Source organism: Schistocerca americana, chromosome 2, assembly GCF_021461395.2.
Source record: "Schistocerca americana isolate TAMUIC-IGC-003095 chromosome 2, iqSchAmer2.1, whole genome shotgun sequence".
Taxonomy (NCBI): Eukaryota; Metazoa; Arthropoda; class Insecta; order Orthoptera; family Acrididae; genus Schistocerca; species Schistocerca americana.
Window position 1 is genome coordinate 199,254,997 of NC_060120.1, and position 470,045 is coordinate 199,725,041.

The 470,045-nt window shown below is 41.7% G+C and overlaps 1 protein-coding gene and 1 pseudogene across 3 annotated transcripts; both read left to right on the forward strand.

Moving 5' to 3' along the window:
* Positions 1–158,401: 158,401 nt before the first annotated feature.
* Positions 158,402–158,519, forward strand: LOC124597749 (annotated as a pseudogene).
* A 67,658-nt stretch (positions 158,520–226,177) lies between these two features.
* LOC124595018 (solute carrier family 23 member 2) lies at positions 226,178–454,172 on the forward strand. Of its 3 annotated transcripts, XM_047133568.1 has the most exons (14): positions 226,178–226,289; positions 366,935–367,078; positions 372,486–372,643; positions 392,383–392,588; positions 409,081–409,207; positions 414,171–414,291; positions 420,034–420,175; positions 430,452–430,565; positions 433,997–434,136; positions 434,224–434,371; positions 445,593–445,672; positions 446,299–446,440; positions 446,533–446,653; positions 453,768–454,172. In XM_047133568.1, exons 1-14 carry the CDS (start codon positions 226,185–226,187, stop codon positions 453,850–453,852), a joined length of 1,833 nt encoding a protein of 610 aa, XP_046989524.1. In that variant the 5' UTR covers positions 226,178–226,184; the 3' UTR covers positions 453,853–454,172. The 3 variants fall into 3 exon arrangements, 2 of the variants coding, with proteins under 2 accessions (XP_046989524.1, XP_046989525.1); XR_006978172.1 differs by lacking the exons at positions 446,533–446,653; positions 453,768–454,172 and adding an exon at positions 441,876–442,030 and having other exon boundaries at positions 446,299–446,336; XM_047133569.1 differs by lacking the exon at positions 226,178–226,289 and having other exon boundaries at positions 366,936–367,078; positions 372,556–372,643.
* Positions 454,173–470,045: the final 15,873 nt, after the last annotated feature.

Below are 470,045 nucleotides of genomic sequence, written 5' to 3' on the forward strand. Positions count from 1 at the left end.
ATGATACCGACTGGCTGCCGTGTCATCCTCAGCCCACAGGCGTCACTGGATGTGGATATGGAGGGGCATGTGGTCAGCACACCGCTCTGCCAGCCGTATGTCAGTTTCCGAGACCGGAGCCACTACTTCTCAATCTAGTAGGTCCTCAGTTTGCCTCACGATGGCTGAGTGCACCCTGCTTGCCAACAGCGCTCGGCGCACCAGATGGTCACCCATCCAAGTGCTAGCACAGCCCGACATCGCTTAACTTCAGTGATCTGACGGGAACCGTTGCTGGATTGCTAGCCAGGGACTCGTATTGTTAGCCAATCAGCAGATTGTAATAATACATAGAATCTGTATTTTTTGTGAAAACCTGTCGACATTCACAAACTAAAAGTAGGGTAAATTAGAATACCACTGGTGATTGTTGCAGGATTCTTGTGCGATTCGTTTACGAGATATCGTATTTTGAAAAGTTCTCACACTGACCTTTGTACTATACCTGTGGCAGTACACATTTAAGAACGATACAAGAGTATACACTAGTTATGTGGATTCTGACCAGTAATCAGATAACCGACCATCACAGGTTATCTTCAAAATTACCACTGGCAGCGGCAGACTGGTAAGAAACGACTGCTGCATACGTGCTTGCACTGCACCTAAGATGTCCGAGCTTGCGGCAGTAATACATTGTTGCATAACATTGGGTGGTTGGTATGTCGTTGCAGACAGCGTGCTTCAGCTTCCCCCTCAGAAGAAGTCTGCAGGCGTCAAATCCAGGGAACGAACCGGCCAAGGTACAGGTCCTCTGCATTAAGCCCAGTGGCTTGGAACAGTTTGTGCAGATATGCTCTAGTACTTCCCCCACTATGGGCTGGACAGCCATCTCATTGGCACCACAGATTCCTCCTAGTCTGCAGAGGAACGTCTTCTAGCATCTGTGGAAGATTGTCTGTTGGGAGGCTGTGATACTTGTGTGCATTCAGTGTTCTGTCTATGAAAAAGGGCCTGTGAGGTGATGGTTCACTATTCCTCACCACAGCTTTACACTCCATGGACGCTGAAGTCTCACGTGACAAAGCCAATGGGGATTGTCGACAGACCAGTACTGCATGTTTCGATGGTTTAGCTGACCATGATTGATAAATGTGGCTTGGGGTTGGGTTGGGTTGCTTGGGGGAGGAGGCCAGACAGTGGGGTCATCGGTCTCATCGGATTAGGGAAGGATGGAGAAGGAAGTCAGCCATGCCCCTTCAAGCGAACCATCCCGGCATTTGCCCTCATCTCGTGGTCGTGCAGTAGCGTTCTCGCTTCCCACGCCCGGGTTCCCGGGTTCGATTCCCGGCGGGGTCAGGGATTTTCTCTGCCTCGTGATGGCTGGGTGTTGTGTGCTGTCCTTAGGTTAGTTAGGTTTAAATAGTTCTAAGTCCTAGGGGACTGATGACCATAGATGTTAAGTCCCATAGTGCTCAGAGCCATTTGAACCATTTGAACCATCCCGGCATTTGCCTGTAGCAATTTAGGGAAATCACAGAAAACCTAAATCAGGATGTCCGAACTCAGGATTGAACTGTCGTCTTCCCCAATGCAAGTCCGTCCAGTGTGCCAACCACTGCACCACCTCGCTCGGTAAATGTGGCTTCATCGCTAAACAAGCTACATCATACATCTGGAGAATCCCATCTTAATGCCCATGTACAGAGGGTAACATGATTCTCGTAATCGTTACCATGCAACTGTTGACAGAGAGAGATGTGTTAGGGACGGAACCGACCTCGATAGAGAATGCGTAGGACTCTTGCCTGACTCATACCACTTCCTCACGCGATTGCGGAGGAGTTATCGTGAGGATCAAATGCAACAGCACCAAGAACATCAATTTCTCCCTGTTCTGTCCTCAACTGCTTCCTTCTGTTATGTTATATAGGTTTTATACCACCACTTTCATTTAACTAGTTTAAGAGATTGATAAATAAATGCGAGATGGTAGACGTCTACTGGAATATCTCGCTGTGTACATAAACAAGAACGAACTGCATTCTTCCCACACTCTCCATATACCATGAGCATTTCCTGCATTGGTAAATCCTAGCTGCCAATCGCGACCTACTACTTACGCTGACAGACACTAAATAACCAGCAAGTCGCAGTGGACTCAAGGAACACACAAGCACACTGTAAGCAAACATAACAACATCGCACCTAGCAACTACGCACATTCAATGTCACAAACAAGTGTCAGTGTGGAAACTTTTCAAAATACAATATCTCGTACACGACTGGCACTAGAATCCTGCAACAAAAACCACTAACATTCGAATTTACCCTAATTTTAGTTTGTTAATATACACTTTCTAAGTATTATTACAATCCGTTTTTGGCTAACAGTTCGAGTCCCTGACTATCAATTCATTCTGTGATAGCCATGCATCTATAACACTTTCCATTTCCGTAATATTTGCGCTGCAAGTTTTAGCAAATTCACCTTGTATACTTCATAATATATAATAACTTTACAAAATATGCAATAGTGCAACACAGCTAGCAAACATGGAAGTTGTATTTATGACTTACTGGTTTTTGATTAGAATACTACTACAGAATCTGAATTTGCAGTAACAATTAACAAGGTTCAAAGCCACAGGTTGGGGGGGGGGGGGGGGGAGGGGGGCGGGGGGGGGGGAGGAAATGGACATAGAAAACGGCAAGGATGAGATGGACAAGGAGAGGGGACAGGAGGAGATGAAGAAAGGGAGAGCAGATTGTGACTGTTCGCCTGCTTCATGTCTTCGTTTGTTGTCCTCAGCGTCAATGTACTGCGATGTGATACTGTCTGATAAATAGGGTGTGGAAGTACAACAATGACTACTTTAAATAATGTAGCCGACAGGTGCACAGCTGCATTTCACAGTAGTTTACTTTCACTGTTCACATTTTCACAACCCCCCAATAATACACAGTTATATATGGCCTGTGCAGTATTATTTTAACTTTCCATGAGCCTCATTAATAATTTGCAAGCAAACCTCCACATGCTGCTACAATAGCTTACTATTGAACATCTGTGAGCACTAAAAACCTAACCACAAAGTTCACAGTTCTTGAAGAATAGAAAGGTACATATGGAGCAGACACTGCCATTGTTTTAACACACGGCCTTATTGTGTTACAGTTATTTCACGGATGCATTGTTGTTGATCTAACCAATACAGGTTCCTCATCTGAAACTCAGACGTGGACTGACTGTCTCGGGCCCAAAAATTGGGCCCATATATATTCTCCCAATAACAGAAACTGAAACTTCACATTGTTTGATGTTTCATTTACAGAAATTACAATTAAAACTTAACTCATTAAATTTATTGAATACACCGATAAATTCCGTCTTTTTAACAGTTTCTGCTATTACAAGAGTTAGACCGAATTATTTATTTAAATTATGAAATGAACAATTATAAGTATGCAAACAATACTTTGGACAAAACTGTTAATTACTTAGGAAATAATTAAGAGCTTTTTTGCTAACAAGTTTTCGAATAGAGCCAAATAGATCCTTTAAGAATACTATTAGTTGTTTCTTCAAATGTTTATAATTGATACAGAATTTACATTTGTTTATATGTCAACAATAGAATTTCAGTTACGAAACAATTACTGCTTTCACCCTATAAGAAAAAATACTAACTAGGAATAGTCACAATAAATTAGAAAATCAATTACATACATAAAACTAAGCACAAATTTAGATCTGATGCTATATTCTTTAAAACTGAGGACCAAACTTTCTCTTTTATGAAAATGCAGATTATACTCACGCATGGTAATGGTAATCAGTTAAAAGAGAAAAAATGAAATCTAAGGAAGCAGATGGCAAAACAAGAGGGGAAGTAAAAATATCCCAGCTTGCTTCGTCACAAGGTGATGGACAGAGACAGGGAAGAGAAGGAGATTAGGACATATATCCAATTTCTATGCGTATTGCAGACGCCTGCTTTCTCTTTTCTTTGCTTTCCTTTCAAGTGGACTGAGCCACAGCGAAGTACTCGTTAAAAATGCATCCTCTCCAGCTTGTCTACAACGAATGGTCCCACGCACGCTGACATCAGACATGGCGGAAGGACAGTGGTCATAAAAAAATCCCAAGCATTGTCAGCTAGAGGTTCTTGTCACGCCTTGTCAATGAGAATCGGTTTCAAGCCCGACAGGAATCGTTGCTCTCAGTGATGCAGGTATACCTCAGCCAGTATCCAGGCGAACATTGCGAATCAACCCATTTTAATTCCGTAGAAAACGGCTGGAACTATTTGGAACAGAGGGTGAAATGCAGCAAACAAAACACCAGCAGTCTGGTAGATCTTGCAGCTCTTGTTATCAAAGTGTTGCTACAGCTGGAACTGGGATAACCTAGAGATAATTGTTGAGGCCCTTCCTCGCGGAACCGAAGGCATTATCGGGATACGAGGCGGTGTGTTAGCGCAACGGCTCCTTAGTGCGGCGAACTGCTTGTTTGTAGCTTTGGAGAAGTTTGCTGAGCTGTGTTTGTACGCGCCGTAGTATGGGCAGATTCGACATCACGAGGTTTTACTGGCAGACGGGCGCTAATTTGAGTACACAACAGGTGGCAGCGTGGCCGAATCGTGGCAGGCAGGACCAACCGACCACGGCCCCGGTCGTGCCCGAGATGTTGACACACTTCCTCAGCTCAGCACATCGACCTCGTGCCGGCAAAGGTCGCCGCTCCTCAGAAGGCGGCGGACTCCACAGGATTACGGCTCACTGATACAGCGGTTTATCACGAGGAGGAACTGTACCGCGAGTATGCGACAGCTGTTCCTGAACTCGCTAAACCCAATGCCAAATGTCTGCCGTTTCCCTACCTGTATTCCGTAACACTCCCTTTGCCAAAAAAGTTCTAGGACAAGTTTTTTCCAAAATAGAAGATTGCACTTATCAAGGAAATTCCTACCTCCTAGCGAAGCAACCACCGTGGCTACCTATATACAACTGCCAACGTTTCTGTAGGTCTTGGAAGCAAGCATGGAAATTTTCAACTGCAATGCTTGGAGGCTCATTTGTCACAGCCTGTTCTCTTGATGAAACTTTCCTTTCAGTTGCCTTTTCACTCGCAGAAACAAGAAAAAATCGCAAGGCGAGAGTTCGGGTGAATATGGCGGATATGGGATGGCAATAACAGAATATCTGGCCAGGTAGTCTGTAACAGATAAAGCAGTAAGGGGTCTTGCATTGTCATGCAGTAAGAATCAGTCCTGCGGGTGCCTCAAATCAGGGCGGCGACGTCGAATTGCTAGTCGGAAACGTTTCAGTACTTCGATTTAAAGAGTTTTTTGGTTCACCGTTTTACCTGGAAGAATATACTCATGGTGAATTAATCCGTTATTACCAAAGAATGCGATCAACACTGTCTCTGTTCTCGAAGGATGTCGTTCGCCTTCTTCGAGGCTGGTGATCCAGGACTGCGCCATTCAGCACTTTGACCCTTTGTGTGAGGGTTGTACTGGTAGCACCAACTTTTATCTTTGACAGAAATGTGAGGTCATGTCAGCCTCTATCCAGCAGTGCAACAGAATATCTTCGTCTTTCCTCTTTCTAATCGTCTGTTAGTGTCAGAGGAACGAGTTTTACATTAACTTTCCGCTTCTCTAAATCTTCGCGTAAAATCTCGTGAAAAACATCACGATTCAAATTAAGTTCTTCTCACATCGCACGCACAGTTACATGACGGTCTTCTTGCAATAATTGCCGTAGAGGCTTCACGCTTGCCTCGATACGCGCAGTAGATGAGCGACCAGCACTGGGGTCGTCTTGCACTGAATGTCTGCCTTCACGAAACCTTTTGCTCCACTCGAAAACAAGACTTCTTGAAAGTGCCTCGCCTGCATATGCTTGCTTAATCATTGTCCTGGTCTCACTAAGGGTTTGCCCAAGCTTAACGCAGAACTTAATATTCACTCTTTGCTCACAGTCAGCATCCATTGTGTCACCATAACTAATGCACCAAGAATCCAAACAGTGTGTTGCTAAGCACTGCCCAGCCTCTGCATAACGCGTTCCCGTTCACAGGAGCGAGTAACAGTAAGATGGGGACTCAGGTAGTAAGCAGTGAGTTTGCGCGGAAACCTGGCCAACGTCATTTCAAGGACGCACACATGCCAGAAAATATAAAAACATTTGGCTGTTTTTAGTATCGCAAACTCAGAAACAAAAAAAAAACCTGTCTTGGAACTTTTTTAAGGAAGGGAGTACATTACTGCCCATTAAAAAGTAAATAACGAAGTTTTACTTATTCTGTGTATACAGTACAGTAGGAATAATACTTTATTAAATTTGTAGGTGATTTGTGGGAATACAGAGTGCGAAATTTAGCTCGTATAGCTACCACCTCCAGCACAGAGGCCCTAACACGGTTGCGCATCAAGTCGAACTGAGCTCGGATGACAGATACTGGTACATCATTCCGAGGTACATCTACTCTATGCCATAGTTCGCTAGTCGTAATGGCTGACGAGCGATGATGGCTTGCCAGACTCTAGATAACTGACAACCAGATCTTTACAATGGCTGACGCCCAGTTTTACGATCGCGTGATAGATCTAGAAATAGTTAGCCGAGGAATCAGATGATCACGGTATAGCTGCGAGTTATTTTCGGAACAGCGTTGCCATTCAGTTAGGGTGGTGACCCACATTGAACTTGCGGAGTCTTTCTGCTTGCGAACGTTAACGATATTCATCATAATATTAATACGTGAACACGAAAATTGAAGTAGCGACTTTTTAGATCAGTTGCATAGAAGCTCAGTGAAACTTGCATAATTCGAAAAGAATTTTGCCGTAGGCGTGCACAAAAGAAAAAATCATGTGTGCACATAGCCATTAGCGGAGATGGAACGAAGTACACACACACAAGAGAAAAGTTTTCCTTTGTTTTGACATTGCTACCAACTTTTACGACGCGTAACGATCGGCTACTATGGTAGAAACGACACACGAAAGTAACGTTTCGTGAAGTTGCATTCTAAGGACGTTCATGTTTAAATGTTGCAGATAGTTCATCTGCAGTGACACACGCATACCAGACAGCTCCAATGCCGCAACTGCTACGTCGTTGTTGTTGTCAACAGGGGAAAACGAAACGTAGTATAGAACCCTTCACGACAACAAATGTTATTTACTAGCGTCTTTTTTCACTGACTTTAGTCTAAGAGTGAACGGAACTGACCGTGTTCGTTTGCGGCCGTCACCACAAAATTTAATGTTCCTAATTTTCATCCTCGTCATTTTTAGTAGCTACAACGTCCCTTATTATAAGGAAACTATATTCGTTTTCGACTAAGCCTCAAAGAAGAACATTAACGGGTCGGACTCAAACACAAAGAGCTGGAGGGAGACATATTTTGTGTAGAGAAAGTAATAGGAATAATGCAGATGTTGGTAGCGATAATTCTATTGTCGTTCTGAAATATGCATTTAAATGTGCACCGAACATTATTCCCAATAATTTTGAGAACTATAACTAAGATTTGATGAATTTACAGTGCAATTCAAATTATTTCGCGCCAGAGGTGACTTTACGCGATACAACGGGCTTCACATTGAGTTGTCACGCGGGAAAAGTTAACTTGCCGCCACTAACACAAAATTCATTTTTGAAGTCAGTGCATGAAAGACTCCTTTCAAATGGTCGAACAGTTAAAGAGAACCCAAAGAATTGTTTCAAACATACACGTAGCTACAAAGCAGAATTTGCCACAGATCAGTTCTGTGGCTAAAAATTTAAAAAGATATGACCTTTGCTATCGCAGATTAGGTCCACTGACACAATTGCTCGAATTACGACCACAGACGGTACTAGTTTACATGAATGCGTGGTCGCTGTGACACATGTTATGTAAATTGAAGGTGAAGTGGGGAGAAAGGAGAGGAAAGGGAAGGACTATTCATGTCAGCTGCATCGGGACTTAATGTAGAGAATCAGCGGCGACAAGTGAAAAGGTGTGCCGGACCAAGTTTCGAACCCAGGATGTTCTCCATGTCCGAAAGAACAGACACCACTCATTCATTATAACTGATTCACCTCGATAGACAATACACGACTTCTGTGCGGATATACAATTAAGTCCAACCTCCTTGTTGAATTTCAAAGTAACGAGTATGGAGGACATGGATAGGGACATGTGTCGGCAGAGAGGCGTGTGGATATAGTCCGCGCAATGGCGCTAAATACTATGTTTGGCTGGCGCAGTGGTTAGCACAACTGCCTAATAATCTGGAAATCCCGGGTTCTACTTATGATCCACCACACATTTTCACTCCATGCTGCTGATTCCACACAAAGTCCCGATGCAGCTGACATTTATAGTCCCTTCCCTTTCCTTTACTTTCTCCCCCTCCACCTCCAATTTATATCTTACGATATTCAGTTGATTTCGCTGTCGTCTGTGAAAATGTCAGTTATGAACATGAGTGAGAAGGGCTTGAAATGCTACAATTACGCTCTTCGAGACGCTGACACTACCGATCATCATTACAGGCGCAAGAACCTTTTGGATAACAAAGGAACTAATATCATCATATCTAACGAAAATATTAATGAGAAATATTTTACCACGCTTGAAAACATTGTGTAGGCCTTCTTGTAACACAGTTAAATAATATAACACAGTTAAATAAAAAATCAATATATGCTGATAGACCAGTAAATATTACGTGTTTAGAAAGTTAAGAATAAAACAAGGGAAAAAGAATGCCATATTTTGAATTCCAGAACGTTTGCATGCTGACTGGGGAAAAGTTGAGGCAGAAATACGTCGATATAAAAAGGAAACAAGGAAATATTGCGACTGACAAAAGCAACAAAAATGAAAAGTAATGGTATTGAGTACATAGAGTATGGATATTTTATAGTGTACAGCACAGTAAGTGACATAATGAAGTTAAGACGCATTTCAAGACAAGCTAACATGTGAAAAAAACTTATGCGTCACATGACAATCTAGCAACGTTATTATTATTATTTTACGTATTGCACCTGTGATTTGGAAATAGTAATTTCCTTGTGCAGAAAGTTAATAATATGTCACGTACTATCTGCAGAGTATCCTGCATTCTCTGACAACACAGAGATCAATGAGCCCAAAAGTTTGGGGTTGATGCTCATCTTCTAGCTTGTTGTATTTGTATAATTGTATGACTGGTTAATGAAAGTAGCAATGGGTGGCCTAACGAATTTTTAAGTTCTTAGCCTCTGATTGTACGGCAATTCTTCATCAAGTTTTACACAGATGCAGACCCAATTTTTATTGTGTGCTGGGTACTGATATTTATATTGGAACATATATAGAGAAGAATAATGGTTGCCAGTATTTTCAATAACAGCCACGGGTGTTAATATCTGTTTTTGTTTTGTCCCACCTGGGTGTTGAAGGAACAGCAACTGTTACTCGCATAACTTTGGTTTCTGTAATCGTTTCTAGTAGCCAACTATGAAGTAGGTGCTTCAGCCATATATATCTTGGCTTTCGTTAAAAATTTTGTGCTGTTAATGTTGTGCTATTCAACATACTACCGCCATTTTCGTTAGTCAGGTTTCCAGTGATTGTTACCATATAATCCACAGTTAAGATTCTTCATAAATATTTTAATCCCGTACACTGTAGGACTTCATATACACTCCTGGAAATGGAAAAAAGAACACATTGACACCGGTGTGTCAGACCCACCATACTTGCTCCGGACACTGCGAGAGGGCTGTACAAGCAATGATAACACGCACGGCACAGCGGACACACCAGGAACCGCGGTGTTATCCGTCGAATGGCGCTAGCTGCGCAGCATTTGTGCACCGCCGCCGTCAGTGTCAGCCAGTTTGCCGTGGCATACGGAGCTCCATCGCAGTCTTTAACACTGGTAGCATGCCGCGACAGCGTGGACGTGAACCGTATGCGCAGTTGACGGACTTTGAGCGAGGGCGTATAGTGGGCATGCGGGAGGCCGGGTGGACGTACCGCCGAATTGCTCAACACGTGGGGCGTGAGGTCTCCACAGTACATCGATGTTGTCGCCAGTGGTCGGCGGAAGGTGCACGTGCCCGTCGACCTGGGACCGGACCGCAGCGACGCACGGATGCACGCCAAGACCGTAGGATCCTACGAAGTGCCGTAGGGGACCGCACCGCCACTTCCCAGCAAATTAGGGACACTGTTGCTCCTGGGGTATCGGCGAGGACCATTCGCAACCGTCTCCATGAAGCTGGGCTACGGTCCCGCACACCGTTAGGCCGTCTTCGGCTCACGACCCAACATCGTGCAGCCCGCCTCCAGTGGTGTCGCGACAGGCGTGAATGGAGGGACGAATGGAGACGTGTCGTCTTCAGCGATGAGAGTCGCTTCTGCCTTGGTGCCAATGATGGTCGTATGCGTGTTTGGCGCCGTGCAGGTGAGCGCCACAATCAGGACTGCATACGACCGAGGCACACAGGGCCAACACCCGGCATCATGGTGTGGGGAGCGATCTCCTACACTGGCCGTACACCACTGGTGATCGTCGAGGGGACACTGAATAGTGCACGGTACATCCAAACCGTCATCGAACCCATCGTTCTATCATTCCTAGACCGGTAAGGGAACTTGCTGTTCCAACAGGACAATGCACGTCCGCATGTATCCCGTGCCACCCAACGTGCTCTAGAAGGTGTAAGTCAACTACCCTGGCCAGCAAGATCTCCGGATCTGTCCCCCATTGAGCATGTTTGGGACTGGATGAAGCGTCGTCTCACGCGGTCTGCACGTCCAGCACGAACGCTGGTCCAACTGAGGCGCCAGGTGGAAATGGCATGGCAAGCCGTTCCACAGGACTACATCCAGCATCGCTACGATCGTCTCCATGGGAGAATAGCAGCCTGCATTGCTGCGAAAGGTGGATATACACTGTACTAGTGCCGACATTGTGCATGCTCTGTTGCCTGTGTCTATGTGCCTGTGGTTCTGTCAGTGTGATCATGTGATGTATCTGACCCCAGGAATGTGTCAATAAAGTTTCCCCTTCCTGGGACAATGAATTCACGGTGTTCTTATTTCAATTTCCAGGAGTGTATTTACATTCGGACGCCCAGACTTTGCCTGCCCCCTCGATGCCCAGAGGGGTCATTTTGACCCCTACCATTTAAAATAAGTTTTCTGAACTATTATTTCGAAATTTTAAGCATTTATTATATTTTAATTTTTACAAGATTTATAGTCATTTCAGATACGGAATTGTGAATAAAAAGAACAGAGACAAATTATATTATTTATTGACATATAAACAAATTTCACTGAACCTGGTAACACCCAAACAAGTGGAAGCAAATGACAGGCTTTTCTTTGTTCTAAATTCATAAAAATTGAACTTCTCATGTGTACAGAAATCACATCTACTACACTGTTTAATGCAATTGACACATTTGTATTCAGTTTCCTTTGTAAATTTTCCACAAACCATCTTCTTACAAACACGGCACTTGAAAATAGTTTTATTACATTTGCAGAAGTTGAGAACTTGACATTTACGGTACTTCTGCGGCATTTCGTCTTCATCTTCATTTTCAATCTTTTCATACTTGTCTGTGGTCATACAAGGAAAGCGACTCTTCACATACTCAGAGCGTAGTTAATCTGCAAACTGCAGAATGAAATGTCTTCATTTTATCTTCTGCCCAGTAACAGCTCTAAGTATTACATATGCAGTTATTCCTGCTAGGTAAAGGATATTGTAGAAGGAGAGCACTAGCCATCTTCTCGAGAAAGCCATGATTGAATACTGCCTCGCCATTTTGTCTACTGTGTCAACCGCAAATTTTATTTTGTTGTAATAACATACAGTTCGTGTAGTTTTTTTCTCATTTGTGTTTATGGTAGCACTAGAATGAAAGGAAGACACTAATAGCACATTTTTTGCTTTGTTTCCTTTATAGACTATCAGGGAAATATCATCATGTTTTAAAACGTATTTGGAATACAGGGGACTCATCAAGGACTTCAGAACATGTAGTATTTCTCTTCTTGCTCTATTTACTGTTACTACGATGGAGGTTGATGTTTCTTTCAATTTTTTGGCTGGTGTGAGTGAAGTGAAGTAATTGTCTGCATTGGCATTTCTGCCTTTGCCCAGCAATAGTTCCTTAAGACGCATCAGTACATAATCTGAAACCCTTTCGTCTTGGGATCGTGTAGTATCCTTACTAAGATAAGGGAAACCATTCAGTATATACTTGCTTTCAACATCTACAGCTAACCAGTATTTTTTCCCATACTTGTCAGGCTTTGAAGCCATGAATTGTGTGAACGGGCACCTAGTTTTATTTGGGAAGAGCTTCTCGTCTGTTGTTATGTCACTTCCAGGTCTGTAACACATTGTACAGTTTTCTATGAATTTGTTCCAGACAGCAGAAACCAATGCAAACTCATCGTTCTGTAATCGTACAGTGTGTATAGACTTCCCGTCGAACCTCAGGAGCTCATAAACTCACAGAATCTATTTCTACTCAAGGTTTCCACACAAAATGGTAAGCCCCAGGAATCTGACCATAAGCTGCGAAGGTTTATACTTTGACAACCATTCACACCACGAGCATAAATAATTGCAATAAATGCTTCCAGTTCTTTCGTGTCATTGACCAACTGTCATTTCCTAGCACTCTGTGTGCCTCTGTTATAATACATGTCAAGATATGTTTGATTACATAATTGTCTATCAACAAGTGCCAAGCACTTCATACAAGTTGATCACTTACATTTCTTTTTGCATGTGGCGTAGGTCCAGGAGATTCTTTCAAAATATTTTAATTAGGAAGACGCCCACCTTGTGAATTAGGCACTGCTTCTATCCAGACTGTTTCATCAGGAGCAAATTCTTCATGTCTTTCAACAGACGGTGAATAAACAGTCACTTTTTCTACACTCCGAGGAACAGAATTATCTCCTCTTCTGTTACATTTTTCTTCTCGATCTATAGAGCACTAATAAGAGAACAAATGTAAGAAAGCCACCATAAAATCTAAATTAAGTACAGTAACATTATATGTAGATAAGAATATGATGATTATTAATTAGCAGCAATAATAATAATAATATAGTTACTACACTGTTAACTTCGATTATCTTTCTCTGAAGAATCAGAATCATTAGTATTAGATGATTCATCTTCTCTCAATGTCTGCAGTAAAAACTCTTCCTCTGAAACGTCAGAAAAAGTTCACCACCAACTGAATCACACTCCATAACTGTTTTTAACTCTGCAAGAATCCCTTCAACTCGTAAATACTCTTTCCAATTCATTTCAGTCTTCAGCTCACAATCACCTTTGCAAGACTGATTCTCACAAGGGAATGGTGAAAAATGGTGAACCGAGTCTATTGTTATCATTTCATATAGCAATAATATGAATGACAGTAAATTATTGCCCTGCAGAATAAAGTAGCTGAGGCTTGAGAATGCATGAGTTAATGCCATAAACTACAAATACAGTAAACAATAGAATTGTGCAATGATGAGGGAATCTGGGATACTTTTACTTCCCCTATTGTTTTGCCATTTGCCTCTTTAAAATTCATTTTTTTACTTTTAACTAATTACCATTGCCATACATGAGTATAATCTGCATTTTCATAAAAGAAAATGGTTGGCCCTCAGTTTTGAAGAATATAACACCAGATCTAATTTTGTGCTTAGTTTTATGTATGTAATTGATTTTCTAATTTAGTTCGATTATTCCTAGTTAATACTTCATTATATGGTGAAATCAGTAATTGTTTCGTAAATTAAATTATGTTTTTGACGTATAAGCAAATATAAATGCTGTAATAATGATAAATATTTGGAGAAACAACTAATAGTATTAGCAAAGCCAGCCCTTAATTAATTACAAAGTAATTATCAGTTTTGTCTAAAGTATTGTTTGCATAACTATATCTGTTAGTTTCATGATTTAAACAAATAATTCGGCTTAACCCTCGTAGTAGAAAAAACTATTAGAAAGATGAATTTTTCAATGTATCAAGTTAATTGAATGATTTAAATTGTAATTGTAATTTCTGTAACTTTAACATCGAACAATGTATAGTTTCAGTACCTATTTTCGTGAGGATATAAAGAGGCCTGAATTTTGGGCTCGAGACATTCAGATCACGGCCGAGTTTCAGACAAGAAACCTGTGTTGGTTAGAACAACAACAATGCATCAAATTAAACGTGAAATAAGTGTATCAAAAGTAGGCCATACGTTAAAACAATGACAGTGTCTGTTAAATTTATTTGAAAGACTGTGAACTGTGTGGTTAGGTTTTACTGCTCATACATGTTCAACAGTAGACTATTGTAGCAGAATGTTGATGTTTGCTTGTAACCTATTAATGAGACTTATCAAAAGTTAAGTAGTGCACTGGTCATATAACTGTATTATTGGGTGGTTGTGAACAGTGAAAACGAAGAACTGTGAAATGCGAATGTGAAACTGTCGGCTACATCATTTAAAATAGTCAGTGTTGAACTCCCCCTCCCCCCCCCCCCCCCCCCCCAGTTTTCAGTCAGTGTAGCAATGCATTACGTCGACAACGAGGACAATCAATGAGGAAATAAAGCAGGCAAACGTCACGTATGGTGCCCCTGGTGAGGAATATTGTAACTGAGCACAATAAACCAAGACTTGCGAACTTTGAACGGTGAACTCAAGAGCAGTTTAGAGTGCAGTTTTAACGAAGGAGACGCAGCATGCAATCAGCGCATGGGTTTCATGGCCGCAGTAGGACAGCAGCCAATCAGCGAGCAGGTTCTGTGGAAGCAGCCATTGAGTACAGGAGTAGCCAAACAGCACAGCCGACTGGGATAAAGAAGGCGCCTCACCGAGAGAATTACAACTTGCAGTCGCGGTGCAGACAATGAATCGAGATGACAATCACAGCAGCAGCAGAAGAAGAGTAATAAAGATGGGTAATTTCATGGAAAAAGCCGTTTTATATTAAGTAATACATAACGATAGGTCTTAACGAAGAAGACTGTGACTGAGAACAAAGCTCTAGAGGTCAAGTTTTTAAATGAACAGAAAGACCTAAGTAGGACTGGTTCTGTAAACGATAATGGTTATAAATCAGACATGATTATAACTTTGAATGATGGGGCCCAAAGTCCCATTGTAGATGGAATGATAAAAGCATCATCTACTTTGCGAGGTGATGCGAGCGAAATGGACGAAAGCAATACTGAAGTGGATGAAATCGTTAGGGTTAAGGCGGAGGAAGCTAGTAGTGAAAGTCAGCAAGGGCAACAGTTTATGGCAGATGCAAAATTGGAAGCAATATTAAGGCAAATTATGAGTAGTATGTGTATGAAAGAAGACATTAATAGTATGAAAAAAGACATTAGCAGGATGGAACAGAAAACTTATAGCATTAGAACTGACATGGTTAACTTAAACGATGAACTGAAGAAAGAAATTAAAAAGGAGATTAAGGTAGTCAGCTCTAATCTTTCAGAATTAAATAAGAAGGTTGAGGCAGTACTTAAAACTGTGATGAAAAGTTAAAGAAAGTAGAGCAGAATGCCAATGAAAATGGTTCAAATGGCTCTGAGCACTATGGGACTCAACTGCTGAGGTCATTAGTCCCCTAGAACTTAGAACTAGTTAAACCTAACTAACCTAAGGACATCACAAACATCCATGCCCGAGGCAGGATTCGAACCTGCGACCGTAGTGGTCTCGCGGTTCCAGACTGCAGCGCCTATAACCGCACGGCCACTTCGGCCGGCGATGCCAATGAGAAATTAACATTAATGAGTGGTAAATGTATAGAAGAGAGAAAGAAACTTTGTGATGACTATAGTAGGAGGCTGGAGGCTTCCGAAAAACAATGTAAGGAGGAAGTCAAAGCAGACAGATAACTTTGTGCTGAAAATAGAGTTAAAATTGAGAACGAAATTGATCAAATTACAAATGATTTAGAAATGCAGGTAGAAACCAAGTGTGCAGTAGTGGTAGAGGAAAAACTGGTAAAAGTAAATAAAAATGTAGATTTAAAATTGGCTGAAATGGAGAAAAAGATGGAAGAGGTACAAAATCTAAAACATAGAGTATGTAGCGTCTCAAACAGTCCTTCATTTGTTAGTTGTAAGAAATTTAATTTTTGAACCATATGAGAAGTGCATCCACTAGATTTCATCAGGGAATTTAATGATTTGCCTGAAACATAGAATGACAAATCGCTTCGTGAAGCCTGTGCCACACTCGAACCTTGCCACCAGTTCTTACCAACTGAAATCTGGACTGATGTGATCAGGCCATGATTTTCCAGTCGTCTAGAGTCCCACGGGTATGGTTACGAGTCCAGGAGATACGCTGCAGGCGATGTCGCGATTTTAGTGAAGACACTCGCGTCGGTCAACTGCTGCCATAGCCACTAACGTCAAATTTCGCCGCGCTGTTCTAATGGGTACGGTCGTCGTACGTCCCACTCTGATTTCTACGGTTGTTTCACGCAGTGTTGTTTGTCTCTTAGCACTGACAACTCTGCGCAAACACCGCAGCTCTTGGTAGCTAAGTTGTCCGTGGTGAAAGGTAATCCCTGAAATTTGGTATTCTTGTCATCTTTTGTCACGCCACAAGCCTGCTGATGCTGGTTAACATTTCTCCTTCCTACGCAAGGTTTGACACGACCTCCTGACAAACTAACTACATTCAAATGCGATTTCCCAGTGGGTGATTCGCTGCATAATCTTTTCTCATGAACACAATTAAGATGGCGTTGCTCCCACATACATTGTATGGCTGTGCTGAAATGCCAGTTATTTACATATCGAAGTATATAGTACACTTTATACCAATTTGACATTTGTTGCTTGCCACCTTCGTGTACTGCATTTTTAATAGTCAGCAGTGTATTAAAAAGGCACAGAAAAAATTTTAGCATATTTTTTGGTTCAGTTACTTTAGTAGCAAGTTCGTGATTTTTCTCCTGCATATACTTTTCATTCCATATACGTACTGGACATGGCGAGCTGTTGCAAAACAAAAGATTTCTTTCCACTCCATTCTCAGATCGGGAACAAGGCGAGTCCCAATTGGAATTCTATTCCGTGAGGAAAAAAAATATGTTCCCGTAATATCACCTTGAGATCAGTAAACATCGGCCATCTGGAACATAACTCTTTATTTTCACATACATTATTTTTCAAATAGTAGGTACACACGAACGAGTATTTCGTCATTGTAGATTTCCGAAAAGCGCTCTGCCGTACAAGATAATCTCGGGTGATATTCAAAATAAGATCGTGTAGAATATCTTCATAGGTATGTGGCTGTCTCGGAGAATATTTCACTGACTAAGTTACATTGGACGGTACGTATTCAGTAAAAATAACGGTAATTTTTGAGTTGTGATTACATCGCAGTTTGCATTTGCAATACCCACCAATACAAGATAATGAGTTAAAAGTCTGAAATGATAACACTGTTCGTCCCAAAAGTCGAGTAGCATGAAAACTAGCCAGAGCACAGCACACAAATAAACCGAATCCGCTACGAAGTTTGTCACTATAAGAATCATCAGCAGAAAACAAGTCATTTAGCGCCGACAGACATGTAACCTGGTCATCGCCGTGTTTTTTCCTTTGTTGTTGTTCCGTTTCCTCATCCCAGAGGGGCGAGAGTTGGCTCGCAGCGGAACAATGTTCCGCTGTTAAGCCAAAAAGAATTCAAAAGATACAAATGTGGAGTAAACACAGTTACAAGGATGAATTACATACAAACGTTTTTAAAAACATTATGTGATGCTTTTCACTAACGAAACTTAACATGACATACAGGGAGGCATTGTCTGACATTTAAAATGTGTGGTCATAGTTGGGAGATATTTAAAACAAATTGTACCGCGTTGCAGTTCACTACCACTTGATAGAAAATGGCTCTGAGCACTATGGGACTTAACTTCTAAGGTCATCAGTCCCCTAGAACTTAGAACTACTTAAATCTAACTAACCTAAGGACATCATACACATCCATGCCCGAGGCAGGATTCGAACCAGCGACCATAGCGGTCGCGCTGTTTCAGACTGTAGCGCCACTTGATACGAACGACCTGCTTATAGTAGAAGTAATAAGGAGAGGGAAAATGGATTGCTCCATTGTTGTAGATAACTTTTTATGGAGATTCTTGGTTCAGGTTGGTTGGGTTGTGGAGGCAGGCATAAGGTTGGAGGATAACGGATAGGAAAACACGGGATTGGGGGTATATAGGAGGCCAGGACAAGGTCAAGAGGAGGGAGAAAGGGAAGAATGCTTAGGGAGGGAGGGTAGCCACGAAATCTAATAGGATTTCGGAGGGAGGGAGGAGCGAAGTTGGTTAAATCTGATAGGAGGGGTAGATGTGAGGATGGGTTGCATTGTCAGAGGATTGCAGTCTTGAAACAGCTCTGGGTGAGAATATGGAGAGAGTGCAAGTGTAGGGTGGGTGGGATGTGTTGATAAAGGCGCAGCAGCTCATCCGAATTGGTAATTGGGAGGGGGGAGGGGGAAAGGACATGAGAAGTTTCCAGAATGAGATTTTCACTCTGCAGCGGAGTGTGCGCTGATATGAAACTTCCTGGCAGATTAAAACTGTGTGCCCGAACGAGACTCGAACTCGGGACCTTTGCCTTTCGCGGGCAAGTGCTCTACTATCTGAGCTACCGAAGCACGACTCACGCGTGGTACTCACAGCTTTACTTCTGCCAGTACTGGAAGGTAGGAGACGTGATACTGGCAGAAGTAAAGCTGTGAGTACCACGCGTGAGTCGTGCTTCGGTAGCTCAGATGGTAGAGCACTTGCCCGCGAAAGGCAAAGATCCCGAGTTCGAGTCTCGGTCGGGCACACAGTTTTAATCTGCCAGGAAGTTTCGTTTGACATGAGAAGGTTGTAATCGATTTTACAGGAAGTATGGGTCTTAATAACATGTTCAGTGTGGGCGACGAGGTGGAGAAAAGACATGAACTGGTAAAAGATTCTTGTAGGGTAAGCGTGTTTGGAAAGCATGGAGGCATCTGTAGCATTCAAGGACTTGCAACTATTGACAGAATGTTGGCGGAGGCAACAGTTGTGTAGGAAAGGATAAGTGCATCGCTCCTTTATATCCCTGAAGAAGATACATATTGATGTCACGTGACATGACGTGGCATACTGTGGTGCTTCTGTCGATGTCAGTGATGCTCCTGTGGCTGCGTTTTCGAGGAAGTGAGGCGGGAGGTTCTGCTACAGTGACGTCAGTGCCAGTTGAGGGTCCCGATGGGCGGTCCAACAAGTCTTCCAAGGGGGAACGGCGCCAAGTGTTGCTCTTTCAGTGGAGGACTGACAGGGCGGAGAGGTCGCCAATGATGTCAACGCTGCAGCTCGCATTGGGGCCCATTCCCTGGTGGCCCAGAGTGGTGCCAGCATGAGCCATAATAAATTGGCGCAGGGTGACCATCACATACACTGTGGACCCGGCCAAAGATGGTATAACGTTGAGGCGTTAGGTGTTTTCTGGGACGGAGTTAGACAGTTTTGGTACTTATGCCAAGAAAAACCCAGCACCAGTGACTGAACGTGTGAAGGTTGTGTGTGTGTGTCTCTGGCGGTTGTGGCGACACTGGGTCTGCCCACGATGGTAGGTGGTTTGGCAACCCATTTCTCACTGTTTAAAAATCTACGAGAATCGACGTTGACCGTCAAGGCTGCAATGAGGAATTCATTGAATTGTGACAAACTTTTGAGTTTAGTGCGCAAGGTGCCACCTTTTGTCAGTCGAATTTGGAAGTTGTTGGCAGCCTGAAAAGAGCGTCTGCGTTTTCTCCAAGCTTGGTTGTCTCGCACGAGATCAGATAATTATACACCAACAAGAATAATTCGCGCCACTGCAGCCGTTTCACCATCCCATCTAGCAACGGTAATCGGGGACAGAACAAAATTAGCAACAGTTTGTCAACCATTACCAGCTGAAATTGCATGTAGCTTTAAAGTATATGCCGAATTTCCTCGCTGTATAGACTATAAAATGAACCTCCTACTTGATGTGGTAGCAATTCCGCTGGAAAATTAAGAGTTTTTGAGATATAGGATATGGGATGTTCAGTCCCATCATCCTCTTTGCGTATATCCACTGCCCCAACTCAGTACTGCGATGCTCTGATATCTACTATTAACTGCTTACTAGATGTGTGAGAGACCAGACAAGATGCTGCCAAAAGAGATTGTAGTAATTGAGGAAAGGCTCACTCACATTCTGGAGACATAGAAATTTCTTTTCCTTTATCGCAAGTATGTTGAGCGCATGCAAAACCAGAGAATCTTTGGGAATAACGTGGCGGTAGTAATATACTTTCCCGAGGAAGAGTTACAGCTCTTTTAAATTTTTCGGTGCCGATATTTGGTGAATTACTTGCATGTGTTTGTGTGTTGGAAAAGTGCCGAATTTAGTGATGATGCGTTAATATCAACTAATTATTGGAATAATTGAGATTTTGCAAATCGCTTCTTAAGCCAGTGTCCCGTAGAGTGTAGAAAAATTGTCGGAGCATCTGAATGTGCTTGAACACATTAGTTCATTTAAACAAATGATGCCACGTAAGTAATGCGACTTCTGTTTACACTGTCTGCGTCACAGGCTCCCAATGCTCTTAAGTGAACAACAATTACATGCCACGTGCTATGTGGACCAGCACTGTTCCGTTTGTAACCACAATACCCTACAATTATTTGTAAATCTGCTTATGGTCAGGTATTTGATTAGTGAAACGACGGTGTAGTTCACGTAAGTGTTGATTCGAATACTAATCCTTTCAGGATACAACATATAAACCTTCTTTTATGCCATCCTAATTTTCATGTAGAAATATTAGTTGACACCAGAAAGAAAGAAAAAACTATACTCTATTGCATTGTCTGCAGTTCGTTGATGTGCGTTTCAAATGTATAGCCCATATTGAAGCTATGACACACAAAACATCCCAGATGTTTTGGTTTCCACTGCACGTTAACACGAGGAGCATAAATAATACGAAACGTGAACAGTAAATACATCATAATCGCTACAATTGCAATAGTTAAAGAAAAGGCCACCTCTAACCACCTAATATCTTCTGCATTGCAATACAACCGAATAACGATAGTTACCAGTTCTATAGACATGAATACACCTCTTGTCAATTCTACGTCTCTTGTGGCATCTGGTGTCTGTGGCTTTTGTTGCTTTTACTTCATTTAGAATCAGACCTAGAGATATGAGTGGATACTCAACACTTCAAATAAAAAATTAATTTCTTAAACGTGTTTCCATTATCGCAAGGTTTTGAAGAGTTAGCATACTGCCTTTCCTGATAATTTGTAAGTTGTTATTCAACTGTCATGGTTCCTTCAGTTAGACAAACAGTTAGACAAACAGTTAGACCTTCAGCGCTATCTTATGACGCTAGAAAGATTAGCTCCTTGCTCTGCCAAAAGTGAGGACTTTGACTAAGCACTTTCTTCGGTTGTAGCTCTGGATAATTCGACACAGTTTAAAAGTTATGTACTCTGGGATGAAGAGGTTGGCACTGGCGAGGAATTCGTGGCGGGCTGCATCAAACTAGCCAGAAGACTGATGACCCAAAAAGAAAAAAAGCTCAGGTAACACAAACACATTATAAAGTTGTTCGTCAGAACTGTAGGTATCCGCAAACCAGTCGCGATATTTGCCGTGAATATGAAATTTTCACTAAATATTGTTATAGCATGAACTGCAGAATAGTTTTAGCTTCAGTGAGTGCTGCTGTGACGAATAGATCTGCGATCGAAACTGGACCTCCAAAGGCGACGCAAGAACGTCATGTTTATCACTTGTAAACATCCCGTGTGTGTTCAACAGCTCACTCTTAAGGCGCTGCCCTTGCAGAAGCTGTTGCCACAATCTTGTTAAACATTCTGTCCCGCCAGAATAACAGAGTAAGAGCGTTACACGAGTACTCCAGAAGTACCGCTTTCATCCAGTCTGCTGGTAAGCTGTGGAAGTTGCTGCTTAAGTCAGTGCGAACACGAACCTTAAAAAAAGTCAGTAGTATATATTTTCTTCAAATGGTTCAAATGGCTCTGAGCACTATGGGACTTAACATCTGAGGTCATCAGTCCCCTAGAACTTTTTTTTTTAATTCTTTATTGACAACAATAATACAATAATAATCATACATATGTGGCCCACCTCCTAACATGATTAGTGGACCATTAATTGTTACATAAGACTAGTTTTTTGCAGCTTAGATTACAATTTTGTTGTTAGTGAGCTACTATTTAAATTCCTAAGGTGGTGTTAGATTCCTACAACAACAATGGGCAGTTTAGTTTTTACCTACTTCTAACCTAGAAATGACTACTAACTGCAGCGTCACAGGTGTGCCAGTAAATACAAACCTACTTGGAGTGGCCAGGCTCCTCGAGCTAACCCCGGGGAGCATGCCCCTGGCACCGGGCCGGCCAAGGTTAGTAATCGCTGCAGTTTCCTATGTTAGTATTCTAAACTACGTCCTACTACTACTAGCTTAACCTACGTCATAGTTGGTGCTTGTCGTAATCGGTGTGATGGATCCCACCCCCCTAATTCCATACGTGGCGGTTTCCAACTAATGGGAGTTGGCCATTCCACGCACAGGTGGTATGGGATTGGGATCAGGTCGTAATCGGTTGGTTAAAGAGTTCAGTGTCTATTCGTGATCCCTCAGGTATTCTATTAAGACCTTTCGTGATACCTCTTCTGCCAGAGCATTCAGGGTATGGAAAGTGTCTTCTTGTCTTAGAAGATTGTATGTCTCATTGTTTGGAAGTCTGTCTCTGAATGTCATCGCCACGTCGTTGAAGAGAGGGCACTCGAAAACCACATGATCAGGAGTTCCCTCCGCCGCGCCACAGTCACACTCAGGGGTTGCCCTTTTCCCAAACCGACATAAATATGTCGGATAGGGTCCATGACCAGTGAGAAAGTGGATGAGTCCTCATGTGGGTTCAAAATATTTCATGGTCCCGCGTTCTTTAACATCAGGTAGAAACTGGAATGTTCTTCTCCCCGTTTCATCTTCATCCCAAATCCTCTGCCACAATTCCTCCCCTCTGTTCCTTATTTCCCTCTTATCCTCTACTCTCACACCCATGATATCTGTTATTTTTTCCCCATTCCCTTTTTTGGCCCAATACCATGCCGCTTGTTCACGTATTTTTCTGTCTAACGGGCAGAGCCCCATTATGACTAACAGGGCTCCCCCTGGTGATGTCCTGTAAGCCCCTACTGATCTTAGAATCATATTTCTTTGGACTCTTCTCATTATCATGGCGGGCACGACCCGCGTGAGCCTGTGCGCCCAGACTCCCGAGCCGTAACCCACTACTGAGGTCAAGATGCTATTGTGATAGAGTTTGATGAGATGAGGGGGGAGATGAAATCGTTTATGTCCAATGGAAATGAGATTATTTAGTAACTGGAGGGTTCTCTGAGTTACGGCTTCTATGTGTTTTCCAAAGTTCCATCTCTCGTCAATTATAACTCCCAGATTTCACGCCTCTCGTCGCCGAAGAACTGGTGAGCCTTCAATTCTGACGGTGGGATTCCTGATAAGCTGACCTTTTAGCAATAAATATGTGGATTTGGTAGGAGATATTTTCATCTTCGTGTTAAGGCACCATTGGTACAGTTTTTCAATGGCCCTTTCGATCTTTGGCTCGATGTCCTCTCGGCTACGACCGCCGACCAGCAGTAGGAGGTCATCTGCGTAGGCTATCACCTCTAGCACTTCCTCACTTTGTTGCAGTTCGTCCAGTAACGGTTCCATGTGGATATCCCAGAACAGGGGCCCCAGAACAGAGCCTTGGGGACACCCCTTTGTGGTTACTTTTCCAATTCTCCCGCTAGGGGATGATAGCCAAACCTCCCTGTCTTTACAATAGCTCCTCAGACACCCATAAAGCGACCCTGGACACTCTTTCTCCCGTAAACAGGAGAAGAGCGAAGGCCACCACAGGTTGTCAAAGGCACCACTGATATCCACCATGATGCCAACGACGTACTTATGCAGGGTCGAGCCACAGACCTCAGCCGCCAGAGCGATGGCATCAGATGCCGACTGCCCCGGCCTGAAGCCGAACTGCCTGCTGCTCATCCCCCACAGTACCCGGTGGGCCATCAATCTGTCAGCCAGCAGTTTCTCTAGGAGCTTCCTGAATAGGTCCAATAGGCAGATTGGCCTGTAAGATTTAGCTTCGGTTGGATCTTTCTCCGGTCCTTTTTTAATTATTATCACGTTCGCGGTTTTCCACCTCTTGGGAAACCTTCTTTGTCTTCGACATTCGTTGAATAGGTGGGTCAGCGGCGTGACTAACTGGGGTGCCAGAAATTGCACCACCTCAGCCACAATGCCGTCTGGTCCTGGAGCTTTCCCTCTTTTTAGGGATCTTTTTTGTGCAGCCACCTCCTCTTCCGAGAATGGGTAGACTGCCGTGTTGTTGTTATAGTCCACTAGATATGCGTCACGCAGTTGCTTCTGGACTTCAGTTTCTCCATCCGCACTGTCGTCAGGCAGGAGGGACTGGAGAAGGACCTTAGCAGTTTCCTGCCAAGACTCCGTCATCCCGTCCCCTCGCCTGACTGTTGATAACTCCAGGGGAGAGCGGATTTTTTCCCTTACTAATTTATAAGGGAGACCCCACGGATCTAAGGCCAACTGGTTCAGCACGTAGGTTTCCCAGCTATGCATTCTCACTTCGCGTAACTCCTTCTGGAATCTTTGTTTGGCCTCCCTGTATTGCAACTGCCATCTTTGTCTTTCCAGCCAGACGACACTGCACTGGTAGTTTCTCCTTAGCCTTCTGACAGATTGCCGTAACTCCTCTAATTCGGGCGACCATGGTGATGGCGAGGCCACCACGGCCTTCCTCCTGGTTGGTACAGCGGCCCTCACGCTCTATGTACTGCACCCACCAGTTCCTCGGCTCTTTCGTCTACGTCTAGGTCTTGATGTGCGTCACCTTCTGGTAAGGCAGGAATGTCGCACTCCCTTGCTAAAAGTTCCCAATTTGCTTTGTTATAGTTAAATTGCACCTCCCACCCCATGGTCCAGCGGCACTCTCTTTCACTTAGAGTAAAGGTTATTAAGTTGTGGTCACTCGTGGTGGCATTGCTTACGACTATCCAATTTTTTATTAGGTTAGCTGCATTGTGTGATGTAAGGGTCACATCTATATTCGTGCCTTGTCCTCCTCCTGCTGTGTATGTAGGAGGATTGCCCGGCCTGTTGGCCACCACGAGCTGCGAAGCCATAAGAAATTCTTCCACTTTCTCACCGTTTGCGTCTCTGGTGCCGCTGTACCACAGGGGGGATTTTGCATTGATGTCAGCTGTTATGATTATCTTTCGTCCCCGCAACGCCGCGGTAACTCTTGCTAGATGTTCTAAGTGTTGTTCTATCTCAAAAATGGTTCAAATGGCTCTGAGCACTATGGGACTCAACATCTTAGGTCATAAGTCCCCTAGAACTTAGAACTACTTAAACCTAACTAACCTAAGGACATCACACACACCCATGCCCGAGGCAAGATTCGAACCTGCGACCGTAGCAGTCCCGCGGTTCCGGACTGCAGCGCCAGAACCGCTAGACCACCGCGGCCGGCTGTTCTATCTCATCTCCATATTGAAAATACATATTTATGAGAATGATTACTCCCATCGGGGACTGAAGCTCCACGACGTTGCAGTGACGAGTTGTAAATTGTGAGAGCGTAGTTACCCTCAAAAGTTTGTTTGTTACTAGTATTGCTGCTCTAGGGTCCTCACCTCTGCTGACAATTTGCCAAGTAGTGGCAGCAAAAGCTATTTTCCCAGCTTGGGAGTATGGCTCCTGTAGGCAGAGCACGTCCAGTCTCCTCTCCTCCACCTCTTTGCGGAGCTCCTGCATAACAAGTCGACTGTTGTGCGTATTTAACTGTCCAATTGTTATCTCAGTCGTCATGGGAAGTATGTATGTATGTGGTCGTCCGGCCAGGTCTTATTCCAGTCGAAAGCAATTCGACAGTTTGCCAGTACGGCCAGTTCGTAAATGTTCTGGAGGTCAAACTTTTCGCCACGTCTCTCAAAAACTTTTTTTCAGTAAGTCCCGCAGGGCTCCGAAATCAGTGGGGAGATTCACTGACTTGAGCTGTATTCTGTCTACAGCCTCCATTACCGAGAAGGTTACCTTTTTACCCTCTTCGTGTCCTACACGGACCACATGCCGTAAGGCAGTGGCCAGGGTGATCGGTTCTTCCAGCCTGGCCAGTTGCATCGTGTACTCGATGTTGGGGTATACCCTTACCGGGTCCACGAGTGGCAATCTGACCACTGGAGTGTTCTGCGTTGTGGACTTTAGGCTTGTACTGGTAACAGCACTATCTTGGATGGGTCGGTTTTCTTTGGGTTTTGTCTGGGATACTGCAGTCATAGGATGCCCTTGCCGCTTCAGGTGGATTGTCGGCTTTGTTTCCTGGCGTTGAGGGGCGGGATCTGTGTTCAGTACGGGAAAATCTGTTTGTATGCTTATGTCAACCATATAAGGCTCTGTTTGTATGGCCTTGTCTATTATTTCTGATTTAGTGGCACCCGAAAGTGCCAACAGGAAGTTCTTAAGCCTGGTTGCTCTCATAGCGTCCCGCCTCCTCTTGCTTGGGGATTTATGCTTTGGCATCCTGTTTGGTGGGCTGTGATCAGCCATAGTCGATTTTGGAAATCAGTCGTTGTTCCAACATTCTGTATGTTGGGCAATTACATCCTGAGGCTCCGCATGACTTTTTCCCGCGGTTTTTGCAGGTAATGCAGACCGCTGCTACTTTGCAGTCTTTGCGGTTGTGTCCACTTGTGCCACACTTCGTGCAGGCCGACTCCCTGGTACAAAGCCTTAGGATGTGATCCAAGTCACCACAATTGTGGCAGCAAGGTACCACGATGTAGTCTCTGACGTTAACAGAATGAAATCCTACATATAGTCTGCCCATTGCTGTGATTTTCCTCCACATTGGTGCCGTGACCTCAGCAACGTGATGAACCACATCACGCCCCCGAGGCCCCATCTTGAATCTCAAATTGAAGCTCTTTCGAAATTCCTCCTCATTTATATCATCAAAATTTTGCTCTTTTATTGTGTTTGTCAGTCTGTCATCAGTCATTATAGTTGGCACGTCATAAAGGATTACTAAGGGATTCCTTTTCTTTGGTGGTTCACATTTGACCAGTGCGTTTAGTTTCTGATTGTTTAATATTTTATCCTTGTCTTCCTCTGAGGCTACTTCCACAATTACTGAATTTTTGCTGTGTTTAATTCTCTTTATTTTAATTTTGTCTTTAGCTGGGTTGACAGTTTTTGTGAAGAGCTCCTGGAATTTCCTTACACTGGTGTCTTGCCCAGGCAGTGTCCTGAGAAAGACCGCAGTGTCTGTTCTTTTGGCTGCTTTATCTATCGTTTCCTTTCTTGTGTGCGGCTTAGTTGGCGCTTGTGAGCCACCGCCGCCCAGGTCTTAGTCGGTTGGTTTCTCAGTCTGTTGTTTTCTTTTTCTAACTCCTCCACTCTGCCTTCAAGTTTTGCGTGGGCGATGGCCCATGCGGTAAGTTCATTTTTTATAATTGTTAAAGCCACTTGGCTTATTTTGCCGTTTTTGACGTTCTGCTCTAGGAGCAGTGAAATTCTACCGTGTCTTTGTGTCACGGATTCACCTTCTGCCTGTCCCAGCTCGTCCTGGGGAGAGGGATCAGGCGCAATAGAAGCGCGTTTGGACGCACAAGAATCACTCGTTTCAGTTGCCGCCATGATGAGTAACGAGTGATAATAAATGGGAGCCCGTCTCTTGCCCCAGACCGGCTCCTCTGGCATGGGGGGGGGGGGGGGGGGGGACATGAGGCAGCTCGCCCACCGGCCTTGTCCCAAGGCCAAGGGCACTCTTCGAACTGCAGGGTTCAGCGCGCCGTTGCCAGCGCACTGGCCCCCATCGGTGGCTCCGTCATCATCGATTTCACTCGACGCTCCTCGGCAAGTGCACCCCGCACTCCGGAGAGGCGGATGCACCTCTCGCCCTTCGCCGCTTACTAGCCCGAGCTTCCACCTGTCGGCCAAGGACCCACTCCTACTCAGGTGGTGGGTCGGTCACCCAGTCGTTCAGTGGTCTGGACCCATCTAACCTGGCCCATGCGATGTCACCACCTTGTGGGTTTGGCAGAACACGCCCCGGTTACCCAGGGGCGTGGTGAAGCACCCTTGCCGAGTCGTGCCTCGATCCCACGCCGACGAACGAGGTCTCTGGCATGCAGGACACCTGATGGTCTGTGCCCTGCAAACAGAGAGGGACTGATGTTCAGTCCCTTGACACAGCTCCCCCTGTGCCACGCACCCTTCGCTTTCGCATCGGGTTGGGTCGCAGCTCTCCCTTTTGTCGCAAGGCAGAATGCCGAGCTTAACGTCTGGCACCACGGGAAGGCGGAAAGAGCCCCTAGAACTTAGAAGTACTTAAACCTAACAAACCTAAGGACATCACACACATCCATGCCCGAGGCAGGATTCGAACCTGCGACCGTAGCGGTCGCGCAGTTCCAGACTGAAGCGCCTAGAGCCGCTCGGCCACAGTAGCCGGCAAATATTTTCTTCCAACAATCTGTTAAATAAGGAGTATTATTCGAGAATGACGATTACAAGGTTAATAACAGAGAACGTGGTCGGATGCGACTGTCTTCGAAACTACATGGATATCGCTACGTGCGGTGGAAACGCGTGTTTCAACGTGTGGTTCCGAAGTGCAGGGGCAACAGCCGGGATGGTGGACTAGACTGGCCTTGAACATCAACCAAAATAGGACTCCTGTGCTGGTAATGAGAACGGTTGGAAGCAAGGAGAAACTACAGCCGTAATTTTTGCCAAGGGCATGCAGCTTTACTGTTTGGTTAAATGATGATGGCGTCCTCTTGTGTAAAATATTCCGGAGGTATCTCCGAGAGGGGACTACTCAGGAAGATGTCGTTATCAGGAGAAACAAAACTGGAGTTCTACGGGTCGGAGTGTGGAATGTCAGACCCTTTAATCGGGCAGATAGAAAATTTAAAAAGGGAAATGAGTAGGTTGAAGTTAAGTATAGTGGGAATACTGAAGTTCGGTGGCAGTGGAACATGACTACCGGTCAAGTGAATACAGGGTTATAAATACAAAATCAAATAGGGGTACTGCAGGAGTAGGATTAATAATGAATAAAAAGATAGGAACGCGGATAAGCTACTATGAACAGTATAGTGAACGCATTATTATAACCAAGACAGGCACGAAGCCCACGTCTACCATAGTAGTACAAGTTTATATGCCAACTAGCTCCGCAGATGATGATGAGAATGAAGAAATGTATGATGAGCTAAAAGAAATTATTCAAATAGTTAAGGGAGACGAAAATTTAATAGTCATTTGGGACTGGAATACGATAGTAGGAAAAGGAAGAGAATGAAAAGTAGTAGGTGAATACAGACTGGGGTAACGAATGAAAGAGGAAGCCGCCTGGAGGAATTTTGCGCAGAGTATAACTTAATCATTAGTTTAAAAATCATGAAAGTAGGTTGTATGCGTGGAAGAGTCCTGGAGCCACCAGAAGGTTTCAAATTAATTACATAATGGTAAGACAGAATTTTAGGAACCAGGTTTTAAATTGTAAGTCATTTCCAGGGGCAGATGTGGACCCTGACCGTAATTTATTGGTTAGGAACTGTAGATTAAAACTGAAGAAACTGCAGAAAGGTAGGAATTTAAGGAACTGGGACCTGGATAAACTGAGAGAATTAGAGGTTGTAGAGAGTTTCAGAGGGAGCATTAGGAAACGACTGACAAGAACAGGGGAAAGTAATACAGTAGAAGAAGAATGGGTAGCTTTAAGAGATGAAATAGTGAAGACAGCAGAGGATCAAGTAAGAAAAAAGATATTTGGATCGAAATCATTTTTGTAGTCTATGTATCACAGTGTTTTCAGCTCTTTTTGTATAGGTAGTTGTTGTAGAAGTAAACAGATTCTTCTATTAACCATGGAGTGGAAGAAGGCATGCTTTTGTGTTTTAGGATGGCATATTATTGATGTCTGTCTTGTTTCTATTACAAAATATATTACAGCATAGGAAAACTTCTATTGCAGAAACTTACAAAATCTTAGAGCTACTTAAAACGACTTTATCACAAAATTATTTTGAATTCAGTGGAATGATGTACAGTCAGGCAGATGGAGTAGCTACGGGAAACTGCGTAGCTGGCACGGTTGCAGATATTTTCTCAACACATTAGATGGAAACTTTTTCCAGTCACCTAATACACTGAAGCGCCAGAGAAACTACTATAGGCATGCGTATTCAAATCAGATATATGTAAACAAGCAGAATATGGTGCTGCGGTCGGCAACGCCTATGTAAGACAAGTGTCTGGCGCAGTTGTTAGATCGGTTACTGCTGCTACAACGGCAGATTATCGAGAATTTGATTGAGTCTGAACGTGGTGTTATTATTGGCGCTCGAGCGATGGGACACAGCATCCCCGATGTAGCGATGAAGTAGGAATTTTCCCGTACGGCCATTTCAAGAGCGTACCGTAATATCAAGAATCCGGTAAAACATCAGATCTCCGACAGTACTGCGGCCGGAAAAAGATCCTGGAAGAACGGGACTAACGACGACTGAAGAGAATCGTTCTTTGTGACAGAAGTGCAACCCTTCCGCAGATTGCTGGAGATTCAATGCTGGGCCATCAATAAGTCTCAGGTTGCGAACCATTCGTCGATACATCATCGATATGGGCTTTCGGAGTCGAAGGTCCATTCGTGTACCCTTGATACTGCACGACACAAAGTTTTAAGCCTTGCCTGGGCCCGTCAACACCGACAATCGACATGCTGCATGGTGGTACGAGTCTCGTTTCAAATAGAATCGAGCAGATGGACGCGTATGGGTATGGAGACAACCTCATGACTCCATGGACCCTGCATGTCAGCAGGGGGCTGTTCAAGTTGATGGACGCTCTGTAATGGGGTGGGGCGTGTGCAGTTGGAGTGATATGGGACTCCTCATACGTCTAGATACGACTCCGACAAGCGACATTTTACGTAGCTTCCTGTCTGATCACCTGCATCCATTCATGTCCATTGTGCATTCCGACGCACTTGGGCAATTCAAGCAGGACAATGCGATACCCTACACGTCCAGAACTGTTACAGAGTGGCTCCAGGAACACTCTTCTGAGTTTAAACGCTTCCGCTGGCCGCCGAACTCCCCGAACATGAACGTTATTGAGGATATCTGGGATGCCTTGCAACGTGCTATCTAGAAAACGTTATTGACATAATAGAACACTAAAAGACATAGTGAAATGGTAAACAAAACTTACACAGATCATAGATAAAATTTAAGGTAAATAAGAACGACGATAGGTAACATCACCTCTAAACATATAGCATCATAGAAAAGAACTGTCAAAACTGAACTGTCAAAATGTCCGACATAAATGTATTTTTACGTTTCGTAACTACAGGAACTATTATACTTGCCGAGACATAGCAGAAAGACTTTACTATAGATGCAATATGGTCTTCACTTCCAATTAGGCTCAAGTACCAGCGCAAATTTAAACGTAAAAAAGCCACAGTTCATATATAGATAATCTTACTAATGTTATTTCACAGGTCGCCTGATAATGACAAAAAGCCGTAACAGATCTGCCGTGAAAAATATAAAAAACTTATTACCTTATTGCAATTTGTTTGGAACATTCATTTCCACACTGTCGTATACGAACGTGTACTATGCTGTGGGTCCAACAGAACGTAAGATAATTATGCTGAGTTGATTCATTCGTGGCACAATATTTACTGAATATTACGTGCCCTCCTACTTGAGTAATGAAATGTATTAGTGCACGTAACCCACAAACAGTTCATGTAGAACCGAAAAACGCGTGTAATTGCTTTGACTGGAAACGAAACAAGGCAGTTTGACGCAAAATATACACTTCAGTTTGATTAAAAAAGGGAAGTTGTCACACAACTCTAATACTTTATCTATATATGCTAGTGAATATATGAAAATACTTGTATCAGCACGTCATTTTTAACATTAGTTATCACGTTATCCCCGTAATTTTCGAAGTTAATGTGGATGTGGTTCAGACAAACATCCTTGTGCTTTTTCCATCAGTATTCCCTGGGATGTTCACAAAATCAAAGAAACTCACTCCTGTGAGAGAGGGCTCTTATATGTATATAAAACTGAATACTACAGAACATAACGCCGTCTGAACAGGACATGGAATGCCCAACGGTACCGACCGACGACCGTGTCATCCTCATCGTTAGGCGTCACTGGACGCAGATGTGGAGGGGCATGTGGTCAGCACACCACTCCCTCGCCCGTTGTCAGTTTTCGTGAGCGGACCTGCTACTTCTCATTAAAGTAGCTCCTAAATTGGCCTCACAAGGGCTGAGTGCACCCCGCTTGCCAACAGTGCTCGCCGCGCGGGATTAGCCGAGCAGTCTATGGGGCTGCAGTCACGGGCTGTGCGGCTAGTTCTGGCGGAGGTTCGAGTCCTCCCTCGGGCATGGGTGTGTGTGTGTGTGTGTGTGTGTGTGTGTGTGTGTGTGTGTGTGTGTGTGTGTCCTTAGGATAATTTAGGTTAAGTAGTGTGTAAGCTTAGGGACTGATGACCTTAGCAGTTAAGTCCCATAAGATTTCACACACATTTGAACATTTTTTAACAGTGCTCGGCAGACGCAAATGGTCACCTATCCAAGTGCTAACCAAGACCAACAGCGCTTAATTTCAGTGATCTGACGGGAATCGGTGTTACCACTGCGGCAAGGCTGTTCACACTGCAGAACATACATCTATTAAATTAATTAGAGACTCCCAGATATTTTGCAGACGCTAAGAGGTATAAAAAGATATTTGAATACGAGGTGTGATTGGAAAGTTTAAAGAATGGGCTTATAATTGTACAATGGTGGTACTTACATGCTACTCTGATGCATCTTCTTCAAAATAGTCCCCTTCTGACTGAACACACCGACTCCAAGGGTGTTACCACTTTTGGAAACATTCCTGGAAATGTTTTTCCTGGAGTGTGTTAAGGATGCTCTCCGTATTTGCCTGGATGTCTTCAGTCGAGTCAAAACGCTTCCCTTTCAGTGAAAATTTCAGTTTAGGAAACAGGTAGAAGTCCGTAGGGGCCAAATAAGGGGAATATGGCGGTTGTGGAGGCACAGCAATTTTGAATTTGGTCAAAAATTCAACGATGGAGAAGGCACGATGAGCCAGAGCATTGTCATGGTGTAGCACCCAACTCCCGTCTTTCCACACTGCAGGCCTTTTCTTCAGCACCTTTTCGTGCAAACACTCAAGGACACATTTGTAGAATTCCTGGTTAATTGTCTGTCCTCCAGGGGTAAATTCATGATGGACAGTACCGATAGAATCGAAAAAAATCACTAACATTGTCATCACCTTCGACTGACTTTACTGTGCTCTTTTCGGTCGTGGTGAACCTGGAGTATTCCACTGCAAAGACTGCACTTTGGATTCAGGATCATATCCATATATCCACGATTCGCACCTGTAATTACCCAATTTAACAAATCTGGGTCATTTTTAGTCCGATTAATCAGTTCTTGGCACACTTCAAGTCAGTATTGTCTCTGGTCACTTGACAATACTTTTGCAATGAATTTTGCGGACACTCGACACATGTTCAGATCTTCAGTTAAAATTGAACTGCATGGAAACTTAAATTACCTACATAAGCCGTCTCCTTAATTGTAAATCTACGATCAGAGCTCACTAAGTCGCGAAGTTTCACGTTTGCATTTGTTTTTGAGGCGGAAGGACGGTCGGACCGTGGTTAATCTTCGAATGATTTGCGACCATTTTTAAATCTGTTGAACCAGAAAAAAACATTTGACTGGCTCATTGTTATCTCCAAAAGCTGTTTTTAATAGTTTGTAAGTCTCAGAAGCTGATTTCCCGGTTTTAAAACAAAATTTCACACAAGCTCGTTGCTCCGTTTTTATGTCCATTTTCACGCAGACAGAATTCGGCAACAAGCCCTAACGGACCCACACTCAATCAGCTACCACAAAAAAACTGAATAAAGGAAACACAGTTTCCTGTCAGAGGGCGTTCAAGGACAAGGCAATGACTCACTCCCCACCCTCCGACTACCTGCCCGCTAAACCAGTAAAGAGTAGCGGATCCATTCTTAAAACTTTCCAATCACACCTCGTACACTCCTGGAAATTGAAATAAGAACACCGTGAATTCACTGTCCCAGGAAGGGGAAACTTTATTGACACATTCCTGGGGTCAGATACATCACATGATCACACTGACAGAACCACAGGCACATAGACACAGGCAACAGAGCATGCACAATGTCGGCACTAGTACAGTGTATATCCACCTTTCGCAGCAATGCAGGCTGCTATTCTCCCATGGAGACGATCGTAGAGATGCTGGATGTAGTCCTGTGGAACGGCTTGCCATGCCATTTCCACCTGGCGCCTCAGTTGGACCAGCGTTCGTGCTGGACGTGCAGACCGCGTGAGACGACGCTTCATCCAGTCCCAAACATGCTCAATGGGGTACAGATCCGGAGATCTTGCTGGCCAGGGTAGTTGACTTACACCTTCTAGAGCACGTTGGGTGGCACAGGATACATGCGGACGTGCATTGTCCTGTTGGAACAGCAAGTTCCCTTGCCGGTCTAGGAATGGTAGAACGATGGGTTCGATGACGGTTTGGATGTACCGTGCACTATTCAGTGTCCCCTCGACGATCACCAGTGGTGTACGGCCAGTGTAGGAGATCGCTCCCCACACCATGATGCCGGGTGTTGGCCCTGTGTGCCTCGGTCGTATGCAGTCCCGATTGTGGTGCTCACCTGCACGGCGCCAAACACGCATACGAACATCATTGGCACCAAGGCAGAAGCGACTCTCACCGCTGAAGACGACACGTCTCCATTCGTCCCTCCATTCACGCCTGTCGCGACACCACTGGAGGCGGGCTGCACGATGTTGGGGCGTGAGCGGAAGACGGCCTAACGGTGTGCGGGACCGTAGCCCAGCTTCATGGAGACGGTTGCGAATGGTCCTCGCCGATACCCCAGGAGCAACAGTGTCCCTAATTTGCTGGGAAGTGGCGGTGCGGTCCCCTACGGCACTGCGTAGGATCCTACGGTCTTGGCGTGCATCCGTGCGTCGCTGCGGTCCGGTCCCAGGTCGACGGGCACGTGCACCTTCCGCCGACCACTGGCGACAACATCGATGTACTGTGGAGATCTCACGCCCCACGTGTTGAGCAATTCGGCGGTACGTCCACCCGGCCTCCCGCATGCCCACTATACGCCCTCGCTCAAAGTCCGTCAACTGCACACACGGTTCACGTCCACGCTGTCGCGGCATGCTACCAGTGTTAAAGACTGCGATGGAGCTCCGTATGCCACGGCAAACTGGCTGACACTGACGGCGGCGGTGCACAAATGCTGCGCAGCTAGCGCCATTCGACGGCCAACACCGCGGTTCCTGGTGTGTCCGCTGTGCCGTGCGTGTGATCATTGCTTGTACAGCCCTCTCGCAGTGTCCGGAGCAAGTATGGTGGGTCTGACACACCGGTGTCAATGTGTTCTTTTTTCCATTTCCAGGAGTGTATACCATTCTCACTTATGTGAGGTACGGGCTGCACCTGGTAAAGCTCAGAGCTGGCAGGCTCATCACTAGTCTTACCTGTACCAGTACCCCATTCAGCACCCCATTCAGGGACTCAATAAACGTACTTGCAGTACTCAGACTAGCATTGGAAACAGGAAGGATTGCCGGCAGCGGTGGCCGAGCGGTTCTAGGCGCTTCAGTCCAGAGCCGCGCCACTGCTATGGTCGCAGATTTGAATCCTGCCTCGGGCATGGATATGTGTCATGTACTTCGGTTAGTTAGGTTTAAGTAGTTCTACGTTTTAGGGGACTGATGAACTCAGATGTTAAGTCCCATGGTGCTCAGAGCATTTTCAACAGGAAGGATTACTGGGATACGACATGGGCAAGAAATAGGAAATGGTTTTGTGGAGCTTAGACAGTTACCACTTGTAACGTTATGGAAATAGCTCTTAAGGAAATAGAATGAGCTAAACATCTGAAAGAAAGGGAGCAGATTTTGCATCAGTTACAGAAGCAAAGAAGAAAACATCTGGAATTACATATGTAGACGACTATCTTATGAGCTACAGAGGAGTAAAGCAGGAAAAACAGCAAGTAAATGTGTTGCCATCTCGGTCAATGAATATGTAAATTAACGAATAGTACTGGTAGGAATTAAAGGTCCAAGAGGAGTCATAAAACGAATAGCAACTTATGCTCCAGTAGAATGAAAAACTGACGAGTTCGAAGCCTTTTACAAACAATTACGTGTAATCTTAAAGAGATACAATTAAAATCAGATTCTATTTAAGGGAGATCTCAATGCTAGAATTAGAAATACACGAGCTCCAAAAAATAGTAGGCGCATTTGGAGAAACGCATGTAATGAAAACGGAAAAACACTCAGAGATTTGGTACCCCTAATCTTTTAAAAATTACCAATAGTTCCTTTAGGAAGAAAGACATACACAAATTTACCTGGTCAGGACAAGGAAAACAGATCCATTATAGAATATGGAATAATAAGTGATGGATAACCTAACTGTGATTACAGAGAATGAAGATGACATTCACAAGTTGCAGCAGATTACCTCAGGTTGAAACCTAATGTCGTCGGTAGGTAAACCAAAAGTGATGGCATTTCGGGGTGGACTACCAGTACGATCTAAAATAGGTTTGAGTAATAAAATCTTGGAGTAAGTGAAACATATTAAATATCTAGGATGCGGAATCACTCACGAATATAACCAAGACGTGGACCGAAAATTAAATAAATTTGATTGATTGATTTTAACAGGAGAGCTAAAACAGCTTAGGTCTAACCCGCCACTGCCCGCACCGAAACTAGGTTTATTGTGCGGTATTGCTCCCTGTATGTCTAGTAAAGCCAACCAGTGCACTTAAATAGTGCAATGAGTCCCTCTACCAGTTTTTTGTTAGTCACAATTTCATCAGGTCTAGTTGTCCCAAAGATTCTGTATCTTTCACTCTCCAACGCAATATATTCAAAGATTAGGTGTGATGCAGTTTCTTCACCCTCATCATAGATCCTACATTTAGGCTCCTCTTCCATTATACCCATTGTGTGTAGGTGTTTTTCGAAGTTCCGATGGCTGGTCATCAGTCCAGTCATGAGTCTGATCTCTTTCCTGTTCAATCGCAGGATTACAGAGCTTCTTTTAAAACATGGCTTGGGCATCATTACCTTACCATGTTTTTGTTTATGGACCTTGGTCCAATATCCTATGTACTGTTTCCTAAGCCAATTCAGTAGTTCTAATTTGATCATAGCCTTTGTGATCGTCAAGACAGGTTCTGGTCCAAAAAATGGAGTTGTTGCTCCCATCCTAGCCAATCTATTGCCTTGTTCATTGTCACAGATCCCTGAGTGGCCAGGGACCCACTCTAGGTACACCCTATTGCTTCCCCCTAGCTCCACCAGAGCCCTGTGGCAATGTGCAACAATCTTAGAACTTGTTGCGGGAGCTGCCAATGATTTCAGGGCTGCCTGGCTGTCTCAATAGATGTAGATGCTACGGTCATTGTAGCACCTACTCCTATTCTCATCCAAACATGCCCTGATTGCAGTAATTTCGGCTTGGAATACAGAGGCCAGTTTCCCTAGAGAGATGCTGCTCTCCAGTCTTGGCTGAACTCCTTAAAACCCTGCCCCAATGCCTTGATCTCTTTTCGACCCATCGGTGAACCAAACGATGTCCCCCGTACGTACTGTTTTCTCCCACTGCTCCCTACCTCCAATTATTATTTTGTAAGGCTTGTCGAAGCAGTTGGGAGTTATTATATAGTCGGCGGGCATTTCCCCAGCCATACCTATATTTACCTCACTCACTATGTTAGTGTGTGATTCTGGACATCCGAATGAGACCCAGTTTTGGCCACTTTTAAGTCTGTATGCCCCAGCTGCTGCCTCCATCTTAACGCAAAGGTGAAGTGGAGGCATATACAGCATGGCTTCCATTCCAGCGGTTGGTGTAAATAAATTTACCTCCATATGTGGAACCATCGTAAAAAGCTTGCAGAATAAGGCCACAAACGAAGCCCAGCTGAAGTATCGTAAAACAATAATGTGCTAACCATTACTTATGGAAGCGAAGCATGGGCAACAACAAGACCTCAAGAAAGCAGATACATCCTCAAGAAAAGAGATTTCTAAATAGAGTGGAAGGATGTACAACGGTAAATCGAAAAAGAAATCAAGATGAAAGGAAGGTTTTAGAGATATATAACCTAACGAAAAAATAAAGGAAAATATGAGAAAATCGAAGGAGCATGTACACCGTATAGGTGGAAAAACAGTCCCGGTAAAGACTCTTAATTACGAGGGTTGTCTGTAAAATAAGGTTCCCATGGCGCTACAATCCTGAAAAGCACTGTTACGGTGGATCCCGCGATTCTGTAGTGTACCTTGGTTCCCCCACTTCAAATCCCCTCCCAAGCGAGCTGCCTACGGAGCTGTCTTGGCTTGGCAGCCGTATGTGATGGATTTACCCCCTCCCTTCGCCCGCCAGGTGTGAGCTGCGCTCGGTGACCGTTTCCTGTCTGCAAAAAACATTGCGCTGGCAGAAATCCATTCCCAGCTATGCGAAATCTATGGAGACAAGTATATGAGCGTACAACACGTTCACAAATGGTGCAGAGAGGTCAAGAACGGGCGTACTGACGTCCATGATAAGGAGCGTTCCGGATGGCCATATGTTTCTGACGAAACAATAGCAAAAGTGGAGGCAGCGGTGCTCTCAGATCGAAGAGTGACGGTTCGTGACCTCTCCGAAATGATCGCTGATGTCAGCAAAACCTCTATTGACAAGATTTTGACGGAGCTTCTAGGGTATGCTAAGGTTTGCGCGAGGTGGGTGCCAAGAATGTTGACCGAAGACCACAAACGTCAACGCGTTGAAGCGACCCAATAACTTCTTCAAGATCACGGAACTCATGGCGAGGAATACCTTGACTGCACCGTCACTGGAGACGAGAGTTGGGGGCATTACTGCACACCCGAAACCAAAGAGCAGCCCAAACAATGGAAGCACCCAGAGTCGCTGAGATCACGAAAATTCAAGCAAACGCAGTGTCGGCAAAGTGATGGCAACAGTGTTTTGGGACAGGAATGGGGTATTGTTGTGCGAGTTCTTGCCCACCGGTACCACAATCAACGCTGCCGGGTTCTGCGAGACACTGCAAAAATTGCGCCGTGCAATTCAAAACAAGAGGAGGGGTATGCTGTCCAAGGGGATGCGTTTGCATCAGGATAACGCTGGACTGCACACCGCTAAAGCCACCAACGAGCTCATCGCAAAATTTGGTTGGGGTATTGTCAAACACCCACCCTACAGCCCGTACTTAGCCCTAAGTGACTACCATCTCTTCCCTGACATGAAGAAACACCTGGGTGGAACGCATTTCGGCGACAGAGAAGAGCTGGAAGAAGCGATTCTCAGGTAACTGCGCGGCTTGGCGGCAGATTTTTTTGACTCGGGCATTCGATGGCTCGTACACCACATGCAAAGATGTATTGACCTCAGTGGCGACTATGTAGAAAAATAGGTTAAAGTCTGAACTTTCCAAAAATGTACACATTCATGAAATAAACATGTTTTACACTGTGAAAAAAAAATTGGGAACCTTATTTTACGAACTCCCCTCGTATAAATGCATTGAAAGAAGAAATGTAGAAGAGATGGAGGACCGTAACAGGTAATTTGCCTAATACGTGAAGTGAAGAAGAATAAAAAGAGGAAGAATATACCAGGACGCGAACTTACTAGCCCTCCTTTTGACTTCCAAAACTCCTCGTGTCTAATCATTACACTATGGTGAACATTTACAATTTCCACCAACAGTGTCTTTCATCTTAGGATCTCTTGATATCGTTTAACGCCAATGTGCCGTTGTCTGACATTTAATAATAACAAATCGTACAAAGAGTGGCGTGTTTGTAATAAATTTTCAGTGTATCGTTACCTTGAAACGGTATACTGTCATAAAACGCAAGTTACCAGGCGTGTTTTTTAAGTGAGGTCCGTTTGGACATAAGTACGCAACGAAACGTTATTTCAAAAAAGTAAATTTATTTTCAGAAAGTACATACTTCACTCTATTTTTCGACATATTGGCAAGTTTGTTCAAACACGTATCATACCTCTCAACCAATTTTAAAACACTCTCTTCATAAAAACATGCCGCCTGCTCCAATAACCAAAAGTTCACTGCCGTTTTCACGTCGTCGTCATCATTGTAACGGTTGCTACTGAGGTGTTGTTTGAGATGGAGGACCAGATGGTAATTGCTCGGCGCAAGATCAGGAGTGTAGGGTGGGGGTGGTTTAAAACTTCCCAGCCAAAATTGTCCAATAAATCGCGGGTCTGACCTACAGTGTGAGGTCTTGCATTGTCATGGAGAAGGACAATTCCCTTTGTCAGCATGCCGCGTTTTTGTTTTGAACCACTCTGCGTAGCTCTCTCAGGGTTTGGCAGTATGCTTTGACAGTTGTTCCTCGTTGCATGAAGTCGACCAACGAAACACCATGCCTGTCCCAAAACAACGACGCCATGATTTTGCATTGGGACAGGGTTTGTTTGGCCTTCACCTTTACAAGCGAGTGGTTCAAATGGCTCTGAGCACAATGGAACTCAACAACTGTGGTCATCAGTCCCCCAGATTTAGAACTACTTAAACCTAAGGACATCACACACATCCATGCCCGAGCAGGATTCGAACCTCCGACCGTAGCAGTAGCGCGGTTCCGGACTGGAGCGCCTAGAACCGCTCGGCCACCGGGGCCGGCCTACAAGCAAGTGTGTGTGTCTCCATTCAATGCTCTGTTGCTTCGATTCGGGCGTGATATCCGAAACCCATGTTTCGTCTCCAGTTACGATCTGACTCAAGAAGCTGTCACCTTCTTCGTGATAACGAGTCAAGAACTTCATCGCACACTCAAATCTTTGGTTTTTGTGGTCCTCTGTTAGGAGTTTCGGGACCCAACGGGAGCACAGTTTCCTAAACTTTAGGTGGTCAGAAACAGTGTTGTAAAGCACTGTTCTCGACACGTCAGGAAATTCGTTTGAGGGACCTGTTATTGTGAAGCGCCTGTTCTCACGAATCCTCACTTCAAATGAAGCCACTAAACCGTCTGTAATCAAAGAAGGGTGAGCGGAGTGGTCCTTATCGTGGACGCTGTCACGGCCATCTTTGAATTCTCGTACCCACTTACGCACTTTGCTTTCACTCGTAACAGTACCACAGTAAAATTCGCAAATCTGTCGATAATGGAAACGTCGTTTGGCTAGGGCCTCCCGTCGGGTAGACCGTTCGTCTGGTGCAGGTCTTTCGATTTGACGCCACTTCGGCGACCTGCGTGTCGATGGGGATGAAATGATGATGATTAGGACAACACAACACCCAGTCCCTGAGAGGAGAAAATCTCCGACCCAGCCGGGAATCGAACCCGGGCACTTAGGATTGACAGTCTGTCACGCTGACCACTCAGCTACCGGGGCGGACAATCTGCCGATGAATTTCTGCAGCAGACAGGTTCCTTGCTGACAAAAACCGTATCACTGAACGAACCTCACACGCGGCGGGCGAGTTGATAGTCAAATATTTTGAAAGCACAGAACAGAACCGTACAGGTTAGCTACAGAGCTGAAACTGAGCATAGTTGTTCCCGAGGCATGCCTGTACACGATGCACGCGCTCGTTGCGGTATGCGCCCGGTCTACTAGTGTCTACAACAAAACGGACCTTACTTAAAAAAACACGCCTCGTATAACATGAAAATAACAAAACATATAATTAAAAACGACTAAGTCCAACACTGCATCTGCAAAGTTCTTCATTTGTCGACTGCTATTGAGTTTCGGGGTCGCATAGAGTTTTATGGAAGACACGTCATTCTGCCGTCTCTTCCCAGTAAGCCTCATGTGACATAAGCTTCTCCTGCTTTTGTGTGGTCTTCCAGCAAGCCGTCAACTGTTTCTCATTTGTCGAAACACAAGCATAACTCCTGCAAACTGCCAACTCGATAGTAAAAATTTTAGAAATTTCACAGCGCTTCTGAGGTTTGTCATTTGGATCGTCCTCATAATCTACACAAAAAGCGTTCCACTCAAAGAAAAAAGGGGTAAATAAATTGCGTCTCTTAATGATGAAATGTTCCCTATTAAATAACTGCCTGATCTCAGATCTGCGTTTGCTCAGTTCATCGTAGCTTTAAACTTTCTGCACCCGAAATCGGTACATATATCGGCTGTCTTAAATCATCGCCCAGCCCAAGCCAGTGAGATCAGAAACCTGAAATTTGGAGAGGGTGTTGCTATAATATTGTAGACGTCGTTTAAGAATGGTTGTTTCGAAATTACAGTCCTGAGAGGATGAAATATGGAATGAAAAATTTTCTAAAAATAGTCACTATTAAAGAAATTTTGAACATAGACTCACGAACATTGATATTTGGTTTCTCGGTCAGAAATAAACACGTGCTTCAGCATTTTGTAAATTCAGCTAAGAGGATAAAACAGTGAGTGAAAGCTTTTTGAAAATAAATCTTTATTAAAGTACTACTGAAATGTTTTTAAAGATATATCTCCGAAAAGCTTCTCGGCTGGAAATAAAAAAATACGTGTTTCACTGTATTTGGAAATTTAACCCCTAAGGGGGTGAAATAGAGCCTGACTGATTCACTGACTACAGTCGCCCAGCCCAAGCCGCTCAGGATAGTACCTTGAAATTTGGAGAAGGTGTGGATCTTATACTCAGAGCATCATTTAAGAAGGTGTTGTTCGAAATTTCACTCCCAAGGGGCAAAAAAGGTAATGCAAATCTTTCTGAAAAATGTCGCTATTAAAGCAGTTTTGAAGCTAGAACTACGGAAACTGGTATTTGTTTTATCGGTCAGAAATGAAGAAACAGGTTCTTCAGCATTTTTGGAAATTCAGCCACTACGGGGATAAAATAGTGAGTGAAAGTTCTTTTGAAAATAAATCATTATTAATGTACTAATAAAGCATTTTTAAAGCTATGTCTATGAAAACTGGTATTTGATTTCTCCGTTTCAAACAAAAAACAAATACCTGTTTCAGTGTTTTTGAAATTCAACACTCTAAGGGAGTGAATAGGGGATGAAAGGTTTTATGAAATTATTTCATTATGAAAGAAATTTCAAAGATAAAGCTATAAAAATATTTATTTGGTCACTTGTTTAAAAGTAAAAAAGTACGTCTTTAACTATTTTTGGAAATTCAACCCCTAAGGAAGTGAAGTAAGGAATGAAAACTTTCAAGAAAATATTTCTTTATATTAAAAATTTTTTAGAGGTAAACCTATGAAAATTGGTAGTTCACTTCTCGATTAGATATAAAGAAATATGTGTTGGAAATTTCACCACAACAACGCAAAAGGCATTATTAACAAAAACCTTGGACTCTAGCTACCAGAATCGCTTTTTGGTCATAAGTACATTCGGAAAAGACCATGCTACTATGGTCTTAATTAGCGTGAAATTTTTAGAAGGTGTTGCAGTTTGCGAACAACATAAAAATTCGATAAAAGAAAAAAAGGTCTGTGCAAAGCATACAGTCTACGCAAGCGCTAATCTGCTAACTCTTAATTCGACTGTACCAGTGCTAGATGATCGAACTTCGTAGAATATGTCATAGTCTTGGTTATCCTGCAGTCTAAATACTTCAACAAATATTGACTTTTGGACATGAATACGAAGCGTTTCTTCTGTACCAAACTTCGTATGTTGTTGTACCATAGGATAAATAAATAAATAAATTCCGAACTTTGCAAGATATGAAACATTACGGAATATTAATTTCCAGTTTTGACAATAGAATGGCATTAATGGCATTTCAACATTCCTCTTCTGTCTTGCACAGACGTCACGTCGTATTGTTACACTGCGGTGATGCGCAGCTTTGATCCAACCTGGAATGGCGACCGAAGAAGCATGCACAAAGCCCTGTCAGGTACCACATCTCGTGGTGATCCTGTCATCGTTGAAGACGCGCAGCAGCCTTCCGTATGCTAGTTACAGACAACAACAGATAGCGGAACCTCCAAACTGCGTCACATTCTTAAGTAGTGAACTATTACACGGTTTAGAGATCGCGACTATCATTCGTCGGCTAGGTAGACTTTGGGTTACATATCACTTTACTGGAGCGGTATACAACATCACAGTGGTTCAATCAGGTAACCCTGCATTCCTGCCAGCGCATGGAGGTCATGAGCTGTTATTGGAAACGTGAAAATTTGGTTGAGTTGCAGATACTGTGTGAGGATTAGAACACTGACGCGACGGATTTGTGTGGGAAGATTGTGAGAAGCGATAGGAAGAGCAGAAGGTTTGGATCAGTAGAAGCATTTCACACATTCTAATCAGTCAAACTTCATGTAAGTTATATGTCAATAAATTAATTGTCTGTTAGATTTAAAGGTTAAGAGTATAGGAGGTCCTACACTTTCAGGTTGCTTTTAGGGCTGGATAAATATTTGTTACAATCAGATAATCATGGCAAATACATTGATGGAAAAAATCACAACGCCAAAAAATTGATATTAGTAATGAAATTTCAAGGATTCATTTGTCTAGGTAACATTTTTAAGTGATTAACATTGCAACTTCACAGGTTAATGTATGCGCGAGACAAACCATTGAAAATGTGAAGTGTCGGTACATTAATAACCTGTGTAGCCATCATAATGTTGAATGCAAGCATGTAAATGTGCATGCGTTGTGTTATACAGCTGCCGGATGCCAGTTTATGAGCTAGAGTTACATGCCTGTTGCACTTGGTTGGTCAATAGAGGGAGGTTAATGGTGGTTGTGAATGACGCTGGAGATGTCATCCAATGATGTCCCTTATGTGCTCGATTGTACTTACAAATAGAAAAATGTTCGATCCCCCAGCTCGTCGGGTGGCATTGTTGGTCAGTTCCACAGAGACTCAGCACACTGTCATACAGTCAAGGTATAGGGATTTTCTTAAGAATCGTTGTATAACAACGAAGTGCAACTTTTCGTAGATGTTTTCCGGATATCATACTCTCACAAAATAATATTTCCACGTACTTACTTCTCATTCAGTTAGCTTCTTAAATTACTACCGGTACATAAGTTATTCTCCACATTTTTTTCAGTTACGCAGTTGTTTAATTCTGAATCGCATTATAATAAAGCACACAGCTATCGGTGTATCTACATCCATTAAATGTTTGAATTGTTACTCCACAGGCTTCTTCAGCAAGAATGTGACTCCAAAATGACGCAAAGTTTTTATATGTTATTTGGTGCAAATGAGTCCCCATAGCCGAGGTCGTATCGTACGTCAGACTGGATCTCTCAGCCTATCTGAACCACTAAAAGGACGTAGTAAACTGATGAAAAAAAATCTGTTACACCATGGCCGATATTTTTTAATTTTTTTTGGGATGTTCACCACGTAGCCCGTATTAAATAACCAAACGTCCATTCCATTCGGAACTAATGCCCTCCAGCTACATCGGTATGAAGTGTGACCTCCACAGATACTTTCCTGTATCCATTGTGGCATGAAAGCAAAGAGCTTCCGAATGTCATCTTGAGGAATTTATTGTATTACTACACCTCAAACACATAGTGTATCAGCTTACGAAAATGTCTTCTCATTGCATCCCATAAATACACTAAGGAGGACAAATTAGAGGACTGGACAGGCCAATCAAGAATCCGTACATTTCTGAAGGCGTTCGTGGTGTTAATTGCAGTGTCGGTGTTGCATTATCGTGCTGGAATACGCCACATGGTACTCTGGTTATGAAAATCATGACAACACGATTTAACATTCTTGTCACATGCTGACGAGCATGCGGCCTCAATAGAACAGTTACCAAATCGCTATATCGCTCCTGTTGTCGTATGTAATAGTACGCCAATATCATCCTGACAACTCATAGAGATACGTATTATGTGTAACATGAGGGGTAATGCATGACGCCGCAGGATTTTTGTGACGCACAACTGATCGTCAGCGTTCCCTCAGTCACTGACAGCCATGAACTGAAGTCATGACCCGATGGCTCCCCACACCATAGCAGCAGGAATAAAACCGGGGTGCCTCTCCAAAACATTGTAAAAATGGATTCTCTTTTCAAGCAGCCGTCATACTCACTGATGATAGTCGTCCAGGGTTGTGCAGAACTGAGATTCATAACTGAACACCACACGGCGCCATTTATCAACCATCCATGCTTCCCAGCCATGCGATCACTTCATGCAACCACTCCAAACGCAGCCGTTTGTGTTGTGGTGTGGTTGGCAGTCCATGTATAGGACTGTAATTTCCTAGTCTGGCTGCTGTTAGATTCCATCCAATGGTGCAGGATGACACAGAATGTTGGAAACAATCCATTACTCGTTCTCGTGCAGCAAGCACAGATGTGAAGAGGTTACAATGTGCTTGGTACTTTGGAGGCGACAGTGGTAGCCCTCTATGGTGCATGATGGAATGCGATAGTTGGAGGTCAGGATACAGAGAGTCCACCACCTGTGTGGGGTAGCAGTGAAGCCGTGAGTGGATGCCTGATAGTCATCCAATGTGTCGTAAAGGATACAGCACTGTTAAACCATTCTTTTGTCGAGAGAGGCAAATGCCAACAGGACGTACGCTGTAAACAGCCGGCGAGGAAGATGCTGTGGTCAGCAAGTGGCTCAAGGTCACATGCAGCTGGCAGTGTCGCCACTGACACAACAAGATGGAGTCCCATACTGGCAGCCAATCAGTCGTGGAAGCCATGCCAAACCATGCGATGAACGAGGCGTGCCATGCCATGCCAAGCAACGCCGTGGACTCATTGCAGAAGAAGCAGCTCCCAACAGTAGTGGCTGCACACACAAGCAGAGGCTGGCAGCAAGGAGTTTGTTTGCTCAGGTGGTGGCAGTTCAGTAGCTCCACGGCTCTGGGTTCGAATTGGAGACTTCCAGGGTAGGAGACTGGCAGCAGCTGAAGTAGGCCCTTACATCGCCCGCTGGTTGTAGGGTCCAAAGTCCAGAATCAGACTTGCCGCCAGCAGCAGGACTGCAGTTAGCAACGGCAGAGTCCAGAGAGGGCGACTGGTTGAGCCATGTAGACTCGTAGACTCGTGGACCAACCTAGGTTACCCCTTGGGACAGATGTCTGGCAGACTTCGATAGCTTTGACTAAAAATGACGATTTATGTGGTCTTGCCCTGTCCTTGTTTTGCTACAGCATCGGTTTCGATCATGTAAGCCACACGTCTGTGGCTCAGATGTGAAGTAACTGGACCACCAATAGTGTAGTGGCTCTGTCTTCTTGTTGAGTTGCTGTTATTTCACCTCTGGACTCTCGCCTGCGCCTGGCGATGCGGTAGCTGCCCAGTGTCATAATGACAACTCCTGTTATATCAGCCAGCAGCCCTCTATGCATTAACGTTTGTTCATCTCTGCTCTGTCCTGCGTATGCGAACTTTTGAAGTGCCAGTGGCAGATCTCTTAATTTTACTCAGCTGTGACCAATCAATTATTTGCGCCACAACGACACACAATACAGCGATCCTGCCTTGTGGTCGTCAAATGTAGCCGACTGGAACTTTAATGAGGAATGCGCTTGTCCTCACATTTCCTTGCAGTCCATCATCAGGCTCCTGTCACATATGAATACCTCCCAAATCAGGATATTGTGGCATTAGCGGCCAAATGGAGAGCTACAATGCCGCTGCTTTCAAACTCTGTCAGGTGCTGATAATGCTGCCTCACACGAGTAGGTGGCATCTCCGTATCCTACACAGTGATCACTCTGCATCTGACACTTTTCATGCCTATTACCTTACCAAGCCTGGTAACAACACTAATGTACTTTGGTGACAGTTCTGTCATTGAGAATTGCAATTCTAATTCTTTACATACCAACGTCCGTTAGAAAGTACCAGTTTGAAGTGACATTGAAATCCGATAATGTGTTCTGCGTGCTTCATTTTTATATGTCACGCATACAGAACAAGAGATACTACCCTCTGCCATTCACTCACAATGATTCCCCGAGTACATATGTAAATGCAAATCCTCGCCCACGTCTTGGTTTGTTTAGCTGAGTGTGTGGTTCTGTCCTCTCGGGTGGTAGTCGCGTGGGTTGACTGAGATCCTGCATGGCGTTGAGTATGGTGCTCCAGAACACTTCTTCGTAAGACAGTCGCATGATCCCGATCAAAGTAAGCAGGAGTATCGAAGAATGGTACAGTTTACTTAAGGTCGAATTCCGTTAAGTGCAGGTTGACGTCTGTTATTTGCACTAGGCATTACAAGACCTGCTCACAAACAAGCAACATTTGAATGCTATTTATGAATGAGAAACTCGCTGCATAGTCTTTCCTTGCATACAGAATATGTATGACATTACGACTACGTACCTGGTGAAGTTGCACTGAAATGCTAATTATTTGCATACTCAACAATGTAAACTTCATGCCAATTTGACGTTCGTTGCATCCTAACGTCCTATAGTTGCAACTTTGCCCAGCAGTTTATTTTGCCATAATTTCTCCACAGAAACTCTTAAAAAGGAAAATTCTTACATGGTTGTATATTCTTTTTTGCATTAGAACAATATTTACTTCCATAAATTGCCTAATTTTCTCCATTTGCAGCGCTGTATGTTTGTTCTTAAGCTTCTGCACTCCTTCTATATAATAAACATTACATCACCCGAAATTTTCCATCCTACCTTCTTCTTAGTGTAATTATTCATCTACAATGAATCTTCAAAGTTAAAATACCGCGAATCCGTGTAGTGTGTCACATCCCGAGGGGTCAGCCCGGCCACCTCAAACAGTGGCTCCTTCCTGCCGCCAGACGTTACGTCATCGATCTCCAAGGTCATTCAGCCAGCCATTATTTAAATTACAGAGTACGCTAATGGGGTGCTCTTCCGGATGTCGCAACACTGCTTTCAACAGAAAGTCTTGTATTCCCGGCCAAGCACAAAAACTTTCGTGTTGGTAAATGTGTCTAAACAAAGGCGTCCGCCTTCTTTGCTCGATTCCACAGCATTTCCCTTTGTGTTTCATTCATAAGTATCTATGATCTGATATTCCTGCAGTTAGTGTTTTATAGTGAAGTATTATTCATCCTTTGCGCTTACAGGCAGTGAAATTATTATTTTGTAGACGCTTACTGTCAACTGTTCTCGTCTGGTTCACGCTTGCTATCCCAGCATGCGTGAAATCAGCTTCGCACTCGGAAAAATTAGGCACACTAAATTCGAATTACAATTCGTAATGAAGCACGCAGCAAAATCTAGCTTTGTTTGATAAACGAGAAGCTCCCCATTAGTTATATCTCGTGAGAGTTTGATACAGACGTAAATAGTTGTATGGGAATTCACATCCGTCTATAATGCAAACAGCTATTTTTTTGAATGTTTCAGCATATATCATCAACATAAAACACTGTCCTTCACAAAGTTCCAAGCTGCAGCTTGCGAGTGTGGTTTATTAAAAACATGTACCGTGTTGCTTAGTGTGTTTCTATAACAGGTTAGCCTGCAGGTGACGGCAGATAGCACGAAAACAGCTGTAAGTAGTCCCGAAATATTTTGGCATAAAAATTACGTTTGTAGTTAAAGTGGTTAGTTAACTCATCGTCCTGCACAACCTAACATGCTAGAAAATAAGGTAACAAAATGCGTTAGGCCGAAATTTCGTTTTAATAATTATTAATTTAATCATGTTTGCAGTTTCTCTAAGATAATGAACACGGTTTTTAAACTATAGAAAAGGGCCCTAAGAATAATACACAAACATAGTAGTCGAGCTCTTTGTAAGGATGTGTCGGAAACACTGGTGATTTTAATTATACCATGTAAGTACATTTACCAATCATTTGCACCCCTCAAAGTGCCTGTTAAGCAATACTGTCTGTATATTTAATGATTACTTAGATAACACATAGTAGGGATTTCATAAAATAATGTGGCACTTATTGAAAATAATAATAATAATAATAAGACATATATCATGTCACATAACGCTTTCACACTTACTTTTTTCTTTCTTTTTTTTCTTTCCTTGAGAAACTTCCTCCAAAAGGTATACTAATGATAAGTTGGAGTAATCAACATGGAAACTGACACTGAAGTTGCGATTCTGACATCAGCCGATTGTGTAGTAGCGTTGCGTTGTGAAACAATGTGTGTATAGTATGTGCAGCGACTGGGAGTGAGAAATAAATTAACGGTGTCGCAGTAGTGTTCTACATTATTAAATAACTGCATTGTAAAACAGCATTATGCCGTAGGAATAAACCGAAAGAAACATCACTGTTTTAAACAGAGCTGCCTGGTATTCGGGAGGGTGGAGGCTCCGGTCTTCATCCAACCATCCTGATTTGCGTTTTTCGTGGTTTCCCTAAATTATTTCAGGCAAACGCTGGTATGGTTCCTAGCATAATGCCACAGCCGACTATCAGTCCCATCACTTCCAATTAGACCTGTAAGTATGTGGATGGCTTTATGTTACAGCAAGGCACATTCAATAGCTTTGTAAAACTGGTCTACGGATGAATAATACTACAACTGCTGCTACTAATAAAGCCCGCTGAAACATATCAGGTGATTTAAAAAAACAGACTTTTGCATAAAGACCTGAATTTCTATTATTTAGTCTGAAAACATAGTTGCTCTTGGAGCTTAAAAACCAAACAATGATGATGTAAACTATGTTATTTGCTTCCAAGCAACATTTTGTTTTCAATCGAATAAAGTTTAGTCTCGTAATAAGGTATTTCGTTCCCTTCTCCTTCGGCTTTGGGAAATTCTCTAATCTCCTGTAATTATGTTTTCAGTAGTCCCAGCCTTAAAACTAGTCATTTCAGAACGTCTCCGAAACAGTTTGGTAAAATACTATCAACATTTATTTTTAATTCGGTAATAATGAAATGAAGGTGAAGGGACTTTTTAGTTTTGTTGTGGCACCCATCCATGCGATTATTAGCGCCCAGACATTTATAAGTGGAGACAAAGAGTCTGCAAACTTTATAAACATATTTATAAATGCTAAAAAATGGCAAATGGCTCTAAGCACTATCAGACTTAACATCTGAGGTCATCAGTCCCCTAGACTTAGAACCACTTAAACCTACCTAACCTAAGGACATCACACACATCCATTCCCGAGGCACGATTCGAACCTGTCACCGTAGCAGCCGCGTGGTTCCGAACTGAAGCGCCTAGAACAGCTCGATCACAGACGCCGGCAAATGCTGAAACAAGTAGTAAAGGTATCATATACTTCTGTTTTAAAAACAGGAAGTACTGCATGTCAAATGGTTCAAATGGCTCTGAGCACTATGGGACTTAACTTCTGAGGTCATCAGTCCCCTAGAACTTAGAACTACTTAAACCAAACTAACCTAAGGACATCACACACATCCATGCCAGAGGCAGGATTCGAACCTGAGACCGTAGCGGTCGCGCGGTTCCAGACTATAGCGCCTAGAACCGCTCGGCCACTCCGGCCGGCTACTGCATGTCACTTGCTGTTGACAGTAACTTCTGCACACGTCAAGATGTCATTGTTATTGTCATAAGCCCAAAGATTGGTTTCAAACACCTCTCCTTGCTAGCCTGTCTTGTGCAAGTCTTTTCGTATCAGCATATCTACAGCTCCCTACATATGTTTCAACCTTCTTGCTGTATTAAAAAAATGGTCTCCCTCTACAATTTTAACCCCACCCACCTACCCATGCGCGCGCCCACACACACACACACACACACACACAGACATATTTCCCTTCATTACCAAATTGTTCCTCTGTGCCTCAGAAGGTATCTCATTAAGCTATCCATAAAGCTCCTTTCCCCCAGATCCGATTCAGTACCGCTTCATTAGCTAGTCGATCTACCCATTTAACCTTGAGCGCTCTGCTGTAGCGCCAGCCAGCTCTCTAGAAGTGTTCTCTCTTCTTGTCCGTGTTTTTTATCGTCAGCATTTCACTACCACGTACTGGGTGGTTATAACTAAACTGATCGTGTTCTGAGTGCTGCAATACGGGTTGTATATATCGCAGTACGCTGAAACATCATAGGTATGTTCATTAACACAGCGCTCACGGAATATGCTGAAAAATAATACACTACTAGCCATTAAAATTGCTACACCACGAAGATGACGTGCTACAGACGCGTAATTTAACCGACAGGAAGAAGATGCTGTGATACGCAAATGATTAGTTTTTCAGAGCATTCACACAAGGTTGGCGCCGGTGGCGACACCTACAACGTGCTGACATGAGGAAAGTTTCCAACCGATTTCGCATACACAAACAGCAGTTGACCGGCGTTACCTGGTGAAACGTTGTTGTGATGCCTCGTGTAAGGAGGAGAAATGCGTACCATCACGTTTCCGACTTTGATAAAGGTCGGATTGTAGCCTATCGCGATTGCGGTTTATTGTATCCGCGACATTGCTGCTCGCGTTGGTCGAGATCCAATGACTGTTAGCAGAATATGGAATCGGTGGGTTCAGGAGGGTAATACGGAACGCCGTGCTGGATCCCTACGGCCTCGTATCACTGCAGTCGAGATGACAGGCATCTTATCCGCATGGCTGTAACGGATCGTGTAGCCACGTCTCGATCCCTGAGTCAACAGATTGGAACGTTTGCAAGACAACAACCATCTGCACGAACAAAATGGCTCAAATGGCTCTGAGCACTATGGGACTCAACTGCTGAGGTCATTAGTCCCCTAGAACTTAGAACTAGTTAAACCTAACTAACCTAAGGACATCACAAACATCCATGCCCGAGGCAGGATTCGAACCTGCGACCGTAGCGGTCTTGCGGTTCCAGACTGCAGCGCCTTTAACCGCACGGCCACTCTGCACGAACAGTTCGACGACGTTCGCAGCAGCATGGACTATCAATCAGCTCGGAGACCATGGCTGCGGTTACCCTTGACGCTGCATCACAGACAGGAGAGCCTGCGATGGTGTACTCAACGACGAACCTGGATGCACGAATGGCAAAACGTAATTTTTTCGGATGAATCCAGGTTCTGTTTACAGCATCATGATGGTCGCATCCGTATTTGGCGACATCGCGGTGAACGCACATTGGAAGCGTGTAGCCGGCCGCGGTGGTCTAGCGGTTCTAGGCGCTCAGCCCGGAACCGCGCGACTGCTACGGTCGCAGGTTCGAATCCTGCCTCGGGCATGGATGTGTGTGATGTCCTTAGGTTAGTTAGGTTTAAGTAGTTCTAAGTTCTAGGGGACTGATGACCACAGATGTTAAGTCCCATAGTGCTCAGAGCCATTTGGACCATTATTGGATGCGTGTATTCGTCATCGCCATACTGGCGTATCACCCGGCGTGATGGTATGGGGTGCCATTGGTTACACGCCTCGGTCATCTCTTGTTCGCATTGACGGCACTTTGAACAGTGGGCGTTACATTTCAAATGTGTTACGACCCGTGGCTCTACCCTTCATTCGATCCCTGCGAAACCCTATATTTCAGCAGGATAATGCACGACCTCATGTTGCAGGTCCTGTTCGGGCCTTTCTGGATACAGAAAATATTCGACTGCTGCCCTGGCCAGCACACTCTCCAGATCCCTTACCAATTGAAAACGTCTGGTCAATGGCGGATGAGCAACTGGCTCGTCACAGTGTGCCAGTCACTACTCATGATTAACTGTGGTATCGTGTTGAAGCTGCATGGGCAGCTGTACCTGTACACGCCATCCAAGCTCTGTTTGACTCAATGCCCAGGCGTATCAAGGTCTTTATTACGGCCAGAGGTGGTTGTTCTGGGTACTGATTTCTCAGGATCCATGGACCCAAATTGCTTGAAAATGTAATCACATGTCAGTTCTAGTATAATATATTTGCCCAATGAATACCCATTTATCATCTGCATTTCTTCTTGGTTTAGCAATTTTAATGGCCAGTAGTGTAGTTCCATTGTTTTCCACCAGATGACAATATTGTGGTGTAAACAGCCAGAACCTGAAATGTTTTCTGTTTTGACGTCAGTATGCTGTTTGTCCCTAGGCACAGCGAGTTGAACTCTTTTGTGAAGTGGCTGTTGGTGTAAAGGGCCAAGAATGTTGAAGTTTTCCATACGAAACGCAATGGTTGTTGAGAGGAAAGACTGTGGACTGCTGGTAAAGTTGTTTTACCACAACGGTACCAATAACAGTGCTGCAATGCGAAAATATTGTCGACAGAAAGAGTTGTGAAGAGGCCCCATGTCAATAAATACGCTAAAGAATATGATCAAGAAATCTGAATTAGGTGATGTAGCAGGGAGAGACAGGCCGCCCATTCCCATGGCTGTTGTTGATGAAGCTACAGCCGACCATGCAGCACATGCATCAAGTTCTGCAGCCGGTGCTCGATCTGCGTGATGGGAATTGTCTCTCTCCTGGTCAACAGTTAAAAAGATTTTATGGCGCATTTTACAGTCGTATCCCTAGAAGATTCAGAATGTGCACCAAATGAAGCCCAGAGACAGGCCACAGTGCCGTGAATTTGCCCTTCGTTTCTTGGCATGCATAAAAATGGATGACATGTGGCCAGGAATATTTTTTGGGCGGACGAAGCACATTTTCTCTGCTCGGCGCCGTGAATACACAGAACTGTCGCATATGGGGTTGTACTCCATGTGCTCCGCCTCTTGCTGTGCAGGAACATGCACTGCACTCAGATTATGTGACTTTGCTGTCTGGTTTCACAAGCTCCTTCTTTCTCTGTGTGTTTTTCTTCGAGGAGATGACACCTCGCGGGCCTATCACATGTACAGTGACATATGCACATTATAAGGATCATCTTGTGCAACAAGTGATTCCAGCTTTATAAGAACACAGCTGTGTCCACGTCACTATTGTCGTGCAAGATGGGGCGACACCATTTGTCGCTTGCTAGGTAAGAAATGTACTTCTAGAAACCTTCGGTAACCACCGCATCATCTCCAGGCAATTTCAAGATGTGTGACCTATCAGATCCCCCGACCTAGCAAATGCCTGATACTGCTTGTTGTGGGGATGTCTGAAAGGTCGTGTCTGTTAGGGATGCATCCGGGCTCCTGCTGATCTGAAGGACAGCATACGACGACATATCGCTATGATTACACTGGGTATGCAGCCTCTCAACCAAGCCTGGGGGCGGAAAGTGGAATTTTTTCGGCGTACTCCTGAGCGCACCGATGTTTCAGCGGCCTGTGGTGTATGCAGCACAACTCCAACACTCGGAACACCTTCAGTTTAATTACATTCAGTCAGGTAGCAGTAACCGGCCGAGACACAAGCAGCAACAGGGAAGTAACCGATTTTGTGACTTTTACGAGTTCCTAACCAGGAGCGAATTTTATAATATCATCTGTATGCTTTAATAGTTTAGTTTCTTGAGTTTCTGCGTGTATATTTAATATCTAATAGCCACGGTTCTCGCGTACCGTTTGCGTCGGAAAGTAAACCGATTTTGGGACATATTACACGTTCCCAATCAGGAGCGAATTACTCAGTTTCACCTGAGTGCATCGTTAGTTAGGTTTTTGAATTTTAGGGTATTAATTAATTTGTTAGACACAGTTCCTGCGTTTTCGTCAGGGTCTACAGCAGAGTTCCGCAGCACGTGCCGACATTCCGTTTATCTGCATAGTTGGTTTTCCACGATCTTTAGTAAGGGCTGGGACTGCGATTGTCGTGTGCGGATGTGAGCCGGGTTGGTGACACCTCGCTCTCAACTTCAGACTGTGATGGCTTCGGTTACACAGCTTGAGGCTGCAGTGGATGGGCACCACTGTTGTGGGCCGGCCGTGGGGATCCAACGGACTTGCAGCACTTCCGAGTCCTCGGATCGGTCCTCACAAAAAATGGTTCAGATGGTTCTGAGCACTATGGGACTTAACATCTGAGGTCATCAGTCCCCTAGACTCAGAACTACTTAAACCGAACTAACCTAAGGACACCACACACATCCATGCCCGAGGCAGGATTCGAACCTGCGACCGTAGCAGCAGCGCCGTTCCGGACTGATGCGCCTAGAACCGCTTGGCCACTCGGTCCTCACAGGTGCCCAGCCCAGTTACTGCTCGCACTGAGGTTGACCCCTCACCTGTAGTCGAGTGGGAGGTCGCCCCGGGGCATAGCAGGCCACGAAAGACTTCCCAGGCGTCCGCACGTAAGGCCTCCCCAGTTTGTCTGACAAACAGGTTCCAGGTGCTGTCTGTGGCTGACACTGTCGCTGAGCCAGATGCTGTCGTCTGTCCTGTTTCAGAGGAAACCTCTCAGCCTGCAAGGTCCGGACAATCACAGAGGGTGGGATTACTGATAGTTGGAAACTCCAGCGTTAGGCGCGTCACGGGGCCCCTTAGAGACATGGCTGTCAAGAAGGGAAAGAAAACCAATGTGCACTCCGGGTGCATACCACGTGGAATCATTCCAGATGTGGAACGGGTTCTCCCAGATGCCATGAAGAGCACAGGGTGCAGCCAACTGCAGATAGTTGCTTACGTCGGTACCAATGATGTGCGCCACTTTGGATCAGAAGAGATTCTCTCTGGTTTCGAGCGGCTAACAGAAGTGGTAAAGGCTGCCAGTCTTGCTTTCGAAATGAAAGCAGAGCTGACCATTTGCAGTATAGTCGACAGAACCGATTGCGGACCTCTGGTACAGAGCCAAATGGAGGGTCTGAATCAGAGACTCAGACGGTTCTGCGACCGTGTAAGCTGCAGATTCCTCAACTTGCGCCAAAGGGCGGTTGGGGTTCTGAGGTTCATCTGAGTAGGTCAGGTGTCCACTATACGCAGGAGGCAGCTACACGGGTAGCAGGGGCTGTGTGGCGTGGCCTGGACGGTTTTTTTAGGTTAGAGGGTCTCGGTAAAACACAAAAATGGCTTCAATCGCAAAGGGTGCAGGCCGAACACAGGAAGACCGTAGATACAGGAACCATCGGTATAACAATTGTAAACTGTAGTAGCTGTGTTGGGAAAGTACCAGAGCTCCAAGCGGTAATGGAAAGCATTGATGCTCAAATCGTTATAGGCACTGAAAACTGTCTAAAGCCGGAGATAAGCTCAGACGAAATTTTTGCGGGCAACCTAACGGTATTCCGAAAGGATAGGCTAAACACGGTTGGTGGTGGTGTGTTTGTTGCTGTTAGAAGTAGTTTATCTTGTCGCGAAATTGAAGTAGATAGTTCCTGTGAGTTAATATGGGCAGACGTCATTGTTGGCAACCGGAATAAAATAATAAGTGGATCCTTTTACCGACCTCCCAATTCAGATGACACAGTTTCTGAAAGGTTCAAAGAAAACTTGAGTTTGATTTCAAACACGTACCCGACTCATGCGATTATAGTTGGTGGTGACTTTAATTTATCCTCGATATGTTGGCGAAAATACATGTTCAATTCCGGAGGTATGCGTAAACCGTCATCCGAAATTGTGCTAAACGCATTCTGTGAAAAGTAGTTAGTTCATGGGCCCACGCGAATAGTAAACGGTTGTGAAACACACTTCACCTCTTAGCAACAAATAATCCTGAGTTAATAACGACCATCAAACCGGATACAGGGATTAGTGAACAAAGGGTTGTCGTAGCGAGTTTGAATATTGTAACCCCCAAAACCTCCAAAAATGAACGAAAAATTACCTTTTCAAAAAAGCAGATAAAAATTCACTTGACACTTCCCTGAGAGACAATCTCCACTCCTTCCAAATTAATTATATAAGTGTAGACCAGATGTGGCTAGAATTCAAAGAGAGATTTATAGCAAATAAATTAACAAACGACGGAGCTGATCCTCCGTGGTACACAAAACGGGTCCGAACACTGTTGCAGAAACAACGAAACAAACATGCCAAACTTAAACAGACGCCAAATCTCCAAGATTGGTGATCATTTACAGAAGCTCGAAATTTATCGCAGACTTCAATGCGAGATGCTTATAACACTTTTCACAATGATACTTTGTCTAGAAACCTGGCAGAAAATCCAAAGAGATTCTGATCTATGTGAAGTATGTTAGCGGCAAGAAACAATCAATCTTCTCTGCACATCAGCTTTGGAGGTACTCTCTAAGACAGCGCTGCCAAAGCAGAGTTACTAAACACAGCCTTCCGAAATGCCTTCACAAAAGAAGACGAAGTAAATATTCCAGAATTCGAATCAAGAACAGCTGCCAACATGAGTAACGTAGAAGTAAATATCCTCGAAGTAGTGAAGCAACTTAAATCACTTAATAAAAGCAAGTCTTCTTATCCAGACTGTATACCAATTAGGTTCCTTTCAGAGTAAGCTGAAGCATTAGCACCATACTTAACAATCATATACAACCGTTAACTCGACGAAAGATCCGTACCCAAAGACTGGAAAGCTGCACAGGTCACATCAATATTCAAGAAAGGTAGTAGGAGTAATCCACTTAATTACAGGCCCATATCATTACCGTCGATATGCAGCAGTATTCTGGAACATACATTGTGTTTGAACATTATGAATTACCACGAAGAAAACTTTCTATTGACACACAGTCAACATGGGTTTAGAAAACATCGTTCTTGTAAAACATAACTAGCTCTTTATTCGCATGAATTGTTGAGCGCTATTGACAAGGGATTTCAGATCGATTCTGTATTTATGGATTTCCGGAAGGCTTTTGACACTGTAACACACAAGCCGCTTCTAGTGAAATTGCGTGCTTACGGAATATCGTCTCAGTTATGTGACTGGATCTGTGATGTCCTGTCAGAGAGATCACAGTTCGTAGTAACTGACGGAAAGTCATCGAGTAAAACAGAAGTGATTTCCGGCATTCCCCAAGACAATGTTATAGGCCATTTGCTGTTCCTTATCTATATAAACGATTTCGGAGACAATCTGAGCAGCTGTCTCAGGTTTTTTGCAGATGACGCTGTCGTTTGTCGACTAATAAAGTCATGATAAAATCAAAACAAATTGCAAAACGATTTAGAAAAGATATCTGAATGGTGCGAAAAATGGCAGTTGACCCTAAATAACGAAAAGTGTGAGGTCATCCACATGAGTGCTAAAAAGGGAATTCGTTAAACTTCGGTTACACGATAAATCTGTCAAATCTAAAGGCCGTAAATTCAACTAAACACCAAGGAATTACTATTACGAACAACTTAAATTGGAAGAAACACGTAGAAAATGTTGTGGGGAAGGCTAACTAAAGATTGTACCTTATTGGCAGGACACTTAGAAAATGCAACATATCTACTAAGGAGACTACACTACACTTGTCCGTACTCTTTTAGAATACTGCTGCGCGGTGTGGGATCCTTACCAGATAGAACTGACAGAGTACATCGGAAAAGATCAAAGAAGGGCAGCATCTTTTGGATTATCGCGAAATATGGGAGAGAGTGTCAGTGAAATGATACAGGATTTGGGCTGGAGATCATTAAAAGGAAGGCGTTTTTCGTTCCGACGGAATCTTCTCACGAAATACCAATTACAATCTTTCTCCTCCGAATGAGAAATTATTTTGTTGACATCGACCTACAAAGGGAGAAACGATCACCTCGATAAAATAAGGGAAATCAGAGCTGGTACGGATAGATGTAGGTGTTCATTCTTTCCGTGCGCTATACAATATTGGAATAATAGAGAATTGTGAAGGTGGTTCAATGAACTTTCTGCCAGGCACTTAAATGTGATTTGCAGAGTATCCATGTAGATGTAGACCCGGTAATGGTACTCTGCAGGGAAGTACCTTAAGGAAAAGCTTTATAACACCCACATTTATATTGGATTATAACGAACTTCTCTTTTTGAATATATACACATCAAAAAAAGTTTTGCATCTCCCCGGTTCCCACAACTCCTGAAGATAAACGTTGACTGTGGATACTGTATCACAGACATAGTAGCTTTGACTGTTCGGAGGTGTCACTAAACCCGCACAAAGATGTAAACAACCATGCATGAGCAGCGCCTATTATACTGAGGGGGTCCGACAGCCGATCAGTTCCAGTCATTCTACCAGGAAGGAGGTACACAGCCCATGTTGTCTGTATTCAACCATGCCTAGATAGTCAATATCGTGGTTCGATCGCGTCCACATTTTTACTTTGAGCCAGGAAGGGCTCTCAGCAAGAGAAGTGTCCAGGCATATCGGAGTGAACCAAAGCGATATTCTTCGGGCCTGGAGGAGATACAGAGAGACAGGAACTGTCGATGACATGCCTCGCTCAGGTCGCCCAAGGGCTACTACTGCAGTGGATGACCGCTACCTACGGATTATGACTCGTAGGAACCTTGACAGCAACGCCACCATGGTGAATAATGCTTTTCGTGTAGCCACAGGACGACGTGTTACGACTCAAACAGTACGCAGTAGGCTGCATGATGCACAACTTCACTCCCGACGTCTAATAAGAAACCATGAATCACACAAGGAATAAAGATATCATGTGGGACAAAAAGGAAACTCTATCTGATATGTAGGGACATCTTTGATACTAGCATTATAGCTCATTACAGAAATTACTGCAAAATATTGAAGAAGGTTATCCAGAAATCTAAACACCTGCATTAAGAGAAGAACATATATACATCCAGCAATAAAATAAGAACAGTATGGGATATAGTTAAGTCAGAGACAGGTAGGACCAGAAATGAGGAGGAACAAATAGCTCTAAAAATAAATGAAGCCCTGGCAACAAACGCATGTTGTGTTGCAAACCATTTAAACAAGTATTTTGTCACTGTTACTGATAGCATGGGGTTGTCAGGATGCAATGGAATATCTGAGACCAGTGCACACAAGCGATCTCAGTGAAATGGAATTGACACTTACTTCACCCAAAGAAATAGAATCCATCACAAAGTCCTTGATATCAAAGCATTCTAGTGGTTATGATAACATATCAACAAAGTTAATGAAAGAGTGTTCATGTGAGCTTAGTCATATCTTCAGTTATTTGTATAATCAATCACTTACCACAGGAACATTCCCGGACTGGCTTAAATATGATGAAGTTATACCTCTCCACAAGAAAGGGGACAAAGAAATGCTGGCAAATTACCGACCGATCTCACTTTTGCCAGATTTTTCAAAAATCTTTGAAAAGGTTGTGTTCAAGCGTCTACTTAAACACCTTAGTGAAAATAACATACTGTCAAAGTCACAGTTTGGGTTTCTTAAGGGTTCTGATATTGAGAAGGCTATTTCCACTTACAGTGAAAATGTCCTTAATTCATTAGACAAAAATTAAAGGAAACTGGCATATTCTGTGACCTGTCAAAGGCTTCTGACTGTGTGAATCACAGCATTCTTTCAAGCAAATTTAAATTATTATAGCGTCACTGGTAGTGCTGCAAAGTGGTTTCAGTCATATCTTACTAATAGAAAACAATGGGGGTCACTACATAACCCTTCAGCAGTAGGCAATCAGACATCATCTGACTGGGGAGAAATTATATGTGGTGTTCCCCAAGGTTCCATACTACGTCCACTACTTTTTCTTGTGTATATTAATGACATGTCATCTGTTACATTACTAGATGCCAAGTTAGTCTTATTTGCAGATGATACAAACATTGCCATAAATAGTAAATCAAATATAAATTTAGAAAGGGCAGCTAATCAAATTTTTACTGACTTTCATAGCCAATTCACTGTCATTAAACTTTGAAAAGACCCACTATATGCAGTTCAGAACTTCCAAGAGATTTCCTGCTAGTGCATATATAAAACATGATGACATGGAAATAGGAGAAGTTGAGAGTGTAAAATTCTTAGGTTTACAAATTGATAAAAAATTCAGTTGGGAGCGACATACTAACGACCTGCTAAAGCGCCTAAACAAGTCTGTTTGCAATGCGAATGATGTCAGACATAGGAGATATAAATGTAATAAAACTGGAATATTTTGCATATTTTCACTCCGTTACGTCATATGGTATCATATTTTGGTGTAACTTCACAAACAGAGAAAAAAATTTGTAGTGTAAATCCAAGAACATCATGTCGAAACCTATTCAAAGAGTTGGGCACAGTAACCACAGCTTCTCAGTATATTTATTCCTTAATGAAGTTTGCTGTAAACAATACATCTCTTTTTCCAACTAACTGCTATCACTTCCTCTTGTCCAGAAAGGAGTTCAGTATTCAGCAACGCATATTTTCAGTAAGTTACCAGCAACCATTAAGAGCTTTGTTTCAGACAAGGTACAATTTAAACATAATTTAAAAGAATTTTTGGTGGCCAACTCCTTCTATTCCAACAAGTGCGGTAGATCATTTTAATGAAAATTTATTATACTTTAATTTTTGAAAATACTTGGTTGTAACAGCCAAGTAACTACGTTCTGTGTGAATGATGGATGTATGGAAAGCAGATGTAGGTCTTAAGTCTGTAAATAGTGGAAGTTTAATTTAAAATCTTGTACATGATTTGACTTTTCTTAACTGAGGATCATTAAAATGAATAATTTACTTTAACTTTTGTCAATACGTGGTTGTAATAGCCAAGTAACTAGCTACTGTGTGAATGATGGATTTAATGAAAGCAGATGTAAGTATTAAACCTGTAAATATTAGAAGTTTAATTTTAATTCATGTACATAATTTTACTGTTTATTGACTGAGGATCATTAAAATTAATGAACTCATATTTTTCTAATTACATTTTTGTAATGCGTTTATCTGACATGTTTCACACCCAGGTGGATCCCCTCTTTTGTGGGTTTACGGAATGAATAATTTATCTAATCTAAATCTAATCTAATCTCATGGCGAGGTACAGCTTTGCAACCACGACACTATGCAGCGCGGTACAGATGGGCCCAACAACATGCCGAATGGACCGCTCAGGATTGGCATCACGTTCTCTTCACCGATGACTGTCGCATATGCCTTCAACCAGACAATCGTCGGAGACGTGTGTGGATGCAACCCGGTCAGGCTGAACGCCTCAGACACGCTGTCCAGCGGGTGCAGCGAGGTGGAGGTTCCCTGCTGTTTTGGGGTGGTATTATGTGGGGCCGACGTACGCCACTGGTGGTCACAGAAGGCGCCGTAACCGCTGTACGATACATGAGTGCGCCGGCCGCGGTGGTCTCGCGGTTCTAGGCGCGCAATCCGGAACCGCGCGACTGCTACGGTCGCAGGTTCGAATCCTGCCTCGGGCATGGATGTGTGTGATGTCCTTAGGTTAGTTAGGTTTAAGTAGTTCTAAGTTCTAGGGGACTGATGACCACAGCTGTTAAGTCCCATAGTGCTCAGAGCCATTTGAACCATTTTTTTCGATACATGAGTGCCTTCCTCTAACCGATAGTGCAACCATATCGGCAGCATATTGGCGGGGCATTAGTCTTCATGGACGACAATGCGCGCCTCCATCATGCACATCTTGTGAATGACTTCCTTCGGGATAACGACATCACACGACTAGAGTGTTCTCCAGACATGAACCCTATCGAACATGTCTGGGATAGATTGAAAAGGGCTGATTATGGACGACGTGACCCACCAACCACTCTGAGGGATCTACGCCGTATCGCCGTTGAGGAGTGGGACAATCTGACCAACAGTGCCTTGATGAACTTGTGGATAGTATGGCACGACGAATACAGGCATGCATCAGTGCAAGAGGACGTGCTACGTTATTAGAGGTACCGGTGTGTACAGCAATCTGGACCACCACCTCTGAAGGTTATAAAGTGCAATGGGTGCCTGTCTTGAGCAATAAAAAGGGCGGAAATGATGTTTATGTTGATATCTATTCAAATTTTCTGTACACGTCCTGAACTGTCGTAACCGAGGTGATGCAAAACTTTTTTTGATGTGTGTAGCTTTCTTGCTATTCACAGTCTAACTTTTGTCTCAAGATTTGCAGGTGTCGGTTATTTGCTGCCAAATAACAGATTTCGCCGGCCGATGTGGCCGTGCGGTTAAAGGCGCTGCAGTCTGGAACCGCAAGACCGCTACGGTCGCAGGTTCGAATCCTGCCTCGGGCATGGATGTTTGTGATGTCCTTAGGTTAGTTAGGTTTAACTAGTTCTAAGTTCTAGGGGACTAATGACCGCAGCAGTTGAGCCCCATAGTGCTCAGAGCCATTTTTTGAATAACAGATTTCGTTTACTACTTTCAGCGTCTCCTCTTCATCTGCGTCTGTACTTTTCAAACCATTGTGGAGCGCTGGGAAGAGCTTACTTCCGACTGAATCACTTATTAGGGCTTTCTCCCGTTCCGTTCACGGATGGAACATAGGAAGGATTATTGCTTAAACACTTCTGTGAGCGTTGTAATTTTTTGTAAATTTGTGGTAGGTTCCAGTGGGACCAAACTGCTAAGGTCATCGGTCCCTAGGCTTACACACTACTTAATCTAACTTAAACTGACTTAGGCTAAGGACAACACACACACCCATGCCCGAGAGAGGACTCGAACCTCCGACGGGGGTAGCCGCGCGAACGGTGTGAAGGTGCCCTAGAGCGTACGGCTATCCCGGGCGGCTGAGAGCGCTGTGATCAGTCTAACATGCCTCCACGATGCCTACGGAGGCGATACATTGGTGTTTGTAGTTTACTACTAAATTCCTTTCTGGTTTAATTCCTTGAGAATCACCTGTCATAGGCGAAAATCTGTATAAATAAAAATGAATGTTTCTTTTAATATTTGTCCTCTATGCATTCCCCCGATTGTGATGGAACTTTGTTGAGTTGTTCCTAGCCAAAAAAAGAAAAACAATACGACAACACATAGTTCAGGAGATATACGTTATAAACAATGAGCTACGGCTGCACGAAAATATCCAGATTTCTGCATCCACTATTTGAAAATGAGATCACTAAGTGACTGTGCAACAAACTTCGCATAATATATGATTTCAAGGCTTCACGAAAGTTGTTCCCGCTGACGCCTCCCACAAAATGATTAAACGAATGGAGATTGACGCTTACTACATTTTCGCTGTACATGCAATAAAACTGCTACATCAGTTATGACGTTTTAATGTATTACATTGTTACTACTAACTCTATTCACTACATACTTCGCGTACAGTATCTACATATGTCACTAAGTGTGCCGGCAAATTTATATCACTGTACGACACACAATTCAGAAGATATGTTGTCATAAACATTGAGAAGCAAGAAAACTGCCGCGTCAGGCATGACGTTTTGTTTTCCTACTTCTTTACTGCTGAAGCTAAATCAAGCCCCACACCAGCTGATGAACTTAATACATGTCTCAAATCGTCACTCTTATAGCGACACATACAGAAACTGAGTTTAAAAATCAAAATCCTTATACAAGTTCAAAATAATACACTACTGGCCATTAAAATTGCTACACCAATAAGAAATGCAGATGATAAACGGGTATTCATTGGACAAATATATTATACTAGAACTGACATGTGATTACATTTTCATGCAATTTGAGTGCATAGATCCTGAGAAATCAGTACCCAGAACAACCACTTCCGGCCGTAATAACGACCTTGACACGCCTGGTCATTGAGTCACACAGAGTTTGGATGGCGTGTAGAGGTACAGCTTCCCATGCAGCTTCAACACGATACCACAGTTCATCAAGAGTAGTGACTGGAGTATTGTGACGAGCCAGTTGATCAGCCACCATTGACCAGACGTTTTCAATTGGTGAGAGATCTGGAGAATGTGCTGGGCAGGGCAGTCGAACCCAGAAAGGCCCATGCAGGACCTGCAACATGAGGTCGTGCACTATCCTGCTGAAATGTAGGGTTTCGCAGGGATCGAATGAAGGGTAGCGCCACGGGTCGTAACACATCTGAAATGCGAACAAGACGTGACCGAGACGTGTAACCAATGGCACCCCATACCATCACGCCGGGTGATACGCCAGTATGGCGATGACGAATACACGCTTCCAATGTGCGTTCACCGCGATGTCGCCAAACACGGATGCGACCATCATGATGCAGTAAACAGAGCCTGGATTCATCCGAAAAAATTACGTTTTGCCATTCGTGCACCCAGGTTCGTCGTTGAGTACACCATCGCAAGCTCTCCTGTCTGTGATGCAGCGTCAATGGTAACCGCAGCCATGGTCTCCGAGCTGATAGTCCATGCTGCTGCGAACGTCGTCGAACTGTTCGTGCAGATAGTTGTTGTCTTGCAAACGTCCCCATCTGTTGACTCAGGGATCGAGACATGGCTACACGATCCGTTGCACCCATGCGGATAAGATGCCTGTCATCTCGACTGCAGTGATACGAGGCCGTTGGGATCCAGCACGGCGTTCCGTATTACCCTCCTGAACCCACCGATCCCATATTCTGCTAACAGTCATTGGATCTCGACCAACGCAAGCAGCAATGTCGCGATACGATAAACCGCAATCACGATAGGCTACAATCCGACCTTTATCAAAGTCGGAAACGTGATGGTACGCATTTCTCCTCCTTACACGAGGCATCACAACAACGTTTCACCAGGCAACGCCGGTCAACTGCTGTTTGTGTATGAGAAATCGGTTGGAAACTTTCCTCATGTCAGCACGTTGTAGGTGTCGCCACCGGCGCCAACCTTGTGCGAATGCTCTGAAAAGCTTATCATTTGCACATCACAGCATCTTCTTCCTGTCGGTTATATTGCGCGTCTGTAGCATGTCATCTTCGTGGTGTAGCAATTTTAATGGCTAGTAGTGTACATCCGCTCAGTGTTTCACGAAACAATTCTTGGAAACTAGAAATGGGAAAATAGCAATCTAAGAATCCACTCAAGATGTCACATTGTCACCAAACTTTTATAAAATCACAGCAACCAGAGACGAATTGATTCATGAAGTTTTCCCAAGTATCGCACAGAACTACAAAAGTGACCAGTGACTCAGTGAACGTACTATATTAGCAGCTAAAAATAAGGATGTCAATACCATCAATTACGGCATTCAAAAGAAAATACCAGGTAAGACGACAAGATATAAGTCCATCGATACTGTAATGAATCAAGGCGAAATTGTAAATTATCCGACTGAATTCTTGACTTCTCTTTATTTGGCGGGCATGCCGCGGCACTTGTGGATATTGAAAATTGGCGTGCCTCTAATTTTTCTTAGAAATAGTTCACCACGGTTTTGTAATGGTACCAGACTTTCAGTGAAGAAGATGATGAACAATATCATCTAAACTACAATATTAAAGGAAATCTTAAAACAGAATATGCGCTATTACCACGTATCCCAGGTACGCCTTTCGATTTCAAATGCTTGGAGATTCCGGTGAGAATCGCATTTGCAGTGACCAATAATAAAGCGCAGGGACAATCAATACAAGTGCGTGGAGTAAATTAGGAAAATCCATGTTTCTTACCTGGACAACTGTATCCGGCTTGCTCATGCTGCGACAAACAGTCTAACTTACTCGTGTTCGCACCAGACGGAAAAACCAAAAATATTGTGATTCTTTAACTTCTCCCAGCGTATTTCTTGCTCGAACAGTCCACGGGTGTACTACCGGTCTATAGTGTCCAACGGGCACAATATTTCGGCGATCAGACATGTCGCCATCGTCAGGTGCGCTGACGAACTGAACTCCTGAGGGCGGGCTGCCGTCCTAAATCCCTTCCCCCGTGAGGCGTTCTCTCCGCGGTGCGCGCCCGCAGCCGCGCGTCGGCGGTCGCTGAGAGGCTGGCGTCGGCGTCTGTGGTGGCGTTGGTGTAACTGCCTCGTCCGCCCTGGACGCCCGTTCGATTTCTTTGCTGAGCCTCTTTTTAATTACTCAGTGCTGGTTCCCATGCCTTGCTGAGGTTATAGCCGCAATCTCTGTTGATGAGTCCGTCCCTGGTACGAATTTCGATAGCCTCTCTAACGACGCTGTCCCAATATTTAGATGTCTGTGCCGAGACCCTGGTATGTTGGCAGTCCATTTCGTGATTTTCGAACAAACAGTGCTCTGCGACTGCCGACTTGTTGGGGTACATAAGTCGAGTGTGCCTCTGATGTTCTCGGCAACGATCTTCGATGGTGCGCACTGTCCGTCCAATGTAAGTCTTCCCACACTCACAGGGAATCTGGTATATGCCGGCCTTCCGCGAACCGATCGTCTTTAACACTTTGCAATAATGCTCGTGTTTTATTGGGCGGGCAAAAGACATTTCCTACTCGGTGTTTCCTCAATATTCGTCCTATATTCCCCGATAGTACGCCAGTATACGATATATAGGCGGTGGCTATCTCTTCCTCCGTGACACACTGTACTGTAGAGGTGGGGTGGAGAGGGCGTCTGATCTGCCATTCTGGAAAAACGGGTGCAGCGTCACAGGTGTGCCAGTTGTATATAAACCTACTTAGGATAGCCAGGCTCAACGAGCTAAACCCGAGGAGCATGCTCCTGTCACTGGGCTGGCCGAGGTAAGTAATCGCTGCTGTTCCCTAAATTAATGTCCTAATCTATGTCCTACAAAACTAACTTAACCTACGTCGCATCCGGTGCTTGTCTTGCTACCCCCCCCCCCCCCCCACCCAGTCCTGTACGTGGCGGATTCCAGCTATGATGGAAGTCGGCCAGCCCACGCACAGGCGGTATGGGAATGGGATCTGGTCTCTATTGGTTTGATCTACGAGTTGATACCTAATCTAGGTCCCTCAGGTATTCTACTAACACTTTTCGTGATACCCCATCTGCCAGTGCATTCAAAGTGTGAAAAGTGTCTTCTTGTGTGAGTAGTTGGTATGTGTCGTTGTTAGGAAGTCTGTCTCGGAGTGTTGTCGCGACATCATTGAAGAGAGGGCACTCGAAAACCACATGGTCGGGAGTTCCCTCTGCAGCGCCACAGTCACACTCGGGGGTTGCCCTTTTCCCAAACCGACAGAAATATGTCGGATAGGGTCCATGACCAGTGAGAAAGTGAATGAGTCCTCGTGTAGGTTCTAAATATTTCAAAACCCCACGCTCTTTTACGTCAGGTAAAAACTGGAAGGTTCTTTTCCCAGTTTCTTCTTCCTCCCAAGCCCTCTGCCAAAGTTCCTCCCCTCTGTTTCGTATTTCCCTCTCATCCTCCACCCTCACATCCATGATCTCTATTATTTTCTCCATGTTCCCCTTTTTGGCCCAGTACCACGCCGCTTGTTCACGTATCTTGATGTCTAAGGGCAGAGCCCCATTATGACTAACAGAGCTCCCCCCGGAGATGTTCTGTAGGCCCCCACAGATCTCAAAATCATGCTTCTCTGGACCCTTCTCACTGTCATGGCGGGCACGACCCTCGTGAGCCTGTGCGCCCAGACTCCCGAGCCGTAACCCACTACTGAAGTTAGAATACTATTGTGATAAAGTTTTATGAGATGAAGAGGGAGATGAAATCTTTTATGTCCAATGGAGATGAGGTTGTTTAGTAGTTGGAGATCTCCCTGGGTTACGGTCTCTATGTGTTTCCCGAAGTTTCATCTCTCGTCAATTACGACTCCCAAGTATCTCGTCTCCCGTCGCCGAAGAACTGTTGAGCTATCGATTCTGACAGTAGGATTCCTGATTAGCTGACCTTTTAGAAGCAGGTATGTAGACTTACTCGGAGATATTGTTGCTCGCATCTCGTGGTCGTGCGGTAGCGTTCTCGCTTCCCACGCCCGGGTTCCCGGGTTCGATTCCCGGCGGGGTCAGGGATTTTCTCTGCCTCGTGATGGCTGGGTGTTGTGTGCTGTCCTTAGGTTAGTTAGGTTTAAGTAGTTCTAAGTCCTATGGGACTGATGACCACAGATGTTGAGTCCCATAGTGCTCAGAGCCATTTGAGCCATTTTTGAGATATTGTCATTTTTGTATTTTGGCACCATTGGTGCAGTTTCTCTATGGCCCTTTCGATCTTTGGTTTTATGTCTTCTCGGCTGCGACCGCCGACCAGCAGGAGGAGGTCATCTGCGTAGGCTATCACCTCTAGCACTTCTTGACTTTGCTGTAGGCTGTCTAATAACGGTTCCATATGGATGTCCCAGAAAAGGGGTCCCAAAACTGAGCCTTGGGGACACCCTTTGATGATTGCTTTCCCAATTCTCCCGCTAAGGGATGATAGCCATACCTCCCGATCCTTACAGTAGCTCCTCAGACACCCATATAGCGGCCCTGGACACTCTTTCTCCTGCAGACAGGAGAAGAGCGAAGGTCACCACAGGTTGTCGAAGGCGCCACTGATATCCACCATGATGCCAACTACGTACTTATGCGGGGTTGAGCCACAGACCTCAGCCGCCAGAGCGATAGCATCAGATGCCGACCGCCCCGGCCTGAAGCCGAACTGCCTGCCGCTCATCCCACACAGCACCCGGTGGAAACTACTTAAACCTAACTAACCTAAGGACATCACACACATCCATGCCCGAGGCAGGATTCGAACCTGCGACTGTAGTAGTAGCGCGGTTCCGGACTGAAGCGCCTAGAACCGCTCGGCCACCGCGGCCGGCCCGGGCCAGAGACTCCGATATCAAGTTGATATACACTGATATCGCAATACCAAGAAGAAGTTGTGCGACATAAACGAAATTTGGCAGGTGTGTTTCCATATCTTAAAGATCATGTCTACTTATACACTCCTGGAAATGGAAAAAAGAACACATTGACACCGCTGTGTCAGACCCACCATACTTGCTCCCGACACTGCGAGAGGGCTGTACAAGCAATGATCACACGCACGGCACAGCGGACACACCAGGAACCGCGGTGTTGGCCGTCGAATGGCGCTAGCTGCGCAGCATTTGTGCACCGCCGCCGTCAGTGTCAGCCAGTTTGCCGTGGCATACGGAGCTCCATCGCAGTCTTTAACACTGGTAGCATGCCGCGACAGCGTGGACGTGAACCGTATGTGCAGTTGACGGACTTTGAGCGAGGGCGTATAGTGGGCATGCGGGAGGCCGGGTGGACGTACCGCCGAATTGCTCAACACGTGGGGCGTGAGGTCTCCACAGTACATCGATGTTGTCGCCAGTGGTCGGCGGAAGGTGCACGTGCCCGTCGACCTGGGACCGGACCGCAGCGACGCACGGATGCACGCCAAGACCGTAGGATCCTACGCAGTGCCGTAGGGGACCGCACCGCCACTTCCCAGCAAATTAGGGACACTGTTGCTCCTGGGGTATCGGCGAGGACCATTCGCAACCGTCTCCATGAAGCTGGGCTACGGTCCCGCACACCGTTAGGCCGTCTTCCGCTCACGCCCCAACATCGTGCAGCCCGCCTCCAGTGGTGTCGCGACAGGCGTGAATGGAGGGACGAATGGAGACGTGTCGTCTTCAGCGGTGAGAGTCGCTTCTGCCTTGGTGCCAATGATGTTCGTATGCGTGTTTGGCGCCGTGCAGGTGAGCACCACAATCGGGACTGCATACGACCGAGGCACACAGGGCCAACACCCGGCATCATGGTGTGGGGAGCGATCTCCTACACTGGCCGTACACCACTGGTGATCGTCGAGGGGACACTGAATAGTGCACGGTACATCCAAACCGTCATCGAACCCATCGTTCTACCATTCCTAGACCGGCAAGGGAACTTGCTGTTCCAACAGGACAATGCACGTCCGCAAGTGTCCCGTGCCACCCAACGTGCTCTAGAAGGTGTAAGTCAACTACCCTGGCCAGCAAGATCTCCGGATCTGTCCCCCATTGAGCATGTTTGGGACTGGATGAAGCGTCGTCTCACGCGGTCTGCACGTCCAGCACGAACGCTGGTCCAACTGAGGCGCCAGGTGGAAATGGCATGGCAAGCCGTTCCACAGGACTACATCCAGCATCTCTACGATCGTCTCCATGGGAGAATAGCAGCCTGCATTGCTGCGAAAGGTGGATATACACTGTACTAGTGCCGACATTGTGCATGCTCTGTTGCCTGTGTCTATGTGCCTGTGGTTCTGTCAGTGTGATCATGTGATGTATCTGACCCCAGGAATGTGTCAATAAAGTTTCCCCTTCCTGGGACAATGAATTCACGGTGTTCTTATTTCAATTTCCAGGAGTGTATTTCGCGGCAGTCGCATAAGAGTTGCGCTAGGAACGCCGCTACGAGGCTGCAAACGAGGTTTGCTTTAAATACACGCTGTAATGGTCATGAGCGAAAATTATATTTGAGACTGGACGTGGTGAGTCCATGTTAGTCATTAATACCTTTAAGGCGACAAAGACTCCATTATCAATACCTCACTGAGTTTGAACAAGGTCGTGTAATAGGGCGACGAGAAGCTGGATGTTGCTTCTGCGATACTGTAGGAAAACTCGGTAGGAATATAGTCACTTTACATGGTCGCTGGCAGCGGCGGTCACAGGAAGGTACGTGACAAGCACATCAGCCTCCGGATGTCCACGTAGTACCACCAAGAGGGAAGACCATCGTGTTTGGCTTAGGCTCCGGCGCTTCGCGCTACATCTGCAGCAGCACTCTGAGCAGCAGTTGGCACCACAGTGTCAATCGGTTATTTCAAGGTCACTTCAGAGCGAGAAGCCCTATAGCGTGCGTTCTACTGACCCCAAACCACCGCCATCTGCGATTTCAGTGGAGTCAAGTGAGATCTCGTGGAGGGCAAGGTGGAGATTGTTGTGTTTTCGGATGAAAGCTGGTTCTGCTTCCGTCCCAGTGGTGGTTTGTGAGTTGGTTAGGAGGAGGCGAGTTGAGAGCCTGCAACCAAAATGTTTGTGTTGTAGACGCACTGGACCTATACATGTAATTACGGCTTGGAGAGCTATTTAGTGTGGTGTCACCGCCAGACACCACACTTGCTAGGTGCTAGCTTAAATCGGCCGCGGTCCCATTTAGTACATGTCGGACCCGCGTGTCGCCACTGTGTGATCGCAGACCGAGCGCCACCACAAGGCAGGTCTCGAGATACGGCATAGCACTCGCCCCAGTTGTACGACGACTTTGCTAGCGACTACACTGACGAAGCCTTTCTCTCATTTGCCGAGAGACAGTTACAATAGCCTTCAGCTAAGTCCATGGCTACGACCTAGCAAGGCGCCATTAGCCTTACATAGTTTGATAGTTAATTCGGCTTCCTCTATCTACAAAGTGTTGGCACATTTACCAACACATCATTTAGTATGACAGCAGGAGCGCTCTCATGTTTATCCCATGCACCCTGACTGCAAATTTATACGTCAATATGATGATCCGACCTTTTGTGGCGCCACTCATGAACAGCTCTTGAGGGGCTGTTTTCCAACAACACCAAAAAAAAAAAATGGTTCAAATGGCTCTGAGCACGCACTATGGGACTTAACATCTGAGGTCATCAGTCCCCTAGTACTTAGAACTACTTAAACCTAACTAACCTAAGGACATCACACACATCCATGCCCGAGGCAGTATTCGAACCTGCGACCGTAGCGGTCGCGCGGTTCCAGACTAAAGCGCCTAGAACCGCTCGGCCACAACGGCCGGCTGTTTTCCAACAGGATAACGTTCACCCACATAGCGTTGTTGTAGCCCATCATCCTCTACAGAGTGTCGACATGTTGCCTTGGGCTTCTTGATCACTAGATCTGTCTCCAGTCGAGCACATATGGGACATCATCGGATGACAACTCCAGCGCCCTCCACAAACTGCATTAATCGTCCTTTTACTGACTAAGCAAGGGGAACAGACGTGTAGCTCCATGCCACAAATTAGCTTCCAGCACCTGTATAACACAATGCATGCATGCACTTATGGATGCTTGCACTCAAAATTGTGGCGGATAACCGCTTAATAAAGTAGCACTATTTCACATCTGCAGTGGCTTATCTCGTGCTTACATTAAACTTTGATCTTGCAATATTAATCACTTACATGTGTTACCCAGATAAATGTACTCCTAAAATTTCATTTCTCTGCTCTAACTATTTTTGCTGTCGCGATTTTTTCAGTCGGTGTATTTTCCCTCCTCCATCCTCACTGACACTTTATACGGTTAACACGGAAAGACACGGTTTTTAAAGTTGTTACTGTTGTTTCAGAACTGTGATTGATATTTTAAAACAAGTTTGGCAAGAGAGTGGGTGTAATGAGAGACTGCTGACATCGCGCTTAACTATGGTTGAGCCTCCGAAGCGTTAAAGTGCACCGAGCGAGGTAGCGCAGTGGTTAGCACACTGGACTCGCATTCGGGAGGACGACGGTTCAATCCCGTCTCCGGCCATCCTGATTTAGGTTTTCCGTGATTTCCCTAAATCGCTTCAGGCAAATGCCGGGATGGTTCCTTTGAAAGGGCACGGCCGATTTCCTTCCCCATCCTTCCCTCACCCGAGCTTGCGCTCCGTCTCTAATGACCTCGTTGTCGACGGGACGTTAAACACTAATCTGCTCCTCCTCCGTTAAGGTGCGTTTACACCTGAGTGCCTTGTGGCACTGTGCGCTGTGCGGCTGTAGCTTCCCTCTCACGGAATTAGAGGCGGCCAGTATGAGCAATTATGTGAACGGAGTCACTCGCACGCACATGTTGAGTAAGAGCATGCAACCAACAGCCACCCCTTTCCTTGCATGTGGGGCAGGCACAATCACCCGACGACGAGCCGCAAGGCGCACAGGTGTAAACGCACCTGTAATGTCATTGTAGTGGCGGAACGCTGTCGGTATGTCTCGTGTCACTACATCACTTGTGCTAGTGGTAGCTGTGTAAGGACGAACTAAAATTGTGTTGCCACTATGCGATTGCTGCGTTGCAGTTGTTGTCCCACGAGTCAGACAAATTTTTCCTTAAAATGGAAATTGGGCTGCACAGGGGAGGCTGCGACGCCGGCACCTTATCCGGCAGCGATGTTTCCGGTGCCGTTCAGAAGCGGACCTTGGAGGAAGAAAAAGAACAAGAGCGACAGACAACCAGCAAACGCAGCAGCGCAGAACAACAGTCAACCTGGTGGTGTAGCAAGTTTTCCGCAGCAGTGCACACCTAAAGCTATGCAATCAGAGAGCCCTGTACCCAGACACCCATCCCTCAATGCACAATAGACCCATCCTTAAAAGCACAAGGGGCGACTGCAGTAGTAGGGAGATGGGTGCATCAGGACACTTTTGGTATCAAATTGAAATGAAAATTAATTAAATTGATCACCGCCGCCCCCCGCTAACCCCGCCCGACCCCGCCCACCCCCGCCCGACCCCGCCCACCCCCGCCCCCAGATGACATCACATGTTTTTCTCAGCCTGCAGGTGTGCCCCAGCTCCCTCCTACGCTACCCCCTCTTCACCCTCCCCCCCCCCCTCCTCCAACCTAGATATACAGGGTGTTACAAAAAGGTACAGCCAAACTTTCAGGAAACATTCCCCACACACAAAGAAAGAAAATGTCTTATGTGGACATGTGTCCGGAAATGCTTACTTTCCGTAGTAGAGTTCATTTTATTACTTCTCTTCAAATCACATTAATCATGGAATGGAAACACACAGCAACAGAACGTACCAGCGTGACTTCAAACACTTTGTTACAGGAAATGTTCTAAATGTCCTCCGTTAGCGAGGATACATGCATCCACCCTCCGTCGCATGGAATCCCTGATGCGCTGATGCAGCCCTGGAGAATGGCGTATTGTATCACAGCCGTCCACAATACGAGCACGAAGAGTCTCTACATTTGCTACCGGGGTTGCGTAGACAAGAGATTTGAGTTGCCCCCATAAATGAAAGTCAAGAGGGTTGAGGTCAGGTGAGCGTGGAGGCCATGGAATTGGTCCGCCTCTACCAATCCATCGGTCACCGAATCTGTTGTTGAGAAGCGTACGAACACTTCGACTGAAATGTGCAGGAGCTCCATCGTGCGTGAACCACATGTTGTGTCGTACTTGTAAAGGCACATGTTCTAGCAGCACAGGTAGAGTATCCCGTATGAAATCATGATAACGTGCTCCATTGAGCGTAGGTGGAAGAACAATCTAAAATGAGCTCTAACATGGAAATTAAGCGTTTCTGGACACATGTCCACATAACATCTTTTCTTTATTTGTGTGTGAGTTTCCTGAAAGTTTGGCCATACCTTTTTGTAACACCCTGTAGTGCTCTCTGACTACGGTACGGGTCAGTCTTACATTGGGACGATCACATGGACTAAGCTGCAGGGCAGGGCAAAGACTTAAGAGCACTTACAAGATGCAGAGGAACTGTCCAAAAATAGCGCTGAAGTTCTTGGTGTATGGGATCCATAGCAGATAGTTTCGAAAGAAAAAAAAGGTGACTCATATCCAGGTACGAGAGTGGCACGAATATGACTCACCAGTGCCTGTAATAATTAAGAGACCTCTCTACAGGATCCAACGTAAATATGTGGTTCAACTGATAGACTTGATTCCAAAATGCGGGCAGCATTTCGGACAGCATTCTGCCTGAAAGCAGAACACTATCAGTGACCGTGTGTCCCTGTAGACTGAAGACCGCATTTTAAGCAGGGCTATGATCGTGTTTTTTAATAGCGGTCCTTAGGCGAAACGTATGTTGTGGGTTGTAGAATCGCTGTGTGGTCAGCTTTAGATGTCATTTCTCAATAGTGGTCCTCGAAAAGAACATCGTGTTCCTTCAAAGGATTCCCTGTTGTCCTACTTGGCGAGTGTAACCCGACTGCTGAAAAAAAATTACTCGCCATACAAAAGGACTCTCACGATCAATTTAATTAATTAGCCTATGAAATTGATATCAATGACGTGCCGCCTGGCGGGTGGAAGAGATGGCTAGGACACCATGGAATGATCCTTGACAAGCGTTTCTTTTTTTTCGTTGCAGCGATATCTTTTAGCGAAACTTGAATCTTCCACCTACACAGGGAGAGGCAGGCTCTCACGACTTGTTTCGAAAACGTTAGTATGATATAGCATCGCACTGGTAAAAGGGGGCCTCTCATAGTGCACAAAACTGCTATGTTCTCTTGAATTATAGCTTCTTGTTGTCAAACGTTAAATGAATGTGTTTTTTCCGACATGTGTGCCAATGGCGTGAAAGATTATCTGAAATGTATGTAATACACACGTGCAAGAGACGCTCTCAGAGGGTCGTGTCATTTGTTCAGCAAGCTGGAAGAAATTGATTAATTTAGATTTTTTTTCTTAGGCGTTTAAACTCTCGCTTTTTCTTTATTCTGATGACGGTTTCGAAATAACGAGGGCATTCTGCGGTGATCGGTAGTACTCGCATTAAAATAGTCGAATTTTTTTCCTCATTCTGCACAGGGTGGGCATATCTCTGCTGATCATTTGCGATCGGTGGCGGTACACTTTGCTGGACGTCACAAAATAATGAGATGCGACTGCAGTCGAATGTAAAAACTATACTGATTTTGCTCATAAAACTAAAAGAAAATGGACTTTACCTATTTTCGTGGAGAGAGGACATTTATTATGGTCGCAAATGTGTTTTGCTTATTTTAATAGATGCTTAATTATAGAGGCGTTGACATCAAATACAATTGATTTGCATCGCTGAATGGCGGGAAGCTGGGGCGTGGGGGAGATTTGGGGGGCTGGGCGTGTCTGCTGTGGTGGTCGTCGGACACAGGCGTTCTCTGTCCGGGAGGGGGGGAGGGGGGGGGGCAGCGTATGGGGGTCCTATCGCTATATTTTAGACCGAACAAGTTGCACTTGAGGCAGCCGTCCTTTTATCTCCTATTGTTTAGTCGACTATGCACGCTATTGTACAGGTGTAGGAACGTCGCCTTAAGGCGGTGGCCGGATTTTGGAAAGCCAAGTGCGGGCAGTGGCCTTAGAGGATAGCAGTAGGGATGCGAGACACTCAGCAGAGCATCATAGTGGGGGCAGGGGGAGCGGGAGGCGTGAGGGGAAGCGAGAAGGCTTTGGTTTTCGGCGCATCTCGTGGTCGTGCGGTAGCGTTCTCGCTTCCCACGCCCGGGTTCCCGGGTTCGATTCCCGGCGGGGTCAGGGATTTTCTCTGCCTCGTGATGACTGGGTGTTGTGTGATGTCCTTAGGTTAGTTAGGTTTAAGTAGTTCTAAGTTCCAGGGGACTGATGACCATAGATGTTAAGTCCCATAGTGCTCAGAGCCTGGTTTTCGGCAGTTTGTGATTGCACATCGTGGAGAACGCATGTCAACTATCACCCCATCTGCACTCTGCACTCTTTTAGGATGACGATTTTCCCCCAGTACATGTGCTGCATTATGACCCATTCATTACGAGTGCTGGTTTTTTCACGACAATTTCGAAGTGTAATTAGAACTGTGGAGCATTTTTTTCCATTGTTGTGGTAGCGTGTATTGGTTTCGATTACCTGGGCTGCGGGATGGTTTTTGAGCAGGCATCTGTAGCGAACTCTCATGTCAAACAGCGATAGATAGTGAATGCTTACAGGTAATATACTTTTTAAACTCCTCTGTCCAACACCAGCATCTTGTCAGTTGAACATTTTTCCCACCAAAAAGAATAAAGATAGTACCTTACACCCCTGCCTCTTTCCCACCAGCTTGTAAGTGTGGGGTAAAGCTTGAATGTGTCTGTCTCTAGTTTTGAGAGGTATTGCGAGATTTTTTTTTCCAGCACGATAACACCAGTTGTATGGTATCGTCAGTTTTTGAGATGTATTGCGCTTTTATGCCGTCCTTGTGTGGTGCTACGCATATAACTGTGTAATTAGGCCCAATCTTTGTGATTAATTACGTAATTAGGATCGATATTTGCGTCAGTTTTGCGACCAAAAGAAATCAAGTATTCTAATCTAACCTCCCTCTCCCACATCTGGACAGTTTCCATATATTAAGGGGTGCACTTAGGATTTCCATCCATTAGATTCAGGGTTCAAGTTCTGGAAATGGCACAGTCATTTTTAATTTCCCATCAGTTCCAGGTGCCTCTGGTGGTTTAATTGTGTCAGGGGGGTACATTTGGCCTTTCCGCTTGGGAGGACCAGGGTTTGAGTCCCGGAAAGGGTACTACCAATCTTAATTTCTCGTCAATTCCTGGATGGGGGTTGGGGTATGGGGGTGTGGGGGAGGGGGGGTAGTCAGCACAGCTTTTGGACAAAGAAATTCCCGTCAAAATTCGAAATTCCCACCAAAATTCGAAATTCTCGCCAAAATTCAAAATTCCCACCAATGTTGTAGGTTGTGGGGAGAGGAAGGGTGGGGAGGGGGGGAGGGGGAGGAGGGGGCTGTGGCACATATGAAAGCTGAAAAGAACACATGATGTCATCTGGGGGCAGGGGGTGGGGATGGCCAGAGGCGTGGGTCGGCAGGGACGGGGGTGATTAATTGATCAATTTAATTAATTTACATATCAATTTGATATCAAAAGTGTCCTGATGCTCCCATCTCCCTGCTACTTATTGCTACTAGTGTTGTACCATCTAATGACCTCTGGTCCATCAGAAAACTCCATCAATAAAAATAACTGATATATGGGCAAATACATTAGCTCCTTCAGTATACAGGGTATCCCATTTATCTTAACTATACCAAATAAATTTGTCCAGAAGAAGCATAAAATCTGTATCAAGCTAATCTTGTTTAGTTACCAGTGGGCCGTTAAGTAGTATGAATGCTTTCCTTGTATTTTTGTTTTGTTATGAATGTATAAACAGCAGTGCACTTTTTCATAATTGCACCCTACATATGAGGGAGGATGGGAAAATAACGTATAGTTTGAAGTTTGTGCAACTGAAGGTATTTGTTTTCATGTGCAGCTCTAGTGACAGAAGCCTGAACTACGACACAAACATGGCGCATGTTCCTGTCGTCAGCTTGTGATGAGCAGGAAAGTGTAGTTCGATATTTCTGGGAGAAAGGGCACAAACTGAGTAAAATTCTCAGGGACATGCGTGGCGTGTATGGGGACAACTGTGTGGACTGTTGCAATGTCTCCAAATGGTGTGTATTCTTCCGAGACGTCCACGTGAACCTTAAGTTATTCGCCACTCTCCGGGCAGCTGCCAACAGCTGTCACCCAATATTATATCGGAGCCATTGTGAAACAACCGCTTTTGAAAAATTATACATGACTGTGCTTAAACTGACACACAACTTTTTTTAGCGCAACGCAATCTGACTTTCAGAAATCCCTACAAAAGAATGGCCCTGACTAACATTAACCAATATCTTTCACAAATAACTTACCTCACAAAAATCTTCGTTACTCAAGCTACTGCAATACAGCGAGCGCCACTACTGTCAGCTAAATAAAAGATTCAAACTACGGAAGGCACTAACTACTGATAGGCATAGTTAGCAAATGAAAGATTTTGACAGAGAAGAAACAATGTATTTACCTTAATAGTGTTCAAAGGTCATAATATACATAGCAGTTCATGACATCCAGTCTTACAAATTTCAAAACTCCGCCATTTCTCTCCCCACATCCACCACTGCTGGCGGCTCACCTCCAACTGCGCAACGCTACGCGCTGTTAACAGCCAACTGCCCAACGCTACAATGGCAGACAACAATGCAAACTAGCCACAGTCTGCACACAGCACAGCCAGTCATTATCATACAGAGCGCTACGTGGCGTTACCAATAAGAAAACCTAAACAGCCTACTTACATAGCCCCCATGCTCCCCACAACCCGCCAACCCGCCCGACCCCGCCCACCCCCCGCCCCACAGATGACATAACATGTTTTTCTCAGCCTGCACGTGTCCCCCAGCTCCCTCCTACCCTACCCCCTCTACACCCACCCCCCCCTCCCCCAACCTAGATACACAGGGTGTTACAAAAAGGTACAGCCAAACTTTCAGGAAACATTCCCCACACACAAAGAAAGAAAATGTGTTATGTGGACATGTGTCCGGAAACGCTTACTTTCCATGTTAGAGTTCACTTTATTACTTCTCTTCAAATCACATTAATCATGGAATGGAAACACATAGCAACAGAACGTACCAGCGTGACTTCAAACACTTTGTTACAGGAAATGTTCTAAATGTCCTCCGTTAGCGAGGATACATGCATCCACCCTCCGTCGCATGGAATCCCTGATGCGCTGATGCAGCCCTGGAGAATGGCGTATTGTATCACAGCCGTCCACAATACGAGCACGAAGAGTCTCTACATTTGGTACCGGGGTTGCGTAGACAAGAGATTTAAGTTGCCCCCATAAATGAAAGTCAAGAGGGTTGAGTTCAGGAGAGCGTGGAGGCCATGGAATTGGTCCACCTGTACCAATCCATCGGTCACCGAATCTGTTGTTGAGAAGCGTACGAACACTTCGACTGAAATGTGCAGGAGCTCCATCGTGCGTGAACCACATGGTGTGTCGTACTTGTAAAGGCACATGTTCTAGCAGCACAGGTAGAGTATCCCGTATGAAATCATGATAACGTGCTCCATTGAGCGTAAGTGGAAGAACAAACTAAAATGAGCTCTAACATGAAAATTAAGCGTTTCCGGACACATGTCCACATAACATCTTTTCTTTATTTGTGTGTGAGTTTCCTGAAAGTTTGGCCATACCTTTTTGTAACACCCTGTAGTGCTCTCTGACTACCGTACAGGTCAGTCTTAAATTGGGACGATCACATGGACTAAGCTGCAGGCCAGGGCAAAGACTTAAGAGCACTTACAAGATGCAGAGGAACTGTCCAAAAATAGCGCTGAAGTTCTTGGTGTATGGGGTCCATAGCAGATAGCTTCAAAAGAATAAAAAGGTGACTCATTTCCAGGTACGAAAGTGGCACGAATATCATTCACCAGTGCCTGTAATAATTAAGAGACGTCTCTACAGGATCCAACGTAAATATGTGGTTCAACTGATAAGACTTGTTCCAAAATGCGGGCAGCATTTCGGACAGCATTCTGCCTGAAAGCAGAACACTATCAGTGACCGTGTGTGCCTGTAGACTGAAGACCGCATTTTAAGCAAGGCTATGATCGTGTTTTTTAATAGCGGTCCTTAGGCGAAATGTATGTTGTGGATTGTAGAATCGCTGTGTGGTCAGCTTCAGATGTCATTTCTCAATAGTGGTCCTCGAAAAGAACATCGTGTTCCTTCAAAGGATTCCCTGTTGTCCTACTTGGCGAGTGTAACCTGACTGCTGAAAAAAAATTACTCGCCATACAAAGTGACTCTCATGATCAATTTAATTAATTAGCCTATGAAATTGATATCAATGACGTGCCGCCTGGCGGGTGGAAGAGATGGCTAGGACACCATCGAATGATCCTTGACAAGCGTTTCTTCTTTTTTCTTTTTTTTTTTCGTTGCAGCGATATCTTTTAGCGAAATTTGAATTGTCCACCTACACAGGGAGAGGTAGGCTCTCACGATTTGTTTCGAAAACGTTAGTATGATATAGCATCGCACTGGTAAAAGGGGGCCTGCCACAGGGTACAAAACTGCTATGTTCTCTTGAATTATAGCTTCTTGTTGTCAAACGTTAAATGAATGCGTTTTTTCCGACATGTGTGCCAATGGCGTGAAAGATTGTCTGAAATGTATGTAATACACACGTGCATGACAGTTTATTTGCAGACACTGAACGCAAGAGACGCTCTCAGAGGGTCGTGTAATTTGTTCAACAAGCTGGAAGAAATTGATTAATTTAGATTTTTTTCTTTGGCGTTTAAATTCTCGCTTTTTCTTTATTCTGATGACGGTTTCGAAATAACGAGGGCATTCTGCGGTGATCGGTAGTACTCGAATTAAAATAGTCGAATTTTTTTTCGCATTCTACACAGAGTGGGCATGTCTCTGCTGATCATTTGCGATCGGTGGCGGTACACTTTGCTGGACGTCACAAAATAATGAGATGCGACTGGAGTCGAATGTAAAAACTATACTGATTTTGCTCATAAAACTAAAAGAAAATGGACTTTACCTATTTTTGTGGAGAGAGGACATTTATTATGGTCGCAAATGTGTTTTGCTTACTTTAATAGATGCTTAATTATAGAGGCGTTGACATCAAATACAATTGATTTGCATCGCTGAATGGCGGGAAGCTGGGGCGAGGGGGAGATTGGGGGGGGGGGGGGGCGTGTCTGCTGTGGTGGTCGTCGGACACAGGCGTTCTCTGTCCGGGAAGGGGGGAGGGGGGGGGCAGCGTATGGGGGTCCTATCGCTATATTTTAGACCGAACAAGTTGCACTTGAGGCAGCCGTCCTTTTATCTCCTATTGTTTAGTCGACTATGCACGCTATTGTACAGGTGTAGGAACGTCGCCTTAAGGCGGTGGCCGCATTTTGGACAGCCAAGTGGGGGCAGCGGCCTTAGAGGATAGCAGTAGGGGTGCGAGACACTCAGCAGAGCATCATAGTGGGGGCAGGGGGAGCGGGAGGGGTGAGGGGAAGCGAGAAGGCTTTGGTTTTCGGCGCATCTCGTGGTCGTGCGGTAGCGTTCTCGCTTCCCACGCCTGGGTTCCCAGGTTCGATTCCCGGCGGGGTCAGGGATTTTCTCTGCCTCGTGATGACTGGGTGTTGTGTGATGTCCTTAGGTTAGTTAGGTTTAAGTAGTTCTAAGTTCCAGGGGACTGATGACCATAGATGTTAAGTCCCATAGTGCTCAGAGCCTGGTTTTCGGCAGTTTGTGATTGCACATCGTGGAGAACGCATGTCAACTATCACCCCATCTGCACTCTGCACTCTTTTAGGATGACGATTTTCCCCCAGTACATGTGCTGCATTATGACCCATTCATTACGAGTGCTGGTTTTTTCACGACAATTTCGAAGTGTAATTAGAACTGTGGAGCATTTTTTTCCATTGTTGTGGTAGCGTGTATTGGTTTCGATTACCTGGGCTGCGGGATGGTTTTTGAGCAGGCATCTGTAGCGAACTCTCATGTCAAACAGCGATAGATAGTGAATGCTTACAGGTAATATACTTTTTAAACTCCTCTGTCCAACACCAGCATCTTGTCAGTTGAACATTTTTCCCACCAAAAAGAATAAAGATAGTACCTTACACCCCTGCCTCTTTCCCACCAGCTTGTAAGTGTGGGGTAAAGCTTGAATGTGTCTGTCTCTAGTTTTGAGAGGTATTGCGAGATTTTTTTTTCCAGCACGATAACACCAGTTGTATGGTATCGTCAGTTTTTGAGATGTATTGCGCTTTTATGCCGTCCTTGTGTGGTGCTACGCATATAACTGTGTAATTAGGCCCAATCTTTGTGATTAATTACGTAATTAGGATCGATATTTGCGTCAGTTTTGCGACCAAAAGAAATCAAGTATTCTAATCTAACCTCCCTCTCCCACATCTGGACAGTTTCCATATATTAAGGGGTGCACTTAGGATTTCCATCCATTAGATTCAGGGTTCAAGTTCTGGAAATGGCACAGTCATTTTTAATTTCCCATCAGTTCCAGGTGCCTCTGGTGGTTTAATTGTGTCAGGGGGGTACATTTGGCCTTTCCGCTTGGGAGGACCAGGGTTTGAGTCCCGGAAAGGGTACTACCAATCTTAATTTCTCGTCAATTCCTGGATGGGGGTTGGGGTATGGGGGTGTGGGGGGGGGGGGGGGGGGGGGTAGTCAGCACAGCTTTTGGACAAAGAAATTCCCGTCAAAATTCGAAATTCCCACCAAAATTCGAAATTCTCGCCAAAATTCAAAATTCCCACCAATGTTGTAGGTTGTGGGGAGAGGAAGGGTGGGGAGGGGGGGAGGGGGAGGAGGGGGCTGGGGCACATGTGCAAGCTGAAAAGAACACGTGATGTCATCTGGGGGCAGGGGTGGGGATGGCCAGAGGCGTGGGTCGGCAGGGACGGGGGTGATTAATTGATCAATTTAATTAATTTACATATCAATTTGATATCAAAAGTGTCCTGATGCTCCCATCTCCCTGCTACTTATTGCTACTAGTGTTGTACCATCTAATGACCTCTGGTCCATCAGAAAACTCCATCAATAAAAATAACTGATATATGGGCAAATACATTAGCTCCTTCAGTATACAGGGTATCCCATTTATCTTAACTATACCAAATAAATTTGTCCAGAAGAAGCATAAAATCTGTATCAAGCTAATCTTGTTTAGTTACCAGTGGGCCGTTAAGTAGTATGAATGCTTTCCTTGTATTTTTGTTTTGTTATGAATGTATAAACAGCAGTGCACTTTTTCATAATTGCACCCTACATATGAGGGAGGATGGGAAAATAATGTATAGTTTGAAGTTTGTGCAACTGAAGGTATTTGTTTTCATGTGCAGCTCTAGTGACAGAAGCCTGAACTACGACACAAACATGGCGCATGTTCCTGTCGTCAGCTTGTGATGAGCAGGAAAGTGTAGTTCGATATTTCTGGGACAAAGGGCACAAACTGAGTAAAATTCTCAGGGACATGCGTGGCGTGTATGGGGACAACTGTGTGGACTGTTGCAATGTCTCCAAATGGTGTGTATTCTTCCGAGACATCCACGTGAACCTTAAGTTATTCGCCACGCTCCGGGCAGCTGCCAACAGCTGTCACCCAATATTATATCGGAGCCATTGTGAAACAACCGCTTTTGAAAAATTATACATGACTGTGCTTAAACTGACACACAACTTTTTTTAGCGCAACGCAATCTGACTTTCAGAAATCCCTACAAAAGAATGGCCCTGACTAACATTAACCAATATCTTTCACAAATAACTTACCTCACAAAAATCTTCGTTACTCAAGCTACTGCAATACAGCGAGCGCCACTACTGTCAGCTAAATAAAAGATTCAAACTACGGAAGGCACTAACTACTGATAGGCATAGTTAGCAAATGAAAGATTTTGACAGAGAAGAAACAATGTATTTACCTTAATAGTGTTCAAAGGTCATAATATATATAGCAGTTCATGACATCCAGTCTTACAAATTTCAAAACTCCGCCATTTCTCTCCCCACATCCACCACTGCTGGCGGCTCACCTCCAACTGCGCAACGCTACGCGCTGTTAACAGCCAACTGCCCAACGCTACAATGGCAGACAACAATGCAAACTAGCCACAGTCTGCACACAGCACAGCCAGTCATTATCATACAGAGCGCTACGTGGCGTTACCAATAAGAAAACCTAAACAGCCTACTTACATAGCCCCCATGCTCCCCACAAAAAAAATTTACAAATTGTTTTGGGCACTGGCCAATACAGATTTGAAAAAATTTTTCATAATTACAGTAACAAAGATATCAAATGCACACACTTATTGATACAATGTTGGACAAAAGCTAAAATTTTCTCACAGTCCATAAAGACAGTCCTGATCATTCATCACGGTAAAATTGCAGTTTTTTTTCTCAAAGTCTGAGCAGTAAAAGACAATGCACACGGAAGTAGTGGATTTCCATGCAGTCTTGAAGAAGTTGTGTTGTCCTTCCAACGGAGAGACAGTGCTGACTCTTGACATGCTGACAGGTAATGGGCCACAACAGAGCAAACCCACAGCAGAGTCAGACGAAGTTTTGAAGAATATTGGTAGGTAGGTCATCACAGAGTAGACCCACTGTAGTCCTGGTAGAGATTACGGTATTGGTGGGCCACCAGAGGTGCAGACCCACTGCAGTCCTTGTAGAAATAATGGTACTGATGGATCATCAAAGATGCAGACCCACTGTAGTCGTTGTAGAGATGGCCAGCAGCCATCTGTTGTGACTGTGCAGGTGCACAATCACCATTGAAGAGTCTTGTGGATAATATAGCAAGTCCATAACCACCACTTGTGCACTCACGAAGTTTTTGGAATTGTCCTTAGAACCAGCAATGCTGTTATTCAGTCCCTTGCTGAATTATTAACACACATGCAAACACTATCAGTCCCTACTTCTCACATATTGTCGATATACTATGACCAACAGAAACGTGTGCAGTGAAATGTAACTTACAAGTTACTTAATTTGATAAACTGGGGTCAATTACAATTTTATAACATAAGAATACAATAATAATGGTACAAAATACATCATTAAAAACATAACAGTAGAGATAACATTTGTAGTAACACAGACTTTACAAAAGAATCGAAATAACATATACATCAGTGTTACAGGAATTATGACATAAGTAAATACATGAAAGATCAGAATAATTATTGAAACATCAACTTCACACATGAGCATTAAAACAGAACAGAATTAATAATGTCTAACATCTTTACAAAGTAAATAACATATTATTAATGAAAATTATATTTGGGGATAACAGTATTCCTCATCATAGTCATGTAGCTGAGTATTAGAAAAATTCTACAACATAAGTCTTATCAGATACACATATAAAGACAGGAAGAACATAAATATACAAGGGTACACAAACACATAGTGGAATAATACAAAAGGAAAGGACAGGGTTTGTTTTACTGCAGTATTTTGCAAACAAAACTTTCTTTACTTCTTGGAGATCTCCCTTCATTCATCATTATTTCCAAAAAGTCCTATCTATACCTGCTTTCTGTACTTTTCTCGTATAACCTCTCAGTGCATTTCTTCAAATTCATCGCAACTCATTCTCTTATAGGCTACCCCCTCTTAAGCTAACTTAAATCTACTGAGCTCAGGTGCTAAACTAAGGGACGATGGAATACAGCAGCGCAAAACAATTAACACTAACAGCAATGACAAAAAAAAAATGGAAATTGGCGAAGTAAGCAGCATTATTTCAACTAATATAAGGCAATGAGCAGCAAACAAGAAAAATAAATCAGTAGTAAAACTGGCTTAACAGAGTAATAAAAAGTCAAATTCAGTAACACTATGCCTGGCAAACAGCAGCAGCAAATGAAATAACTTATACCTAAACATGACAAAGCTAAGCAGAAAAAATATTGCAGTAAAAATGGGCATGTTTAATACCTATGTCACATCTTAACACTAGAGTGATGCATCACTATAACTTGCTCTAGCAGACAAGTTACCAAGTCATTGACAAAAATTATGTATGCAATGCCTGTGAAGTGGAAATGTCTTATTGTGCTCCCTCATTTTTTTGGAGTACATCCATCATAAAGTTATTTTTTACTGGATCTGTAGGCATAAAATATTTATATTAGTACATCTACAAAATTTTATTTTAACCAATGCTGCAGTGCATCTAGAAACTAGATATCAAACAAAATGCGCAATCTCTCAACTAGAAAGACAACAGATGTAAGATGTTTCTCATCATTTCATTAGGCATTTTAGTAAATATCATAAATTAAGAGCTCCACAGTGTAATCATATATTTTCAAGTTTGAGCGTGTCGTATTTGCGATGCTTTCTACAAAGGAATGTCAATAGCGAGGATAATGGCCCCTTTTTTTTCTCCACCTGTGCCTCTGAAAGACACACTCTAATGGCTTTTTTTTTTTTCAGGTAATGCACAGCTGGGAGTCAACGACGCATTACGTGCAGGTGGTCACTTAACTTTCTTACCGAAAAATTTACGACACCAGTATCTGCTACAGTGGCAGTCTCATATAAAAATATTTCACAGGTCAAGAATTTGCTTTACAAAGCTGTAGAAACAAAATCCTATTGATATAACAGTGTCCAAAAAATTTTCGTCGGCATTGTAATACATTCACGCATTTACATACATTTCATAACTCTTAAAGTACGATTCTTGGTTTCCAACAACCTTTTTCACAAACCAGAGTCCCTAACCACTACTCATTATTCCTTACCTTATTCGTCGACACTTCTTCAATATTTCATCATAATAGATACGTAGCATAATCAAATAACTCAATAGCATCAGCTTATTGATCATAAACATACTGCAATAGCATAATACACATAGTCATCGTAATAATAACATCATAACACCTCAGTCAACTCTCAAAATCGTCATAGCTTCCTCCAATAATTTCAAAACCTAAAAAAAATTCTCTGCTCATGTCAAAAGTGTCATCTACCTCAAACATACTTTAAAAATCATGATCCCATACCAAATACATCATTCAAAGCTCTCATAGTATCACAATGGTTCCGAAAAAATATGAACAGTTCACAAAGTACAGACAAAATACAATTTCATAAGTGTGAAGTTATCCAACGGTGTAATTATGTAAACATTTGTCACTGATTTAGTAAAATAAATGTTTATTTCTCAATTAAATGATCAGATAGCTGTGTAATTTGTGTGTTGGAGAAATATGGTACCGATGTGTAAAGTTGTATAAGCAAATACCATATTAGCTAGGGCTCCTTGTGCTTGCCACACACATGGTACACAAAGTAAGCATGTACCCCCCTGAAGATTAATGTAATTATACCCTCAGGTGTTACAGATTACAGCAATGGAATGAAATGTATCACGGAAAACTTTCTTTGTAATTCAAAAATCTTTAAAAATAAATGTTTTAAGCACAAAATTAATCACTGAAATGTGTGTCCTGTAGCGCTAAATGTGCGTCTTGCTGTAAGATAATTCTGTTGAAGTGTCGTAGTTATCGCCCTCTGTATGCAAAGTTCTGCTGAAAATGTACTCACCTCATCATAAACAAAAGTGAGATGCTTTGCGTATAGATATCGTAGTTATTGTGCTTATTGCTGTGATGAAGAAAGTACGATATGTAACGCATTGTTGTGCTACGAAAAAGGCTGTCTCATTGTAGCTATACCACAAAAGTTACTACTAAAACATGTTTTACTTTCCAGAAGAATTCAGAAAACCTGTGCAGATATAAAACAGATACACCGCAAAAGCAACACTGTAAATTGTGTCACATATTAGTAGCGTCGTAATATAGTCGTGTAGCTGTCAAATAAAGTAACCACTGTGTCCTCTGGTATCTCTCAGAAAACACTTTAAATCCAGAATGTATTTTCAAGTAAACCAAAACGCTGCATTAAAATCTCATTAGCAGTACTGGTACATGTTCTAAGTATGTGAGCCTTACAGTCGTTATGTAATCGTGCAACTAACAAGCAAGAATGTGCACACACAATAACACTGTGTCGTCTGTTCACTATAACAATGCATTCGTAATTTCTGTTTAAATAATTTCTCTTGGTTCTTGACTGGATATTTAACTTCAAACATTGTTGCATGTTAACAAATTCTAAGTCTGACAAAGCATACTAATAATGTAAAGTGAAAAGTTATATGGCAAAGACAAAGTTAAACAGCAGATTATCTTTCAATAAACGGTTTTACATGTGAAATGTGGTGTAAACCTTTACTCTTCCTAGTACGCAGAGTTTCAACTTCAACGCAATTATCATGTGGTATTCGTCGGATTCTTTAAGGTCCATTGTAAACTAGAAAGAATTTGTGACTCAAGTGTTTCTTCTTATGTGACAATGAATGAGCTTTAATGAGAACTTTCTGACCAATATATAATTTCTTTGCATTTGCTTTACCGTGTAGTTTTCTCCTTTTGTCTGCTGCAGATTTTATATTTTTAAGAGCCAAATCAATTACATCTTTGTGTCGAAGTTAACGTGTATTCGGGAAAGGTACAAGCTCTCTGATTCTGTTCGGTGGTTCTTCATTCTTCAGTACAGGAGTAGATGGTAAAGCAGTGGAATCATGAGGCATTTCATTCAGCACATTTTGAAATAAGTGCAAATATATGTCCCAATGCTGATGCTTTCTGTGACAATAAAGTCTGCAAAGCTTATTGATTTCTTTCATAATCCCTTCAGACGGGTTACAATGTGGTGAGTACAATGAAATAAAAACAGGTTTGATTTTATGATTCCGAAGCATGTGTGACCAAACAGCACATCTGAATTGCGGTCCGTTATCTGAAATGACTTTAGCAACGTGGCCAACTTCACGTAAGAAATTTTTAACAAAGGCGTCGGATACAGGCCGTCCAGTGGCTTTACGTAACGGAGTGAAAGAAACAAATTTTGAAGTAAGTTCAACAGCGACTAGAACGTACGAAAATCCATTAGATGTTCTGACAAGCGGTCCCAAGAGATCAACAGCAGCAAATTCCTTTGATTTAGAAGGAATTATAGGAAACAACGGAGCACGATGTGAGACAGTAGATGGTTTCGCCTTTTGACAAAGTTTGCAAATAGACAAGACTCTTCGAATTCTCTTTTCCATATTGTTAAAATAACAAGTCGTCCGAAGAATATGATAACATTTTCGTTGACCAAAATGTGCGTAGCTGAAATGAATGTACCAAATGAGCTTATTAACAAAATCGTCTGGAATGCAAAGTACCCATAGCTTGTCATCAACAGTGCAGCGTTTGAAGAGTATGTTGTTTCTAACCAGGCAATAATGCCGAATCTGAGTGTGTGTCTTTTCATGCCATTTACTTTTGATGTCTTTCCAAATCGAATCTTTATCTTGTTCATGAGCAATGTCCTTTAAAGATGTGGTGATGAAATTTTCAAAGGCGACTTTCTGAATGTAAAGAATACTGAAATTTTTCTCGAGGTTGCCTTCTGTGTTACTTTTGTCAAGCCCAGCCGGTGCGCGTGACAGTGCGACCGCAACAATGTTCTCCTTGCCAGGAATGTAGACTACTGTGAAGTGGAATTCTTGCAGAAACAATGCCCAACGTTTTAACCTGTCATGATTTAATTTTTGAAGACATAAGAAATTGTAATGCACGATGATCACTGTATACTTTTACGTGCTTACCAGAAAGAAAGAAACGGAATTTGTTAAATGCCCAAACGATAGCTAAAGCTTCTAATTCAGTAACGGAATAATTTTTTTTTCAGATTTTGTTAGCACTCGGCTAGCAAAAGCAATGGTTTTCTGAACAGTAGTGTCATTTTCTGTGGCTTCTTGAAATAAATGGGCACCAAGACCGACTTTAGAAGAATCCGTGCTAAGGCAGAAATCTTGTGACAGATCTGGATGAGCTAGTATTGGCGCGTTAAGTAGCGATTCTTTCAAAGAATTAAATTCCAACTGTGCTTGTTCGTCCCAGTTCCAAATAGTATTTTTTCCAGTGAGAGAACAAAGTTTTGGTGTAACTAAAATTTGCATATTCAGAAAACGACGGTAAAAATTTACAAGACCTAGAAAACTGCGGACTTGTTTTTTTGTGGATGGAACTGGAATGGCTCTGATTGCTTCTAACTTTTCAGGATCCGGCTGAATGCCTTCAGAAGAAATAATATGTACCAAAAACTTTCACCTTTGTCCTACCGAATTCAGAGTTTTCCAAGTTAACTGTAATGCCAGATTCTGCAAAAATATGTAACACGCTGTTGAGGATGCGATTGTGTTGTTCCCATGAGGCTTCTGCTATCAGAATATCGTCCACATATAAGGTGATGTGACGTTTTAAGAACTCAGGTAATAAGGAATTTAGCCCACGAATGAATGCTGCCGAAGAAATGTTCAAACCAAAAGAAAGTTTCCGAAACTGATAACAAACGCCGAAACAAAGGAAAGCTGTGTATTTTCTACATTCTGGATGAAGTTCGATCTGATAAAAGCTGGATCTGAGATCAATAGAAGACAACACTTTTACACCATTAAAATTTTGAAGAAGTTCTTCCAACGTTTGCGGCCTGTCTGTTTCAGGAATGATGATAGTATTGATTTGTCTCGAATCTAAGACAAGCCTGATCGATCCATTTTTCTTCTCAACAACATGTAATGGATTGTTGTATGAGCTTACTGCAGGCTCAATAATGCCCTCGTCAAGCATAGATTGTATTTCTGTTCTAACACGATCCCTATAATGTGCCGGAATTACATATGGTCTAACACAAAATTTAGTATGCTCACGAACACGAAATTGGTATTGAAATCCCTTGATTGTTCCTGTTTTGTGAGTAAAAACTGTGGAATGTGCCTGAAAAATCTCAAAAAGGTCCTGCCTATCACTGTCACTATTGTCTATTGTTTGAATTTCATTCTGAATTAACTCATTAGTTTCAAATATGCCGTCGATATCATCCCTGTCAGTACTTGCAGAGTGACTGTTAGTGTCAAGTTCCGTAGAAAATTCCGAACTGTTGTCCAATAGAAGGTAAAGCCGATTAATTTCCTCGTCATGGTTTGAGAGCCATCTTCAAATTTCAAAGCTATTGATTTACCTTCTTTCTCTAAACTTATTTCAGCATTGTGAAAGTTTAAGATTGCTTTGTATTCATTAAAAAAGTCTACTCCCAATATAATTTCCGTCGACAATAATGGGACAACAAGAAAGTTCATAGAGAAGCTGTGGCTTTGACAACAGAATTCTAAGTTGGTTTGTTGGCGTACATCTACACTTTTTCCAAAGATTGCACCTTGTAATTTAATCTTACGTAACGGAAGTGTGGGGCAATCTTTCGATTTGTTGCATTTGCTAAAGACTGTTTCACTAATTACTGAAATGGGACTGCCAGAGTCAAGCACTGCCGTAAATTTTACGTCATTTACTTTAATGTGAATCACAGGATATGCAATGTTGTTATGTTTTACGTCGTGTTCCTGGAGTAAGATGTCCCTAATGTCTTCCATTTTTACGTAATTACTAGCTACAGCAGCTGCGTCGTCAGTTTCATAAGTACGTTTTGTGGCTGCCAGCGGTATGAGTCATTGCCTATTGTGTCTTTGTTGGCGCGCGTCGTTATTGGGATTTGGAGACCTAACTTCTACAAATTCACCTTGTCGAGAGGGCCCTGCTCTGTTTGAATCCCGCCAGTTCTGATGCAATTCAGGTCTGTCGTTACGATCATATCGTCTGTCGTCATGTCGGTAGATTCCATAGTTTCTTTCTTGTCGATCACATGGTGGAGAATTTCTCCCTGAATCGTAACTGCGCGCTGGACCGTTGCATCTAGAGTTATTCTTTCTCCCTCGATAATAATTATTTTGGTTCCCATATTGTCTGTTTCTCTGATTGTCTCTGTGATAGTCATTACTGTGGAGAGGTGATCTTTCCCTGTAATTATTACTACTCTGCCGACGGTTGTCATACGGGTGGTGTCTGTTTTGGTCACGATTTATGTTGTAAGAATAGCCTTGTCGTGTATTATTTCTGTCATCGCGGAATTGTGACAGATGTGACCTGTAATTGTTGTGCTCCCGTTTTCGCGTTCCGCGATTGTCTGTGTCAATTTCCAGTTCTTGTAACAGTCCCTGAAAAGCTTCAATGTCGTCTTTGCAACGTCCTGCTAAAATAATATGTCGTAAATGTTCAGGCAATTTGATTAAGCAAATGCGAATGAGTTCTGAGGGACTGTATGGGTTTGAAAGCTACTGATTCTTATGCAACATGTCTTCAAAATATTTCATAAGACTGGAAAATTCAGATTGTTCGAAACGTTTCATCATTATGATGCTATGCTTTACTCGGTCTTGTGTAGCTTGAGACCAATACGCTGAGAGGAAGGCATGAATAAATTCTCCTTCACTGTGACAATCGTGAATGACCGATCGCATTCTTTCAGCTGGTTCATTCTCTAAGTAGCCACACATAAATTCTAATCTGTGCTCTAATGACCAGTTGGGAGGAAAACAATGAGAGAATTGATGAAGCCATGCTTGTGGATGAATGTCGTTGTCAGAATTCTTAAATGTTTTGAATTTACGTGTAGTAATGAACAGCTTATAGTCAAAATCATCGAGTTGGCGAGTCGCATATCGGTCATTGTTACGTCGTTTCGGCGGTTCCATTTCAAAATTAGGTGCACCTTGCCAATTTCTTTCATAATTTCCGAAATGCGCTGTGTTATTATTTTGGGGCTGTTCCGTGTTTCTATGTCCCTCTTCCCGTATTGGGGCGCGAGTGTCCTCTGAAATACGTAATTCTTGTATTACCTGTGTCAGCTGATCTTGTACTTCCCGGATTTCTCTTTCGTGTTGTGTAATAATTTGATTCTGATTTTGTTTGAATTTCCTAATTTGTTCGCACTCTTCTGTGTCATTAAAGACTACCGGTTTTGTGTCATTCAGATTATCATCTACCTTCGTAGATAAATTATTTAGCTGATCCGAAAGTTCAACTACTTTCTCTGATAATGAACTAATTTCCACCATGTGTCTTTCTGAACCAATTTTCAGAGTATCTACTATGTCCTTTAAGTTTTCCTGAGTTTTTGCAAGTTGCGTAACCGAATCGGTAGATGCAACTGAGTCAATTTTAGCTTGCAAGGTCTCATGATTTTCATGAACAATAGTTTGCAGTTCTTTTATGGCTGCTTCGTGATTCTGTAATGCATTTTCATGCCGCGAAAAAATAGGTTGGAAATGCTGACAAATTTGTGTTTTTACGTCATTACAGACTTTTTGACATTTCGATTCAGTGTTATGTAACTCAGTAGTTAAATCTTCACGTGTTTGTTCAAGTGTGGTGTCTAACTTTTAAAGCTTTTGCTGTGTTTGTCTCTGGTTTTGTTCCATTGTGTCTAACTTTTGAAGCTTTTGCTGTGTTTGTCTCTGATTTTGTTCCATTGTGTCTAACTGTTGCTGTGTTTGTCTCTGGAGTTGTTCCATTGTGTCTAACTTTTGGAGCTTTTGCTGTGTTTGTCTCTGATTTTTTTCCATTTGTTGCATTAGCTGTAATAACAATGCATTAGTGTCTGGAATCTGTTCCTCTACGCTTTTCGGCAGTGCATTTGACCGGCAGCATTCACATTTTGACAAGCAGAAAATGTGTCTTGACTTATTTGAGAAAACGGTGAGGACGCAAAACCTGAATCTACAGTATTTGCAAAATTGTGTCCAGTCATTTCGGATTCCTGAGGCGAGCTGTTGCCGAGCGATCGATCGATAATGCTTCCCTGTTCACTAATTGTTTCACTGCCTACCCCATTGTTTGCCGCCTGCTCCATTTCCCTATGCACAATTACCAAATTACTATGTTGAAGATTAGTTAATTCATTACACGGTGGCGCTAGCACACTGCTTTCGTCTTCACTGTCATTTCTCAGTTTACTTTGGGGCCTAGTATTACGTTTTTCACACGCCATAATTGTCACAATATTTCACACAATAACACAGAAAAGCACAATTTGAAGAGCAAAATAAGATAACATAGCAATGGAAATAATGTCTACTTAATTGCAAGCGCAGCTGCGAAATACTTGGTGCAAATCTACATGCATGCCACAAATGTTTTACTGTACAACAATGAAAGACTGCAACTACAAAGGAGATTTTCCCTACAATTACGCGCTAGCAATAAACAAAAGCTACACTAATTAAACAAACTACAAGAAAAAATCAGAAGATTCCAGTGAGGTATCCTCGGCTAAGGGTCGACATATGAAACGTCCCCTTTGAACAATTATACATGACTGTGCTTAAACTGACACACAACATTTTTTTAGCGCAACACAATCTGACTTTCAGAAATCCCTACAAAAGAATGGCCCTGACTAACATTAACCTATATCTTTGGATCAGTTAACGAGTTATACCGAACAAGGGCATGACTTTCTGAAAGAAGTCCTCACTGGTGATGAGTCTTGGGTGTACTGCTACATGCCTGAAGTCAAACAGGCCTGTATGGAGTGGAAATATGCTGGTTCCCCACTATGAAAAAATTTCAGAGTGACTCAGTCTTCCAGGAAAGTACTTGTGACAGTGTTCTAGGATATGCTTGGTTTGTTATTGATGACTTTTCTGAATACAGGACCATTGTGAATGCTCTGGCCTACATTAAAACTTTGATCAAGTTGCATCGTGCCCTTCATGACAAACGCCAAAACATTAATGCTGATGGTGTCAGACTTCTTCATGACAATGCCCGCCCCATGTCGCTGTTAAATCGCGATAAAATCGTCAGATTTGGGCGGGAAGTGCTCCAGCATCCACCATACTGTCCGGACTTTGCACCATCAGACTTTCATCTTTTCTGTCTCATGAAGTGGCCGGCTAATGCTTTGCGGCGGACATAGAAGTGAAATCGCCAGTCTGCAGATGGCTACACTCTGACAAAACGGAATTCTATGAATAGAACATACTGATTCCGTTACTTTGATGGGAGAAATGTATTGAGAACATTGATGACTATGTAGAAAAGTAGATAAAAGATGTAAGGTCATTTGTGATTTTTTTGTTTTGTTTTGTTACCTGTTAAACATTTTGTAGTAAAATCATTGTTCGTTAGTTCCAGATCTTCCCTCGTATTTTATGCTGCAGTTCACTCTCTCTTTTCAATAGCTATTCAAAAACATACCATAGTGTTCTACTCACGTAAACACGAGGATACCTGGAGTAATGTAACTCATTCACTTGCTGGAGTGGACAATCAACAAATGGAAACACAAGGAAAATGTACATCAGTCATGCTCCCTTCTGTCAGGAAAGGAAGACACACCACCAATATCTTGAGTTTTATAACTACAGAAACGGAACGCACTTAAAGCTAAACAGCTACAGTGCGCGCAAAATGCTGTGGCTGCTAGATGCGCAGCGGCTGGGGAAGCGTGAAGGGATGAGACAGTGGGGGGGGGGGGGGGGGCGCTATGAACGCTGTGGGGAAACGCAGAGCGCTGGAGGGGAAGTGCCGTTCTAAACTGAAGCCTGTGTTCACGCTTTTTGTAAATATTAAGTGGGGCTCCTCCACGCCCACACCTGTATGCTGACCACTCAGAAAGACCAGTCGTCATCTCTGCTTTCGTTAGTATCTAAAAAGAACTCCGCCGAAAATGCAGCTATTTACTTTCGACTGGCTTGTTAACCATTTATAACTTTCGGAGAAGCGTCATGAATAGTGAATTTTGAGTAAAACCAACACATTTCTCTAGTTGCCATGTCAAAATTTGCGTCTTTTGCCAAAACACAGCAGAGATTACACTGTCTCATCTCACTAACATGTTGCGCAGACACATTTGCGAGACAATTCTGAAACACTGATTTATTAAATGAGGAATTGAGGAAAAGTAAAGTCAGTAGCTTATGGAAAAGCACATCCTCGCTACAAAAAAGTGTAATGTCTTCACATTTGTAATTCCAAGACCCGTAGCCTTTCTCGTTTCACCAGGTATCGATGGCCCTTAAAAATTACGTTCTTTCACTGAAAAAGTCTGTAGATAATAAAGTTTTACATAATAACGATGTGGTAAAACACTCTCCTCTTTGCGTGCTATCATTTGCCAAAATCTCATGCCGATATCTCAAACCGCTTATGAAACATGAGGAATGTTAAGGATATTTCACTCTGGCTTTATCGCTCGTACGTCGCGATCGCAAATGACTGTGCTACATCAAACTAGCTTTCTCGACATTGGTGACAGATAGATACTTCTACCCAAGTCTAAAGACAAATTCAGTATGTCAGCTAAATTTCATACGCAACAACATTATGTGATATGCACCAAACGCAAAATCATAGCAAACTCTAATTTTCATTGCACACTTTTCTGGATATCGCGCAGTATCTTAGTTTCACGTGAGTATCACATTAACTATGACCATTAACGAAATGATGGGCACATCGTCATGAACCTGACATATAAAGCTGTAAGTGAAGCAAAACTTATTTTTTTTTTATCGAATAGCTTCTGTAAAACCGTTTCGGAAAGATTGTAGGGTGCACACCTCGGTTCTGTCATCACTGACCGGCCAGAAGGTCGTAAACACTTACCGGCCTCCCCTTCCGAACAAACGAATGAACTCGCCCAGTGCTTTCGACGAAAAATGGTCATTGCGCATCGGCCACCGTATCCTGCGTGAGTTATTCGATATCTCTGGTGCTCATGACATCGAGGACTTGAACATACTTTTACAGAAGATCCAGTCGATATGCATCCCAGGTCTCATTACATGGCTCCTTTACTCCATCTCTCCCTTGTTATCTATGTAATGTATTCGTCAGAATGTGACACATTCTTTGACCCTTCAGAAAAAGTCCTAATGTGCGCCGACGAAACCTACATATGCACGTTTTCGTCGCTTGAGGATGACAATGTTGTTACACCCTGCGGAAGATATGCTCTTTTACTGCGCATACAGAACTAGACCAAACTTGCAGATACCAAGTCTTCAGCTGTTCTCGTTCACAGCGAAAACGGACAATAACAGCAGCAGAGCTACAATTAGGGCTTTCTTGTCCTTCCCATCAAGGACACGGTCAAATGGCTCAAACTTTGCTCTGATGCAGACTGACATGAGTGTGCCTTGTGAATTATTTAATTTCCAAAATTGGTTATCACTTAACGTAATACGAGCGCTATCCCGCGTATGATCGGGAGCCGATGTTACAGTCCCACTCACTCGTTACTGCGGCATGATTCGCTCCGTTTTGCATTATAGGTACACGTTATTTGGTAACAACCCGATTAATGTACTAAACAAAATCTATAACCTACAATACGCCGCTACACGAACGTGCCTGGGAAAAATTTTCTCTTTACTCTCGGATTTTCATTTGTGGAGGCAAGAGAGATGCCCCAGAACTGAGGAGGAAACACTTGACTCAGAAATAAGTTCTCAGAAGAGCAGAAAACATAGCTCATTCTCTTTTCTAGAAACCAAACTGCTTCACTGAGGACAACCGGTATGTCGACAGAATTCTAGGAGTACAAAGTTACGAACAGCAAAGATTCCTTATACCTCCCAAAACGAAAGACTCTCTGCCACCTTCGTATACTTTTACAAAGGATACACTAAACAGCCCAAGACTTTCTACCACCTTCAGATGGTTGGATTTATTGTCCTTTTACCCCATTCTCACTCAAATCTTATTGTATCAGCGTCGCCGACATTGATCAGAATATTCACAGACGGCTCAAAAAGAAGAGATGGCACTAGCATCGATTTCTTCTACGGGGATCCACTACCTCCGGTTATGTTTGAGGTCCCTGCGGAAGACCACGTCTTCACTGCAGAACTTCTCGTAATGAAGGAAACCTATAGATACGCAGGAAATTAGTTCGACGACATCCTTAGTATCATGGATCCATGGAACGTCCTTGACAACCCAGAAAAACAGGAATGGGTATCTGAAACCACCCGCCATGTGCCTATTGTACTCAAATTAAACTGTGAGTGTGAACGCCAACGTAAACGTATTCAGTTATTGTTGATCAAGGGTCACTCCGTGGCAAAACGTAGTGTGATTGATGGCAGAGTTTACTGCGTTGGTTTACCGCATGTTGATTTTATAGCTACCTCAAGGAGGCAAACCTTTCAGAACTGGACACAGGTATGACATATCTCTCAGCAGTTGAAAGAAAGTCAGTACTCATGAACACGATCATCCATTCAGTCGAAAATATGGCTATCTCAGCAGATAAAACGTCTAGACGACACACCATAACTATAATGCACGGCAGGTTGTGTCACAATTGTTATCCTTCAGACGCACATGAGATAAAAGTCCAAGCATCCCGTACTGCAAAGAATATCCAAATGAAATCGCAAACATCAACGATGTGGTACAAGGTTGTTCGTGATATGAAACAGTGGCGTAACTTCAAGGACCTGATAAGAGCAGGGGTTCCCCAATCCACTTGCGTAACAGGTTTTGGCGGCAGCACTTGGCGGATTATGCCTGCTTTGCCCAGGTTCTGAAAAAAGCAGATATCCAGATACAATGTAGATGCAAAGGTGAAGAAAAGTTCACACCGGAGACGTGGGCGCACTCAACAAGCCGTCTGATAAATTGTTGTTCCGACAATAGTTATGACTAAGGCACGGATTTGAAGGTTTTAACCTTATAGAATCTAAAATCGTACTTCAAAGCCTAAAAGGGGCTAAGCAGTACTTACACGGGAAAATTAGGAGCTAAAGAAGGCTTTAGCAGAAAAACCAGGTTTAGGTAGTGGGGAGCGGACGCGCTAATTATGACGATAAATAATCACTCCAATGGCTGTATCATAGAACGCTTACTACACAGAACTGATCTGGAAAAGATACAGTTGTTCTTGCTGCAGTAGAGCAGCGATATTATTGAGGGGTAGAGCCAGAGATGCTACGTCACCACAAAGGTCTTTAAATAGATTTTCCGAATTCTAAGGGAATTACTCATTTTAAAAAAGAGGTAATAAATAAATCTACACACACCACTGAAACCAAGAGTGTGTTGGCGCAATGTCGCTTGTCTTTGTAACTCGACAACGTGATAGAACGTTGCTGCATAGGTGACACTTGAGTCTACTTGTTTTTGTTGTTCGCGAGGTATATTAAAAAAAAGCCCACACTGAAATAAACACTGTGTATGAGGCATTATTGCCCCTATGTCACTTGACCCTTAAGTCTATTTATTTTTGTAATTGCGAAGTTAAATGTTGTGTTGACTTGCACTGACTGAAGTCCGCATCATGTAGGAATGCGGCCCAGTTTTTTGCCATTCTGCGCATCCCCCTCCATTAACCGTTGGTAGGCAATAAGATTCATTCTCTATCCGAGGTGCTAGCAGCGATTTAACAGCTAGATGGCGAGAACACTCTCCTGCGTGCTGCACTGTTGCCGTACTTCGCGACAACCAAATCATTCATTCGACTGTCGGTGATTTTTTTTCTTGTAGCAATATAGCTGTAAATGTTTATCTGTAACATTTTAGTGCGATTAAAAAGAATGTGAGTTACCGGCAATAAACATGAAGTGCTTCACAAGCAGGAGAGGGGGATTATTTAGCACATCTTTAACTTTTTCGAACATGAAGTTGAAAGCGGGCTCTTACTTTTAACATTTGAAGACACAAGAACGGACTGCTTAAGCATGTGGTGTCGGCAAGAGAACTGTAAAGAGAATTGTAAACGAAAGTGTCAGAGATGTAGGTACCACAGCCTAAACTGTTTTCGTGTCGCCTGGAAAGCAGGAAACATGTAACACAACGGATGGTTTTGACAAAGAAACTTTAAGGCGCTGCAAGTGCTCGGTGAATACCTAACATCACAAAACTTGTTACAATTATCCATGAGAAACTCGGCTTCAAAAGTGGTGCTTCGCCAATGTAAATAATTTTAAAATACATTGCAAAAGACATTGGTTTCATATATGGTACGAAGGGAGTTTTTAGTTGCAAGGAGTGGCATAGGTGCAGCACGAACCACATCCCTTATAAAGATTCTCGATACAAGAGAAGGAGGTAGTGCAGCAGTATCTTGATGAAACACAAGTGAATCAGAATCATTCCAAAAGACCTGCTGAATGACTGGCTCTTCTTCTGGGTTTGTTCCTGAACTTGTACTAATGTGTAAGAAAAACAGCAGGGACTACCATTCATTCGGAAATGAACGCTGTCAGTTTCGTGAAGTGCTTCACCAAACATAACTTACTTTGAAGTCGGTCATTGTAATACACCGCGCCAATTATCATACAGCTATTCCAGAGAAAACACCAAGTACAAACACCAAGGAAGCGAATATTTTTCCTGTCTTAAAAATAATAATATTTCGCACAGTATAAACTAGATTCATGCCGAACCTCTGCAGCTCGTTGATTTATATCCTATAAGTCACGAGACAGAGCAAACTTGACTTTCTTGCATGTAAATGTGATTACAAAGTTTTGTATATACCCACATGCCACTGTCAGTATAATCCCATGGAATTAATTTGGCCAAAGGTTAAAAGTCATGTGGGAGAAAAAAAATCGAGATAACAGACGCTGAATCGCATGTGCATGAAGTAATAGATAACGTCCCCCTTCAGCGTGGGAACAGGCTGTGCGGCATGCTGAAGAGCTTCAGGAAGAAGACTTTGATAGGGAAGTGAAGATCGAGATAAGCCTTGAACCTATAGTCGTAAATTTACTATCAAGTGGTTCGGATATACTCAGATACAGTGACGATAGTATTATGATGTAGACTTTGGAACAAAGTAAAGTAATAATATTTCTTAATTTTAAAGACTCCCGGTTTAAAAAATGTGTTTTTCAACAAATCAGTTGCATGCATAGTATATGACAACTTCTTAGCCTCTATTGATTAGGAATTTGTATCTTATGAAATATGCTGACTATAATGTTTAAGCCGGCCGCGGTGGTCTAGCGGTTCTAGGCGCGCAGTCTGGAACCGCGCTACTGCTACGGTCGCAGGTTCGAATCCTGCCTCGGGCTTGGATGTGTGTGATTTCCTTCGGTTAGTTAGGTTTAAGTAGTTCTAAGTTCTAGGGGACTGATGACCACAGTAGTTAAGTCCCATAGTGCTCAGAACCAGCCATATAATGTTTAACATATTGCCCAAGGAGAAGTAAAGCTTTTTCCAGTGTGTCGTATGCTCTAATAACTCGCGAAAATGCGACCGGATAAATTCGTCAAAACTCCAGATTTCCACAGGTAAATTCCTGTCATTTTCAAGGCACGAGTTGGAAAATGCCTTAACACGCCAGGGACGGTTTTCTATGTTATCGGTCGACGTGTCCTCGAATCTGCCCCCAAATTATTCGCAAAAGATGGTTGGTTAATTGTTTACTTATTCAATGCATTATAAATGCGTCCTCTCACTGTAATGACGAACGAATTAGTTTACACCCGTAATGTCCGTTGACAGAGAAAAATATGACAACATACTGACCATTTTTACGATAGCCTTTTACATTAGTCTTTCCTATCGGTGATTATTTTTACGTACAGTAAATACACGTAACCGCAGTCAAACACACCAACAGATATGCCTTATACAATTTTTTAAAAATTCTATGGAGTAGAAACGGTTGCCAAGCAAATATTCGTATAATGATTTCGGTTTGTGCTTGAACTTTATTTTGTTGTGTATTATTGTATATTATTTTGTTGTATATTATTATAAGTGATTATAATACAGTCCAAATCGCAATAAATGTCGTTTATTGCAGACAGTTTCAATGACCTTGTTGTTAGAGAATTTTCATTTGAAGAAAACTGTACTTTACGCCTTCACAAAGCATTTTCAATGACCTTGTTAGAGAATTTTCATTTGAAGAAAACTGTACTTCACGCCTTCACAAAGCTGTGTCACCTGTCCTCAACTTCCGGCGTCACGCGGACTAAATCAGTGGAACAGTGGACGGAACGTTGTCAAGGTGTGACACCTAATGATCTAAATCTGTTTTAAAATTTATTAATCCCCTCATAGATTTGAACGTATAAGACGATATGCCGTAGGCAAATGAACCTGTTTGTTGTCTCAGCAACAGTGGTCGGCAACGTGGACTTCGTTTGCCTGCTCTCTGATTGAATGCATGCGCAGATCTCATCCACGCATGCGCTTTAAACGTAATTTTTGTCATACCTAATCAGAAATCATCAAAAATTGCTCCAGCGGTGACTCGGCAAAGACTCCAATTTCACAACTGACGGCCGAGTAACTGTTTGCGATGCCTGTCAAAAACAAGAAAGTAAACCCCAGGTTATTTTTATTATTCATTCTGTTTACCAGTCTTCTGGTAGCTTACTTCCCTAGTATTTGCAAATCGAAATTTAAAATTAGTTCACTAACATGCATATGTAACTCAACTGCAGTTGACATTTTACTAGATCACGTTTTTATTTTTCAGTTACTTGCCATCTTCTTAGTGTTCGTTTGTTTTAGTTTTAGGTAGTCCATCATAAAATGTCACATTTCTTACAACACAAAGATTTCGCAGCTCACATTAAGAGTATGACTAGGAAGCAGCACAAGCAACAGATTCAAACATTAATCTTCTCCTTGACGCGTGGTGCAATGGACAGCTATAATGTAGGTTTGTGTGAGGCCTTAGTGACGGCTAATGTGCCGTGGAACCTGCCAAAGAACCCTACTTTTAACGGCTTTCTGGACAGTACCATCGGCCTCAGTGGACCGAATGAATCAGAATGCCGCGAAAATTATTTGAAACAGGTATTTGAAAAGATCGTTGCTGATATTAAAAGAGACACTGGTGACCATTATATTTGGCTTTCGGTCTGCGAGACCACTGTCAGTTGTGCCAGATTTATAGCTAAAATCGTGGTGGGGAAGTTAGATTCCACGGCACCAGGAAAATCCTGTGCAATGAATTGCAGAAAAAGAATCACAGTACTTTACCCACAATGTCAGGAACAGTGGTGGCTCGTGAGTATACATTCTTGGTGTTCATAAATTTTTACTCAGACTAGTATGAGAGTAAAATTAATAGCCTCTGCTGTATAACACTTACGCCTATCAACATACTGATAGCACTACAGCTACTGCCAATAACAATAACAATAATAATAATAGTAGTAATAATAAAACGTATAACTTGTCTGAAAAAAGAAAGAATTGTTTTTGAGGAATTTTGTTGTTTTGTACATAACGAAATACAGTTTAGGGCAAGAACGAAATAACGTTTAAGCTTTCGTTAGTCTCCGTTCCGCATTTTTATGTCAGTGGGAGTTTTCGTGTTTTTTGTATTTTTTTCGGGCAAGTGTACAACATCCGCAACACAGGTATTAGATAACGAATTCACTTGCGGACTGAAAGTCAGATATTCTTACAATGCACCCATACACCAACCTACGTTTGTTATACACTTCTTTGTTCACTTGTAGTCAAAGCTTATTTGATTTCGTCACTTTCTCAGTCAACGGATCTGGTCTGGGAGGCCCTCGTTCCTTTGCAGGCTAACTTTTCCTGGTAATTTTCTTTCCTGTTACCACTTAAGACAGATTCAACAGAGTTCATGTTGACTCTACACATGAAAACAGATTCCTGCACGGTAAATAACCAACTCCAAACGCGAACTGCCGTTTGCGGAAATAATTAAATTTTAAGTAATAGTCTACCACCATTATCACTTGACTAGAATAGCTATGAGCCGCTGAGAACCATAAGGGCGCCGGACGGAGTGGCCGAGCGATTCTAGGCGCTTCAGTCTCGAACCGCGCGACCGCTACGGTCGCAGGTTGGAATCCCGCCTCGGGCATGGATGTGTGTGATGTCCTTAGGTTAGTTAGGTTTAAGTAGTTCTGAGTTCTAGGGGACTGATGACCTCAGAAGTTAAGTCTCATAGTGCTCAGAGCCATTTGAACCGTTTTTGAACCATAAGGACCAAAAGCAAACAGTCATCGATCCCACATTTAAGTGAATATCACAGAAACAAGTGAGACAGCCTTTCGTGGATTTTCATATATACAATGTGGGCCTACTGCACAGATAAATATGACCAACTATAAGATCAAAAGATATAAGAACATGAATAAATACCACAGTCTCACATTCGAGGATGATGTATTTTATGATTCTCAGTTCCTCAAAAGGATGACTACATCATAAAATCCAAATTTTAATCTACTACATCCCATTCAGAATCCCATAAAATAAGTTTTTATGTCAGTGTAACACACATTGATGTCAGATCTAATTTTACTACATAGCGAATGAACCGGCATATCTGAGGAGTGTGCTACTGTCTAGTGGGATTTATGACAAGTGTACTGGGATAGAAGTCTGCTGCAGTGAGCTACCACCTGGTGGCATGAATGTAAACTTGTAGTTGAGTGCAAGCCATGAGCCTCCACATTGTTTATCAAATCCATATGTATTTGGACGGCAAGACAATTACATCACTCCAGTTGCACATGTGCAGAAGCTCCTTAAAACGTGCACAACTGAAGGTGTGCTCCCGAACCTGATGCCAAGATTTGTGAAGTCAAGAGGAGCAGCAGTGTAGCACAGCACGGTAGATTTTGTGTCTTGCATTTCAGATTATCGCATCTACGTTACGTTTAACAGCATTCAAAGAATAATAACCAATAAATCCGCTAGGTGAGGAATGCCGGCCGCTGTGGCCGAGCGGTTCTAGGCGCTTCAGTCTGGAATCACGCGACCGCTACGGTCGCAGGTTCGAATCCTGCCTCGGGCATGGATGTGTGTGATGTCCTTGGGTTTGTTGGGTTTAAGTAGTTCTAAGTTCTAGGGGACTGATGACCTCAGATGTTAAGCCCCATAGTGCTCAGAGCCATTTGAACCATTTTTAGATGAGGAATTATTGTTGGTGGTGACAGACTCTATTGCCCATACGTTGGTTTGCAGTATCGTTTCCCCTGTTTAGAAAATATTTTATAAAGCTCCTACCTGCATTCAGTTCTACAAGGATATAGCTCCAAACATTATCCTCCCACTTTAACCCATACTTACACATTAGTGCACCTGGCTCTTGGCAGCTTTATACCTTATGCCAAACGCTATCAAAAAGTCAAAGAGGTAGTAGACACATTCGACTCTACTGAAACAGCATTTATTGAAAAAGTCACAGGGGTCCTTAAGAATTATAAGAATGTTGTAACCTCCCCACAAAATAAAAAATAATATGAATAATATTCACGTTTAACCTCCCCACAAAATAAAATTCCTTAACCTCCCAACAGAAAAATTCCGTAACCTACCAATAATACAATGTGACTAATCTCTTAATAAAACAATTTCGCTCACTTATAACCTTTCAATAATGACAGTGAATTTAAACTGGTAAATTTTGGACGTCAGCAGTGCTGCGTCATGGCCCTGAAAGATCATTCCGAAAAAAATTGAAAAATTCTTACCTCAATAAGGTCGCCGGATAACGCATATATATCTGCTCCTATAAGAAATTATTCTGGCACAGCCCCGCGCACCGCTGACCGATAGATTCGTCATTTATAAAAGGAAACAACCGATTTTTCTTTTCAATAATCGGGATGAACAAGGACTGGAGAAATTAGTAAATTCTCCAAATTCAAATGAATGATTGCCAAAAGTTATTATGAGATTTTTTTAAAACATTTACATGGGACCCGAGACAACAATACCACATATGCGCGAGGCTGCCTTTACCCTACACCACATCGCTCAGGCTCCGCCATCGCTCCACCACGACCGGCCCAGCCAACACGATACACCAGACTGCTCGCTAGCAACTACTTACTCCTACTGCTACACAGTTCCTACTGCAGTCAACACTGCTCTTAGGTCTCAGATTCTCTTATAGCTTACATATCGCAGGCAGCGCATGAGCAATCCATCGAAATTACATCTGCTCGAGTGCGCTAGCAACAAATTCTTTAATCATGGACCTCTTACATAACCCTCCACTGGGGGGGCAAAAATTTGGCAGCGATGGTGAGTCAATTGGACTTGCCATGAGCAACAAGTTTTTCTATAATCTATTTAGTTACTAAATCTACAGTCACAGAGTATATACATTACTGATTGACAAAGTGTATACGCAATGAGTACAAAAGATATTAATAAATTACATAAAGTGCACACACATTATAAAAGTCTTTAGCATATTTGGGACAACTAATCATATTAACAGATGAAATGAAGTACACACGCACTGTATAAATCTTTAACATTTTTTTCCAAGAAGTAAGTAAATAAAGTGCACACGCACTGTAAAAGTCTTTAGCATTTGTACATGAATTAGACGTATGAAGGAGTGAAATAAAGTGCACACGCGCTGAGTACAAAATATATTAACAAATGACATAAAGTGCACACGCACTGTAAAAGTCTTTAGCATTTTTAGGACAACTGATCTTATTAACAAATTAAATGAAGTGCACACACACTGTATATGTCTTTATCATTTTACAAGAATTTAAACGCACTGCATAAGTCTTTACCATTTTACAAGAACTAGGAAAGGAATGAGAAGGATTGCATCATGGTTGTAGCACAGTAGGTTGCACGTAGCTGCACTGAAAGTCCATATCTTTCTACAGAAGTACAACACCAAGTGAGACAATCTGAACTTCTCTTCCCTTAAGTATTCCTCAGTGTAGCCAAGACACTGAAATGTTGCATTAATATTGTATGTTATGTACAGGATGGCGGGTATGGGCAGGCGGTGGGCTTTATGGAATAATAGTGTAAATTTTAGAGAAAGGCCATTTATTGGCTAAAGCATGATGAAAAGGGGCTACATAGGTCTAGGGAGGTGAGGGTGAGCCAGAGCTTACAATTTGGCGAACATTGTTCGCGAAGCTACCGAAAGTTGTTCAAAAATGGTTCAAATAGTTCTGAGTTCTAGGGGACTGATGAGGATAGATGTTAAGTCCCATAGTGCTCAGAGCCATTTGAACCATTTTTGAACAACTTTCGGTAGCTTCGCGAACAATGTTCGCCAAATTGTAAGCTCTGGCTCACCCTCCCCTCCCTAGGCATATGTAGCCCCTTTTCAACATGCTTTAGCCAATAAATGGCCTTTCTCTAAAAATTACTCTATTATTCCATAACGCCCACCGCCTGCCCATACCCGCCATCCTGTACAGTTATCATTTTGGTAGTACATTAGGTACACCAAACAGTAGGACCATAATAACATCTCCATCGTTCAAGGTGGTGGACAGCATGATGTGTCAACACCACATTCTTGTAGAATCCATACTCTTACATCATCGTAGAATTAGTGCACAAACCAAATATAGTGCTCCATGATCATGAGGATGGACAGGACATATGGATATTGCAGTAACTGCTGATAATTAGGTCAGAAGGCGAAGGACATTAAGTCTTATGCTAGTCATCATTGAGAATTACATTAGTGTATCAACCGATTTGAATGATTATTGACATTCATTGGCTAATTACTAAACATTTCTATGTGCGTATGGGGTATTACAGAACAGTATTCATAAGTCATCTTATTACAGTAATCTTTGGCATAGTATTTATGCATAAGTCATTTCATTACAGTAAGCAGTGGCATTCATTTATGCATATGTCATCTTTTTACAGTAATCAGTGGCATTCATTTGCCAGTTACTAAACATGTAGCAAGTATTGAGTATTACAAAACACTATTCATAACTCATCTGATTGCAGTAATTATTGGCACTCATTGGCCAGTTACAAAGTATTCATATAGTTTTACAAAACATTATTCAGTATTATTTACAAGTCATGATTCAAAACAGGAGTTATTGAGTGTAGCATCAAGCTGCTAGTGTTTATATATGATATCATGTAAGTGACATAAGACATATTTAAAATGTAAGACATTGGAACTATTACTCAAAGTCTGTGGTCCAATAATACATAGATATAATGGATTCAATACACCTGAGATATTTGCATTATATTTAGGACTAGAAATATATCTTAAACTGGTAGCATTATTTAGTGGTATACTGGTAATAGCTGGGACTGGTAATAAATTTTTTTTTTGGTGCTAGCAATGCATTGCGTTGGGATCGATAATTAATTGCTGGGGCATGAAAATATTTGCTTTTGACTTATCGCTGGAAATAAGGATTAACAACGTCATTCGTTATGAGTCAGCTGTAACCAGGTATGAAACAAAGGCAGTATATGTGATCACATTCATGAATGATACACACAAATGTGTAAGAAAATGCAAGTACTAGAACAGATTTAATAATTAAGTGCTTATAGCATATTAGTATCATGAAAAGCATCTCCTGGAAAAAATACAAAGTGGATTATTGAGCTGAAAGAAGAAATGTATATTATGCTGAAAAGTAGTGAACTTTGAATTAACAGGTAATGAAACGTGTGCTCAATATGTATGTACTATAGCTGTCTTTCCCAAAACATTCAATCAATATATTATGCGACATAAGACATTCTGTCAAAAGGAACTGCAATAAATACTTAAATAACTACATAGCATCTCTTAACTAATAGTAAATATATAAACTTCATCATTATTCTCATCTGCAAAGAAAAACTTCATTATTCATATTACCATAACTTCATCATTATCATCACCTGTAAAGAAAAACTTCATTATTCATATTACCATATTCTTCATACAACCATTCACCATCATTTATTATCATCTGCAAAAAAATAGACACTTCATTATTCATTATTCAAATTACCATTTACTTCATACAACTATTCATAGTATAGAGTTTCTTACTTCTAGCATATTCCATCACTAAAACTAACATGTGTAGTTCTGTCTGACAGCTTGCATCAATCGCTTCGTATTCTGAAAGAAAAATAATTAGTCAAGACTGCTATCATACGATGTGTATAGTATATTCTGGTTAATGCTTGTTAATTCTGATCCATTTACTCTTCATGACAAGATATTGCATTTTCTTTCGTTCATTCCGATGGTGAAATTTCTGTTTCATAGTAAACCACTGTGGTTGTTTAATTTATCTCTTTTACACGGTATAGCTTTCTGAAAATGATGAATAAGGATTAATATCTTGCATTTAAATCATATACCCATTAAATAAAAACTTGTTTCCAGTAATACGACTAAGCATACAGCATAGCATGACAGAAAACGTATTAGGTTAAAAAGATAGAGAGTTTTCAATTGCATAAAATGTACACACAGTATCATAATGCAGTAGCAAAAAATGTAAAATAGTCACCATGTTGAGATATCATAACGCAAAATGTCAAAGTCAACTGGTGTTTGTTATATCTTAAAGATTACATAGTGCATAAAGACAAAAATTCTACTTTCGATAGGAAAACAATCATACGTACACAAAAAATGGAAAATGTGCACGGTCTAATGTCTAACAACAAGAAAAGCGACCTGCTAACCTTACCTTGCCAGGCACTTGCCAGGAAAAAATATAATCATCATCAGTAAGTGGTCATATAAATATCTGGAAATGGCATTACAGTGTGATAAATCATAAAGTATGTTCATTCAATAAAGGGTTTAATATTGAAGACATGGTGATTGCCCTTGCTCTTTCTGGTTCTCAAAGTTTCGACGTGCACTACATTATGGTGAGGAATGCTTAGTATTCTATATGGACTTGCGTATAGAAGCTCAAATTTACTGCATCTACTCTTTCCTCTGTTGGATAAGTAGTGCGTACGTACTGTCCAATGTGAAAGTCACGGCGTGTACAAACCTGTTTTTGCTGTCTTCTCCGGCGCTCTGCGGCACGTTTGATGTTGTTGAGCGCAATGTCAATTATTTCATGGTGACGTAGTCGACGAAATGTAGGAAAAGATACTAATTCTTTAATTTTGTTAGGTGGTTCAACATTTTTCAATATAACAGTCGGAGATAGCATAGTAGATTCATTTGGTATGGAGCTAATTACATCCTGGAATGAGAGTATGTGTGTATCCCAATCAATATGTCTTTTATGGCAGTATATTCTACATAGTTTACCAATTTCTTTCATTAGTCGTTTACAAGGGTTCGAAGAAGCGTGATACTTGAATATATAGATCGGAGAAATGTTTCTAGCTCGTAAAATACGTATCCATATACCAGATCGAAATTGTGGTCCATTGTCGGAAATTACTTTCAATACATCTCCTACATGGAATAAAAAATGTTTTATAAATGCATTCGAAATAGGTTTGGCAGTAGCTTTGCGCAACGGAGTGAAGGTAACAAATTTCGAAGTGAGTTCAACAGCGACAAAGATATAGCAAAAACCTCTATTAGTTCTGGGAATCGGACCAAAAATGTCTACAGCGGCCATGTGTCTCAATTTAACTGGTACAATGGGATGTAACGGAGGAATATGTGAAGTCGTGTATGATTTAGCTTTCTGGCAGATTTAACATGACGCTAAAACTCGTCGAATACGTTTCTCCATGTTCGCAAAATAACAGTTCTGTCTCAGTATAAGAAAACATTTTCTGGCTCCATAATGTGCGTAACTTAAATGAGTATACCAAATTAATTAGTTAACAAGCTCGTCAGGAATACATAATAACCAGTTGTTTCTGTCAGGGTGAGAGCGGCGAAACAGAATATTATTGCGTACAGTATAATGGTTTCTAATGGTAACATTATTCTTGTCTTGCCAAAGGTGTTTAATTGCTTTCCATACGTTGTCTTTGCTCTGCTCCTGTGCTATGTCTCGTAATGACGACGAAATAAAGTTTTCAAATGCGACTTGTTGAATATACACGACGCTAAAATTTGCTTGGCAGAAGATGGTTGCGATGTCTTGCTGATTGTTGCTGAGAGAACGGGATAGTGCGTCTGCTACAATATTTTGTGTACCGGGAATGTGAACAATTGTAAAATTAAATTCCTGTAAATAAAGTTTCCATCTGCTTAACCCGTCACGTGTAAATTTAGCGGAAAGTAAAAACTGTATAGCTCTATGATCTGTGTAAACGGTCGTATGTCTTCCATAAAGAAAATGCCTAAATCTCGTAAATGCCCATACAACACATAATGTTTCAAGTTCTGTGACAGAATAATTGCGTTCAGCAGGTGACAGAATGCGACTTTCAAAGGCGATGTTTTTAATTACTGTAATACCATCTTCTTCAATTTCCTGAAAAATGTGTACGCCTAAAGCTGTGTTAGAACTGTCGGTGGCAATGGAAAAATTTCTAGTAAGATCTGGGTGTGATAAAAGTGGTGCATTCAACAAGGCATGTTTCAAATTAACAAATTCAGAATGTGCTTGGCTATCCCAGGACCAAATAGCGTTTTTACCCGTCAATTGGCATAATCTAGGGGTGTCTAAAGCAAAGTAATGAATAAATTTACGGAGAAAGTTAATTAAACCCAGAAAGCTGCGTAGTTGTTTCTTCGTCGTTGGAACAGTAATGTCACGTAAAACTTGAAGTTTTTCCGGGTCAGGCGCAATGCCTTCCGCTGAAATTACATGTCCAAGAAATTTTATGGAAGTTTTGCCGAAGTGCGATTTGCTAAGATTAACTGTGAGTCCTTTTGCACGAAAAGTTTGCAACAGTTGTTCCAGAATCAGATTGTATTCAGACCAGTTAGCTTCTGCAACAAGAATGTCGTCTACATACGTTGTGATTCTGTCTTTCAGTTCTGTCGGAAGTATAGTATTCAAACCGCGAATAAATGCTGCTGAAGAAATTGTTAAACCGAACGGTAATTTACAAAATTGATAACAGTCACCAAAACAGAGAAATGCTGTGTACTTTCTGCAGTTCGGATGGAGCTAAATTTGCCAAAATCCCGATTTCAAATCTAACGTGAAATAAACAGCAGTACCATGAAATTTCTGTAGAAGTCCTTCTAGTGTTTGAGGGCGATCTGTTTCATTAATAATAATGTCGTTGACATGACGCGAATCAAGTACGAGGCGAAGTGAGCCATCCTTTTTCTTAACAATATGGAGCGGGTTTATGTACGGACTAACTGCCGGTTCAATAATTCCTTGGTCTAGCATAGCTTGTAATTCTTTCTTAACTTGTTCTCTGTGAATAAATGGAATGGGATAATGTTTGGCTTTAAACGTGTCGTCCTGTTTAACTTGAAATTCATACACAAAACCGGACTTAGCACCAGGGATGTTGTCAAAAACTGGAGCTTACTGTAAAAGAATTTTGCGTAGTTGCGTACGTTCCTCGTCTGTATTTGCACTGCTCTCTTTAACTTTATCAGAAATCATTTGCATAACGTCATAGTCGGCTTCGTCTGGTGTATTGTAGTTGTGAACATACGTATCTGTGAACAATGTGGAATGACTGTTTATGTTACGTGATGCAGAAATGACCTCTGTCCGATTAATTGTTTGTTCTTCTACAGATAAAGAGTGCTGAAATTCTAATGCCAGTTGTACATTTTCATTCTTTAACATTAAATAGGAATTTTGAAAGTCAATAATTGCGTCGTGTTGTACCAAAAAATTCGTACCTAAAATAACATCTGTTGTCAATAAGGGAACAATCCAAAAATTTGAGTGGAACGTATGACCTGCAATACAAAATGATAAATGTGTCTGTAATTTTACATCTACTCCTCTACCAGATACTGCTCCCTGTACTTTAGTTTTGCCTAATGGTAACGTAGGATAGGTGTTCTCTTTATTACATTCGTTGAAGGTTTCTTCATTTATAACTGACATAGGTGATCCAGAATTGATTACTGCTGAAAATGTGGATGATCCAATCTTTACTTCAATGACAGGGTGGGAAATGGTTTTTTGAATAACAGGTTTTTCATGCAAAAGAGTGTCTCGGATGTCGTCAAAAGTAATAACATTTTCGTGAACAACATTATGCGTGTCAAAAGTAGTGCTTACGTTGTCGGAAGATTCATTCTGCACTGTATCTAGTCAAATTCTATCTGACGTGCTGTTATTTGCGGGAGGATGCTGTGGCATCTCGACTATTTGTACTGTTCTGTTATTTCTTCCTGACGTTTTAGGTTCGGGATGATATCTACTGTCTGGTTCATTCATGATAATCTGTTGTTGCGGATGATTCTGCTGCTGGTAACACCGACTGTTACACAGAAACCTGTGCGCATTACTTTTACGTCTGTCATGATAATCATTGCTAAAAGGCGCGTTGCGACAGGAGTTGAAATGATGCGTATTCTGTACGTAGTGATTTCCTTGTTGCTGTGAGTTACTATTTGGTGGAGCCGACGCTATACGTGTAGGCGGCGAAACATTAAAGCTTGGTTGACCTTGCAGACTACATTGTTGGTTAGGTATGCTAACCGACTGGCTTTAATGCTGTTGCGGGGAAAACCCTCTATTGTTGCCAAAATGCGTCTGCGATAGCTGAAAATTTTGTACATACTGATGATTACACTTCTGTCTTTCATTAAAATTACGCTGGTAGTTGTGGAGTGTCTAATGAAAATTGTCACTTCCGGTAAAACTTGTCATATCGGGTTTTCTTTACACGTTTCTAATCCTAGACAGATCGATAGTTGAACAGCTGCTTTGATAGATATAAAGGATAGTAAAAGAGAAGGCAGCAGTCCAGAAAACTAAAGATTAAAGAGCACTACTACGGCTCGGGGCCCTGTGCGCGCTACGGCACATATTCATCGAAGTGTAATGAATCCCATGAGGTCACTTACGCACTGCAAATAAATTTTGGTTTCTGTATTACAGGCAATGCCGGTGAAAATTCAAAAGCAAGTTGTTGTATCCAGTCCAGTTCTAGTTTCTGCATTACAGGCCAAGCTGGTGAAAGTACAAAAACAAATTGTCGTATCCAGTCCAAAGGGCGTATCCGCGCTCCGTCATTCCCAAACACCCCAAACCTTTTCACGTATAAAAACTGCTTACAATCAGAGTTATCGTCTCTACATGTCCGAGCAGGTTCAGGATTGTGTAACAATCTGTTTGTCTGTGACTGCTCGGAATCCAAGACATGCACTCTCTCCAAATCACCAAAGGTACACTGGCTGTGTGAATGTGAGAAATGTTCGGAAAGTGGCGCATGCTGCGACGTACTAAAGGCTGAAACATTTTTCATTTCTGTCACTTTAGAACGTTCGTCAATTAGGCCGTTCTGTTGTTCAAATCTCTTATCGACCTTCACATCCAGAGTGTGTGAAAGTTCTGGTGACACTAAATCAAACACGTCGCGCAACTGTGTTGCGTTTTCTGAACACTGTCTACCAACCCCACCAATTTCATGTCTAAGTGATTCTGCTGTGGCTGCACGTGTACTACGCAACACCTCACCATCATTCCTAGCACTAGCCATAATTTCCTCACGTAACTGTTCTTTAGCTTCGTTACATTGCTCGGCAACGGCTGTAATCTGTTCAGTAGGCTGTTCAATAGAGGTGTCAAGCCCCCCACTGATTTGTTTAAGGGGCTCCGGAACGCCCTATACTTGCAATGTTGAAATAACGCTTATAAATTACATCTTTCCTCACAAAGTATTTGAGGTAGGAAGTTGAACTTTTTACAGATTATTTATTGGAATATGGGCTACAACTTAACATAGGGATTTTACAAAATTTTAGTTCAGTTATTAAAGATGATTTTTTTTTTATTGTAATGAAAATTCACAACATTTTTTTGCAATTTTTTATTTATATATTCAAAAATATACAGTTTTTTGGAAAAAGGCTGTGTTAAATTATCCAGAAGGTACTGTGTAACATTTACTGAAAGTTTGAAACAAATATGTTTGGAAGATCCTTAGAAAACATGTAATTAGTATGAGAAAATAAAAGTTTTGGGAATCGAGCGACAAAGATTTGATTAACTTTTTAGTGCATTCCAGGTCCATAGGATGGATTATCTTCATCCTCTGCAAACTCCTCCTCCAGCTTCGTCTTGTTCCTCCTCCTGTTTACTCTTGCTTGTATTTCTAGACTCTTTACAGCCCTGTCTGCAGCCCGAAGGCGTTCCTTGGCTAAAGCAAGCATCGCTCGTTGTTGTGTTCGTAGATTTTGCTACCATTTTCTTCAGTTGCAGTTACTGCAACACTGTTCCAAAAGGTGGTCATGTATGAACACTTTTCACATTTCAGTTGTATTTCACTAGCAAGTCCTACGTGCTTTATTATGGAGAGTTCCAGACCAACTTCACTACAATGAATACATCTTACACAGTTTGAAAAAATTCCTTTGAGAACCGACATATCAAATATTTCATTCACATCCGATTCGCCCATAAAACATTCATAGTTTTCACTCATTGAACCAAGCTTCTTCTGTGAAGTATTTTCTTTCCCACTTTGACTGCTATGGGCAGGTGTACTTGAGAGGTTAGGTTCATTCACTTGGTTATCGTCTTTATTGTTTACAGTAATAACACATACCTTTGGCTTTCCAACATTTCTCCTTTTCTTAAAAGCCTTCAGAGGATTTCTAATAACTTTACTTTTACTCATTATTATACATCAACAAAACAGAGACTCAAGAAACAGAGTTAATTACGAATATTTTGGAGATAACGACAGAGTAAATAAACATGAAACAATCGACAATCACACCAGCGATATATATTGAACCATCACAGGTTAGCCACATCACATACTTTATCTCACATCACTAAAATGTACCTGATGAACACGGACGTTAATAATAATACCATTTGACAGCAGTTTAACAGCGCCACAGTGGGTCACACCCATGTAGAACACATTTCAAAAAAAATTTAAAAATAGTTGTAGTCTTCGGAATTGAATAAATTATACATCTATTAAAAGGTAATAGTCTGCAGATTCAGAAAACGCAAAAAAGTAAAAATTGAACTTTTCATGATTTTGAGCCTTTCCGGATCCCCTTAAACGACCTGTCGTGTTTTTCATTCGACTGTCTGAAACCCTCATTAAGTTGTTTGTTCGATTCATTAAGGTTGTCGTGTTTTTCATTCAACTGTTTGAGATTTCCATTAAGTTGTTTGCACGATTCAGTAAGTTGTTTGAAATGGTTGTCGTATTTTTCATTAAGTTGTTTGAAATGGTTATCTAGTATTTCATTCCGCTGTTTGAGAGTTTCATTAAGGTTCTCTTGTTTTTCATTAAGTCGTACCAACAATGCCACTACTCGATCCATGCCAAAATCAGCCGCCGTATTCCCTGTGCTGTGCGATGGTGCATCTGCATGTGTCACGCTTTGCGTAAGCATTTGGTCATTGTCTGATTCACGAAAAGGTTTGCTAATCGGATGTGCTCCGTTGGTCACTACATCGGAATCAAACAAATCTGACGCGTTCTGTGTACATTGTTCACCTTCGTTAGAAACCTTTACCCGTTCGCTACGCAAATTCCGCAAATCAGGCGCGTCAAACCGGGCAGCGCCCACCGCAACGGAACGCGCCGCGTCATCAATTGTCGTTAAATTAACAGAGGACACAATTGAATTTGTTTGTTCATCATCTGGAATAAAATCATTACCAGCAATCGGCACGCATTGATTATCCGTAATTAGAGGATTATCACTATTGCACTGACTGTCGCTAGTATTATCGGTCAAATTATTCGAGTCAGCCCTCTCACCCACCGCACATCGCGATGCACTGCTAACAGTTTTTCGCGGCACACTCACAAATCAATATTAAGCACAAAAAGTCAAAGCAAAAATGGAACAAATACAATTACAACAAAGAGCAATAAATTGCCGATGACCTGTGAAAGAAAGAGTGACAAGCTAGTAAATGCGTCGCGCCAGACGCAAACCACATCCAAAATCAAGTAAATAAGAGCAGACACATAACTGACTACCTCTCAGAAATTCACAAAAATACGATCCCGGCCGGTTGTCGACAAGTGTAACCACCCCACAAAATAAAAAATAATATGAATAATATTCACGTTTAATATATGACAACAACAGACTCTCTGAAATCCAGCAGGATTTCATCAAAAATAATACAAGAAATTTTTATAAGACTTTCAGAGAAAACTGACAGGGATACCAAGCGCCTAGCTTGTGCTTCAAGAAACCCGCTGGCTCTTTGGAAACCAACACGAAAAATAACTGCAAAACCTTAGCCCAATATTTCAGTTCCCTCCTCAACTGCGAACCACCCGAAGAAAAACTTGTCTTCTCTTCTCCAGTATTCACACACCCAGACTCACATACCCAGGATCTTGAAGAAATTATGGAGATGGTCAAGCAGTTGAAAAATAACAAAGCACCAGGAGAAGATGGCATCATTGCTGAGTTCTGGAAACTAAACGATCCTATACTTATGCAGAAATTACACCGTATAATATCAGACATATGGATAACGGAGCAGATACCAGAGGACTGGAAATGCGCTCTAATTCACCCGCTACACAAAAAGGGCGACAAGACAGACATGAACAATTACAGAGGAATTTCCCTGCTCCCAGTCGCTTACAAAATCCTTTCCAAAGCGCTTTTAAATAGGATAGAATCCCAAGCAGATACACTAATTGGTGAATACCAGGCCGGATTCAGAAAAGGACGGTCATGTGCGGAACAGATCTGGTGCTTAAAGACAATATTACAAATGAGGAAATGCAGAAACACAGTAGTTACATTCATCGACTTCAGGAAAGCATATGATTCAGTGGACCGTGGAACCCTGTTTAAAATCATGGAAGAATTTGGGATCGACCGAAAGATACGAAAAATCACAGAACAGACACTTACAGGAACAACGGCCAAAGTGAAATTCATGGGCGAATTATCAGAACCCTTCGAAATCAAATCTGGAGTCCGACAGGGGGACGGACTATCCCCAATCCTTTTCAATATTGTTCTAGAAAAGATAATCAGGGAATGGGAACCTCACGTAAAGGGTATCCAAATTGGTATCAAGAAAGAGAACCGAATTAAAGTCAAGTGCCTTGCTTTCGCTGACGATATTGCAATTATCACCAATAACAGAACAGAAGCGATTCACGCAGTGGAAAAACTACATGAAATTTCACAAAAACCGGACTACAGATATCTTATGAAAAAACCCAACATATGGAAAGGCAGCCAGAAAATAAATCCCCTTTAATAACAAAATATGGTAAAATTGCACAAGTCTGCCATTTTAAATACCTCGGTGAAACTATACAGTCCTCAGGATTAAACCGAATTGCCAATGAACAAAGAATCACCAAGCTCCAGAAAGCCTACAAGCTATCACGGACGCATTACAACAAGAAGTGCATTTCGACAGACGCAAAATTAAGGCACTATACAACAGTGATTCTCCCAGAAGCAATCTATGCAGCTGAAACAATGGTGATTGATGGTCATTCTAAAATTAAGGAAATAGAAAAGCAGGAAAGAAAAATTCTCAGGAAGATTTACGGTCCAATCAACAAAAATAGCATTTGGATGAAGAGACCACAAAACGAGCTCTATAGAAAGATCAGCATAGTAACAGATGAAATCAGAAAGCGCCGAGCCAAATTTTATACACACATCTACAGGATGCTCCCCCATGAACCATGGACCTTGCCGTTGGTGGGGAGGCTTGCGTGCCTCAGCGATACAGATAGCCGTACCGTAGGTGCAACCACAATGGAGGGGTATCTGTTGAGAGGCCAGACAAACGTGTGGTTCCTGAAGAGGGGCAGCAGCCTTTTCAGTAGTTGCAAGGGCAACAGTCTGGATGATTGACTGATCTGGCCTTGTAACAATAACCAAAACGGCCTTGCTGTGCTGGTACTGCGAACGGCTGAAAGCAAGGGGAAACTACAGCCGTAATTTTTCCCGAGGGCATGCAGCTTTACTGTATGATTACATGATGATGGCGTCCTCTTGGGTAAAATATTCCGGAGGTAAAATAGTCCCCCATTCGGATCTCCGGGCGGGGACTACTCAAGAGGATGTCGTTAGCAGGAGAAAGAAAACTGGCGTTCTACGGATCGGAGCGTGGAATGTCAGATCCCTTAATCGGGCAGGTAGGTTAGAAAATTTAAAAAGGGAAATGGATAGGTTGAAGTTAGATATAGTGGGAATTAGTGAAGTTCGGTGGCAGGAGGAACAAGACTTCTGGTCAGGTGACTACAGGGTTATAAACACAAAATCAAATAGGGGTAATGCAGGAGTAGGTTTAATAATGAATAGGAAAATAGGAATGCGGGTAAGCTACTACAAACAGCATAGTGAACGCATTATTGTGGCCAAGATAGATACGAAGCCCACGCCTACTACAGTAGTACAAGTTTATATGCCAACTAGCTCTGCAGATGACGAAGAAATTGAAGAAATGTATGATGAAATAAAACAAATTATTCAGATTGTGAAGGGAGACGAAAATTTAATAGTCATGGGTGACTGGAATTCGAGTGTAGGAAAAGGGAGAGAAGGAAAAATAGTAGGTGAATATGGATTGGGGGACAGAAATGAAAGAGGAAGCCGCCTGGTCGAATTTTGCACAGAGCACAACATAATCATAACTAACACTTGGTTTAAGAATCATGAAAGAAGGTTGTATACATGGAAGAACCCTGGCGATACTAAAAGGTATCAGATAGATTATATAATGGTAAGACAGAGATTTAGGAACCAGGTTTTAAATTGTAAGACATTTCCAGGGGCAGATGTGGACTCTGACCACAATCTATTGGTTATGACCTGTAGATTAAAACTGAAGAAACTGCAAAAAGGTGGGAATTTAAGGAGATGGGACCTGGATAAACTAAAAGAACCAGAGGTTGTACAGAGATTCAGGGAGAGCATAAGGGAGCAATTGACAGGAATGGGGGAAATAAATACAGTAGAAGAAGAATGGGTAGCTTTGAGGGATGAAGTAGTGAAGGCAGCAGAGGATAAAGTAGAGTAAAAAGACGAGGGCTAGTAGAAATCCTTGGGTAACAGAAGAAATATTGAATTTAATTGATGAAAGGAGAAAATATAAAAATGCAGTAAGTGAAACAGGCAAAAAGGAATACAAACGTCTCAAAAATGAGATCGACAGGAAGTGCAAAATGGCTAAGCAGGGATGGCTAGAGGACAAATGTAAGGATGTAGACGCCTATCTCACTAGGGGTAAGATAGATACCGCCTACAGGAAAATTAAAGAGACCTTTGGAGATAAGAGAACCACTTGTATGAATATCAAGACCTCAGATGGAAACCCAGTTCTAAGCAAAGAAGGGAAAGCAGAAAGGTGGAAGGAGTATACAGAGGGTCTATACAAGGGCGATGTACTTGAGGACAATATTATGGAAATGGAAGAGGATGTAGATGAAGATGAAATGGGAGATATGATACTGCGTGAAGAGTTTGACAGAGCACTGAAAGACCTGAGTCGAAACAAGGCCCCCGGAGTAGACAATATTCCATTGGAACTACTGGCGGCCGTGGGAGAGCCAGTCCTGACAAAACTCTACCATCTGGTGAGCAAGATGTATGAAACAGGCGAAATACCCTCAGACTTCAAGAAGAATATAATAATTCCAATCCCAAAGAAAGCAGGTGTTGACAGATGTGAAAATTACCGAACTATCAGCTTAATAAGTCACAGCTGCAAAATACTAACACGAATTCTTTACAGACGAATGGAAAAACTAGTAGAAGCCAACCTCGGGGAAGATCAGTTTGGATTCCGTAGAAACACTGGAACACGTGAGGCAATACTGACCTTACGACTTATCTTAGAAGAAAGATTAAGGAAAGGCAAACCTACGTTTCTAGCATTTGTAGACTTAGAGAAAGCTTTTGACAATGTTGACTGGAATACTCTCTTTCAAATTCTAAAGGTGTCAGGGGTAAAATACAGGGAGCGAAAGGCTATTTACAATTTGTACAGAAACCAGATAGCAGTTATAAGAGTCGAGGGACATGAAAGGGAAGCAGTGGTTGGGAAGGGAGTAAGACAGGGTTGTAGCCTCTCCCCGATGTTGTTCAATCTGTATATTGAGCAAGCAGTAAAGGAAACAAAAGAAAAATTCGGAGTAGGTATTAAAATTCATGGAGAAGAAATAAAAACTTTGAGGTTCGCCGATGACATTGTAATTCTGTCAGAGACAGCAAAGGACTTGGAAGAGCAGTTGAATGGAATGGACAGTGTCTTGAAACGAGGATATAAGATGAACATCAACAAAAGCAAAACAAGGATAATGGAATGTAGTCTAATTAAGTCGGGTGATGCTGAGGGAATTAGATTAGGAAATGAGGCACTTAAAGTAGTAAAGGAGTTTTGCTATTTGGGGAGCAAAATAACTGATGATGGTCGAAGTAGAGAGGATATAAAATGTAGGCTGGCAATGGCAAGGAAAGCGTTTCTGAAGAAGAGAAATTTGTTAACATCCAGTATAGATTTAAGTGTCAGGAAGTCATTTCTGAAAGTATTCGTATGGAGTGTAGCCATGTATGGAAGTGAAACATGGACGATAAATAGTTTGGACAAGAAGAGAATAGAAGCTTTAGAAATGTGGTGCTACAGAAGAATGCTGAAGATTAGATGGGTAGATCACATAACTAATGAGGAAGTATTGAATAGGATTGGGGAGAAGAGAAGTTTGTGGCACAACTTGACCAGAAGAAGGGATCGGTTGGTAGGACATGTTCTGAGGCATCAAGGGATCACCAATTTAGTATTGGAGGGCAGCATGGAGGGTAAAAATCGTAGAGGGAGACCAAGAGATGAATACACTAAGCAGATTCAGAAGGATGTAGGTTGCAGTAGGTACTGGGAGATGAAAAAGCTTGCACAGGATAGAGTAGCATGGAGAGCTGCATCAAACCAGTCTCAGGACTGAAGACCACAACAACAACAACATCTACAGGATGGAAGACTCCAGAACAGCAAAGAAATTATTCACTATTATAACGAGGAGTAAATGTGGCACGGAATGGCTGAAAGAAGTCCAGAGGGATCTACAGCAGATCAACACAAAAAATCTCGAAGATCGCACCGAGTGCCGGCATAAAATCACAAGTGTGAAGTTTGGGGAAAGAACATCGCGTCAGACTGGTAAAAAATGGACAGAGGAACGGAAGAAGGAGCATTCTGAGAGGATGAGGAGGTTTTGGGAAGCAAAGAAGAAAAACATCCGAAGATGAAATTATGAATTCAAGTTCAATCGCTCTCCTAAAGGGGAACAATCGTTATAATAATAATAACAATTCACGTTTAACCTCCCCACAAAATAAAATTCCTTAACCTCCCAACAGAAAAATTCCGTAACCTACCAATAATACAATGTGACTAATCTCTTAATAAAACAATTGTCGCTCACTTATAACCTTTCAATAATGACTGTGAATTTAAACTGGTAAATTTTGGACGTCAGCAGTGCTGCGTCATGGCCCTGAAAGATCATTCTGAAAAAAATTGAAAAATTCTTACCTCAATAAGGTCGCCGGATAACGCATATATATCTGACCGATAGATTCGTCATTTATAAAAGGAAACAATCGATTTTTCTTTTCAATAATCGGGATGAACAAGGACTGGAGAAATTAGTAAATTCTCCAAATTCAATTGAATGATTGCCAAAAGTTACCTTTTATGAGAAAGACTATTATTAAGAGATTTTTTTAAAACATTTACATGGGACCCGAGACAACAATACCACATATGCGCGAGGCTGCCTTTACCCTACACCACATCGCTCAGGCTCCGCCGTCGCTCCACCACGACCGGCCCAGCCAACACGATACACCAGACTGTTCGCTAGCAACTACTTACTTCTACTGCTACACAGTTCCTACTGCAGCCAACACTGCTCTTTGGTCTCAGATTCTCTTATAGCTTACATTTCGCAGGCAGCGCATGAGCAATCCATCGAAATTACATCTGCTCGAGTGCGCTAGCAACAAATTCTTTAATCATGAACCTCTTACAATGTTGCATTCTTGGCATTTTTAAGAGAACACTTTCAACATCTACGAACTGCAGTTCAGCACCAGAGTCTACATCTCTACCACTGAAAGATATTGAAGTCGTTACTTCCAAGGTGCAGATGTATCAGCAGGAAGTACATGGTCACGGGATACAAGATGCATGACTAAATAAAGGAATATTCTCTAAGAAAGTGTTAAGGTAAAGAAGTTCGAAGATGGATTGTATTGGGGACCACGACAAACTGAGTCGATGAAAAATGCACCACAGACCTCTTATGCTCTAGAGAGGTCTTTCTCTGCCCAAACAGGCCTTGAAGGCCCCATGGTACCGACCAGCCGCTGTGTCATCCTCAGCTCTTTGGCACCACCAGATGTGGATAGACAGGGCCATGTTGTCAGCACACTGCTCTCCCAGCCATTGTCAGCTTTCATAGTCGGTGCCACTACTTCTCGATCATGTAGCTTCTCACCTGGGCTGAGTGCACCCCACTTGCCAACAGCACTTGGCAGGCATGGACGGTGATCCATAAAAATGCTAGCCAAGCCTGACAGCGCTTAACTTTGGTGATCTGACGGTAACCGGTGTTACCACTGCAGCAAGGCTGTTGGCTAGAGAGATCTCTCTCAGCCTACAAAAATCTATCGAGAGGCAATAGAAAAAGTTTGATGTACAAAAATTAGAAATATGGTTAATCGTGCACTGCAATACAAAAATTAATATAAATCTTCTTTTTAGTTGTAGCGCTAGGCCAAGGATTGTGGTCATACATATTATACGACATACGTCAAGTTTGTGTTATTATGCGAGATACAGGAAAACAATTTTTCAATAAAAGGCTTTTCATTAAAATGCAATACAAAGAGAAAAAAATTATGGCAATTGTCTGTGCATTTTTGTCGAGTGACGATATAAGGAATAGTTAGATGTTTATTTTCCACGAAAAACTAGAATAATTGTGTCAACTTTATTATAAAATTGTCGATGTTAATACTAGCGTTCATTGTATTTTTCACTGAAACACTCCAAAAACGCTAAAATAATTCATTTGATTTTAAAAAGTGCGTTCCAAGAAGACAAGGGGCTAAAATCCATTTAATAAAAACCTAAAAAATCCGGTTCCTAGTTATGACACATGTACAGGATTGAACAGGTGGTGAGGAAGAGGGACACCGTCGACGCACTCTCTTGGCGTCGTCGGGCAACTTCCATTCGGTTTCGCATGAGCACGATACGGCACCTGCTATCAATTGTTGCTCATTGTTATTGTGACGGGGTCCATTGAGCCCTTGTGAGGCCAGATGAGCAGGTGCTTGAATAGAGAAACAGTTATATCATCAGTGTTCATCTACTGGCAACAACGGCTGGAAGGATAAGTTACATGCCCATGATCGCTTGTCTCACGATTGTAGATCGCCCCTCGTACCGTCTCGTAGGGAGCAGTCGGGACAGACCTAACGCCTACTCCGTGAGTGGTGTTTATCTTTACGTTATTGTGATATTGTAAACAATGAACGAGTTAGTTTGTTCTATATTCCATAGCTAATTTGCTCCATTAATCGTAATGATATGGAACGAGGCATTTTACGTTCTAATATTTTACTGTTTTTTTTTTTAATATACAGATGTGATTAATCATCCCTGCGACCATTCTTTTACAAATTACATAAGTAGAAATTGTGCCACTGAGTAGGAGGAATTGTCAAGGAGAAACTTTTTACGGATGTTTTCAAATTTAACTCTGCGGTTTGTCGGAAATCTTATATCACTGGGTAAGTGTGCCAACACTGTGAACACCTTTTTGTGTTAAAGGCAACATTAATGTGGAATACTGAATGTAATTTTTCTTGTAGTACTGTAATTATGTGCATCATTCTATTTTTAGAATTGTAGTTGGTTATTTACCAGAAGCTTCATGAGGGAATAAATATATTTTGAAGCAGCAGTTAAAATGCCCGACTCTTGAAATACATATCTACTAGATCATCGTCGGTGTGAATCGCAGACTACACGTTTTTGAACAATGAAGGATTTCTTTCTTAAAGATGAGTTTCTCAGAGCATTGTTCCATATGATATTATTGAATGAAAATATGCGAAACATTTCCACTTCCTGATTTGCTTTTCCCCAAGGATTGCAACGGTTCGAAATGCGAATATGGCTGATCAGAGCTGCTTTATCTGTTCAAAAACGTGTTTCTTCCCAGTTCAAAGTGTCAACAATATAGGCTCCAAAATTTTTGAAGTTTTCCCGACATAACTTACATTTATCGTTGGTGTAGTACCTCCAGATGTGCGGAACTGAATACGTTGCGTCTTTTTTTTTTAACTGAGAGTTGCATCATTTGCAGGAAAGCATTCAATAAGACTTTTAAGGAACTTATCTAACCTTTCTTCTGTTGCTGTGTGTATGCTTGAATTGATGACAATACTGCTATCATCTGCAAGAGGCTAGTTATGGTTTTATTAGTTTAAGTTAATATGCTTATGTTCATTATATGTTATACAATAACGTTTCGTATCGTTTTCTTTGCGTGGATAACGGCTAACGCCAACAGCCAATTAAATAAATTTTAGAAAAATATGGATGCCGAGCACTAACTCGAATAAGGCTAGGGTGTCAAAACGAATTAGCGTATATCCATTTCAAAGGACCCGAGCGCCTCGGTATTTGCCTTAATCGATTTAGAGCAATCGCGTAAAGGGTAAAGTTGAATCCCCCCTCGCGGATACGAGTCCAGTGCTGTTACGGTTACGATATTTCCAAATGAAAAAAACCGGCGGGGATTACAAAAAATCTTTTTGTGAACCATAATGGCTGATGTTTTTACAAAATCATATTTCTCTCGTCCTCGAACCTTCTAAAGTAACTCTTTTTGTGTCTGATGTTAAAATAGTATTGACATCAAGTGAGATCTTTTTAGTTATCTCTAACGATCAACAAATTCTGTACACATTGTACAGAAAGTCTATTTTGTTCATCAGTCCAACGAATAATTAATAAGGCAAATTTCCTTTCCAAAGCTGCACTGTGGGCAGGTATTGCAAAACAATATTGCACAGTTTTCAAAAGTTCTGACCATTCATCTCCAGAACGACTGTTCATGAAATCACGCTACCTATCAAATACAGTTTTCTCTAAAAATGTTGATCTGGTTTCCGATTTGAACTGTTCGCTTAGAAATACTTTTAGGCGATTTACTTTGTCAAATAATTCACTGTCATCCACAAGATCATTTCTGTATCTCAAACAGGCCACATCATTTTCCACGCTTGTGCAGTTAATTTATTTGCTAATATTCTGCCAAGGGCTCCTTTACTTTTTTGTGCTTTTTCGTACTAATACGATCTTTAATATCGTATCTCTCACCATGTTATATAGAGAAGAAAAACCTGGAATTAAAAAACTTAAAATGAGACTAGCAATAAACTACACACATCAAAAAATGTTTTGCATCAACTCAGTTACTAGAATTACTGAAGATAGACGTTGACTGTGGATACTGTATGACACACAGTCCCTTTGACTGTTCAGAGATATCACTAAACCAGCCCAAGAAAAGAATGATGCAGGAATCTCATAAGGAAATGGAGAAAATAAATAAGGACGTTAAATAACATACAGCACAGGTAGAGGGTCTACAGCAAAATCTGATGGAATTACATAAACATGTCGATAACTGAACGAAGTATCAAGCAGCAGATAGGAAATGCCACAGAGTGATTAATGAACCAAAACTGTAAGCTCATAAAGAAAGATGTAGCAATAGGTGAAACACCAGGCGTACAGTCACTGTTGGCGTAAGAGAGGATGCGGGAAAACTTAACGGAACAGCTCCAGAGAAGATACGCAGAGGCTGACAGAGACTGCAATAGACAAAGCTCGGCTGACGCGATAGCTGACGCTTGAAATTCGCCCTTATCAAAAGGGCAGGTGCTCCTGTAATCCAGCTACTAGGAGGCCAGGTGTAGTGGATGGTATGAGGGCGGGAGAACTGGTGCTCAGTTTCCCATGTCGATCCGGGGTCCGCACTAAGCTCGCCATCAATATGGTCACTATGGAGGAGTCCGCAATGACCAGGTTGGCTAAGGAGGGGCGTACCGGGCCAGGGAGGAAACTCAGCAGCCAAAAGTCCCCGTGGTGAGCAGTAGTGGGACAGCGCTGGTGAGTGGGGGCTGGGTGACAGCCCGTCCAATAGAACTTGAGCAGAGAAAATGTTGGGAGGAGAAGCAGCCATGTGTGGAACAAATAACTGTGTGCTATTGCGTAGGTCTGAGGATCACCTAGGAACAGTGATGAGTCTGATACACAGTGATCAAGATGACGTACATACAGGTGTAAGAAGCGAAGACCTGTCGTGACGTTCACAAGTAGGAATCAGATTATGCCCAAGAGACCATAGTTTGCTTTGAGGAATTTTATTATAAAGATAAAGGAAATACGGTCCGTCACAAGACTTGGATAGCCCAATTTGACCTTCCATTGCCACTACCTTGACCATTAGCATATAAATTAGAGTTTGTCTCTGCACATCGTGAAGGAAGTATGGCAGAGAAGATGCGTGGCATCACAGTGACGTGCATTTCATACAAGGAACTCAGTGAGGCATTTTAGTGAGCTATTGGTCAAGGGGAACACAGAAGAGGATCAAGTAGGAGATTATGTTATGTAAATATTTGGCAGCGCGTGGTTTCAAGAATGTGCTCAAATTCTCTGATGTTGTGATAAAGAAGAACCAATTCCTATATGCACCATGCAGCCCTAGGGAGAGAATACGCTTCTGTTATGTGAAATTGTCACTGAACTACTAGCAAGTGTTAGCAGGAAGGTACAGAGACGGCATGAAAGCATTTAAGAGTGTCCTCTGTTTGCGTTTGATGAACAGAATGTGAGAGAATGGAGATATGATCAAGAAAATAATTTCAGCATTCCACGATGAAGCAATAACAACAATAATGACTGTAATTCAACAGAAACAGGTCATCTGGAGGCAGAGGCTACTATCGCAAATGACAACCTCAGAATAATTACAGGCTAAACAATAACAGACCGAGACTCGTGTAGAATGTCTGTTCCAGATCAGCGCCAGTCACAAGCTCAGCTTATAGAGATAAAACCTTCTAATCCACGAAAGATCATCATGTAGATGATGAAACTCTACAATGACTTAATATATCTGCAGGAGAGTCCACTATGATGTCCTCAGAACAATTCAGAACAAGGCAAATTAACATGCTGACATATGAGGATCTGTCAGAGATTTTATTAGAAGAAAAAGATCTGGACATACACAGAATCTGCACCCGTTGATCATAGTTGCATTAGGAAGTGTACAACTCAGAGGAATACTGGACAGTGGAAGCGAAATCTCGGCAATAGCAGACACTGTATTCGAGAGATGCGCTCATGAGTGTAATTGGCCTGTGCTGTCAATGAAAAAGACGTGGATTAAAGGAACCATTATGGAAAGGTGACAGAAGCTAAGTGTGTAAAAAGACTGGAATTTTTGTGTTAGCGACGTACCGTGTCAGCGAATATCTTCGTGGTTCCGAAGTTAGCCATTGACCAGATAATTGGGAGGGACTTCTTACAGGAAAACCAAGCTGTATCAGATCTTAGCAGAGGGGAGGTCATCTTGCAGAAGTACAAGAAGATTCAGATACATTTAGATGTGTAAGCTATTCATGCCCAGATATCAGTGAACTGTTTGAAGCTGTGCTTTGAAGACGAAAGTCCAGCAATAATAGACAAGGCTACTACTATTATCTAGCGTGACAACATCAAGAAGATGAGGAGGAGACCAGGTGTGAAGTAAAAAATAACATAAACGAACACGTGAATCGACTGGATAACATCAGAGCACAAAAAAGGAACAAATTAGAAACATTCTACATGACAATAGAGACGTCTTCTCACTGGATCGTATAACTATAAAGAACTTCCAATATGCTTTCATATTAAGGGAGCATACCAAACTCTTCATCCTCCCGTATGCAGTCCCACTCACAAATACACACAAGTGTCACAAGAGATTCACAAAATGTTATAGGATGGTATGATCGAACATACTGTATCAGTTTACAATAGCCTATTACAAGTTATTGAGAAAAACAATGAATCTGCCCGACTTGTACTCGATTCTCACAAGTACCAATTTTGCCCAGAAATACACAGGCCAGAGAAACTCGAGGAGTTGTTACACGGATTCTATAGAATTAGTGTTTTCTCATCAATAGAGATGTGCTCGAGTTTCTGGCAGACTGAACTGCATCTGTCTACCAGCTCCATCATCTGCCATTCAACCTGAAAGTCTTGTCCTCTGCTTTTATTCACGCACGAAACGGCATCATGGACAAACGGCATCATTGGACACTCTTAAATGCTTTCATGTCGTCTCTGTACCTTCACTATGGTGAAGAATTAACAGTTACGTTGACAATATTTTGGTAGCAGAAAGAAAATGGTAAGATCATAAGAAAGTTCTGAGTGCACTGATCACTGCTTTAAAGGACCATAGTGTGACAGCTAAAATCCAGAAGTCACGATTCGGAGTAGATTTGTTTAATATACGATTGACTCTCATAATCCTTGGTTGGAGGTAACTGGAAGGTAGTTTTAGAACAATCTAGAAAGAACACTTGATTACAGGGCGCCATACTGTACGGATCTTCGTGAGGAGTGAAACAGGACGGTTCTACATCTACCACTACATCTACACAAATACTCCGCAGGTGGAGAACACCCTGTATCACTGATACTCATTTCCTTTCCCCACTCGCAGATAGAACGAGGGAAAATCGACAGTCTATATGCCTCTGTATGAGCTTAATTTCTCGTATTTATTTTCATGGTCTTTATGCGAAATGTGTGTTGACAGCGGTAGCTCAGTTAGCTTCAAATGTCAGTTCTCTAAATTTTCGCAACAGTATTGCTCGAAAAGAACGTCGCCTTCTCTCCGGGGATTCGCATTTGAGTTCCCGAAGCATCTCCTTAACACTTACGTCTTACTCGAACTAGTAGGTAACAAATCTAGCAAACATGCCTCTGAATTGCTTCGATGTCTTCCTTCAATGCGATCTGGTGCGAATCCCAAACCCTCGAGCAGTACTCAAGAGCAGACAGCACTAGCGTCCTGCATGCGAAGAACCACACTTTACTAAATTTCTCCCAATAAACCGAAGTCGACAATTCGCCTTCCCTACCACAGGACACTAGTAATTTTCTTTTTCCTTCTATCCACATGGATTTGTATTTTTCTACCTGTAGAGCCAGCTGCCATTCATCGCACTAGCGAGAAATATTGTTTAAGTTATGTTGTATCATCCTACAGTCATTAAACTCCCGTACACCACAGCATCAAAAGCAAACAACCAGATTGGTGCCCACCATGTCCGCCAGATCAGTTACGTACAATAATAGCGTTCCTGTGACACTTAATCATGTACAGTGCTAGGCCTACTACCAACGGCAGACTACACCAGCAGATCATCGCAACTGCTGTACTGGTTCATTCCCAGTCATCTCGACACCGCTCCGTTCACATGGCGGCGAATATTTTGGGGAGCGTGAATAAAGACTGTTGGGGAAGTTTGGTTATCAGAGTTACATCAGCAGTTAGGGTGCGAGTTTTCATTCTATCAGTGCACGCTAAGATCCATGGTTTCGTCTTATAATTTCTTCTAGCAGACAGTCAGCCACTGTAACCGACGTGTAAGTGGGACAAATATTCGATATAGTTCAGGGACAAGCGAGCAGCTAAATTCCAAACTCCTCTTTTAACTTTACCATTAAGCAGCTTCTGAAAAGATTTTTATGTTTACTACACTTCGAAAGTCAAGTACATTTGAAAGATCGATGATCAGTAGATTTTTTACAGTAAACCAACAAGTTATTTGTATTTGATTCTTATTTAAGTAATGAGTCACTCCCTCGTCACTTGCAATGTGTTTAGTAGTAAAATTATGATTCTCGACCTTAAGTTTCAATAACAGGACCGCGTCTTTCTTTGCTTTTCTAAGTACGTTGCCCACATTTTCATCAACGGTTTGTGCCACGATTGTGACTATGTCTGATTCAGTTAACAGTACCGACTCACACAAGTTGGGTTTCGCAGCTCATCCTGTTTACAGAGATTATTTCGAGCGTCAAGCATTGTCAGCACAAGACGGGTGAATAAACCGCCCATCTAAAGTGTCGGAAAATTACGAGATTTTTATCGCACTGTTGCTAATCCCCCTAAAATCTGTCTGTTTTCGCGCTGGCATCTGTATCTACATCTGTACTGTGCAAACCACTGTGAATCACATGGCACAGGGTACGTCCCACTGTACCAGTTGTTACGATTTTTTCCAGTTTCATTCCCGTCTTTAGATCCGTTAAACGTCTTTGTGCGTGCTGTAATTAATGTAATTTTGTCTTCGCTATCTCTAAGAAAGCGATACCTATGGGACTGATTACGGTCGAGGTAGTTTCCGTCCGTCTCCAAGAGTCTACCAATTCAGTTCTTTCAACATCTTCGTGATCCTCTCCTATGGGCGAAACAAACTTATGACGATTTGTGCTGTCCTTCTCTGCATACGTTCAGTATCCCATGGTACTCCTGTATGGTATAGCTTCTAAACAGTTGAGCAACATTCTAGGCTGGGTCGCACCAGTATTTTGCATGCAAGCTCCTTTGTAGACTGATTCCATTTCCTTCTATTCTACCAATGAACCGTTGTATGCACCCTGCTTTACCTACGACTAAGATGTGATCATTGCATTTCATATCTCTACACATTGTAACACCGAGGTATTTGTATGACTTGACCAATTCCAAGAGTGCTCATTGATGTTGTGGTCACAGGATACTACTTTTTTTTTTCCTTTAATGTAGAGCGCAGTTTTACAGTTCTGAACATCTAAACCATGTTGCCAGTCTTTGTAACACTTTGAAATCTTGCCAAGATCTCACTGAATATTTGTGCATCTATTCGTAGACAGTACTTCATTAAAGACAACTGTCGAAAGTCTGAGGTTAATATTAATATTTCCTGAAAGGTAATTAATACACCACATGAAGAGCAAGAATTCCAATACACTTCCATGGGGAACATCTGGAGTTACTTTAACATCTGCAGATGATTCTCCACCCAAGATAACATGCTGTGTCTTCTGTACCAAGAAATCCTCAGTCCAGTCACAAATCTCGCTTGACATCCCATCTGAACTGCTAATTAAATCTTTTGCCTTCATTATTTGATTTTTTCATTTACGAATATTTTAATGATATTTAATTGTGTTCCTTACAGGTGGCCTTGTGCAGTTATCGGAATTACTGTCGCCACAAGCTGCAAGTCCTGATTCTCGGCTGATGTTGCTATGTAGAATACTTTAAATAAAAATTGCTGACTTTCCAAAGACCTCTTGACTCGACTGCTTTTGATGCTGAAGAATTATAACTATTTCTGCGTCTTCTATCAAGCGAAAAGATTTGTCATTAGCAGGTAAGAATAGCTTATTTTTTCCATTGCCACAGAATATGCAAAATAAAGTAATATTTTAGCCGCATGAACTCTGAATATGAATTTATCCGTTCAAATTATAAAATGCGATTCTATCCTTTTTGTCTTTCATACGACCTTGCTTCAGATTGTCTGAATCCTGTATCGTAAGATTCTTTAAATGGACGTGATCGTATTGCCAAATAATCCGCTTACATTGTGGGGAATGCAGTGAGGAAGCCAGTGGGCATTCTGGTGAAACCCTCTCCTGGAACTGCAGGTTATGTAGCAAGAGTAAGTTGATAGAGGAGCAGGAGCGTAAGATCCGTGCCCTTCAGGTGCAGTTGAAAAACGCACAGGAGGAGCTAGATAGGATGAGGAGGGAGAAGGGGGTTGGGGAATGGGAGCTGGCTGTTGGCAAGAGATCTGCTAGGAGAAGGAGATTTTCAGATAGTTTTACTATTGGTGTTTGCAATAGATATGACCAACTGTCAGAGTCTAGTGGAAAGGAATCTCTAGTAGCTGTAGATGTAGGAAGTATGCAGCAGACCTCAGCAGTTACGTTGGCTAGGAGAGTTGCAAAGTCGAAGAGAAAGAAGAAGGTTCTGCTGTTGGGTAGTTCTCATGGCAGAGGTGTAGGCCAGCAGTTGCAGGAAGTGTTGGGGAATGAGTACCAGGTCACCAGCATTGTGAAGCCTAATGCAGGATTGGCTCAGGTGACTGTTAACATATGGGGTTATGTAGGGATTTTACTAAAGAGGGTCAGGTAGTGATTGTGGGTGCGGCTGGTAATAGTATTGATAGGGATGGGGAATATGACATAGATGGTGACCTGGAAAAGATAGACACTCAGACTGGCAACACGAATGTGCATTTCGTGGAACTGTTTCAGCGTCACGATCGGCCTCATCTTAATACAGCCGTCAGGCGTAATAACATGAGACTTGGGGGTGGGCTGATGACAGAAGGCATGGGTCACATTTCAGTGGTGTCGGTGGAGTCTTATCAGCAGGACGCGTTTCACTAGACATGGCCTGCACCTCAACAGGTATGGGAAGAGGAGTTTTGCAAAGCTTATAGGTGACAGCATAGGTGAGGGTGGTGGGATCACTCATGGGAAAATTCCTGTAGTAGTGGGTGTTAGAGCTGCACCTTTTTTAGATTGAAGTCAGCTCATAGGTATTCCTGCTTAAGGGAAGTCTCTCTAACAAAGGAACCACTTTCGACCAAGCTTAGGTATCCTAGTAATGAGGGAATTAGTATATTTCATCAAAATATACAAGATATTAGAGATAAAGTTAGTGAACTGCTTATAGATGTTGACTCTGAAATTATTGGTATATCTGAACACTTCTTGAATAAGGAGTTAATTCAGAGGCTTCCTTTACCAGGATACAGGTTGTCTGGCAGCTTTTCTAGGAGCTCTTTGCGGTGTGTGTGTGGGGGGGAGCCATGTATGTGAAAACGGCATCCCGTTTGAGTCAATTGATGTCTCAAAGTACTGCACTGGAAAGGTGTTTGAATGTTGTGCAGGTGTGGTTAAATTTAGTGGAGCTAAACTTCTAACTGTTGTTATTTATAGATCCCCAGACTCCGATTTCACAACATCTTTGCTAAAGCCAGAGGAGGTTCTTGGTTCACTTTATAGGAAATACAAAAAGTTAGTTATATGTGGTGACTTCAATATTAATTTTATAAGTGATTGTGCAAGGAAAAGGATGCTGGCAGACCTCCTTAATTCATACAATCTTATGCAAACCGTATTCTTTCCAACGAGAGTGCAAGGGAACAGTAGAACACCCATAGACAACATTTTTGTTCATTCCTCATTACTAGAAGGGCATTCTGTTAGCAAAAAGGTGAATGGCCTTTCAGATCATGTTGCACAAATTTTAACTCTAAAAGATTTTTGTGCTGCAACACATGTTAAATATAGTTATCAACTTTGTAAGAAAGCTGAAGTAGTTGCTGTACAGACCCTTGTAAACCTTATCAAGGAACTTAAGAGTGGCAAGATGTTTATAGTGCTGATACAGTAGACGATATATATAATGCTTTCCTCAAGACTTTTCTCGTGCTCTTTGGAAGATGCTTTCCGTTAGAACGTTCAAAACGAGTACTAGCACAAACAGGCAGCCTGGGTGGCTGACTAGAGGGACAAGAATATCTTGTAGAACAAAGTGGCAATTATGTCAAAACGTTAGAAACAGTCAAAATCTAAATGCAGCAGCCCGTTACAAACAGTATTGTAAGATGTTTAAAAATGTTATTAGGGAGGCAAAAAGTATGTGGTAAGCAGATAGAATAGCTAAGTCTCAGGATAAAATTAAAACCATATGGTCAGTCGCAAAGGCAGTGACTGGTCTGCAGAGACAGGTCGAGGATATAGAATCAGTGCGTAGTGGGAATGTCCGTGTTACTGATAAGTCATATATATGTACAGTATTTAATAACCACTTTCTGAATATAGCAGGTGAACTAAATAGAAACCTAGTCCCAACAGGGAATCATATAGCGCTCGTAGAGAAAAGTGTTCCGAGACTGTTACCTGAAATGCTCCTCCATGATACTGACAAGAGGGAGATTGAGTTAATAATTAAATCACTAAAGACCAAGAACTCTCATGGATATGACGGGGTATCTAGCAGAATACTGAAGTATTGTTCTGTGAATGTTAGCCTAGTACTTAGCCATATCTATAACTTTTCCTTTAGGAGTGGTCGGTTTCCTGACCGATTAAAGTACTCTGTAGTGAAGCCACTTAATAAAAAGGGAGACAGGGATAATGTTGACAACTTTAGACCTATTTCTATGCCATCGGTGTTTGCTAAAGTTATCGAGAAGGTTGTATATACAAGGTTACTGGGGCGTTTAAATTCACATAATTTGCTGTCAAATGTACAGTTTGCTTTTAGAAATGGTTTAACAACTGAAAATGCTATATTCTCTTTTCTCTGTGAGGTTTTGGATGGATTCAATAAAAGGTTACGAACACTAGGTGTTTTCTTTGATTTAACGAAGGCTTTTGACTGTGTTGACCACAAAATATTACTGCAGAAGTTGGACCATTATGGAGTAAGGGGAGTAGCTTACAATTGGTTCGCCTCTTACTTTAAGAACAGAAAGCAGAAAGTAATTCTCCGCAATATTGAGAGTGGTAGTGATGTTCAGTCCCAATGGGGCACTGTTAAGTGGGGCGTTCTCCAAGGGTCGGTGCTGGGGCCACTGCTGTTTCTTATTTATATAAATGATATGCCTTCTAGTATTAAAGGTGATTCAAAAGTATTTCTGTTTGCTGGTGACACCAGCTTGGTAGTGAAGGATCTTCTGTGTAATACTGCAACAGTATCAAATAATGTAGTTCATGAAGTAAGTTCGTGGCTTGTGGAAAATAATTTGATGCTAAATCACAGTAAGACTGTTTTTACAGTTTCTAACTCACAATTCAACAAGAACCGATATTTTGATCAGACAGAATGGGCATATTATAAGCGAGACGGAACAGTGCAAGTTCCTAGGCGTTCAGATAGACATTAAGCTGTTGTGGAAAGCCCATGTTCAGGATCTTGTTCAGAAACTAAATGCCGCTTTATTTACCATTAGAACAGTTTCTGAAATAAGTGACAGTTCAACACGAAAAGTAGTCTACTTCGCATATATTCATAGCTTATGTCGTATGGTATTATTTTTTGGGCTAATTCTTCTGATTCAAAAAGGGTATTTTTGGGTCAAAAACGGACTGTTCGAGCTATATGTGGTGTAAGTTCGAGAACCTCTTGTCGACCGCTATTCAATAGTCTGGGAATTCTGACATTGCCCTCACAGTATATATTTTCTTTAATGGCGTTTCTTGTTGGCAATACTAGCTTATTCCCAAGAGTTAGCAGCTTTCACTCAGTTAATACTACGCAGAAATCAAGTCTGCATGTGGAATGCACATCCTTGACTCTTGTGCAGATAGGATTGCAGTATTCTGCTGCATCCATTTTCAGTAAGCTACCACAAGAACTCAAAAATCTTAGCAGTAGCCCAAACACTTTTAAGTCTAAACTGAAGAGTTTCCTTATGTCGAGGAGCTCCTGGAAGAGCTGAAAAATTAAGTAAATTACAGTGTTACATTGTTGATTTTCTTTATTTAAACTTACGACTTGTCTCCTGAATATGTTTCTTATATTTCATTTTATCTGTTGCTACTATCGTGTTATAATGTTATGTATTGATTCGTTCCATGACCTTGGAGACTTCTCCTTAATTTGGGACCACGGATCAATAAATAAATAAAATAAAATAAATAAAGTTCTTAAATTCTTGTTGTGACACGCCTCACTATTATGTGACAATATGGTTGCGTATTGCGAACGTCATATTTCATTTAATTACATGTGTAAATACAGTATGTCGCTGTAACATATTTAACGACTATGTAGTCGTAGGTTCTTACCGGGAATATTGGTTATTATGGTTTTCAGTCCAGAGACTGGTTTGATGCAGCTCTCCATGCTGCTCCATCCTGTGCAAGCTTCTTCATCTCCAAGTACCTACTGCAACCTACGTTCTTCTGAATTCACCTCTTGGTCTCCCTCTACGATTCTTACCCCCCCCCCCCCCACGCTGCCCTCCAACACTAAATTGATGCCCCTTGATGCCTCAGAACATGTCCTATAAATCGATCCCTTCTTCTAGTTAAGTTAGCCACAAATGTCTCTTCTCCCCAACTCTGTTCAATACATCCTCATTAGTTATGCGATCTACCCATCTAATCTTCAGCATTCTTCTGTATCACCACATTTCGAAAGCTTCTATTCTCTTCTTGTCTAAACTAATTATCGTCCACGTTTCACTTCCATAAATGGCTACACTCCATACAAATACATTCAGAAAAGACTTCCTGACACTTAAATCTATACTCGATGTTAACAAATTTCTCTTCTTCAGAAACGCTTTCCTCGCCATTGCCAGTCTACATTTTATATCCTCTCTACTTCGACCATCATTAGTTATTTTGCTTCCCAAATAGCAAAACTCATTTACTACTTTAAGTGTCTCATTTCCTAATCTACTTCCCGCAGCATCACCCGATTTAATTCGACTACATTCCATTATGAAACTTCCTGGCAGATTAAAACTGTGTGCCGGACCGAGACTCGAACTCGGGACCTTTGCTACCCAAGCACGAGTCACGCCCCGTCCTCCCAGCTTTACTTCTGCCAATACCTCGTCTCCTACCTTCCAAACTTTACAGAAGCTCTCCTGCGAACCTTGCTGAACATTCCACTATCCTCGTTTTGCTTTTACTGATGTTCGTCTTATATACTCCTTTCAGGACACTCTCCATTCCGTTTAACTGCTCTCCCAGGTCCTTTGCTGTCTCTGACAGAATTACAATGTCATCGGCAAACCTCAAAGTTTTTATTTCTTCTCGATGGATTTTAATTTCTACTCCGAATTTTTCTTTTGTTTCCTTTACTGCTTGCTCAATATACAGATTGAATAACATCGGGGATAGGCTACAACCCTGTCTCACTCCCTTCCTGACCACTGCTTCCCTTTCATGTCCCTCGACTCTTATAACTGCCATCTGGTTTCTGTACAAATTGTAAATAGCCTTTCGCTCCCTGTATTTTACCCCTGCCACCTTCGGAATTTGAAAGAGAGTATTCCAGTCAACATTGTCAAAAGCTTTTTCCAAGTCTACAAATGCTAAAAACGTAGCTTTGCCTTACCTTAATCTAGTTTCTAAGTTAAGTCGTAAGGTCAGTATTGGCTCACGTATCCAACATTTCTACCGAATCCAAACTGATCTTCCTCGAGGTCGGTTCTACCAGTTTTTCCATTCGTCTGTAAAGAATTCGTGTTAGTATTTTGCAGCCGTGGCTTATTAAACTGATAGCTTGGTGATTTTCACATCTGTCAGCTCCTGCTTTCTTTGGGATTGGAATTATTATATTCTTCTTGAAGTCTGAGGGTATTTTGCCTGTCTCATACATCTTTCTCACCAGATGGCAGAGTTTTGTCAGGACTGACTCTCCCAAGGCTATCAGTAGTTTAATGGAATGTTGTCTATTCCCGGGGCCTTGTTTCGACTTAGATCTTTCAGTGCTCTGTCAAACTCTTCACACAGTATCATATCCTCCATTTCATCTTCTTCTACCTCCTCTTCCATTTCCATAATATTGTCCTCAAGAACATCGCTTTTGTATAGACCCTCTATATACTCCTTCCACCTTTCTGCTTTCCCTCCCTTGCTCAGCACTGGGTTTCCATCTGAGATCTTGATATTCATACAAGTGGTTCTTTTTTCTCCAAAGATCTCTTTAATTTTCCTGTGGGCAGTATCTATCTTGCCCCTAGTGAGATAAGCCTCTACATCCTTACATTTGTCCTCTAGCCAACTCTGCTTAGCCATTTTGCACCTCCTGTCGATCTCATCTTCGAGACGTTTGAATTCCTCTTTGCCTGCTTCATTTACTGCATTTTTGTATTTTCTCCTTTCATCAATTAAATTCAATATATCTTCTGTTATCCAAGGATTTCTATTAGCCCTCGTCTTTTCACCTACTTGATCCTCTGCTCCTTTCACTATTTCATCTCTCAGAGCTACCCATTTTTCTTCTACTGTATTTCTTTTCCTCCATTCTTGTCAATCGTTCCCTAATGCTCTCCCTGAAACTCCCTACAACCTCTGGTTCTTTCAATTTATCCAGATCCCATCTCCTTAAACTCCCATCTTTTTGCAGTTTCTTCAGTTTCAATCCACAGTTCATAACCAATAGATTGTGGTCAGAGTCCACATCTGCCCCTGGAAATGTCTTACAATTTAAAACCTGGTTGCTAAATCTCTGTCTTACCATTATACAATCTATCTGACACCTTCCAGCATCTCCAGGCACCTTCCACGTATACAACCTTCTTTTATGACTCGTGAACCAAGTGTTAGCTATGATTAAGTTATGCTCTGTGAAAAATTCTACCAGGCGGCTTCCCCTTTCATTCCTTAACCCCATTCCATATTCACCTACTACTTTTCCTTTTCTTCCTTTTCCTACTGTCGAATTCCAGTCATCCATGACTATTAAATTTTCGTCTCCCTTCACAAACTGAATAATCTCTTTTATGTCATCATACATTTCATCAATCTCTTCGTCATCTGCGGAGCTAGTTGGAATATAAACGTGTACTACTGTGGTAGGCATGGGCTTCGTATCTATCTTGGCCACAATAATGGGGATCTGACATTCCACGCTCGGACCCGTAGAACGCCAGTTTTTTTTCTCATGATAATAACGTCCTCCTGAGTACTCCCCGCCCGGAGATCCGAATGGGGGACTATTTTACCTCCGGAATATTTTACCCAAGAGGACGCCATCACCATTTAACAATACAGTAAAGCAGCATGCCCTCGGGAAAAATTATGGCTGTAGTTTCCCCTTGCTTTCAGCCGTTCGCAGTACCAGCACAGCAAGGCCGGTTTGGTTAGTGTTACAAGTCCAAATCAGACAATCATCCAGACTGTATCCCCTGCAACTACTGAAAAGGCTGCTGCCCCTCTTCAGGAATCACACGTTTGTCTTGCCTCTCAACAGATACACCTCCGTTGTGGTTGCACCTACCGCACGGCTATTTGTATCGCTGAGACATGCAAGCCTCCCCACCAGCGGCAAGGTCCATGGTTCATGGGGGGTGGGGGGATTTATGGCTATTGTGATCAAAATGCCCAACGGGCGTGTGCTATGCATGCTGCTCGGTGTCCTGTACGACATCGTCCAAGTGTCCGGACCGTTCGCCGGATAGTTACGTTATTTAAGGAAGCAGGAAGTGTTCAGTCACATGTGAAACGTCAACCACGATCTGCAAGAAATGATGATGCCCAAGTAGGTGTTTTAACTGCTGTCGCGGCTAATCCACACATCAGTAGCAGACAAATTACGCGAGAATCGGGAATCTCAGAAACGTCGATATTGAGAATGCTACATCAACATCGACTGCACCCGTACCATATTTCTATGCACCAGGAATTGCATGGCGACGACTTTGAATGCCGTGTACAGTTCTGCCACTGGGCACAAGAGAAATTACGGGACGATGACAGATTTTTTGCACGCGTTCTATTTAGTGATGAAGCGTCATTCGCCAACAGCGGTAACGTAAACCGGCCTAATATGCACTATTGGGCAGCGGAAAATCCACGACGGCTGCGACAAGTGGAACTTCAGCGACCTTGGCGGGTTAATGTATGGTGCGGAATTACGGGAGGAATGATAATTGGCCCCCATTTTATCGATGGCAATCTAAATGGTGCAATGTCCAAAATGGTCCAAATGGCTCTGAGCACTATGGGACTTAACATCTTAGGTCATCAGTCCCCTAGAACTTAGAACTACTTAAACCTAACTAACCTAAGGACATCACACTCATCCATGCCCGAGGCAGGATTCGAACCTGCGACCGTAGCAGCCCCGCGGTTCCGGACTGCAGCGCTAGAACCGCACGGCCACCGCGGCCGGCAAATGGTGCAATGTATGCTGATTTCCTACTTAATGTTCTACCGATGTTACTACAAGATGTTTCACTGCATGACAGAAAGGGGATGTACTTCCAACATGATGGATGTCCGCACATAGCTCGCGTGCGGTTGAAGCGGTATTGAATAGGACATTTCATGACAGGTGGATTGGTCGTCGAACCACCATACCATGGCCCGCACGTTCACCGGATCTGACGTCCCCGTATTTGTTTCAGTGGGGAAAGTTGAAGGATATTTGCTATCGTGATCCACCGACAACGCCTGACTTCATGCGTCAGCGCATTGTCAATGCATGTGCGAACATTACGGAAGGCGAATTACTCGCTGTTGAGAGGCATGTCGTTACACGTATTGCCAAATGCATTGAGGTTGACGGACATCATTTTGAGCATTTATTGCATTAATGTGGTATTTACAGGTAATCACGCTGTAACAGCATGCGTTCTCAGAAATGATAAGTACACAAAGGAACATGTATCACATTGGAACAACCGAAATAAAATGTTCAAACGTACCTACCTTCTGTGTTTTAACTTAAAAAACCTACCTGTTAGCAACTGTTCGTCTAAAATTGTGAGCCATATGTTTGTGACTATTACAGCGCCATCTATCACAAAGCGAAAAAAGTGGTCCAACTAAAACATTCATAATTATTTCTTTACGTACTACACGAACATGTAATAAAAATGGGGGTTCCTATTAAAAAAAAAAAAAAAAAAAAACGCAGTTGATACCCGTTTGACCAATGGCAACGCCATCTAGCGGGCCAACCATAGCGCTATCTGGTTTCCCCCTTCAAGCTAGACAAGTTTCGTTCTTTGTAGTTTTTTTCGTTTGACGCTTATTTCGTGAGATATTTGGCCCGGTCACGATCAATGGACCACCCTGTATAGTGGCGTGAAGATGGTGCCAATGAGGCACGGTAACTGATAACTAAATAAAATTATTAAATCAAATATACTAAACACGTAACTTTTCAAACCCAGGAGGCTTTTCATAGTCCTGAGTCTGCGCTGCTCCAGATGTGTTCACATCGTCACTGGTTTGACGGGCTTTTAAGAAATGGAGCACTGTTTACTCACAACACTATTCTCGGGTAAATACGCGGCCTGGCCGTCGTGAAACAGACGACTATACGGCCTCCGCGGTGGTCGGGAGGGGTGTCAGCAGGTGTTCAGCGCAGCCCAATCCACGCGGGATAGGAAGCGCCACCGAGCTTCCAGTAGCTAGCAGGACGGTGTCAGCTGATTCCTGCGGGCAACGCTTACTTAACGTCACGCTAGGGGTCATTGCCTCTACGGCGGGGCAACACAACACAGCCCTTTCGTGCCTCAGCGGTCTGTTCGTACTTGCCCTCGGGCTTTGAAAGGTCACCGCTCACCTTCCACTGTTGTCATCCGAACTAACCAGTTCTTGTCACCGTCTGAGTCCTTCAGATGACTTTAGCTACTTGCAGACGACTGCGACGCTCACAAGCGACATCTCTCAGCTCGAACATGAATTTGTATTTAAACATTTATACACAAGCGACTCTCACTCTCCTAACCACGGCTGCGACAGCTTGTGATTGTATTACTCTTGGCTTGTATACAACAGAGATGGCAGTCTTTGAAGAGTGCGAGTTAATACGCCAGTCGATCAATTACCTCAGCAATAAGTTAATGTATTGAGTATACATGTGTCCATATCGTCATATATATACAGCATAAATGAACGAAACCGTTAATGTTTGGTGCGTCTACACGTTCAAGCTCCAAAGAAACTGGTATAGGTATGCGTAATCAAATACAGAGGTATGTAAACAGGCAGAATACGGCGCTGCGGTCGGCAACGCCTATATAAGACAAGTGTTAGATCGATTACTGCTACTACAATGGCAGGTTATCAAGATTTAAGTGAATTTGAACGTGGTGTTATAGTCGGCGCACGAGCGATGGGACACAGCATCTCTGAGGCAACGATGAAGTGGGGATTTTCCCGTGCGATAATTTCACGAGTGTACCGTGAATATCAGGAATCCAGTTGAACATGAAATCTCCGACATCGCTGCGGCGACCAAAGAAAGATCCTGCAAGAACGGGACCATCGACGACTGAAGAGAATCGTTCAAGGTGACAGAAGTGCAGCCCTTCCGCAAATTGCTGCAGATTTCAATGCTGGGCCGTCAACAAGTGTCAGCGTGCAAACCATTCAACGAAACATCATCGACATGAGCTTTCAGAGCCGAAGACCCGATCGCGTACCCTTCACGACTGCGCAACACAAAGCTTTAGACATCGCCTAGGCCTGTCAACACCGACACTGGACTGTTGAGGACCGGAAACATGTTAGCTGATCGGACGAGTCTCGTTTCAAACTGTATCAAGAATCAATGGACCCTGCATGTCAGCAGGGGACTGTTCAAGCTGGTGGAGACTCTGTAATGGTGTGGGACGTGTGCAGTTGGAGTGATATGGGACCCCTGATACGTCTAGATACGGCTCTGACAGGTGATACGTAGATAAGCGTCCTGTCTGATCACCTGCATCCATTTATGTCCATTGTGCATTCCGACGAACTTGGGCAATTCCTGCAGGAGAACGCTACATCCTACACTCCCAAAATTGCTGCAGTGTGTCTCCAGGAACACGCTTCTGAGTTTAAACAATTCCTCTGTCCACCAAACTCCCCAGATATGAACATTATTGAGGATATCAGGGATGCCTTGGAATTTGCTGTTGAGAAGAGATCTTCACCCCCACGTACTCTTACGTATTTATGAACAGCCCTGCAGGATTTATGGTGTCAATTACCTCCAGCACTACTTCAGCCATTAGTAGAATCCATGCCACGTTGTGTTGCGGCACTTCAGCGTGCTCGCGATGGCCCGATACAATATTAGGCAGGTGCACGAATTCCTTTTGCTTTTCAGTTTATACTGTGGAATACAAGTTAAGAAGGCGTAATCAAACGGAAGACGGTGTAGGACAGCAAGTTGACACTTTCGCAATGCTTTAGTAGATCTAATTATCCAGAAACATGAACATTAATTTGACCGCTCAACTAAAGTTATCTTGGATGGGATAGTGAATGAAGAAAACGACTTCAGAGACGATAACGCGATCAATAATGTTCACGATTGTAGTGCTAGCGGCAGTGGTGGGAACAGTTTTGATGACTATGAACCTTCAAAAGCACAGAAATCCGCTAGGGGAAATAACGGTAAAGTGGTCAGGTTGGGAGAAGTGGCCTTTGTTTATTTTATGTCTTCAGCAGGGCTGTTTTCTACTGAGAAGTGGCCAAACTAACTGTAATCGACACCATTAGTGTTGTTAGTGACGTTGACAAAGGAAGCCTTCTCCGTTATCTTTCTGTGAAAACATTTAGATTTTTCGATCGCTTGATATAAGGTAAGTTACATATAATACTTCAGCTGCTTCACTTTTATGTAGAGGAATGTGTTTTTTCGGTAACATAGGCCACTCAATGGTTTTTGGCTTACAAATACAAGTCTCTGTCGTTTCCTTCGGTTGTGTTTTTGGTGAGTGAGCCACTGATACACACACAGTGCTCCAGCGTGAAAACTGGCCACAATAATGGCCACTGCTCCCGACAATCCATTTTCAATCTGTTTGTCCCAGTGAGAATTACGTAATTCCATATTTTATGCGTAGTATAACATTTGAAATTAAAACAATGGAAATGGTTTTGTACACAAAACTAATATCCATTATACTGCTCTTCTGCAAGGGTTTGCAAGAGCTTGAAGATGCCAAGAAAATACATCCAGAAAACAGAGCAACATACATGGGACCCTGTTGCGATGCAAAAGGTAATTGAAGCAGTAAGGAATGATATCTCGAATCCTGCCTCGGGCATGGATGTGTGTGGTGTCCTTAGGTTAGTTAAGTTTAAGTAGTTCTAAGCTCTAGGGGACTGATGACCTTAGAAGTTAAGTCCCATAGTGCTCAGAGCCATTTGATATCATCTCTTTTTGAGCAGCAGCAAAACAATTCGATATTTCAGGTAATACGTTAAAACGAAGAGTTCTAGGAAAAAATAGAGGTGCAGTTGACAGCAAAAACTTTATGGGCAGCTTTAGGGCAGTGTTAAGTGAAGAACAAGACCAAGAAATCCTAAATTACATTTTTGAAATAGAAAAGCAATTTCATGGAATTACAGTGAATGACCTGCGGCGATTAGCACAACAAAATACCACATCATTTCAACAAAGAGTCTGAAATGACAGGCAAAGACTGGGTGGATGAGATGTCGGAGCTGTAAACGCTGGATGGGATGAGGACCATGAATTTTGTACATGGCTTAATATTGTTTCTGAACCGATAAATTGTAAATAAATTAGATTGAAATAGAAACCCGCAGTTAATCGTTTATTTGCCCATGTATATCGTTAGGAATTGTTGATCTTTTTGTGCCAATAATGTACTGCAACACGTTTCTTTCTCATTTATATTATTATATTATTATAAAACTAAAATAATAAAACTAAACGATCTATTTGGGAATGGTGAAAAGGACTGGCTACTTCATCCCAATGGTTAGGGAAAAGTGGCCACTATGTATGCATTCAGAAAAACATTTGTATATTCTATAAAATATGCTCTTACCTTGGCTATAAATATTTGGTGTGATTCCTTACAGTATGTAGATTCGAGATGTATACGCCACAAGCCTCAGTTAATAGCCATGGTTTCATGAAAATTCAATTTCACTTAAAGTTTCCACTTTAGCCCTCTTTTCCTTACTGTGAGTATTTTAACAAAATTTTCGAAAGATCGTTTTGAACGTATTTATGATGATTTATAGTGGTTATTGAACACCCTCACAAAAAGGTGCGACCTACAGATCGTTAATTAGGAGACATGCATCTATAAAAAACACATCGAATATCAAAATAGTATTTGATTATGTATAGAAATGAGCATCCATTTCGAGGAAACAACACACTCAAAGAACTGGAGTAAAAACAACATGTTCTGTCCCAATTTGACAAGAAATGAAGTAAAATGTGTCCAGCACTGCCATCTGAAATTTTCGGCAAAACAAAAACCAAGAGAAATTATGCACATAAAGTTTAAATGTGCTGCAGCTTTGATAGCGCGTCTCAAGAAAGAATACAGAATGTGCCGTAGAGACATCACGGCTTTCATGGCAGCCAGAGACATACAGGAAGACCACTGCATTCGCCAGTCTGAGACTTTGTCGAAGTACTCTGGAAAACTGCAAGTTTCCAGATACAGCCACACTGTATTGGGAACACTGATCAAAATGGATTTAATTATGATCTAACCTCTCGTGCGGCACTACCTACAAAAGGGGAAAAATCAACAGTTGCCTTGGTCATAGTTATACAATAGACGTTGGATTTTCAGTGAGTGGGCGCCCAACAAAAAAACTGTATATTTGTCTTCAGGAAAAAAAACTTTTGGGCCTAAAGTTAAAAAGGCTATTGAAGACAGTCTTTCGTTAAACAAACATTTGGAGGCTAGCGAAAGTGGGAAAATGTCAAAAGAACATTTAAAACCCTTTTTTGTGAATGTTGGTAATGACAATGTCGCAATCAACCAGAACCGTATACTACTTTATGATTATTGAAGTGCTCACAAGGAGACAACAACAGCAAATGACTTCTTTATAGGTAAAGTAATTAAATGCATGATCATTCGGCCAAAAACAACAAAATACGTACAGCCTACAGATGTGTATTTCTTCAGACAGTTTTAAAATATATGCAAGAAGGATAATATACTCTGTAAAGACTCTCTTCAGTGACTTCGACAGTAAATAAGGTAGTAGAATTTTCATAACGAAAATTATGCATAACCAGCTGTCTGCACCAGAGTATCAGCCTGTGCTTCAACATTCCTGGCAAGCGGCTGAGTACAATACTCCCGCATATGTTGCTGAATTCAAGAATATGTTTCAAGTGGCATTTGATTTTGCAGCTCAAGAATGTGATTCCGAGGACTGTCCAGATATTGCTTTCGGCAAATATGCCTACTGCGATTTTACATATTGTTTCTGTTGTTTCATGTATTTTGTTGAGTCAACTCACGTACATTTTTAGAGTCCGATAACGGGCAAAATATGAGTAAAACAATCGATCTTGCTCAGGCTCCACGTTCACTTCCATAGCAAAACACCTTATATTAACAGATACTCAACACAATAATTGGAAATTACATTTTTCTTTCTCCCGTGGCCACCTTCTCCCTCACATAGTGGCCGCCACAGTTAGCGAGCGCCTTTTCTTGATACAGTACACATCTGCAATTAGTTCCAACTCTGACTTAAAATTATTACATAATTAATATCTGTACATGTCATTAGTTTTTCTCATTCGTATCGATTAAACCGATTACCAAAAAAATGGTTCAAATGGTTCTAAGCACTAAGGGACTTAACATCTGAGGTCATCAGTCCCCTAGACTTGGAACTAATTAAACCTAACTAACCTAAGGACATCACACACATCCATACCCGAGGCAGGATTCCAACCTGCGACCGCAGCAGCACCGCGGTTTCGGACTGAAGTGCCTAGAACCGCTCGGCCACAGTGGCTGGCAAACCGATTACATTTAGACCTTCCTTCCACATGGTGAGATCACACTCATAGTATTTCAATCCTCAGACGAGAGTACCGTGGACAAGTGCTCGACAGATCATAAGGATTGCATCCCCTTACCATTAGGCTTGATTTCGTTTTGAATCCCCATGAGTCGCTGACCGATGAAGAGGTTGAAACTGACACTAATGTTCCTTGTCTCCAGTGTACACATTTGAGTTAATTACTTTATGAACCCCAGTTTCAATTCTTTCGCTAGTGTTCAAACTCTCGTGATCTCCTTTGATTAACCCATTCTTTCTTCTTAAATGTTTCCCCACTCTGTTCCATTGATTCAGATCCTTCATCTTCCAATTAGGATGTTCAAAATTTCGTCTCTGATTGACGATCTTAATATTATCACAGACCCGGCCGTTGTAGCCGAGCGGTTCTATGCGCTTCAGTCTGGAACCGCGCGACCTCTACGGTCGCAGGTTCGAATCCTGCTTCGGGCATGGATGTGTGTGATGTCATTAGGTTAGTTAGGTTTAAGTAGTTCTAAGTTCTAGGGGACTGATGACCTCAGATGTGAAGTCCCATAGTGCTCACAGCCATTGTTTTAATTATCACAGATAACTTCTCTTCCTAGTTTTCAACTCTCCTCCTTTGGCCTCGTTTCCGAGCATGTCCAGATTATTCATAAAAAGCAACAAAAATCAATCTTACTTATTTCACTGGTTGGTGTCGGTGAGACTTCGCTTTTGGGAGTGTGAGTGTGTCAATGGTCTGCTGGTTTTGTCGTCAATTGGACAACTTTTTGCGTTACGAAGGCGTCAGTGTGTGTGTATGTATGTATGTGTGTGTGTGAGTGTGTGTGTGTGTGTGTGTGTGTGCGTGTGTGTGAACGGTTGGGAATAAGAACGAAGTGCACTGATTAAAAAGGATGTAACACAGGGATTGTAGACTTTCCACCCTGCTTTAAATCTCTACGTCGAAGAAGCAATGACGGAAAAAAATGAAAGGTTCAACGGTGGGATTAAAATTCAGAGTGAAAGGATAGCAATGATTAAGATTCGCTGATGACACTTATCCTTTTTGAAAGTGAAAAAGAATTACAGGAGATGCTGAATGGAACGAATGTGTAATGAGTACAGAATATGAACTGAGGGTACATCGAAGGAAGACGAAAGTAATGAGAAGTAGCGGGAATGAGAACAGCGAGAAACTTAACACCATAAGCGGTGATCATGAAGTAGATAAAGCTAAGGAAATCTGCCACTTAGGTAACAAAACAATCCACGACGGACGGAGCAAGGAGGACATAAAAAGAAGACTAGCACTGGCCACAAGGGCATTCCTGTCCAAGAGAAATCTGCTAGCATCAAAAAATGTTCAAATGTGTGTGAATTCCTAAGGGACGAAACTGCTGAGGTCACCGGTCCCTAGACTTACACTCTACTTAAACTAACTTATGCTAAGAACAACACGTACATCCATGCCCGAGGTAGAACTCGAACCTCCGGCGGGAGGGGCCGCGCAGTCTGTGACATGGCACCTCAAACCTCGCTGCCACTCCGCGCGGCTTGCTAGAATCGAACAAAGACCTTAATTTGAGGAAGAAATTTCTGAAAATTTACGTTTCGAGCACAGCATTGTATGACAGTGAAACGGATGTGGCAAAACCACAACAGGAGAGAATCGAAGCAGTTGAGTTGCGGTGCTACAGTAGAATGATGAAAATTAGTGGGCTGGTAAGGTGTGCAATGGGGAGGTTTCCCGCAGAACCGGCGAGGAAAGGAACATATGGAAAACGATGACAAGAATAAGGGACAGGATGATAAGACATTTGTGAAGAAGTGGAACACCTTCCACGATACTGGAGGCAGCTGTAGAGGGTAAAAATTATAGAGGAAGACAGAGATTGGAATACATCCAGCAAACAATTGAGGACGAACGTTGCAAGTATTACTCTGAAATGAAGAGGTTGCCGCAGGGGAAGAATTCGTGGAGGGCAACATCAAACCAGTCAGAAGAGTGATGATAAAAATAGGAAGGATGACTGTGTCCTATCTTCAAGGTCTCTGGAACGTTATCATTCAATAAGGAAAAACAAGACCACAGGTTATCTGTAGTGTCTTAAGCTAATCCGACGCAAGAGTTGTTTAACTGTTGTCCTGACTAACGCGTTCTTCAAATGTCTCACCTACTAAAACGATCTGACTGTGGTTGCCGAGAGACTGGCACCAGCCACCACGAAAGATGAACTCTGACATAGAATTGCATCATCATGGAGTGACTTAGGACCCTATCCGTGTATGTCATCCAAGCTCACTTCGACTTTGTGTCCAGATACGTTAGAACCACAGACGTCGGGAAATGTTAAATTTCGTATTCTGTGTAGGCGACCCGCAAATCATGTAAATATTTTATGGTTTATTCTTCTTACTATACCGTACAAGCACAGCAAGTAAAATTTCGTTAGTTTCTCTCCTTCTTGGAGTTGCAATTTTGCCACGTGTTTACATTGTTCACACGTCGTGCGCTGACACCTAAAGTCTCGGTTCGGCATCTCGTACCGTTGTTTCCTAGAATGGAAAGAACGGTACATTGCTCAGATGACATTATTACTCAGTGTGGAACGACATCTAAATTGCCTGCACTTCTGCCATCGGGACGTACTGCCAAGTTTTCGGACTGTCGACAGCAGTCAGTTTTTCTGTCGCAGCGTTCTGGCGAATCGGCAATCCAGAAATCGTCTCCGAATGCAGGAGGTCGCGCAACTCCCTGCAGTTGTTGCCATGCTTACAACAGGAAAACCTGCCACTTTGACGCATAGGTTGAAGGCAACCTGTGTGGCTTCCCCCACGAGAGTAGCAGTTGAGTCACCACGACGCCTCCAGCCAAGCCCACAGACACCTGTGCCTCATAGACGAGAAGTCACACCTCGTTCTAGTTAGATCCTACGAACGTTGGCAAGAAAAACCATAGACGTTCACCATACAAGCTCAGACAACCGGCGACAGTTGATGATGGAAGCTTTCTGCATAAAAGGAGCCGAGGCAGCTTGAGTAGCACCGTGAAGTGTCCCGCTGAGTGGACATGTTGAGTAGCTAGTTGGTCCAGACCTGGAAAGCGCTACTGGTCTACCAGACTGCTGGAGAAACTTATTTGTGCCGTGCTGCAAAAGCAAATGGCAGGTCAAAGAAATTTCGTGCTTGCAACCAGTCGTCATTCGATATACCCTACGATATTCCAACTGGGCACCTGCCGTTCATCCTCCGGTTAGCCACTGGAAGCTGATAGCTCATTAGAGGATGACGGCCAGGTGCCCAGTTGAAATTTCCAGAATGTGTTGAACGACGACCACTGCAAGTTCAAAATTTGTTTGAACATTCAGTTAGCTGGGAAAATTTTAAAACTCACAAGCAAATGGCACTCACACAGTCATTGCTCTATAGTTTCGTTTCCAATTTCAACGAAAATTCCTGTAAACGAGACAGTAACATTGACAAGAATCGTTCAGTGTAAATACACAATTTCCTGAAGCCTTATGTCACACTGCGAGAAATATTCGTGTGTCTAACTAAGTAAAAAAAAAGCAAGGAACAAACCCGTCTGGATCTGAGTCGAGACACAGTTTTAATGTCAATGTAATCGTACAGAGTGCCACCAACTGTAGAATGAAATGTTTGTGTCGGTGTACAAGTGAATGAGGAACTCATAACTGACACGCGCCTTGTAGAGAGACACAGATGACCAGCGTCCGGTCTCAGAAAGCTACCATTCTAGTTGAACACACCGAAATGGCTTTCAGGACCATTGAGCTTCAACTCCAGCTATCCTGATTTAGTTTCTTCCTGGTTCACCTAAATCACATCAGGCTGCGGGGTTTCTCTGTAAAGGGCTCTACCGACTTCATTCCCTATGCCCTCCCAACTGATTTAACTCTCAGTATCAGCCGCTGGTAAGACCTTTAACTGCAACATTCCTTCCTTCTTCGGACTCAGAGTGGTGATTTCCATAGTACAATTAAAAACTGACCTGAGTAATAATACTTTTCCTCAGTGGCTATAAAAACATTATAGCAAGATTGTTTCTTCACATCTACTAAAATAGTGGCATTTGCTGGGCCATGACTTTGTTCATTACTTCGGTTAATACTTTGCTATCCGACCCCGGTTAAAAATTTAGAATGGACTCGTATGTACAAGTATTTTCATTTCAATCTCCGTCCATTACCATACTGATTAAGCACAACGAGACACGTGGGTTCATTCACACTTAACTACTGATTAGCAGGGCTTTCCGGTGGTGTGTCATTCATGGCTTGTTGCCTTTGTACGTGCTATTAGTACTATTAACATAGTTAGCCACGACTAAAGTAACTGCGGAAGTAAACAGACCGTATGGGCACATAACTTCTGCAGGCTGCTTCCTATTAGTGCGCTTAATAGCATCGTAAATAATTGTCTTCAGAGTAATGAAAAAATCATTTTGAGTACTGACCTTCAGCACGTAGATTTTTAGCATAAAGATCTTCAGAAGAAAGATGACATGAAATTCTTAAATAATTATCATTTAATTTCCCAACTGACATTTTTTTTCCAAAGTATTTGAGAAAGTAATGTACTCAAAAGTAGCCTCACGTTTAAATAGCAAACTATTTACTTAGAAGGATTTCTACATAGAGAATGTTATTGATACATTCATTCGTTAAATATTACAAGCTATTAATAATATAGTATCACCATTTGGTACTTTCTGCGACGTTTTAAGACGTTAGAGTGCCTACATCATCAAACACTCATAGAAAATCCATGCTTTATGGAACTGATGGCTTTACACATAGCTGCTTTAAATCATACTTAACAACCAACATGTAAAAAGTTGTGCTTAATATTTCAGACAATGTCACATCGGTAGAAAATTCTAGTGCCTGCCGAGAAATCATGAAAGTGAGCCCACAGGGTTCAATTTTGGTTCCACTTATATTCGTATTATATGTGAATGAGCTTTCATTTAACATTCAACAAGTGGAATTGCTGCTTTTTGCAGCCATTACTAGTGTTATAATAAATCGCATTAGAGAGAAAGCAACAGAAGACATCGTTAATTATTAAGTGGTTCCCTGAAATTACTGAATTATTAAGTGTTTCTTTGAGAGGAATTAATAATTGGTTCTCGGAAAACGGTCGCTCCCTAAATTTTGCAAAACGACTCTATTTTTATGCTCTGTACAAAAAATACAGTCATAGCAACAACTGATGCAGCGCATAAACAGAAATCAATAAAAAGGGTAGAGTGCTCCAAATTTTTGGAGGTACAGATTGATTAAAACTAACTGGAAGGAGCCCATTACTAAGGTTCTCAAACAATTAAGTTCAATTACTTTTCCTGTTCGCGTAACTGCTAGTTCTGAATAAAAAACGAATTAACCTCCTGATATTTGCACATTCCACTCAATAATGTTCATGGAGTAATTTTCTGAGGTAAATGACCAGTTACAGAAAGTATTAATTGCACAAGAGTGAGCACTGAGAATAATATGTGTTCACCCACGAACGTGAAATAGTTACATCTTCAAGGAGCTAAGATGTTTAACTACACTGTCACAACACATATATTTGCTAATGAAATTCGTCATAAATATTGTGTCACAATTTGAGAAGAACAGTTGTGTCCAGACGTACAACAGGTGAGGGAAAAACGACCTCCGTTACCCATATTCAAAGCTGTCAGTGGTTCAGAAAAGAGTTCAATATGCAGCAACAAAAATTTTTATCACTTTCCGAATAATTTGAAAAGTCGGACAGACAGCAAAGCAAGTTTTAACTCTAACTTAAAATCATTTCTCCTGGATAACTCATTCAATTCCTTTGACGAATCTATATTCAAAAACTGTTAGCCAGAAAAAAACTTTTTTTAGAGTAATTGCTTGAGCAGGGCTAAACAAATCATTTGTTCATTAATGTTAACACTAATCATTTATACATACCCTATAAACTGACTCATTCCGCATCATTTCGATAAAATATACTCGTTAAAATGGCCTACGGATGATGTAACTAACTAACTGACGCTGGGATAATAGGCTATTAGCTTACATCATGTCCAACAACGCTGGACTTACAATAATGGCAATAGGTGGGAAGGCGTAATACACCCACAAACACTGTCGAACATGATCGTTTTGGTGGTCCGAATTTTAGTTTCAGGAGGCATAATGTTGCAAGGGCGTTTCTGATCTCTAAATCTTTGAACACGGTACACTCACAAGTCAATGATATTGTGACACTGTATTCATTACCTATGTGCGTCATATAAGGTGTGCATTCGACACCGACTTCATGTTTATGGATGACACTGCGACCGCGTCGAACAGAGCAGGTCGAGGAGCTCTTGTATCGAGTGGACATTCGGCGAATGGATTGGCCCGCCTGTTCCACTGACGTAAATCCCATCGAGCACATTGGTGAAACGTATTAGAGCAAGTCCGCATGCACAAACGATCACCCAACACTTGCCAATCGCCGGCCGGTGTGGCCGTGCGGTTCTAGGCGCTTGAGTCTGAAACCACGTGACCGCAACGGTCGCAGGTTCGAATCCTGCCTCGGGCATGGATGTGTGTGATGTCCTTAGGTTAGTTAGGTTTAAGTAGTTCTAAATTCTAAGGGACTGATGACCACAGATGTTAAGTCCCGTAGCGCTCAGAGCCATTTGAACCATTTTTTGAACACTTGTCAATCGTGCTGGTAGAGAAATGGAACGCCCCACCACAACAATTCCTTACCAACTTTGTAGCCAGCATGGGAGCACTTTGCAGAGCACGCATTGTCGTCCGTAGTGATCGTCTACCTCAGTGCGAACCACGTGCTGTCTTTTGTAATGTGTACGGGACTCATCAACCGCGATGGCGTAAGTGTAATTATTGTCTTGGCGCGCGGGATTAGCCGAGCGGTCTGGGGCGCTGCAGTCATGGACTGTGCGGCTGGTCCCGGCGGAGGTTCGAGTCCTCCCTCGGGCATGGGTGTGTGTGTTTGTCATTAGGATAATTTAGGTTAAGTAGTGTGTAAGGTTAGGGACTAATGACCTTAGCAGTTAAGTCCCATAAGATTTCACACACATTTGAACTTTTGAATTATTGTCTTTGAATAAAAGTGTCGTTTTTGGCTGCATCATTGCGTACTTTCTGTCCTATATTATTGTAGCATTTCTTTCTATGTATTGTCCAGTTTCATCGTGAAATGCGAAATTTACATTCTCCTTTACGTTTTGCACTCCAATGTAGCAAAAAAAAAAAAAAAAAAAAAAAAAAAAAAAAAAAAAAAAAAAAAGTGATTAGCGTCGCCGCATCTAGGTCGCCGTTTCGATTCTCGGCCTTACTGGAGATTTTCTTCACTCGGGCAGTGAGTGTTTATATTGTCCTAATCATTTCATTTCACTTTCATCACAAAGACGCGGAAGTCGCCGAAGTGGTATAAAACAGAAAGATTCGCATCACACAGCTCAGTACCAGACGGGGTCAACAGGCCAACAATAGAGTCATTTCATTTTTTACGCTGCTTATAGCGTTGTCACATTGTTGTACTGGGCTCCCTAAGTAGGTTTGAAAGCTGTAGAACCAGAAGACTGAGTGCTAACTGATTAACTCAGCCCCTTCACGAGTACCGTCACAAATTTAAGGAGTGAATTTACGAAGCGTGGTCAATAAGAAATGCAACGCATTTTCTTTCTCGGCCAATTTCGATTGAAAAAATTGTAGAATTTGTTGTGGGACATCGTGGAAGATTCCCGCTTCAGCCCCTATAGTTTCATGAAGTTACGGTAGGTGGCGGCGCTGTTCCAAGCAAAGAGCTGTCATTGAGATTCTTTTGGTGGAAGACCAGAGCATCGCAGATATTCGTAGACGTTTGCAGAGTGCCTACGGAGATTTGGCAGTGAATAAAAGCATAGCGAGTCATTGGGCGAGGTGTCTGTCACCTTCGCAGCAATTTCGCGCAAACCTGTCCAATGTCCCGCATGCTGGTCGGCCGCACACAGCTGAGATTCGTGCAATGTTGGAACGTGCGGACACTCTCATTCGAGATTATCTACAGGCCGCACTCAAACGTATCGCTGCACAATTGTACATCTCTGTTAATAGCGCTGACACATTCCTCCAACAGTTGAGGAACTCAAAGCTGTGTGACCAACAGTAAAGCGGAGCTGCTTGCGCGTTACGAGGCTGATCGAGACAATTTTACGTCGAACATCGTAGCAGACGATGAAACATGGGTTCATCATTTCGAACCGGAAACTAAACGGCAATCCATGGAGTGGCGCCACACTACCTCTCCTCTGAATAAAAAGTTCAGCGCCGCACCCTCAGCTGATAAAGTCTTGGCGATGGTCTTCTGTGACTCTGAATGGATAATTCTGTTTGATGTTCTCCTTCATGATGCAACACCCCAACTCTAAAGTGTATTGCGATAACCTCAGGAAATTAAAGAAACGACTGTACAGTGTTCGACGACACAAAAATGCCTACGAACTTCTCCTTCGCCATGACAAGTTTGCGCATCCGAGAGGAGCTCACAAAACTTCGTTGGACTGTTCTTCCTCATCCAGGAAGGGTCTTGCACCTTCCGATTTCCATCTATTTGGCCCAATGAAGGATGCAGTCTTCAGGAAGCAGTACACAGATGATGGGGAAATTCTTGATGCAGCAAAGACATTGGATTCGACGTCGATCAGGGGAGTGGTACCATGTGGACACACAGACCCTCTCTGTAAGGCGGCATAAGACTGTCGAAATGACGCAAAAATATGTTGAAAAATAGGGTATCGTATCCAGAAGAGCGGGGAATAATGTGATGTACTCGAATCCTGTATAACACCAACCTGCTTAAATATGTTGTATTACTTACTGAGTGCCGCGCAGGATTAGCCGAGTTATCTAGGGCGCTGCAGTCATGGACTGTGCGGCTGGTCCCGGCGGATGTTCGAGTCCACCCTCGGGCATGGGTGTGTGTGTTTGTCCTTAGGATACTTTAGGTTAAGTAGTGTGTAAGCTTAGGGACTGATGACCTTAGCAGTCAAGTCCCATAAGATTTCACACACTTTTTTTTAACTTACTGAGCGCCCCGCGTATTATATTTTGATGGATTATTCTAAAGTTACGCCAACGGCCTTGCCACAGTGGTAACATCGGTTCCTGTCAGATCACCGAAGTTAAGCACTGTCGGGCTGGGCTAGCACTTGGGTGGGTGACCAACCGCTCTACCGAGCGCTGTTGGCAAGCGGCGTGCACTCAGTCCTTGTGAGGCAAACTGAGGAGCCACTTGATTGAGAAGTAGCGGCTCCGGTCTCGTAAACTGACATACGGAGGGGAGAGCGGTATGCTGACCACATGCCCCTCCATATCGGCATCCAATGACGCCTATGGGCTGAGGATGACACGGCGGCCGGTCGGTACCAACGGGCCTTCCAAGGCCTGTTCGGACGGAGTTTCTTAGTTCTTTTATTCTAAAGTTACGACCAGGCGTCTCCGCCAAAATTCACCGGTATTCTACACTGCATAACGCCATTTTACGTTGTTTCCTGGGAATGGTGTACGTAGCTATGCAGTTATTGGAATTTCGTTGATTTATCTGCGTGTCTTGACATGAACGAGATACAACTTTGTGGCACAACAAGCCTTTAAATTGAATAGCACTTTATCTCCGGGAGGTAACTACAGGGCTATTACAAATGATTGAAGTTATTTCATAAATTCACTGTAGCCCCATTCATTGACATATGGTCACGACACACTACAGATACGTAGAAAAACTCATAAAGTTTTGTTCGGCTGAAGCCGCACTTCAGGTTTTTGCCGCCAGAGCGCTCGAGAGCGCAGTGAGACAAACTGGCGACAGGAGCCGAGAAAGCGTATGTCGTGCTTGAAATGCACTCACATCAGTCAGTCATAACAGTGCAACGACACTTCAGGACGTAGTTCAACAAAGATCCACCAACTGCTAACTCCATTCGGCGATGGTATGCGCAGTTTAAAGCTTCTGGATGCCTCTGTAAGGGGAAATCAACGGGTCGGCCTGCAGTGAGCGAAGAAACGGTTGAACGCGTGCGGGCAAGTTTCACGCGTAGCCCGCGGAAGTCGACGAATAAAGCAAGCACGGAGCTAAACATACCACAGCCGACGGTTTGGAAAACCTTACGGAAAAGGCTAAAGCAGAAGCCTTACCGTTTACAATTGTTACAAGCCCTGACACCCGATGACAAAGTCAAACGCTTTGAATTTTCGGCGCTGTTGCAACAGCTCATGGAAGAGGATGCGTTCAGTGCGAAACTTGTTTTCATTGATGAAGCAACATTTTTTCTTAATGCTGAAGTAAACAGACACAATGTGCGAATCTGGGCGGTAGAGAATCCTCACGCATTCATGCAGCAAATTCGCAATTCACCAAAAGTTAACGTGTTTTGTGCAATCTCACGGTTTAATGTTTACGGCCCCTTTTTCTTCTGCGAAAAAAACGTTACAGGGCTCGTGTATCTGGACATGCTGGAAAATTGGCTCACGTCACAACTGGAGACCGACAGCGCCGACTTCATCTTTCAACAGGATGGTGCTCCACTGCACTTCCATCATGATGTTCGTCATTTCTTAAACAGGAGATTGGAAAACCAATGGATCGGTCGTGGTGGAGATCATGATCAGCAATTCATGTCATGGCCTCCACGCTCTCCCGACTTAACCCCATGCGATTTCTTTCTGTGGGGTTATGTGAAAGATTCAGTGTTTAAACCTCCTCTACCAAGAAACGTGCCAGAACTGCGAGCTCGCATCAACGATGCTTTCGAACTCATTGATGGGGACATGCTGCGCCGAGTGTGGGAGGAACTTGATTATCGGCTTGATGTCTGCCGAATCACTAAAGAGGCACATATCGAACATTTTTGAATGCCTAAAAAAACTTCTTGAGTTTTTGTATGTGTGTGCAAGGCATTGTGAAAATATCTCAAATAATAAAGTTATTGTAGAGCTGTGAAATCGCTTCAATCATTTGTAATAACCCTGTACAATAATTTGAATACATTTTTGAAACCCCTTCCAAAATGTCGACATGTCGATTTTTACATGCTTGCTTCTGAATGGTTATTGAGTTTACCTACATCGCCTCATAAAAATTGTTATTATGTGAAATTCAAAATGAACTAGAAATTTGGTCTGTAACTCAACAAAATTTGAAACTGATCGAAAAGAACTATTTCATCAGTTTTTCGGTGTGAGTTTCCTTTTACGTAATTCACCTAAACAACTACGACGTTCTGTTACGTCTAGTATAAGGCATGCCCTATTGAAAAGAGAACGCTGTAGCGGCGTTGTATGTAGTCCCAGTACGTGAACATTTTTACGAAGACATGACGTGGTGGTATTTCCGGTTGCACAGCGGAGGTAACGGCTTTGCAGCGATTTCCTCATTTCTGTTTCCGCAGTTCGTTACATGATGGATACCTCACGATCAGCACAAAGAGCTATTATACAGTTTCTTCGCGCAGAAGGGGAGTATGATTCGCAAATTTATCGTGAGATGGAAGAAGTGCACGGAGAGTAGTGTCTCGCATGGTGCACAATATTTCGGTGGTGTCAGCGTTATAATGTGTCACCAAGACGACTCTCGAGCTCATAAAAAAATATCGATGGGAGATCCTGGAACATCCTCCTTTCAGCCTGGTCGCATGTGACTCACATAGCATCGGCGTCTTAAAACAGTCGCTGAAAGGTCAGAGTTTCAAGTGCAGGACGCCGTGGAAAAGTGGATCCGTCTGGATGGCTATCGCAATTATGTATAGTTGTATTGTTCCTCATGAACTCTATAACAATGTTACTAAATTTTCTTTACCTGTAATTGTAGTCTCCTTTTCATTTGGGCACAACTTATATGCGTCAACTTCTGGTAGCAGTAGATGCTTATTATTTCTTTCAAACAATACAATATGTGTTAAGATTGAGTAGTCATGTAATCGAAGTGAAAAAGTTGTACACAATTTCAGCGTTAGCCATGTTCATTTTGGGCCATTTTTAACCAAGGACTGTGTCACGAGCAAACATTACGGATGCTGAATAGTCTTCAGAAAGACTTGTATGTAGGTCAAGGACTAGCGCATGTTCATCACAATGCAATGACCACTCGCACAAGTTTGTCCAAGAGGGGGCAACGTTCTAAAAGTTGCCAGTTTTGATATAACTGATTCGTTACATCTGAGAACGTGTCGTGTCACCGAGAACTATATTTGACGGGAACTTCACAAAACTCTCTGACGATTGACAGATATTCACTAAAATTTTTAAGATACTTTAAAACATAATTTTATATTAAATGCCATCCAGTTGGTGCATCTAAGGCACCCAAAGAATTATTCACAAGAAATGTTCAACTCATACACTGGGCCAATAATGCTATTATATTTATCGTATTACCACAGTGTAACGTAACAGTTACGACACTCGGTCTCGTCTTTGTTACCCATGCGACTGCAGCGCGCCAAGCGGCCAGGAATATTTATATTCTTGAGTTCGGCGAGATCTTATGCAAGCAAAAGTGAATCGTAGTTGTATGTATATTGATCTGTAGAATGGTTTTTACAAACAGGAGCGTTTGTAGTGCAATAAATTACAGAAACAACAAAAAGAAGAAATCTAATTTGTCTTTTTTACGTTTCCTAACGGTCCCTAGGAAGTGTGTTCCGCTACATTACAGAAGTTTATTATTTTCTTGTAACCTGCAGATATTTACAAGAACATGTTGTGTTCTTCAAGAAGAAAAAAAAATTGTTAGTAAACAGCAGACCCGATCTTTTGTAGAAAAGTGTCGCTTATCTCCTAAAAAACGTGAAAGTTTTCTTCCAGTCAAATCAGTGAATATGGAATATTGGAAACATGTATGGAAAGAGTACCTACATTATTTAACGTAGCATATAAACTACCACAACTGTTGCTGAAGAAAAAACCACACGGAAGTGATAAAATGAAAGAGCAAAAGCAATACGGTATACTGTTTCGCAACACGGAAGAAACCAGTTCCACATTTGTTGCTGCATCTGAGCCACAAATAGCAACGATCTTCGACACATTCGCGTTTAAAGCAAAAGCAAGTACATTTATAAAAATATTTATGTATTAGAAAGCAGAGTGAAGTGTAAGACTGTGCGGAACCTTAGGCTCCCTCCAAAGTTTTTACGTGTCAAGGAGCATACTGATAATTTTCTAACGCTTGGAATGTAATAATTATTTCGCTAATTAACTAAAAAAATTAAAAACACTTTAATTTTACAGCTGTTTTCTCGCCACTTGGGGCCGCAGACTGTCAGGCGGTAACAATTTTTACAGAAGTGAGTATCGCGACTGTATATTACGTTACACTGTGATATTACTTTCATACATTCTCCGTTGACTAACGTACTTAAAGTTGAACGAAATGTGTTTTGAAAGCTACATTGCTTGTGTTGTTTGGGTCAAGTGTAGCTCAGAGCAGGCATTCGACTAAATGGATTTGTGATACCTCCCTACTTTACATCAGGTTTGTCGGTAGAATCGACTTTTAACAGCCTAGGATTGAAACAAGGCAGTCTCCGTCTCTACAATTTGCCACATTATTGTACAGCCATGCCAGATGGACTGTAGGATACTTAACTCTCCGACTACATGTTGCACTGTGCTACACTGCATAACGTATGAGAACATCCGCATACCCGAAGGGAACATCTTGTCGACCTTGAAATTTCTCTTTCTTTTTCGACTGAAGCATTTGCGGCCATTGATGAACATACCTACAGTATATTATGAACGTGTTCTTCAGAGTCTACTGCAACGGCTATGGTGGGACTGAAGGTAGCATCAGCAGCCCGTCACCCTGACCACAGAGAAATGATCAGCTATTTGCAAGAAGTGGCCTCCTTGAGGGGGCTGGGGATGGATGTCGAGAAGGTACACTGCAGCCACGTTTATGATGTGACTTGCATGTGGATGTACCTCGATAAGGGATGCACTAGAGGGCGACAGGGAAAGGGTTGGCGATTTTATTTCGGCACTATTCTGTGTAAAGTATCGGATCCATCGTCACGGCGGGACAGTGTCGAAACCGCCACCAAACCAAGGAGACGGCGTTATATCCCGTGAACAGCTAACAACCAAACCCTGGTCGTACACGAGTGTCATTCTAAACGCAGAGAACGATTTGATCAAACGAGCCCTCTAATTCTCCCTCCACCAGCGTTGCCGTGTCACGTAACTTCGTAATTGTTGTCGTCAGCATGGCGCTAATAGCGAACTTGAGCCGTCGTTCACTGTCTATTTGCGCAATTTTAAAATTAGTGACACAATGAACTATCCCGCCAAATATGATGTTCGTAGTGTAACACGGTTTCTGAGTGCAAAAGAAGAGTATGCACTACGGAATTTGCAGACAGATAACCTAAGTTTATTGAAATGTGGTGAATGAAGCTTCAGTTAGAAAATGATTGATCATGTTTAATGGTGAACGAAGAATATTTACAGAGAAGATCAGTGACATCGACCTTCTTTTCTTACTGACGAACACAAATCAATGATTAAGATAAATTTCAACAGGATAGACGTTTCACTGTTGACTGAGCTGGTGCTTTCCTCAAATTTCACCATCAGTTCTTTATCAAATTGTTAGTAATGTCGGCTATAGAAAAGTGTGTGACAGGTGGGCTCCTCCGAATTTTGACAGATGAATACAACAAACAATGAATGAGAGCTGCACATACTTTTCTAACTCGATATGGCAAAGATAGCGAGTTTCTGAAGCACATTGTTAGTGGCGGAGACTAGACATGTGTTTCGCCTTTAAGTCCAGGAACAAAGCGCCAGTCAGTGCCAAACAAATTCTGAGCACAAAAATGATTATGGCCAAAGCGTTTTAGGATCGAAAGAGAATGCTGCTCATGGACCCTGTGGCTAGAGCAGATGTAGGTGCAGATGCAATATCCTACAGTCAGGCTCTTCACCGACTCCACCACGCCGTTCAAAACCAACGGCGTAGAATGTTATCCGTCACCATAGTGCCTCTTCACGATAACGCTCGTCCACATTCTGCTTCGGCATCAAAGCACTATGGAAATAACGACGAACTGAAAGACGGCGTTAGTGAGTGACTGGTTCAACAACTTCGTGGCCACTAAGTGTGCAAAAGGTATTGGGAAGCATGCGGAGAGCTATGAAAAATGTTTGCATTTCACTATGAAGTAAAATAGTTATGATGTCAAAGTATGTTGTAAAATAAGCTTTCTTGTTGATTTTCCATAGTAGTGGACGGTGTTGTGTGTAAATCTGTATAAATAAAAATGTAAATATTCGTTCTTTCAAAACCGTGTGTCTCCGGAAGGTCTTCGCCGATTGCTAGGAAATTTTCATAGAACGTTGCATTCGAATACGAGCTTCTCTTTAAATACCTACTGGTGCGCCAAATATATATATGAAGATGTGGCGGGGAGCCCGGAATCGATTATGCAATAAAGAAATTAAAAACCATCCCTACAGCCAGAGGATAATTGATTTATAAGTGCAAATTTTCTTTCTCCGCCTTGAATAAAAACGTCTAGAGAAACCAACGTTTCTTTTTTTATTTGCAGTGACCTTCGTAATATTGGTGGAGCTACTGTTTACCAGCTGCTCTCGGCAGTTACAAATCTGCGGGTTCGTAAAGTCGCAGCCTATTAGTGCTGGTAGTACCTCAGAATTTTGTAATGTTTAAAAAGTCTGTGCCCTAACTTTCAGAAGGTGCAAGTAAAAACCTCCCTGAGGTCACCTCCCTCCCCCCCCTTCCGCTTCCTCCTGCCACCCGTTTCATTCGTTCATCTCTACTCTCCCCCCCCCCCCCCCCTCCTCCACGCCCATCCTCCTAAAAGCCACTCCCTTAACCCATTGATTTTGAAACATTTGAACCCAGTGGAGCCCAGTGTTTCATGCTGAAATGCAAATGTTACATTGAAGTTTGAAAACAGATCTGCAATGGTTTCTGAAAAAGTTATTTCAGACTTAACATGGAACGAAAATTCTTGGATTTACGAATGGCTAATCCACTGACGAGTGGCGGCATTGCACGGATTCTTAGCGAATAGTTCGACATTCTCACTTGGATGACGGTTTCCGCTCACATAAGGGACCGTAACGCTTATGCAACTGCAAAGCCGTTACACAAGCCTTCTCTACAATACAACGAATGTAGTCTTACGCAACAGAGTGTACCCAAGCGGACATATAATAACTTAATGTGAACGATATTATTCGTAAATTACGTGAACGCTTGGCTACTTTTTGTTCAAGGTGGAAACGCGCAACAGGAAGTGGCGCATTAAATACTCAGAATACATTTAAGTACGTCGCGGTTCTTGAACCCCAGTGAAACTTTATCATTTTGCTCTTTCTAACTATGTCTAAATGCAGATGAGTAATGATGGTAAGTTCGTGGTACTTAAGAGGAACGTGAATATGGGCGGCTGCAGTAATTAGTCCAAGAGAGATGGATGAAGACAATGAAATTGGGTATTTTAATGTAACTGATTCAGAGAGTTTGATGCCATGTAGAGTCACAAAAAATTTGAAAAGAATTACTCAAAAGTTGAAACTTCCTGGCATTTTAAAGCTGTGTGCAGGACCGAGACTCGAACTCAGGACCTTTGCCTTTCGCGGGCAAGTGATCTACCATCTTTTTTTTTTAATGCCTACTTTATGTATTATTATTATTATTATTATTATTATTATTGAAAAAAAGGAAAAAGAATTTTGGAAGGTTTGTTTTTCTGCTTTTTTTATTTTATTTTATACAAATGGATAGAAGGAAAGGCGTTCCTCTTTGGCTACATAAACAGAATAATAGGAAGTCGTCCCGTTACGACAAAGGATGCTCCATACTATAAACCGCTGCGAATTTTCGATGACTGTCGTCTCGTTGCTGTGTTGTTTACGTTGTTTGTTCAACCTCATAAAAAAAAGAATTGGGAAGAGGTGTGCCATCTGAGCTTCCCAAGCACGACTCACGCCCCGTCCTCACAGCTTTACATCTGCCAGTACCTCGTCTCCTACCTTCCAAACTTTACAGAAGCTCTTCTACAGCCGCCCATATTCACGTTCATGAACTTACCATCATTACTCATCTGCATTTAGACATAGTTAGAAAGAGCAGGAGAGCTTCTATAAAGTTTGGAAGGTAGGAGACGAGGCACTGGCAGAAGTAAAGCTGTGAGGAGGGGGCCTGAGTCGTGCTTCGGTAGCTCAGCTGGTAGAGCACTTGCCCGCGAAAGGCAAAGGTCCTGAGTTCGAGTCTCGGTCTGGCACAGAGTTTTAATCTGCCAGGAAGTTTTATATCAGCGCACACTCCGCTGCAGAGTGAAAATCTCTTTCTGGCTACTCAAAAGTTATTGCATCTTTTAAGTGATTGATACGCACCCATTCAATGTTTTTGTTAGTTGGATTACTCTGATACTGAAACGATGAACGTACTTCATTAGTATACGAGAAATACACATTTCGATGTTATTAATATGAACATTAATGCTACCATTTTGATTCAACAGTTTTAAATTACACCCTTCTTATAACTGAATCCAGTGTATTCAACAAGTTATTCACAAAAAAATTCACGTATCAGTAATGGTAGATTTTCACAGAAAATTATAACTCCGAAAAAGAAACAAAAACGATAACGACTGAGAAAGTTTTGTTGGACAACAGCTAAAATAATCAGGAAAAATTCCAAATAAATGCTCCTCAGAGTGGAGAAAAAGAAATAAACTTAAAAAAAAGCAACAGTATTTCCCATCACGCTCGGTAGTACTAAATCTGCGATTTGGACGATCGTAGACAATATTTGGTAGAAATGAGCGAGAACCGAGTAGCGTAGTCCATAGCTCAGATCCAGGCAGTGGACAACAATGGGATCCTACGAGGTTTTGCCTTCACGAGAATAATCTGTCAGCATCACACCGTAGCAGTACCAAAAACTTGTCCGATGACTGTCGCGTGTTCACCTTTTTCGGCGGTGCTGAACTCTTACGCCTCATATCTTCTGTTCTCTCGGTTGCAGATACACCCAGCCCTCGTATTCGGTCATTAGGCTGCTAAAGAAATTACCTTGACTGGCCCGACGCAGCTGTCAACGTCTCCGCTGCTGGCTGGTTTCAGTGGTCTTTGGTTCAAATGGCTCTGAGCAGTATTGGACTTAACATCTTAGGTCATCAGTCCCCTAGAACTTAGAACTACTTAAACCTAACTAACCTAAGGACATCACACACATCCATGCCCGAGGCAGGATTCGAACCTGCAACCGTAGCAGTCCCGCGGTTCCGGACTGCAGCGCCCAGAACCTCACGGCCACCGCGGACAGCTCAGTGGTCTTTTTCGATGGGTGCGAGTGGTCGCCGGACCAGCGGAGCGGAGACCTCTGTCACGTCCAAAATGTCGTGCAAGATGTTGAAAACTGATGCATGCGTGATTTTCACTTTTCCTCCACTGTGATTCGTCGATATTCGAGCTCACACACCTCCACTTCTTTTGTGATTTCCGATTTTTCACTGTAGGCTGGTCTGCCACTTCGTTCTTTGTCATTCAGACTTGTTGCCTAAACTTGAAGCGTCTGCACTTTCTAAATGCGTCTCATCTTACTAATGGAAATCCTTGAAAATCTATATCACCATGGTTAGACAGGGATTTGATGAACGTTTTAGACAGGGATTTGAAGAATGTTGCTTCATGATTATCAGTTCAGTGTTTTAAGCTCTGTGTCGAATCATTCGGCAGGATTTAATACCGTAGGGGCAGTAGGTACATTCTCGTAAGGAAGCAGTTCCTGAACAACAGTAAATGGATATAAGATGGAAAATACAAACTATGGTTTAGTAACGAAATTCGGAAGAGGCTGAGAAAGCAGAGGTTGTTGCATTCACGATTCAAAAGAGAACGCACATATAACGAAAAGAAAAGGTTGTAAGAGCCTCGTGCCTCTGTGCAAAGATCTACGCGCCAAGCATACAACATACAGGAAAGTACATAAATTATTAAAAACATTTCTTTCCAATAAAAGTGTCGCCCTAGTTAACTCCAAGGAACAATACAAGAGAGCTCTCTCATCGGCAGGAGGAGGAGGACATTATCGTTTAAGGTCCTGTCGACAACGAGGTCATTGGAGCACAAGCTCGAATTAGGGAAGGATGGGTTGAAATGGCTCTGAGCACTATGGGACTTAACATCTGAGGTAATCAGTCCCCTAGAACTTAGAACTACTTAAACCTAACCAACCTAAGGACGCCACACACATCCATGCCCGACGGAGGATTCGAAACTGCGACCGTAGCGGTAGCGCGGTTCCAGACTGAAGCGCCTAGAACAGCTCGGCCACACCGGCCGGCTAGGGAAGGATGGGGAGAAGGAAGTTGGTCATGCTCATTAGAAGAAACCATCCCGGCATTTGCCTTAAGCGATTTAGGGAAATCACGGAAAACCTGAATCTGGACTCCCTAATGCGAGTACAGTGTGCTGTTACAGTACTAGAGTCATTCACAGAAAGGGTACGGTCAGTAGAGCGTAAATACCCATATCATTACTAGCTGGACTTTAACCTATCACGGGCTATGGATTCTTTGCAGGGGGTATAGGCAGAACAGTGTTGGGAAGTAGTTTTGAACATGTTTTCCGATAACTATCTTGAGCAGCTAGTTCGGCAGCTCACACGCAAAGGAAATATCTTAGATATCGTAGCTACAAACAGGCCGGACCTTATCGATGGCGTCAGTATAGAGACAGATTAGTGATCATGATGTCGGCATGGCAACTGTGGTTACGAAAGTTAATAAATCAGAGAAGAAGCTTAGGAGAGCGTTTCTGCTAGAAAAAGCAGGTAAGCAGTTGTTAGCATCTCGCTTAGACAATGAATAGCAATAATTTAGTTCCAGTATTATGCACAGAGAGAAATTATGGGCAAAGTTTAAACAGATTGTAAATCTTACCTTGGACAAGTATGAGCCAAGAAAGTGGCTAAAGGACGGAAAAAACCACCGTGGCTTAGCAACGAAATTCGGAAAACTCTGAGGAAGCAAAGTCTGTTGCACTATCACTTCAAAACAGAACGCGCAAATGACAACAAGGAAACGTTTGTCGAAATCGTATGCGTGAAGCAAACAACTACCGCCATCATACCGCAGCAAAAGATCTTGCAGAGAACCCGAGAGTTTCAAAGCCTAAGAGTTTCAAATTTCACTTTCAAGAAATCGTTCACGCAGCAGAACCGTACAAACATACCTTCATTTAACCATCGGACAGACTCCCGTATGGACGACATAATAAAGCATCCCTGGCGTAGAGAAACAACTGAAAGATTTGAAAGCAAATAAACCACCACGTCCGGAAGTTATTCCAGTTCGGCTTTACATAGAGTACTCTACGGCAATGGCCCCTTACCTACTTTGCATTTATCGTGAATCTCTCGCCCAACACTGAGTTCCAAGCGACTGCCGAAAAGCTCAGGTGACTCCTGTATATAAGAAAGGTAAAAGAAGGCACCCGCAAAATTCAAGACCTCTACCCCTAATTTCGGTTTGCTGCAGAATCCTTGAACGTATTCTCAGTTCGAATTTAATAAATTTCCTTGATATTGGGAACCTTATGTCCATGACTCAGCATGGTTTTAGAGAGCATTGCTTGTGCGAAACTCAGCTTGGCCTTTTCTCGCATGACATACTGCAACAGGCTGATTCTATATTTCTAGATTTCTGGAATTCCCGTGAGATCACCGAAGTTAAGCGCTGTCGGGCGTGGCTGGCACTTGGATGGGTGACCATCCTGCCGCCATGCGCTGTTGCCATTTTTCAGGGTGCATTCAGCCTCGTGATGCCAATTGAGGAGCTACTCGACCGAATAGTAGCGGCTTCGGTCAAGAATACCATCATAGCGACCGGGAGAGCGGTGTGCTAACCCCACGCCCCTCCTATCCGCATCCTCCACTGAGGATGACACGTGGCCTGGAGACGGAGTGCTTTAGATTTCCGGAAAGCATTCGACAGGGTGCCTCAATGCAGGCTGTTAAAGAAGGTACGAGCATATGGAGTAAGTTCACAGATATGTGAGTGGCTCGGAGACTAAATAATAGAACCCAGTATGTTGTCCTCGACGAAGAGTGTTCATCGGAGACAAGTGTATCATCAGGTATGCCCCAGGGAAGTGTGATAAGGCCGCTGTTGTTCTATATATATACAGGGTGTTACAAAAAGGTACGGCCAAAATTTCAGGAAACATTCCTCACACACAAAGAAAGAAAATATGTTATGTGGTCATGTGTCCGGAAACGCTTACTTTCCATGTTAGAGCTCATTTTATTACTTCTCTTCAAATCACATTAATCATGGAATGGAAACACACAGCAACAGAACGTACCAGCGTGACTTCAAGCACTTTGTTACAGGAAATGTTCAAAATGTCCTCCGTTAGCGAGGATACATGCATCCACCCTCCGTCGCATGGAATCCCTGATACGCTGATGCAGCCCTGGAGAATGGCGTATTGTATCACAGCCGTCCACAATACGAGAACGAAGAGTCTCTACATTTGTTACTGGGATTGCGTAGACAAGAGCTTTCAAATGCCCCCATAAATGAAAGTCAAGAGGGTTGAGGTCAGGAGAGCGTGGAGGCCATGGGATTGGTCCGCCTCTACCAATACGTCGGTCACCGAATCTGTTGTTGAGAAGCATACGAACACTTCGACTGAAATGTGCAGGAGCTCCATCGTGCGTGAACCACATGTTGTGTCGTACTTGTAAAGGCACATGTTCTAGCAGCACGGGTAGAGTATCCCGTATGAAATCATGATAACGTGCTCCATTGGGCGTAGGTGGAAGAACAAACTAAAATGAGCTCTAACATGGAAATTAAGCGTTTCTGGACACATCTTTTCTCTATTTGTGTGTGAGGAATGTTTCCTGAAAGTTTGGCCGTACCTTTTTGTAACACCCTATATATATATATATATATATATATATATATATATATATATATATATATATATATATATATATATATATATATATATATGATTAGGTGGACAGTGTGGGCAGTAACCTGTGGTGGTTGTTTGCTGATGATGCCGTGGTGGCTAGTTAGATTTCGAAGTATAGTGACTGTAGAAAAATGTACGTTAATGAGGATGGGTAGGAAGAGCAAATCTGTAATGTTCGGATACAGTATTAGTAGTGTCCTGCTTGACACTGTCTAATTGTTTAAAATCTGGGCGATATGAAATGGAACGAGCATGTGAAAATTGTTCTGGGAAAGGCGAATGGTCGACTTCGGTTTATTGGGAGAATTTTAGGGAAGAGTGGTTCACGTGTAGAGGAGACCGCATACAGGACGCTGGCGCGACCTATTCTTGAGTACTGCTCGAGTGTTTGGGATCCGAACCAGACTGGATTGAAGGAGGACATCGAGGTGGCTCAGAGGCGGGCTGCTAGATTTGTTACCGGTTCGAAGAGCTACGGAGATGCTTCGGGAGGCCAAATGGGAATCCCTGGAGGGAAGGCGACGTTCTTTCCGAGAAACACTAATGATAAAATTTAGAGAACCGGTATTTTAAGCTGAACAACGAACGATTCTACTGCCGCCAATATATATTGCTCCTAAGGACCGAGAAAGTAAGATACGTGAAACCAACACATATGGAGGCATATAGGCAGTCGTTTTTCCTTCGCTCTGTCTGCGAGTGGAACAGGGGAGGGAATGACTAGTAGTGGTACAGGGTATCCTCCAGGAAGCACCAAACGGTGACTTGCGGAGTATCTATGATGATGTAGATGTAGAAATGAAGGCAGTATTCGAACCACAGAAATGACGAACTTAAAGAGAGATTCATAATATCAGACAAAAGGTGGAATGTAGTTATGAGGATGGAATCGGGGATTACAGCTATTAGTATTCGGGACGAGAAGTATATGGACATTTATGTAAATCATTGAGAGATGATAAAATTCTTAAATTAGTGATGAACTATTACTCGATGAGTGAGTAGACCTAATGAAGAGGCCCTCAATATGGTGGAAAAATTATACGTTTAAAGCCAGCGGCAGGCATAAAACGTCGTCCGAAATTGTACTGAATGCTTTCTCAGAAAATTATTTTCGAAAATTAGTACAGGAGCCCACTCGAAGCGTAAATGGTTGCGAAAGCATACTTAGCAACAAATAATCCTGGACAAATAGGGAGTATCACGACGGTTACAGGGATTAGCGACCACAAAGGACTTGCTGCTAGGCTGCATACCGTAACACTCTCAACCATAAAAAAGAAACGCAAAGCACATCTATTTTAAAAAGCTGATAAAAAATGCTCTTAACTCCTTTTTAAGAGAAAGTCTCCACTCCTTCCGTTCTGATCATGTAAGCGCAGAAAATATGTGGAATGATTTCAAAGAGATAGTGTCGAAGGCAATTGAGAGATATGTACCACATGAATTAATAAGTGATGGTATTGATCCCCCATGGTACACAATATGTGTCAGATCGCTGTTAAAGAAGCAACGAAAAGAGCATGCCAAATTTAAAAGAACGCAAAATCCCCAAGATTGGCAAAGTTTTGCAGAAGTTCGAACTTCAATGCGAGATGCTTAAAATAATTTCCATAACAAAATTCTGTTTCGGAATCTGGCAGAAAACCCAAATAGATTCTGGTCATACATAAAGCACGCCAGTGGCAAGACGCAATCAATACCTTCACTGCGCGATAACAACGGTGAAGTCACTGAGGACAGTGCCACTAAAGCAGAGTTATTAAACACGGTTTTCCGAAACTCCTTCACCAAAGAAGATGAAGTAAATATTCCTGAATTCCAGTCAAGAATAACTGCCAAGATGAGAAACATACAAGTAGAATACCTCGGTGTAGCAAAGCAGCTTAAATCACTTAATAAAGACAAGGCCTCCAGTCTAGATTGTATACCAGTCAGATTCCTTTCAGAGTATGCTGATACAATAGCTCCATATTTAGCAATTATATTCAACTGCTCGCTCACAGAAAGCCCCGCACTTAAAGACTGGAAAATTGCTCAAGTCACACCAATATCTAAAAAGGAAAATAGGAGTAAACCGCTGAATTAGAGGCCCATATCACTAACGTCGATTTGCAGTAGGATTTTGGAACATATACGTTATGAATTACCTCGAAGAAAACGATTTATTGACACATAGTCAACAGGGATTCAGAAAATATCGGTCTTGTGGAACACAACTAGCTCTTTATACCCATGAAGTTGATTCCATATTTCTAGATTTCCAGAACGCTTTTGACACCGTTCCTCACAAGCGTCTTCTAACCAAACCGCGTGCCTATGGAATATCGCCTCTGTTGTGCGACTAGATTCGTGATTTCCTGTCAGAAAGGTAATAGTTCGTAATAACAGATGGAAAGTCATCGAATAAAACAGAAGTAATATTCGACGTTCCCCAAGGGAGTGTTATAGGTCCTCTATTGCTCCTGATCTATATTAATGACATAGGAGACAATCTGAGTAGTCCCCTTAGATTGCTTGCAAATGATGCTGTCATTTTCCGTCTTGCAAAGTCATCAGATGACCAAAACGAATTGCAAAATGATTTAGATACGATATCTATATGGTGCGAAAAGTGGCAATAGACACTGATAAAGAAAAGTGTGACGATATTCACACGAGTACTAAACGAAATACGCTAAATTTCATTTACACGGTAAGTCACACAAACCTGAAGACTGTACATTCAACTGAATGCTTAGGGATTACAAAGGGAACGATAGCATAGATAATGTTGTGGGTAGAGAAAACCAAAGACTGCGATTCATTGGCAGAACACTCAAAAGGTGCAACGAGTCTACTAAAGAGACTGCTTACACCACGCTTGTCCGCCTTATTCTGGAGTACCGCTGTGCGATGTGGGAACCGCGTCAGGTGGGACTGACGAATGACACCGAAAAAGTTCAAAGCAGGGCAGCTCGTTTTGTATTATCGCGAAATAGGGGAGATAGTGCCACAGACATGATACATGAATTGGAATGGCAATCATTAAAACAAAGGCGTTTTTCGTTGTGACGGGATCTTCTCATGAAATTTCGATCACCAGTTTTCTCCTCCGATTGCGAAAATATTCTGTTGGCACCCAACTACATAGGGAGAAATTATCATCACGATAAAATAAGAGTAATCAGGGCCCGCACAGAAAAATTTAAGTGCTCGTTTTTCCCGCGCGTCGTTCAAGAGTGGAACGGTAGAGAGACAGCTTGAAGGTGGTTCATACAACCCTCTGCCAGGCACTTTACTGTGAATAGCAGAGTAATCACGTAGACGTAGATGTAGACCAGTTACCAGTAATACTTTGATGAAACATCGTATTTAGTTACAGAAGCCAGACACTGTGCATCAAACATCAATCGTGAAGTTATGCAAGGGCTCTTCAGACTAGTGATGGGGACTTTCTGCTGCATAATGGCACATGTTCTGTGAATCCGGATACCCCGACAAAGTGTATCTGAAAAGCTGAAGATCCAGAAGTCTTGATTCCACTTCAATCAAAAATCACCCCAGATCTCAACACGCAAAAGTTCATCTGGTCGCTTCGACTCCAACACAGCAGTAAGTTTGTAAAGATAGGGTCTTTTCATAATATTTCAACACGGCGATCCCTTAATCTAGCACACCAGCAGAGGTAAATGACGCTGAAATTGGGAGGAACTTCATTCCAGACCTCCCTTCACTCAAGCCATGTTTTCTGGTGTTCGAATACTTTTCGGATAGTTACGGTTTTAAATTCCTACAGAGGCCTGTTTCGTGACCTTTTGCCACTATGCCCTGTATTGCAGACTTTGCTGGACGTTTTTCCATACACTTCCCATGTTAAACTCTTGCGCAAGCAGCTCCGCAAACGATTTCAACGAATTGTGCTTTGCATAACACTCCCCGATGGGTACCCGTTGTTATATGGTGACCACCGTTTTGTTTTGCATTCAACTGGATTTTAAAAACGTCTACTCCTTTTACTCATTCAAACGTAATAACAAAGCGAAGTACTCGGTACAGAGCATGCGAGACATGCGGATACCTAGACACGTGACAGCAACCAGTTGGTGGATCGAAATTACGGCTTCCAACATTTTCTGTGGTGGACAGTTCTCCTGTTTATTAAAAAGGGTGAGTTCCACGTCAGTCTTACAAATATTTTCCAGACCAGTTGCATTTTGCTCACTCACTGATGGAGTTTCGGAAGAATAAATGCTAAGGTGTATCTTAACTTTATCTTCTCGCTCTCTACAGGAACGATACATAAATGTCTTAAGAATGTTCGTTGAATTGTACCCAGAAAACAGATCCATGTCATTTTCTTTTGCAAAATACCGAGTGATTTTTTCGCTTACCTTCTATTTAAGATTTTTCATCATATCTGTTGCAATATTCCGGAAATTAACAAACCTATTACCATTACTCGTGCGTGTTTTTCTATACACTCGAAGAGATCAACTTCATATGAAACTCTCGCACTTCGGCAGGAATCCAATACAGGTCATACAGCTGTGTGTATTGCATTTATAGGCACCACTTTGTCAAGATCAAACAATAAATTTAACAGGCCGACACCACTTCTTAGAACACAGCACACCGCGTCTTCAGCCAAAATTAAAGACTGTAATAAACACTGCCCACTATGCCATTAATTCACATGTAACATTAACAATATTCTCTCTGTCACACTTCCTCGAGCACAGCGGTCACCGCAACTGCACGCACTGCCTCAGCATGCTTCCCGTCGGACCCAAAATCTCAACTTACCGCACACACTATCGATATAGTGCAACTGCTGAGTAGTCTCAGTACGCTTGTGTAACACTCATAGCCACTGTACATCATAAGCATTAAAAAATTATATTTATGTAATGCTCCACTATAATAATCAACTATACACTATACAGGCTACGAAAAACCATATCACTGAGATATACTACCTTAACAGTGCTAAAGAAATGAAGAGGCGCTCAAAAAAAAGCAAAACATTTACGGCGACCACAACATAATGGAAAGAATAAACGAATAGTAGATACCCATGTCATGATCCATAATAAGAGCAGCATGAGGCCATCTTCTCCTACCCGGTTCACCCCAACTGCGGGGCCGGATGTGTCAAAGCATTACCCACGTAATAGGGAAAAAGCTGACGGTATCGTGAAAGTTTCTATAAGAATGCCCAAAGAGTCGAGCACATACTTTACACCGTATCGGAAAAGATACTAAACTGTTAGTCGTGTGACATCAATAATCAATAGATTTAGGTATATTCCGTATACGTTCTCTGCTGACATTGTGCACTACTGTATCTGCATAGTCAAGATCTTTGGATGTGTAAATATGTAGGAATTATGTTATTATTTTGGCCTTTTAAGAAATTATGTCGTAGTTGTACCTCTGATTTTGTATGTAATACTCTGTGAATTTAATAATTTGTAAAAACTATATATATATTAATGGTCCATAAGCAGGGAAGCTGAATGTAAAGCCTGTAGTATAGCCCCACCGCTACGGAAGTAGTTTGTCGGGACTGGAAAATGTGGACTTGGCGCGCAAGGCGCTTGGTTCCCTTGTGGAGAGTGATAGTCGAGTTCTGACTGTGATACTGAATGGTCAGCAGCATCCTTGGTCAGCTACTGTGGTTAATCTGGGTGTATAATTTGAGGCAAGGAGAGTTTGCGAGCATGCAAAGTTGTCTCGGATGTAATTTCAAGTGGTCTATCGACAATGGTATAATTATTGGTCCAGTTTGGTTGAATTTATGACACCAAGAAGAGTTATATCAGGGCGTGGCTAACATGAAGAACCACGGTTGCTTTATGGCCAATTTTATAGCCACTGTAATAGGCCACAAGCGCTACCACCTTCAGCAGAATTGTTATTTAAATATGTAAGCGCAATGGACTAGGTACAGTACTAGCCATTAAAATTGCTACACCAAGAAGAAATACAGATGATGAACGGGTATTCATTGGACAAATATATTATACTAGAACTGACATGTGATTACATTTTCACGCAATTTAGGTGCATAGATCCTGAGAAATCAGTACCCTGAACAACCACCTCTGGCCGCAATAATGGCCTTGATACTCCTGGGCATTGAGTCAAACAGAGCTTGGATGACGTGTACAGGTACAGCTGCCCATGCAGCTTCAACACGATACCACAGTTCATCAAGAGTAGTGACTGGCGTATTGTGACGAGCCAGTTGCTCGGCGGCCATTGCTCAGACGTTTTCAATTGGTGAGAGATCTGGAGAATGTGCTGGCCAGGGCAGCAGTCGAACATTTTCTGTATCCAGAAAGGCCCGTACAGGACCTGCAACATGCGGTCGTGCATTATCCTGCTGAAATGTAGGTTTTCGCAGGGATCGAATGAAGGGTAGAGCCACGGGTCGTAACACACCTTAAACGTAACGTCCACTGTTCAAAGTGCCGTCAATGCGAACAAGAGGTGACCGAAACGTGTAATCAATGGCACCCCATACCATCACGCATCCAATGTGCGTTCACCATGATGTCGCTAAACACGGATGCGACCATCATGATGCTGTAAACAGAACCTGGATTCATCCGAAAAAATGACGTTTTGCCATTCGTGCACCCAGGTTCGTCGTTGAGTACACCATCGCAGGCGCTCCTGTCTGTGATGCAGCGTCAAGGATAACCGCAGCCATGGTCTCCGAGCTGATAGTCCATGCTGCTGCAAACGTCGTCGAACTGTTCGTGCAGATGGTTGTTGTCTTGCAAACGTCCCCATCTGTTGACTCAGGGATTTAAACGTGGCTCCACGATCCGTTACAGCCATGCTGATAAGATGCCTGTCATCTCGACTGCTAGTGATACGAGGCCGTTGGGATCCAGCACGGCGTTCCATATTACCCTCCTGAACCCACCGATTCCATATTCTGCTAACAGTCATTGGATCTCGACCAACGCGAGCAGCAATGTCGCGATACAGTAAACCACAATCGCGATAGGCTACAATCCGACCTTTATCAAAGTCGGAAACGTGATGGTACGCTTTTCTCCTCCTTACACGAGGCATCACAACAAAGTTTCACCAGGCAACGCCGGTCAATTGTTTTTTGTGTATGAGAAATCGATTGGAAACTTTCCTCATGTCAGCACGTTGTAGGTGTCGCCACCGGCGCCAACCTTGTGTGAATGCTCTGAATAGCTAATCATTTGCATATCACAGCATCTTCTTCCTGCCGGTTAAATATCCCGTCTGTAGCGTGTCATCTTCGTGGTGTAGCAATTTTAATGGCCATTAGTGTATTATGTACTGAATATAATTTTTTGTAGAAATTCTAACTTACGTGTGCACACCCGTGATTATCCCGAGTCACATTCCTAGATAGGGTCCTTTCCAAGGGAATTCAGTCCGAGTATCCTGTAATTATTAAACTGAAAATTTTGGCAGTAAAACATTTTGTACTTTTTATTAACTTTGTGAAGTATGAAGTTTGAGTATTTTTCTATACAGTAGCAAATGATTTACTCCACATAATTTTTCAGCTTAAAGTTTCCTATTGTGTGTTCATAAAGAAAGCTTTCCATCAAATAAGAAGCTGCCATAAAATAATCAATGAAAAAAATATAAATTTCTTGTAGCTCTCTGTATGTAAAACTTATAAAAAGATAGCAGTATTAGCTCATTTTGAACAGGTTTTTAAACTTGTAATTGTTTGTTTCTTTGTATATGCAGTTTTAAAGTCCAATGAGAGACTAGTCTCTAGGTCCCCTTGTTAACTGTTGAACTAATTTTGCGTTATTAATTATGCTTAAAGTTGTTACTAAAGGTATTTGCCATTTTCTTAATTTTGTGTATTACCATTTATAATTGATGATGGTTCTTAAAACCATACCAGTTTAATGGACCCCATAAGCTGCTTAACTTATCTGATAAATGAAAGTAAAGGCTCTTTCTGAGCAAGTGCAGCAACTAGTACAATCATTTATTCTGCACCAAAACTTTTCTTAGAAGTAAAAGTTGCACTGCCCATTTTCTTAGAGTAACTTCATGTGTAAATTTCTGAAGCCCGTAGTAGTCAGTACTGTTCCAAATCATTATATTTTTTGGGGTAATTAACTAAAATAATAGTAGTTCATGCTATTACCAGTCAGACTGTTAGCAGGTTCATATGTCCTTCTCCATTTGTTCATTATACTCTAGTTTTTGCCAGTAGTAAGTGTTATTGAGAGGCAGTGTGTATTGCTGCATTTATTGGCCATTCTGTGTTTTGCGTAAGGGTTAGCTTTTGCATTGTTTGCTAGAGTAAGTTACCGTATAATAAGGAGAGTAACTGTGTTACAGGAGATTAATTAGGGTCTCAAGTGAGGTTAGTTTTTTAGGTGAAGATTATTTCCGCTTTGCCATAAAACTTTATACCGCATTGCCTAATTAGGCTGGCGATCGCGTGTACATATAATTACAGTTTACTTTCGTATTGGTACAACGTCAATTCAAAGCCCATTAGCTTTGCTGTTGGTACTGTTCCACTTACTTCGCGATTACAAAATTTTAGTCCAATTTCTTGTCACTGGACACAGTCACAGTCAGGCAAAATCCTTCACAGAATGTTAACATTATCGGCGATTGCCAGTTTAGAAAGGGCCGGTAGTGCTACACACGTCAGAGCATGGAACTTCATAGATGGAAAATACGTGCCTTCCGAGCAGAGTAACATCCGTGGACTGATCGCGGGTGGCGCAGTTCGAAGATAAAAGGCGAGGGGTCCTCCGTACCATCAGCCACACGTCGACTGAAGATCCACGCAATTGGCGATGTCCATCTGTATCCATCAGACCACATTGCGAGCAGAGGGGAAAGCCGATATCTTAGAGTCGATCAGCGTCCCGTGTTTCTCATTAACGACAAGGTACCAGGAGGCGCGCACTGCTGTACCAACAAAGCCAAGGTGGATGGCGCGCCCAAAACGGGCCATAAAACTGTGGGATGGCAACTCTGTCACATTCCGTGCATGGTTCCTTGTCAGTAATGATAAATGTCCCTCGCCGTTGGTGCTCTGATGCTAAGGATGTCAACATACAGCGTATTCAAGGAAAAAGGTCTTGATATGTGAGAGATGCCACGATATGTGCAACGGCAATGGGTGGAAGGCGGGAAACATGCGTCAGTGCTTCAGTTAGGAGACCAGTTGTGGCTGCGATAATTCCACAGCACGACCATTATGGTGACATATAGTACTGCTGCCCTAGCACGAACGTTGACAAGCCTCGACCCACCATCGGATGTGCGGAGAGTGAGGGTTTCGTACCGAATCTTGAGAATACGTCCAGCACTGATGAAATAACCGAATGCCACCAGTAACCGTTGTGCCATCACGGCCGTCATCGGGAAAATGTGAGCCAGTACGATTTTACAAAGAGTACTTTATAGCATGGGCCTCTTACCTAACTTGAATTTATCTTGAATCTCTTCCCTTCATAAAGTCCCAAGCGATTGGAAAAAAGCGCAGGTGACTACACTGTATACGAAGGGTAAAAGAACGGACTCGCAAAGGTAGAGACCAATGTCCCTAACTTCTGTTTGCTGCAGAATCCTTGAACATATTCTCAGTTCGAACATAATAAACTTTCTTGAGACTGAGACGCGTCTGTCCACGAATCAGCATGGTTTTAGAAAGCACCGTTCGTGCGAAACCCAGCTTGCCCTTGTCTCAAATGATACACTGCGGGCTATGGATGAAGGACAACAGGCAGATTCCAAATTTCTAGATTTCCGGAAAGCATTTGACATGATGCCCCACTGCAGGCTGTTAACGAAGGTACGAGCATATGAAATAAGTTCACAGATATGTGAGTGGCTCCAAGACTTCTTAAATAATAGAACCCAGTATGATGTCCTCGACGGAGAGTGTTCATCAGAGACAAGGGTGACGTCAGAAGTGCCTCAGGAAAGTGTGATTGGAGAAAGTGTGATTGTTCTCTATATACATACATGGTTTGCTGGGCAGAGTGGGCAGCAATCTGCTGTTGTTTGCTAATGATGCCGTGGTGTACGGTAAGTTGACGAAGTTCTGTGACTGTAGGAAGATACAAGATGACTTAGACAAAAACTGTAGTCGGTGTGATGAATTGCAGCTAGCTCTAAGTATGGAAAAATATAAGTTAATGCGGACGAGTAGGAACTACTAATCTGTATTGTCTGGATACAGTATTGCTAGTGTCCTGCTTGACATAGTCAAGCCGTTTAAATCTCTGGTTGTAACATTACAAAGCGACATGAAATGGAACGAGCATGTAAAAACTGTGGTAGGGAAGGCCAATGGTCGACGTCGGTTTACTGGGAGAATTTTATGAAAGTGTAGTTCACCTGTAAAGGAGACTGCATATAGGACGCTGGTGCAATCTATTCTTGACTACTGCTCGAGCGTTTGGGATCCGTATCAGATCGAATTGAAAGAAAACATCGAAGCAATTCATAAATGGGCTGCTATATTTGTTACGGGCAGGTTTGAACAACACGTAAGAGTTACCGTAATGCTTCGGCAACTCAAATGGGAATCCCTGGAGGGGAGACGGTGTCCTCTTCGAGAAACAATATTGGCGAAATTTAGAGAATTGGCGTTTGAAGCTGACTGCGAAACGATTCTACTGTCACCAATATACATTGCGTGTAAGGACCAGGAAGATAAGATACTAGAAATTGGAGTTCATGTGGAGGCACACAGACAGTCGTTTTTCCATCGCTGTATTTGCAAGTGGAGCAGGAAAGGGAATGATTAGTAGTAGTACATGGTGCCGTACAGTGGCCTACAAATGACTCCTGACGCCTTTTCTGACTGCCCTCTAAAGGTGTCTATAATTGAAGACGTTAAAGAGAATGGCTAGGCTTTATGTGTGTCCACCGATTGCATGAGCTCGACACTGCCCTCCTGGAGCCATCTACCAATGTTCATCGCCCCACACTTGTCCATGTTCATACAGCTACCAGCCACCATCCCGCATTGCTTGATCCATTCCAAAGCCGACTTCACCTCATGGCCGGTTTTGGCCAGAAAGATCTGATCATCCGCATAAGTCCTACAACGAAATGTGTACCCTCACAGCGTTATTCGTGACAGACAACGCTTCATCCTGCAGATAAGTGGTTCAAGGTCACTAAGGGCAGGAAATCGCGAAACTGGCAGGGGTCCGACACGTGTTCATTAGCCAGCACTTCGGATGAAGCACTATGGAGAAGTCGTTGGATGACATTGATGAAATTCGTTGGGAAGCCAAACAGATCATCACTGCCACAAGGAAATCATGGTCCAGTTTGTCGAAAGCATGGTCAGAGTCCACCATGGTCAGGGCAATTCGAAGTCGACAAGTCGCTGCGAGGGCTATCACATCCCGATAGCCACTAAGCACTGTCTGCATATTATTAGCTCCTCCCATAGACGTTTATTCCGTAGAAAGTACTTGGGGCAAGACGCTCTTAACAGCCACCAGAAGGCTGTTGAGTAAGGGAAGTGAACAATAATGCTCAATCCTTCGTCTCCCTTTTAGCTCGGGGATCGGGACATCAGGCCTTCCACAGAGGCAGCAGTACAGTAGGTATCATCAATTCCTGATACTTTCTTGTAATACAGGTCCACAGTTTCTTCAAAAATTTTAAAGTTGTCATCTTGCTTTTCGCTGCTAGAATTTGATTTTACCATTGCAATTTCGGCAGTAAACCATTTTCAAGCATAAATATATGTCAAAATCTTATGCTTGAAAATGGCTTATGTCGAAACTGCAATCGTAAAATAAAATTCTAACTGCTGAAAGCAAGATGACAACTTTTTCAAAATTCCTAAATATCGACGTCCACTAAAGAATTATCAAATCTTGAAAGGCCCGACAGACCACCAAGAGATACCGGCGGAACCAGAGGACTTGTTGCTTGCACACTTTGCTATGGTTTCCTCGACATTGGCGCGTGTAATTAGCATCATTAGAGATTCCGCTGCCGGGTAGTTGATAGCACCCGGTATCGACAGCACTTCAGCAAAAGCTGCACCATCTTCATGCAGCTCACGGCAGAACCGTCGGTAGTGATCAACAAAAGCATTTACAATGTCTGCCTGTGCAGTCAAACGGCAGCCACCTGGCATGCCAAGAACGTGGATCATCGCTCGTCATCGTTGTTGCTGTTCACGTAAAATGTGGTATACAAACAAAGGTTCACCGCCGACCCGATCTTGAACACGTGCTCGCACAACGATACATTCCGAGATGACGCCGCATATGTGAGATAATCTTCGGCCTGATGCGACGAATCTTCGCCTGTCGGCAATGGATGGTGGGCTTCTCATGACTTCTCGGAGTAACGTAAAGTACTATTCCGTTATGTGGCGATGCCAAAGCGAATATTCTCGACCACATTGCATCATCGCGAGCCGTAGTGGCGGTTTAGCGCTTTCGAGCTACCGTTCTGCGTGGAGGGATATCTCAACTGTCGATCTTCGCAAGCAGTAGAGTGTCTACTACGAGTCCACAATATTCCAGCTCCTGAATGAGCGCTACATTCGTTTTACAGCATCCACGATTCCTTCATACCTTCGGATGCCAGAGGGAGACAGTGCAGACGTAGACCTATACGCTATGATTGGAATAGGCCAACGGCCATATTTCTGTGTCCATCGTCGTCGCCACTAGATCAGAGGAGACATAAAGGCAGTCGAGGCGACTCGCAGAGTTGGTTCAAATGGCTCTGAGCACTATGGGCTTAACTTCTGAGGTCATCAGTCCCCTAGAACTTAGAACTAATTAAACCTAAATAACCTAAGGACATCACACACATCCATGCCCGAGGCACGATTCGAACCTGCGACCGTAGCGGTCGCGCGGTTCCAGACTGTAGCGCCTAGAACTGCTAGGCCACACCGGCCGGCGTTCGTAGAGTGACTGGTGACATGTGTATCAAGGCAGTCGCCATGTACCCTTTACCGAGTGTCTCGAAGACGTAGTTCCTGCACCAGCAGACGGATTTCAGGTCACATTGTGTAATTGGGGTACCGATCTTTCGAATGAAGCACGCTGTTGAAGTCACCGCTAAGCATACGTTTGTCATAGCATCCCAGGAAGAGAGGCTTGATCGCCTCCAAATAGAAACGCGACCGTTCACGTCTGCGACCATTCACGTCTCTTGTCTGTGAAAGTGCTGGCTTTGGTGTTTACAATCCGTATACCCTGTGTGGTTACCGTCAACACTCTGGACAATGGCAAATTTATCACCTGGTCAACCTTTATGCCATCTCGCACCCGTACGACCGTACCGCGGCCTGCATCGTTAGCAGGGGTAACGTACGAAGCATAACCACAGAAGTCTGGAAAGGTCTCCAAACGAACTTCTTACGTGATCGCAATGTTCACATGCGATATTCGTAGCATGTCGCACACCAACCGAAGCTTCACTTTCGAAGTGATGTGTTGATATTGATGAACCCAACCTGGTAGGCCCGCCGTAGATTTGAAGGCACAGGGACAGTCTTTGCAACAGATGGAAGCGGTGGATCGACATCTTCTTCAGTGTTACGAAACGTGTCTTCCTCCAGTTCACCAGAAATTTATTTAATATGGGCCGCCAAGGCCATTGGCGCCGGCACAACTCCAGTCGTAGGATCTTCGTCAACATTATCCACCTATAGAAATGGGAAGGGAGCAGCAGCAACCATTAGCACTTCCGGAGGGCTCAACTTTGGCGTTGGAGCTGCAGTAACAGGAGAGTGTTGTTCACCTCGGCGATCATCGTCAGTTTGTGCCATTTTTGGCAATGGCGCAACAGTGTCCGGTCCAGTGTGAGGGCATAGGCTACGTATTTCCATGGCTTCTGTCAGTGCTTTACCGTCTAAACGAGGTGAAGCGTCACCTGCCTGAGACTGTCTCGTACGGTCACCAGATTGTGTCCTCCTTCTCCTCTTGCAATTATTCACAGATTGTTTCTACTTGAGTGGGATTTGTGTTGAACAATGGCAAAGAATCCCGACAGTCTGGCAAAAACACTGCCACAGGTACTATCGTGGTGTCAATATTTATGCCTCCAGCGGCATTTTGATCATCTATGGACATAGCTGTTGAGGCAGGAGCAGGGGAATTAGTGTGAGGAACAGGGGTTGTGATGGGTGTGGGAGTCACCTCTTTCCTCCGTAGCGTCTCAGTCATCTGCAGAGTGACGCTATGGGCCGTCAGAAGCGGCAACGTGCCAATTTCGTTCTTGAGTTCTGCCACATTTGTCATGGATAGGGATGCTGGTAACTTCGGAGGCATCATATTTACAGGTGGCAGTTGCACTATCCTACTCAGCAGACATTCGGACCAGACGTGGCCTTCTTTGCCACACCTTAAGCAAGTCTGTGGCTGGCCATTTTAAATGATATTGGCTCTGCATCATCCAATGCATAAATAGGATAGGACCTGACACAGGCTGTACGCTGAAATGAACCCATTTTTTCGCAAGATGCGCGTGCAATGTCCTGTATGGGTGAAGTGTAGACACCACCTTGCCTGCTGGTAGTTTAAAAGGTCTGGAGATCCGGATAGTCCACAATCCCAGTGCAGCATGGTCGATCTCCATAGCATCCACATTACAGAACTTGAGCCGGCCTTTAGACTGTCGAAGGGCCCTGTCGCAGACTGCGTCGATCAGTAGCTTGACATACGCTACACTACTGGCTATGGAAAGGTGTATACCAACAAGTTTTTCATTCGGGATCTTTACTTCGTCTTGGAGATCTTTATCTTCCAGAGCTTTTGGTTGACAAATTCACTCCTGAAATTGAATTTCAGCATCAATTTTCTGTGGGAGCCGGCCATTCTCATCGATCAAAACACTAGGACGTTCGAAACGGCCGAAGCAAGTAGGCAAACACCAAAGCCGCACTCCGCGGCAGAGACGTAAACAGCATGTCCGAGATGCACGGGTCCTCGACCCAAACTGCCTGCTTCGGCTATCCAACCACGCTTGACAAACAGACCCAAACTTGCATATGTCCCGCGTCTTCAACCACAGTGCTCGCACAGTTATGTGATTCCCCCACAGGATAGGACTTATTTAGGTTTCTCGCCATTTTGCATTGGCTTTGGCATGAAATATACTATTGCAGTGTCTGTATTTGACAGGGTCTGCATAATTCGATGTAACTTCATTCGAACATGCATACACGGCTGAAGTACACTCTTTGACATAAAACCCGACCGGCGGCCGGGCGCTTCAGAGGCTAAGTCCGCGCCGATCGCGACATGGGACAATAAAACTGGCCAACTCGCTAATTCTCTAAGTCCGGTTATCTGCACAATCTGGCAACACTGCAGACTGCGGCACTTCCTGGAGGAAAACTTGTCTCATGGTAGAGAAGCACTAGGCTGATTACGCCTGTGGTCTAGCGGTAGCGTGCGTTGTTTCTGTTCGTAATGTCAGTGGATCGAGAGCAGCTGGCATAAAATATTTTTATAGCCTCTTCTGTCTGAATGCTGATGACGTGAATGTAATGGTAGCGCAGATTCAATCTATTTCGCTTTCAGACACACCGATATCAAAATTTTATCCAGTAACGATTTTGCGGCAGATTTCCTGCAGACTGTCCTCCTCTGGACGCCGTATGCGGCAAAGCTCCGGGATCCATTTGCTGGCTACCGGCAGCGGCCGTGGCGACAGCAGCGGCGCTGCACTCCCCCGTTCTTTATCGAAAGCGCCTGCTCCCGCTCATCGCTTTTGATGATTTAAAACGCTTTATTATTAAATGTTGCTCCACAGAAAATTTCTACGATTTCCATTCACGCTTAAAAGCAACGGAGACAGAAGCCCTGATTAGTAGGCGGGTATTATATTACATTAATCGGCAAGAGCTGAGTATGGCCCGAAATTAATTTTATAGACTGGGACGAAATTAAACCACCTCGCTACATTCGATGAATTTATAAATGCTTCATACCTCGTTTCTTTTCCTTTCAAACTCAATTATTTGTGCAACTTTTGGTCAATGTTCGGATGTTTTCGTCAAGCCGGGGTGAGTGTCTGTGGTGTAAAGTGTATTACAGTTCTTGTTTCATTCCTTATGGTAACTCTATGCGATAAACTGTGTGAATACCTTGCAATGCATGCTCTGTAGCAGTGCAGGAACACTGCACATTTGGAGTTCCATGTATGGGTTCATGAAGTATTTAATGTTGATCGGAAGTGATAGTTAAGGTCATCAGATTTAGACCAGAAAAATTTGTCGTTTTGGAGGTTTCAGAGAACGGAAAGGAATTGCTAACGCCGGTGTTAGAAAACGTCTACAGTTAAATGCTATTGCAAAAATTTAGAAGAGGGGAACTATATTAATCAACATGTGCACTTCATAAACAACCTTCTGACATGTTAGACCTATATGACGAACAAAACTCAAATTTATATCGTTGACAGTCGCTTTGAATCTTTTCAGGATCTATTTTACAGTGAAGCACCTTGGCATTTACAAAGCAGACATCCATGATATTAACTTAATTTACTAAGTCGAATCGGACGAAGATTGATGTTTAAAGGCATTCTTCAGATTTCGTATAAAGAATTTTTACTAGCCGTTTGCAACTCCATTAATTAAAATGGAAAATAAAAGGTTGTAGTCAGCGGCTTCCACCGAGATTGGAACTGCTGTGTCATACAGTACGACCACCGCAACGCACAAGGGAACCTCTTTTTTTTTAATTTTGCTTTTTTTTCTTTTACTTTTTTTGACGATTACCCCTTTTTTTCTCTCTTATTTTAAAGCCCCTTAGGAAAATGGCAATAAAAAAATAAACTAAGTGCCACCGCAACTTTTCATCCTATAACAAAAAAAAAAAAATCTGGTCCACTTCAGGCGTTGGCTCCTGACTAAACCTACCCCAAGAGCTGCCTATATATCAGGGGAAATATGGGAATTCAAGGTTAGGGCTATCATTACAAACAAAACAAAATCTTCCTTTTTCTGAATTTTATTTTTATTTTTATTTTTATTTTGTTTATTTTTGTTGTGTAATTGATCAGACGCCTTCTGCGCCCCGCTGGAAATATGTTGAGTCACGTCTTCTCGAAATTGGTGTGTTCCGTTCAGTAGTTCAGAAATGTTCATTGGTTCAAACTGGAAACCTTATTCACTCTTGTCTTAACACATTCCAGCTGCGAGGCGGGTCGTGGAAAGCACTCCCAAGGAAGTTCGAGAAAAATTGTCTGTATTTTGGCTGGCGGACAACGACATAATGACGGTCGTTGACGTATGTCCAAACATCGAGTACAGAGTCTACAGTTTGTCCAACTAGGTAGTGAATGGCATGTCCGCGAATCCAGTTCACAGCACTGGTCTTTGTCCGAGGAAAATAGTCACGTCCCGGAACTTATAATGAAAGGGGAGTATTCCGATTCAGAATGTCCCGCGTTAGAAAAGCCACAATATGACGAATAACCTCTGAGCTAACGACACACTGGCGACCACAGACGGACTATAGTCACTGCGATGTTGCCTGAGCCTCAAAACGCAACCTTAAAACACACAAACAGGTGTTACTTATGTGAAGAACGCCGTTCTTGGAGTCCAGAAATTAATTATACTTTCTAAGTGTCTCATCTTACAGTGGATTCTATCGTACGAGTCTTCGATGTGGAAAACGAATGCCAAGTGAATTTAGCAAGGTAACGCCGGTCTACACCCGGAAGTAAATGCACTATCAGAGTGTTGACAAATACTTGCTACGACGCTGCCATTTCTCGGTTCTCTTACGAGGCAGCTCTCCAGCGAAATGCTTGCCGTGATTCTCCGATACCGTCCTTCAGAGTGGAGACGCACGCGCACGTTTGGTTTTTATGCGGCGTTCTCCCCTGATGGTTTCTGACGTCGCCTTGTGGGCTATGTCTACATTTGAGACATTCAGTTACCATTAATCCAGAATGATACAAGTTTCAGCTTCTGGCGTGGAAGAAGGCTGTTGACGTCGACATTATATCATTTCAACGTTGGGAAAGCAAAACGGGTCATTCAATGTTTCTCATTCAACATAAAGCATGTGAGATAATTTTCCGTAACGTTCATAATCATCTAAAAATACAAACGAAGTAAAAATACAGCCGAAGCTTATTCGAATTGAATATAAAGTAACATACCAAACGCTTTACACCTCGATGTCGAATTTGTCCACGTGCAATCTTTTGCAGCATACAAAAAGAGTGTCATGATTACCACGAGAATGAAGAAATATGTTGGTACGGATGGAAGCAAGGAGAGACGCAGTCAACAAATATTCGATTCCTCATGGCATTCATTTCATTTGAGACGTAAGAAGAGTTAAAGCGGGATATTACTTTCGTTAACACGAAAGAGATGCCGCACATATTGATAACGAGGAAGTCTGCGTCTTCATACGTTTCCTCCTTGAAATCTGTATGCTCTCTTATATACTAAGTAGCCTGATCATTGTTTCAGTAATGTTACCCTCTTGTTCGACCCCGTAACGATGAACAGATTCCAAATGCATGTCTCTGCATGAAAGTAGCTGTTCGAACCCTTCCTGGGTTGCTTTTTGTGTTTTATTGCTCGTAATTCCTGAAGCAGACCACTGTGCCTTCTCCCCTTGTGGGTTAGGTCTCAAAACTAAACCGCTTTTTATCCAATGGCATAATTTATTCAGACAGCATCAGCACAAGACTGTCAAACAAAGCCTTCCATTTACAGCTGCAACACTCTAACAAGCACTGACCGAAGTGTAATCCACGGTCATGGTCCGAAATTAGCAGCTGTCTGCTACTGTGGCAAAGTCTGTACTACACTTTCGATTCCGCAGCACCATTTTATCTGGTAACACTGTGTAGTTGCAGAGTTGTGCCAGCATGTCTGTCCTCACACTGCCAACTTTATGTGTCTCACTTCTCCTGCAGCGTTGATCACGAGGAGCAGAAGTAAATGAGTGTATTCTGCATGACGTAACATTCAGTATTCCCTTCTTTCATAGCCACTCTTCATGTGCATCGATACCAAATAGGAATGTGAAAACTCTTGCGAGTGAGAGAATGACAATAACAATCGTAACAAGAACAATCAAACAATGAATGATGTTTATTCCAACGCAGAACGAGAATGGCCTCAAATATAAAAACCTATATCTATATCCATATCTATTGATCTTTGAGTTGGCACAATGCAAATATATTCTTAGCATTTAGTTACTGAATTTAGTTCGGGATGTTTGCAGAGAAAAGGAAAAGTCGGTACTTCTCGCTAGTGTAATATAATGTGAACCAGCAACTACCCTTTCCTTAGAACACGACTCAAGCAGATCCCCAAGTAGGTACCAAGGCACTGCTGCATTCTGTTCCCTGACATTGCTCTGATGACGGTTAATGCAGATAGTTCCGATTATGAAATACAAAACGTATTGCAGGTTAGTTCCTAGGATAGTAACATTAAATTTGCGTTGTAGACGGCACATGAACGTGACGACTATCCATATTACTCATCAATATAAAAAGACAATAGTATGGGAATTTAGCAGGATTACTGAACATAAATTCTGAAATTGGTTGACTGACCGCACAGGTGCTAAACGTCGTCAAGAGTATACGATGTCCTAATCGCATTAAGAATATGAAGATCGTCTTCGACAGCTCGCAACTTTCACATTGCTATCTCCACCCTACTCCAGACAGCCCTCGGTGGAGTTGCACTAAGTTGCCGATGCAATGTAAGGCCTTCAAACCGACAACAGACCACATATTGCAAAATACAAGCGAGTTCTCTTGCAGCGTAAGCTTATTGTAACTAATCTAAAAATTATTGGACAGGAACATTGTCCTATTCAAAAAAAGCTGTCCAGCAGGTCCTCTAATCGCTCCTTGGTACAGTCGTTTGACTATTGAAAATGGTTCCAACAAGTCACCACAAGAAAACACTGCTCTGTACCGCAATAACTCAAGATGTAAAGTAATACCACGATACTACAAATATCAGGGAAGACCTTATCACAGATAAGACTGTCCTTAAGGCTTGTAGGCTCACATTTATTACAATAAATGACATACCTGAAATGTTACCACTCTCATTATTACGTCAGATTGGTAATGCACGTAGTAAGTTCGTCGTATTCATGATTTCCTCTTCAAAGTAACATACCGTACTTATTATTTAACACAAAATGACATTAAAAATTTAAGTTATTCACGAGCAGCTAGTTGAGAATATGTATGAACTTCAAATGACACGACGAACCGTCTTGTTCCGCATATGGATTCAAACCCAGCTCATGCAGACTAAGCAAAGATTTCGTTACTGACGGAAACTAACAGTCATTCCTGATTAAGCATACAGAGAGTGATATACCTCGATTTTAGACAGTATCAGTTAGCAAATATCAACTTTAAATTGCATAACGCAAACATGTTTAACAGACGCGAATTCCTACCCATCATCTATTGTCTCTGTTAACGAACTACGAGAGATGTTAAATATTGCTTCTTCACAAGAAACTTACTTGAAATGCCGTGAGGTAAAGCTTTGTGTTGGATACGGATTCGAACCCAGAACCTAATCGGATTGCTATCGAAGCACAGTCAAATGTGACATATCGGATTTTCGCGGCAGTAGCTACATGTTTTAACTGAAATGACGAGACGAAACATTAATTTTTTCCTTCCCAGGACTCCTACCCGGCACCTACCGCTGTTATATTCTAGCGAAAACGAACGTTAAATATGGGTTTGTTGCGCCAGCAGTGATATGTGAGCATGTTTGAACTAGAAATAATATGACGAAGAGTTCAGCGCTCACTGGGAATAGAGCCCCACATATATCGTTGTTGACTAGACACAAAGAGACGTCAGCTACCGAATTTTTCTCCACCAGCTGCTCAGAATAACATCTTGAACTTACAGTCATCTCGCAAATAGTTCTGTGTCTCACTGGGAGTTAAAAACGTCAGATATCGTTAGTGTTGACAACGAATGAAAATACATTAAAAATCAAAATTCTTATCCACCAGCAGATAGGTGTTCTGATGCTAGAGCTTGATAATACATAATTAAATCTTTAGTGCCGGGCCAGGATTCGATCCCATTCACGCGTAATATGTGGAGATGTTGAGGAATCTGCAGTTTTGAACAAACAACAAATTGTAGCCGAGCTGTATTGTCACGAAGGGATCAAATTCCGCGTTAAGGGCGGTCTGAGTTGCATTCCCAGTTCAGAACCAATCTTATCGACATACAGAAGCTCAGATAAAAGATGGAATAAGTGTCCTGTGACCATACATAGCGTTTGTTTCGTCACTTGAAATAAATAACTAGTATAAGAAAGGTTACTGGTGATAGAGTTTCTACATGTCGCCACTCCAGACTTTATTGTGGTTCAACCTACCGTCTACTTGGTAGAGAAGGAAAATCATCTTTAATGTGAATTTTCAGACCACACTGCCATTACACCTTCTTCACTTGGTGTAGCCAGGAGAGAATGGAATCTGTCTCTCCCTATCTAAAATCATTGACAGAAGTGGGAATCCAACCCAGACCATAGGTATAACAACCTACCATCCGTCCAACAGACCACGAAATCCTCTTCTCTCATTTTTCTATCGTAACGCCGTTGCGCCACACTGGATGATAATTCTGACACACAGGCGTCCTGTAGTAATTTGCACCATGTTCAGTAAATTCATTTACTTGGTTGACCGAATCACCATGAACTAGCTGCCTCGGCTACCCAGTGCATACATTCCACTCTATATTTTGTAATCACCGAAATAAAATCACGTAACTGTCACCTACACAGAACTGCCAACAGTGTAGGATGCAGAAGTTTAAATAGGAAGTGTTTTTTTCACTTGAGCTATTTTATTGCGCTATCTGTTTGTAGAAAACGTCGTTCAGTAAAAAAAAAAAAGAAAAGCTGTAACTGTTTGTCTCTCAGAAGTCAAGACCTGGCCATATGCATAATCTCACAGTGCTGTGGAATCAAAAAGTTCTGGAGGAATAGTTGTCGAGCTCTGGAGCTGTTGTAGCTATGTGTCAGCTAGTAACGTAGACAAGATGTCGCGAGTTCGAATACATTCAGTGCTACATTTTTTTAAACACAATTCTGCTGTCTGCTGAAGTTGTCAATCTAATGGAATTTTGAAAATACTTCCCTTCACCTCTCAACCCAAAGTAGTCGCATGTGGAAAAAGGGCTAACTACTGTGACATTTTGTTCTGTTCAGGTTTAATAGACAGCAGGCAGCAGATGCATCTCGAAGATGTGTAGGGAGAGCGCATCATGCCGTAATATGTCAGAAAAGTATTTTCTACATTAGCTGTCGTGTGGTAGTGAGATTTTATTCTTCTTCAAACTTTGTTCGACAGCTTTAACTCAGAACAAGTTTTCTACATGCATGTAATCAATAAACTGCACGTGCATTGTCATACTGTCATAACATCAGAGAATTCGCATATATCGTTGATGATTAATTTCTCTCTCATGTTTACTATTGTTTTAACAACACTAAAGGAAACCTTACGAAAATTGTGCACTGTATTATAAGAAATGAAATAAAACTAACCACGATAACCTTACGACGAAAGTATGTTTTAATAAAACCGAGTATCTGTACACAAATGTGCCTCTATCGACACGAATTAGTAAAATACTACTCACTTAGATTTTGATTGGGTCTGTGTTTCATTGGTATGCTGTGTCGTACTCAAGAGGTATGCAAATGTGGCATTTCATAAATATAGTTACGTATTCCTAGAAACCCAAAATTCGCTTGTCAGCAGTGGAAAGAGGCGTTACCTGTTGTGCAGCATTGTAAGTTTTTCAACATTGCACTATGAGCCGAAAGTATTTTCTTGCGATTTCCTTATTGATGTTTGATCCGACTCCTTGTAGCTCTTTCACAGAAGGGATAAAAACGTTGCAGTCAGTGAGACTGGAACTGCAAACCATAACAGACGCTTTTCTACAGGTCAGCACGTTACCACAGAGCTGGCGATGAGGTATGGGTCTGAGTGTCCTCTTACCACGGCAATAGTGCCTGGAACTCGTAAACCGCTATTTAAAGGTCGAGATTAGTTGCGATTTCCACCTGCAACGACTTTCCTGGGCTGAAAACCGTAAATTTACAATCTTTTGTTACCCTTCAAGCGATAATAACTCAGATTATTCAATGGAAATGTCAGGTAAAATCAAGTGAACTTTGAGGCTTAATTCCGTGCACAGCAGGAAGTAACTCGTCGATCACAGAGTTGCCAAACATACGTTGCCTTGTTGCGAAATCTCAGTTACAGTACCAGCAGGAAAAAGACGAACCGATGTGATCCTACAGCGGGCTGGGAAGTGACCATAGCTGGTGTCTCCAAGTCGCGGCTGCTACGGCCTGGAATACGTAATGCGTCTGACTCGCTTACTGTAACTAGGTTTAGGGACTGGAGCGTAGTTACTAATAATACTCAGAACTGGCTGCAAACTAAGCATCATAAATCAGTAACTGTCATTGTTGTTTTTATATTTCTTTAGTAAGTGTACTCAAAACTAAGAAACTCATTCACAGGCGTTTTCGTGCATCGCCGATAGTCGAGCACAACAAACAAATAAAAATAAAAAAGAATGTTTATATGTGTGTGTGTGTGTGTGTGTGTGTGTGTGCTGCCTGCTGTCTATTAAACCTGAACAGAACAAAATGTCACAGTAGTTAGCCCTTTTTCCACATGCGACTACTTCGGGTTGAGAAGTGAAGGGAAGTATGTTCAAAGTTCCCTTAGATTGACAACTTCAGCAGACAGCAGAATTGCGTTTAAAAAAATGTAGCACTGAACGTATTCGAACTCGCGACATCTTGTCTACGCTACTAGCTGACACATAGCTACAACAGCTCCAGAGCTCGACAACTATTCCTCCAGAACTTTTTGATTCCACAGCACTGTGAGATTATGCATATGGCCAGGTCTTGACTTCTGAGAGACAAACAGTTACAGCTTTTCTTTTTTTTTTTACTGAACGACGGTTTCTACAAACAGATAGCGCAATAAAATAGCTCAAGTGAAAAAAAACACTTCCTATTTAAACTTCTGCATCCTACACTGTTGGCAGTTCTGTGTAGGTGGCAGTTACGTGATTTTATTTCGGTGGTTACAAAATATAGAGTGGAATGTATGCACTGGGTAGCCGAGGCAGCTAGTTCATGGTGATTCGGTCAACCAAGTAAATGAATTTACTGAACATGGTGCAAATTACTACAGGACGCCTGTGTGTCAGAATTATCATCCAGTGTGGCGCAACGGCGTTACGATAGAAAAATGAGAGAAGAGGATTTCGTGGTCTGTTGGACGGATGGTAGGTTGTTATACCTATGGTCTGGGTTGGATTCCCACTTCTGTCAATGATTTTAGATAGGGAGAGACAGATTGCATTCTCTTCTGGCTACACCAAGTGAAGAAGGTGTAATGGCAGTGTGGTCTGAAAATTCACATTAAAGATGATTTTCCTTCTCTACCAAGTAGACGGTAGGTTGAACCACAATAAAGTCTGGAGTGGCGACATGTAGAAACTCTATCACCAGTAACCTTTCTTATACTAGTTATTTATTTCAAGTGACGAAACAAACGCTATGTATGGTCACAGGACACTTATTCCATCTTTTATCTGAGCTTCTGTATGTCGATAAGATTGGTTCTGAACTGGGAATGCAACTCAGACCGCCCTTAACGCGGAATTTGATCCCTTCGTGACAATACAGCTCGGCTACAATTTGTTGTTTGTTCAAAACTGCAGATTCCTCAACATCTCCACATATTACGCGTGAATGGGATCGAATCCTGGCCCGGCACTAAAGATTTAATTATGTATTATCAAGCTCTAGCATCAGAACACCTATCTGCTGGTGGATAAGAATTTTGATTTTTAATGTATTTTCATTCGTTGTCAACACTAACGATATCTGACGTTTTTAACTCCCAGTGAGACACAGAACTATTTGCGAGATGACTGTAAGTTCAAGATGTTATTCTGAGCAGCTGGTGGAGAAAAATTCGGTAGCTGACGTCTCTTTGTGTCTAGTCAACAACGATATATGTGGGGCTCTATTCCCAGTGAGCGCTGAACTCTTCGTCATATTATTTCTAGTTCAAACATGCTCACATATCACTGCTGGCGCAACAAACCCATATTTAACGTTCGTTTTCGCTAGAATATAACAGCGGTAGGTGCCGGGTAGGAGTCCTGGGAAGGAAAAAATTAATGTTTCGTCTCGTCATTTCAGTTAAAACATGTAGCTACTGCCGCGAAAATCCGATATGTCACATTTGACTGTGCTTCGATAGCAATCCGATTAGGTTCTGGGTTCGAATCCGTATCCAACACAAAGCTTTACCTCACGGCATTTCAAGTAAGTTTCTTGTGAAGAAGCAATATTTAACATCTCTCGTAGTTCGTTAACAGGGACAATAGATGATGGGTAGGAATTCGCGTCTGTTAAACATGTTTGCGTTATGCAATTTAAAGTTGATATTTGCTAACTGATACTGTCTAAAATCGAGGTATATCACTCTCTGTATGCTTAATCAGGAATGACTGTTAGTTTCCGTCAGTAACGAAATCTTTGCTTAGTCTGCATGAGCTGGGTTTGAATCCATATGCGGAACAAGACGGTTCGTCGTGTCATTTGAAGTTCATACATATTCTCAACTAGCTGCTCGTGAATAACTTAAATTTTTAATGTCATTTTGTGTTAAATAATAAGTACGGTATGTTACTTTGAAGAGGAAATCATGAATACGACGAACTTACTACGTGCATTACCAATCTGACGTAATAATGAGAGTGGTATCATTTCAGGTATGGCATTTATTGTAATAAATGTGACCCTACAAGCCTTAAGGACAGTCTTATCTGTGATAAGGTCTTCCCTGATATTTGTAGTATCGTGGTATTACTTTACATCTTGAGTTATTGCGGTACAGAGCAGTGTTTTCTAGTGGTGACTTGTTGGAACCATTTTCAATAGTCAAACGACTGTACCAAGGAGCGATTAGAGGACCTGCTGGACAGCTTTTTTTGAATAGGACAATGTTCCTGTCCAATAATTTTTAGATTAGTTACAATAAGCTTACGCTGCAAGAGAACTCGCTTGTATTTTGCAATATGTGGTCTGTTGTCGGTTTGAAGGCCTTACATTGCATCGGCAACTTAGTGCAACTCCACCGAGGGCTGTCTGGAGTAGGGTGGAGATAGCAATGTGAAAGTTGCGAGCTGTCGAAGACGATCTTCATATTCTTAATGCGATTAGGACATCGTATACTCTTGACGACGTTTAGCACCTGTGCGGTCAGTCAACCAATTTCAGAATTTATGTTCAGTAATCCTGCTAAATTCCCATACTATTGTCTTTTTATATTGATGAGTAATATGGATAGTCGTCACGTTCATGTGCCGTCTACAACGCAAATTTAATGTTACTATCCTAGGAACTAACCTGCAATACGTTTTGTATTTCATAATCGGAACTATCTGCATTAACCGTCATCAGAGCAATGTCAGGGAACAGAATGCAGCAGTGCCTTGGTACCTACTTGGGGATCTGCTTGAGTCGTGTTCTAAGGAAAGGGTAGTTGCTGGTTCACATTATATTACACTAGCGAGAAGTACCGACTTTTCCTTTTCTCTGCAAACATCCCGAACTAAATTCAGTAACTAAATGCTAAGAATATATTTGCATTGTGCCAACTCAAAGATCAATAGATATGGATATAGATATAGGTTTTTATATTTGAGGCCATTCTCGTTCTGCGTTGGAATAAACATCATTCATTGTTTGATTGTTCTTGTTACGATTGTTATTGTCATTCTCTCACTCGCAAGAGTTTTCACATTCCTATTTGGTATCGATGCACATGAAGAGTGGCTATGAAAGAAGGGAATACTGAATGTTACGTCATGCAGAATACACTCATTTACTTCTGCTCCTCGTGATCAACGCTGCAGGAGAAGTGAGACACATAAAGTTGGCAGTGTGAGGACAGACATGCTGGCACAACTCTGCAACTACACAGTGTTACCAGATAAAATGGTGCTGCGGAATCGAAAGTGTAGTACAGACTTTGCCACAGTAGCAGACAGCTGCTGATTTCGGACCATGACCGTGGATTACACTTCGGTCAGTGCTTGTTAGAGTGTTGCAGCTGTAAATGGAAGGCTTTGTTTGACAGTCTTGTGCTGATGCTGTCTGAATAAATTATGCCATTGGATAAAAAGCGGTTTAGTTTTGAGACCTAACCCACAAGGGGAGAAGGCACAGTGGTCTGCTTCAGGAATTACGAGCAATAAAACACAAAAAGCAACCCAGGAAGGGTTCGAACAGCTACTTTCATGCAGAGACATGCATTTGGAATCTGTTCATCGTTACGGGGTCGAACAAGAGGGTAACATTACTGAAACAATGATCAGGCTACTTAGTATATAAGAGAGCATACAGATTTCAAGGAGGAAACGTATGAAGACGCAGACTTCCTCGTTATCAATATGTGCGGCATCTCTTTCGTGTTAACGAAAGTAATATCCCGCTTTAACTCTTCTTACGTCTCAAATGAAATGAATGCCATGAGGAATCGAATATTTGTTGACTGCGTCTCTCCTTGCTTCCATCCGTACCAACATATTTCTTCATTCTCGTGGTAATCATGACACTCTTTTTGTATGCTGCAAAAGATTGCACGTGGACAAATTCGACATCGAGGTGTAAAGCGTTTGGTATGTTACTTTATATTCAATTCGAATAAGCTTCGGCTGTATTTTTACTTCGTTTGTATTTTTAGATGATTATGAACGTTACGGAAAATTATCTCACATGCTTTATGTTGAATGAGAAACATTGAATGACCCGTTTTGCTTTCCCAACGTTGAAATGATATAATGTCGACGTCAACAGCCTTCTTCCACGCCAGAAGCTGAAACTTGTATCATTCTGGATTAATGGTAACTGAATGTCTCAAATGTAGACATAGCCCACAAGGCGACGTCAGAAACCATCAGGGGAGAACGCCGCATAAAAACCAAACGTGCGCGTGCGTCTCCACTCTGAAGGACGGTATCGGAGAATCACGGCAAGCATTTCGCTGGAGAGCTGCCTCGTAAGAGAACCGAGAAATGGCAGCGTCGTAGCAAGTATTTGTCAACACTCTGATAGTGCATTTACTTCCGGGTGTAGACCGGCGTTACCTCGCTAAATTCACTTGACATTCGTTTTCCACATCGAAGACTCGTACGATAGAATCCACTGTAAGATGAGACACTTAGAAAGTATAATTAATTTCTGGACTCCAAGAACGGCGTTCTTCACATAAGTAACACCTGTTTGTGTGTTTTAAGGTTGCGTTTTGAGGCTCAGGCAACATCGCAGTGACTATAGTCCGTCTGTGGTCGCCAGTGTGTCGTTAGCTCAGAGGTTATTCGTCATATTGTGGCTTTTCTAACGCGGGACATTCTGAATCGGAATACTCCCCTTTCATTATAAGTTCCGGGACGTGACTATTTTCCTCGGACAAAGACCAGTGCTGTGAACTGGATTCGCGGACATGCCATTCACTACCTAGTTGGACAAACTGTAGACTCTGTACTCGATGTTTGGACATACCTCAACGACCGTCATTATGTCGTTGTCCGCCAGCCAAAATACAGACAATTTTTCTCGAACTTCCTTGGGAGTGCTTTCCACGACCCGCCTCGCAGCTGGAATGTGTTAAGACAAGAGTGAATAAGGTTTCCAGTTTGAACCAATGAACATTTCTGAACTACTGAACGGAACACACCAATTTCGAGAAGACGTGACTCAACATATTACCAGCGGGGCGCAGAAAGCGTCTGATCAATTACACAAAAAAAATAAACAAAATAAAAATAAAAATAAAATTCAGAAAAAGGAAGATTTTGTTTTGTTTGTAATTAAATCCCTAACCTTGAATTCCCATATTTCCCCTGGTATATAGGCAGCTCTTGGGGTAGGTTTAGTCAGGAGCCAACGCCTGAAGTGGACCAGATTTTTTTTTTGTTATAGGATGAAATGTTGCGGTGGCACTTAGTTTCTTTTTTTATTGCCATTTTCCTAAGGGGCTTTAAAATAAGAGAGAAAAAAGGGGTAATCGTCAAAAAAAGTAAAAGAAAAAAATGCAAAATTAAAAAAAAGAGGTTCCCTTGTGCGTTGCGGTGGTCGTACTGTATGACATAGCAGTTCCAATCTCGGTGGAAGTCGCTGACTACAACCTTTTATTTTCCATTTTAATTAATGGAGTTGCAAACGGCTAGTAAAAATTCTTTATACGAAATCTGAAGAATGCCTTTAAACATCAATCTTCGTCCGATTCGACTTAGTAAATTAAGTTAATATCATGGATGTCTGCTTTGTAAATGCCAAGGTGCTTCACTGTAAAATAGATCCTGAAAAGATTCAAAGCGACTGTCAACGATATAAATTTGAGTTTTGTTCGTCATATAGGTCTAACATGTCAGAAGGTTGTTTATGAAGTGCACATGTTGATTAATATAGTTCCCCTCTTCTAAATTTTTGCAATAGCATTTAACTGTAGACGTTTTCTAACACCGGCGTTAGCAATTCCTTTCCGTTCTCTGAAACCTCCAAAACGACAAATTTTTCTGGTCTAAATCTGATGACCTTAACTATCACTTCCGATCAACATTAAATACTTCATGAACCCATACATGGAACTCCAAATGTGCAGTGTTCCTGCACTGCTACAGAGCATGCATTGCAAGGTATTCACACAGTTTATCGCATAGAGTTACCATAAGGAATGAAACAAGAACTGTAATACACTTTACACCACAGACGCTCACCCCGGCTTGACGAAAACATCCGAACATTGACCAAAAGTTGCACAAATAATTGAGTTTGAAAGGAAAAGAAACGAGGTATGAAGCATTTATAAATTCATCGAATGTAGCGAGGTGGTTTAATTTCGTCCCAGTCTACAAAATTAATTTCGGGCCATACTCAGCTCTTGCCGATTAATGTAATATAATACCCGCCTACTAATCAGGGCTTCTGTCTCCGTTGCTTTTAAGCGTGAATGGAAATCGTAGAAATTTTCTGTGGAGCAACATTTAATAATAAAGCGTTTTAAATCATCAAAAGCGATGAGCGGGAGCAGGCGCTTTCGATAAAGAACGGGGGAGTGCAGCGCCGCTGCTGTCGCCACGGCCGCTGCCGGTAGCCAGCAAATGGATCCCGGAGCTTTGCCGCATACGGCGTCCAGAGGAGGACAGTCTGCAGGAAATCTGCCGCAAAATCGTTACTGGATAAAATTTTGATATCGGTGTGTCAGAAAGCGAAATAGATTGAATCTGCGCTACCATTACATTCACGTCATCAGCATTCAGACAGAAGAGGCTATAAAAATATTTTATGCCAGCTGCTCTCGATCCACAGACATTACGAACAGAAACAACGCACGCTACCGCTAGACCACAGGCGTAATCAGCCTAGTGTTCCTCTACCATGGGACAAGTTTTCCTCCAGGAAGTGCCGCAGTCTGCAGTGTTGCCAGATTGTGCAGATAACCGGACTTAGAGAATTAGCGAGTTGGCCAGTTTTATTGTCCCATGTCGCGATCGGCGCGGACTTAGCCTCTGAAGCGGCCGGCCGCCGGTCGAGTTTTATGTCAAAGAGTGTACATGGTATACGTATGGTAATAAATGTAGTTACTGCGTAAAAGCAGACGCTGTCGCCATTAATGATAAAACTAAATAAGTCTCTACCTGTGCGGGATTCACCTAATTGTGCGAGCGCAATGGGTAGCAAGCACTGAGACATATGGAAGTTTGGGTCTAACAGTGAAGGGTGCTCGGATAGCCAAATCAGTTAAGGCGACCGCTCATGTAACGCGGGATATACGGATCTGAGTCTTCGGTCAGTACAAATTTTCATTTGTTTCATCTGTAGTTACCGTATTTGCAATCTGCGAATACATTTCATGATTTAATACGGCTACAAGCGTTCGCAGTGTCTGTTCCTTCTGACATGCAATCATATCCTTTGCAACGAACATTGCAGATACAAACACTGCACTAATGTCTACATTTCCGCTGTTGCCTCGATTCGGTCAGCTATTTGAGTGGGTGTGAGCAGTCACCGAACCCAGAGAGCGGTGACGTTTGTCGTGTCCAAAATGTCGTGCAAATTGTTGACAACTGACTTTTTTCTTAATGTCACCTCGATTGTGATGCACTGCTCTTCGAACACGTTGGCCTTGACTTCTCCTTCGATTCCCGGTTCTTCAGAGAAAGATGGACTGCCACATCGTTCTGCGTGTTTCAGACTTGTTTGACCACATTGTAAGCACCTGCGCTACCACGCCATTGCGTTATATAAAGTTTCACCGTTGCGGTACATTTCCACTACACAGCATGGGGTGGACAGCGTTGATCAACTTCAATAACCGCAAGATGCTCCAATTTATCGGTGGCTTTCATCATTACGTTTCGGCTGCTCTAGTATCATGCTACGGTACTGCGGCGTGGGGTTTGTTTATACGCTACTGGCCATTAAAATTACTACACCAAGAAGAAATCCAGATGATAAACGGGTATTTCCCCCCCCCATGAACCATGGACCTTGCCGTTGGTGGGGAGGCTTGCGTGCCTCAGCGATACAGATAGCCGTACCGTAGGTGCAACCACAACGGAGGGGTATCTGTTGAGAGGCCAGACAAACGTGTGGTTCCTGAAGAGGGGCAGCAGCCTTTTCAGTAGTTGCAAGGGCAACAGTCTGGATGATTGACTGATTTGGCCTTGTAACAATAACCAAAACGGCCTTGCTGTGCTGGTACTGCGAACGGCTGAAAGCAAGGGGAAACTACAGCCGTAATTTTTCCCGAGGGCATGCAGCTTTACTGTATGATTACATGATGATGGCGTCCTCTTGGGTAAAATATTCCGGAGGTAAAATAGTCCCCCATTTGGATCTCCGGGCGGGGACTACTCAAGAGGATGTCGTTATCAGGAGAAAGAAAACTGGCGTTCTACGGATCGGAGCGTGGAATGTCAGATCCCTTAATCGGGCAGGTAGGTTAGAAAATTTAAAAAGGGAAATGGATAGGTTGAAGTTAGATATAGTGGGAATTAGTGAAGTTCGGTGGCAGGAGGAACAAGACTTCTGGTCAGGTGACTACAGGGTTATAAACACAAAATCAAATAGGGGTAATGCAGGAGTAGGTTTAATAATGAATAGGAAAATAGGAATGCGGGTAAGCTACTACAAACAGCATAGTGAACGCATTATTGTGGCCAAGATAGATACGAAGCCCACACCTACTACAGTAGTACAAGTTTATATGCCAACTAGCTCTGCAGATGACGAAGAAATTGAAGAAATGTATGATGAAATAAAAGAAATTATTCAGATTGTGAAGGGAGACGAAAATTTAATAGTCATGGGTGACTGGAATTCGAGTGTAGGAAAAGGGAGAGAAGGAAACATAGTAGGTGAATATGGATTGGGGGACAGAAATGAAAGAGGAAGCCGCCTTGTAGAATTTTGCACAGAGCACAACATAATCATAACTAACACTTGGTTTAAGAATCATGACAGAAGGTTGTATACATGGAAGAACCCTGGAGATACTAAAAGGTATCAGATAGATTATATAATGGTAAGACAGAGATTTAGGAACCAGGTTTTAAATTGTAAGACATTTCCAGGGGCAGATGTGGACTCTGACCACAATCTATTGGTTATGACCTGTAGATTAAAACTGAAGAAACTGCAAAAAGGTGGGAATTTAAGGAGATGGGACCTGGATAAACTAAAAGAACCAGAGGTTGTACAGAGATTCAGGGAGAGCATAAGGGAGCAATTGACAGGAATGGGGGAAATAAATACAGTAGAAGAAGAATGGGTAGCTTTGAGGGATGAAGTAGTGAAGGCAGCAGAGGATCAAGTAGGTAAAAAGACGAGGGCTAGTAGAAATCCTTGGGTAACAGAAGAAATATTGAATTTAATTGATGAAAGGAGAAAATATAAAAATGCAGTAAGTGAAACAGGCAAAAAGGAATACAAACGTCTCAAAAATGAGATCGACAGGAAGTGCAAAATGGCTAAGCAGGGATGGCTAGAGGACAAATGTAAGGATGTAGAGGCCTATCTCACTAGGGGTAAGATAGATACCGCCTACAGGAAAATTAAAGAGACCTTTGGAGATAAGAGAACGACTTGTATGAATATCAAGAGCTCAGATGGAAACCCAGTTCTAAGCAAAGAAGGGAAAGCAGAAAGGTGGAAGGAGTATATAGAGGGTCTATACAAGGACGATGTACTTGAGGACAATATTATGGAAATGGAAGAGGATGTAGATGAAGATGAAATGGGAGATATGATACTGCGTGAAGAGTTTGACAGAGCACTGAAAGACCTGAGTCGAAACAAGGCCCCCGGAGTAGACAATATTCCATTGGAACTACTGATGGCCTTGGGAGAGCCAGTCCTGACAAAACTCTACCATCTGGTGAGCAAGATGTATGAAATAGGCGAAATACCCTCAGACTTCAAGAAGAATATAATAATTCCAATCCCAAAGAAAGCAGGTGTTGACAGATGTGAAAATTACCGAACTATCAGCTTAATAAGTCACAGCTGCAAAATACTAACACGAATTCTTTACAGACGAATGGAAAAACTAGTAGAAGCCAACCTCGGGGAAGATCAGTTTGGATTCCGTAGAAACACTGGAACACGTGAGGCAATACTGACCTTACGACTTATCGTAGAAGAAAGATTAAGGAAAGGCAAACCTACGTTTCTAGCATTTGTAGACTTAGAGAAAGCTTTTGACAATGTTGACTGGAATACTCTCTTTCAAATTCTAAAGGTGGCAGGGGTAAAATACAGGGAGCGAAAGGCTATTTACAATTTGTACAGAAACCAGATGGCAGTTATAAGAGTCGAGGGACATGAAAGGGAAGCAGTGGTTGGGAAGGGAGAAAGACAGGGTTGTAGCCTCTCCCCGATGTTGTTCAATCTGTATATTGAGCAAGCAGTAAAGGAAACAAAAGAAAAATTCGGAGTAGGTATTAAAATTCATGGAGAAGAAATAAAAACTTTGAGGTTCGCTGATGACATTGTAATTCTGTCAGAGACAGCAAAGGACTTGGAAGAGCAGTTGAATGGAATGGACAGTGTCTTGAAAGGAGGATATAAGATGAACATCAACAAAAGCAAAACAAGGATAATGGAATGTAGTCTAATTAAGTCGGGTGATGCTGAGGGAATTAGATTAGGAAATGAGGCACTTAAAGTAGTAAAGGAGTTTTGCTATTTGGGGAGCAAAATAACTGGTGATGGTCGAAGTAGAGAGGATATAAAATGTAGGCTGGCAATGGCAAGGAAAGCGTTTCTGAAGAAGAGAAATTTGTTAACATCCAGTATTGATTTAAGTGTCAGGAAGTCATTTCTGAAAGTATTCGTATGGAGTGTAGCCATGTATGGAAGTGAAACATGGACAATAAATAGCTTGGACAAGAAGAGAATAGAAGCTTTCGAAATGTGGTGCTACAGAAGAATGCTGAAGATTAGATGGGTAGATCACATAACTAATGAGGAAGTATTGAATAGGATTGGGGAGAAGAGAAGTTTGTGGCACAACTTGACCAGAAGAAGGGATCGGTTGGTAGGACATGTTCTGAGGCATCAAGGGATCACCAATTTAGTATTGGAGGGCAGCGTGGAGGGTAAAAATCGTAGAGGGAGACCAAGAGATGAATACACTAAGCAGATTCAGAAGGATGTAGGTTGCAGTAGGTACTGGGAGATGAAAAAGCTTGCACAGGATAGAGTAGCATGGAGAGCTGCATCAAACCAGTCTCAGGACTGAAGACCACAACAACAACAAACGGGTATTAATTGGACAAATATATTATACTAGAACTGACATGTGATTACATTTTCACGCAATTTGGATGCATAGATCCTGAGAAATCAGTACCCAGAACAACCACCTCTGGCCGTAATAACGGCCTTGATACACCTGGGCATTGAGTCAAAAAGAGCTTGGATGGCGTGTACAGGTACAGCTGCCCATGCAGCTTCAACACGATACCACATTTCATCAAGAGTAGTGACTGGTGTATTCAGACGAGCGCGTTCTCGGCCACCATTGACCAGACGTTTTCAATTGGTGAGAGATCTGGAGAATGTGCTGGCCAAAGCAGCAGTCGAACATTTTCCGTATCCAGAAAGGCCCGTACAGGACCTGCAACATGCGGTCGTGCATTATCCTGCTGAAATGTAAGGTTTCGCAGGGATCGAACGAAGGGTAGAGCCACGGGTCGTAACACATCTGAAATGTAACGTCCACTGTCCAAAGTGCCGTCAATGCGAACAAGAGGTGACCGAGGCGTGTAACCAATGGCACCCCATGCCATCACGCCGGGTGATACACCAATACGGCGATGACGAATATACGCTTCCAGTATGCGTTCACCATGACGCGCCAAACACGGATGCGACCATCATGATGCTGTAAGCAGAACCTAGATGCATCCGAAAAAATGACGTTTTGTTATTCGTGCACCCAGGTTCGTCGTTGAGTACACCATCGCAGGCGCTCCTGCCTGTGATGCAGCGTCAAGGATAACCGCAGCCATGGTCCCCGAGCTGATAGTCGATGCTGTTGCAAACGTCGTCGAACTGTTCGTGCAGATGGTTGTTGTCTTGCAAACGTCCCCATCTGTTGACTCAGTGATCGAGACGTGGCTGCACGATCCGTTACAGCCGTGCGCGTAAGATGCCTGTCATCTCGACTGTTAGTGATACGATGCCGTTAGGATCCAGCACGGAGTTCCGTATTACCCTCCCGGACCCATCGATTCCATATTCTGCTAATAGTCATTGGATCTCGACCAACGCGAGCAGCAATGTCGCGATACGGTAAACCGCAATCGCGATAGGCTACAATCCGGCCTTTGTCATCTACATCTACATGATTACTCTGCAATTCACGTTTAAGTGATTGGCAGAGGGTTCATTGAACCACAATCATATTATCTCTCTACCATTCCACTCCCGAACAGCGCGCTTGAAAAACTAACACCTAAACGTTTCTGTTCGAGTTCTGATTTCTCTTATATTATTTTGATGATCATTCCTACCTATGTAGGTTGGACTCAACAAAATATATTCGCATTCGGAAGAGAAAGTTGGTGACTGAAATTTCGTAAATAGATCTCGCCGCGACGAGAAACGTCTTTGCTTTAATGACTTCCATCCCAACTCGCGTATCATATCTGCCACACTCTCTCCCCTATTACGTGATAACACAAAACGAACTGCCCTTTTTGGCACCCTTTCGATGTCCTCTGTCAATCCCACCTGGTAAGGATCCCACACCGCGCAGCAATATTCTAACAGAGGACGAACGAGTGTAGTGTAAGCTGTCTCTTTAGTGGACTTGTTGCATCTTCTAAGTGTCCTGCCAATGAAACGCAACCTTTGGCTCGCCTTCCCCACAATATTATCTGTGTGGTCTTTCCAGCTGAAGTTGTTCGTAATTTTAACACCCAGGTACTTAGTTGAATTGACAGCCTTGAGAATTGTACTATTTATCGAGTAATCGAATTCCAACGGATTTCTTTTGGAACTCATGTGGATCACCTCACACTTTTCGTTATTTAGCGTCAACTGCCATCTGCCACACCATACAGCAATCTTATCTAAATCGCTTTGCAACTGATACTGGTCTTCGGATGACCTTACTAGACGGTAAATTACAGCATCATCTGCGAACAACCCCAGAGAACCGCCCAAACTGTCACCCAGATCATCTATATAGATCAGGAACATTAGAGGTCCCAGGACGCTTCCCTGGGGAACACCTGATATCACTTCAGTTTTACTCGATGATTTGCCGTCTATTACTACGAACTGCGACCTTCCTGACCGATCACGGAAACGTGATGGTACGCATTTCTCCTCCTTACACGAGGCGTCACAACAACCTTTCACAAGGTAACGCTGGTCAGATGCTGTTTGTGTATGAGAAATCGGTTGGAAACTTTCCCAATGTCAGCACGCTGTAGGTGTCGCCACCGGCGCCAACCTTGTGTGAATGCTCTGAAAAGCTAACCATTTGCATATCACAGCATCTTCTCCCTGTCGGTTAAATTTCGCGTCTGTAGCACGTGATCTTCGTAGTGTAGCAATTTTAATGGCCAATAGTTATGTACCAGGATTACAGACATGCATCTTTATACAAACAAACAAAAAGTAATTAATTAATTTTGTTCGAGGCGATAATTTAAAACTTTATGAGCAACCCGCATACAATCTGATATAGACTGGAGTGACAAATGTCATGAGATAACGGTATGCACATACACAGGTGGCCGTAGTATCGGGTACAAGACGTATGAAAGGGCACTGTACTGCCGGAGCTGTCATTTGTGCTCAGGTGATTCATGTGAAAAGGTGGTGAACGTACTTATGGCCGCACGACGGGAAATAACAGACTTAGAAGGCTGAATGATAGTTGGAGCTAGACGCTTCGGTCGTTCCATTTCGAAATCTGTTTGAGCATTAAATATTTCGTGTTCCCTAGTGTCAAAAGTTTGCCGAGAACACCAAACTTAAGGCATTACGTCTCACCGTGGACAACGCAGTGGCCGATTGCCTTCACTTGACGACACAGAGCGGTAGCGCTTGCGTGGAGTTGTCAGTGCTAAGACACAAATAACACTGCGTGAAATAACCACATAAATCAATGTGGGGCGTACGACGAACGTATCCGCGAAATGTGGCGTAAAAGGTCTATAGCAGCAGACGACCAACGCGAGTGAGGTAAGTCCCGATTTCAGTTTGTAAGAGCTGAATGTGACACAGACCCCACGAAGTCATGGACCCAAGTTGTCCACAAGGCGCTGTGCACCATAATGGTGGGCTATGTTTACGTGGGATGAACTGGGCCCTTCAGCCCAATAAATCGATCATTGACTGCGAATGGTTACGTCTGACTAATTGGAGACCATTTGCCGCTATTCATGGAATTCATGTTCCGAAACAACGATTGAATTTTTATGGATGACACTGTGCCATGTCGTCAACCCACAATCGTTTGCGACTTGCTGGAAGAACATTGCGGACAAATCGAGCGAATGATTTGGCCACCCATATCGCCCTACGTGGGACATAATCGAGAGGTCAGTTCGTGCACAAAATCCTGCACGGGCAACATTGTTTCAATTGCGGGCGACTGTAGAGGCAACATGGCTTAACATTTGTGCAGGGGACTTCCAATGACTTCTGGAGTCCAGGCCAGGTCGAGTTAGCTACGCTACGTCGGGCAAAAGGAGGTCAGACACGATATTGGGAGATATCTCATCACTTCAGTGTAGGCTGCAGCTCTGTCTCGTTTCTCAAACTACTGCTTCCCTTTCATGTCCTTAGAGTCAAAACTGCAGCCTGGTTTCTGTACAAGCTGTGCATAACCTTCCGCTACCAGTAATTTATCGATGTTACATCAGTCTTTCAGTGCTATATTTTAATCAACAACGTCATAAGCGCTTTTTAAATCTGCAAATGTCATAATAAATAGGTTGCCTCTCTTACGATAAATCATTGGGTCGGTGTTGCCCCTCGTGTTTCAGCATTTCTATGGAACCTAGATTGTTCTTCCATGAGGTCACCTTTTACGTCTTTTGATTCTTCTCCGAACAATTCGTGACAATGCTTTGCTAGCGTGATTTATGAAACCTGCCCTCTTTAGGATTGGTATTATTGCATTCTTCCTGAAGTCTGAAAGCTTTTCCCGTGTCTCAGATATCTTAAACACCAGGTGGAACAGTTTTATCTTCGCTGGACCTCAAATGGTTCAAATGGCTCTGAGCACTATGGGACTCAACTGCTGAGGTCATTAGTCCCCTAGAACTTAGAACTAGTTAAACCTAACTAACCTAAGGACATCACAAACATCCATGCCCGAAGCAGGATTCGAACCTGCGACCGTAGTGGTCTTGCGGTTCCAGACTGCAGCGCCTTTAACCGCACGGCCACTTCGGCCGGCTCGCTGGACCTCCCTCGAATCTGAAACATTCCTCATGTGAGATGTAACTGGCAAAACTGAGTAGCTACAAAGGCACGCTGCCCCGACGCTGCAGCCATACGGAAGAGGAGGCAAGGCCACAGAGGAGCGACAGGCCGTGACGTGGGCTCGTGCAGTTGTAACGGTTTCGGTCGGAGCGCTTTTATTGCCAGACGTATTACCGTGCTGCAGCGTTTCTCCAATGTTCAGCCACGGTTCGCTCAGGCTTGGCCTTGGTCAATGCAGTCCCACTTTACTTTGCTCCGACTCTCCCATTAACAGCCGCAGTTATTCAGATCGGTTTTAGCACCGACTGACTGCTATACGGAATGTGGAGCTTTCACGTACCATTCGTAAAAGTGAGAATATGCAGCTTTCCTCGAAGACGGAACCCAACGTCGTTGTCCGTGAAGTATTAGAATCAGATGCACAATATACCTGATGACAACTTCTGGGACTGAGCCTTATACCACATACCTCCCTTAATACAAGAACTTAAAGTTGTGTTACGAACTGGGAGTGCTGCATTTACTGCTTAAGCATTACCAGCAGTCTCTACAAACGGGAGGGTCATTCTAAATGTGAGGAACTATTGTTCCCCAGAAACAAAACTTATTTTACAACGTATTTTGACATTTTGGCTGTTTTTCTACGTCGTAGCACTCCTCAAGCCTTCAGAATACTCTGCCGCCGAATTATTGAACCAGTAACTAACGTTCTCTTTCAGTTCGTTGTCATTTCCGTAATGCTTTCAGCCCCTTTCATCTATGTCTGTGGAGAAAGCTAATAATCATCGAAGTAAAGTCAGAGCTATAAGCTGGATGTTCAAAAACTTCCCACATAGACTACCGAAGCAAATTCTTTTTCTACGCAGCAGAATACGGAAATAACACAATACTGCTTGACAACAATCCACGTCGTTGGTTTTGAACGGTACGGCGTAGTCGGTGAAAGCTCTGGGTGGGCAATAGGACGCAGCATTTATGACCTCTCTTCTGCACATAAAGTCGATGAGTGGGCCGCCCTTTAGATCCCAAAACACTGAGGCCATATCCTTTTTGGAGCTTGGATTTTTATTTCGGTACGTTGGAGGGCGGTGGGGGGGACGATCTTGAATGATGCCATTCACATTCCACTGATTGGCGCACTGTTTCCGGACTTTTATGTGAAATCCAGGTCTCGTCACCATAACAACTGATAAGTAAGTAAGGGTCCAGTATAACTGCTTAACACATGTATTGATTATTACGACAACTGTTTCGGAAGATTTCCATTTTCAAGTCCCTGTGTATACAAAGTTCAAGAACTACAACGTGCAATTGTTCTATAGGAATTTTAGATTTAATTTTTTATAAGTGAAGAATTTCGTGAATTACTGAAGCATAATAAACTGCAGTCATAATATTCACTAACACGAATTACACAAACAACTATGTTGTAATTAATTTTTATATTTCTAAAATATGTAAGTAAGATGTGTGTCTGTAACTGTTGACTGTCCTCGTTATAATTCACGTGAAATTGAAGACATGCGCGGAGAAACGTGCTAACCCTCAAATGATAAAACTTAAAGATAAGTGTTGTCATCTGTTGCTGGGTAGGGGGACTATCAAAATTGACATTGGATGTTTAGTGGTGACGCCAATGTCAATTTTGATAGTTCCCGTACGCGGCAACAGATGGCAACACGTCTCTCTAAGATTTACATTTGAAGGTTAGCCCTTTTTTCCGCGCATGTCTTCAATTCTAAAATATCTATTTCAAGTCGATCTGTGTTGTTTTGTATAGTGTGGTGTAAGATTTTGATTTCAAATTGTAAATATTTACTGTAATTTCTTGACAGTTCACGCCATAGATGTTTTACATTTACATAGTCACTAACTACGGCCAGGGGAGATCATATCTTTATGTATTTCATGTATGTGTAGCCTATCTTTAGTTCTCAACTTGTGTGACCTTTGTTCTGACATATAAATAAATCTGGTGTGTCTGTTATTGCTATATGCGGTGCAAAAACTCCTCGGCAACCTTGTCGTTTCGAGTGAGATAAGTTGGTGCAGCTCCCATTCGTAGTTTTTTTTCCTTGTTCACCTATCAAACGCCGAGAAACCCACCTGGTACACACTTATCCTCATTCCACTAACAATATGTTAATGAAGTAATCGTATAATATGAGGAAATCACAAACTCTATTCCGTTTACCTGAATCCTTGATTTGAGTTCGTCAGTTATAGCTGGCAGTCGGCGTGATTGTTCGTATATGCATTCTTCCGCGATTAATCTTGATGCACCATTTTATAACTGAAGCTATATTCATCACATTTCCATAAACGTCGGTTATCTGTATGTAAATTTCTATAGTACATGCTCTTTTGTTTTAATTTACTAATTTTGAGCCGCAAGGTTCGATATGTGATTGTGTATAGGGAAGATATACTGCTTTGCCAAGATCGCTAATAATAACTTGTATTCTCGACAAATCGTTTCGGTAGTCAGTGTTACCATCTTCAGATCTCGACGGACAGGTAATTGCATATTTCTTGAAACAGCACTAAAAGATCTGTTTCTCATGAATTGGCGTACGTGAAAGACTAAAAGACTGATGCAGTGGGATCTATTTTACGAAATATAGAATAACTTGTCCGTCGAGATCTGTAGACGGTAACATCGAGTACCGAAACCGGCTATCGATAATACAGGATATTATTAGCGATCTTGGCAAAGAAGTTTATCTTCTCTAATACACATGTACTCTTTTTTGCGCCAGCGGTTAAAAAGCTCTGTGAAACGGCGGTTGGGGAGGGGGAGAACTGCGCCTTGCATCAGATCGTCTTTTTTTTTTAGGTACTGGGAGATGAAGAAGCTTGCACAGGATAGGGTAGCATGGAGAGCTGCATCAAATCAGTCTCAGGACTGAAGACCACAACAACAACAACAACTTTTAAAATCATCCTAGTAGAACTTTGTCTCGGATTTCATCTGAGGCGCTGCCGTACTGCGTGCCGCGATGATTGAAGGGTGTTGTCTGTGGGTCAGACGCGCGATTAGTGTCAATTGGAGTAGTTACAGCTGTTCGATTCCGGCCCAGGCTAACCGTTCTCCAGACATAAACGCCGAACACACTTGATCTTCACGCACAGTACTTTTCCACAATTAGCGTAGAAAGCACTAAATCTCTATGTTTTAGCGCTTTCAGTATTCACGTTACTTCAGAATTGTTAGTCGTTGTCTAAGTAGTCTGGGATGTAAATAATGCTAACTGTGCATTGCACTTGTTTCATTCAGGTCGGCTAGTAATCATTATAAGAATATACGTCTGGTTAACCAAAATTGTTGCCCTATTGGTCTGCCGATCGTATTTCTATTGAAATATTTCCAACTTCCCTGTGATTGTCAAAATATTCACTGTTTTTGGGTTCTTTGCCTCAGTCTGTGTAAACGCCTTATGGAATCGCTTTGTTGTCCATTTGACTGTCTGTCCGGCTGTCCGACAGTTAAGAACCCTGTTTCTCAGAAACCAACCGGCGTATCGATTTCAAATTTATGACACATATTAAGGTCTCTGGTCCCTTGGTGGAGTAAAAATTTTAAGTTTCTAAGTCAGTTCAAGCAAAAGACGCGGCCATTTATGTCACATGTTTTGATACTCGAAAACTCACTTATCGCAACCTATAGGGTTTGTATTGTATTGTATTGTATTGAACTGGGGACCGAAAAACGACGGAGAGGCTTCGTCTCCGCCGTAGCCGCAGTGGTACTCAACCCCCAACTGGCTACAGCAATCCACTCACCCCACCGCCGCCCCCACACCCAACCCAGGGCTATTGTGCGGTTCGGCCCCCAGTGGAGTAGGCATACAGTAAAGGCTGTCCCTCCTACAAACTCCATCGACATAACGTTTTGTAAGTAGGCTGTCTAGGTTTTTATGTTGTCGGCTGTTAACAGCGCGTAGCGTTGCGCAGTTGGAGGTGAGCCGCCAGCAGTGGTGGATGTGGGGAGAGAAAAGGCGGTGTTTTGAGAGCGGATGATCTGGACGTGTGTCCGTCAGAGACAGTAAATTTGTAAGACTGGATGTCATGAACTGCTATATGTATTATGGCTTTTGAACACTATTAAGGTAAATACATTGTTTGTTCTCTATCAAAATCTTTCATTTGCTAACTATGCCCATCAGTAGTTAGTGCCTTCAGTAGTTTGAATCTTTTATTTAGCTGGCATCAGTGGCGCTCCCTGTATTGCAGTAGTTCGAGTAACGAAGATTTTTGTGAGGTAAGTGATTTGTGAAAGGTATAGGTTAATTTTAGTCAGGGCCATTCTTTTGTAGGGATTATTGAAAGTCAGATTGCGTTGCGCTAAAAATATTGTGTCAGTTTAGTGTTGATCAGAATAGGTAAAGAGTGAAATGTCTGAGTACGTTCAGTTCTGCTCATCTGTTTGAAAATCAAATAATGTAAGAGGTTTATGAGCACAGTAATTCATTAAGTTTTCTAAGGGAACGTTTCATAGTTTCATTTATTGTTGTTGTTGTTGTTGTTGAAGGTAGGCGAAATGCTACGCAGGCAGCAGAACCGTACAGAGAGCGATAAGCTGACAAGACCCACCTTCCCGACGGATGTTTTCTCGTCTTTATAAAAGACATCATATTTACGCCAATTTCTTTATTTCACGATTGCAATTTCGGCCTTAGGCCATTATCAAGTGTAGATTTTTGTGGCTTTAAGCCATGTCAACTTAAAATGAGCTGACACATTTATATGTCGTTGTCATTACTATTAAATACATTCGTGATGCTGTTACATATAGCGAGCAGCGTCACGAATGTATTTAATAGTAATGACAACGATATATAAATGTGTCAGCTCATTTTAAGTTGACATGGCTTAAAACCATAAAAATCTGCACTTGATAATGGCCTAAGGCCGAAACTGCAATCGTGAAATAAAGGAAGTGTTACAGTCACTGGCGTAAATATGATGTCGTTTATAAAGTTCTTCATGACTGTGAATCCCAGGTATAAAAGTTAATTTTCTCGTCTTGTTGCGACGCTTCAGGGAACGGGAAGTTTCAACCCACGACAACGCAGTCGTCGTAGCACTCGCAAAGACGAAGCTGCCGAAGTTACTGTTCTCGCTTCTATGAATCCACAAGTAAGCACACGACAGCTTGAACACGAGATTTGGCATTCCTAATACCAGTTTACATCGTATTCTTACACGTCGCCGCTTCCACCCTTACCATGTACACCTACATCAAGAATTGCATGGGAATGATTCCAGAATCATGTACAGTTCTGTCAGTGAGCACAGCAGCAAATCCTCGCCAATCCGAACGTCTTCTCCAATGTTCTATTTACTGATGAATGTTCCTTCTCAAACAAAGGACAGGTAAATACAAGGAACATGCATTATTGGTCCAGGGACAGCCCACGATGGCTTAGACAGGTGGAACATCAGCGTCAGTGGAGAGTTAACGTCTGGTGTGGGATGCTTGGTACTACAATTATTGGCCCTAAATGCGACAGTGTATGCCAGCTTCCTCAGACGAATTCTTCCTCCTCTTCTGGATGAAGTGCCGCTACGAACCAGAATGCTTACGTGGTATCAACACAATGGATGTTCAGCACATAATGCCTTGCATGTACGTCGTGTTCTGAACCGAAGGTATCCTGCCTGATGGATTGGTCGAGTAGGAACAGTTACTTGACCTGATAGGTCTCCGATTTAAATCCTCTGGACTTTCTTCTTTGGGGATGCATTAAAGACATTGTCTATCGCGATATTCCAACAACTCCAGAGGACATGCGGGAACATATCGTGCTTGCTCGTAATTCTCTTTAGCAGGCAACATTGGAAGCAGTAAATAATTCTTTCATTCAACGAGTGCACCAGTGTATCGGTGTCTAGGGTCACCACTTTGAGCACCTTTGAATGTTCTACTCCTGGGTAATAGTACAGGAGAGTCAAAGTCAATTTTGTGTTATGTTTTTGCTTAGTTTTCACTTGTTTTCTGACAACTCCAGCAAGTGGACGAGTTTGTGATCCCGGGCTCAAAGTCAATATTGTGTTATGTAATTAGTAACACTGTGTTTCAGTGAATGGTACACAGTGATACATTTTTGAATAGATCTTTAGGAGAGGAAATGAATTACCGAATAAAAAAATGCAGGGTACCATTTAAATAAATCATATAGCTGTTTTTTTACAAAGATTTTACAAAAATTTTACAAAGATATGTCTTTGCAAAAAAAAACAAGGCTACAACAAAGGCAATCATGCTGATTGATGTCCCCTGACGGCTAAAGAACATTTGCTTGAAACATTTTGTAATTTGCATCTGGACAAACAGTTATTTAGGGTGGTCAAGATAAATGGAACCCTCAGTGCGTGAGTCCTACTCGCATTGCCCAATTTTTTTTCTATCAGAGCCCCACCTCATTGCGACTGCGCTGGTTTACTGCATTTCATTTGAATAGTGTGTTAAAGAGAGGAAACGTTTTATGCATTCCACTCCGATCAGGTTTCTTAATTTCAGAATCGTTGCCTTATTTTTTCATCTCTTAAGCCTACTCTCACACGGTCAAAGCTAGATGTGAATAATTAATAATCTATAAAACTGAGTTCCAGTGTGAAGAAATAAAACAGCTTACTGACGATGTCACAATATCTGCAGCAAAACATGTCAGGATGAACTTAAATACGTAAACCTTTGTTTAGCGTAAGGCGAACACAATATCCTACCCATCGTTACAGACAAATACGGAGAAAGCTGTGTGCACTAGTACAGACGTTCAATATTAAATTTGTACGGCAGTGACAGCTAACATGATTTCAGAAATCGTTGATAAAAGCTTTTACAGTTGCAGTGAAACTCATTTTGCCTCACATTCTCACTCAAATTGTATGTTCGCAAACCTTCTTCAGTAGCTATGTGTAGACATTGAGGTTCCTTGCTCTTGATCCTGCTCATCTGATCGACTTAGCTCGCTGTTCTTCCTCTTGTTTTCTTGCGTCGTATTTCTACTTGTAAGATGATATTTTCAATATTATTTCGGTCTCCTGTTATCGTGGAAAGGTAAACAGACGGGACTTTGGTTTGACAGTAATAATAACTGCTCTTATGATCTCCCACAACTGCAACAGTAACCTTTTTTTCGATGCAAGACAACCAAATCTTTCTATATACTGCCGAGGTAGGCGACGTCAAGGTAACGCTCTTGCGGTGTGTCGCTCGCTAAGGGACAGACGGTTCGAACCCTATTTGCAGAAATAATTTGAATTGTCAATCCTTCTCCGTAAAGGAGAGGAGAGATAGCACAGTAACGTATCGACCACCAGATTGCGCGCAGTGTAATCGGCCGGATCTTACCAAGCTTTGGCGCTGCACCAGGTACTGGTTGGGAGGACAAGGCTATGTGCCGGATACCGGGTTTCACCCTCTCTCCTCTCTCTGATCACTAACTGGGACACAGCACTGCACTACATACGCACCCTACGTAATCAACCGCCCCAAACATTCTTGCTTGCGGCGACTAACACAGAAGTTGCCGAAATCTCAACTAGGAAGCTTTACACTTGACCTCGAATCTTGTGAAATAATAGTAATAACAGATTTTTAATGAGACATCAAAAGGAAATATATTCTTGTAAATGTGTGATTTACAGAAAAGAATCATCTAAAAATACTGAAGGTGTATTTCGTAACATTTGTTATTGTTCTGTCTTCTTCAGTTTCACCATGTGTCCACTTCCTGTACACCATCTGCTGATAATCATTAGTGTCTAAACTCCTGTCTCCTCCAACTCGACCTGACGTAATTGCGCCTAAAAACTTGTTTCTGGAGTCTGCTCTTTCATATACAGTAATTTTGATTGAGACATTCTGACAAAGAATCAGCACTCCAATAGACAATTTTAGTTGCTATCTATTACTTGTACAGCTCTATCCGCCGGTGTAAACGTCCACAAACTATTATCTTACAAATTACTCCTCCGTCTCATGGAAAAATAATGATAATGACATAACATTCTAGGTGAAGTGACATAATACAAGATACAGAGTTCTGTTGCGATCATTTTGTGGACTATGTTTTTGTTCTTCGGGTTGCGACGCAAACCGTTGCTAGCGGCTGCATGGTGAAAGGCGAGAAACGAACCTTTTTTTCCCAAGTGAGGGCTAATTTTCAGTAACTGCTTCCTTAGTGAGGCGCTGATTTCAATTCTTCACGGCCCACAGTTCAGGGAACTAGCTTCAGTGAGGAAAATCGTTGGACAGTTTGACGTGTTACGTCACGCGTAATAACATCATTTATAACGCAATGAAAATTTCTCACAGAGGTTTCTGTCTTTTGCTTTCTTGCAAGAAAACAGGAAGATAATAAACTTACTGATGACGACATGGTTACTACCGTAACCGTCTCTGGTAGATAAAATCGGGCTCCCCTCACTTTTTTTTATTAATACACAATGTTGCATATCGAATACTGTGTTTCAATTAAAAGTGCTGCTTACGCCCACACCATACTCTTATAATATTTTTCGATCATTTCTGTCCAACGTTACGAAATTATTCTTGAGCCACCACAGTTTCTATGTCAATTTAAGAATTATTTTAAAGATATTTGCACGTACAGCTGAAAGGATACTTTTTGCGAGTACATTAGTGTGCTGCTTTACTCACACAACTCTTGCATTGACACGTACACACATTTTTTTCCATTAACGTTTGTGATTCAAGGACATCTCGTAGAGTTTCCTTCACTATGGATTCAAAAGTCTTACTCATAACTGTAGCTTAATATAAGTATGATTCGTAATGAGGTCAGGAAATATCGGGTAACATCGGACAAGTAAGCTTTTGCGAAACTGTAAAAACTTCTTGAAAGTTGTACTGGAACGTCTTCACACTACATAATACGATGATACGTATCTTAATTCAGTTATAATATTTCAATTATAAAATTGTTTCATTTGATGCAGATGTTACTGAGGAACTTCCGTTTGCTGAGTCCCAGAGTTTATTTGGTCACATTTTCCATAAGAACTTGTTTTGTGTACTAGGAAGCAATGCGTAAGTTAACAACGGATTTTTCAAAAGTCAAGAGACGTGACATCAGTTTAGGCTCTGTCCTTGTCTACCTTCGTCTTTTTCTATGCAAAGATGTGCCGTTTCTGATTCCTGAAGTACAGCATTTAACAATTTCCGCAAACTGATCTGCATTTGAACGAGAAAAAAAAACACAATATCTACCGAATAGTGAACAGATCAAACAGACGTTTCCATGATCATAAATTGCGTCATATTCACAATAGGCAAATGTTTGAAACAACCGAGAGCCTTTTTATTCAATATGGATTTAATGGTATAAACCGCACATAGCAGTCACTGAAGTGGCGCCGGCCGCAGTGGTCTCGCGGTTCTAGGCGCGCAGTCCGGAACCGCGCGACTGCTACGGTCGCAGGTTCGAATCCTGCCTCGGGCATGGATGTGTGTGATGTCCTTAGGTTAGTTAGGTTTAAGTATTCTAAGTTCTAGGGGACTGATGACCACAGCTGTTAAGTCCCATAGTGCTCAGAGCCATTTGAACCATTTTGAACTGAAGTGGCCATTTACAGCTGCTCGCACTCTGTGAAAGTACAACGCTTAACCCTATAAATTTCAGAACGTGCCTCTGTCACTAAGTAATTGTGCTAGTGACGGTGTCAGGATATGAGAGTCTAAGTTTACGACAGAAAGAACACGAAAAACTGCTAGTAATTTCAAAAAACGCATAAAACCAGACTTTTAAATGCGTTATCGTTGAGCGCTTCCTGGAGTGAATAATCAAGAACCATGAAACATGGTGCTGCACAGTCAACACAATTCAGGGCGACCATATAAAAATTGGTGCGCAATGTGTTTATGGCACTTCGTGAAATAATCTAAGCAACAAAGAGACCATTCGATTGCATCAGACAGAATATGGAGTAACAGTTCGTACCACACGAACTCATGAGGTGGTCAGTGAGAACAGGACAGATAGCAAAGGCAGTAACGTTTCCCGGCCTCTATGGTCGACTGTTCTCTCTCCCCGTGATTTTTACCTGTGAGATAAGTTGAAGGGCCGGGTGTGCTCAAATAATCCCCACACACTGGAGGCTCTGAGCACTATGGGACTTAACATCTGTGGTCATCAGTCCCCTAGAACTTAGAACTACTTAAACCTAACTAACCTAAGGACATCACACACATCCATGCCCGAGGCAGGATTCGAACCTGCGATCGTAGTGGTCACGCGGTTACAGACTGAAGCGCCTTTAACCGCACGGCCACACCGGCCGGCCCCACACACTGGAAGAGCCTCAGCAGTACACTGCAATCACTTCTGTTACCATCCCCAAGGGAGATGTGCTAGGTGCCTCACAGTTTCACGAACCGTAGACAGTGCTGCATCGACGTCAACTAGGGTCATTCCCAGCATCTACTCTAAAGAACAATAACCCTGTTGATTAACATTACTTACGAAGATATGAACAGCAGAGCGTCCTTTTTAAATAGCATCCTATATTTTATTCGGCAGCCCACATACTCACCTCAAGACCTAGTGACAGAAACCAAATGGGAACACAAGGAAAACGTCACAAGTCACTAAGTTAACCGTCTTTTTAGCAAAACAATAATTACAATAAAACGTTTAAGAGATATGCACTGAGGTGACAAAAGTCATGTGATACCTCCTAATATCGAATCGGATCTTCTTTTGCCTGCTGTAGTGCACGAACTTGACGTGGCATGGACTCACCAAGTCGCTCGAAGACCCCTGCAGAAATGTTGAGCCATGCTCCCTGTATAGCCGTCCATAATTTTGAAAATATTGCTGGTGCAGGATTTTGCGCACGACCTCCCCCATCGATCGGAACTTATCTAACGACGTAAATTTTCTCCAGTCGTCTAGGGTCCAACCGATATGATCACGAACGAATAAGCAGGCGATGTTGTGCTGTTAGCAAAGGCACTCGCACCAATCGTTTGCTGTCGTAGCCCATTAACGACAAATTTCGCCGTAACGTCCTAATGGATACATTCGTCGTACGTCCAATATCGATTTCTGCGGTTATTCCACGGAGTGTTGCTTGTCCGTTAGCACTGAGAACTCTACGCAAACGCCGCTGCTCTCTGTCGTTAAGTGAAGGCCGTCGGCCACTGCGTTGTCTGTGGTGAGAGGTAATGGCTGAAATTTGGTATTCTCGGCATACTCTTGACACTGTGGATCTCGGAATTTTGAATTCCCTAGCGATTTCCGAAATGGAATGTCCCATTCGTCTGGCTTCAACAACCATTCCGCGTTCAAATCTTGTTAATTCTCGCCGTGCGGCCATAATCGCGCTCGAAACCTTTTCACATGAATGACCTGAGTACAAATGACGGCTTTGTCAACGCACTGCACGCGATACCATAGCCATTTGTATGTGTGCGTATCGCTGTCCCTTGACTTTTGTCACCTCGGTGTATTGTGGACAGTAGATTGATTAAAAACTGCATCATAATTACTTTTCTTTCATTGGGGTTGAAGGTAGGCGAAATAATAAACAGGGGAGCCCACAGCGGTTGTGGCTACTCTTCGGCTAACTTGGATTCTCCATGAATGAGTAGCATTTCTACATCCTCTTAGCTGGTGTACATCATGTAGGTATTCAAGCTAAGACTGTTGTGTCCTAGAACAGGGAAATCAAAGTCAGTTTTGTGTTAAGGTTTTAGTAGCGTTGTCTTCGCGTGAATGGTGCACTGTCATCCCTGCCTGAACAATTCTCGAGAAGAAGAAGTGGATTATCGATTAAAAAATACAGGATGTTACTTAAAGAGACGTTAAGCTATTCATATCTTTGTGAGGAAAAAAGTCACATGATAGATAATAACCCTCATTAATGTGCCCCTGGGAGCTCAACACCATTCAATTCTTTTTTTGAGGTGTGACATATAGTGACGTAAGAGGCATGTGACCATTTTATGCACACGGGGATACCGTATACATTGCTGCTATGGTCGCTGGATACAAATTTAATTTGGGTTGTCGAACGCATTGAGCGCTAGCTTATGCTGCTATTCACATCACCTGTTGGCTACGTTTGTAACTTTGTACGTAACCTCATATTTTCTCAATCAGTTGTACTCTGGTGTTGCTACCTGTACATGACATCACACCATGTGAGTGAAGCATCCTACCTCCTTTGGTATGTTCATTTTTTGTCAATTTTATTATTTGGTCGGCTGGTCCCGGCGGAGGTTCGAGTCCTCCCTCGGGCATGGGTGTGTGTGTGTTTGTCCTTAGGATAATTTAGGTTAAGTAGCGTGTAAGCTTAGGGACTGATGACCTTAGCAGTTAAGTCCCGTAAGATCTCACACACATTTGAACATTTTTTTATTATTTGGTAATTACTTTAAAAAAAGGCTGTGTTCCTCATACCTTCTGAAACATTTCTGTAGATATTCTGAAGACGAGTTTGCTCTAAACGTGTCCATAAAGTTCAGTTGCTGAACTCAGTTTTATTATTTGGTAATTACTTTAAAAGATAGCTGTGTTACTCATGCCTTCAATAAAATTTTACAGATATTGTGACGGTGAGTTTACTCGAAACGCGTTAATACAGCTGACTTGTTGAATATCAAGTGACTACATTTTTTCTTCAGTGACCATAACAGCAGTGTATCTAAAATCTCTACTTTCAGTTATGTTTTATCATGTATGCAAGGAAGAAACTCTGTCTTTGCAACTGAATGTTTTTATTTGTGTGCACCAAGTATGTTTCGTCTATTTATGTTAAGCATCTTAAGTGGTTTGTAATGTAAACAAAATTATTTAATTACACATATTTTGATATGAGATCTCTAGTAACTCTTGGCAGCGCAATTAAATTATCGATTTATAATTTTTTTTGTAATCTATATTTGTGTTTACTGTAATTTAGAACTAACTGCTTATAAACTTATAAGTGATAAGCAAGCACACAATACAATGTATGGAAATTCGTTTAATCAAGAGAGCCTCGAAACTTCTTTTGTTGGCGACACTTCATGTCCACATGCACAAATAAGCAACAACAGTAATGCAGGGCAGAGGAATGATTCTACTTAAAGGAATAAACACACCACAGACCTATAACAGTCTGGGTGAAAACAATGGCAGATATGGAAATGTCCTTTTCATATATCCATCTGTTCCTCTGTTTGTATTAGGTGGACATAGTACAGGTTTCTTCCAATTGATAGGTCACATTTAAACATTTCACTGCATATAATCTATACTGCAGCACTTTGCACAAGTTATTGTTCACATGCTTTAAGGCTGATTGAAGGAGCACGGGAGCTGTAGAGGCCGAGATTAGAGCGGGTTGTTGAGGTTGGGACCAGGGTTGGAGGGAGGGTGGACGATGTGGCGCTGTTTGTGTGTGTGTGTGTGTGTGTGTTTGTGTGTGTGTGTGTGTGTGTGAAATTTTTGTTTGTTGCTGTGAATTGATTCGAATATTATTGTTGTTGTTCTTTTTCCGTTATTGCTGTTTTGGTTATTGAGCATATTTTCATATTTATTTACAGCCTTTGTGACAAAACAAGATTGGGCCACACCACCCTACTTTATCTACAAAAACATAATTTGTAAGTTAAAGCACACTATTACTCTTATTCACACTTTAATGTTAGTACTAATATAGTTAAAAATATTAATTAATTATTTTGTGTGAAGAAAACTTATGTTAAAGTAACACCTTCCACATCATTACGAAATGTTGTATTCATGATCTATGGAACAAGTATTAATGTACAAGGCCGGCCGCGGTGGTCTAGCGGTTCTAGGCGCTCAGTCCGGAGCCGCGCGACTGCTGCGGTCGCAGGTTCGAATCCTGCCTCGGGCATGGATGTGTGTGATGTCCTTAGGTTAGTTAGGTTTAAGTAGTTCTAGGTTCTAGGGGACTGATGACCATAGATGTTAAGTCCCATAGTGCTCAGAGCCATTTGGCCCATTAATGTACAAGTATGTATGTATGTGAGCACATGTTACACAAAATATTCCCTTCAAAACCTTATTAGTCAGGTCAAGCTATTTACTGTTCTGAGTTTGTTGCAATAATTAATTTCAGTAGAAATACAGTAGTTCAAAAGTTATAACGGTTCATACAGACAGCTATCCATAAAAACATTGTGAGCTAATGCGTTAAATCTAATGAAAAGACCGCATTCACTACAAAGAGTTATTTCCACTGATATCAGTTATCTAATTATGTTTCCCCAAACTCAATTAGTTTATCAGGTGTTGTTAATTAAATATTTCAACTAGCCCAAACTTTCGAAACAGATTATGACCAAAGTACTGTAGCATTCCAGGATCAGGCCACATACTTCCGTTAATCTGAAGTTTCTGCATCCAGTGACGCCAATATTATGTGACAACCTTCACTAATAAAGAATTAAGTAATTTTCAGTAACTACATTGCAACATTCTATGTGTAATCCAGTGCGTCGCAGTGCGTATACAGATTTGGTTCTGTACATTCTAATAGCTACTGCTCGTATTCAATATTCGTTAAACCAAATTTGATTATAGTTTCAGCTACCAATTAGGAATGAAGGGAGTTTCAGACCATCACTGAATAACCAATTTGCTCAATATTCTAGCGCGAGTCTTAAAGGCCGAAGCTGGCGCCATTTGAGTGAAGTCTACTTTGAGGACACGTTAGTAAACGTTCACTTTTGGCTTTGACTAATTTCGGTCAGTATGCGTTGAGTCTCAGCTTTGCTTTCACAAATCTTAGCATTGCATCGATCACGCCATTGGTTTACGTTTGTTATTCCTTCGGCACCACGGTTCCGTTAGAGAAAAGCATGCATTACGGTTTGTATTCGGGTTCATTTACATCAGCCTCTGGAACCGTTAAATTACAATAGAATATTGCATAAGCTATAGTTTGTGAACTCATCTGCAGGTAGTGAGCAGTATCATTTAGAATGCGAGTAAAACTCTTGAGTATATGTATAGTTATTGCCACTGTATATTGTCGTAAGATTATTTAATACTTCACTTGCTTGTAAGATACTTCAGACCTGCTCAGATGGTTGTTAATGAGCTGCTATTGCGACTGTTAGTAAGAATTTGTAATAGTAACTTTTGTAAAGACTAGCAGACAACGTGACATTTAATGTTCTTTCGCGTGATTCTCAAATGTCCGTTTCCCTTACCTGTTAGATTCAGACTATATGAGACCTTGTCATCATCTATAGGAAATCAGTGACATTCATAAAAGTAGAAAGAACTTTCAGCCTTAAACTATAATCCAATCGTTTGACTTTTCATGTAGTTGGACATAGAATTCTGTCACGTAAGTTTCCTCATGGTGAACTAACGTGTGTGTCCGCAACTACCAAGTGCGGATGCTCCTACAGGTAAGTGCCGAAATGTGACGCCTTCTGTGTGAAATATTCTTCCTGTAGTGTGAGAATCCGTTTCTTTTGTTATAGCAGCTGAGGAAAAATGGCTGCAGATATTAGTAATACAAACTAAATTCGTTCGATACTTTTTTTTATTTTGCTTCTGGACAAAAAAGTTATTTATGGTGGTCAAGATCGATGAGACGCAGCTTGTGCTATGCACATGAGAGAAATCGGCTGCGCCAAGGTACGAAGCTCCCTACGAAACTGTAGATCGTAGCACGCGAAAATGCGGCGAGGTCACGGTCGTCCTTGACCCGTCGAAGTTCTCCAGGCTGGCGCCCCTCTTTGTCCCGTGCGGCCAATGACGTAGCAGCCAGCCGGTCTCGGCAGCCACCGCTGGCTCGCCATTCAGTGCGGCCCGGCGACCGGTATGGCAACATCAGCATCGCGCTCCAGCCAGACCGGCACCGGCGTGGACGCCGACCCGGCGGTCCGCAGCCCACTCCTCGCCGCTCACCGACACACACACGCGCAGGTAGGGCCGAACGCTTTAGTCATTGGAGTGCAACAGGATCTCAGGAGCAGGACAGCAGCCTACACGCGTTTCGTTCGGCTCGGGCTCGGCTGTACGACTTATTCTGGATCCAGTGCTCCGTACTACAGAAATTCGTTGTGAAAGTCACTGTTTTCCTCAGTAACACTCGACATTCGCTACACTGTAGCTCTTTGCCAGCGTAATACGAATGAAGGCGCTCAAGATTTATCGGGGGAAGATGGATATATTACCGCCAAAACTGACTAAAATAATCAAAAATATTTGTCAGGAAATTAGGAGTAACTGACTGCCTTCCAGAGCAAGAGCTACACGTACAAAAGAATTTCCGATTGTGTGTCTCCTGATGAACCATTCGTGAGTACATACTTCTGTTGTGCTTCTCATGTCCGAGACTCATTTCCAGGGTTTTGACATCTGTGGTCTGCTTATTTCTTAAAATGAAGTTATTCCTGTGCCATACACCCACTGTATCTGTTTATTTGTGCACACGGATATCAAGCGTAACCACCATACGACGTTTCGAGACTGTCTTGCTTAAATCAATTTCCATATATGTTTCTGTGGGCTTGATTATCATGTATGTGTATCCACTTGTGTGTATCTGTGCCAAAAGTCATGTCTCCTCTTCATTTGTATTCATTCTAAGTCAAAACGCTCTGCTCATGTAATTTTATTAGTGGCATCATGAGTGGTATATATGCAGTCTTCATGGGCAGCGTCTTCGTCTCGTAGCAACGTTTCGATGGAATGCGTCTCCACCATCTTCAGGCGAATTGATGGAGACGCATTCCATCGAAACGTTGCTACGAGACGACGACGCTTCTCGGCTTACAACCCGTGAAGACTTCGTGTATGATATTCGCCGAGAAAGCCTGCACTCACATGCATCATGAGTGGTGTCCGAGATGTTCAAATGGTTCAAATGGCTCTGAGCACTATGGGACTTAACATCTGAGGTCATCAGTCCCCTAGAACTTAGAACTACTTAAACCTAACTAACCCAAGGACATCACATACATCCAAGAACTACTTAAACCTAACTAACCTAAGGACATCACATACATCCATGCCCGAGGCAGGATTCGAACCTGCAACCGTTGCGGTCGTGCGTTTCCAGACTGAAGCGCCTAGAACCGCTCGGCCACTCCGGCCGGCATCCGAGATGTACTCATAGTCTGCGTTGGAGCTCCAAGTCCGTCCTTTTTACAGTGCCGAGTTCGATCGCTTATGTCTTACTGGAAATTAAAAACACATTCTTCATCGTCTTTGGATCTGTACAAGAGCAAGATTTATGTGCAATGTGATAAGTTTCTGTGCAGTTTTAACGTTCCTGCCATAGGATGGAATAGCAGGCCACATGTCGCAACGTCATGTCTTGCACGACACATAGCAAAAAAAAAAAAAAAAAAAAAAAAAAAAAAAACTGTTTTTTCCCTTATAAATCATGTTCATTGTGTTTACACACGCAGCACGCACTAGCGTTATTTCCGGTGCAAACGAAACAAGCAAGACGTGTCGGATCCGATACCGCATTGTGGTAGGAAGGTTAATTGAGAAGAAGGCACTGTCTATTTTGAAACTGGCTAGAGCGCCGTTAGTGTCGCAAAAGTAGTCAGGGAATCTGACATAGTATCACACTTTGAGGACCGTGTAAAGTAGGAAAAGTATATTCTTTTGAGTAGTGATAGTATTAGTGATCCTGAACAAAAAACTTCATACGTACATTTGCTCTATTCCGAATGGTTTTCGAGATAGAACACATCTACTGTACATTTTTATTTATTTTCTGTATTATTCAAACATTGTAATTGTTTACAACTTACCACAGTGGTGTAGAGAAAGTTGAGACGAATAATTTGATACAGCACGCTTGTTGTCCATCAAGTCGGGAAACCGCAGTCAGTTCCACAAGAAAGCGAACGACATAGTTGTAAATCTAACGTCCGCAGCGACATCTCTGGTAGTTGTCTCGAATCTGTGATCAATGCGCTTTTGCACAAGCAGTGTGAGAGTTGAAGACAATGTTCCTTGTAAGTCATCCAAAGGGACTAAAGCTTTCTTTCATATGGAGCTTCTGCTAAAATTCTTAGAAAGTCAAAGACATTCGTTGCGAAATGGGTCAAACGATATTTAGAGGTGGATGATTTACCGGAGAGAGGGTTATGTTCCCAAGATATAACAGATAATGGCGGCGATCGGATTAACTATTAGGTAATTGTCGAATTAGCAAAGCAGGTATTTATATGTAAACATATATTTATTAAAGTGTTTTATTTTGTACAGATAACGACGTACATTTTCTTATGGAACTAACTGTACCTCAAAGTGGCCTGCAAAAACAATCGAAGCTACAGCGCATGCGCGTCGCTCAAGATTTTCAGTAGTGTCACGTTCTCTTCGTGCAACCTATGGGTCCTAGAGAAAGGATGAATAGGGCCTTTTCTGTAGGAATTTTAGTGTAGTTTTCGTTGGAGGGTGCGGTTTGAGAGTTATTCCAGAAAAACGTACAAAAGTGATATTAAATGTGTTCTATATCGAAAACCATTCGGAATATGGCATATGTCTCATATGTAGATTTTTCTTCGCAATCACTAACACTGACACCCCTCAAACCGTATGTCTTTCCCCCTGATCACCCACTATATTCTTTGTATCGCGTATCACAGTTTGTGATTGTTATGCCTTCGTGAAATGCTTCACAGTTATCGGAAATAAATTGATAGATCTTACTTGAACTACGTACAGCAGCTGTTCACATAATATTTTTGTGGCAAAAGGATTTCTGCTTGTCAGCCTTCTTCACTTGGTATAACAAAATGACATCTACATGAATACCATGTGTTGTCGACTGCATTTTGAACAATAATTTCTGAAGCTACCACGTTTCTCGAGTTGTTAGTCTCATTTATATGCACTTTCTCCGTAACTTTTACTGTCTTGTTTCGCACTTATATACAATACCCACACAAAATCAACTTCATTGATATACGGCAGTGATGCAGCGCAGAATTCACCCTGTTGTCGACTTAAGAGTACAAAGGGGGTCTGGTAGTTGTATTTCTTGAAGTAATTCAATCCACAGCCACACTCGATCTATCGTGGATAAATTACTGTTAATAGGTCTGTTTCTAGGACACCGCCGCCTTTTGTCCGAGTCATTCCTGTTTCGTTTGCAGACAGATCTCACTTATGCAGTTATCCAAAGCTGACACACAGCCGTCTGAACGCTCTTCTAGGGTACGCCATCGTCTGGACTCTTCGCTTAACGATCTAATTCCAGTTTGTGTACCACGTAGGGTCAAAAACAATTTTAAGTATAAAAGTATCAAAGTTCCTTCTGCCATTGTAGCAGCAGTAACCGATCCAACAACTGCGCCGCAAACTTATTGTCTTATATAGACGTTGCCGACCGCGGCGCCCTGTTCTGCCTTTTTACGTATCTCAGTATCCGTGCATGCCTACACCATTTTCTTTGGCGCATCAGTGTATTGGAAAGTACACAATGCAAGGCTTATTGCACTGACAAGTCTAGCACATTAACAAGATTTGACATTGCCGTGAATTAACGTTAAGTTCGATAAGCAAACAATATAACTGACGTTAAACAGTAAGCAATGTGTGACAACTTGCAACAATGTTTTGAGTTCCCACTGCAGCGGATCTGCTCCACAGAAAAATTCACAAATCCGATTCGTTGATTACGACATGAAGTTGTAATTTGGGAGCGTATGAAGAATGGTGGGCTATGTTGTATTAGAATGTGGGAATGACATTGTTAAACAGTGGAATGTAATTTAAGAGGTACGACTGGAGCAGACGAAAATTTAGGCTACGGGCGATCCTGTAGCCTGAACGTTTAAAGCGGATTGCAGTATTTTAGTACCCGCGAATGTATTTGTGAATGCGGATCTCACTTCTCTTACCCGCACACACCTCTATCTACAGTACTTCAGAAAGCTACTTGTAACTGCGAACGGAGCGCTGGAAATGTGTGTGTGTATTCGGCCGGCAAGTGACCTTATCTCCTACTTTGCCGTTATGATCCTTACGTGGACACACGAGGCTCATTTCAAACTTCCTGGCCCGAGCGCATGCGCATCTGTCAGCAGTGGAACGATTTCCTCGCGCTAAGCGTAGGTTGTGAACCAAACTTCCGACTGTCTCAGTGCCATGATAATTTGTGTTTTGAGTGTGATATTCTGATCTGAAACGGAGATCACATGGTCTTATATATCAAACGCTCTAGTTGCGAAGCTTAGTGTCACGATCAACTTGGTAACTGCTACAGACTAAAGGTTCGCTATTGACAACATTTTGTAAGAATATTGACGCAAAATATGTGAAGATACTGCAAATGAAGTAAACATAGCTGTTGTTCAGAATCGTAACGGAGAAACTACAAAAAAGAAAAATCGCTGCATAATGGATTCCTCGTTATCTGATGAAGAACATACCGCAGGAGACTACAGAAATTGCTTCATCGGTACGAGACAGAGGAAGATCAGTTTTTACAGAGGATTATTGCTGTAGTTGAACAATGGGTTGGAGATTTCGAGCCAGAAGTGAAATCACAGTTCTCCCAGTGCAAAAATTTAACTCTCCCTATAAAAAAAAAGAGAGAGAGAAGAGTTCCGTCGCCAATAGTCCAAAGTCAAACTTATGACTTTATGGCTTATGACAAGAATGAAGTAATAGCAACAGTGCTCTAGGGAACCACTACAACAGAGCGATACAACATCGACTTTCTGCGAAATGATTTGCGGCCAAACATTCGCCAAAGAAGGTCCGACACTTAAGTAGCTGTTGTGCTCATTCTGCATGACAACACGTGACCGCATACTGCCTGACCCCTACAGAGTTTTGGAGATTTTGGATGCGAAATTCTTTCCCGATCTACCCTACAGTCCAGACATGAGCCCAAGGAATCACTCCAAGGGAAACGTTTTCGCACCACTCAGGATGCTTCTGAACACAGTGGCCAAATAACCAGACAGATCAACAAAGATGGCCTCCTAACGAGAATACAAGACCTGCCGAAATGACGGGCCACTGTTACTGAGAAGAATGGAGATTAAACTGAAGCCTGTAAAGTCGTCCTGTGACAAAAACTTTTTTGAACCATAATTTTACAGTCTGAAGAATTTTTCAAATGACCATCGTGTGATGAAGGCAGTAGTTTAATTTGATAATCTCTATCTTTCAGCCAGCCCCGGTGGTCCAGCGGTTCTAGGCGCTTCAGTCCGGAACCGCGCTACTGCTTAGGTCGCAGGTTCGAATCCTGCCTCGGGCATGGATGTATGTGTTGTCTTTAGGTTAGTAAGGTTTAAGTAGTTGTAAGTTCTAGGGGTCTGATGACCTCAGATGTTAAGCCCCATGTTACTCTGAGCCATTGAATCTCGCTTTCATGTTGCAGGTGCATTTCACGAACATACCCTCCCCTAAAAAATTCCGTTTAAGACCTCTGAATATCCTGGTGCTGACAATGGGCTACTTACAAATGGAGCATTAAGGCTCTGTATTCCTTAGATTTCATCATTTAATACATCCCAGTGAAGCTACCAAACGCTCAAGCTTTCCCAAGGAAAGGTCATATAAGAGTCTTGTACGCGGTATCCTTTCCACAAGCACTAAACTTTCTGTCCATTGGTCAGAAATTCAATGTACTTCAACAGAAACGGCAATAAAAACGAGTGACGGATGAGAGTCCGTTGTCATTTGCTATGGTGTTTGTTAGTTTTCATTACTGCTATTATTACTCTTGCTTGTGTCCTAATGGTCCACACTATCGACCACAAGTGGCAGTTCCAGAGTTTTGTTTTGGCTTTCGTTAGTCCCCATGTTACTTTCGTTATCTCACAATTGGCTCTTTTTCGCTCGTCAGACCAAGCCGATCTGGTCTTCTAGTGTTTTCCTGCCAGGCCAAGTGTCCAGTCGTCATTTCCTGCCTACAAACTGTTCTGTTTGTTATTTCACGTTGTGTAGTGCCTGTTTCTCTCATGTCTTCGCTTAAGTGCACCGATTCATGTTATTGTTTCAGTTATAGCTTTACTGCGTTAATCGTAGAATTCCACAACCTCACCAGTTTGTCAGGTTTGCTTCATTATTATAATATGCTTATATGTTGCTATTCTTTTCAAGTCAGTCTCCACGTTCTATCTTCAGTATAGCTTGGACCTAAACTTTTTCTAATGTCTTTTCGTTCTCTCTGTTTAGATTTCTTTAGTGTCCTCTTTCCTGTTTAAAATGAATGTTGCATCCCCATAAAGACGTTGTTGTTTGATGACTGTGCTCAGCGTCTCAGTTCTGCGTACATTTTTTTGTTATAGATATCTTTTGTGCGTCTGTTTGCTTTATGTGGCAACGAATTTCGTAGCTAATCCCTCCCCGGCCAATCTCCTGAAGGATTTAACCGAAATATTTGAACTGAAAAATGGTCTCAATTTTTCCGTATTTAAGCTTTTCGAATTTTGTGTGTCATGTTGTTGCGCGACATATACTTTGTTTCGTCAGTTTATATTTGGAGACCTACTCTTTCTGCTATTTCTCTGAGAATTTGATATTTATTTTTATGCTGTTTAAATGTTCTGGTATAAAAGCGCCATGTTGTCTCCAAAAGCTAAGCCGTCTATCCTAACATTGGTTCTTCCTTGTTAATTTTTATTAAAAGTAAAGATCATTTTTGTGTTTTTCCTTAGAAATGTGTTCCAAAGCTACATCTTTTTACTATTGCTATTTGGCCTCGTCGTTGAGCTTCCTTAAACCATACAAGAAGACGCAAAAGCAACCCTCTATCCCTTCCACTCCCCTTCACGAGCCTGGTATATTATGCGTCTTTCTCTATTCTCCGCGCATTGACAGAACATCAGAATGTACGAATAATAAATAAATACGGTGCAGCTACAATGACTCATTGCATTTTAAAATTGTCGAAAGCGGTACACGCGTTGAAACCTGAACATAAAACGAACTGGGGACGTTCTGCATTTCACGTAAGGCACAACACAAGTTAACTCAGCTGCGGTTGCGTTACTGAAAAGGCTTGTTCCCTGTCGTAATGATGTTGACCTGTTTCCCAGTTAAGCGTTCAGAAGATAGAGCAGCATCTTTCTCCGACGAATGAGAGTACTGTGGAATTATCGCCAGTCACGGAGCGCAAAGGGAATACCTTGTGGCAACAAAAACTTTCTGGCGGGACTGGGGGAGGGGAGACAGAGAAAGAGAGAGAGAGAGAGAGAGAGAGAGAGAGTGAGTGAGAGAGAGGGAGCCAATCTCGCAAAAACATAGAAAAGCACGTACTTCGAATTCCAGCAAGCCGCGCTGGTTTGCTAACGTCGGTAGCAGTCCACCTTTACAGCTAAAGACAGAACTATGTCGTGCGTTAGCAGCTACGGAGCTCTGGACCTTACAGTCAGTATGACATTTGGCGACGAAGCAACAATTCAGCCATTAGAATTGACCTGACCGCACAAAACTATTGTCTAAAGTAGTGAACCGCCCCTTGTAGTTGAAGTACTTGAACGAGTTTTAGTGGAAGTAAATTTATTCTGTAAAACATCGCAGATAAATTAGTCTGCGACATTTGTTTCAGCAATTGCTAACATCTAGTCATTACTTCGAGCTCGAACGTAGTTCTAGTTTCCCTAAATCGTTTATAGCAAATTACTGAATGGTTCCTTTGAAAAGGATGGCATAGATCTCTTTCACACATCTGTATCTACATAGAGACTCCGCAACGCACCACACGGTGTACCACCCGACAATAATTCTAGCATATGAACTATTTTCATCTGAAAATATAAAATTGACACGATCGATTACATTTAGAAATTGAGTTAACAAAGCACAGCATGCTAAAACGCGCGCATTCCAGTCTGTATCCGATAACTCGTATACGAAAGTAGGTCGAAAAGGTCTGAGGTTAAGGTCTTTTTTTCTTGTGATCTCGGCTTCACGAGCGACTGCCACCTGCCCGCGGCTTATTGTCCACTGTGCGGCAGCCACGCGCCTCATGGTTCTTGTTCATCTGAAGCCGGTTGTTATTGAAATAATAAAACTATTTACAACTTATGCGGATTGTTATATGATCCCACGATGTTCAGTTGTGGATGTCCTGTTAACGAAATATTACCAACAAGTGTCTGGCGCAATTGTTAAATCGATTACTGCTGTTGCAATGGCAGGTTATCAAGATTAAAGAGTTTGAATGTGGTGTTATAGTCCACGCACGAGCGGTGGGACACAGCATCTTCGAGGTAAAGATGAAGTGCGGACTTCCCCGTACGACTATTTCACGAGTCTGCCCTGAATATCAGGAATCGGTAAAACATCAAATGTCTGACTTCGCTGCGGCCGGAAAAAGATCCTGCAAGAACGGGGCGAACGACGACTGAAGAGAATCGTTCAGCCTGACGGAAGCGCTACTCTTCCGCAAATTTCTGCAGATTTCAATTCTGGGTCATCAGAAAGTGTCAGTGTGCAAACCATTCCACGAAAAATCATCGAAGGCCCACTCCTATACCATTGATGACTGCACGACACAAAGCTTAACGCCTAGCCTGGGCCCGTCAACACCGACATTCGACTGTTATTGATTGGAAACATGTTGCCTGGTTGGACTAGTCTCGTTTCAAATTCTATCGAGCGGATGGACGTTCACAGGTATGGGGACAATCTCATGGTTCCATGGACCCTGCATTTTAGCAGGGGACTGTTCAAGCTGGTGGAGGCTCTGTAATGATGTGGTGCGTGTGCAGTTCGAATGATATGGGACCCCTGATACATCTAGATACGACCCTGACAGATGACACGGTCGTAAGCATCCCGTCTGATCACCTGCCTCCATTCATACCCATTGTGTATTCCGACGGACTTGGGCAATTCCAGCAGGATAATGCGACACCCCACACGTCCATTAACGCTACAGAGCTGCTCCAGGAACACTGTTCTGAGTTTAAACACTTCCGCTGGCCACCAAACTACCCAGACATGAATATTATTGAGCGTATCTGGGATGCCTTGCAACGTGCTGTTCGGAAGAGATCTCCACCTCCTCGTATTCGTACGGATTTATGGACAGCCCTGCAGGATTCATGGTATGAATTCCCTCCATTACTACTTCAGACATTATTTGAGTCCGTGTTGCGGCACTTAAGAGTGCTCGCGTCTGCCCTACACGATTTAGGCAGAGATACCAGTTTCTTTGGCTCTTCAGTGTATAAATCGTCTTGCTGCGGTCACCTCAGAACGGAGATACGTATTTGGGAGGATAAGGGGGTGTTACATGCTGTTTCTCTTTCAAGTCCTTCGATTTACTAATGCTGCTTCGTTTCTGTATGAGTTGTAAGTAACCTTTCGATCTCTGTATTTAATTCCCACTACGACGAGAATTTTAAAGAGCTGGCGTCAACTCAGCGTTGTACTGTCAAAAGCTTTCTCTAAATCTACAAATTCAACAGACGTAGGTTTGCGTTTCTTAAACCTGTCGCCGGTCGCTGAGGCCGAGCGGTTCTAGGCGCTTAAGTCCGGAACCGCCCTGCTGCTACGGTCGCAGGTTCGAATCCTGCCTCGGGCTAGATGTGTGTGATGTCCTTAGGGTAGTTAGGTTTAAGTAGTTCTAAGTCTAGGGGACTGATGACCTCAGATGTTAAGTCCCATAGTGCTTAGAGCCATTTTTTAAACCTGTCTTCTAAGGTAAGTTTTAGCATCAGTATTGTCTTGCGTGCTGCTATATTTCTTCGGAATAGAAACTCATTCTCTTCGAGGTCAGACACGAGTTTTTCCATTCTTTGATAAATATTTCTTGTTAGTGTTTTGCGACCATGATTTGCTAAATTGGTGGTTCGGTAGTAATCACACCTGCCTTCTTTGGGACTGGTCTTATTACATTTTTCATGAAGTCTGCTCCCATATCACCTAAGAATTTAATCACAAATTCTTCCCACTATATTCTACATGCCAAGCAGAGTAAAATTTTATTCTTGGTTGTTCATCCTGGCGTTGCAATTTCAAGTTCATATCAGATTGCTGATCGTCGCAACATTACCTGCGTGACGCAGAACAACAACGACTGCTAAGATATGCTTGACGGGAAGGCTGGCTTGTCTTGTGAGAGAGCAACGGCCGCTAGCTGAGCAGGGGAGGTGTTCGCATGCCAGCTCCCACGCCGCGTCAGCAGCTGACAGTGGCGTCTGGCTGACCAGCGACGTCAGCAGCACCACATGGCGTTACGCTACCTGCTCCTTCGTCACGGTCTCATGTACAGAGCTCTCCTGTTAGAGCTGTCGGATTTAAAAGAGCCGTATTTTGTAACTCATTACTCATCCAGTACTAACTGATACAGTAAAAGAACCAAAGACTTTCCAAGCCTTTTTCATACACTGCAGGTTTTAAGGCCATAGAACTATGGTATTTTCTGAACGTACTTTTGGCCAAAAAGTGAGTCTAGTAGCTGGAGTCGGAAGTTTTTGTTACCCCTGCCTTTTGAGTTCTTCTGGTGATATTTCCACAGAAAATTCCATATTTCTTTATTTCTAACCGAGATAACGAAATATTTTCATAAAAACTTTCATCCCTATTTCGCTCCTTAAGGTTGAATCCCCAAAAATACTGAAACACGATATTATGTAAAATACAATTTGTCATAGATCTATCTTTAAAATCCCTGCAGTAGTTCTTTAATAATTTACTTTCAAAAAAGTGTCATCTTCTATTTCACCTCCTTAGGGGTTGGTGAAAGATGTTTTTTTTTTTCTGACCGAGAACCCAAATACCAATTTCGTTAGTTCTAACTTCGAAATTGCCTCAATAGCGATACACGCTATCAAAAACTAAAGTTTTATTCTTAGTGGTTTGGACTGGGCTTTTATGAGTCAGTCAGTCACGGGCCATTTCCGATGTCAGAATACACGCTGTGTTTATCAGTCAAGAAAGGTACCCAAGTTCGAGCTGTGGCACTGTACAAAATTTTACCATCACGTACAGTGAACTTCATTATGTTTAGCGCTTGGCATGACGTTGTAGTCTTGGTCATGCAATCCCGATCTCGCCGTCATATGTTCGCAGATAGTAATCAAGAAACTTTGAAGCTCTGTCAGACGACGAGAGAGTGAGTGGGCAACGACTACGCCTCAGCTGATTAACACAGGGAGGACCAGAGTTTGTGGGCCTATTGGACAGACTACCGGCCAGTTTACACACGAAGACGGCGTACCCAGCAATGATCCTTCCGATCGTTCAGTCATTGGTGTGATTTATACTGCAAATTAAAAAGAAAGAAGACCATTAGTGGCATGAAATAAGTTTTGAAAGCTATTTTGCCACCAAAAAGAACACTACTGTTTCTTATTCTAACACCCTAACCTTGTCCGTCCACGGTAGCTGAGTGGTTTCGGTCAGAGTGTTTAGCTACCCTCTGTAATAAAAAAGCTGAGTGAACGGATCAACGAACAACCTGAACGGGTGTCAGCGGACATCCGCCATGAACGAATACAACGACCAATATAGAACAATATGAGATTAAAAAAATAAATAAATAAATAATAAAAAAAGTGGTCAGCGCGATAGAATGTCAATCCTAAGGGCCCGGGTTCGATTCCTGGCTGGGTCGAAGATTTTCTCCGTTCAGGGACTGGATGTTGTGTTGTCCTAGTCTTCATCATTTCATACTCCTCGACGCGCAAGTCGCCGAAGTGGCGTCAAATCGATAAGACTTGCGCCCGGCGAACGGTCTGCCCGACAGGAGGTCCTAGTCACACGACATTCACATTTTTACCGTATCCTTGATGCCGGAACCGTCGCAAACACTATGGAAACTGAAACACTCCGACGTAGTATTTACCTTCTCTGTCTCCGCCATCGTGCACATTACCGCACAGAGGTGACACTCGGTTCTGTAGAAATTTTCTACATTTCTGTGAATTATCCGCAAGACTACCTTTCCTTTCCTCTCGTGAAAGATATGCCTCGTACATCTCATAACCTCTATTGCTCTTTTACACAGCCCACGAGAAAGCCAATATAATAATCAGAATTGTTTCACAATCAGTATCGAGTATTCTTATACTTTCATTGCATGTATTTCACTAGAAAAATAATAAATGGTGTACAGGTTTTGAGCCTCCATCTCCTGGATCAAATAATAAGCCTGTGTCATCCGTCACTGAGTCAGGTATGGAACATTGTTAACGGGGAAACATCCGTCGTATGAAATACAAGAGGGACTACACTTCACTATTTCAGTGGTTCTCACGACATTCAGGAAAATAAGTCACTACGTTCGACAGGAAGAAGGAAGGAATGTTACTACTGTTTAACGGCTCGCCGGCGATGAGACCGTTATTCTTTACGTACAAACTGATCTAACGGACGTGGTGGGGAGCAGCCTGCGACTGTTTGCTGATGACACTGTGATGCACGGGAAATTGTCATCGTTGAGTGATTGTAAATGGAACTTCTGTTTGCTGTGATGGATGGCAACTTAACCCAAATGCAGAAATATGTTATTTAATGCAGATTACGCGGTAAAGCAATGTTCTAATGTTCTAAAACAGTATTAGTGGTGTGCTGCTGACATGGTCATGTCGATTAACTATCTAAGCGTAACGTTACAAAGCTGTATGAGATGGAACGAGCACTTAAGGTCGGTAGTGGGAAAGAGATTGGCTGACCACGGTTTATCGGTAGAATTGTAAGTAAGTGTAGCTCAGCCATAAAGGAGGCCGTGCATGGAAGACTAGTGCGACTCTTTCTTGAGTACTGGTCGAGTGTTTGGAATCCGCTCGAGTCAAAGAAAGATACCGAAGCAATTTAAAGGTTCGATTGACACGTAGGTAGTACAGAGATGCTTCGTGAACTCAAATGGGAACCCTGGAGCGAAGACTACGCTCTTTACGCGAAATACTACTCAGAAAATTTAGAGAGCGACCGACCTTCGCGGCTGAATGCAGAACCATTGTACTGCCCAAAACGTACATTTTGTGTAAGGACCACGAGACTAGGTAAGAGAAATAAGGGCTCTTATGGAGGTACGTAGGCACTATGCGACTTAACTTCGGAGGTCATCAGTCGCCTAGAACTTAGAACTAATTAAACCTAACTAACCTAAGGACATCACACACATCCATGCCCGAGGCAGGATTCGAACCTGCGACCGTAGCGGTCGCTCGGCTCCAGACTGTAGTGCCCAGAACCGCACGGCCATTCCGGCCGGCTGAACAGAACCCTACGTGGAAACAGTGGGCGTGTCGATGCAGCGGTGCAGAAACGACGTGCAGTAGGCACGCGTTGAGGAAAATCGTCTGGATCCATAGCGTGTACCCTTTTTAAGAGGTACAGATGTAATTCTATCGTCCCAGACGATACTGTGACAAACATCCACTGCATGTGCAGCTGTTCGAGTACTCGTTGAAGGGTTTTCTTCAACAAGATGCAGTACATCTTCTTCAAATTAGAACGTGAGGTGTTGCCGTGGAACACCATTGACCTGCCTCCTCGTAGTGAAGGTACCTGTTTCTCGGAGCCGCTGCGTAATTTGAGCAAAACGTTTCTGTGATGACATGCTACGTTGCATGAAAAGTACGTGATGCAGCTGACTCAAAGCTTTTCCATGTCATTGAGCTTCATCATGCACAAGAAGCATGTCTGTGTATTCCGAAAACGTCTACCGTACCATGTTTACTGTGTTGGAGACGCACAGGCATCGAATGGATGTCGGAGCAAGGAAGACGTTAAGGGACGTCAGGTGACCGTCTGACGCAGTACACGTCAACCTGTCTACCCTACTGAATACCAGGACAAGCAACTCAGACATCCCTCTTTCCCTCAGCAGACGTAGCCGCGTTACACATCTGAACTGAAACCGTAAGTTTTCGGACACGGGTTCCTGTTCAGAATATTATGTACCTCTTCCTCTCCACAAGTCCTACATGATTGTAACGCGAATTTCGGAACACTCTGTATACAGGGTGTCTCTCCTAAGAGTCATCAGACGCATTTGGTCTCGCGTTTCGCTAGATATTTGCAGCCCCGCCCTAGCTCACGCTGACTGCTACTGCCACGCAGGTGCGCGCTGCTCCATCGCTGCTGGAGTACTGATTACTTTCCGTGTTTTACTGTTCCCCTTGATACATACCGATAAAGCGAATATCGTACTATTCTGAGACCACTCTGTCGAATGTACACGTAAAATATCGCTCTATAAGTCATTTTATTTGTAATGACAAACAAACCGACGCTTTCCGTCGACGCTGGGCGTCGTAACAAAGACGTGATGACCAATTTTTATTTGGGCTGACCCCAGCCAGACGTTACAAAATCGAAACTGCAAATACCGGACGAAACATCAGACAAAATGCATCTGACGACTCTTGGGAGAGAGAGCCGGTACAAAGAGGGTAAGAGTGGTCCTGTCATACTTCCCTGGGGCACTCTCGATGACACCCTTGTTCGTGATGAACAATCGCCGTCGAGGACGACGTACTGGGTTTTGTTGCTAAAGAAGTCGGTCCTCTCACATATCTGGGAACCTCGTACCTTCGTTAACACTCTGTAGTGGGGAATAGTGTCAAATACCTCTCAGAAATCTAGAAATATGGAATAGGGCTTCATCTGTGGTTCCTAGATTATCATGTGAGAAAAGGATTATATGCAGAGTTTCGCACGAGCGATGCTTCGTAAATCCGCGCTGATTTGTGAACAAAAGTTTTCCGTCTCAAGGAAATCTATTACATTTTAACTGAGAATATGTCAAAGAATTCTGCTGCAAAACCAATGATAAGGACATTGGACTGTAATTACGGTGCTCCGTTCTTTTACGCTTCTTCTATACCGGAGTCACCTGTGTCTTTTTCCAGTCGCTTGGGACTTTGCGCTGAGCGTGAGATTCGCGATAAATGCAAAGTAAGTAAGGGGCCAACACCTTAGAGTATTCTCTGCTAAACCGAACTGGGATTCCGTACGTTTTCTATCCAGCTGCGTGAGTGCTCCAAGGACCAGTCCTATCCACAGTGCTACAGGGTGACAGTAATTGAACTATATGAAAAAGAAACGTAAATTAGTTAGAAACTACGGCGTGCACACACTTTATTCAACATGTGATAGTCACTACAGGTTTTCGGATTTAGGTTATAACACATTCAGCATGCCTGCCATCCTTGGCGATGTGGCTCAGACGAACAGCGAAGTTCTGCATGACCCGCTGAAGTGTCGGAACATCGATGCTGTCGATGGCCTCCCGAATGGCTGTTTTCAGCTCAGCTGTGGTTTTGTGGTTATTGCTGTACACTTTGTCTTTAATATAGCCCCCACGAAAAGGAGTCGCATGGGTTCACATCCGGAGAATATGGCGGCCAATCGAGGCCCATGCCAATAGCATCTGGGAACCCCAGAGCCAGAATGAGGGTCCCCAAAGTGGTCCTACAGGACATCAAACACTCTCCCGCTTCGATGTGGTCGAGCTCCGTCTTGCATGAACCACACCTTGTCAAAATCAGGGAAGCTTTGGATAAAGGGGATGAAATCATCTTCCAAAATCTTCTCGTACTGTTCCGCAGTCACCGTGATATCAAAGAACATTACACCGATTATTCCGTGGCTGGACATTGCACACCACACAGTCACCCGTTGCGGGTGAAGAGGCTTCTCGATTGCAAAATGCGGATTCTCAGTCCCCCAAATGTGCCAATTTTGCTGATTGATGAACCCATCCAAATGAAAGTGGGCTTTGTCGCTAAACCAAACCAAACAGCGCCCCATACTAATTCCCACCATTCCCCAATGCCAACCTTGCAGTTTGAACGTCCTAAGGCAAACAGTTCAGGAGTGATGACGATTTTATTTCATATAGTTTAATAATTGTCTTCCTGTATATACTCTACACTCAGTCGGCATGCCTAAAACACACCTCCCCAACAGCAGCCCTACTTCCAAAGATCACATTTTTCCATATAAAAAAAAATTCTCGGCATGATGCAACCTATGCTACTTAGCAGTCGATCACGCCAAAAACCAGGCAATAATAATTTGATAAAGCAATTCCGCGTTCCTGACACGCAACTAATCATACGCAATTATCTCATCCAAGTTTACGAAAACAACAGAATAGATGGGGCTAACGTGCAACTACATAAACGGAAAATCCCATTTACGAATAATCCACAAAAGAGCCCACAATGGACTAAAAGTACTAATGCTCCCAAAATGAGTATTATACCTTTCCACTGTCATTTGCACCTTCCAAATTCTTATCTGATCAATCATTATCTTCAGTAACTTTGCTTGGATTTCTGTTTCTCTTAAACTTTATCAATCCCTACTAGTCTTTGAAAATCACAATCACTGTCCTATATTCCTTGTCTGTATTTTGTCCACTTGTGGAGCGGCGGGTTTAAATTATTATTATTAATGATTGTGATGGTTGTTGTTGTTGGCCGTCTTTCTCACGCGAGCCTGGCAACTAATTTTGTGGTCAGCCAGAAAGCAATGGAGAACATACTGACCTAAGTTTCCAGTCTGCACGGCCACATTCTACTCCATCCCACTGAAAGAAATGTTTCTATTCACTTTCTACTTAGCGGTACCAGGACTATGATTATAAATGGAGGTATAAAGCTCTAGTTCACACATATATTGAGTAAAGTAACTCACGTACAACACTTTTAAAGTCACTATGTTCAATTGACAGTAAATCTCTCTATTCTAACCATCACTTTTATCAGTTCAGAGGCGATATCTACGGTACGTTTCTACCAAATAGTCATTTGCCCTGACTACTAATACTCAAATAAATGTTCAAAATAAATGCTCGGCACAAAAATGAAATAATAGTCACCAATTGCCATGCAGATTTGTAATTATCACGGACAGCACACTAACAGTTACTTTAGCAAAATCTAAGCGATACAGGACGCTGTACAGTCCTCGCGAATTCATTATCAGTTATTACAGAAAATACACGTCTTGTCACAGCCCGTCTCTGACGTCATCCGATGCAGAGCGCGATCCGACGTTTAACACACGTGGATCTACCAGTGGCTGAATGCGAAGTGAACCTGTTTCCAGCCTCTCGGGCTTTATTTATATATGTGCCGCAGCTGACGGCCGAGGAAACATCTGTTGTTATCTGCCTTCTGCACACGGCAGCAGCCTCTGAACGACCGCTTTCTTGGACACATAATCTTTAATAACAAAGTTATGAATTAATTTAGCATCTTGTTAATTTTTATGTGTATTCTGGTAAATTGGTTGAAAGCACAGAAAAAGTTTCAGCTCGCTTGAATAAAAACTTTGCCTTCTAGAATTTTTGTAGTGGAACTAACGGTAGATCGTTACCTCTGAAGTATACCTGTAATAGAACTTGTATTGGATGTTATTACTATTACGGTTCTAAAATTTGGTATGGCTCTATTATTTAGTAGATTTTATCATGTGCTGAAACCAAAATTTTCTATCATTAAAATTGCAGATACTTTATCTACTACATATGGATATATTTTAGGTATAAATTTGGCTTTCCTTAAATTACTCCAAAACTGTGGGTTAGCTTAACGTGGTCTCTTAGTTATTATTTTTGGGGTGAATTGGAGCATAAAATAAATTTTTACGTTTCTAATTCCAATATTTAGGGCCATCACTTAAAAAAAGAAAAAACGTGAATTCAGGCTATAATTTTAATTCTTTTGCTTTGAAAATCGCAGCACTTATTTCTGACCTCCAAAGGCACGTACTGACAAAATTTTAGCTTTCTAGCTTTATTATTTAGCGCCACTTATTTTTCTTAAGACTGCATTTTTATGGAAACTATTGGTTTAATTACATTAAGACTTGATATTTAAAACGTTATTACAATGAAATACATGTTGACAGATTATGAAATGGAAACTTTTGACTTTTAATTTTTATACTTAATTATGGTGCAATACTTGTGCGCTAAGGGCAGACGCGTTAAGGTGACGTGGTGCTACCAGCAGTCAACTGGGTTAAGTACTGACACGCTCGTTCGCCTCTGTATCTCATACACGATACAGCGCTTGTTTGCTTCACACTACATACATCTTTTACCAGGTGATTAAGTTTCTATCCTTTCTTAAATACCTAAAAGCCCTCTGGAAATCTTAAACTTGTCAGCTTGATCAGCAGAATATCATTATGTCCCCATACTCCACGCAACCACGACCATAGTCTACGCCTCAACCAACACATCCCACCTTTTCATTACTTCCCCGCACTTGACTTCCTTTCCTTTCCCAAGTTAACACGAACCATAACCGATTTTCTATCCTTAAATCTGTATATAACTGTATCATTCCTACTGCCTACATTCCCCCTTTCCTCTCTCCTCCATAAATAAATATACCTCCAAGTCTCACTCCACGCATTCAACTCCCATGGCATATCTCCAACATCCACACACAACTTCCTTTCTCACCCTCTCAGCTACCCACCTTACTTCACAAGTCCTACACTTGCTTCATTGACTCACTATAGGCAGCTTTCTCTTTAGATTAGCAGGAGGTTTAGCCTTACATCCTAATTGATCCTCGAATGGAGAACTTGTCAGTACTAAAATTTTTTGGGTGACTTTTGTTGACCTGGCCTTCAATGATGTGGGAGCACTGGGAATAGGAGAAATGTCTGGTAAAGGAACTGCCAAACCACTGGGTCCAGCAGTATTTCTTCTGATGTCCTTTGCAGTAGTTGGTGGTATTGCTGAGGTTTTAAAGCATCTTACTGAACTAACGCCCCTTCCATCACTGTCGGTGGTGATGGTGGTGTTGTCTCTCTCATTACTGGTAACTCTACGCTGGATTCATCAGAGTGAACTGCATTACAAAAAAAGTGCGTGTGACAGTAATATTGTAGTACTAAATATAATTAACCTTGGTTTTAACTCAACTTGATAGAATAAATTTAAACGTGCTTGAATAATTTAATACCAATTGTTAAATGTTTAATTGTAATTAATGCTTCCAATATGCAGTATTTCTACTTTAAATTATATTTATGTAGCTATCAGAGGAACAAAAATAGCCTCTTGGGCGTATTTCCTGCCAGTAAAATAAATGAATCTTAATACTATTTGTGCAGATGATATCCTTAAGTAATTTTTCGGTCTAGTGGTTCATCCATGGGAGCTAGCAGTCGTTCAATGATGGCAATACAGAGCAGGCAAGCCTCCGAACTCTACGTTCTATGAAGAGTAGTGGAATGTGACCATTTACCGCTTAATGGTAGTTTCACTGTCCTAGCTCTTTCCACAGATGCTGTCGACAGTAGCACGCGAACATTCGACCAGCTTCACGGTTTTCGAGATACTCATTCACAGACGCTGCTTAGCAATAATCTGCCCTTTGTCAAAGTCGCTTATCTCAATGAACTTCCCCATTTGCAGCCGATATCTTCGCTAGGGTGATCCCCTGTCCATATATGGTCCTCTAACATACTTTTGTTACCCCGTCACGTGCCCGCAGACCCACCAGGCCGCATCCGAAGTCGCGGTGCGCAGTGGTCATAATGTTTCGGCTTGTCAGTGTATGAGGGCTATTAATAAAGTAAGGTCCGATGGTGCACGAAATGGGTGACCGCAGATGGGTTCGACAGTCTTCATTGTGCCCATCGATCGCGCCACGTCGCTCTTTTCAGTTCTGAGTGCACAGTGAGCACATAAAGACGCCTAGAAAACAGTGTCTTCCGCCAAGTATGCAGGCCTGGTGAGAGATTTCGCCTGACGTCATGCAGCCCACATTACGTAACTGTCAAGCGTTTCTTTTTTCATGACAATTCTCCGCCGCACTCTGCAGAGGCAGTGTAGATGCTCCTGCAGTGTTTTCGATGGGAAGTGTTTATCACCCACAATACAACCCTTAATTGGCTGTCCTTGAGTTTCATCTCTGCTCACATGAATCATTGGCTATGAAGACAACATTTTGGCACAGAAAACGAGATACAGTTCAGCGTAAAGAATAGGTGGAAAGCACAGGCGCCTGCCTTCTATGACTAGGGTACTGGAAAATTAGTACGACGCTACGACAAATGTCAAAAGTCGAACTAGCTGCAAGGTGTAGCTAACTGTTGCAAATAACACATTTTTGATTTTCACAGTGCTTTCCATATCGCAACCGATCGTGCCTTACTTTCCGAACAGCCCACGTAATCTGTAGACAGTACTGGCCCTAGAACACTCCCTTGGGGGTACTCCCGAAATTACCTGTACATCTGTCGATTTTGTTCCGTTACCAACGACGTGTTGAGTTCTGTTTGCCGTGATGTCACAAATCCAGTCACATATCACCCGATACTCGATAAGCTCGTATTTTGTTCGCTAAACGACAGTGGGGAACTGTACTGAATGCTTTCCGGAAGTCAAGTAATACGGCATCAACGTAGGCGACTTTTCTACGGCGATCGTGTGCGAACAGAACGAGCTGAGTTTCGCAAAATCTCTGTCTGCGACCCATATTAATTTTTAGTGAGCATAGTTTCGTTTTCCAACAAAGTCATAAAGGCTAAGAAGAACCCATGTTCCATAATTCTACAACGAACCTACAGAGATAAAGGTCTCTTTATGGGCGTCTGTTCGACAGCCTTTCTTGGAAATGGGGATGACCTGCGCTTTGTCCAATCGCTAGATATTCTTCGTTGCCCAAGTGACCTATCGTAACCTACTGCTAGACGGCAGTAAATTCTTTCGCATGATGTCTGTAGAAACCCTCAGGTATTCCGTCAAGTCGTGCATTTTTCCATTGGTGATCGATTTTACTTGATTTTCCATTCCATGCACGCTTATCTCAATATCTGCCATTTCGGCATTCGTGCGAAATTTGCAAGTAGGAATCAGTCTTCTGCTGTGAAACAATTTCGGAAAACTGAATTCAGTATTTCGCCCTTCACTCCGCCCTCTTCTCTCTCGGTGCCAGTTTGATCACTGTGTCATTGAATACATGATTTCGACCCCCCTCCTATCTTTCCATAAGACCAAATCTCATTAGGAATTTTAGTCAGATCATTTGTCAAAACCTTACTTTGAAATTGATTGAACGTTTCTCGCGTCACCTTTCTCAAGTTCATTTTGGCTCCATTCGTCTTGTGTTCCCCTACCAGGTTTTAAAAACAATCACCGTCCTAACAGGCCTCGAAAGCCCAACGGTACCGACCGGCCGCCGTGTCATCGTCAGCCCACAGGTATCACCGGATGCGGATGTAGAGGGGCATTTGATCAGCACAGCACTCTCCCCACTGTTGTCAGTTTTCGTGAACGGTGCCGCTACATCTCTGTCAAGTTGCCCCTCAATTGGCCTCAGAAGGGCTGAGTGCATCCCGCTTGCCAACAGCACTTGGCAGACCCGGATGGTGGCCCATCCACGTGCTAGACAAACCTGACAGGGCATAATGTCGGTGATCTGACGGGAACCGGTGCTACCATAGCGGCAAGGCCGTTGCCCCTACCAGGTTTTTTCTTCGCTGAAATCGGAGATGATGCTCTGTTTCCTTTTGCAGCAACTTTCTAACGCTCTTATTGAACCATATTGCTCAGCACGTACTTTTCTGAGATACTGTACAATGTTTTTGAATTTTGCGCTTGTTCTCCACAGAGCGGAATATCTGATGATGAATAAACTGATACGCTGCTATTTGTCTTCTGTTACTCTTGCCACCCAAAATTATTTTCCCACCTTTTTTTTTAACGTCCGTTGTAATACCAGCAGCCACTGGTGTTACTACGGTTACGATCACTGTTTCCCCCTTTGGCGTTCACTGTTTCTCATAGGTTAGGTGTTCTAATTGCTAGGAGGTCTAAGACATTGCCCTCGTGCGTTCGTCATTTAACTACCTGCTCGAAGTAATTTTCAGACAAGGGGTTCAGGACAATCTCCCACGAATCCCTTTCTCGGGCACCAGTTCACGGCACTCACTTCCAGTGGCCATGGAATAGAAGGTCGAAGGATTATTATTAACTGATACAGCTCATATAACGAATCATTACCGGTGGTGCCTTTGGGAACTAACCACGTGAGTTGCGAAGAGAGAGCAGATGCGGGAATGGGAGTGTGTTAGCATGCTGAGTGCGGTAGATATTGACTTTGTGTACTACTGCGCTTGGTATGGCACAGTGCTGTTACTACTCACTAGATAATTACCATTTACAGCAGACTTTAAGCCTGCACTTTGTGCCGACTAAGAAGATTTTTTGCTAAGTAATATAACGGAGCTTACGACATATAAAACCTACACTGCTTGACAGTTGTTAAGGAAAAAACACATTGTTGGACAGGAGTAATGTCAGGCAGTGACGGACGACGTGAAACACAGCAAATACATAAAAGAGGTGGAGTGGTTTATTTATAACAAAGCTGGTACAGATAACAGCACATGGGAAAACAGGATAACAGACGTAATTAAAGATCGTGTTTGATATGGGTCGACATGGGACTTCCAGTAAGGAATACGCCCTCCTCGGGCACTAATGCAGATTTTGCACCTGTCATTCATGCTGGCTACCAAACTGTTGAGGAGTTCTTGAGGGATTTTGTCCCACTCCTCTTTAAAGGCACTTTTCAGTTCCTGCACAAGGATCGAGGAGGGGGTGTTAATTGAGAAACACGTCTGCCAAGACCATCCCAGGCATACCCTTGAAAGGTGGCTACACTGAGCCACAGCGCCAGAGATTGCTCCAAAGAGTATTATTCCGCCGCCTCCACTGGCAGTGCTTGTCGAGAACTCGTAGTAGTCAGTGCTTGCTGAGATGGCGTAGTGAAAAGTTCTTGTCGAGAAGTCGTAGTGGAGAGTGCTTGTTCCATATTTCATGCAGTTGTTTGATAGGCTAGACAGCAGATGTTGTTCGAATGGAGAGATTGTAATGATCAGAGTGCTTTTCGTCAATATATATGAAGGTAAAATATTCCCTGTTTTTTTCATTATTTCAGTGTCTTAAATAATGCGTCATTACAGGTTCAGTCAACAAAGCATCTGGCTTGTGTTCTTGTATTAGAGTGTAATTCTGGTTTTCTTGCGCAATTATAGTATTTCTATTTTTTTAAATTGCTTCAGTATAAATGGTATTTAAAATTTCTTGTCTTGTTGAAGAAGAACCGTGCCAGATGTGTACGTTGAATCACACTCCCACACACAGAACAATTACACTTGTGTTTGTTTTGGTTTCGTAGGTTTTATAGTTGCTGGGGACTTAATTAATTAATTGTATTAACGAAAATTTTCTTTCATTCTTTGTTGTTATTCTATGCAGTCAGATTGCGTACTTAAACTAGTCAGGGCCAACCGTTTACGAGACTGCGTAACCGGACAGACAACTAAAAAAAAAAAAAAAAAAAAAAAAAATTGCATTTCATATTTTTATAATTAAGCCCCCATGCACCCTATTGGGCTTAGGTCCGAGGAGTACGCAGGCAATTCCATGCGTCCAGTGTTTTCAGCTTCCGGTGTTCAACTGGCTCTAAGCCCTATGGGACTTAACATCTGAGGTCATCATTCCCCTAGAACTTAGAACTACTTAAACCTAACTAGCCTAAGAACATCACACACATCCATGCCCGAGGCAGGATTCGAACCTGCGACCGTAGGAGTCGCGGGGTTCCGGACTGAAGCGCCTGGAAACGCTCGGCCACAGCCAGCTTCTAGTGTGTCAGACAACTCAGTGGTCCTGTGTGGGCAGGCAGTGTCATCTATAAACAGAAAGTCGGGAACTATAGCATGATCCAGAATAATCACCCTGCAATACTACTGTGCTGTAATGGTACCTCGCGCCAACACATGCAGCGATGTTCGGCCATTGTGTATAATTCCTGGCCACACCATAACGCTATAAGGCCATAACGACGACATTCATGAGCAATGAGCATTCTGTGGTGTGTAACATGTTCCCCTCCCTCTCTAAACTGGACGCCAGAATCGTTTGCCACAGCGAAGCGAGGTTCGTCAGAGAACATCACTCTGTACCACCGTTGCTGACCACAACCAACATGCTCCCAGCATCATCGAACTCGGTCTCGACGATGGCGTGTTTGAACTGGGATTCATTTAACGGGCTTCCAATCATACAACCAGACTGATTTAATCGCCGCGAAATGGTTCAGGCAGAGACACGTTTAACGGTGGCGACTGCAAGGTGTGCAGAGATCTGCTTAACAGCGAGACGTCTGTTCATTTCCGCCACTTAGACTCTTGCGGTGGTGGTGGTCTGTCTATTGCTGCCGGCATGCTTCCGCAAGGCTTTTTTAATCGCAAGGTGACATTTTTGGACACACCCATCACAGTGGCCACAGTAGTGACACTTTGACAAGATTTGAGCCGTGCAACTGCTCGTCCACGATCGTAAGCATTCAGATGATGTTGCCGTACCATACAGAACGTCACATTAACGGTTCCACAACCACCTTCGTCACACAACGCAATGCAGGAATTGTCGACTGCACACAGGGCGTTCGCTGCGGTTAACACGTCCCTCCCTCTACCTTTCCTATCACCGGTCGGTTGTTCCGTAGCAACTGGCAGTTGTCCTTTGGCAGTTGGCAGTTGTTCCTTAGTAATTGTGAAGCAGTGTCTTAGCCAGACAACAATGCTTTGAAATTTGTTTATCAATAAACATCAGCGCCTTCACTGCTCAATGGTAAATATTCTCTGTAGAGCGAGATGGCGCACTGGTTATCACGAGAGGCTTGCAGTCGTTAGTAGCAGGTTTCAAATACCACAATCTAAGTTTCCCATGACTTTCCTGAATCGATTTAGGCGAATATCTGGATGGCTAACTCAGAGGGGATGCAGCAAATTTTTTCCATTTTCGAGCTATCAAAGTTTGTGACGTGTCTCTTATGACGTCGTCATCAATGGGATGTTAGACAATTATCTTACTACCTTTGCCATTAGACGGAGAATAGGTGTACATCTAAAAGCTGCCCACCTACGATTAGCTACACGGCTTGATGAACTTTCTTCTTAGTGCTCAGATTTTTGTCTTCATGAAAAAGGTCATCATGACTTTCATGGAGATTGTGTACCTGTTGTTTCGACTACACTACAAAAATTCCGTTGGGAAACCGTTACACATCCTCCATACAGCCGCAATCTCTCCCCATGCGATTTCCATATTTTTGCAGCCGTGAAGAAAAGCGTTCCTGGCCGTTGATTTGCTTCGGACGAAGAGGTGCACCCCTGGATACAATTATGTTTCCGCAGGCGCCCGAAAACAGTTTTCCATGAAGGCGTTCACCATCTCGTCTCACAATGGGGTAAATGTATTAACAGTTATGGCGATAACTTGTACCCTCCCCGCAGAAATAATAGAAAAATTATTTAAATGTTAATGGACATTGTGCTAAACGTAACCTCCCAGCAGATTTTTACAAGACAATATAAATGTTAATGTGAATAGACCCAAGTGTAATCTCCCCACAAATAATGTAAATGACAATAATTTTTCCGCAAACAATGTAAATGACTATAATTGAATGTTAATCGGAATAGAGCCAAATGTTGTTGAGCTCCCACAAAACATCGTTAAATTGAAATAAAAGCAACTATACCTTCACTACAAAAATATTGAAAAATAATGGCACAATGTACATTCGACACAAAAATTAAGAAATGAAGATTAATCCTTAAACCCACAATAATAGGGCAGCCGCGCTGACCTTAGGCCCTGGCAATAATTAATCTGATAAATTGATTCTGGGAGGAAAAGCATAGGAAATATTGTTTCCATTGGAATGATTCTTTTCTTAAAAACGATTGCTTTGAAAACAAAATTATTATTGGGGCATTTCTTGAACAAATTAATTACAGTTAACATACATTACATTATCAGATGTGCGCATTGCTGCTTCATTACCTTATTTAACAATATACCTCGTCCTGAACCTTGACCAGAGACCCATGTCGACGCCCGCCGACTCCTCACACACAACTTCCGACTGAGTACAACTCGCAACAGCACTGTCGCGCAGTCAAGCGCAGACTAGTCACGATAAACAACTCTCTGGTCAGAGATTCTGTCATGCCTCGCCATCGCTGGTACTGAATACATACGCGTTTCAAACTTATGAAATAAAAACAGTTTTATTACTTTTTTCTGTGTCTCAGGGTTTTCATTTAACTGCCCCTTATACATAGACTACATTTGAAGGTACCTGAAACTTACTTCAGGATAAGTGGAGCTTGATTGTCGTTCATTTCTGCAGTAGTCCGACTGAGTCGATTGAAATGACACAAGATAAATAATTAATTCCTTCAAGATAAGTAGACTGTTCGCCCCGAGTAACGATTCTTGTCTTAATGAAGTATCATTCGATACATTTCAGCGAACGAAATTTGAATAGATATAAAGAAGATTTAACCTGTGGTGGCAGCTGTTCATTTCTCAGGACAAGTTTACGCCACATCTCACGATATTTTCCCCAACGCGCTTGCTTTCTCAAGCAGCAGCTTCCACAGGCTGATATCTTCAAGCTCCAGCCGTCCCGTCGTTTCTTGTTACATTCGCCAAGGCATCGCTAGCGGCACAGCCAACACGCAACTCGTGCAACTGCTCAAGGACGAAGCAATTGGGCGCTATGTTTTCATTTTATGACATCTCAAAAGTCACGGCTCTTCATAGAATCACTTGGCCGAACTATGGTTACTACAGCAGCCCAGTAAAGTCGCAGAATAATGAAAAACATTTATCTCTTCCGTACATACCTGAAAATGTTACAGAAACAATAATTTTTGAATCTTGCTGAGCAACTGTGTTGACGATAAAACGACCCTGCAGTATGTACCAAGACTCCAATAACGTAAACTGAAATTAGTTCTTATTTAATCTTGAGTATATAGCGCTCTTAACACGCCATTAAAATACGAGACAGTTGCTTAATGACGCTGCCATAGAAACATCTACTTCGCCTTTGAATGAGTTCAGAAGAAAGTGGCAAATAAATATAAATGTAACATCTTCGCAGGAATCAAATTTATTTTATGTTTGACTACTGCCAACATTATGTCAAATTATTCCAATTTTCCAACAGATTTATTAATTTAAAGTAAAAAATCACTACAGTCGACATAATCGTCTTGAGAGATTCAGCAGCTGATAATTAAGATAATTCTCATTTATCGTTCCGTCTCAGCTGCACATTTTTAATTAGGTTACATGTTTCGATCACTTTTGATTATCTTCATATCCAAAACAAAACAAAACTAAATATGTATCACCTAATATTTTACAATAAGTAGAAAAGTCAAGAATTATGCATATACGCAGAATTTATCTAAGTAGTTATGGCAGCAACCCGTCTTGTCTACTCAGAGCCACATATCGGAGTATTATGTTTTGTAACTGCGATAATTTTAAATAGGTATATGCTGGAGTTAGGGGGAGCGTGGAAGGAGGGGATGGAAGAAGGGGAAATGGAGTGAGGTTGATTGGGAGGGAGGAAGGAAAGCACGGAATGGGTGGTGAGGATGTCATGAATTTAGCTAGAGACGTCGTGCTAAAATTGTAAAACGTGTAATTATGTAAAAATTCTCGTTGAAAGACTAACTGTGTAGAGCATGGGTATGTAAAATGTAAACGGCATAAAATAGTGAAATGGTAAAAAGTTGCGAAGGGGAGTTGTCTTTTCTAGTTATTGTAAAATATTAGATGGTGCACAGTTAGTTTTACTTCGTTTTACATCTGAAAATGATCCACAATAATCGAAATATGTAATCTAATTAAAAATGTACAACTGAGACGGAACAATAAATAATTATCTTAAAGTAAAATTAAAAGCTCCGGCATAAATTAACACTTACAGCGAAGCAGTAACATGCGAGGGAATAGAACTAATTTTCAGAATCCCACTTGGCAAAAATTTACATACAGTTTGTCCTTCCTGCGATACTAAATTTTGTTACTCGTTTTTTTTTTTTTTTTTTTTTCGTGTTCTCACAGCAGACTAGCATCTCCTTCCTTATCTTGAGTACAAAGAAAAAAGCGCACGAATAAAACTGTTGCGTGCATTGAACTGTGATGACGGCACTGTAAATCGTTAAACGACATTTAAGGTAGACGCACAGAGTCTCCCGAGCATTGTATACGTGAGAAATGATTAGCTCATCTTCACATCCGTAGTCAGTCAAAGCTGAATCCTGAGTGCGGTTCGCGAGGGAGGATCACACGGAAGTTTTGGCAAGTCATACGGGTTTCCCTTTGCACACCTCTAACCAGTTGTGAAGAGCGACTTGCTTATCGGCACCGTTTTAGATTACACTGGATGTACTTTTTGCTCCATAGATCCGTAGGAGGAGATCCTCTAGGATGTAGGACATATCAGCAAACAAGAATGCACAATACATATTTACAAAAAAACAAAAAAAGACAGAAATGTTCCACCCACAGGTACTTAATGAATGGTCGTCAAGGATGGTGAATAATCAAAAAAACTTAAATACACTGAAGAGCCAAAGAAGCTGGTACACCTGCCTAATATTGTGTAGGGCCTCCACGAACACGCACAACTGCCGCAACACGACGTGGCATGGGCTCGACTAATGTCTGAATCAGTGCTGGAGGGAAATGACACCATGAATCCTGCAGGACTGTCCATAAATCAGTAAGAGTGAGAAGGCGTGGAAATTTCTTCTGAACAGCACGTTGCAAGGCATCCCAGATATGCTCAATCATGGTCATGTCTGGGGAGTTTGGTGGCCTGCGGAAATGTTTAAACACAGAACAGTGTGTCTGCAGCCACTCTGTAGCAATTCTAGACGTGATAATTGACAATACGTTAACTATTGTGAAATACAGAAGTCTCGCAAGCAATGGGCGACAGACCAATAAGAAGTTTCTTCAGTATATACAATTCGCAATACAAGTGAAACAATACACGTCCTAAGTCACTGCTGAGCGTTCGCAGAACGGCTCGTCTTCCTCTGGGCCATGGCCAGGTGGGGCAGCGCTTACGTCCTCTCTTCGTGTAGATGGCGCTACTGTCTCGTTGTCGTGCTAGAGAGAGTTCGGTCAGCGTACTATTGGTTGACGTCGTCTCATGCGTCTCATAGCCCTCTCTCCTCTAACATTCTTGCCCGTCGTGTCGGCGCTTGATTTTACGCCAGAACATTCCTCCTCCCCCCCCCCCCCCCCCCCCCCCGACAGCGATGGACGGTCGTCGTGCAGGGAACGCGACAACGGCGGGGGAGGGGGGGGAGGGGGCAGGAGTGTTGATGCTGCGCTGGACTAGAAGCTGTGGCTGCGGGGGTCGTCAGGCTTCCGGTCGTACCCCGCCATCCGGCTTTCGCTCAGGCAAAAACGTCCCCCGGAAAACGACTAGAAGGGTACGCGTCCACCTCCTGAGGCCCATGCAACATGTCGAAGGCGTCGGCTGTTGCGGCGTGGACGCGTCCAGCTCCATCGGTAGGACGAGAGGAGGTGGAGCCTGGCGTAGGCTCTGTCTCCACAGGGTCGTCCCGCGGTATCGTGATGACACCCTCTGGCAGCTGCTGTGGCTGCACTACCCTCGGGGTCCGTGAATCTAGGGGGAGAGACACAGAAGGATCGCCGTGACATGACAGTGACGAGTTTGATTGTGATGTCGGCGCTGCAATCCGTCGGGGCCTGAAATGAGATACATGCATGCGACAAGTCGACGAACGAACTCGCCTTGCGCCCACCGTCTGCTGCCGCTAAAAACCCTGTAAACACAATATCATGTGGCGCCGGATGCTGAGGAGGGTGGAGCAGGTCGAGCAGTGTCCGATGGCGGCGGCCGTGAAGCAATTCCTCCAGCGATGGTCCATCTCATGGGTGTGAACGATAGGAGGCGAGAAACAGTTGCAATACTTGATCCCTGGTGTGTGGGCCATCTGCTGCTTGAAGGTTTTGACAAAGTTTCCGCTTCGGAGAAGAAAATGATCCTGAATGTGTAGAAGACAGAATGTGATTTACATCAAACAATAATATCAGGAATTGTTGCTAAAACTCCATATTCCACTGGGGTCAGGGGCTCGTCCGTATAACTTCTTCGCCAACATAAAGCTAATCTGACCTTGAAATCACAAAAAAAAGAACTCAATATCTTGACTTCGACAGAAATGCCTTGAGGAGGAAAGTGCACCAGTCTTTCCTTCGCAATGAGCTGCCTACCATTGATAAAGTCCTTGCTTCCATTAACGAAGATCCTTATCTGCTGTACTTCAAAAGAACAACATTTCACTCTTTATTGAAGGAGATAAATTTCAGGTACATTATTCGTTGACGTAAAAGCATGCTAAGCGACAGAGAAGAGATCATTCTATGGAGGAGGCGTTATGTAAGGACAATAAGGTCAGCACGCCAGAAAGGTAGGAAAATTTATAACTTGGACTAGACCTGGCAAAATGCAGGCCATACGCGTAATAAAATTTGGATACATGATTCAGTATCATCAGCTAAGGAAACCTTTCTGTCTGGGATGTCTTCAGGAAACAAAGTACCATCTGGGGAAGTAAAGCGACTGATAATAACGCATACTGGGAGCGAGGCAGGTTTTGTGGACGAGTGTTTGTGGACTTCAGAGCCGAAAAAGACAGGTGACTATCACGAAGAAATGAACGCCAAATCTTTCGAACCTTGGTTTTTCAAAGTTCTTCCTCGTCTTGAGGATCATTATTGTATATGATAATGCAACATATTATGACATCTCCCTTACTTTATGAATGCATATGATTTATTTACCGGTGCGTCAATATAATTACTTATATGTTTGCACCTGGAGTGGACGTAAGTAAGGGCGATGCATAACAAAGTACTTTTGTTGTACTTATCTTGTAATTTGCCTGAGTCAGGTAGCTGGTGACTCCTTCTAATTAATACTCCAGGTCATACAATTTGCGGAGGTCTATTTGTTGATGATAACATTTTTCCAACGTCCTTGCAGAATACATCAAACTTCACATATAGTCTCTTTGACACTCCAACAGCTGAAAGATTGACTTATTGACCGAAAAGACTTCACTACAAAGTACTCCCCTAGGCGAACTGACGCTGCATTGCCGCGTTTGCTTATATATATTCCAAACAATGAGTGTTCATTACTTCAATTATTACACCATCGTGAAATTAATAGTTACAATTAAAAGTTACAAATATACAAAAGGCTGACAATCAGATTACTTACAGTATAAAATATTAGTTCATTACAGATGATTTTTAGGTTAGAAATTGTACAATTTAAGATTGAAAATTAAATATGACTTTTTTACAATAATGTGGTTCATTAATTTAATAAATACAAATCAATTATCGATCGGAAAATATTGCTAACATTTACGTAATATACACACAAGTTGTTTAACCACTTTAATGGCTCATAACTTTGAAACATGCATCCAAACGTAAGTAATGGAGTTAATTACATGTGCTAACAATGATCAATCAATTATTTTAGTAATGGTATTAATTCCGGCTTACAAATTTGGGTTTGAAATTACATATCACTTAAAATTACGTGAAATTAAATTTGGTTCTTGCTTTTTGATCGATTTACAGTAACGTTTTACAAACTAAACTTTCGAGTTCTAATTGCAGTTAATTAACGAAAGTAATAACGATGCTAACACGTATAACTATTCTAATCAAATTAATTACATCCTGATTATTATAGTTCTGAGTAAATGTTGGTGGTTCATAGTGATTATTATGTTACATATTTACATATTATTTAATTATTCGTAAATTTTGTTTAAATGGTTTAAATGGCTCTGGGCACTGTGGGACTTAACATCGGAGGTCATCAGCTCCTAGAACTTAGAACTACTTAAACCTAACTAACCTAAGGGTATCACACACATCCATGCCCGAGGCAGGATTCGAACCTGCGACCGTAGCAGTCGCGCGCTTCCGGACTGAAGCGCCTAGAACCGCTCGGCCACCGCGGCCGGCTTTGTTTAAATATCATTCATAGTATTATATAGTACAATTACATAACAGGAAAAGGTGCTATAGTGGCATGATTTTTATTCTTTGTGTAACTGAAAGTACCGATACCCGGCTACAAATTCCGGGGTATAGTTATGGCATGTTTCTGAGTGCTTCTAATTTTTCGAATCAGGTACTGTTCCTTGTGGAGACACAATGTGTCCTAAGAACTTGACTCTTTCTTGCCAAATTTTGACGAACGGCGTCTAGCGCAGCGATAAATACTCCTGCACTGGCATTCAGTCCGAATGATAGTACTCGAAACTGACAGCTTCTCCCTTCAAATATAAATACTGTATATTCACGTGATCAGTCTGCGAGCTCGACTTGCCAAAATTAACATTTTAAACAGACTGCAATGAGACATTTAACTCCAAAGAATATCTGAAATTGTTCCTGTAAACTTTAATAATGATTTTATTTGTATCCCGTGCGTCCAACACAAATCTCACACTACGCCCCTGGTTTTGAAACCACTAGCAGAGAGTACTATATGGTGTGAAAGGGGGTTCTACAATCTCCCATTCTACGATTCACCTTATTTCATTGATAACTTCCTCACGCCGGGCTCACGGAATAAATAGAGTGGCAGTATGCCGCGCGTGCTCTAACTCCCGTTTTATGGATATAGCCCTTTATGACACCAAGTTTTTCGTTGAATACTTTGGTGTACCTATAGAACAGATCCGTTAATTCAGTTCGTTGCTCAAAATGTCGACTCTGCAGTTTTTTCTTAAATTGATCCTTCCATGCCTGCACATCACTATCTTTTCTTATCTGAACTCATGTCCTCTGAAAAGCAAGGAAACTTGGTGTATTTAGATATCACCTCAGTACCTACGAATCTGGTCCTGACTCCATAACATAACCCACCGTGTCCTGCTTTACTCTTTGTAAGTGGTAAGATTATTACTTTCCTACCTACGTGTGATATACACTGTGCATTTGTCTCCTGCAGAAAATCTGTCCCCAATATGCAGCTCACTAATAAATTCTCACTGACCAGGAACGTGCTTGATATAGCTCCATTACCAGTCTCGACTAAAACTTGTTGCCCACAGCCCCTAATGTTTTACAGATTTAGACAGGAAGGGTATATGGTGTGTATGTTTCTCAAATTTTTTTACGTAGTTCAAAGGACATGGCGTTTGTAGCGGCTCCAGATGTCTGTAATGACAGTAGTTTTGGTATGCCTCCCACTGTAGTATCAGTATTCGGACTTCCACATTATTCAGTTTCGTTACATAATTCTTCTCCGGTATCCATTCCGTTTTCTGTGTCACGGAGCTTGCCACTACCCCTTCCGTGACCGTCATTCGAGGGCACAATGTGGTCGGAGTTGTCGCACCCGAGGTGCTGGGTATGTTATCCTCCACCACTTCGATCAGTCTGACAGGCGCGTGTTGTCGCCATTTCTGCTCCCCCGTATAGTTGGGTGCAGGCGCGTTCTGCCGCGCATTCGCATTACCAGCTGACGTGAGCGTACAGTGTTCCCCACGTATTGTTGCCAGTCACTCCGCTGACTATTTTGCCATTGATTCTGATGATTATTTCCGTACTGGAAATGACCAGGATCGTATCTAGTATCTTGCTACCTGCGTTTACTAAAAGATGACGAATTTCCGCCATCTGTTATTTTCACCATTATGATGCTGTGCCGACACTTTATTGTTCTTTCAATTATGGTTTGTAATTATTATGTGATTGTTACTGTTCGTAACATGTCCACCACTTCTGTAACCATTACTCGATTTCGTTACTTCATGTAGTACATCAACTGAGTCAAGAGTTGACACAAAAGGATTTACAGCAGAGCCATGTACATGTATTAATTTCTCTTTAATATGTGTTGGCAATTTGGATTTTAAGAGCCACATTACTTCTTGTTGCGACATGGGCTCATCCCAATACCGGGTTTTAATAATATATTTTTCAAAATATTTCCGGTGGGTCAATTTTTGCTATTGTGTGGTTCAGGGTAGTACACCCTCTCGTCGCAGTCGTTCTTAATCTCTATTTGTCCAATATTTAATCATAAACGATTTTTCGAAATGTGTATATGTTTGACAGAAATCTACTATGTCATTTGCCCACAATACACCATCCCCTTAAAGATACATGTGGACTCGAATTGACTTTTTTGCATTACACCCGGAAAACTTTCTATAAAAATCACTCGGTGTGGGCCATTTTTGTCTGGTGTGAATGTCTGAGATTGTCTGTACTTTTCTCAGCAAGTATGGACGATAGAGTGTTTGCCGCCCCCACGTCACGAGCTATGCTACTTCACAGCTGCTTACCTTCGCTGCACGCAGCGAAACAGTATGTGTTTCAACAGTGCTGTACGTAACAGGCTTGGTAACTTTAACCATATTCTTTACTGCTGAAAGTTCCTATTCGATTTTCTCCACTTCTTCATTTACCTTATCATGTTATTGCGACTTTGTGTTATCTACTTCGTTAGTTCCTATACATTCTAACAAACCTTCGTTTGTAGTTCGCTGTACTAGCAGCGGTAGCTCCTTTTACAAACACTCCCTCACCCGATCATCCTTCTGGTTCGAGCAGCGGACAAAGGCAAGGATAATCGTTTTACTTTTGTCTTCAAATTTTCCTTGAATCTAGTTGTCTTTCTCTAAATCAAGGTTTTGCACTTGTCCAGCAATCTGCTGAACAGTGTCTTCCATTGTTCCCTGCGCACTTCTGATTTTTTCGACCTGCCGAGACAAATTATGCTCAGTCGCCAGCAAATCTTTTTATGCTTTCTTTAGTTCGGTAAATTCCGTTCTAATACTCTGAAAGTTTTGTTTTAAGTGAAAATTAATTCTTGTACCTAATTCAGATGTTACAGGTTCAAACTTCGTATTCATATCTGAATTTTACTGTGCAGTTAGTTTTGTATATAATTCAGATGCCATACGTTCAAAGTTTGCGTACAGTTGCTTTGTTTGGTTAAAAGTGATGTCTTAAAAAATTTATGAAAATTAGTAACCGACCCGGGTACCGTTTGAGCGTTTCGCTTGGATTCTGCCAGCATTTCTTTTCCAGTTACGACAGAATCCAAATTTTTGATTGATGTGCCCATTATTTCTTCTGCATCAACCTCCGATGCTACATCGATATTGTCCGTGGTAATTGTTTCTTTTGGTTTTCCTATTTTTCGCATTTTTAGTTGAATAAACAGGTTTTATTGAAATCGAATATCTACTGATGCCTTAACGGTCCTGCTAAAGTAATATTTATCATCTGTCTTGATTTAATATTTATTAGCGGGCAGTGTCTTATCAGACAATCTAGCAGCGCTTTGCCATTTGTGCTACAGTTCGGCCAAGTTGCCGACTTCGATTTTGGCAGAAAATTCCTACCTATCATGGGTTCAAAAAGCTTGAAAATTAATCGACGCCAATGTGGAACACGATTCTTCAGTTTATACTCCATATCCGGACGATGCAGACAGAGATAAGTGAAAACAGTGATTTCCTTACCTTTCGTTGCTTACAGCAGCCAAGCAGTACGGGATTTATATCTTTCGAAACTTTTGAAAGAATTCTTTTCTTTTTAGTTGTTTTCTGCGTTTTATCTCCTTTTTCGTTCTTTATCTGTTGTTGCACTCTCTCTCATGCGATTGTTGCACATAGAAAACAAAACACAAATTTTAAGTATACAGTAATAAAAGACATAAAATTACCTTTTAAATAAAAAGTAATAGGTCCCGCCACAGTCGTCACTACTGTTTGGCTCGTATGCTGCAAGATCTGTAGTTCCCACCTCTTTACTAATTGAAATTCACATTAAGGTGGATAGCCAACAAAAGATTTAAAAAATAATGTTCCCCGCTGCATTTGCTACAGTCGGATGTGCAATGGCTTGTACATGCTTTTAATTATTTTAATAAAGATTTTATTTTCTTGAAATTCTTTCTAGCGTATATTCATATTCATAGCTAGGTTCGTCGTTGTCTGGTATCGATTCGTTTTGAAATTGCATACACACGCCGTTACAAAATGATAACCTGTGGAAAAGAAATTGATCTGAAAAGCAGTCGGACTTCTTTTACAAAATATGGCATGTTCTATTTCGTTAATACTAAGAAACTGAAAATGGACCAAAATGACGCTCAACAACGTCTTCGTTAAAATCTACGAATCGATACGTTTTGTGAAAGACGACCACATTTACATTTATTCAAAAAAGGGAGGTCAACTTTAAATCAGTAACACGACACATATTTTAAAAAATCCATTATTATTTCAATAAAATTAATCACTTACACTAAAGATGACACCAAAGACAGTACAAGAATCTGATCAGCTTTACAGCCAGAGTCGGAGAGATATCAACATTGATAGTGTTATCGGTTTTATTTGTGTGTAGTACAGTTACATGTACTCCGATTCTCTATTATCTCTTTCAGTTTATTACATTGACTACTGTCGTATGATGAGTGTGTGTGCAAGTCACACAGCATCATCATTATTCACACGGTAATGTTAAGCCCTCATTTACTATTCACTCGCCGCTATACGAAAACATAAGCTAATATAACTACTTAGAATACTTACATTATGAAAACTACAGCAATTTATGTTGTGTCTTCATTGTAGGAGTGACTAAGATATACGACTGAGGGTAGATACAGAATTATTTCAATAGTGCATAGCTTTGACATTCAAACGTATACTGTATTAGCAATGAGTGCCTCTGCCTAAGCAGTTATCGGTCCAGCTCACAATCAGATCACTTCATACACTAAATTTTTCGAAAAACCATTGTTGCGATATTGCGTTTATCGCTCATTTTTGTGAATTGGTAAGGTGACAATAGTTGGGGTCAGGAACGATGGCGATCGAGTTTAGGCTTGTACTGCACACCTATGTCACGCATTTTCCGGAAGCCAATGAGCATTCAGTAGCATTGTGAGCGCCCTGCTGTTAATGCCGTAGCTAATGCGAGCAGCCGCGCGGGGTAGCCGCATGGTCAAGGGCGCCTTACCACGGTTCTCGCGGCTCCTCCCGTCGGAGGTTCGAGTCCTCCCTCGGACATGGGTGTGTGTGTTGTCCTTAGCTTAAGTTAGTTTAAGTTAGATTAAGTAGTGGTCAGTACGACGAAAAATCAGTCCAAAGTTGCAAATTACACTATTTTTATTCGCTTGATGACTAGTTTCGGGCCGAGACCCATTTTCAGATCGTTGTAACAGTCAAAAATGGTATTTCTGAAGATGTGAAATGTTGCACATTTTGACATGGTTTTCTCATTTTCGGAAATACCATTTTTTACTATGTTACGATGATTTGAACATGGGTCTCGGTCCGAAACTAGTCTTAGAGTGAATAAAAAAGTGAAATTTGCGATACTGGACTGGTTTTTCGTTTTACTGACTAACAGATGTTGCTGACCCACAGATATTCCTGCACGTCGGAAGCTGGCAATACTTCTTCAGTTTGCAATTTGCAGCTTGTCCTGCGTTTTAATATTTACAGGAAGCCAAAATTACAGAATAACACGCAACCTACGGCGTCATCGCCAATCCTACATTCTGTCCTGAGAATGGATAACTCATTTGGTAGCAACGTGAGGCGGACATTTCGTTATACAATCCCAGTTGTTCTTCACATAGTCAGCAAATGAGAGCAGCTAGTTGTTGAACATTTTATAGGAGGCGCCGCGCGTCTGTTACAAATGACGTTACTAAAACCAGCAAACAGTTCGAGAGTTGTTGTGAATAGAATCTCGTGCATCAAATCGTTTCGTTTCAAATAAAAGGAAAAACGTGAAAAATATCGTATTCCACTTTTCAAAGTTTGCAAGTTAAAGTGCGAGAGTAAATTTTTACGTATCTGGTCATTAATTCTTATGTAATATAATGAATGTTGCAGTAAAGTCCAATGATAAAGAAAGAAACAAAGGATACTGTACTCACACGCAGCATTCAGTATTCGATGTTTCTTCCATTGCTGATGTGTAACCTGTTCTACTACTACAACAGCACTTACCAACTTAGCTAGTTGGAAACATAATTTATATAGTAATGATCAGAGTAGCTCTAAATTATCGTGGCACTTTCGCGTGGTAAATGATAGAAAGTGGATGACATTATTTCATATTTTATTGCTTTAGCCAGCACATCTATTGCACTCATCCAGAAATAAATTTATGTTCGAAATTGTGTCTACAGTTGGCATTAATTTTCTTTATACTGGCTATTGCACAATAATACTGATCGTTTGTGTATTATATTAAAGAAGACCACAGCGCTTTAAAAATACTGACGCTCGCTCAGTATACTGTACCGTGTAAGGGCGATATTGTGCAATACACGGCAGTTCCTGCCGAGACTTCGTGATTTGCGCACATACAGATAACTGATACAGCGACGCAATACGAATGAATACATCAGGGAAAAGTGATGAAAAAAGACTCATCTAATGAAGTGCATTCAGGGGAGTAATTCTATTACAAATTTAAGACTTATTCACTAATTCAGTGTCGAAACGTTCGATAAAAGTGTTTGAATGTAGGGAAACAACACTGCAACTGCTTATTTATTCGTTTCAAAAGACTGGATTATTTGTTCTAGAAATACATAACGATACTATCTACCGATTCTCCACAATAACGTATCTTACTCTTTTCGGGTTATAGATTGCTCCCAGCATTGTGGAAAATGAAATCCGACGAGAAGAAAACAGTATGTTTCCTGTGTAATTGAGGTGTAACTAAGTTCACCAAATCGTTGAAAGATTCTTCGTTGATACATAAAATATACCGATAGTCATCTGGTTCTGCTGTTTTCTTGGCGTGGTAGTATGGCGTGAGTAAAACGCCTTCCAAGCCAGTTTTTCGCCCATCGCTGCTTCCTCTAGCTTTCCTTTTCACAGCACGTAGCGCCTGCATGCGAGTTCTATATCGACAACCGACATGTACGAAGGCAGAGTTCTAACTGACGCGTCCCGAGCATAAATATTGCGCAGCAATGCTGTGCCGTTCTTGACCTCGCACTTTCGCGCAATAAATATTTGGCGAACGAGATGCCCTTGTGGGAGTGGTCAAGAGACCAAGCCTTACCTCCGGCAATGTAGCCACTACACGTGTGTTTTGTGGGTCATAACAAGCATTAGCCTCGCTACATTTAAGAATGGCTCCTACAATGATCCTTCTCAAACTGATGTTTGACCTCTAGGATTGAGAGCGACACAAAAAAAGAAAATAATGGCCTGCAAATGTATGGCTTACGTCATTTCACAACTGGGGGAACTAGGAACCCAAGAAAAGTGCACACACTGTACTGCGGCCCAACTACAACCCTCAGTATATGTAATGCTTACAGTAGTGGAAATCAGTACAAAGGCAGGGTTCCTATGGCAGTTACAGTACGTTGTTCGCAGCATATTGTATCGAATTAATTATGAAAGTAGTAAATACATATAAAACATGAGGAATCATGATGGAATTACGTCGTTTCTTTCCTGGGTGGAAAGTGGTATAAAGAACTCACTGTCTTGCTGTGTTATTGTATTTTCTTCATTCTTCCTAATTACCTCAAAAATTCTCTTCACCATTTATTTTGTTAGGGTTTGTAGTTCTTGCAGCAAAATTGTGGCCCACTCTTCTCGTATAGCATTTATCAGCTCACATTCAGCCTCAGGCTGCCTACCATTGCGATAAACACGCCTTACAAGTATTCCCCAAAGGTTTCTAAGGTGTTCATATCCGGGCTACCTGCAGGTCAGGGCGAACCACTTTTTGCTCGTAGCACAGATGCATTATTTTGTAGAAACATTAGGCTTTCGCTCCCTCGGCTCTCATATATTCTAATCAGTTCAGTCTCTAGCATCCCAGTGAGTTCATCGTAGTATTCAGCCAACCAATGCGTGATTTACCTTTATTACTGCAGAAGGCTACGCAAATAATAACACTTCCACCACCAAAATTTCTGCTCATTCTTACCTGCTGATCTGTTCTCAGATCATGCCAATAGTACTGAAATCCATCCGCCCCATACAAATTAAACTTCTTGTCGTCACTTAAGATCACTTTATCCTTTTCTAAGTCCATGACATTTTCTTCAGCACACTCCAATCCATTCTGTTTATGTTCATGTGTTAGAGCACCTTTCTGCAGTCGTTTCTTGAATGCAACAGTCTGTCACATGAAAAAAAATTTCTGCTTAGCCCTTATCGTCTGCCCGACCTAACGAAATTATCTATCACTGTGCTCGAGCATTTCAACTTCTTGGCTATTTGACGATTATAGAGTCCCATTTCCGTCTAACCACCGATTTTTGCTTTTTTCATCTCATTATAGCTATTTTCCGCGTGGCTTTGTCACAATCATTGTTATTTACTCAACACGGAGTGTCGCTAGTTGTTTCGGCAGTAGAGGGACATACGCACACAGTAACAACACTAAGAGCCGACTGACTTTATACTGTGTCCCACCGTCTACTCTCTGAATCGATATCTTGTTATATGCTTTAAAACTGGCATCAAATGCGATACCATTTGACTACATTGGACAATATACTATGCATATACACTGTGCACAACTATTTCAGCCGATGATGTTAATTTTCCTACAATTTACCTTTATACTGATTTCCACTACTTTATTTAGGAACGACCTACATTAGACAGTGCTTTTTACTGTTCATTTGGGTCATTCATCAGGAATGAGAAAATACAGCAAATTAAGCGAAATGAAAGACTTCTATGAGCACTCTCCTCACGAGGGCCGTGAATCAAATAATAGCTTCAACGAAAAATATGGAAGAAATAAGTGGAAGAGATAATATTACGAGAAGAATAACACATTACGCATAAATGTGCTGTTGGCAAACTCATAAAAAACAAAAACTATGTTAAATGTTTTTTATTCCAGTCTCTGATCACAATATCAATTCTTTAGACGATGACCGGTTTCAGTCCGTAATGACTATCCTCAGGTCTTTTTTACACCATGTCCTAAAGTGATAAGGCCATAATATGTTAAATGAATAAATTTAATGAATGATTTACTTACTTTTCTTGCAACAAATAAGATAAACTGACTGCAAATACATTTGAAAGTAGGTGTGACGAAAAAATATCTTGATATGATCTCGTTGACTTTCACGGCTAGTTTATTTTAGGATGGGCCAAAAAAAATAATCAAATTTCTTTTTCCAAACCGTAATAGTGTGGGAAAGACGAACGAGAGATATGAACTAAACATAAAAAAGAAATCAAATCGATTAATTTATTCCGGTTGCGTATGCAATTTAAAATTTTCGAAAAATTGCAAAAATTCAAACTTTTACGATAATTTTTAATTTTTTCAACTTCCCACCATCTGAATGTAATAACTCAAATTGCTATTTATTAGAACCACACAAAATGTTGTTAAAATACGAGTGTTGGGGCAAAGGTCATTGTAACTATTTCATTTCTTGCAGATGCTTGAGCGGATGACAAACTTCTATTTGTCGCGTGTAAGTGTTGCATGCATATTGTGTATTCACAACAGATGGCCTGTGATTTCTGGTAGGAGCACAGAGTATGGCGTGAAATCTGTTTTGTGGTGAAGGGAATGGAAGTAACCCATGTCGAGCAGCCCGAATACATCAAAATAATTGCTCTTCGAGAAAGAAATGCAAGAGTGTAACAGCGAACTGGTGGACGCCCCTGTGGTTAATTTGCTCCCATACCGTACAGTAGCATGGTGGGTAGGAAAGTTTCAGAAAGGACGTGAGGCAACCCGTGATCAGCAACGCTCGGGAAGACCTAGGGAGGGGGAGGGGGGAGTGTCCCTTCAATAATATTTGAAAATCAGGCCAATTTTTTGAGTCTTGGTTGAGGAAAATTGAGACCACTGAACGAATGTATCCAAGTTTCATTAATTACACATATTAAAAGCTCTTGTGCAGTAAGAATTAATGGCGTTCAGAATTTATACGGTAAATCACATCAACTTATCACAAAAAAGACAATATTACAAGTTTTAATGAATTTTGCTGTCCTGCGCCCTGGTTCCCGGGTTCGATTCCCGGCGGGGTCAGGGATTTTCTTTGCCTCGTGATGACTGGGTGTTGTGTGATGTCCTTAGGTTAGTTAGGTTTAAGTAGTTCTAAGTTCTAGGGGACTGATGACCATGGATGTTAAGTCCCGTAGTGCTCAGAGCCATTTGAACCATTTGAATTTTGCTGGCACGACTACAATGATGAGTCTGCTTGGTTTTTAGTTGTAAGTCTGTAGGAGGGATGGCCAAGAGGTAGACGGCTAAAAGTCGAAAGCCACACGCTCAAATTGGCAGTCTTTAGTTTTAAGTGCCATTGAATTACGTGGTCTGAGGCATTCAGAATGATACAAAAAGTGGTTTTAGGTCTTACTTGTTTCAACTTTTTTCAAGATGATCTCCCGTTTAGACCCCATTGCGAGCTATAACCTATCTATTTAGTCATATCCGCTCCCCCCCCCCCCAAAAAAAAAAAACAAAAAAGTGCTGGTGACGACCAGGACTGTGCGGACCAACGTGGCACGTGCTATCATCGAGCAACTCCTGAAGGAAAACAGACGATGGACGCCACTGCAATTGGAGAGGGCAAGTGGCATCGAGAACCGCACCATTCACAGTATATTACGGACGGAAGTTCGACAGCGGACACGACATACAATAGCAACTGCAACTGTGCAAAATTGTAGCGCGTTGGGTACCGCACGAACTGACTGCAGTTCGACGGTAGACGTGATAAGCAATACCCGCGGACCACCTAGCCACGCTGGCAAGAGCACGACGACCAATTCCTGTAACGAATCATTACCATCGATGAGTTTTAGGCCAGGGCATACGAACCGCAATTCAAACATCAGTCTACGAAGTGTAAACATTTCGCTCCATGAACTGTACACTAACGTAATACGAGGGTTGGGACTTAAATAGTGGCAACTATTTATTCACGACCGATACAAAAGAGTTACGTGTTTGCATCTGTTAATGTCCTCCAAAGTAGTCACCAGCGCTGTGTAGAACCAGTTGCCAGCGATGTGCAGAGCCTAAAAAATGGTTCAAATGGGTCTGAGTACTATGGGACTTAACAGCTGCGGTCATCAGTCCCCTAGAACTTAGAACTACTTAAACCTAACTAACCTAAGGACATCACACACATCCATGCCCGAGGCAGGATTCGAACCTGCGACCGTAGCAGTCGCGCGGTTAGCAGAGCCTGTCCTTTTGATGGTGCGTAACAGTAACACGTGCAAACATGTAACTCTTTTGTATCGGTTGTGAATAAATAGTTGCCACTATTTAAGTTTCAACCCTCGTAAATATGTGACACTCAATATTCGCGTGTTCGTCAATGTCCACCCATGTAGTCTCCACCTTGTCCTTCCATCTGTCTTTGTCGCCTTTTTTATCCGGTATGGTATGTGTAAGAAGAAAAAAAAGTTGCAGTGACTTTTGCCCCAATCCTCACATTATTTGAATTCGTTAACATCTTTCGATCGCCCTTCAAAGTTCGTAGTAAAACGGAAAAAGGTTAAACTAAAAGAAGATACTTCACAATTAAGGGATAAAATTGTTAACAAATAACAGGAGTTTTTCTCCTTTCAAAATAACTTATCTTAGAAACTCAGTAGCATTGTTAGGCAACAATTGTTTTTATTTTAAATATAGAAAGAACTATGGTTTTTTTACCAGAGAAAAGTCCAGCAAAATAACGATGAACCTCTTCGCTTTATTATTTATTCCAAGCCGAAGGTACTTGGTAAACGTGCTTCCTTGCTGAAACTGGACTTCGCCAATCTTGACAGTAGCGTCGTTCTAATGAAACTGTCCCTAGACTCAGCTCCGCAAACCATTCCCGGTTTCGCACATCTTTCGAACGCCTGTGTGTGAACTGGGAATTTTTTAATCATCGTATCTTAAGTAGGACAGAGGCACGTTGAGTATGTCATTTAATCTCAACGTCACTGATTTCTCTCAATAATGGGGGAAAATATAAATCACAGTCCATCCAATTGATCATTTCTGGGGAGTCTTGACCTTGGAAATTGAGTTTTGGTGACATGAATGTTCCGACAGTTTTCCTCTCTCTATTTAACTGTATCGCCTCTAAAATTCGTGAAAGACCGACGTCTCTGATTTGTTTTATCTTGTGTCATGGCCATGACGAACACTGAAATGCTCTGGCTGGGCAAAAAAGATTATTGCGATCGACTACGGGTCAATAATAAGTCAATCTTCTCTAAGGTATCGTGAAACCTGTACTGACTGATACAAAGATTTTCGGCCGTCTGTAAAGTATTTACTTGTTTTAATATTACACCAAATAAATACAACTCGTTCTTGAAGTTGGGATGTGAGACTTTCTACGCGCAAGTTCAATCTAAGAGTTCTATCTGCTGCTGGCAATCACCTGGAGTGTGACAAAGCACTATACTCACGCACAGCCAGATCTTCTCTGCAGCTTCCTGGTTTAATTGCCATGGAAACAGCGAGTAGATATTGTCAGTCCTTACATAGTATATTTCTGTCTGTTTTGGAGATCTGGCAATGGGTACTCTTGAAGCCAGTAACTGGACATTTTTCGCAGTCACTCAAGTTTCACCCACAGGCGTTCTCAAAGTTTTCTGACCTCTTCATACTGGTCCGCCATTCAGGTAACGAAATACACTCCTGGAAATTGAAATAAGAACACCGTGAATTCATTGTTCCAGGAAGGGGAAACTTTATTGACACATTCCTGGGGTCAGATACATCACATGATCACACTGACAGAACCACAGGCACATAGACACAGGCAACAGAGCATGCACAATGTCGGCATTAGTACAGTGTATATCCACCTTTCGCAGCAATGCAGGCTGCTATTCTCCCATGGAGACGATCGTAGAGATGCTGGATGTAGTCCTGTGGAACGGCTTGCCATGCCATTTCCACCTGGCGCCTCAGTTGGACCAGCGTTCGTGCTGGACGTGCAGACCGCGTGAGACGACGCTTCATCCAGTCCCAAACATGCTCAATGGGGGACAGATCCGGAGATCTTGCTGGCCAGGGTAGTTGACTTACACCTTCTAGAGCACGTTGGGTGGCACGGGATACATGCGGACGTGGATTGTCCTGTTGGAACAGCAAGTTCCCTTGCCGGTCTAGGAACGGTAGAACGATGGGTTCGATGACGGTTTGGATGTACCGTGCACTATTCAGTGTCCCATCGACGATCACCAGTGGTGTACGGCCAGTGTAGGAGATCGCTCCCCACACCATGATGCCGGGTGTTGGCCCTGTGTGCCTCGGTCGTATGCAGTCCTGATTGTGGCGCTCACCTGCACGGCGCCAAACACGCATACGACCATCATTGGCACCAAGGCAGAAGCGACTCTCATCGCTGAAGACGACACGTCTCCATTCGTCCCTCCATTCACGCCTGTCGCGACACCACTGGAGGCGGGCTGCACGATGTTGGGGCGTGAGCGGAAGACGGCCTAACGGTGTGCGGGACCGTAGCCCAGCTTCATGGAGACGGTTGCGAATGGTCCTCGCCGATACCCCAGCAGCAACAGTGTCCCTAATTTGCTGGGAAGTGGCGGTGCGGTCCCCTACGGCACTGCGTCGGATCCTACGGTCTTGGCGTGCATCCGTGCGTCGCTGCGGTCCGGCCCCAGGTCGACGGGCACGTGCACCTTCCGCCGACCACTGGCGACAACATCGATGTACTGTGGAGACCTCACGCCCCACGTGTTGAGCAATTCGGCGGTACGTCCACCTGGCCTCCCGCATGCCCACTATACGCCCTCGCTCAAAGTCCGTCAACTGCACATACGGTTCACGTCCACGCTGTCGCGGCATGCTACCAGTGTTAAAGACTGCGATGGAGCTCCGTATGCCACGGCAAACTGGCTGACACTGACGGCGGCGGTGCACAAATGCTGCGCAGCTAGCGCCATTCGACGGCCAACACCGCGGTTCCTGGTGTGTCCGCTGTGCCGTGCGTGTGATCATTGCTTGTACAGCCCTCTCGCAGTGTCCGGAGCAAGTATGGTGGGTCTGACACACCGGTGTCAATGTGTTCTTTTTTCCATTTCCAGGAGTGTAGATGACGGGATGGCAGCTCATTAAAATGAAGAAAGCAAACCACCTATTGTATTGATTTTCCCCAATGTACAGTATTTCGATACGAAAAATCAAATCGTTTTTCTGACCTGTATTAACTGCAGTGCCCAACCGGTCAGAGAAGAAATAATAGAAGTGACGATGTTTTTAGTACTTCCTAAAGGAGTAGCATGGCTGATTTAGACTGACGCAGGTTTTTGAATTATGCAGTAATGCTCTTCTTTTTTAACTCTATTATATATTTTCGAATGAGCTAGATCTATCATCAACTTGCTGCCTCTGCACGTATCCAAATTATACCTTGCAGCGGTAGTTCATCAGGTCCACTGTGTTGTCCAGTTGTAAAATGTTTTTTTCCCTCCTTATCAATAACACGCAATGAATCAGAATCAGTAATTAATCCAAAGTCGTGCTAAACATTGGATGTAACTGTAGTAGTAGCGCGATCTAAGAGTCCACAACAATCAATTTCTAATGCAGTAAGTTTGAGCTGCACTCTCATCTGCCAGTTAGAGGAAACTTAATTTGCCACTTTAAAATTTGTCACTATTTCTATCTTCAGCAGAAGGCTGTTTCTCTTCAATTTCAACAACATTCACATCAGAATGTGAGCAAGACGGTTTCGAAACATCATTCAATGTCAATTGGCTGTTAAGTGCTTATCTTTCTAACGTTTTATTACGTGTTTTTTTTCTGACAAGTCTACTCCTCCAGTTTTCCCTGTTCCGAATTCTTTGTGAGTTTATAAACCTCTGCTCAGCAACCGGCATTTTCTTTGACGTTTCACAGTCACGTTTGAAAGTAATACTGCATTTACATAAATTAAGGGTTTTGATACAAATACAATTTACAACAGTGGTCCATCTGTGAGCTGCTGAGTCAAAAATCAACGAATATTTTTGCTTAAATTCGTCAATTTTTCGTCAAAAAATTTTTTTATGCTTATCTCTTTGGTATGATTTTCGTAGACGGTACTTACCATACATGCATGTGTAGTACGAGTCTGCTCCTTGTAATGGAAAGTATGTTTACTTTCTGAAATATTTATTATCATACTAACTAGCTATAGCTGGCCACGATTTGCAGTGGTTCAGTATGCTTAAACGGAAAAGAAAGAGATGAGAAAGCACACATTTCTCAAAAATATGGGAATTGGATATACGTCCTAATCTCCTTTTTCTCTCCTGTCTCTGTCCATTTTCCCGTCCCCCTTCCTTCGTCCGTCTCCTCTTCTTCCCCCTCTCTATGTCCATCACCTCCTCCCACTCTCTCTGTCCATCTTCTCCTCCATCCCGTCTCTCCATCTCCTCCTGCCCACTCTCTGTTCATCACCTACCCCTCCCTTTCTCTATCCATCTTCTCCTCCCCATCTCCTCCTTTCAGTTTTCTATGTCCTTTTCCTCCCAGCCATCTGTCCATCTCCTCTTCCCCCCTCTCTCTGACCTTGAGCCCTGTTTATTGTTATTGCAAATTCAGATTCTACGTGGTAGTATTCTAATCATAAGCCAATAAGCCTTAAATACAACTTTCTTGTTTGCTAACAACGTTTCACTATTGCACACTTTATAACGGTTCCCTATCATTGCCGGTCGGAGTGGCCGTGCTGTTCTAGGTGCTACAGTCTGGAGCCGAGCGACCGCTGCGGTCCCAGGTTCGAATACTGCCTCGGGCATGGACGTGTGTGATGTCCTTAGGTTAGTTAGGTTTAATTAGTTCTAAGTTCTAGGCGACTGATGACCTCAGAAGTTAAGTCGCATAGTGCTCAGGGCCATTTGAACCATCCCTATCATTAAATCTATGTATTACACATGCGTGTTTAAAAATAGGTAAATAAAAACAAGCGCGTATACCGCTGGAAGGATGTCTCAGAATTTCAAAGCAATAGGTCAAAAACTTCCGGACGTTAACGATTTTGAACAAACCAACATTTACATTTTTGTAACGTTTCCCCTTTTACTGCGTTTGTATTACGTATATACTAGATGTCATTCCAGTAGGTAGGCAGAAAGACATGAGTATTCGAATGCAACTTTGTGTCAAAATTTCAAAGCAATCCATGAAGAACTTTATGAGGTTTGAGATTTTGAAGAAACGAATATTTATGTTTGTACTTATACAGAAAACGTAGATGTTCCCAGTCGCCAGTCTCCGAAAGTTCTTGACCGACTATTTTGAAATTTTGACACAATGTTGCATTTGAACACGCATGTGGTTTTATATGCCTACTGTTTAATATATGTGATGTATAAATTTTTATAAATTTAATAATAGGGAAACGTTGTTACTAAAATTTCAGAAAGTTATATATATACATGTTGTGTCATACGAGGTCTGTTCAGAAACTTCCCGAACTTCGTCCACAAAATTTTTCTACGCTTATCGTTCACTTATTGTGCATGGTCTCCTTCGAAATACTCTCCTCCACAACTGACATATAGCTCCCAACGCCGTTTCCTCTTACAGAAACAGTCTTCGTACGTGTCTTGCTGGATCGCGCGAAGCGCCATCTGCGAATTTTCTTTTATTTCGTCTATCGTTGCAAATCTTCGTCCTCTCAACGGAGTTTTCTACTTCGGAAATAAAAAAAAAAAAAATCCGCAGGGACCATGTCTGGAGAGTATGGACGATGAGGTAACACAGTGATTTCGTTTTCTGTGCAATACTCAGGCACTAACAGAGATGAATGTACGGGTGTCTTATCGTGATGTAAGAACCATGAAGGCGTCGCAACACGTCGCGACAGTACCCTCGATCAACAGTTTGTTCCTGTGGCAAGAATCCATGATGAACTAATCCTTCAAAGTCAAAGAAACTATTAGCATGGCTTTGACATTGACCTGACGAGCTTTTTGGTCTTGGAGAACCTTGCCAGATCCACTGTGAAGATTGAACCTTGGTCTCAACATCATAACCGTAGACCACCGTCTCATCATTGCCAGTTATGATTCTCTTTGTCCGCATTTGCGCGATCCAAAAGTTCTTCACAGATTGCGAAGCGAAGGTTTTTCTCGTCTTGACTCATGAGCCGTGGGACGAACTTGGTGGTAACACAATGCATTCCAAGATGCTGTGACAGGACTTCATGGCATGATCCAATTGAAATTCTACATTCTTCTGCAGCCTCTCGGACAGCCAGTATTTTCAATTGGCATGCACAGTTTCGTTGACGTTCCTGAAATGAGCGTCGTCGGTAGATGTCCAAGGGCCTTCTGACTGAGGGTCACCTTTAACTTCCTAAACTGTGTGAATCATTCGTAACACCGAGTGCATCGTAAGCACTCATCATCGTAGCCTTCCTGCATCATTTGGCGTGTCTCTCTAAAGATTTTGTTGAGCTTTACGCAAAATTTAATGCAGACGCGTTGCTCTTCTAATTCTGCCATCTCTAAATTTGCAAATTGTGCGACACAAGGTTCTACTACAGCACCGATCAATATCTAACAGACATACAACGATGAAACCTGCGGCAGTTATACATTAAACACAGGCGTGTGCAGGGATGCCAACAGCATTTCGCTTCAAAACACCAATGGCGCGTAATTACGAATGTTTCGGAATTTTTTGAACAGACGTCGTATATTAAAGAAATAAGTTCTGTATTGTTATTTTTATTGTATTTCAGTGTTTTATAGACAAAATCAGCATGCACTGAAATGTTTATTGAAACTAAACTCGCATTGTGTACATGTGCCTGTGTGTTCCGTCGTGTGATTTCTTGTTGCGTACTCTTGAGTCCGTTGAAAGTCGCCGTGTTCAATTGCAGGTTCGTTCGCCGAGTTCCCCAGCGTCTCTCCAACACCACGTCGACGTAGTGTAGCTGAAACTTTCTATAGTAATTGGAATGACTAGGAAGAGTAATATTTACCTTCAGTCTCACCTAATTATTTATCAGAGATGAGAACTCGTTTATTTCTTCTTTGAATACAACTTTTATTCTTACTATCGAATTGTAATGTGTTATACCTACAATTATAAATTCCCTTCATCTTTATAGGAGCAAGAACAAAATCAACGTCACAGATAACAAAAATCAGAGATAATGCAACGATAATGTCCGCTTTTCTTATGCAAGGAGTAACTTCTTTGCTTCCTACACATAGCACAGTATCCGACACAGTTATTTCCCCAATAAAATGTGATATTACAGTAGCTAAATACACGCCTATATTAGAATGCAACGTTGTGTCAAAATTTCAAAGCGATTGGTCGATAACTTTCGAGGAGAACGATTCTGAACACATAAATATTTACATTTTTATTTATATAGATAATAATACTGTAACACCGTTGTGTCTGTATACTGATCATGTTTGGGAAAAACTGATTTCAGGTGATTTTAGGAGTCTAACACAATACAATAACACTGTTTTTAGCAGAAGTATTTTCAAAAGTATACATGAGTGACAGAATTAAATGATGCAATCTTATCTTTACAAATTCAAAATAACATCGAACTTATTTCGCTAGGATACACGAATTTACTGATTTCACTTTGTGTATTGAAAAGGTATCGAAATTGCTTTGAGTCTTTCGATACGTTTTATTTATATTTGTGTTATTGGCTAGGAAAAACGAATTTATTGAGTTTTGTTTATGATTTGGGCACCTAATTATTATACTTTGATTTAATTCTGTTTGCAAATAGAAATTCCAAGAAAAACGTCTTTCTCATTACACTAGAATGGATGATGCACTGAGGACTGTGTGGTCTCTAGAATCCAATCAAGACTGTGAGGTGAGACTTGAAGTGTCTTGAGAACATCAGGCTTTAGCTCTCTCATTGGAAACTCCTTCCAAAAGTGAGACATGAAGTAACTCTGACATGGAGCGTCGTGCATTATCTCGCTCCTCACTATAAGTAATAAACAAGTCGTCCGGCCATAGATACTTAGTGCCAGCTGCACAAAGCTTGGGCGGGTCACTAGTAATACATAAGTTACAACCTGACAACAAGTGATAATTTCTACGCTAATTGGGCGAGTGATTAAAATACACCTAAAACGTGAGGAACAAGAGCCGACTGACAGCACAATGGGGCGGAACGATGGATTGAGAGTAAAGGTAAGGGTCACCAATTCCTTGACATAACCCATTGTGCATGGGTGTGAGGTTCTGCTTATATTTCCCGGGAATTTGTTAAAATTGACAGCTGCTGTGTGAGCAGAAAACATCGGCTGATTTAAGCCACTCTTTTTTCTAGTTCTTTATCGGTTCGCATAATAATCGACTAGAAATATTACATTTATGTACTTTGTGGTAACTTAAATAGTACCGACAGTTACCTTAGTAAAAATGTGGTTATTTTGCCAATTTCCGCAAACGTAGAGCGCATACGCGACCAGAAGGTCTGAATCGATTTGATGTCTTTCACCTTTCTTTTAATTTGCATCTTTTATGCAATATTAAGATTTGGAGGAAAAAGGATTCGTATCTAGTATACGTACCTTGTTCAGATAGTGATGGTGACACTGAGGTTTAAATCTCCATTAACGGTAGTACACTTTATTTGTTCACTGCCACAGTGATGTAAAAAGAAAATAATGAAAAATTCTTACCACAAATGTTGACAACTGCTATCGGTTGAGGGGTTGAAAACTCACCTGCTTGTAATTCTGCAGTTTTACCACAGACACATTATTTCTGAGGTGTGATTGTGCTTTACAAAAAGACAACGATTTCAAATTAATCGCCGTTAAATCGAACTAATATTGCAACCGAAAATCTGCGTTTTCACTTCTCTTCCTCAATCGGGATACAACGAAAATAAATTAACTTCAGTTTAGCTACATTGTGAAGTTATAGCCTTCTCAATCAGAGTGCTCAAATGAATAAGAGACTTCGCATATTAGTTGCGAAAACTGACATTTCCCGAATACAAGAAAGAAAAAATAACTGCTACACTTCACCAACTACCTAAACAAGCACAAAACACTTGACTACAAGAATTATCTTACTGTAATCTGAATTTGAACAGATGAGTCTGTTTCTTTGCCAAACATTGGCTCCACAGCAACGACTGTACGTTAATGAAACATTCATTAACGAAAGTCAGTTAAATATATTATAAGTAAATAACATTAATACACTCTTTTAGAAAAAACTTAGTGATGGTTCCCTTACCAGGTTCACCGTAATATTTGGATGTATACAAATTTACATATACGCTGACGGAAAAAAAACTTCAATACTAACAAAGAGTTGTGCTACATAAACGTAAGTTGGAACGCGCGTTTCTACGTCTGAAAGATGATGTCTGTTCAAATTTTGTGCCAGTCGCGTAAGACTGGCGCTAGTAGCGCCACAGTGAAGATGCAAACCAGGTTTGCTTTAAATTACACGCTGTAACGGTCGTGAGCTATTTACCTTTGAGATTGGACGTCGCAAGTTGATGTTAGTCAAGAATTCCTTTAAAACGACAAAGACATCATTATCAACATTTCACTGAGTTTGAACGATGTCGTGTAATAGGGCTACGAGAAGCTGGATGTTCCTCCTGTGATATTGCAGAAAGACTTGGCAAGAAAGCGCCACTGTACATGATTGCTGGCAATGGTGGTCACGTGAATGTACGGCCTCACGAAGACCAGGCTCCGGACGGACACGTGGCACTGCCGTGAGGGAAGACCGTCGTGTTTGGCGAACGGCTCTGGTGCGTCATACTGCATCTGCAGCAGAAATATAAGCAGCAGTTGGCAGCACAGTGACACAATGAACTGTTACAAATCGGTCACTTCAAGGACAGCTCCTACCCATCCGTCCAATAGCGTGCATTCCACCGTCCTCAAACCATCGCAATTTGCGACTTCAGTGGTGTCATGCCAGATGTCATTGGAGGGCAGAGTGGAAGTCTGTTGTGTTTTCTGATGTAAGCTGGTTCTACCTTGGAGCTAGTTATGGCCGTGTGCTAGTTAGAAGGTGGCCAGGTGAGGGCATGCAACCAGCCAGTCTGTGTGCTAGACACGCTGGACCTACACCTGGAGCTAAGGTCTGGGGTACGATTTCGCATGGCAGCAGGAGCACTCTCGTGGTTATCCCCTGAGACTAAAGAGTTGCACGTCATTCTGGTGATTCGGGCTGTTGTGTTGCCATTCAAGAACAGCATTCCAGTGAGTGTTTTCCAACAGGACAAAGCTCGCACAAATACCACTGTTGTAATCCAACATGCTCTACATAGTTTCGACATGTTGCTTTGTCCTGCTCCATCATCAGGTCTGTCTCCAATCGAGTAAATATGGGACATCATGGGACAACAACTCCAGCGTCATCCGCGAACAGAATTGACCATCTTTGTATTGACCGACCAAGTGCAACAAGCAACGAACTCCAGCCCAGAAACTGACATCTTGTACCCGTAAGAAACAATGCGCGCACGTTTGCATGCTTGCATACAACATTTTTGTGGTCGAAGCAGTTATTAATGTACCGGGATTTCACATTTACAGTGGCTTATCTCGCGGTTACATTAACTTGTGGTCTTACAATGTTAATCACTTAAATATGTTACTTAGACAAATGTATTCCCGTAATCACATTGCATAGATGCTACACACATCAAAAAAAGTTTTGCATCACCCCGGTTCCCAGAACTCCTTAAGATGGACGTTGACTGTGGATATTATGTCACAGACACAGTCCCTTTGACTGTTCAGAGATGTCACTAAACCCGCCCAAAGATGTAAACAACCATGCATGAGCAGCGCCCATTAGACCGAGGGGGTCCGACAGCCGATCAGTTCCAGTCATTCCACCAGGAAGGAGGTACACGGCTCGTGTTGTCTGTAGTTCAACCATGCTTAGACGGTCAGTACCGCGGTTCGATCGCGTCCGCATTGTTAGTTTCTGCCGGGGAGGCTTTCAACAATTGAAGTGTCCAGGAGTCTCGGAGTGAACCAAACCGTTATGTTGTTCAGACATGAAGGAGATACAGAGAGACAGGAACTGTCGATGACACAACTCGCTTAGGCCGCCCAAGGGCTACTATTGCAGTGGATGGCCGCTACCTACGGTTTATGGGTCGGAGGAACCCTGGCAGCAACGCCACCATGTTGAATAATGCTTTTAGTGCAGCCACAGGACGTCGTGTTACGACTCAAACTGTGCGCAATAGGCTGCATGATGCGCAACTTCACTCCCGACGTCCATGGTGAGGTCCATCTTTGCAACCACGTCACCATGTAGCGCGGTACAGATGGACTCAACAACATGGCGAATGGATCGCGTATTACGTTCTCTTCACTGATGAGTGTCGCATATGCCTTAACTCGGAGATGTATTTGGAGGCAACTCGGTCAGGATGAACGCCTTAGACACACTGTCCAGCGAGTGCAACAAGGTGGAGGTTGCCTGGTGCTTTGTGGATGGCATTATGTGGGGCCGACGTACGCCGCTGGTGGTCATGGAAGGCGCCGTAACGGCTGTACGATACGTGAATGCCATCTTCCGACCGATAGTGCAACCATATCGGCAGCATATTGGCGAGGCATTCGTTTTCATGGACAACAATTCGTGCCCCCATCGTGCACATCTTGCGTACGACTTCGTTCAGGTTAAGGAAATCGCTCGACTAGAGTGGCCAGCATGTTCTCCAGACATGAACCCTATCGAACATGCCTGGAATAGATTGAAAAGGGTTGTTTATGGACGTCGCGACCCACTAACCACTCTGAGGGATCTACGCCGAATCGCCGTTGAGGAGTGGGACAGTCTGGACCAACAGTGCGTTGATGAACTTGTGGATAGTATGCCACGACGAATACAGGCATGCATCAATGCAAGAGGACGTACTACTAGGTATTAGAGGTACCGGTGTGTACAGCAAACTGTACCACCACCTCTGAAGATCTCGCTGTATGGTGGTACAACATGCAATGTGTGGTTTTCTTGAGGAATAAAAAGGGCGGAATCCATGTTTTTGTTTATCTCTATTCCAGTTTTCTTTACAGGTTCCGGAACTCTTGGAACCGAGGTGATGCAGCACTTTTCTTGATGTGTGTATAATTAGGCCTGTTGTAGTTTCTGCTTCAGGTAACTGAATTTGGTTGGTTACACCACTGTTTTTTTTTCCAGATTTGAAGATGGCAATGGCCAGAACTGGTAATTGTGAATTGTAGAATTTATGTGATCAAGACTAATGTTTACAAATAAAGTGACATAACATGATCGCCGACTCATTTACAGACTTTATGTCTTCAATTGATCAGTCACATATCTGGCATCCTACTAGGTAAACTCGTATGCTAAATACAGCGTCGAAACGTTTCTGCTGTCTCCCGGAAGCCAGGGAACACAGCATCCACCCAGCGCCATTTCCTCCTACTGCACTCTTACCGAGCGTGTAAGTTTCCTAAAACCTGTGTTTGTTGAATCCATGTTGATTTTTATAGAGGAGAGCATAAAACATGTTCCAATATTCTAAAACATACGTCAGCAATAAAGGACTAATTATGCATGTCAGACGACCCGTCTTTAAAACGGGAATGATGTGCAGCTTTTCCAGTCCCCTTGCACTCTCGGCCGCTCCATCGGCCTATGTTCTCTGTAGAATCTCATAGTTATCCGGTGCTGATACCTTTTCTGTGTTTAGCAAGTTTAGTTGATTTTCTATTCCGCGATTGAAAGAAGGAATCGAATTCAGTACTTCAGCCTTCTCTCTGTCGTGTTTCGTTCCGCTGCCAGTTTTATCACTGAACGACTGAAGAGATGATTTCGGCCCACTTACTGATATTACGAAAAACAATAAGTTAAGCTTTGTAGTCAGATCGGCTGGAAAAATTTTACTTATAAGTTAAGTTGTAAGTAGGCTGTTTAGGTTTTTATGTTGCGAACGCCACGTTGTGCTCTGTATGAAAATCGCTGACTGCGCGTGTGCAGTCTGTGGCTGGTTGGACTCATTGTTGGAATATTCGCTTGTGTAGTGTTGGGCTGTTGGATGTGAACAGAGCTTAGCGTTGGGCAGGTGGAGGTGAGCCGCCAGTAGTGGTAAATGTGGGGAGAGTTTTGAGAGGTTACTATTTGTGGACGATCTGGACGTGTGTCCGTCAGAAAAAGGAAATTTGTTTAATTGGGTGTCACAAAATTATTTATATATATATATATATATATATATATATATATATATATATATATAAGACTTTTGAACGCTATTAAGGTAAATACATTGTTCGTTCACCATAAAAATCTTTCATTTGGTAACTATGCCTATCAATAGTTAGTGCCTTCAGTAGTTAGAAACTTTTATTTGGCTGGCAGTATTGGCGCTCGCTGTATTACAGTAGTTCGAGTCACAAAGATTTTTGTGAGGTAAGTGATTCATGAAAGGTATAAGTTATTGTTAGTCAGGGCCATTCTTTTGTGGGGTTTATTGAAAGTCAGATTGTGTTGCGCTAAAATACTGTGTGTCCTTTAGCGATGATCAGAATAAGTAAAGAGAAAACAGTACGTTCAGTTTTACTCAGCTATTTCAGTATCAAATAACGTAGAAGTTTACCAGCACAGTCATTCTTTACATACAAAGGGGAAGTTTCATATGTCGAACGAATTTCCTTTTTCTGACGGACACACATCCAGATCGCATAGTAACCTCTCAAAACTCTGGCATCTCCCCACATCCACCACTGCTGGCGGCTCACTTCCAACTGCCCAACACTACACAAGCGAATATTCCAACGCTCCACAGACTGCACACAGCGCAGTCAGCGGTTTTCATACACAGCACTAAGTGGCGTTACCAACATAAAACCCTAAACAGCCTACTTACACATTGACGCTTCTCGCTTGACTCATCGTGGGCCCATTTTGACTACGTTCAGCTTTTGTTTCACAGCGATACTTACCCATCATTTGATCTTTGATTTAGTTGCAACTTTATAATGCGGCTATTGAACCTCGGAGAGTATTTCCCATCCCTTAAAGGCTTAAAACCTTGCTCAGCAGAGATTTGTCTAATGCATATTGAACAATGCCTTTCTTCGTCCTCAGAAATTAATATTAGATGCTGACCACCCAGATATTCTGTAGTTTGTATCACGTCTCGCTAAGCTAAAATACGAGGGGCATTCAATAAGTAATGCTACACATTTTTTCTCTGCGAATTTAGGTCGAAAAAAGGCGGAATTTGTAGTGGGACATCGTGAAATATTCCTGCTTCAGACCCTATAGTTTCATGTAGTTCTGATAGGAGGTGGTGCTATATGTAGCCTTCAAAATGGCGTATGTAACGGAGGTGCGTTTGGAGCATGGAGCTATGAGTTTCTTTTGGAGGAAAGGCAGCGCTTTCAGCATGCCTGCGGAGACTGAGCAGCGATGTGGCCGAGCGGTTCTAGGCAATTCAGTCGGGAACCGCGCTGCTGCTACGGTTGCTGGTTCAAATCCTGCCTCGGGCATGGATGAGTGTGATGTCCTTAGATCAGTTCGGTTTAAGTAGTTCTAAGTCTAGGGGACTGATGACCTCAGATGTTAAGTCCCATAGTGCTTAGAGCCATTTTTTTTTAGCTTAGCGGCGAACAAAAACATGGTGAGTCGTTGGGCGAGGCGTCTGTCATCATCGCATCAGGATCGCACAAACCTGTCCCATCTCCTGCGTGCCACCTGGCCACGCACAACTGTGACTCTTACATTGTTGGAACGTGCGGACACCCTCACTCGAGGTGATCGACGTATCACTATCAAGACCTCTCTGCAAAACTGGACAACTCTGTTGGTCGTGCTGACACACTTTTCCATCAGTTGGGGTACTCAAAGGTGTGTGCCCGCTGGGAAAGGTGTGTGCCCGCTGGGATCCTCGCCGCCAAATCAGAAGATCGTAAAGAGCAAAGAAGGACCATCTGTCCGGAATTGCTTGCGTTTTACGAGGCTGATGGTTACAAGTTTCCGTCGAACAACGCGACATTTGATGAAGCATGGATTCACCGGAAACAAAACGGCAATCCATGGAGTGACGCCTCACCAGCTTTGCTCCGAATAAAAAGTTCAAAGCCGCACCCACAGCCGGTAGTCATGGCGAGGGTCTTCTGGGACTCTGAAGGGGTTATTCTGTTTGATGACTTCCGTCATGATGCAACGATCTACTCTGAAGTGTGCTGTGCAGTCCTCACGAAAACGAAGAAACGACTTCTACGTATTCGCCGCCACAAAAATGCAAACTAACTTTTCCTTCTCCACAAAAACGCCAGGCCTCAAACAAGTCTGCGCAGCCGAGAGGATCTCAGAAAATTTCATTTCACTGTTCTTCCTCATCCACCCTATAGCCCGGATCTCGCACCTTCCGACTTCCATTTCTTTGGCCCAATGAAGGATGCACTCCGCGGGAAGCAGCACATGGATGAATGGAACGTTATTGATGTAGCAAGACGTTGGCTCCGACGTCGAAGAGTAGAGTGGTACAATTCGGGCAATCAAGCCATCCCAGTAAGGTGGTTCAAACGGTTCACATGGCTCTGAGCACTATGGCACTTAACATCTGACATCACCAGTCCCCTAGAACTTAGGACTACTTAAACCTGACTAACCTAAGGATATCACACACATTCGTGCCCGAGGCAGGATTCGTACCTGCGACTGCAGCAATCACGCAGTTCCGGACTGAAGCGCCTAGAACCGCTCGGTCACTGCGGCCAGCAGTAAGGTGGTGTCAGGCCGTCGCGCTGAGCGGATATTGTGCAATAAAATGGAGGTTTTTAACCAAAAGAGTGTGAAGCCACACTGTGTATTGGAATTCTGGATAAAACTAACCTGTTTATTAATTTTTTTTTCCTTTTTTGTTTTTCATTGCTTCTTGAACGCTCCCCGTATTTTTCTGCCTTTCTTCAGTTTCTTTGTAACGTCTGTAGTCACTGACGCTATAATAGCTTTATGATAAGTGATACCTGTATCTACACGACTGGCCATTAAAATTGCTACACCAAGAAGATAACGTGCTACAGACGCGAAATTTAACCGACAGGAAGATGATGCTGTGATGGCGCCGGTGGCGACACCTTCAACGATTTCTCATACACAAACAGCAGTTGACCGGTGTTGCCTGGTGAAACGTTGTTGTGATGCCTCGTGTAAGGAGCAGAAATGCGTACCATCACGTTTCCGACTTTGATAAAGGTCGGATTGTAGCCTATCGCGATTGCGGTTTATCGTATCGCGACATTGCTGCTCGCGTTGGTCGAGATCCAATGACTGTAAGCAGAATATGGAATCCGTGGGTTCAGGAGGATAATACGGAACGCCGTGCTGGATCCCAACGGCCTCGTATCACTAGCAGTCGAGATGACAGGCATCTTATCCGCATGGATGTAACGGAAGGTGCAGCTACGTCTCGATCCCTGAGTCAACAGATGGGGACGTTTGCAAGGCAACAACCATCTGCACGGACAGTTCGACGACATATGAAGCAGCATGGACTATCAGCTCGGAGACCATGGCTGCGGTTACCCTTGACGCTGCATCACAGACGGAGTGCCTGCGATGGTGTACTCAATGACGAATCTGGGTGCACGAATGGCCAAACGTCATTTTTTCGGATGAATCCAGGTTCTGTTTACAGCATCATGATGCTCGTATCCGTGTTTGGCGACCTCACGGTGAACGCACATTGGAAGCGTGTATGCGTCATCGACATACTGGCGTATCACCCGGCGTGATGGTATGGGGTGCCATTGGTTACACGTCTCGGTCACCTCTTGTTCGCATTGACGGCACTTTGAACAGTGGACGTTACATTTCAGATGTATTACGACCCGTGGCTCTACCCTTCATTCGATCCATGCGAAACCCTATATTTCAGCAGGATATTGCACGACCTCATGTTACAGATGCTGTACGGGCCTTTTTGGATGCAGACTGCTGCCCTGGCCATCGCATTCTCCAGATCTCTCACCAATTGAAAACGTCTGGTGAATTGTGGCCGAGCAACTGGCTCGTCACAATACGCCAGTGACTACTCTTGATGAACCGTCGTATCGTGTTGAAGCTGCATGGGCAGGTGTACTTGTACACGCCATCCAAGCTCTGTTTGACTCAATGCCCTGGCGTATCAAGGCCGTTATTACGGCCAGAGGTGGTTGTTCTGTGTACGGATTTCTCAGGATCTATGCACCCAAATTGCGTGAAATTGTAATCACATGTCAGTTCTAGTATAATACAGGGTTATTGCAAATGACTGAAGCGATTTCACAGCTCTACAATAACTTTATTATTTGAGATATTTTCACAATGCTTTGCACACACATACAAAAACTCAAAAAGTTTTTTTAGGCATTCACAAATGTTCGATATGTGCGCCTTTACTGATTCGGCAGACATCAAGCTGATAATCAAGTTCCTCCCACACTCGGCGCAGCATGTCCCCATCAATGAGTTCGAAAGCATCGTTGATGCGAGCTCTCAGTTCTGGCACGTTTCTTGGTAGAGGAGGTTTAAACATTGAATCTTTCACATAACCCCACAGAAAGAAATCGCATGGGGTTAAGTCGGGAGAGTGGGGAGGCCATGACATGAATTGCTGATCATGATCTCCACCACGACCGATTCATCGGTTTTCCAATCTCCTGTTTAAGAAATGCCGAACATCATGATGGAAGTGCGGTGGAGCACCATCCTGTTGAAAGATGAAGTCGGCTGTCGGTCTCCAGTTGTGGCATGAGCCAATTTTCCAGCATGTCCAGATACACGTGTCCTGTAACGTTTTTTCGCAGAAGAAAAAGGGGCCGTAAACTTTAAACCGTGAGATTGCACAAAACACGTTAACTTTTGGTGAATTGCGAATTTTCTGCACGAATTCGTGAGGATTCTCTACCGCCCAGATTCGCACATTGTGTCTGTTGACTTCATCACTAAGAAAAAATGTTGCTTCATCACTGAAAACAAGTTTCGCACTGAACGCATCCTCTTCCATGAGCTGTTGCAACCGCGCCGAAAATTCAATGCGTTTGACTTTGTCATCCTATGTCAGGGCTTGTAGCAATTGTAAACGGTAAGGCATCTGCTTTAGCCTTTTCCGTAAGATTTTCCAAACCGTCGGCTGTGGTACGTTTAGCTCCCTGCTTGCTTTATTCGTCGACTTCCGCGGGCTACGCGTGAAACTTGCCCGCACGCGTTCAACCGATTCTTCGCTCACTGCAGGCCGACCCGTTGATTTCCCCTTACAGAGGCATTCAGAAGCTTTAAACTGCGCATACCATCGCCGAATGGAGTTAGCAGTTGGTGGATCTTTGTTGAACTTCGTCCTGAAGTGTCGTTGCACTGTTATGACTGACTGATGTGAGTGCATTTAAAGCACGACATACGCTTTCTCGGCTCCTGTCGCCATTTTGTCTCACAGCGCTCTGGCGGCAGAAACCTGAAGTGCGGCTTCAGCCGAACAAAACTTTGAGTTTTTCTACGCATCTGTAGTGTGTCGTGACCATATGTCAATGAATGGAGCTACAGTGAATTTATGAAATCGCTTCAATCATTTGTTATAGCCCTGTATATTTGTTCAATGAATACCCGTTTATCATCTGCATTTCTTCTTGGTGTAGCAATTTTAATGGCCAGTAGTGTACATTAACTGTTTTAAAAAGTTCGTTTCCGGGACGTCTAAGACGTTCACCTCGCGTCGCAGCTCTCTGTCTGCTAGAAGTAATTTTCAGATAGTACATTTAGAACGACTCACATTAATCCCTGTCTCCGGCACCAGTTTTAATTGTGTGATTCACCCATTCTGTAAACTAGCATACTGCAGTTAGAAAACGTACACGCGCTATTCTCCAAGTCCTCTCTGAACCGCTCTGTCAGTACAGCTCCTGCGGCAAATACGCTACAAAAGCACCTGGTTAACATATATCACCGACCTTTGTATTCCAATCTTAATTCAGGATATCACTGCCGTTTACTTTCGGTTTCCGCCAGGTGTCTGTTCCTAATAGAGTGCAACATGGATTTTACCACAATTAAAAATCGAGCTTAGTTTGGTACTTTACTATTGATTCTGCGGCAGTTCACAAATGCCAAGATAATATTTCCTCGTTCTGATGTACAAGAACGAAAGTTCTCCTCCGCGAGTAACGTGGTGGCTAATCTTTCTCCGGTTACGTCAAGTAATTAAATAACGACGATGTGAGGATCACCAGTCTCTGTACCAGAGGTGTACACATTCAGCTTTTAACCTGCCTAAGCATGCCTTTTAGCTAGGCAGGCAAGGTGGCGCTCGTTATCAGCGGAACGGCTGGCTGTTTGTCGCCGGCCGCGGTGGTCTAGCGGTTCTAGGCGCTCAGTCCGGAACCGCGCGACTGCTACGGTCGCAGGTTCGAATCCTGCCTCGGGCATGGATGTGTGTGATGTCATTAGGTTAGTTAGGTTTAAGTCGTTCTAAGTTCTAGGGGACTGATGACCACAGATGTTAAGTCCCATAGTGCTCAGAGCCATTTGAACCATTTGAATTTGGCTGTTTTTCTCTCATCCAAGCCAAGCTGTATCCAGCCCAAACACACTGAAGGGATCTAGCTTGCTTGTTACGACACGTGACAGTTTATTCTGTACGCTTTCATTATGTAATGTTGTGAGTAGGGTTCGAAAGTTGATGAAAAGTATCACAAGACGAATCTCAACGAAGTATATGTTCCTTTTGGGCCACTGTAGGACAGAAAAATTGTCAATTTATTCCTTTTCGGCGTATTTTGGACTTATTCATTTATTTCGATATGAACGGTTTCTTCTGTTCCTTCACACTCTTTCGACTAGTACTAGCTATTCTCAATTCGAGCCACATGAGCAACATGCTGAGAGAAAGGAAGTTCAGGGTCAAATTAAATGATGAAACCAGCAAGTGCCATTCCCTAAAAAATGGTCTTCCACAAGGATCAGTCTTAGCTCCCAGGTTCTTCAACATCTACATAGCAGATTTGCCTGATCTGCACTCTCGTAAATTTGCCTACGCAGATGAGTTAGCTATTTCAGCGCAAAGCAACTCGTTTGAAAACCAGGAATCAACAGTAAATGAAGATATAGCTACACTGAAAAAATACTATGACACATGGCATCTAAAAATCAGTGTGACAAAAACAGTAAGCACAGTCATGCATCTAAACAACAAGGAAGCGAGAAGGGAACTGCGCCTGTTTATAAATGGTAAAGCTGTCAGCCACGAGAATTTCCCAAAATATCTCGGTATTAAACTAGATCGCAGCTTGACTTTCAGACAACACCTAACTGATACTGCCCAAAAGCTAAAGACGAGAAATAACCTGCTCAACAGACTGGCAGGCACCACTTGGGGACCGAGCGAGGTGGCGCAGTGGTTAGACACTGGACTCGCATTCGGGAGGACGACGGTTCAATCCCGCGTCCGGCCATCCTGATTTAGGTTTTCCGTGATTTCCCTAAATTACTCCAGGCAAATGCCAGGATGGTTCCTCTGAAAGGGCACGGCCGACTTCCTTCCCCATCCTTCCCTAATTCGATGAGACCGATGACCACGCTGTCTGGTCTCCTTCCCCAAACAACCAACCAACCAACCAACCACTTGGGGTTGTGATGCTGCCACTCTACGAACTGCTGCACTGGCACTGGTGTATAGCACTGCAGAATACTGTGCCCCAGTCTGGAGCAGAAGCCCGCATGCCAAAAAAGTGGATGTACAACTAAATGCCACTCTGAGAACCGTCAGCGGCACTCTCACGCCAATTCCCGTCGAGTGGCTTCCGGTGCTGGTAAACATCGCTCCCGCTTCCATACGTAGAGAGAAAGCAACCCAGGACATAGTAGAAAAAATTGAAGCAAACCCAAGGCTACCCATACATGCCGACATGGGAGGACCCACGAGACTCAAGTCCAGGAAACCTATCGCCTGGAGAAGAACATGCTGAATGGATGAATGCATGGCAGGGTCTGAGAAGAGGCGTCGTGGAAAACCATCACCTAATGCACGACCCAACCAAAAGGGTTAAAAGCTTCAATCTCAACAGGAAACACTGGTCGGCTCTAAAAAGGTTTCGCACGGGAGTTGGACGATGCAGACAGCAAACAACCAAATGGGGCTATACCGACGATTCGTGTTGTGACTGTGGCGAGGTACAAACAATGGACCATCTTCTGGTTTGTAACATTCATAGTTTCAGAGATGGCTCTCTGATGTCGCTCCACAAGTTAAAGGACAGTGATTTTTGTTCCATTTAATGTAATAATGTAGTTTCCCTGACATAATTATAATGTAATGACTGATATAATTTGTTTCCACATTGTAAGTTCCAACGTTTATTGTGATTTATATTAATCTTATCTGTTCTTTGTAAAATGTATCTGGCAGATCGAACGAGAAATGATAATCAATTCAAGCCATCATCAGGTCACCTCTCATACATGTTTTCCGTAGTAACGAGAAGCATCTATGAAACTCGAGATCCTTTGCACCTAAGAACCTGAAAATGTTTATTATTCTGGAAAGTCAACTAAAGTAAGGTTTTGGAAGTCTAGTTTCTGTAACCATAGTGTGTTTCAGCCAAATCTGACCCCAGTTATACAACTTTTAATTACTTTTTGCAGCATACATATTGCGAGTTCGCAGAATTCATTTTAAGTGGCCAAAATAGTTCATTCATTTTAGCGAACATGAAGTTTGTTTTTGATGTTACGTTAATCTAAAAAGTACTTGTCTGAAAGATGGAACTTCTCTTTTACACTAAACTTTCTTTACACTACGTTGCATACCACAAGAATGTGATTTTTAATATCCACTGAGCCATTTTTTTTCTTTTTTCAGTCTATGTAGTGCTAAATGGCCTCAAGTCCTTAACACACTTTTTCACACACACTTGTCAGCCACTAATCTTTGTGTCTTTCAAAATATTTATGTAGTGAGGAAACTACTTGTCGAAGTTACAAATATGTCGTAACATACTCGAGGTTCCTGAACGAGTGTTAAGTAACTTTTACACTATTGGCGTTGCGAGACACCTACTAAGCACACGAAAACTTTTCGCCCGCCCGTACCTGGGCTCTGTTCCGAAACTAGTATATATCCTCTTCTACTTAATCTGTCCTGAGTCTCCTTTCAGTTGGTTTGTTCATTTTGCTGCTCCGCCTTTAAGATAAATGAACTACAGTGAAACTACCTACGCAATCATATACCTGGCTAGTCTCGTTGGATTGATAGTGCAACCTGTTTGTCAGATGTGGCAGGCTGAATGCGTCCCATGAAGCTTGCCGGTTTTGCGTACCTTAAAGTTGGCCTGCTTCGCTTCAGCCACTGTGCTTCAGTACTCTTGTGTCTCCCTTGGGGCAGGTTGAGCTGCTGTAATGGTTGTGGCAGAGATAGGGGAGGCAGGCTGGCAGGAGAATTTCTACACCTCTAATCTGTGCACGTCACACATACTGTAATACTCAGATAGACGCTTCCTCTACGTCTACATCTACATCTACATAGATATTCTGCAAATTGCGCTTAAGTGCCTGGCAAAGGGTTCACCGAACCACGTTCGCAATAGTTCTCTGTCATTCCAGTCTCGAACAGTGCCCGTAAAAACACGAACAACTGTACCTTCCCGTTGGTGTTCTGATTTCGCTTATTTTATTGTGATGATCATTTCTCCTTGTGTAGGTCGGCGTCAGAAAAATATTTCCGAACTCGGAGGGGAAACGTGGTGGTTGAAACTTCATGAGAAGATCCCGTCGCAACGAGAAACGCCTTTGTGTCAACTCCAAATCCTGTATCATGTCCGTGACATTCTGCCTCCTATTTCTCGATAATACAGAACATGCTGCCCTTCTCTGAACTTTCTGGACGTACTCTGTCAGTCCTGTCTGGTAAGGGTCTCACACCTCGCAGCAGTACTCCAAAAAGAGGACGGACGAACGTTGTGTAGGAAGTCTCTCTAGTGGGTATATTGCATCTTCTAACATTACGCCAGTAAAATGCAATGATTAGATCGCCTTCCCCACAACATTTTCTATGTGTTCTTCCCAATTTCAGTTGTTCTTAATTGTAAATTCTATGTATTTAGTTGAATTTACCGCCTTTAGATTTGACGTATAACCGACGCTTAATAAATTCTTTTCAGCACTCATGTGGATGACCTCACGCTTTTCATTATTTAGGGTCAACTCCCAATTTTCACACCATACAGAAATCTTTTCTAAATTGTTTTGCAATTTGTTTGATCTTTGCTGACTTTACAAGACGATAAACGACAGCATCATCTGCAAACAACCTAAGACTGCTGCTCAGAATGTCTCCTAAATAGTTTATATAAATAAGGAACAGCGGAGGGTCTATAACACTACCTTGGGGAACGCCAGAAATCGTTTCTGTTTTTCCCAATGACCGTGCGTCAGTTACTACGAACTGTAACCTCTCTGACAGGAAATTATGAATACAGTCATGTAGCTGAGACGTTATTCCATAAGCACGGAATTTGATTACAAGCCGCTTGTGAGGTATGGTGTCGAAAGCCTTCTGGAAATCTAGAAATACGGAATTCATTTGAAATCCCTAATTTCGTTCTCTTGGGCGTTTTCTGTGTACTTAGTAATACAACAATGTCAAAAGTCACAGCAGCTTCAGGAACAGAAAAAATAAAATAAAAAATAGGCTTAAATATTTTTACACAGCTGTGTTATTTGCGTCACAGTGTAAAACTTTAGTCACATTATATTTTATCTTTCACTCATTTGTGTAGAGGAAGCTTTCTTATGAGCATGCTGTAATGGACACAACTGTCACACAGTTGAAGTTCGTATGCAAAATGAGATAAATGCAACCATTATGCTGGTCTTGTCACCGTACCACATTAACATACATTAGCTTCACATAAACTACACACGATGTGGTCAGCATGTTAAAGCTGTAGGATTTTTGTACGTGAAGGTTGCACGTTAGTTTGTGATACAGGTGTTTCAGAGTCTAAGCTAAGACGGCGCTGTCAGTCATGCTCGAGGAAGCTGCGTTATGACGCCGTGCAGTAGTTGTGTATGAGTTCATCATGGTGCGGTGGACAGCATCATTCTGCATCCAGGAAGTTTACTCGCTTACAGTGGCTGGACAATAATATGAAAATACCGTGAGAAACGCATCGTTGAACGTAAACGCAGATGTTAGACAAACCTGCAGCTTGCACAGTTGTATTTGACGACGAACGGTCCCTGTGCAATTGTCGCGTCCAGCGAACGGTCTACGCTCTCAGTGACACTGGATACTGTCCAGTCAGCTAACAGAGAGACGGCTAACTGGATGTTTGAATTATGGATCTCGATCGGAAAATAATCTAGCAAAGACAAGACTTGAATAGTTACAATATTTAATTGCTCATCTGAGCAAGAATAGCAAAACGACTTCAATGGAAGTACATACTCCTGATTCCAAAATGCCATGGAGGGAGGTATGCGGCTAAGTATAAGCACGAGCAGAGCCAGAGCGAGTACTACAAGTCCAGGTCCCGGGCATTTACTGATTTTTATCATTTAACACTGACCTACAGAATTTTCTATGAAAAAGACAACACAAGTTTAACCTATTTATTTGTTATCCACAATATACAGGCCCAACGCAATCTGACTGCTATAGAGCCAACATAACTTCCAATAATTAACGCAAAAGAATGGCCCTGAATTGCAAGAAATCCTAACAATAATAAAACTCCAAAAAAAATATGAAATTAAAGAAACATGAAACTACCCCCAATTCTGTTAATTGCTAAATTCATTTCAATCACGAACCCCATGTTATTTTATACGTCAGTTACCTCACAGAAAATCTTCATAGCCGGCCCGTGTGGCCGAGCGGTTGTAGGCGCTTCAGTCTGGAACCGCGTGACCGCTACGGTCGCAGGTTCGAATCCTGCCTCGGGCATGGATGTCTGTGATGTCCTTAGGTTAGTTAGGTTTAAGTAGTTCTAAATTCTAGGGGACTGATGACCTCGGATGTTAAGTCCCATAGTGCTCAGAGCCATTTGAACCAAAATCTTCACAACACGAATTACAGCAATTACAGCAAGTAGCAACTACAGCCAGCTAAATAAAAAGATTGTAACTACTATAGGCTCTAACTACTAGGAGGCATGTGGTTAGCAAAAGAAAGATCCTGTTGGAGAGCAAACAACGTATTTAGGAAATTTTACCTTATTCATGTGACATCCAGTTTTAAAAAAACATATAGTTGTCAATAATTCCACAACCCAAACATTACCAACAACATCCACCCTCATTTTACATTTCCTTGCGTCTCATTTTACAATGCATGTCCTATCAACACCGAGTCTCAACTAATAAAAAAACATGTCCATACACTTCTCTATCCTCTCGCTAACTGCTAGTCCATCCAACCACAGAATCTCTTGCCGAGGGCGTAGAGCGCTGTCAGCGATATTAACACAGTCTATAGCGCTGCCAACGTACAAACAGGCTACTTACAAGAAGTCCCTGCTTGACTGCTGTCTGTACTGAACTCTTACATGGCGGCGGCGGCGCGTAATATGTCTGGACAATTGTATGTGTAATTTCAAGGTGTAGAAGACTGTGCCTAACGCCTTCCGTCTAAGATAAGGTTTGAACATGAGGGTTTCCTTACATGTGTTCTCTTTTTGTTTTTCTTTTTTTGATTTTGTGTTTGGTATGTTTTTGTGTGTCGTCCTACTATGAAGTGCATGTTATGATCGGAATTGGCGAGTAATAATATTTCTAGGATGCTTGCAGTTGATATGATTTGCGTCTGTACGCAGTGATGAGACGAGATGAAATGGATATGTGACTGTTTTGTTGTCTAGTGATTGTGTGTGCTTTTGTGTGACTGGCGTGATGGATGGCATGTTTGTGTCTTGGGGTATGTGTGTGTTGGGAACGAACCAGGGTGTATCTGTTATAACCGTAAGTGCTTCATTTTGGAGCACTTTCAGTTTGTGGCGGTGAGTGTCAGACCTCACAGCCAGATAATATAACAGGAGAGACTTTCGCCTTCCAAATTAGTAGTTTAGCTTCGGTTGTCAGCCTGTTGCCCTTGAGCAGTGGGTATAACTGCTGTAGTCTACCCAAACACTGATTATATGCATCGGTAATGTGTGGACTCCAAAGAAGTTTGTCATCAATATAGCGGCCTAAATATTTTACCGATTCGCACCAGGGGAGATCCCTCAAATCTAGAGAGAGCTGACGGGTTGGTGGTCTCCTCCTGGTAGTGTACATGATGGCGTTGCATTTTTCGGCATTTATTTTGGTCTTCCAAAGGTTGCATCATTGAGTAATTTGCTCAAGGTGTCGTTGCAGGCGCATGACGATGTAATTGGGGGTTCAGTGACTGGCATAGACATCTGTATCATTCGCAAAGAGTGCGCGATGAGTGCTGTCTAGCTTAGGGATATCGTTTGCATATATGCTACACACACACACACTAAAAAAGTTTTGCATCACCCCAGTCCCCAGAACTCCTGAAGATGTACGTTGACTGTGGGTATTGTATCACAAACACAGTCTCTTTGACTGTTCAGAGATGTCACTAAACCCGCCCAAAGATGTAAACAACCATGCACGAGGAGCGCCTATTAGAAGGAGGGGGTCCGACAGCCGATCAGTTCCAGTCATTCCATCAGAAATGAGGTACACAGCTCGTGTTGTCTGTAGTTCAACCATGCCTAGACGGTCAATTCCGCGGTTCGATCGTGTCCGCATTGTTACTTTGTGCCACGGAGTCTCTCAACATGGGAAGTGTCCAGGCGTCTCGGAGTGAACCAAAGCGATGTTGTTCGGACATGAAGGAGATACAGACAGACAGGAACTCTCGATGACATACCTCGCTCAGGCGGCCCAAGGGCTACTACTGGAGTGGATGACCGCTACCTACGGATTATGGCTCGGAGGAACCCTGACAGCAACGCCACCATGTTCAATAATGCTTTTCGCGCAGCCACAGGACGTCGTATTACGACTCACTTTGCGCAAAACGCTGCATGATGCGGAACTTCACTCCTGACTTCCATGGCGAGGTCGATCTTTGCAACTACGACACCATCCAGTGCGGTACAAATGGCTCAAACAAGATTCCGAATGGACCGCTCATCACGTTCTATTCACTGATGAGTGTGTCATATACCTTCAACCGGACAATCGTCGGTAATGTGTTTGGAGGCAACCCGATCAGGCTGAACGCCTTAGATACACAGTCCAGCGAGTGCAACAAGGTGGAGGTTCCCTGATGTTTTGTGGTGGCACTATGTGGGGTCGACGTACGGCGCTGGTGATCATGGAAGGCGCCGTAACGGCTGTATGATACGTGAATGCCTCCCTCCGACCGATAGTGTAACTATATCGGCAGCATATTGGCGAGGCATTCGTTTTCATGAACGACAGTTCGCACCCCCATCGTATACATCCTGTGAATGACTTCTTTCAGGATAACGACATCGCTCGACCAGAGTGGCCAGATGTTCTCCAGACATGAAACCTATCGAACATGCCTGGGATAGATTGGAAAGGGCTGTTTATGGACGACATGACCCACTAACCACTCTGAGGGATCAACGCTGAATCGCCGTTGAGGAGTGGGGCAATCTGGACCAACAGTGGCTTGATGAACTTGTGGATAGTATGCCACGACGAATACAGGCATGTATCAGTGCTACCGGGTATTAGAGGTACCGGTGTGTACAGCAATCTGGACCACCACCTCTGAAGGTCTCGCTGTATGGTGGTACAACATGCAATGTGTGGTTTTCATGAGCAATAAAAAGGGCGGAAATGATGATTATGTTGGTCTCTATTACAATTTTCTGTACGAGTTCCGGAACTCTTGGAACCGAGATGATGCAAAACTTCCTTTGACATGTTTGTATAGTAAAGGGTCCAGGACAGATCCCTATGGAACCTCCGCTTCTACAGGTTTACATTGCTTTTACTCTTTTCTAAACTAACAAAAAACTTCCTGTTATCTAAAAAGAATGCCAGAGTTTTGATTATGTGGAGTGGACACTGTATCTCATACGGGCTACGCCGCTTCCGCCTTTATACTCTGCGACAGGCCACGCCGTCCCGCCCACTTTGGCCCTTCTGGGCACCGTCCTGCAGGGCCTCCTGTGTGACAATATGTGGTCACCACCAACGCTCTCCAACACTTCGCGGCTCTAAAAGTGAGCTCAGGTGGTGCCTTGTGAGGCTATGTAACATTTCCGGCCAACACCCATACCAACGTCCTTCCTGTGGCGTCTCCTTTGTACTCTGAGGTCTGTCTAGAAAACTTGTACGTTGCAACTGTTCCGTTGCCTTTCAGTCCTTTCATTTTTGAAATATGCAACATAGTATTCTCAATACGGCGCACGTGTCACTCGTGGGCAGAACAGTATTTTGTGTAGCTGCGAGTGTATTAGGTCGCAGCTAAGTGAATTCTAACTGTTGGTGATCGTGTGGTTGATTCCTCTGTAACCAAGGCAGCGAAGTACTTGTTGTTTCAAGAGGCACCGAATCGAAGATTTATACCGCATACAGGGAAAGGAAAAAGACATCATCTGCTAAATCACAATGCGGACGAACGTGTGTGTCGAGTGATCGTGACTAACGGTCATTGGAGAGGACTGTGACGAAAAATACGAGGACGACAGCTGCAAAAGTCACTGCAGAACTTAATGTCGCACTCGCGAATCCCGTCAGCACGAAAACAAGTCGAATGGAGCTTTACAAGCAAGGAATTGCAGGGCGAATTGGAATTCCAAAACCACTCGTCACTGATGGTAATGCCTCTAACAGAGAAACGTGGTGCTGAAGGCAAATAACGTGGATTACAGAGCAGTGGAAGAATGTCATTTAGTCGCATGAATCTTGTTTGGCACTGTTTCTAACTTCTGGCCGAATTTACGGCCCAACAGTGAAATTTGGCGGGGGCTCGGTGATAATTTGGGCAGCCATATCGTTATACTCCATGGGCGACATCATTACTTTGCAAAGTCACGTGACCAACAAGTTTTATGTGACCTACAACGTTTGACCCCCAAAGGAGGCGTTGTGGTCCCTGACGACAGGTCCCCTATTCTCACAGCTCACATCGTCCAGGACTGGTTTTGGGAGGACGAGGATGAATTGTTGCATCTCCCTGGCTACCAGAGTCACCAGATCTCACTATTGTTGAATCTTTGTTGTCTATTTGGCAAAGAAGGGTGGATGATCGCTATCCACCTCCATCATAGTTATCTGAACTTGTCACTATTTTGCAGAAAGAATGGTATACCCTTTAAAACCATGCAGGACCTGTATTCATCCATTCCGAGACCACTGGAAGCTGTTTTGCAAGCAAATGGGTTTCCTTCACTTTATTAGGCTTGGTAATGTGTTGCGTTTTTGGTTTCCCCATACTTTCGCCAACCCTCCACACCACCTTCTAGGAACCATGGCCTGCCCCGAAGCGACGTATAATGTCATTCAGCCTGCAAAAGCTCTTTAAAAGAGCACGTGTTGGGACGCACGGTTTGAGGCTTGATGTCACGGACTGCGCGGCCCCTCCCACCGGAAGTTGGAGTCCTCCCTCGGAAATGGGTGTGTGTGCTGTTCTTAGCATAAGTTAATTTAAGTAGTATGTAAGTATAGAGACCGTTGATCTCTCCCTTAGGAATTCACACACATTTTATACGTGTTGGCAGGGTGCATAAAACGTTCTTTTTTTTCTGCTGTAAACAGAGTTCATTATAACGGGCCTGACTGAAGCTATTGAATGAAACAAGTTCCGGCCTAAAATGTCTGTGCTATATTCTCATTTTAGCGATATTCATGCTAACGGGCATCAAGTTCGCCCTAATACACAGACCTTGACTTAAATTCTTATACTCATTATTATTTGTGTTATCATGTTCACTCACGTAGCCCATTCTCTCAGTAATAGCCTGTGTACATACAGAACTTGCCACCTGCTGTCCCAAGAATCGCAGCTTTTACCAGTCAACGAACAGTTTGAAAGTTCAGACGACGGTTATCAGTGTCGGTACATCCGCTCAATACCGAACAGTTCAATAATATGAAATTTCAGTACTTCGAGAGCGTATCACGGCATGCAGAATTTTTTGATCTCTACGAAAGAAATTCACAAAATTCTCTACAATCCTCAAAACATTGTTTACGCCAGAGACCGTCATTTTTCTGAACACTCTCCTCCTTATCAGCAGTAATTTACAACATTTTTTTCCAAAATACAAAACTAAGTCCCCATGCTATTGAAGCTGAATTATAACTCATCGTGACGAGCGTGCACAAATCTTTCCCCGTGCCTGAACGTGCCATTCTCAATTCTGATAGGCTGGAACATACTGCAGCCAATCAGCTTCACAGCTCTTCGCTGACAGCACAGAAATTTCCCTCCTTGGCCAACTTCGTACGTTCCAAAAAAAAATAATCCCGTCTTTACTAGTCTTCACGACAGAAGTAAAGATTTTGGCTGCAGTGCATTAACCATGCCATGGCATGTATCTGATTCACTGCTCGAATACACTTCGACTCGCATTCGGGAGGACGACGCTTCAAACCCACATTTGGCCATCCAAATTTTGGTTGTCCTTGCTTTCCCTAAATCACTTAAGGGAAATGGCGGGATGGTTCCATTGAAAGGCCATGGCCCATTACCTTCTCCGTTCTTCCCTAATCCGAGCTTGTGCTCCGTCTCTAATGACCTCGTTGTCGACTGGACCTTAAACACTAGTCTCGTCCTTCTCTTCCTCCTCCTCCTCCTCCTCAGTTACATAACATAATTCACAGGTTCATTCATTAATTATTAACGAAGTTCAAGATTCATACGCCCGATAGATGCTCCATTCTCACCCCCCACTTACTCTAACAGGATAAAAAATTAAAATAATAGTATCAAGCAACTGAATATAGTAGTTACTACTTCAGAAGTGAGACCTTACGCAGCTTTCACTGTTACAAACAAAATACTGTCTAATTAACTATTACTCAACCACTTTATTATTGCACTTGGTCGTTATCGAAAGCCGGCCGGAGTGGCCGTGCGGTTCTAGGCGCTACAGTCTGGAGCCGAGAGACCGCTACGGTCGCAGGCTCGAATCCTGCCTCGGGCATGGATGTGTGTCTTGTCCTTAGGTTAGTTAGGTTTAATTAGTTCTAAGTTCTAGGGGACTGATGACCTCGGATGTTAAGTCCCGCCGGCCGCGGTGGTCTAGTGGTTCTAGGCGCGCAGTCAGGAACCGCGGGACTGCTACGGTCGCAGGTTCGAATCCTGCCTCGGGCATGGATGTGTGTGATGTCCCTAGGTTAGTTAGGTTTAAGTAGTTCTAAGTTCTAGGGGACTGATGACCACAGAAGTTAAGTCCCATAGTGCTCAGAGCCATTTGAACCATTTTGTTAAGTCCCATAGTGCTCAGAGCCATTTGAACCATTTTAACACCCCCATAAACAAACGCTTTTCATAGTAGGTGGATTGTGCTGCCACCTACTGCCAGGTACTCCGTGTCAGCGACCTCAGTAGTCATTACACATCGTGAAAAAGCAGAAGGGGTGCTCCGTGGAACTCATGGACATCGAATTTGGTCAGGTGATTGGGTGTCACTTGCGTCACACGTCTGTACGCGAGATTTCCACACTCCTAAACATCCCTAAGTCCACTGTTTCCGGTGTAATATTGAAGTGGAAACGTGACGGGACACGTACAGTGCAAAAGCGTACAGGCCGACCTCGTCTGTTGACTGATCGCCGACAGTTGAAGAGGACCGTAATGTGTAATAGGCAGATATCTATCCACACCACCACACGGGAATTCCAGACTGCATCAGGATCCACTGCAAGTATTATGAAAGTTAGGTGGAAGGTGAGAAAACTTAAATTTCATGGTCGAGCGGCCATCAGCCACAAATCACGCCGGTAAATGCCAAACGACGCCTCGCTTGGTGTAAGGAGAGTAAACATTGGACGATTGAACAGTGCAAAAACGTTGTGTGGACTGACGAATCACAGTACACAATGTGGCGATCCGATGTGGGTATGGCGAATCGCCGGTGAACGTCATCTGCCAGCGTGTGTAGTGCAAGAGTAAAGTTCGGAGGCGGTGGTGTTATGGTGTGGTCGTGTTTTTCATGGAGGGGGCTTGCACCCCTTGTTGTTTTGCGTGGCACTATCACAGCACAGGTCTACATTGATGTTTTAAGCATCTTATTGCTTCCGAATGTTGAAGAGCAATTCGGGGATGGCGATTGCATCTTTCAACATGATCGAGCACCTGTTGATAACGCACGGCCTGTGGCGGAGTGGTTACACGTCAATAACATTCCTATAATGGACTGGCCTGCACAGGGCACTGACCTGAACCCTATAGAACATGTTTGGGATTTTTCGGAATGCCGACTTTGTGCCAGGCCTCACTGACCGACATCGATACCTCTTCTCAGTGCAGCACTCCGTGAAGAATGGGCTGCCATTCCCCAAGAAACCTTCCAGCACCTGATTGAACGTATGCCTGCGAGAGTGGAAACTGTCATCAAGGCTAAGGGTGGGCCAACACCATATCCAATTCCAGCATTACCAGTGGAGGGCGCCACGAACTTGTAAGTCATTTTCAGCGAGGTGTCCGGGTACTTTTGATCACGTAGTGTACTACTAACCCCGATTACGCGCAGACTCACGATAAGCCGACTGGAGCGCCTTGTTCCCACTTTCAATAATACTGCGGTCGACTGACATGTAGCAACGAAGTGTTTAGTTCAGATGAGTATTTGCGGAATTACACTGCCCAATAAAAAAATTGAAGCACCCAGAAGAAATTTTCGGATATCAGTCTAACTTCGTAAACGTGCACATCATCGGCATGTATGTAACTGATCATAGTTGGGATTCTCTGTGAACAACCACCAGAGTACATTAGTGTCGTTCTTGTTTAGTTTTGTTACCAGGCCTGGTAGGGTATAAAAGGGGCGTGAACAGCGTCAGATGTTGAGTGATCGCTATGAAGGAGATGCCACATACTCGAGCGAGACAGCGTTACCAGTACCTGACAGAGTCTGAGACCGGCTTCGTTGTGAGTTAGCGTAGGCCGGCTAGTCGAATCGTGTAATATCCAGATACGTGGAGCTTTCGAATATGACAGTGGCATGAGAATGTGAGGGCAGGCATACCTGTTGTCAAGCTTCCGGTCAATCACGTCTGACCACCACAGGAGAAGATCACCGTATTGTGAACTATGCACGGAGAGCAAGTAATGGATTCCCTGCAATACTTGGTGTCGTTCTGTACTATTAGTGGGAGACTAGCGGCAAACGGACTAGGGAATTACCGTCCCAGGCGTAGGCTGCCTTTCCACCACGACACAAACGGCCGCTTTTTGAGTGGTGCCGTGGCCAGGAATCATGGACTGTTGATGAATGGTGTTGTACTGTGGTCAGCGATGAATCGCAGTTCAACACTATCCTGGATGACCATCGTCAGCGACCTGCAGGAAGGTCCTGTTGTTACAATATTTTGGAGGGGGAGAGCGATATCACTCCTGATGTCATGATGTGGGAAGCCGTCGGGTATAACTTCAGGTCACGGCTGATAGTGACTGACGGAACTCTGACGGCACAACGGTATGTCATGAACATCCTCCGTACTAATGTGTTACCTCTCATCTGACAGTATCGTGTTGCCATTTTTCATCAAGACGATGGTCGTCCCAACATGGCACGTGTCTCTATGAACTGCCTGCCTGATGTCGAGGTACTACCATAGTCAGCAGGATCCCCAGATCTGCCCCTGATGGAACGCATCTGGGACCATCTAACATGACATCCCAGTGCCAGTATCCAGCACATCAACGACCAGTTACATCTGTTCGTCGTCTTGTCTCAGGGGAGGATACAGCTGATGAATGACACATTTCCCAGCTGAATCAATACAGGCATTCCGGCCAGAGGGGGTGCAACGTCGTACCGATAAATGGAATCACACTACGAAGTTGTTTGTAAATATGACCCGATACTGTATTCACATCACATACCCTTCCAACTCGCAAAAAGTTTCATTTCGTTTCCCCCTCCCTTTTGTTTGATGTATTTGTCACGCAGTGTATTTGTACCGTGGAACGGAAAGAGATAAACGGTTGACTACTCTTATTCTGAAACAGCACATACGAGGTTGATTCAAATGAAAACCTTAAAAGTTCCATAAAATTTCGAAAAGTTGCGTGATGGAGTTGGTAGGTGGCAACTGCTTCCCTTGAGGTTCAGAAAGTGACCAATAGGTGGCAGAGTGATGCTACAACGCAGGAGAAGGCAGCACGACTAGATGGCCACTCCACAATCAACATGCACTGCGATTGAGCAGCGATCTGTGATGTGCTTTTTGTGTAGTGAAGCTATCAAAACAATCGAAATTCATCGCAGAATGACAGCGGCGTACGGGGATTCGTGTTTGTCGTTGCAGCAACTGTACAACTGTTGTAGGAAGTTCAACAGCGGCTTAGTTCTGTGGAAGATGCTCCAAGATAAGGGCAGGCTCACCGCATAGTGGCAGACGAGTACATTGGGTTAATGGAGGAGCTTCTAAAGGAGAACAGATGTGTAACTCTGAACGAAGTAGCCACAAATTTTAAGATTAGTATTGGTTCCACGCAGAATATTGTTCACAATGTACTGCACTTAACTAAGGTGTATGCAAGATGCGTGCCACGTCAGTTGACTGCCCGTGAAGAAAATTTGCATCAATTTCACGTTGAAGGTGATGCATTTCGGGGAATAACTGTTACAGCTGGTGAGACTTGGATGCACTATCAACAACCAGAAAGAAAAAGTCAAGCAAGGAACGGCGCCACAGCTCATCGCCAAAACTCAAAAAATTCCGGACTCAACCGTTTGCTGGTGAAGTCGTGCTCATTCTCTTCTGGAATGCAAATTGAGTAATTTTGGGGCATTACACGGATAGCAGAGCGACAGCAACCAGTACTTTTTATTCAGACGTGTTGAAAACCCAAATTCGCCCTGATATGAGTAAACAATAAGAATTCTGACTTCCGGAGTATTGCTACAGCATGACAACGTCCGACGGCATACAGCCCATAAGATGATTGAGACCATTCAGGAAATTAAATTTGAGTGGTTGGTATGTCCTCCTTATTTACCAGACCTCGCTCCTAGTGACTTTAATCTATTCGGTGGCCTCAAAGAAACAATGGGAGGCAGGCATGTTATAAGTGATGGTTCAAAAGGTTCAAATGGCTATGAGCACTATGGGACTTAACATCTGAGGTCATCAGTCCCCTAGAACTTAGAACTACTTAAACCTAACTAACCTAAGGACATCACACACATCCATGCCCTAGGCAGGATTCGAACCTGCGACCGTAGCGGTCGCTTGGTTCCAGACTGTAGCGCCTAGAACCACTCGGCCACCTTAGAAGTGATGAAGAGGTGAAAACTGCGGTGCACCACTGGTTACACACACACTACCAAATCAATTCTTCCATCGTGGTATCTATGCACTTCCAGAGTGGAGGAATACGTGCATTCAACGTCAGGGAGACTACGTCGAAAAATGACATTTACGTTTTTTGTTCATTGTTACTATTAAAAATATTGTAGCACTTTTAAGGGGACTTGTACGTGAATAACGGTCAAAAAATCTATTTTTTTTAATTTTTGTCTTAAAAAATTCTATGCAGTTTTCTGAACGAGAAAAAGTTTACTTCCAGGAAAATGGACCACAGAAAGTACCAAAATTAGAGGAATTTGAAAGTGACTGCACGCATCACGACGTCCCCTTGGCTCACAATCAGCTCTGTTAAAAATATAGTTTTCCTCTCATTTGTTTCGTTTTTATGACTTTGCAGTCCCTTGAGCTGGTTAACCTGTGAAAGCTTTACAGTAGCTTTCTTTTGTTTAAAAAGAGGGTTTAGTCATTTTTTGCTGCTGTTTTGGCGGGAATATTTTGTTTACAGGGAAGTAGTTGTGTGCGTGAGTTTCTTATTCCACTTGAAAGCAATGGGAAGAATTAAGAAGTTCGGTGTTAAGCAATGTAAATTTTAAGGAAATCGGTCAACCAATTGGATTAATTCTGCTAATACTGAAATACAGCGTGATACAACACTTGAATCAGCTTTAACTACTCCAAGTGCTTCGAAGCTAAAACTGAAATGTTTGGACAATGCTTTTGACAGTATTAATGCTGATAATATAGAGACGCCAATTATTGATTCAGGTTGTGTTATTGTTGAACTCTCTGTTCTATCTGACCTAATTAGTAAAGATTTGCTCTGAAAGGAATGTGGCAATAGTGGTGTTAAAGTAGTTGAAGAGATATGTGCTAGAAGAGGTTGTGCATCAAAATCAGGAATTGTTTGTAATTTTTGTGATTTAGGCGAATGTGGTTATACTTGTGGCGTAACTAAACAGAGAATGTATAACACAAATATTAAACTTGCTTATGCTATAAGGTGTAAAGGCAAAGGGTACAGAAGTGCACAAATTTTCTATGCACTTATGGACTAACCTCCCCTTACCGGTTTTGACAGGTACAATATAATTATTCTACAGACTGTAGAAGAAATAGCAAACGATAGTATGAAAAATGTTGTTCTGGGAAGTGTAGACATGAAACAGCAATATATGTATATCTGCAGTCCTGGATGCATCCTGGCAACAAAGAGCCCGTAGTACTCTAAACGGTGTAGTGACAGCTACTTCCTTGGACAATGGTAAAGTCATTGGTGTGGAATGTATGACCAAGTACTGTCATCGCTGTACTAGTGGAACTGTAAATCACAACCGTTTGATTAATTGTTGTGGTTATTGTGGAGGGATGGAATCTGAAAGTGTTGTGAAGATATTTCACTGGTAGTGGAGAAATATGGTGTGACACATACATTCCACCTAGGAGATGAAGACTCAAAAGGGTACCAAAAAGTTTGTGAATCCAGATCATATGCTGACACAAAAATTGAAAAAATGGAATGTGTTAGACATGTCCAGAAAAGGTTATGGACAAGATTAAGGAACTTGTAGAGGAGTTTGACGGGAAAGAAATTAGGTGATATAAGTGCATTAGCAGATGTTGTCGGCTTACAGACGAAGAAATAGGTTGCAGTATTATTATGGACAAGCTATAAGACAAAATAAAAATGACCTTGAGGGAATGAAAAAGGCAGTAAGGACTACTTTCTTTATAAATCCTCCACACATGACAACCCAGGTCATGCGCCCTCCCCACCTGGCTGTGATTGATGATGTGGCTGTCAAAGGGCTGTTACTCAAGGTGAGACCTACAACCATAAGCATTCTTTGCCTTTTGCTATAATGGAAATTATGAAACTTACATATATAGGGATCTTGGTGACACAAGATTATTAGAGAAATGTTTACATGGTAGGACTCAAAATCAAAGTCAAATGTTCAAATAGCTACATCTACATGTATACTCCGCAAGCCACCCAACGGTGTGTGGCGGAGGGCACTTTACGTGCCACTGTCATTACCTCCCTTTCCTGTTCCAGTCGCGTATGGTTCGCGGGAAGAACGACTGTCTGAAAGCCTCCGTGCGCGCTCTAATCTCTCTAATTTTACATTCGTGATCTCCTCGGGAGGTATAAGTAGGGGGAAGCAATATATTCGATACCTCATCCAGAAACGCACCCTCTCGAAACCTGGCGAGCAAGCTACACCGCGATGCAGAGCGCCTCTCTTGCAGAGTCTGCCACGTGAGTTTATTAAACATCTTCGTAACGCTATCACGGTTACCAAATAACCCTGTGACGAAACGCGCCGCTCTTCTTTGGATCTTCTCTATCTCCTCCGTCAAACCGATCTGGTACGGATCCCACACTGATGAGCAATACTCAAGTATAGGTCGAACAGGTGTTTTTTAAGCCACCTCCTTGTTGATGGACTACATTTTCTAAGCACTCTCCCAATGAATCTCAACCTGGTACCCGCCTTACCAACAATTAATTTTATATGATCATTCCACTTCAAATCGTTCCGCACGCACACTCCCAGATATTTTACAGAAGTAACTGCTACCAGTGTTTGTTCCGCTATCATATAATCATACAATAAAGGATCCTTCTTTCTATGTATTCGCAATACATTACATTTGTCTATGTTAAGGGTCAGTTGCCACTCCCTGCACCAAGTGCCTATCCGCTGCAGATCTTCCTGCATTTCGCTACAATTTTCTAATGCTGCAACTTCTCTGTATACTGCAGCATCATCCGCGAAAAGCCGCATGGAACTTCCGACACTATCTACTAGGTCATTTATATATATTGTGAAAAGCAATGGTCCCATAACACTCCCCTGTGGCACGCCAGAGGTTACTTTAACGTCTGGGCACTATGGGACTTAACATATATGGCTCTGAGCACTATGGGACTTAACATCTGTGGTCGTCAGTCCCCTAGAACTTAGAACTACTTAAACCTAACTAACCTAAGGACACCACACACATTCATGCCCGAGGCAGGATTTGAACCTGCGACCGTAGCGGTCACGCGGTTCCAGACTGATGCGCCTAGAACCGCACGGCCACACCGGCCGGCTGGGACTTAACAGCTGAGGTCATCAGTCCCCTAGACTTAGAACTACTTAAACCTAACTAACCTGAGGGCATCACACACAACCATGCCTGAGGCAGGATTCGAACCTGGGACTGAAGTGCCTAGAACCGCTCGGCCACAGCGGCCGGCGACTCAAAATCCAAATGAAAGTTTCAACAATTGTATACGGGAACAGATACCAGAAAGAGTTCTAGTAGGACTAAATACTTTGAAAATAGGTGTACTAGATGCTGTTCTGTGTTTCTCTGACGGTGAAGTGTCAAGGCTTAATGTTACAGAACTGATGGGAGTGCCTGGTGGACTAAATATGCATAGAGCTCTAATAGCTATTGACCAAAAGAGATTCTTCGAAGCAGAAAAATCAGTGTTGGAAGCCACCAAAGAAGGAAGAATAAGTAGAAGTGGGAAAAAGAGAAGGACGGAGGAACAACACAGGAAACAAGATGAATATGGATCGGGGATGCATTAGTGCCGTGCAAGTTTAATACAGAAAAAAGCAAGTTTCAAATTTAACTTGAATTTCCCGAAAGTTAAATTTTTTCATATTCTGGTACACTTTGGCTAAAAACTATTAAAGATAGAGAGCTGAACTTTTGTATATTGTCATAAAACACGCTTAACTACAAAGTAGACTGCTCTTGTGACTTAACTTTGAAAATAAAATGCTTATTTGAAAAAAAAACTAAATTCATTTCCAAAAAAATTTTTTATGATCATACTTAAAAGCTTTATATACCTCAATCCGTGACAGCGCTATCTTTTCAGTAGTCTGCTTTAAAGATAATAATGTAAAGACCTTACAGGAAAAAAATAAACCTTCTACTTTGTTTCTAATTTGAGTAATGTGTATCTATGATACACATAAATAATAAGAGTGGTTTATTTCACTTACAACAAAAAGATACAATTTTAAAAAAGTGTGAGAGCTAAAGCTGTGGTTTATACATAAAAACGTTCCCAAAAGATGTCTTAAAAGATGGTAAGCATTATATAGGCTTACAAATCTTATTGAATTATAACAGTGGCAGTTTTTCAAGGTTTCCCCTGGAATTCACGGAGCAGTACCCTTAAGGTTTTCGTTTGAATCACACTCGTAAAATATTGCCTCGACTGGTGTATATCGCTACATCACAGTGGCATGAGTCGAGGACTCGGCTGTGTACCTTAACGCAATAGTTTCGGTTATCGACTCGGTTGTGAATCCCCTTGCAGTGACACCAGTATCTGTACGCGTGACCACCCTCTCTAGGGGTTTCTCAGGTGACAGCCCGGCTGCACGGAAATTAGCCTTAATGTTTAGGCTAACGACGTGCGGGAGGTACTATATTGCTCGTCAGCGAGTTTGGCAGCTAATGGCGCGCGACGCGCACGCGCCGGCGTTGTGTTTGCCGGGGAATTAGAGCCGGGGGACCTTGCTGCAGCGCGCCGGCGGGAGAGACCAGGGTGGCATTCATTCAGTCGTGACGGAGCGGCGAGGCGGCAGCGATGCTACTCCAGGGCAGCACCGAGGCGGTACGTAGCCGGCGCGCGCCTGCGTCACACCGCGCACGAACTCCACTCGTCTGCTCTCCAGTGCACGGCTAACGAAGAGGAGGAAATTTGTGAAAGTACACTTTCTAGAGGGTTTCAGAAATGTGAATCTACAATTTGGCAGTGCTGTTGTTGTTGTGGTCTTCAGTCCTGAGACTGGTTTGATGCAGCTCTCCATGCTACTCTATCCTGTGCAAGGTTCTTCATCTCCCAGTACCTACTGCAACCTACATCCTTCTGAATCTGCTTAGTGTATTCATCTCTTGGTCTTCCTCTGCGATTTTTACCCTCCACGCTGCCCTCCAGTACTAAATTGGTGATCCCTTGATGCCTCAGAACATGCCCTACCAACCGATCCCTTCCTCTAGTCAAGTTGTGCCACAAATTTCACTTCTCTCCAATTCTTTTCAATACCTCCTCATTAGTTATGTGATCTACCCATCTAATCTTCAGCATTCTTCTGTAGCACCACATTTCGAAAGCTTCTATTCTCTTCTTGTCTAAACTATTTACCGTCCATGTTTTACTTCCATACATGGCTACCCTCCATACAAATACTTTCAGGAACGACTTCCCGACACTTAAATCAGTACTCGATGTTAACAAATTTCTCTTCTTCAGAAACGCTTTCCTTGCCATTTCCAGTCTACATTTTATTTACTCTCTACTTCGAACCATCATCAGTTATTTTCCTTCCCAAAAAGCAAAACTCCTTTAGTACTTTAAGCGTCTCATTTCCTAATCTAATTCCCGCAGCATCACCCGACTTAATTCGACTACATTCCATTATCCTCGTTTTTCTTTTGTTGATGTTCATCTTATATCCTCCCTTCAATACACTGTCCATTCCGTTCAACTGCTCTTCCAAGTCCTTTGCTGTCTCTGACAGAATTAAAATGTTATCGGCGAACCTCAAAGTTTTTATTTCTTCTCCATGGATTTTAATTCCTACTCCAAATTTTTCTTTTGTTTCCTTTACTGCTTGCTCAATATACAGATTGAATAACATCGGGGAGAGGCTACAACCCTGTCTCACTCCCTTCCCAACCACTGCTTCCCTTTCGTACACCTCGACTCTTATAACTGCCCTCTGGTTGCTGTACAAATTGTAAATAGCATTTCACTCCCTGTATTTTACCCCTGCCACCTTCAGAATTTGGAAAAGAGTATTCCAGTCAACATTGTCAAGAGCTTTCTCTAAGTCTACAAATGCTAGAAACATAGGTTGGCCGTTCCTTAATCTATTTTCTAAGATAAGTTGCAGAGTCAAAAATGGTTCAAATGGCTCTGAGCACTATGGGACTTAACAACTGTGGTCATCAGTCCCCTAGAACTTAGAACTACTTAAACCTAACTAACCTAAGGACATCACACACATCCATGCCCGAGGCAGGATTCGAACCTGCGACCGTAGCAGTCGCGCGGTTCCGGACTGCGCGCCTAGAACCCCGAGACCACCGTGGCCGGCTGCAGGGTCAGTACTGCCTCACGTGTTCCAATATTTTTACGGAGTCCACACTGATCTTCCCCGAGGTCGGCCTCTACCAGTTTTTCCATTCATCTGTAAAGAATTCGCGTTAATATTTTGCAGCAGTGACTTATTAAACTGATAGTTCGGTAATTTTCACATCTTTCAACACCTACTTTCTTTGGGATTGGAGTTATTATATTCTTTTTGAAATCTGAGGGTATTTCGCCTGGCTCATACATCTTGCTCACCAGATGGTAGAGTTTTGTCAGGACTGGCTCTCGCAAGGCTGTCAGTAGTTCTAATGGAATGTTGTCTACTCCTGGGGCCTTGTTTCGACTTACGTCTTTCAGTGCTCTGTCAAACTCTTCAAGCAGTATAATACCTCCCATTTGATCATCATCTACATTCTCTTCCATTTCTATAATATTGTCCTTAAGACTTGGCGGTGCTAACAAGATTATATTTATCAGCGGGCAAAGTGACGAGGAAAAACCGTCATGATATGATATTAAATTGCGCTTACGTGTATAACAATTTATTACAAGGCGTGCGCATCAGTCATCACGAATTCTGAGAAAGACAGCTTGAAATTTGACAAAACCTGCAATTTATTTCATTGTTTACGCGACACTAGTTTTCAGTCAGAGGGCTCGTCTGACACCATACGATCGCTTCATAAGTATAACCTACACAAGCTTCTTCGTCTCTGAATATCTACTGGAACCCACATCAACTTCCATCATTTTTCTGTAGTTTAGCCTTGGTATCACACAATTTATAGCCCCAAATTTCCTACCATAACCTAACTGACTACTCCTCGATGACGCAAGATGTGTCCCATCAACCGATATCTTCTTGTAATCAGGTTGTGACGTGAATTTCCTGTTTCCTCAGTTCGTTTCAGCACCACCTCAATAAAAAATGTTTCAAATGGCTCTGAGCACTATGGGACTTAACTTCTGAGGTCACCAGTCCCCTAGAACGTAGAACTACTTAAACCTAACTAACCGAAGGACATCACACACATCCATGCCTGAGGCAGGATTCGAACCTGCGGCCGTAGCAGTCGCGCGGTTCCGGACTGAAGCGCCTAGAACCGCTCGGTCACCGCGGGCGGCTCCTCCTCCATATTTACTCAGTGTACTCATATAATCTTAAGCATTCTTATGTGACACTACATTTCAAAAGCTTCTGTTACATCACTGTCTGGGTTGTTTATCGTTATTTCCGCTAACATATAATATTCACTCTAAGACAAAAAGAAAAAAAAGAAAGAAAAAAATGCGCCTTGAAGGAATTGTCATAGTGTGACGGAAATCAGCAAATGTGATGTACATGTACAGAGAAATGGAAATGATCGTATGGCGTCAGTGGCCGGGAGATCCCAGATGGGAAGTTCGGCCGCCAAGTGCACGTCTTATTGAGTGCGACGCCACATTGGGTGACTTGCGCGTCGACAATGGGGATGAAATGATGATGAGGACAGCACAACACCTAGTCCCTGAGGGGAGAAAATCTCCCACCCCAACCTGGAATGAACCCAGGCCCCCGTGCGTGGCATTCCAACGCGCTGACCATTCAGCTAATGGGGCGGACTATGTACGGCGAAATAAACGACTACAATAGAAAAATTGGATCATTTATTCGAGAGAGAGCTTCACAAGTTGGTCAAGTCAATAACGCGTTGGTTCAACTCCGTCCCTAATGGAATGAGTTATTCAGCTTGGCATTCATTGATACAGTTGTTCGATGTCCTTCTGAGGGACATCGTGCCAAATTCCTCCCAAATGGCGCCTGAGTTCAACCCGGGATGGTTAGAGTGCCCTGCCCATAAAGTTCCAAACGTACTCAGTTCGGGAGAGATCCGATGACCTTGCTGGCCAAGCCAATGTTTGGCACGAACGAAGACGAGCAGTGGAAATCCTCGCCGTGTACGGGAGAGCATTATCTGCCGAAAAGAGCGCTCAGTGTGGCTTGCCACGAAGGGCAATAGAGCTAGCATAGAATATCGCCCACATACGGCTGTGCTGTTAGGGTGCCGGGGTCCTGGTACGGAAAGGAATGGCACCCCAGTCCAGGACTCCTCGTTGTCGGGCCATACGTTGGGCGATAGTCGACCTCGAATGCCACCACTCTACCGCTTGTCTTCGTGCTTGACAACCCTACCTTGGCAGCAAGGTCGCCGGATCTCTCCCCAATTCAGAGCGTTTGGAGCATTATGGGCAGCGCCCTCCAACCATCTCGCGAGTTTGATGATATAACGCGCCAATGGGACAGAATTTGGCACGCTGTCCCTCAGGAAGACAGTCAACAAATCTATCAGTGAATCCCAAGCCGAATAGCTGCTTGCCTAAAAGCCAGAGGTGTACCAACACGTTATTGATTTGCCCAGTTTGTGAAGCTCTTTCTCTTGAATAAATCATCCAGTTTTCCTGTCCGCCCCGATAGCTGAGTGGTCAGCATGACGGATTGCCGTCCTACGGGCCCGGGTTCGATTCCTGGCTGGGTCGGAGATTTTCTCCGCTCAAGGACTGGGTGTTGTGCTGTCTTCATTATCATTTCATCCCCATCTGGCGCGCAGATCGCCTAATGTGGCGATGAATGTAATAAGACCTGCACGCAGGCGGCCGGACCTGCTCCACAAGGGGCCTCCCGGCCAATGACACCAAACGCTCATTTCCGTTTCATCCAGTTTTCCTGAAATTGTAATCATCTGATTGTCTATACATGTACATCACATCTACCTCTTTCCGCCCCATTCGGATAATTGCTTCGTGATTCGTCGTTTCTTTAGAGCATATTTTAGTAAAATCTGTATTACATTTTCCTCAACAGAGCTGAGTAGCATGGCTTATTCTTTCTCTTAATAACTACTTCCTCCAATCCAGAAAAACAAAAACTAAATGTTGTGGAAAAAAACAGCGTCTGCGCGTTGTCATGGAAAACATTCAGAAAAAGATTTCCTGGCTAAGAAATCTACGTTTGATGCTAACAAATATCTCTTTTTTCCGAAACGTTGTTCTTACTACTGACAGTTTATTTCGGCCACATACATTTTGCTACACAGATAGCGAAACCCATCTACTGCTTTTAGTTTCTCGTCTCCTAATCTATTTCCCTCACCCCCGCCTCATTTTATGCTTCCTCTAAACCTGCAAATGCTATGAACGTACGTTGTTTGCCTGTCTTCAGTCTCCTAAGGTAAGTCGCACGGGCAGTAGTGTCTAGCGCGCTTCTACATTTCCACAATGTTTTTTAGAATGAGAAAATATGACTTGTGATGATTCGATCTGTGCAAACGGTAGCAGAAAACAACAGAACCAAAGTTGCGGATAGCGCTCCTCCTGCTTCGGACAGTCAAAAAAGCATTCGGATAACGTCTGGTAAACCCAAAATCTTACAGCAGCTCTAATTCTCCATCACGATATTCGAATGATCTATGTACAATTGCGGGTTATTTCTGCACTCTCTCTCAAGAAGTGAACTCGTCGATTGTCAGATGCGACTATAAGGGAACACGTAAGTTTCCTCCTAAACTTATTTACATGACCATGATCAAATAACTCACGCATTATTTCCGGTTGTTCATTGCATCTTTCAAGCCAACAATGCACACACTCACACGACTAGAAATGTCCAAGATAGGTTCAACGAGAGTATAACAATAAAGAAATAAAACGTCTTCCCTGCTGTCTACTGTCACCAGATTTAAATATTATAGATTCTCGTTATTTGTATTTCGGACACTAGAGGCTGTTTCTTTCCGTGACCATATATTTGACATGTCATATATCGTAATATCCCCAAGAAAGGAACAGAAAATCCCCTTCACAAGGAATTTGTTCTTGAAATGCTTGCGAGGATTGTTCGTAACGCTCACGTCCTAACCACAGAAGTGACTTTGAATTTAATAGTCTATCGGAGCATATTTGGCACAATTTTTTTTTCTTACAGCTAGTGTCAAAACGCTGCCAGTTAAAGAGAATGACAACACAGCTAAGTGCGGGTGTAAATTATGAAGACTTGTCGTTTCGCATATTATCACGCGACTGGGATTAGCATACGCATTACGGATACGAACTTCAGCTCTTAAAGAGCGACGGCGCAGCTAATGTGTTAGCATCTTGCGGCATAACAGTATAACCGTTAGTCAGGGGTTTTTCAGCACAAAACACTACTGCTATCGGTCTGGATATTTGGTGTCTTTGTGTGAAACCAAGGCAGAATGACCTGGCATTCTCATGAGACAGGGAACTAACTACAAATTTATTGGGAGACAGAACTTGCTACGGTATTCAGTCCCCGTGGAAAAAAAAAGGCTGAAGGTACAACGAATTATGCACTTTCGGTGTAAAACACACCGTGGCACTATAGATAAAGAAACGGTAAATGAAACATATGAAGCTTCAGTCACTCTTATCGAAAGACCTCCAACAAAACCCAAATAAAACCTTGGTATGTGTGAAGACTGACAGTGGCTCCAAAGTTATCCAACAGACATTCATGGAAGAGAAAAGAACTGAAATTGAAGCTAACAAAATAGAAATTCTGAACTCTGTTATCAAATGTTTCTTCAAGGAGTACTGTCTCGGTTCAATTCTCGCAACATTACAAAGATGAGTGATTTACGTATTAGTGTCAGAGGCCCTGAGAAACAACTGAAATGGCTAAATTTGAACAAAGTTCCGGGACTCGATGTAATCCCTGTCAGATTCCGTGCAGAATTTTCGGCTAGGTTAGACTCTATTTTAATCGTAATGTACCAACGATCCCTCGAACAAGATGTGTACCTAGTAGTTAGAATAAAGCGTAGAGTAGCACAAAAATAGCGTCCAGTATCTTTTACATCTGCCTGCTGTAGAATCCTAAAAAATATTGTCCAGCCAAACGTAAAGAGATACTTGGAACAATATGATCTTCTCCACGTCGAATAGAGTAGATTCCGAAAACGTCGATCATGCGTAACTCAATTTACTGAAAGCCATAGATCAAGGCAGACACGTAGATGCGTATTTTTTTTTGCCTTCCGAAAAGCTTTTGTCTCAGTAGTATTCAAACGTTCATTAACAAAACGAAACTTGTAACTGGATTGGGTAATTGTTGGCAGAGAGGACTCCGCATGTTATGTTGGCTATAGAATCGTCAACAGACTTAGAAGTAATTTGTGATGTGCCCCAGGAAGTAATCCGTGCTGTCCACGTTGTATATTAAAGACCTGCGAGACAATTTTAATAATAACCTACAAATTGATGCAGGTGGTACAGCCATCTTTAATGAAATGCTATCCAAAAAAATCTGTATAGATACGTAATCAGATCTTGATAAAATTTCGAAGTGGTGCAAAGACTGACAACTTGCTTTTCATATTTAGAAATGTAAAACTGTGCTCTCCACAAAAGGAGAAAACATAATAACCTGTGACTATAATACCAACGATCTACAGTTGGACTCAATCAGCGCCTACAAAAACCTGACTTGTGGCAGTCTGTAAGGATATGAAATGGAATGGTCACAGGCTCAGTAATAGGCAAAGCAGGTGGCAGACTTTGGTTCATTGGTAGGATACTGGAAAAGTGCACTTGTGCGTCCCATCCTAGAATACTGCTAAAGAGTTATGCATAAAAAGGACAAATGGAGGACAGTGAACGTAAAGACAGCCAACACGAATGTTCACAGGTTTATTTAACACTCAGGAGAAACTCAAAGATATTCTGGGAAAAACTGAACTGCCGGTTACCTGAAGACAGGCTTAAACTACCCCGTTATAGCCTACTTATCCCGTGATAGCTTAGTTGCAAAGTTTCCAGGAACGGGCTTTAATCGAGAAATCCAGAAATATACTACAATTCCCTTCGTATCACACCCGTAGGTACCACGAAGACGATATCAGACTACACTACTAGCCATTGAAATTGCTACACCAAGAAGAAATGCAGATGATAAACGGGTATTCATTGGGCAAATATATTTTACCAGAACTGACGTGTGATTACATTTTCACGCAATTTGGGTGCATAGATCCTGAGAAATCAGTACCCAGTACAACCACCTCTGTCCGTAATAACGGCCTCGACACGCCTGGGCATTTAGTCAAACAGAGCTTGGATGGCGTGTACAGGTACAGCTGCCCATGCAGCTTCAACACAATACCACAGTTCATCAAGAGTACTGACTGGCATATTGTGACGAGCCAGGTGCTCGGCCACCATAGAACAGACGTTTTCATTTGGTGAGAGATCTGGAGAATGTGCTGGCCAGGACAGCAGTCGAACATTTTCTGTATCCAGAAAGGCCCGTACGGGACCTGCAACATGCGGTCGTGCATTATCCTGCTGAAATGTAGGGTTTCGCAGGGATGGAATGAAGGGTAAAGCCACGGGTCGTAACACATCTGAAATGTAACGTCCACTGTTCCGAGTGCCGTCAATGCGAATAAGGGGTGACCGAGACGTGTAACCAATGGCACCCCATACCATCACGCCGGGTGATACGCCAGTGTGGCGATGACGAATACACGCTTACAATGTGCGTTCACCGCGATGTCGCCAAACACTGATGCGACCATCATGATGCTGTAAACAGAACCTGGATTCATCCGAAAAAAGACGTTTTTGCCATTCGTGCACCCAGGTTCGTCGTTTAGTACACCATCGCAGGCGCTCATGTCTGTGATCCAGCGTCAAGGGTAACCGCAGCCATGGTCTCCGAGCTGATAGTCCATACTGCTGCAAACGTCGTCGAACTGTTCGTGCAGATGATTGTTGTCTTGCAAATGTCCCCATCTGTTGACTCAGGGATCGAGACGTGGCTGCACGATCCGTTATAGCCATGCGGATAAGATGCCTGTCATCTCGACTGCTAGTGATAAGTGGCCATTGGGATTCAGCACGGCGTTCCGTATTACCCTCGTGAACCCACCGATTCCATATTCTAACAGTCATTGGATCTCGACCAACAAGAACAGCAATGTCGCGATACGATAAACCGCAATCGTGATGGGCTACAATCCGATCTGTATCAAAGTCGGAAACGTGATGGTACGCATTTCTCCTCCTTACACGAGGCATCACAACAACGTTTCACCAGGCAATGCCGGTCATCTGCTGTTTATGAATGAAAAATCGGTTGGAAACTTTCCTCATGTCAGCACGTTGTAGGTGTCGCCACCGGCGCCAACTTTGTGTGAATGCTCTGAAAAGCTAATCATTTGCATATCACAGCATCTTCTTCCCGTCGGTTAAATTTCGCGTCTGTAGCACGTCATCTTCGTGGTGTAGCAATTTTAATGGCCAGTAGTGTAATTACAGCTCGCACAGGGGCGCCTGCGCATTCTTCCCATACTGAATACGCGAATGGAGGGGGACGAGCTCTAATAAGTCGCACAATGGGAAGTGCCCTCTGCGATGCACTTGCGACTCACAGTGCTTTTTGCGGAGTATATACGTAGGCGTAGATGTGATACTTCCGACTGAAAAGTGGAGGGTAGCAAACGCTATGGACCGATGAGCTGTGCTCACTCATATCAATTTCAGTGACAAGGTTCCGTGACAAAAAATAATTGTGCACCCTTCTGGTAACATTTCGTAGACGACGCTTTGTCGGCAGATACATCGAATGCGATAATAATGATAGTGAAATGTAGATAAATCTGTGGAATAAATCAGTGTTCTCTTATGTGTCATGGTATCAGAAGACCAGTTTCAGACACCAATGTTACGACCCGAGCTGGCGGTTTGGTGTCATCAGGTTTTCGAACAGTGAGCGGAGGTGAGTGATCCTTTAGAGCGCCGGGACGGTAATGAAACTTTATTGAATTAACAATCGTTTATTGGTTCAAATGCCTCTGAGCGCTATGGGGCTTAACTTCTGAGGTCATCAGTCCCCTAGAACTTAGAACTACTTAAACCTAACTAACCTAAGGACATCACACACATCCATGCCCGAGGCAGGATTCGAACCTGCGGCCGTAGCGGTCGCGCAGTTCCAGACTAAAGCGCCTAAAACCGCTCGGCCACCTCGGCCGGCTAATCGTTTATTGTCGAGAGTTTTGCAATCACTCCATCTTCTTTCCGGAGCTGTCTACCGGCAACCGTGCAGAGTCCACTCTGCTTGAAAGGTGTACGTGGCAGGTCTAGCGTTGCCTGTGGTCAGTGCTACGGCCCAGTCGCTGGAGGATGCGGCGGTCGTGCGTCCCCGCAGCCTGGCTAGCCCTGGGACGTCTGCCACATCCTCAGCGCTCTCGATGAGTGAAGCTGCGCTTAGACTCCGCCCCAGAAATCTGCATGCCTCTGTGGTCGGTTGTCGAGATGGCGTGTGGGTGGAAGACCCAGCAGAAACATGAAGGACAGCCCAGCATAAAGCCAGTAAGGCGGTGCCTGGACTGCCCCAGAGGTGGCGACAACAGAGTGTTCAGCACCGAAGTTGAACAGCTTTCAGTAGGGTAGATCGGTCTGTCGTCCACAGAAGATCGGACCGGCTCCCATCCTCAGTCACCTTGTGACGGGGAGAAAGGCGGCTTACCGATCAGAAGTTCCCTTCCGCACTTCCGCAACTGAACGTCTGCAGCAATGGACTCCAAGTTGGCGACAGCTTATAGACACTTATTGACTGTACCAGAGCATCCAGTAAGAGTTGGCCTTCCACCGGTATCCGTAATACAGATGGAATGACCTAACTCTGAGAACGAGCTTGAGGAGGGCGGGGGTTTTTATAGCAGGCAATAATATGAACCCCCCCCCCCCCCTCCCCACAATGGTGACCGAATGTACTCCCATTTTCTGAGCCTGTCAGTGCTCTCAGTTGCTCCAGTGTTTAACTTCAGGATTTCAAAGCGTTCCTTTATGCAATGGTTGCATCTTGAAAGACGTTCTTGTGACATCTCTAAATGAAGTTACTGCATTTAGCCTTGTTGCAGTAGCACGCTCTTTCTTTTCCGCACTGTTGTTGAAGTGCTGTATCAGTTGTTTGCGGATTCCGTCTCTCATGGTCTAATGAAATGAGCTCACAGCTTGTTTGTACTTCGGGCCACGCGTTTTCACATTCAGTTACGACTCTATTGTGTAACCGGCCGACGTACCCCACTTAGCCATCTCCGTCGGTTCTTAACAAAATTTTATCCCTATCCTTCGTCTGCGCGTCTGACTGCATGCAGTGGTGCCAGGTTTGATTCCCGGCAGGGACGGAGATTTTCTCTGCTCAGAGATCGGGCGTTGTGTTGTCCTCATCATCATTTCATAATCATCGCCACGCAAGTCACCCAGCATGGAGTCACCTGAAAGTATTTGCAACTCGGCGGCCGGATTTTCCCAGGTGGGGACTCCCGGCCATCAATGCCCATACTTACTATTCCTGCCCTTACTTACTATTCTATTGTGCAACAGTTCTATCCTGAAAGTGGTGGCCAACTGCAGATATAGCGAATACTATTGGAGATTTAAATTATATGCCGAGATAAATCACTAGCTACAGTCAAATGAGTGAAGTGCAATGGAGGAGAAAATTCTCAGAGCGATGTAGTGGTCAGCGTCATTACTCTTATTACCCATCAGCTTGCGTGACGAGATATCTGGCGTGTAATTCAGAGTAGAAACACGAATTTGTAGCATCGTTACCAGAACTATTTTCTGGTTTGAAGCCTAATGGAAAGCTTAACCTATAAATGAAGATGACGATGCAACGATCCCGGCTGTAGATTATCTCACCTGCGTTATCGCTTGGAAAATTATTGTAGAACTCCATAAATAGGTTAGGCTTCTTCACAGTATTTATGTTTGTTTGCAGTTGAGGATATTCAAATGGCTCTGAGCACTATGCGACTTAACTTCTGAGGTCATCAGTCGCCTAGAACTCAGAACTAATTAAACCTAACTAACCTAAGGACATCACACACATCCATGCCCGAGGCAGGATTCGAACCTGCGACCGTAGCGGTCGCTCGGTTCCAGACTGCAGCCCCTAGAACCGCACGGCCACTCCGGCCGGCGAGGATATTCAGCCGCCAAATAATTATTAAAATTCATGGTGAAACCTTCAGCTGTCATTTATTTTGCAGAATTCGCTACTAGTTTAGGTCAATGACCATTATCAGGCTTAGGTGGCATAAACGGCAGAAAAGTTATGCCATAATTTGAAGAAAAGTAATTTTCACTTTTAAGCCCACCATTGCACGCAAAAAATTTCTCACAATAATAACTGTGTACGATAAACTTTCGTCAAGAAGCAAGTCCGCATCGACGGCTAGTAACACATTTCTAGCTGTCGATGTGGACTAGCTTCTTGACGAAAGTTTATCGTACACAGTTATTATTGTGAGAAATTTTTTACGTCCTACGGTGGGCTTAAAAGAGCAAATTACTTTTGTTCAAATTATGGTATACCTTTCCTGCCCTCTATATCAGCTAAGCTGACATTGACCGAAACTAGTAGCGAACTGTGCAAAATAAACGACAGCTGTAGGTTTCATCATGAATTTTAACAATTCTTCACAGTAAGCAGCTAGTGAAATAGGTCAGTAACTACGTCACGTACATACGTGTGATTGTCCTGTAGGATTCCGTACCTTAGTCGGTAAAAATGGAATCCTTATACGATCACTCCGTTGTCCGCCTATCCATCTGTCTGACTGTCCGGCTGTTTAAGATCCGTTTTTCACAGGACCGGGTGGACGTATCAAGTTGAAATTTATGTCAAATACTAAAGTATACGGCCTCTTGGAGGTGCAAATAATTTAAGATTCTAAGTCAGCCCGAGCATAAGATACTACTATATATGTAATTTTGATACTCGCAAACTCACTCATTTAAACCTATAAATGAACTGCACATACACATGTCAGGCCTGGTGGTCCTGCGCTCTGTGTCCGTTCTTTCCTGCCGCTTCAAGGACAAAAAAAGCGTAGTGTGTAGAGGCATCATGTCATAGTGCAGAGATTAGGTCGCTATAGGGTTCGACTCCTGTTGTATCTAATCATTTTTCTTCACCTTCCCTACAAATTTTTTTTTTAAAGGAAGTAGCTCAGTGAGTCAACGCAATGCCGCTGGGAACGGACATGCGGACAGGAGGATGTTCGAGTCGCATTCACGCCCAAACTCTTTTTTTTTCTTTCAGTTAAAGTACAAACAAAAAAGCGGCAAGACGCAAGCCTGAAAACGCAGAGGTCACAGAATCGTATCTTGGTCGGTCCATGGGTCTTTCAGTCTTCGTTTTAACCTAACCTTCACCTCTTAACGATGTGAGGCGTCCCCAGAAACAACGCGTGGTTCGGATTCCGCGTTAAACTGTAGGTCCCCTTCCCCCAGCTGGATAACTGGAGCAGATCAGGGACAGGCAAGTCGCGGAAGTGGCGTCCAATAGAGCAAAAAAAAATGGTTCAAATGGCTCTGAGCACTATGGGACTTAACATCTATGGTCATCAGTCCCCTAGAACTTAGAACTACTTAAACCTAACTAACCTAAGGACAGCACACGACACCCAGCCATCACGAGGCAGAGAAAATCCCTGACCCCGCCGGGAATCGAACCCGGGAACCCGGGCGTAGGATGCGAGAACGCTACCGCACGACCACGAGATGCGGGCTCCAATAGAGCAAAACGAAACAATCGTTACCTGCATATATATAACTAAGTTTGTACGGAACTGTCAGAGCGCGATTCCTGTTCACACTTGTCCAACTCTTCCTTTTTTTAACGTTAGAAGTACTCCCTCATATACATTGTAATAAGGTATGTGCCGTGTAGGGAGTAGTAGCCGTAGAGCAATACAACAGTTACATTAAGTACATTCATACACATTCATGCTTGTTACGAAGTAAGAGAAAATGATAATATACTAGTAACTGCAGAAACATCCACGTTAGTGTCTCAGAATTAATCGCACTTATCAAGAGTAATTATATTCCACATAGTACTAGGTACAGAAATATTGTTGAAAACTTAAATGAATAACAGCGAAATCTTAAGTTCCGATTCGAATATATTACATTGAGGTCACAAAAGTCATACCGACACGCTAATATCGTGTTGAACTTGGCGTAGCATGGAATTAACAAGTCGTTGGAAAACCCCTCCAGAAGTGTTGAGCTGTGCTATCTCTATAACCATCCATAATTGCGAAAATGTTCCCGGCGTAGGTGTTCTGCAAAAAGTGACCTTTCGATTACGTCCCTTAAATATTCGATGGGAATCATGTCGGGCGGTCCCGGTGGCCAGAATGTTTTTCAATCCAATCGCGAATAATTATGCCCATATAATTTCTGTCGTTCTTTCGGAACCTGAAGTCCATGAATGGCCACAAATAGTCTCAACGTAGCCGAACATAACCATTTCCAGTCAATGATTGGTTCAGCTGGATCGGAGTACCCAGTCCATTCTATACAAAAGCAGCCCACATCATTATGTAGCTGCCATCAGCTTACACAGTGCCTTGTTCACATCTTGGCTCCATGGCTTCGTAGGGTCTGCACTACACTCGAACCCTACTGTCAGCTCTCACCAACTGAAATCGGGACTCATCTGTCCAGACCACGGTTTTCCAGTCATCTAGGGGTCCAACTGATGTGGTCACGAGCCCAGGAAAGGCGCAGCAGACGATGTCGTGCTGTTAGCAAAGGCACTCGCTTCGGTCGTCTGCTGCCAAATGTCAGATTTCGTCGCAGTGTCCTAGCGGATACTTTCGTCGTATGTGCAACATTGATCTCTGCGGTTATTTCACTCAGTGTTGCTTGTCTGCTAGCACTGACAACTCTACAGAAACACTGCTGATCTCGGCCGTTAAGTGAAAGCCTTCATCCACGTGTTGTCAGTGGTAAGAGATAATGCCTGAAATTTAGTATTCTCGGCACACTCTTGACACTGTGGACCTCGGAATATCGAATTCCCAAACGATTTCCGAATGGAATGTCCCATGGGTTTAGCTTCGCCTCTCATTCCGAGTTCAAATTCTCTGTTAATTCTCGCCATGCAACCATAATCACGTCGGGAATCTTTTCACATAAATCGCCTGAATATAAATGACAGCTCCGCCAATGCACTGCCCTTTTATACCTTTTGTACTCGATATTATCGCCATCTGTGTATGTGCACATCGCTATCTCACGACTTTTTCCACCTCAGCTTTTATTGCCACGATCAATTTGGGCGTCGATGGTGCCGCCGTGTTTATTGCCGAAATCTTTCGTGAGGTTAGTATAGGTTTCAAATGCGATATAATTTTGGTGAGCATGAGCGTCAAAGATGAGACAAACGATGTAATAGGATGCTCATATGACTACCGGCTTTGGGAGCTGTAGGGGCAGAAAAATACAGTGCTAAATTACCTCATTTGCTGTGTTTTTGGAGGGTGATTTATGGTTTCCTATTATCCACTCGTGGTCTCACGCGACAAGACAGGAGGAGAAATGTCAGTGAGAATGTCCTAGATGTCTTACCCGAAAATTGAGTTAAGAGTTAGGCAACTGACTCGTACAGGGGGTAGACACAAATTTGGAACACCAAAAACACAACCATTACGATGACTAATACAGTGTAGGAAAATTGTTGGTATTCAAAACACCTTCCACTTGTCTCGAAATGCACAAATACAGATTCTTTATGATTTTCAGGTGAATCTTATACCACTCTTCCTGTAGAATAGTGACAAGCTAGGTAACGATGATGGAGATGAACAGCAGTCACGCACACTACTCTCGAAAGTGTACCACAAAGCAGAGATCTGGTGACTGTTGTCACCGAGGGAGATGTGACAGTTCATCCTCATGCTCACAACACCAGTCCTGGACGAGGCAAGCTGTGTGAACGGGGACCCAGTCGCCTTGGAACACAGCATCACCTGTTGGGGAACAAGCATTGTATCATGGGATGGACCTGATCGGCCAAATTGCCCACTTCTACATTCAAATACATACACCGAAAACCACCGTATACTGCAGGGCGGAGGGTACCTTGCACCACTACTAGGCACTTTCTTTTGCTGTTCCACTATCAAATAGAGCGAGGCAAAAACGACCGTCTAAAAGCCTCCGTATGAGCCCTAATTTCTCGTATCTTATCTTCGTGGTCCTTACGCAAAATGTACGTTGGTGGCAATAGAATCGTTCAGCAGTCGGCCTCAAACGCCGGTCCTCTACATTTTCACAATAGTACCTTGCGAAAAGAGTATTATTTTCCTCCAGTGATTTTCATTTCTTTTCCGAAGCATCTCCATAATACTTGCGTACCGTTCGAGCCTATCGGCAAAAAATCTAGCAGCATGCCTCTGAATTGATTCGATGTCTTCCTTTAATCCCACCTGGTAGGGGTCCCAAACACTAGAACAGTACTCACGAACGGGACGCACTAGCTTCTATACGCCGTCTCCTATATGGATGACCTTCACTTTCCCAAAATTCTCCCGATAAAACGAAGTCGTGCATTCGCCTTCGTTATTACCAAACTGACGTGCTCATTGCGTTTCATATCCCTTTGCCACAGTATGCCTAGATATTTAATCGATGTGACCGTGTCACGTTGCACACCGCTAAGGCTTTATTCGAACGTTGCTCATTTTCGTACTCACGTTTATTAACTTACGTTTTTCGACATTTAGAGCAAGCTGCCGTTCATCACACACACTAGAATTTTGTCTAAGTCATACTGTACACTCCTACACTCACTCAATGACGACACCTCCCGCACAGCACAGCGTCATCAGCAAATATCCGTAGATTGGTGTTCAGCCTGTCCGTCAGGTCATTTATGTGTATAGAGAATGCACTTTCCTGGGGCGCTCCTGGCGATACCCATGTGTCTGATGAACACTCGCCGTCGAGGACAACATACCGGGTTCTGTTATTTAAAAAGTCTTCGAGCCACTCACAGAACAGTGAACCTAAACCGTATGATGAGACCTTCGTCAAGAGTCTCCAGTGAGGCGCCGTGTCAAACGCGTTCCGGAAATCTAGGAATATGGAAAATGCCTGTTGCCCTCCATCCATGGTTTGTAGAGTAACATGTGAGAAAATGTCAAGCTGAGTTTCGCTCGATCGATGCTTTCTAAATCTGTGCACAAGAAAATTTATTATATACGGTCCCAGAATGTGTTCAAGGACTCTGCATCAAACCGATGTCAAGGTATTGGTCAATAATTTTGCGAATGTGCTCTTTTATATACAGGAGTAACTTTCGATTTTTTCCAGTCTCTTGGAGCTTTTCTCTGGGCAAGAGATTCGCGATCAGTGCAGGCTAAGTAAGTGGCCTATGCGGCACTCTGTAAAACCGAATTGGGATTTCATCTGGACCTAGCGGCTTATTTGTTTTCAACTCTTTCAATTGCTTCTTTACGCAGTGGATTCCTACTTCTATGTCCTCTATGCGTGTGACTGTGGAGCAGTTAAACGATGGTCTATTTGTACAATCTATCAGCCCGAATGAATTCTAAAACTTGGAATTTAAAACGTCAGCTTTCCTTTTGCTGTCTTCTATTGCCACCTCAGACTGCTCACGAGTGACTGGATAGAAGCTTTCTACGCGCTTAAAGTGGTTTTGCGTATGAACCTAATTTTCTCGCGTACATACTTTGACAGTAATACTGCATTGCTGAGTAGCCATGGGGCCAATGGAATACAACAGCATGGCTGCCCAAATCATCACCGAACCCTCGCCCTGTTTCACTCCCGGGATGTAAACTCTGCGAAGAGTTGGAAACAGTGTGAAATGTCCGCCAGATCATTTACGTGTATAGAAAATAAAAGCAGTCCTATCACTTTTCCCTGGGGCACTCCTGACGATCCCTTCCACAGCTGAATGGTAGTTTTTACATTTTTGATATGGTGGACCTGTATTTAATTACTTGGGACAGCACCAGTTTCAACTGACATGGTCGTCACTAAAATGGCGTCAGATGAGAATATTTGCAGCGATCTGTCGGCCTTTCCGGATCTATTACTTAATTATTATCAGCTGAAAAAGAACCACTTCGCTTAGACTTTATTTTCATTTGCTTTCTAAGAAAACTGCAGATCACTCCGAAAAATCGTAAAAATGTACATTCGAAATCGTATAAATGTTAGTATTTCACACTCAAAAATACTCTCTAATGCCGAAAAATACTATTAAGTACTTTTAAATCCACTTAAGTTATGCAACAATACCTTAATCTGAAATAAAGTACTCCATTACTCACTTATTCATTTCTGTGTAGAACACCAAGAAAATTCCACAATATTCGAGATTCAAAAGCATAAATATTCGAAAATATTAAAGAAAATTATTGAACTTTCTAGAAGTTGTAACACTTCCCTGATTTGTCGCTACTGAATTTCTTGCCGCCGCAGAACTGACAGACTTGATCCATTTTGCGAGTGACAACGTGTTTTAGTCTGTTGTACTCTTTAATAGGATCACAACGAAATGCTTCACCTGCAAACTTCAATCTCTGCTTCTTCTGCTTTGTACTTCTCATGCCTTTATGTTTTGTTCATGCATTTGTGATCGTTATCCTTCACGAATGTCACTTACTGTAGTAAAAAAAACCCTAACTCTAGTTAGTTCATTTTGTAATCTTGTTTCTTCATCAGTTTCTCGATGGTTTCTGAGTGTCTCCCTCGATCTTCTTCTCGTGGTTCACCTGTTTTAATCTGGTGAAGCTAAAGGTGCTTCTTCATTCTATCTGTTTCATCTGTCCGTTGTTCTTTCTATTTCCTTCTTTTCGCTTCATCACTGACAAGAGTTTCCCCTCTTTTTATAAAGGCTTAATGTTAAACGTTAATATTACTTAACACACTAAAATTCCAATTAATACACTGTTCACTACCTTAATCAATTCACTTTCACTTAATTTTCTCTAACTTTCTATCACTTTCACTTATCCTTTATCCACTCTAATCTATTTCCAAAAGTAGACTGACGGATGTCTCTCGCCATCGCCTATAAATATCATTCTGAGCTAGGACGTATCCCAACCCATAACAGCATAATGGAACATTTTAGAACACTGTAAGACATTCTGGAACGTTTTAGAAGACTCTCAAACTTTCTGGAAGATTCAGTAACATTCTGCAATTCAAAAATTGCGAATATTCTACGAGGATTTAGCAGTCGATTCCCATTTGTTTCACTGTCTTCCCATGAAAAGTCCATTGGTGTCATGTTCACTTTTGACACACACATCTTAGAACCCAATCCCTGCAGATCCAAAATGTAATCTTCACGATTGAGGGATAGGGGGCTACCATACCATATAACACCCATAGAGCTGTGGGAGTTGATTGTGGAGTTATAGCGGCACGCACAGAAAATTCAAGTTTACTTTTATTATACAGGGTGTTACAAAAGACTCCACAAACTTCGAGGCGTTTAGACGATATCTTGAGGAACAAATTGAGGATAGGAACCAATGTCATGAAACGTCGTCCAACGACGCTACAGAGCGTCAAAGTTATATGCGCCAGCGCGTGCCGTTATGCCACCCCTACGGCAGCAACATGTGACTTTTTTACGCAGGCGGACCGTAGGCGGAATGTCTCGCAGTAGACCTGTGTTGTTTGTTATTCAGTGATCACTACTGGTTACAACGGTCACCAGTGGACAAAATGGAGGATGCTGCTGTGTAGACAGGCCTTATCCACTATGAATGCGATGCTTTGTTATGCTTTGTTGCTCGTTGATAATGGTTTCAGTCATTGGTTTTCATCCGTAGTGTATTTATCTCGTGGCACCCTCCAAAATCTCCAGTGTATTTCGGTGTACAAGATGTAACAAAAGGATACCGACAGCGTCCAAATTATAGGGCATAATGTCTGCCTATGCAATATCTGTCACCGTCTGCTTCCCTGGAATTTCCAGTAATCAGTTGCATTGAATGAATAATGGCAGAGTTTTCTACAAGTAAAGGAAATATGAACGCAGAGAAAAGAGGAGGAAATACAATTCTCTCGGCTGCCAGTGGGGTTAGCTGTCCCTACAGTTTTGTTGTGACATGCGTGGATGCATTTAGCGCCATCTAATGTCCTGAATGCAGTCAGAAACATTGCGAGACGTTCCGCCTGCAGTCCGTCAGTAAACAAAGTCACGTTTGCTGCTGCAGGGGTGTCTAGCGGTAGGCGCCGGCGTCTATAATTTTGACGTTCTACACCATCGTTGGATGACGTTTCTGGACACGGATTCCTGTCGTCACCCCTCGAAGCTAATCAGTATTTTTTTGTAACCCCCCTTATATAAGGCGTGATCAAAAATTTTCCTTTCGAAGGCTGTTAATGAGGCAAAATTGCCATGAGCACTGAGGCGATCATCCTACCGATGAGTGGTAAAACACTGTGTCCTGCTGTGTGAAGAAGTCTGGAACTGCCTGCTGCACGTCTTCATCCGACAGGAACCACCAACCCTTCGAGCCCATTTTTAAGAGACCAAAGGCATGATAATCGCGTGGAGAAAGACCAGGACTACAGGGAGCATGCTCGTGTGTCTCCCGCTTGAGATGGATGACGCTGACATCCCATATCGACCTGCGTTTTGTGTCTAATCGCGACCGACAATCAACTTGGCGCATCATTCCCCAGTGGTGGTTTCCAATAGACATGTCGCGCCCCGCACACATTCTTCATGTCACCGATGTTTGTCTTCCGTCAGTCAAGAAAAGGGTAACAGCACATTGGTCCTATTTGGATGCATTTGACAATAATGTCGCCATAGTTCGTTTCGGCATTCTACAAGACATGAATGCCCCTCTGATCCCATACTTCATGTCGGTGCTTACATACCCGCATCGGAGTCGGCTACATACGCTGCTGCAACGCCCTTAAACGGAAACTTTTTGATTGTCCCCTATATACTCATTTATTTACCTATAAATATTACAACAAAATTTTGGTATATTACACAAGGTGAATCACAGTTAACAGTTATGATACAGATGAAAATATACCATAAGGAATCAAAAACTTTCCAGTAAACAGGGATACACAGAGAAGCCGTTTGCAAGATAACTATAAATCTTGATTAAATGCCTCCTACGACTTCAGTATGAAATATTGTCCTAATTAGCAGAAATGTATTTGGAAAGTTAACTTTTCAATTAAGTTCCCATGTAACTGTGCTCAAATTTGACGTAAGCCTATATGCTGTAAGTGACCCACCACCTACAGCGTTTCTCGGAGACTGTCTGCATAGGGGAAATACATGCACAACTCATTGTGCCAGAAACAATCGGTAAATGGAACAAGCATGATGCGGCACCGGCACACTCCGTTTCTGATGTGAGACCGCATCTAATGCGCCAGTGTTGTCCAAGATATATTGTTCCAGAATACAAGGTCACCTGACCTCAGTTCCCTGAATTTTCTGCCTGGGATCACGTAAAAGGTGAAGTGTAGAACATTCCCGTTAATGCAGGTAAAGACCTGGAATAGCAAACTGTACAGGCTTGTCGAGTTTACAAGATGTACGGGAGTGTTTGAACGAATTACTAACTCACAGGAGGGACGAGCGTGGTATCACCTGGCCCGCAGTCCGCCCCCGGTAGCTGAGTGGTCAGCGCGACAGACTGTCAATCCAAAGGGCCCGGGTTCGATTCCCGGCTGGGTCGGAGATTTTCTCCGCTCAGGGACTGGGTGTTGTGTTGTCCTAACCATCATCATTTCATCCCCATCGACGCGCAAGTCGCCGAAGTGGCGTCAAATCGAAAGACTTGCACCAGGCGAACGGTCTACCCGACGGGAGGCCTTCGTCACACGACATTTCCATTTATACCTGGCCCGCCCGGTTAGCCGTGCGATCTAACGCTCTGCTTTCCGGGCGTGAAGGCGTGCCGATCCCCGGCACGAATCCGCCCGGCGAATTAGTGTCGAGGTCCGGTGTACCGATCAGTCTGTGGATGGTTTTTAAGGCGGTTTTCCATCTGCCTCGGCGAATGCGGGCTGGTTCCCCTTATTCCGCTTCAGTTACACTATGTCGGCGATTGCTGCGCAAACAGTCTCCACTTACGCGTGCACCATAATTACTCTATCACGCAAACATCTGGGGTTACACTCGTCTGGTGTGAGAGGTTCCCGAGGGTCCACTGGAGGCCGAACCGCACAATAACCCTGGGTTCGGTGTGGGTCGGCGGTGGTTTGAGTGGACTGCTGTAACCTGTTGTGGGGTTATGAACCACTGAGGGCTACGGCGGGGACGAAGCCTCTCCGTCATTTCTAGATCCCCAGTTCAATACAATACAATACGATACAATGCAATGGTATCACCTTGAAATGTGAGGACTGCATGTTGAACACGTTCTTTAACGGATGCGAGTGTACAATAAACTATAACATGTAACGTGGTGAAGTAGCAATGTAATTCTTGTTAAATGCCTTGGGTATAATTTAACTCCAATTACCTGGAAACTTACACGAAAAGGCTACATTTCGAATACAATTATACGAATCAGTTCGTTTGCGGACCCATGTTTCCTGACATGTTTTGCTTATATTATCGTATATTTTCACCATTGTCAGTTTTTGATACTCAGTTTTATACACCCTGAATATAAATTTGGCGTCTGGCGTCCCGCCCAGCTTGGAGCCGTATACCAAGGGGGACGGGCGGGGGGAGGGGCATTTTACGCCAACCTTCAAAAAATTAAAGAAGATTAGTTTACTGTTACTAATGATTTAATCATGGATCCGCCTTTTCACAAGAACGCAAATTATTGTTCCGTTTGGTCATTCAAAAATGTTTCATCACAGTTGTTTTATCTTCAGCGTTTTTTTTAATTATTTTCCTGAAATACATAGATACAGGTCATTGTTAGATTGAAGACTGTGACACATCAGATTTTGTTGTATTTTAAATTGTATGTGCACTTTATGTTTTATTTTATATTGTGTGTGTCCTGTGGGCCCCAATCAAAATCAACCCCACGTCTAAATTAGTACACCATGTCGACTACAAACATGAAGGATGTTAAAAAATCGTCTACATTGTATTTTTGTTTAATATACAAACTTTAAAGTGAATTATCTGATAAAATTCGTGGTGTAATTTGAAAAATTGGATAATAGACAAAAAGTTCAATGCATGCATTTTTCTAACATCCTTCATGTTTCCAGATGACATGATGTACTAATTTAGGCCTGTGAATGATTCTGATTGGCAGCCACAGGACACATACAATGTAAAATAAAAGGTAAAGTGCACACACGATTTAAATGACTACATTATCTGGTGTATCACATTTCTTATCCTAAAAAAACTGTATTCATGTAGTTCAGGAAAGTAACAGAAAACCCACCAACGATGCCACAACTTTGTGAAACATGTTTGGGTGATAAAACAAAACAATAACTTGTGTACTTGCGAAAAGGCGGACCTATACTTAATTCATTACTACGAAAGTGAGTCAAATGAAAACCTTAAATATTTTTTTAAATATTATTTATTGTGCAGAAGTGGTACAAAGCTGTATCACTTTTCAACATAATCTCCCCCACGCTCAATGGAAGTCCACCAGCGCTTAAAAAGTGCCTAAATCCCTTCAGAAAAAAACTCTTTTGGTAGTTCACGCAACCACGCAACCTCTTCATCAGAACGAAACTTGTTTCCTCCCATTGCGTCTTTGAGTGGTCCAAACATATGGAAATCACTAGGGGCAAGGTATGGTGAGTATGGTAGATGAGGAAGACACTCAAAATGCATGTCTGTGATTGTTGCAACTGTTGTACGGGCAGTGTGGGGCCTTTCATTGCCATGTTGCAAAAGGACACCTGGTGACAGCAATCCACGTTGCTTTGATTTGATTGCAGGCCGCAGATGATTTTTTAGGAGATCTGTGTATGATGCACTGGCGACAGTGGACCCTCTAGGCATGTAATGCTCGAAAATGACGCCTTTTGCGTCCCAAAAGAGAGTCAGCATAACTTTCCCTGCTGATGGTTCTGTTCGAAACTTCTTTGGTTTTGGCGGTGAGGAATGGTGCCATTCCTTGCTCGCTCTCTTCGTTTCCGGTTGGTGGAAGTGAACACAGGTTTCATCCTCAGTAACGATTCTTGCAAGGAAACCATCACCTTCTCGTTCAAAGCGCCGAAGAAGCTCTTCACAAGCATCAACACGTCGTTCTCTCATTTCAGGAGTCAGCTGCCGTGGCACCCATCTTGCAGACACTTTGTGAAACTGGAGCACATCATACACAGTGTGGTGTGCTGACCGATGACTAATCTGTAAAAATGCTGCAATGTCATTCAGTGTCACTCGGTAGTTTCCCTTTACTACTTTTCCCTTCAACTACTGCAATGTTCTGTGGAGTCACAACTCGTGCCTGAGCTGGACGAGGAGCATCTTCCACTGAAGTCACACCATTTGCGAACTTCCTACTCCATTCGTAGACTTGGTGCTGTGACAAACATGCATCACCGTACTGAACCTTCATTCGTCGATGAATTTCAATAGGTTTCACACCTTTACTACGCAAAGCCCGAATAACAGAACGCTGTTCTTCCCCGGTGCAGGTCGCAAGTGGGGCGGCCATCTTTATACTGATACTGCGACGGTATGTGTGCATCTGCACTATGCTGCCACCTACAGGCCATTCTGCACGCTGTTTGTAGCACGCTTACAAACTTACAAGATAACGGCGTGAAATTTCGATTTGTTACTACAAATTTAAGGTTTTCATTTGACTCACCCTCGTATTTTTCCGCAAGAACGGGAAATGAGCTCAAAACTCCAATGTGATAGTTCATTTATTGTTGACTTATTTACTCAAAGACCAAAAAATGAGGCAACTTGAAGGAATTACCCGAATTGAACCGAGATCGGCAGATGTGTCGTGCACATGCAGACAAAGAAATGATTACAGTTCAGAAAAAATGTATGATTTATTCAAGAGAAAGAGCTTCACAAATTGAGAAAGTCAATAATGCGTTAGTCCACCTCTGGCTCTTATGCAAGCAGCTATTCGGGTTGGCGCTGATTGATAGTGTTATTAGATGTCCGCCTGAGGGCTATCGTGCCAAATTTTGATCAACTGGCGCGTTAGATCGTCAAAAATCCTGAGCTGGTTGGAGGCTCTGTCCACGAAGATCCAAACGTTCTCAACTGGGGAGAAATCCGGCTACCTTGCCGGCCAAGTGGTTTAGCAAGCATGAAGACAAGCAATAGAAATCTTCGCCGCGTGTGGGAGGGCACTGTCTTGCCGAAATGTATGCCCAGGATGGCTTCGCATGGAGGGCAACAAAACGAGGTGTAGAACATCGACCTTCCACTATGTTGTGAGAGTGCAGCAGATGACAACCAAACGGGTCCTGCTAGAAAATGAAGTGGCATCCCAAACTCCTGGTTCTCTGGCAGCTTGACGAGCAACAGTCAGGTTCATACAATGCATGCTTTCACGACCGGTACTCACTTCACTTACAACTTCCGGACTAATAGGCCGCGGTTGATGCATAAAATTTCCCTAACGTTTCATCTCCGACTACGGTAGGCACCTCCAGAAGTAAAACGGTGAACTGAAACCAGAACTCGCGGGAGCGCCGAATAGTATAGAGGGCACCACAGTACATCACATGACGTCAGCCGCGAGATTATTTCTGGTACTGCGAACATTCTCGAGTGAAACTAACCGATCGTCATTCTCACGGTGCAACGTTGACATCCACATTTTATCTAATTTAGCACCCTCCTCTTTTATGTTAAAATTATTTCGATGTTTAAAAATCTCAATAGTCTCCCCATACATGCGCGCATGATAATACGATTGTTTAGGTATGACGTTCGTGTCACTGAATTTTATTTCATGATCACCCTCTTAGTAAACAAGTTCCGTTAGTACATCGGCCGTAGTGGAACATATTTACCATCCGCGACGCCCTCACAGCACAGCAGAACGTCGACGATATTCTGCGCCCCGTTTTGTTGCCTTTCAAGGCAAGCTATCCTGGGGCTTACATTTGGGCTAGATAATGCCCGCTTGCACATTGCGAGAATTTCTACTGCTTGTCTTATTGTTTGCAGAACTCCAGCTTGACCAACAACGTCGCTGGGTCTCTCCCCAACTAAGGACGTTTGGAGCATTATGTGCAGGACCCGACAAGCATCTAGGGATTTGCACGCCATTCGGATAAATCCTTTGTGGAGCATCGTTTTTTCCTCCCTAGAGTATATATGGTATTTACAACACAGTTTTTAAAGAGGTACTGATGTGTAAATCGGTCTAGAAACCGAAAACGTCTTTTAGAACACTCTTAGCAATACCAACTTTCAGTAACATGTACTACCAAAGAGGGTGGGGAGAAGGTACTTCATGACAACCGCAGAAAAACAAAAAAGTTTTAAAGTGACATTGATATGTTAGTATGGTCCTGAAACTGAAAATATTAAATATGACAATGGTCGGTTATGTTTACCTGAAAAAAACGTGTGTGGAATCTGGTGGAAGACTTCATTAAAAACGAGAAATACTTAAAGCCCTACCCCAGCGTAAGATCAGGTTGACAGATAACGCGTCCCGAAATGAGACAGTATTCTCTACATTACAAGACCCTGTTTGTACGATACATAACCTTAGAACGAACTAAAGCACCCTCACAGGTCCAAAGATCGCCCGCGCGATACCACAGTCGATAGTCAGCGAAGTTACTATGACGCGGCGTAATTTTCAAAAGGTGGGCATAAAGTACACCCGTCCTTCCCTCCCTGATGATTCGGGATCAAACTGGCTCTGGTTAGGCTACTCCACTCGCGAAACGCTCCTCAGTCAGTTTTATTGCCAATTGTTTTGCGGCTGCTAACAAATGCTGTCGGGTCAACGACCTCGTCCCTGAGCAGAGGTTTAGCGTTGTTCTCGAGACGCTTGTGCTAAGCTCTGAATGGAGCCGTCAAGGCTACCACGTATGTCGGCAACACTAAGTCGGTTTGCCCAAGCTCAGCGTGAACAGAACCGCTGCAGTTGCGGACAGCGTATTAAGCACCAAGTAAACAGTTCAGATGTCTCTTTACAGATGCAGACTCTCGCGCCAGGACACTCACTCGTCAGTGTGCCCTGTAATGAACAGAAGTTAGAGATGAATTGCGTTCAGCACAATTACATGATAATCTAGCTGAGGCATTTGACTGTATGTATCGCAGTATTCTAGGTAAATTGAAGTTATATGGAACTGATGGTTCAGCCAATCAATGGATAATGTCATAGCTAACCAAAAGACTGCAGAAAGTTGTACTTAATAATTCAACAAATATAGTTTCGGGACGTAATTCTGACTGGGGAGAGATCATTTATGGGGTTCCCCAAGACTCAATCCTAGGCCCGATATTGTTCCTCACATATGCAAATGATCTTCCGTCTAAAACACAACAAGCAGAGTTAGTTCTTTTTGCATACGACACTAGTATTGTAGTCAGTCCGGGTATAGATACAGAAACAGAAGAAATGGTAAACAATATTCTTAAAAGTATCATTGACTGGTTTTCTGTGGCTGGTCTCACCATCAGTTTTAAAAAGACGCAAAATGCTCAGTTCTGCACATCTAGGGGTACTGCACCTATGGTAAGTGTAATACATGGTGAGGAAATAATAAGTAGAGTGGGAACTTTAAATTATTTAGGTGTTCATATTGATGAGAATTTATGAACTGGAAAAAGCACATTTTGGAACTCCTGAAACAACTCAGTTCAGCCAAGTTTGCACTTAGAATCATTGCAAATCATGGGGAGAGATAAAGCAGTAGGTTTTGCATATTTTCGTTCAATAACGTCATATGGAATAATGTTCTGGGGTAACTCATCCTTAAGGGAGGAAGTCTTTGTTGCCCAAAAACGTGCTTTAAGAATAACATGTGGTGCTCACCCACGATCTTCTTGCAGACATCTATTTAAGGAGTTGAGCACTCTGACTTCTACTTCACAATATATTCACTCCCTCATGAAGTTTGTTGTGAATAATCCATTGCAGTTCAAAAGGAAGAATGATGTATATTATAATACTAGAAGGAAAAATGGCATTCATTACCCCATATCAAGGTTGTCTTTAGCACAAAAAGGAGTGCACAATGCTGCAAAAATAATTTTTGATCACTTATCGAGTCATATAAAATGTCTAACAAACAGCAGAGTAATATTTAAAAACAAACTGAGAAAGTTTCTCCTTGACAACTTCTTCTGTTCCGTAGAAGAATTTCTATTATTGTAAATTGTAAGTTTGGTGAGCAGGAATTACTCTCATCTGTATATTTAAAAACAACAAATTTAGAAATATTCATCATATAGCCATATTTACATATTAATTATTAAGTTACGATGTGAATGTAAAGTTTCTCATAATTATTGCGCAAAATGATCCACGGGATATGAAACCAACTAACTAACTAATTACTGCGTAGACTTTACCTCCATGTCTAGGAACTAGGCCGACTTTTATATTCTGCTGGAAAGCACTTTAACAGCGAGATAGGTAGAATCCTTACGAATTCAAATGAAAAACAATAAACTTAGCCATTTGCTCTAAAACTTACTTGATTACCGACATTCCGGAGTTCGTGAACCTGGTATTATAATGACAAGAATGATCATGAGCGTTTCTTTCACTCTACAGCGGATTGCGTGCTGTCTTCGTCTTAGCGGCAGATTAAAACGGTTTTTGGAAATTAAGACAAAAGTGCTGGCGGAACTAAAGCTGTGTAGGGGGGGTCGTGAGTCGTACTTGAATAGTTCCACGAGGAGCAAGGCTAGGCCTACGATTTCTGATCTGGCACTGTACATCTACATACACTACTGGCCATTAAAATTGCTACACCACGAAGATCACGTGCTACAGACGCGAAATTTAACCGGCATAAAGAAGATGCTGTGATATACAAATGAGTAGCTTCTCAGAGCATTCACACGAGGTTGGCGCCTGTGGCGACACCTACAACGTGCTGGCATGAGGAAAGTTTCCAACCGATTTCTCTTACACAAACAGCAGTTGACCAGCGTTGCCTGGTGAAATGTTGTTGTGATGCCTCGTGTAAGGAGGAGAAATGTGTACCATCACGTTTCCGACTTTCATAAAGGTCGGATTGTAGCCTATCGCGATTGCGGTTTATCGTATCGCGACATTACTGCTCGCGTTGGTCGAGATCCAATGACCGTTAGCAGAATATGGAATCGATGGGTTCAGGAGGGTAATACGGAACGCCGTGCTGGATCCCAACGGCCTCGTATCACTAGCAGTCGAGGTGACAGGCATCTTATCCGCATGGCTGTAATGGATCGTGCAGCCACGTCTCGATCCCTGAGTCAACACATGGGGACGTTTGCAAGACAACAACCATCTGTACGAACAGTTCGACGACGTTTGCAGCAGTATGGACTATCAGCTCAGACACCATGGCTGCGGTTACCCTTGACGCTGCATCACAGACAGGAGCGCCTGCGATGGTGTACTCAACGACGAATCCGTGTGCACGAATGGCAAAACGTCATTTTTTCGGGTGAATCCAGCTTCTGTTTACAGCATCATGATGGTCACATCCGTGTTTGGCGACATCGCGGTGAACGTACATTGGAAGCGTGTATTCGTCATCGCCATACTGGCGTATCACCCGGCGTGATGGCATGGGGTGCCATTGGTTACTCGTCTCGGTCACCTCTTGTTCGCATTGACCGCGCTTTGAACAGTGGACGTTACATTTCAGATGTGTTACGACCCGTGGCTCTACCCTCCATTCGATCCCTGCAAAACCCTACATTTCAGCAGGATAATGCAAGACCGCATGTTGCAGGTCCTGTACGGGCCTTTCTGAATACAGAAAATGTTCGACTGCTGCCCTGTCCAGCACAATCTCCAGATCTCTCACTAATTGAAAGCGTCTGGTCAATGGTGGCCGAGCAACTGGCTCGTCACAATACGCCAGTCACTACTCTTGATGAACTGTGGTATCGTGTTGAAGCTGCATGGGCAGCTGTACCTGTACACGCCATCCAAGCTCTCTCTGACAATGCCCAGGCGTATCAAGGCCGTTATTACGGCCAGAGGTGGTTGTTCTGGGTACTGATTTCTCAGGATCTATGCACCCAAATTGCGTGAAAATGTAATCACATGTCAGTTCTAGAATAATATATTTGTCCGACGAATATCTGTTTATCATCTGCATTTCTTCTTGGTGTAGCAATTTTAATGGCCAGTAGTGTACATACTCGGCGAGCTACCATGCGCCGCATGGCGGAATGTGCCTCGTACGATTAATAGTCATTCCGTTTCCCGTTCCACTTGCAAATGGAACGAGAGAAAAACCACTATCTATATGCCTCCGCACAAACCCAAATTTCTGTTATCTTGTCTCCGTGGTCCTGAAACGAAACATACGTTGGCGGCGTAGGAATCGTTCTGCAATCTGCCGCAAATTCCGGTTCACTAAATTTTCTCAGTTATGTGTCGCAAAGAGAACGTCGTCTTCAGTCCAGGGATTTCCACCTGAGTTCACGGAGCAGTTCCGTAATACCTGCTTGTAGATCGAGCCTACTGGTAACAAAGCTAGCAGCACGCATCTAAATTGCTTCGGTGTTGTTGTTGTTGTGGTCTTCAGTTCTCAGACTGGTTTGATGCAGCTCTCCATGCTAATCTATCCTGTGCAAGCTCCTTCATCTCCCAGTACCTACTGCAACCTACATCCTTCTGAATCTACTTAGTGTATTCATCTCTTGGTCTCCCTCTACGATTTTTACCCTCCACGCTGCCCTCCAATGCTAAATTTGTGATCCCTTGATGCCTCAGGACATGTCCTACCAACCGATCCCTTCTTCTAGTCAAGTTGTGCCACAAACTTCCCTTCTCCCCAATCCTATTCAATACCTCCTCATTAGTTACGTGATCTATCCACCTAATCTTCAACATTCTTCTGTAGCACCACATTTCGAAAGCTTCTATTCTCTTCTTGTCCAAACTATTTATTGTCCATGTTTCACTTCCATACATGGCTACACTCCATACAAATACTTTCAGAAACGACTTCCTGACACTTAAATCTATACTCGATGTTAACAAATTTCTCTTCTTCAGAAACGCTTTCCTTGCCATTGCCAGTGTACATTTTATATCCTCTCTACTTCGACCATCATCAGTTATTTTGCTCCCCAAATAGCAAAACTCCTTTACTACTTTAAGTGTCTCGTTTCCTAATCTAATTCCCTCAGCATCACCCGACTTAATTCGACTACATTCCATTATCCTCATTTTACTTTTGTTGATGTTCATCTTATATCCTCCTTTCAAGACACTGTCCATTCCGTTCAACTGCTCTTCCAAGTCCTTTGCTGTCTCTGACAGAACTACAATGTCATCGGCGAATCTCAAAGTTTATTTTAATCCGACCTGGTGTGGATCCGAAACCGTCCTGCATCAATCAAAAATGGGCCACACTAGTGATTTATACGCAGTCTTCTTTACAGATGAGCTACACTTTCCTAGAATAGTCGGCCGTTCGCCTCCCTTACTAGCGACGTTATGTGCTCGCTACATTTCACATCGCTTCGCAACGTTACGCCCGGATATTGAGTCAACGCGACTGTGTCAAGCGGCAAACCACTTGCATGGTATTTGATAATCATATCATTGTTTTTCCTTCTTACCAGCATCAGTTTACATTTTTCCACATTTAGAGCAAGCTGACAAGAAATTCATCCTGTATCCTCGTACAGTCACTCGACGGAGACACTTTCCGTAACTACAGCGTCGTCAGCAAACAGCCGCAGATCGCTACCTACACAATCCGACAGGTCGTTTGTGTCTATGGAGAACAACAGCGGTCGTATCACTCTTTCCTGGGGCACTCCTGATGATACCTCTGAGTCTGATGATAACTCCCTCCAGAACAAGATAGGGTGAAGTTGGGTCAAATAGACACCTTAAGAGAACTTTTTGAAATAACTATTTAAAAAATTGAATTTCAAATTTTTATTTTACATCTCTATCACACTTATACCTTAGATCAAAACAATACAAGTTTAATTATTTAACTAACTTTTGCTTTCAGCCCAGAAAAACTGAAATAAGTGGGTAGCGCACTGATGTCCATTTGACCCTAACTATAGTGAGAAACGGACACCTGACTTTCTAATCACTCTCATCATTGGAACAATTCTAGCAGACAAAATAGTGATCATTTCCGTCTGAAACACACACAACATGAAACCAGAAAGAGCAATCTGACCGCTGCACCCAATTTTCACCGTGTTTGTATAGTTTTTACACACATTGCACACATCGTTCTTACTGGTATCACATTTTATATTTTTCTCCATCTTCTTGTTGCCGCCCTGGCATTTTTCTCTTTTAGATCAGTAATAAAAGATGAATCTGTCAAAATGAATGATGTTCCAATCTTCTGTTTGTTGTTGACACATCATGAAGCTGATGGTACAGGAGTGAGGTCTTTGAAACGTCTTCTCCCATTCGCAGTGTCTTTGGTGACCTCTGTTGTTGGCTATGCCTGTAGTTCCTCCTCTTGATTATTTCCTGGTACAACCGTCAGTTATGGATCTGCCGTCTGATTCTCAGGATTTGGTACAGTGGAATCAGTGGGGTCTTCATGCACAGTTGCGGTTGCAAACTCTTGCTCAGTCAAGCGATTCGCTTTGAAGGGATGAATGCCACATGCATTGAAGCCATTTACAGAATTCCTAATTGTAGTTGTTCTGTTCTGTGCTTCAGCAAAAATAGCTCCAAATGCCACTTTATTAATTCCTTTCCCCGGGTTTCTTTTGACGTACACTCTGCAGCCATCATTGTAAGATGTCTAGCGGAGCGAAGAAAGAGACGTCAGGGGGCCTTAGCCCGTGAGTACTGTGTGAGGGCAAACACAACAGATGCACACTGCTGGCTACAGCCTTCTCAAGGGTGGGCGGATCTGAACTATGCGTGCCGTGGCCATCCAAAATGGGAACGACAGGTCCAATAGGCTTCACATTAATAAAATGGTTTGAGCACTGAGGGAACTATCCACATTTCATGTAGCGTCTCTCTGACAGCACTACTTTTGTACGAGGAGGTATATCTAGTTGGTAACTGTTCTTGTATCGTATCCCTTGCAGGTTGTAGACAGAAGGTTGATGACATAATTATGGAGGTTTGGGTCTGGCTGTGATGCGTGCTCGGGTAGCCAAATGATAAGGCGACCGCTCGCGATAAGCGTGAAATCCTAGGTCGAGTTCCGGTCCGGCACAAATTTTCATTGTCGTCATTCCACTATACGGCTCATGGTTGTCCATATTCGCAGCTGTGAATACATTTAATGTATTTCATAATGGCTGAAGTCGCCGCAGTGCCGGTTCCTTTGGATGTGTATGCATATCTCAAGAAACTTTGCCTCGTAATTCGGAATAACACAGGCACTGACAATCATATTTATGCAAAGACACCAGGCAAGCTGCTTTCTAGTTCAATCATAACTACTGACATTTATTAAAATTAAAATTAGTTGTCAGTTAAAGATATTTGCAAGCCTACCGTAACAGCTTTGTTCAGAAAAATATAAAGTATCCATTGGCCCCCCACGAACAAGTGCCCATCTGCCCCCCACCCAGCACTATTTCAGTTAGTTTCGTAAAAATCCAACAGATGGCAACACCAAAGGATTTCGTGATATTGGCACGTAGAGGGAAGTGGGAGCATTCTACACGCCAAAGTAGAAACTCCATTAATTCATTGAAATACAAACAGTCCTTATCTCCCAAACAATATTCTGAACAAAATAATGCCTCCACATTAAATATTAGACTCTGGTATGCAAAACACAGCAGCCATCCGACTCACATGAACAGTATTGCCAACTTCAACGAGATGATACCACTCGTTTAGTTACGTTGTATCCATTTGCCCCAATATCCTGCCCCAAGTGGGCTCTATTACTTAAAAAGTCTTCTAATTGCCAGACCTAAACTTGGTAGTGGCACACCCCCCGGCCCACTTGTGCGTTTGAGAAAAAATCGATTTTTCAAAAACATATTCATTTTGTAGCACACATCTTTCTGAAGAGTTGATATATAAAACATGTATGTTCGAGGAAATGATAGTCATGTTATTTGGTCTTAAGTGTGCCAAGGTGCAGTGCAATAATTCTTCACACAGCATTCTTCTATAGCACGTCACTATATTTTGCTATGTGGAATTCAAACGCGTATATTTTGCAATGGAAGCCATGAAACGTATATTCAGGACTGTCGGAATTAAAACACTCTGTGGTGCCTCTCCTGCATCCAGTCGGCCAGTTTGACATCCTACCCGCATTAAAAAAAACTCACAATTAGTACTGGGTGGGATTATTTGTAACGGGGAGAATAAGAACTCTTTGTTGCCTATTTTGTGTGAGATAAAATTAAATGTAAGGAACATAAAACCAGTAAAGACAAGAGACAAACAAGACAGTACACATTTCTTCTGTCCTTAGGTCCCAACATTTTTTTCTCTATTATGTTGCTACAGCTTTACACAGCGTGCCTTCCTTTCTGCGAAAGAATTTAACACCTAATCAAAGTTCGTCAAACGTTTTGCTACACGAAAAATCAAAATTGCGTCGTTTAATACTGGAAAACTTGTTAATACGAGTAGTACCCAAGACTGGTGTGGATTATCGATATGATTACGTCTAATTTGTCACTGTTTTAAGATAAAACGAAACAGGCCTTTCTAATATTGCAGCAGTTGTAACACACGCCAAATAAGTGAGACTGTTTTGGCACAAATGGTCATTTTTATGCACCTCATTTACATAAATAATGCGACAGAATATAATTCACAGAGTACAAGTATCAAATGCGTATTAGGCCCACTACAGGCAAAAAGTTTAATGTTAGAAAATAGTTTCACATTTCATTCATACGCTTCAGTTTCTCATGCATGAGATCAAAAATAAGAGTACGAAATTTTTACATAAATCTGGAATCGTTATGTTCTTCCATATAATTTGTGTGATGTCCCCGTTTCTTCTCCTTCCTCATACTAACAAACAATCTCGTCATCATTAATTCGATAACTACTTGGTCCATTGTCAAAACTTATTCTCCGGTTAACTTCACTAACTCTGCAAAAAAAATTTCTGTCAAAATTTCATTTTACTGGATACACTGAGAAGATATGTAATCTCTCTTATCTGTTATTCCTGTTAGCCATTTATTTCCACTCTGGTAGTCTGAACCTATGGCTTCCGCTAATGATTAGAACAACGCTGATCATTCGCACACCCAATCAACAACATAAACAAATAGCGATTGGCATTCACCCGTTCGGGTTTATTCGGTTCAGCCCCCGTATAGCCCCTTCCCTTTTGTTTACGGGAAAGTCTTTTATATCGTCGGCCGCTGTGGTCGAGCGGTTCTAGGCGCTTCAGTCCGGAACCACGCGGCTGCTACGGTCGCAGGTTCGAATCCTGCCTCAGGCAAGGATGTGTGTGATGTCCGTAGGTTAGTTAGGTTTAAGTAGTTCTAAGTCTAGGGGACTGATGACCTCAGATGTTAAGTCCCATAGTGCTTAGAGCCATTTGAACCATTTTTGAAGTCTTTTATTTCTAGATGCGACGGGGATTCCCCTGGCAGAAATATCACGTACGTTATGCACGCATTCAAAAATCAATTTACGATTCGTTCAGACATCAACTTAGAATGTATTCAAAATGTTCAAGGACCAACAGGGATTATTTCCAAAATCACATAAATAATCGATATACCAATGTGCGCTGGATGTTACGCGCTTAATGAAACAAGGTATTTTTCTTCAAGAATATGATTTTGGCCCCCCGCTAAAATTGCCTCTCGGGCAGATACCCCACTTTGCTCCCCCAACAGCCGGTCGGTGTGGCCGAGCGGTTCTAGGGCTACAGTCTGAAACCGCGTGACCGCTACGGTCGCAGGTTCGAATCCTGCCTCGGGCATGGATGTGTGTGATGTCCTTAGGTTAGTTAGGTTTAAGTAGTTCTAAGTTCTAGGGGACTGATGACCTCAGAAGTTAAGTCCCATAGTACTCAGAGCCATTTTTTGCTCCCCCAACATCCGAGCCTGCTAGCTACCGCATATATCTGTGAACCTATTCTGTATGCTCGGACATTCATTAACGGTCAGCAGCGGGGCACTGCGTCAAACACTTTACGGTAATGTGGGAATATGGAATCAGCCTGTTGCCCGTCACTCGCGGTTCACAGGATATCCTGCGAGAAAAGGAAAGGCTGAGTTTTGCATGAGCGAAACTTTCTAAATTGTTGTTGATTTATGGACAGAAGCTTTTCTGTCTCAGGCAAATTTATGACATTCGAACTTCAAATATCCTCCACAATTCTGGAGCAAACTTATGGCAATTTAGTTTAAATCTAACACTAAGTTTCAAAGAAGAATGTTGATTCTATAACGCCTCCTTCCTTACAGTATGAATATAACTGTTATTTGATCTTTCAAGTTTTCTCGGCATGAATGGTTAATGGGGTACTTCCGGCTGTACTGCCGAGCTGTTGTTTCCATTTTGTGTACAATATTTCGACGACCAATCCAACCGTCTTCGTCAGGAGCTGCGAGTTTTGCTGTACTGTCTAACTCGCCGCCTGTACTCCAACCAGATTGTGAACTATTGTTGATCTCTATTTATGCTTGACTGTGGGTTCCATTCCCGACGTCCGCTACGTTGTTTGACACTTTCATTCTTCAGAGTGGAATGCAAATTCTCTCAGCATTTCCCAACTGTGGTGGATGTGATGGCCGGCGAGGTCTTACAAGGAAACCACGCCTATTCCTCGTTTTGGATTTCGTCCAAATTGCTGGATGTCCGGGTGTTGGCCAGAAATGAAAGCGACGTAAGTAGGAGCTCCAGACTGCCGACCGTTTAGAGAAAAACATCATTTTTGGTGTGCGCCGGTAGAAACATGAGCCATTTAACTCCTAATATCGTGTCGGACCTCGTTTTGCCCGGCGTAGTGCAGCAGCTCGACGTGGCGTGGACTCAGCAAATCATTGGAAGTCCCGTGCAGAAATATTGAGCCATGCTACCTCTATAACCGTCCATAATTGTGAAAGTATTGCTGGTGCAGTATTTTGTGCACGAACTGACCTCTCGACTACGTCCCATGAATGTTCGATGGGATGCATGTCGGGCGATCCGAGTGGCCAAACTATTCGCTCGAACTGTGCAGCATCACGAACCCAATGATATCACGCGTTATCATCCATAAAAATTCCATTGTTATTTGAAACATGAAGTCCATAAACGGCTGCAAATGCTCTTCAAGTAGCCGAATATAACCATTTCCAAACGATGATCGGTTCATTCCATGAAAACACTACCCATAGTTTTATGGAGCCACCACCAGCTTGCACAGTGCCTCGTTGACAACCTGGATAAATGACTTCGTGGGGTTTGCGTCACACACTAACCCTACAAACAGCTCTCAACAACTGAAATCAAGACTCATCTGGCGAGGCTACGATTTTCCAGTCGTCTAGAGTCCAAATGGTCATGAGCCCAGAGCAGGCTTGGAGGCGTGTCGCGTCTGTCGTCTTCTGTCGTAGCCCATTAACGCAAGTTTCGACACACTGTCCTAAGGGATACGTTCGGCGTACGTCCTACATTGATTTCGGTTATTTCAGGCAGTGTTGCTTGTTTGTTAACACTGACAACTCTAGGCAAATGTCACTGGTCTCGGTCGTTAAGTGAAGGCTGTCCGCCACTGTGTTGTCACTGGTGAATTGTAAAGACTAAAATTTGGTATTCTCGACACAATATTGACACTGTGGGTCTACGAATATTGAATGCCCTAATAGAATGTCCCAGGGGACTATACTGGTGCTTCCCAACCTTTCTTAGACGATGACCATTACTCCTGACTGCAGTCAAGCATTAGCTATTACCCTCCCCCCCCCCCCCCCCCCCCCCCCCGCGCCTAGCTGTAGAATGATATACACTTTTATTTTTAAAATTATGAAAGATGAATGATTTTTTTATTTGTGTGTCTGTTTGTGTGTGTGTGGGGAGGGCGGAAGGGGGGGGGGGGGGGTAGAATAAATAACGAAGGAATCCGTGGTGTATAGCAAGTGCGCTATCCATAACTCGTTATCGGATAAGAACACTAACTATCCACAATGGGGATAGACACTAGTTACAGAACATACTTCCCCTGTATTACTGCTCTCCGTTGTGGCACTTGCTTGACCTGCCCATTGCAATCCCATTTAAAGTCAACAAAGTTAATACGTGTGCACTATGCTTACTGTTCATAAATTACTTGATTGCTGCAGTCCTTACTTCTGAACTGGATTACTTCAGGCTGTTAATGCTTTGTGTCTCATCACAGCCACTATTAGTAGTAGTAGTACTGATAATAATAATAATAATGTTAACAGTACAATAGTAACACTTATGTAGTTACTGCTACGTCGTGCCCTCAATTAACTGATTTATCTGTTACGAAGCGAGTAGTAAAGCAATTTCTGGACCATTGCAGGTACTATCTACAACCTGGAGAAGACATTTTCTTGAGATATTTAGCATTTGTTACGTGTGTGACTCATTTTTATCATCAGCGATGTACGGGTCAAAGAACAACATATGTGTGTAGTGGGTGGTCTACGTGAGGAACATGTAACCTCCACCACATTAATGCTACTAATTGAGAAAAAGTAATTATCGGTCTCTATGTAAGCAATCTTAGAGTCTCGCAAAACTGGGATAGTAACGATCTCTTGAAAAAAATTTAGTTTCGTTACTGAAACAGAATCGAATCGTTTGGTTTTTACCCCTCAGAAAATGTCATTGTGCACCTCAGGTACATGTCGCTATTCCGTAGTCACGGTATGACAGCGTAGTATCCAGGCAGAGTTCGGAGCAGTGGAAAGAATAGAGAACGGTAATTTGACGGTCATAGAGTATAGTCTGGCTGAAAAAACCAATCTTTCTTTTTTACTTTCTTTTTAACATTGCAAATATATCGAAATATGAGTAAAATAACCCATTCGTGTAAAGCACATTATGCTATAACCCTTCCTGCAAAAAGAATCTACGTATGCTTGCGAGAGAGCATTGATTTTTGGAACAAGGATTCAAAAAAAGATGGATGAGTATCCGGGAAGATATAGGAATGCCGCTATTACTTCATCAAATCTGGGTAATTCACGACAGCCTTATAGTCAAAATTTTTGACTAATGTGATGAAGCCCTACGTGCAGAAGAACAAATTTCCTCTGTTAATGGACTCATGGGGAGGATAAACAAATCCACAAGTATACGACGAAATATTTCGAGATGTTGAAGGACTGCCATTGTGCAGTACTCAAGTGATTCTTCCAAAACCCATTCCGATGTTTACTTTTATGGTCATATTGACAGTTTGACCAAAAAGATTCAAAATTACGTTTATTCCATCTCGAAGATGAAGAATCACATCCAGAGAAGATCGCATCAAACTACATTCTGTTGTACTTCACCAGCTATCATCGCCAATATTCGGAGTAATTTACTGCCAAATTGTGCGATGAGGGAGAACCTATTATGAATGTAAACCAAGTTTGGTTTTCTATAGATACTTTAAAAACGAGATAGTTGTAAAAATGCGTTGTTTATAAAGTGTTCAAATGGCTCTGAGCGCTGTGGGACTTAATTTCTGAGGTCATCAGTCCCCTAGAACTTCTTAAACCTAACTAACCTAAGGACACCACACACATCCATGCCCGAGGCAGGATTCGAACCTGCGACCGTAGCGGTCGCGCGGTTCCAGACTGTAGCGCCTAGAACCGCTCGGCCACTCCGGCCAGCTAAAGTGTGCAAGATGACGAGAAAATTACTGCTTCCCCTGTTTTTATTGCGAAAATCACGCCTGGAACGTGTAAATCAACTGTAAAATCATAAATTTATGTACAAAGTTCTTGTGAACGCCAAACAATCCCTTTCTGGTAATTTATTTGCAATGCCACATTTTCCTATGCCTTTCCTTTTCATAAATTTTATGAAAACATTTAATAAATAACATGTATTGAGTATTACTTCGGTTTATCTGCAGTGTAAGTAACGTTAAAAAGAAAAAAAAGTTGTTTCCCCTGAGAAACTATAACCAACGACCCTGGGAATACCGTTTTCTACTCTTACAGCTGCCTGGAAACTGCGGTAACATACATGACTCATGCCTCACCCGACCCCACGCCAAAAATGTTATTTTTTTCTGAACGCTCAGCCGTCTGGAGCTTCTGTCACTTACATGCCTGGCCGAGTTCTACACAGACCACAAATTTGGATGAAATCGGTGATGACGTGCAGGCGTAGCACCCTATTAGTAAATGGAGTGCTGGACCCCAAGCGTTATTTGAATTGAAATCTCCATCCCTATTTATTAGTTTTTCCGACTTAATTTGTTTCTTTGTACATCTCCGTTATCAGAGAGTCTTTTTAGAGTTATAATTCTCTTGATTTATAACTATACAATTTTCAGGTAAAAGTGCAACTTATAATTAAGAGGAGGTAGGCTACAATAGAGTTTTTGTTTATAACGGTATTTATTCCGATAGACTCCTGTTCGATGGCAGCGCGGCTAACGCAGTAACCACGAACATTAAACATTTATTAACACGTACAGAACGCAGAAGAAGATATTGTCGAGATTTGTCTCCACTGGTAAAGAAGTTCTCTCACTGTCACTTTCATGGAAAAGTTGCAAGAAACAAAGAGAAAAGTCAACCACTGAGGCTGAACAGAAGCGCCTCTGGCGACTGGTGCGCAAACCTTTTGACAGCTGCGAAACGTGAACACAGTAATCAAAACGTTCAAATATGTGTGAATTCCTAAGGGACCAAACTGCTGAGGCCATCGGTCCCTAGACTTACACACTACTTAAACGAACTTATACTAAGAACAACACACACACACCCATGCTCGAGGGAGGACTCGAACCTCCGGCGGGAGTGTCCGCACAGTCCGTAACATGGTGCATCAAACCGCGCGGCCATTCCGCGTGGAAACACAGTAATCGACGATCTTGGCGGCTACATCAGCCCTCTAGGCAGAAGCGAAGTGTCGTCCAAAAATCTTGCAGGAAAGTCTGCTCGACGCCTGGAATCTGTTCTTCGTTCAGGTAACGAGTCAGCCCGAGGCTGAGATTGGTTTTGCGGTGCGAGTTAAGTGTCGTGACACATCAGTGCAGCCTTTAAAGAATAGTGCCTGTGGTGTAGTCCAAAGAGTGAAGTGCCAAGACAAGGTTGGTAGCTCGCAACGGAATCACAAGTAAGTCGCTGCCAGAAGCAACAATGAATGAAAGATGAGCATTGTCTCTCTACCGAATCAGCTGTGCAACAATTGTATGAGACGGAACGCTGGAAAAATTTTTATTGTCTGCTCTACTCTGTAAGAAGAGGCTAGTATCGTCTTCTATATCAACCTATACCTAGATATTCAGTAACCGTAATAAATGCTCATGACATTCCTATGGTCATGGATTGTAACAAAGTTAAGTATTTTATCTTGTTCAAGCTGTAATAAAGCGATCTGATATTTTATGTCTGCAGTATCACCATCGGCCCCTTATAACAATACCTCCACTAACAGTTAATTAGTTCAAAATTTATCACATTGCACACACAAAGTATGATCTTTTTATTGCACAACTAAAAGGTTTTTAATGTGACAGGTATTGCTATATCAATTGATTACAGTCATTGAAGAAAATTAACAATAATATCACTTATCTTGTATTTGTAATCCAACGACGATCTCGCTCTGGCTTTGGCTCGAAATTAAAAATGTTGTCTAGGTAGCAGGACTATCGCTGTTGGTGCGAAAGGCACTCGGATGTTAATTATGTCGACTTGAATAACTTACGAAGACAATCTTCAACGATTAATTTGATGATTTATGTTTTTCATTGTAATGTGCTTCATACTTTTTTAAACAATGGTTACTTGAAAATAATTTTTGACACTCACTTTTCACAAAAATTCACATTTATTAAACTTTTTATACTTTCGCATGTTCAAAACATTACTTTATCATACAATTTCGCAGCCGTTACTGCTCTTAATAAAACTCACAACATTTTTCATTGTCCACAACTCAGCTCATCTTTTCATTTCCAACACAAAGTCAAGACTGTTCATATTCAACACAAAAACTTGACTACCCTGTACGCTTCCGCGCCAAAAGCCAAAAGTCAGCATCATAGATAACAATAAGTACAAAGATATTCACACTAGATATTATATCGATTTCAACATCTCAAAATATCGACGTACATACATATAACAATGAAACCAAATTTGAATAGAGTGAAAAATATGAGACATTACGTAGAAAAATATTCATTATCCACGGTATCGAAAAATAGGGTTGGCAGGTGGTAATGGTTTCGCAAATAAAGAAGCATTACACCCTCCAGGAGTAAAACTAAGAACCCACTACAGTACTGACGAGTGTTATTTCGTCCGGTACAACGTTCGATCATGCCGTTGCTCGCTGGGCGGTAACTGGTTGCCTTATGAGAGAGAGCATCGCAGAACTCAATGAGTTGAGTAAAATAAGCCAAACTCAGTTATCGGCTGCAGTGGACAGCTGAAGCATGAAACCCAATGTGGCACAAAAGGCAAACGCTAGCGTTCCCCCAATATGTTATAGACCGTTATAACTTCTGACCAAGAGGTGAAACAATTAGTTGCTGTCAGTATACAGTGTTGACGTTTGAACAGTCGAAGTGGACCTGCTACATCGATACGCACAGGCGTGAAGAGTGTTGTTATGTCTGGAAAATATCCAACTGGCACACACACACACACACACACACACACACACACACGCGCGCGCGCGCGCGCGCGCGCGCGCCAGGCCCGACAAAACGTTTTGAAACCATGGAGTTGGTAGTCTAACGCCAGGTGGCCAAAAGCACATCTGCAGAATGTAGGTTGCTGAAAAGAGCGAGTCCTTATATCTGAAATCACATAATACAGCTTCACACTTCAACCAGGAACGTCGGCAGTTGTAACTGATGATCTGTAGTTCGCGGTCAGATTCTTGTGCCTTTGCAAACTGGAAAAACGGAAATGAGCTTTTGGCGTCATTGGTCGGGGGCCCCCTGGTGGGGCAGGTCCGGCCGCCTTGGAGCAGATCTTAATACATACGACGCCACATTGGGCGACCTGCTCGCCGGATGGGGATGAAATGATGATGAAGACAACACAACACCCAGTCCCGAAGTGGAGAAAAATCGTCAACCCAGCCGGGAATCGAGCCCGGGCTCGTAGGACGGTAATCCGTCACGTTGACCACTCAGCTATTGGGGCGGACTGCAAACTGGACAAAAACTGTAACAGTTATCTGTGACACAAAGGAGAGGACCACATTGTAAAGACCAGAAATGTGACAATGTCAGCGCTTAACTGGGCAATGAGTTCCAGATGGTTGTATTACCATCGTGAGCTGTTGTTGTTGCTCTGTCTGAAGGCTTGCCGCGTGGGATTAGCCGAGCGGTCTCAGGCGCTGTAGTCACGGACTGTGCAGCTGGACCCGGAGGAGGTAACACTGAAATCTTCAGTCCACAATCTGCCGTGGCACATAAGAGTGGCTTTGAGAATCCTCTGCTACCATTCAATTAATCTGTTACACTGGGCAAAAGGCTGTAGTGTTGTTAAGTTTGATTCCGCAGGGATTACACAGGGTACCAAAGAGTGCCGACTTGAACTGGCATCTTGATCGCTGGTTACCGTGTGTGGCGTGCCAAAATGTGCTATTCATTCTACGAAGCTCTGTCTATCATTGGCAGTAAATCTTTGAATCTCTCTGACTTTGGTGGAGCGGCAACAAGATTGTTGTTTACATGGCGGAGGCAGGCTTTTGGAATTTCAGATCGACTCAATTGTGGTTGTTCATTTCTTCCGACTTAACTGCGTTGGCACAGTATGAATGTCTGTGTCTAGGTGCGGCAGTCCCACTTTATGTTGGGCCTTACGAAGCGTTCTGTGATGAGACAGACTATGGTTTTGATATCTGGGTGGGACAGGCTGTGGATTTGGTTGAAAATCAGATGGTGCATTATTTCTAACACTAACAGCGGAATCCTGTAAAGTGAAAGATTGCAGAGGATTGGCATATCAGTCTCTGTGACAGTGTGTCACCCAGTTCATATGCCAGTATTCTGGTTGCACATCAACTCTGCAATACTAGTTTCGTTGTGCTGGTTGGTGGCTAGTTTCTCTTATTCGAGTGGACAACAATGAGGTTGTGAGCTCCATGCAGGTGTCGTATATCCTTAGGTGTCGGTAGCATCGGGAGCTGACATCCTTCGATGCCTGCCATGTGGCATCGACTGTGGTCTGTAAACGCTGTAACTTGGCGCCCTGTGATATCTTCAAAGTACCTCACAACCTTGTAAATGGCAAGGAGTTCTCAGTCTAAGGTCGACCATTTGCCTTGAGGGGATGTAGGTTTCTGGGAGAGGAATTGGAGGGCTTGTACCTCCTGAGCCACTACTTGTTGCAGAACTGTGCCAGTCGCAGTGTTGTCTGCGGTAACTGTGAGCTGCTTTTCTGGCATTGGGTGGGTCAACGCGATTGTGTGTGCAAGGCAGTCCTTAGCGAGGTCGAAAGCATCCTTCATCTTTGCAGTCCACTCAGTCTTCAATTTCCCTTGCTTGTTAGACCATGCTACTGCATTGCGAGTGGTGCTTGTAAAGCCATGGTTTGTGGCAAGTGCTGTTGGTAATGACTCAGATTTCCTAAGAAGTAATGGCACTTGTGATATTTCAGGGGAAGGAGAAGTTGTTTGACAGTGTGGCTCCGTCCAGGGTTGACCTGACCCCTGTGGCACTAACTATATATCCGAGGAAGATAAATTCTGGCTTTTGTAACTGCGATTTGTCCTTATTGTTCACCACACTTCCATTATTTAGGGTAGTGAGAACTTGTTCAAGATGTCGATTGTGGCCTTTGGGCATAGAAGTTGTCTGATAGTGTCGGCTCAGTCTGGGGTAGGTCTGATGCCTCCCCAAGGAAGATAACTTCTTGTTTCCATAACTAAGATTTTTTCTTGTTTCCCACCACACTTCCGTCATTCACGGCAGTGAGAACTTGTTCAAGGTATCGTTTATGATCATCAGGCATAGCTGAAAAAGTGAGTATGTCATCTAAATAGGTGCAGCAAAAAATGAAATGAAAAAGTATCCTGACAAGTCTGATTTGCGTTTCTCAACCTGTATGGCTTAAAAAGATATTCAAAGAGACTGAATGGTGTGATAATTGCAGTTTTTGCAATATCATCTTTGGGCATGGGGAACTGAAGGTAAACTTTTTTACAGTCACCCACACCGAATATAGTAGTGCTTGCTCGTGACTCTGAGAAATCTTGTATGTTGGGTACCACTGTAGCTGCTGTACACTGTATGGGTGTTGAGAACTGTGTAGTCACTACAGGGTCTCAAAGTTCCAACTTGTTTTTATACTGATTTGATCAGTGACGCGATCAGACCATTGGGTGGACGAACTATGCCTGCCTGTAATAGTTTGTAAGCCATCGCCTTAGTGATGCGTGAGCTAGCTAGGCCTGTTGGTGTGGCTTGTGAAGTACTGGCAGCCTGGTGGTTGTTAAGAAGTGATACACTGTGCCATTATTTGGTGTACAAGTTTGTGCTTTTGTACAAGAGTGAGGAGAGAGGGCAGTGAGGCCTACATCCAAGGCACTGTGCATCAAGATAGAGAGTGCTGTACTAAACTTTGAGTTGCACTGTGTGCCCAGGGTCTTTGGCCATGCTGGTGTTGGGTGTGTGGGTTGAGGGACATGGTCGGTCAGCGAGGGGGAGGCCATGTGCACTTCCTTACACTCATCAGAGCGGCAGAAGTGTGAGATGACCATAAAATGCTCTTGCGCTAGTGCGAGTGCAGCGGATGAGTCCTTGATGCGTTGTAGGAGATATCACTCTCAGCGTGGAGTGTGTTGGAAGCTGCACAACAATTGTAATAATGCTGATGTGCCAACAGCAGTTTTTCTGCTGTCATGACACACTCCCTACGTGTGTTAACGCGTGAAAAATTATCGTTCTGATGCCCAGATGGGCAGCGTGTTGTGTCATGTAGGAATGGGGTTGTCAGAGCAAATAGCCCTGGGATAAGCAGCCTGTAACATGGTGCAGCAACAAAGCATGTTGTATTTCCAGAGAGAGATGAAAATGATGCAAGAGGTTAGTTCCCACTACCGGTTGCCTTACGTCTGTGACACAAAATGTCCATGTGAGTTGATGATGACAGTTATAAGGTGCTTGTGGTAGATCTGTGCACCATTATCTTTGAACTACTAGCCATGAGAAATTGTAGCACTGATGTTTTGTCAAAAGTCGATATGCTCTACAGTGGTGCTGAGCTGACGGATTTGATGTCCAGCAAACAGTGACTGTGCAGGTGCTGGGTGTGTGGGTGTGCAGTCAAGGGGGCATGTGCTTGAGTCACCCGTAATGACTGTCAGTGACTTGACATCTCTGCACAAGCTGATGCACCTATGAGAGCCTATGTCTTAAGTTTGGTGACGTGCACGCAGAACGACAGCTACATTCACCATTGACAAACCGTGAGTGGAACCAGCAGTTTGTGACCTTGAGGCAATGACAGCAGTCAATGTTGTGTTGTCCATTGTGGAAATCCTTCCTCACATATAGCCTGCCAGTCAGTTCCTGGGTTTGACCGAGTGAGGTGACACGGTGTTAGCTTATTCGACTTGTTTCCGGGAGGATGACACATCAAAATTGTGTCTGACCATCCAGATTTAGGCAAATGCTGGGGTAGTTCCTTTGAAAGGGCATGATCGATTTCCTTCTCCATCCTTAACACCATTCAAGCTTGTGTTCCATCTCTAATGACCTAGATGTCGATGGGAGCATTAAACCCTATCTTCCTTCCTTCTTCCTTGAATTTACAGGTTTGAGCTGGTGAAATCACTGCCAGCCATCCAAGGCTCTACTTGGAGGAATCCAAAGCAGGAGGTAAGCAGCCGAGTGGTAACATGCTGCAATGGTACTGTGTCATTTCACTTTATATGGTGTCTGTGTTGTAGTATGTCAACATTCTGTTTTTCCGCTTCCAAAAGGCGGTATGTGGCATGAGATTAATGTCCAGTGTAGATCGGAGTCATAACCAAAGCTGGGATAGTGTTCTGTCGTCCACATGTTCACCATAGATAGCGTGTTTTATTGTTGCTTGGGTGTCCAAGAAAGCCGTTTTAGCAGTGCAGATTTAGCTGTGTCACATCTGTTGTAGGTAGGCGGCACTACAGTGCCATCACTGGTTATTTCAACGTATTCTGCCAGATGTCAAATCAAGGTGTGAATCAGATATTATCTAAAACGTTTAATGACTCAAATATACACTGCCTGGTGGTAAACTATGATGGTGGGTTGCTCAGTTTGGAATGGTGGCAGTTTAGGTTGGGAGCTGAGTCTGTGAGGTAGATACTGGCTGTGCTAAAGCACGGTTACAGTTGGCCAAGCTGGTATCGGCAATGAGAGAATGTGCTGAAATGGCAGTGTGGTAAGGAATATGGTTCCCAGTACACTGCCATGCCTTACGGGCTGTGTAGAAATGTGTCAAATGTATGGATGCTAGGTCACATTATACACCATCAGTGTCGTGGTTGAGTCATATGGCATAGTCCAGTTTGAAATAAGTACCATTTGCTGACTGTGTGTGCAATATTGAGTTTGCAATAGATTACTATTCAAAGTTCAGCAACAAGTTGTCTGTTGCCTGTCACTACCATGGTGTAGTAGAAGTTCTGTTGTTCAATAACATATCACTTGCACTCGTGTACACCCATGTTTTATCACACGTCAATGACCTGCACAATGATTGTACTGTTGGTACATTTCACTTGGTTTAATTCCAGATGTAGTGTTCCTCGGAGTTCTGTTCACAATAAAGGATGGTCACATTGTTAAGGCACATTAAGACCATTCTTATGAAAACTTGCACAACACATTTTACGGTTGACACGGGATCACCATTACAGAATTATTCCCTACTAGGTGGTGGGGGAAGCAATTAACTGCACATTTATTTTATTATTTTATTCAAGAAGTGTGATACATAACATGTCCACAATGTATCACGACTAGGAACACACAGAAGTCTTCAGCTCATCCGCAGATATTCCTCTCCTCACTCGCCAGCGATATGTGTCGCAGTGGATACTCCCACAAACTTTATAGCATGTACAATATGAAACATATCTGCAATAATGTATAATCAGTTTGAAGGCAGCCTGCACAAGTCAGTGCTTGCAACAGTGGCAGGGGCGCCCATACGATAGTTTGTAGCAGTGTGAAGGAGGAAGGGGGGGGGGGGGGGGTGCTAGACCTGGGGGCTATGGAGTATATTTAATAATTTGGAAGACAAATGGTGACTTTTAAGTAGCCATAAAAAGTTCAAGTTTTGACCCTGGTAAAAACCTGTGTAATAACTAATTTTATTTTAAAACATGTTCTTGAGGGAAAATCACCTGACTACACAGTATTTTTTCCTTTCCCATAGAGACTGGAGGGAGGGGGGGGGGGGGGCTGCAAGCCCCTCTTGCCCCCAGGTATGAGCGCCCTTGAAAGGCATACTAGCATACTATAATGTCACTTCCGCTTCCTGGTGATATGATCTGTGGTAAAAACCTAGAACAGGAGTAACCTTCCTCTTTCCACTTAGTGAAAATTACAGAGTAAGAGTACCTTGGTCACTTGATCATTGTAAGTATGATGTCAGCAGGTAGTGATCCAGTGATTTTATTTTAGTTTTATAGTGGAGAGACTTAGTCATGAACACTGAATTTTCCCTGGCTATGTGACTGAAACTAATAACAGTCAACTGTGAATGACAGTTTCAGTGTATTAAATTACATTGATTACATTGTTCAAATAATGGTTCAAAAATCAAGGTGCACAGCTTCTGTTAGTCCTCAAGCTGTAATATTTGTGAATTCTCTGCATTCAGTGTATGCTTACTTCGTGATTTCTTGTTACAGTCACAAGAGATATATATCACTGAATCTGTCTCATTGAGATCTGCTATTCTGATGGCAAGAAGTTGCACAGTTCCATAAGAAAATAAAGTTGGTGCCTGTATCTAGGTTATTAATGAAGGTGCAAGAATACTTTGCTGTTTGTTTCATGAGCCATTGATCACTAGTCGTTGAAGTGAAAAATTTTTAAAAAATTACTTTAATGACACAGAAGTAGGTGGTGAAAAAATTAGGCATCTCATCCTGAGTATACTAAACAGAGGCAGTTTATCCATGTACATAGGGACTTCAGAAAGTAAGTTACACACATCATCCACATCACCTAACGCCATTGCACAACAAGAGTGGCGTATTTGTAGGAAGAGATCCAGCTTTCCTGCAGACACAGCTCAGCTGAATCAGTATTTTGATAATTACAGTGCTGAATATTATCAAGATGATTACAATATTTGAGCATTTATAACTTTATTCTGATGTCAGATTCGAAACCAAATCTCCTACTTTCCGAGAGATTGTGTCAATTAGACCACCTGAGCACTGTATCAGATAGATTCAAATTTCACATGTGATTGGTTCAAATTTTTCATGGATATATGTTCAGCACTGACGACCTTCTATCTTCAAGTCAAATAATACAATATTTACAAAATATTCTAAATGGGATGGAGATGATAATCAAATGATGATGTTGTTTATGTGTGGAGCTGTTTTACTAAATAACTCAATGGAACTGACAAGGAGAAGTCCCCAGGGGTAGGATCAACTTTGTTAAACCATCTATACTGTAGTGTAGGTTATGGTCCAAGGTATAACACCATTCAGGGTGTGATTCCTTGGAAATACGTAATGTCCAGCAGGGTGAATGGTTACAGAGTGTCATGCCTTTAACCCTAACCTATACCGCGATATAGGTGATTTAACCCTTGCAGACCTGAATTTTGTCTGGAGGAAGGAAAATTTTTCTTTAAGTGGTAATGCTCGTATACAACTTTTTTATGACCTTAGATACAAGATTTATACAAGTAATTTGTAAAAATCTGACTCGTTCGGTATCCAGATATATATTCTCATATTGATCTACAGAACTTGAAATAAATAAATAAAATAAATAAATAAAACAACAATTGAACCCATTTCCAAACATACTTTGTACACTTGACTTCATTTTTCTGACTAAAATAACACATTATAAAATATTCTCTAATGCAATAAATAGTACAGTGATCATTCAGTAAATACCATACGAAATAAGAACAACTGTATTCAGTTATACAGAGGAATGTATTGAACAAACCACATGCATGTATTCTGGTGGTCAAGATTTCCTGCACACTGCTACATTGACTTGCAGATGTTTTCATAGTGATGCCCAACAGTTCGCAACCTTTGTGCATGATGGAAAGATTGACTATTCAAAAATGTGTACCTCAGGTTTCCTTTAGGAAAAAGCTTCTGTTGCAGCTAAGACACAATAAAAGAAATGTACATAATGGTAGCCAGAGGGTCTGAAAGCATTAAAAAATTCTTTTCCACCCTGGGGACCTCCTCTAGTGACTAAACTCGACTGCACTTAGAAAGCAATCATTCATAAGTAGCATAGTAGTAAAGAAAATATTTTGAGTGTCTTTTGGAGTCACAATATAGATAATTTCATACTTTTGGAAGAATTCATTTCCCTTTATGTCAAAGTGTTGTGTACTGTTACTTCATCTGCGTCACAATGCTTCACAAGGAGTTAGCTGTGTGGACCACAGCAGATATACATACCACAGTATTTGTAGTAGGTGAATTTTCCAAAGCAACAGAAATAATCTTTTGCTTAAAAAAAGGCAGCATTATGTTGCCAGGAGAAAAATGATCTTTTATAATGCATTCATAGCACAAACTGCTGGTATGTCTCAAAAAGCTCATAGATTTTATACATTAAATTGAATAATCATTTGGTTGCCCCCTCCTCTGAAAGTTATCTATGCCTTCACCCATATTCCCACAGGCAACCAAATCTTGCACATGCACCCTCACACCAATGCCTTCAAAGGTCAGTAATTTTTTTGCTCTGCAGATTATTAAGAGACTGAAAAAATGTATGATTATCTAAAACAAGTTATTCAGTATGTTGAGTATTAGGGGATACACAATTTATTTGTGATATGGGACTGGATTTTGATAGTTGGGAAAGAAGAAAAGGGAAAATGCGCTGTAAGGATGGGTTGGAGGAAAGAAATGAATGTGGGCAAACTGCTGGCATAATTTTGCACAGAGCACAATTTAATCAGTGCTAACACATGTGTCATGAACCATGAAAGCCAACTGAACACATGTAAGACACTGGAAGGTTTCAGACGGTCTGAGGTATCCCACTCTGCAACCATTCAGCCTGGTTTATAGTAAGACAGACATTTTGGAACCAGATTTTGAGTTGTTGAACATTTCCTGGACCAGATGCGGACTTTGGCTATAGTTTATTAGTTGTGAAACGTAGTTTGAAGCTGAAGAAATTGGTAAGAAATATGAAGAATTAAGAAAATGGTATTGGGATAAATTGGAACAATTAGGGATAGTGAAGAGTTTCAGAGGGGGCACTAGGCAGCAACAAACTGGAACAGGAGAATGAAATACTGTAGATGATGAATTGGAGACTATGAGGTATGTGATAGTGAAGGCACTGAGGAAAAACTGGGCAACAAGACAAGGCACAGCAAAAAATCCTTAGATAAAATGATACATATCAAATGAAACTGGCGAGAGCAGAAAATACATAAATTTAGCAAACGAAGCAAGTGAAAGGAGATATACATGTCTACAAAATGACATTGGTCAAAAATACAAAGTGGCAAAGTAGGAATGGCTGGAGGAGAGATTCAGAACTGCGGAAGAATGCATGACTAGGAAAAAAGATGGCCAAATGAATGAATCTTGGTAGAAAAGTAGTTTTATGAAAATAAGCACAGACGTTAAGTCAGAACTAAGCAGAGAAGAGAAGGCTGAAAGATGGAAAAAATATGTAGAAGGGCTATGTAAAGGAAATAAAGTTGAAGACAATATTTTGGTAAGGAATGAGAAAGTGAATGCAGATGAGTTGGGCAATGTAATGCTGTAAGAAGAGTAGACTAGAGCACTAAAAGACCTAAGCTGAAACAAGCCATGTGGAGTAGACTACATTCCCTCAGTCTCTTTGGGAGAATGAACTGTTCCAGCTGGTATGCAGGATATACGAGACAGCTTAAATTCCCTCAGACTTTTCTTGAATGTAATTATCCCACTCCAGATATGATACCTGCTAACACATGAATATTATTGACCTGTAAATTTGATACAGTAGAAGACAAAATGGTAGCTCTGAGAGACGAAATAGTAAAGGCAGCAGAGGATCAAGTAGGTAAAAAAAAAGGCCTAACAGAACTCCTTGAATTTCACAGGAGATATTGAATTTAATTGACAGAAGGAGAAAATGTAAAAATGAAGTGGGTGAAATGGAATAAAAACTTCTAAAATATGAGATCGACATGAAGTGCAAAATGGCTAAGCATGAGTGGCTAGAGAACAAGTGTAAGCATTTAGAAGCGTATTTAACTACGGGAAAGATAGATACTGCTTACAGGAAAATTAAAGAGGCCTCTGGAAAAAAGCAACTGTATGAATATCTTGTAGGGAGCACATTGTGCTCGTGTGGGAGCGATCTAGATGCTTGTAAAACAATAAACTGGTAGCCAAGATTGCAGGAATTCTTTTTATTCCATGATTACCGGTTTCAGCAAAACTAAAGCCGCCATCATCGGATCTAGGGAGGACAGGAAACACTATAAAAATAGGCTTGGATTTCACTTATATAACATGTATACATATAAATTTAGTTACATACCTTAGGATACATACAGGTTACAACATCAAGGCCAACAATGGTGATATTAATAGTTGCCTACAACATGCAGGCCTTACAGAATTGTCGTAAGTAGCACATAGGCATCCAATGCAATAATCTCTAGAATTATGTACAAACCCTAATGATGTAGTGTTACCACACACTCGGAGCCTGTCATGACGCGAGCTGTGACATTCATTGGCGCCTCTTCTGCTAGCGCCATCTTGCGATGCGGCCTGTAGTGTAAGAACAGAGCCAGAGTTGCTGTAGTACCTAGCTTGCACTTGTATGTGATGCAGGCACTTAACATTTATCATGTCATCTCTCTTGGATGCCTATGTGTTACTTACGACAAGTTTGTAGGGCCTGTGTGCTATAGGCAACTATTAATATCACCATTGTTGGCCTTGATGTTGTAACCTGTATGTGTCCTAAGGTATGTAACTAAATTTATATGTATACATGTTATATAAGTGGAATCCAAGCCCACTTTTATAGTGTTTTCTGTCCTCCCTAGACCCCATGATGGTGGCTTTAGTTTCACCAAAACCAGTAATCATGGAATAAAAAGAATTTCTGCAATCTTGGCTACAGAGTTTATTGTTTTACATGTATGAATATCAACAGCTCAGATGGAAAACCAGTCCTAAGTGAATAAGGGAAAGCTGAAAAGTGGAAGGAGTGTATAGAGGGTCTACATAAGGGAGATAAACTTGAAGGCAGTTTTATAGATATGGATGAGGACGCAGATGAAGATGAGATGGGAGATATGATACTGTGAGAAGAATTTGATGGACCATTGAAAGACCTAAGTTGAAACAAGGCCCCAAAAGTAGATGACATTCCAACAGACATACCTAGCCTTGGGAGAGCCAGCCATGACAAAACTATTCCATCTGGTGTGCAAGAGGTACGAGACAGGTGAAATACCCTTAGACTTCAAGAAGAATGTAATAATTCCAATTTCAAAGAATTCATGTGCCAACAGGTATGAATATTACTGAACTATCAGTTTAATAAGTCATGGTTGCAAAATACTAACGCAATTTCTTTGTGGAAGAATGGAAAAACTGATAGAAGCTAACCTCTCAGAAGAGCAGTTTGGATTCCAGAGAAATGTAGGGACATGCAAGGCAGTACTGACCCTAAGACTTCTCTTCGAAGATAGGTTAACGAAAGGCAAACCGATTTTGGTAGCATTTATAGACTAGACTGGAATACTTTCTTTGAAGTTCTGAAGGTAGTAGGGGTAAAATAGAGGTAGCAAAAGGCTGTTTGCAATTTGTACAGAAACCATTGAGCAGTTATTGAAATCAATGGGCATGAAAAGGAAGCAGTGATTGAGAAAGGAGTGAGACAGGGTTGTAGCCTATTGTCAATGTTATTCAATCTCTGTACTGAGCAAGCAATAAAGGAAATCAAAGAAAAATTTGGAGTGGGAATTAAAGTTCAGGTAGAAGAAAAAACATCTTTGAGGTTTTGCTGATGACAATGTAATTCTAAAAAATGGTTCAAATGGCTCTGAGCACTATGGGACTTAACTTCTGAGGTCATCAGTCCCCTAGAACTTAGAACTACTTAAACCTAACTAACCGAAGGACATCACACACATCCATGCCCGAGGCAGAATTCGAACCTGCGACCGTAGCGGTAGCGCGGCTCCAGACTGTAGCGCCTAGAACTGCTCGGCCACTCCGGCCGGCACAATGTAATTCTGTGAGGTTTGCTGATGACAATGTAATTCAATCAGAAACTGCAAAGGACTTGGAAGAGCAGTTGAACGAATGGACAGCATCTTGAAAGGAGGATAGAAGATGAATATCAACAACAGAGAAACAAGGATAAGGGAATGTAGTTAAATTAAATCAGATGATGTTGATGGAATTACATCAGGAAACAAGACGCTAAAAGTAGTAGACAAGTTTTGCTATTTGGGTAGCAAAATAACTGATGATTGCTGAAGTAGAGAGGATATTGATGTATCCACAAGTATCCGGATATTGGTGCACATGTCAGAAAAAAGAAGGAGAGAAATGATAATGATGCGAGTTGGGAAGACCACGTGCACTGGAGTTGAGCAACAGAACTGACTGAACGGTGAGTCTGATACAAGAGCAAGTCAATAGCAAACTATGCAACAATGAAAGTGCAATGAGCTTTCGACACAGCACTGTCAACATCTTAGGTGCAAACCACAGTCCAAATTGAGACCAAAGAGGAAAACCAATGTGAAAGCAAAGTTGTTGACAAATAGTCAGCGGTACGGTGGAGATAGTAACAAATGCTATCCGACGAAATACATGACTGGCCGTGCAGTGGTGGTATTTATGCCAGCTGCAAGGGATATTATTGGCCAGAGGATTCAGACAGTGTGATGGTGGTGTACTTACTGGGTGGGTGTAGCATTGCAGGACATTGCCTTCTATTGCCCATTGAGGTCCATTTCCTCCAGAGGGCATTTCAGCTTCCATGGAGCCTGCACAAAAGGTAAAAGATGTAGACTGACAATGGCAAGAAAAGCATTTCTGAAGAGGAGAAATTTGTTAACATCGGATGCAGATTCAAGAGCTAAAAAATGTTTTCTGAAGGTATTCATCTGGAGTGTGGTCATGTATGGAAGTTAAACATGAACTATAAACAGTTTAGACAAGAAGAGAGTTGTAGCTTTTGAAATGTGATACTACAGAAGAATGCAAAAGATTAGATGGTTAGATAGTGTAACAAATGAGGAGATACTGAATAAAACTGGGGAGATAAGAAATTTGTGCCACAATTTCACTAAAAGGAGGGATTGCTTGATAGGACACATTCTGACACATCAAGGGAACATCAGTTTAGTGTGGAAGGGAAATGTGTGGGGTAAACATCATAGAGGGAGACTAAGAGATGAACACAGTAGCAGATGTAGATTGTAGTAGTTATTTTGAGATGAAGAGCCTTGCACAGGATAGATCAGCACGAAAAGTTGCATTAAACCAGTCTTCGAACTGAAGACCATAACAACAAGTTTGACCAGTCAGGGTAGTAAAATACCAACATGTATTATCTAAGGAAGGAAGACATAGCTGCAACAATCTAACCTGGAGAATAATCAGTTCGGGTTTCAGAAAAATCTAGGAACATGCATTCAATACTGATCCTTTGACTTATCTTAGAGCTAGCTTGAATAAAGATAAATCTAAATCTGTCATATTCATGTATTTAGTGTAATCATGAACAAAGTTGACTGAAAACACTCTGTACTTTCGAAATTGTTTGGTAGAAAACACAGGGAGCAAAAGTAATCTACAGTTGAAGTTCTAAGAGTGAAAGGTCGGGAAAGGGAGGCAGTAATTGAAAAGGGAGGGAGATATGGCTGCAACTTATCCTCCCTCTTATTCTTCTTGTCTATAGAACAAGCAGTAAGGGAAACTAAGGAGAAATTTTGAAATATAGTTACACACAGGAAGAAGAAATGGTGACTTCAAGGATTCTTGATGACACTGTAATCAGAGATTTCATGTGACTTGGGAGATCAGTTGAATGGAATGTATAGTTTCTTAAAAAGATTTTTTTTTATGCACACAGATAAAAGTAAAACAAGGATAATGGAATGTACCGGTAGTTGAATTGAAGCATATTAGATTAGGACATCATAAACTCAAAGTTGTAAATGAAATATATTGTTTGTACAGCAAAATAACTGACAATAGGAGCAATGAAGAGGGTATAAAATGCACACAGGTAATAGCAAGAAAAGAAAAAGAGAAATATATTAATACTGAATACAAATTGACATTTTTGGCAATCTCTTATGAAAGTGTGGTGTCGATAGGTCATATCGACCATAGATAACATTAATCTTTGAGACTCAGGTCGCTCATCTGAGCCGCCATGTTAATTCAGTCTGTTCTTATACCTTGTACTGTGTACATGTGTATGATAATTGTCGAAATATATGTATGTGCAGATATTAGTGAGGACAGTTTATTCTGTATACCGCTGTTCATATCTTGTTCCCATAAAAGTATTCATTTGGAGTGTAGCCTTGTACAGACATGAAACTGGGCAGTAAACAGCACATACAACAAGGGAACAGAAGCATGTGAAAAGTCATTGATTCAAAATAATCATGTTGCTGAAATCAAGAGCTATTGAATTGAATCAGCAGAAGAATGCTTTATGGCACAACTTCACTAAAAGACCATATCCTGAAGCAGCTGAAAAAATTAACTTGGTAAAGGAAGCAAGTATGTGTGTGTGTGTGTGTGTGTGTGTGTGTGTGTGTGTGTGTGTGTGTGTTTGTGTGTTTGTGAGGGGAGGGGATGTTTGGGGGGGGGAGGGGGGTAAAACTAGCAGAGGGACTCTAAAGGTTGAATAAAGTAAGGAAGTTCAAAATAAAGTAAATTGCAACTGTTGTATAGTGATAATGAAACTTTTGCAGAATAGGTAAGTGCTGTGAGCTTCATCAAATCTGTATTTAGAGTGGATATGACAATAACAGCAACAAGTGAAGAAAGTAACTGTTCTGAAAGAACAGATACCAATGATGACCATGCAGCTTCTGTAGAAAGAAACGACAATTAATCGAAACCCTCAGCTGCCACCAGGTGTTGTTGATATACCTCTGCACTGCAAATGTGCATTGCAAAAGGTGATTATTCAGGCATTTGACAGGTGGTCACATTAACTGACTGAACAGTGTATTTCGACAAGCAGATGCTGCAGTTCTGAGTGTTCATTTGAGATTAAATAATTTGAAGTTTTGTTACAATAGTAAGAAAGTGAAACAAAAACCAAACGAATTTATCAGATTGCAGATGTTTAGCTTCAAAGAACACAAACAGGGCATATTTAACTGGTCACAGAAAAAGAGGGAGGATTAAAAGTGTAAAGTAGTGTCTTCTCAAAATGGCAAAAATCTGTCTGAAATGAGAGGGTGAAAGCAAGGAAAATGTAGGTAAACTGCATGTAATTGAATGGTCATATCACTTACTTGTGTGAAATGTGGGGAGAGGGCATCTATATGGTGAGAGAATTGAAGTTAAAGTCACCAATGACATACAATGTATGCTCAGTCTGAAAATTATGCCCAGTGACAGATAAGTGAAAAAATTCATGCAACTCTCATTGATTGATTTTAATCCTTTTATTCTTGAAGTGTTAGAAGTTTTATTAGTTTTTCGCTTTTGAAATTCATGCATATATTTTATATCAAACTGTTAAATGTGGATGTCATACTAGCAAAAGTAGTGAATACTCTTTGTGATAAAATGCATTTGGATACTTGTGTACAAACAAATAACTTAGCCATATGCCAAAAAGTGTGATGACATTAGTATTAATTGACATACAACCTCCATTGACTATTTCTTCATTTTTAGACTCTTAACAGTTTCTGACATCTTGTAGATTGTAGGTGTGGATGCAGATGTCCGTGAACAAGCCAATGGGGAAGTTGGTACAAATGAGGCAAGCAAGAAAGAGAAAAGTGGCATATCTTATGGAATTGATGATGTTCCTCCCTGGTACTTATGTATATTTATGGCATTGCAGGTATTTTCACTTAATGGAATTCTTTGATAATTTGTATGTAAGTGCCCTAACTGCATGGCTTACTTTTCTCTTTGTATCTGCTGGATTGATATTTAATCTCTACTGTCTTTTCACTCTCTACTCAGGAATTGTGCAAAAAATTAGCTGAACCCAAAACACTAAGTACATAATAATAATTAATGTCATGTTGATCATGTTTAATGAATGCATTCCAAATTTTAAAAACATGTAGCCATCTTATGAATGGGTTTTTAAAAATAGTTTTCTGATGAAAAATGATTTATTTTATGACAAAATTTCATTTACATTCTTGCTAATGTATATGCTGGGTTTTACTTGCAAATATTCTTTAACTGGCATTAAGTCTTTCTAGCTATATGGACAAAGGATATATTGTAGAAGGAATTATGTTTTTAGTTGTTAAAAAGTGTCTTAAGGGAAGTAATTATCCCAATAGTGCATTCCATCAGGAGTCAGTGATCGTACTGGATAGAAAGTTGGCATGTATATGGAAGAGGTGAGACGCATGCACAGAAAGTCACAATTAGTTATGAGTGGAGGAGGTATCAAGGCAGAAAATATATATACAAGAGCAAATCCAGGTTATTCATGTTCATGCAGTGGTGGATAGTTGTATACAGCTGTGCATAGAAAATGGGAGGATGGAGGGGGGGTGGGGGGGGGGGAGGGAAGATGGAGATGCACAAGGTTTAGAGGGGCAAATCCACAGAGACTGCTAAGACCACATACCTTAAAGAAGGGGTCCAAGGAGAATAATACATAGGTTTGCAAATATAACTTATGTGAAGGCCAGAAAGGAGTCTGCAGGTAGGCAAAAGGGTAAAGAAAATGGGTGGTAACAGGTGAAGGTGATGAAAAAGAGAGGACTAAGAATGGTGTAGAACAGGGATTGATAAAAAAAAATAAGACAGAGGGAACTGCAGGACTGAAAGCGAGCAAGTTCTCCCAGAAACTGGTGATGGTGTTGATGATGAGGGAGGAAGGATGGATTGCACATTTTGTGAAGCAACTGTTGAATTTTGGTCACCACTTGACAGACAACATGCTCTTGCAACAGTTTGGCACTAGCCACACTTCAGTTTCTCGCATTAACATTGGTGATTAGCTGCATGATTACCATTCTCATACTAAGGGGAGCCAGAATGATGAAAATGACAAAATTAATGTTTTTTGGTTTTTTTCATTGTAAAATTATTTGGAGTTTTCTGAATAAAACAAATCATGTTTCACCCTTCTAAGTGAAATCTAAGTGTGTTTTTTATTGCTACAAAGTTGACACGCAGCATAAACGGTTGTAGCGACTTGGTGTGTCACGTCTGACGGCGCCACTCACTGGCTGCAAGCAGGGTATCTTAGCGTAATTAGACAGTGTTTTGTTTTCCAATTCTGTATGGCTTTATCTCTGTGACAAGTGACTGTTCATATCGGTAAACATAAATGCTATACCGTGTGTGTTGACTTGTGGAGTTTGCTTTGTGTTGTTTAGCTGTTCAATTTTGCGTATTCGACGAATTTTGCTCGTACCTGTTTTACGTATTTGTTTTGTGGATATCAGTATGCCCTGTTTCAGCAATCGAGTGTTTACGAAAAGGCACAATGAGTGGAAGAAGAAATCTTTTGTTGTTTCAATGGGAGATTCTACTCAAACTGCTTCACCGACTACTCAAATGAATGTGATAGAACTACTTCCAGCAAGAAACTTTGTGACAGCAAAGAAAAATTTGAAAACTACGATAGTGACGTAATGATGTGAATGAAATAATTAACATTTTCTTGCTCTCTAATATTTTGAAACATAATGTATTGTGCGAAGTTTGCAAAGAAAGAGGACTGGATTTGAAAATAACTTCACACATTGGTTTGGCATGTAAAATGTTATTGAAGTGTAACAAATGCACTGCAGAAGTTTCATTTTCTAATTCTAACAGTATTCCTTGTAGTGGTAATAGTAGAAAGAAGGTGTATGATACAAATGTTAGGCTAGTGTATGGCTTGCGTTGCAATGGCAAGGGCACTGCTGCAGGGACAGTATTATGAGGAATTATGAACTTGCCAAAACCACCAACCAAGTTTGGATTTTATAATGAATGGGTGGATCTTCTGCTGAAGATATTGCTCAAGCAACAGTGAAGAAAGCAGTTGAAGATGCTGTGACAGATAATGGGAATTGTAGAGATTTAACTGTTGCTTTATATGGATCATGGCAACGTAGAAGTCATAAATCTCTAAATGGAGCTGTGACAGCTACCAGTGGAGACTGTTGCAGAGTAATTGATGTTGCTATTCTCTCAAAACATGGTAGGTGTAAGGGCAATACCAAGGACAAACATAGTGAAAGTTATGAAGCAAATTTTTATGGCATGAGTGGAGTGATGGAAGTAGAGGGAGTGAAAGCACTTTTTTCCAGATCACAGAAGGGAGAGCACACCACAGAACTACTGAAGTGTCTTAACAAATCTCTATTTGCAATGTGAATTGTGTCAGACATAGGGGATATAAAAATGAAAAAGCTGGCATACTATGCTTACTTTCATTCCATAATGTCATATGGGATTATTTTTTGGGGTAATTCATCAAGCCAAGCTAAAGTTTCCTGGGCACAAAATCGTGCATTAAGAGTTATATGTGGTGTGAACTCAAGAACATCCTGCAGAAGCTTGTTTAAGGAACTAGGGATACTAACTACTGCTTCCCAATATATTTATTCCTTAATGAAATTTGTCATTAAAATATATCACTTTTTCAAACCAACAGTACAATTCATAGAATCAATACTAGAAATAAGAATAATCTTCACAAGGATGTAAAGTCACTTACTCTTGTACAAAAAGGTGTGCGTTATTCAGGAACACACATTTTCAATAACTTTCCAGCAGCCATAAAAAGCTTAACAACTAATGAAATTCAGTTTAAGAGAAGCCAAAAGGATTTATTGGTGGACAACTCCTTCTACTCCATTGATGAATTTCTCAGTAGAACCAACTGATTTTGTATGTGTGTGTGTGTGTGTGTGTTTGTGTGTGTGTGTGTGTGTGTGGGTGCACGCGTGCTAACTTCTGCACCATTTCAGTGCAGTAATGTGTTAATTGTAAATAAGTATTATAGTAGTTCTGTTACATGTTTATTACCTTATAAATAAAAAAACTTTTTTTATATTAAATTCAGTGCATTAGTGTTTGTAAAATGATTCTTTCACATCGTGTTCATTAAAAAAAATGACGATTATTCCATTTGGGACCTGTGGAAGGTACATTAGCTTATTTGTTTCAGTTGTAAATATTTGTCATGTATTATTGTTTTTCTGACATGTTCTACATCCTGGAGGGCCTCCTCACTATGGATCAATTGGAATGAAAGTAAATCTAATCTAATCCAAACAATACACTAACTATCTAGGAGATGGTGATTCTATGGGATATAAAGCTGTAGAGGAACTCAAACCTTATGGCAATGAAATTCACATTAAAAAACAGAGTGCATTGGACATGTGCAGAAGTGCATGGGGGATTGCTTGCATAAACTAAAGCAGACATTAGGATCCCAGAAGCTTAGTGATGGTAAGACCCTTGGAGGAAGAGGAAGATTGACAGATGAAGCAATTGATAGATTGTAGAGGTATTATGGGTGTGCAATTAGGCAAAATACGAGAAGCATTGAGCATATGAGGAGAGCAGTATGGGCGTCATTTTTTCTATACTGCATCAACAAATGAGCACCCACAACATGCACTGTGCCCCACAGGTGATGACTCATGGTGTAAGTACCAATCAGGAAAGGAATTTGCCCATAAAAACAGTTTGCCAAATGCTGTAATTGATGTAATTAAGCCCATGTTCAGAGATTTATCACAGCCAAGTTTATTGGAAAAATGTTTACATGGGAAAACACAAAATCCAAATGAAAGTGCAAATAATTTAATTTGGATTAGGATTCCCACAAGCATGTTTGTATAGATAAAAGCATTGCATTTTGGAGTGTATGATGCAGTGGCAACATACAATGAAGGAAACATTATCAAATGTGATGTGATGAAATGTTTAGGTTTCCAACCAGGACACAACACCATTTTCACAATGCGCCTAATTGATGAAGAAAGACTAAGAGGTGCAGGAAGAAGAGACAAAAGCCTACAACATGCAGCAAAAGGGAAGAAAAGACCAGTGAAAAGGAAACTAACACTGGGAAAAGAAGAGGATGCTGATAGTCCATCATATGGGGCAGGAATGTATTAAAAAGCTTTGGAAGCCATTTCCCGTAACTTTAAAATTTTCATCCTTGTGGAACATTTTCTCAAAAACTGCTAACAGTATATCAATGAAATTTATACACAATGTTGTTTACTTTGAGGGGGAAGTTCAGGTTGGTTACACCAAACAACTCTCCCATTTTGCAGTAGATCGTTTATTCATCTGAACACATCAAAGGCTTACAAAGAACTAACTTGGCGGAACTGCCCAAAGATAATCTTAGCTTAGTTCAAAGATGATACTCAGATTGATGCTGGTGTTGACCTCATCGGTGCCACATACTTCTTTTGCTTCATTTTTATAACAAATTGTAAAAAAATATTGTATAATTCAAGAGTCATAGAAGAAAAAGTGAAAAATTTTAGAGAAAAAAATAAGCATCTGCTTTAAAAAATTGTAAAACAAAAACCAATAAATATTTCTTAACATGGCATTATAACTTTGTAGAAAAATATTCACTGAACATGTAGTCCAAATTTCAGAGCAATATGTTTAATGGCTTTAGAAAAAATGTTCCTTCTATTTGCTAAAATTAACATGGAGGAGATGGATCATTCCGGCTCCCCTTAAAAGACAGTGCAGTTGTTGCAGAAGACTATATGTATGTGTGATAAGACTTTTTACAATTGATTTAATCTTATAATTATTTTTTCATGATTAATTCTGTGGGATACAAAGTGTTACACAGTAACTTAGTTCATTAAAATATTGATGTGGTTTACAGTGAGTATCTCTTCACTCCAGTAACTCTACAGTTTTTCATTTTTCTTGTTTACTATATACTTTTTTCTTAACAAAGAAATTTTAAAGTTACAAAAAAAAAAAAAAAAAAAAAAAAAATCAGTATCCATTTGTACACTTGTGTGTGTGATAGTGTGCTCCACTTTTCCCCTTTACACAATTCATATGTTGGTGCTCCTTTTCTATATGGCATAGTGTCAGTTTAAGTGACAAATTATTTGTGAAGCTCTAATATCAGCCGTTAGATGTATCAGTCACAGTTCTGAAGAAATAACTGAAATGTATTTCATATTTGTAATAATATGGATAGCAGCAAATGAAATTTCAAGCAAAGTGTAACCAACATAATGTCTTCCAAAAAGTATTATTTCCTTGAATTGAATCCTTCTCATTTTCAGCATTACTTAACAATGATTGGAGCTATAGTATCAATTCCTTTTATTCTATGTCCTGCACTCTGCATGAAAGAAGACGATCCTGCAAGGGGACACATAATATCCACAATGATATTTGTTACTGGAATAGTAACATTCCTGCAGACAACGTTTGGCTGTCGGTAAGAATCTGATAGCTTCAGCTCTCTAATTACATTGAGTGTAATGTAAAGAAATTTGTGTTAGTATCTTCCATTGGACTGAAATGTGATATGGGTGCTAACAACTGCAATTTAATTAAATTCTTCTTGTCATATTTCGACAGTTATTGATTTGGCAGGGTTTTGGGTAAGGTAATGAAGAAGTCATAATGCATGGGAGTAGAAATACCACTCTTTACTGTTACTGATTTTCATGCACTTAAGTACAGTACAGTTCTTCAGATTCATTAAAATGGGACAAATCATCACAACAGAGTGACAATTGTTCAAAAGACTGCAAAAGTGGAGAGAGTCTGTCTGCATGAGCTATACATGAATTATTAGTCATCATGTCCAGCTCATAATCGTAGGTTGTTATGTGTGGCCTTAAACATAAATTATTTGTAAGTAATAAAGTATGACACACTGTAGCATATTAACTTTAAACAGTATTAAATAAGCAGAGTAAAGAACTCACAGAAAGAAGGTCACTTGGTGGCCTTTTGCACCACATTATTATCTCTCACATGGAACATATCATAACTAAGAGACTGATGAAAACCATGTAGGCTTGCTGGAGTGAACTAAACAAGTGCTAACAGCGAACCATGAAATGTAATGATATGTATAGAAAAAGAAATCTGTGAGGAAACAGTCACTATAATCTTGGGAGCCATGTCATTAATGGAATACCACAAGAAGATAGGTGTTTGATCATAAAATGCAGGCTTTAATTTCCAGTTTTTATGTCCTTGATAGCACCAGGTGTTTTTCTGAATGTGGGCTAAAGCACATTTTTGTGCCTCACGTTTCATCTCTTACTGTGGTAGGAGACTACATCCCAGGTACAAATATAAAACTTAGACTACAGTCCAGTTCCCAGGTAAACAATTTCCCCAAGGCCTGGTGTTGTCTGATATGATTCATCAGCAACAGTTGCACAAAGAATTGTTAACTAATATTTTGTAGATTACTCTTGGCTCTAAATCATTAATGTCACAAGTTCAGAAACATAACATGAGATTACATATAAACCTTTATGTGACCCATACTAATTCTAAACTCTGCCAGAAAAGAATATTTCATATGGCCTTGACAGGTTTAAGTTAACTTTTCTGCAACCAACAGCAAAGTCCATAAACAACAGAATATGAGCCATCCAATGAAAAATCCATACAACACTGGGCTATCATGATGCACTCCAGCTGCCAGAGGCTGTGGTCATGTGTGTGTGTGTGTGTGTGTGTGTGTGTGTGTGTGTGTGTGTGTGTGTGTGTGTGTTGTCTATTTTCAACAAAGGCCTTGTTGGTCAAAAGCTCATTTTATGTTTTTATATAGTTTGCAATCAGAAGTCCCCTATCTTCCCACATAAAATTGGCATCACAAAGTGTGCAACCAGTCAGACTAGATAAAGATGTAACCCAGACATATGTGATATTCCTCTCAGACAGTTCAGCCAATGTGCCCAAAGATTTCTTGCAGAGTTCTTGTCATGGAACCAGCAACCACCCAGCCCCCTTCCCGCAATATTAGTAACATTGCTATATTTTATGATTTCCTTAAGAAGCAGGTTTTGGTGCAGATAGTATAGGCTAAAATTGACAGTGTAATGTTATTGTTACAATTGTTCTATCTGCAAAAAAATTGAGCTATGCTTTGGTAGAGAAGTCCCTTATTCTACAACACATAACAAATTGAATCATGCTAAAGTTAAATAAACTTGCAGTGTCCATGGTTAAACTGAACATAATTTTGTTCTCGTTATCTCTAAACACACACTTCAGCATGTCTACACCTCATGAATATTTCCTACTAAATGTAGATATGTATTTCATATATTGTGCCCAACGGTGATGCAACAATAGTTCATAAAACTGTGTAGGCAGGTAAAGACTCATTTTACAGCTGGAAACAGTTTAACCAGATGCATAACTGTTGGTATTTCATGACTCTGTGACGTTCATCTGCTTTATTTCTTCATTAATAGTCCTCAGTGTTGACATACTGCATTGTTATACTGGCTGAAAAATGGGGGACGGAAGTTCAGTATTGACTACTTATTAAATTATGTAGCTGACAGTTACACAATTTTGTTTCACAGTTCTTTACTTCTACAGTTCACAACCCCCCCTCCCCCCTCCCCCTCCCCCTCCCCCCCATTGCACCAGTTCACTATTGGTAAATGTTGATAAGGCTCATTAACAGATTTCAGGCAAACATCAGCATACTGCTACAATAGTTTGCTGTGGAACATCTACGAGCAGTAAAAAACATAACCACACAGTTAACAGTTCTTGCAGAATAATATGGTATGTGTGACACTATTTCTCAAATAAATTGAACAGATATTGCCATTAATTGTTTTAACACATGGTCTATTTGTGTTACATTTATTCCACTGTTAAGTTGATGCAGTGTTGTTAATTTAACCAGTACACAATTCCTGTCTATAAATCAGCCATGGACTGACTGTTTTGGGCCCAAAAATCAGTTCTTTACATATCTTCACAATAATGGGCACTGAAACTATACATTGTTTGATGTTTAAGTTACAGAAATCACACTTAAAACAAAACTCATTCAATTAACTGAATACATCAAAGATTTCCTTCTTTTTGATATTTTCTTCTATCACAAAGATTAGGCTGAATTATTTGTTTACATAATGAAATTAACAGATGTAGTTATACAAACAATACTTTTGACAAATCTGGTAATTATTTTGGAATTAATTAAGGGCTGACTGTGCTAATATGTTTTTGAATAGAGACAAATAAATACCTTAAGAATCCTCATAGCTCCTCTTCCAAATGTTTATAATAAGTACAGAATCTATATTTGTTTATAAGTCAATATTAGAATCAGAGTCACAAAACAATTACTGATTTCACCCTATAACAAAAGGTATTAGTTAGAATGGTCAAAATAAATTACAAAATTAATTACATACACAGAACTATGCACAAAATTAGACCTGATGCTGTATTCCTTAAGACTGAGGACCAATCTTTGTCTTTTATAGAAATGCAGATTATACTCATGCATGTTAATGGTAATTAGGCAAAAATGGAAAATAAATGAATTTAAGGAGGCAGATGGCAAAACAAGACAGGAAGTAGAGAGATCCCAGCCTGCTTTGTCACAACTCAAGATGCAGCCACAGAAAACAAGCAAAAATAGGTGCCAAAAACTGTAAAAAACTATGATGTGTAAGGATATAGGATCCCCTCAATGTCTTAATTTGAACTCTGATGTCTCTTTATATACAGGGTGTTTCACAATTCATGTTACACACTCCTAGAGGTAGAAGAGGGAACTTAGTAGATGAAGTTTCACATGAGAACCCATGTCCAGAAACCTTTAATTTTCACATTCAAAGGAAAATAAGAGCTACTCAGTCACACACTAGATGCTGCTTACACAGTTCACCTGTTATGGTGTGCTACCCGCATTCATGAATGGTATGATGATGTGATGTTGTGTGATGTACACTGTTTCCATCTGCCTTGTTTCCATGCTTCTTGGTGATACATAAGTTGACGTTATGGTGAGCAGTATTGCGGTAAAAAGATGCCCAAGTAAATCTTCGCAGAGTAAACCAATGTGTTGTTAATTTACAGTGAAGCTCATTGTAATGGAAGGGAAGCTCAGCATCTGTACCACAAGTACTTTCCAAATCGTGTGTCTCTATCTCATCCCATGTTTGTCAGAGTAGAACAACAGCTGCAGGAAAGTTGGGAATTCACAAGCAATGGAGCAAACTGTAGTGGCTGAATAAGACAATGCACTGTCATATTGGAACAGGAACAGTTTCATCAAGTTGAGGAGAGCCCATTGAGGAGTACTCAAGCCATTGCACATGACTTGCATGTGTCTCACTGATCTGTTTGGTGTGTTCCATATGAACAGCAACTCCACCCATACCACCCTCAGAAAGTACACGCCATGTTCTCAGTGTATTTTGTCCCATGTGTCAATTTCTGTACTTGGCTTTTACACCATTGTGTGGCTTTTTCTCGGTTTCCAAGGTGAATTTTGTTCCCTGATAAGCACATTTCAAAAGGGAAGGTGTTTTGAATGCTTGGAATAGCCACATTTGGCACTGAGACAACCCCAAAGCCACGTGAGCACAAAGATTTCAGCACACCTTTAGCATCTGTGTCTGGAGAGGTATCTGAAATGGTCATGTGATTGGGCTGTACAGCCTTCCTCCTTCCCACCTAACAAGTGCCAGGTACTTGATATTTCTGCAACTGCTAGTGGAGTTTTTGGAAGATGTACCCTTGGGCGGCATAATAGCACAGCAATACATTTTGCAGTTTGCTTTCAGAATCATCAGAACATAGTTTATGGGGACAGGTGGATCGATTCAGGTGGATGATATGCTAAGCCACCAAGATCCCCAAATTTAATCCCTTTAGACTTCTTCTTGTGGGGCCACATGAAGAGTCTTGTTAATGAGACACCTGTCCATTAGGAGGAAGATCTGGTTGCACTGATCATGGCTGTCACAGATATGATTAGCCATACGCCATGCATATTGGACAGAGTTTATGCAATTTTACTGCCCAGATACATTGTGTACCCCAACTTTATGATTGTCATATTGAACAGCTGCTGTAAAATATCAATAAATAGGAGTGAAATCTGTATATCTTCTTTTCCTTGTAACATGAAAATGAACCACTTCCAGACATGGATTCCTATGTACAACTTGATATGTTCCCTGTACAACTTCTAGAAGTGTTTAACATGAGCTCTGAAATACAATATATAATTGCCCATGAGATGTGTGGCTAATAGTACAGCCTTGTTTAAAAATAACTGTGGTATTCATTAGATGAAGAAACAAGAATGAAATCCACTTCTTCACAAATCAGCTGTTATTCAGCTGGCTCTGATGATGTTTCTAACAGATTATTAAAAACTGTTTTTTGAATGGCCCACGCCACAGCTCAGCATGTTTTACTGACAAAATGTAGCAATGCTTGTCTATGGAACTGGCAATAAGAATACCACTTGTAATTACAGACTCATTTCTCTCATTGGAGTCATTTCATAAATCTTTGAGAAAGTGGCCTACATTAATTTACTGACTGATTTATATGAGTAGAAATTGTTAACTGCTTCTCAGTTCAACTCTTATGTAGGATTCTCCACAGAGAAATCCATATAACGCCTCACAAATGGACTCATGGTAGAACTAAACAAGAAAAATTAAACTGTGACCTTTTCAAAGCCTTTGATCACTAAACTCTACTCATCAGATTAAACTTTTATTGCATTATTGACATCTCTACAGCATGAATGGAGTCTTACCTTCACAACAGAAAGCAGAATGTCACATTGACAGACTGTGTCACAGTAATAAAACCATTCTGAGACTGGGGGAACATAACATTTTGGGTCCCACAATGATCAGTGATGGGTTCACATAATTGTACAAGTACTCTTCCAATGTTTCTAAAGGGTGGTTAAAAACTTTGATGTTGCTGATGACATAAGTATACTGTAATACTCTTCTCAAGCTAGATCTGTCACTCTGTTATAGGCTAGTTGAGAGTAATCGACATATACACCAAGTGGAGTGAGTGCTATCCCTACTGCAAGGCATACGAGGAGTGTTATTAATGGTGAATGCTCAGCAACAGCAGCATCTGACTTTATACTTGCCCACTTGAAATATGAGTCAGTATTGGTGCACTTGTTGCATATTAAAAACCAATGTTGCACATTGAGATTATTATTGGGAAGCAATTCTTACAAATTTTTAATAGTACTGCTTACATTTTCTCCTGGTGTGAATAATAATTATTTACCATTGGCATCAGCATCTATATCAAAACACAACTTTTGTGTATTTATTTGTTGTTTTATATTCTTCCAAAAGGACATCAATAATAATTGTACATGACAGGCCTTCCTGTATATTCAAAACATTGCCCATATTAAAAACGGCATACTGTCTTTGCAATACAGATGCTGAACTGAAATTAAAGACTCAAAAAATATATACATGAGAGAGAGACAAATAGATGAAGTTTACATGTCTAAAAGGAAGTGTCACTCACCACCACCTGCATTTGGCACACTTTTTGTCCATAGATTCTATTTCACATGTGAAAGTTCTAGAAATTTATAGTTTTCTAATTGAAAAGTAAACTTTTACAAAATTATTTATTTTTGGAGTCTACTATTTTATTGTTATGAAATGGTATTTGTATTCTGAAACTTACATTGTAATTTATTATGCAAAATTCCAGAAAACAAAACTTTTGTTTCTTTATTTATTCCAGAAAACAAAACTTTTGTTTCTTTATTTATTCCAGAAAACAAAACTTTTGTTTCTTTATTTACAAACTGATTTTGATGATTTTTCTTTAAATTTAACATGTTAGATTCAGAAGATATGTAATTAAGTACTGAACAATAAGCTCATTTCAGAAACTTCTAAATAAAGTCTTCATAATTTTGGAGATGTTTCTCATTAAGTGTCCACCAGAAAAGAAAAACAAATGATTGTTTGCATCAATAACACATACTTTTACCCTTTTCAGTTTCAAACTGAATTATTAATAATAATAATGAAATGATGAACTTCTGTGGAATAAAACATTCTTACACAACATTTGAACTAATTTTCTCCTGAATTACTAAACTAAAAATGTAAAATCAAAAAATGGAAAATCCAGGATAGAATGTAACAATATTATGAAAAGGATAGTTGCTACTCACCATATAGCAGAGATGCGAAGTTGCAGATAAGATACAATTAGTGCTTGGTATCATACATTTCATATTCATAATTTATCCACTCCTTTTATGCTTTACAACCTGATGACTAGTTGGACAGTTGAAATATTGTTGAAATATTGTGTCAGCTTGACTTGAAGATCCAGCTCCAAACCCAAGAAGAGTGTCACAAGATATTTTGCTGGGAAAGCTTATTAAGTCACATAAAGATACTAGTGAAAGATCTAAACATAGTCTTAGCAGAAACAGCTGAGATAATAACTGAACTGATCTACAACTGGTTCACAGCAAGACGATTGTCTTAATACTTAGAAAGACTCATATTATGCTATTTCAGAGATACATTAATGATGTGCTAGCACAGAAGTAGACATTATTGAACATACACCAGATGTAGCAAATGTGCAAAATTCCTTGTCAACCATCTGGATAACATGTTATATCAGAGTGATCACATAGATAAACTAACCAAAAAGCTCAGTTCTGCATGTTTTACTCTTAGAAATACCACCCATTACATGAAGCTGAAAATATGAGTGTCGGGTTATTTTGCATATATTTCACCTATGTTCTTTCTGCCTTGTGGGATCATCTTCTGGAGCAATGCAACTAAAGTCAGGAAAGTCTTTCAGAAGCTTTTGATTGTGTATACCACAAAATATTATTAGAAAACATTAAATGTTCTGGTATAAGGGGGAAAGGGGCAGATAACATAAAATCATTCATGGAAAATGAGAGCAGTGTGTAAAAATAAAACAAAATGTGAACAACACTATTACAAATGGTTGCTCAAATTTGTCTTTGTTAAATATGTTGTACATATAGAAAGAGCCTGGAGATACAAGAAGATATCAGATAGATTATATAATTGTAAGAGAGAGCTTTAGGAACCAGGTTTTAAAATGTAAGACATTTTCAGGGGCAGATTTGGACTCTTACCACAATCTATTGGTTATGAACTGTAGATTAAAACTGAAGAAACTGCAGAAAGGTGGGAATTTAAGGAGATGGGACGTGGATAAACTGACTAAACCAGAGGTTGTACAGAGTTCCAGGGAGAGCATAAGGGAACAATTGACAGGAATGGGGGAAAGAAATACAGTAGAGAAGAATGGGTAGCTTTGAGGGATGAAATAGTGAAGGCAGCAGAGGATCAAGTAGGTAAAAAGATGAGGGGTAATAGTAATCCTTGGGTAACAGAAGAAATATTGAATTTAACTGATGAAAGGAGAAAATATAAAAATGCAGTAAATGAAGCAGGCAAAAAGGAATACAAACGTCTCAAAAATGAGATTGACAGGAAGTGGAAAATGGCTAAGCAGGCATGGCTAGAGGACAAATGTAAGGATGTAGAGGCTTATCTCACTAGGGGTAAGGTATATACTGCCTACAGGAAAATTAAAGAGACCTTTGGAGAAAAGAGAACCACTTGTATGAATATCAAGAGCTCAGATTGAAAACCAGTTCTAAGCAAAGAAGGGAAAGCAGAAAGATGGAAGAAGTATATAGAGGATCTATACAAGAGCGATGTTCTAGAGGACAATATTATGGAACTGTAAGAGGATGCAGATGAAGATGAAATAGGAGATATGATACTGCGTGAAGAGTTTGACAGAGCACTGAAAGACCTAATTTGAAACAAGGCCCCGGGAGTAGACAACATTCCGTTACAATTACTGACAGCCTTGGGAGATCCAGTCCTGACAAAACTCTACCATCTGGTGAGCAAGATGTATGAGACAGGCAAAATATCCTCAGACTGCAAGAAGAATATAATAATTCCAATCCCAAAGAAAGCAAGTGTTGACAGATGTGAAAATTACTGAACTGTCAGTTTAATAAGTCACAGCTGCAAAATACTAACACAAATTTCTTGCAGACGAATGGAAAAACTGGTAGAAGCCAACCTCGGGGAAGATCAGTTTGGATTCCATAGAAATACTGGAACACATGAGGCAGTACTGACCCTGCAACTTATCTTAGAAAATAGATTAAGGAATGTTGACTGGAATACTCTCTTCCAAATTCTGAAGGTGGCAGGGGTAAAATACAGGGAGCAAAAGGCTATTTACAATTTGTACAGAAACCAGATGGCAGTTATAAGAGTCGAGGGGCACGAAAGGGAAGCAGTGGTTGGGGAGGGAGTGAGACAGGGTTGTAGCCTCTCCCCAATGTTATTCAATCTCTATATTGAGCAAGCAGTAAAGGAAACAAAATAAAAATTCAGAGTGGGCATTAAAATCCATGGAGAAGAAATAAAAAATTTGAGGTTTGCTGATGACATTGTAATTCTGTCAGAGACAGCAAAGGACTTGGAAGAGCAGTTGAACGGAATGGACAGTGTCTTGAAAGGAGGATATAAGATGAACATCAACAAAAGCAAAACGAGGATAATGGAATGTAATCAAATTAAGTCAGGTGATAATGAGGGAATTAGATTAGGAAATGAGACACTTAAAGTAGTAAATGAGATTTGCTATTTGGGGAGCAAAATATCTGGTTATGGTCAAAGTAGGGGAAATATAAAATGTAGACTGGCAATGGCAAGGAAAGCGTTTCTGAAGAAGAAGAATTTGTTAACATCGAGTATAGATTTAAGTGTCAGGAAGTCGTTTCTGAAAGTATTTGTATGGAGTGTAGCCATGTGTGGAAGTGAAACATTGATGATAAACAGTTTGGACAAGAAGAGAATAGAAGCTTTTGAAATGTGGTGCTACAGAAGAATGCTGAAGATCAGATGGGTAGATCACATAACTAATGAGGAGGTATTGAATAGAATTGGGGAGAAGAGGAGTTTGTGGCACAACTTGAATAGAAGAAGGGATCCGTTGGTAGGACATGTTCTTAGGCCTCAAGGGATCACTAATTTAGTATTGGAGAGCAGTGTGGAGGGTTAAAAATTGTAGGGGGAGACCAAGAGATGAATGCACTAAGCAGATTCAGATGGATGTAGGTTGCAGTAAGTACTGGGAGATGAAGAAGCTTGCACAGGATAGAGTAGCATGGAGAGCTGCATCAAACCAGTCTCAGGGCTGAAGACCACAACAACAACAAATATGGAGTGGTTCAAGGATTAGTGCTGGGACCACTACTTTTTTATGATAAATGTAAATGATGTGCTTAAAATAGTGGGTGGAAATGCTGTCATATATGCAGATGACACTTATTTGTTATAAGTAGTATTTCAACAGACGACTTACAAAAGGATGCTCCTCTAAATGCTGCCTTGAAAGCAGATGACACTTCATTTGTTATAAGTAGTATGTGTCTTACATCTACATCTACACTCTGCAAACCACCATGAGTTGCATGGCAGAGGGTATGTCCCATTAGGGTTTCTGCCTTCTTTGTTCATGTATGGTGCATGGGAAGTATGATTGTTTGATGCTGCTGTGCCTGCAGTAATTATTCTAGTCTTATCCTCACAATCCCTATGTGAGTGATACATAGAGGGTTGTAGTATATTCCTAGAGTAATCATTTAAAGCTGGTTCTCGAAACTTTGTTAATAGTCTTTCTCAGGATAGTGTACATATGTCTTTAAGAGTCTTTCAGTTCAGCCCCTTCCACAGATTAAACAACCTGTGACTACTTGTGCTGCCCTTCTCTGTATACATTCAATATCTCCTGTTGGTCCTATCAGGAACAGGTCCGACACACTTCAGCAACATTCTAGAACTGGTTGTGTGAGTGATTTGTAAGCAATCTCCTTTGTAGACTGATTGCACTTTCCCAGCATTCTACCAATAAATCAAAGTCTGACACCTGCTTTACCAACGACTGAACTTATGTGACCATTCCATTTCATATCCCTACAAAGTATAACACCCAGAATGAGATTTTCACTCTGCAGCAGAGTGTGCGCTGATATGAAACTTCCTGGCAGATTAAAACTGTGTGCTGGACTGAGTCTCGAACTCAGGACCTTTGCCTTTCGCGGGCAAGTGCTCTACCAACTGAGCTACCCAAGCACGGCTCATGCCCTGTCCTCACAGCTCTACTTCTGCCAGTATCTTGTCTCCTACCTTCCAAACTTTACAGAAGCTCTCCTGCAAACCCAGGTTTTTTTTGTATTAATATTGTCTGCAAGGTCATTAATATACAACGTGAACAGCAAGGATCTCCACATACTTCCCCGGGGCACATCTGAAGTTCTTCTAGATCTAATGATGATTCTCCATCCAAGATAACATGCTGTGTCCTTCTTACCAAAAAGTCCTCAGTCCAGACACAAATTTCACATGATATGCCATATATTCATACATTTGGCAATAAGTGTAGGTGTGGTACTGAGTGAAATGCTTTTTGGAAATCAAAAAATACAGTATCTTTCTGATTGCCTTGCTCCAAAGATTTCAGTATGTCATGTGTGAAAAGTGCAAGTTGTGTTTCACATGATCGATGTTTTTGAAATCCAGCTGGTTGGCATTGAGTAGATCATTCTGTTCAAGATACCTCATTATGTTTGAACTCAGAATATCTCCTAACATTCTATAACAAATCAATATCAAGGATATTGGATGGTAGTTTTGCAGAACACTTCTATTATCCTTCTTGTGGACAGGTGTGATCTGTGCCTTTTCTCAAGAACTGGTCATGGATTTTTGTTTGATTGATCTACAATATAGATCATAGTTAGAATAGGGCTAACTCAGCTGAAAATTCAGTATGGGGATTCAATCGGACCCTGGAGCTTTGTTCAATTTTAACAATTTGAGCTATTTCTCAACACCACTGATAGTAATACTTACTTCATTCATCGTTTCAGTGATACAAGGATTAAATTGTGGTAATTCTCCTGGGTTTTCCTATGTAAAGGAACATTTGAAAAGAGTGTTCAGCATTTCAGCTTTTTCTTTGCAACCCTCAATTTCAGTTCCTGTCTCATTTACTAGGGACTGGACGCTAACTTGGTTCCCCTAACAGCCTTACACATATGTCCAGAGTTTCTTTGGGTTCTGTGATAGATCACTTGACAATATTCTGCTACAGTAGTCATTGAAGGAATCATGCATTGCTCTGATGACAACCAAATGCGTTTCATTCAGTATCTCTCTGTCTGTAGCCTATGTTTTATTTTACATTATTATGCAGCAATCTCTGTTTCTTTAGAAGTTTCTTTACAGTGACTGTGTACCATGGAGGTTCCCTTCCATTATGAACCATTCTACTGGGTACGTATCTGTCCAGTGCATGGTCAACTATTCTTTTAAATGTGATCCAGAGTTCCTCTATATGCTTCTGCACTGTGCTGAGAGTTTCAAGTTCCACATTGATATAAGACGCTATTTTTTATGTAGTTTACTGTACAAAATTCCAGAACTTTCTCCACAAAATTTTTCTGTGCTTCTCTTTTACTTATTGTGGATGTTATCCTTTGAAATAGTCTCCTCCACAATTGGTACACTACTCCCAATGCTGTTCCCACTTCCGGAAGCAGTCTTGGTATGCCTCTTTCTGGATAGCACAAAGTGCCACCTGAGAATTTTCTTTCCATCTCGTCCATCATTGCAAATCTTCACCTTTTCAACAGTGGTTTCAGCTTTTAGCCAAGTCTGAAGAATACAGAGGATGAGGCAGCACAGTGTTTTCATTTATTGTACATTAGTCACGCACCAAAAGGGATGAACATGTGGGTGGGTTATTGTGTTTCAAGAGCCATGAATTGTCTCACCACATTTCAGGCATTTCCTTCTAACATTTTCTTGCAGGCATTGCAACACATGCCAGTGGTAGCATCAATTGACAGTCTGTCCCTGTGGCATGAATTCATGATGAACTAATTCTTCAAAGTTAAAGAAAACTTGAGCTGACCTGACGAGATATTTTTTGGTCTTGGAGAACTTTCTCTGACCCATTGTGAAGACTGAACCTTGATCTCAACATCATAACCATAGATCCACATCTCTTCATCAGTTATGATTCCCTTAAGGAATATCTTGTTCTCATTTATGTGATCCAAAAGCTCTCCACAGGTTGCGAGGCAAAGGTTTTTCAGTCTTGACTCGTGAGCCATGTGACGAACGTTGGGGCAACATGATGCATTCCAAGATGCTGTGTCAGGACTTCATAACATGATCCAACTGAAATGTTACATTCTTCTGCAATCTCTTGGAAGTCAATTTTGATTGTCACACACAATTTCATTGATATCCTGACATGAGCACTGTCAGTAAACATCAAAGGACATCCTGAATAAGGGTCAACCTTAACTTTCATCTGACCATTTTTAAATCATGTGAACCATTTGTTACACCGAGTACAGCTTAAGCACTCATCACCGTAGACTCCCTGCATCATTTGGTGTGTCTCTGTAAGGGTTTCTTGAGTTTCACATAAAATTTAATCCAGGCACATTGCTCCTCTAACTCTGTCATTTTGAAGTTTGCAAACTGTTGACACAATGTTCTACTCATATACACAATGTAACACTCAATACAGCACTGAACAATAACTATCAGACATGCAATAATGAAACTTCCAGCAGATTCACATTAAACACAGGTGGGTGCAGGGATGCCAACTGCACTTCATTCCAACACCCCATTGGTGCAAAATTATCACAACCACTTCATGGTCACTGATACCAGTTTTGATGTGGACATCCTCAATGATATCAGATCTGTATGTTGCCATTAAATCCAACATATTTCCATCATGAGTGGGGTTCCTAACTATCTGTTACAGGTAGTTTTCAGAGGAGGCATTTAGTAAAGGTTCACAGGATGTCTTGCCACACCCGCCACTAACAAAACTAATTTTCCCAATTAATTGGTGGATGATTAAAGTCTCCACTAACAATTATAGTATGATTGGGGAACTTGATATGAGGTTTTCTCTAAAGTTTTCGGTTACATTGGGAGATGAGTCTGGTGGGCAACAGGAGGATCCAATTATCATTTTATGCCCATCCCCGATACTGAGTCTTGCCAAACAGTCTCACATGCAGCTTCAATTTTTAGCTCAGTGGATTTGATTTTCTTGTCTACTGCGACAAATACACCACTAACATTTCCCATTTGCCTATTTTTACCATATACACTTAAATTTTCCCCAAAAATCTCACAACTACCAATTTCAAGTTTCAGCCAGCTTTCTGCACCTAGTATTATGTGAGCTTCACTGCTTTTCGTAAATGACTCAAACTCTGGCACTTTGTTGTTGTTTGCTTTGGCAGTTTACCATCAGGATTTTAATACTCTGACCTGTGCGAGGCATTTCTTTCAATCTTACCCTGATATTTCAGAGTGTCCTACAGCTATCATTATCTGGACTGCATGGATAGTCAAGTGATCCAAAACCCCTAGTGTGCACCCCAAACATAGTCAGCTATCTGAGTAGCAGCCTCTAATGTGTAGTGCACACCTTACCCATTTAGGGAGACACTGCAGTTCTCAGCTCCATGGTGCAAGACCAGGAAGTAGCAGCTTAGGTTGTCATAGAACTTTTGAAGTCTCTGGTTCAGTCCTTGCACTTGTCTCAGAACCAAAGGGAACAATGTGGCAAGTTGTGAACTTCATTGAACCTTCACGTGCAAAGCTGGTCTTCTCAACCTATTCTGGCAGTCACTGGAATGACCCCCTCAGAGCCCAGCCAGCTGGCACCATTTGTTCCAGCGGGCACCACAGTCTGCAGTTTCACCCTGTTCTGTCAGTGGTTGCTAGAGTAGCCTGTTCAAACATGCTGAATGAGGCCCCCAGACATACACACTGAGTGCACCTAGTGTCCTGTCCCTTGCTGCCATTTCCCTAAGGGATACCATCATTCACTGTATGTTTAAACTGCTAATGATTAATAGACCCCTACCCTTTTGCATTTTCCTCCTTCTGATTCCAGACAAAACCAATTTCCCCAAAATGGGTGAATCAATCCCACTGGCTAAGTTTCAGTTTCAGTGAAAGGCAGCACCTCAAACTTGTTGGTTAGGGGGTCAGTACAACACCCTGAGTCCTGCCTCGTCCTCGTCCACCCTCTACAGGACACCTAGGTCTACTATTGATATGCCAGTTTCAGCCAAGTGGATGAGTAATGACAGATCCTGTGCTTTCTGCAGAGGGGACAGGATTTACAGGAGAGGATAGCCCTTGAGGTACCACTTATATAGGTATCACAGATACACGGCTCTCCGGAGCTCTTCCAACACATCAATTTGTAGCAGCTGCCAATCATTTGACAGTAGTCAGAGCAATTTCCAGCTGCTTATGGACATCAACCAATTCATCCCATGTTCTAGAACAACATTCACAATGGGGCTGGATTATGGCTCGTGCAGTGCATTACAAGGCAGTGAACAAATAACTTTAAATTAAGCTCACTGATTTTTAATCTCTTAAGCTAAATATTTGCTAATTCCCTATAAGAATTGAAGCAAATACATAACACGAGATTTCTATAAGGGCAACACAAAAACCTGTGGTAAATCTTACTGGTTTCTTAAAACATTTTGATGTTAATTATAGTTGTCAGCAAACTCAAAAACAGAGTTAGTTTATGATTAATGCAGATAATGTATAGGGCTACTCTTCTTTAGGGGAAAACTCAATGTAATGTAATATCTTAGTTAGAAAATCTAATACAACAACTAAATCACAAATGCCGATATTCAAATTTGTCCATACAGTGTAAAAGCATACCTCAAAGCAAAAAATTAATGTAATGGTTATTATGTAACTGTGCAAATATGTAAAAAACTTTCAGACAGGATAAAGTGACTTTTGTAATTATGTATGTATATCAACATTTTTTTGGATGTTTGTATTTTAGACCCTCTTTTAGAAAAAAATCAGTCATTTTACTTATGTATGCATGTAGTTATGAATTTTTGAAATTTGCAATTCATCAAACTTGCTGTAAATCATCTGTAAACCAGTTCAATACCATTGTGCAGAATTGTCCACAGACATACATAAATAAATGAAAATAGGCACATGAATTCTATCAATTTTTTGCAGTCAGATGTTAGATTATTTCCTTTATTATTATTGTTATTTCTTTCCTTTCTCAGATGTTATGTTTGGTTAAAAATGGAAAGTGATGCGGACCTTGATCAAGCTTGACTTCCTTTTACTGTGCAGTATATGTTACATTGCATTTATGAACTTTCGGGTAATTGATGATGTATCAATAATTATAGTTTTCTGTAGTTGTATATATACGTTTGGATGTAGCTGTATTGTGTTGATGTACTGGTGGATATTGTGTGGTATGACTCCTGTAGTTGATAGTATAATTGGTATAATGTCAACTTTATCCTGATGCCACATGTCCTTGACTACCTCAGCCAGTTGGATGTATTTTTCAATTTTTTTTCTCCTGTTTTCTTCTGTATATTTGTTGTATTGGGTATGGATATTTCGATTAGTTGTGTTAATTTCTTCTTTTTATTGGTGAGTATGATGTCAGGTTTGTTATGTGGTGTTGTTTTATCTGTTATAATGGTTCTGATCCAGTATAATTTGTATTCATCATTCTCCAGTACATTTTGTGGTGCATACTTGTATATGGGAACATATTGTTTCATTAGTTTATGTTGTATGGCAAGTTGTTGATGTATTATTTTTGCTACATTGTCATGTCTTCTGGTGTATTTTGTATTTGCTAGTATTGTACATCCGCTTGTGATGTGATCTACTATTTCTATTTATTGTTTGCAAAGCCTGCATTTATATGTTGTGGTATTGGGAGCTTTAATAATATGCTTGCTGTAATATCTGGTGTTTATTGTTTGATCCTGTATAGCAATCATGAATCCTAACGACTCACTGTACATATTGCCTTTTCTTAGCCATGTGCTGGATGCATCGTGATCGATGTGTGGCTGTGTTAGATGATACGGGTGCATACCATGTAGTGTTTTCTTTTTCCAATTTACTTTCTTTGTATCTGTTGATGTTATGTGATCTAAGGGTTGTAGAAGTGGTTATGAAATTGCAATGGTGCAGCCGATGTATTTATATGAGTGATTGCTTTGTGTATTTTGCTAGTTTCTGCTCGTTCTATAAAGAATTTTCTTAAATTGTCTACCTGTCCATAATGTAGGTTTTTTTATGTCGATAAATCCCCTTCCTCCTTCCTTTCTGCTTAATGTGAATCTTTCTGTTGCTGAATGTATGTGATGTATTCTATATTTGTGGCATTGTGATCATGTAAGTGTATTGAGTGCTTCTAGTTCTGTGTTACTCCATTTCACTACTCCAAATGAATATGTCAATATTGGTGTAGCGTAAGTATTTACAGCTTTTGTCTTGTTTCTTGCTGTCAGTTCTGTTTTCAGTATTTTTGTCAGTCTTTGTCTATATTTTTCTTTTAGGTCTTCTTTAATATTTGTATTATCTATTCCTATTTTTTGCCTGTATCCTAGATATTTATAGGCATCTGTTTTTTCCATCGCTTCTATGCAGTCGCTGTGGTTATCCAATAAGTAATCTTCTTGTTTAGTGTGTTTTCCCTTGACTATGCTATTTTTCTTACATTTGTCTGTTGTGAAAGCCATATTTATATCATTGCTGAATACTTCTGTTATCTTTAGTAATTGGTTGAGTTGTTGATTTGTTTCTGCCAGTAGTTTTAGATCATCCATGTATAGCAAATGTGTGATTTTATGTTGATATGTTCCAGTAATATTATATCCATAATTTGTATTATTTAGCATGTTGGATAGTGGGTTCAGAGCAAGGCAGAACCAGAAAGGACTTAATGAGTCTCCTTGGTATATTATACCTTAATCTGTATTGGCTGTGATGTGATATTATTTGAATTTATTTGGATGTTAAGTGTGGTTTTCCAATTTTTCATTACTATGTTTAGGAACTGTATCAATTTAGGATCTACTTTGTATATTTCCAGTGTCTGTAGTAACCATGAGTGGGGTACACTATCAAAAGCTTTTTGGTAATCAATGTATGCGTAGTGTAGCAACCTTTGTTTAGTTTCAGCTTGATATGTCACCTCTGCATCTATTATCAGTTGCTTTTTACGTCCTCTTGCTCCTTTGCAACAGCCTTTTGTTCTTCATTTATAATTTTGTTCTGTGTTGTATGTGTCATTAATTTCTGTGTAATGACTGAAGTTAATATTTTGTATATTGTTGGTAGGCATGTTATGGAGCGATATTTTGCTGGGTTTGCTGTGTCTGCTTGATCTTTAGGTTTCAGATAAGTTATTCATTGTATAAGTGTATCAGGGACTCTGTATGGGTCTGCAATGTGACTGTTAAATAATTTAGTTAGATGTGAATGTGTTGAGGTGAACTTCTTTAACCAGAAATTTGCTATTTTATCATTTCCAGGGGCTTTCCAATTGTGCGTAGAATTAATTGCTCGGGTGACTTCATGTTGCAAAATTATTACTTCAGGCATTTGTGGTATCATCTTGTATGTGTCTGTTTCTGCTTGTATCCACCGTGCATGTCTGTTATGTTGTACCGAGTTTGACCATATGTTGCTCCAGAAGTGTTCCATGCCTGTTAAGTTTGGTGGATTGTCTATTTTAATGTGTGTGTTATCTATTGTCTAATAAAATTTCTTTTGGCTTGTATTGAATGTTTGGTTTTGTTTCCTTCTCTAAGTCATTTGGCCAATGCTTGTAATTTCTGCTTCTTTTCATCTAATTGCTCTATCGCTTCTTGTTGTGAGATTTTACCTAACCTTTTTCATTTTTTGTCTGGTATTTCATTTCTTATAAATTGTGTTAGCTGTCTCATGTCTTTTCTCAGTTTTTCTATTCTGATCTGTAGCCTGTGTTGCCATGCTGGTTTTGTGGGTTTCTTCTGTGTGTTGGTTGGTTCTGATCTCTGCCTAGCGTGTATATTTAGTGTACTGAGTGCTCCTATATAAACCAGTAGTTGTAACTCTTCCATAGTTGTATTTTCATTTATTTTGTTGTGTATGATTGTGTTGATAGTTGTTATTGTTGTTTTGACTTGTGGGTTTATTTGGGGGTCTATGCAAGAATGGTCTAATGTCTGTATTTGTGTCTTTGTATTCTATATATGTCAGCTGAAATTTTTCTTCTATATCCAACATGTGTGTCACTTTGTGTTCTATTTGGGCTTGTTCTGGTGGCTGTCTTAAGATTTTGTTTTCCTCTGATTGTTTAATTGATGCGTGTTGTTCTTTGTTTGTTTGCTCTGGGATGTTTGAATCCATTACTGTATTTTCTTCTCCTTCTGATTGCACCTTATTTTGTTCCAGCATTTGTTGTACTTGTTGTTTGATGTTTTCTAATTCTGACTGGGGTATCCTGTTATTTTTGATTATTACACGGATCTGATCAGCTAGTCATTGTTCTGTTAAAAATTTTAGTTCTGGGTATCTGGTAATAAATGTTATGTATACTTGTGATCTGTATCCAGCTGTGATGGTTCCTAAGTTTGTTGCTTGGTAATAACAGAACATGAGGTGTTGGTTAACTTCATCTGACCATCTCATCCTCTGTCTTTGTTTTCCTTCTAGAGTGGTTGCAGGAAGCATATCCTGCAAAATACCTCTATTTGGATTTAAATCATTTTCCGTGTGGCTAGCAGTGTCGTTACCATTGTGGACGGGCATAGGGTTCAAGCGTCATCCCCGACCATGACAGCACTTGTCCGAGGCTTCATTAGTTCTGTCCTGAACCAACTAATCACACTAAAAGGGGGGTTAGCCCTATTAGTGGTTTGTTCTTTTCGTCACCTTTTACGACTGGCAGAACATACCGGAGGCCTATTCTTTTCCTGGGCCTTCACGGGGTTTATTATTATTATTATTATTATTATTATTTCTTTCCTTTCTCAGATGTTCTGTCTGGTTAAAAATGGAAAGTGATGCAGACCTTGATCAAGTGTGACTTCCTTTTAACTGTACGGTATATGTTACATTGCATTTAGGAACTGTGGGTTATTGAACATGTATCAATAATTAAGATTTCTGTAGTTGTATATAATTATTATTATTATTATTGATTATTATTATTACTATTATTAAATTTCAGGCTACCAATAGTGCAGGGAGGAACTATATCATTTTTGGTTCCTACACTTGCTATTTTGAGCCTTCCAACATGGAAGTGTCCGTCAGAAGAATTCATTACTTCTTTAAGTCCTGATGAACGGCAAGAACTTTGGCAAGTTCGAATGAGAGAGCTTTCTGGTGCAATAGCAGTATCTGCCTTGGTACAAGTTTTTATTGGTTATTTTGGTAAGTTATGTTTTTTATAAATGAAAAAATGTTTTTTTGTTATATTCTTGTCTGTGTGTGTTGTATATTGAAAGATTTAAATTTGAGATAATAACTAGTTTCATTCCCAGACCTAACTTACTACCAACAGTAGCACTTTAATACAGTAGCTGCTCTCAGTCTAAGATTCAATGGATGAATGAACCTGACTTACAAGTAATATGTTCTACACTAAATGCTCGTTCTATTGGGAAACATTGTCTGAGGTGAACTTGCAGCCATACATGGGTAGAATAAATACTTAATAGGTGATGTTAAACTGTGACCACACACACAGAGTGACCTTCAGTATAAGTGGACAACCCCCCCCCCCCCCCCCCCCCCCACTATCAAGTGCCAAAGGCCTCCTCAGACGGTGGATGAGTGCATAGGGCATAGGGCACCCTCTTTCTATTGGAGTGGAAAACTGCCTCTAAAGGAGGAGCAGCCACTAGATGTCCAGTGGCATAACGATCAAGAAGGCAAGTGGAGACCACCTGATTAAAATCCAATGATTGCAACATGAAAAGGCAAGAAATGAAAAATGTCATGCTGCGCAATACGAGTAATTATCAGCATCAGTTTATGTCCAGTGCAAACAATGTGATATGTGTGACCTGCAGCACAGAAGTGAATGATCAGGCTCTGCATGGTCAATTTACTACTGGTCCACTGAAGACAGACTAATTTCACAAATGTAAAGCAATAGCTACATGGAATGTCAGTGGGTTACTTCAGAAAGGGAAACTTCACACTGTGGAACAAGAATTACAGAAGTATCAAAGTGACAGCTTTGGCTTGTCAGAAACTCACTGGAAAGGCTGTGGACATTTTGAAATGGAGAATCATGTCTTATACTTTGCCAGGGCAGATGTTACTGGTCAGAATGGAATCACATTTCTTGTCAACCAGCATACGGCCCAATGTGTTGAGACATACAGATCCATCAACAAGAGAATATTGATGTTCATCCTCAACACCAAACCTTATAAATTATGTCTTATCCAGGTAAATCTACCCACCATTGTTTTGGATGACCAAGAAATTGAAGACTTCTATGCAAACAAAGAAGACACCATTACAGCCCTACAATAATGGGGAATTATGATTATTTTGAGATATTTCAATATGACCGTCAGAACTATTTAAATGGAAAACCACTTGTGAGAGATTGTGAGACAATATGGCCTCAGATTACACAATGAATGATGCAACTGATTGCTACTGTTTGCAACAGACAACAACTTTTCCATAATGAACACCTTGTTTAAACATGACAAACATCATTTCTTTATGCGGACCTCCCCAAATGGACATTACGAGAACCACATTGACTAATCCTTGTTGAAAAGAGATGGAAACCTCTTTCCACAGAGTCAAAACAAAACCTAGTGCTGAATGCAGATATGATCACTGTCTACTGTGGCCCTACCTGAAAATTAAGTTGAGTAAACCACTGACTAAAATAAAGTAAAAAAGGCTGAAAACCCCTGATCCAATAACCTTCCAAGAAGTACTTTGAAGCTCTGGACCACCTGACCTAGACGGAAACTGTGACATAACTGGGATGAGGGCCAGAAAATGGGTCACAGATGCAGTAAACAAGATCACAAAAATGCAAAGATTAATATCACAGTGAAGCAACAACACTAGATGCCGAACTAAGCTTTGGCTCTGATTGGAAGATAACTTAACATCCAACTCACAGATCCAGAACAACAAGAACAACTTGTGAAAAATATGAATAACAGAATTAAACATGCTTGCAGGAAAGACAAGAATAACAATATTAAGGAAATTTGCCTAGAGCTAGAGGCACATGTAATGGAGAATGACAGTTCACAGCTATACAACAAGTTGAAATACTTGGTGAGGGAGCTTTCAGCCAGGACTCAGATTATCAAAGATGACCAAGGGAATATCGTCACAGACACAAAAGGCATTGCCAAAGTATGGAGAGATTACTGTGGCAAGCTGTTCACTGAATACTGCAACCAATGTCAAGGTAAGAGAACACGACAGACACTGAACTAGCAACCCTTAGAGAAGAAGTAGATCATGCTCTGGGGCACCAGACCAGGAGACAATTGTTACTGAAATCCTAAAAAGCATGGGTAACCTGGGTGTGGACACCCTGCATAGGCTGTGTCAGGAGATCTGGATGTCTGGAAACTGGCCAGACAAATCATGCCACTCCATTTTCATAACACTCTTCAAGAAAAGTGCACCACTTGACTGTGAGAACTATCAAATGATAGTCCTATTCTCCCATACCAGTGAAATCAAGCTCACTATATTGAATGAGAGGCTGAAGATCATCTTACTTTAACAAATGTCAGATGAACAAACTGAGTTTATTCCAGGCAATGGAACCCCTTGAACAGATCATCCTTGTTGTTACTGATGTCAAAGGGACATTTTTTAGATTAGAATCAGCATTCAGGCACCTGGTCTTGAAAGAAGCAAAAATAGCAGAATGGTCCCACAGAATGCTTAAAAATGCACAAAAAGTATGGTTAGCTTACGAGGTCTGTTCAAAAAATTCCAGTACATTCAAAATTTTGTGCCAATGGTGTGTTGGAGCAAAATGCAGTTGTCATCCCTGCACATGCCAGTGTTTAATTTTTAACTGCTGAAAGTTTCATTTTTGTAAGCCTGTTAGTTATTGCTCAGTGCTATTTTGAGTAGAATGTTGTCTCTCACTGTTTACGAATTTCAAGATGGCAGAGTTAGACAAGCAATGCGTCAGTATTACATTTTGTGTGGAGCACAAGAAGCGCTTTACAGAGACACACAAAATGATGCAGGAAGCCTATGGTGATGAGTGCTTAAGCCATACTTGGTGTTACGAATGGATCACATAGTTTAAAAATGGCCAGACAGAAGTCAAAGATGGCACTTGTTCAGGATGCCCTTTGACATCTACCGATGATGCTCATGTCAAGAAATTCAATGAAATTGTGCATGCTAGTCACAGACTGACTGTCTGAGAGATTGCAGAAGAATATAATATTTCAGCTGGATCATGTCATGAAATCCTGATTCAGTATCTTGGAGCGCATTGTGCTGCCACCAAATTCATACCACAGTTCATGAATCAAGACCAAAAAGACCTTCACCTCGCAATCTGTGAAGAGATTTTAGATCACACAAATGAGAATGAGATGTTCCTTAAGAGAATCATAACTGATGATGAGATTTGGATTTATGGTTATGATGTTGAGACCAAGGTTCAATCCTCACAATGGGTCAGGAAAGGTTCTCCAAGACCGAGAAAAGCACACTGGGTTAGGTCAAATGTCAAAGCCACGTTTCCTTTGACTTTGAAGTATAAGTTCATCATGAATGTGTGCCAAAAGAACAAACTGTTAATCAATGGTATTATCAGGACTTGTTGTGGCACCTGTGAGAAAGAAATGACCTGAAATGTGGTGAGACAATTCATGGCTCTTGCATCACAATAATGCACCCACACATTTACCCCTGTTGATGCGTGACTATTGCATAAAAAATTAAAGCTCTGTGCTGCCTCATCCTCCATACTCTCCAGACCTGACCCCTGCAGACTTTTATTTTCAAGGGTGAAAACCCCATTCAAAGGACAAAGATTTGCAATGATAGCCAAGATAAAAGAAAACTTGCAGATGGCACTTTGCATGATCCAGCGAGAGGCGTACCAAGACTGCTTCCAGAAGTCGAAACACCTTTTAGTTATTGATACACAGTTCCAAATGTTGAGCATAGAAAAATTTTATGGACAGAGTTTCAGAATTTTCTGAACAGGTCTCATATTTCATCAAAATATTAGAGGATTGTTTTATTTCATCAAAATATTAGAGGATTGAGTAATAAGGTAGAAGAGCTTTCTGTCTATTTGGAAAATTTAGAAAGTTCTGAAAAGATAGACTTCATGTGCCTGTCTGAGCACTACATGATCACATGGATAGAAAAAGTTACATATGAAAGATTACACTATTGCAGCTTACTCATACGGAACTAACATAGCGAAAGGAGGAATTGTTACGTGTATTAAGACAGAACACAAGTTCAAAAAAATTTGAGACAAGAAGATTTTTTAGTGATCGACACATATAAGTGTGCACTTGTGAATTACTACTAAAAAACAGTTCACTTGTAATTGTAACTATACACAGATCGTCACTGGGAAATTTTGAACTGTTATGAGGAATCTGGATTCCTTACTGTGCTACCTGTCAGCAGCAAGCAGTGGGTAGTCTGTGGTGACTTCAGTGTAGATTTTCGAAAGAATTCTGATAAGCAAAATGATCAGGAAACCTTATTTGGCTCCTACAATTTGTTGTCAGTAATTAAATTTCCAACAAGGATGGATAAAGACAATAGGAGCCTAATAGATAATGTTTTATTTGATGATGCTCAAGGAAAGAAAATAACTGTTTACCCAGGAACAAATGTCCTCTCTGATCATGATGCACATTTAATTAGGATAAATAACATAGTGCCTTACAGCATGGCTACTAATCGTTGGTAATCAGTTAGAATAATTAATTACTCCAGGATAAATGTTTTTAAGAATAGTTTACAGGAGATGACTTGGGATGTAATTAATAGTGAACCAAATTCTAACATAAAATTTCATCTATTACATGATAAATTTACACCATTATTTGAAAATAGCTTTTCACATAAGCTAATGAGAAAGGACACTAAAAGGCTATTAAAAAATAATGGGTCACTAGATGAATTAAGTATCTTGTGAAAGTAAAAGGGAAATGTATCGTTTGGCAAAAACAAGTAGGGACCCTACAGTAGTTGCACACTACAAAAACTACTCAATATTACTAAGAAAGGCTATTAAAAAATCAAGGAATGTGAACATAATGTCAGAAATCAGTACTTCTGGAAACAGACTTACGGCAGCCAAAATCTCTCAAACAAACAGAAGCTAAACGATGTCAAAGTTAGAGTGAAGCGTTCAGTGAATTCGAAAGTAAAATTCTATGTACCGACTTGACAGAAAATCCTCGGAAGTTCTGGTCTTACGTTAAATCAGTAAGTGGCTCGAAACAGCATATCCAGACACTCCGGGATGATGATGGCATTGAAACAGAGGATGACATGCGTAAAGCTGAAATACTAAACACCTTTTTCCAAAGCTGTTTCACAGAGGAAGACCGCACTGCAGTTCCTTCTCTAAATCCTCACACAAATGAAAAAATGGCTGACATCGAAATAAGTGTCCAAGGAATAGAAAAGCAACTGGAATCACTCAACAGAGGAAAGTCCACTGGACCTGACGGGATACCAATTTGATTCTACACAGAGTACGCGAAAGAACTTGCCCCCCTTCTAACAGCTGTGTACTGCAAGTCTCTAGAGGAATGGAAGGTTCCAAATGATTGGAAAAGAGCACAGGTAGTCCCAGTCTTCAAGAAGGGTCGTCGAGCAGATGCGGAAAACTATAGACCTATATCTCTGACTTTGATCTGTTGTAGAATTTTAGAACATGTTTTTTGCTCGAGTATCATGTCATTTTTGGAAACCCAGAATCTGCTATGTAGGAATCAACATGGATTCCAGAAACAGCGATCGTGTGAGACCCAACTCACTTTATTTGTTCATGAGACCCAGAAAATATTAGATACAGGCTCCCAGGTAGATGCTATTTTTCTTGACTTCCGGAAGGCGTTCGATACAGTTCCGCACTGTCGCCTGATAAACAAAGTAAGAGCCTACGGAATATCAGACCAGCTGTGTGGCTGGATTGAAGAGTTTTTAGCAAACAGAACACAGCATGTTGTTATCAATGGAGAGACGTCTACAGACGTTAAAGTAACCTCTAGCATGCCACAGGGGAGTGTTATGGGACCATTGCTTTTCACAATATATATAAATGACCTAGTAGATAGTGTTGGAAGTTCCATGCGGCTTTTCGCGGATGATGCTGTAGTATACAGAGAAGTTGCAGCATTAGAAAATTGTAGCGAAATGCAGGAAGATCTGCAGTGGATAGGCACTTGGTGCAGGGAGTGGCAACTGACCCTTAACATAGACAAATGTAATGTATTGCGAATACATAGAAAGAAGGATCCTTTATTGTATGATTATATGATAGTGGAACAAACACTGGTAGCAGTTACTTCTGTAAAATATCTGGGAGTATGCGTGCGGAATGATTTGAAGTGGAATGATCATATAAAATTAATTGTTGGTAAGGCGGGTACCAGGTTGAGATTCATTGGGAGAGTCCTTAGAAAATGTAGTCCATCAACAAAGGAGGTGGCTTACAAAACACTCGTTCGACCTATACCTGAGTATTGCTCATCAGTGTGGGATCCGTACCAGATCAGGTTGACAGAGGAGATAGAGAAGATCCAAAGAAGAGTGGCGCATTTCGTCACAGGGTTATTTGGTAACCGTGATAGCGTTACGGAGATGTTTAACAAACTCAAGTGGCAGACTCTGCAAGAGAGGCGCTCTGCATCGCGGTGTAACTTGCTCGCCAGGTTTCAAGAGGGTGCGTTTCTGGTAGAGGTATCGAATATATTGCTTCCCCCTACTTATACCTCCCGAGGAGATCACGAATCTAAAATTAGAGAGATTAGAGTGCACACGGAGGCTTTTAGACAGTTGTTCTTCCTGCAAACCATACGCGACTGGAACAGGAAAGGGAGGTAATGACAGTGGCATGTAAAGTGCCCTCTGCCACACACCGTTGGGTGGCTTGCGGAGTATAAATGTAGATGTAGATGTAGAAGTAGAATGTAGTGAAATGAGAGACAGAACAATCAGCCACAGAAGAAGACAACTTCTCTATTGAACTGAATGCAAGTGCTGTAAATGATGTGTCACAGATAGCAGATGAATTAATAATCATTTCTCAAATATAGTAGGAAGCATAGGGACAAAAAGTTCAAGAGCAAAATCACAGCAGTATGTTGAAAATGTAATTCTCATGCAATTCAGTCATATGAATGTATCACCAACTTTTCCTTCTGAAGTTAAGAAAATGATCTCTCAAAAATAAAACCTCATCAGGTTTTGATGGAGTTTCCAATAGAGTACTAAAGATTGGTTCCCATGTAATAAACTCACTCTTATGTGAAATGTGTAATTTATCTCTAAATCAAGGCATTTTTCCAGAATATCCCTCTTTAAGTATGGCGAGAAGAAAGATGTCAATAATTACTGATCTCTTTCACTCCTGACACCAGTCTCCAAAATTTTGACAGGGTGATGTATTCTAGAATAGTATCTCAACTTAGCAACAATAGTAACCTTAGAAAATCACAGTTTGGGTTTCAGAAGTGTTGCTCTGCTGAGAACACCATTTACATGTTCACTCTCCAGATTTCACAAGCATTAAATAATAAAATGGCACTGGTTAGTATTTTCTGTGACATCTCTAAAGCATTTGGCTATGTGAATCACAGTATTCTTCTAAATATATTGATATTTTGTGGGATTGATGGCGTAGCCATCCAACAAATAATGTCATATCTAACCAAAAGAATGCAAAAAGTTGTACTTAGTAGTTCAAGCAATATAGTCCAGGGACATAATTCTGACTCAGAAGAAATCACGTATGGGATTCCCCAAGGTTCAACCTTAGGTCCACTACTGGTCCTCATATATGTAAACAATCTTCTGTCTAATATACAACAATTAGTACTTTTTGCAAGTGACACTAATATTGTAATCAATCCAAGTATATATACAGAAACAGATAAAATGGTAAATAAAATTCTTAAAAGTATCAGTGACTGATTTTCTGTGAATGGTCTCACCCTTAATTTAAAAAAGACACAACATATTCAGTTCTGCATATCTAGGGGTACTACACCAATGATAAGTGTAACACATGATGAAGAAATAAGAAATAGGGGGAAACTTCAGAATTCCTAGGGGTACAGAGAGGTGAGAATTTAAATTGGAAAAACACATTTTGGAACTCCTAAAACAACTTAGTTCAGGCACATTTGTGCTTAGAATCATTAAAAACCTTGGATGGAGACAAATTGGTAAGTTTATATATTTTGCATGTTTTCATTTGATAATGTCATATGGAATAATGTTCTGGGGTAACTCATCCTGAAAAAAGAACCTCTTCATTGCACAAAAAGGTGTTGTAAGAACAATATGTGATGCTGACTCATGATTGTCTTGCAGATATCTGTTTAAGGAATTGAGCATTCTGATTACTTCTTCACAGTATATTTACTCCCACATGAAGTTTGTGGTAAATAATCCACTACAGTTCAAAAAGGACAATGATGTACATAATTACAATGTCAGAAGGAAAAATGACATTCATTACTCCACATAAGGTCATCTTTAGCACAAAATAGGGTGCACAATGCTGCAACAAAAATTTTTGATCACTTAGCCAGTGATGAAATGATATGATATAAAATGTCTGGCAGACAGCAAAGAAAAATTGGAAAACAAACTGAGTAGCTTCTCCTTGACAACTCTTGTATTCGATAGAACATTTCTGTTACTGTGATGCCTAAAAGGTGGCAGGTAGGAATTACTAATTCACATCTCTATATCTTTTCTCATCCTGTAATAAAAAAATGAAAATAAAAAAACTTAGAAATGTTTGGAATGTAACTGTACAAATTAATTTACAACATGAATGCAAAATGTCTCATTCCACATCATTACAATCTATCATGTAAAATGATTCATGGAACACGTAACTAACTAGCTAACTAACTAATCTTAAAGCTCTCCACCCCTCCTCTTTCCTGGATCTCCCAGTCTCCCCCTTCACTGTGTCCCACATTGTTTTCATTTTTCGGCTGATACAATCGGCTGATGTAATGACAACTAAAAGATGTGGCAGTGAAATGGGTTATTTTAAACCTCTACCAGCAATTCAAATTTATTTGTAGTGATATAAAAGAAATACAATATGAATTTACAATGTTTGCAATTTGAAATACCTATCACTTGAAAATGACACCACATTGGTGGCCACCATTCTGCTTCACAAACTGGAATTTGATTAATTTCCTCTCATGTTTGATCCTGCAATTGCTGGATGGTGTGTGGTTTGTTCTCACCAGAAGATCTGAGGTTTTTAATGACCTTGAATTAAGAAATCACTCACTGAAAGGTCAGGGAATCTTGCGAGGCTAGAAAACGTCCCAGTTCTTGGAGATGAGATGACTGGGAAAGCTGTAGCATGTTAATGGAATGCCACAAGGTATGGCATGTAGCCCCATCTTGCTGGAAGAATGTGACTGCAGTTACAGAAGATCAGCAGTCTGCCTCAGTAGGAAGTGGTTTAATATGTGAACATTAGAGTAACAATATTGTTGCAATTGTCTTCAAAAACAGAAGGCCCTGTGATTCCAAATGATGATACACTGCAGCAGTTCCTTCTACACTGCTGAAGAGTATTTTCACAGAAACTCTTAAAATTAGTGTGTTAGGATATAGTATAATTAATATTAGTATTACAATACTACAAAGACTTGTTAAGTTAATTCATTTTATTGTGCTGTACTTAAATAAAATATACACCAATGACATCTTTCTGCATCCCAGAAATGTCTCTGTAAGGAGTCCATGAAATAAAATTCACATAACATAATGTAATTTGTGCTCGAAAAGCCTTCAGTTTAGTCTCTCACACAGTTAATGAAAAAGCTATGGCTTCACAGAAACCTACTGTTTATTTAATTATATTTTTCAGATTTTTTCTTCTAGTACCTCATATTTAACATTTACATGAGAATTATGGTTACTGTTAAAGGATAGGTTATTATGTACTACAAAACATTATATATATATGCAAGAAGGAATGAGTTTGGTTTTAGAAGCAGAGTGTATTTTATTGTTCTTTACACTGCAGGCACATCTTACTGTGGTAACTTTTTGTCTTTTTCTTTAAGTTTTATGGTTCCTTGTTTACTCACATTCTTCTCATTATAAATTTTCCTAACTGCGTCCGCCTGCTTGGCTGAGTGGTAACATGCTTGTATCCCATGCAGCAAGCCCGGGTTTGATTACCGGCCGGGTTGTAGATTTTCTCCCCTCGTGGACTGGGTGTTGTGTTGTCCTCATCATCATTTCATCCTCATCACTGGTACGCAAGTCACCCAATGTGGCATCGACTGAAGTAAGAATTGCACTGGGCGGTCGAACTTCCCCGGATGGGGCCTCCCAGCCAACAATGCCACACGCTCATTTTAATTTTTTCTTAACTGTGTGTGAAATAAATCAATTAAACCAAATATTGCTTGCTCATTGTATCAGTATTATCGAATAATGGATGATTACTATAAAATAGTGAACACTGGAAAACTGAAAAGCATAGACACCCCAGGAAAGGTGCAAAGCCAAATTGTGACTTTGTGTCAAAATGCCAAATGGGTCAGATAAAGATGCAGTTGTTACAGCTACAAGAAGACCAACAAAACAAAATAGATTACCTTCCAGTTCAAATCAGGTCATGAAAGGACACAATATTATCTCAGCAAATGATGGGACAAGCTGAAAATAGGACAAGCAACTTGCTCAATGAGTCTAACACAGTTTGTTACCCACAAACGAAAATGCAGATTCCAAAGTTTCTGCTGGAAAAGCCATAGTTGTGGTTCAGTGTTTGACTTGACATTTATGCAAAATAACATTATGAATGCCTGCATGAATTTTGCTGTAGCGGTCAACAATGTAGATGCCCAGGCAGTGGCAATGATCTCAGGTATTATATTGAAACTACCTTCAGAGCAACAATACCTCCATTTGAGGAAAATGCTAGTTAGCTGAACATGCAAATTGTTACATAAAACTGCAGCAGCTATTACAGAGTGAGCATGTTGGTGACACAATGCTGTGGGAGTTCTGGTATCACTCAAAGAGCATTGTTGGAAAATAGGCAATATTTAATGTGACACCACATCATGTATGGTTGATGCAGCTGCCATTACTGGAAAAAACAGCAGTGGCAGCTTGTGGGAGAAGTGACATCAACTCGGTACTTACAGTAATGGACAAAGTGTATGTGAATATAGATAAGACAGCATGTCTGTAATGACGCAAGCAGCCAGTGATTGTCAGCTTGGGGGAATCAGCAGTTATTCAGAAGAAGTAGCAATAGGGATCAGCTTAGAAGTTTAAAATTCCAAGCAGACTCAGCACTGACGGTTGATGAGTGGACCTATACCAGACAAAATGAAAAAGACAGGCATCCATCATTTCAGAAGAAGGAAGCAGACTGACAAATAGCACAAGAGAAGCAATGCAACCTGGTGTGCTGATATCACAGGCATTTTGGTGACTGAGTCACAAGATTCATGTCTTCATGCACATACTCAAATGGGCTTAGTGGCCTGTAGTAGGTGCAACAAGCAACAAAATTCCACAAGAGCACCAAGTTCTAATTAAAGGAAACAACATGGGTCCTGAAAGCAATATCAAGCACATAAGAGAATTTAATCAATGCACAGCATTCAAGATTGAGCAAATAATTAATGCCAGCTTGGCCATACATGCAGAGAATCAGTCATGCCCTTACATCATCAAGCTGGTTGTATCTGAGGAACAAAAGCAAAACATTGCTGTCTGATTGACTTGTGTTCTGATGTAAGCATACTACCAGTCAGACAGGATACAAACACAATTATAGCAATGCCTATCCATATAGTGGCAGCCAATAATTCGCCCATAACAGTGTATGGTGATCGCAAAGTGGAAGTTGACCTGGGTTTCAGCAGTGGAAGTTCTTGTTCTCAAATGTATTTGAACTAATATTAGGAGTGAACTTTTTAGTCATTAAAGGCTGTACATAAATCTCAGTGCAATGCAATTTACAGTGGACAGTGAAATCATTACAGGTACTATAGGCAGAGGTTCTACAAATACTACCTTCTCGCCCTATAACTTGTACAGGAGACCAGACAGGAAGCTGATAACCAACCAGGTAAAGTGCAAAAAATCACAGTGCATCATATTAAAAAAGCAACTGGCCAACTAGTTTCTCAATGGCCAAGAAGATTGGTATCTTACTATTTCACTCCAGCAAAAGCAGAGTTTGAACAGATGATGCAAGTTGGCACTATACACAGACTGGACAGTCCTTGGGCACCACCATAGCATTTGGTAAAAAAGAAAGACAGCACTTGGAGGCCCTGTGAAGATAAAATGCATGTACCATCCCAGACCCTTAACATAAAAACTAAACTAAACTCTGTCTGAACAGGCCATGAAGATCCAACTGTACCGACTGGCTGCCGTATCATCCTCAACCCACAGGCATCACTGGATGCGGATATGGAGGGGCGTGTGGTCAGCACACCGCTCTCCCAGCCGTTTGTCAGTTTACGAGACTGGAGCCGCTACTTTTCAATCAAGTAGCTCCTCAGTTTGCCTCACAAGGGCTCAGTGCACCCTACTTGCCAACAGCACTCGGCAGAGCGGATGGTCACCCATCCAAGTGCTAGCCCAGCCCAACAGCGCTGAACTTCAGTGATCTGATGGGAACCGGTGTTACCATTGCAGCAAGACTGTTGTCAGACCCCTAACATAAGGGGTTACACAATATACTAGCTGGAGCTATGATCTTCAGCATGGTCAGTTGCAGAAAGGCTTACAATCAGATACCAACAGCAGAGGATAACATACCCAAGACTGCAATAATAACACTGTTTGTTCTTTTAAAATATCTATGTATGCCATTTGGTTTAAGAAAATGCCACCTAGACATGATAGAGCTTTGTAGTCAAGGTGATAGTTTCTGTTTCTTTTATCTGATGAACTATCTCTCTCTAAAAAAAGATAAAGTTTGTTTTAGCTGCATTATGAATGAATTGGAAAACATAGCCATTTAGAAATTTGAAATCAATTGCAATCTGGCACTGTCTTCTATTTAACCTCTGCTTGCATAACTCATAATGTATGTAATTTTTGGCCACATTAACAGTGACCAGTGCAATTGTAATCTCATTATTTGCTACTCTACCAATCTTGTCTATGTAACCTATCTGATTATGTCAACAATTTGGAAGTTCAGTGTACAAGTAATGCCATTTATTCCTGTTAAATGTAAAATGGGCAATGTTACCAAATGATGCCAGTTCAACTGTAATGATAAAATGATTATGGTGAAGTGATTAGATCTTGATAATTTTGTCAGCAGCTAAAATACTGGGCAGTTTGTTAATGGTGACTCATTAGATTTAACTTCTTTTGAAATACTGCTGATGGCAAAAGGAAACAAAGTGTTACAAATGATGAATGCTAGAATATGGAATAATCATATTATTATTCAGCACACACTTAATTGCACAATAAGTGAGACAATGGTCCTAGCATGTGCAATTATAACTATCATCATTCAGCTTCATAATCTAGAAGAAAAGGCAAGACAAAGTTGGCCATGTGATTTCATTTTTAACAATCTAATTACAGAAAGAAGATTGAAATAGCGTTAAACGGATGCTATTGTAATGAACATTGGGTCTCTGGAATTGTCGTACAGCTTAGCAAAAATTTATAACTTTATACATGATGTTAGACTGCTGTATACTTTGATATAAAAATGATATTAGATAACCAAATATATATTTTACTGGATTATATCTAGATTTTTTGCAAATGGCAGTATTGCAGGAGGTACACCTCAGAGCACTGTTCAGCAGGACACACAAGTATGGTGTACTAATAAATGAAGAAAACTGTGTTTTGCACCAGAAGCAGGTAGTATTCCTCAAGCATACAGTTTTGGCAGAGAGAAGATCAAGGTCATTAAGGATATTCCATGCCAATTAGATTCCCAGAAATTAAGAAGATGCCATGAAATCATTAATTTGTGTCAGCAACACCTACAGGACCAGCAGAGATTGAAGCACTGCTGACAGCAGGACTGTCAGATGATATCAGCACTCGGTCTGAGATGTGCCATAAGCAATAGTGGTAGGCAGTAGCCAACAGGCTATCAGGACAGCTCTTCACCATTATGTCAAAAAGGAATTGGAAACGCTTGGGTTTTCTCTCCTGTAAACTCATGGAAGCTCAGACCAAATGGAGTGCATACGATGAAGAGCTGTTACCCATACATAAAGCTGTGTAGCATATCTGCCCTTACATGGAGGTCAGACCATTCGTAATATATACAGATCACAAATCAGTCACATTTTCTTTTAGCAAATTCAAGTATGGGTGTTCTCTATGACAATTTTCTCACTATAATAATTTAGCAGCCAGTTTACAACAGATATGTGGCACATAAAAGGGGCATAAGTTGTGCAAGCTGATTCTTTTTGAAGAACTGGTGCTATCTTGTGTACTGTTAATTGTAGGGGACTCAGTGCAGTGCAGGCTATGGGTAAGCAGCTGCAAGAATATATACAGAACAATTCAACTGCTCTTCTGCTAAGCAACAGGGTGGTGATTCTTCTGGAAAACCTGAAATTCTCAGGGAATTACATTTTACCTGGAAAAAATCAGGGAAATCTCAGGGGTTTTCATGAATTTCTTAAAATCTCAGGAATTCTGTGTTTTGAACCATGCATAGAAATTTGGTTTTATTGAGTTTTATAAATCACAAATTTCTGAATGCTTAATATTTCAAAGTTTGTTAATCTTATGACTATTATTCCACATAAATTACCAGTATTTAATAACTGCAATTAAACTACTGTTTATGAGTAGCATATCTCACTGGAGAGGAAAGAACAGCCCCCCCCCCCCCCCTTCCTCTCCACACCTGGAATTCTCAGATTTTTCTTTCGCCCCAAGTTTGTGTAGCAGTTAGTTAGTGCAGTTGTTGGTACTGAGGACATTATTTGATGTGATGTTCCCAGACCTACCCCAATACCCTTTGTGCCTGGAACACTATGAAAAACAGTTTTCGACAGTATCCATAACCTCATTCACCCTAGCACAAAAGCAATCATCAAGCTGATGACAGAGAGGTTAGTTTGGCTGGTATAAGGAAAACTGTTGTCAATGGCGAGAACGTGCGTAGTGTGACAACCTTATAAAATGCTCAGACGAGTACATAAGTCACTGGGAGAATTCCCAGAGACGACAAGGCATTTCTCCCACATCCCTTTAGATAACATTGGTCCACTAGTGCCACCAGAAGGGTATTGCTATATATTTACCATGGCCAATAGACACATTTGGTGGGCAGAGGCAATTCCAATTAGTGATATCTCAGCAGAGACAACAGCAAGAGACTTTTTAACAGCATGGGTATCCCATTTTGGCTGTCCAGCTGAGGCCATAATGGATCAGGGATGTCAATTCAAGTTGATACTGTCCCTTAAGCTTTCCAAGTAATGCAGTTTCCAATGCCAACTATCAACCAGATACCACCCAGCAAGCAATGGGATGGTGGAGCACTGGTGCAGAACCTTAAAAACTGCACTTAACAAGTCATGGAAACAGGTGGACCTCTGTATTGCCACTGGTTTTACTGGGCCAGTGCAGAACATGTAAGCCAGATCTCCGAGCATTGACAGCAGTTATAGTTTATGGAGAAACATTACAGCTACCATCAGAGTTTCTTTAGCTACCAGTCAAGACAGAACTGCCATATTTACTGTAGCACATTAAAGTCAAAATATCTAAGTATGACCTTCATCAGCATCCTGCCATGGGGAGCACCAAGACCTTAAAACACCCTTTCACATAATGTTAAGAAATGATGCCCTGTTCCACCATACTCTGGGCTGTCCAGAATTTTATAGCATGATAATGTGTAAAGACAAGCTGCTGATGGTGCCACACAAATCTGACATATTTGCTAACACTGGGCACCCCAATAGAACAACAGGAAACCAAGGACTCTGCATCGGCAACTTCAAGTCAGACTGGTGGTAAGACTGGGCATACAATCTGAAGTCTCATCCTCACTGCAGATAACAAACCTGCAAGAAATCCTGGAGATGCCAGCAGTCTACACCTAAGCAGGCCGACAAGTGCATTATGAGTACCCTCACGTTCCAGAGGCTCCAATGTACCGCAGTGGGCTTCAGATTAAGATCCAAAGATTATTTTATCTTTTTTTTTGGAATGCAAGTGTAGCTTATTGTCATATTTTCTCTTTGCCTTTACATTTTACAGTTCCTTGAGTACTCCTGTTCTTATCAAGTTGTGTTTTCCAGTAGTGTGAAACAAATCAGTTAAATCAAATATCACTGACTCATTGGATCAATATTATTGATAATTTATGATTACTATTGATAATTCATTGTTAATGCATGAAATGAAAACAGTTCAAAAAATTTGATTCTCAATATTAATACATTACTAGGCTTACTATAAATCTGTGAATGGTTTCCTCCATTTTACAGAACATGGTATGTAATTTACTTTTAGGAAGAAAAAGATAGGACCCATCAGATCTTTGGTCAACTAAGACAATAATTTTGTGCTAATACTGTTCACTAATTATGCTTTGCATAACGTGATTTTTAATTTTTAAAATTTTAAGTGTGGTGTTCTGCTTGTCAATTAATTTGAGACTTAACTATTTCAGGCATAATTGGTGTTATCCTCAAATATGTTACACCTCTCACCATTGTACCAACAGTCTCATTAGTTGGTTTGTCCCTCTTTGAGAATGCTGCTGATGCAGCATCACAACACTGGGGAATATCAATGGGGTAAGACATTAACCAGCACTTTTTTTTCTATACAGTGCTCTGAATATTCTTGATGTTGGTTTCTTCTTGTCATTAGTCAGTTCAAGATCTTGGAATCTCTGCTTAATTTTTTAGGGATAACATTTTAACTCTGGGATAGAAAGCTAACACTCACAGATGAGAATGTTATCTTTCAAAAATGTTACAGAACTGTGAACCTTGCACTGTAAAGGAATTTTAAAATTATTGTCAGATAGTTTTCTCATTAGCACAAACAATTTTTCCATTGAAATTAGAATGATTTTCAGTGTTGCAGTAGCATTTTTTCATATCTTAATGGCATTTAAAACAGTATAATGATTTCTACTATTTTACACAGTAAACAAATGTCAGAAAAACAACCCGTTCATTTGCAACAAGTATGCTGAGAGAAAAGGACATCATATTTGCTGTTGACTGTAGAAATGATTTATTTCACAATTTCAGTTTTGGCCCTAGGGCCATTATCAAGTGGTACTGCAAAAGCTAAAAAATATGAAAAACAAAGTACATTATAAAAATGGTGAAAATAACACATCACTTACATGTTACTTCAGAACATGTCATAATATAAAATCCTCTGACATGTCATCATCAGAACCAAGCCTGTGACTTCTGAAATTTTCCCGGCGTATTTCTTCTTCTAATAATTTCCGGGTATGCAGCCGGATCCCGTCGACATTCTGCCACGATATTTCGGCCCAGAGACGTCCGGCCATCATCAGGTGAGTACACAACTACTGAAGAGCCCAGGTGCAGTCACGGTATTTATGCCGAATCTCGCGCATGTGAAATGTACTGGCATCCTACAGCACATGCGTCAGGTGTTGACATGCGCAGCATAGCCGAGTTGTACGTGCTGCCCTCGGTGGTGGAAATAAAGGTGGAAAGGAAAGGAAAACTCGGCTATGCTGCGCATGTCAACACCTGACGCATGCGCTGTAGGATGCCAGTACATTTCACATGCGGGAGATTCGGCATAAATACCGCGAATGCACCTGGGCTCTTCAGTAGTTGTGTACTCACCTGATGATGGCCGGACGTCTCTGGGCCGAAATATCGTGGCAGAATGTCGACGGGATCCGGCTGCATACCCGGAAATTATTAGAAGAACCAAGCCTTTTTACTGTAGGAATACAATAACATCAAACAAGCACAAAGCTCTGTACATTGTGAAATTATATTAATTACATGAACCTTACCAACATTAATGTGCTTAACGTAAATTGCTATAAATCAGTGTTCCGGACTTCAGATGTTGTGGCAGGCATTGAGATGGGGAGATGTCTACTAACAGTAATTCCACCTCAGTTTACCTATCTTCATCATCTGTTGTCTTTGGCAGAAAATCCTCATCTGTATCCAATAAGTCACTTCCTGATTCAAGATTTGCATTCTCCAGAATCTGAAAAATCCCTTCATTAGTAAGACCAGGTCAACACAACATAAACGAAAACTCTTGTCACAGGTAACAAATAGTATGTAACTGATAAGCTGAGTAACAGCAGTAGCACTGCAAATATGACCAAAAAGTTACGTTACAATGTCCAGCTTTGAGATAGTGATCGTTGGCCAGAGTAAATTGCAGTGCAGGTACCACTGTAATTACGAGAACAACAGTATTTGATAAAGGAGTTGAAATTTCTATTACATCATGAAAATTCAGAAAGTTACCTACTGTATTGTCAAAAAAATTGGTGAATGCCAAGCAGGCTTTAGACCAAACGGATCCTGTCCAGGAAAAATTCTTAATTTAAAACTAATCCGTAGGCACCAAAGGGTTTCTGGTGACAATATTGTATACTCATTTGTGGATTTTAAAAAGGTCAACAGCTTAGTTGATTGTGAATTTCTTTTCCAAATTTGAAAGGAACAGTGGCTAGATAAAAAAAACTCTAACACTGATTAAGGAAACATTAAATTCATGGTGCAAATTTCTGAACAATTTGATATAAAGACCTCTCCCCATTACTGTCTAACTGTGTTTTGGAAAAGGTAATTATGGAATGGCCAGAGCAGAACTCGAGTCAAAATACAGAACAATCAATCAATTTAAATAGAAGTAATATCAGAGCAGGTTGCCTCACCTTTGCAGATGATCTGGCAGTTTTAACTAGAGATATTAGAACAACTCAAAAACAAATTTAAATTCTTAAAGAAGTTGCAGAAAAAGTAGGACTACAAATATCACTCGAAAAAATGGAATATATGAGATGCAACAAACAAATACCAAAGTTCTTGAACATGAAATATGGCAAAATAAAAAGTGTTTCTCAATTTAAATGCTTGGGGGAAATTGTACAAGAGAACGGTCTGGAAAAAGCTGCAAACAAAGTTCGCTGTCAAAAAATGGCAATTGCATTCAACTTAACACAAAATATTTACAATAAAAAAATCGCTTTCTAGCTTAGGCATTACAGCACTGTAATCAAACCTGAATGTTTTTATAGAGCAGGAGCAGAAACTTTTAAATAGAAAGATGGATATTTAAAAAATTCAAAAGAAAGGAATAAGGATTATTGGGCCCCAAAATTACTGATGGAGAGACTTATAGGCTGAGAAATAATAAGGAAATAGAAGAATACGCAGACATACAGGGTGACATGAGAAAATGAAGGCTTAAATATTATGAGCACATTAAAAGAATGGCACCCACTTGGTTGACAAAACAATAGTAGAATGCTACAAAAACAGAGGTAAGGCCAAACCTGAGCCAATTAAAAGGATCGATGCAACTGTGCAGTGGATATATCAAATATGCAACTAACTTCCTTTTCTGACTATGATTACTGCACAGAAATGGAATATAACATTATCTGATATTACAAATCAACAGCAGTGATGAGAAAAACAGCTCTCATTTATTATCTTTGTCTGTCATATATCCAAATATTACAATAATTCATCCTCTTTACTGAACTGAATATCCTCAAACTTCTACAGCATTACATTTAAGACAAAAATAGATTTCTACACTTAAAACTTTTACAATTTTTATGTAAATATACACAGATAATGAAGATTGTTGTTATATTTTACTGAATTTCTTCCTAATCTTTTTCAGTGAAGATATCACTGCTGTCTACTGTGTTAGTCATACTGCTGAGATAAGTGTTGTGTAATCAACATGTGCAAGAGTTTCATTTGAAAATTAACATTCATTCTTCTGTCTGTCTGTGTGTGTGTGTTTTTTTCATAATGTTCTGTGGAGATAAAACACATTTTCATCATGCCTTTAATTTTGGTTTATCTCATCAAGAAATCCGTGGTGCTTTTTTCCACATTTTAAAAGTATTACATTTCAGCATTTTTTCTCATCTTAGTTTCTTATATACACCATTATCTGGTATGACTTTCTGTTATCAAAGTATTCTTTTTCATACAATGTAAAAACTGACAAGGAACCCTTTGAGTGTGAGCTCATGAAAGGCCAATGATGTTTACGGCATTTGGTGCCCCATATATTGTATACCATTCAACCACAATATTGGCTCCTAATGACAATGGAGGACAGGACTGTGCACTCTACCCTTCCCTCAGATCATTTGTTGATTGTCACTGACTTCAAAATTAACGCTTTTAATACGCTTCAAGAGGAGTAAGATTTACAATGAGCTTTTTTACTTATATTATTTTCTTGTAGTTGGCTCCAGTTCTTCATGTCTAGGGGCTGATTTTTTAAGCTGAAGTTTTTGACTTTATAGGTTCTCATGGTTCTGATTGTTGTAGTAACTACTGAAGATACCTATCTGAATGTCTTGCACAGTTTGTAACTCCCAAGGAATTCACCTTCCGGCTTGATGGTGTGAACCTTTGTGACTACATCCATTTTGTGAAATGTAATACATACATTTCATAGACAGTTGATGTCTGCATCTCCCAACCATTCATTTTATGTGACCCCCCCCCCCCCCCCCCTCCCCCCAAACACACGTGGTGAGCCATAAGCAGCTAATATTTTTCCTGTCATAGTGTTAACACAACATGCTCAAATAAGCCTTACAAAAGATTGTACTTGTGACCTCGCACTCAAGTTGTTCCTTGTGAGTGTTAAAATTATTAATGTGCTTCAAATGCACATGTCTCAATAATAATATATTAACAATGTTCATTAAAAAGCCAAGTCTGTGTACTTACCTTTCTGCCAAGAAGCTGCAGTGATTATAGTTTTCTGTAATCTTATCTCTCTTGTCAAATTATGATCTATTCCTTATATCATTTCAGTTTATTTCATTTGTGTCATGCTTTTTAAAAAAGGTAAGACATTTATACAGGGTGATTCCATGATGATGTTCCAAATTTCAGGAGTGATGCAGAAGGGTAAATGTAGCAGTTTGTGGTAAAGGACTTGGTCCAGAAACAACCAAGTCAAAAGTTGTAAGAGAAAACCACTCTGACACCTCTAACAGCACATCTCTTCTAATGAAAACCTTTTTCCTGCCATATTTGGGAGGAGGTGGTACAGACCAAAAACAAAAAGAAATCCCATAAGCATGGGCTCTAAAGTGTATACCTTAAGTGCTAGCCTTTATTCAATAGAAGAGATGTGTTTCACAGTAATGAAGATGATGAAGCACTCATAGCTCTTGAAGTGTTAATTTTAGAGACCATGTTTTCTGGACATTTTTTTCTTGTTTTGGTTCATACTACCTCCTCCCAAAATATGGAAAGCAACAAAGTGCTTGCAGTAGAAGAGATCCATTGTGAGAGTTATCTGAACAATTTTCACTTAAAACTTTCAATTGAGCCATTTTTGAACAAGTGTTCCTTATCTGAAATTGATGCAGTTATCCTTTGCCATCATTCCTGAAAGTGTGTAACATCATCACAGAATGAACCTGTATATAAAAAATATTCAATTTTCATTACAGACACCTAATGAAAAACAAGCCCCAAAATGTAAAACTTTCTTAATTTTGGTGATATCTTTTTATTGTTATTACAGGACTATCATCATGCTGACTGTATTCTCTCAGTGCATGCGATCAGTCAGTGTTCCTGGAATCAGTTATAAAAGAGGTCAAGGACTATCTTTGGTCTGGTTCCCATTGTTCAAGCTTTTCCCAGTAAGTCACTGTATTTATCACTGGAAGCAGTTTGTGATAGTCTTGAATATAATACTTTAATAAAAAACAAAAGAAAAGTTAATTGCCATAAATTAAATTTAAGGTATCTTACATATTATTCTTGTATCATAAGAATTTTTAGGTCTCTAATACTATATCATCTTCAGTTATTATTTCAATTGTTTCAAAGCTCTTGCTTTATGGGGTATCTTTAATTTTATTATACTTTTCATACTGACATGACACCTTTGTTGTCATCTTACAAAATGAGAATATCTTACATTTTTCTGTAGTGGCAGCTATCATTTAGTGGCCTAGTGGTATCTTTGATCTAGATATTTTTCTAAAATAGCCTGGTTTGCCTTGATGATACACTAGTATTATTGACATTAAAGCATTGTGCATGTTCTTCATGGAGTTTGGACAGTGCTGACATCACAAACTGTTAGAAGCATGTGTATCATTAATCTTCTTTAACCATTCCTTGATCTTACTAGTGAACTCTCCCATAAGTCATTGTTAAGAACCATTATTAAATTTTTTTTATTGGATACGCAAAATTGTTTATAAGTATTCCCTGTGAGTAAATACCCACTCTGCAGAATTCCTTTATTTACTTCAGCAATTACCTCATCTTTCTCAGGAAGATGACAATGTTTTTCAATGACATGAGCATCCTAAACAAAGCTCATGACAATGTTTTTCAATGACATGAGCATTCTAAATAAAGTTCATAATGAACTTAGGCAGCAAATGTAGTTGAGCTAAAAACAAAATATTTACTCAAGAAAGGTTCACTGCACATTATTAAAATATATTGTGTAGAAAACAATGTTATTTGATTCCAGGTAGTCATAGGACAAAGTGTCCTGCATTAAACAGTACCAAGTAAAAATTATCTCAAAAAGTTACCAGAACATTTCAATGTACAAGTAGTTGCTCAATCTCTCAAAAAATTAAGGTGAATGGATTCTTGAAGAAGTAGTGCCAGCTGAGCATTGACAGACAATTGTTATATAATGCAGAATAGTTCTCTTTTTTATACAATATAGTGACAATTGCATAAACTTGAGAGTTTATGTAGTACAAGAGAGAGCAGGGACATTTTGTGATATTAGCACTGGAAACTACTAACAAGTCAACTTATTCATCACAGTGATCATTTGTTACATGAATTCATCATATTCAATCTTGTTTTAATCACTGTGGAATTGTTTACACCAGCTCCTCAATCTCTTTTGACCTTCACCCAATTTCTTCCTACAGCAATAATATTCTGTACAGGATGGTGGGTATGGGCAGGCAGTGGGCGTTATGGAATAATAGAGTAATTTTTAGAGAAAGGCCATTTATTGGCTAAAGCATGATGAAAAGGGGATACATAGGCCTAGGGAGGTGAGGGTGAGCCAGAGCTTATAATTTGGCGAACTTTGTTCGCGAAGCTACCGAAAGTGGTTGTCTGCCAAAACTAAGTCCACAGCGCCGCAGCACCAGGAGAAGCGGGAGATGTTCAATGCTTCAGGGCACGCATCCGACTCGCGGGTGAGCAAGGATACAAGAGAGCAGGCCCGACGATGGGCGGCCGGGTATATTCGACGCACCACGCGGCTTCCTCCACCCTGATTGGTCAGGACCGAGCAATCCGTGCGGGCGGCATGGAACTTTCCAGAGCGTTGCCTGCTAAGCGATGCCTGGGGCGGCGTTACCTCGTAAGCACATGAGAGAGGCGCGTGTTCAAGGTGCCCTTCCTCGGTGCAGACTTCCTGTTACTAAACCGTGGGACGGGAGAATTTACAGGCAGCTAACACTGCCGGCCGTGGCTTGGCTGCAATGGAAAAATGAAGTTACCGTTTGGAGGCTCATATAATAAAGTAAAATCTCCTACTGTCTGGCTCATCCTTTACAATTCTAAAATCCTGAATACAACTTTTACATTAATTCAGGACTCAGCATTCCACTTAGTTTCTGTATGTGTTAAACATCATACATTTTATGATGAAGGACTGTTGCAGTTAATTGTCATGCATTCAGTAAATAAGTCACCAATAGATCCCAGATGCTTTGTTTTTTTCTATTATATTATCTCCTTCTACATAATTAATTAAAAATAAATGATTATGTTCTTGGTTGAATGCTACATGCAGAAAATGATAACTTCACCACAAATGATGTCAGAATTTATCAGAGGAGCTCATATTCTCAATTATCTGTTATAGAATTATTTGTACAATAAGTAGAAAGACTGATTGAGTTCTGTGACAAGTTTCAGCTAGTAATAGTGAATACTCTGTTCAAGAATCACAAGAGGAGGAGGTATGCTTGGAAACGACTGGGTGATACAGAAAGATTTCAGTTAGATTACATCATAGTCAGACAGAGATTCTGAAATTAGATACAGGATTGTAAGGTGTACCCAGGAGCAGATATAGACTCAGTTCACAATATAGTAGTGATGAAGAGTGGGCTGAAATGTAAGACATTAGTAAGGAAAAATCAATATGCAAAGAAGTGGGATACGGAAGTACTAAGGAATGACGAGATACGGTTGAAATTCTCTAAGGTTATAGATACAGCAATACAGAATAGCTCAGTAGGCAGTACAGTTGAAGAGGAATGGACATCTCTAAAAAGGGCCATCACAGAATTTGGGAAGGAAAACATAGGTACAAAGAAGATAACTGTGAAGAAACCATGAGTAACAGAAGAAATGCTTCAATTGATCAATGAAAGGAGGAAGTACAAAAATGTTTCAGGAAACTCAGGAATACAGAAATACAAGTCACTCAGGAATGAAATAGACAGGAAGTTCAGGAAAGCTAAGATGAAATCACTGCAGGAAAAATACGAAGACATCGAAAAAGAAATGATTGTCGGAAGGACAGACTCAGCATACAGGAAAGTCAGACCAACCTTCATTGACATTAAAAGCAAGGGTGATAACATTAAGAGTGCAATGGTAATTCCACTGTCAAATGCAGAGGAGAGAGTGGATAGGTGGAAAGAATACATTGAAAGCCTCTATGAAGGGGAAGATTTGTCTGATGTGATAGAAGAAGAAAAAAAGAGTCAATTTAGAAGAGATAGGGGATCCAGTATTAGAATCAGAATTTAAAAGGACTTTGGAGGACTTAAGATCAAATAAGGCAGAAGGGATAGATAACACACCATCAGAATTTCTAAAATCACTGGGGGAAGTGGCAATAAAACAATTATTCACGTTGAATGTAGAATGTGTAAGTCTGGTGACATACCATCTGACTTTCTGAAAAGCATCATCCACACAATTCCAAAGACAGCAAGAGCTGACAAGTCCAAGAATTATTGCACAATCAGCTTAACATCTCATGCATCCAAATTGCTTACAAGAATATTATAAAGAAGAATGGAAAAGAAAATTGAGGATGCACTAGACAACGATCAGTTTGGGTTTAGGAAAGGTAATGGCACAAGAGAGAGGCAATTCTGACTTTGTAGTTAATAATGGAGGCAAGACTAAAGAAAAATCAAGACATGTTCATAGGATTTGTTAACCTGGAAAAAGCTTTCAACAATGTAAAATGGTGCAGGAGTTCAAAATTCTGAAAAATGTAGGGGTAAGTTATAGGGAGAGATGGGTCATATACATATGTACAACAGCCAAGAGGGAATAATAAGAGTGGACAACCAACAATAAAGTGATCATATTAAAAAGGGTGTAAGACAAGGATGTAGCCTTTTGCTCCTACTGTTCAATCTGTAAATTGAGGAAGCAATGATGGAAATAAAAGAAAGGTGCAGGAACAGAACTAAAATTCAAGGTGAAAAGATATCGATGATACGATTCGCTGATGACATTGCTGTCTTGAGTGAAAGTGAAGAAGAATTACGTGATCTACCAAACAAAATGAACAGTCTAATGAGTACAGAGTATGGATTGAGAGTAAATTGAAGAAAGATGATGGTAATGAGAAGTAGTAGAAATGAGAACAGCAAGAAACTTAACATCAGGATTGATGGTCATGAAGTAGATGAAGTTAAGGAATTCTGCTGCCTAGGCAGAAAAATAACCAATGATCGATAAAGCACAGAGGTATTCAAAATCAGATTATCAATGGCAAAAAGGGCATTCCTGGCCAAGAGAACTCTACTAATATCAAATAACGGCCTTAATTTGAGGAAGAAATTTCTGAGAATGTACATCTGGAGTACAGCATGTATGGTAGTGAAACAAGGACTGTGGGAAAACCAGAACGGAAGAGAATTGAAGCATTTGAGACGTGATGCTATGGACAAATGTTGAAGATTAGGTGGACTGATAAGGTAAGGAGTGAGGAGGTTCTGTGCAGAATCGGAGAGGAAAGGAACATGTGGAAAACACGGATAAGGAGAAGGGACAGGATGATAGGGCATCTGTTAAGACATGAGGGGATGACTTCCATGGTACTAGAGGGAGCTGTAGAGGGCAAAAACTGTAGAGGAAGACAGAGATTTAAATACATCCAGCAAATAATTGAGGATGCAGGCTGCAAGTGCTGCTCGGAGATGAAGAGGTTAGCACAGGAGAGGAATTCGTGGCAGGCTGCATCAAACCAGTCAGAAGACTGATGACCAAACAAAAAAAGGGGGGGGGGGGGAATTTTAATGTCCATTTGATTAAAAATTAAAAGAAAGAGTGGAAAGTTGAGGATGGAATAAAAACGATATTATGACAAGGATAGATTGCTACTCACCCAATTCCCAAAGAAGGCCTTTTGGCTGAAAGCTCAAATGGTTTGTAGCATTTTCATTGTGCCAGTCTGCAATGCAATGCCTCCTCTATGTGGTGAATAGCAATCTATCCATCCTGTAATATTTCTGATTAAAAAGTAAAACATTATGACCTAAAGTAAATATGGTATCTTCTTTTGTTCATTTCACATATATAAAACAGATCCATTTATAGTGGCCAGAACCCATATAAACAGAAACTTGTATGGCCAAATTAACAGCTAAGTTTTTGAATATCAGGAACATTAGCATAACAAATATCTGAAGCAAACATAAACTTTACAGTTTGTCTTTGTATTTGGAAATATCACAAGTGTCAGCACAAAGATTCAGTATTGTCAGCTCTTCTGAAAGCATCATCAGTTCTGTGTGGCACACTTGTTGCTATGTTGTTACAAGATACTGTATTACATAGAAGTATTTCAGTATTTATGCTGTTTGCCTCATCTCCTCTTGTTACTTTATGTAGCTGTTTTATTTAATAAATTTCTAAACACATACTTATCTTTCTTCCCATGTATCTTGCTTCAGTTTTATGTGCAACTGGAATTTGTTTCTACCTATGTTCACTGTCAACTAGCTAAGCTCATTCATACCCATAAAAATAGTGAATCTCTTTGGCTATTGAATTCATTTACCATAATACTTTTTTAGTGTTCTGTACTTTTTACCCTTGATCTATTGTTTGAACTAACTTATCCGACTCTTTTCCTCATTTTATGTTCTCACCTTTTTCACCTTAGTTCTAGAGAAATGGTTAAGGATTCAACACTACATTCCTGCTCACACATTATTAAGAAACAATACGTGATAGCTTCATTCTAACCATAAAAATGATCACCTGGTTTCTATCTCTATGAATTTATTATTTGTTCTCAATAGCTTGTGAAAATTTTAACTTTTCACTGAAACAAGTATTAATGAATGCTAAGTAGGGGTCTAATGTGCAAAATTTTTATATATTGCTAGGCTGCTTTTCATTCTTCATTATTGCAGGTTCTTCTTACAATCTTAATAATGTGGGGTATCTGTGGCTTGCTGACCTTATTTAACATACTTGAAATAGGCCACCCTGCCAGAACTGACACAAAGATACAAATTCTAATGGATTCACCTTGGTTTCGGTTCCCTTATCCAGGTATTGTATTAGACTATTAGCCACTGTTTGATGATTATCTATATTCTTACATCAGCTGCCTTCATTTATTTCTCTTTTAGAAGTGAAAGGGAAAAATTATATTACTTAGTTAAGAAGATAGGATGTTGTTATCACATTTTGAAAGAAAAATAACACATTGAATGTCATTCAGTCTTATAATGGATGTTTCTTGTTTAAATGCAAAGAATTGTGTGATAGTAACATGCTGAGGATTTTAGTGACAGACTCCATATGGTCCCTTATGTTCTCTAGACTTTTCTTTTGTTGAGCTAAGGTAATTCAAAACTCTTCTTACAGATATTTTACATTAACAGAATGAGATTTTCACTCTGCAGCGGAGTGTGCGCTGATATGAAACTTCCTGGCTTCGGTAGCTCAGTTGGTAGAGCACTTGCCCACGAAAGGCAAAGGTCCCGAGTTCGAGTCTCGGTCGGGCACACAGTTTTAATCTGCCAGGAAGTTTCATATCAGCGCACACTCCGCTGCAGAGTGAAAATCTCATTCTGGAGACATCCCCCAGGCTGTGGCTAAGCCATGTCTCCGCAATATCCTTTCTTTCAGGAGTGCTAGTTCTGCAAGGTTCGCAGGAGAGCTTCTGTAAAGTTTGGAAGGTAGGAGACGAGGTACTGGCAGAAGTAAAGCTGTGAGTACCGGGCGTGAGTCGTGCTTCGGTAGCTCAGTTGGTAGAGCACTTGCCTGCGAAAGGCAAAGGTCCCGAGTTCGAGTCTCAGTCGGGCACACAGTTTTAATCTGCCAGGAAGTTTCAGTATCATTTTACATTAATTTTACTATTCATCATGTTTATTTCTGGTGTGAATGAAACATTCTTTAAAATGGCAAATACATTTAATTTGGAACTCAAATAACCAAAGAAAACAAAGGTGGTAATAGTTTGTTACAGCAACACACACACAAATGTAATTTGTAATAGGAAATCCGGGATGGAACAATGACAGTATAATGAAAAGGATAGTTGTTACTCACCATATAGCACAGATGTTGATCGCATATAGGCACAACAAAAAAACTTTCAAAAAAAGTTTTTAGCCAAACAGGCCTTCATAAGAATTAGACAGCATACCCACACACACTCACACAAATGCAACTCACAGACACATGATCATGGTCTCTGGCTGCCAAGGTCAGACTCAGTTTAGTGACAGAAATCGATAACTATTATTAAAAACCCTTCGGCACTTCGACTAAGTTGAATTTTTGACAGAAATAGCTTCACCCTGTAAATTTCCTTCCCTTGATGAGCAATATTATTGAAATACTTGATTTCAGATTCTTTAACAACACTGACAACGCCCTCATGTAGGTATGCCATAACCAGAATCAAGTCCAAACCCAAAGGCAGGCTCGTTAATGAAATACAGTGCTTAGCATTGAAAGAACACTTATTACAAACACGAACATGCCACCAGAACAAAGCTCACCCCCTGAAGAGGAGAGCAATTATTAATGGAAACATCATGTTGTTGCATCCTCTTCACTATGATGAGCATCAAAGGTAGACCTTCCCATTGTAGCTTTACGATTGTCAAATGAATCTTCAGTTTCCTTGAACCTCACCATCACTGATCTGCAACTCTGGGCTATAGCAGAGCTTTATATGGAAGACATGAATGACATCTCTGCTCTTTTGCCTTCATATGTGATCTCTGACAAGTGAAAGAGGTTAACACTGTGGCTAAAAGAAGTGCTTTAGTAACTTTTCTGGTAGTCTCACTTCCCCCACAGGCATAAAAATCCATACTGTGTCTCATGAACCACATCTCACTGTTCAGTGCTTGATGGTATAGTGCCCTTGTTTTGTCTCCTGAGTGGATAGGATCTATATGCGAGCCATCTGCCTTGCTTCTTTGGTTCTGGTGATGACATGTTTCATGTAGGCATCCTGAGTATCATCTGCTTGAGATTGAAAATGTGTATCCAGTGTCATTTTCACCTCACAACTATGGAGCAGAAATAATGATGGGAAACCTGTAAAATCTTCCTTATCTTACTTTTCCATGTTGTATGTGAACATCATGATAGGCAGTATTTTATCCTAATCTGTTTGACATCAACATACATCTGGAGCATATCTACCATTGTCTTCTTAAAGCATTTTGTGAGGCCATTTGTCTGTGGGTGGCAGACAATTGTCATCCTGGGGGATGTCACAATGTGAAAATTATCTCTTATACTAAGTCTTGACAGGAAGACTTTTCCGTGATCAAAGATAATTGCTTGATGTGCTTCATACGTCAAAATGATGTATTCCACAAGGAATTTTACAGTTTCTGGAGCTTCAGCATTCTGCACAGCTTTGGTGACCACATAGTGAGTGAGGTAGTCAGTGCATTACCACTATCCATCAATTTCCATTTGTCGACTTGGGAAAGCTCCTTAAGAAGTTATTACCAATCCAGTAGAATGGTACTGCTAAAGATAGTACTGGTATCACATGCCCCAGAGATAAATGCAGCATGTTCTTACATCAATGTCATTCCTTATGGTGGCTTGCATAGTGTCTAATGGCTTGCTAGAGACCCAGCCAGCAAGACCTGTGCCCGATTCCCTCTAACATCTTCATGAATTCCAGGTCACCAAGTCAGTGCATCATGGAACTACGTGGCAGATCATTGACTTCTGATGAGCTGTGTTGGTAAGCAGCCATTTCCACTCCATCATACAACAGTTACTGTTATACAATGTTCCATTTATTAACTGGAATTGTCCTTTGATCAGTTCCTCATTTGTCAAGGCTTTTATGGTTTTTGTCATTGCTGCTGTGTTCTGCCAAAGGAGTCCTTGAAAGTCATTCAGCATCCTTGTGTTTGCATCTGTTTTTGTATACCATTGTGATGATGCACTCATGAAGCATCAGTGCCCATCTGAACACATCCTTCAGGCCACTTAGCCAGCATTCAGGTGATGATACATCACTTTAGTGATTGATTTGCCAAACTTGTTAATGGCCCAGCCAACTGCAAGGCACTGTTTCTTGGTTATAGGATATTTGATCTCAGACTTGGAGAGCATTCTGGAAGCAGAAACTATTACCTTTTCAGCATCTTCCTGAATTTTTACTAGAACTGCTACTATCCCAAAACATCTAGCATCATTGTGAAGTTCTGTCTTAGCATTCTTGTCATATAATGCTAGAAAAGAAACGCCTCCTTAAGGACAAGAAAAGATCTTTCTTGCACCTTCCACCACCACCTACTCCAGTCTGGCCAAAAGTGTCACCTATCCCATCAAAGGTAGAACTTCCTGTGAAACCACTCATGTAAATCTACAAGCAAAGCTGCAACCACTGCTACATTCTATGTTGGCATGACAACCAACAAGCTGTCTGTCCACATGAATGTCCACAGACAAACAGTGGCCAAGAAATAGCTGGACCACCCAGTTTCTGAGCACACCATCCAACAATATGTTCTTCATTTCAGTGACTGCTTCACAGGATGTGTCATCTAGATCCTTTCCACCAACAGCATCTTTTGCAAATTGCACTGGTCGGAACTCTAACTGCAATTTATCCTGCATTTACCCTCTTGGCCTCAACCTTAGTTAGTTGTTGTGCTAACACATCAGCCCCTTCTCTGATCCCATTCCAGTACTACAGAGCCCTCTATTCCACCAATGCACCTTTCACTTCTCTCCTTTCCTACTAACCCCTCCCCCCCTCCACCTCTCCCCCGTCCTCCATATAACTTCCAGACTGCATCTAGCTGCCCTACCCTCTCTCTACCTCGTCCCTACACGCTCCCCAGCAGCACTTCAACTTCACTGTCCCCCACCCCTACCCTGCTATCCCTCTCCCTCCCCATCCCAACCTCCTCCTTGCCCCCTCCCCCCCCCCCCCCCCTACCCCAGTTGCATTTCCCATTGTTTGCCACTGCTCGCAGTCTGGCCTCAGCAGCCAGAGGCTATGGTCATGCGTGTGTGAGTTGCATTTGTGTGAATGTTTATGTGTACGTTGTCTATTTCCAACGAAGACCTTGTTGACCAAGAGCATCCTTTCTGACAGTATTTTTGTTGTGCCTCTCTGCAACTCAGCATCTTCACTATATGGTGAGTAGCAACTACCCTTATCATAATATTGTCATATTCCATCCTGGATTTTCCATTGTTTGATTGTATGTACGTTATGTGATAAGCATAATTAGTCATTTTGTCAGTGCATTTACTTATATTTTTGTTGGTAATTTCATTGTGTGGCACACAGAGCACAGTAACAAGAACATCACAACTTAACACTTTCACAATAATTTGTTTGCATCAATCCAAAGAGTCTTAAAAGGTAAACTAGTTTATAGTACTAAAACAGTAGTACACAGTGAAGATGGAGTATTTATATCTAGATGTGTTTATTTCATGGCAAATATTAGATGAGTAGTTGGTAAAGACAATTTTTTTCTCACTCAGTGAAACTGTCCTTCAGCTCTGGAAAGTTTCTGAAGAAGTTAACGTTATTACTTACAGATTTACCATTTAATAACATAGCTCCATAGCTCATGAATGGATATTCCCAATTCTTCATGTAAGTCCTTTTGGTGTCCCCTGTCCTTCTTATGTAATATATGAATACCACACGCAATATCATGGAATGGGTGACATGTGTTTCTTATGTGGGTGGCTATTACTGATTTGTTATAGTTGTTAATGTGTTAGGTATTTATATATTTTGTTGTGTCTTTTTATGGAAGTCTTGCCCTGTTTGGCCTACATAGAGGGCTTTACTGTACTATAAGCTACTGTGCATCCATGAAGTCTCTCCGCAGTGCCAAGCATTGTGTGTCTCACCTTGCAGGACATGTAATGTTGGAAGCACAGTCTGTCACTGTATAAGGTTGGGGCCACATTTCACTGTTAGTGGTTGCAGTTATGCTGGGAGATTGGATTCAACACTGTTACAATTGAAACCCTTAAATTAATTAACTATATTAATTACAGTTAAATACACAGTACACACCAATATCATGGTAGGTGCTGGAAATGTTTTCCTCATTCTTGAAGGCATACTTCAACATATTTACATTCATTTATGAACACTTTTACCAATGTTCCACATACAAACAAATGCAGATATTCAATTATTGCAGTCTTCACTTCATCTATTGCCTTTGGGTTTTTTGATACACAAATGTTTTAGCCACACCCCAAACGAAATAGTTGGGTAAGGACAGATCTGGTGAGTGTGGGGGCCAAAGACTGTACATAATTACTCTGTCTACAAAGATTTCATATAAAAGCTATAGGGACTGATGTACTGTATGAGCAGTAGCATTGTCTTGTTGGAAAAATGAATGATTGATTTCAGTTTCTTTGAGCAGGGCAATAAATGGATAAATTATCCAGTAACAACAGAGATTAAGAGTGACAGACATATCGAAAACATCTTCCCTATAATTCGAACTTGTGTTAGGGCAACCTGGACTCCAATTGTCTCTATATGCAATGACAGTTCTCTTAAGGCTTGTGGATTTTCTGTTGACCAAATTTAGTTAATTTTGTGAATTAATGGAGCCAGATAGGGAAACCTAGCCTCATCAGTGAAAAAGGTTCAATCTAAAACACCAACTCCAACTGGTTAACAAATTGCTGAAACCATTCACAATACACTATTCATTTCACATGGTCTCTACAATGAAATTGTTGAACAGCAATAATTTTACATGGATACAGCTCCAGTTCTTTGGTTATGGCCTTATTTGCTGTCATACAAGAGGCTATAGCTACTTGTGATAATCCCCTCACTGATTTTGTTGGACTTCTCAACATGGTGCCCAAAATGTCACCAAGCTTCCAGTCCATTAAAATAGCAAGCTTACCAGTTGTGGTGCATCATGAACTGAAACTGTTGTCTGGAATTTGTGAATTAAATCACATATAGTTTCACAATATTGACACCTTGAAGCAGGAAAATGCAATCTAAGTTGACACCTCACCTGCTCTGTAAAGTTTTTTCCCACACGGAAAACCTCTTCCACTAAAAATGCATATCTGCAATAGTAAGCATTCTCACTGCACTCAGATTACACAAGAACAAGACAACAACACAACCAACAACTGTGATGCACACGTAACACTGCTACCCCCAACCTATCCCTGCAAGTCCATGGAACACATGCAGGCAAGACTTAAATGTACTGCCAACCTTATGCACCCTTCAAGGCAAGACATGTGAAGCTTGCTGCTGTGGAGAGACCTTGTGGACATCCTGTATTTTATAAATGCCTGATTGTGAGTGTTTATCTATATAGGTATGTACAACAACATGAAAGGAAATGTAGACATGTGTGACAAGTTGTGTGCTGTTTCCAGTTGTGCAAGACACACTTGCTGATGGCCTATGGTCATATTTTATACCCCTCTGACTGTCGGAGGTATCAGTTCTTAAGTAATTCATGCTGCTAACAACCCAGACAGCTTTACTCAATGAAGAGATTTGCTGCACATGATGTCTTTTTGCTTCTTTCAGAACGCTTGCATGTCCAAGCTGCCATTAAAATTTAAACATAGTAAATTAATATCTTCACAGGTACTTTGTTGATTTTTGTTTGTAAATCTATGTTTATCTAGATGCAGACCAACAGTCTGCAGCAACTCTCAATGATGTGAAAAAAGGCATGACTACTGTAAGGTTATGGTGTGCAATGTATTGCTTGATTTTGTGAGTGAGCTATGGCAGTTATTTGTCTGTAGGCATTTGGGACAGCTCTGTGAAGTCTGCTGGAAGAGTGAGTGGTTCTACATCAAGGAGTTCCACCAGAGACAGGTGGAGATCTTCTTTATAAATAAAATGTACACCCAAAAGGACCCACAGTAGGGCATCTTTTCATTCTGCTCCATGAAGCTTGAGAGCTGATTTAACACTTTTGGAGGCCAGGCACTTAGAAGAATATCAAGCCTAGGAAAGTGACCATTTATGCCATAACTGGCACATATGTAATTTATATTTCTTCAAGTGTAATAATACTAAAAAAGGACCAAGCTTCAAGATTTATTTTCTATATTTAGTGTAGTTCTTTCATAGACCACAAGTTTTAAAATAATGATGACAGGAAGTATAATTACCCTCCAAGAAAAAAGTGGGATGTGATTTATTGAGCTTCCGAAATTTCTGGCCCACCTCAGCAAGTGTGACTTATTTGTAGCAGAACTACAGAAATCTGTGAAACCTAATAAGTACACACACAAAATTACATTGGTGTGATTATATTCACTCAGCCATTCACATCAGCAGCTGTTATATTTGTTAATGTTTCTTTTAAAATAATTCTTGAGATTGACAACAGAAGGCAGTACCAATCAAGGGACAGGTAGCGAGAGGTTGGGTTGTTTGGGGGAAGAGACCAAACAGCAAGGTCATCGGTCTCATCAGATTAGGGAAGGATTGGGAACGAAGTCAGCCATGCCCTTTCAAAGGTACTATCTCGGCATTTGCCTAGAGCGATTTAGGGAAATCACAGAAAACGTAAACCAGGATGGCCGGATGCGGGATTGAACCATCATCCTCCCAAATGCGAGTCCAGTGCCTAACCACTGTGCCACCTCACTCAGTCAGGTAGCCAGACATCTGTTCATTGTTCTCATAAGAAATGAGTGCAATCTTCAAGCAATCAGTGGTTCATGCATAGAGAAAATTGCAGCCAATCTATACTCGGCTGCACTCTTCTTAACACAAAGCTGTGGTCCATGCATTGTGCAGGCTTGGTCTTCAAAGTGTTACATGTGCAGAGCCCACACTAAACTAGTCCATTTCTTTGTGGATGCTAGGTTGTTGTTGAGAATGGCTGAACACAGCATAAGTGACATAGTTCAGTAAAAAATGCTGACTCAAAATATCTACCTTGACCTGTCTTTATTGCGGTGAAGCATCCAAAACACGAAATCCATAGAGTGACAAATGCTTTTGCGATGGTCTCAGCAGTTATGTCCAGAATTGATGTAGCCTTGACCCAGCATGTTAGCCTGTAAGTACTGAAAGACTATATTGATAACCATTTGAATCGGGGAGGTGTTTAACGAGGTCTAAGTGGATGTGCTGGAAATGGTCATGTTGTGGTTGTACATGCCATTCTATTTTAGTGTGTTGTCAGACACTACATGCTTGTGTCCAGTATTTACAGTCTTTCTTGATGAAGTGGTCTGTGACAAGCTTCATTGTAGGTTGGATCCCAGGGTGTGATAGTTTGTGTCATGTATGGCTCACCTCATGAACAAACTAGTGAACAAAGGTGGTTTTGTGGAACACTGCATAGTACTTGGTTGAAGAGCCAGGAAAATCACAATGTGTAGGAATAATTGTGCATCCTGAAACCACTTTTGCAAGATTGTCAAAGTCAGTGTCTACTGAGAGAGCATTGATCCATGAAAGGAAATCAGCTATGAAATTGTCTGCACCATGAGTCCAAATTGTGAAATTGCTAAAACAAACTTATTTAAAATGGCAGTTAAAAACTACTTATCATGAAATACATTCTATACCTTGAAGTATTAAGTAGGGGTCTGTAAAAAATGTAGCACAAATAAATAATAATAACAATAGTAAAACCTCTATTATTCAACATAATGCTTTCTTGCTATATTTTTCCTTTTTTTTTATTTTTTTTTTTTTATTTTTCCTTTTCTGAAAAAACTTAGTTCCAAAGCTATGCAATGTATAAGACAAACATCTTATCCTCTATCTGAGCTCAACATTTCAGTTGTTACAGAGGGATGCTGACTTACTTTCTCAGGCTAACAAATGGGAAGTTGCGGTGTACGAAATGGTCCTGGTGTCAGCTAATAGTGGGTGTAGTGTTGTGAAGCAATGTGTATAGTATGTGGAGTGAATGAAATGAGTAAAAGTGAGAAGTGAGTGAACAGTGTTGCATAAGTCTTTTAGATTGTTAAGTAACTTAATTGTAAAACAGCATTGAATACTAGGAGTAAACCAAATGAGACAGTACTGTTTCTAACAGAGTGGCCTTCACGGTAGGGGCTCCAATCTTAATCCAGGCATCCTGATTTATGTTTTCTGTTGTCTTACTAAATTACTTCAGACAAATACCAGGATGGTTCCCACTAAGAGCACAGCTGACCACATGTTCCATTCTTGTCAAACTAGACCTGTGCCCCCACAGGCGGGTGCGCCCGAGCATAAAGTGCCGAACAACAAATAACATTGTCTTTTACCATTCCGTTGTTGTTTTATAGTTTTGAGCCCATACCTATTCCTTCCTTTGTGCTTCATCTCACACACTGACAAGCTGTGTTGTCATACATCCAAGTAAACAGCAGTAGCATAAAAAAAAAAACAGCAAACTCAATAGAAAAAATTTATGATCCATGCAAGAAAATGTCCCATATTCTGAACTAGACCACCATCCCACAATGAGGTAGTTGTCTATGAGATAATTAATAATTGAGTAAGCATATTTCTGGGATCTGATGCTACTGCAGCATTTAATGCTTCGAGTGGTTCATTACTGTGGAGTAGCACTTTTGTGCAGCAATAGAGTGACATAATGAAAGTTTATTTTATTATTGTTTAATTAAACAATGATTTAACTCACATGATATAAGTTTATTTTATTGTTGTTCAATTAAACTAAGATTAAACTGTGATTTTGCTCATATATGTTTACTGTGGTAACATAAAAATAGCTATTCATTACATGTGTACAAAGTATGCCATGGGCCCACTCACGTTACAAAAATCAACATGCCCGCTCAAGGGTTAAGTATGTAAATAACTGTTATATGTGAATTGCTTTAATTTTGTAAGGAGACCACTAACTGAAAGAAGTGATGAATTGTCCATAGGCACACACAAAAAGAAAAAAAACAACAACTTGCCAAGTTTCGGAGTAATCCTCTTTTGGGCTAGAATACAAATACTCTCTCTCTCTCTCTCTCTCTCTCTGACTGGACACATAATGCTTTGGTGGGTAAGATAATTCTGTGACAGGACTAGAGTAGCAAGAGCCAGGTGGGGGGATTGGGCAGATTAGGCAGGTCTGTCATAGGGATATGACCCCTGTGGCAAGGGGCTTGGAATGAAAGAGGCATCTACCTGAACTTTCGTACAGAATTATTTTTGTTGTTCTTCAGTTGTAATACCAAGACATGTCCAATATCCTTGTAAGAGAGATCTATGGGTGAATAAAACTACTGCTACTATTACTACTACTGTTGCTGCTGCTGCTGCTGCTACCACTACTAACAGTTTATAATCAGGTTCATTAATGAAAACCAACCCTCCTCATTTCTTTAGGTCAGTGGGGAATTCCAACTGTCAGTGCAGCTGGTGTGTTAGGAATGCTTGCTGGTGTGTTAGCCTGTACAGTTGAATCAATTAGTTACTACCCTACAACAGCTAGAATGTGTGGTAAGTCATTTTCACAAACAAAAGGAAACTTCATATATAACATTTCTTACTACACATGAAACAGAACTTAAATGAAACTATTATGTTGACAACTTATTTATAACAATGTCTTTCACTGGTTTTAAGTCTCTTCCGTTGCACTGGCATATAATCAAAAGTGTTAGCATATTGTGCAGAATTTCAGTTTCGATTGTGTTAAAAGATAAGACAAGGGCAATATAGAAAAATAAATAAAATATATTTTGTGCAAATGCAAGTTGAAAAAGATTGTGTAAAATAAATTATTGAAAATTACACAGAACATACATTGGTAATGTCCTTGTCTTCCCTATGGTATTTATTGTTTAGATTAATGGTTCTCTTGCTATTTGCCTAGCAGTATAAATCAGATCGTTAAGAAATTCTTACATGCCAAGATTAGTAGCTTTTTATCTGCTGGTGAGTACTGATTTTAGTGATAAAAATTTCGAAGTTTAACTTTCATTTACAAGGTGGGGCAAATAAAAGTGGCCCGGGAAACTGAGTTCCAGGGTACAAAGAAACATAGCAGAGGAAAGGAAATACAGTACTAACCTGCCTATAGCAGAAGTTGAAAGTGACCCCATTCATCTCTTTGCACTTTTGGGGCCTGGTCAGCAAGTTGCTGAAGATGGACTGAAGCTGGACTGCTGGAATTTCTGCAGTCTCATCCAAAATGTTCTGTTGCAGTTATTAAAGACTATGAGGGTTGTTGCAGTACATCTTAGACTTGAGGGCTCCCCACACAAAGTAATTGCACACTGATAGGTCAGGTAACTTTCCACAATGAACACCTGCTACTCCACTGTGAGTACCATAATCCCCTTTGCACTGCTCTATTGACACTGACACAGCCCACACCACGCTCTGAACTGGTGTGGATCACATGGTGAGAGTACATTTGGTGTGCATGTCATGGGGTATGGTTATACGCATATATTTACGTCCAATGGTATCCAGTCATCCAGCCACTTTTATTTGCCCTGCCCTGTATTAATTTAGAGAAATAATGCATCTGCTCATAATCATTTAATACTCATGCTCAGGAGTGGACAGTAAGGAATAAATGTGGTTTACACACACTCTTATGCACTTAGGTGTACTAATGACTGTCTTTTAATACATTCAATTAATTACATTAATGTACATCATAATACTTCAATACATCTAATACATTAATAATTACATTAATACATTTAATACACTCAAAATTACAAAGAACTGGAACTGCTGTCCAGTACCTGCATGTCACTTCCAAAGGAATTGTGAGGATACAATTAGATGAATTACAGGAAGCACATAAGCATTGAAACAGTCATTCTTCTCATGCGCCATATGTGAATGGAACAGGAAGTAGAAATCCTAATAACTGATAGAATGGGACATACCCTCTGCTGTGCACTTCATAGTGGTTTGCAGATTATAGATGTAGATGTACCTTCAGATGGCAAATTCCAGTACAGCCAATAGACACATTTAAAAGTGAAAAAATGCTGTTCCCATCTATCAGAATTATTAATTCCTTCCTCACTGTGGGAAGAAGTACAGGTTGTGGGAAGTCAGAAAGGAAGGACAGGTTCTTTAGACTCCAACGTGAGAGAAATGAGCCTCTTATGAGCACTAGTCATTTATGATAATTTGCACACCAACTGCTAAAATATGATAACAACAGTGGTATTGATAAATGTAAACTAGGAATAAAACTGACTTCCGCTATACACATAGACTATTTTATCACTGTATTAACACTTTCTACATTTATCACCATGTAATATGACACTTTCTGCTTTTTCATTACTGTATAAGTTGTCATACTCTGTGACGTAGATATTCAGTAAGAAAGAAGGGAAGTTAGTGTTTAACATCTCATTGTAAATAAGTTATTAGAGGCAGAGCACAAACTCAGATTCCAAAAAAGTAGCAAATTAAATCACTTGGATCATTTTCACAGAAATCATCCCAGTATCATATTTAAGCAGTTTAGGGGAACTACAGAAAATCTGGATGTCCTGATGAGGATCTGAATCCCAATGAATGGAAATACAGTGTTTTTACAACATTTACATCTATGTATATACTTTGCAAACCATTGTGAAGTGAATGGTGGAGGGTATGATCCATTAGTTATTAGGGTTTTTTATCTTTCCATTTAAGTGTGGAGTGCAGGAAGAATGAATGCTTCAATATCCCTGTGCATTCTGTAATTAGTATAATCTCATCTTCATGAGACCTATGGGAGCAATACATAGCAGGTTGTGATATATTTCTACATTCATTACTTTAAGTTGGTTCTAGAAACTTCCTAAGTAGATTTTTGTGGGATGGGTTATGTTTATCTTCAAGCATATGCCAATTCAGTTCCTTCAGCATCTTCAAAACACTCTCCCATGGCTCAAATGAATCTGTGACCTTTAGTGCTACCCTTCATTGTATCCTTTCAACATCCACTGCTGGTCCTCTCTGGTGTGGGTATCACACATTTCAGCAGTATTCTAGGATGGGTTCCATGAGTGCTTCATATGCAGTTTTCTTTGTAGCTTGATTGCATTTTACTAGTATTCTACCAATGAACTACAGTCTGCCATCTGCATTGCCTATGACTGAGCCTATGTAATTGTTCCATTTCATCTCTCTACAAATTGTTGACACAGATCTTTGTATGAGTTGCCCAATTTGATACTGTAGTCATATGAAGTGCAAAATTTCACATTCATGAACATTTAAAGCAAGTTGTCAAACTTGGCACCACTTCAAAACCTTATCAAGATCTGACTGAGTATTTGTGCAACTTCTTGCATTATGAATAACCGCATCATCTGTGGTAAATCTGCAAGGTCATTTATATACAATATAAACAGCAAGGGTCCCAGCGCATTTCTCTGGGGCACACCTGAAGTTACTTATACCTCTGTCAATGAATCTCCATCCAAGAAATGGTAACTTACCACATCCTCTGTACCAAAAAGTTCTCAATCCAGTCACAAATTTCACTTGATACCCCATATGATCAAACTTTTGACAATAAGCATAGGTGTGGTACTGAGTCAAATGCTTTTCAGAAATTAAAAAATACTGTGTCTACCTTCTCTGCTTCCTCCTGTCCTGAGCTAAAAGTTTCAAGTTCCTTATTGAGATATGACACTACAGCTTCAGCATCTTTACCTAGTTTACTTAATATATACAACTATTGTACCACCTTCAGTATTAAAGATATGCAGTCATCACATTAATGAATTAAAGACAGTGATAGACAGATGTAAATGAAGTCTGTTCCTGTAATGGTTTACATATAGCCATACTTATTTGTTCATAGAGAGGGTGGTAACTTACTGACTTGTTTCACATCATACTGGAGCACCCTCAACCTATGAACATGAAACCATCTCAAACACACACATATGGGTATGTTTCAGCTGCTCCACCTCCACCTGTACATGCAGTGAACAGAGGAATAGGCACAGAAGGACTGGGAACAGTGCTAGCAGGTCTCTGGGGTAGTGGTAATGGGACCAATACATTTGGTGAAAATGTAGGAGCAATTGGCGTTACTAAGGTAGGTGTAGAATTTATATGTACATGTGTTACATGTTGCAAATGAAGTGGCACTTTTAACTGTACTTTGAATGTTATTTACTTTCAGATTGGCAGCCGAAGGGTTATACAGTATGCCTGTGTATTAATGTTATTGCAAGGCATCATTAGTAAATTTGGAGCAGTTTTTATCATCATCCCAGAGCCTGTTGTTGGTGGTATATTTTGTGTTATGTTTGGAATGATTGCAGCTTTTGGTAAGTTTCATAATAAAGTTTATTTTTGATTTGAGCACGAAAAAACTCTGATGATTAGAGACATTGTTTCTCCGAGCAAAAAAATTCTTGTCAGATAAATGACACAGCACATACTTAATCTTATTTACATGCCTGGTACCTAGTTAATGGCAAAATAAAATCATAAAATCATATAACCTCATTGTCATCATATTTGTTATTAATTTATTTTAAAGAGTATGCTGTACATATTAATCTCTTTGTAATACAGTACAGTCTTCTCTCACGATTTGTTGGTTTATGACTTAAGATCTGTTATGAGTGGTGTAGACTGCTTTAATGTGTTCATAAAGCAGACATAAATGGAGGTTGTATGAGTGTACAAATGGAAAGCTGTTTATTTGTAACCTAAATGTTGAAAGTGGGGTGACAGGTATAGGACCTTATCAAGCATCTTAGTTGTAATATATTTGCAATAGTTTCTGCTGTTACCATTCGAGTCTGTCCATGATACTGAAGGAAAATGTGTGGAACAAACTTGGCAATTCATTTGCATAGATATACATAACTGGTGAACCCTTGCTACTAAACAAAGAATCCAAGCCAACATGCGGTAATGCTGACAGATAGGAGTTAGTAAAAATTTGTATGTCTATAAAAAAGATTGATGCGTGAAGCACTGAAGCACATATACATTATACACTAGCTATAGATCTTGCCAAGAATCGTACAAAATTCTGGTCCAGCGTAAAATCACTAACCAATTTAAAGGTTTCTATTCAATCACTCATTAATCAATCTAGTGTGACAATACAGGACAGCACAAAGAAAGCTGAAGTTTTTAATTTCATGATAAAAAAATTTGTGTTGAGTGCGATGTCAGTTGAGACAACCTACCTTAGTATTTGACATGGCAGTTGTTCTCTAGAGAATTTAATGCAATGTAATTCATGATGCTTTCATTGTTGTTGTTGTCTTGAGTTTGTGCTCTGGTTTGATGCAACTCTCCATACTTGTCTGTTCCCTTCATCTCTGAATAACTACTGCAACCTACATTCACTTTGTGTGTGTGTGTGTGTGTGTGTGTGTGTGTGTGTGTGTAGTCAGCGTGCTCCTCCATTCGTGTCACCCACTGTTTTGCACCTCCACAGCCCTCATGGTTTACCCACCTCCCTTTTCTACAAATAATGAGTTCATTGAAGAATTGGGCACATAAGGGAAATGTCTGTGACAACACTTTAAGTTTTTAAGATTACTGATGCTATTTTATGCCATGCCTTGTTCCTTTCATGGATATCACCAAGAATGTATCAAGTCCTATGTCATCTCGCCCCTTTGCAGGGTCCATCTTCTTTAATGTTTGACCATGTGTGGGAACTTCTTTCAAAATACTGCTGTAAGTGCATCCATGTTATTGCATCCCAGCTTGAGTTTTCCCGCTGTAGGAAACAACCACATTAATCCTATCGAGCATGGGCAGCTGAACTACATGGGTTAATTTGTCATTGTCATTTTGTGTCTGATGTGAATAAAGAGCTGAACACTGATAGGATGGTGAGAGACACTATCATTCATTTAACTTCAGACTGTGAGGTGTGAGAGCATGCCCTACAGTGTGAAAATCCATCCCTCTCTGAGGTTTTAGCTATTTCACAGTCATTTGAGGTGTCATCAGCTGCAGGTAACCAAACTGACTCATCAGCAATCCAACCCTCTCCTCCACGGCATTCTTCAGGTAGTTTGTAGGGGTAGACATCATTGCGGTGCTCTGCACATGATCTGAGGATCAAGGTGGCCACCCTCACTCCCAGCAGCCGCACCATCAAAGTAAACAGGCCAGTAAACAGGAAGAATTCCATGCTCCTGTCCTGCCCTTATTGCTTCATTAACTATGAGTGCCCAGACTGCCCAAAATGCTGGGCTACCTCTCATAATTGCAACAAAAAATATCAGATTGCTTCTATTTGTAATGCAAAAATTCAGCACAACGATCCTATCGTGGATATAGATGTAAATGTTTTATTTGTTGTGCTGCCAAACAAGCTTTTCATTTATGTTATGGTTTTTCATAAAGTTCTGCATGTGCAAGTGGATACAGGAGCTGTGGTAACCTTGTTAAACTCACAAACTTATATGGACTTCGGCTCCCCTCTTCTTACTGTGTCACAAAAGTTAATAAATCATGACAAACCAATAATTCCTATTCTCGGCCAGTACATTTCTTGTTGTAGATAACACATGTATGGAGAATCTTTGTGGATTGGATGCATTTGAGTTGTTTGGTTTTACCTTTTCAGATGAAGTGGATTTAGTGCCTGAACAAGTGCCGTACACCGTTACAAGCATTATGTTCAAAGTTTTCTGTTCTACTGTGGCTTGGGGCATGCCAACAATTTTCAAGTGCACATTACCAAGAAACCTTCTACTCAGCCTCATTTTTTCCAGGCTGGTCTGGTTTCAGTGGCACTCAGGGAACAAGTCAAAGATGAATTAGATCACCTCACAGAATGTTTGACCTATTGTATCAAGTGATTGGTCTACCCCCTTAGTTACAGTAAATAAACTGTTGGGCTGGTTATATGTCTGCAGCAATTTTAAGGTTTCTGTGAACACACAATCTATAATGGATACATACCTGATACCGCACCCAGATAAACTCTTTGCATAGTTATAATGTGGTCAGCATTTCTCAAAAATTGACTTTTCAGGTGCCTGTTTACAACTCCCTTTAGATACAGAGTCACAACATATGTTAGTTGACATTACCCCGTTTGGACTGTACCAATACTTGCACTTGCCTTTTGGAGTCACCGGTGCTCCCACTATTTTTCAACATTTTTTGGAACAATTTATAGCATCAATTTATAGCATCATCTGCACCAGGTTGTAAAACTATTTGGAATACATTACAGTTTGCAGTGCCTCCGCTGAGGAGCATTTACACAATCTCTGTAGTCTTTTTTCTGTCCTCCAAACAGCCGGGTTGAAGTGTATTTAGAAAATGGGCAACAACAAACACACAGTCATGACATGTGTTTCTATGCAAAGGGACTCAGTTTTGCTGTTTGCTGGCCTGTTGAACCACATTTTCAACCCTTAAGACCATGTAGCAGTCTGTACCCTGCTTAGTGGTGTATCAATCAGGCTTCCACTTGGTCCTTGTGATGGACGCTTCACAGTACGGGTTGAGGGTGGTATGGGCTCATAGATATCCCAAAAGCTCCAAGCAGCCTATTGCTTTTGCCTCACACACACTGAATCCTGCTCAAACTAGGTACTCTCAGATAGAAAAGAAAGCATTGGCCATTGTATACGCTGTGCAGAAATTCCATATTTTCCTCTATGGTACCAAATTCCACCAGGTCACCGATCACAAACCATTAGTTTCCTTATTCAGTCCTTTTGCATCATTACCAGATAAAGTGGCACATCACACCCAACATTGGGCTCTTTTCCTTTCACATTACAACTCCAAGATTCATTTTCACCCTATGAATCAACTCCCAAATGCTGATACTTTGTCCCACCTGCTGGCCAGTCTGGACCCACGATTTGATCAGGAGGAACTGTTGAGTTTCCACGTTGATGCCACCACACAGCAGACAGTTGATGGCTCAGTGCACCATGATCAGCATTGCTTCAAATGGACAGCTGGGCACCCCATGATGTCACACCATTCCCTCTGAGCCTGCCCATGTCAGGCATCATATCACCTACTGCTGCTGGTTCCCGACTCCTGCGCAGGCAGGGGCATCCATTCTTGGTTGCTAAACTAGCAGTTCCTCTATTGCTTCTGACACTGTTGTCAGAAATTCTGTCACCTGTTCCTGAGCAACTGCTGATATCAGTATCATCAGCACTGCGAACACAGTCACTGGAGCCAATGCCAGAGGCTGACACAGAAACTGCCCCGGTGTTGCCATTTTTGCCATATGGTTTGTCATGGGAAGGTGGGCACAGAATGTTTCCCTGCCTGAAGCACTTCAGACTGTATGCTCCCATTGCAGCATGCCATTTTAGCCAGAGCCCAGTGAACAAGGAGGACAGCAGGACCTCTCAAGAATCCATGAACTCCCTAAGAGATGAGTAATACAGTGACACGCCCATTTACTTTAAAGAGAACACATGCGCAACAGTGCTATGTCATCCACAGAGGATGCCTCAGACTTCTTTGTGTGAGATTGCCATCAGAGCCCACCATGGGCCCCAGTCTATTTGAGGCTATTCAAGATTTGCTCGGCCTTAGTTCTGTATGCGTATTGCTACAGCTCCTCATATATGTAACTGGTTCCTGCTCAATGTTGTACCATAAATTATTTATTTTCTGCCCAATTCTGTTCAGTACCTCCTCATTAGTTACATGATCTACCCCTTTAATCTTCAGCAATCTTCTACAGAGCCAAATTTCAAAACCTTATTCTCAATTCTGTCCTTGTCTGAAATGTTTGTCATCCACTTTTCCTTTTTTTACAAAGCTACACTCCTGGCAAATATCTTCAGAAATGACTTCCTAACATTTATATTTATATTCAGTGTTAATAAAGTCCTAATTTTTTTTAAAAATACTTTCCTTGCTACAGTCAGTCTGCATTTTACATGCTCTCTGCACCATCCATCATCAGTTATTTTACTGACCAAATAGCAAATCTCATCTATTACTTTTTGTGTCTCAGTTCCTTATCTAACTCCCTCAGCATTGCCTGATGTAATTTGACTACATTCCATTATCCTTGTTTTACTTTACTGATTGTCATCTTGTAACTTCTTCCCAAGACACTATTCACTCCACTTAACTGCACTTACAAGCCCTTTGTTGTCTCTGATGTCATCAGGGAATCCGTCTCTCAATTTTTCTTCAGTTTCTTTTACTGTTTGCACTATGTATGGATTGAATAACATCAGGGATAGACTACTACTATGCATTGCTACCCCCTCAATTGCTACTTCCCTTTTATGTCCTTTGACTCCTGTAATTACAGTCTGGTTTCTGCACAAGCTGTGTATTACCTTTCTTTCAGGATTTTATCCCTGTTTCTCTCAGAATTTCAAAGTATGTTTCCCAGTCAACCTTGTCAAAAGCTCTAAGTCTATGAATGTATAAACATAGGTTTGCACTTCTTTAACCTGCCTTCTAAGGGAAGTTGTTGGGTGTATTGTCTTACAAGTTCCTGCAGGTCTCCATAACCCAAACTGATCTTCTCCAAGATTGGTTTCTAGAATTTTTCCATTCTTCTGTAAGTAATTTGGGGCAGTACTTTGCAAATATGACTTATTAAACTGATGAGTTGGTAATGTTCACTTCTGTCATCATCTGCTATCTTTGGAATTGGAATTATTACTTTATTCTTAAAATCTGAGAATATTTCACCTGTATTATATATCTTGCACACCAGGTGGAATAGTTTTGTCATGGATGCTTTTCGTAAGGATCTCAATAATTCTGAGGGAATATCATTAACTCAGGGGCCTTGTTTCAACTTAGATCTTTCATTACTCCACCAAATTCTTCTTGCAGCACTAAATCTCCAGTATCATATTCAGTTACTTTCTTTCCTCTAATTATACATCTCCCATGACCTTACTTTTGTCCTCTGGCAATTCCTGATGAGCCATTTTGCATTTCCTATCAGTCTCATTTTTTATGCATTTATGGTCCCTTTCACCTGCTTCATTTGGTTAATTTTCATATTTTCTCCTTTCATCAATTAGATGCAATATCTTCTGTGGTGTCCAACAATTTTGACTATGTGTGGTCTTTTTACCCATTTGATTCTCTGCTGCCTTTCAGTATTTCATCTCTCAAAGCTACACATTCATACTCTACTGTATTCACTTTGCTTTTTCAGTCGAACATTACGTAATGCTGCTTATGAAACTCTCAATAGCCTCTGGTCCTTTCTCCTGTACCAAACCAAATGAATTCCAAAAGTGCATCATGAGATGAATAATTCAGAATTCACAATTAAACCAAGTGTTACCCATGATTAAATTACATTCTGTGCAAAAGTCTACCAGGCAGGTTCCTCTTTCATTCCTTTCCCCCAGTCCAGATTATCCTACTATTTTTCTTTTCCTTCCTTTTCCTATTATTCATTTCCTGTCACCAATCCTGAAGGGCTAAGGGTCATATAAAATTGTACTAGTGTGGTGGATATTGGCTTCATGAGTATCTTAGCTACAATGAAGCTTTTGTTATTGTGTTCATATTAGTTTACCTACATTCTTATTTTCTTCTTCATTATTAGACCTATTCCTGCATTAGAGGCCATCCATAAATTATGTCACACATTAAAAGGGAGGGGGGAGTCAACAAAGTGTGACACTGTGTGATTTGGGGAAGGGAGGGGGGGGGGGGGGGACTAGTCATAAGCTTTGTGACATTAACTCTATAAATATTTGTTTTGTATTATAACTCAACTTCAACTCTAACAAAAAAACTTTAAAACATTGCCAATTCTGTCACTATTATTTACTAAGGTTTAAATTTGTTTGTATCACTTTTTGGCATGCGGCAACTACACAGTGTGATTGTTGTTCACACTTGCTGTACTTACGGTGTTGCATATTGGCTGCCTCCAACATATGACAAAAGTCAATACTGCCATTGAGGCTGCCCATGTTCAATATTTTACATGCTTACTTTTAATCACATGAAGAAACCAAATGGGACATACAAGAAGATGCTAAAGATATTAGTATGCAACTGAGTGGAAGCCAATTACTTCAAACAGTACCTAAATCAGCGCCTAGTCAGAACGCTACAGGAATAAAATTGTAATATTAGACTCTGGGATTAATGGCATGCTGTTAGCATGCGATGCGGACATGACGATGGATGTTGCAGCAAAAAGAATGGCAGCATTAAGTAAAGATGTTCAACAGGAAAGAAACATACTGAAGACGAGGATCAGTGCAGTAAAGTGACAGAAAAAAGTTGTGATTCTAAAATTTGTGAAAGTAATTCCAATTTAGCAGCAGCTCTTAAAATTTGAAATACAGTTGGCAGACCTAGAGTAGAAGAACTTCAATCTGGTTTATGTGAAGTCACAAAGAAAATTGCAGTTTTTGGTGGTGCAACTGATGATCAATGTCACATTGAAATTATAAGGTACTGCAAAACGATGGACGACTTACAAGCTAAATATGTACACAAGGCTATACTAGCATACCAGCAGTCGATCAGGGTTATGTTTAAGACTCCTTCCCAAACGTGTCAATACAGGAGGGGGGTGGGGGGAATGTGGTAACTGTTCCTCTTAAATTGTGCAAACCAGAATCTACATTTCATGTAAATCATAAATATGGGAAATTCTGTATAATTGCTATAAGAAACCTTGAATCTTGAGCTTCAATTTTGGGCTCCAGCCAAATATTCTTTTTATCTATGGATGATAAAGCATGTGTGATACTACAGCAGAAAATGCTCAAACATCAATATTAATGCACCTTGACTACTGTGTGAAATTACGAGATCATGATTTCAAGGTCACTGAAGAACTTAAACTTATTCCCTCTGTTTATGCAGGTACTGTAATAAAGAAAGATGGTGAAGGAAAACCTGAAGCTGGGACAGGCTGTGGGCCTACATTCTTAGTGATTCATAGTGGAAAATGTTCTTCCTCTAATGCAGAGACTCATGCCACAGAAATACAAAGACTTTCTGAATTACAGCTTTGACTGGTAAGTTGAATGACTGAAGGAAGATACAAGGCAAGTTAGACAGAATTTCCATTTTGTGTTTTGAATGGCAGCTAGCCCTAAATGTGGAAAAATGTAAGTCAATGGGAATGATTAGGAAGAAGAAACCTGTAATGTTCAGATACAGTATTACTAGTGTCCTGTTTGACACAGCTAAGTCATTTAAATATCTGGGTGTAATACTGAAAAACAATATGAGATGGAATGAGCATGTGAGGAACCTGGCAGGGAAGGCAAATGGTTGACTTCTGTTTATTGGAAGAATTTTAGGAAAGAGTGATTCACCTTTGAAGGAGACCACGTACCTGTGTAGCACACTGATGCAACCTATTCTTGAGTACTGCTTGAATGTTTGGGATCTGTACCAGATCAGATTGAAGCAATTCAGAGGTGAGCTAGTAGATTTGTTACCAGTAGGTTTGAACAACATGTAAGTGTTACCGAGATGCTTCAGGAACTCAAATGGGAATGCCTGGAGGGAAGTGACATCCTTTTTGAGAAACACTGTTGTGAAAATTTAGTGAACTGGCATTTGAAGCCGACAGCTGAATGATTCTACTGCCACCAAAATATGTTGTGTGTAAGGAGCATGAAGAAAATATACAAGAAATTCATGTGGAGGCATATAGATAGTCATTTTTCCCTCGCTCTATTTGTGACTGAAACAGGAAAGGAAATGACTACTGGTAGTACCGGGTACTCTTTGCCATGTACTGTACGGTGGTATGTTGGGTATGTATGTGGATGTAGATGTAGGAATCTGTGTGCCACTCTGGGACGAGTGAGTTATAGTTTCAGTAGTACAACATTTTAAAGATTTTGACTTGGATGCTATTTACGTTGAAACAAATATTCCAGGAAGAAGTGCATTTAATAGAGTGGATCAACTGATGGCACCTCTTAGTTGCGAAATTAGTGGTGTTGTTTTAAAACAAGACAGCTTCAGTTCACGCCTTGATTCCAGTAATTCAACTACTGATTTGAAGCTAGAAAAACAGAACTTTGAGAGTGCAGGCATCATGATGGCTATTATTTGGAGCCAATTGGTCATTGGCTACTATCCTGTGGTTGTGAAATGCACTGTGCCAATGCATATCAGACTGGATATCGTATAAGCTAGGACATTGAAAAATGATGCTACTTGGTATGCAAATCATGTATGTGAATTACAATATTTTTTACAAAGTGAGTTTGTCACATGTTGCGGTGTGCAACTATCTAGCCTGTGATGATTATTATGAGAGGGATTTTTTACAGTTTTGATTAAGCAGACTTCAGACAGATACGTAGCCACAGGAAATGATGACTCTAAAGGTAAATTTGCTGCACTATTACTGCAGCTACCTTTGGATTTCCAAGAGTCATCACATTTGAACCAAATTCTGATTGTGGGCTATTGCTCCAGTGTCAAGACGCACTTATCTAAATGATTGTGTGGCATCTGTGGCCTATATTTTTCATCAGACAAAAACACTAACCGACACATGGAATCACATAAGAGCCAGTAAGAGGTTTTCCCCATCAGGAAGATTCATCATCAAAGAACTGCAGCTAGATGGGCCAGGGAAGTCCTTTGTTTGATGGACAATGACTGTTCTATATGGCTGGATGAAGACAGTGTGGACACATTGAATGTTCCCAACACTATCCAAATCAAGAAGTAAGTGACTGGTATGCCAATCATAAATAATATAAAGGAATGGGTTCAAAGACCCTGGTGAGGAGCTCCAAAACATTCATGAAAATGTGTGAATTGTGGCGATGGCCCCTTACTCCTAGTTAATTTTATTTAGTCATTTGGCCAGAAGTCCTGTTCTTCATGTCACTACATTTAGTTTAAGCCTATACATTTTCTTTTTAATTATCTGTCCTTTCCTGACTAAGAAATCTAACACTCCATATTGTGACCTGTAGAAGGCTAGTTTTGTTTTTCATGATGAGTATATCCTCTTGAGTAGTCCCCTCCCAGAGATCTGAATGAGGCTTATTTTACCTCCAGAATATTTTACCAAAAAGGATGCCATCATCATTTAACCATGTAGAAGAGCTGTATTCCCTCGGGAAAAACAACAGCTTGGTTCCAGCCATTCATAATATAACAAGGCCATGTTGTCTGTTGTTTTAAGGTGAGATCAGTCAGTCATCCAGACTATTGCTGTTATGACCATACAGATATACAGACAAAATAGCAACCAAGTAGACAGAAAATTATAACTTGTTTATTCTGGAATGACATTACTTATACGCATCTCACTAAGACATCCAACTGTGGTGAATTAGTTACAGAAGCATAGGAAGACTCCTAAAGGTAGCATGAGGACTGCTGTCTGACAGTAGACTATCATGGCTAGTCCCATTGAAGATTCATTGTGAAGCAGTAACACAGTAAAGTGTAGCACAAGGCCTAAGTCTGGACTAAGATGGTTATCCATTAAGCACAAGGAATAAAGTCTATCTAGTTTAACCACAAGTCTGGTGTCTGTGTCTGCCAAGATGAAAGTTGCTTACCGTATTGGTGATAAGCACAAGTGTACCACAAATGAGGAACTTTGGAGCAGTCGGCGTAAAGCCTGGAGTGTACCCCTATGAGCACTGGCTGAATTATTGCCTTGGTGGCTGTATGCAGTGCGGACTATTTTCAGGCATGTGATCTTCATTGGGGTAAATAGTTCCACACTGTCTGAGCCTCCTGTCATTAAAATAAAAGCCACCTATCGGTGAGGGGAGCATCTGCAGTAGTGGCATTCTGATATTCTGCTGATAATAAACCATTGTTGTTGTTGTTATTGTCCTGCCCTGCTTTGTGATGTGACCACCCAGAATTGTTGTGCCCATTTCTCATTGATGTGGCACTCTCAGGCTCATGAGTCAGCAACCCATTGCTTTGCTGTCAGACTGCTCATCAGACTGTAACAATTGAACCTGTACCTACCAAAAAGGCTGCTGCCTCTCTTCAGGGACCACATGTTTGTCTGGTCTCTTCACAGATACTCCCTTCTGTTATTGTTGTTGCACTTGTGCTACATCTGTCAGTATAATTCAGGCACTCAGGCCACCTCACCTTAGCATGGTCCATGACTCATAACTTAATACTTAAGTTATGGAAGCTCATTGTCACAGTTTCAGTATGCAACGAACACTAGTTCACTGCATGCTGACAGACAATGAAACACAAGTATATGTATTACAGTACTATATTCAAAACTGCTGAAGATGGCATTAAGTCTCACCACAAGAACTATGAGCTACAAAGAATGAAAACAATAAATAAAAATAATGAGCCCTGTTTTTAAGACATGAATTTGCACTACCAAACTTCTTACAACCACACTTGAAAGCTATTTCACTAAGGGTGTCACTGAAACTGGTTCACTGCACATGAGCAGAAAGTGAATCAAATTATGAGATTGTAATAAAATTGGGTAGCAGCATCCAAAACTTTTAATATAGAGATTATCATAGAGTCATTAGCTCTATAAGTATTTTTAAGTGTGTTCCATGTGATAAAGCTTATGACTTCAACTAAAATGCTATATTGTTTCAGGGTTGTCTGCACTTCAGTATGTAGATCTAAATTCATCAAGAAATCTATATATTCTGGGATTTTCTATCTTTTTCCCATTGGTACGTGTACAGAATGCAGAATTATGTTTTTAAAATGTTAAGTTTCATCTAGTGAAGTTAACAGTTATTAATATAGAATGAAATTTTCACTCTGCATGGGAGTGTGCGTTGATATGATGATTTGGAAGGTAGGAGATGAGGTACTGGCAGAAGTGAGGCTGTGAGGACAGGTGCTTGGGTTGCTGAGATGGTAGAGCACTTCCTGCGAAAGGCAAAGTTTCTGAGTTTGAGTCTTGGTGTGGTACACAATTTTAATCTGCCGGGAAGTTTCATATCGGCACACACTTCACTCCAGAGTGAAAAGTTCATTCTGGAAGCATCCCCCAGGTTGTGGCTAAGCCATGTCTCTGCAGTATCCTTTCTTCCAGGAGTGCTAGTTCTGCAAGGTTTGCAGGAGAGCTTCTGTAAAGCTTGGAAGGTAGGGATGAGGTACTGGCAGAAGTGAGGCTGTGAGGACAGGGCATGAGTCGTGTCTGGGTAGCTCAGATGGTAGAGCACTTGCCCGCAAAAGTCAAAGGTTTTGAGTTCGAGTCTCAGTCCAACACGCAGTTTTAATCTGCCAGGAAGTTTTAGTTACTAATATGTTTCTAAAGAACACTGTACTTTGTATGTGTTGCATGTTACAGGTGCTTTCAAAATGGATGGTAAAGCAGACAAATGCTATTCAGACAGGAAGTGAAGTTGCTGACAGCATATTTACAGTGTTATGTAGCACAAGTATTTTGGTTGGTGGTTTTGTAGGCTGCTTTCTTGACAACACAATTCCAGGTAAAGCAACAACTGGGAACTATTTATATTGTCTGGCTTTAATCCATTCGTTCATGGAACTAATATGATCAATATTTGGTGTTAAATGGCAGGTACACCAGAAGAAAGGGGACTGATTGCTTGGCAAGCTGAAATGAATCTTTCAGCAGAAGGCAGTGACAGTGATGCACCCAGTACATATGATTTCCCAATTGGTATGAGTGTCTTGAGGAGGTAATTTACCAGTTTTCTTAAACATTTTATGAGACTGCTAATTTGGTAAATATAACATTCCATGAAGTTCAGACTTTGCACTTCCAGACTTCATATATGTCTTATCAGCTTACAAATGATTGAATAGTTTCTCAGTAACAATAGTTAATATCTCGCAATCTGGTTCGTATTTCTGTAGTGTTTACAATTTGATTCACAGTCTTTGCTTGGAAGCACATCTACAGATTTTTTTCACTAGTGCAGATAGACAGAAATGCCAGTATGTGTTTCAATCTGTTCTTCGAGAACCTTGAGGAAGCCTCACCATAGTATGTGTTTTCATGTATTATTTTCATTCCAGAATTAATTTTCACTGTGCAGTAGAGTGTACACTGGTAGGAACTTCCTATCAGATTAAAACTGTATGCCAGACTGGAACTCAAACATGGGACCTTTTTCTCTTACGGGCAAGTACTCTACCAACTGAGGTATCCAAACACAACTCATGACCTTTCACCAGTACCTCACTCTTATCTTCTAAACTTCCACAAAATAAATCTGTGCGGGTGGTTCATGAATCATGCTTGGATAGCTTAGTCAGTAGAGCACTTTTCTACAAAAGGTAAAGGCCCAACATTGAGTCACAGTCAGGCACACAGTTTTATTCTTCCAGGAAATCTCATTACCTTAACTGCTCATTTTTGTAAAACATGTTTTCTTTACTTCCACTGTAATAATATGATAACAGACAACAATGAGTGGATCTACATAAAATAAAACAACATCATTATTAGTGTTACATACAGAGACAGTACTGTACCCATCCAAACGTCTTTCAGAAGTGAGCTACATGGTGCAGTGGATTTGAAACCCATCCAGCCATCTAGATTCAGATTTCCTGTGATTTTACTAAAGAACTTAAGGCAAATAATAGGTTAGTTCCTTTGAAAATAATACGGCTGATTTCATTTTTCCTCCTTCTCTAGTCTGAGATTGTACTCAGTCTCTGACAACTTAATTTTTTATGTAACAATAAATCCTAATCTGCTTTCCTTATTTACTTACTTTCTTTTGGGAAGAATATTATGAAGTGATTCACATGGACAATTGGTAGGAGCAAGCAGAGCATAGGCATTTCTATAATTTCTAGAACAAGTGAGGCACTCTTGTTATCATGTTGTATATACTTTTCAAGTAAAATTTTGATTTCATCCAGTTGCTTTCTACCTTTCCTCTTTCATATTTTTATTATTATTTTCTGTTGTACACTGTAATTTTCACCTAAATCTCCTTTGCATATGTTATTATTCCCTATCTTTCTCTTATTTTCTTAACTTCATTCCACTAACCCACTTGAGAATAGTTATTTATGCATGAAAAGTACAGACAAATTTTGTGTAGTTAAGCTCTGTCCTCAAAGCTGCGCATCACACAAATGTGAGCAAGGCTGTTGGTTTAGTACTTAAGGGTCTGATGCAGCAGTCAAACATTAGGTATGATGGAAGGATGAGCTTGAGAGACTTCTCCCCTCCTCCTCCTCCTCCTCCTCCTCCTCTTCTTCTTCTTCTTCTTCCTTGCCTCTTCCCATGTCCCTACATGGTCAGCATTTCTGTATGGGTCTCAGCAATATTAGTGATAGTTGGTGACTAGATACCCATCCTGTTGCCACAAAGATGTTGAGAGAATAAAAGATTACAGTTCCAGATCAACATATTTAAGGTCATGTGGATATCTGAGCTTTAAGGAAATGAATTAATATGCATTCCAAAAGAGGTAAAGTATCAGTAACACAATTCATTTTCTATGGTACTGTAAAACCCTCTAATGTAATAAATATGTACTAATAAAATGGAAATTAGCTATCAGTAAAATACATAGTATATGTCAATAATAGTAAACTGCCGGCCAGAGTGGCCGTGCGGTTCTAGGAGCTACAGTCTGGAGCCGAGTGACCACTACAGTCGCAGGTTCGAATCCTGCCTCGGGCATGGATGTGTGTGGTGTCCTTAGGTTAGTTAGGTTTAAGTAGTTCTAAGTTCTAAGCGACTGATGACCTCAGAAGTTAAGTCACATAGTGCTCAGAGCCATTTGAACCAATAATAAACCTCTAGGATGGAAGAAAAGAAAACAAATGAAAAAAAGATCTTGTAGAAATACTATGCACAAAATTGGTAAGAATAAACTAAAATTTGACTTTTTTTAAAAAAAGAAAGCAGCTATTGTGGAAAAGCTTAAGGACAACAAAGGGAATATATACCTTGTGTTCAAGCAGGACTAATCAGGAGAATTTAGTGAGAAACAAAAGTTTGTTGCACACCATTTCTTAGCCATACTGTTTTAGCACCCATTGTTGACACAGATATCACAAATGTTTCCAGAAGAATGAATGGTGTCCTGCAAATGATATACTTCAGAAATACCAATTAACTATTGCACTTCACACTATGCCAAACAATAGCAGAAAAATAGGGCACTTTACATTTTGACACACTCATTCAATGCAAGAACATCATATCATTATTACTCTCTTAATACTCTCAATTATTGACAAAATTATTTAATTGGATAGATAAAAAAATCTACTCACCAAATGGCGGCAGAACATACACATAAAAGATAGTTGTAATTGGCAAGCTTTCAGAGTCAGTGGCTTCTTCTTCTAGCAGAATGGCTGAAGGGGAAGGAAGAGGAGTGAAGAGAGGTCTAGGAGATTTCGGGAAAGTAACCCAGAACGGGTCAGGGGAGACATACCGTATGGGATGAAAAGGAAAGACTAATTGTTGGGGACTGCATTGTATGAGATTTGAAAACCCAGCAGTATAAAGATGGAAGACAGGGTAATATGCAGACAGAGATTACTGCTTAAACATCATGCATGAGTTAACATGAGTGAAAAGCTAAAAGCATTGTGCATAACAGAGGTGGGAGGGGGGCAGTGAAAAAAATAGATGGGAAAGACAATGAAAGATGTAGAAAACTAAAAGGGAGTGAAGCAAAGAGTAGTTACAGTTAAGAAATGCTGAGATGGAAGAAATTAACGTAAATTGAGGCCAGGTGGGTGGTAGGAGCCAAGGACACATTGTAGTGCTAGTTCCCACCTGCAGAGTTCTGAGAAACCTGGTGTCTGGGGGAAGAATCCAGATGGCACATGTGATGGTACAGGTGCCAAGGTCAAGAATGTTGTATTGTAGAGAATGCTCTGCAACAGGATATTGCGAGTTGCCGCTATAACCCTCTGCATATGCCCATTAATCCTAATTGATAATTTGGTGGCAGTCATGCCGATGTAGAAGGCTGAACAGTGTTTATGTAACAGCTGGTATATGACATGTGTCATTCTGCAGGTGGCTCTTCCTTTGATAGTGTGTTTTGCCAGTCACAGAGAGCTGTTGTAGTTGGTGGAAAGAGCGTGCATAGGGCAAGTCTTGCAGTGGGGACGATCACAGGGGTAGGAGCCATAGGGTAGGGAGATACATGCAGAAGGAGCATAGGGTATGACAAGAAAATTGTGGAGATTGGGAGGGTGACAGAAAGCTATTCTAGGTGTGGTGGGAAGAATTTCAGACAGAATGGATCTCATTTCAGGGGATGATTTTAGGAAGTCAAGGCCCTGTCAAAGTAGCTGGTTAACACATTTCAGACCAGGATAATACTGAGTCACCAATGATGTACTCTGAAGTTGGTTTTTGGAGGGATGAGCAGTACCAGGATTGGATGTGATGGCCCAGGAAATCTGCATTTAACTAGACTGCTGGGATAATTACGTGCAGTAAAGGCTGAGGTGAGAATGGTTGTGTATTGCGGTAAAGAGTTTCCAGCCAAACAAACTGTCAAAATATAAGTACTGTTTTTTGTTGGTAGGTTTAATATGGACAAACGTGTGAAATTTATCTGGGAGAAGGTATTCAGAGATTCCAGGAATTTTAACAGGTCAGCCTCACCATGAGTCCATATGGTAAAGATGTCGTCAGTGTATCTAAACCAAACCAGGGGCTGAAGACTTATGGATCCTAGGAAAGCTCCTTCCAAGCAACCCATGAAAAGGTTGGAAAAAGAAGGCCATGGCCATACCCCTGATCTGTTTGTATGTCTGCTCTTCTCCCACCTCTGTTACATACAATGCACTTTTCACTCTTATTAACTCATGCATGATGTTTAAGCAGTAATCTCTGTCTGCATATTACCCTTTCTTCCACCTTTAAGCTCTCAGGTTTTCAAATCTCATCTGATGCAGTCCCCAACAATCAGTCCTTCCTTCTCATCCTGTACAGTAAGCCTCCTCTGACTTGCAGTTCTGGATGACTTTCCCGAAATCTACCCCCTTTCCTAGACCTCTCCAGTCCTTTTCCTTCACCACTCTTCCTTCCCCTTCAACCCTTCTGCCTGAAGAAGGAGCCACTGGCTCCAAAAGCTTGCCAATTATGGTTGGTTGGTTTGTGGGGGCTGGAGGGCCCAACTACAAAGGCCATTGGTCCCTTGCGAATTACAACCATATTTTATGTGTGTGTTCTGCTACTGCTTGGTGAGTAGATTTTATTATCTATCCAATTAAATAATTTTCTCTTAATATTTTGCCGGATTTAACTTTAACTGAACTCTTGCATCAGCAACTTTTCTCTAAACTCTTCAGTGTTCTTCCCCCAATCCCCCCCCCCCCCTTTTCTCATCATCAAAGTATGAATAATTATTGTTGTTCTCCTTCATTTTGCAATTATTGTTTCTTCCTCTTCTCCTCCTCCTCCATCTCCTCCTCGTTTTCTCTACCTGTTCTCCTATAATTACTGTTTCTGTTTGTTAAGATCTAATTCCAAATTCCTAAGTCAACATGCAACTTATTTTCCCTTCTAGCTGCTCCTTGTACATATCTTGCTATTGTAGCTTCTGAGACATATATCCCCTTTTCTTCTACAGTTTTTAATTTCTGTTGTATGATTTTTTTTTCTTTTAAGATACTAAAATGGAAATAATAGCCCCAACTCATTAGGATTCTTAAAACTTAGAAAGCTGCTGTCAGCTACACTTCCAGAAACATTTTTTTTAATTTCTGTAGTGTATATAGAAATAATATGACTTAAATATCATGAAGAGCATCCTGAATGGAAGAATAAAAATGCAGATGAAATAAAAAATAAACTGAAATAAATTCAGCTACTTTGAAGAAAAACAAAGAGAGCGAGTTGATTCAGTAATTAACACATTAGAGTCGTAGTTGGGAGGAGTAGGGGTCAGATACCTATTTGGTTATACAAATTTAGGTTTCCCATTGTGTCTCAAAATCAGTTAAGCCAAATGTTGGAATGGTTCCATTAAAAAGACCACAAGTAATTTCTTTTTTATATTTATCCATTCTCAACTGATAATCTGTAACTAGCTACCGTATCACTGACATTTAATTGACAATCTTACATAGTATCCTTTCATGCAAGACAATACAGTTGGAATAGATAATGAATCATGTAAAAATAAAATGTTGTGGGTAAGAAACATATTTGCTACAGTTAGACTATAGAAAGATGACAATGAATTCTGAAAATGAATAACAAGTTTGTCATTAGATTGGTAAAAATCAGAAATTCAGGTAAATATACGAGGTGCATTCAAGTTCTAAGGCCTCCGATTTTTTTTCTCCGGACTGGAAAGAGATAGAAACATGCACATTGTTTTAAAATGAGGCTGCGTTCATTGTCAATACATCCCAGAGATGGCAGCACCGTACAGCAGATGGAATTTTACCACCAGCGGCGAGAATGAGAACTGTTTTAAATGCTTAAAATGGTGACGTTTTCCTTACTTGAACAGCGTGCAATCATTCGTTTTCTGAATTTGCATGGTGTGAAACCAATTGAAATTCATAAACAGTTGAAGGAGACATGTGGTGATGGAGTTATGGATGTGTCAAAAGTGCATTCATGGGTGCGACAGTTTAATGAAGGCAGAACATCGTGTGACAACAAACCAAAACAATCTTGGGCTCGCACAAGCCGGTCTGACGACATGATTGAGAAAGTGGAGAGAATTGTTTTGGGGGATCGCCGAATGACTGTTGAACAGACCGCCTCCAGAGTTGGCATTTCTGTGGGTTCTGTGCACACAATCCTGCATGATGACCTGAAAATGTGAAAAGTGTCATCCAGGTGGGTGCCATGAATGCTGGCGGACGACCACATGGCTGCCTGTGTGGCATGTTGCCAAGCAATGTTGATGCGCAACGACAGCATGAATGGGACTTTCTTTTCATCGGTTGTGACAATGGATGAGATGTGGATGCCATTTTTCAATCCAGAAACAAAGCGCCAGTCAGCTCAATGGAAGCACACAGATTCACCGCCACCAAAAAAATTTTGGGTAACCGCCAGTGCTGAAAAAATGATGGTGTCCATGTTCTGGGACAGCGAGAGCGTAATCCTTACCCATTGCGTTCCAAAGGGCACTACGGTAACAAGTGCATCCTATGAAAATGTTTTGAAGAACAAATTCCTTCCTGCACTGCAACAAAAACGTCCGGGAAGGGCTGCGCGTGTGCTGTTTCAACAAGACAACGCACCCGCACATGGAGCTAACTTTACGCAACAGTTTCTTCGTGATAACAACTTTGAAGTGATTCCTCATGCTCCCTACTCACTTGACCTGGCTCCTAGTGACTTTTGGCTTTTTCCAACAATGAAAGACACTCTCCGTGGCTGCACATTCACCAGCTGTGCTGCTACTGCTTCAGCGATTTTCCAGTGGTCAAAACAGACTCCTAAAGAACCCTTCGCCGCTGCCATGGAATCATGGCGTCAGCATTGTGAAAAATGTGTACGTCTGCAGAGCGATTACATCGAGAAGTAACGCCAGTTTCATTGATTTTGGGTGAGTAGTTAATTAGAAAAAAAATCGGAGGCCTTAGAACTCGAATGCACCTCGTAGCGTATTTTACTGGAAATGCTTCACATGTACCTTATTAAAATCACTCTTTCTCTCTCCTTCTTTTTTCTTTCTGGAATTTACCTAGCAAAATTATATTATCACAATAAAACAAGTGCTTAAATGTTAATGGCATTAACAGGCATCACAAAATGAATAAAATGAAATTGCTTAAACAACGAAATCTTGATTCCAGACAAAATGTGTAATTATTATATTTCTTTTACAGGTGGACTTGGACATCCTATTTGCCATTTTCGCCCACGTACAAACCAAGAACTTCTAAAATATGCAGCAGGAATAAAATCTACTAATGGCACCCTGAAGTTCATCTCTGATGCTTCAAACAGACTGAAATCTTTTTTTACCATCTCCATTTTCTTGCATTTAGATATATTGTTAAGTAAAACTCTGCACTAAGACAATGCTCAATTGAACATGACGTCAAGCCACTAATTTATAAAACAGACGAATGTGTGAATCATGATTTATTATGTTCGACAACTACGTACTCGCTTATGGAGGAATAACTTTGTTACCTAAGATAGTATGAAACCTTGATTTTAAAAAGAAATAAGAGTACAAGTTATTAAGTAGTTTTTCTTGTATCATAATAAATAGTGAACGGACTTAAGTTTTGCATAGATGAACTTTTCATTTCTTTTCTCCTACAGAAACAATGTTCAAATGAGTCTGCAATTAATGCAGATAAGCAGGAAAAACAATCCTACAATATACTCTTCTGATATCAGCAGCATGGGAGCGATCTGCATTATTATGAACTCTGAATAAATTTTCAACTGCCAGGATCACTAAAATCACTTATTCATACAGATGACCAGATCTGCCAATTCTCTGTTGCCATCTTCAGATCTGCAAAAGATGGGATGGAAAATACTAGGATACAGCAGCTAACATAACAGCACATATAATTATACCCAAAATTTGCAATACACAGAATAGCAACATACCTATGTTTACATGATTACACTTGTAATCAGTGCAATAATATGTGTGTACACTGCTGTTTTATTTTTAATTGACATCAAAACTTCTAGTATAGCTCATGGTTCCAACAAGGACATACATTTTATATCACCACTTATTGTACCATACAGAATGATCCTACAGCCATTAACATACAATGATTGGCCAGAACATTACGACCACCTACCAAATATCTGATACGTCCACCTTTGGCACAGATAACAGCAGTGATGCATCATGGCATGGAAGCAATGAGGCTTTGGTAGGTCACTCGAGGGAGTTGGCACTACATCTGCACACACAAATCATCTAATTCCCGTAAATTCTGTGGAGGGGTACAATGGGCTCTGACGCCACGTTTAGTCACAATCCCAGATGTGTTTGACTGGATTCAGATCTGCAGAGTTGGTGGGCCAGCACATAAACTGGACTTTTGCCACTGTGCTCCTCAAACCACTCCATCACAGTCCTGGTCTTGTGACATGGCACATTGTCTTGTTGAAAGATGCCAATGCTGTCAGGAACATTATTGTCATGAAGGGGCATACACGCTCTGCAACCAGTGTATGATACTTCTTGGCCATCATGGTGCCTTGCATGAGTTCCACTAGATCCATGGATGCCCATGTGAATGTTCTCCAGAGCATAATGGAGCCACTGCCAGTTAGACTCCGTCCCAACATACAGGTGTTATAGAGCTGTTCACCTGGAGCAAGACAGATTTGCATCCTCACATTGGCACGATGGAGATGGTAACAGTAACATTTTGGCACTGTGTTGATCACCAGTGCCGATGGTCACGTGCCCATTTCAGTCGTAGTTACTGATGTCGTTGTGTTAACATTGACACATGCATGGGTTATCGGCTGCTGAGGCCCTTTGTTAGAAGCGATTGGTGCACTGTGTGGTCAGACACCTTATACTCTGCCCACCAAAAAGTCTGATTTTAATTTCAAACAGTTCAATGCCTGTCCTGTTTTACCAGTCTGCTCAGCCCACAACACACAACATTTGTAATGAGGGATGGCTACTGAACCCCATGACATCTGGATATGGTTTCACCTTAGTTTTGCCATGTGTTGAAGATGCTCACCACAGCACTCCTCAAACACCCAACAAGTTGTGCCATTTCCAAAATGCTTGTGCCAAACTTCTGGGCCATCACAATTTGCCCTCGGTCAAACTCAGACAGATTGTGTGCCTTCTCGTTCTACACACGGACAACTCGCTAAATGATACTACATGCACTCTGCATGTGTATGACTAGCAGCAATTCCTCACCAGGTGATGCTGTATCATCTTGACGGGTTTATATCAATAGTATGTTGGTGGTCATAATGTTCTGGCTGATCAGTGTACGTCTAGTGTTAAGGACCATGAGGACAAGATGTACAGAAGCATAGAGACATTTGTTTTTCTGTCACTTTGCTTGTGAGTAGAACAGAAAAGGGAATGACTAGCAGTGTAAAAGGTACCTTTCACAATGCACTATGTGGTGGCTTATGGAGAACATATATGGATGTAAATACTTTTTGTTGCAAGCTGCCCAGTTATGTAGTCTTCCTCTACTGCCTAAAAACCACAAAAGGTGACAAATTAACCACAATTTAGAAACCTTGAGCTGTGAAACAGAAATCAAATAGTAGCTCCTACATTTAACATGGAAATTTCTGATTTATTTAGTACTCTAGGTGACAAATAACTCTGAAATCATTAGAAAAAAAGTTATTGAATTTTTGTTCTTCAATAACTATTTAATAATTTCCTTATATCAAATACAGAAGATTCAACAATACCCAAGAACATGTACATGTACATCTCTACTCAGACCAGTGTGAATTGCAAGGAAGACTATTGCCTCTGTGTGTGCTGTGATTATCTAATCATGTTTGAATGGTCCTTACAGGAACAGTATTTACAGACTTGTAGTACATTCCTAGGTTCCTCACTTAGAACTGTTTCTCTAAACTTTGAAAGTAAGTTTTCATAGGAATATATCTGCTTCACAATGACTGTCATATTTAATTCATTTATAATAACTAAATTTGAAGGTAGGTTGAAGACTTGTAGGACCAGACAACTAGTGCCAATCATGAACCCTATTATGTAAACTACATTTTTGAAATACATAAATTCTGAAAGCAGTTCTTTATATCAGCATTCAAAATTGATCATATGTGCAAATGATCAGCAACTGCAAGTTGCTTGTAATGCAACAGATGTTGAGCAGTGAGCAGCAGCCATAGGAGCAGTACTATCCGCTTATATATTGAATTTAGCAGTAACTCTTTCTTTGTTGTCTACATTCAAAAGTATTTTTTTATTTATGAGTTTGTTGATTTTTGCAAGCAATAGGTTCACACATTAGGTCTTATCAGTGCACAGTAGCTTAGCCATCTTAAGCCATATTTACGAGAGTGGTTTGAAAAGTTCTTGATATCACCACGAGAGGTCAGTGCTAGTGCAATGAGTTGTTCACTTGATATTCATTGGACTGTTGCCTATAAACACATGCCATGTCAGTGCTCTTGGATGATAGGTGTGGCAGTGACATGGCTCTATAGTTGTTCCCGCGTAGTGATTTGTGAAGATGGAAAAAAATCGAGATTCGAGCTGTGAAAAATACTTCATAAAGAAAGGTATGAAAGCAAAGTACATTCAAGTCAATTTCCAGAATACACTGGGGGGGACTCTGCTCCTTCATATTCATTGTTGCCAAGTAGACAAATGAATTTAAATTTGCTCAGGAGAAGGTAGATGATGATCCGTGCAGTGGTCGGCCAAGATGTGTCACTACTCCAGAAATCATTGCAAAAGTGCATAAAATGGCCATGGAGGATCACCGATTGAAAGTGTGTGAAATTGCTCATGCTTGCCAGATGTCATCTGAAAGGGTATATCACATTTTAACTGAATAATTAGAACTGAAAAAATTATCTGCAAGATAGGTGCCGTGACTCTTGACGCTGGATCAAAAACGCATGAGAATAGACAAATTGGAACATTGTTTGGCCTATTTTAGTAGAAATGAACAAGATTTTTTGTGCCAGTTACTGGAGAATACTATGTTAACCTTCTGGACAAATTGCAACAAAAGATACATGAAAAAAGCCAGGTTTAGCCAGGAAGAAAGCCATCTTCCATCAAGACAATGCATGCCCACACATGTACCATAGCCATGGCAAAATTACACAGACTAAGGTATGAATTGTTGCCACACCCACCTTATTCACCTGATACAGCTTTGTCAGACTTCCATCTCTTCCCAAAACTGAAAACTTTTCTTGGTGAACAAAGATTCACTTCAAATGAAGAAATGATAGCCAGAGTTGACAACTATTTTACAGGCCTGGAGGAAACTCATTTTCGAGATGGGATCAAGGAACTGGAACATTGTTGGATCAAGTGCATTAATCTACAAGGAGACCACATTGAAAAATTAAAAAAGTTTCAGTGATGTAAGTACTTTTTTTTCTATTCCGTTCTGAGAACTTTTTCAAACCACTCTCATATTGTGTCTCACATCAGTTATTTAGACTATGAGGTCAGATAAGCTAAAGTTTTGGAATACTTTCAAGTACTTAATTAGTTCCTTCTAATACCAAAATTGAACAAATGAAGGAGTAACTTGTTACAGGAGCTTCAATATTAGGCAGATGATTAAACCGCTCCAGAAAGAGTAACTAGGTCTGGAAGTAGACCCAGTGAGGATACCTGTCTCTTGGGTTTACAGACCATCCTTCATTCTTTTTGATTGTTCATGGGATATAACGACAGCACATGATTTTTAGTGTCAATCCCAGGTCTGTGTGTGGCCCTCAAATTTGAAGCTGGGTGGAAGGCTGAAGTGATTTCGGTGCACGTTTCTTCACCTGTGCTACTGAGTGAAGAAATCTAGTTCATACATGTAGCTGAAGTAGCTACTCAGGTAGCAGAATATATGTAGCATGTACCTGAGAACTGTCTTAAGTTAGCCCCCCCCCCCCCCCCTGCTGTATACTGGATGAGCCATTAGGCAGTATACTCTGTAGACACAAGTAGGTCACCTGCAGTTATAGAGACAAGCAGACATCATTGTAGCACAACAGAAACATAATTGAAACCTGATATTTAGTACAAATGAAAAAGTGCAACAATTAGCAACAATTAAGCTCTAGATGACTGATATATTTTCATAAACCACACATAACAGCCTCGAGACTTAACTAGCTTTTGAGTCAATGCCCATTTTATTATGTAAGTACACATACTGTGACAACAACAAAGCAGCCATCCAAACACATTCCAAGCAGCATCCCATATGAGCAAACGAATTGCTTTTTTACTTGTTGTTACCATACTTTAGGTACTTGGGTGATGCACAGCTGTTTAAAATGAATGTGTTGATGTAGTTATGGGGTTGAGCTGTGCGCATCTGCTTTCATGTCCAACAGCTAATTCACTGCAAATTATAACTTGTAACTATGATCCTGCAGTCAAACTGTGTATGCACAGGCTAGAATTGCGAGTAAATAAAATACACATAAATACAAAGTAAAAGTTAAATGAATAATTTAACAACAGAGGCTCTTTTCTAACATCTGTAATTGATGTAGACAATATAGAATTATATTGAATAAGTTTTATTCAAGAAAGGTCATCCCAAATAAATGGGAAGTGTCCATGATAGTCAATCAAAATCAGACAGAAAATACCCTTATCATTGCAGTAAAGTTGTGTTGAGAGTGTTATGAGAATGGTAGCAACATCCCCAATCTAAACAGTAATCAAATATATGCCAAACTAATTCCATTTCATGCTCATAACACACAAAATATACATCAGCTCAAAACATTTCAGAGTTCAGCATGATGATTCGCAAATTGAAACACACAATACAATGATTAGTAACTCATAACCTGTCTATCTTCAGTTCTGAAATACAAGTGGAATAAGTTAGAGTCCTACTCTGGAACACATTTGGGTCTCTCAAAATATAAAATCCCCTCAAAAGTCAGAGTATTGTAGCAGCCATTCACTCCCCAGAATTAATCACCTATATTAGTGAACCATGCACACTGCCATAGGGAGGTCTGTCTTCTTCCAGCACCTGACACCAAGTGTCCAGAATCGCACCCTTGAGTCTTCACTTGAAAAGTCCCAGTCCACTTGACTCCCATAGTGTTCCATTAATGTCTGCTTCTCCATTGGCTGAAGGCTATCCCCATTGAAGATATATTTGTCTTATGTGCTGCAGACATAATTTGATTTGTCTTGATCAGTTTTGCACACTAAACTTCATATTACAACAAAATTTAAATAAAAGAAATGTTATAAATATTTGGTCACACTCAGAACATTCACTATAATTACAAATAAACAAGGTAGTATTGGTCACACTCGGAACACTCACAATAATTACAAATAAACAAGGTAGTATTCTTGTGCAAGTATACTCACATTAAAAGACAATGAATTGTCATTAAATATTATTTAAAAAATCAATTATGCCATCTGGCAGAAGTGTCTTTTGGTTGTCTTTTCAGTTGTTTATTAAATAAAAACCCAAGTATGACAAACTATGACATACTGATGCTACATTCATTTGCTGTGTATATGTGTGGATATGATGTTCTGACAAATATTTGCATATTGAAAAAGATATACAGAATGGTCACTGTCTTGAAAGGGGGATATAAGATGAACATCAAGAAAAGCAAAATGAGGATCATGGAATTTAGTCAAATTAAATTAGGTGATGCTGAGCAAATTAGATTAGAAAATGAGACACTTACAGTAGTAAATGAGTTTTGCTATTTGGGAAGCAAAATAACTGATGATGGTAGAAGTAGTGAGGACATAAAATGTAGACTGGCAATGGCAAGGAAAGTGTTGCAAAAGAAGAGAAATTTGTTAACATCAAGTATAGATTTCAGTGTCAGAAAATACTTTCTGAAACTATTTGTAAGGAGTGCAGCTATGTGTGAAAGTGAAACATGGATGATAAACAGTTTAGTCAAGAAGAGGATAGAAGCTTTTGAAATGTGGTGCTACAGAAGGATGTTGAAGATTAGATGGGTAGATCATATAACTAATAAGGAGTTACTGGATAGAATTGGGAAGAAGAGAACTTGGTGGTACAACCTGACTAAAAGAAGGGATTGGTTGGTAGGACACATTCTGAGACATCAAGGTATCACCAACTTAGTGCTGGAGGGAAACATGGGAGGAAGGCTAAAAATCATAGGAGGAGATCTACATCTACGTACATACTCCACAATCCACCATACAGTGCATGGCGGAGAGTACCTCGTACCACAACTAGCATCTTCTCTCCCTGTTCCACTCCCTAACAGAACGAGGGAAAAATGACTGCCTATATGCCTCTGTACGAGCCCTAATCTCTCTTATCTTATCTTTGTGGTCTTCCCATGAAATATAAGTTGGCAGCAGTAAAAGTGTACTGCAGTCAGCCTCAAATGCTGGTTCTCTAAATTTCCTCAGTAGCGATTCACGAAAAGGATGCCTCCTTTCCACCAGAGACTCCCATCCGAGTTCCTGAAGCATTTACGTAACACTTGCGTGATGATCAAACCTACCAGTAACAAATCTAGCAGCCCACCTCTGAATTGCTTCTATGTCATCTCTCAATCCAACCTGATAGGGATCCCAAATGCTCAAGCAGTACTCAAGAATAGGTCATGTTGGTGTTTTATAAGCAGTCTCCTTTACAGATGAACCACATCTTCCCAAAATTCTACCAATGAACCAAAGACAACTATCCACCTTCCCCACAACTGCCATTACATACTTGTCCCACTTCATATCGCTCTGCAATGTTATGCCCAAATATTTAATCAACATGACTGTGCCAAGCGCTACACTACTACTGGAGTATTCAAACATTATGGGATTCTTTTTCCTATTCATCTGCATTAATTTACATTTATCCATATTTAGAGTTAGCTGCCATTCTTTACACCAATCACAAATCCTGTCCAAGTCATCTTGTATCCTCCTACAGTCACTCAATGACGACACCTTCCCGTACATCACAGCATCATCAGCAAACAGCTGCACATTGCTATCCACCCTATCCCAAAGATCATTTATGTAGATAGAAAACAACAGCGGACCTACCACACTTCCCTGGGGCACTCCAGATGATACCCTCACCTCCGATGAACACTCACCATCGAGGAAAACGTACTGGGTTCTATTACTTAAGAAGTCTTCGAGCCACTCACATATTTGGGAACCAAACCCATATGCTCGTACCTTAGTTAGGGGTCTGCAGTGGGGCACTGAGTCAAACGCTTTCCAGAAGTCAAGGAAAATGGCATCCGTCTGATACCCTTCATCCATGGTTTGCAAGATATCATGTGAAAAAAGAACGCAGTAAGCAGATTCAGATCAATGTAGGGTGCAGTTGGGTTGGGTTGGGTTGTTTGGGGAAGGAGACCAGACAGCAAGGTCATCGGTCTCATCGGATTAGGGAAGGATGGGGAAGGAAATCGGCCGTGCCCTTTCAAAGGAACCATCTGGGCATTTGCCTGGAGCGATTTAGGGAAATCACAGAAAACCTAAATCAGGATGGCCGGACGTGGGATTGAACCATCATCCTCCCGAATGCGAGTCCAGTGTCTAACCACTGCGCCACCTCGCTCGGTTAGGGTGCAGTAGTTACTCGGATATGAAAAGGTTTGCACAGGATAGAGTAGCATGGAGAGCTGCATCAAACTAGTCTTTTGACTGAAGACTATAATACATAGATAAAAAATATTGTAAATCAGTAAATAAAATAGAGACAGATACATTGCTTTCAGGGATGATAGTTACAGTGCAAAGCTCTCATCTGAGATATAGTTTGTTGAAATCACATGAAATGATTAAAAGTTGTTAATTCAAAGATTTATTTATTACATGTTTATATAAGTGAAATATTAACTTCTGTTAGTTTAAAGATACTAAAATGCTGTTGTGTCATTGGATGTGCCTCATTTTTCTGAGATCACAGATGTACTCGGATTCTTTACCTCTTTCCACTGATGCTGCTCATCTCTTTACATGGCTGGCCGGAAACTGTTAACTAGCCAGGTTGACTGCGGCATGCCATGTCCCCTGGGCCTGCTAGCATTCAGTTGTGCAACAACTTCATCCCTCCTCAATACCAGGCCTAGGTGGATGAATAACTCATCCACATGCTTGTAATGTTACAAACACTTTCTATTTTAGCAGTAGTTGTTTAGGACGATAGGAGTGGGGCAAAAGAGGAACAGTTTGTTTATTTCCATATCCATTTATTTTTTCAAAAGGAAAGGTCTATGGCTACTGAATGGAAGTAAGATATATGGTGCAAAAAAACAAAAAACTTCCACTGAGCATGTAAATATAGAGCTTCATGAGCCACACAACTGACAGGAGTGATTACATATGAATGTGGTTGATGCGTTGCACTGAACACAACATGGTCTACATCTGAATGTCTCCGGTAAGAAGTTGTCTGCTGTGACTTATTTCCAGAAGTCTTCAGTATAAACAGAACACTGTTTGCCCAATCCATGTTATTTATAATACTAGGCCTCATTTAAGGTAAATGTTCCAAGTGACAGAGCTGCTGAGTAACTATAAATACGGTTGCAACAATAAATGGACAAATCACTCATGCGATCCATCCTAGAATACTGCTCAAATGTGTGGGACCTGTACCAAGTAGGACTAACAGGGGGTATTGAACATATACAGAGAATCGCAGAATGAATGGTCATACCGGGCATGGATGCGACAGCCTAAGCAAACAGCTATAGAGAAACTGTCACACACACCAGAGAGAAGACATGCCCAAAAGAAGGCAGGTGTTGATTTTCAGACTGTTGCCAATCATTGACAAGCTGGATAGTCCATGCATAGTCCTAGCCTCTCTCTTTGGTTATGATTAGCCTCTTCTGTTAGGAGGCCAATAAAATTTCACAAATATGTCTACTGACACACCATTGTCCACAATAAATGGAGGCACCTCTCCTCCTGCAAAACCTAGTATTGCCCTGAAGAAGGTCATTCTAATACCATCAAAACTTTGGTTTTATAGTTGGCAGTTGAAGTATTTTATGCAATGACATAGTGTAACACATAGAAGACCAGCTGTGGAAGCCTATGTAGTTATGGCAGTGACCCATGTGGGCAGGAAATCTACCATCACATACGGAAGCTGGAATTACTGAGGAAGTGTACAGTGAAACTGCTGAAAGTTCTGATGTTCCTCAAAAGGTGCCAAGATCACCATGTCACCTGAAATTGATCAGGATACAACAACAAATTGCAACAGTAGAGCAAGCATTTATGGTTGTAATCAAAGTTACCAGCAAGTAATTGAGAATAAGAGTGACAGAATAGCTGAGGAGCTATCAGCAAGTGAACAACATACATAGACAAGTCTTGATATCTACATCTGCATCTATACTCTGCAAACCACCATGAGGTACATGTCAGAGGGTATGTCCCATTGTACCAGTTATTTAGGGTTCTCTGTGTTCCATTCACATATGGAGCACAGAAAGAATGACTGTTTGAATGCCTCTGTGTGTGTAGTAATAACTCTAATCTTATCTTCATGATCACTTTGTGAGTGATATGTATTGAGTTGTAGTATATACCAAGAGTAATAATTTAAAGCCAGTTCTTGAAATCTTGTTAATAGACTTTATTGAGTTAGTTTATATCTACCTTCAAGAGTCTTCCAGTTCAGCTCCTTCAGTAGCTCTGTGACGCTCCCCACAGATTAAAGAAAACTGTGACCATTCCTGCTGCCCTTCTTTGTATATGTTCAATATCTCATGTTAGTCCTACCTAGTATGGGTCCTACACACTTGAGCAATATTCTAGAACTGGTTGCACTAGTGATTTGTAAGCAATCTTCTTTGTAGATTGATTGCACTTCCCCAGTATTCTACCAATAAACCAAAGTCTACCACCTAATTCACAGACAACTGAACCTATGTGATCATTCCATTTCATATCCCTACAAAGTGTTACACCCATGTATTTGTACAAGTTATTCCAAAAGTGACTCATTGACATTATAGTCATAGGATACTTCATTTTTTCATTTTGTGATGTGCAAATTTTTTACATTTCTGAACATTTGAAGCAAGTTGCCATTCTCTCTACCACTTTGAAATTTTATTGAGATCTGACTGAATATTTATGCGGCTTCTGTCAGATATTACTTCATTATAGATAACTTCATCATCTGCAAAAAGCCTCATTTTGCTATTAATATTGTCTGCCAGGTCATTAACATAAAACATGAACAGCGAGGGTCCCAACACACTTCCCTGAGACACACGTGAAGTTACTTTTACGTCTGATGATGACTCTCCATTCAAGGTAACATGTGTTCTCCCTACCAAAAAGTACTCAATACAGTCACAAATTTCACTTGATACCACATATGATCATACTTTTGGCAATAAGCATAGGTGTGGTACTGATTCATATTCTTTTTGGAAATCAATAAATACAGCATCTACCTGATTGCCTTGATACAAAACTTTCAGTATGTCATGTGAGAAAAGTGTGAGTTGGGTTTGACGTGATCAATGTTTTTGAAATCCATGCTGGTTGGCATTGAGGAGGTATTCTTTTCAAGATACCTCATTATGTTTGAGCTCAGAATGTGTTCCAACATTCTACAACAATCAATGTCAAGGATATTGGATGGTAGTTTTGTGGATTACTTCTACTACTACCCTTCTTGTAGATGGAGGTAACTTGTGCTTTTTTCCGAGAACTGGGCACAGTTTCTTGTTCGAGGAATCTACAATAGATTATAGTTCTAAGAGAGGCTATCTCAATTATTGATTTTCCAGTAGTTGTTCATCTTGTTTTCCTGTTATGTTTATCTATTTGACATGAGATACAACTGTCAGTATTCTAATAAAAATTATGTAAGGTGTTTGTACAACTACACTGGATAATTTCAGTATTGCTCAACTTCAAAGAAATATGGCATGCTTTTAAGTAATCTGTTGCACCCTATATCCTATATGATGGTAAATAACTGAAACTGATGATTAGTGAGACAAATAAACAGCTGATGGTAAAAATGCATTTTATAAAACACTTTATGGCTGTTGACCCTAACCTTAAGGGAACATTACAAAGATGTGAATGTCTCAGCTTTTGTTAAACCGGAAGCAAAGTTCAACAATGCAATTTCCTGTGTCAAACAAGACTGTGCCACTTCTACTAAAAGTGACAGTATTGTTCTCATAGCAGGATCAAACAATGTTTACTGCAATGAGGCCAATGGGTATCTAAAAAACTGGTTGTTATCTTACAGCTGCTGTCAACTACAAATGTTATAGTGATGAATCTATCTATGAGGTTTGATCTGACAGACTCATCTTGTGCAAATAGTGAAATTTGACAAATGAATGAAAAATTAAAGCAATTTTGTTCAGAGTTTTAAAACATAAGACTTTTCAATGTTAACAATTATGAAAAAGCTAGGAAAATGGTGAAAGGGGCCAATTCCGACTGGATTTGGTCCAATAAATTCCAGCTGGATTTGGCCCAACTCTAACAATATTTAAGAACTCAATACACATGTGGAAGTTCCATTACTTTGTAAACAAATTAGTTTTAAAGATGCTTTACCTAAGAATGCATGCAATAGTAAATTCATTATGCATTTGAACATTGGAGGTCCATCTGAAGGAATGACCAGCAAGCTTTTATGATATGCAATTTCTGTTAGAAAGTATGAAACAGTCAGTAAAGATAATATCTCTAAATGAACATTAGCTTATAACTGAAAATATCAGTCTTCTCAACAAACTTCCAAGTTACAAATTGAACATCAGCTTTTGTAGAACAAATGTGTATGAAGGCCCTTGCATATTACTTAATTCCTCAGAAAAGTATGAAATCAGACAGAATTTTAGCCATCTAAATGACAAACTTTCTTTTGAAAGCTGTTGTATAGAACTTAAAGAATATAACACATTAATCCTCTGCATATATCACATTCCTGGTATCATATAAGCTCTGTGTTCTTATATAAATTTGGAACTATGTTACGTAAATTAAAAACTGAAAAACTGCATAAGAAACTAGCTATATGTACTGACTTCAACAAAGATGTATGAACTGACAACAAATTTGCTTTGCATTTAAAGAATCTAATAGCCACAAATGGGCTACATCAACATGTATTGATAAATTATTAAGTAATTATAATTACAATGTCAAAGAAAAATGAATTTTAGAATTAGGAACATCAGTCCACACAGCACTATTTGTACCATTATCAAAATTAAGTTCAGGCTGCACAACAAATAAATGTAGGAACTTCACCAAGAAAATGTGGAAAAGTTTATTAAAAAACTAAGCCTCACTATATGGTCAGTCAGCAAACACATTTCAACAAATGACAACTTCAATAATTTTTCAACCAAATTCACAAGCATATTCAATGAATGCTTCCGTTTTGTAACAGGACAGACTGACTCTCATAAAAGTTCATAATGGGTAACAGAAGGAATTAAGAGTTCCATTATATGGAGGCAAAAGTTAATTGAAAACCTGAATTGCTTAAATGTGAAAGCACGCACAAAAAAATTTGACAAAGTAGATAAACCAGCAAAGTATACTGCAAACAATACATTCATTTTAAATGCAAAAAAACAAGTCCAAAGCCATCTGGTCTACTATAAGAAGTGAGGTTGGCAGTGAAATGGAGAGACAATGTCCCTCTAAATTAATGATAAGTGTGTAGGACAGTTACAGATCCCAGTGCCATATGTGAATCCTTCAATAATTTCTTCATTTGCTGTAACAAAATTGGGTACTGCTCACCACCAAATAAATTCCTAGCAGAGAGGAATTACCCAGGTTTTAAGTTTTCACCTGTTTCAAGCTCTGATGTCATTAAAACCATAAGGCCCCTAGAAATTTAAACTCAGTGTGTTGGGATGAGATTCCCAATAGAATAATAAAATCAGTACATCATAGTCTTGAACATCCACTATCCCTCATTATCAATCAGTCTTTTGAAGAGGGATGTTTTCCAGATTGGTTAAAATATGTTGAAGTTCTGCAATTTATAAAAAGGGCAAACAAAACGAAATAGTAAACTATAGGCCTATATCATTGTTACCAATTTTTTTCAAAAATATTTGAAGGAGCTGCAAAGTTACCAGATACAAAATTATAATTAATCCCACATTATTTTATGCAATCAGTGTGGTTTCAGGAAAGGATGCAGCACAACCCATGCAATAAATGAATTGGTCACAAAAGTTAGCAATTATCTCAAAATAGAATGTGTGTGTCAGGCATCTTTTGCGATCTTACCAAAGTCTTTGACACTGTAAATCATGACCAGCTTCCTCAAAAACTGACGAGCTATGGTTTTCAAGGAAAATCCTTTAGTTGGCTATCATCATACTTGACAAATAGAAAACAGTAACTGTTGGTCAATTTGGGGGGAGGGGGATGGGGGGGGGGGGGGTGGGGGGGGGGGAGCAGACTCAAACAGTGAGTTCTTTGATCCCATCAGATTATGGAAGGATGAGGAAGGAAGTTGGCCATGCCCTTTCAAAGGAACCATCCTGACTCTTGCCTTAAGCTATTTAAGGTAATCACAGAAAACCTACAGTAGGATGGCCGGACGCGGGTTTTGAATGGGTGAATGGCTGCATGAAATGCACACCATGCCACAGATGCAAGTTGGTAGAACAGAATTATGCTATGGGGTAGATTGAGTTGGCCTTCCATAGGATCTGTGGTGATAACTGAATGCATCATGACACCAGTGAATTAAGTGAACATTATTGTGTACCACCTGCATTGCTTCACACTTGAAATGTCCCCCAATGGTGATGACATCTTCCAACAGGATGGCTGTCCATGCTGCAACAATCAGAATCATGCTACATCAATTTGAGGGGCATAATAGTGAACTCAAATTGATGTCTTGGCCAGCAAATGTGCCTGTACTAATAGGATCATATATCAGGTGCCAGCTGCATGCCTGTAAACCACCATCCCGTAATGTGTGGGAATTGCTCGACCTGTGCATAGACATCTAGTGCCAAATACTTCTGGAATCCTGCCAAGTACTTGTAGAATTCATGCTAAGTAGACTCTCTGTTGTACTGTGTCTAGAATGTGGAAAAACTTGTTATTAAACAGGTGGCCATAACGTTTTGGTTCATCTATGTATAGCCATACAGTAGGTCCAACACAATGGAAGTGTATCTGTGGAGAGACCTTACTAAGATATGGTTCCTGAAGAGAGGTATCAGTCTGGATTATTGACTTATCTGGCTGTGTAACATTAATCAACATGACATAGTCATGTTGGTACTGCAAACATCTAAAAGAATGGGGAAATAACAGCTGTTGTATTTCCCAAAAACATGCAGCTCTACTGTAGTGCTTAATGATGATCACATCATCTTGATCAAAATATTCTGGAAGCAAATAGTCCCTCATTCTGATGTCCATGTAAGTACTACTTGGGAGCATGTTGTCATCAGGAAACACAAGACCAATATGCTGTGGGTAGGAGTGTGGAAAGCTAGATACCTTAATTGGATAGGAGATGGTTACAAAATTTAAAAAGCAAAATGAATATGTAGAAGTTAGATATAGAAAGAATTAGTGAAAGTGTGGTGATAGGGAGAACAGGACTTCTAGTGAGGTGAGTACAGGTTTATTAATACAAAATAAAATAGGGATAAGGTAGGAGTAGGTCTAAGAATGAATAAGAACATAGAAATGAAGGTAAATTACATAGTTACATAATTCTCATAAATGCAATCAGCAAAAGGCAACATGTATAATTCTCCCCCTCCCTTCCCCCTCCCCCCTCCCCCTCCACCCCATGGGATTATCCAGGTAGCATTGGTAACATTTATCTGTATGATCCAAGAGGATTAATGAGACATGGCATGGTAGGGGTACCTGCATTTGCTACAGTTATACTGCTCAGTTACATAACTTTATTGTTCACAGAGTAATTTCCCAATTTCTAATGACAAAGGAATAATTAGATTAGCTGAAAATAATTTATTTCAAAGCTTATACAGAATTTTCTGTCTCTACAGTACACATGACATTGAGATTTCTGGTGAGCAAATAACTCATTTTGTTAATATTATATGCTCAATTAATAATGAAAATTAAACAGGTTTTATATGCAGTGAGTATGTAAACAAACCCAACTTGATACTATGTGTCAGTCAGAATTGGAGAGCGAGAATTGTATTGAATATATGTTGCCACTATCAAGTCCTGTATAGTGTAATAGAAGTGATGGCCTATGCTGAATATACATTATTAATTTTTTATTTCTCTCTATTCCTCTCGTTGTCCACTACTCCCCCCCCCCCCCCCACCCTCTGCCCACCACTCCACTGCCCGCTGCCCAACCTGCAACACTTCACTGTCCACCATCCCCACCATACTATGCCTCCCCCTTCCCACCCCAGCCTCCTGCTTTCCCCCACCCAGTCGCCACTCCCATCATGCACTG

What these genes read in the sequence shown, in the direction of transcription:
- LOC124595018 (XM_047133568.1), top strand. Translation starts at nt 226,185, where the DNA reads ATGGCAACATCAGCATCGCGCTCCAGCCAGACCGGCACCGGCGTGGAC. An exon ending in TGGAATGATTGCAGCTTTTG is followed by an intron (nt 434,372 to 445,592) that starts GTAAGTTTCATA and finishes ATATTGTTTCAG; the next exon opens with GGTTGTCTGCACTTCAGTAT. An exon ending in TTTCTATCTTTTTCCCATTG is followed by an intron (nt 445,673 to 446,298) that starts GTACGTGTACAG and finishes TGCATGTTACAG; the next exon opens with GTGCTTTCAAAATGGATGGT.